Raw genomic sequence first — 524,413 nt, forward strand, 5'->3', positions numbered from 1 at the left:
GTGTTTATTTTCCCGCCAATTAGGCGCAGCAGACGACACTTCGGGCTGTAAATGCAGACCCTCCTCCCCCGCCTCCTCCAAGGAAAAAAGTTCTGTCAGCGCCGTAGAAGTTGAGGTCTGAGTTCTGAAGCTATTTAACATTTTTGCTGATGATTTTGCTTTACGAAAACTTTTTCTTCCTTTTGAAAACATTCCTGAGAATCGCGTGCACGAGCGTGAAAGATGAGTGCATGCATGCCAGACAGGTGTCAAAGTGTGTTCATGTGTTCGCTCACGTGCCTGTTGTCTTCATTCTAGTGTTCACCATGACAGCCGCTTCTTGCTGTCTCTGTCGACGTGGACAAGAAATTATTTAATTTTTGACATGATTAAACATTTATTTGTGAAAGTGAAGAAGGAGGAAGGTTTAGAAATCGATTCATCTTTTTTACATTTATTTTTCTTTTACTTTTTATGACTCTGTCGTTTGAAGAAGCTTCTCACTGACTAAACTAAATATCTATAAATAGACTGAGTTATCGTGATCTCAGCTCTGTTAGGTTCAATATTCTTCACAAAGTTCATTTCTCTTTCGAAGTGTACTCATGATTCCCTCCCATCCACTTCAAACTTGTCTTTAGTACAGGCATCCTTGTCCTGCACCTTGAGACCTCTCGTGCTGACCCTTGTGATATCTTCAAAACTTCCCTCAAAATCTCTCAAAGATGGTTTTATTTCACAAATATTTCACCAAATTCCCGTTTATCTCGGAGGGCTTTCAGTCCCTGGGCCGAGTGTTAACAAAAAGCTAAGTTTAGACCCTCAGCCTCGTTGTGTCTTACATCTTGTCAGTAAGGTGAGCAGTATTAGCCTTAAAACCAGAATATGACATGATCTATAGAAGTGAATGTGCCAGCCATGCCATCCCAGGGGCTCTGCTTTCAAAACACTTTCGTCTCAATAGCCAAGAAGGATAACTCCACATTGTTTATAGTTTTTGGTTGTGTCCCCCTGGGCACAGGCAGCCTTTGTGTGGGGAGGTGAGATGGAGAGTTGTGATAACACCTGTAGGTGTGGTGTGTAGGCAAACTTTAGCCCTGTTATCCCAGTCATCTGCTCTGTGTCACAATCGCTTGTGTGAGTGTCTAGCCTCGCACTCAGTAGCCGCCACAAGACAGGGGAGACGAAAATGAGATTCCACTTATCGCTTCCAGTTATCGCCTCTTTTATCTCTCTTCTCTTCCTCTGTAAGCTCGGGCACAAAACCGTCCATAGCGATAGATAAGAGACAGAGTTTGAAAACGCCTTGGGGAGGAAATTAATTACAGGGGATGGTCCCCTCCTTCCCCCTCAGTTAGTCCAGAACTTTTTCTGAACAATCTTCCACCTCAAAATATTCCAAGTTTTTTCTGGAAAAGACGTTTAGTCACATTTTCTTCTATTATGCAAACATAATATAAATTTTTTAAATTTTATTTTAGTTTAATCACTTTCTAGAAGAAGGTATGAGAATATTGGAGTTTCTACTGCAGTCTAATTCAATTTTTAATTGTCTGAAACAGTTCTAAAAAAAATTCATCCAGTCTTATGAGATCCTTCAAACTTTTGTGCCTGAAGGCTGTTTAGTCATAAATGGCTCTTAAGAAAAATTGATGAGTTCTGTATTTTTACATTTGTAGAGAATAAGGCTAACAGTAAGTTTCTGTCCGTCCATTAACAGTAAAACTCGTTCATGTGACCATTAATTTCTTCTCTTCTTCCTTATTTCTGTCTTAATGATTATTTATAGCGGTTGCACATTTTTTTTATAAAAAAAAATTATTTAGTCTTCTTGACAAGATCAGGTTTTGAAGCCTTCTTCGCATGCAAAGAAATTTGTTTTATCGTCACGTGCGAGACTTGAACGGTTTTCTCAAGTCTTTGTCATATTTCAATATTTCAGGAGAGTTCATCACATGTGAAAGCTATTTATGGCTGAGATTAGATCATATTTCAATAACATGTTCAGGCCTGCAGTCTGCTAACTTGGTGCTGTGGGGCTGAGTGCAGACATCTTCTCACAGCCATACTGCCAAGCCCTCAGGAAATTACAGTTCGCTAGTTGCTGTGTGGTTGTAAGAGTGATTACATCATTGTACATACAATCAATGGCACAGGATACTACACACATGAACACTGCTCAGATGAATAATTTGTATGTAATGTATATGATGAGACACACAAAACATTTTGCATCCAGACTGTCATATGATTCGGTCACGTGACTGTAAAGGAGAGTCAAACATCTATATTTGTTGATAATGTACTTTTCAACGAAAACAACAATAATTATGGAGATTTTCATTTAAAAAAAGAGAAAAAAATTTACTTATTTATTTGTCAACTACTTCCTTGTCAAGAAACATCAGGCGTACTATCAACCAACACAAACATCGCATCCAATCAGATGATAGGTTACATGACCTAGCAGCCAATCAGACCACGCGTTGCTCACCCCGGTGACTGTCACCATGACATTAACTGTCAGCGCACGTCGTCTGCTTCAATTTGCCAAAAGCACATAGTGAGGCTCGTCTATGAGGCAGGGAGGCTGCGCTCCATATTTCTGCCCCAAGATGGGTCTGCAGACGACAGACAAGGATAATCGAAAGCAATTTCCACTCACACAAATCCCGTTCTTTAGCTGGCAGGGGCTTTCTGACAATGACGGGCTATTGTAGGGTCGAACAGTAATCACCTCTGAGGATCGACTGAAACAATGTTCTGTCACTAGACAAAAACGAGAGTGTGTGTGTGTGGAGGGAGGTGGAGGTGCGCGTGCGTGCGTGTCTGGGTTGTGTGGATGATTTATGGGTTCATGTACATGTGAATATTGTCAGCATGCATGCGAACCGTTATGCTAGTACGTGCTTGTCGGTGTGAACAAACTGCTGAGAGAGAGGGAGGAATGAAGAGAAAATGAGATAAAAGTGGAAAAGAGGAAGGAGAAAGAAGAATAAAGAAGATTCAGCGAACATGCGCACGCGTGTTCGTGCATGAGTTTACGTGTGTCCGTGTGTGTGTGTGCTCAGGTCCAGGCACTGGCACAAGACTGCGTGTTGTTGTTGTGGGTGAGCGCGTGCGTCTGGAGGGAAGGGAAGAGAAATGGGAGTCGATGATGACTCTCTTCAACGGTCTGATGAGTAATTTCATGAGCTGATGCAAAAATGGATTTGGTCGGAAGCGACAGCACATGCGGCATCTTCTGCATGCCACTCTAATTTTCATCCTTCCTTTGTTCCGTTGTAAGCCATCAGGAACCAGTCATTTCCCGATAATCAGCCTCAAGAAAAACACTTTTTGCCGGCGTCGTCTGCACCGTTATGTCATTATCGTCACGGTCAGCACGGCCGCGGTACAATTCAGTACAAGCTCTTTCTTCTTTCTTTCTTTTCTTTCTTTTCTGAAATAAGAAAACTAGTCGCAAGAATTGTAAACACGTGCCTTTTACATTTTTCATTTTAACTGATTTTGCAAAGAAAATAACACAAAGTTTAAATGTGATTAACTGTCTGACCACAGCAGTGGTCACGATGACACGGGGTGTTCACGGTGGATGAAGTGGAGGAGACGAGTTCCTCCTCGTGCCCTGCGCCCTCAGAAAAAAGTCCCGGCGATGACAGGTGAAGGTCGCTCGCTGAGTGAATGTTTTTCTCCCTGGGCAGGAATGTTTTTAGTTCATTAGATTATTTATAGTTGGAGAACCACATTTACTCAGCGATTGAGCAAGAAACTCGACCGGAACGAATGAGAGACGAGAGACATTTTCTTTCTTCTGTAACTGTCTTTGTTATGGCGAGGGATTGCATTTGGTGGAGATGAAGCAGGCACAGAGCCCGCATCCTGCTCAGTCATGTAGCACATGCGCAGTCGGCACTTCCTGGCCTGACTTTGAAATCATAGACTGATTCTCTCATACCTCCTTACTCTGTTGTTTACCCCTCTCACGATTTTCTCTTGCCTCTTATTTCTACCTTGCTCACACGGACACACGGACGGACGGACGGACGGACGGAGAAAGTCGTTTCTAAAACCTTTTTTACGCTGAGTGCAGCAGCTGTCCGCCCAATAATCTGCAGTCGGTGCGAGGTACAACCGATAATTAACGCTTGTGTGAGCTCACGGGAGGCGGTTTGGAAACAATATCAAGAGGTCACGAGGTCACGACGTTAGAAGCCAATTGCGCCATTTTGTTACACGTAACCCAAGGCGACCTCTGTGCTGCTCCATCCCCTGGCTTCCTGGTCCCAGAGTTGGTGACAGGCAAGCAGACGAAATGGCCATCTGCTGATAGCTAAACTGCCCATTTGCTCTCTGGACCTCTCCGATTGCCATGCGGTCCCCGCACGCTTTATTTCGCCTGGTCGGCAATAACTTTCAATTAGACACAGTGAGCCCCACAGCGGACCTTGCAGTTAGTCCCCACGCTGAGCCCAACATAAAGTTTAGCTGTCATTCCTGGAAACAACTGCATCCGATCGCCGTTTCATTTTTTTTTTTTTGTCAGTTTTTTGTTAATTTTTGTTTGCATTGTCTTGTCCTGCTTGGCTTCTCAATAATTTTCTTTGCTTTAGTTTTGCTGTACTTAGTATTTCGGATGATCATTGTTTTATATTTAATTTTCGTTCATTTTCTTTTACTTGTAACGTCCTCTGCCATGAACAGTTCTTGTCATGACTTGTCACTCAGCGAATGATGGCGACAACTGGGGAAGTGCCTTTGCAGCCTTTGATAACTCTGTTTCCGACAACGACGACGATAATGATGACGACGACGACGACCTCATCTTCTCTATCGTTTATCCTGCCTCATGGAAACGAGGAAAGTTTCTATTTATAAAATTGACGATCAAATCCTCCATTATCCTCCAGCATGCCATGGAGCGCCGTTTCATGATGGTTCTTGCTCGTGGAGTTATAGAACCTTCTAAAACATGGAAGAAATGAGAAACATCAAGTAAATTGTGGTCTTGGGACAACTTCCTGTCCAGGCTTCTAAGAAGCTTAGAAAGTGAGCGGGGGAAGCAGTTGACACTAGTGGTTGCAGTCATGTGATGAGGTGTACGTCACGCTAGTGCTGGTGAGCAGGAGCCGCCCTCGTTAAACGAGTCCGCGCAGGCGCACTTAATGGGATGAAAATCTGAAACCGCCACCAGAACCCAAGATGAAGTCGTTCAGTTCCATTAGGACAGCATGAGGCTGGCACGCACCAACTCAAAGTAAGACTCGTTCCCACGATTTCACCCCAGCCCCCACCCGGTACTGTCATCTTAAAAATCCAATCTCACATGTGTCCTGAGACCTCTTTCTCCCCCTTCTCGAACATTTTTATTTTTTCTGTCGTTCTTTCTCTCTCCTTTTCGGTCACCAAAGAAGCCACATTGGAACAGCAGTAACAGGTCATAAAGAGAGCTTCATCGCTTGTCCTAGACCTAGAGTTTACTGAGGAGGTCGCCCTGGTAGTAGTGATGGTATCTAGGGGTTGGGAAACTTCTTCATTCTGGTGAACATGGATAATGAAGTTTATTTGAGACTGACGGGTGTCCAACAACTCTACAGAGGTTTTATTTATTTATTATTTGCTTTGTTGGCTCATTGTTCCTCGTGCGAGGGAGAGGACCGCCTTCACATAAAGTTGGCCCCGAGAAAAGTGAGGTTTTAACATGTCGCTCCCTAAGGACTGAAGAGGTCATAGGTCGACCTTTACCTTTACCTATATAAGCTCACTAATGATTATTATGTGGAGGAAGCGGCAACGAGTAGGTAAATGGATAGACTGACTGTGGTAGCGCCAGTTATGAAGACAAAGAGTGCTTTTCTCTTTCTCCTCGCTGAGCTGCACCTTGGTTCATTTCGAATCACGTGTGCACTCGCCATGTCCACCCGAGCACCCGATCTGGTGTCCGCGAACCCCGTGCGATGCCGCGAACTTTACGAGCACCTGCGAAACCGTAGAAACACGAACGTGCCGACCGCGGGACAGAGAACAAAGAGCATAAATTAGCCGCTGGACTGAGAGGGAAACTAACGAGGACTCAATCAGTCAGCGTGTCTGAGCGGAACGGTCCTCCGGCTGCACAGGAACCGCTGCTCGAGAGTCTGACGCGGGTCTAAACGGTCTGAGCTCACGTGCAGTGCGCACGCGCAACCTCGTTTGTTTGAAGGACCTTGCCTGTGTCACCCCCTTCCTAACTCCTCCCTCTCTCTCTCCTCCAGCCTTCTCTCCATCCCCGCCCAACATAAAAGCGGTAAATGTCCTGTCGATAGAAGAAGTGCTGCGGCGGGCGGAAAGAGATGGCGCTGATGTCGCTGATGGCGCGGCGTGCGTTCCGGTAGAGAGCTGAGCGCGACTGCTACTACATCTCCATTCACTGCGCGCTGAGTACGTTAAAGTCAGTCCTCCACCCGGCTTGTCTTTCCTTCTATCACTTTTACACCTTTGAAATTGCTGCGGGCTGACTCTCCATCCTCCATTCCTGTCGTCAGTCGAGAACATCCATATTGGATCGACCTCAGTGTGCATCACGTGCATGGATTCCGGGCAGGTGACAGTTGCACAGCACAGCAGTCAAAGCCTCGTTACAAATCGAAAATACAATACACTGATCATATTTATGTTACTGGCAAACAGATCCAAGTGCAAGAAAAGTATTTCCTTTTAAACTTTCAGAAAAAGAACAACCTCTCTCTATCCCAGCCTTGCTCAGCCAAATTTTATTCTAACAGAAGTTTTTCGCTTCTCGTATTGAAAGAGAAAGCGCCTCCTAGCAAACGCCATTTGAAAGAAAAGTTAATTGGGACAGTGGAAGGGGAGGTAATCTGAAACGCAAAGGGAAGCCGCTAGGTGGCACCAAGCACGAGACCACGTGTGAGTGGTACCCTACTCACTCCGGAGCTGATTAGTGGCAGAACTAAATCCTTTTGTAATTTGAGTGCTGATGGTCTTCTTCTCTCTGTTCGCTGAGAGGGTGGGAAGCTTTGTTTCTCCTTTTACTCGATTCTTCTTTCTTTCGTTTCTACTTCTTGGCGTGACTTGTGAGAGAGAGAGAGCATGAGCAAAAAGAAACAATGTTGGTAAATAAGTCTGGACAGGGTTCAGCATCTTGACTGAAGTTCCAACATCTAGAATATTCGCTGAAAAACTATTTTGTAACTTTTCTCTCACAAAACTTTTTCAAATGTTCAGACATTTGTCTCGTTATGTCTCGTGAAGAAGGCCGTTTACAGAACCTCGTAAACACGATCTGTGAAGTGCGCATGATCAGTTTTTGTCGCTTCCAGAACTATCTTTGGATCTCTTCTTTTCTTTGTAGATAGCAAGGGAGAGAACCAGTACAAAGACATGGACGACACCTCGCTACTACCTCCCTCACCTCTCTTTCCTCCTCCTTCCCGACGCCTCTGTCTTTAATGAACATCGTGGATGAAAGGCGAGTGAGCTTATCTACCTTCAAACTATCCTACATCCCTCTGTTGCAGGTGCCGGAGGATAAACACTCCGCGTGAAAAGCTTTGGTCTCAACCTTTCCTCACACAAAATCTCGCGACCTCGTCATCGATCCGCGAGAAGTGGACGAGAAGACGCCAGCGCGAAACACAACACTAGTTGGCGGCGTCAACTTCCGCCTGGGTGGCTGGACGGTCCACTAGCGACCTGACCACACCGGACAATGAACAATGACAGTGAAAATTGACCCTGACACTCTAACACTCGGCGACCCCCGGCACCCAACCCTCCTCCCGCCATGGTGGGAGGGACGCCCGGGCTAATTACCGTGTCCAGCGCCCCAGACTCTGGCAGCTACCAGCCTCGTGTTAGCATGAAACTGTCCAACTGACCACGCCCCGGCTGCCCCATCTGCGACCTTCAGTGACCCTCTCGTGGGTCAGGGGCCACGTCCTCGAGGGTCAGTACGTTGTCTTCGTGCGCAGCGGCGCGTGCTTCTCAGTCTTATCTATGGAGGGGGCCGGTGGGTGGGAAGGCGCCTGGCATCTGAACAGGGATGGACTGTTATCTTTCTCGCTGGTCACATCCGATCTGTAGATCGGTTGTCCGATACAATGTTCTGAACACTCCCTTACTCCCATCTTCCTCCTCCATCAAGCAAACAAATTTGTCAGTTGACCCTTCACCCGTTAAGGAGACAGTACCGCACACATGTGTCTATTAAAGAGACCATGCCACACAGAAAAACTAATTTGTCCATTAATGACACTCTGCCACACGGACACGTGACTTTTTGTAGGGTTTGTCCTAAAGATTTATTTTGTCGGGTGCTTAATTCATGGGTACCCTTGTCTAGCGGGTGGCATCAAGTGACTACCCGGTGTTGTATGGAATGTGTCAGTGCCGATTCCGGGTAACAAGAGAGGGAGGAAGAAGGAGAGAGAATAAATGGCAAAGAAGAACGAAGTTTAACAGACACCTCCCTCCTCTCAACCCTGTAGTTCTGTCTATTGTGGAGAGAGAGAAGATGAATATGTCTGGCAGCTGAGTATCGGGGTGTGAAGCTCAATTTCCCCTTCTACCTCCATTTTTCACTTCCATATCTCTCGTTGTTTCCTCCTCGTCTGTGAGTGACTCACTGTCAGCTAAAATGTTATTGCATCAAAGTTCTGAAGTCATTTCTAGAAAAAACTGGTTTATTTTTAACTAAAAATTGCTCAATAGTCGATACTGACTATCTCGCAAAGTAAAGTGTGACAGTGGAAACTATTCCATTCATCATCAAAACAGAACTGATTATCCTCCCCCGACCAAACACCTGACAATTGCGTACGCTAAGCAAATATTTGTCGAGTTCTTACCTGGATGTCGAGCAACATTGTCGAGGGTTGTTATTGCAGGGCGTTGGCTGACGCTCCAGGAGGCAGATCCTCCAAAATACTGGAGTCTGCTCATTGAGTGAGTGCTGCTCACCACCTCGTGACTCGTGTTCACACTTGCAACCTGCTATTGATCGCTGGCTACCTGCACAGGTGTGACAACCTCTTTACGATCTTCCCTTACGAGCCGCTAACGGCTTACCTGCTATTTACGGCGCAGTGCCCGGAGGTAAGGTAGGGGTAAGGTGGTGGGGAGGCAGGTACCTGCAGTTTGCCGACTGGATTCATCAATCAACAGGCTGCACCCAGGTGATTTGCCTGTCATTTGTAAACGTTCTTCTGGCAGACTTTCCGCAGAACGACCGAGATCGATTCCAGAAGCATCAGAGCAAAAGCGGATTATCTTTCGAAGTCACGTGGACACAATCGTGCAGACTGGTCGTTGGGCGGGTGGGAGGATGAGCGGGTGCGCGCATGCGTGAGTGGGTGAGAGGAAGAGAGCGTCTACGTATAAGATAGACAGAAGAGAGAGACTTCATCTCTGGCAGGTATAATGCCCAGAATGGAATAAGAGGAGAAGCAGTTATCTTCCGTTGGCAACCCCCGGAGAGCGTGGACACCCATCCTGCCAAAGTCACTCTCCCCGACACTTAGCGGCTGGCATGGAGGCGACAAGCTTGTGGAGAGGCAAGTATTGACAGGACAGTCACAAGGTTCTGGCAGTTTCCGGGCGAGACAGACACTCCAACCTTTAGTCCAGGGACCAAATGGCGGCCCGCCACAGATGGCGCTGTCTCCTTAGAGCTCTCGCTAATGTTTCCGATTCGTTGACGGAAGCTGAAAGCGCCATCTTGGAGCCGCTTTGTGCCTCCTTGTTACAGATGCAAACTTTGATACATCATCGATCTCGCAGCAATGTGGCGGCGATACTGATTTCTCAATCGATATGGAAAAGACTTTTCCGTCTCCAGAAATCGCATTTTCCAAGCACGCAATAGTCGATTGTAGAAGAAGGGAAGATTGTATAATGCTACCTTTTGGCTGGTGACATAATCAATACAAATAATACAAACAAGATAAAAAGCGAGTCTTGCCATGTGCTGAAATTTTCCGTTCGTGGGTTTAACAAGACCTGTCTTGTATTTGCTGGCAAGGTTCTTGAATTGAACAGAGACTTACATTGTTAACCCTCATACTGAAAAATTTCTGGGATGTCTCTGGCTGCATCGCCCTCGAGACTCCACGTGCTTCAAATCTTTCTACATATGATGAAGTAGTGGTTAAAGTGCTGGGCATTGAAACAAACAAACAAACAAACAAACCAAACCAACCAACCAACCAACCAACCAACCAACCAACCAACCAACCAACCAACCAACCAACCAACCAACCAACCAACCAACCAACCAACCAACCAACCAACCAAACAAACAAACAAACAATACAAAACAAGCAAAACAACAAAACAAACAAACAAACCAACCAACAAACAAAACAAACAAAGAAACAAACCGTTGGTCCAAGCTCCACCCCCTGTCAGTGTGAGGGTCGAGTTAACCTCCAGCTCGCCCTCAGGGGGAGGGTATTGTTTGCTCGCACCTCCGTCTTCAGATGGTCGGCAAGATTATGCAAAGCTCGTCCTCGCTGCAGTCGTTGGCAGACGCCGGTCATCGGGAGAACTTTTCCTAATCCCCACCACTGGCCACATCCAGTGTCCAGAGACTAGAGGATCAACAGAAAGTGGTTGTGGCTGTCGGATGGTGCTTCTGCCTGCGAGTGAACATGCGTGTGTGTGTGTGAGAGAGAGAGAGATGGAGAAAGAAACAACCATGACTAGGCCATAGAAATATTCCTGACACACAGGAGCATCGTCATCTTCCTTATCCTCCATTTCCTCATCATAGTTGTCTTCCTCACACAAGTTATTTATGACAGCATGCGGAGGCTATATTCTGTGTTTTTAGTATCAACCATCCTCCTGATGTTCATCGTCTTTCCAATCGTCTGGTCCCTGAGCTCAGCCCTCGTCACCCACATCATCGGTCCTGTCGTCAAGTAGCCTCTCCACCTCCTGTGCAGCCCGCGGGTCCAGTTTTCTGTTGACCACTGAGCTTCATTGACCCTCGTCACCCACATCTCGTGACGAGAATCGATAATCGATAGTTGTGGATGGACCATTGGCGCGGCCGCCGAGTGGCCACAGAATAGTCGTCAGGATAATTACTTTTGTAATTGCCTATCCTGTCGCAGGCCAGGGTGAGTGTGACTAATTAGACTGCAGTCCCTGTCGACTTTCAATTTGGAGTTTGTCTCTGTTATCGACGATCTCATTGAATATTTTACAGTTCGGTTTGTCATGGACCACCGGGGGCATTTATCCGAAATGGCTGTTTCAGACTATTCAGAAAATGTATGTAGAATCTTTTAAAGACAATTTTTACAGGAAAATATGGAGATTCTGGAGACAAGTGACAGTCACTCATTTTATTTAAATTCACATTTTTTTTGTCAAATTAAAAACAAAATTGAGGATTATTGAAGCTACCCGTGAACATTTCTCTGGCTTGTACACCTTACATACGGGTCTCTGCCATACCCACCACTCCAACCTCATTGAAAACTGTAATATTACTGGAGAACAGGTCAGACTCGTTTATTTTGCTGACTTGATTTACTTTCTTGGTTTATTTACTTTGCTTAGTAACTCGATTTACTTTATTTGTTTACTTGAGATGTTGAACGAACCAGCTCAACTCTCTATTTCGACTAGGACTGGGACAAAAATTATTGCTTTGGCATGACACAGACAGTGCCTCTTTAACCTGCCGAGTGATGAGTTGAAATGAGCTGCACGCGCCGCTGCTGAGTAGTGATGAGCGGTAATTAGCTGCACGCGCCGCTGCTCGAGGAGTGTCTGATGAGGCTGTAGGTTTCCCAAGATGTCATATCTACAGGCCTGTGAGGGCGGACAGACCCTGGCCACGAGCAACCAGTCAGGTCTGACCCCCCGTACAGACTAATTGTGGGCGTCAGTCCTCCCTCCCTTCATATGTGAGAGGTGGTGTGAGTCCGAGCCTGGAGCTCCAGACGATCCATAGAGTTCACCTCTCCATCTGTCTGTGTGAGAGACAGAGACAGAGAGGTATGTGTCTGTGTGCGTGCATGAGCTTGAGAGTGTGTACGAGCGGTTGCTAACAGGTATTATAAAAAAAATTAAATAAATAAAATAAATAATAATAATAAAAAAATTCTATTCGTCGTGTCAGTCTTCTCCGCTTTGCTCACACATTTCTCATTGTACCTGAGTTGACTATTGTCCAGCACGATGTCTGGATAGATACATTATTTATGCCAGCGTTTCGACGACCACACCAGGAGACTGACGATGAGTTCGATGACGACTACACAATAAAAGATGGCGACCTCCTTTACGGCTCCGGAACTTCTATACTGCAGTACGTAACCGATCGCCTTTCAAACCCAAATTTGAAGCGGAAACGATTCCCAACGACATCAGCCCGACAGTTATTTCACCTGCCATCCGTGTGTCGTCACCGTGCTGAAACGTCTTATCTAACGACGTCACACATCATCCTGCTTAACGGTCTTATCTACCGACGTCACGCAGCACCCAGTTGACAGTTGCTTATCTCACTACGTCATATACCACGTGCTAACACTTGCTTCATCTTATCACACCAGGCAAGTTTGCTGTACTTGGTTACTTCTCGTGAAAGACAAAGAGAAGACACAATGAAACCTGTCCATGTGTCCTGCTCGTCAACATTTCTCCACTAAGTTTGGTGACGACGTTTGTTTATTTATGGAAGTCTTCTACGTGACCATCACGTATTGCTGACGTAGTTGCTGCCGGAGACTGTACTGCCGAAGAAATGCAGTAGATTTTCAACGTGATGTTTTCATTTTCTGTTGAGTGTAATGGCCGCTGAGTGGTATCACCTCATTAATCACAAGTGCCGGGCCACGAGTGACGTTGATATAAGATTGACACCTTGCACCGCACCTACCCTGGGTGGAGTCCACTGAACTTTATTCCTTGCTGACCCAGCTGCCTACAACTGAAGAACGCAGGGCTCGGGGTCCTCCTCTGTCTTCTCTGCCAGGCTCCAGACTGACGAACTTTTGGCCGCTGATGGAGGCGAGGGGCGGGGAGAGATTGAAAAAGAAGAAAGGAACGGAATAAGAAAACAAAAATTGTTACCTCTGTACTTGTCAGACAAAAATGTAAATGTTCACCTGGAGAAAATGCACCACGTGTTCTGATATTCTGTCTCTCTCTCACTCACACACACACACACAGGTGTTTTTCCTATTTTTACCTGTTCATATCCATCATAATCAACAGTAAAGTAAGAGCAGCAGGAACGACTTGAGTTGAGAGGTCGGCGAAAATAACGATAATGACTCCTTTGAAGCGAAGACAAAATCAGAAAATAATAAAGAATAAAAAGGTTACATTCACACAACCTCACCTGTACATCGACTGTCTTCCCCTCAAGGCGAGGCAACAATTACATGTCAACATGAAGATGTTACATGTGTGTGTGTGTGTGTGTGTGTGTGTGTTTGTGTGTTTGTGTGTTTGTGTGTTTGTGTGTGTGTGTTGTGGTTTGTGTGTGTTGGTTTTAGGTAGTTCAGCGGGAGGGAGAGCAAAGGGAGAGCATGTGCTGAGGGATATAGAGCTACATGTCAGACGGGGAGGTGTCAAGAAGTGGGGTTAGTGAAATACTGCTGACATGGTGTGAGAATGAACAGGTAAGGGCGGAGGGAGAGTAAAGAATACGAACAGAAGACAAACTCCAAGCTAGGTGTCGCTGGTTGTATCTTGTCGAGAAGTCTGTGCTCCTGCGATATTCACTTCAGATATACACACGTGTTCACTGGGCAGTAAATTTACAGGACAAAACCTCCGCAGAATGGAGGAGTGGGTGAGAGATGTTATTGAGCAAGAGGCGGACAGTTCTCTTCTCCAGTCTCGAGGAAAATAAAAGAAAGAGAGAGGGAGAGAGTGAGGGAGAGAGAGGAGAGAGAGAGAGGGAGGGTTACAAAGGGAAAAATCTATCAACCTACAGTCACGACAGGACCTGTACCCTGCTCGCCGCCTGCCTCCTTGCTGCAAGCACATCACTGCAGCACCAACATCCAGGAGGCCTGCAGCAGGCAGCGAGGACGAGGCTGGAGAGAATAATGCAGGAGAGACGGGGGTGGACGAGTTACATTAGAGCACTGGCGTGGCTACACCCGTCCATCCATCATCCAGCCGTCCACCCATACATCCAGAAATCTCCTGCCTCGCATTGTATCTTTTGTATTTAAGTTTTGCACCCTGTGGGTGTGTGGGTGGGTGTGTGGGTGTGTGGGTGTAGATGTGTGACTATAGGTTCGAGAGAGAGAGAGAGAGCACGTGCATGTTTTTATGTATTGTTGCAGCGGATAAATAAATATAAATACAAACATGTGTGTGTTAGCAATGACAAGTGTTATGAAGGTAATAAAATGATTTATAGGTTTTTAACAAAACGACTCAATTTTTTTTGTATTATTCTTTTCTACCACATTTTCGACCGACACAAATGTTCGCCATCAATAATTAAGTAGGAGGCAACATGTATGGCATGTGAACAGCTCTACAACATCCAGTCGCCAGTAAAGACTGCTGTTGCCTGAGAGGACTTGTCTGTTAAGAAAAAACATGAAAGGAATGAAGAAAGAAACAAGACTGGTCTGCTGGAACATTCAGCAAGCAGGGTCCTGACACCCAGCCCCTGATATTTGTAGACTTGTGTACATGTGTACATCAGCTTACATGAGGATGTCTGTAAGACTGCTTGCTGCTTGTTGGGGGGAGAGGGAGGGATGAGGAGGACTGTGGGAGGGTGTAGATGGCGCTGATAAAGCTCTGTGGAAAGTCTTTCTAAATATTGATCACAAGCTTTCCTCCCTTCTCCTCCAGCTTCTTCTTGTCTTCGCGTGTGACGAACATCGCGGAAAGATGAGATCAATAGTCTTCGTGTCCTTGTTTACTACTGCGGTTTCTTAAAAACAAAGCCAACATAATCACACAGAAAGGACAGAAAAAACAAACAAATAAGAAATAACTTAAACACAAAAAATAAAGACAAATATAAAGGGAAAAAAGAAAGAAAATAGGGAAAGAAAAGAAAAAAAAAAGGAAGAAAAAATATAAAAAGGAAAAGAAAAGGAAAGAAAAAAGGAAAAGAAAAAGAAACAAAAAAGGAAACGAATTAAGAAAGATGAAAGGAAGGAAAAAAGAAATTTCCATGGAATATTCGAGTTCTGTGAAAGCGATGTAGAAGGTAGCACGCCTTATTTACTATCTACGCCTAAAGTCGATCCTAAATAGAGTTCACTAGATATACGGGTGCACAGGTCATTAAGTACACAAGATGAGTAAACAAACATTGTAAGACAATGTGTTTACCTAACATTACAAAAGAAAGTCGGCTACAAGAAAGAAGCACAAGACATAATAACAAAAACTAATACCAACACCACGACTTTTGAGTTCTGTTATCATTAAAACTCTCCTCCACTTCAGAAAAGATATTGTGAAAAACAAAATAGAAGAGAAAATATCATCGACGAAGAAAAGAAGACACCATAAAGAAATAAAAATAAAAAAGCTTACGAGGGCGAAGAAGAGTGGGTTGTTAAACACACCTGGCAAAGGTAGACTCAGGTAAAAAGAAGTTGCAAATCGAGCGCATTCTATTCTTGGGGAGGTAGTCCATCCCCTTCCCCTCCCTTCTTGCCCTCCTCAAGTGTGCAGGGCGCATGCGCATGGCCGGGAAAGCATCTCGTGTTGGAGCAGTGTACAAAAATTGTAAGAAAATTGTGAGAGCACGTGTTAGAGTTCGCTATAACCCTTGACCTTTCTCCGAGGTAACCTGCGTGAACACGCACCTTGACCTGTGACCCCATTGTGTGAGGGGGGGAGGTGTGGTGATGGGGTGGGGGTGAGGAGACAAACGGCAATTAACTAGATAGGTACACTTCAATCAAACGTCTGGTACCCGTAATAAAAACCAAACAAGAGTTCAAAAGATAAAACAAAAATAAAACCTTAGTCACAGAGACAAAACACGGATTCATCAAGTTTGTATGGGAGAAAAATATGTCGAGAAAATGTACAAACATATAAAAATTCATTGACTGTCTGTCACTCATGCAAGCAGACTGAAAACCCGACAGTAAGACAAGTAGACGGACGGACAGACTGACAGACAAGAAAGTAATTTCATTATTGGTGTGAGCTTCTTACACTAGGTGTGTACCTGAGTGAGCGGCGTGTAATCACCTCTGAGAGTACTCATTACCGCCGTACTGCGATCACGTGACACGAGTAACGGGCGCACGCACTGAGGCGTGTCCGTCGTGCACCTGTAGGTAAGCGATAATTACAGGTGCACCTACACACAGTTAATCATGTTCCGCTTCCTGAGCAGAGATTCCGCGGATAACGATCCCTGCAGCCGCCAGCTCCCGTACATCGCACAGGTACGATTGATATTACCTGGACAGACGGAGCGGCGCTGACTGATGTCTGCAGTTGCAGGTAACTCGCACAGCGGCACTGAAGTTGCCTCCCTTGGAGCCGCTTGTAGGAGCGAAACCTCAGCCTCGCCATCTTAGCGATGCGCCAGACATCTTGCTTCACGTGCTTTGGTTGATGGGGGAGGCAATAGGACCCCTTACTACCCCTCTCTCTCTTTCAAACACACACAAACACACACACATACAAACACAGAGACACACACACAAACACACACAGAGTTTGTCGAGCTTCTCTGGAAGTTTAGCCTCTCACATCCAGCGTCTGCAAATCATTGGAAGACTAGAAAAAAAAAGTATTTTAATCTTCTCACTCACCGGTATTTAATGGCAAGATGAATTGTGGATACAGTTTTTACCTTGAGAAATATTGAAAAAAAGACACAATGCTTGAGGTATACAGTATACTGACTCTACAAGAGGATGAGGATGTCTGCTACCTTGATGTGAAATAAGTGGATGGCTAGAAATAAATACTCTGCTCGCAAACCAGTTCCACTTCCTTTATCTTTCTCTCTCATCCTCCCTTCATTTATTGGTTCTTTTCTTCCATTACTGTCTTAACCTTCATTTTTAATATTTTTCTCTTTTCGTTTGTTTACTTCTCGCTCCTTTTTTTTTTCTTTCTTTCTGCATTTTCTTCATTTTTTCCCCCATTTATCGCCCGGCCATGTATTGAATTAGGAAACATCGATGCCTGTGGTGCAATAACCACAAATAATCACAAAGAACGGAATGAGGAAGACAGTTAAAGTCCGTTTACCAGTAGCTGGACCAAAAAATTGCCATTAAACCCTCGTATTCATGGACATTGGCAATTTATCCCGGGGTACAATTGCTGTAACTTTGCGGAGGCAACTGATGGCTGCGTTAATCGGACAGACAAACTAACTCCCCGTTTATGTTCCCCGGAGTGGGGGAATCGGCCTTGTGGAAATTCCCCGAAAGGTGTCTTTGAGCTTGCTTCCTCGGTCAGAGGGGGAAGCGGAAAATTTTCAAGTGGAGAAACATTAAAAATAATCGAAAAAAACAGGAAAAACCTACAGAAAGTCGAATTTATTTATTCTAACCAAATGCTCAATGTTTCCGAGTAATCATTTGACTGTAAAAAAGTATATATATATTGGGGGAAAACCCAGGGGTGATATTAAGTTTTGTAAATTTTCATGGCGATGCTGCTCTTAGCTTGTGAATTCAATAAAGCAGTTATCAGTCCAATATATTTTTTTGGAGTTCTAGGAAAATGCTGAACTAAATCAATTACAGCCTCTGTCATATTTACCCGGCATTGGGAAAATGTTACCCAAATGCCAGCCCCTCCTCCTTCCCAGTTAACTTAGCTAGGTGCACCCTGATTCCACGAATACCGGGTTTTGACAATTATCCGGGTAGTCAGATGTACCTACCTCGTGTATAACCGAGCCTCATGAATAGTAAGATGGGGTTAGAGGGAGAAATAGTTTCCTTGGAGGCTGTACTGACCGTTGATGGGTTCCGATGAAAAAGGTGGCATTTCTTGATAAATTTGTGGTGTACTTAGATAAGTTCATCACATACCCACTCTTGGAGCACATTGTTGAATCGTGCCTGACAGAAAGACAGACAGACAAGCACCCTCCTTAAACTTCGAACAGACCTCCCTCCCCGAGGATGTTAGATATCCATCAATACCTGAACAGAAGAATCCTGAATGATCCTCCCTCATATCATCACAAGTATCCTCCTCCTTCCTCGCTCGATCTGAACATAATCAGACAAATTATGAGTGATCGCCTTTCATCTTGTTTACATTCGCTGTATCGGAGGCAAGCGGCTGATAAATGTATGTTATGCTAAACTTACCTGCAGCCAGGTGTGGCGTGAAGGAGGGAAAGTAAACCCAGATAGGAGCTGCTTTGTTTACACAGTCTGTGAGCTATGACAGACAGGGAGGAGCTTATTAATTATACAGGAGGATGCACACACTAGAGTGCAAGAACAGAATTAATAGTCGGGTACAGATAATAAATATAGTGATACATAAAATGTCCAGTTGTCTCTTGTAGTAGATTATTTCAATAAATCATTGTAATTGCTGGACTCGGGGTAGTTTGTACATTGGACTGAGGGATGTCCTCTTCCTGGCTTTAGTCATTTATTTATTTTTTGGGGGCGAACATGAGCGTATTCGTTTGTTTTTCGAAATTTAACTTTATTGTAAATGAAAATATCTTTTATGTATCATGTTAAGGTATAAACCAAACAATTATTGAAAACAACATTCAAAAGCGCATGACAATAAACAGAATAATGATTGTAGTAGGAGTGATAACAGTTTTTTTTTCATCCAACACTCTTACTTCATTAAATGAGCTGCTTATGTAAATTATCCATGTTTGTGAGAGATCAGGGCAATATATCGTATTGTCGATAGTGATGTATCTATTCATCGATGCTGGTTGTTGTTTTTTTCCTTCCCTCATTCCGCTCGCGGAATCCATTAGTTTTCTTCGGCGACCTGCAAGTCAGGCGACAGTTGTGAGAGACATTCGCGTGGAAAAACAGTGTCGCCCCCTTTGACATTAATGAAATCATCGATGTTTTTTGAGGACGAACTTTATACGTGTTTCATCCGCCCGCAACATTGGGCAAGCAGTGTTCCAACAGCAAGAGAAAGAAAGAAAAAGAAAATAAAGAGAGCATGAGAGAAGGAGTCAGTACACGACTAGGAGATCGAGAAGAGAGTGAAATCTGATGAAAAGTAACAGGTTTGTCTTTAGTATCTCCATCGAGGTTCTCTATTATTAGGATTCCGAAATTCGTCAGGCCGACATGAGGACCTCTCGCTAGAACCTTCATTCAATCGATTCTTCTTCTTTCTTTCTTTTAACTTTTCTTTCTTTTTAACTTTCTTTTTTTTCTTCTTTTTATTTCCGTTTTTTATATTAGATGTTGACGCAAGCTCAACAACATGGCCGCTTATATCATTTGCTAGCGTTTGCTGACAAAATAATAAAAGGTGGAGGCAAAAATAAAGAAATTCTCGAGATTGTCAGATGAAGTGGAAGAAATGGTAATTTCCTCCATCCTGCACTGAGCTAGCCTGTCATCACTCGAGCTTGAAAATGAAGCTTGTGTTTTTTTACACTGCGCCCTCGCCACAACCCTCAAGTCACGTACCTACCCACACACACACACTCACTCACACACACAGTCTCACACACACACTCACGCCCACGCACACACACACACGCATGTACGGATGCTGCGTGCAGTGGGATGAGCAATGGCTACTTGCACTAACCTCTGAAGAGATGCGGAAATAATCGCACTTGTGCCCCCCAGGGCCTGTCGCTTGTGACATCTCAAATTTTGATTAACGGAGGAATTAGAAGACTGCAGTCGCTTCCTTTTTCTCTCTGTTTTCTTGTGTTTGTTTGTTTTTATCATTATTCTGTGGTGCTCAGTTTTCTTGTATTCTTTTTAAAATTTGGCTTTAATTTTGTTTCTTTTCTCTTACATTGGCCTGAGGCCGTGTCCTTTCTCTTTTGTTTGTTTAGACTTTTTTGTTTTTGTTTATATGAAATAATGATCCCAATAATAATAAAAGAAGAAGACAGACGAACAGACGGACAGGTTATTGCAGGTCAAAGAAGTATGACGAGGGTTAGTACAAGGACGAGCATTATGTGGACTGTTGTTAAGAGTAGAGTTCATGGAGCTCTAAGCACCAGAGTTCTGTACTTTCTGGAAGTTGTGGATGAGGGATGAGGGGCAGCCTGAGAGCAAGGAGTTGCAGTAATCAAGCCGGGAAAAAACAAACACAGAGACAAACGCGAAGTGTAGAAAGAATGTGGCGGGTGGCGCTGCTCTTTCATAACTCGTAATAGACAGACTGACAGACAGGTGTAACTTGTTTACCGAGGGTCATGGCGGCGGTGATGATGACTCCAAGATGTCGGACTAATGGGTTTGGTTTTTCCCCACTTTGACATATTTGCGGGGACTGATGAACGACGGTTAGTTTTCGTTCCTTGTGTGAGTATGAGAGGGCTTTCGTTTTATTGCCGACATATTTCAGTTTGTTGTGTACCCTCCAATCGTCACGTGTGTCAGGTGTGTATATCTACACTGATGGCGGAGTGAGTCGCAGTCTACAAACATGATAAAATCTACCATAGCATGTGCAGGAGGTTAGTAGACCCACATAAACGTTTTGATCCATAAAGGCACACAACCATACACCCCGCCACACACACGCACACGCATGAATATATCCAGACGTTGAGTAATAAGCAGATAATACTTTTTATTCACTTTTCTTTCAACTTGTTTGCTACAAGACTGGAAACAAGCAAGGACAGGAACTAAAGTGTTTGAAAATCCACTTTCTGTAAGAGCTACATCACAACACACGTTGTTAACAAACAAAGAAAAAACAACCAACATAGACCAGGTGTCTACCTGCAGGAAAGAATGGAACCCGAACGCAGTGTGGAGCTCATCAACGATGCAAAGCTTCCCTTGAAGCAGATGATGGCTCAGATGTTCACAAACAACTGCAGGAGGAGACAGTAAATAACATGCTAACGACTTTCAGAAACTGTTGCTTTCGTTTGCTGATTGCATTTTTCTGTAAGCAATGGTGCCGTAAACACACACACATATACACGCACACATACAGGCACACATACACACATCACGTGCAGACAGAGTGCAGGAAGGAAGGGAAAGTAAGGGCAGATAACGCCACCAACCTCCACTACTCATCAGAATGTTTTCCATCAGCAGACAAACACCAAGAGCAGCTCAGACCAACTGACCGCTGACCCGTTGAGTGAAACACGAGAAGCTGTTCAAACTCAATATGAGGGAATCGTGTCAGGCGCGCGCTACATCCAAAAGAACAAACAGTTTGTGAAGCTCCACCACAGATTGTGTCTGGGGGGAGGGAAGGGATTGGGGAACATTAGACAGTATTGTGTAGTCAACGTGAACCGGGTAAAATGGAGGATAGAAATGTCGGGTGGTGGAGATACGAAGAAGACATGAGACAAACTGTGTTGCAGTTGTTCAGACTTACTTTTCCAGACTAAGTATGGATGGAACTATATTTTTGTGTCACGTGTCCAGCAGGGGAGTGAGTGAGTGAAAGCTGTGTTTTTCTCCTTGATGTTCGTTATCCTCTTCTTTTCTCCAGCTTCAACATACAAGGAAGCAGGATCAACAAATACGTTAATGAACAATATTTTTAAATGTTTTGTGTGTGATGAGGTTGTATTGTCTTACCAGCCGCTCCATCTGCACTGATGGAATACAATGCGGTGTAACTCGATATCGATATTCGATACGCCCGATACGATACATTCAACTACATCTAATGCGTACTCCAGTTCTGTTCTAAGAATTAGTACAAATGTTGCTTCACATGCTTTGACCTTTGTGACAAAGATGTTCAGTCCTGCCTTTCTCGTCATCACCGAAGTTTTCGTCTTCTTTGCCTTCCTCGTCTTCATTCTTACCTTCGTCTTTTGTCGTCTGGAATGAGAGAGGAAAATCGTTAACTAGTGTTTTTCTTTTTTCATTCCTCTTGGACATCAGGGAATTTCTTCTAATGCAACTTTCATATTTTGTTTCTTAGAATGTTCCTGCTTTCGTAGATGGCTTATCCACCCCAGATTATGCATCGATTCTCAGTCCAACAAACTTCTTTTATTTGTCTTTGGCGTCCTTATACAAGCTTTTATTTTCAGCATCCTAAGTTTTTCTATAAGAATCGTCAACCTAACCTGGTGCTCCGAGATTCCCTATGAGGTTTTTTTTCGGAGCGTGCGTGGATTTGTTGTTGTTTGTTGTTTTAGGTCGTTCCAGTGTTGTAAACAAGTGACATTTAGCGGCAAACTTGTGCTGCAGTTAAAACATGACACCCGACACGACGACCTGCCTTCTTCGTTTCTTGTAAAGCCTGGACAGGTGTATACATCGAGCCATTGAGGTGGCTGGTTGGTTAAGTGGGAAAGTGCTTCCACCTTGATGGGATTTCACACTGTTGAGAGTGGAGGGGAGAGGAGTGATAGAAGGAAGAGAAAATCGGAGTGCCCGGATAAAACTTCCAGCCCCGGAAACAGTGTCATGTACAGTGAATGTCCGGAGATAAAATCTGAACCCAGGAGCTTTTCCCTGCAGGGTGACACGTGAGTCTTAATCGTCCAGCGGCTCGCCAGTTGGAAGTTCTTTGAACTGTTTGCACGACTACAATGCAGAAGCCATAGAATGAGAGCATGGGAAGAAATCTCACATTGTGATCGATGTTGTTTTAAACATCATTTTCCCCGGAGGCGATCGAGCGAGCCATTGCCGAGCTTTTTTTTGTTTTTGTGTGAACAGAAAAGTGAAATGTCTCTTCAATCTGTGAAAGTGAAACGTCCAGTCAAGTTAAATGTCAGGATTTACGAGCATCTGAAAGCCAGGCTGTGCTTGATCATAGATTTTCAATTCTCTGCTCGTTGAAAATATTGCCGCACTCTGCGAGCTGCTGAAAGCAAGTCGGGTGACACATTTCAATTCCCATCTCGACTCCTAGGAACCCCGGGTATCTCGGCCACTCCATCACACGGATCCGTAAAACGTTTTGCGTATACTCAGATGGGGGGTTTCATCGAGCGAGATAAATAGCCTCCTAGCTTGGCTGCAAGTCTCGGCCACTCTTGTATGTGTCAACGATCTCAATAGTTATTTCCCTTTGGCGTCAGATAGGCGAGTGGCGGCCCCTTACCTTCAGGGGGCGCTTCTTTGAAGCGCGAAGCCTCCCGCCAGACAAATGGTTTTGTGCGAAGAAGTGGCGAGATAAATGGAACAAAAGGTGAACTTAATACTCGGAGATACTTCCCAGGAAGCGACGAAAGGGTCAGGCGGGGTCATAAGTTTTACTGCTCGGCACCGAGCGCGGAGACGACTGTGCAGGGGTCACGCCGTCTCCATCACTTGCCATAACAGAAGAGATGAAAAGAAGATGAAAACAAGACAGAGGACCAGCCAGACGGACAGCCAGCTTCAGGAAGAGAAGGTTGGGCTCAGCTGGTAACTCGTGTTGGGGAAAAATAGGGGAAGGGGTGTCATAAAGGCCAGTGTGGTGTCAAGATGGGGTGTGTGTGTGTGTCATGACAGGCAGTGGTGTCAATCTGTGTTTTTCTCCAAAGTTTTCATATTTCTGAATTAACCGAGGCCTGCCAATTATCTTGCAGTTTGAATCCTCCGCTAGCAACATGATCACTGATGCAAAACGTTCCCATCCGGAACATCACTATTCTTCACAAAATATGAATCTGCTAAAGACATTGTCACATCTCTGAATCACGTGACCGCGGTCCCGAATGCTAAGAATTCCTTGCTGAAAAGAAAACCGCCGATGAATGTGGCATTAAATTAAGACAAAAGACAAGAAAAGAAAGAAGACGAGCTGTTGGGAAGCTAATAAAAGAAAGCTAATTGATACCCGAGTGAGACAACTTGGCAGCTTTAGCACTTCGGCAGTGTTATGAGGGAGATAACTCTCGTAGATTGCGCTGCCATAACAAGGGGACTGAACCTGACTGCTGGAATGTGGAACAACTGCCAGTGGATGGATGATCGCAGCTTGTTCTTGAAGACCTGAACAGAGGATGCGGCTCCAGTACAACTCACCAACACACAGTCAGCACAGGAATAAAGACCAGCTCACCTTTGCCATTGGAAGTTGTAAAGCTCCGTGGTGGCGGCAGTCTCTTCGAGTTATCCTGCTTAAAGGTACTGTGCAAAACCCGAGTACAACCTTTATCTTCAGAGATAAAAAAAAGTCTCAAAGGGAATCTGATGCTCAAAGCTGTACAACAGAAAGTCGTTAACTGACGATGGGTGTGAGACAAGGTTGGATTGTTGAATGTCTTAAATTTCTTCTGCTATAACTGGGCTTAGTCGTTGACTATCAACACCTTGTGGGTATTGTAATCATATTAGTTTCTTGTCACCAAAAGTAAAATACCCTTAATTCATGGAAGTAAATAAATGTAATAACTTATTGTCATTGAAGGCTGATGTCTTATGTACTGTCTGAAGCTGCCATACAAGAAGTTTGGACTTTGTATCACGGGGTGGAGGTTAGTCATATAGGTCTGACCACGTGACCACATGACCACACGCTCTGCTTGACTGATCGGCTGAAGCGCACCCAGAAGCTAGGAAGGTGAATTAAATACATGAAACACGGGACTCGCTCGCTTTCATCTCGGGAGAGACCGAGATGCGGCGATGACAGGTGAGGTCAGCTTGTTATTAAAGTAAGATAAGTAGATAGTAGAAGCAGACTTTTTAGCTTAATGTTAGGGAGCGGACATTTGTGTGTAATTGTTGTAGTAGAATTAATAGTGTTGTAGTTATGAATCATTGCCCTGTGTTGTGTATCCGCTGCTGTCTTCTTGCCCTCAGCAATCCGCTGTTTGTCTTATGTAGCAGGGGCACGTGGCTCCTAGCATGCCGAGAAAGGTTAATGACCGTTAGTGGCGGGCCGAGTGGTGCCCAGCTACACACACTTCTTTTCTCTCTCTCTCAGTAATTAGTCCCGGTACCTGGCCGACTGACCTACTTATGTTTGTATCCGTGACGACCATCGTCTTCTGGTTCCTGTCAAACCTGCTTGGACAGACCGACCTGGTTGAAGAATGGTTGAAGACAGAAGAGTTATGGAGGAGTGAGACATTTAGCTGCTAGTAAATGGCACGATATAAAGAGAATAATCAGTTTCTACTCTATCTCTCTCGGAGTACTAATATATTATTTATGTCTCCTTCTTCTCCTTTACCTCTACCTCATCTCGCTCTTTACCTCTCCCTTTCGCTCTGTTCCATGTAAGCTCTCTGTCCTCATCTCTCTCTTTTATTCTCTCCCACCGCGTTCTTTTAGGTATTAAATATTTATTTACCACAGGCTGATCTTTAAAACTCTATTTATAGAAGCTACAGCTTTTACAATTATCCCTTATTCTCTTCTTCTGGGGAAAAAAATTATGACAGGACGTCGCGCCATCTGCTAAAGAAAACAGGAAACAACTCAAATGGCGGCTCTTCTCTTGCATCCGCCTCCAGAGAAATTAGTTTGACATGAAATCTGCAGAAAGAGACTACTATTGTCAAAACATTAATTAGCTGTTGATTGAGGGACACATTGTTAGTGTCGAACAGATGGACACACATGAGCTTGCCTTGCTCATCTGCAGTCAAGTGTTCTACCCCAAAGGCAGATGCAACAAGGTGAGAGAGGCCTTGCACACCCATAGGTTGCCACTGCCATACAGGTAGACTGCAACATTCCCTTCCAGTCCCCATTCCCTTCTTTGTCTTCTTATCTGTAATTTCCAACACAACATCTCTTTTCAGTTACTCAAGGAAATGTTGTTCAGTCCATCACAGACTGAAGCACATCTTCTCAGTTGTTTACAGTCTGCTGTGATTTTAAATACTTCAGACCCGCGGTGCGAGCCTTTTAGTCTTTCATAAATTACTGCTTATCTGTTGTTTAGAGGATGTCGTGAGTCGTGAGTCGTCTTCACTCCTTCATAACTGCTGTGCACACACTGAAGGACCCAGTGGCGTAGGAAGATGTTCGGCGTGGGGGGCAAACTCCCCTGCTTCACTCACTCACTCACTCACTCACTCATCACTCACCTCACTCACTCACTCACTCACTCACTCCATCACTCACTCAACTCACTCACTCATCACTCACTCACTCACTCACTCACTCACTCACTCACTCACCTCACTCACTCACTCACTCACTCACTCACTCACTCACCACTCCTCACTCACTCACTCACTCACTGCACTCACTCAATCACTCCTCACTCTACTCACCTCAACTCACTCACTCTACTCACTCACTCACTCACTCACTCACTCACTCACTCACTCAACTCACTCACTCACTCACTCACTCACTCACTCTACTTCACGTTCACTTCACTCAAACACTCTTCACTCACTCACTCACTCACCTACTCACTCACACTCACTCACTCACTCCACTCACTTCACTCACTCACTCACTCACTCACTCACTCACTCACTCACCACTCACTCACTCACTCACTCACTCACTCACTCACTCACTCACTCACTCACTCAGCTCACTCACTCACTCACTACTACTCACTCACATCACTCACTCACTCACTCACTCACTCACTCACTCACCTCACTCACTCACTCACTCACTCACTCACCACTCACTCACTCACTCACTCACTCACTCACTCACTCACTCACTCACTCACTCACTCACTCACTCACTCACTCACTCCACTCACTCACTCACTCACTCACTCACTCACTCACTCACTCACTCACCTCACTCACTCACTATCACTCACTCACTCACTCACTCACTCACTCACCACTCACTCACTCACTCACTCACTCACTCACTCACTCACTCACTCACTCACTCACTCACTCACTCACTCACTCACTCACTCACTCACTCACTCACTCACTCACTCATCACTCACTCACTCACTCACTCACTCACTCACTCACTCACCCACTCACTCACTCACTCACTCACTCACTCACTCACTCACTCACTCACTCACTCACCTCACTCACTCACTCACTCACTCACTCACTCACTCACTCACTCACTCACTCACTCACTCACTCACTCACTCACTCACTCACTCACTCACTCACTCACTCACTCACTCACTCACTCACTCACTCACTCACCTCACTCACTCACTCACTCACTCACTCACTCACTCACTCACTCACTCACTCACTCACTCACTCACTCACTCACTCACTCACTCACTCACTCACTCACTCACTCACTCACTCACTCACTCACTCACTCACTCACTCACTCACTCACTCACTCACTCACTCACTCACTCACTCACTCACTCACTCACTCACTCACTCACTCACTCACTCACTCACTCACTCACTCACGTCACTCACTCACTCACTCACTCACTCACTCACTCACTCACCACTCACTCACTCACTCACTCACTCACTCCTCACTCACTCACTCACTCACTCACTCACCTCACACTCACTCACTCACTCACTCACTCACTCACTCACTCACTCACTCACTCACTCACTCACTCACTCACACTCACTCACTCACTCATCTCACTCCACTCACTCACTCACTCACTCACATTCACTCACTCACTCACTCACCACTCACTCACTCACTCACTCATCACTCACTCACTCACTCACTCACTCACTCACTCACTCACTCACTCACTCACTCACTCACTCATCACTCACTCACTCACTCACTCACTCACTCACACACCTCACTCACTCACTCACTCACTCACTCACTCACTCACTCACTCACTCACTCACTCACTCACTCACTCACTCACCACTCACACTCACTCACTCACTCACTCACTCACTCACTCACTCACTCACTCACTCACTCACTCATCACTCACTCACCACTCACTCACTCACTCACTCACTCACTCACTCACTCACTCACTACACTCACTCACTCACTCACTCACTCACTCACTCACTCACTCACTCACTCACTCACTCACCTCACTCACTCACTCACCACTCACTCACCACTCACTCACTCACTCACCACTCACTCACTCCTCCTCACTCTAACTCACTCCTCACTCACTCACTCACTCACTCACTCACTCACTCACTCACTCACCACTCACTCACTCACTCACTCACTCACTCACTCACTCACTCACTCACTCACTCACTCACTCACTCACTCACTCACTCACTCACTCCCTCACTCACTCACTCACTCACTCACTCACTCACTCAACTCACTCTCACTCACGCACTCACTCACTCACTCACTCACTCACTCACTACACTCACTCACTCACTCACTCACTCACCTCACTCACTTCACTCACTCACTCACTCACTCACTCACTCACTCACTCACTCACTCACTCACTCACTCACTCACTCACTCACTCACTCACCTCACTCACTCACTCACTCACTCACTCAACTCACTCACTCACTCACTCACTCACTCACTCACTCACCACTCACTCACTCACTCACTCACTCACTCACTCACTCACTTCACTCACTCACTCACTCACGTCACTCACTCACTCACTCACATACTCACATCACTCACTCACATCACTCACTCACTCACATCACTCACTCACTCAACTCACTCACTCACTCACTCACTCACTCACTCACTTCACTCACTCACTCACTCACTCACTCACTCACTCACTCACTCACTCACTCACTCACTCACTCACTCACTCACTCACTCACTCACTCACTCACTCACTCACTCACTCACTCACTCACTCACTCACTCACTCACTCACTCACACTCTCACTCACTCACTCACTCACTCACTCACTCACTCACTCACTCACTCATCTCACTCACATCACTCACTCACTCACTCACTCACTCACTCACTCACTCACTCACTCACTCACTCACTCACTCACTCACTCACTCACTCACTCACTCACTCACTCACTCACTCACTCACTCACTCACTCACTCACTCACTCACTCACTCACTCACCACTCACTCACTCACTCACTCACTCACTCACTCACTCACTCACTCACTCACTCACTCACTCACTCACTCACTCACTCACTCACTCACTCACTCACTCACTCACTCACTCACTCACTCACTCACTCACTCACTCACTCACTCACTCACTCACTCACTCACTCACTCACTCTCACTCACTCACTCACTCACTCACTCACTCACTCACTCACTCACTCACTCACTCACTCACTCACTCACTCACTCACTCACTCACTCACTCACTCACTCACTCACTCACTCACTCACTCACTCACTCACTCACTCACTCACTCACTCACTCACTCACTCACTCACTCACTCACTCACTCACTCACTCACTCACTCACTCACTCACTCACTCACTCACTCACTCACTCACTCACTCACTCACTCACTCACTCACTCACTCACTCACTCACTCACTCACTCACTCACTCACTCACTCACCACTCACTCTTCACTCACTCACTCACTCACTCACTCACTCACTCACTCACTCACTCACTCACTCACTCACTCACTCACTCACTCACTCACTCACTCACTCACTCACTCACTCACTCACTCACTCACTCACTCACTCACTCACTCACTGTCACTCACTCACTCACTCATCACTCACTCACTCACTCACTCACTCACTCACACTCACTCACTCACTCACTCACTCACTCACTCACTCACTCACTCACTCACTCACTCACTCACTCACTCACTCACTCACATCACTCACTCACTCACTCACTCACTCACTCACTCTCACTCACTCACTCACTCACTCACTCACTCACTCACTCACTCACTCACTCACTCACTCACTCACTCACTCTCACTCACTCACTCACTCACTCACTCACTCACTCACTCACTCACTCACTCACTCACTCACTCACTCACTCACTCACTCACTCACTCACTCACTCACTCACTCACTCACTCACTCACTCACTCACTCACTCACTCACTCACTCACTCACTCACTCACTCACTCACTCACTCACTCACTCCTCACTCACTCACTCACTCACTCACTCACTCACTCACTCACTCACTCACTCACTCCTCACTCACTCACTCACTCACTCACTCACTCACTCACTCACTCACTCACTCACTCACACTCACTCACTCACTCACTCACTCACTCACTCACTCACTCACTCACTCACTCACTCACTCACTCATCACTCACTCACTCACTCACTCACTCACTCACTCACTCACTCACTCACTCACTCACTCACTCACTCACTCACTCACTCACTCACTCACTCACTCACTCACTCACTCACTCACTCACTCACTCACTCACTCACTCACTCACTCACTCACTCACTCACTCACTCACTCACTCACTCACTCACTCACTCACTCACTCACTCACTCACTCACTCACTCACTCACTTTTTTTTATTTGTCACTGTCAGATTTGAACACACCACCTTTCAGTCTTCAGACCTCGTCTCTATCCACCAGGCTATTCAGCCGTTACCAACTAACGTGTCTAAAGTTCGTGAAAAAGTCAAGTTCGCCGTTTACAACAATGAACAAATCCGCTGAACCGAGACACACACGCCCCAGAACCGGTGACGTCATCGACAACGAGGCTGCTGTTAACGAAGATGACTAGTGCACGACGGACCACAAACACCCTGCTACTGTCCCCTAGGTCCCTCCAACTGCCAGGAACACACACGTCATACTCAATGGAGTGAACAAGATCGAGTGACAGACCGGCAACAACCTACCAGATCCTCTCCCCTCCAGACATCATTGTACGCGTGCGTCAGAGTTGCCTGCCCAGTCAATGGAGGACATCGAAAACGGACAACAGTACCTACAAAGAACACCAACAAGAAATAAGTGACAAGATGGCCGGCCTTCCACAGTTCATGACAATTGCTATCCCATAATGTCGGGGACTTTGTGTGGACGGCAAGACACAAGCAAGACAAGGGAGAGAATAAGTTCCACTGACCCAGTGACTACGCGACACGAGGTGTCCGTGCTAACGGTCAGCAGGACACAGCACGGGACTCACCCGTGAAAATATTTCACATCTTCAGCTGCGACATCGACGGTTTGCTCGTGAAAACACGATCCTGGCTTTGTACAAAGCATTAACGTGTTTGTTATTGTGTTTTACAGTTATTGTGTTTGATATTGTGTCTTACAGACATTGTTGACGTCAGCAGTACACTGCAATGTTTCTCTGACTTCCAACGATACTTCAGTCCTGCTTCTACACTTACATCGCAAGGAAGAGCTGCCGGCCGATATCCTTGTTTTAGTAAAAAATGTATTTAATAAGTTTTTGCATAGACTGCAGTGTACGGTTGACAATTTGATTTTATTACAATTTGACACCGAGTTTAACCAGACAAGTTCTGGACTTAAACCCACAGATGAAACGCAGGGTTCGGAGACAGACCAGGTCAGCCCAGAACCGGATCCGCTGGGGTGGTATGGTTGCGGCACTAGGAGGACAAAGAAGACTAAAAAGATAAGTGGGTTTGTGTGTGTGTGTGTGTGTGCTGCTTCCACCATTTTGTAAGTCTATGATCATGTTGAAAGCACAGTTACATCTGGACTTACAGGCCTACCACAGAGACGTTAATATTCGAATACCACTTCTACCTACCCGCAGCGTTCTCATGGCAACCTACTATTTCTACCTACGCATCTGGTTTTGTAACATCATTTCTCATCTCCATCTCTTCCCCAGAAGCACATTTTCCCGAGTTCCTCCACCATCTCACCGGAACATGGAGATGAAGCTGAGTTTGTAAGGTGGCCAGTGACAAATCACTGTCATGTGACCCCTAACTTTCATGCTCGTTGACCAACGGTGACCTCGCCACCAGTTCTGTCCATTTTTCACGGTTCCTCAAAGCCCCATGGGGAGTTAATCACACCAGCGCTGTCCACACTTTCCATGTATCCTCCTCCCTGTATCTTTTCTTTTCTTCTGTCTTCTCTTCTCCACTTTCCTTATTGTTTGGGCATCGTGGTGTTGATTCCCTCTCCGATTTAAAACAAATGATATCACAGATGGTTGGCCTCTTCGAAAATGAGACGTTTGCGATTTGTTTGTGGCTGTCGAACCTTTGCAGTCAGATGTTCCGAAATGTTTGTAAAGGAGACATGCAGGACATATAAGTCACAGGGCAGAGACATTCATTTCGTCCTTTTCAGTTCGGAAAAGAATTAACTGCAGCTGATATAAATTACATCAAGCCTTATGAAACTGATATAAAGCCTTGTGGTTACTACTTCATAGCAGCTCTCAGTTCCACGTTCGCTTGGCCCAGTGACAATAAAAAAGCTCTTCTAGGAGCCTAGAGCCAGTAAACCACTCACAGTTAGCCCACTCAATGTATCATCATCGTTATTTCCTAAGATAGCAGTTTCATAATCCACTTACCGGAAATTGGCCGGCTGGTCGTGAAGCCTTTGTTGAAGCGAGACATTCGATGAGATAAAATCTGAGAAGAAGGGGAACTGCCAGGGTCAAGAGTGGAACTGTTTTCCCGTCAGACAATGTTTCAAAGTACAGCACCCTTTCCTTTCTTTAGCAACCAGTAGGTGAGACAAACACAAATGTTTAGCTTAGTCTCGGGATTTTTTCTAAACCGAGTATATTTGACGGCGCCATCGTTAGGACAACAAGGAAAGGACTTTCTTTGAAGTTATAAGTTGTCGGTAGCCGTGAGATCAGATCCCGTCCCCAACACACCTTTTTTTTTAATTACCTTCTTTTCCGTACTCCCACCCGGCTAGCCTCTTGGTTACAAATTATGGGTAATGGTCAGTAATCCGACCTGGACAAGACAGACTTTGCCGGGAGACGAACACTCAGGCGGTCGTGAAGGCAGCTCAGCATCGCCTCTTCCTTCTTCTGAACCTCAAACCTTTCTCGGTCTCCACAGCTTTTTAAAAATTTTTTTTTGTTGTTGTTTACAGCTGTCTTATAAATCATTTAAAGAGCCTGCTGTCGTTCTTGTCCATCTCTTGTTACAACAATATATCAATGGAGGTCAAGAACAGCTTGAGTCGTGGTGTGTGCATATAACAGACTTTTCAAGTCCTTCATATTGTTTTCTATCTTTTCAGTCCTTGTTTACAACTCTCCATAATTTTCAAACTTTCATCGATTTCCTAGAATGTTGAGTATTCTTTTGAATCCTTTGTTGACAGCTGTGTTCGTTTTCATTTCATCGTGGATTTCTTGATGTCACGGCATCCTTTTGGACTCTCAGTCTTCTTGGCTCCGGAGAGAAGTCGTGGATATAAAGAGTGGAATGCATCAGTGGCAGGTGGATGCATGAATGACAAATATATCTAGCTGCACAAGAAAGGTTTAAAATGTCCTGGAATTGCAGTGACTAGCCGAATACAGCTGCAGTGGACATCTGAATAAATTTCATTTTATAATCCTGCACGAGGACACTAGGCAGTTTCCTTGACAGTAACAGGCAAGTGGACAAGTCACGTGGTAGTTCATATTCACACAACAGATACATGTTTAAATGAACTAATATGTCAGTGAACACTGTTCTATGAACAAGCTACATTTGATATTCACTGTGTTTTGTTGATCGTGGGTGGCTAACAATATCGGCTTGACAATCATCTTCTTCCCTCCAATACGGATTTTTTTCGCTGATGAATTTTCTTTCGTGTTTCTCAGTCCTTTTTATTCGTTCCTAGTTGATCTTATCTCTCTTTTAATTTTGCCTTGCTGTGTTTTTCTCCCTAAGTCAGTTGTTGCTGTTACTACTATGTCAGTCCAGTGTTCTCCAACCATCTTTATCCATCCTTTCTTCCTCTAATCTTTCCTCATTTTTTCATTTTCAATGTTGCTATATTCATTTTTTTCTTTTATTTATTTTTATTTTGGATGTATTTGTCATTCATTTATTCATTTTTTTCTGTCTGTTTAGCTTCAATCGAGTGATAATTATCTTTTTCAGGAGTTGCTCCTTTTCCTGATCCCCACACGTGTCTTCCACTGTATCTTTCTCTCCCAGTTGCTTTCTCATATCAGTGTCGGGATACTTCTTGTGTTGTTCTTGTCTACCTGCCGGCCTGTCCCCTCAGCACATGATTGACTGACTCACCTGGCTCACGTGCGCGGGACGTGGGGATGCATCAGCTCGAGCGACCAACCTAAACATCAGAAATTACGGCTGCGAGATCTGCCAGCACGAGAACCACGAGAACTGTTTCTCTTTCACTCGAGATAACAGCGGCCGACAGCTACACCGGAAGTTTACACTACGCCTTTCTTATTCCGCCATGATTGACGATGGCGTATATTCCTCCTCGATGACTGCAGTACAGAAGAAATAAGGAGTTTGGGAGGTACAAAACCCAGTATCCCAGGTCACACAGAAGCGGTCTTCCTGTCTCTCGATCCAAACTTTACACCAGGACTTCCAAAATGGCCGACTGTCATGCGCGGTAACAAAACAAATCAAGCACGCGAATCGCTCGTACTTCCGTCAAGGGGAGTCACTCCATATGCTATGAACTGGGTTATTTTGTTTTCTGCGCATGTCGCAGTGGAGTGTGGATGTGATTTAAAACACACCCACGGTACCCGGCGCCTGTCCATACAAGATCTCCAGATAGGAAACCATTCGCCAAGTTCACCGAGTTCTTTAAAATACCCAGAACCCAGCAGCCGGGTTCTTTATCAATGGTAAACTAAACACAATGGTTCTGTTATTTCTGGGCTCAACTGTATAGTGGAATTCTTTGATATAACCTGAACACAAAAGCTCGGTTCTTTAACATGGCTCGAGCGCAACGGTCGGGTTTGACCGTCAAGAGCCTCCACCTGTAGGTTTCCATTCAAGACCGTTTGTCCTACTCTTCCTACACAAAGGAACATCTGTATTGTGAGAGTGGTACACCATCATGAATTGAAGACTTCGTCGTGAGGTATCCTGTGAAAGTCACGATCTCAAACTAATAAATAATCCCTGTCCGACCATCTCGCCACAATATTGGACATCGTAAGGCGATGCTTAGTGTTGCCACTGTCTTTTCGTAAACTGTCAACATTGCATGCTTCTTGTTTTCTTGAACTCATTTATTTTTGAAAACTGAGAACGTAGGGACAGTCTGTTCATGTTTCTAGAGGATTTATATCACATTTCTGATAGTCTAGTAAGTTGAAATCAGTTTTTTTTTTATCTCGCTCAGTGGCGACAATGATGTTCAGTGTAGTCTTCCACCCGACTGACAGTGTCTGGCTTACAAACCTCTGGCCAACAAATTGTCGACGTGTCCCTGACCCTCTGCACTTACTTTCCAGTCTCTCGATCATAATGGAGTCTGAGTGGCATTCATCAACTGGGGAAAGCTGACCTCATATGACCCTCTCCTGGCGTCTGGTTTGCGTCATGGAGTCAGAACTACAGCGCCCTCTGTGGGTCACCCCAGGGTGGACAACGCAAACACCCGTGTTACGCTCGTTTATGTTGCTCGAGGGTGTGATCCAGCTGAGTCGGGAACAGCTCGACTGACTGGTCCTGCTCTCGACAATCAAAATATCAGGTTTCGTGAGGCTCATCCGTCTTCACTCGTCCAGGCTCATCACCAGGGGGCGTTCTGACTGAATCAAGGTCAAGGTTTGCGGCGGTTGTTTGACAGTTTCTCAACCATGCCTGCTCGCTCCATCACCTAGGTCACACCCACTGAGCACGATCTTCATCACATCCACAATCCTTCATTGAGATTTCGGGCACTGATTCTTCTCACATTTGTGGAGGGGAAAATGTGGTTGGAGAGACTAACCCTGACACCGATGATTACCTTGGAGAGGATGATGGTGGCTGATCCCTGCTTTCGTTTGCGATGATGATGAATACCTCTGTGGTCCGCGATGAAATGAGAGACATAGGTGGCGATGTTAATAATCAGTGTTTCTAAACAAATATGGAAAATGGCAAAGGTATCTGGAAAAATTCAGTGCAAATGAAAAATTAAAAGTATGTATAAGGTTCAGAAAATCAAATAAAAGATGAAAAGCTCATTAGAGACAAAGAAAAAAGAAGTTACAATAAACATCTTTGTTGCAGAAGCTTATAAAAATAAAGATGTGAACTCACTTGGTATTGCTTCATTAATTCTTGGTTTATAAATAAATAAAGGTACAAGAGGACGTGTCGGCTTCACAAAATTGTAAAAATAGAAACGAAAGCACTCGGAGAATTGTTTCAACATTTTTTCAACATTTATACGGCTGTACACTTGTCTTGACAACATCAGTTGAAAAGCCACGAAAGGAAAAAAAAAGGAATTGAGCTTTGATTGAGGCTTTGCAAGGTCTGTCTGACTGACTCCGCCATTGCCCACCGCAAATCACTAAAATTTCGTGGGACACAAAACATCAGTTGTCTCCTCTCGTTTGAAGGGAATTTTTTTTCGCTGTAGAATACGAGGGTCCCCCTGCCCTCCCCCACTGAGTTGATTGAAATGATAAGAATCACTCAGACTAAGCCTGGGTAATAACGATCTAAGGGGCGTCACCCTCAGGAGCACTGGTTTCAAGTGAGGTATAATGCAGTATAATGCAGTCTAATGTAGTATCAGGACCCGAGAAAAGTTCTGGAACTAACCAATATAACCGCGAGAATCCAGGAATTCGAGAACGAGTGTCCGAGGAGGCTGCTCCGGATCTCATACAGAGAACATAGAAACAAGATGGCCACACTCGATGGACACCAAGAACTACTTTCATTGGACGTAAGCTGATGTTCTTTGGTCACGTGACCCGGCACATCACTCTGTCGAAGACCGTCCAAGACATCTTGGATGGTCGACGCCGCGGTGGTCAAAGGACCTGCTGACTATCGCCCACAACAGACAAGATGGCGGCCCTGTCTACCCTCATCCCTTCCTCCGTCGATAGGTACGAGACGCGTGACTAATGACTGAATGACAGATGTGGAGGTGATGGAAGGCTGTAGTAAACTGGAGGGAAACAAATCTGTGAAGAAGAATGAAAAAAGGCAGAAACCATTTGTCGAAGGACGACAGGCGGGTCAGCCGGTGCTTGTCGTTCACCGGGCGTCACACTCCGGTCCAGTGCAAATCTTTGTCTTCATGACATCGACACCACGCGTGACCCGACCCCAGCACACGTGACACCACACCTGGGGGTGACATGGGACTGGTTGGCAGGCTTGACACCCATTCGTGTATAGGTGGATTGATGTCTGTCTGCCAAGACCAACGCTTGCCAAGTTCTCCGCCGTTAGTCTCAGCCGTAACAAAGAATGTGACTAAACCGGAAGCTTTGTAGTCTCATGCCTCGTTTTAGTAGTTAACTGGAAAAAAAAATCGTCTGCCAGCAGTAATACAAGTTGTGGTGAGAGCAGGACTGGTAAGAGGGTATTTATGGTGTGATGTTTCTTACTTACTGTGCAAGTCATCCATCTTAGCTTTCATTCTTTGTTAGACAACATTGACGGTCCACAGACTGGCAGTCAGATCCTCCTCCCCTTTCCCCCCGAATGGCCGGTGTGTCTGCCACTACAGTAGCTACTGTAAATGGGGAGACAGAAGAAATTCAGTGCTTTTTGCTGGAGATGTATGGAGGCGATATTCGCTAAAAGTTTGTGAGAGAGTATTTCCAATGAACTCAATATGGTCATTAAAAACTGCACCCACTGCACCCTCAATCGTTGAATCTTCTTTGATGTTTGGCCATCCATGTTGAGTGAGTGTGTGTGAGAGAGAGAGGCCGTGACGTGCTCTTTGCACGTGAGCAATAAACACGCACGTGCAGAGCAACCGACTAGAAGAAAAAAAACAAGAAGAATGAAATCAAATACTTTTCACTGGGATGACCTTTTGACCCATTCAGGAAAGCAAAGAGAGGGAAGGAGGGAGGAAGAAAGAGAAAGGAGAGGGTCTTATAGGAGAGGTGCTGTACGCCGACTCGGATCACATGAAGAGAAATAAAACGTCCGAGACGAGAAATGAACCCATGACATCCGATCCCTGACCTGGAGACAAGCGCATACCCGCAGATATTGTTTTATGTGGCTTTGCCACCGAGCTTTACCACTGCTACGGGACTACAGCCCCAGGGGTAAAATCAACATCTGCGGGTCTAGACACCCCATCAAACTGCAGAAACAAGATAGCTTCCCCATATTGCCTCAGGAGTAATGACTGACCCTCGTGTCACAACTAGGGTCCCGGGGTTAGTGCGCCTCACCTAACAACAGACTACGGCCATGGCCGCACCCTCCCCACCCGTATCTATCGTTGAAACCACAGACTTCACAGAAATTATAGTCGTCTGTAGTTGAAACCGTTTATCTTCACAACTGACCGTCTGTCCTCTTGGATCTCTTGCCGCCAGGACACCCTGGGGTCACCTCTAGGGTCCCGGTACTGGGGACAGACTGGGTTTTCCCACACATTCGTGGCAGTGGCACGCATCGGAAGTGACCCTTGACACCGCTGTTTTTGTGGGGGCTCCTCGGGCCACGAAAGGTCAGAACGATTGGAACCTTTGTGCAGACACAGGGACACGTTCCGAGGACGAGCTGCACGCGGGGTTGGCGAGAGGTCAACAAGGTCAACACGCCCTGTTAGCAACCCGAGCTCGCGCCTGTCTCCCATTTCCTTTAAAAAAAAATGTAAAAAATTTTTAAAGCTGAGATTTGATAAAACGGTTTGACGTTTGTCATTTCCGGGTGGAAAAAAGCGACACTAAACAATGTCGGACTACTGTCAGTGCATGTGACAGGAGTTGTCCAACTGAGAGATTTACCAGGTTTACAGGAATTATTTAGGATTTAGGTTGATTAGTGGTAACAAGATAAATATTTTAAGGCTAGGTTTAAAGTTAGTTATGGTATCCACATGAGGTCGCGGTTCCTGCTCCTCCATTTTTGTAGTGACCTTTGACAATAGATGCTGTGTCTTTGTGTCAAATAAAAAAAAAAGTGTCAACATCTTCACCTGTTATTCTGAACCATTTTGTCTCTGTTCTAGACAATTGCTATCCGTTGCTCCGATCCCCATTTCCTCAAAACACACTCATCATAGTGACAAGAAAACTATTTTCACTCCACGATGACGAAGACCGTCTCCTTGGGATGGGGGTAGGGTGTGTAGGGGCAGAGAAGATGAACACGAAGTTGCCGGAATTAAAAAGTAGAAATGTCAGGATATTTCTGAGAAGTCCAGCCACGACTTTCTCTCATTTAATTCTTTCTGTCTTTCTATCCTTTGCTGCTTATTGAAACTTAGGAATATGTTGGCAAGATGTAGATTTTTCGCACAGATATACATAAAAGCCCGCTATTTTTTGAAACCCATACCGTTGATGCTGGAAATGCAAACCATCACGTGTGTCCGCCCACGTGTTCGCTCACTTGTTTCCATTCACAGACTCACACACACACACACGAAAATCTCCCCCTCCCCTCTCGACATCCTTCTCCCTCCCTTCCGCCAAATGCACTCACCGACCTGTTCCAACACCACACCCCTATATCAATCACAAAGCCTGGTTTCAAGCGACTCAACAATGTAGAAGGCATTTTCTTGAGAAGGAGGTCTGAGGGGGACAACGAAGCCGCTGACGCAAACCACGAACCATGTTAACCCCTCCCACTCCCGTTAACCCGAGAAGAGGTGCGTGCAAGGATCCGGTGTCTTGACCCCAGGTGTGCAGGTAGACAGCGACAGTTGTACCAAAGAACACATCAACCGTCCATCCAGGAGGCGGGAGACACCCTGAACTTCACAAGGGTCAACACACTAGTCCACACTAGCAAACACATAATACATGTATATATGTCAGCAAGAAGCTGAGACTCTCGATAGTTGTCCCGCTACTTCCGTCTCCTTGGAAACAGAAAGTGAGTGCTGCTTCAGTGACAACAGTCCTACAGGATGAGTAGATGCAAACATTTACCTACCTCGTCCCAATCCACTCCCTCGCTATCCACAAACACGATGCTGACAGTTTGATAAGTGATAAAGGTCTGACTACAGAGATAAGTTTATGTACCTGTCCGTCAGCTCAGGTGTGCCAACAAGGTAAGGAGGGCAATGGTGTGTGGGCGTGGGATTATCCTCCTGATAAGACTGAGCAGTGGCTCGAGGACTACTGAACAAGAGACAATAATAACATGTCACACAATGACTATTATCATTATTATGAGTTGAGGATATCTAGACGACTCACACTCATGTAGTTCATCCGGACATTTGCATCTTCTCTTCTTTCCGTTGTAAACAAAATAACCAAATCCGTCTCTGCCCTGTCTAAATTTATTCTAAAGAAATTCTGTTAAATTAATCAATTAAAAATACACGATTAATGAAGAAAAACGATAGCTAATTCTTCTGCAGTTAATTCTTATTTTAATGGAAACGATTGGAATTATACACAGTTCTAAATGAAAAAGACTGCTAGCATTTATAGTTCGTCACATGATGACTTATACCTTGTGATGTTCCGCTGATAAATATATATATATATTCCATATATTGTACGAATATCTAAACATCACTGGTGCTTCACTAGGAGGTCAGAGGTTGCAACAAATCATCGCTGCCTCTAGGGACGAGTGACCACACCCTCCTCTCCTGCTCGTCTTGCTTATCAAGTTTTCACCTTTGATGTTAGTGGCTCCCAGTAGTAGGTAAGTAGGCCAAATGCTCCAAATTGTATTCTCTACTTCAAAATACTCCATGACACCTGCCAGGCCATTAGTGGCATTAGCCAGACACAAACACTTCCAGCCACATACTTCATGGTCCATCAAATGTTTTAACAACTTCTAAAGATTTATAATTATAAATTTAATTTCTAAAGTCAAAGCACCTCGCAATTATTTCAAACCGGGTAAAAATAGTTTTGATGCAAGTAGCTTCGGGAAGAACTGAAGGTGTTTACAAGAAAATCAAGAAGCTGTACTTGAAAATGAAACAACGATGATTTACTTCAGCAAATATAACATCGCCAGAATTATTGATGAAAGGATCGCAATGACTACTGACAGCTCTAGTTGTTGATGTGTGTACTCAAAAAATTGTGACTGGATACGTGTTGATCGATCGTCTTGTATTAAATGTCGATATTGTTTATATTTCAATGCCAAATGCACTCATGTGCATTACTTTATTATTTCTGCACGAGAATTTCTTTCGTCGAGGGCAATGGCTGAATCGTCTCATCGCACTCGTCGTCTGCTGGTCGTGGTCGAGTTGGCCTGTGGACTTATTTACATTTTGTGCTTTTTTCTATTTCGCCCAACTCACTAAGCTCGCCACCTCGGCCACACTCCATTTTATTTGCTATGCGAGTCTTGAATTTGATGAATAATCAATCCTATCCAGTATTTTTGCTCTAATTGTTTGTTTGTTTGTTTGTTTTCGTTACTGTTATTCCATGGGAACAATCAGTTTTACACACGCGCGTGCTGATGGGAGCGGAAGTCTGTGTTAAACAGTTTTATCTTTCTTAAAATGATTTTGATGTATGTTGTGCAGTGCATTTAGAAGCTTATTATAAAAAGTGTTTCAATAGATGCGAGGCTTAAAAAGTGTTTAAAGTTAGAAATGTTTTCTGCGACTGGCTTCAGGCTCCGGTTACTTTTAGAGACTCAGTGGTAAACACTTAATAACATGATTGCACATAGTTGAGGTTATCAAAATAAGTTACTACATTACCAACAACCTTGACCAGTCGACAGTCTGTGCAATGATGCAGCTCTTATCCCACCCGTCACACCTCGTTAACACCAGGCTCCACTGGCTCGTAACCATGGTGATGGAACCTTAGTCTATCATTTGAAATTGTCAAGGAACCCGTCTCTCTCTCACCCTCGTCTGATCTGATAACTACCAGCTCTTGATGAATCTGTTTATTCATGTGACAAGAACATTACCTCCTTGTATGTCCTAATCACCTTGTTTGTTCTCTGGACCTTTTAGCTTGCCCTATAAAGAAGGAAAGAATGAATAAAAACATGGTGGTCGAAAGAAAAAGTGTTTCATACATACATACAGTCGGTAGTCTTTTAGTCTTTGAGGTTCTAAGAGAGAAGCAAACTTTAACTCTTTCACACACAAACACACGGGCACATAAACTGGTGAATAGAAAGACAGCTGAAGCTCAATGGAGGAAAGAATTTTATCCCTCCTTGATACAGATGATGTTGTACATAAGCAGCACAGGCAGCGGTCTCCCACCCACTCCCCACCCCGTTCCCCCCACCCTGACCACACACCACGGCCGTTATGTTTGTGTTCATTATGATGTTGCTTCCACATCATTTGTTCCCCGCTAGCTGCCGACTGTATTTGTCTCTCAATCACTGACTGCATCGCCTACTGTTTAGTGTCGAGCTTTGGCGTGTGTTTGGAGTTAATGTGGATTTGTTGTGCTTAATGGCGTGTGACGTCAGCTCGGGGCTCGTGCGGTGGGGCTTAATAAGGGAGATAACTGCTTTCTTTCTTCCTCTCTCTCTCTCTTTGATTGGCGGCTGAGATGATTTTATGTAATTAAGACCCATGTCAGCGTCCTTTATTTTTGCCACTCCTACTTTACTCGATCTCACAAAAATAAGCTATAGAAAATGTAATAAATGGAACTTTCTCCCAGACTTCCTACATACGCTCACTTACACGGACAAGCACGCAATTAATTTAAAAGAAATAAAAGCATGGAACCTTTTATAACCACCCTAACCTGGGGATGTAAGCTGAGGGCTGTTGAACACTCAGAGAGAGAGAAGGAAAGAGGAGGAGACACCCAATTAACCCAATGGCTGCACTTCCCCGTTCTCTCCAGCTCCATAATTCGGTCTTTCTTGTTTTGTCGAGGCCGTGGTTGTTAGATTAGCGCTATTCGCCGAGACAGCTCCGAGATAAGCAGCGAGTCCCAAACCTTATCTGGCGTAAGTACGGCTCCACCACCAGGGGCGGCCCCACTTCCTGCGCCGTCATCTGTGTCGGGAGGTTGTACCAGTGTTTGGTGAGCAAACACAAGAGAGCATCCCTTTACATCCCCTGGCATCTCCATCCTGGCCTCGCACTCAGCAGCATGGCGACCGCTTCATCTCGGCCTTCAGCTGTTCACATGTAAAAATATGTTTCAATGGCGGCTCAGGTTGTGTCGGGGAATATTTTGAAATGGGTCCTGCACGTGTCTTCTCCGTAAATAGCAGAATATCTACTGTGCGAGATGTCAGGTCCGATAAGAGTTGTGATGGTAGGTATCAATATGTCCTGGGAGGCTGGGGCTTAGGTTCGGTGCAGTAAGCTGTAAACAAATTACTAAATACCAGCTTGACTGATAAATAATGTATCTTCTCTGTTTCTCGTGTATTATTTCTCTTTCCCTAGCGCGTGTACACACACACATGCACACATATTGCAAAACAAAAAGGGAGAGAGATCATACATTCTTGAAAGAAAAAATTGCATCTTTAATGTAAAGTTTGCAAATACATGATCGTCGTCGTCGTCGTCGTCGTCAGTTCCTAGGTGCACGCCGGCAATGCCTGGATATCAAATGATCGAAGAAGGTTGCTATGTTACACAGAAATTATCCCATTCCATAATAACCATGTAGCATCATTAATTTTCTTATTTGATGTTCCTGTCGTTGATTACCTAACTACTTCCCCTGCCCCACCCCACCCACCACCCTGTGGCACCATCACAGAATTCTGAAAGTCAAGTCTGCATGTGCAGAACCTAGTCCCCTCCTCTCTCTCCTCCACACACCCTCGTCTGCGACAGCATCTACAAGACTGTGAATGCACGTGCGGAGTTGTGAGGTTGTCGGGTCGTTGTGCACAGCTGCGGTGACGGAGGCAGGCGGTTCGATTCAATAATTGGCAGGCGACGGCGTAAATAAGCAAAGTGCGACAAGAAAATAAACAACGGGCCGCCGCTCTGTGGCAGACACCCGAGGGGAGCCCACCCGGTACACAAGACTGCAGACAAGTGGGCTGATGGCATAAATGAGAGAAAGAAAGAAGTAGTAAATAAGAAAACAACAAGCAAGTCAACGACAAGAGAAGAAGTCTTGTTGTCCCAATCCCAGTCATCAAGTGTTTTGATAAGTTTTTGGTAAATTAGTTTCTACCGTCACTGGTGGGTGTTAAGTAGAGGAGTTTTCTCTGTACACCATTCCCCATCCCACCCGATAAAACCAACAGTAAACAAGGACGATTTCGTGTTGTCAGCATTTTCTTTCTCTACTTGGGAGCCCCGGTGGCGTCAGGGTTAGCGCCTGTCATCAACACAGTGAGGGTTGGTTGTCGTGGGTTCAGATCTCGTCTCGGCTACACTTTTCTTTCCGTGCATGTTATCTGCTTGCAATGCTGACTGCCTTGCCGTGATATAACCTTAATCATCTACCCCCTTACCCCCACTTCCCCTTGCCAGTCCGAGATAGAATAAAAGAAGGAATACAGTATATGCGCCTGCATGTGTGTGTCAAGTGTTTGCACGCCGGTCTGTCCCTGCGTTCCCCGTCTCCCGGTGGTCCCTCCCCACGTGGAGTGATGTTTACAAACAGGCCGGCGGTACAGCGGCGGGTGCCGGGCCCGCGGTACAACAAGCCACGCGCGCGCGCGCCCCACGCGCAGGCAGGCCAAGGGAGCGCGCGCCGAGGGGGAGAGACGAGGATCCGGGGAGGACATCCATCAGTCGCCACAACACCAGCGTGCAAGGTGAGTGGCTAGGCGGCCAGGCTGCACGGACACCGCGCGTGAGAGCGAGCCTCTGGAGAGTCGTGGGGCGGGTTTTTTTTTCGGGGTGGGGGGGACCGCTGGACCTCGCCACTTGAAGCCTGTCGTCGTGGTAGCGGGCGCTCGGGGGCTCGTGTGTGAAGACATCTCAGCAACTGGAGATTTGTTCTTCAAAATTCTGGATTGGATTTAATGTGCTGCCACTGGGATTTATTGCAACCGTTAACACTAAGTGTCGTGTGATCATCGTGCGAGGAAACATGGATTGTTGTCACTGAGGACGAACAACTTACTGTGTTTTCATTTCTCTCGTCTGATTTGATTTTCTTCTCGTGAAAAGTGAGTAGTGCAGGTTTGTTTTCTTCATTCTTCTGTAATTAAAAATTTAACTGTTTAAAAACCGGAATTATACAATTTGCAGATTTCACACTGGATTTATCGTGGATTGTTTTTCTGCGTGAAACGAAAAGTGCGAGCTTCGACAAAAAGTGAATTTTGTGGTTTGTTGTCGGACATTTGACCCTAACATTTGCATGCAGGGTTGAGTTTGGGGGATCAAGATGGACACTTGTCCGGTGGTAGTGGCCATGCGGCTAAAGATAGGGCTGGGTGCTTAGGTTGTGGGACGAAGTTTGTCCCCCTGTCGCTGGAGGGGAAGAGGTTCACTTTTGCTCGGACCCTGAGATTTCGTGGTCCAGGATATTGAGGCGACATGGATGAGGAGCTGAAGTGTCCGGTGTGTCGGAGGACCTACACCAAGCCTGTCCTCCTGCCATGCTCTCACTCCATGTGCGTCGCGTGCGCGCTGTCACTGCAGGAGCCAGCCTCCAACCACCTCCCGCAGACCACCCTGGAGGACGGCACCCCGGTGCCCAGCGACCAGATCTCGCTTCTGGACTTCCCCGACATCGACAAGCTGAGCATCGTCAGCGAGACGGACAGCGGGGTGGTGTGCAACAGCCGGCCGTCCAGCTACGTGGGGACCCCCAGCGTGGCCAACATCTTCCTGCAGTCGCTGCAGTCGTGCTCCTGGGCCATCCGCTGCTGCGTGTGCCAACGGCTGGTGTTCCTAGAGGAGAATGGCGCCCTGTCTCTGCCCACCAACCGCGCCCTGGAGACCATCGTGGAGAAGTACCAGAACCGCAAGAAGGTGGACTCCAAGTGCGACAAGTGTACGGATCAGGGTCACGTGGCTGTCACGGCCACCAGCATGTGCGCGCAGTGCGAGATTTTTTACTGTGATGCCTGTCGTGATGCCCACCACCCGGCTAAAGGGGCGCTGACCAAGCACAACTTGGTGGACCCCACCCAGGGTAACATGATGCGCAAGCGCAAGGCGGCCAAGGACTTGAAGTGTCACGAGCATCCCACGGAGTTACTGGCCATGTACTGCATCAGCTGCCGCCTGCCGGTGTGCAACCTGTGCCTCCGACGGTCGCCACATGAACCACGAGGCGCAGCCCCTGGCCTCCATGGCCAAGAGTCAGAAGGTAAGACCTTGTCCTGAACTAACCTTGTGGTAGCAGTGTCCTGTAAGTGTGAATAGGAATAAGAACAAATGAGTCCACTGAATGTCTTACTGGAGAAAATACCCTGAGGCCAAGGTTGCCCTATGACCTGTCATCAGTAGGACACTGTATACATATGAATGCCATCTCTTCATCTGTCTAAAGATCATTGGTTGGACATGTCGAGACTTCTTGTTTGTCCATCGTCGTGTACAATAAACTAAAAATATATATATATGGTTGCTCCTCACTCTTCCGAGTCTTGCGTGGTGTAATGCAGCCATCTGTCCGGCCAACGAGAAGTGTTGCCCCGAGCAGTGCACGTGATGTCTGTTCAATCAAACCTCCGCGTGATGGAGGCAGCGGCTGAGAGACTAATGCGCTCTCCGTGTTTGAAGCCCCTCCGTTGCACCAGGGTGCCAGTGCCCCTTGTTTTGCTGTTTTGTTAGAGCTTGATCCGAAATGAGTAAAAACAGGATGTTTTCAGCCTCGATGCACGTGTCAATGTGGGGTGTGGGGTGGGTGTGAGATGTGTGTACAGATGTACAGCGGGTGTGAATCCATTAACCGCCAGTCTCACGTGTGATATTCGATGGTTGTGTCATTCATGTTGTAAAATCTGTTCAATATTTTCACATGCCGCAGAGAATATATCTGGTAGCACGGGTGGCGGTGGTCGTAGGGTGGAAGGTCTCCATGTGTCCACCCTGCAGAACTCGGGTCAAACAGTCGCCAGGCTCTGCACCAGTCGGATGCCTGCTGTCGGCAGTTAACCCCTTTAATCCTGTCATCGTTGGCACGTCAGGTATTAACGGTCATTCATGATCAAACATTGCAAATTATTCATACAGCTGCAACAAGTCCTGCTCCTGCAGCTGTAAAACAAATAATAATTGATGAATAATTCAGCTTCAGAGTCAGACATTTGAGAGTTTGTCTGCCTTATGAAGTTATTCCGTACAGGTGATGCAATACAAGCGGGTTAACCCAATATTGCACACCCAGGGGACTTGTGTCACAGTTCCTTGTGTTCCTGCGCGTGCACTTTAGGGACCACAACAGTTTTGGGCGTGAAGTATTTATTTTAAATAAAATCCTGAGGTCGTTATAGGGACGGTCCGACCTCGATAATCTCATTGAGTGACCGAGTGTGTGTGTGTCAACGACCAGCATGCACCTCCAAACAGTTATATCAGAATGTAAAAAAAAAGTGTTTATTCAGTTTATTCAAGGTCGACAATGATTACAGTTGAAGATGACCGGACTGATGTCTTTAAGCACTCCACTCACACTCCGGCCATTCATCTTTGTTTCCCTCCAACCACCCGCGTAAAGATGGTTGTCCTCCCCCTCCGCGAGATGCCGCAACACTTGTATGTGGTCCTCGCGTTATGACACCACCGCCACCATCAACACCAGCACAACCACCACCGCTACCACCCATCTCCCCGTCAAGCACAAAGGTTGTGAAACTGTTCACGGTGCTTTACCTGCTTTGTCTCCCCCACAACAGCTGTGCACCTGCAACCGAGCTTTGCCGTTGTTGCTCGATCTTATCGCACAATACTTGCAGTTGTTACAGCGGAGGGTCCGAGGGAGGAAAGCCTCGCCTTCAGTGTAAGGAAGGGACGGAGGTAGCGCACAACAAACGGAGTGGGAGGGGGTAAAGAGAAAGTTGGAGGAAGGAAGAAGTTAAAAAGTTGCGTAATGCTACAGCCAGCAAAATGATTGTGGAAGAGAGGAAATTGTTAGGAGGCTGTGGGGTGGAGCGGAGGAGCGGAGGAGAGGAGGAGAGGGCCTAACGCACGCGAGTCACGGAAGACACGCGAGGGAAAGATTTTCTCGCAGGAAAAAACTTTTCCGAATAATCCGGGGATTTGTTACTCTCTGGCTTAGTGAATGAATGATACTCGTTACAGTTGTCATTGTAACAACATTTCAATCATTTGTTTGATCACCGGAGACATAATAACTGATAACTCCGTCTAGTTGTTGTTTTACTAGAATCCTCATCCGTCGGTGTATATTGATGACAACACCCATCCTCCTCCCAAAGCGACCAGACAGAACTACTTTCCCGGCTCAGACTACCTGCTTATCACTTTCATTATCTATTCTGTGATCAGTGTCTATTCATCTGCCATTTCACGTGACCTTTCGTGTGTTACACCCCGTGAAGTCACATCGAACGCATCTTGGGTTCTCGCCGTGACCCCGATGCTTGCAGTTCTCCGCCCATGTCAGTGCGGATGCAAGTATTGATGTTTACCAACAAGGGAGGGAGACGGGAGGGACCCAACCAGATACTCGAGCGTGCTTGTAAACCACTTCACAGGGGAAGCCGGTAATCGTGGAAAATTGCCGGAAAATTCGCCGTGCAAAGATTTTCTCACGTGCTTAGTCACCACCAGGTCAAAGATTTCGAACCGTGAAAAGCGCGTGCAGGTTCGTGAGAAGATTTTTTGGACAAAGTAAAACTCACCTTTGAACGCAAAACAGTTTTTTACCTGAAACTATCAGAGGTAAACTCAAGTCAAGATACTCGAAATAAGGAATCAAGAGGTCACGTATGTAAACCATCGACGACCTGGTGACCCAAGTGTCGTGTGTTCGAACCTCCTCAGGACTAGTTTCTGTCGACCTGACAGATTCTGGTTTTCTTGTTTGCTTGTAACAGGCAGCAAAAATAACATGGAGCTCAAGGGTTTATCGAGGGTTTATGTTTGTTTAAATTTGGTTGCTGGTGGTCGTTAAGTCATTGCAGCTACCAGTATCGCGGTTTGTCGTCGTCTCGTGAGAAGCGACTATAAACCTCCGACTATGACCAAGAAGGAAATGAGGAAATGGCATCGGCGTTAATTGATGACTGGTCACTCACATCACTACAAGCTTTGGTCGTCTGCGATACGGGCAATCAAACCAAGCCAGCCAGCCAGGGATTCGATCGCAAGGCCTGTAGTGCTCGGCGATGACGTAAACACGATCCCGACAATTACGCATGCGCAGTGCGCCTTTGCCTAGCGGGGGGAGAAAACGTGTCCGGAGCTGGGGATCGATCAGGAGGTGTGAAAATGGCGGCGGGGCACGGAAGGTGCTTTATGTGGTGTTTGAAGTTGCAGTCGCTGGAGACACCAGCAGTGGGAGGACACCGACCATAAGTCGAGCGGGAGGAAAGGTGTTTTCCTGAAAGCATTGAAAATGTTTTTTTTTTTTTTAAAGTTAACCCTCCTTCCGTCTGTCTTCTGATTAACATTTCTGACTGCTTCATCCAACACACAGTAGGAAGGGAGAAGTTGAGAAGAATATTTATCCAATGAGAGTACGAACAAACAAAGTTTTGTCTGTGAGAGAGAGAGATGGGGAGGGAGATGGATGGAGAACGGAGGCTGATAGCGAGCTGGTGCGGAGCGAATCGCTCTCATAGCATGGCGGGCCGCGCTACGCGACTGGCGGTGAACGTGCACAATGCGCAGCGACGCGACGCCGGGTGAGGAGTAAAGTCGGGTGCAGTCCTCCCGTGATTTGTCTCGTCCTCTCCGCCCTCCATCACTCCAGTGCTCACCTTCAGCAGCCAGTACAAACACTATTGCTTGGAACGAAACAAGTTTTTGTTTTCCTGTCGGGGTAGGTGGAGGGTGGGATGGGGTCGATCACTCCGATAAAAAGCTCGACGATTTTAACCGGGTAGATGCGCTCGAATGAGATCACTACGTGTCACTGAGGTTTGTGGGGAAGATGTGGAGGGGAAGCTTACAACTGTACCACTTAATATTTCAAAGTATTGACTATAATAATTCATTGAGTTTGCTGTGGCTCGCACCATGTACCCGTGTTTAGGTTTAACAGTCCGCACCCTGCACTCAGTTTGATGTGTTTGTACTATTCAGAGTCCATTTCAAACCCTATTATTCCACGGCCATCTTTTACTTTCGTCTTCCCTCCCTCACTGTCTCATTACGTGGCTTTAAAACGCGCGAGCTTTCTTGAGGGACTGGGGTAGGGTGGCAAGGATAATGTTTTTACCTTGCGAGTCTTTCCTTTGAGAGGATTCAGATGTATGTTTAAATTTTTAAACACCGTTAAGAGCATGCTCGCGCGTCCTTCCGAGTGAGGGCGCTATTATGCGATGGTGGGACTGGTTCACTGTGCCAACGGATGGAACAGCAATTACCGCGAGAAGACAGGGCGAGTCCGGGTAGCATCTGTCTTTCTGTCTGCCAGCCTGTCAAACGGAGGATGTGAGCATCCCCCCTTGTGTGTCTGCGTGTGCGCGCGCCACGCGTGCAAGCGGGAGGACGCAGTTAGAAAGTAAAACAGGTTTTTGTTATTGTTGCAAAAAAGCCGGTAATGGGGGTGAGGAACCGACCTCACTAACACCACCTTTCCCACTTTGATCGCTGGCACTGTACCCGTGCCGGTGCTGAAGGAGGAACTTGAGAAGGAGGATGGGAGTGGAGAGTTGCGGTGGAGGTGTGGGAAGGGTTAGCGGGGTCAGCCTGTAGGTGTTGCACGTCACATGTCGTCTGCACTCGGCCACCCCTCGGTCCTCGCCGCTCGGTGCGACAAAAGCACGTTCAGTGGCTTATCGTCAGCCAGTCTGGGAGATGGTCCAACGATACAAGCCTTCCCGAGCTTCCCACCCACCGGCGCTGAGGTCTGTAAAAACCGCTTGTCACGAACCTACTACACCCCGTACCAAAGTGCTTTGGCGGCATTATTCACCCCGAACACACACACAAACGGGTATCAGTTAAACGGACAAACACGATTGCTGCCAACCACCCCATCACACAGGAACTACTAAGAAATTAAAAGATAAAGGTTTAATTAATATTGTGAGTGAAATGGGGTGGACGCGCTTGGTAGTAAAAGCGGCTTCAGTAGAGTTGGGTGGGTTAGTAGCTTCCAGAACGCACGTGCATCTGGTGACGGAATGTCCTAGTTTTTATTTGTTCTGTGGCTACACGCTCACGCCATCCCATTCAGAACATTCCTTCGTCTGGTGTCTTTGCCAACTAGCGTACACCCGTGTAATACTCCAACATTCCGCGTATTGTCTCGTAACTCGCATCCTCGTCTTGTGCCAAACTCATGTGGAAAAGGCCAGAGAGTCCTCCGAACGACCCACCCAAACAACATAGGGAGGGGTACACATAGGAAGGTTCTGTTGCTGACGTGTTTGTGAAGACTGTTTCAGATGTGACCCGTGTGATAAGTGATACAAGACGATAAGAAAAAGCCTCACGGTCCAGTTTCCAGTAAATAATAACCAGATTACACCGTTAGGTGTGAGATTCCGAGAGAAGGAGGAGTAAGGGAGGTTGGCTTTCATCGCCCTCGTGTCCGCACTCAAGGAGCCCGACAGAGCACGTGACTTGCGGATGTAGCACGTGCTGGTCTGGCATCTCCTGCAGTCGCCAGCTTTCGCAGCCTCGCTCCCGGAGTGTGATAGAAGCGGCTTTCACTTTCACGCTGCTTGACTCTGCGCGTGACGAAGTACTGTGCCATCATAATACTCCTCCTCCTCCCTCGCCCTCCACACCCCACAACCCCCTGTCCTCCTCTCAACCCACCCTGTTCATCGCCGTGTAATGCCAGCCGCACTCGGCCACCCAGACCTGCCAAACGCCTTTTGCGGTTCTGTCTTGGAAGAACTGAAAAGTGGATACAGATGTGAAAAAAGACGAGACGGACACTTTGTGTTTCCTGTAATAAACATATTACTGATATCATTACATGTTACATTACACATTGTATCGTTACAATACTTACTTTGTTTCCCCACGTTACTAAAAATATCTAGAAAATAATTCAACAATATATCATGTTGTCATGTTTGTGTTATGTGCAGACTTAGATGAGAAAGGGAGAAGAGTTAGCGGTGGGTAGAGAGAATGTCACTTTAACACTGTGATCACAGTTCCATCCCTGTAGAAGGTCATAGGTCAGCTGGCTTTGTAACCACCTAAGACACGGCCAGACGCGGCTGATCAAACATACCCGAGCACCCGCGTCTGCAGAAGAAGACCAACGGGAGGAGAAACCGAGCAACACGTCCTCCAGTCCCCCCATGTCCTTGCACTGAGTGGGAGGACGGGGGAGTGGAGCGAGTATCGACCTCAGGGTCGCCGCAGGGAGGAAGATGCGGACGTCGGTGGCGATGGCGGCAGGCTGATTAGTGCGAGGCGTGCTATCGTCGTCAGCGTTAAGAACAGCTGATGGCTTCGTCTCCGCCGCAGCTACCGCAGCCTCAAGGCTCCGCGAAGCCCAACCCCAGACGGGGAGATGCACCCACGTGCTTTTTTTTTTTTTTCCAGATGGCCGTCATGGTCGATACCACGCGCTATGACTAATGTCGTGCGACGGGCACGCGGCCCAGGTTCCGTTGTGCGCCTTGTCCTCGACACAAAGACCTGCGAGAGCCACAGAGCGTGAACGTGTCACGAGGCGGCCACCGAGCCGTGTCGCCAACCTGCAGAGTCTTACCGCCAGGCGTGTCGATGCTCGCAGCGGATTTGTCTTCAGCAGCAAGACAAGCAGTCTTACCAGGAGGAGAAACAATGGTCGAGGCGAACTCGTCATTGCCCGGGCAACTGAGTTCTCGAGGGTTCACGGTTCAATCAACTTACAGAGCTACAGTTGGAAGAATGCTCTGTGTGCATCAATATTTATCAATATTCTCTCGTTTTTACCGCCACCACTTAAAAACAATTTCACACACATCAAACGATCGTTAAACAACAAAATGTCTTTATTATATTAGTATGCCGCCATCATGAATCATCGCCAGCGAAGGTGGTGTGGTGGTTACAACCCGTGGCCCAGGGTTCAGATCTCGTCTTGGGATACTCTGTATGTTAAACGTATTCGCAGAGCCGGCAGTCGGTTAGATGTCTTTGGGTACTCCTGTTTCCTTCCCCAGTCAATGATGTGATCGTTAGGAAGTTGATGAGACCAGGTACTTCTTGCAAAAGTTTTCTTCTTTCTTTGTTTTTCATGCAAACCAGCGCAGACAGATATGTTTGTTGGTGTGTGCGCGTGCGTGTTGGTATATTATATCATTATGCTTACATCGGTAATTAGGCTACGAATTTGTGTTGAGCCATGTCCGAGGGTGTTCAGAATATTCGTGCGCACGAGAGAGAGGCTGATTTAAACGCAGAAGAGTTCAGAGAGGGGCAATCACTCTCGCAGGAACTCACTTTAAGTGTTGTTGTTTTCGTATTGCGTGCTCTTGGATACCTGAAGTACAGCATCACACACTGATCAAAATTTCCTTGACCTCCAAACTGTACCCGCTTATCAAACCCTCAGTCCTTTGGTCTGCTGGGATGTGACTCACTGCACATGCGCAGTCTCGACAGCCGTATGAACGCCGCTGCTTCCTCTCAAACACGTGCGTGCCACCGCCCCAAGATGCTTTGCGGCTACCTTTCATGTACCTGTCGGCCTGATTTACGATTCCTTCCACGGACGCCATTAACACCGGGCCGCTGAGCGATGTGCCCCGTGGTCAAGCATCTCGTCCACCATCAAAGGACAGTGCCCGGAAGTAGACCTTTGTCTCAGGTCACGGCTGCGCATCGGACCCTTTGACCTCTTCGACACAGAAAGTGGATAGCTGGGAAGATGAAAGTCGCTGTATTTTTATTAGAATATCTCTTGTGAGTACTTCTCTCGATTGGAAGGTCTCTTTAGAGAAAGGAGGAGGAGAAGGTGTTTGACAATTATTCCCATATTACGTCACCGCAAACCGAGGCGATGAGTGGTTCACTGGTTTTACGGTGCAGAGTAAACGGGTGGTGTGGACCGCAAGGGAAAACTGGAGTACCTGCTGACGGACTGCCCGACAGAACTTGGATCTTGAACATACACGCAAGTGTGAGTAGTCAGGAGTGGAGGAGGAGGACAAGCTCCAGACAAAGTCGAATCCTTTGGCCTCCCTCCCACTGTCGGCGAGCTACTAAACCTCGCAACAGACGAACGTTTTGACCCTCTGGCGCCAACTACTGTGTCACCGCTGCGTGCGACGCCCTCGTCGACCCGCCTCGTCTGTCATTTAAATCCCCTTCGGCTCACCTCGAACACCATCGACAGTGCTTTTCCCCTCCCGTGGCGTTGACCCCTTGAAACATTGAAAAACGGATGAAAAGCTGTGAAGTGAGCCGCAACCGAGTGCTCTCGGTCCGCAAGAATCTGCATCACGCTCCACCACGGCGCTCACGGGTGGGGAGAGGGTAGGAGGGGGACACTGCGTCATCGTGGAGGAAAACTGTAGTCGGCGCCCGCCTCCTCCCACCACTACCACCACCACCACCACTCATGTTTTATCGCTGGCCCCCTTCCACCGCTGGGAGGCGCGGAGAGCTCAGCCCACTGTCTCGCTCGGAAGAATTTATTACCTGAGCGTTTTAGGGAGGAGGAGGCGAGACAGCGGCACGGACTTTACGGCCTGTGAAGAAGACAACCTACCAGCACCGTAAACTTGCACCAGGGGGGCTGCAGTACACTGACTTCTCCTCACCTTTAGGACCGTTTCCTTGGCAAGCCAAGTATTTACACCATGTCCTTGCTTCTAAACACTTTGCTGCGTGAGCGCGCGCGTGTACACACTGACACACACACTGACATACACATCCACCATGGCTGAGAGGACGTTGCTTGGTGTCAATGTTTTGTCTGTTGTGAAGGTATCAAGGAAGAGTGCTTGCAGTCATCTTCATTATCTAACGGTCATGTGCACCCCACCTTCCCAGCATCGTTGGACTAGTGACGTCACCAGGTGACAATGGAGGACTAGTGATGTCACCAGGTGACAATGGGAGTGTCAAAGGAGGTGCCCAGCGGTGCGATCTTTGTACCCGACCTTTATGAGGCCGCGATAAGCGGGTACCACCGGCGCCTGTGTCGTCGGCAACTTGACCATTCTTTCTTTGAGGTCATCGCTGGGTCATCGGCTGTACTTGATTACTACTGTCGGGTTGGCATCGCTAGCAGGTGCAATCTTACGAAGTAGGGTTTCTCCGGGAGGTGGTGTGACCATAGGAAGTGGATCTTCAAGCCGCTTTCAACATCATATCTAAAATATTCTTTCAAGAAGATAAAGTATTTCAATTCTCCGATAAAAGCCTGCTCATTAGTTAAGAATTGTGAATTACATTTCTCGCGATATCATCGATGTCTTATCCATCAAAACTTCTTTCCTCCAGCTTTGGAAAACTAATAATAAATATTTTCTTCAAGGACTCCGATGTTTGCTGGAGTTCTCTTCGTGCATCTTGCCCTTACCTCAGGTGATTGATGATAAGAACTTGAGATAGATGGAAGCAGTGAGAGGAAAACTAACACCGTTACAGCCGTTATCTGTAAGGAAACCATGACTAGTTGAAAGGTTGTGAGATCGTTTCTTGTGTCATTTTATTTTGCTGAGAAAGCCCAGTTCAGACTACATCCTGCAATGGTGTATCGTTCCTCCGGAGAACCTCCAGTGTATCTGTCTATCACCAAGTCCAAGGCTGGCAAGGCGATCTGGGGCGACACCTTGCATGAAAGCCGCCGGCCGTTGGACAGGTATTGTCAGGTAACAATCGCAAGGTCTCCCCCAACCCCTTTGTCGTGAGCTAAGGTCTGTCCTTTTCCTCCCGCTGGCTAGGACAACCCCATCCCTGCCCAATCCCCCGCCCTGCACCTCCCACCGAGATTAACTTTGCCCCTTGTGTTTCTCCACCCCAGCACCCGTAGCGGGCACAAAGGAGGGGAGAGAAGTAGGATTTTCCGCCATGAAGGGTTGTCGGAGGTGTCGCGATGGAACGTATTTCCCACCAGACATAAACTTTCCCATTCTTCACGGTCTGCACGCAAATGCTGTTGTTCGTGGTTACCGGAGCGTGAGAATGGAACAGAACTCTCGGCGGCGTTAACTGTCAGAAAATGGATTTAGGGAGCCGTGGGGCTGCGCTGGGGAGCAGGGGGACGGGGACTGGTGGCTTGTACTCTTCAACACAGGGAGGGTGGGGCTGGGGGCAAGGGTTACTGCTTCCAGGCTCTTTTCACTTGTGACTGGACAACTCGTCACATCCCACCTAATGGGTAGGCAACTAAGTTATCAGACAACGAACGTCTATGTGCTGATCCCTAGACGCGGTGAACCACTTACATTTCTCTGCTGACAACTTTTTTAATTTAAGATTTTACGAAGAGTAACTTTCACGATCAATGATAATAAGAAAAAGAATGCGAGTGTCAACAGTTGAATGTATGACCCCCAAAAAAACCTAACAGGTTAGCGCAGGTGCTAACAAGAGTACTAACATTTTCTTTTTATTGTACTTCATGGAATTTTCTGGAAGTGTAGCACTTCATGGCGATTGTAAAGCCGTCCATTCAGTCAGCCGGTAGAAGAAGACAGAGTATTGAGTGGAAGGCAGGTGTTCGTCGTCATGGCAGCAGGAGACGATGATTCCAAGCGAGACCAGCGCAGCTCACGGGGGCGTTTGTCGACACGAGGCTCAAGATGTTCTCATGTTCTTGTCGCCCTCGGCGATAAGCTGGATTAGGACGTCAGCAGTGACGTTGACAGGACGTCAGCTGTAACTGATGTTTGTCGTAAAGTGAATGGGTCGCCACACGGGGCTGGTAAGGTGTGGGCTCACCGCCTCCTGACACACAGACGACACGCAGGTTAGGCATTTACTCCATCTTAATCGTCTAGGATGCAGGAGACCTGAACGATTCCTCCACGAACATTCGGGATGTGGGTAGGTTGGTGGGGCAGTGGGAGGGGGTCAAAGGGTAACCTGAGCCAAGAGCTACCTCTTCAAGTTCTCCTTATCGACTATCGGAGGATTACGTGTAAAGGTTGTGAAGGAGGAGACATCGGTCTGGACTCCCAGGGCCCGCAACTTGTCTGTTTGTCCCATTGAACCACCGCAGTGTCTTGTCCAGCCACGTGATCTGTGTTGCCGGGACTGTGGGGTAGCGCGTGTCCAGTAGCTGTGAGACACGTGGCAAGTAACCTCTTCCCCCTCTCATACCTTCCCGGAGTGTGGGGAGGAGAAGAGGAGGTACCACTGACCCACTCACAATCTACAAGAGATTAAACTTGACAGATGGCCTTCAACTTTTGATCATGATGTCACCCAGCTGTCAGATTACGTCCACCCGGGATCCTGTGGCTGGCCGCCTCCTCCTCCTCCTCGCAACGGGGAGTGGTCACGACCTGTGAAGGTCCTGTCGCTCTAGTTACGGGTTTGTCTACACAGCCAGGGATAAGTGGGTAGTGGGTATGAGGGGTGGGAGGGGCAGCAACATCGAGGCGGGAGGGAGGGAGCTCATTAACGCCAGACCTACCGGTGATGCTGCTTATCGAATGGACGTGGCGCGCGTGAGGGCACGTGCCTGCACGTGGCTAGTCGTCGCAGATCTGAGAGTGGTTGCCCTTCCGAGGCGGAGCGGTGACCTTTGAACCCTCACCCTAGATGGCGAAGGAGCTCTTGAGTCGCGGCGTAGGGGCGGAGGCCGCTGGGTAACAAGCAGAGTGGAGGATGCGGAAAGAGAAGTAGCAACGGATGAGGAGGGGTGGGTGGGGTTAAGATGCAACGAAGATGTTCAGGTTGACGACTTTAGCGACGATTGTTATCGAAAGTGTTATTGCAACTTCACAGCAAAATCGTCACGTGATTTGTTTACCGCACAGTGTGAGAACACCACGAGTTGTCTCGACCTGATTAGAACCTTCAGGGGGAGCTGTCGTCACAGGGGTGAGATGTTTTCACCCTCCTCACGCTGGTGAAGATAGGTGAGCGAAGGACCTGATCGTGAACCGCCGCCAAGTGGATGAGTTGGGTCCATGTGCCACAGACTCCTCGCGCCACCTGCCGGGGGCCACTGGCATCAGGCTACCAGCTTCATTTCCATATCGTGGCCTTGTAAGCCTCGTCTAAAAATCCTCTTTGCTACTTTGGAAATGCATCCCACCATCTTTCTCACCTTATGTTTCAAGTTAAATATTTTGACAATTTTACAGAAGTCTCACATTTTTATTTCTTTCTTTCCTTCTATCGACAAAAACATCGTTCTGTTTTTTGTGGATTTCCAGACGTGTCACATCATGGAAAACTATTTAAACCCAGTGTTTAAAATATTTTTTAAAGCTTACAAATACACGATGTTTTTACAGTGAGCGCGAGGAAGTCGAACCCTGTTCTTGTTTTTCCCTGAGCACGAGAGGGGCGTCCACACAGTCATTAAAATGCCATGTTTTGCAAATTACCAACTTCTCCATTTCCTGTCGGCCAACAGCCCGCCGTTGCCTTTTTATTGCTTGCCATTGATCGTCAGGACATTTGCAATTTTATGAAGACAGATCACAAAAGGTCAACAGCATTACAGCCAGAAGTTTTTTTTAATGTTTGCTGTTTGTCGCTGAATACATTGGCGATGCTTTTTTTTTTTGTTCGGGAAGTAGTCTGCTGGCTCAGCTCCTCATCGTGAGTCTGATAGTTTGTCTGCTGACTCGACTCTTCGTTGCATAAATAATCTGACAGACTCAAGCAGTCCTTTGTCTAATTATCTCTAGACAATGAAACTAAGACAGTGACCGGTGGCATGTCCACTTTGAAGATAGTCTTTCAGTCTTTGAATGACTACTGATGCAAGTCTCTTCTTCAGTAGCTGTGATCAGTCAGGGAAAGGTGAGAATTCTTGGAGTGAATGGAAAAAAGGTGCAGGGAGGACTCTCCCTTCCTTGAGACACCTGCTGGGAGAGAATTTGCGGGTATGGAGGGACAGTGAGGAGAGAGGGAAGAAAGGGTGTCGGCACACTGATGACTGTCAGTTCCAGCCTCAACCTCTCACCTGACGAGAGCTGTTCAGCTCTCAGACAAGCGGCGGGGAGGCTCACCACCCAACGAAACATCAGGAGAGGAAGAGAGAAAGGAATCCTAGCTAAATATGGCAGGTTTCATGTTCTCTAAACACAGTTTATTGAAAGTATTGTAGGTCGGAGGTCAGGAACTGTCCAGAACATGACCCTCATCAGTTTTAAATTACAGATAGGCGTTGTGTTAAATGTCTGGGTGGTCTCAGGGTAGGTTCAGACCAGAATGCACTAGACACACGGAACAAAGACAGACACGGAACAGTGTATCTGACCGCGGATTCCTGTCTCTTCAAGTAGTCAGTGTGACAAGATGGCGACTGGAGGCTCTTAGAAATGTCTGAGCGGCAGGGAGGAGTCGGATGACTGCGGTTCACTCCTCACAGCTAACAGTACAAACTATGGACGAATATTGACTAAATTTGGCAAAGTTTATCCACATTTAAAATCGTTGCAGTGTTAATATTACCATGGCGACGAAAATTTTGTTTTTGCTAAAACCTTTCGGGAAGCAAAACTTATATTAATATCGTTTTGAAATATTGTATGAGTGTTATGCTGCTTGAATCATTGAACACAGGAACACGCTTCTTCCTCTTTTCTCTTTCTCTACTATGTGTCTGCAAACATGGATCCCTGAAGACGTTGGGACTGTTTGGACACCGAGCACCATGATGGTGCGGGCCGAAAGTTTTTAGTGGTTTGTCGCCCTCATCCCTCGCCTCGTGGCGCCAGCAGATTAAGTCTGTCGCAGTCAGCAGCTTTGAACAGGCGCCGCCATCTTGGGCAACGATGGCGAGTGGCTCACCCTGCCTCTTGGGCCCAAGACTTGGCCGGGCGGCACGGACTGTGTGTACCCAGCAAGCAGCGGGCAACACAGATGTTTGGCGAGGACGCAGATCACGTGGTTGGTGGTGGTGGTAGGGGGGAGAGAGTAGGGGACGAGGGAGGGATGCTGGCGCCACTGCGACTGGACAACCCCGTCGTCCTTATCTTGTCTGCGTCAGCCTCCCCGCCCTCCCATCTGGCGCAGGTCTCGGGTTTTCTCGCCCACCCTCGCCCACTCTCGTACCTGTCCGCTTTGTCGGCGAAGCACTTAGCGATACAGAGATTTCTTTTACATTGGTTCCGTCCTCCTTACGATTGTCGGCAGGAGCGATCGCCTTCGGTGTTTCCGGCTGGGCAATGTTCCTGACTTCGCCAGATTCTTTCTTGTGTAGCACCCAGTATCTTTCTCTAGTGTATCTGTACCACGCATACCCGTGTTTCATACCGCATTATTTTTTGTTACATTAATAAGTGCGTGCGTTTTTGTGAACTTTTCACTCATCCCCCGGTAACAAGGTATTTCCGCCACCTGATGAGCTGTGTTCATAAATCACAGATCTTCCAAAAAAAAAAAAAATAAAAAGAAAAACACGAGCTATGATGTCGACAATCATGTCCTGAATGCGAATGAGAAATTAAGCGATCAAAACAAGTGCAGACGGGTGGAAGATACTCTCCTCTCTCATTAGGTCTTGAAGGGTTAGGTGGGGAGAGCAGCGCCTCCTATCAGTATAGTCTCCAAGTGGAGTGAACAGATGTCTGACTACACTCCAGGGTTTATTTCCAAGCCTCTTCACCTCTCCCCCAATAGGCAGCGACATAAACAGAGTTCTTACTCACGGCTTGGTTGAAAGGTCAAGGCGAAGTCCTTCGTGAGCAGCGCTCACCCGCCTCTCACACCCGCGTGACGACACGCCTGACTTCTCCACCTTTTATTGTCTTGATCGTTTTTCACTCCGTCCTTTTCATCTGACCCGATGCTGGGTGCGAGGACTGTTAAGGGGCCCCCCTCCGGCACCGAGCTACAGCAAGAGCACGCGCTGCACCCTGCGAACCCTAACGAGCTCCCTCCCATCGTTTTTACGGCCCTGAATATTGCAGGAGGCAAATTAGCCATTCGGTTTGAAGAAAAACGGACTCGAGCTCACGAACGTAGGTAGGGGCCGGCTGTGGAATGGAGGAGAAGATTGTTTTGATGTGTGCAAATTAAAGATGTCGAGGATTTTTCAGGTAAACATGTCTTCAAGACGGAAGACGTTAAAGTTGGGGAACGACAGAACGAGTTTAAAAACTGATAGAGGGCGCCGACAGATGCGAGCGCGTGCGTTCAGAAAGAAAAACTGTTGTGAGGAGGAGGCGGAAGATAAGCAAATAGATGTCATTACTCCACTTGTGTAGCATCCACTAAATTGCGAAGATGAATCTCATGCCCCCTACACTCTCTTCTGGACAGATAATGCAGTAATGAATAGAAGATGAAAGAAAGAATGACCAAGAAAGAATAAGAAGAATAAGACTAGGAGAAAAAGAACAAGAAGAAATTAATTATTTTTTATTTTCATGAAAACATGTTATCCATTCTGTTATCAAGTAGTAAAGATGCTGGCAGTCCGCATGCTACCACCCAGCGTCACGTGATAAGCGCTCGTGAGCGTGTTGCTCGCGTGTCAAGCACGCACCCTGCTGTCCACGTCGTGTGTGGGGTAGATACGCGGGTACGTGTGTGGGTAGGTCTCGTCAGCGCAAGCACTTCTGGGACAAGCCGAAGGGTGTGTCGACCCGTGCTATCAGAGTACGATATCCTGGGTGAGTCCCAGCAAGGGGGTGACTAGCATTGCACGTGTGTGGTCACGTGCATACACAGGTGCACGTGCACATGCTCGTGGGCGCACATGTACCCTGGAAATGTATTTATTCTGATGCACACCAGGTAGGTCTGATGACCACCATCGAGTACAGGTGAACACCAAGACCAGTTAGTAATGATGACATGCAGAAGTTGTCGCACCGTCTGCCGATGGACAAGCACGTCCAAGCCTCGTAGCCTCCTTTTTTCCTTCCTTCCTGGCTGAGTACTACAGCTGAACGCCTGGAATCCTTGGAAGACTTTTTATCTCAGCGGGTTACCTACCCCGCCGTCAGGGGAGTCCTCGTGCAATGTTTATAGACATGGCTCGTGCAGCCCCTGGCTACAGTAGATGCTCCAAGCTTTTGATGCTCTCCTCGCTTTTTTCATCCTTATTCTTTTTCTTCTTCAATTCTTCGGTATTTTGGAGAAAAAAAAATCCGCGACACGCTGGTTCGTGTGTGGTATCTCCGCCAAATACGGATCAGTTGTACGGAGGCTGTAAGCCGATGAAAGCTTTGCGCGAAGAACATCGGTGTCGACGATCGTTATCGACGCTGGCGATGAGAAGACTTATCGATCGACGTGGAGCCGTTACAAGCTTCCGTCCGCTTCAGGCGCTGCTAGTGATAGGCCTGTCACGTGATGGCTGTGCGTCTAACCTTTGGATACGGGTATTTCAATACCCAATAACCGTAAGCACATTATTTATGTTATCGTTGACTTTAAACAAAATGGGACATCAGAACTGTAGACCTCGTAACGGTTTTGTAACAGATTTCAGACGATAAAAAGCATCTGAGCATCTTTGAGGAGCTACAAGGGTAGAAAGCGAACACCAGTCACCTGACCAGCAACAGCTCCACCCACCCGTACAGTGCAGGTGCTAAGTGAGCGCTTTGACGAGAGAGTAGATCACCAACCCCAGACCCTGCTGACATGACACTGATAAGATGGTAGGTCTGAACTCACGTGGTCAAGCTGATCCCGATGACATGTTAAACTCAGGTCTGGTGACAAAGCGCAGACAGCTTGACATGACAGTAGCCTTTGTCACTGCACCCTGTAGAGAACTTCTATTGTCACCGCTCCTATTGTGTAGCAAGGAGGACAGGTGGTGGGAAGCAGGGTGGAAAACTGGATAAAGGCCTGTCATCTTCGACTGTTCCACCCCTTTCTGAAGAGCAGGCAGATTGTCCTGAAGAAGGATTTAAGAGACTAAAGAATGAGGTTTCGAGAAAGGCTTTAAAATTATTGTACTAACAACACACACACACACGAGAGGTTTGACAGTTATGCCCCTTGAAACATCACTTTGCCAAGCTGGTGAGAGTTGTCTCCTCCGCTGAGAAATAACAGGCAATGGCTGACAACCAAAATGTTGGCTTCTATGTGGTTAGGAGAGTAGATCTTCTCGGTCTCTTTTAAGTCACTCTTTCCCTCTGTCTGTCTAACCAAGTCTGTATGTTTCGTCAGGGTCATGTGATGTTGACCTCACGGTAGGGCTCCACTTTCCGTTTCTCATCACCCGTTGGCTTCATTTTATATCCGCGTCCCCACGTAAGACATCAGCGAATGGTCCATAAAAAAACTGAGTGCCAAACTTTTAAAAAATGTTTTTTCCAATATGTTTGTGACGAACGGTGGCTTCTCTAACTCCTTAAAAATGTGGCCCGGCGCACGTGTCCCACCCACTCCCTCCAGCCCCACACTCGGCACAGGATGGAAGAGGAGAGAGGATCTTTCAGCCTTTGATGGAAGCAGCTTCTAGACGTCGACAGGATGAGCGAGAGGCTTGGATTACCAAGACTGATGTGGTCGAGACAGGAATAATAATCGGGGTGGGTGTAGTGGTGTTGACTCGGGGGAGAGTGGCGCAGATTGACAGATTGACACAACGTTAGGCGCTCGGCCACGCCACCCAACGCTCGGAGCAGGCCTCGGCTTTCCAATTTCCAACGTCTAAGGATTTCAGAGTCAACAGGCGCTGCCTCCTTGCTGGAATTCAATCTGACTCCTTAGACACCTTTTCGTGACACCGTCTGACTGGTTGTCCAACATCTGCAGTAATTTGCCGACAAAACGGGTTTGGGGTCTGGGGATGTGTGTGTGTGCGCGCGCGTGCGAAACCTAGAATGTGAAGAAGACTGAGTGAATGTTTGCAAACATGCAGGGAGGTGAGAAAGAAAATGTTTACTTTTTGATGTTATCTTGTCAGCAACTCAGCTTACATCCTGGCTCATTAGTCCAATCTCGAAGCCAGGAGGATGGCGGGGGGAGGGAGGGGCCCTGTCACTGATTCGTCTAACGTCCTATGTCGTCGACGTCATCAAAGTAAACAGTCATCGCCAGCAGACATCTGAGCCTTGCTCTCTTCGTCTTTCCATCCAACATTTAGCATTAGCTCTGGAGCTGCACGTGAGACACAGGAGGAGTGGTGGGACGAGCGGAGGGAGATGACGGGAAGGTGATCAGTGTCACGGAGGGAAGATGGCTCACTCGTGGATTGAAGAACTTTCTTGACGGGGTAGTTATGTAGAATTTATCTCCAGAAATATGCAAAATCATGTATTTAAAGAATACAAAAGTACTCTGAGTTAGCTGTCCATATTTTACACGACTGTTGAAAACAAACATCCCACGGAAAAGAGAGAGAGAGAAAATTCCGAACGGAAAAAAATTATGAATACCTAAATCAAAAACCGCTTAACCGTGATTAGCAGTGGCAACTCCAGGTGCGAACTTTTGCACCTGTCCGCTATTTGGACTGCCGACTTTAATCAGTTCCGCCCTTGTGAATCACGTGTGCGCCGTTACGCACCCTGCGCGCGCGACTGTGGATCGCCGAGTCCAAAAACGTGATGTTACGTCACACCTCACCTGTTGGGAGAAAAACACTTACCGGCGCCAGGTAGATTTACACACTTGGTCATGCAGCAAGCACTCGCTAGTCGTGGTGCCTTCCACTCTCACCTGCCGTTCTGCCTTGGAAAGGTGAACCACTTCCGCTTAGTCAGGTACAAACAAGGGCAGTGACTGCCAGTCAGGAAAAGTTAATCACCTGAGGCTGTGGGTTGTTAGAAACGGGAGGTTGCCCTGTATCTAGTCACTTTATGTGCAAGCACATGTTATATTAATAATAATTAATAATAATCAACCTGTGATTGACATAATTACACCCGCGAAGGAACATGCTGTCAGCAGAAGACCACATGGGCAAAATACGGAGGACAGAAAGGAGAAACAAACAATAAAAGACGAACATGAAGACACATTTCAGGAAATAAAACAAACCTCGCAAAAAAAGAGTGAGTGAGGGGGAGGAATCGGATGTAAGCCATATTCTTCGTTTCTTCCTAAAGAATTAATCGCCTCATAATTTGAAGATATTCAAAGTACCCTGTCCTCTGGCCTCTTCAGTTGAATCTTAAAAACGGTTTCCCGAGTAACTGCTCTAACTTGTCTGAATGTTCCAGAATAATCCTTGAAAAGTACCGACACATTAATGAAACAAGCGGAAGAGACTGAAGCCTCGAGGGTTTTGTGTCTGTGACTTCACTCGATGGTCTTCTGTCCTTTAGTCGACTGTTCATTTGTCCTCGTGCTACTCTCAATCCTTTCAGGTCCAAATCACCAGCGAAGTCAATGAGAGAGGGAAGTCTTTTTATTCAGGAAACCACGATTTTTAACCATCGGGTGGAGAGCTTTGAATGTTCCTGGCGATTGTACCCTGAGGGGTTACCCCGGCTTCCTGTGAGTTGTCACGTTCAGCAACGACTACCACAGTCCTTCCGTCAGAGCAGTCCATCAGTTTCGCCAACTACTACCAGTTCCTCAGTGCCCCCAGGGGGGTTCTAACCGCCAGACCTCAGACCTGCAATCTGCATCATCGGTGTGGGTGTCGGTGGAGATAAATGATATTTGGCAGTCCTAGGTACCCGTTGTAGTTTCTCAGGAGGGGCTCGCGAGGGGCTTACTTCCGTCTGCCGAGGGCTGTCATCAGGAACTTGTAGATGTGCGCGAAGATAACCGCAGGAAGAATCAGCGGGGAGGAGAGGGGGAGGGCTGAGAAAAAACTAGGAATCTGAATGATCTCCTTTTTTCTCTCCTTTTTTTTTTTTTTTTGTTGCTTGCTGCCACGTGTAACGTTTTCGCGTGATGAATGCGGTCTGTAATCATCCGGAACATCCCATTGAGGGAAGGCAGCAGCCTCCAGCGACACAGTTCGGGTGTCTTCTAGAGAAAACAAGTCCGGAAACGAGTTGCTTGGTGATATAGGAAACCACTGGTCAGGGTGTAGTGTCTGGGATGTCAGGAGGGATTAGAAACAACAACAGTTGTTGTCCCGTGTTGTTCATGCCTGGTCCACCATTCTTTCTTTCTTTCTTTTTCTGAGCACGTTATCTGGAGGTTGCTAGACGAGATATTTTATTTTTTTCTCAAACATCCCCACTTCTGTTCGTAAGTAAATTCACCGGTTCTGACGGTAGTCAATAAGGACCCAACATAAAAAAAGATGCAAGATATTAAAATCCACTCATGCAACTCATCGATCAATGGTCGAGTTGTCTTTGATTTCTCCCCTTCCTGACAGCTCCACCGATCATTTAACATTACTTCAGCAATTTTCGCTTGTCTTTGTCCCACAATCTTCCCGCGGCTTATGTCCTGTCTCACCAGAAATACTCCCGTCTGATGGTCGGTGGTGCTGAGTCCTATTGATTGCACTGATGGAGGTCCACTGGACCTGATGCCATGGAGACCCTAACCCCGCGCATGCGCCTTCGGCCAAAGACAGAAGACGAAACAGTGTTTGTAAAGGTATAAAGCTACGTAATCTAGTAGAGGAGGTGAAGGAAAGAAGCTGGTCATGTTTATGGTTAGGGCTGTGGTAATAAATCTAGTTTCCAGGAGCAGCTTTTTGAGGACAAGAAGACTACACCGACATTTTGTCAGTCTGCAGATCGAACTCCTTAAAGACCGAAACCTTGTCGACTAGAAGCACCCCATCCCCACCCCTTTCGAGAAAACAAAAGTCCACAGCCAAACAAAAACAAAACAAAGGCAGCAGCTTTTAATTGATTGTCGGTAACGGAGGGCTTTGGTGATGGGAAGTGGATTTGAAAGGCGACAATCGTTGAGTTTGCGCCCTGAGCAGACAAACAGCTCGTGAGCGCCGCCACAGTTTTTTGAAAACTTTTTTAATCTTGTGTGCACGTGCTGGGGGTAGGGAGCGTTTGATGTAAACTACCTTCGTGCAGTATTCAAGCACCGTCTGCGCCTTGGGGCCATTTGGCGGTGCGCAGTCTGCGGTGCAACCCGCGAAGCTGGAATTTCCGTCAGGATGCATGCACGTGGTCTGTCGCACGCGCTGTGGGGCCGCACGCACGACGGAGGCGCAAGGGCTGGCTGTACATCTGTTCCTGTGTTACGTCACCAGTTCCGTCACACCAGACCCACAATAACTGCTCCCTCGACCAAAATGTCCGTTCGTATGCCGGACGAGACTTTCTTTGTCCGGAACTGAAGCCATTTACGAGTCGGGCTTATGCAAAGCCCTTGATTTGTCTCCCTTGAGCGCGCTGGGGTGTCGCGAGTAACGCCAACAAGGTCAGGGGTTAAGCCGACCGCCCGTTAAACATGTCACATCGAAAGATGCCTCCATCGTCATAAGGCTAAGCATGATTAACAGATAATTTACAGTCGGACTCGTGGATGGCTGTGAAGTCCTGCGCTGATTCGCTTATCTCCCTTCACGCTGCCAGCCGCATCAGAAGAAAGGGAGATGAAATAAGGGCCGTGCGTACGTGTACTTACAGGGCTAGCCTTATCATCATCTAGCTCTGCTGGAACGGGTCGCGAAGGTGCAGCGCGAGCATCTCGTGGAGGCTGGGCGCCTTTAAAAAAAAAAAAAACACCCGCAGATGCAAGTTTTGACCTCGGTCGCCTCCCTTGTCCGCAGGTGGGCTGTAGCAGAGACCTTCTGCTTCCCTCCCTTATTCGTTGCCATCCGTCACTCCTTCCCCTGAAGCCGTGAAGGGAAGACAACCCCGCCCATTCCGGAGGCCTGCAGCAGCACACGGTTGCTCTTGACGAGACTTACATCCTCACCTTCCGCTTAACCTTTCAGAAATTAGCAGGTCGTGACTGAACTGATGTGTGACTCGTCCCTTTTGAAGTCTCTCTCTCCTTCCCTCCTCTTTCTCTCTGTCATCATTTTGTTCTGTCTCCATCTTCCTGTTATCTGCCCTTCCATCCGATGCGCGTGCCTCTTTCTGCGCACACATGCATTTATATATATGCATGCGCAAGTGTGTTTGCCAATGGGTTAGGGTTAGATTAGTCGAAAGAAAGGAATCCGACTATAAAGGAAAGGACTGACGACTACAGCAATGCGCTCTTCAAGTCCAGACGATCTGTGAGTGGCGCTGCTGTCTGTTCCTTATTTTCCTCGGTCAGAAGTTCAACACTCGGGGGATGGCATCGTGCGACTAACACAATGAATCACCAATAAACCCATGCAGACAAGGGGTTAGACTCCCACAGCTCATTGCCCGGAGTGTAAGAATCCAGAGTGTGGGGGTTAAAACTGGAAACTCATTGTTCACAGTCTCTATTATGTGTGCCCCTGTTGCTGACGAGGGCGTTTATTTGTTGGAAAAGGTTTGGAAGTTCCAGGTCTTAAACTAATTTTTGGGTTTAGATGTTGATATCTACTTGGACCTTTGCCTCGTAGGCTGTAAATAGTTTTTAATTATTTCTGGTCGATTAAGTTTTGAAAGGTTTACCAGAGTGAACAGGTCCTCTCAAAGACAAGAAAATATTTCCAAATTTAGTTCAAATACCTCCCCTTCTACAGATCGAGATACAGATGCACCACTGACATAAGAGATATACATTGATATTTATAAGTTGTCAGGGTTAGAACTAATGGGGGAACAGGACCACGTGACAGCATCCTTCGTGTAAGTCGAGAAATAAGAAGACACAATGGATCTTCAGTCATTTAGGAAAAAATGCATTTCTGTAGACCTTTAGCGTACAGGTGATACACAGAATCCACACTGACTCCCTCCTGATTGGAGGAGCAGAAAAGGGAGAGAATGCTCGCACATTTATCTCGGGGTGGCGAGGGTCTGACACCAAAACGAGGCGATCTCAGGTGCGCGAATGATTTGTGCTCAGTGTCAGTCCTTGACCTCACTAACCTTGGAGGAGCAGAAAAGGGAGAGAATGCTCGCACATTTATCTCGGGGTGGCGAGGGTCTGACACCAAAACGAGGCGATCTCAGGTGCGCGAATGATTTGTGCTCAGTGTCAGTCCTTGACCTCACTAACCTCCCAACCCTTTCTTTTCCGACTCCCACTCACCCCACTCACCTCGCTCGTCACCACCTGCGACACCTGCCGCACTGCACATCCGTGCCACCATTCTCCTACCTTGACTCCATCCTTCATTGCCCTTTCCACCCGCATCCTCTTCACCCGCAACGCCTCCTGGTCTGACTTGCCAGCGTATCTGAGGGCTTGCAGAGCTCGGTTCGCATTCCTGTTCTCGCCCCATCATCGTGTCCCTGACGCTATCTCCTCCAGTGACAGCTTCATAAAGATGGCGTGGGCTCTTGTAACAGGTTCCTCTGTGTAGTTTGTCTTTCTTGATTTAGTTTCCATTACTTTCCGTCGCTCACACATCTTTGACAAGTGTTGGCTCCCCGATCCCCTCCCCACTTAGTTTTTGTTACTGATGTTAAAAATGAATAATGGATTGTGCCAGCTAAACACATTTTTTGTCGTTTTTCCGTGTTTCAGAGCGAGCTGTCGCAGAACCTGCAGTCGTTGTCGGAGAAAGCGAAGTCTGGCACGGAGTTTATACAACGGTTAAAAAAGATGGCTGACAGTGTCAGTGTGAGTATGACAGATCAGAACCTTGTCACGACATCCGCTCTCATTCACCCACAATTACATTCATCCTTTTATCGATTCTTCCTTCATTTTTATTCATCATGCAATCTGTGTATATCTAACTCAGATTTGGCTTTTCCTAATGTTAAATCAAAAGCCTTTTCAAGTTCTCAAGAAACAGAGCCAAGGATCACGTGGCTTCGCTGGACTGCTTGCCTCAAGTCCACCGTAGACTGACGTGCGCATGCTTAATGAGTGCTTGGCAAAGTTCAGTTGGACATGGAAAGAAATTATCGTCGTTGATGGAGTGCTTGTTTGCAGGAGACCAGTCGATTAGTTTCCAGCGACCCACGAGAAGTGGTGCACGATTTTTTCTTTTATTTTTGAGGCCTAACAGAGGGGACAAAAAGCGGGGTAGGGGAGGGACAGACGAGTGCCCTCGCAGAAGTATCGTGCCTCGGCGATGAATTGTGTGGGCTTGATTGAATAAAGCTGATTGAGGGCACAGTACGGATGATGGCGCTGGCGAAGAACTTTTTCAATGGAAGGGTGTGGGACGCTGGGAGATCTCTTCTCCGCTGGCCCGGAGAGAAGAAAGCCGCTGTGCAGCAACTTTACATCAGTATTTCTTTGCACCAGGCGAATCCGGGGTCTTGAAAGTTGTTAGACGAACCACAAAGTCTGATGCGATTATGTAATGAGGTGAAAGTGTCCAGATAGCAGCACCCTCATTCATAGCTACAATCTACAATCATGATTCACTTTGACCTATCCATCCACGCGCGCACGGGAGGACACGAGGCAATGGAAAATAGAGAGATAAAGGGATAAACGTGCAAGTAATTTGTTTTTATCTTTTTTTGGTGTTGGGAAAGGACAGTTTGCTACAGTCGCTTTTCTGAATTAAGGAAATCGGATTTTTATGATGGACAATAAAGATAGAACGAAATTTCACAGATATGAAAGAACGACTGCGACCGATGCTTAATCTTTTGTGTCGGACCTCGATCTGTCATGAACAAAGGTTACTTGGGTGGACGTGCCGAGGTGAAGTCCACAGGACCTCGGTGAACCTCAAGATTCCACATATAGTGAAAAATCATGTTGGCAATGATTGGCTGTCATTTTTTTTTTCATTCACCAAAAACGAAGAATATGATAGTGGAAGATGGGATGAGTGTTGTAGTAACCATCCCACACTATCCTGTGAATACACATTCTCTCTTTGCCAGCATCAACCAGGATGCGCGCTGCGGCCAACCATCTTCACGAGCCGGTCGTCCCCACCCCTCGCGCACACGTGCTCTCATCCCCCGTCACACTCAGCTTCAGCGACAGAGGAACAGGCAGGAGAAGAAGAGGATGGAGAGGATCCGGCCCACTTACACAATATTTGTCAGGGAACAATCATGATTGCGACTGATTGGTGCCGTGCGCAGACATCCGGGGCCAAGCGGCGGTTGCGCTCTTTTATCTGTCGCGCGTCCTGAGAATGGGGGAGGACCTGCACCCCCAGCCCCTCCAGCCACCAGATCTCCACTGGGACCTACAAGCGGGCCTTTGGGACAAGCCGCGAGCTGCGCAAGGCCAGAGGTTAAAAGCTACGCGCCATGTTGTCTGTCACAACCAACCAATGGGAGCCGCCGTTGTGTCGGGCGGTCGGGGCGGCGGAGGGTCAACGGAGGATGGCTTTTGCACGGCGGGCTGGACACGTCATTACCGACACTAATTCCAGTTACCGATGTCGTAACTGTCTTGTGTTTCGCTCCATCGGCGCCGCTGGTCGTAAACCGCGAGACTGGGATGCTGACGATTAGGGGATGCTTGCATGCCTGCTTTGTGTTTGGGAACCGTGCGTAGACAACTGGTCCGCCAGACGGCGCTGTGTGCCGGGGAGACACGCAAGAGACATGGGATAGAGAGGGCCGGCCACAGGAAGCTTGTCTCCTGGACAGTTATCCAGCAAGCAATACAGTTTTATTAGTGTGATGGTTAAGTCCGCATCCTCCCACATCTCCCACCCACACGAGCCATCATGTCGCGGAGTAAGACAAAGTAGGAGCAGCGGGGCTTGATTATACATATCATGTGATAATAAATGAGTTGTGGAGGATCCATGTCGTCTGGTACTATGCATCTCGCAGTTCTGTAGATAATCCCCTTCCCTCGCAAAACTCTCTTACCATCAGATCCAGCATCCACAAATGTCCTCCACCTTGATTGAAATTTGTGAGTGTGATGTTAGTCACGTGACACATTCACTTTTGTCACTGACATGTTCGTCACATTTTATGATGGGCTAAATTCGCGAGGACAATGCATGATTGACAATGACAGTGAACTTGTATGATTGATGTTGACAGTGACAGGGTATGATTGACATTGATGTTGACAATGCATGATTGACAGTGACAATGACGGGGAGGATGTGGAACACACACATCTCGAGCCCCAGCATGTGACTGGGGTGTCCCCTCGTCCCCTCCCCTGCAGCCACCCGCTGGCAGCCACCCGCCCTCTCCTCCCGAGTATTGACACAGAGGCTGCGTCGCGTCCCATGCTAATTAAAGCTCTCGTCCTCTCTCAGTCTGTAAGCTTTTCATTCCTCTCCGAGCGGGGGACGCTTGTCTCGTGCTTGTCAGGCTTTTAAGACCCGACTAGTCTGTTTGCTCGTCAATGCCAAAACTTTCTACACCTCATTAACTCGCAGATCTGCTCGTCCGACCTCGTCCCTGTCCGGACAGACCTCGGACAGACCTCGGACAGCCTGACCCGGAACAAAGGCGCATTTTTTTTTTTTAATTCTTTAGAGATGGGGGAAGCTTCGAATCTAATGGGTTATTGATTTCATCGCTGGCTTAATTGAGAAAAGAATATGTTAATTACGATGAAAGATGACAATGGAGGTAAAGAGATTTAAAATGTTGCCGAAATTCCCACAAAGAGTTCTTAAATTTATAATGAGGACGTGTCCAGCTGAGCGGAGGATAGTGTAGTGTAGTGTAGTGTACCCCTTTCTCAGACGAACAGATCGAAATGATGATTATTACTCTTGAGAAGCTCTCCAGACATAAAGGGAAATAAAAGGTTGTTATTTAATCATTTGTGGTGCTCAAACTTTTAAACGGGTGCCATGCAGGTAGGAGGGTGTGTGTTTAATGGACTGAGGTTATGACTCACCGACTCCAGGGTGTGACAAACTGAATATTGCTGGACACTTCTTTTCTTTTAGCGAGGGCTTAGTGAGTTTTTCTAGCTCATTCTTTGGAAGTGTGCTAACTAGCACTCACTCCTCAATAACTTTTCAAATAGGAAGGAAAGACGAAAAAAAAAAACCAACCCAGAAAAGAAACTGTCTCGGAGTTTGTAGGAGCAAGGCCGCCATCTCATGATGTTAGCACAGGGAGTAGTGTTCACTCCACATCACACAACTACCTTTGCCTGCAGTGTCGTTATTCACGGGCGAGAGGGATGATGGGAAATATTGAGTCAACAGGCTCTACAGTTTGCTTCTGCAGCTTCCGGCTCAGAGAGGGCAGTGACTCACGGGCTGCGCAAAGGCAGGTTTTGTTTGCCAACAGATTAGCTGGTCTGGTTCACTTGCACCTCGCAATAACGGATTGATTGCATGGAGGTGGGTCTCAGGGGAGAAGTCTTAGAAGTCTTACAGGCTCTGCTTCGGTAACTGCTCAAAACTTTTATTTCTGTTAACAATGTTAAAGAAAACTCGCAGACTGTAGGTATGTAATGTCATGTACTTCTAACTCCTGGGTGAGAGGGTGGGAAAGGAGAAATAAAATAATGCAATTGCATCATCTCTGCCCCTGGCGGCTCACTGATGTGTTTGCCGGATGCCTCTGTTAGGCTTCCCGAGGGAGCTCGTGATGATATCTGATTAATTCTTTTCTGAAATCTTTTTTCCGGCAGAAACAGTCTCACTGGACACTGCAGTCTGTCACCGTGGACGGACTGGTGTTATCTTTAAAGGACCGGCAAATGAGAAGACCGTTTCCCTCCATCTTAGTGTCTCCCTCCTGTCTCTCGTTCTTTGACCTTAGTTCTTTTGTCGGGTACCAGCAAAGCGCAGCCAACTGCAAGATCTCTGTTTTCTGGGGTGGAAGTGGTGGGTAGGGGGACGTAGTCGATCTGGCAATGGACTAGGTGAACCTGAGCTGCGCCTAATTTCTTGCCGATGTCTTATGCAAACATGGGCACCGGCACTTTTTAATCAGATTTGGCTTTGGTGATGGTCTCGTCACGGTAGCCGCCTGTCAGGTCTTTGGTTTGGAGTAACAGTCCGACCCCGGACCTCAACCCGAGTGAAAAGACAAGAGATTTCAAACGGACTTGAAGAACAATGGGACCTGACCCCTTAACTATGGCCGCTGGAAGTGCTGCCAAGACACATCAAAGATGGTCGGAGCCTCACGACGGTTGCTGATGACACACTGCCTTCGGGTACACTTCGATCGCCTGCGGGAAACTGGAGTACGGTGGCTGGCTGGGTGGATGGATGAATGGAGGAAGGAGGGGTTGGCAGACTGTGATCAGCAGCAATACAAAGGGACAAGAAACTCTGGCAGAACACTGGGCTTTTATTAGCACTCAGTCTGGCACCAACGTATGCCAATGTTCAGGCAGTAGAAAAGACTGGTGCGGCAGGCAGGACTGGAACACACAGCGGCCAACTCTCAGCCTCTAATAGCAGGCCAGTGACCTATAGTATTGGGGGCACATCAGAGTGATGACAGACAGACAGTCGGTTCAGAAAGAAAGCATCGCCGAGACTTTGAAGGGAGGAAAAAAAAAACCTAATTAGAGGCTTTTTGTCTCTTGTCTCGGAATGAACGACAAGAATGTGCACGTGCTCCATCTCTCATTCTATAGACACAACCTGTGCATGTTATGTAACGTGTTGTTATTATTTGTGTTGATACTTTTTGTCAAACGTTTTAAGCCAGCCTTTGATGATTGGATAAATTTATTAATATTTCACTTCCTGCGGTTCGTGCACCGCATGCAGACATTATTCCCACCCCGCTGTGCCCTCGACTCACCTTCCATTATGTGTCACGTGACGTGCTCAGTCTCGTCACGTGATATGATGAAGATGCCTTCTCGTCGTGATGGCTGAATGATTTGCACGTCAGCAGCCTGCACGCGCGTTGTATTTGCTAGTCTCTCTTAACAACATCACCATCAGCATCAGCAGCAGCAATAACAGCGGCGACGACCATTCCAGCCTCCTCATTGGCGCTCGAAAAGCACGTGCAGCCCCACTGGCGGAGTAATTTCCGGCCGCGGTGTTGTAACCGAGAAGGACAGGAAATATTAGTTCAATATGCTTTATACGGGGAGAACATTGGCGGCACATGATTTGATTTTATCGTCTCGATGCCACTCGCCTCTCTGCCATTGGCGAGGGTGATTCGGCAATCACAGCTCTCGCGGGAATGTCCTCTGTTCACAAGAGTGAAACTCTTTGAGAACAGCTTCAAAATGACGGCTGCTGTCCCACCGGAGAGCTTTCATCTTTCTTCTTTCCTTCAGCCTTCAGCAAACCAACATGGCACGTGTGAAAATAACTGCCTGAGATTAGTTGTGAGTGCCAGGTAGTAAAGGTGTCAGCTCTAGCTTGCACATTCCAATCTCAAGATGGTGGAACAGGAAGAAATTACAGGCAGTCGTTGGCTAGAAAAATAACGAAGAGATAATTAAAATCGAAATTGTCATTACCTCATCAGTCCAGTCTCGTTTTCAAGTATTTCTCACCATTCTTCCATTTGTTACTTGACTATCTCACAGACTTCCCGCTTCAAATGAAAGTTCTTTGGTTTGCCACTGGTAGACGAGGTAGAGTGCATCCCTGAGATGGAGAATAATGTCTAATAAACCTACAACTGTAGCGGCACAAAGTCGAGGTTTATCCTTTATTTTCTGACAGTTGATAAACTTTATAGAGAAAAAAAAACCCAAGTTTCACGTGGGTGTGTCGACCTTTAGGTTTGGAGAAAGATCCTCCTGTCTGACTGTCGGTCATGCGCCCTCGCCTCACCATCCAAACCCACACAAAGAGTTTATGGATGAGTTTATCTTCAGGTAGTCAGGAGTTCAAGGGCAGTATTATGTAACTCAGCCCCAGATTCATTATTTGTTTCCCTTTGCTTGTGTTTTTATACATTTCCCTCTTCCTGCAATAACCCGGGGGAGCAGTTATCGCTAACATTAAAGAGGAGAAAATAATTCTGAAGTGCATGTTTAGTTCCGTTAGCTCGTTTGTTTGTGCGCTACACTGATGATAGGCAACCTTCGTGCAGGATGAAGTTCGTTTACCTGTATGACAAAGGTTAGGCCCCCTTTGATCCTTCTTCCGTTGCCGCCAGGTTAGCGCGTTAATCTCGGAGAAGGGGGGCCAGGCTCGCCGCGACCATTTTCTTTTTGATTGGTATCCGCGGAAAACACTCGTCCTCCAGACAAGCGGAACAAGATGCAGCCGATTAGGATCCTGTTTAAGGCAGGGAGGAGAGTGGGAGGGAGCAGGGCCCTTCTTTTCTTTCACTTATGAGAGAGAGAGAGGAATGGAAAAGAAGAGGTTGACTACATGGAGCTAAGGAAGTTCTGTTTTCCTCTCCTTTCTTATAAACAAAAGCTCGTGCACACAAGGGAGCGGGTACCTGTTATAGTTGCAAGTGTAAACGCATGTGTGTCTCACTCTCACACACACAGAGTACTCACACGTGCACACAAGAGCCTATCTACTTGTATACAAAGAACTTGATGAGATGGAGTCGGAGAGATGCACCCGCGAAGCATGGAATAACCGAGACATCTTCCCACTTGCACATGCATGTATACAGACCAAGCACGCGCAGATGTAGTCTCAGCCAGTGCGGGGAAAAATGAAAAAAAGAAAAACCAAGAAAAATGCAGTGGTGACAATCAGTCTCCTCCCTTCCCGGCAAACCATCAAAACTCGTGTGTGCACCTCCCTGTAAGGAAAGATTACGGACGAGGGTATAGAGACCGCAGGTACCCTGGATAAACCTAGAGACTGGTAACGACAGCTTCCACCCTTTACACTCTTCGTCCACGAAGTATCGGACGATGATGTCCAGACTGTTGGTCTTCAACTGTAGTAACCCCAGCACACGTGGTGTCTAGGTTCCTGTATTCTTCTCTCCTTCCTCCTGCCTCCAGAAGTCCCTTCCAGTGAGAGAAGGAGGCACGCGGGTAACTTCCTGGCCGTGTGGCGGCGAATAATTGTCAATTAATCAGCAATTAAATACACGATTAAACGGTGATTGTGACAGTCATTGTCTCCTCCCGACAATAGGGGGACCTGGCGTGGTGGACTGGGGACAGTCGAGTCCCACATGCTGGCACCCGAGCATTTTCTGAAACAGGGATTACGATGCAAAGCCCCATTTGATTAAGATATAATCCGGTCGGCACAGGATTACAGGAGTGGAATCCATATCGCCATTATAACTCTCCCGTTCAGAAATAAAGTGTCATCGTTTTAGCAGTTTGAAGACTTTTCACGGGCACACCTAATGGTAGAAGGGAGGATTACGAAACGGGGACGAAAGAAGAAATGAGCATTTGGCTGAAATTGTTGGAGCAGTTTTAACGGAAATGGTGTCATAAATATATTACGAATAGCAGCAATATTTTCATCTAATAATTGATATGCATTGCGTGATTCACCATAACAAAGAGGTTTTCCTGATGATAGCCATCGATGAAGACTGCAAACAGTCCGAATAGAACTCGGGATGTGAGTTGACAGAAATGTGACAATTTTTTCCCTTTGGACCCATGGTGTGGTTGACTGATGTACAGACCGTTGACTCATTGGTGCTCAGACCTCTGGCGTCCACAATGACAGGCAGCAGACAAAGAGTTAACTTCTGTTTGTTGCTGTGGACCATCTCTGGCACTGTCTCTGGCACTATCAGCAAATGCCAGAAGGTTAGAGCAACAGACATGTGCTCTGCAGGTCATACACCACATCAGTATAAGTATATAGGTTTCAGGCATTTTGTGCAATAGAGCAAAACAATACCTAATGTCCCTGCAATGTCCTGACACTTACGAAGACTGAGTTCCCGGATGAACAGAAGAAAACCCTATTCAAGACAGTTTTCTAGAGGACCTTGTTTACTTGTCAAAATAAATAAACAAAACATCAGGGACAGAGTGCAGGGTAGAGCTAACATTTGTCCATCTCATACTCAGCTGAGGCGGACAACATTTAAACAGTTTCTCTCTTGTTGTCAAACGGCTGTGGGTTTATTTTTAGAATTTAACATGCGAAGATAATCAGCTTTCCAGGGTTAGTTACTCTTCCTGAGTCACTCAACTACTCAAACAATCCGCACATGTCAGGTCTCGAAACTTCCTTCATTCTAATTTACATTTTTTGTTTGTTTGTTTTAGTTTCAGTTTCAAGCGATATTGATGACATATCATGATTTCGTCCATCGTGTCTTTGCTCACGTCGAGCAGCACATCCCGGAAGCGTGGGAAGATAGAAAGATGAGAGAGAGGAAAAAAAAAACCTATCAAGTTTGTGATAACGAGGGTAATAACAACATCGATGTGTTATCGTTTTACAGGGAAACTGCGCGGAGTTCGAGAAGACCGTCATCGCTCAGTGCGATGCTCTCATGGAGCTCATCAAGCGCCGGAAGGAGGAGCTGCTGGTCAGCGTGCACGAGGAGCGCGAGGTCAAGGTCATGACCCTGAAGGAGCAGGTGTCGGACTGCACAGCGCTGCTGCACCGCACCACTGGGCTGCTGCAGTTCTGCATCGAGGTGCTGAAGGAAACGGACCACGCCTCCTTCTTGCAGGTGAGTCAGGAGCGTGCGGTGGTGTGTGAGTTTCTTATCCTCTCGTCATCTCTAATCTCTCTTCGTTGTCATCTTTGTCATCATCTCCATCGTCATGTTTGCTGTGTCGCTTTGACAAGGAAATTACACCCCGCCGTCTACCCCAGATGTGTTCTATTCCCGCTTCCCTGCCTTCTAAATAGCACTGGCGTCCGAACCCGAAGACGCGCGGTTCGATACCCGTGTGGCGCAGCAAGCTTTGCCGTCGACCAAACTGTCGGGAATGTGCACCTGACTTTTTAGATGGTCGAGTAATATAAAGCAGAGAGGGAGAGACGGGAACGACCCTCGTTGCTGGCTCCGAAAAAATTGTTGTTTCTAACGTTTCACTCCTCAAAGGTTATGGAACGATCTTTACCTTTTTAAACGCGTCTTGTGTGTGTGTATGACATTTTTATATACACATGAACTTTGCCTCCTATGAAGCTTGAATTCAAAATTCCAAGTACATTTGTTGGTGATAACAACTGACTGTGAAAGACTTGCTTGATGAGACTGGCCGTGTCACATGACGGTTACAGCCAGGATGCGGTCCGGAGGTTTAGAAACACTCGCCTGGTCTTTATGTCCCCAGCACCCAATGGGATTTCAGATCGAGCAGAATTTAGAACTCTCGGAGTTTTCAAGTTACGATCACAAATCTCCGGCGACCATGTCCTGTCTTTTTCAAGAGTTTAGAAAGTCATCGAGGGAAGGACCGGCGGTTGCAGGACCTTGATCGGCCGACGAGTGAAATCGGCCTTTTGTGCCCCTCCCCCCCAGATTTCAAAAACCACCGCTTGAGAGATTAGTTTTTGTGGCTTCCTTGCGAGCCTTTGAAAGGGAGATGCAGTCTTTCATCCCACTCCCAGGAGACCATGAAACTTTTTGATGCCTGCCCGTCAGTACCGGGCTGACAGAAGTACTTTGGACACACTTCAGTGGACAATGGCCGCTGTGAACGACCAACGGTAGGGACGCGTGTGCATCCACGCATGCGCTGAAGCACGTTCTCAGATGCTGTGCGCGCGTGACATGTTGAGCGCGCATTCGAACGCGCATTTGCATGCATGCCCTCATTAAGGGCAAAGTGACAACACGTCAAACCCCAATGCCCTAAGGCCCCATTGTATTGGTCATATGTTGAACTTAGGATGTTGGCCTAAATCCTGAATGTTCGTCCCAGAATCATTGGTCTTCTGTTTCCTTCACGAACAGCTTTGCCAAACTTGGTCAAACATCCTACAAACATCCCCATGCACTTAAAAAGTCGGACTGGTGACGTCACGTTTGTATTGATGCCCCTATTTATCATATATCCCAGATCTTCATTGACCAAACATATCCATGTACAACCGTGACGTCTGCGTGACTGAAAGTTACTCCTGATCTTTGTATGTTCGATTCCTTTTCCCCATTTATTTTGTAACCGTTTTTCAAGTTCCCGGAAGTCCGCTTAGAACTCGTTAGATGGGTTACCGACAAGCATGTCGGGATGGAAACAGAGATACAGCCTGCAAGCTAGCAGCAGTCCAAGGGAGGGAAGAGAACTTGCACTTTGTTCTCGGGGACTGACGAGCCTGATACATCATCCTCACATTGGAGACCTTTTAGTGCCACCTAGCGGGCCAGTGGAAATGCAATATCGGTCTGTTTTTGTGGAACAAATATTTGCCAATGGTCGCGCAAGCAGACGATTTTCGAAAAGCGTTTGACTCCCAGAACACACTGCATCCTTTTCCCCTTTCCGCTGCTTTTGCCATGGCATCCTCCCAGGCTGGCTAGCAGGCTATGCACTAGTAGCAGGCTATGCAGGCTAGCAGGCTATGTGTTTAGGAGGCTGGCGGAGCTCTCGCTGCTTTGTTAGTGTCATTCTTGTCATGTGACATGAACCATTAGAAGCGGCTGCCCAGAGGCAGGAAGGAATGGGTCTTACTTGAAGCATGTGCCTTCCTGCAGGAACCCAGTGTCAGGTTGGGTACCTAGCATCAGCCTTCACCTTTCATCTTCCCCCTCCACCGCCTCCTCTCTCTTTCCTGTTCGACATTTTTATCTCCTTTTTCATGGTCTTTCGCTGCCTCGTTTTAGTTTGTTAAAAGGTTGCCCCCTTCCTCTTCCCTCTTATTCTCGATAAACGTGCGACCTCCCTCCTCTTCTCTACTCCCTTCCCCAGCAAGTGCACTCTCCTTTTCATTCTCCATTTCTTCAGTTCAATATTCATTTTTCCTGTCTGTCTTTGCCAAGATCAATTTAGTTGTTTCCATGGGAAGTGAACTGATTGGTTCTTGAAACTAGTATCAGTCCTGGGTTGTTTTACCCTTCATCATGATAATCCAGGATGGACAGAATGAAGTAGGGATAAAATACTCTTTAAACGCTCATTGAAATTAATTTTTCCAGACAGCAAACATTTGTATGGAATCATGGGATTGTTGACTGTGGTGTGCCAGACCCCTAACTGTTCTCTGGGATACCGACTGCTGGTCACTGCTACCCTCCCTCTCACGGTCCGTCGTTGAGGCCAAGAAAATCCATGAGCCACACAGCTACTGTCGCTCGATACCACATTTATCTCTGTGGTCGGGGCCCTGGCTGAAGGGCCGATATGAATCACGTGGGCAACAGCATCGCTGTATAAGCGGCGATAACACTCACAATCGATTGTGTTGAGGAATCGCCTGTCGCAGCAGACGAGAGGTGGAGTTGAGAGAAAAATAAAACAATGAAGCATTAGTCATCGAAATATTATTAGAGTCGGCGCTTAGCATCTCTCGAAAAATTGATACTGGGTGGATCGTGTGAGGCTCCTTCACACGGTGCGACAAGAACCAATGTGTGCGTCGCTCTTTCTGTGACCTTTTTTTTTTTACACTCTTAACGAACATGTTTTTAGAATTATTAACCGATTTTAGGCTGACACATCGAATACAAGTTTGGGTAGGATTGACGTACATCTACCCTGCAATTTTTCCACCCCGTAAAGAACCCCAAACACCCCACAAATCTCCTCCCACCATCAAACTAGAGAATAATAAAGCTTGCCGCCATTTTATTTTGTGGACACACAACTGACACAAGAGGGAGACAAGACTCCCAGATTGAAAGGGCGACAAACAGGCTCAACGTGTATGTTTACTGTTTACTGGAGCAGTGAAAACCACTCAGTAAACACAATCCGTGGTGGTGATCGTAAGGACAGGAAGTTGCGTCCCCTGAGAGACGAGGGCAAGAGTTGTCTCGGGTCAGAATCTGAAGAATTATTTCTCAGTATTATCTGAGTTTGTCATGAAAACTAGATGAAGTCGTGCACAACTACAATGTTTCTTTTCATTTTTTTTATTTGTTTATGTATTAATTATTAATTTAATTATTAAATATTTCCTTCTGTTAACAGTTCTACAGTCTGTGTGTATGTTAGCGCGCGCACATAGCTGCTTCGAGCACTACCGAGTGTGCAGATGAAAGTTGTTTTTGACACTTTAGCAAGTTTGTTTACTCGCACCTTGAGTCCAGTAAATTTTGCGGGTGGATAAACTGACACTGAGAGGAGGAGGCAAGCGGTTCTGGAGAAGTCGATTTGTATCTGATGCTGTCTCAGCTGTGAAAGGCGCGATTTCATCAGTTTTTCTCCCTATCTCAGCTCATCTGTCTTCCGCACCAAAAAACAACTCATTCTTTAAGGAGCCACTAGCAGATGGAAGATGCGCATGAAGATGCGCACAAAGAGATGGGTTGAAGATGTGCGAATGTTCCTTTTTTAATGTTGAGTGAGCTGAGCTCACAGTGCAATCGTCCTGAAAGCTTTGCTGGGACTCCGGTTACTCCGGTTACAGGTTTGCATAACAATTATAAACTTTTACACCTCGCAACTTTTTTCCCACGTGCAGTTTTGCCTTTCAGTGGCGGGATCTTGCTAACAAGATACGACATCGTGCTTTAAATACCTTTTTTTTTGAAATGGTTGTATCGGCGGTTTGTTTGTCCATCATGCTGGCTTTGCACTTTTTGAGTGCTCAATCTTTTATTTAGAAGGAGGAAATGAAACGGAGTGTAAGATAAAAGAGAAAGTTTTCTTTGGAGAGCGTCTGCTGCAAAGTGCCAGAATTAGCCGAGCTTTTATCTCAGCCATTCGAGGAATCCTGTCTTTACGACTTTGGCACTTGCAGGTTGTTTGGCCAGAACACGCGCTCGCGCCGTCTCGCGTGAGAGAGTGAGACATGCCTCGTGCTCCTACACTTCACGCCTTCGAGACCTTCGAGGGTCTTCCTTCTAAGCCCTCACCTCCTTCTCTTGTGGGGGAGGGTCTTGTTGGTGGCTTTAGGAAAATGGGGGAACACTTAAGGAGCAGTTAGTCCTCTAATAGTTTTATATTCCAGCAGAAATCTCTTGGAGAATCAGCAGTTCTCTCTCTCTTTCTGAGAATCGAGATTTGGTATTGTCCAAAAATAAGTTTTCTAAATTAAGACGACATTTTCAAAATTAAATTTACAATAGTTTTCGACCTTTTATCCAGTCTCATTATCTCTTAATGCCGTGTGTCAGTGTATCGGGTCATCTGTGTGCACGTGCATGCACCGCCTCTAGTCCTCCCATCTCACACCTTCTGTGACATGAATCCACTCGCGGAAGTGTGTGTGAGGGCAAAGGTCACAAAAGGTAACGGGGTCGCCAACGAATTAAACATCGTGGACATATCTGACGGCGCGCGCACACCGACTTTGACGCAAGCACGTGCAAGTGTTGGTGCTGTCGCCCTCGTGCTCGTGACCTCTCCTCCTCTCCTCTGAAGTCACGGCCTATCCCACGGCGCGCAATCGGCCCCTAGGGTCACTTCCGTTCGTGGGCGCCGAGGGCCCGCGCAGGGACGGGAAATGGACGAAACGTGTTTTCTTTGAATTAACCAGCGAGCGCTCGGTCTGTGGAGACTCACCTCTGTCCATCCCGGGGGCAGCCAAGCGTTTTCGGCCCGGGGTAGCAAATCCCTGGCTTGTTCATCTGCTGGTCCAGCTAAGAACTAATGACGTGCTGTCGCTGGCAAGTTGGCTCCCATGGGTTTCCTCCCATTGTCGTCAGCCATTTTCCAGACAAACTATTGACCTCTGTACTCTTTCCGGTGAAAGTTCTTTTTTTTAATCGTCGTAACGATGGTAGGCTCAGAGAGAGATTTGTCATCACCGAAGTCTGCTGGAGGCAGGATTTCTTGTTTGTGGTGAAATGTTTATCTGACATTCTTTCATCGCTAACATTTGTCTAAAAACGGGAGCGTTGATGTCAGTTGAAAGTTCAGATTTTAATTTGTTCATGACTGCTGCAGAAACTTTTTTGTTCAGGTCAGTCGATTTCAATAAAATTTCAAATAAATACTTTTTTTTTGTATATTAGAAAAAAAAATGTATATAGTAATCCACGTGGTAACGACAACAAGTGTGTGATTCGTGATCTCGAGAAAACGATGGCCACCATGCTCTTCGAGCAAATATCGCTTGTCAAATGAATCCTTACCACTATCTCTTATTTTACTAACAACCCGAACCTAAACGATTTCTAGTGACACAAAAAGATAATTGAAAACCACAAAGACTGGATTATCGACAGCTAACCTCAACTGTTTTACTGAATGAAGAGTTCAGTAAAGTAAGGCAAGAATACAAAGTGTTTCGCTTGCGACCTCAGCTCGTGCACGTGCTTAGTAAGTTCCAGTAAAAATAGAAATGCAATTCAAAAGAAGTCTTTAAAATGCTTGGAGTTTTAATTCCTCTTCTTATCGGAGTTTGTCGCCATGTTTCGTCTCGCGGTCGCCAATTTTTTCGAGTTCATTTCGCGTCTGTCGTCAGGATTTAATTAAAGTTTGTGTCTTTGTCGTCGAGGCTTCATTCAGCATCCTTGTCGTCGAGGGTTCATATAGCTTCTTCGTCGTCAGTGTTTTCATTTCACATCCTTGTCGTCAAGGCTTCATTTCACATTATTGTCGTCAAGGTTTCATTTCACATCCTTGTCGTCAAGGCTTCATTTCACATTATTGTCGTCAAAGTTTCATTTCACATCTTTGTCGTCAAGGGTTCATAACGCGTCCTCGTCGTCAATGTTTCATTTCACATCTTTGTCCTCAAGGTTTCATTTTGCTCTCGCCATCGGTGTTGTAGGACATCATCACCAGCCCCGGAGACTGAGAGTAGCCGGGGCAAGTATGGCTGGAGACCGTTAAGGAATGCTCTCACCAACTAGGAGGCAGCACTGTATGAGAGGCGCAGGTCGTTGTTGTTGAGGCCTCTGGTGGACTGTGTAGCATGCCCCCGAGCTAGGGAAGCCATATTGCTCTTTATCACGCTCCGCATCTCCGCTGGAGTATCAATTATGGTGGGGCTGGGGAGAGGAGGCTGACAAAGGCTGGTCCCTGTGCACGAGCTTGGGACAGAGAAAAGAAGTTGAGTGTTTGTTTCTTTGTCATACCTTCTTCTTTTGCTCTCTCATCTTCTCCTGCACTTCGAGGTCCCCATCCGTTACATTAGACCCTTTCAAAATAGCCTGGAGATTTTCTCCTACAGTCAGGGTGGTTATCGACGTCACGAACCACTAACGAACGGGTTCGACAGAAGCAAGGTTGCCATAGTGACTGTTAAAAAGATATTGAAATGTTTACTCTTTGTTAACGTTGGCTTCACACGAGCGAAAGCCGCGGTTAAGTAGCGGGATTTCTCTCTTTCAAGCCTTCACTACTTTTTCCCGCAATGTCCAGCCATAAATCTTCCCGTCCTGCAAGTGAAAGAATAACGGGTGGAAGCATCGAGGCCGTCGTCTTTGCCAAGAGGGAACGAGGGCGCTAAGTCTGAGCAAAGAGTTTGATCCTCGCCTGGATTTGGTGCAAAATCAATGGACATCCCGTCCGGGAGCTGCAACCACCGTGAGTCATATCGATAAGGTGCCAACGTTCGCCAACGCCTTTTATTCGCATTCAGATGCAAAGAAAATAAAGGAATCTTCGATTCTAGGCAACTTATTTTTGAATTATGCCTTCCCTGCTGATAGTCATCAAAAGAAGGTGAAGAAGCAGGGGCTGGTAATTGCGCCGTTTAGGAAATGGATTTCTCTCGTATCGTCCTGGGCTGGAAGGACGATTCCTCTCGATATGATGTGGATATGCGGGACCTACATCGGGACACCTTGACCGGCGAAGAAGGGCATGATGGGATGGAGAGTATAATGAAGTCGTGACCCTGTAGAGCGCGGAACATCACCTCAATCCATCACGTGATTAACTTGGATCAGCCAAGCTACGGAAGTCATGATGGAAGTAAAGAGGACATTAGAACTTCAGCCGAGTGTTTTATTGAGGGTTGTGTGAGAACTTTGCTAAACACACTTTCAACGTTCCTTCACAGTTGTCCACCTAAGGGCTGTTCTCCTGTCGCAGTGTTTTTAAGGTTTGTGCTCTCCTCACACATAACAAGGCCACTCGCAAATATTTTACTCGCTGTCGTCATCCGCACAAGGATTATGGGTAGTAAGCAATATCGCAGACAACATTAACGAAACGATAAACCACGGTAACCGCTGTGCGGCGACCTTCATTTCACTCGAGGAAGCAGAGAAAGAAAGAGTGAAGAAGAGAAAGATGTGGGTGAGGGTTTGGTTAAATACACAGAGCGATCTGTTAATCCCGAAATAACCAAGATTTGAAAGGCGTTTTATTTTGATCAGTTAAAAGAGTAAAGAGGGTTATAGCCTAGTGGCCGTAAACGTAAGTGGTACACTGTGTCTAATGCAAGTGAAGTATACATATTTATAGACGTATTATGCAGAAAGCTGTTGGTCCACACCACCAATTCCAACCCATACATAACATCACACTATTTTCGTCTCTCATTTATCAAACTACATTGCTGTCGAGAGCCCGTCTATTTGCATCTGAGGATGGACAGGCAGATGAATGAAATGATAGGCAGGCAAACAGCACTTTCGATTCTGTTGGAGATATCGTTACATTTGTAAACACGACATCGATGCCAGCGACCCCACAGCTGCATTTCCCGCATGTCTTGGTATTTAACATTCGTCAGATGGGTAATTCTGACTCTCCTTCCTTCCCAGGACCTTGTGGAAGAGTGTCGGGTGGCACGAGTGTTTGTGAGGCTGTCAGTGGGTCTCGGACAAACAAATTTCAAAGTATATCCGATCCTCGCAGCTCTCCTCTGTAGAGTTTCATTCAGTCCAGACCCAGACAGCCCCACCTTGTGTCAGAATTGGAAGATATTCCAGAGGAAAACTCGGCTGAGATGGAATTGGGTTGGTTAAAATAAATCAGACCGAGGCTTTCATTTCAGGAGAAGGGAGCTAACGCGTGTCTGTTTAATCACGTGATGACAAGCGAGGACATGATTCTTCTCTCTCTCTCCTCAGCATGCTTTTTCTCTCTTTCTCTCACACACAAGTAGTCTAACCCATTCTTCTCAAAGTAAAGTCTTTCACTGAAGAAGTTACACTCCTGAAGCTCCTGGCCCTCGGCAGACTGCGTTACCCATTCATTAGCAGGCAGTGGATCGTCGCGGTTCCCTTTCCACATTTCCCAGCTGCCGCGCTCGTGCAAAAAAAAAAAAAAACAAAAAAAAAAAACCCCAAAAAAACCCCAACAAAAACCAAGTTTAGCCCAACTTCATTAAGCAGTTAAAAGGGTAGATTCCAGAGTACCTACAGAAGAAGAGCACCTGTCGTTGAAGTCGTGAACCTACAGGCAACCCTCAGTTCTTGGGGTACATGATGGCGTGTCGTCTGCTCGCTGGAGACGAGCAGTGGTCTGACATGATGGAGAGGGCAAGGGGTCATTTCTCATACTTAACTGGCATTTTCAAGACATGACATGCAAACCACCCAAAAGCCATTTTTTGAAGTTAATCTGGAAAATTTGGGAGCTTAATGTCAACCTCACATGCAAAGCAGCCCTCGGAGTGCAGGATGCTCGTCATGCAACTGTACGCTCCGCCCACACTGGAGACAGGAGAGGGACAGACAGCAGGACTGGTCATCAAACATGGACTCCCTCATCACAGGAGGACAAGGAAGGAACTCTCAGTCCTGTTAGAAGGATGTGCACACAAGGAGCATGAGGAGTTGCTGTAATACTTGTCTGGTGTTTTAAGAGGACGAGGCGTTTCTCCGAGCATTCCCTCATATCTACTGGACTGGATGAAAAAAATTATTTTTAAGTTCCGAAAATATTGATCTGTAATATGACAATAATAAAAACAAAAATAAAATGTTATGAAGCGCCATAATAGTCGATCTTCTGTCATCAGCTACATTTATTTATTGTCTCACCAAAAGACCACACCATTATTTCTCACTATTTTCTGCCACTTGTGGCATCGTCACTTTTATCGGAAAGGTAGTTAGCTTTTATTACCGGCACGGGGAATGGGGATAAGGGAAAGCCTTTCTGTAAATGTCTTTTCGCCATCGCCTGTTTTCGGAATGGGTTGTTTATTTGGAACATCAATGAGATCCTGATTGATTGAATACCAATAGGTCCAGTGATTCTGTCCGGATACTACCGGCTTCTTAAACCTCGCGAAATGGCCGAGCGTCGCCGTCTCATTGGTCCTGTGGGTGTGGGGTGTGGGGGGTCAGACAGGTCAGACGACACACCTGGGACCAGTGCGTCTGCATCAGGTCCTTGGAGAGTCTGGTGCTCTTAGTTACTGGATAGATGGGAGGGTAATCGTTTCACCAGCCTCCCGCAGTCCGGCCGGGATACCCATCATCCCTACATCCCCCTGCTGCTTCAAGTGGCGCAGAAAGTCTTCCCGATGGCAAACCCTCCTCGTCTCCGCTCCCTCTTCTGAAACTTCGGACTTTTGTGGATCCCGGCTTGAGAAAGTTTACTCACTCGTTGTTATGGTAATTTCCTTGAAGCATCAGATGCGTGCTTCGCGTAGTTTCGAGACTGAGGCAGTCGAGAAAAGAGAAATCATTAGAAATAACAAAATAACAAAAAGTCACGAAACTTTTGTTTAATTTTCTTTCTGCACGACGACATAAGTAATAGTCTTAAAGTCTCAATTTATTTTTAACTTGAGTTGATTTAAAAAAAAACAAACAAAAAGATCGAAGTTCGTTTCTGTGTATAAAACTTTTGAGGCTAATGGAAGTCTGAAAGCAGGTGTTGAAAGTGCCGGAGGTATAAACGTGTGGGGCCAGGTTAGATGAGATTAGGTTTTCCCAGAGATGGTGTGAGAGAAGCTTATGTTTGCACAATTTTTAGTTTTGGACTTTTTTTCGTGCCTGCCTCTTTCCTTCTTGCAAGTTTCATGTAACTTTTTTAAGGCACCCGATGTTTGTTACAATCCTCTTAACATATGGACGGTGGAGATATATTTTCTGATTTTTTTTTGGTTCAGGTCTATCAGGATTTTTTTTTTTTTTAATTTAAAGATGCGCGTTATCCTTCTGATGTCTGGATGAGAAATTTAGTAAGCTGTGCATGTGTGTGAGCGAGATAAGTATATTTATGTGTGTATGTTTGCAGTCAGACAGACAAACAGACAGACAATCCACCATTGTTTTAGCCAGAGTGATGGGTTGTTTGTCATGTTTTCTGAATGGCGTGCATGCCCAAATGAATGGCCGTAGTACTTTTTTTTTAAAAAGATGATTCCTTTTGCCGTTGGTTTTATGTAAAATCATTTATTTATTTGCAGGTGTCCCCAGGCTTGATCAACAGGGTTTCATTGGCGGACATCAATTTTAACAAAGAGATGGAGTTGGCTCCCAGGGTGTCGCCCGAGTTCGAACTGACGCTGGACAACACCCCGTGTATACACACCATAGAAAACATGAACTTCTTCCAGATGAAAGGTGAGTTTTCTGGCAATGGTTGTAGGATAGCCATTATTGGCCTTGTCCGTACTGCTGGAAGCTGAGATGATGATGACGACGACGACATCATTAAGTTTGTAAAGCACTGAACCACCCGTATAAAGTTTTTCTTAAATATAAGGTCGTGAATAAAAAAAAAAAATCTTCGCTTATTCTTCCTTCTCACAATCCTCTCCCTGAAGAACAGATATTACCATAGTTTGTGATTCATTTGCTGTGTGTAAACACGAAGATTTAGGATTATCTTCCTTGCAGGACATGTTTGGGAAACATGTCTTCACCAAACGGTCCACACCATCCGTGGGACTTGCAGCGGTTTATAGGAAGTTTGATAAATGAATCACCCAATCACCTGTCGAGGCTGTCTGATTGGTTGTGTGTTGGGTTTCCTGTACGGAAGGCATAAACATGCACCCGCCTTAACATCTTGTGTGAGAGTTGCTCTTTTTGTGAGTTCTCTCTTCCTGGCAGTGTCACAAACATTTGGATGCTAACATGTTCGTCCAGGAAAGCGAATCATCAATGTGAAGCTTTCGCGAAACAAAAGTAGTTTTAGTGGCTGACATCGGAGTCATTTCCCCTTAATCACTGAGCTCGTTTTACTGGGATGTTTACGACCTCATGTCCGCATTCTTGAGAAGATGTCGGCATATCTGACATGAGAATCGCTTTCCCCAGTTCACGGGGTCATAAATGTCTGTTCACACCACGCAGCAAGTCCTTACGCAATCGGCCTTTGGCAGGAAAATGGCTTTCACGGCGAGAACGACAAATGACGAACGACGGACGGTGGGTGGCTGGATGTCTGGGTAGAGGGGGTGGCTAGGTGGCTGGGGGTGGGAAGTAAGTCTTGGCTTATGGGGCTTAGCTGATTCTCAGTCGTGAAGGTGGTTGGTGTAGGAAATGGCGAAGGCGTAACGTGAGGCCACGTTGGCACGAGACTTGAGAGAGAGCTGTGCGAGATTATCAATTGCTTCTGACGTCAGTGAAAAGGAAACGGAAGTATTTCGCTGTGGTTTGTCAAGCTCTTTCAAACATGAGAGAGAGGTTAATCTAGATATATTCAGTACGTAGGTTAGTGATCAACACATTTTCGGACAAAACCAGGAATACAGAAGATGTCCAGCTACAAGTGAGTGTGGGACTATCAAAAGTAAAGAGATAACCAGTGTATCGTCATGGTACTCAACACCTCAAATCTTCTATTGGCTGTCTTCTAGAGCCCCCAGCACCCCCTAAACTACCTCCCCAACAAATTATTCGTTTGTGTGTGTGAAAGGGTTGGTGATATTACCGAACAGCATGTCCAACCTAACACGTTAACAACGCCAACAAATAAACTTTTTAAAGTCTCTAAATTCGCATCTCATTCACTTGAATTGTTTGGGAAATGAAACAAAAGGTTGTTTGGGGGAAGATTGAAAGGCTGAGAGAGAAAGAAGAGGATAAAAAATGACTCTGGAGACACCGCTCGTGACAAGTCATCTGTCGCCGCTGACGATGCACAAACCAGAAGCTTGTGATGAGTGTAAGGAAACAAACAATCGGACCAATTCCTTCCTGACCCGAAGACTGAGCGACTTCAGGACACCGGGGTCAGAGGTGGAGGCAGGTTACATGGTTTGTGCCACGGAGGCGGCATTGATGGAGTAGGAGGGAAAGAGGAGAAAATCTGCCTCCTCCTTGAATCCGCGGTGCTGACGGCAAGACGGATCGCTGCTTTGTTTTTGCTGTAGTCGTCTGTAACGGTTCGTTGACGACAGCGCTGCCCAGTGGCACAGGGAGATAACAATCTACATTTCCTGTTCACGATACACTTCACTCTTCTGCTCGCTGTTGTAGGAACACGTGTTCTCCGACAGAGACGACAGGTCTTCAATTTGTCTCTCTCTCCCCCTTCTCCTTCAATTTTAGTTTTAAAGAAACTTTTTTTTCACCAATTCGTGTGTACGAAGTCTTCATGAACTATTTGTAAACAGCTTGAGAAAACAAATGAACAGTGTTCAGTTAGATAGGCGCTTTATTTATCTGTGGAATGGACGGTATATCTTCTGTTCTTTGGTGATAGCTGAGAGGGTCAAAGGTCAGGCATAAGTCCGGAGGACAGTTGTGCAGTCCTGCAAGTCGCCGGCCGTCGGGTACCAATTTCTTTCTACTGTTTGCTTCTGTTACCATTACTACTACTCCAGTGTTTCATGGTTTTTTCTACTTGCAAGGAGCAGCAAGGAACCCCTTTAAGTCACTGACAGGAGAGAAATTAATTTCTGTCGGAGGATGACACAGTTTTGCACGAGACAAGGCGACAAGAAATAAAAAATCTGGCGAGTAATAATTTTTTTTAAGAGAGAAAATAAATAAAAGCTTTGGAGGGCTTTGAGAGGCAGGTGTTTGCGCCGAGTTTTCACAGAAGACTTTCCGGAGGTTCGCCCACCGACACCTGGGGTGGACGGAAGTGGCTGGTATGGCGCAACACACGTGCCATAAAACCTCTCGCTCCTAATGAACCAAAGTTCGAATTGAAAAGAAATCAGCAGAAAGGGTTGTGGCTCCATGCTTTTTGCCCTGTGACCAACGCTTTTTTGCACGGTCAGTTCATTAAACTGATGGGAGCCTCTGAAAAATCGCCATTCTTTTTGTCCAATGTGAGGTTTATTAAAGAGCTCATGTGTAAATCTTTAAATCTGAGCTTTTGTTCGCTCACGTGTCATGGCGGTGGATTTTGCATTGGTTGTTTTGCATTTTTGCTCGTTGCCTGTGGATTTATTCTTTCTGGCATTAATTTGTAATTGAGAACTTTCTGGGAAAACATAATACATAAAACAATTTGTTTTTCTATTGTCTGTAACATCATATCTGGGTTTTATTTACTGGGGCTTATCCCAAGATAATAAAATGTTGCGAAGTTTCAAGATGTTTCCTTTCCTTTTTTTCATTTTTAGGTTTGAATTTACACAGTTTTTTTTTACCCTCCCTCTCGATTCCTCCAGCGGTGTCTTGCAGAGAGGACCTGCTTGTAAGACTTATTTTGTTGATGGAAGTCCGACTATCTGATCAGAAACAGTCTTTGAAAGAAAATCGTCTTGAATTCAACAGTAGACTGGCAACAGCAAGACAGCTGCCTGCTATTCACTTCCCACTTCTGTGAAGACTTTCTCCAGTAACCCAGTCTTTTTCCTTTCTTAAGCCCCGAGCTTCAAGGATGGTCAGAGAATTTTCGAGGCTTTCGATTTTCCGAAGCTGCAATCACAGAGGCAGCTTACATTGACTGCAGCAACTTCCGGTGGTCCTTCGGTTGGTAAGTCCGCCATGGAGATCGCCATTCACCTCACTTGGTGTAAGGGAGTCTCCTCCATTAGAGGCGCTGCTTGTGTACGCCTGAATGTGGTTTTGTGTAGGTGGTCTTTGGGAGGGTGCGAGAGTTTGGAGCTGTCATTCGAAAGGTTCCTGCAGAGGGACAACGACGGCTTCTGTGGAAATATGGACAGCGATGCATTATTCATTCCATGTCTGCAGCCGAGGGCACGTCGAGGGTCCTTCACACCGGAGTTCATTCTGGTGGCAGGGACAGGCACCATTAGGGTTAAGAGGAAGTCAATTTGTCTCAGTCGCTCTTTGAGTTGATCTTAAAACTCAGATGTCGATTTAAAGGAAAATAAACCGCGAAAGTGTAACGGCATGCCATACTGTCATGTAATAAAAATAAGACATAGTAAATCTTTACTAAGACCTTGCAATATAGTTTACCAGTTTTACAGTTTCTTCGGTCGGCCCTTGGAGTAGGCAAGAGTATGTCTTCAGTCGCTCCGATCATACCGTCAGTCGCACCTTGCCGAACGGTTTACACCGGCAACACCCCTGCCACCTTTAATGGCGACTTTCACGTTCTACCTGTCTCACCTGAACCTGTCTGGCATTCTAGATCTCCTACCCTCCTCTTGACCTTCCGCGCCGCCAGGTAAACACCGGACACGGCGAGGCAAACACACCCCACACCTGGTGGCGCTCCCGCACGCGCTGATGACGGCATGAAAAGTTCATCGTCACCGGGGGCAGCACGAGAGGAGGCGGCGTGGTCGAGACCAGTCAAGTCGTTGTTGTGTTTCTAGACAAAACATCAGGTAGAAAGTGCAACACGGTGTTTACCAGGTGCAGAGATACTCCTGGTCTTGTGGGCTCTCAGGGGACGTAATCCACTTCTGGTGAAGCAGGACGTGTTTATGTCCAACAGATGGCAGTTTTTGTTGTGATGATCGTCAGGCAACCCGAGGGGTGTGGGTCCTGAAAACCTGTCGTTAGGCTAGGTAAGGACAAACTTGAAGGTGATGTGCAAGTGAGAATGATGAATCAGATCTCTCAGTGTTCTTTAACAAAGAAGAAGAAAAATGGAAAGAAAAGTTTGAGGTCACCTGATACAACACATCTGATTTTAAAGTCTGCACTGAGATCATCCTTCCTTTTGCTGACAGTCGGAGATGATGTAGAAAGTTGGGTGCAGAATGGTCAAAATTTCTTGAAATATTGCTCCGCCATTGTAGTCCATCTTCGCACAATACTGCCAGGTACCAGACCTCACGATTCTCGCGGTGTTATTTGTTGAAGAGCTCCTGTCACTCCAAAGATGGACTGAAAAAGGACAACCTGATTGTAAGAAAAGAAATCGGGAAGAAAAGTTTCAAATGACAATCATACTGTTTTTTCTGAATGTTTTATCGACTCATAAAAAAGTCTCTGTCCACAGAAAGTAAAACTAATTCATATAATTCCCTTTATTAATGAAAAGGAGCCTGGATGGACCCTTCAATCTGATGACGCTGCAATCTTCTGAAATATCCTTGAACCCTAGGTTAAATGTCGGCCTAGATCTTCATGCTCTGAGCAACAAGGTCAGGAAGACAGTTCCACCTCATCCCTTCCTCTCTCTCTCCGCCACTCTCTCAATCTCTCTATCCACCACACCACCACGTGCTGTGACGTGCTTACAGCACGTGCTGTGACGTGGCTACGAGTCGTTAGACAGATGCCCAGGCGCCGGCACAGGTCCTACAGGTCTTGCCGGCTTGTCTGCCTGGAATGTTGTTGTTTATTGGGTCGTCCTCGTGACTGAGTGTAATTGGCTCAACATTCCTGCGCGGAGTATCCGTGGGCGAGACAGGAAACTGTCTGAACATTAGGAACAGGTGTTAATGCTCTCGTAAAACCTCGCTCTGGGTCAGTGACACTGGTTCACCACTCACAGTCCTCGCCACCTGTGGTTTAACACTTGCTTGCATCCTGCTAATGTTTAGAGCACATCGAATGTGGCCAGCAGTAGTAAGACTTGTGTGAGATGTTTATGATCAGTGGTGTCGCCTGATGAAAGGATGAAAAAACAGACGGTTGAGGTGACAAAACAGGAATAAACAGACAAGTCATTGTCATATAAAAGAAAGAATTATGATCACATTAAAAACATTCAGTATGTTCTGTTTTATCTTTCCCTACCTCCAGCTTAAGCTTTAGAAAGGTTCTTATCATTGTTCATTTTTTAAAATCCGACTTTCAATTTTGAGAACATGTGAAGACTTAATCGGTTGTTTCCAAAGCATGTTTTGACAGACCTGTAAAAACCGTTTGTGTTCAGCAACTGTCTCCATGTCGAGACCTGGACAAACTTAAAGACCTTTGCCTGTCAGCGCCAACAGATTCCTTTGTGATAAGTCAGAAGCAATTATAACACTTATAAAATGATTTTTGTCCGGGTGTGGAAAACAGGAGAAAAGGTGTTTTGACAAGGGGACGTAACCTCGCTTTCTAAACAAAGGGAGAGCACTGAAGAATAAAAACATGCATGTGATCAAGAGCACAGCACGCCGCAACCTTCTGACCTCAGCGACTAGATTGAAGATTACGAGAGGTGAAGGCGAACTCGCTCGCCCCCTCGCACGCGCGGATGCACACACAAACATATAAATAAATACACGTGCGGGAAGTTTGATTGCCTGCGCAAAAAGATTTAGTCTTCCATGGCCGGAAAGGTTGGCTTTGAATTATCGAAGTCGAACTTTGTCCTCTGATGGCAATACATCCATCAAACACCTCTGTGGCTCATCAGTGAAGTATCTTGTTTAAGAGTAGTCGGTGCTGGTTTTTGAATGCGTGGGGAAAAAAATAACTGAAATGAACTGAAGTTTTTCTTTAGGTCATCGGCCCACCACAAGGAACTTAAAAAAGATGTTAGCATATTGTTTCTGTTCATACATCTTGCTCCGCAGCATCATTATTCGCCATCTTTCAACTAGCACCTATTCACCTATGACATTCATTGTGAAACGACATTTTGCATCTACCTTCTGCTGGAATAGAAAAGACAATAATTTATATCTACTGTTATCAGAGACCAACCACTTCCGTTTTCGTTTGAATATGCGCAATAGCTAATCTGCAAACCAGAGATCGAATTCAAACCTTTAACACAATTTTTTTTCCATTTTGGTATCTTTTTTTTAAAATTTCTGTTGACATCTAAAAACATCATCACCAACAACAAAACCACACAAAACATTCCATTTATAGCAGGCAGAGTTTCTGTTGTACATATCACAAACAAACGTTGAGTGTCTTGTGCAATATCGCCCAAGTCAGCGCAATGAGCTTCACCGCCAGTGGCGCCCTCCGTTAATGTCTTCTGCTCGCCTCTATGGTCTTCCCTACTCAAACACCTGTAGAGTAACCGTCAGAACCACATACTCGCCGTGTAACTAATGAAAAGCAATTAAAGTGGCAAGCTTAGACTAAGTTTCTCTGGCCCCTAATGACACCAGTGTAATGGCGGCCTGGCGTCTCGGTTGCTTGGCAACGCACTCAGGTGGCAAGTGCCTGGTGATAACAGCCACCTTATGCTTTATCATATCTGATTTCCAGGAATGTTCAGCAGTGCGAAATCCTCTAATTTTCTATCTTGTCCGCATCCGGCCCCCATTTTTAATTATCGTCGTTAATGTCGGAGGTTGTTGCTGTGGCTGCAGCATCCGTCAGTGGAGTGCTGTGCAGCAGTGACCTGCATCGTCGCCTCCAGGTCACGTGAATACCATGATTGCCAGAATTTGCCGACAGGTTACCTATGTATATATGTTATATGTAAGACGGAAGCAGGTTTCACGAGGACATATTGGAGAGAGTAGCTGAAGGTCCTTCTGTCATGAGCCCCAACCTTGTGGTGGGACCGACTGCCATTGCTACACGTGGCTTGTAGAGGACCTTCTATACCCTCAGTGCATTCACTCCCAATCACTTTCATTTAATTTTTGAGGATTAGAAAATAAAGGAACACGAAATAAAACTTCAAAGCTCTTGTTGGTTTTTTTCTCTTTATTAATTTATTTTTACCGCTATTCTCATTTCAACTGCTTTTTAAATTAACCTCGTCGCTACGATCACCTTTCTTCCAAAATCTCACATCTCTCTCTCTCGTCTCTCATTGCGTGGGATGTGTTTCGAATAAAACGATTGTGAAACTAATTTGTTCTGATAGTTTTAAAAAAAAAAGCTGTTTTGAAGAGGTTTTGTTTCATAGCTGGCTTTTCCCTCAGATTGACGGCCTTCGTTAAATTTTTAAATCTTAAATTTAGTTTTCCCCTTTTAACTATCTTTTTTCTTCTTCTTTACTTTCGCTCCCTTTTTTTATTTTGTTGCTGTCTTCACTTAGCATGAAAGTAAATTCACTGTAGGAAGGACTCAGGCTGGACTGGAAAATTTATCTGCAAGAAGGTTTGTTCTCACTGTTTCCCATAAATCAAGAGGAGTAACCCAAACAAGACGGTCAGTAGTCTGAAATATCCGTGGAAGTCGTCAAGAAAAGATCAGAAATCGCTTAGAAAAAAAACCGGGTTTGATCCCATCTCACTTTGCGGGTAGTCACATTATTTTGTGTGGGAAAGAGTATCCAGTTCACCATAACATACTTTCGGTGACTGTGGTAGTTGCTTGCTCACCAAGTTTGTTTTCTTTACACGAGAATTCTTGCCAAGTAGTCTCGCTAGTCCTCCACCAACTCCGCTTCCTTCATCCAGTCCACGTTTTTCACGATCTGCTGATGTAAAGTCCTTATTCCAGAAATAAGAAGCAGGATTCACGATGATGTGTGGGTGGGAGAGATTAAAACAAACTGTCAGAGGGGAGGGGAGGATGAAGGGAAGGTAACTGAAACAATTACATAATGAAAACACCTGCTTTTCCTTCTCACAGATGGTATCATAGGTAAGTAAATCTCACTTTCACCTGCTTATTTCACCTGCCAGGTCCTGCTCGCCTGACGAATGCTTTGTCTGAAAGTCAGACTGGCCACACCTGTTGATGTGACTTATTGTGCATGATATGTTGTTGGCAGAAGTAATACAAGACTCGCTAACTGTTCAGGTTATATTAGCCTTAGTTTTTTTCCATTTTATTTATTTTTCTTTTCTTTGTTGGGATTTACACCTTGAAGTGGGCTTTAATAAACCTCCATCTGTACCCACTGTGTCTGCTTGCTCCACACCTGGCATTGTCGGTGTCTCTGGCTTTGATGTTGCGGCTTTGAGTGAGCGACTGGTAGACAGAGTAGACATTTCACTTCTGTCTCCATGCTTCTAGTCTAGTGTTTCTCTCCTGTCTCGTTCATTTGTGTAGACCAGATCCTTTTGCTTGATTTGTGTCTGATAATATTGTCATTGCATCCAGGTGTTGTGTTTACCTGTGGACACCATGAGACTCGCTGCAATGTTGTTGTCATGTATTGTCGCTGACATTTTTATTTTCGTTTGAGTTCAGAGTTATTTTTAAGTTAGTGAACTTTGACCTGTTGAGTTTTGCTCCGTCTGAACTTTAAAGGTGACATGGGATTTTACATGATGGTGTACAGAATAATGAGAAATGTTTGAAGTGTTGTGTTGCATAGAGCAGTTTGCATGTTCTGCTAGAATTTATGAAACTTGGCGAGTGGCTCACCCGCACAAATCTTGTAACGCATGCCAGAGTTTAGACATCTTCCATCATTTATTAATTAATTTGTTTTTAATTGTTGTTCGCATCACTAGTATCATTTTTATACTAAAATAATTCGATGTTTGGTGTGTTGAAAGTTCATGCTAAAGTAGCGCTGTTTACTCTTTAACATGTGCTATGATATATTTTAATACAAATAGTTTGAAGTGCCGGTATTTTATTCTTCGCTATACCGCAAAATGTCTATATTAACTACAGACAAACTGTAAAAAACGAAACCAGCTACTTTGTTTAAAAAGAGATGGAGAGAGAGAGAAGGATAGTCCAGACCCAAAGTCTGGTAGCCTCATTATCTCCACTAGCGTGTAGCCAGCCTCATTACAGAAGGTTGAGACTGGAGTGGGACAAGTTATTCCCTCGGTCTGTCCTGCCGAGGGTTGAGTGTACTGATGTACCGTTGTTTGTCTTGTTGCTGACAGCCCCCGGAAGGCCGTGCATCATCCCGGAGGAGTGTTCGTGCCAGAACAACAGCGTGACCATCGCGTGGACACCCTACCAGGGGGGAGTGGTGGAGGCCTACACCCTGGAGCTGGACGATGGCAATGGAGGCGACTTTCGCGTGAGTAGACATTCAGCTCTTTCTCTGACCCTAGGGAAGTGGTTAATTAGTGGTTAGAACACTGGTGGATAAAGTTTGAGAAGCGAAATGCCTTGCTCCACCCCATCCTCCAACCCCAAATCCTGGCACATCCTCAGCCCAGGGAGCTCCTAAGATGGAGAGATTTTGAAGGTACAGACTGAATTATTCACGGGTCATTACACATTGAGTGTTTCTACAACTTTATGGTCATCATTCTTTTTCTGGCAGACGAGCAGGTTGGCCACGGGTGGGTTAATGAGGGAGTTGAACACTCAGCAGTAATGACACGTTTGTTGCTTCAGTCGCCATTGTTTGTGATGACTGGAGTCAATGGCAGCGATGAGTTATTGCAGGAGAAACACCAAACTGTGGTTACACCCGCCACCCGGGGAAGCAGGCAGGAAGGGACTGGAGGGGCTGGCAACGAGACTATTGGCGATCGGTTAGCATTTATTGATGTGAATTGAGCGCATGAAGAACTGATGCCATGTCTGCTTTCGTCGGCAACCTACACAAAGGGTGGCTACCCTTTGATGTGTGTGGGGCGGGTATCCGTTTAGTTCAACGGTCGCTGGGAAGGAGGGTCTTTGTCGTGAGAGAGAGAGAGAAAAAAAAGAGACTCTGTTCAAATTATAAAGAATGGTTCTATATAAGATAATTAAAAAGTTACTTTAGTGAAGTACAAAATCCTGTTAATGCTAATTTTACTCAAAGGCGTGAAAGGAATGTTAGTCACGTAGATGGTAGCCATTATTGTTGCTACAAAGACCCCTCTGTTTAGTTCTCAAGTGTTTTTACGGTTTTCACCGAGTGCAGTGCAAACAGATTTCGTCCTGGGCGAGATATTTTTTGTTCGGAAAATCACCTTTAAAGTTGTGATTTTATAGGGAAAATGAATTTCACTTCCTTGTGAGGAAACGAGGCTATTTTCTTTTCACGAAAGGATGAATCTCAACAGAATTATGGGATGCGAGGTGGATGAAGTGATTATCGATTAAGCTTAAAGCTTGTGCAAAACACCGTGACACTGAATTTCCGCCTTCTTTCCATCTGTCACACTTTTTGTCTCTTTTTTCCTCTCTCTCTCCCACTCACTGTTTTTATTTCCTCATTCCCTTGTTGTGGTTGCTTCAGCTGTTGTAGTAATAACTGATGTAGCTAAAACAAATGTGTAAGTAAGATAAAAATGTTGACGAACGACCCTTTTCCGTTCTGCAAGCTCCGTGTACAAACATCACCACACAAACAGAATTGACTCGAACAGTCGGGTGGCGCATATCAGCGATACACTGAGGATTGACTGTCCTGGGTTCAGATCTCGTCTCGGGCACACTAGGGCATGGGGAATGTGTTTACAGTTGGCTGTTTTAGGGCCTTAGCTGCTGACTCGGCTCATATACAATTGTTAGGAAAAAAAAGTGCGCCTTGTCTAGTATTTACAGAGAAGAAGGGAGAGAAATGTTTATTGATATAAAACACAGTCGGGTGCGACCAACAGCAGAGCCTGTAGTGTGTGGTCACCCCAAACGATAAACAATGCGACACAACAAAATCATCAACGTGTAGCAAACTTCAACATCACCACCGCTACAGTGGGATGCTACAGGGCTACAGATTGTTACAGGGGCGCAACTCACAAAAGGGAGACCACCCACTGGGTGCATTGTCGGCACGAGTGAGGGAGACAACGCTGTAAACTTTACCCCACCCCCTTCCTCAACCCAGCATCCCCCTCTGTAGGGGGAGGACCACACAAGTCTGTCTCGCTAGCAACTGCGCGTGCACGCCATTTAATTTAAAGAAGAAATATATCAGCAGTTTGGTTGCTCTAGTCAGCCGCCATGAAGAATGCTTCAGATGCCTCCTTTCATGTCCTTTCGTCTCCCTAATGTGCATCGGCTCTTTTCTTTTGAATTTTTTGTCCTTTGCTTCTATCCCTTTTTTTTCTTTCTTTCGTATCTGCCTCCATTCATTCCTTCCAACCCTCCTTCACCGATTTTTGCTTCTTTGTATCTGTGGTCATTTTCCTGCTACGTGATATTTATTTTAACCCAAGTTCCGGACAAGGAGTCGAGGTGCCAACGGATCGCTGAGCAATAACGACGGTTGATATCTGAGGAACGATCCATAACTCGCCATCTCCCATGATTCAATTCCGTATTTCCGCCATGTCTGTGCTGCGCCGACAATTCGACAGCGAGGTAGGAAGACCTATGGTGGTGGTCGTGCAGCGAGCTAACATGGACTTTAGTGTACTGTCGGGAATTTAGCGTGCTAACAGGTAATGCAAGTGTGCTAACATGGACTTTAGTGTACTGTCGAGAATTTAGCGTGCTAACGTGGACTTTAGTGTACTGTCGGTAATTTAGCGTGCTAACATGGATTTCAGAACCTCCGAACTTAAACGAGTTTAGTGAGATTCAATAATTGATTGGCTGAAACTACGCACGTTCATCGTTTTAGTCATAAGCCCATCACAGAGTCATTCAAACAAGCAAACAAACAAACAAACAAAGGAAATCGCAGAGTGAAAGCAGCAAGCGAATGTGTTTCTGCGAATTTTTCTGTCATTTTCGCTGTCCTGTTTCCTTTACCCTCTTTTCGTGTATTTAGAAGACCTTTAAAAGAAATTTGGGATCGGGTGGGGGAGAGATGGCAAGAACCCAAACTGGTTTTCTAATCTTGTTTGCAAAAAAGCCCAGAGCTATAAGTGGTTTTATAATCATGTAACATTGTTTAGCTCGGCAACATTCTGCATTGTCTGTGCGCAGGACGACAGGAGCTGGAGGAGGGCAGGACCGCGCCTTGGTCTCGTGCTTCTCACACTCCACCCGCTCTTCTGGTGGAGTGTTTGTCGAGTTTTCGTGTTGCAGGCCTTACGTTATTGTTTTCCCAGCATGCTACAGCATGATGCAACAACACAACTGCAGTCTTAGCTCACATCAGCAGATTTTTCTTTTTCTTTTTTATCTACATATACCTCCATCCTTCTCCATCCACCTCGCACAAACATTTTCCCAAGCAGGTGGCGCAGACTGAGTGCTAAAACGACATTTTTTCCTCTATTCCCGGCATCCATCAGTGAATCCGTAAAGTTAATAAGTTGAAACGAGGGACAGCAAACTACTTGCAGGACTGTAGGGCGGAGGGTGATGGGGCATGCTCCGGCGGGATGTTGATATTTTCATTTAGCGGCTCGTGCTCTGGCTTCGTTTACCATGATAATTTAATGAAGGAACGGGCACCTGCTCTTTGGCCTGTCGGCATGGCCCAGCGGCTCTCTGACCGATGACTCACTGGCCCTCCATGACATAATTTACAGGCGGGGAGCTGGACCGCCGCAGTCCCGTAAACATATTGTTTCAAGCTACTGAGCAGGATGCTGTTGCACTCTGACAAAACAATGGTGATTGTGACAAAATAACCAGCCATGCCAGGGCGCGGAAATGAGCTCACCATTCAGTCCAACATTTTCAAGCCCGTGGCTTTCTCCAAACTCCGTCCATTGATTCCATCCTAAGTTCCTTGTAGTTCACAAGAGAAGTCGGATGAAATCAGTTCAAACCAATCTGTTCTTGCTTTGTCCTTCTGCACCAGACTGTAGACATTGTTTTCATTGCATAGTCCATGAGTTGACACGCTGATAAATGTTTTATCAACATGGTCCTTGCCGACTGAAGCAGTTGAGAAGTTTTGGACATCCGACAACAAAACCACCGTTCGTAATGTAAACAATTTTTGCTTTTTCGTGATGAGCATGACCCAGGACTTGAGCCCGACTGACCTTACGATTGTTTATGTGGACTGGTCTCTTGGAATGTAATGTTTGAGGAATATTAACAAAGTGTCTTCAGGCATTTTCGCCATTTTGGACTTCAAAGCAGACGCCCTACTGAGCGCACGTGAGCTGGGCTGTATGTCTTCTACCCTGCATTGCAGCAAATTTTCTCAAGTCTGTTTGTGGCCATCTTACAATTTATCTACCTGTCAGTTATACTTACATCACTATAACAAAACATACTTTTCCACCTGCACTTTGGCGAATTTTTATCCAGAAAGCACTCGACTAAAAAATACAAAACTACCGTCCAAGTTTTTTTTTCAAGACATCCACATTGATACCTGTAAAAATTGATGAGTGAAATTAAAACTTGACTCCATGAGACTCAGCTGGTTGAAGGGAGAGATAAAAGTATTAATATTTCAGAGACTTTTTTTTTAGAGGGAAGACGGCAGTGGAGCAAAACTACTATGACTGTATGTTATGGGCGGACGGCCGTCAGGACGATGTGGAATTAATGAGAAATATTAAATTTCCAGGAGGGAGGGATGGACGGAGTTGTGGGGAGCGAGCTGTTTAATCTCGGGGTCGTGTTATTCGGGGTAGAATAGGGTGGGGTGGGGGAGGATGGTGGTGGTGGAAGAAGGAAGGAAGTCACTGCATCTGTGATTTCCAGACCTTGTGTGGCTGGTTGCTGTAAAGACCGAGCAGGGAACACAACCCTCATGACTCATGATCGCTCGCTGAAAATCCATGAGATTGCAGTCGCTTGACTTAATGAAGGTTTGTGAAGCCTGTTTCAATACCTTGGGTGGGAGGAAAAAACCGCTCAGACATTCATTGAGCCGAGTGTTCTCTCGGTTCATTTTGGTGCGATTCGATTGTCTGGCCTCTAATGCCAGAAACCTTTTTTTTTTTTTTTTTGGTCCACTGGAGAAAGAAAGAAAAAAACCTGGTAGCTATCCTCGGAAGGTGTACAATACATGAGTTCAAAGGACACAAACAAACAAGAGGTTAGAATGGATTATCGTATAAAGCTGCAAAATTGAAACAAGTCAAATGTTTTTGTTTTGATGAGAAAAAGGCATCATCATTATCATCGTCATCGTCATCGTCGTCGTCGTCGAGCGGTTTTACACTTTCACAAGGCCTTCCCGAACTCTGTAATCAAGGTCCCTCTGTTCCCCGAGTGCCCGGCGACGAGACTGAAGAATGAAGAAGGGAGGGGTTGAGGACGGGGTCGAGGTCGTGGTTGAGGTCGTGTGGGCGGCGGGCGCCGTGCGGTTTGACCAGCAGGCGACAGCCAGACAAAGATGGAGGCTGAGTGTCAACACTGGACCAGACTTTGCTGTCCTAACAGGAGCCTGGCATCCTTATGATTTCATAGTCGCCAGCCAAACTTTTTTTTTTTTCTGTCGGCGACCGCGACTGCCTTTGTTGCCCGCAGAATCCTGAGACACCGACGATGCTTGGGCGCAGGTGTTTCCGTGGTTAGCAAACACGAGGGAGCGGGTTCAAAGCCAGCATGCTTCTGCAAAAAAAAAAAAAAAAAAAAAAAAAAAAAATTGTAGCTTGGATACGGAACTAGATGAATTTTTAATGGTTTTTGTTTTGTTTCTTTCTTCTTCTCATCTTGAATGCAACCTGGTGCTACTACTCCTTGTTAACACTTGTGTCACAGATGCTGTCTGTCTAACCTCATTGTATCTTTACACAAGATTTTACAGACGAGGGCATACGATGGAAGAAGAGGGACAGAGCGCGGAGATAGAGAGATGGGAAAGAAGAGGTTAAGGGAGGTAGAGAGACAGCACTGATTGGTTTTATTACGTGGATGATAGGATAACTGTGCAATAAGAGAAGATGTCAAACTATTAGACTAACATAAATCAACACACACACATACACACCAACACACGGAGGATGACCTTCTTTCCTCTCTCTCTCTCACACACGGACATTCTCTCTCTCAGCCCCATGTTGTAGCGATTGCTGCACACGTCGTTCGTGGCAGGAGCTGCGCAGCACTTGCGGCTCCAACAGACTCCAGCTGCTTCCTGACTCAGGTGTCACCTGCAGCAGCAGGCGTGTCAGGCAGTCCGCCGTTTGACACGCCAACCACTCACTGCTGCCCTCGGCACCGAAGCTCCAGCAAAGACCTGGCGGCGAGGGACGCCTGCCGCTCATTGACACAACTGGTATCAGGACACCTGGCAGCACTTGCACTTCATATTATCTCAACACGTGATTCCTCTCTCTCCGCAGCGCCCCCGTGCGACAGCCGCCGTATCTCTTGCCGCATCGCGTCTCGCGGGATTTGTTGCGTGTCTCGGCGAGAGGATGGGGAAGCTGAGACGATGCTGTAACCTTTGACCTACGCGTCCGCTTGTTGGCTGCTGGTGCTCATTGACAGATGAACCGGCTGTTGCGGGTGTATCGCTGATGGTGTAGAGACACCGGGGCTGACACAACTCCCGGGTAGGCGGAGGTCTCCGGGGTAGTCGCTTGCTCTCATTCAGAGCATTCCTCCAACAACTGCCAGCAGCCCTTGACGGCAATACGATCTCCATCCTTTCTGTTTGTAAACTGAAGCAGAAGCTCCCTTTCCTTTCTTTTTCTTTCTTTTTCTTTCTTTCTTTTTTTTCCAATGATTCTTTTCTTCGGTCTTTCGCCTTAGCCCCGTTACTTCATTCTCTGTGTACCGAGGCATGCATTTATCTTTGTGTTCTTTACTTTGTTTTTTCTCCTTCCTTTCATTTTTTTTTCCATTTTTTCCTTTGTCCTTTTATCTCCTCGTTCTTTACACTAAAAAGTATAATATTACGACATTTTAAAACCAGTGTCTTAATTCTTTTTTCTTTTTAATCGTTTGTAGTCGCTGCCGTACTTACCTTCAGGGAATGTGGGGTGAGGGGAGAAAAACGGATTTTAACTAGGATTCAGAAAGAAGATTATAAACCCCTGATGAAAAAGGGACAAAAATAATGAAGAGAAGTAAGGACAGGATAAATGTATCCTCAGGCCCCGCGCTCGGTGAGACAGCTAGCCTTATTACAGTGTGTCTAAAGAATGCGTGGGGAAGAGGGATCGGGGGTTCGTGGCTGACCGGCGGATGTTTGATCTGTTATTTTTTTCATTATTGTGAGGTGTGTTTAACGCGAGATTAGGGGGGGCCTAACCCTCGATCCTGCACGTTGCAAACCTGTTGACACCAGAGGGCGTCGCGAGGAAAGGTTGCCAGGCGCCAGCAGCAAAGCCAGAGATTAGCTCCCCCAACATTCCCCGACACCCTCCGCTAATCTACCTTTGGTCTGAGCTGGCATTGCTAATGGCTGCTGTCTGGCCACCCACACCTCAGCCTCGTCCGGCCATCAGACGATGTTGCCACTAAACTATCTGGTGGATTGCAGGCGCGAGTATCACTGCGAGGTCTTCTCTCTGTCCCTCCCCACCACCACCACCACCACCACCACAATGGAGGTTTTAGTGTCATGGCGTGCCTCCCAGTGCCGGACCTCGGTTTCCTTTTCGCCATAACGACTGGGTTTCATGTCTTGACCGATGGACCTGCAGGCACTACATCGATCCCAGCAGTCGGCAGTTTATCATATTTTGGGATGTAATTCTTGCCTCCCTCTTGCCCTCCTCCACTCCTTTCCTTGGACCTGCAAGTTTCTGCTCGTGATGATCTCCGCCATCCACCCTGATTTCACCCCTGTCTGACCTTTTGAGGAAACGACGACACTAAGCACGCGCTCGCGTGCAGGGAACCGCTGGATGGCGCTGCAGTCAGGAGGCTGGAGGTGGAAGAACTTTCCCTTGGGGGTCACTAGCTCTGGCGTAGAGCAGGGTCAAAGATTCTGGATGTTCTTAAGCATTAATATGAAATGTGTGTGAGTGTGGTGGAGGGCTTGTATGCGCGCACACGAGAGAACAAAACTCGATCACTGGAACTTACAAGACATCGACTCGGACATCACGCCACCGTCATGCTAGGTGGCGCTAGAGACGATGTCTGGACCTGTCAAGAAGTTTATAAACGATCGTCTGTTCCTCCATCTGATCATGTCGGTGTTTACACACGCCTTCTGTGATCTGTTATTAAATTGCTGTTCAGACTCGGGTGTCTGTAAACTGTCATGACATCACACCTCCTGCTACCCTCCCTCTGGCGGGTATGAAGTCTGGGGTGTACTGTGCTCCCCCAATCGTGGCCTTATCATGGGATTGGTTAGAGAGCTGACTCTTCTCTCGTGAAGGGTTCGGTGGTCCAAACATGTCCGGATCATGCGCAAACCTCCCACGAAATTAATTTCTGTGAACATTACTCCGTCCTTTTCCTGGTTCCAGCCGCCATTTGTTCCCCTGTTCCAAGTGTTTCGCAATCTTCAAGAGCCTAATCATCGGGTCTTTGGGTGTCATTCGATGGAAACTGTCAACAAGACCGTTGTAAATCCAGACATATGAGTTTTATGTTGCTCGGTAAAACTGAACCTCCTTATTCAAAACTAAAAACAGTTAAGGGTGCTTCCTGGCATATCGAAGGAGATTTGTGGTGTCGGGTGGCAGATTTATGGAGGTGGCTCTGTCCTTTTTTACTTTTTAATCCCGTAAAAGACTTGGTCGCAGACATTATCGATGTGATTATCGGGAAATGTTCTGCGGGCAATTCACGGCGCGTTTCAACATCAAGTGGTTGAGTTTTAAAATTGTAAATTTCTCTTCTTCCAACCGTTTTGTCCGATTGTGGCATTATGATGGCATTATTGAAAATGTGGAGACTGGTTTATTATCGGCGAGTGCACAAGTCTGTTGCTTGTAGTCATCGGCGATAACCATTGTTCCTGTGTATAAGTGTGTGAGTGCAACACAACAACTGGTCTGCAGCTTCAGGCATCACCACACTACTGTGTGTATTAAGTATCAGTCACACTGCATTACCTGTTACATGTCAGTCCATTACATCTCACGAGTCATTTTTATTTACATTATTTTTGCGAGGGCTTTTTTTCTTTTCTACCTCGTGAGTCGGGTCTCCACTCCACAGATGGACCTAATGCTGCGCTACCCGGGTATCGAACCGTGACCACCAGGCTGCTCGCTCCCAGTTTGTCTCAAAGATTTCGTAAAACATTGTTGATGTCTTCCAGTGGTGTAATCACTTAGTGGATGATGTGTTGACATGGAGTGTAATGACTGATTGTCTCCTCTTGTTCACAGGTGGTGTACGTGGGCCGGGAGACCATCTGCACTGTGGACGGCCTGCACTTCAACAGCATCTACAACGCCCGCGTCAAGGCCCACAACCACGCCGGCGAGAGCGAGTACAGCGACATCGTCTCCCTGCAGACAGCGGAAGGTCAGTGGCTCACGTCATCCGTGCGTGACTGTCACGTGCTACCGTGAACACTAAATGTGCAGGTCACCGGTGCATGGCTGTCACGTGCTACAGTGAACACTAAATGTGGATGAGCAGCTGAAGTGTAGGTGCCACAGCAGCCTGAATGTGACGTAGATTGTACCCGTACCCGTACACCCAGAAACATTCTCTCCACACAAAAGATCTCATAACACTGCGGTTGTGTAAGTGGTTCACCGTATCTAGAGTAAGACAGAATGAAACCCTCTCGTTTCTCGTAACTGCGTGGTAGCCGAGGCTGTGGACTCTGTCGCTCCTCCATTCGGCGATTTTTAACTGCAACCTGACTTGATAGTAAGTTTATGTAAGTTTATGTAGGGTCTCTGGAGGACTTGTACAGGACCTGCAATCGTAAGGCAAAGACAGGGAACCACCAACAGAACCCATCTCGTGGAACAAGAGAAGACATTGGAAGGAAACACCATGATTGCTGAGTGAAATTTTCCTCCTGACAGAGCAGCATTCCACCAAAGACATAGAAGTTTAATTAAAGCAAATCCTACCCGACCTCACAGATCATTTTATTTGTTTGGTGTGTTCTTTGTCTTCTCTGTTGTAGTGAAGTCTTCGTGTTCGTTGCCTCCTTTGCACGTGTCTGATGAACCATGACATTCCATGATGCAGATGTCACAGACTGAAATATACCCACCAACCTACATATGCATGAAAATGGACACATGCAACATTTTAAAAATCGTTACATATACAGATATACTTGAACATGTGCAATACTGATACAGAGATAGATGAGGGGAAGGACAGATACTGATACAGAGATAGATGGGGGGAAGGACAGACAAACACACAGCAGCCAGATCCTCGTGGACTTGGTCTTCACTGTCTCAATGTCAGACCAACAAGTCCCCGCAGCTTTGCGCTTGTCACAGACAACAAGACCTTCCGACACCCGAGAAAATAACTTCCTTCGTCTCCCACCCCAACAAAAGCTGCAGAAGAAAGAACTTGTACTCGGGGATAGAGAGTAAGCCAGGTAATCAGTGCAAAGCCAGGGTTGAAAGCCATTCCTGGGCCCCGGTGGTGGTTGTCGTTGGTAACTCGCTGGTCCTTCCGTGCAGCAGACAGACTGACGAAGGAGAAACAATGGAGGAACTGAAAAGACATTTGCTGTCTAGTCTGAATCATTACACGGTGGCTGAGGTGTAGAACATCCAGGTACGTGCGGTGCATACCTGTGATTCGTGTTGAAGGATTATGTCAAGCAAAACCCTAAATACTTTTTCTGCGTTCGGCGGCGGGGCTGCTCCCTGTGTGCGGGTCTTCTTGCGAAGAAATCAACTTTTTTAGTTTGGCTGCTTCACGATTGCCGTGTCATCGCTGCTCCCAAGGAAAATAAAAATGGACGAAGCAGTCGGGTTGAACCCGAAACACCCGAAGTTCTCGCACTCTGTTCCCTGACAAGTCTTCCTCGGCCTGTCAGCACTCGGAGCCCCCATGTCTACCCGAGTACCTGCAGCTTTAGGGTAGACTGGTGTTCCACTTCGCTCACCTTTATCTCGCCTGCACTGTGCGTCTCGCTTGTTCACCTATTCACACTTCTCCCGTCGGCCCTTCACTGAAAGTCTCGCAACAGATGTCGCTGGCTTCACGAAAGATAAAAGTCGCTCGTTAGCTATGGTGTCTACGGTTCGCAGTTGTATGGCGAGGAACAAATAAGAGGCAAGGACCAGTTCAGGGTATAAGTGCTTACAGCTCACCCTCCCTCTCTCTGTCGTACGCGGGGGTAAGTCTTGCGGAAGACAAAAGAGAGAGGACAAAATAAGGGAAGAATACCCACCAAGAAGAAACAAGAAGAGTTAGTGGGGAGGGGGATAGAATTTGTGTTTATGCCGAGCCAGTAACTAAGATTATATCACGACCAGGCAGTCAGCCCTGTAAACAGATGCCACATGCAGAGAAAGAACAGCGTGCCCAAGACGAGAGTTGAACCCCGGACAGCCAACCTTCATTGTACTGGTGACAGGCGCTAACCTCTGTTCCTCCGGGTCACCAGGGAGAAGGGAGCACAAACCATTCTAAATAATAATAATTATTAAATTTGTTAATTGTGTTGTGTACTGCACTTCATTTTCATTCCAATCACTCAAACATTTATTGTTTAAAAATGAAATTTTGTTGCAAAAGTTAGGTATAACAACTGTTTCTTGCTCACTCTGGGTACACCGGCACATCCCCACTATCAGTCATGTGTACGACAGCAAAGTGTGTTTTTACGATGTATACAGATATACTGGATGCCTAGTTCCAGTGATGTGTACACATTCCCGTTCCTGTACACTCCCCTGACACCCGACAAGCATGCGGTGTATTTGTAGTCTTACACTCTCAGGGACCTCAGCTTCTCATCTTCTAACCGATCCCACCCCGCCGCGTGTTTGGCTTTTGACTGGCAACTGATTTCTGTAGCAGAACTGTGGATGGGGTTTCCCTTCATTTCTGTTTGAAACTTCAAGTGAGTCGTGTGCAGGAGGTGAGGAGTTGGGTGTGTTGTGTCAGCTGTCCTGCAGGTTCCAGACCCACTCCCTGCCGTCGAAGGTTTGTTTTCTCTTCACTCAAGAAACGCAGCCTTAGCGACCACCCGAACTCTGCAACTATCCTGGGTCGCGCTCCTGTGAGGGTGGGGAAGGGGTGGCTGTAACCGCTGACAAACAAGCAGTGGGACGCCATCTTGGGACCGTTAAACTTTGATCTCGTGTTCCGCACTTTAATTACTTCACGCTGGGGCGCATTACTCCTGCGGTGAGAATGTTCGCTTCTGGAGTTGTGTCCCTTGCAATTATTTCCACAAGAAATTATCGTTTAGACGATTTTTATTTCTTGGTCAGAATTAAGATAAATCCTTCAATTTTCGATCGTTTAGATGGCAATTTCATAAATATTCAAGCATATGGATTTATTAAGCTCGTCTAGCTTTGTACTTCTTCTAAGGAATGAATAAACTTGTCTGAATTCATTTGGAACATTTCTTTTCTTGTCTTTGTGAAAACAGGAGCTCACTGACTGTAGCAAAACGTTTCTATTTTTTTTAATACCCTCGGTTTTAGCAACAGTATGAAAAGAAACCTTTACTTCCAAGATTCTCTGATGCTTCCTGAATTTTCCGAACTAGACTCTTCATTAAGAAGGGGCGAGGGTAAAGGATCTTTATTTCACTTTTATGACAGGAAGGAAAGGATGGTAAATATCAAAAACTGCTGAATTATCAGATCATGAGGGCATCACTTGAGTTTTTTCACTCTTACTCACAGCCCAGGCTCCATGGCTGACCTCCGACCCGCGGTCCTGCTTTCGCACCTGGCGGCTCCCTGGCGGGTGGAGGTGGCAGATGTTTGTTGCTCCATTGTGGAGAAATCCCCGGGCCGGTCCGGCTCTCGCCACCTTTCTTACCTGTGGAGGAGACGGGGGGCCTCGTCTAATGTGTCTGCGACAAACGCAGGAAGCTGAGCGGCGAGCAGTTTGTTTTTGATCGGCGAGGCTTCGCTTGCCGCTCGCCGCAGCGGAACGCGACGCGTGACTGAACTCTTCTCACTCAGGCGTGACACGGGGATGGGAATAAGAGTGGCAGCGCGTGACTGACATACTTACCTGTGCCGTGTAACACTGTAACACTTTGCTGCACTCATCATAAGCATCGACAGCTCTTCCTTTTATTTATTCCTTTAATCACTCTTTCTATTTTGCTTCTTAATTCTAGAGGATGGAGATGGCTGAGCTGACATTCTCCACGATCGTTCAAAAAAGTGCTGATGGCTGCGTTTCGAATCTTCCAGATTTTTCCCAAATTTTCCTCTTCTCTGTCGTCTCAGGGTTTTTCCAGGCCCCTGTCCTTGTTCCTGTTCTTTGCACTGTCAGCAGGCTTTTGAAGTTCTATTAAGCTATAATTATTGCCGAGCCGCGGTGTTTTAACAAGTGGCGAGAATTTGTTTGTTTTTCTTACTCGAGCAGAAGGAGCGCAAGCGATGGCGCAGCACGGCGGAAGATAAGCACAATATATTGCCCGCGCACATTCTACTTCCGGTACCAGTTAAACTCTCGCTAATTTGAGTTTGATTGATGATGGTGAGTAGATGGAGACTAGACCACAGGGAGGACATTAGGATGAGAAAAAAGTGAGTGATGGGGGATCACAATACTAAAAGACCAACAGGGATTGAGAGATGGATTTGCGATGGCTCAAACAACTTGGAACACAAGGAGATCGAGGTTTGCAGGTGTGAGTGGGTGTCACACTCAGTAGTGTCTGGTTCAAAAGATCTTCCTGTCTATTGTCGTCTGCTCTTGCAAAGCCTCATTTTAGTAACCTTCTATAGTCACATCAGTCGTAGTCTGTCCTGGAAACATGCACAAAATACAATTTTCACTAAATAAACTAACATAATTAGAACTGATAAAAAATTATTGACTGAGCGGTAATGTGGAGGGAGGAGAGTGAGTTTGAACTGTGTATATACCAAAAATTTACATGGATGCTAAAGTCGGTTTACAAATCACTATGAAAGCTAAGGCCAGGTTACAAATTAGTATGAAAGCTAAAAGTAGTTTACAAATTACCACGATCCTCCTCTTTCCTCTCTGTCTCTCTCACCTCCCCGTCCCCTCCTATCTCGCCTTCCTTGTCTCTCTCCCCCACTGCACGAGGAGGATGCTGGCCTCCGGGCTGCAGTATGAGCGGCCGGCAGATGCCAGAAGATTAAGCACGATGCTGAAGTGTGGCACTTTGAAATGCGAGGCTGAGTAAACCAACTTTGGGGACTGATGTAAATCTTTCCCCGCGAAAGTTTATGAAGTCATTATCGACATCGCAGCTAGATACTTTTAAATTCTCCCCAAAGGCGCGGTGTGCGCGAGATGTTCAGGCGAGGACGAACACAGCTCACCATTTCTTCATCTGAGTGGGTTTACAATGTTTTTTCTCTCTCTCTCTCTCTAAGCTCCACTCTCGTGCCTGCTGATAAAATGGACTTCCTGTGTCCTCTCGCCGCGCCTCCCTGAGAGAAATCAAAGTCGTTTCTGTGTCAGAAGATTCTGGTTCTCTTCTCTCTCAGTGGCACCCAAGAGATTGACTCTCGGCACTATTCGGCTTCTTGCTGCCTCTTGACACAAGGTCTCCGGGGCTAACGTCCTCGTCAATTATCGTCCCTGTCGTCAGTGGACTCAAGCTTTTCTGGCGGGTAGGCAACCGTAGCACCAAGTATTGATCTGATGGTCATTTGTGATCGGAGCCTGGCTAGGTTAGGGTTTTTATTTTATTTATTTAAAAAGCTGATCAGCCAGGAACTAGCTTCGTGTTCATCGGCAATTCAGGTTTTGGTTGTTGACTCTCCGCAATCTCTGGCTTCTTATCGAAAATAACTGTTTGTAGACTCGTTCTATTCTTGCAACAGGTCTGGAAGAATATCAAAATGACTTCCTTAAATTAACAACAAAATACTAGCTTGCTGCTACTGTCTTGTCGTTTTGATAATTAAGATTGATTATCTTCTTGGTCTCGTGATAAGAGTCGGCCAATCAGCTGCAAGGACAGATTACCACACTGTCGGATCCTCTTTCCATCCCGAACCTAATTCTCGATCATGATCAAACTAGACCTAACCTTATGGGTGAAATGAAATTGAGAACGAAGGTTGTTCCTTAATCCTCTTAAACCAGGTTCGCCGATCCTCCAGACCCAGTTTCAAGCGGGGAATGATCGGGTGATTAGGACACAACCTCAGTCTGGCCGATGGAATTCCCAATGTCCAAGCAAGACCGCCTCCCTTTCGCCTTCAATTCCATTTTTTCCGGATCGTCGAAAGATTTAGCTTCGGGCTTTCCGCTGTCGGCGGTCGGCTTATCAACGAGATGTCGCCGCCGACGACGATTTGTGGAATCTACTCCATCGTCTTTTTGGGTGTCCAGCCAGCGAGCCACCGACAACCAAGATGGCCAGCCAAGCCTGCCCGGCATCCAACATTGCCAGGCTCGGGGATGATCTATCTGGCTTCACCAAAACTCGATTTGTCTTGATAAGAGAGGGACGTAGACAGCGAGGGTCTGGGGGTGAGACCTGGTTTATCAGCCTCCATGCAGTTCCTCTCGCCGTCCTCTCGTCTCTGATAACAGCGATGACGGGAGTCGTTGGTTTGTCGGCTCCTGAGGGATTTGTCGCGGGTCCGTGCAGTAGGTTAGGGTGATATCTGCCAAGATTTGTCTCAGGTTATTTATTATATTTACAATGCCTGCCAGGCGGCTAACGAACTGCACATGGCCAGGCAGTAGCACCAATGCGGTATTTTTCATGTTCTTGTGAGCTGATAGCATTAAAAGCGATTTGTTTTCGTCTTTTAATTGAAATATATTATGAACTTTTTGTGACTGAAATTTGGCTTTTTTTGAAGAAAAATAAATTTGAACGTTTTTTGTTCAACAGGAAAGTCAAGGTGAGTTGTGTCCATCGTCGTAAGGACAAGGCTGAATAATAAAGATTAGGAACCGATCGTGCAGCCATTTGTTAATCTGATAACCTTTCACCTGCGTGTAGCAAAGAAACAAAACTGTGAAATCACAGCCGCAAAAAATAAAAAGGATTTAAAGCATCAACATTCTCTAATATCTATAATAGCATAATGCCTGTTGAAAAGCGATTGGACGTGTAGAAACACATTTTTATTTATCCGACAGAACGATTGGTCAGGTCGTATGTTACAGGAGAAGCGATTGGTCAAAAGGGCAGATTGGATAACTGCTTGAGAGCAGACTAAGGAAGCATTGGCCTGTGTCGATGAAACGACGATAGAAACAATAACAGAAGCGGCCTTTGTAGATGTTCTTTTGATACAAAGTGATGCAGGTCTTTTGTAAACTATTCTCCACCTTTTTGTGGTGACGACGACGACGACTGATGATTGATTGACGATGATTACGATGATGGTGGCGCCGGTGGAAGGAGTGTTATTTAAAGCAAAGATGAACGTAGTTGAACCGATAGACACACCGTTGATAACACGTAGAAGGCAATCGTCCATAAAACAAGGCAAAATTGGAGGCTGATGTTCTCAATATTTAGCCAATTTCAAGCTTTTTAAAACTCCAGTCTTATCAGACTGGCGGAAAGCTTCGTCCTCCTCTTCTTCCAGAGGCTTGTGCACGGCGCCAGTCCGTATCATCTCATAAAGCAGCAACATTCCACGACAGACCTCCGCATCGTTCGGGGTTGCGGGAGTGCAACAATCAACCCTACCCCGGGGTCTGGCACGATGCCCTGTCATCAGATGCCATGCTTATTAAGAAGAAGACAGTTTCTCACCTGTTTTACCTGTATCTGTCTTTAGTTTGTTGCCTTCATCACCCTACCTGACCTGTCTCTCTCAGCCTTGTCTCTATCTCATGGTCTTTCCGGAGTTGATATAAACCTTCGGGCGTCCTATAGACTCGCCGGCCTCGCAACCTTTGGGAGAAGTTTCCCCTCGCCGCCATACTGTCGATGAGTTTTCGTTATCGTGGCCACGAATTTGCAGCCGACGGTGAGCCGATGATGTAGATACTGCAGGTAACAGCTGATGCCGAAATGTCGACCTTTTTGCAGGATGAATGTTCTTCAAAGTTCTGAGTCCAGGTAGCGCCCGCCCAGCGCGATGTATCCGATTGTAAATCACCGGAAGTAGACTTTGTTCTGTGAACATATCCTGCAAAAAGAGATAAAAGTGGAAATGGCGTGCTGAAAGCGGTAATGGCATCATGATATTACCTCCCCCTAAACCCCACGACGGAGAGAGAGTAAAAATAAAATAAGGGACAGAAGTGGGCAGAGAGGAAGGACGAGATAAGGAAACAACTGTTTAAAGAAGGGTAGAAAGTAAACTAGATAAGAGTGACAACACGCTTTGGTGAATCAGTAAAATGAAACGAGAGCAAGATTTCCTACTACAGACTGTCTGCTTCTGTATCTTCTAATTATTTCCCAAATTTATTTTGGTTTTTATTCATTGCATTTTATAAGAACCTAATTTTTAATTGAGTTTATGTTTGTTCGTTTACTTTTACCAAATTCAAATCAAGCTTTATTGTCTGTCCGAGGAAGTCCAAGACGGAAATTTTTCCTTTGCTCACAAGCCCAACCACCAATTTCTAGAAGCTTCTCTTTCTTTACTGTAAGCTATTCTATCTTCCTGTCCTCAAACCAAACATCATAGGGTGGCACCTAGCCCCTTGTGTTTGCTGTTTTCTCTGTCAAACACTCAGACCTTATCAGACACAAGATTTAACTGTTTCAACATTCAGAATGAATATAAAAGATTCAGGTAGAATAAAGGTGTCAACTTTTCCAGAACAATTTTTTTCCATCTTTACTCGTCTGATAATAATGTTATTCCACAGGTGGTGCATGGAAAAAACAATCATTAAATCCCTTAAAACCATCCAAAAAGGTTCTTCACAGCTTAAGCAAGCATATGGTCATGAGATATATATATATTTTTTTAATATGTTTTTAAATCATTCCTTATTAGCACTATAAGACCATGTGGGATATCTTCACACATCAGCTCAAATATGGGGTAGGTATATTGCCATCAGACTGGCAGAATCCAAAAAGGTTTCTTGTAGACTATATCGAAGTTGGTCACGTGCCTTAGGAAGTCCTCATCATTCAGTCCTATTCTATTCATCACAAACTCTTTGTATGCCTGGTCAGGTCATTGACCTCTCTGGTGTCCACTGCTCTCAGCTTGTCTCGAAAAGTTTTACTACCAATCGGGAGCATTTTGTCAGACCATCTCTGAAACCTCTCGATCATAGGCCTGGGGTGGGCAACAACCGGCAACACCCGGTCTCGGTTTCCCGGGGCGGTGTGCGCGCTCGGGGTCATGATGAATCCTCACAAAGTTCGGTCAAACGTCCGATTACATTTTAGTCTCATACAACATAGTTCTCCTGGCTGGTCTCTTCCAAGCCACAAAAATTCACATTACTTCGCTGCTTCCAGGCTGTCGAGTTCACCTTCCGTTTCCTCCAGTCGTTTCTTTAGCTGTTCATTTTCCACTTCCAGAGTCACAGACTTTGTTCTCTATGTTTGTTTGTTCGTTGGTTGCAATGATAATTTGTTGAAGGTTAGTAAAATGTTGCTTGTTGCGCGGCTTGGCAATGTTCAGAAATCGGGTGGGCAATGGTTTCCACGAACCTGATTGTCAATGGGTGACACCAGATTTCATTGAGCAAGTTCTAGTGGAGATAGACAGCTAGTAAGGGAATATTTAGACATCGCCAAACTTTCAAGACTAGGTTGTCCTGGCACGTGACACACGTTCTCAGTGCTAGGTGTGGCGAGGTATGTAGGGTTCGCCGAGACTGTACAACTAAACCTGCCTTCTGCCTGTTTGCTGTTTGATCCGATGAACCCGTCACTTGGCACACGGACCAGGGTTCGATTCCACAACTGCAGAGCACATGAAAAGGCCGGTTATGATGACAGCCAAGAAAATACATCTCGCTTGGGCAGCTGGAAATTTGTGTCCATCTTCATTGGTGAGCAGCCCCTTAACCCCAAGAGAAGAGAGAGAGAACGAGAGCAAAAGACGGAAAAAGAGAAACACGGACCTCGGGTAACATTGGATACTCGCTGGTACATCTACAGGCTCTGGATCCTCTACTCTACAGGCTCGCCGACATTTATCTTAAACTTCACCCCATTAGTTGTTGGCTTATCACTCTGTCATGTACTTATGTGGAAAGTAAATCTCTTATCCAGCTCTCTGTGCGGGAAGCTGAGTGGGAACTGGACACTCGCACATCCCATAAACACACGTGATGCAAAGCAGCCTCGCTTCCAAGTATGTACATATGTTTCTTTACTGCTTCGGCGGAAATCATCAGAGCATCAGACTTCTCCACCAAGCTCATAAATTTGCAAATCACGCGCTTCGTGAAGCCACGAGATTCTCCACCAAAAGCCTGTCGGGAAATTTAATATGGCGGAAACCAGCTTCGGGCTTTCACAAAATTATGATAGGGCCCACGGCAGAACGGAGGGGAAGGGCTCGACTCCCGCTTGGCGTGCAACCGAAAAAATAAAATAAATTGTTGACTGGTGAGAGGAGTTCAGTGCAGGAAAGCAGCAGCTGGTGACATTTATAGTGTAATTCCTGCATGCAGGTAGAAAGGTCGTCTAGTTATCGGGCTGGCAGTGAGGCAGATGGACCTTCTGTGCCAAGTATTACGATAAAGAACTTTCTGATGAATTTTTTTCTGTTCTGTGGTGTCAGGCAAGGTGCTAAAATATTGCAGGTCATGGTAGAGGTGTCAGAGGGCGATGCGCAAATGGCAAAGATGTGTCTTAGTGTGGGGGTCAAAGGGCGAGGTGTTTGCCGAGGTTTGAACCTTATGTTGTTGGTCACATGGGGTATAGAAACTTTCAGCTAATTTAGTCAAATTTGTTCATTAGAGAGAGAACGTAAGAAGACAAATAATCGTTGTAAATTCTTAACTAATTTTTTTTAGCATATTAACGAAAGACTCAAACGTATGTGTTTGGATCCGACAAGAATATTCTATTTTTTATGCCTCTTTATCTTTTCATCTAGTCTTTCTAAAACAATTTTTTGTTACTACTTAAGCTCCTTGAAAAGAATCGCGGCTACTGTTCTAGGTTAATGCGATCCGAACCATTACTGTCCCCGAGGATAAGCTTTTCCTCCTAAGTGTGACTAACGACTTGCTTCCAAATGCGTTTTCCCGCAACCGAGCTCAAACAAGGACATTTTCCCAAGCAAAGCATTGCAAACTTTCACATATGGCTTTCTGCAGACACGAAGGTCTACAGTCGATTGCCATCGCCAACGGCCTTACAAGCAGCAGACGATGGCGACAAGGTGGTAACGCCTTGTGTTTCACCGCCGCCTCCAGTTCCGGGTGATGGACATTCCACACTTCCAGCAACAGGGTTCTCAGCCACCGGGGTAGTCCAGTGTTGCTGGTGGTATGTGTCTCACAGACCCCATGTTTCATGGGAAAGACAGAGCGTGACTAATTCCTTGGTTACAAAGCAGCCAAGGATGAAGTTGAAGCTGGTTGCTCACTGAGAAAGGCAACCACTCGTTTCTCGCATCACACTTTTGAAGCAACAGGGTCGTCACTCGCAATTTTACTTATTGTCCGCGATCAGTGATCATTAAAAACATTAAAATCAATAAATGCTCTGGCTAGTAGGGTATCTGGACTAATCTGGTGTGTGACCCAGTATACACATACAATTTAACCCTTGTTTCCGCAAACAGTCCTGTCGGAGTTTATTGACCATAGCATCTCTTCATGTCATGTCCTGTGCCATGGGGAATAGTTTTCATGACTTTCTAAAACCACTTCATAGGCCGTACATGGCAGGTCAGGGAATTGTTGTCTGGAAGAGATTTACCCCCAGGGCACGAGGTCGGCCATTTCTGCTTTGGTCTTACAATACATCAGTTCCTTACGGGAATTGAAGACTTACTTTCTCTGAACACTTGTCCACACGACACACTAATTGTAGGGACAGCTGAACTCTTTCTTGTTCGCCCTCTTAGTTTGTTCCCTTTGTACACTTGTTTACTGAGCTTAATTTAATATGTGATTATTATTTGCCAATATTCGCAATGGAATGGCGTGGCTGCCCTGGGAAGACACTAACTCAGTTTTAAGAATCAGTAACCCTAACAATGAGTGTTTGAGTCTCTCAGCTTCTTTGTTTGACAAATTTGCTAGGCTTTGGTGGTGGTCCTGACTTTTTTCTTAGTTTATTTGTTGATCGATATCTCGTGATCAGAGAAATGTGTAAATAAAACGTTGTTATCATAAAAGCTAAACAAACATGCAAGAAACAAAGTTTACACAATAGGAATCGGAGGCAGACAAAGACCTACCCATTGTGTGTTGCACTTATTGTTTACAAGAAAATTTTCTATTCAAGTTAGAGATTCTACAACTCTTGTTCTATTCTGGAGAAAATGTGGTCTGTCATTTACAAGAAGTTTAAGAATCAACAACCAGGAAGACATGTCTGTATAGTTAAGATCAAATCCAATATTAGTGTTTTTATCACCAACATTATTGGCATCTTCATCCTTTTATCTTGTTCCTTCGGAGTCATTTCCTCTCCCTGTTCTTTTGTGTCAGTTGTGTCGGAATGTGATTAATTTCTGTTCTATTTCATCTTCTTTACTCCATGGAAAAGTAAATAGTGTATCTAGGAGCCTGGGTCTCCTGGTACCATAAAAACATCCACGTGTTGCCTTCCATCCAAGCTCGTGGTCTTGAGGCCAACTTATGCCAAAAACAACACTAATCCTTAGGAAGAAGGATCTCCAGAAAAATAATATTTTTAAAAGGAAGAAGGCATTCTCTACACTTTTTTAAAAGATTTAAAAATGTGGCATTAATGTAAAAAAAAAAAAAAAAAAGAAAAGAAAAGAAAGAAAATCCACACGGATCGGAACTTTTTTGACCTAATATGGTTCTTGCTGTTCGTGAAGTCCTAATTTTTTTTTCGCTCTCCGATGTTTTAAATATTTTCTTGCCTCTCTAGTCTGTTCATTCCTTTTTTTCTTTTTACTGGAATTTTGTGTTGCATTTCGTACACCCTGGAGAAATCGTAAAATGATCTTGTGCCGTAGTTGGGACACCTTTATTTCTCACGTTTATCAGTAATGACTAATAGTAATAATAATAATAAAATAATAATCATCATCATAAGAATTTTAAACGGGAAACTGTTCTAGGTATACTTAATATCAAAGTGTCTTTAAGAGATTAGTGGAAATAATAGCGACTGTGTTTATATGTGAGTGTGGGTAGGGTCGGGTGGATGTGTGAAAGAGAGAGAAAGGTGAAGAGATAAGAAGAAAAAGAGTTATTTAAAGCAGGGCAACTGTCTTAATATGTTTTTTTCCCTTTGCAGTGGCTTGGTTTACCTTCGACCCCGGCACCACACACCCGGATGTGTTATTCTCCAATAACAACCTGAGTGTCACGTGCAGCAGCTTTGACCATCGTGTTGCCATGGGAACCGTGGGCTTCTCTAAGGGAGTTCACTACTGGGAGGTCATCATTGACCGCTACGACTGCCATACAGACCCCTCCATCGGCATCTGCCGCTTTGATGTGGACAAGAACCTCATGCTGGGTATGTGCTCTTTCTTTCTTTTCTTCCTTCCATCCACATCTCCTTAACTCTGTCACCATATGCTTTGTCTGTCTCTTCATGGAAGGATCTCAACACTTGGCATCGCCACCCGTGGTAATGATTTATTAATAGTAATTGAAGAATGCAGGGTGGATCTCGGCAGGCAAGCTGTGCACTGAATAAACAAATAGATATATGTAGTTCCAAAAATAGCAATTATCTTTGCTCTCTGTTTGACCTAGTTTGTGGAAGTGTTTTTCTGGAAGGAAGTATTGTAGGTCCCGGGTATGTAAAGTACCCGGCAGGTTAATGAGACCAGTGGCGACGTGGAGTTCGGCTGGCACTGGCAGTTTTTAACGAGGTCTGATAACACGAGGGTAGTGTGAATGGTGGCATGAGGGCAACTAGGAAAATTTACTGTGTGGGGGATGAGGGAGGAGGGAAGGAGGGAATCAGAAAGGTGCTAACCAATTACTTTTGAGGCCCACGTCAGCTGCTGCGAGCCTCGGGGCCGTGGGCTCCCCCTTCGCACCTTGCCAATAAATAAAAAAAAAATCTGTCCGCGATTATTTGCGCGTTCGTGCGCGTGCAGAGTAATGGAAAAGTAGGGGAGAGAAGCGATGTTGAAGGGGAAGCAAGTAGAGGATGAAAGGAGAGGGAAGAAGGTGAGATGGGATAAGTTTGGAGGAGACGGGGAGATAATTTGAAAGCTAGAGTTACGTTTAATGGGCGCTGGACACGCTTTTAGAGAAGCCATGCCACTTCTCCTATTGTCATGTTGAAAAGCTCTGTGAACAAGACACGAGTGTGGAATTGATGTGGAGGGAAACCCGGGAGGAGGAAGTGAGGAGATCAAACACGTCCAGGAGAGAAGGTTTTTATCAGCTCAGAAAATACACTGACACCCACACAATGTTTTTGTTTAGAAGTTAATGATATCGGAAATGAGGGCGTTGAAGTAGTTTCCACTTCAAAGGTAACTTTCCAGTGAAGTGTTACCTGGACTAGGAATAACACAACTGCTTCATACAGGCCTGGGGAATGAGAGAGGAATAAACAAAGAATAACGTTTATTGTTAAGTATCGTCAGTCTTCACAAGCGTCATCTGGACTCTGACACCAGGATACCCCGAGATACCCGAAAAGGGGTAAGAAGTTGAATAATATAAATCTTTATTGTGTATGGAGGTTTTGACACAACAGTATACTGAATTATCCACCTTCTCATGTTTTTCAAGTTTGGGTTTTTTTTGTTTGTTGTTTTTTATTTTTGTTGTTTGGCAATGATCACGTGGGTGTTACGCGTTGTAAAATGCACGTTGGGTGAAGACGAGTTATTATCCGTGAAGAGAATGATCAAACAGAGAGTCGGGTGCATGTCTACACACATCGCTGGGGATGCTCTGTAGGTTCCTCGGATGAAGATAACAGGTGCAGGGCCAGACGGCAGTTCGTCAAACGACGACACTGTTATCTGGCGTCTGACGTGGCATTCAGTGGTTCACCAACCGCCAGTACACAGGGAGGAGAAGCCAGTAGGGAGGAGAGGAAGGGAGGAGAAGGTTGAGCGGCGAAACGATGCCGCGTGGCAATCAAGGTAGCATGGAAATTGAAATGTTGAACTTGTGTGCAAGCAGGTGAGCATAACGGCTCAGGTAAACACGGAGAAGACGATGATTTGGACCTTGGGTGGGGTACGAGCACTGCGATGGCAGAGGCGATAAGAGATAACGGAACGGCGATAAAATATGTTTTAAAAATTATCATCGACGCCCTCTTTTGATCGTTAAACTTTTTTCTAATTTCGTTATATCTTCATTAAATATATGCAAAGATGGAACATAGGTTGTTGCTTTTTTTCTTTTAAATGAAGTAAATAATTGTATTCGGGGCACTGACTTTATAGAAGAAAAAAATTCTTGCTTCGCACAAATGTGATTCAGAGACAGTAATGGATGCTGCCCTCAAAAAATCAATGTGTTAAGGCCAGCATCAATTTTCATGGATGCTATTTTAGGACTTGGCAAATGAAGGCCATGTGTTTCAGCAGAAAGGGAAAAAGACAATTCATTGTTCCGATGTAATTTGCTTTCTGTGCAAATTCGTCCTCATCATTTACAGAAAGAGGTGTAGTAGGAGGCAGCCTTGTCAAAAAAAGACATTAACTTTGGCATCTGTTGGCCCCTACCAGACCTGCCATGATAGATGCAAGAATGAGTGGGCTGACTGCGCATGCGTAAAGCCCTCGGCGTTCGACTCCGGTTTCGGTTCTGCTCGCTGTGCAGCCGGAGGATGAGTTGAGAGATGACTGATGACAAAGCCGAGCAGAAGAGTAGCTTTATTGTCATGCATGAAGCTTCGTTTGTGGGGACCCGAGAGAAGGATTGGAAGCGAGGAGGAGACGGAAGACACGCAGCCGCCATCTTGACAGAAGCCATTTAATGTCGCGAGTCGCCAACAGTGAAGAGGCTTCTGAGGACGAGGAGGCTGGAGTACAGTGGTTAGCCGAACACTCGGCGTGTAATCACGATTGGAGTGGACGAGGCTCTCATCTGCTGGCTGTTTCTCAGTCCTTCTCTCCTTCTCGCGCTCTCTTTCTCTCATTTGCATAAATTATCATTAGCATCATGACCATCATCGTCGTTGTCGTCGTCGTGAATATCTTCACCATCATTTCAAAATTTAATCGTGCTCACTTTAAAATAGGAACTTTTTCATGGTTGGACAGGTTTGATATTTGATATTTTCATTCTGTAGATTGTGTGAAACATTTCTGGGATATTATGGGATGAGAAAGACAATTAAACTAATTCATCTGAATCCTAGTTTATCAACAGAAGTTTGGTCAGAGCATGACAATGTTGATACAAGAGAAGATGGTGTAAGGTCATCTATTTCAGATTATCTACCAGTAGACTGAGGTGGTTGTGAGTAGGTGGCGCCACAGTCTTACACCCGGGAGCTGAAGGTGATAACGAGCCTCGCTTTGGCTTCAGGCCCGCGACTTGCTTTGATCTCGGATGTTGGGATTGTACCCAAGGGTGTCTTCTGCTGCCACCCCTGACACGCCATGTTGAGCCTGGAGCTAGTCAAGCTTGGCTGCCATTGCCTTCCCCTCCAGCCTCGCATTTATTTCTTCTTATTTTCTCCTTTAGTCCTTCGTAATCCTTGAGGGGTAGATTTTACACCTTTTTTCGATAAGACCTCTCAGCCGTTCTTGCCGAGCACCCGCTCACAGACTCCATCTAAATACCCGAGGGCTGTAACTGTTGGGTCCTTCCGTCTGACTTGTCGTTGGCTGCGGGAAGGTTTTATTCATCCACCTGAATGGGGAATATCTGTATGATTCCCCACCCCTTCATTTAAAAAAAAAAATAAAAGTAGCGAGTTTCACATTCACTGTAGGCGGGGCAAGGTTTCATCTTTAGTGTGAGTGTAGTAAGATCATTTCACCTGCAGGTTTCAATTCCATTTTAAGCATGTGAGAACATCTCATGTTTCTAAACTTCATTGCAAGAGAGAAAGATTCATATGATCATTATCACCTTCACTGAAAGTGAGTGAAGAATAACTGAAAGGATCACTTTCATTGTAAGGGTGACTACAACATATTAAGTCTCACCCGTACGATATGTATTTGGTTATGGTTATTATTCCTTTGATGTGCAGGCGTGGTACATAGGATACGTGAAGTGTACTGAGGGGTGTGTGTAAGGGTGGGCAGACACCCTTTAAACTCTCTCTGTGCTCTTACTGCTAAGGGAGTCTGTTCATTGCTCACCCCAGTGTTCATTGCGCACCCCAGCAGGCCTGTTAGCACAAATGCTCTTATCTCTGGATTAGTCTTCAAGCCTTTTTTTAAATTCAATTTTGCCCGTAAGACTGCCGACCAGCAGGAAAGGCCACTTAAGTCTGCATCATCAAAATTGCACTTAGGGGGAAGTTATTAAGTTTCTGTCGCAAGAATCGCCGGCAGCAGCACTGTAGTAAGCAATACTTTCACAGAATTATGTCCTTTCGCCACCAACGAGAGGATAATCAGGCTCTTGTTATTAAATTGTGGGTATTACTGAATTTTATTTTGCGAATTTTGTAGCAGTTGCTTCTTCTTTTTCTTCTCGTTCTTCTTCTAATTATTATTATTATTCGCAATTCACGTACATAAAATCCTTACAAGAAATAATAATCCTCGGACACAAAGACAAGGTAAAACTGTAACATGAATATAACCGCAACAAAATCTACCTGTTCTCACAGGTATGTAGTAGTTGTGAGCTGCATTTACAAAACCTTAGCATCGCCACTAACGGCTTTTTTCTTTCTCCGTTTGAAACCGAGCCACGGTAATTTCCAGTTTACCTGTTTGTCTTGGAACCTGTGTACGGAGAGAGTTTGGTGTGTGTGCGCGCGCATGTAGGGATGAGGGATGGAGAGAGAGAAATAACACAGAGCTTCATTGCAGAACGTAAAGGAAAATGGCGGCGTTCATGATGGAGAGCTTTGTTTGCAATGACAAGCAACAAGGAGCAGAGAAGAGGTCCTTAGGCGCTGGACGTGTTTCAGATGTTGATATTCAGTTCCTTGCTTGTCTCCAGAGGTCTTGGGCATACACTTGCTGTTTATTTTAAGGCCCCAGCACATGCGTTTGTAATGGCGAGACAAAGTGATTGCCTTATTGGCGATTCTCCTTCCCCGACTGCTTTTCCAACAGAGTAACACGGCTCGGGAAAATTCTTTGGTCCCAAAGAAAACAAGCTCAGCGCTGGGTCAAAAAAGGTTGTGTATCCAAGACACGAAGTAGCATCGCGTTCTAAAAGTGTTTTGCCAGCCATACTCCCGCATTAATCTTAGTTTTCTTCTCTTTCTGACTCAGGTAAACACCAGGGGCCTGTACTCGTCTCGCGAGCAGTCGCCGTCGCTCGCCGTAGCGCAAAGTTTATTTTCTTGCTTATTCTCTAGTTCGGGTGGAAAGCTGCTTTGTGCGGGTGTGCAACAGTTACAGTTGCCAGACACCAGCAGTAGGACTGCGCATGCGTGCAGGAAGGAATGTATGGTTTGGGAATCGATCAATCGAACACAGAATTGTCCAAACTCGTTTAAAACCATACATGAAAGAATATTCTTACATAATGATCGATGGGGAGTGTATGTAGATGGTCTTTGAGCAAACCACCAGAACTAAGCGGCTCTTCTCTGCCCCTCTTTTCTGCTTTTTCTGTCTTTAGTTGAAGTCCAGATAAAATTCTATAAAATGTATAAATCCTTGCTTTTCAAAGTCCAGGAGATGATTTAGTTGACCCCAAGTGAACCCTTTCCCTTCTAAGGTCGCGTGAGCGCATTCCAACCGCTTCAAAAGAAATGTTGCTTCCTTGAACATTTCTAGTTCATTGAACGCCGGGCGAGAGCCATTAGGAGCAGTTCCTCAACCACAAGACTGTTATTGATGTGCACTCAGCCCTGGACCCCACTATCATGTCAGCAGATGGGAAACAAAATGTTTTCTCGATGCGTCTTCGCTGGCAACAGGTGATGACCGTAACAGGTCCACCAGGTCCAGTCACTCTTGTCTCAGAAGAGTGTGGACATACGAGTTACTTCTCCTGCAGACCACCTCTTGTATTCGTAGGGTTGCTTACAGTTATCATCTCCTCCCTTTCCCAGGAAGTGGACGTAAAGATGTGCGCAGAGTGATACTGGGTGTCACAGGGTAGAAAACGGACTGTTTAGTTAAAGGTCTGTCTAATGTTTAAGCTTTCTAACAGTTTCTGTGTCGATGTGCAGTGACCCAGTGTTTATTTTTATTTCTTCTTCCACTTGCAGGGAAGGATGACAAGGCGTGGAGCATGTACGTCGACGACAAGCGAAGCTGGTTTCTGCACCGCGACGAGCACACCAATCGCACTGACGGCGGCATCAAGCGAGGGTCGGTCATCGGCCTCCTCCTGGACCTCAACCAGCACACCCTTAGCTACTTCATCAACGAGGTCCCCCACGGCCCCATCGCTTTCACGGACCTCCACGGGGTGTTTTTTCCCGCCGTCAGCATCAATCGGAACGTGCAGGTGACCCTTCGCACGGGGCTGGAGCCGCCCTTGGAGAGCGAGCCGAGCGAAAGCGATGAGGAGTAGCGAGACGATGACTAGAGGAGAGACACGATGACCAGGTGGATGGACTCGACGTCCAATCTGAAGATTTACCAAGGTGTGACTTGATAAGGGACGATAATGTGTACAGGTAAGGGACGATAATGTGTAACAAGGACGCTGGTTGCCAGAACAACCATAGCGATGAGACTTTTGTCATTTGATGTCACGAACATTCGAGACTGAGCTGAAATAATTTTGTTTGAGAAAGAAAGAAGGAAGGAGCTATTGGAGAAAATGCTACGTCTATGGCCTCACGTGAAGCTGTCATGGTTGATTGAACACAAGGACATTTTTCAAACAGACTTGTAACAGACTTGGATCCTTTAGGAAGTGTGAACTAATTCTGCCGTGGAGAACATGTGGAATAATGGAAACTACACCACAAGATCAAAGCGAGACAAACCAGACCCTAATCAGGGTCTCAAGAATCGCCTGAGAATATCTCAAGAGTAAAGCTTTGGAAAGGGAGTGAAATATAAGACGAGGGCTGAACATGAGAAATAAGATACAGTTCTTTTATGGCTGAGGACATTCGGGAAGCACAACTGCCAAAAAAAAATTTAGAAATGCAGCCTGGCAAAGTCAGCATATCAGAAAATATTTTACTGATTGTGTGGCTGACTATGCGGAAAGGAAGCTGATTTCAAACCTTGAAAAACGTCGAACAAAACTGTTGCGATGGAAATGTGAACATGGTACTGAAACAGAAGGACAAGTATTTCTTTCACAAAAGAGTCTTTATCAAAATATAAAAAATTGTTTTTCATATCTTAACCCCTCTCCGATACCGCAAAGAAGTGAGACTTCTGAGAGGGAGGTGAGCTGAGAGGAGGAGTGGACATAGAACTTGTTTGATGAGAAAGTTTCTTGTTTTGTTTTCCTTTCTATGCCTTAACTGTCTGCAAGACAATGCGCGTGGTGGCGCGTGAGGATGGAGATGTGAATGTTTGCTTGGCATCAGGACTGGAGAGACCAACGAGTGCTGAATCTTGCCAACCTTCTGTTGGAAGTGAGGCAGACTGTCACAGGTGGAGATCGCCGCACCTTGGGTCATGTCTGTGTTTCCATACGAACTTTTTATAATTGACTGTGCAAGTGGTTGAATGGTTTTAATGTTAGATGTGCGCTGCGATGCAATATACAGTACAGCCCTTTAAGCATGTTAAAGTGCCATCCGCTCCTACTGAGTGCTGCTCGCTAGACAGGGCGTCAGCCAACCAGTGAACGACAGGTGTGTCAAAGGTCATCTTAACCACCTGCCGCCCTTGTTTTCAGAAGCCTTGTACCCGGTAGCAGCCAGCAGAGCGACATCTACAACACGTTGAGATTGTATGATTGATAAGCCTTGTGACCCTGTCCACCTCTTGTGACCTCAAGGTTAATTAAGTCATACATCCAACGTCACATCCGGCGGAAGTGGAGATCAGTACCATCAACTCCGCATCTGGAGTGGACTTCCCGATGGCGGGGACGAGTCTGTTGAAGACAATGGCCTAAAATGTTGTCTCACATGTATTGTATGAGCAGTAAATATGGGGCTTCGAGAAGGTTCGACGATTTGCTGTCTGGTCAGTCCAATATTTTCACCTGCTGACTGCCAGCTGACATGTTTTGCCAAAACTATCGACAATGGACAGGAGGTGGTGAAACGCCTGTCAGAGGACACAAATGGTGAAGAAGCTATGTGACATGTTGTGTGATAGTTCATGGACTAATTTAATCACAAGAGATGCTGCCTGTGTACATTGTATCTATGTACAGCTTCTTGCTCCGTGTCTGTGTACTTGTCCTCTTTAATTATGACATTTTATCAGCTTGCGCGAATCTGTATTGTATGCACCTTGCATTTGCCAGGCTTGTCAGATGGAGAGAGAATTTTCCTTCCTCCTACTTGTGGTGTCGGTGTCCATGCATCCTTTGATCACTCAGACCCGAAAGGTCCTCCCAGTTTCTTCCCCTGTAAGTCAGAACTTTTCACACAAAATAGTTTGTCGAGTAACATAGGGACTCCTACCACCTTGTTACCCCCTGGCATGGCCCTCTCCCCCATTTCATCTCCTCCGTCGATCGTTCCAGTCTGTCGGATTAATCAAACTTTGGAAGCTAAAATAACTTGGCCAGGGCCGACTACTCTAGCGATGCCGGAACATCCGACAGTTTCTTGTGCCCTCAGCAAACGGTTTTTAGATTACAGCCCCGGGGTGGATCATGCAGCCACTCTTCTGCTTCATATTGGTTTTCATTTCTTCCTTTTTTCCACTTATTTTTTGTTTATTTCCTTACATCAGCTTCTCGTTCCGTGTAAAAGTGTTGACTTCATGCTTTCTCTCTGTGACTTGTTTTTGTGTTTATTTCTACCTGAACCAGCTATTGTGTTACCTGTCAGCTTTTTCTCCTTTTGCTTAAAAAGTGTACATACAAGTGTGATTGACTGATTGTACTTTTATTTTGCTTTGGAAGAAAACTCCTTTCATCTTGGATATTTTTGTAGGTATTTTTCTAGCGCGTCGGTATATTTTTTCTAGTTCAGGAAGTGAATGAGTGATAGCAGTCAGTAAATCAATCCAACATTCCAGAGTGCTGCAGTTCGCTTACAGCTGCCATTGACCCGTGAATGCCAAGAGAAAAAAGCTTTTCACGGATTTCTACAAAATTAAAAATACTGCTTCATTGATGGAGGGGTTGGCATAGATGGAAGTTTGTGTTAGGCTGAGAGAAACCGCGGACATAGTTTTGAACTGATGAACTAAGGAAACAAGCAGGTCAAAGCCTGGAATTGTTTATCAAGGGGTTTAATAGGGTTTATCAGGGTACTTGAAGGTCAGGAGAAAAGCTTGAACCGATTTATTGTCGTCAGTTTTGTTTTCGACTTTTTTAAAGTAAAGAATAATATGACAGTACAAGGAAATCAAGTAACACGACGATGACCGCAAGATAACCATGACCTTATGTCATCGCCTCTAGATGAGGTTGGTGAAAATCAATTCACAGGTCGGAGTAATTTAAGTGAAAATGGAGAACTCCGCCCGACGGCAAAAAAAAAAGGTCTTTTAAAATTCGTGGCAGTTATCACAGAAGAGAAGGAAGGAAACTGAAAAATCAATGCAATAATGTTCTGTCTGGTGGAGAATCATTTCAGCATATTCATTAAAAAAAGTACTCGATGATTTTTTTTTTATCAGTTATGTGCTTGTGGTGCCGGAAGACCTCTCTCCTCCTTTGGTGCAACATTTTTTAGTATCATCATCGTCGTCGTCGTCTTTTCTGCTTCCTTCAGATTGCCATGAGTGTGCATGTCCCGAAATAATGAACCTTCGGGCATGCACGAGTGTGGATGGCAACAAGCTGTCTTTATATCTCTCTCCTCTAATTGATAGTCTGCCTGCCTATATGTCTACCACTTCTAATTGACAGCCAACTTTGGTATCACGAGAAATTGGCTTCCAGTGGTCTGCCAAAGACACCCTGTTGCCTGTCTCCCAAGCCCAGGCCCCTCACACTCCCCTCTACCCCCCGAAGGAAACCCTTTTCTAATCTCGTTATCTCGGTCCAGTCAGCGAACGGAAAGATTCAAAGACCCGCTTTTTCTCTCTCTCTCCCTCTAATCGAACTTGTGCTACCCATCCATTTACAAAAAGTGTGGCTTCACTTCTAGTCCTCCTTCTCTGCCCTTTCGTCCCCGAGTCCTCGTGGTGTAGAATAAATTGCCTTTCTGGTCCATCTTCTAGCGGACTTTTTTTTTTTTTCGTCCTCTTCCATCTCATCCTCACCATCATCAATATATTTTCGCCTCACTCTTCAATCCAGTTCCTTCACTACTTCGATTTTATTTTTATGTCCGTACTTCTTGTCACCTAAATTCTATTTATTCGCTTTAGACTCCAGTTCTCTCCCCTTCCTTTGCGGTTGTCCTGCCTTAGCTGTTGAACACATCCTTCTTACTCACTGTCTTCCCTTTCTTAATCATCTCTTATGATGGCAGCTGAACTATTTATCTACCGTTAGCTTCTCGCTGTTCAAGTGTCCACTCTTAACGAGTGTCTTTGATATTTCATTTGTCTCTACTTCAGTTTCTTTCAGTTGTATTCCGACTGCTTACCTTTCCTTCCAAACAAGGATTCGTTCATAGTTCTTCTACATTTTCTCCTCTACAGATCGCCTTCATATCGGAAAGATGGATAAGCTAGTTAAGGACAATGACAAGATGTATCTTTTCTAAGGTCTCAGTACTTCGCTGTCTTTATTTTGTTCCTAGTCTTGGGTGGCTATGGAGGACAGCTAGGCATCCTCCCAGTTATTCAGACACCGAAGACCGTTGGAGATGTTAGTGTCCAGAATGTCACGGTCTGCTCTATGAAGACGGGTGGAAAAGATGGTATAGTGACACCTGGTGGGGAGATAACCTTGCAACAGGAGGCTGTGGTCCTAGGGTCTAATGTCTTGGGGAAGGAAAGGTGAAAATTACACCTGAGACGACAAATGTTTTGACCTGCGTGCCCGAGTGCCGGACAAGGTCTTGTCTTACTGAGGTCAGGTCAAGTTCTGTGATCACTTACAAGTCTTCCATGTCTTATACAATGCTGATTAGCCAGGGTTAGCCAACCGACATCACATTAGCCTCCAACAAGTGATCAGAATATGGAAAGGAAACATAGTTAACATCCGATCCGCCCTGAGAGAGAGAGAGCAAGGTGTCGGGGTGTCCGTCCTCTCCTCCGTCAACAGATGCATATTTCATGGAGGCCAGGAGGAACGATCGACAGAATAAACTGCAACCTGTTACCCGCCTAATCCACGTGCACACAGGCTGTTGCTGGGAAAAGCTTCATCAAGGGTCGTTGGGGTGATGGAGGTGAGGGTGAAGGACTCTCGTCGCTGCACGCAATTAAAGAACAGAGAACTCTTAGAAACAAGAGACAACTCTTAGGTGGGGCTGCAATCACCTGGAGGTTAGTCTTGAGATTTTAAGACCATCCGGCAAATGCAAAGTGTGTGCTTATTTCTTCGTGGTATTTTATTTTTCACTTGTTTGGACTCCAGACTTTGTTTCTGTAATTGTTGTTGTGTTTTAACATACATTTACCTCAAACCTAACAGTCCGCAGTCGCCTCCCATGTACCTGGCCCTTCATTTAGCCTCGTTTGTGAAAACTTACTATCACCCCCAATTATTTCCCCCTACCTCCTCCCCTATAATTTTTCCATCACGTGACTGCAGTACTAGCTGATGCTCCCACTGTTGTACAGTATCCCTGTGTATCGACTTTGTACAAGCTGGACTTTATTTGTATATTTTGAGGTTTTATTTAACGAAACATCCCTAGAGAAATAAATCTTGGTATCAACCCTACCTGTCCCCACTCCTTCCCCAATGTCAGTGCTGTGACGACATGGATGTACTTGTAGATGAAGATGTTGACCTGCAGCATTCATCGTGCGAGAGGCCTTGACCTAGGTGTGTCTTGAGTGGTCTCCCCGCCTGCTCTGCATCACCTTTATTTTACCTGTTTATAGTGTATTGAGCACCTTGATGAGTTTTTGTTCTCATTAATTAGTGTTAATGACATTTTCGTATTTCATATTTTCATTATTTTAAATGACTTGTGTCGAGTTCGTGTATCCATAATAATTTTTGACATGTGTAGGCGACGATTTGTGTGGGTTTTTACATCAGTTCAGGTGTGTCACTGTCATCAGTTCAGATGTGTCGTTGTCATCAGTTCAGGTGTGTCGTTGTCATCAGTTCAGGTGTGTCATTCTCATAAGTTCAGGTGAGTCATTTTGGTCATCAGTTCAGGTGTGTCATTGTCATCAGTTCAGGTGTGTCGTTGTCATAAGTTCAGGTGTATCATCAGTTCAGGTGTGTCATTGTCATCAGTTCAGGTTGTCATCAGTTCAGGTGTGTCATTGTCATCAGTTCAGGTTGTCATAAGTTCAGGTGTGTCACTGTCATAAGTTCAGGTGTGTCATTCTCATAAGTTCAGGTGTGTCATTGTCATCAGTTCAGGTTGTCATAAGTTCAGGTGTGTCATTGTCATCAGTTCAGGTGTGTCATTGTCATCAGTTCAGGTTGTCATAAGTTCAGGTGTGTCACTGTCATAAGTTCAGGTGTGTCGTTGTCACCAGTCGTGCAGTTGGTGCGTATGTGCGCGCGTCCTTTTTAGTCTTACCTGAGTGCTGCCAGTGTAGGCTTGGTGTACACACACTTAACCCCGAGAACAGTCCTTGTCATGTGCTTTGAGGCTCGAACCTCGGTCGACTCGCCTTTAGGCAGATTTTATTTGCAGCTTCTCCCCCGACCCTCCCTGGCAAGGGGCCAACCCTTCCGACAGGCTCGTAGTGTTTATTGTTGTGTTTGTGATGATTACACACACTTACCCCCTGCTTTTAACAACAACTAGAACTTACTAATGGTGACTTTTTTATCTCCTCCATCAGATGAGAAGATTGGATGCTATTTTTAAACCTAGTTGTGTTTATTCTACCCAATAATATTTTTCTAGCGTATGCTTGTATTTCAATTTGTGAAGCAAGTAGATAAACAATAATAAAATTGAAGAACGGGATTTCATCGGACAAGTCTTTCCGCAAGCTTGTAACTGACTGCAGGAGACAATGGAAAACATTTTTTAGCTTCGCTTCCATAAAAGGATTGTCATATCAGGCTAAGATGATAAACATTGTTGATGATTATGCAAGGCAAGTGCTAAGTAATATATAGCTGCAGGCTTTGGGTTCTTCCTGTAGTGTTGAATTAATGTACAAAGTTAATAATAATGATAGTAAACTTTGATCTCAGTTTTCACGACCTCATGGTATTCGTGGATTTTTTTTTCTTTTTTTTTCTTTTCATTTTTTCTTTTTTTTTTTTGTAAGAAAGGATCTCCCTAACACCCAATTCATCATAGGCACAGATGTGATTACCTGATTACTCCTTTGATAGACCACAACGACAGCAAGTGACGGATGCTGATGTATACCTGTGTAGAATGTCACACACCTGGCATCTCCAGTAGATGTCCTGCCAGTCTCCACACTGCCAAGTCCATAACGAGGCTTTCCATCCTACGCCTGCACCATGCGACCTTTGTGATATCAATGTCTTACAATGAATATGTCTATACTCTGTTCAGGGGCCATTTTCCTGTACGAACTGTCATCAACATTACCATCATGATGTTTGTAAGTAACAACTGCTTATCGACAATGTCACCCACGCAGCAGACATTTTGCCGGTTGGACTGTTGAATCGCTCAGATTCCTGTTTGGCATGTGTTCCAACCTGTCTGTTATTCTCATCTGGTGCAAGGTTCCATATTCAGTAACGATTCTCATTAGCACAGGTTCTGAAACAGTCCGGTCTTAACTTCAGCTTCATATAATATATTATTATATTAACATTCTCTGTAGGCTTGTTTCTGTAAGGTACGGGCTCACCTGGGGAACAAGCCATGAGCAGTCTTTTCTTTCACTAGGACCAAAGTGGACAGCATGTCGAGTGTCAGGTTTATTTTCCCCTCGACAAAATCTTTTTATCCCTATACCTGCATATTGTTTGAGATTTTTTTTCAGTGACTAAATCAAATAAACGTTTGAAGAATGTTTCAGTGTATTTTGAGTCTCAGTATATGATGGTTGCCTTTGTGCGTGTGTAGTAATATTATTATTATTAATTCATATCGATGATCTCATGGCAAGAAACCAGTCTACACATCAGCACATTTATTTGTATTTATTTTAGGGGAGGACAAGACCGTTCACGTAACCCAAATCAACACATGTAAATGACTGCAAACCCTAAATACCACATCAATATCATAGACGACTCTCAACTTCTCCTTCCTTCAATCTATATAAACCAATGTTACTTCACTAGTTCCCAAAATTCTCGGTGAAGTCCGGGGACTTTCACACAAACACACACATCTACACTTCCTTGAATAATCTCCCTTGAAAACCTCTCCTAAGCTGTGGCCGGTGAGGTTAACGAGGTCAACATGCCAGGCTGACCCCGGTGCCGTGCCAGTACCCCGGAGCAGCGAGTGTGGACGAGGCGGACACACCTGTTGACGATAATCACAGTTGCAAACACCTGAACAGCAGGTGCTGACTAGGCAGACACACCTGACTGCCCACGATACACTTCAGTGTCCCAGAATAGGAGGTACTGACTGGGCACGTACACCCAACTTCCAATCGTCTTTCCTTCTCTGGTTAGTTCCTTCTCCTAGGTTAGGAATTACTCCAATCTCCTTCTCTTTCACTCACAAATTCTCTACAGTCTCTCTGCTTCGACGACTGGCGTGGAAATAACTCAGTCTTTTCCCCAATTACAGGGATTCAGTAAACCTTTCACTCACTCATGCACGCTTTTCTTAAAACGTCCTCACTTCCACGCATTCCAATACACAGTTAAGGGCCATAATCTCTGCCTCCGAACAGATAAGGGGGACAACCCCCCATTCCTAACAAGAATAAAGAACGAGGTTAAAGATAAGACGATTTACCTTATTTCCTCGGCTTTCTCTTGGATTCAGAAAAACACCTTTTGCAACAAAATACACAAATCATAAATCTCAGTTAAACTCGATGACATCAGCAACATCGCTAACAACAGTCAGTGTCCACAACAAAGTGTGGATGAGAGTGGTGTAACGTAGACATGACGTAGCCAGCAACCCTGTCTTCGACTTGCTTCTTCCCTGACCTTTGACTTGAATTCCGAGTCATGGCAGGCCAAGACTAACGTGGGCTTCATTCCTACAAACGTTTGACAGGGAGACAGACTGACACCAGAGGCGTGCAACTCGGACTTGCAAATCTGTGACGTAGTGAGCGAGCGCACCAATCAACCAATTAGCGAAGCACACGTCACGAGCTGACACTGTGCAGACCGGAAGTGGGTTGTATGACGTCCGTGTCTGTCTTACAAAGACAGATGCTGAACCAAAGAAACTAGTGATGTTAGAGTCGACTTGTCTTGAAACATTCAGTGTGAGTGGTTCAGTGAAGCTAATAACCTGACTAATAAAACACCCGACTGACAGTCACAGTCAGTCCCTTTCACAGCAGCAGCAACAACAACAACAACAACAGCAACAACAATCTCACTTTCATAGTACAAAGATTAAATAATGTGCTATGCATGCACGAACGCTCGCACACACAACACACAACGATGATATTCATACTCAAAAGGTAAACAAGTAAACACAGAAAGTAAATAGGTAAAGAATAATAACACCCAAATAAACAAATGAGGAAGGAGAACACTTAAAATATCTTTTGCTTTTAAAAACTGGATATAAAAATATCTGCAAAAAAAAGATAGCCGCACTTGATGTTTACTGATTAAAAATAAACAGGATAAATGTTCGTGACATCATCACCTCGACCCCCATAAAACAGATAAGACCACCCTAATCATTCCTGCACGCGCACACACACACTTATACATACATACAACGCGCACTCACGCACCGCAAACGGTCCTCCCTCGCTCGGGCGGGTTTGTTCATCGGATTGGCAGGAACCTGAAATCAGGTCACGTGGCCTTCAAAGCCCTCCTGCACTTGACGTAATTGAACAGAAGTCCCGAGGTCCTCCAGCTGTCTTGATTAGCTACTCGTCAGGAGTGAGGAGAAAAGGAGTGAAAGAAAAAAAAAAGGAAGTGTAAAGTGTGTGTGTGTGTGTGTGGGGGGGGGGGATTTTGGTGTGCGCGCGAGCGTGTGTAAATATATCAGGATATGTATCCTTATGTATCCTTATATATAAATTTATACATCCATACATGTGTGCGTCTAATACCATCTCTCTCTCTCTCTTGTGATCGTCGCATTAATCGCCTTAATATTGTTCGTATGATTGAGAATGACAAAAGACTCCAAATCATTTATCTTCTTGTTTATTCGTTCTCTCTTTCGTTCATTCAATCAGTGTTTCCAATATTCATTTTTCATCCATTCGTTTGCGGTGTATTCCACCATTTTTATGTCCGCTCACGTCAGGGTGCTGTGCAGACCTAACCGTTGTCTTCCCCAAGAAAAGCCAGCTTGGTGCTTGTGTGTCCGCCTGCCTCCAGTTGCAACAGTTGTCTGGCATCCATTGTTTCCTCCTCCTATTGATCGCCAGGCGCCGTAGCAGAGTTGTTTGCTCTTTGCAGCTCACCAGGGACAGCGCATGATGGCCGCTCAAGAGCAGATAGTCACGTGATACCATGTCAGGCCGTCCATTTTCTTCGCAGCACATCTGCCCCCGACTTCCCTGTGACGTGTCAGCCGCGCCAGGCGGCCACAGCGAGGGACGTGACGTGACGTGACGTGCTGCACTGCACTGCTGCTGCGTCTGCCGCACAGCAAACAGCTCTCGGACCATCGCGCACTGACAGGGTACTTGTCCATGCCCACACGTGACACGCATTCAACAAGATGGTCACACTTTCTTTGTCAACAAGATGGTCACACTTTCTTTGTCAACAAGATGGTCACACTTTCTTTGTCAACAAGATGGTCACACTTTCTTTGTCAACAAGATGGTCACACTTTCTTTGTCAACAAGATGGTCACACTTTCTTTGTCAACAAGATGGTCACACTTTCTTTGTCAACAAGATGGTCACACTTTCTTTGTCTTTCCATGTTAGTCAGTTCAAACTTCAAAACACGTCATCACAGCCTGGACAAGAGGGATGACGGGAAGAAGTCAAGTACCGGTGGCCGTACTGCGAGTCTGAGTGGCCGACATCAGGAGGCCCACAAAGGATTTATGTTTCTCAAACGGTAAACGGTCATAAACAACCTTTCCTCTCACGCAAAATAAAATTAAATCGACGGAGAAGGCATAATTGAGATTGTCCAGAGAGGGTGTCAAATGAAAATAGTGAAATATGGCTTTTTGTGGGAGGGGTTTCTTTATTTTAATTCTTCCATCCGGAGGTTTTAATTATGTTTGCCCTGCACGATTTTTCATCGTCTTGATTTTCACAGGCAAGTTTATCGGCCTCGGGATGAAAGGTTGGAGTCCTGTAGCTACCCTCCCCCATCACAATCATTGTTGTGCACACAGACCCGCCCTCTACCTGTGGGAGCTGGGGTTCAGAGCCAGGTTAGCGCAGTCTACAAATGTACATCGCTTTCTGTTTTGTTGACAACAAAATGTAGGAGGAGCCTGCCAGGAGGGGTACATCACAGCGATCGTGATTGCGCCAGGTAAATAAACCCTCGTCGCCAAGATTCTTGTGCATTTGTATGGATCTTTCACGTGTATGCCTGTGTGTGTGTGTGAGTTTGTATGTCTGTATGTGTCTGTAAGTCTCTAAGTGCCACACGGTGGTCATTGAGATAATAGTAAAATTAAACTGTGTCTATGAGGACTTTAGAAAATTTCTCCTCCTTTAATTCCCTTTCTAGACATTTGTAAACCAAATATTGTCCCCCATTAGTACTTTCATGTCTTCAAGAGAAGGAATGTTTCTTTTTCAATGCATACATGCTTCACCTGTAACAGCTTTAACGGCAAAAACATTGTCGGGGGTTCGCTACAAAAGCCGCATTCCGCACCTCGAGCCACCGAGGCTTTGTCGGAACTAAAAAACAGGTGAGAATGAAACACAGGTAGAACAGACCTTCAGGTGAAAGCGATCCTCCAGAGAGGAGCATGGGAGCTGGTGCGCAAGGGGCAGGTCAGTGCAGACAATAGACACACGAAGAAACAGGTAAGAATCGAGCTCACCAGGAGGAGATGAACAGGTGAGTATCATGTACAACAACACCGACAAACAACAGCAGAAGAAAGGCTTCAAGACAAGGAAGGTACAGTTGCCGTAGGAAGACAGGTATGTAGCACACAAAATCAGCATACAAAAAAAAACATATTTACATACAAAAAACATAGAAAAAAGAAACTTAAAAGGTGCAAACGGCAACAAAAGCATAAAATCCAGAAAATAGATATGTTCAACATAGAAAGCTAATTACAATCAACATAAAAGTACAGCTAACAAGAGGAGAGGTATCGCTAGCAAGAAGAAAAAGGAAGCACACCCAGCAAGATGTGCCCCGGATGTACCCAGGTACAAGTGCAATCACAGGTGAGGGCGGCAAGCGGCGCCGATGAGCCGTGGCTGCTGGCAGGACAGGTAGCTGTCAAGGTGTGGAGGGTTGGTGCTGGAGGTGAGGTTGCAGCTGTCATCGAGGGAGAACAGACCAGCGGCTTGATGCAGGTGTAAACACCCGGGAAGGGAGGCGGGTGGGTAGTCGCAACAGTCATCATGTCGGGAGGTGATGAGAAACGCTCGGTAGTAAAGGTCGGAGCAAGAATATGGGAAATGAAAACAGCATCACGTGACAGCAACATATCACAGTACCCTGGGTGGGGAAGTCTCAAGGTCCACGGGATGATAAAACACATAACGGGGTGGGCCTGGAAAACACGAGAAGAAATAATGTGAGGAAACTAGAAGGCTTACAGCAGACAGGTGTGAGCTCCCTCGGGTACTCTGAGGGTGAAGTCTGGGTTACGGTCGTTAAACTTCACAACCAGAACCACAACAACCTCAGACAAAGTGCGGAGGAGACACTTTCACCTCAGAGGCAGGATAATGGGACGGGGTGGCAAGTGATTCAAGGGTTGAACACTAGAACACAGAACAAAAATGTCGGCAGTGATAACATCGGAGTCGGGTAGAGTTGGGGTAGACCGGGGAGCCACAGCTGTTAAAGTCCTTTTATGGCCGCCAGGCAAGACGCAGGCTGAAGCTCTAAACTTCTTTATTTGGCCAATAAAACTGTATGTCCGTGCTGTCTGCTGCAGGTTTGTTTGATTGTTCATCAACATGTCTTTTTATGGGTAACTCAGTGACCAGACTCCATTAGCCACAGCATGTCACACACGGGTGAACCAGGCACACAGTGGCACCATCACCACGCTCCAGTGACCTCACCTGACAAGTGGAGCGCTCCTCCATCAGACGGTTTGCTTTGTAGAAATTCTCTCCATTTTAACTGTCTTGTCCATCTCACGAAAGCATCTACAAGCCCAATAAAATGTGCTCCAGGCTTGGTCGCACCTCCCGATAATATTCCTGACATCTCCAGAAAGTTAAAGGTGGCGAAAGGAGGAAGTTGAACCTTTTTAGACACAGTAAACCACTTCTGTTCTTAGGCGCTTCTTAATAAGTCAAATGTGTATTTGAACATACAATGGACCCATGCGCGTATGCAAGTCAAAGAAAAAATATATAAAAGTTCGTGTTTATTAGATATATAATTCCTTAGTAAGAGGACAGCTCAATAGTAGGGTAGGAGGAACAGCCCCTGAAATAACTTTGTGGAAGGAACGGCGTGTCTGGCTCACAGTTGTGATTATCTAAAACAAAAAAAGAGAGAAAATGATTGCTGCGCTGTTGGGAATAGCCGACTATCATGTTGCTGCAATAACTCATTAAGGTAATTTTACCGCTCGTGAGTTGCTTGAGTCGGTGGAGGGTGAGGGAGTGAGGGGGTGAGGGAGAGAGAGGGAGGAAGAGAGAGGGGGTAAGAGGCAACCAGCATCTCGTGCGGCTTTGTGATCCTAGCACCGAGCCTACAGGCAGTCACGTGCTTACTCACGAGCATATCGAGCTCACAGTTAAAATTGATAGAGCAAAGCACGTAAACGAACAAAAATATAAAAAAATAGTCGGGGCTACATGCACATCAAGCAGTTGAGAAAAATTGTTATGACCGTGAACTTTTCAGCTGACCTCACACAGGGTAAAGGGTTATGGTACTATAACATGGTAGCTAGACTGAAGGTTGTAACAAAAGTATTGGTAGACACCAGACTATGAAAAACTGAGATTATCCTTTAATGTTCAAAGTTGTACCTAGTGTCCCATCGTGCACCAGGCCCCAGACAACTGTCGATGTATCGAAATGTTCTCCAAGCTCGTGGTCTGTATTTCGGACTGTAGTACATCCACGGTTGCATAACAAAAATCATAAATATTTCATGTTAGCCAATATTCTCATTTACCTGAATCCTATAAATCAAAATACGGCTTTTGTTACAGTTACTTGCTGAGTCGATGATAATTAAAAACTATTATAGACTTTATGGTCAGCGTCCTCAATAAAAACACAATAAAAAACTCAAATAAAAAACTCAATAAAAGCACTATACACATGCACAAGTGAAAGAATCTGACATCAAAAGACGAAATGACAAAGAATCCTCTTACATCGATGGCCCAGGCTGATTGTATTCACTCCCAGCCAAACAACAAGAAAACCATATTAGGACAGGCTCACATTATAACTTTATGATCATTTTGAATGTGGTAATGACACTCATGAAGTCTTATCAACAATCCCCACACATGACATGATTATAGGGCTGTAAGTCCTGTTTATTTACACTCATTGCCCACGTGCTAATGAAATTGTGATGTTGGTATTCTGTATCAATGCTTTGTCACCAGGGTTTGTGGGTGGGCAAGCCATGAAGTGGTTTACACTCCACTGGTGTTTATGGTTAATGTTTACTGGCCACCGATGGCGGGATGAAGATGAGACTTTCTGCTTCCTTCCTTTATTTCTGTTACTCTTCTCTTTGAATCTTTCTTTCATTCAGGTTTTCTTGTCTTTTTTCTTCCTCTGTCTCATTGTTTCTTCTCTCTTAAATAAAGTTAAGTGCTTCTGCCAACAACAAAGAATGGTCACGTGATGGACATGCAACCCGCTGTCATGCGCCAATAAACATTATTATATCGCTACCTGGATCTTTGTGTCTGTCATAAATCTGCTGCTTTCTATTATTTTAAAAAACCATTGGTATGAAAAAGAAACGAAGATGGGTGGATGGAGAAGAATTTGCAAGTGAGTGGATCGTCTCATGGCGGCCGCTTGTTCACTGAGGGGATCCACATGAAAAATATATTTTCTAGCTGTTGTGTCCTTTTGTTGAGGAATCGTTTGCCGCGGTGTATTCTAGGTGAGATATTCTTTGGTTGAGGTCTTGTTTAGTTGAGGTCTTCTCTAACTGAGATATCGTTTTGTTCAGCCAACCTTTCTGTACCCGAGACATCCAGTTCATCCAGTAGGTGTCGTTAGCTTCTGGCACTCTCACAATTTTCATTCTCACCGAGTTATTTTCACCCACCATGACTAATTTGCAATGGCATATCACTCTCTCCATTATCTGTTGCTAGAAATAAACAGGTTTTTTACAATCTTAAAGAAACAGTTGGACAGGCAGAGAGGGCGATAAGTTGTCGAGATAATGTAGGGCTCTACCGACAGATGGCTGCTCTCAACTGTAATTTGTTGATAAGGCTAGTGAAGATGATTTTAGAAAGTGTTTAATTTAAGAAAAGGTTTTTTTATTATTATCCCTGTACATGAACACGCGTAAAATGATGTAGTATTTATTGTTTAGTGTCAGCAACCAATCAAATAATGGAATGTATCCGTGCATACATGAATGTTCATGTGTTTGTGTGTGTGTGCGCGCGTCTACATGCGTCTGTGTTCGATGTATCACCTCCTCAAAATAAACCCCTCACCTCTCACACTGGAGTACCCAAGTCGATTGATTTCCAACTCATAAATGTTTCACAACAAGCCAGTTAGTGGACAAGGACTGGAGATGACCGCTTCTCTGAGGGAAATAGGATTGACGCCGCTAGCGCCGCCACTCTGACAAGGGCAGACAAGCCGCGGCCAATAACATTCAACTAGGATTGTGGTCCGTTGATCAAGAAGCAGAATGGATTAACTGACCCTTTTAACATTTCAGTAGTAGACACGGGGGGAAGGTCCTCCACCATGTTGTACCCGCACCAAGGGCCAGGGGAAGCTACTCGCCGAGCAGCTTATTCCAGGAGGGTGTAGGGGGGGGGGTGAGTCTTGTGTGAGATTAATTATGTTGTAGGGAGAAAGGTTTTCACAAGCATTTTGTGTCCTAGTCTGTGAATTAGGGAAACTTGGAATGGCTTATCTAAGCTGTCAGTGTCAGGATTTCTTTATCCCAAGCTGCGCCTTTCCTCATTTTTTTCCTTTCTTCTGCTATCATCTTCCATCTTCTCCAAGACTGTTAGATGTATTAATGGCCCATTGTAAAAAAAAATCTTTGTAGTTGCCAGAGTTAAAAGCACAATTTTTATTGGCCAAGGATCGCTCACTCATTTTGTCACAGCTGGTTGATTCAGATGACAAGAGCGACAGTCTTTCACAGGTGGAAGATTTTCATTGAGCTGAAAGCCAAAAGAAGCATTAACTGACGGGCTAAATGAGCCGAGCACAGTCCACACATGTTGATTGATAACAGCCAAAGGCAAAAATAACAATTTTGTCCCATGTAATGAAAAACAATTGCCTATTTGATAGGCAAAACTTCTGACATTCATTTGTGCGAACTCTTACACGGCTAATCGTCTTCAGAAGACACTAACCTTCTATTATCTTTATAACAGCTAACAACTCGTAAGCTCGGTTGCCTCCAGACATCACCTGCAGAACATCCCACGAACCTGCAGGGAGTCGCATATACTCAGCAGGTTGTTACATCTGATCACCCAAGTCACGTGCACCCAGTCGCACCATGTTTCTCATCAATCATTTGCTAACGACACGCAGCTGTACAGCTGCACTCTTCTACTAGCACCACAGGAGTCCGTATAAGCGATGTCAAACTTATTAGATGGATAGTAACAAACAAACAAACAAACAAACAAACAAACAAACAAAATGATGATCAAACAGAATCTGATTCTCCAGAAGAAGAAATAAATCATCGCTCGTAAGTCCGCCCAAGAGCATTACTCCTAACAACAGTCCACACAATGCTAGTCCTTCTTCAACTACCCCCGCCCCAATATTTTTTTTTTTTTACTTATCCAATTCTTCCTTAATTTTTTTATATTAGTCATCAGTATTATTGTTTATCCTTCTGGCCTTCATATGCTGTACGTGTCTCGTTCTTGTCTCAGGGTCTAAGAGCGTGCTCCTCTATGAGCGTGAGTATGCGCTAAATAATCACACGTTATTATTATTATAATATTATTATTATATGATTATATGATTATTAGTCACCAGAAAATCACACGCAGCAACACACGGAAGCCATAGTGCAACTTGCAAAAAAAAACCCAAAAACAAACAAACAAACAAACAAACAAAAAAAAACAATCGCAGGCACCTGCAGGAAGTCACGTGTACTCAACAAGAAGTCACACCTCCCAACTCGCACACGCATCCTGACTCCGTAATCACGCGATATTCAAATAAAAGATTTTTCCTGCAATTCAATTATTTCTGTCTTCTTCTTTTTCTTCTTCCTTTTTTTTCTTCTTTTTTTTTTTTTTTGCCATGTTCGCCGCGACATTTCAACTCGATGGCGATGATTGGCGGACTGGTGAGACGGAGAGAGCTGCCAGACATCACAAAGATTGGACTGTTCAAACATCGGTTATTATCGAGGCTCTCTGTCTGCTGTACAACCGCCATTGTTTGAACGAAAGAATTGCAGACATCACTGATCAGCTTCCCATTCGATTTTCCCCAAGTGTTCAAGTCTTGACTCGGGTGTGTAAACAGTACTCACCGCTCGCACGGTACCCGAGTTGCCACTAATGAAACACTAAGAGGCGGGAAAACACGCTAATATGATGGACAAGCCAACATGTTCCCACCAGGTACCTGTAGACAATTCGCTGGGACTTGAAAATTTCTCCAGACATCATTGACTTGGTGTTTGTCTTTAGAAAGGCCAGACGCAGAAAAGAGATTTAACTAAAATGTGTCTTAGGTCTGATGTGGATATGGTCTTCTTGGGTTGCAAAACGATGTTACTGAGTGCAATCGGATACTTAAATACTTTATATATATATAAACATTTATTATCTCTCACAGATACATAACAATATAAATATACATAGCAAAAACTGTTTTACAAGTTTAGCTAAATATTTACCGACTGTAATCTGTGACGAAGGCGGACCCCTTGAAGAAGAAACGAGTCGCAAGATGGCGGAGTTGTCAACTGTGGTGTTGTGGACCCATTAGACAATGGTCAAGCGATGGGGCGATACAGTTTATTAGTAATTTTGCCGACTGACCATCTGTACCTTGACATCTGAGCCTGCAGGCTGCGAACATCACGGAAAGCTTGCAATCGGTGGACGAAGCACAGTTCACGAGAAACGTGTACAGTCTGGTCTTGTCTGGTCTTGGTTGTGTCCGAGCTGTGAAGAAGGAGGGACAGCAGGGCTGAGCAATGACTCATGATTGTGAGTAAACGGTCATTTTGCAACCCGACAGTTTTCCTGGACATAGCTTCAGAATGTCAGTGTTTATCATTTGAGTTCAACCTACCATTCAATTTTCTTTTCATTTAGAAACATAATCTGACATTCCTCCTCCTGCAACAGGTCCTGCTGGACATCGGCCTCGTCTTCTTCCTGGGCTGAGGATGTAAAGTTGGTTCACGTGAGTCCCACAACACACACAAAACCAATTTCTAAGAACAAGCATTATTATGCATTGTCGTCTTTGAAGTCGTTGTTCTCAAACGAACAGAGGAAAACAGTTCAAGATGTTATCGCCAGTAAAAGACGGATCCAGTCTTGAAAAGATTTTTTAAAATCGGTTTCCCATGTTTTTTTAACTCTCTCCCTATTGTCATTCAAAATAAGCGAAAATAACCTGACAAAGTTCCCCTGACATCCTTAACTGCCTTTAGCACTATTTTTTGGAATAAAAAGAATCATCTCAAAGTTTTCCCTTGGGAGAAACGGCTTTGGTGACCTACCTTCCATGAACTTCATTCTTTTTCAGCAGTTTATACATTTTTAATGTTTACAATTACTTCGTTCTATATTTAGGTGGGGCAGATGCAGCAGCCATTGCTCTCGGTAATCTGAAGGAGCTAACGGCAACTGCTTGTTTCTACCCGTCGTCTCCACCCATTTTTTCCTCCTTAGCAACCATCAACATTGAACCATGCCACAGCAATCTGCTGGACAATGGACTAGTCTTGTGTCTTGGTGAGGCTGGCTGGGTGGAGTCCCCTGAGCACAGGCAAGAGATTAGAAAGGTACTAGCACCACACACACAAACACACACACACGCACACACACACCTACTTTCTTTTTCTCTCTTTCATTTCCTTCACGTTCCGCTCTGTGGGTGTGACCCATCTCGCATGTCCATCTATCTTCCAACTGCCTCTATCTGCTCATCTGTCTTCTCCTCCCTCCTCACCGTGTGTATACCTCTGTCTCTAACTCTGCCTGCATCTGTTTCAGGTCCTGTCTAAACCAGACTTCTTTATCTTGAAAACAGAACTCGCGCGTTTGATATCTCGTGTTTTGTTTTTACTTTTAGTTTTGTTTTTGTTTTGCTTATTTTTCTTTTTGAGAGGCTTACTGGCGCCCTGGTGGCGCATCGGTAAAGCGTTTGTCACCAAGACCGCGAGGTTCGTGGCTTGGGGCTCTCCTCTGGAACATGTCAGGCGCCTGCTTACAGGGCTAGACTCACCTACACTCACCTGCTGCTTCATCACAACTCTCGCGAATCTTTCTCCTTAGTACTGAGTATTCTCAAAGAAATAACAGCAATCATCTTTTTATCATCTTCTTTTACGACCTCGTCAACAGAATAAAAACATGTCTAAGTATTAGCGCACTAATTACTTATTGTTTCCTACACTAATCCTCATTAGTGGGACCATAACGTGCCTCTAAATTACTAAGGTAATTATGATAACGAAAAGTTTTGGTAAAGCATGAATAAATTGTACTCCCTTCCATATAGATAATATATTTTTCGATATATACTTGCGGTGGACACGGCCACTGTACCTTTAACATCTACCTGCTAGTGCTTCTAATTTTACTTCATCTAGAAACAAAATTAATCTCAAAGTTTACGATCAACTTACTTTGTAAGGACAACATCCATATTTGTTGATTCCAATCACAAGTACATCAAAGTTTATTGTTTCTGTCCGGGTTCTTTTCGTTGCTCTTCTCGTATTGCTATTCATAGAGAAGATTTTTAAAGTAGAGATTCGAATATTTGTTTTGCCCTGAGGGAACAGTCAACAGCACTTTGTGAAGTAGATTGCTCCCCAAGGGGGTTAAATGAAAAATTTCAACATTTTTTCTTTTTTCCCGTGATGTGTTTTCACTGCCTGCGGGCAATGTGTTTGACCTCACGGACTTTCCGACAAAAAGAGAGAAGAAAGCAGTAAAAAAAAAAAATCAGCAATATATCTCAAGTATTTTTACTTCAGCTTCATTTACTTGGAGACCTTTGTGACAAAAAGTGAAAGGAAAATGTGGAGGAAAAACTCAGACTGGACCTTGCATCAGGGACTGTGAATATTTGTGTGTAATTAGCGCAGGGTGGTACTTGTCCTGCTGTACCCGTCTGTCGGCAGAGATTTATCTCCTGACCAAACTACTGTAATGGTGCAGGACTGGCAGTGTTGTCCATAGGAATGGGAATCCCATGGGAATCCCATGGGAAACGTCCCATGGGATGGGATGGGATGGGACAGCACACATTTGTATTTCCCATGGTAGTCGATACTTGATATTGCAAAATAAATTTACTGTTATTTCATTCATCAAGGATTTAAATCTTTCCTCTGAATCATCTATTGTATGTGAAGTAGCAGGAATTATAGAACAAAAGCCAAAAAGTGGTTTTCAGTGTTGTCCATAGGATTGTTAATACCATGGGAATCCCATGGGAAACATCCCGTGGGATGGGACGGGATGGGACAGGCATAAATTGCCATGGGATGGGATGGCACGAGATAGAAAAATATTTCTTATGGACAACCCTGAGGACTGGTCACAGGACAAAAAGCTTCTACAGAAGGAAATAGCCAGGTCCCTTGCTGAGTGCCACTCACTGGCCAAGAAACATTGTTTATATGCAATGACCTCTTCCCTGGGGTGGCGCCTAATGAATCTCCGATGGTTCCTGTCCTTCTGGTCCACACCACTTCATCCATCCCCGGAGCCCTGTAATCAGGCCTTGTCTCTTCATTAAGCGAAGATTTTTTTTCCTGAGCATGTGCTTGTGTAGAATGACAGTAAACAATAGCCTGGTGATCGGCATTGTCCATGTGTTCGTTGATGCGTGCCTTAGAGAATCGTGGTCCGATTCTGAACTGTCTGTGCAATCAGAGGCTGTCATTGAAATCTTGACCTGCTCAGCGTGGATGGAGTCTGTCCCTTCTTTTGTCGGCTTGGTCGTCAACGACGAGAAGAGAGCTTGTGTAGACGATGACTATTTGGTGTTTACCTGGCGAGTGTTGTCCACATTCTCCAAACCCACATATTCGCTCATGCATGATTTCTTCAGTTTATGTAACCGTTAATTCAAAAAAAGTGAGTCTGCTCAGGGGGGAGTGGGGGGCAGTTGGCACGGACTTCAGTCATGTTGTTTGTTTATTGTCCCAAGACTATCAAATGCACTAAAATAAATCCACTGAGAAAGATTATCTTGTTTGGTGAAAACTGACAAACCCAGGGTTAACACCTTGGAATAGAATATATCGAAAGAGGAGATTAGACCGACAAACCCACAGCCAACACTTCGGAATATATTTTTTAAAAGATTATGCACAATTTAAGGCATGTAAAGACAGCCAAACAGAAGGCCAGCCAGACAACCTTCCAAACAATGATTAACTATCTCTCTGTTGTCTGTCTTCTCTATCTCGTTCGCTGCTCGCTCTCTCTCTCTCTCAATCTTTCTCTCGTCTGTGTGTGTGTGTGTGTGTGTGTGCATGTATGCGAGCGCGTGTGAGAGTCTGAGAGATAAAGCGATATGCAGAAAATAATAAGACAGCCAAAGAAAAAGTCTATATTTAAATATTTGCCTCATGATAACAAATAAGAAAACTTCAAGATCACAACACGTATTTGCATTTTTATACTAGGGCTACCAAACAGACTTCATGTCCCTCTGGCATAAAGAATGATTGCCGAATTATGCATTTTCTGAGAAATCCATTTCTGTCCAGACACTACACACATAAAGACACGAACACGCGCACAAAACACACACAAAGAAAGAAAAAGAAGAAGAATTTCCTCCTGTATAAATATTTTCTCTTGACCTACAAAGAACACGCAGGTACAACTTTACTGACCCGTGTGGAAACTTACCTGTACACACCTTTGCACACTCTTCAACAAACGAGTTGAGTAGTTGGCGATTTTCGTCAAAAAGCAAAAACTCAAACACCCTTCCCTTCCTCCCCTCTCCCCCACCCGACTCCCCACCTCGTGACGTACGAGGCGGAACTGAACTTGAGCAAGTTCCTGGCCCATAAATCCGTCTTTGTTCCTCTCATCTGCAAGATTATCTTATGATCGATGGCGAGGCTCGTTGTGATGCCGTAATGATCGCCTTCAACAGTCTTGAGCTCGTCCTCGCGCCTCCAGCTTCCCACCTCCACAGCCCTCCCCCGCGCTCCACCCTCCACCCGACTACCCCGGGAAAACTCCCCAAACAGGAAGTGGCGTACCGGAAGGACTAGCAAACAATCCTCCCAAGCGAAAGCTTATCCGCCTACATTTGATCATGCGCATGCCCAGCCAGCCATTCAAGCAGCATCCTGGGATCGCTAGGCTATTTATAGATCTCTGCAGCACGTGCGTGCATGTTGCATCCCATTTATGAATAAAACATTTTAAGGAAAACAATCTGCTTTCACTTCCTCTCACTATTCTTCAAGTTCTTCAAAAGATGTCTCAGTGGATGGCAACGGTCAGAGATGCTGTCGACGAAGTTCTGTTCAATTAAAAACTCGTTTATTGACACAAATACCGTTAAAGTCGTTTTTGTTAACGGTTAATTACTTGATGTCGCCCACATCGTCATCCTTTAGTCCTCGTGCTCGATTTCCTCCCGTGTAGTCACGACTATTAGTGTCAACTGATTCTAATCCTCATCAGAACCTTGTTTTCCCAGAGCTGGTCAGCGACGAATGCTTATCTCGGCAAAATCTCGGAGCAGTAACGAGACTGAAACGTGATCGTCGTCATGTTCTATAAATAGAAAACAAATTGAGTCATTATGTGTATTATGTTACAGGACTTAACTACAGTTTGTCGTTTTCAAACACAGGCTGAGATTTCAATCACTTTGATTGGATGTCTGGGTCAGGTGCCGCCTGAGTAAAGCGGTTAGTCCTATGGGACGCCATGACAGTAAACTGGACAAATTTGAATAAAAACTGAAAGCGAAAAAACTGTTGTAATGGCTGACTTGCATATTTTTGCTGAAAACCTCGTCTGAGTCAGTGGCAGTGTTGCACGTGCAGAGGTAACATTTAGCCACGTGTTCATTTAGAGCTCAGAGTAATTACAAACAGAACAGTCCCCCACAAATTAAACTAACCAATCGAAATGTCGAATGTTATACTCTGTGTTTTCATCGTCTTAGAGTAACCTCCTCCTGCCCCCACTGTATTCCCCACTTTTCTCTCTCTCAAGTCCTCCCCCCACAAAAATCGCTGACCTTCTGACTAACTTTTCCGAGGGCTGCTTTGTGTCTGAAGTGACGGAGGGAATCAAAGTAAGGGTATTCATCCAGAAAAGAGCTTTTCTCACCCTCCACCGCCCCAAACAGCAGCCTGGCATCTGAGTGAGTGAGATATACCACCCAGCATCTGTGGCACTGTGGGTATGGCGTGCTAATCACAGTCTTCACACTCTACTCCTGATTGGTCTTGACCACGAGTGACCGCTGCTGGACGTGTGATGGACAGAAAATCGAGTGTCGGCGCCTGATTGAAAAGCCCTACCACGTGACGGCTTGTGTCTCGGCAGGACTCGATGAAACAGGGGTGGGTTGGTGGGTCGACCTATAATTTCAGTCACCCGGCAGTCTGTAAAGTTCTTTGCAGAAAGTCTCAATCGTCGATCGCAGTAGACGCGACTCACCCTCTTGACCCGCTTTTTTCTCCTCCTCCTACCCTGTGAGAATTTAATATTTCATTTGTGACTCCTGAGTTTCATACCTCTACGAAACGGTTCCTCCCACACACAACACGAAATGCTGCCATAACTCTTAACTTGTGGAGTTGGTGTGAATTATCTCTCACCGGAAGTGCCAGCTCCTGGCGGCACGTTATATTGCCATTGTGTCACTTAGTGTCTAGCGGGCTTTAGCCACGAGCTTGTCTGACGGCGATAGTTACTTATGGTTTGCCTCATTTTCTGTGCTTTATTGCAGGCTCTTCCTTCTGTGGCTTCCTTTCATATTTTTTGTGATGTTATGCCGACGTCAGCAGCTAGGTCACTGCGGGCAGACAGACAGACTTGCAGACAGAAGGAGGAAGATAAACTGACCCTCAGCAACATGTAACATTGTGAGAGCGTTAGTCAGGTAGGAAATTCCACAAGTACAGGTCAGATAAGCTGAACTCTCAAGAAAATAGTCCTCCTGGATTTGAACTTCATGCAGCTGGCAGACAGATATGTAGCTGATCCACGTGGACGGAGGGAAGGATGCCCACACAGGCTCGTACGGTCTGAAAAGCCGTTAATGATAAGTAATGATAGAAGTGGCAGATTGTTGGGTTATGGGTAGAATTATAATTAGGAAAGTCGATAAAAATTTTCCTTTGAAACCATGAGCCCCCGCATCCTGCATAATAAAATTATCTTTGCCCAATTAATTACGAACCAATGAAATAGTCTAGATGAGTTTTAAATAATTCTCATCGTTAAACGTGGTGCAGAAGTCTTTGGGAGAAAATCCATTCTTGTTGATAAACTTATGACTTATCTATAATATATACATGTATCTATAAACTTCTATGTACTCGCACGTAATTTTTTTATAAGTGGATAAGCCTTTGAAATATTTTGTGTTTGTAGAGAGATACAGTCAAACCCTGCTTAACGATAAACCGCGTATACGACAGTAAATCCTGGAGGATTATTACGGAGCTGACGAATCCTAAGGTCACGTGACATCGTATTGTTCACGTGTTCTCGGTGATGCTGGTGTCAACAGGTGCACATGTTCGTAGCCTGTAATCAATAAGCTAACAGAGGTAATTAGATGCATCTGTGTACAAACTTGACGTCACGCGTTTGACCTCTGACTCTATGCAGTCATGCATCTCGAGAACACAAGACTTGCGCTCACCCATATTTTAAAAAATATCCTGAACTGAGAATTTTACTTGTTGATTAATTTTTAAATGTTTGTAGCCCTACGAGGGCTTTAAGCGCCACCTGGCTGTACGTCACACAACAGACTGCTGTTTGTCGAGTGTCCCGTCCTTTCAACATTTTTCTCACATGATAACAGCGAGGGTTGCGATGTTCTCACAGTCGATCAGACGATGCACTGTTGCTTTGTTGTCGCACCTCGAGGCTGGTGGTCCGCAGCATCAGCAGCAACAGCAGCAGCAGTGTGGTGTGTGACGCTTGTTTCTTGTAACGGGTGCGTGGGAGTGTGCGTTGATGCCGGCAGTGACGTGCGCCGCGGCTATTGGAAGTGACAGCTCGTAAGTTCTGCGCGTCTGCTCCGTCGTCTGCTGCGTCGTCTGGTCTCCGTCACGTGACTCCTCGTGCGGTGCCAGCGGATGTGCGCGACAGACCGCGGCGACTGTAACGTCACGGCTGGCACCCGCTCACGTCACTGTGACACACGAGGGGAAACATTTATTCGACGTATCGGGTTTGTTTTCTCCCCATCCTGTCTGCCAGTGTGAGAGAGAGAGAAAGATTTTTTTGTTTGCTTGTTTTCTTATCTGACGAATTTTGCTGCACACCCTAGAACCTGTCAGCATGCCCCGCCGGGTACTCGGCTACTTTCACAGTTTGTCTTTTTGAGCCAGGGGTAGCATGATTGTCTTTTTTTCATGTTGACAGGTTAATCCATCAACATCGTTATTGTCTTTCCGTTTTAAACTGTCGTCACAGTGACATGTGCTTATGTACAGAATGCATTTGGATAAAAATGAGGACCAGCCTAGAAAAGCATTAATCTCATTTATCTGATTTCTGTTATGCCTGACCAAGTGTGAGCTCAGTTCATCCAGTTCAAGTCTCACCACAAGAAAACGCCAACCACTCAACGATTCCAAACACCAGTCAACGACCAGTGCAACCACACCAACACCTCCATACAGATGCATCTTTTTCAACATCTGCATTTTTCATTTATTTCGATGTAAGTGCCTTTTTTTCTCTTTATCGTGTGGCATGAATAAAATACTCCTTTGTCTTCATTTACCACCCTTGTCTTTCTTGCATCTGAACTATCACTCTTTTCAGTTCTTTTCTTATTTGGGAGTGGGGTTTTTTTTCACACTACAAACCGTGGGACCCCAGCAAGCCGTAAAACTGAGGTCGGGGGTGTGAAGATTGTAATCAAGGCGTCACGTGCCCCATTCTTGCACGTGTCGTCAAGCGCGCACACAGCCACCAACCATCCCTTGGTTGGGTCGCACGGACGCTGCCGCCTTCCCTCCCGTCCTTAGAAAGTCTCTGTTAATCGCACGGAGTGAGGGTGAGCACGGGGTGAGCATGGAGTGAGGGTGAGCACTGAATGAGGGTGAGCACGGGGTGAGAGTGAGCATAGGGTGAGCACGGAGTGAGGGTGAGCATAGGGTGAGCACGGAGTGAGGGTGATCATAGGGTGAGCACGGACAGAGGGTGAGCACTGGGTGAGCAGGGAGTGAGGGTGAGCACGGACACAGGAGGGTGAGCTCGGAGTGAGCGGGCCTAGGGGCTGACTTACGTATGGAGCAGAAACATTCGCACCGTCGTGCAGCCCGCAGCTGGTGAGTGGATATACAGGGGGCGCTGCTGGCTGCACGGAAGGGGGCGCGTGTGTTGAAATGCGCGATTGACGAGGTGATGCTGAACGTTTAAGAACGTTTAAGGGTTTTTGCTATCGGCTTGCATTCGTGAAAGCGTTTATGACGAGAACTTTATGACGACCACACATCGAGTGCTGACTGCGTGTACAGTCCACGTTTGTGACCTTCCCGAACCCTCTGCGTGGCCTTGTCCCTTGTTTATCTGAGAGACAGCGGATGGCATTTCGAGTAGTCGAGAGTTAAATTCCTTTAAAGACTCAAGTACTGATGAAAATAATTTTGTCTCACTCTTTAATATTTATTTATTTTATATTTTAGAATTTCTTTGTCATAACCCTAACATTGATGAATACATTGGAGAATATTAATTAGGATCAAACTAAATATAATCAAAATGGGGTTGAGGGCTACGGATAATGAATAAAATTAATCAGACTATAGCCAGGACTATATTAAGCTAGTCTGGGCATAAGATAATCATCTGATTAGTTGACTGTCGGCGACAATATCTGAACTGTAAACGCACGTTTTCTGCAGGCCAATGCCGGTCTCTGGGTGGATATTGCGAACAAAAGAGGGAGAAAGAGGTGGAGGAGGACATAGACCGCTTCAAGCGACAGACTGAAGAAATTCCCACCGACACCACCCCAGACATCTTCCACCACCCCGCGTCCTAAATCACTATTACAGCTATCTTCAAACTAGCCTCGACAGACTTTACACTCATTAATAAAAGAAAGAAAGACTACAGAGACAAAGAGAGGACTAGACCAGCTGACAAAGCGACACATGAACAGACAAAGTAGCAAGAAGTTGTGTTTTTTTATTTTTTAAGTATTTTTTTACGATTTCTTAAATGACACGATACTCCTGGTGCTGGGTTTTTTCCCCTCAGGTTTCTCCGCTCTTCTGATCATTATCTCTCAAGTGTCTGGGTGAAACGGTGACAAAACCCGACAGCACTAGCGAAGATCACATTGCGCGCCATGCGTCTCCATGACAACTGCTGCTCATAACTGTAATTTCATTTCAAGAAGCTCACAGGCGCGCTTGTGGTCCTTGCTTACTCTCCACGCCGCCCCGCATCTCGCGATCTTGAGAAAATTTACATCGCGGGGCTGACGAGGGAAGGAGGGAACGAGGGGAAACGGAAAGGAAAGCGGAGGATTCTGTTACCCTGACGACCTAGATGGCTTCTCAGAGCCAGGGAGACCGAGGGGGAGATAAGGCCACAAGGTGGCTGCGGTGAAGTGTGATCAGTGACGAGCGGCGCGAAGGTCGCGCAATGTGACCCCAGATGTATGACCTTCGCCTTGCGGAAGTGATCCGTCTCAATGCGAGGTTTACTACCGGAAAAGGAAGGGCGGGGGAAGACAAACTTAAAGACAGGGACAGGTTGCACACCTCCCCCCTCTCTCTCTCTTTTCCTCCCTTGTCTGGCAGGTTGTGGAGGGCACAGTTCCACTGCCTCACATCTGTCCCAAAGACTTCCGCTGACTTGTCGACACCGAGGCTGGGACCGGACCATCAGCAATACCGAGGTGCCAGCTGTTGTGTCGACAAGGCGGCAACCAGGGGCTCGTTCCTCCCCATCCTAACGTTTACAGTAGGTCTCAGCTTTCGGAGCCCTCGGCAAATTAAAGTTTGTAAACTTGAAGGTGTCAAAACAGGATTGCTGACAGGTTGACACCTGCGCTCAGTAGTCATTTGCTTCGGAAAACAAAACAGAATTTTCTAGTAACCTACAGAAACTGAGATGATAAATAATAAATCAGACGTTAGTACGATTATAATCCGATTCAAGTTTGCTGATAAAGGTGTGTATTTGAGATTCAGTGATATATTAGATAAGATCGACATTTTGTGGTGATTGACTAGATTATTTGTGGAAGCAGGAGTGTCCGTTAGAAGTTCAAAGTCCCGCAGTGGATGTTCGTTACTGCCGTCAACAACTGTTATAAACATCTGGAAATTCATGCCTGACTACAAGTCATATCGTACATACCATCCCATGGTCCTACATTGCACCACGTGGTCGCGCCGTGTGGTGGAGCCCTTAGTAAGTGTTTCCAAAAATCTCAGAGGAATTTAAAAAAAAAATGGCAGGTGCTCCAGTTATAACTGGGTTTTGCAACCTCATCACGCTTTTGAAAATTAAACAAATATTGGTATGGCCGGGCTCGGCGAGAAGAGCATGTAGAGTCTTCCGCAATCCAAACAGTGAACCGGGTGAGAATTCGCGACTTCTCGGGCTCGAGCCAAGTGAGAATTTGCACAAATTCAGAAGACTAAACACGCAGTCGATTTACGCGAAATTGTTTTGCCTGCTTTCCAGGTATTTTTGGCTCCCCAAGAGCGCCCCCTGGTCTCAAGACAAGAATCTGTTTAATCCCATTCGAGCAGTCACGTGAGCGGAAGAGAGAAACCTTGAGGACATGAAGGTGTCGACAGGAATGTCGTCTGGCGCCTACCTGACTTTTTACCTGGGCGGTGCATCGTCTCTCGATTCATCTTCGGCAGCTTCTCTGTCAGGATGCTTCATCAGGTCATGACCACGTGGCTGGTGTGTCACTCAGCATCCTGCTGTTGTTAACATATTATTGTTGGGATAGTAATAAAAACTGTAAACTTCTTACATATTTTAATTTTACGAAGATTCTGATTCTCTTTTCTTCTGTTACTTACTTTGAGGAAGGCAGCTGATGCTGCTGACTGAAAGAAACTTCTTGAAGCTTTCACTACTGACTGAAAATTTGTTCATTTCCTCCAAATGTGTGAACAGCGGACCCTTCAAGTGCCGGATGACTTCTAACTGATCAGACTGGTTGGGCAAGACAAATGTTATTTCACCCAGCCGCAACTTTCAGACGACTCCAAGGACCCAGTAGGTTCTTGTGTAAACATCGCCTTGGGTGTCGAGGGAGAAACTGGGAGACTCAGCAAAGCTCGGATGCGTCAGGAAAGTTTATCTTCACCCAAACTTGTTCTGCATAGCCGCCCGTTCACTGCATATCAAATCAGTGAGAAAATAAACATTGATATTTGAGTTTCGGAGATGACGGATTCGACTTACAATTTCCTCCGCAGCTCAGAGGCAATGCATAAACAAGAAACCCTTTTCCACTCGGCCCTTGTAGATTGCAGGGAGAAATTGAACTGTCGTCGCGACTGATGTTTTGATGGGGATCTACCCTCAAAACACATCCACAAAAACACCGAGATTGGGGACCCACTGTTTGCTTACCCGGAACCCTTCCGTGGTCGTAGGTAGTGCTGTGGTTATCAGCGATCACGTGGCGGCCATTCAGACCAGCAAATCGCCAGTCAGTGACCAGTCGTGCGTACCCGGATGTCGTGGTGTTGGTGAGATTACAACTCCGGCTCGTTCTGTCAGGGTAGAGAGAATCATCTCAGCCACCCGTCGACGAGCTAAGCCAGAGACAGAGCAGGAATGGAGAGATGGAGCCGATCAAAGTGCTGCATCCATCGCGGAAGACCTCATCACTGGCGAATCAACGAGTTATCTTTCCTGTTCCGCTAGCGACACGACCACCAGGGATTTTCTCCCTTGACGTCATCTCGGGTAACAACTGATTGCCAAGTTCTGGCTTTGGACAACATCGGGACATAAGCTGTTTTATTGGTTTGCTTGTATCTAACCAACTTTACATTTCGAAGACTTGATCAACGTGTTTGGCTCTCGAATTAAAACTTTGCTGCAGGAGGGCAATGGTCGAAAAGAACACGAGACAGTAGGTCAGAGGTCGGCTTTTCTGGTGAGCAGGAGGAAAACTGACACAAAATTAATAAAGATAGTATAGTACGTACAACAGTAATTATCCATATCTCATGTATCTCTAAAACCATAAATGCCTGCCAAGTGTAGTGTAGACAGATCCATCAAGGTTTCAAAAATGAAGAAGGGATGGTACTGGTATAAAAAAATGCTCCAAATATTTATTTTGATGTATTTATGTCTTCCGAGCAAACATATTAAACAGTACTGTCAGTACATCTGTATGATAACTTCGCGACTAGTCTTCATAAACTTCGGTGTGGGACCAATAGGAGCCCGGCTATGTTTATTGCACTATCACATCTACCTCTCCACTCGTTCATCACTCATTCATCCGGGAAGGCAGTAAACATTGGCACCGGAAGTTCACCTGTCGGTCTGATCTGAGAAATGTTGTCAGGCTACCTGTCAGCTACGACCCCTGTGCGTCACTCCTCAGGTTAAGTACCATTCAGAACCCGCATATACCCCTCGAATAAAAAAAGTTTTCTACATAAATCACTCAGTTTGACCGCGATGAGCTCCACCTATCGGTCCCACTCTCAAGACATGATAATAAGGGAGACCATCCTATTGGCTCCAGAAATCTGCGATGAGTGAGATTAAGCTGCGGGGAGTCCTCTCCTCCTCCAAGGGTGAGTGCGGGGTGCAGTCTGCATCGGCATCGCTTGGTTCTCTGTTCAGTCGCCCGTTTATTGAGAAAAGGGCAGCCAGGGTACATGAAGGGCGATAACGCTGAGTGACAGGGGAGGCAATTAGGCTTACTTCCCTGCGGGGGACTGGGGCTAAAAGAGGACGACTAACGCAAAGGGTTGAGTGACTATGAGGCTGTCGTCTCTCGGTTGTCCCGACATGGACCCCAGAATGTTTGTGCTCCTCAAAGTCTTCTAAATAATCTCTTTCTAATCTGAGAGCCAGACAGGGGAGCTAAATCTGAATTTTTTAGTGTGATATATTTGTGTAGTTTTGGTACGTAGATGTCCATTGTGATGTTATCTTTATTGTTTAATGTTTAGATAAATTCTCTATTTTCACTCAGTACCTCGGGCCTACGTTAATAAAGCAAACCTTTATTTCTCTCTCACACACTATCTCTTCCTTCTCCCACAACTCAGCACTATTGTGTCACAAAACATAAACTAATTAAAGTAATAATTTTGTATAATGCACTCAAATTAACTCTAATAGGATGCTTCACCATGTGAAGTTTCTTAACATAATATTTTAAAAAATGTTATACTACTGTAACCTGTTGACCCTGTGTGAGACCAGTGACATCTGATATCTCTCCATCCCTTCCTTTAATTTTTTCCTTCTGTTATTTTATGCCTGCCTAAAACATCATTTTTCGCCAATGTTTAACAAAATTGAGTTAGCATTTCCAAGACCATCTTATTAAGTTTTTCAACAATGAGACACTGGAATATACTCCGTGCACCCTGTGATCACTGGGTCTTGCTGCTGCTTCCTCAGTTTAGATGAACCGCAAGAAATGGAGGATTTTCTGCGAGTCTCCAATCAGGGGAAGCTTGTGTTTGTGCCAGCAAACTATCTATTTATGAATGATAAAGTTCCTTTTCTGCAATCATGCAGACTGTCTGATGGAGCGAGTTGATGTCCTTTGGTCTGACGACCACTCAAAATCATTCTGACTGTTATGAAGGCATTGAGCGAGTTGCCCGGATCTTGCGAAAGAGATGAGAACCTTTCTCTATGGACATTTGGTAGTGTCCATGTGGTGATTGTGGTGGTTGTGGTGGTTATTCCAACGACTGATACGACTTTAACGATAGTTTAATGATAGGTTGCTATTTAGAAGGAAAAATACATCTTTCATCCACATTTCTGCTGTTTGTCCCGGATAATTAAAACACCTTCAGTAGATATTCCCTTCTGGAACACCTCAGACTCGTCCTACTCGCTAATGATGTTCTCATTAGAAGATCTTCCACTGCCTCTCTCTCCAATCCAACCGTGTTCTCGAGAGTCCAACAAGGCAATGCAGCAAACTTGGGAGGCAAGGTGTAAAGAAACGGGTGGGAGGAAGAGAAGGAGAGGTGGTGGTAAGTTAAACATTTTTTTTCTCCTTTTCACGAAAGCTCGTTCATAGTGCAAGGCTTTGAAGCTCTCCGTAATGACGGCTACCGGAAGTGAAGGGTTAACTGCGCTCTTTCTTGAGCCTCCCTCCCGACACACACGGGGGAGGAGGGTCCCTGCGCCGGGGTGCACCTCCAAACGCTGGGATTACAAGTCACAAGCAGCCTGGGGCCAGCGAAACCTGAATACTCTCCCACCTCCCTCTCACCCACCCTCGGCATGCCGGCTTTGCCAGGGCGCTCTAACGATGCTGTTTGTTAGCACCTTGAGTAATTACCAACCCCCCCGGATGCCTCTTCAACCCGCCTGTCAAATTATTTCGAGGTGGGGTGCCCTTCGCCCCAGGTACACCGGCTGCGGGCTTTTCAACTCGCCAACGCATCACTTGCGGACGTTGAGAAGGAAAAAAAAATTCTGCAAATGTTTGCAAGCATAACAGGTTCATACAGGTAGAGTGTTGCCTCCTCCCTCCACCCGTCTTGGATGTTGCCGCCAGTGTTTGCGCGATTAGAAGCTTCATTGGCCGGCACATCAAGGGATACCTGCCCCCGCCTGCCGCCTGACGTGCGAGGCCAGCATGTAAACATCAACTTTTAACTCGGCCAGCATGTAAACAACCAGTTTAAACTGGAATATAACCGTCCGTCTGTGAGTTACCACTCCCTGGTACGTTTACATCCCTCCTCCTGATGTCCGACAGTTTTATTTTGAAATGACTTAGTACATCGAGTGTAAGCTACCCCCTTAACAAAAGAAAAATGAAAAAGAAATATTTTTTTAAAAAGGTGTGGGAAATTTCAGGCATCAGCTTTGATTCCAGAGTATCTATGGTAACATTTGGTTTAAATGGCAATACGATGGAGGTGTTCAGTTTCAGAGCGCAGTAAAAGTTTTATTTTATGACTAGCTACAAAATTTTTGTGGTATTTTACGTTAAAAGTTTGTTATTCTAGGGACCGAGTGAGCAAACACACCCACATACTCACACACATATATACATACACACAGATGTACAACACTTCTGTTAACAACGTGTCATGGAAGACACAGTCGCTGTTTTCTGCATCTCACCTGGTAACAGAATAGAATGCAATCTGTCACTGTCCAAGATTCCAGTCACATAGCTACCCAGACACCCATTCTTCCATTCCTCCGTTTTCTCCTCATCTGTTTTTTGTCTGGAGCTGCTCTGTCCCTACCTGTGTTAGTCCCTCGCTCCACCTGCATTCAGGTGCTGGTACAGCGCTTGCCGCTACCTCGGGTACAGGGAGGGGATGTCTGAGGGCCGACAGCTGAGAGAATGGTTCTCAGAGTTCACTGCAATTGGCGGCCAATCCTTTCCCTTCCGAAAACAGTAAGTCTCCCCACCTCCCCACACAAACATTAGTCTCTATGCTCAAGCGAACACACCTGCAAACAAAGCAAAACACTCGCCCATTAGTTTGTTTGTAAGGCTCGCGCGTGAACATACACACCGATGAACAAAAACACACCCGAGCACACTTCTTTTCTCTTGTAGCATTTTCCATCTCCCATCTTCACCTCATCTCTAGATCATCTTTCCTGTCTTTGATCACTATCTCCTCCCCTTTGCTAATCTCCCTACAAGTGCGCGTCTCCTTCTGCTCCGCGAAGCTCCACCTGTCCTGTTCTGCGATAAGCAGACGCTGGTCAGCCCTCCACCTGGCCTCGACGACCAGGAATGAAAGTGAAGAGTGAATACAACAAATAAACAAAACAGCTGGTGTGATAAACAGCAGATCGAATAAGTAGCCAGAGGCTTGGGAACGTAAGGAATGGAGTATTCGTCAGGTTCTTGACAAGGGATGGTGGTAAAATCCTCATCCCGATACAGTTTTCACTCCTGTCTTTGATGCGCAGACAAGCCTGGTGACCAAAAAAAAAAAAATGTAAAAAAAAATATATTAAAAAAATATAAAAAATAAGGTAGGTGTCAGAGACAAGCGACCTGATAACACAGGTAGACAGACCGACATCGAGGCTGCCAGCACATCCAATGGATTCTGGTGAGACCCAGCCAGGTGTGACGTACACTAGATGATGCGATGTTTGCTCTTCTCATTCATTAAAGATAAGTATCTACCAGCTGGTTATGACGGAGGCAAGATACCCAGCAGCACCTGGTTATGATGGATGTCTCTTGGCGCATGATTCAGCCGTGTGGATATGCGCATGCGTGGTCGCGAGCACGCGCGTGACGTGTAAATGTTTGGCATTTTTTTCTCTTTTTGCATGGCAAAGGGTGTGTGCTAACAAACCTGTTATCTGAGAATTAATGTTTACGTCCTCGTCAGGTGTTGCAGAACCATAATATGTATATACAGTACAAATGGTGTGAAGGAGTTGCTAGAAGGATGTGATTTGTAACACTCAGAGTGCGGCTCTCAAGAACTCATTCAAAGAGTTGATACTAGGCTACACTTTGTAAGTTAATGGAAGACATTGAAGCTGGCTATGAGCATGAGATTTTCTCACGAAACTGCATTAAATGTTTGATGATTTCTGTATTAGAGACTTGACTTGCTCCTCTCACACGGCTGATAACACCATCAAGATTTTCTCAACATGTCTGCGCCTCTGTACATGTCACATAGAATTATGTGCCTTGAAAACATACATAGACTGGCTATCCTCCGCACATATCTCACTCACTCACTCACTCACTCACTCATGATATTCTTGGCTTGTACCAGTCCTTGTACACGTTGTACACATTGTACATCCTCAGCAACAACTGCGAGGAAAGGTCAGCGAGTTCGTCCTTTGAACTTCTGCTTTTTATAGCGACGCCTGTAGGAGAAAAACAAGAATTGTTTCCGACCCAACTCAGAATGCTGTGAGCCGTGAAGTTGTAAACAATAAATATGCACGCGCACAAGTCAGGTAAATAAAAAGAAGACTTAAACCTTATCACTGCCGCGAGATGACTGCGGAGAGTCGCTGGTAACCTGTGTGCTCACCTGTAATTACTGTCAGCAAAACATCCTCAGGTAGCCAGCGACTCCGTGACTGTGATGTACTTACCTCAGTCAACTGATGCAAGTACACGGAGGATATTTATTGCACCGTTAGGTTCCCTTGCACCACCGCCACAGACTGTGAGGGATGATGCAGGTGAACACTGCAGCTGCTGCAGCAAGCAGACGACTTATTGTCAGTTTAGTATGGTGTCACAGCGATGTCACAAATGTCAAAGGCTCGCAGTCATCTGACAACCGTTCAGATCGAAGGTAAGGGACAGAGCAGAAGGAACTGCATCCCATCTGCATGATCTGATACCCAGGGTGTCCTCAGGTCTTCGACTACTAAACTCCAAGAAAGGACCCCAATCCTCGATACCTGAAGGAAGATTCTCTTTAAAACAGAATGCCATTCCTGACAGGGTTTAGAAAAGGAGGCAAACGAAAGGTACTTTTAGCCGAATGCTGTAAGAGGAGTGAAATGTAAGTGGTTCACCCTCTCTAGGGGTTGGCATATGGAAGGAGATGAAATGCTTCCTAGACTTTTAGAAATCCAGATTATGAAAACAGAGAAGCATAAGAAGTAGGTTTTGCCATGGTTTCCTCTATATTCCTCTCTCCCTTTTCATTCCCTCACCCGACCCTCCGTTCGTACCCTCCGTCCGTGCGTGCTCTCTCACGAACCTGCTCAACTAGTTTGCCAGCAATGGTGTTTTGTATGATTTTGTTTTACTGGAATCACTCATGAGTGCCAGAGTGCAGGAAAGCGAGATGGCAAACACCTTTTCCCGCTCCCCTTGGGAATCCAGAAGTCACGGGTGCGAGGTGTGTGCACCTTGAAGTCAAAATAACTCTCACTAAAAACATGTTGGGAGGGTAGAAGGAGAGGGTGGGGAGTGTTAATAGTCGACAACAAAAAAAGATGTGAGCACTAAATCTCTTTTCCCGCCGGAAAACTCAATTTCTACGATCGCCATGCTGTCTCGGTATTTCATACAGTCTCTGGTCTCGTGGTCTTGTAAGAAACTGTATGTCCATGGGTCCTGGGAGGAGCGGCTGACGGGTAAGAATGTTGCTGTCTGTATTTCGCTGTCAAGCGGGAGGAGACAGGCCTTATTTCATCTTCTGATGATGCTTTGCCTTCCATCTCGACTTCGTGGTTACACAATGGCTGCACAGTCCATCCTATTGAGATAACCAATGTCCTCAGGCGTTGTAACCATTTCTTCTTCGGTTCCTGTGAGTGGTTTTCTTTCTCTCTCCTCCTTCTCAGTTAGCCTAACTCTTTCTCGCAAAAACCGAAGTTTGCCTTGGTCAATCTCATGGACTGTGCGATTTGTACATAAAATGGTGCCTCGTGGTCTCTGGAACTCTGGCATTCTTCATCACCGACGCCTTACACATTAATTTATGTTTGGATTGCAGTCTTTTATGTGTCTTTTCATTTTTTTCTGCGTTTTCTTATAGAAAGATAACTACTGATAATTTTTAGCTTTTCCTTCTTCCAAAGTCAGGGGAGAGGTGAGCACAACGCGGTGTGTGTGGGAGGGGCGAGGGTAGGTCAGGGTGGCGAAGGAGAGGGTAAGTAGTGAAGGAGGTGAGAAGGTAGGGTACAGGAGTGACGAAACTGTGAAGAACGAGTTAAGGAGAGGTGAAGACGGGAGGAAGAGTGGTGAAGGAAGGGTAGTGAAGCTGCTGAGTAGATGGCTGGGTGGGTGAAGAACTTTCTTATGGAAATGTCGTAGATGTATAGACGGATGGTCTGTGTGCTTGTCTTTAGCGAGGATGCCTGTGGGGAGGTGCATGTGTGTCAGACAGTATGAGGAAATTTGAAAAAAAGAAGGTCCCTATATCTTTGTGTATGTGTGAGTGCTTGCGTATGTGTGTCTGTGGGGAAGGGGAAGGATAAAAAAGGGAATGTGTGAGTAAACATGTGAGAGAGTCGGTGTGTGTATGAGAGAGGAAGAGATTTTTATGTCTGAGAGAGAGAGCTCTGTGTGTGTGCTCTCACGTGGATCAGTTGTCATCGACCACAATCTTCTTGGAGAGCTACGAATTCTATTAACAATAGGGGAGAATTTCTTTTTCTTGCTATACTTCTACACCTCCTTGTTGTCAACACCCAAAACCGCCTTCGTCAGACAATGCATGGCTCCCTGTAGTCATCCTTCGCCTCCTCCTGTCAGTCCTTCCCCCAGCCCCTCACCTACATGGAACTTTACCCTCCCCTGACCCCCACGATGCCATTTGTGCAGAATTCTGTCCCCGGATAATCCAATCTTCTAGCGACCCTGTGTCAGAACACCCGCAAACGTCTTCACCACACAGACCAACACACTGACAGGTATTCTTTCTCTCAACAAACAACTCAACTGCACGTGCGCTTCTCCTCTGTATTCTCGCGGATAAAAAAAAACTGGATTGATGCCCACACTTCACACTAATACACATTTATACACACTAATACACACACTACACACTAATACACATACTACACACACTACACACTAACTCTAGGCTCATGGCGGCCCTGGACAAAGTATTGGCGGCCCTCGGCCAATGTCAATAAAAGCAAGTGGCGGCCCCTGTCTAAAGAAGTGAAAATAGTTACAGGTGCAATAATATTACAGTAGTTTGATTCGAAGGGAGTTTAAATAAAATTTAAAAAGTCTCATTTCCTAAAGACAATCCTAGTCCAAAAGCTTGACCACCATCGCACCCAGGGTGGAGGAAAGACAACTGTACGACAGACAACTGCATGGACGGCTGCGCTTGACCCTGCGCCTGACCCTGCGCCGGGATCAATACCCTTAACTGTGATGCGAGCCGAGCCTCCAGACATCCAGACAGCCATCGTAACTCGATGCCATCGAAAGTTTTTTTTTTTTTGTTTCCGAGATTTATGGCCGCCATTACGCCGGTCTCTTTTTGTTGTGAGGTTTATGACTACGTAACAGCTTGGAGAGTTTGTCCGAGTCTCACAGGACAGCCATGCTTAATGATTCACCGACACTCTACCGACACTACAACCAAAGAAGCCAGGAAATGCCTCCGCAAGAGAAGGGGGTGAGAGTGGTGATGAAAAAAAAAATGAAAAAAGAAGGTTGCGACCCAGACCTGTTCCCTTCAAGTCTCATCATTGCTGTCTCCACACAACTCTCGCCAAATCTTTAATGCTCGCGAAATGAGGTCTCGGCATGCATGGGCCGTCGGTGGAGGCTGACTGAGAGAAATAAAAGGAACATCGTGTGTCGAGACAAGATCGGAAAAGGCAACAGCCAGGATGGAGCGGTTTCATTCTCCTCTCTGGCACCGTCTCCAGCCAGCAGCTTCCCCAGAATACGAGAGACGGACTTGCAGCGCGGGGCGCCATGGGAAGGCAAGCAAACACCTCGCGACACGACGACTCGCGAATTGTTTCCGCCGAGGTTTAAACTCTAGAAGCCCGACAGGGTCTGTCTTAGGAAGGGAGTTGGGATGGAGTCCCAGAAAAACTACTGACAGGTCCACAATCGATTATTCCAGTTGTTGCCATTGGCAAAATCTTTTTAAAAAATTGGAATATTCTCAGGACTGTTTTTCTAAACTCTGGTAAGGTCCAGAAAATGATGAACCGTGTAAATGGAGGTCGTGACCACAAAGATCTGTAGAGTTAAAAGTGCGAGAAAGAAAGGTTAAGGGTCATATGGTTGCTTATTTTTATCAATTTGCTCTCGTGGCTGGCAATCAGTGCGTCTCCATGGTTACAAGGTTTCTGTTGCCTGACAGGTATGGCCGACAATAGAGTTACACCATGTGCAGGATAGTTCTGGCAAGTGCACCTTTGTTGTCAGATCTTGAACCAATATCTGGAAATAAGCTTTTGTTTAGACATGACAGGGCTGGAGGACTCAGCTCGACCTTTACATCAGTCTTGCAAGATTCTCTAATTTTCTGATGATAGACGCAACACGCCTGCACTTCAAAGAGGCACTAAGAAAAAAAAAAGCTCAGGTATGATCTTTGATCTCGGTCGGAGCATGCACCAACAGGTGAAAAACACATGCTGAGCGACCCATATCCAGGTGAGCAGATCTTCCGTCATCTTCTGTAGGTGTAAATTATGGAATATTTTTCTTTAACAAAGCTCTTTATAAAAATGTCTTTTCCTGCAAACATGTCTTCTCACTCACCGAAATAGCACATGGAGCTGAAATTATTAAAGCCCTCTGGGATGATTGAAGATGGTCATCTTCTTAGTTTAGAGGTTTCGTCGCTGTTCAGAGGTGTAAAAGAATTCAACGGTTCTTAAACGGTTTCTGTGCTGCGGGATTGAAAGACAGTGAACCGTGAAATGAGGTCTGAGTGTCTGAAAGCTGCATTGCAGAAGCTATCAGCAACAACAAACAAACAAAAAAAAGCTTTGATAATTAAGTATTCATATAATGTTTAGTATAGTGTCTATCATTGCGCAAACTTGTGTGCATCCCTGTTAGTGCGAGAGGTCACGCAGCCTGTGGACGAGTGCAAAGGTCATCAATATCCGCTCGGACCTGCTGGAAGAAAACTTCTCCTTCTCCACCCAGAAGCTGTCCATGAGATATGGATGCTTGGTTTATGATTACAAATAAAGGTGAAGCCCTCCATATGCTATGATCTACACCCACTGATCACCAGGCTATACGACCTTTCACCTTTACCTCTAAGTAAGAATGTGTTTGTGGTTGCGCCATGTTTTTGTTGGGTTTGTAGGGGTTAGGGGGATTTTTAGCCAGGTACTTACAGACCCCTAGATTAGGGAAGCCATGTTTTTTGCTGCCTTAGCTTTTGTTTCATTATTCACGCCATTTCGTTCCTTTCTTGGCTTTTAAATTACCCCGCGTGGCTGGCTGTCGTCGGGTGACAAAAGACATCTTAATGACCACACCAAGCTCGGCACAACAGCAGCAGGCGCGATGGCGCCGACTGACACATGGACTGGCAGTCTCGGGGGAAGCCAGGCGTGCAGACCTGGGCTCGTGGCTTACACAGTCTGTGATCTCAACACGTAAATCATCACAGACCTCCAGGCTTCACCTCCATGTAGCCAAGACGGATAACGTGCCATGTTTTTAACCCTTTCCCTCCCAGGCGAAAAATTGTAGGGGAGAGAGAGGGGAAGGACAAGAGGGATTGGGTGGGAACTCGTAGAGAGTTAGACATTGTAATCAATCAACCGTTTCCTCAACGGCTCTTTCCCCAAAGCCAAAGTGTGGAAGAAAGCCTTCACTGGAGGTAGGTCACAGAGTTGAAATTACACAGACGAGCAGGTTTTGTCGAGGGTATGGGTGCTTGTATACCTGTTACTTTTGCAGAAGAAGGATGAAATCAAAGTTCCTCGATTTTGCCGAGGAGCTGACTGTGTGTGAAGTCAGGCGTGACGGAAACAAATCAAAAGGGTTAGAACCTCGCTCATGTTTCTCTCCGCTGGTCAGACCTTTGCCAAAAATCCATCAATGTCCCTAAAGTCATCGATCATGAAGGAAAAACACTATTATGCCTGGAATTTAGAAGTTACAGAGAAGAATGCTTGAAGAGAGAATTCTTTTGTGAAGACCCAGTTAATTTTTTTGTCTCATGGATAAACATATACACAGTATCCACCACCATCTTGTCTATTGAGGGCGATAGTCAGCAGGTCATGTACAGGATGACCTGTCCAGTCTTTGACCTTTGTAAGTCAGTTCTTCCTCTGACCACCGTGGTGTCCACTTCCCTCCGAGGTTCCTTGAATGAAAGTCTTCAACAAGGTGTCGTGTCGGGTCACATGACCATAGAAGACTAATTGTTGAAAGTAAAGGTTCCTGGTGTCCTCCAAATGACAAACTTTCTACGAGTTTGGCAATAGGAAACAAGTTTAGTGTGTTGTATTTTAACGAGAGATAAAAATCCTCCATTGCCCTCCTTTGTCCAAATAAAAAGTCATGTGATCGTCTCAACGAACACAAAAGCAAAAGAGGAAAAAAAATACCCGTCGAGAATGAAATTTTTTTTTTTAGGGAAGCAGATGGGCCCGTTGAGACTCACAGGTTAGGGTTCTCCAGACCTACTGTTGATGAATGTTGCCAAGTGGTTAGAAAGACAAGAGTTCGGATCCCTCCTCGCCAATCACTGAAAGCTGTCGGATGCAGCTGAGATGCGCGTGACTGTACCCAGGCACAGAATCTTCTTCTTTGCACTCCATCAACCAGAGCAGCCATGTCCTCAAAGCAAGAAACACAGCAACTCGAGAGTGAAAAAGAAAATCACACTTTCTGTGTGTCACGAAGATCAAAGAAAGAAGTGAATTCGGATTCACAGTAAAAATGTAGGTCCTTGTCTCTACGCTTCACTTCATCTTTAATCGGCTGTCTCTACTTTCTTCATCGCTGGCCTTCTTTATTTTAAGACAGCCCCTGGCTGCAGGGGGCGATTTAGGGGCTAAATAGTCAAGTGAATGAAGTAAAGAAGCTTCCCAGATCGAATAAAGCTCGCTTGTCTGGCCGTCTGAGAGTGATGAACGTTTAGAATGACCCCTGTCGAGAGCTGACCCTTTGATGCCACCATCAACCATCGACCATCGCCCAGAATTCATCAGCTACTTGAATTTACACTCGGAGATGCTGGCACTTGCTTGAGTAGAAGTAACACCAGCACCACTTTTACTGGCATTTTTCTGGGATCCAAGACCGCTCTCCATCAGCATCTGTCGAGAAGTCCATGGAGGACATGAAAGAAATGCGGACAGAAAGAAGGTTAAAAGCAACGGAATGATTTATTATTCAGGGACGAAGGGACGAAACTCGCGAGGCCAGCTTGCAGTCGGTCCTTGCTCTCTATTACAATACACATGAGATGTAGCAGACAATAAGGATTGAGGAACATCCAGGGAAGATTAATAACATCGACCTGAGCCTTCAAAGTCCTTTTATTTTCTGAAGACAAATGTGGTCCAACGGCTGAGAAGGGAGAGGAGGGCAACTTCCTCTTTTTTCCTGAAGGGTATGTAAGAACAGGAAAAGAGAAGAAAAGATGTAGATGTAAGTATTTACAACACAAAAGGCGGTAAAAAAACAAATTACAGTAAAAGTAACTTCTATTTTTTTAAAACTACTCTTTTCTAATTTTATGCTTTATTTTTTTATTCAAAAAAATTGTTTTAATTTCTACTTTCTCGACATCATGGCCAGATAAAATGTGTTGGAGAGGGAGGGTTTGAGATATATATATAAAGAAGGAAGATAATGATATGATGTGCACAGAAAGGAGGGAAGAAATGTTTGTGTGTCTGTGTGTGTGTTTTATTCAGCACCGTAAGATCACACAAAGAGAAATTGAAAGATGTGAGGAAGGAGGTCGAATGCTCCTTGGGTATCCATGTAATTTTCATGTCTTTTACTGCCGGCTGCTGGAATCCATCGATCTATCGAGTGGCCTATTGATTGATTGATTAGATTAGCAGGAATCTCCTGTCCTGGGCGGCGCTTCCTTGTCGTCGTCCTCATCACCATTAAGCGAGAAGGCGAGGGCGGACGAAGGTTGGGAAATAATAAAGCTGTTTCTTGGAGGCAACCGTCGGTTTATCTCCAGATAATTGAGTTCCCTCCAGGAAACCTAATTTTCTTTTCCCTTCGAGAATGGAACCACCGCTGTCTCCTCTCCCTGGAATGTGGCTGGGGCTGGCTTCCAGTTGCGAGGTCCCCCGCATTTACTTGCATTTTTGATCAATTAAAAATGTTTATCATCACTTCCAAACCGATTCATCTCGTGTGTTGTTACTTTTTAATCATCTTCAGTATTAGAGGTCTACGAGTTCCGGAACTGCTGCTGATGCTGCTATAAAAATGTTGAAAGCTAACAAAGTGGTTTGTTTTAATTCGGGAAGGAGGCTATTTTAACTACTTTCATCTCACACTCTGACACTACCTTAATTACATTAGCTTACACTACCAAAACTACATTACCAGACACTACCTTAATTACATTGGATGAGACTACTTTAATTATGTTAATTGAAGTTATATTGAATGATAATAAATTATATTAACCCCATAACCCTTACCTATAAATCCAGCCTCGTTGAAGTTGGTTTAACACCCTAAAGGTGACCATTGGCCTTTAAAGTGAGGAAAAGGTGAAACACAAATTAATACAAGTTAAAAACTAACATAGAAGGTAAATATCTCAACCACACAGAAGATTTCTTATTTAATATCGCAAAGCTGACGACCTGACGCCGGAAGACGGGGTCACGTGGTCACAGTGGCTAGTGTCAGCGTCAGAACGAGGCAACTGCCTCATAAAGAAAGCAACTCGATGCTTGTTGCCGCCTCGGCTCCTGCAGTTGAGTGTCTGGAGACCAGATGGCACAGCGCAGGACAGGAAGCACGTGGGCGGGGCCAGACGGAGGGTGGCAAAGATGGCGAGGGTGTGAATGTGCGATGTTGCTGCTCAACTCAAGGACAGGATGCAGCAGCCAATGAACAGGGAGATAAATCAAGACTACAAGGATCGGGCTTCGGCCGTCAATGTTTGTATGTTTGTGTTGTCGGCTGCCCAGGTCACAGCTTCCTCAGCTCTCGTGGTTATGAAGGAAAGAGTGAAGGCGGCAGAAAGGAAAGATGAGGGAGGGGAAGACTTGGTTCAGATGTAGTCGCACAGATAAAAGACATTCGCATATTTTTGTATAAGATCTTCTAGAGTTTTCCTGCCTTTCGTTCATCGAATGTATTGCCGAATACATGATTACCAGTAAACAGTCCGAGGCCAGGTTCCTAACAGATCACTGAGCTCACTTTTCACACACCGGTTACAGCACTGGCTGCATTAACATGAACAGCGACGGTTCGATACCCGTGTGGTGCATGGACTTAACTATCGGAAATGGATACCTCAATCCACAGAGGGTTTGAAAAATGAGGAGGCGAGGAAGAGATGATCCCCACCCGCACAGAAAAAGCTGGCCCTACAGAAAAGTGCGGTCTCCAACCCCCTAATCTCCAACGACCATAAAAGGTTAGGAAAATGTCACGTGTGGTCCTAAAATAGTTATAGTGACAAATTCGGTCTCATGACAAACTTACCCTAGTGTCGCCACCTATCTAAATATTTTCACAGCAGTTTTACTGGTCGCAAAGTGACTTCATAGTGAAATCGGAAAACTAGGGAGAACCCCCAAAGCAATCAATCAGATGGTAATAACAGTTCCAAAAGCTCCCAAAAGGAAGATAACGATTGCCAAGTTCCCACTGACAGAGACATTCATCTGCAACAGTCTAATATAGTCACGATTGACTGTGGTCGTCCCTATCTGTCTAACATGGTCAAAGATGTCTAAAGCGACCTAAAGTAGTCTTGCTGCTAGATATTCCTCCTTGTCGACAAAATGTTCTCCTCCCAACAGCACCTTGTGTATTGTCTCTGTCCCTCAAAGACAAGTCATCTGTCACTGTGTTCCTCATCTGTGCTCATCTCTACTTCGTGTCTGATGCAAAACTCTCGTCAGTGATGAGGCTGACCGGACTTTATTTTCATCATTGTTTTGGCAGAAGGCGTTGGGCTGGTATGTCGAAAGGTCCAACATCTCTGAATCTTTGGTTTGAACATTTAGAACAGGATGACGACTGAATCATCAATTATCTACATTGCTTTCTTTTCCTCAAGATAGAAGGTGGTCATTATGATGTCGGTTATTATGTCTGTGATTGTGCCCAGGAGTCGTTTGTCATCTGTTCTTCATGGACCTTCCTGGAGTGTGGGATGTCTACATCTTCATCCTGCTTCCTTGGAGGTGTCGACCTGATGAAATGATTTGACATGTGACCTCCTCTCACTCCCCTTCCTCTAATTTTTTCAGACTTTCCAACGCACAGATGATTAGTCTCGCTATAAAATCATCTAACAATAGTTTCGTACATCATTAGCAGTGGCTACTCGACAAAAATCTTTCTTCTGCCTTTCCCTTTTCTTTCAGTTTTGTATTCGCTTCACTCAAACCCCATTCCTTCCTTATTCCACATAAAATAGTGTTGATGAGAGGATTTTCTCTTCTTAATCAGATCTGGCAATACTAACACAATTCTCTCCCCTTCCATTTCTCGTCTCCCTTTTTACTCTTGTCTTCTTTTTCTTCTGCCCACCCCTCTTGCCATCAGGCAATTAACCCTTTGCGTCCCAAGCTCCCTAAATGTGCGTCATGTCCCACCAAAGTGCCATTAATAAAAAGGCTTCCGTCCGGGATTGTAAAGTAGCTGTCCGAGAGCATGACTGTGCATCGCGAGGGTCCGAGCGGTGAGTGATGCTCACGACGTGCTCGCAAACGATGTCGGAGGATTAACTGGTCGCTCGAGCCCTCGGAGGATCGTCTTTGTCGAAGAGGAACGGAGATTAAATCTGTTAGGACCACTTCCGCCCAAAGTGCCGCATGTGGCATTGTGGCAAGAATTGGAGAGGACGGGGAGGCGAGGGGAGGGGTCCGTTGGTCAGTTATGCTGGCGATGCTGGGGTGAAGCGGGTACGTGTCTGGTCATCACAGGGGTACGTCAGCTTCGGATATGACACGGATGACTGGGTAGTGGTTAGTAAAAGCAAGAATTGCAATAATATTTATTAATCTCAGATATTTCTTTTGAGTTCAAGAACATTTTAACTCTTGAAACTTGAGATGTGCTGTGTTGCTCACAGCCTATAACATGATTTTACCTTTTCAAATACAGAGGTGAAGCAAGTCAATGTTGTTATTAGTTAGCAGGAAGTTGAAGACAAAAGGGTTAATCACGCATCTCTTCCCCCAATAGCAAGTGTAACAGTCTGTGTGTGATGACTTCATTATCATCAGGAGTTTCTTTCCTTTTATGTCTTTTATGTCTGAAGTTTAATCTCTTGCTTTCTGTCTTGAAACCCATGGTTTTTATTTTTCGTATTTACTGTTTACAATCCTGTTTTATATTTACAATATTTTATATGTAACATATTTATTTTCTCGCGTGCAGCACGCTCACAGACACGCACGCACGCGCCATCAACAGATTGCGGCACCCAGGCAATAACCATTTAATTATTTTTCTTTTCACTTTTTGTAAGCGTGGAGTAATGTCCGAGGATTTCGACTACAAATCTTTCGTCTTTCTCCCGCCCTCCTCTGATCGCATGTCTCATCCCCCTTCATTTGAAGGCGCATGCGCAGCCCTGTCCCTGGCCCAGGACGAGGCTCACTAAGCCACCGGTTGGGCGCCGCCGGGGACCTGCCCCGAGATTCTCGTGCATGTGACTCGAGACGACACGAGAAAGGCGATCCTCCCTCGTGACTAACTGGTGGAGGAGGGCAAGTGCCAGCAGCCTGATGTCGCCATCGTGGTGCAACGACTCAGACGAGGCTTCCACAGCAACACTCGGATTTCTTCATGTGTTCGTGCGCGTGCTCGCGTGTGTAAGAACGTGTGGACGTGTGTACATCCGTTTTATTCTTATCTCTCACATACAATGCGAGCTTCTTTATTCAGTTGTTTATTGTCGCTAAGATAAAGGAACATGTTAAAACATATTTAGTGCTATATCGAGACAATGAAGGGGTTACATCTCCGAAAAGTTATTTGAAGTATTAACATCCGAAGGCAGAGGCAGGGATACTGTCTAGTTCCATACCCGAGTAGTGCAACAAATTTTCCCCAGGTGACCCAGCTGTTAGTAATTGGTGTCTGACCTGTTAGAGAGATGTAAAAGGTCAGAGAGAGGGAGAGGAGGTGGGCACTGCCTTCACAAAAACCTGGTCCCAAGGTAAGGTAGGGTTCTTCACCTCACTGCCAAAAGGTTTAAGGCCACCATTTTAACCTTAAAAAACTCAGCTACTTACAAAATTTGTTGTTTTTCGCGAGATTTCAATATTTCCCTTCAAGATAAAAAAAATGGCATTCTTCTTCTTGTTCTTTGGTGGAGTCGGGAGTCTTCGTGATGATGTGAGTGTGTGTCCTGCAAGAAACGACTCTCATTGCTCGGACCGTGGGTGCCTCACATCGATATCACCTCAAAAAAGTTTGGTATCGTCAAGGCAATTTCGTTGTGGCTGCACCCTGCACGTGGGGGACACCGGGCCCGATGAGGGGGAGGATCAGACGATGAAGACCACACAGATGCCAGCGGTGGAAACAGATGCTGGGTCTGTGCAGTGCTTAATGAATGGGACGGCAGCTGCTAAGTGGCTCGCATGCTACGTGATCTCCTTCAGCAAGCGGAATGACAAACTCTTGTTGCACGAGGGAGGAAGCAGGGAAGCAGGTCGGAGGCAGGCTTGGTGTCGGTGGTGGCTGGCACTCCCAGTGCATGATGATATGAAATGCGAAGCCAGACTGGCGCGGCTCTGGTCACGTCAGGATCGTGGAGAATGAAATTAGTTGTGAGGAAGTGGAGGTGGTGGCCTGTCTCCAGCTTGATGGCAGCTGCAGTTTTTAATATTCTGGATATTTTGAAAGTCTTCCCATGCTTGTCCACCGACCCGCTTGGTGTTTGTGTGAGTATTGTCTGTGCCAGGCGATGAAAAAAAATATGGAGTTTTTCTTGTAAGATTGAAAACTGTGATGATCGCCATCACCATCATTATCTTTTTCTTCTTTCTTATCTTGGTATTCATCATCATCATCCCTGCCACTATTTCATGAGATGTAGCATTTTTTTCTCTTTCCAAGACCCAAGATAACCTTACATTTACCGACCTCCTCCATCACTAACTGCGATAAGAATTTCTACTTTCACCAGCTTCTCCACGACCTCCAGAACCACGTGACCACAGTGTCCCATTCCTCATCCCCACTATCGCCACCAACCACCGAAACTTTAAGAGCAGGCGATGAGCTGCGCCATTTCAAGCATTTCCACCAGACCAAGAGCCAGCCAGAAACTGTTCCATCAATTTATGAACGGGCTCCGCAGGACAATAAATCCTCAACACACAGTCCTCCTTCCCTCTTCCCCAGACAAATCTGAGTCCCAGTTATAAATGGACCAGGGACCGGTGGAACTTCACAAAGGATGCGGATGTGGATGTGGATGTGTGTATCCATGTCCAGGACAGTCGGTGGCATGATTCACCGGGCGGCTGGTGCTGGTGTAGATGGCGCCTGTCATCTGTTCGCGTTAGTTCGAGTCGTCGAGCAGAAGACGCAGGCGGCGGTCGTAATGAGGCCGAGGCCAGGCAGGCAGCACCATTAATTGCTCCATAATGCACATAGGGAGGCCTTCATGAACAGGAAGACATCGATGTATTCAAGGGAAGGAAGCTGCAAAAAAAAAAAAAAAACAACAACAACGACGACGGGGATTATATCGGGATTACATACCTCTTAGTCCAGTAGAACCATTCGAATTAGTGTTGTAATAAATCGATTTAGTTTTAGTTTCGTTTCGTTAGCTTGTCGATTGATTTAATTGTTTTACTTTTGTTTCTTTGTTGATGTTTTGTTTGTTAGTGTTTCATATGGTTTTTTGTTGTTTTTTTTTCTTTGGTTTGTTGATGATTTGTTTGTTGGTGTTTCATTTAATGTTTTGTTTGGTGTTTTTGTTGCTCTGTTTGGTTTGTTGTTTTATTAAAGCGGTTTTATTATTTTGTTTGATGGTGTTTTATTAAGTTATGTTTTGTTTGCTGTTTGTCTGCTGCTGTTTTGGTTGATGGTATTTTGTTTTGTTTTCTTTTGGTTTTAATAAATCGACTTGGTCTTAGTTTAGTTTCTTTAGCTCGTCCATTGATTTCATTGTTTTAACTTTGTTTCTTTGTTGATGTTTTGTTTGTTGGTGTTTCATATGGTTTTTTTGTTGCTTTGTTTGGTTTGCTGATGATTTGTTTGTTGGTGTTTCATTTGATGTTTTGTTTGGTGTTTTTGTTGCTTTGTTTGGTTTGTTGCTGTTTTATTAAAGGATGTTTTGTTTGATGGTGCATTATTAAACACTGTTTTGTTTGCTGTTTGTTGCTGTTTTGGTTGATGGTATTTTGTTTTCTTTACTTTTGTTTTCATTCCGTTACTTTGCATTTGCAGGATTGGCTGGTTTTTTGCTTTTCTGCTATTCATGTGTTTGGTTGTGTGTGTCTGTAAACTAAGCACTCACTAACTACTGTACAAAGACTATGTATGCTTTGTGAGGTGCACACACGAAGACTTAACGATGCTTTCGTCGCTGTAACTCTCGCTGACAAGTCCTCATTAGTCGCGCGCGCAGAATGCAGCAGTGAGGCTGTGGAATGAGGGAGGCGGAGAGGCGCGAGCGAGTGAAGCAAGGGGAAACAACGTGAAGGCTTCGGCGGAGCTGGACAGTAAAGACATAATCCCGAAGATCCATTACCCAAAACTTGTTTAAAATGCAAGACGAATAGAGGTCACTTAAAGCTGCCCTCCTCGCCATTGATTTTTTTTTTTTTTTGGCCAGCATCTCTCCTGCCTGGGGCGTGATTCATCGTGGGGCTGATGAGGGAAGCTGGAAGTCTTGTTGTTTTTGTCTGCGGCCGAGAGCCATCGAGGGCATAATTGGCCCGCAAACTAGACTTATTGCACGGAGGCCCAGCGCGAGGTGGTCAACCTGGTGTCACAAGCGGAAAGCGCATGAATCATACTTGTTAAGGAGATTACAAGATCACTTCCGGTGTGCCACTTTGACCTAATCACCCCTGCAGTGTCCTCGGCGTGGAGCCCTGCCGCTGGGCCAGTTACTTCCCTTGAAATGTGAGGACGTTCGATCGTGTCATCGAGCCTTTAGCTGCGAAGGAAGTTTGTGCAGGCGATGGCTGTGATTAGCACCAGGTCCCCATCCTTGGCTTATCCCGTGTGACTTTGATTTTCTTTCTGAATCCAGTGTTTTTTGTTTGTATTTTCTTTGCTGCTACTCTTCTTGGAAATTAAAGCCAGTCTTTAACATCGTCATCACTTTGATGTCTCCAGCTCCCAGCTCCCCCTCCATTCGCTAAATTCTTGTTTAATGGCCCTGAAGTTATAGCAGCACTGATTACACCCTTATTTCTGAGTTCTTTATAATTGTACTCACTCGGAAAATTTATGTCTCACATTTGACCCTCGTGGTCATCGAAGATCACACAAACACCAAATCGTTTCTCTCGCTAGGAATCATCTTATTCACTACTTGTCGCAAACTCATCCCACCACAAGATTACAATACTCACATTTACACCAGCTGATAAGACAAGATGATTAATATTTTATTTTTAAGCAACGGATTTTTAAATTATGTTTTCAGTGTAGCTGAATGTGTGTTCATGGTGTACTATAAATACGTTTTTCAGTCTATGTGACCTTTGCCTTAATTTTATTTGTTATTGAGGCTTTATAAATATGTGTGCAACATCACTCCCATCTCTAGATATTTTCTCTGTTTAAAAAGCTTATCGATCCCACACTCAGCGACCATTTAGAGAGGCCGAAGCAGTTTCGTGTCGTCTGATCGAAGCCAACCTTTGCCCCTGACTGCACTTCCCCAGGCGCCTGACATAGATAAACATGGCCGACAACAGCTGCCTCAGCAAAATGGGAAAATATTGATGAAGTCTGCGTGCTGACGAACTTCCTCTCCTTTCAAGATCAAAAGACGTCCACAGTAGGTCACCCTCAACGGCTCATTAAAGCCGTTAATTAACCGTCCATAGATATCGCCGTCCTGTACTTGATCGATCTTCCCCAGTTCTGAATACATCTCCGCCAGATATTTTTTTTTATACTAATTCTATGTTTTCTTTCTTTCTTACTTTTTTTTTAGAAAGAAGAAGCGAGCTTTTGTAAAAAAAATTCCCATCCAAATGCGGGTACATTTCATGTTGTCGTCAGATGAAGGACATGGCAAGCAAAGTGTATTTGGACTGTTGCCTTCCCATCATGAATGATTTAGTAATATCCAACATAATTATTGACATGAAGAGGGGAATAATTGTAGGTGCCATATCGGTGTACGAACAAAGGAGATAGCATGCTTCTAGAGAGAGCCTTCTGGTCCAGTAGTTTGTGAACATGATTATGAGTATCTTTGCACTCTGGTAACTATGGTAACTAGGTTAGTTCCACGGCCAGCAAACAGCTACCATACTCTTCACGCCTACTTCAGTCTCTTAAGGAAAGGAAGCCCTCATCCGACAGAAAGATACAGATGATGATGATCTGTTTAATCCCTTTAATTTTAATTTTGTTGCATTTAAATTGTATTAAATTTATGATTTCTCAAAATATAATGATCAGAAGCTTACCACCGCTGCTCTCATAATAATACTTTTGAATGGTGGTGGTATGCTTCTCAGCTTCCAATAATTCCTACACCCAAATGTGTAAATTTTAATCTTAAATATATTGTTATTCTTTTATTAGTATTTTCTTAAAATGATTAATAGACTGGGTGAAGGACATAAAAGCAAGCTTCCCTACTCTGTCTTTTGTCTCCTGTTGATATACTGATAACTTTGTCAGAGCAAAGTGGCTTACAAGTATCAAGTTTGTTCCTTTTTCTCGTTAAATGTTTCCCTTTTCGCCGCTAACCAAACACCGTTGTGTGGACAGGCACTCTACTTAATAATGTATGCTTGAGTGACGAGCAGCGAGAGAGCGGATCACGTGACTAACGCCCGACACGGCCCTGACACCTTTGGCAGCAACAGAGCAAAAGTGGCCACGAGACTTTTAGTTTTTATGATTATTGTTATTTATTTATTCATCCCATGAGGCCCTGGAATGTAGCAACAAGCTGTTCGGTGTCATCAGCTGACGTATGTAAGGTCAGAGTTCAATGGTCACCAGGGACGCTAGGAAAGCTTGACCTTTTGTGGTTTGTCAATGTTAACTCTATGAGCCAGTGGGAGGTGAGGAGTTGTGAGGCTTGTGGTTGACTTACTATAATATAGTATCATATAGTATGATATAGTATTATGTCTTAGCCTCTCTTCGATGACGATCACAGGAAAGGAAACAGTTAACAGCGACTCCACTTCCTCAAAGTTTTAGTTTTTAAAGTCAAACTTCACTGATGATGAAAGTGAAATTAGGAATCTCGTTAACACCTTCCAGAAAATTTGGCAATTAATAAGTCATGATTTTTATAGGATTTTTCATGCACAATTTCAAGCTGTGAGAAAGTTCTCGAACAAAATTATTTTTTGTGAAGAAGTTTAAGAGGTGACAAGCGGAATGTCTTAAAACCTCGCTATAATCATTCAACATCTTAAAAACGATTCTTCCACCCGTGTGCACCACTCAGCGATAATTCCACAACAGCTGATGCGTCCTTGTGATCTTCCGAGCGTGAATCATTTAGCAACATGAGGGTCGGTGAGCCTGATGAACACCACAAAAATATCTTTTAACATTAACAGAGGGACACCCCATCATTACGAGTCAGAACTGGATGCTGAAGTCACTCAATTATCAGCCGGTTGACAGGTTTTCATCAATGCACCAAGATACCTGACCGGAAGTAGCAGAGTAAAAACATATCAATACCTGACCGGAAGTGACAGCCCATCTATAGGTTAGCACGTGAGATCAGATATAGGAGAGTAAACAATCCATCAATACAACAAACACCTGACCGGAAGCAGCAGCCGATGGCTGTACCTGGCAGGTGTACTGATAACAGAACTGTCTTCGGCATTGTAGGGGTTGACAGGGTGCAGACGAGAACGGGTATCTTCGCCCTAAGAAACGTTTACAATAATGCCGAACCTCTTGTCACGTGACTGCGCCCTGTTGGTCAGGGGCTATGAGACTTTCACTAACCCTAACCCTGACGATTAGTGATCAACACCTTCAAGACCACACATTTTTTAAAGTCGAGTTGTAACATTTTATCCCAGATTCTCTCTGGTTATAAACTGATGTTTGTATGAACGACTGACTGGCATCGTCCGGACCTGTGGTAGGTCCCTGCTGGAGGTGCTGTAGTCCTGCTTCCTGTGTTCTGGGGTCTGATTTCAGTCGTGAAGAAGTCAGTCAGACGACTGAGACTACATCTGCCTCACAAGCAAGTGTCAGAGTCTGTGATGTGGTAGTGGAGTCGGAGATGGGTGTGTTTGTGTAACACTTACTGTCGCCCACATCCTCCTGTCCACGCTCCAAGCAGATGCACGAGCAGCTCAGACGCACGTGGGTGTTGACACACCTCGCTTTCGCCATCTCCTTTCCCCCCTAAGGGTCCAAGTTTCGACATCCTGCAATGATTTTCTTTTTTTTTTTCTTCTTCTTCTTTTTTTATCTTTTGTGGCTGGCGGTGAACACGTTTTTCTTTGAACTGGCACGAACACGCGATTGCGCGGAGAGTCGAAGGCCGGCGCGTGCAAATGAGGATCGTGTTGACCGAGGTCTTTGAACAGACCTACAAATTGCTGCCACCGTCAGGCTTAAGTGTCGTCTGTGGAGCTTCAACACACTTCTCATTTAATCACATCACGAAAAAACCCTCTGGTTACATTTGAGGGTGCGAGAAGGTGGCTAAAGGACATACTCTAGTCACGTGACAAAAATTATGCCTCCAAGGGTTTTGAGCGTCTCCTTCTAACAAGATACAATGTGAATTATGAATTTTGATTACAAGATAACTAAATTCTATGCATCAGGTGATATAGCAAGGTGTGTTTCATGAGAGAGACGGAGGAAAATATCTTTAATCACGCGCACACATACTCAACCCTCCCCACACCAAAAACCTCTGTCATCCTGGGTTCAGATCTCGTCTCGAGAATGTTGCTCTTTTGTTTTACAAATTACCCCTTTATTATTCCTCATAAAAAATATTTGTTATAGACGTCATTATTCTACTACTGTCAAGCAGGAAAACAAGTTCAAAGTTCACTCAGTGCACCAGCAGTCTACATCCCACAGTCGCTGCTGCAGTCCATGATGTCATTACTCATGATTCTCATCCTCGTGTCTTACCAAACCCCATCGTCGGCATCTGCCTCCTGGTGCCAGTTCAAAGACTAACGTCCGGAAATCCCGTCGCTTGTCGGCGAGCCCTCGCTCAAAGCAGGTCACGAGGTGAAAGGTCAAACGCATGATTGCGAAGCGAGAATGTCAGTTTCTTAGCCAACAATTAGATTACTCAGGCTCCGCAATTTATTCTACCGACATCTGGCGCGCTTCAAAGTGCTGGAGGGTGGATAAGAGTAAAGATATTACAGACACCCCTTTAATCTTCATCCTTTTATCTTCAGATTACGATCGTTAGAGTTACCCCCATGAGAGGTAATCCGGTACACACGTTGATAATGGTGTAGATGCTGCGTGTGAGGCTGTAGATGTTGCGTGTGATATTGGCGAGTGATGTATTTAATAACATACCACTTTGATAATAAGTGGACGGATTCTTAATTATGTGATCATGTCTTAATTATGTCTATGAAACAAAATTATCTCCCTTGTTTTATTCTTTTCTTTATTCCTCTCTTTTAGTTCTTACTTCGATATCCCTAAAGTACTTCATTACAGTCATTAGCTCGTCTCTCTACATCAAAGGGTCTATGAAAAAAGTAGTTCCAGTCTGTAGAAGCGAAGTGTAGGGACAAGACCTAAACTTCTATTTGTCTGAGTTTTTAATCGCACGTGCTGCCCTCCTGAACTCACGTAACTAAAAATAACTTTAGCAAATAAAAATGACCAAATAAATGACTTTTGCACACGATAATGATTGAAATTGTTTCCAGACTTGTAGAACTGTAAACTGCTGGAAGGACATGGATCCATACTTGCCACAACTGCCGACATTAGTTCCCGTCTCTCTTACTATTCGGTTTCCTTGGAGACCGGGGCACCGGACAACTTGTTTCCCCCCCTACACAGACGGCATGGGGATAGTGAGTAGTCCATGCAATCATGCTCTCCGCCACTGCTTTCCAACATTTCTCAGCTTCTTCTTCCAGGATTCCACAACAATTTCTTCGATGTGACTCAATCTGTTGGCCCCACAGGGGGGACATTTGTTGGGGAAATGTTGGCATGCAGGGACTTGGGAGGCCGTTGGTATTCTTTGATCTGCTATTGGGAGTTGTTTTCTTGTTTGATGTTGGTCTGCTTTTGTTTGTTTTCTTTCTACCCTGTTGTTTGCTTGCTTGTGCTTGCGTTACGAAGCGAGGGGTTGGTTCTTGGTTCCACGCCCCCTCCCGTGACTATTCACTTTCGACCACTCATTATTAAATAATAAGAAAACATTAATAAGCAAACAGACAACTGTTATTGTTGACAGCAGTTTATTCGCTATATAAACACATTAATATATCTATATGTATAAGCACTCTAATGACTAAACACGGTACCGATGACATTTTTGTAGAAATACTGTACCAGCTGTTATTATACTCGGTGTTTTCTATTTACTTATATAAACACTGTGATGTCAACATACTGTATCATCATAGACTGCCACCTTCCATCTCACATCTTCCTCTGTGCAGGCCAGAACTTTTCTTTGTTTCGGGGCTGTTGCTGGCTCCTACAGCGCCTGTCACCACGACAGTGAGGATCGGGAGTCGTGGAGTCGTATCTCGGTTCCGACATACCTCTTTCTGGATGTGACAACTGTTTTCTCCGGGTACTCCAGTTTCCTCCACCCCATGTGTGTGTTTAATGAATGTTAGCTCGTTCCGTCAGGTTCGAAGGTCTTCATATCAGGGGAGAGGATGGCAGGCGCGTGGACTGGCTTTAGCTCATGCGCAGCAGGAAGTGTGGTGGCGCGTGTTGATTGGTTGAAGGAGGTCGTCGCCATTTTTAGGAAAACAATAGTGTCAAAACTCTGCCCTCGGGAGATCTCGGCACTAGCATTGTTCTTTTTGCTCCAGAGTTCCACTCGGGTGTTAAAGCACGCGCTCATCTGTTGTGAAATAAATAACGGACATTGTTTTTTCTTTTAGCGGAATGTGTGTGTGTGAGGTTATCGAATGTTATAGTTCAACATGTTCGTCTGGTCTCTATTGGAAGAGGGGGTGTGCATCTGTTTTTAAAGACAGGAGACTTGCCCTTGGCCTGATGTGCAGGAGGGCGAGGACAAGAAGACCTCCAGTTGCACGCCGGTACCTGACAGGCCCGGTAATTACACGTGACCTGTGTCCCCATGTCACGTGTGTCAGGAGACTTGAGTCATGCACTATGCTGGTCCCTGTTGGGGGGACCATTGAAAGAAAGCAGGTATGGCACAGGCTGGCAGGAAATCAATCTCAGACCTCAAGTTAGGTGGTAGGCATGGAGACACGCTCCTTGAGTCGCACTCGTACAATAAACTTGTTCACACGCACCACACAGACAGACAGACAGACAGACAGACAGACAGACAGACAGACAGACAGACAGACAGACAGACAGACAGGCAGACAGACAGACAGCGAGGAAAAGATATATTTAGTTCCACATGATAACATACATACACAGGTACCGTTATGGCAATGTATGTGAGTGGTTCACTGGTTCTAGGATACTCTCCTTTAGCCACCTTTGCTTCCGCTGGTACATTAAATAATAGTTTGTGCTGGACAGATGCTGAGTATGTGAACAAGAGGAATTTCCATCTGCATGGACCTCTAAGGAGATGTGATAAGTCAAATTCTGAATTTCATTAATATTTGCATTGAGCTTACAAATACTCAGAGTAGTTCTTTTTGGGAGAAGAGGGGCTGGGTGGTGTCCTTGTACATACTCTCACTTGCAAGAAACCGATTGGCTGTTTATTCAGTCCATCGTTTCACACTCAAGGACACTCATGGAACAAACAAATACTCGAAAAATCTGTAGATGAAATCATGAATAATGGTAATATTAGACTCATCCGTTTCAAGGCGGTTATTATGTGCAAGGTCTATTTCATGTTCAAAGATTTCTAGATGATACTTTGTGTTGCGGGGACGATAATCCAACATTTAATGAAACTATGAAGAGAAAAAAAGAGACTTGCTCGGTTCAAGGAGAGATGAGAACAAATCAGTCAAGATATTCCCTTATCAAGACTGTGGATTAACAGGAGGTGAGAAGTTTCCACCACAGTTTACTGGTCAAACAATTCTGGTGGACACAGAGAACCGGACATACAGGTAAGACTGGCACACTTAGACCGGAAGCGGCTCAGGTTCGAAGCTCACGACGGTTGTCTGCTCTCGATGACATGGCTACATTGGTAATCACATCTTGGTGATCTCGCCTCCACATGTTTGCCTGATATCCTTGCAGCCATCGGGTATTCACACCTTTCTAAGGCTTTATGGCCTTCCCATTATACCCGGGCTCGGGCTTCTTTTCGGATGGCAATCCCAGCCTCTGTTCGCCATCACAAGGCGGCGGGTATTTTATTCACCGATCCCACATCCAAGTTTTCTATGAGTGTTCAACAACAATAACCAAGCGCGGGTCTGGAATTGAAAATCCATCCCGGAGCTGTTACGGGGCTGCGACTGTTGCTTTGTGTGGCGGCGCGGTCTCGGGTGGCGGCCAAATCGAGTTTACCTAGCAACAGGAGGGTGGGGATGGAATTACTGGTGGGTACTGTAGTCTATGGCGCAGGGATTCCGCCTGAAGGAGAGAAGAGTCCGGCACACTTCTCATCCACAGTGACGGGGTATCACGTGATACTCACTCAGGGCCAGAATGTCCGCAAACATGGTTACCTTCGTTAACCCTTTCATGCTTAGTTCTCATCGGGCGAAAATCTAAGTAAGTGTAGTAAGAGGGGTCATCGGGTCACATAAATTTTAGGATGCCAGACGGCGATGCACTATTTTGAGGGCAGCGGAAAATTTTTAACAAACCTAAAGACAGAATAGTTTCTACTAACAGCAAACCTAAAATTCTGACAGACATGCTCCTTGGAACGCTGAAGAAAACAACAACAACAACAACAACAACAACAACAACAACAACAACAACAACATTTATTTTCGGGTGAACTGTCGATCGTTGCTTGAGCGTATTCCTTATGTCTGCAGTATGTAAGCATGGCGATATCGGATAGAGACAATAAAAAAAGATGTTTCTATAGGAATGGTTTCATCAGTCAGTAAATTGAAACATCTCTTTCCTTTTTTGTCACCTGCTCCCATCTCTCTCTCTCTGGCAGTGTGTCTGTATATGTGCTTACCTCTGTGTGTGTGTGTCTCTCTCTCTGTATTTCATTTTGTGTCACACACACACATTGTGAATCTTCCAACATCCTCAAAAACTCTCTGATTATCTTCACTATTTCTTTTTGTCCCCCGCTCCTCCTTTTTGTGTCAGAACGTAGGGATCGATACAGACCCGACAAGCAGACCACGTGATAATGAGAGAGAAGGAGCGTGCGAGAAAAGGGAAGAAGAAATTCAAGATCGTCGCAGTCAAAAAAAAAGAGAACCCAACAGAAAGCGATCCGATGCTTGGTGTTCGTCTGAATGGTCATTGCGCCTCCTGCTGTCCCCCCCCCTCTTCCCACGTGCGTTCCGCGGCGCGTGCAGGCAAGCGCGAACGTGCACGGATTGTCGCGGCGAAGCGCGCAGCTGACGCGTTCATGCACGTGAGTTTGACAGAAAAGGCAGCGAAGCGAGGAAAAGGGTTGGGGGGGGGAACTGAGCAGACGACGGGGGTGATGGAGTGGGGAAGGGGGTGAGGGGGTAAAAAATAATGCAGAGAAGCTTGCACCCCACATTGACACACGCGCACACAAACACATATGCCCTCACGTGTTCGCGCGCCCGTGCACATCCACATGCCCTCGCCATGCACATGCGCGACATGCTTCGCGGAGCAGCAGGTCAGCACGAGCATCCCATGTGACCTACACGTGTCCTGCCCTGGAGGCAGGCCGAGGTGCTGCACCGCTGGCTAGAGCTACCCTGGTGTGAGTTCCCTACCAGACCGCCGGGTATTCACGAGATTAGCCTGCTAATCACGCACGGGATGAGCCGGCTAATAATTAGCGGCACGAGCCTCCTCCTCATGCTCAACATTGACCTTTCCGTTGAGCCACGACGCGAGGCTGCTATTAATTAACAGCGTTGGTCTGTTCATGATGTCTGGCCGTGATGGTGTAGCCTACATCAGTGTGGTCGCTGCTGTTACCCGTCTTACCACCCGACGACCTCCCGATGCTGTTCTCTCGCCGCTGTCTTCACTGACTCACGGCGCCCTGCCACCCCGACTACAACCACCACCGCGTTACCACCTCCCGCGCAGTGAAGTGGCGCCTCCGTCAGAGACCCCACCGGCCGTAAAGCAGCCGCCGCAGCCACCATGATGGCAGCTGCATTTTCACAACCACCATCACGGTCACCAGCAACGACCAGCAAGGGACTGTGCTTGACGGCCACAGCAAAAGCAGCCTAATCACGGACTCCACTTGTTTTTTTTTCTTTTTGTTTTTTTTTTCTCACTGACTTTTACCACGCATGCGCACACTTTGTTTTAAATTGTCCTTTTATGGTGTGCAGTGACAACTCTCTACTTCTTAGAGCTTTACTAGTGACTGCTTTTGTCCAACAATGGCACTGTAGTTTGGAAACAGTAGTGTTGTTTGTTTGTTTGTTTGTTTGTTTGTTTGTTTGTTTGTTTGTTTGTTTGTTTGTTTGGGGGTTAACTATTTAAGCCGTTAATCGATCTAGTTAGTCTCTTTCAAAAAGTATTTGATTGAGCAAGGGAGAATACTGCTGAAGGAGGTTTTCAGGCGGAATAACTCGTCTAGGTTTCACATCACCTGATAGTCTTCTCTGCCCCTGATGTATGTGCCCCCTGTCGTGACCTCAGGCAGGTGGAGTGGAGTGGAGTGCTTTCTTTAGTTCATTGATTCATTTCTTCTGTCTTTATTGTCGCTCACCTCTGTAAGCACCGACGCCGCGTGTTTACCCAACGACACGTCGGAGGGACGTTATGGCCGTTAACGGCTCTCTGTAGACTCTCCTCCTCGGTTCCTGGACCAGGCAGCAACGGGGGCTGTGTGCCGAATCCCACAGCCCTGTCATCTAAATGGAATCTTTTAAGAGGATAAGGCGGCATTGGTTTTATGTGATCTCATACCGGCAGTGAAATGTTTGTCTTCTAAAAATAAGTTTGAAGTGGGAAACCAAACTCACTTAAAGTAAAACTGATTTTTCTGTTGAGAATGGAGACTACTTCAGAATCTCGATCCTTATGTTCGACATTTATCGACGGTCATTTCATGATGACTATTAATACAGATGTTGTATTGCTGAAAGATTTATATATATACAACAGTCACACATATCACGGGGTTAATGGTTCGTATCTTGGGGAGATGGAGTTGTTTATTTGTCTGGGGGTTAGTCTTGTTTTCATTTTGGTCTTTTGTCTTATGGAAAGCAACTGAGGATTCAATGTAGAGACGAATTTTGTCAAGCATTATGAATATGAAGGAAGTGTGTGGTGGTGTGTTATCAAAACATTTGAATAATATTAGACTATCGAAATAATTCTATGAATAGAACACTATGGAATTTCTGGACATAAATTCTCACAGTTTGGAATCCCATGTTCTTATATTGAAGCCAGTCGATGCTGATGTAAAAACGAGGGTCCTAAAATTGGATCAGAAGGATCGAATTGTGAATAAATACGACGATTGGGGAGATGTAAAAACACTATGAATTCAACATCTGTGTTGGCAAACTGCATTGCTTGATTAAACAAGAATAACCAAACAACAGCATAGAGTTTTTCCTGAATAACCTAAACTTTTACATTCTCAGGGGTTGATCACAAAGTAGCCGCTGTTTACCTTCATTTCTATTATGTTGACACGAAGGAACTAAAGAGTGTGTACACATCATCCAGGGAAAGTGGGTTTGCAGGATTCCGATATGGTAGAATTATTTACATGAGAACAGAGAAAATACCTCTCCCATTACCGGAATGATTCTCAGAGTTTTATATCACCTTCTACAATATAGTTTTCATAAAGGTCATCCTGGCTCTCGCCTAACTCTCGCCTAACTCTCGCCTGCTGTGCCGGGTGTGTTATCAATGGACAGCGTGCATGCACCCTGAGGTAGGAGGCGGGTGGGAGACTTGGTCAGATTCTACGAAAGTTTTGCTTCCTCCGATCTTCTGGTTCTTCCTCTCCGCTGCTAAGCAACGCTTCCTGCTGTTCTTTCTCTCCACGAGTCTTCTCCTGTCTGCAGGCGCCACGGGAAACCCGCTGATAACGAACGACGCCAGCGGAGTGGGTTGCGGCCCCTGGATGAATTAGCCGGCAGTTCTCTCCCTTGTCGTCAAGGCTCGTCGGCGCTTTACGTTTTCGGCAGATCGAGATTAACTCCTCTCGATAAGGTTCTACCTTGCTGGTGTCGACCGTGCATTGTACAGGTCGACAGTAAATCACAGTTACTGCCAGCGCGCGCGACATCTTGTGGCAAGCTGCATGGCATGAAATATTCCAAAAAATGCGGGGATGGTGGTTCCAGATTGTCACGCCAGGAACCTCCTGAAGGATGCATCACTAAAATATCAACTGCTGGGATCGCGCTGGAGATAACCAGGCTGTTGTTTGAATTTATCGCCTTTCCCGTCCACCTTCACCAACCTCCATCATTTCTTATTTGACGAGCTCACTGAACATCCGAGGTGAGGGAGCTATGCTTGGGGTACATTTTGTACCTGTGTAAGAAGAAATGAATGATAGGAGCACACGTGAAAAAATCATCCTAATATGCATAAATGTATACATCATTCGCTGTCTGCCCTTGGGTGGATTCATGGGTACTTTATGTCTTCTCCTCTCCGCGTGTCCTCCCCATTGATAGATTACCACTCTGTCATAGATGTTCGATGCGGGACTGATAATTATATTGATTTTGACAGGGAATTACAGATGTATTTACTCTTTTTTGAGGGTAGAGGATATCTAAAATAAAATAATCAGTGAAATTATAAGTAAAATATAGATTCTTAACATTTCGTGCTATTCATGAACATAATCTATAATGTAACTAATTTAAATCCACATTCGAGCTGAAAATGTTTTATTAAAAAAGCACAAAGCGAAATAGAGAATATCACTCTAGCTACAACCAATAATTTGTCAGGACTGGCCAAAGAAAAAAATTAATAACTGGGAGAGAGAGAGAGAGCAGTTGCTATGGGCAACCAGTGCCATGTACGCCGTGACCACGCTGTGCAAAACTTAATAACTTCACGGGCCGGTGATTACAGTGATGGTCTGATGCCCACACCCAATCTGATCTAAGACAGACATCGTTGTCCCAGGCATGTGTTCTGCGCAGCACCGGAAGCGGTTCCCAAGTGTCTCGAGCAATTACTTGACAGCCAGTGCAGGGTGAGAAGATCCTAATAATTTCATCTCATGGCTGGTCACGCCTGAATTTGTAGGATTTTTTCCCCCACCAGACCCCCTGGCTTTGGCTCTGTCTGTTCGAAAAGCTCGCACAATGTTATTTGCATATTTGACAGCTCGCGGATGCTGTCAGAGACAGAGAACAAGAACCACGTGACCTCTTTGATAGGTCTTTTCATACCCACGACTCCACAGTTCGTGATGGACTTCGAGGGAGGAGGGCCGAGCCTCAAACATAGCGATCCTCCTCGGTCCAAACCTGGTTCAGGCAGTCTGAGGTTCTCTTTCTCGGAGTCAGGAACTCGACTGATCTTCTCATCTTGAATGTGTAGAAACTCAACCACGTGACTGTGTTTGTCACATCGTCTGGCAAGCTGTTGGTGAAGCTTTTGCACTTAAGGCAAGATCTGTAGTGGAAGTTCATCGTTTTATAATTAATAATTAATAATAACATCTTCGTTGAAAACCGACACAAGATCTCATCCTTGCCGTGGGTATAAATGTTTAGTGGTGCGAGAGATACGGAAAGTTATGGACTTTCGCAACTTTGATATTTGTATGTAAGATAATAAAGGAACATTAATGTAATTTACATTTTGATAATAAAGTCAGATATTGAAATGCTATTGTTCCCTGATGCACAATTGGAATTACAATCAGAAGCCAAAGCCCACGTGACTCACACACAGTTTATGTCCAGGTCACGAGGTCTCATGTTGATTGGTGTCCCCGGTGAACACGCTGCGAATCATACTTCAAAGACTGTCGGCAATGGAGGAACTATCTCGATATTATTCTACTGGAGCTGCATCTTCAGGAAAAGTAACCTCAGTGTGGACAGTACAGTCAGAAGTTCATCACCGGCCGCAGTCACTGGGGAAGCAAGGATGACGAGGCCAGGAGGAGGAGGGTGTGAATGATCCCCTCAGCCGCTTATTTGTTTTGATATCCTTCGTACATTCTTTACAATTATTGTGAGCTTGTTACATAAGTTAGTGTTAGGATTAGCAAAGATTAGGGTTCGAGGCTGATCACAGTGAGGTAGGACAATGGAGGCATTCGTCACCCAAACCAGTGGAAGGTCAAATGTCGAGGACCACACCACCGCTTGCATGTGATCAGGTTCATTAGCAGGAGTCGCAGGCCACCACCGCCACCAGACAGACAGCAGGATGTACCTGGATGATGGAGGGCGGGTATCGGACTGGTGCTGGGGCTGTGGAGTGACTCAACGCTGAAATCATAGGAGGCTGAACTTGCTGCCAATAACCTGACGAGGGCGCGAGACAAAAAGATGAGGCGCCACCTGCTTTATGTCCGGCCTCGGTGGAGGGAGGAGTGTGGGATGTATTTGATGGAGGTGGGGGGGGAGAGTTAAGAGGGTGGTGGCGAAAAGTGCCAGGTGAGGAGGAGGAGGGAGCAAGTGGAGGGGCTGCGGCATGTTTGATCACTGGACGAAAGCCCGTGGTGTCAGGGTTGCGGCCCTTGGAGATCGATAAGTGAGTAATCCCGTCGCCACGGGGCGCTCATCGGCGCAAGTGTTTCTGGGAAGGCTATTCAATTTTTTTTCGTTGCCAGTGTCTAGAGAACTCTGACTACCCTCTCTCTCTCCCCCCAACCCCCAACTGAAGCTCGTGTGTGGAAAGTGTCGGGGCCGGTGTGTATCAGGGTGAGTACCCGACCCGACACTGTCGGTCTCTGACGTGGGGGAGGCCTTTCAGACAGGGTGGAGGAACTCTTCACGGCTTCTAGTCCACGGAGATCAGTTAAACAAACTCTCCTAGTACCTGTACAACAAAGACCAGACTGTACGGTACTAAAACCTAACTCTAACCATTAGTTTCCAGTCAAGATGTATACAAACTCCCTCCTACCCCTTTCCCCTTCTTTATCTCTCTCTCCCTTCTTCATCTCCTCCCTCGTCTTACCCTCTCTTTTTCTGCCTTTCTCCATCTTTCTTTCTCTTCACTTACTCTTCCTTCCTCACTCTTTTCTCCTCTTCCCCTCTCTCCCCTACGCATGTCTGTCTTTGCCCCTCTTCTTTCTCTCTTTCTTCATTAAACTCCTTTCCTTTATCCTTCATTCCCTCTCTTTTCTCACTCAGTTTCTCGTGTACTTTCTTCCTCACCCATTTTACGCTTTCTATAACTTTTTTTTCTTCTGCCTCTCCGTCTTCCTCTATTTCCTCTCACCCTTTTTTTCAACTCCCTTTCACGTCTTCTATTGCTCGTCTTTCTTCTTTTTTTTTTTCTCTTCTTTTTCGAATGCCAGCCTCCCTGAATAGCTGGCCATTTTGCTGCGGTGTAGGACAGGAAATGGCTGGAATGCAGCGCCTGACCGCACCGAGGCACGAGCATAGGAACAAGACGTGTAAATAATTGATGATGGAGCGATCGCACCCTGTGGATGCAGGTTACACACAGGCGCCGTTTTATTGTTCCACACCGAAAATTTGCCGCGAATCCTCCGACAGCGACAGTGACAGCTGAGTTTGGCAACTAAAAATGGCATGGCAATGACGAGAGTACTCCGAGGAGGCTGTGAGGGGTGGAGGAGGGGAGTGGCCATCGATAACACCTCGTCAGGTCTCACCTGCGTCCCGTGACAGGTAGAGAAGAGGAAATCTTATCACAGGCCGGTAATGAAGTACAACACAAGTTCTTTATTACAAGCTTTGCAAGGTGCACGAGACGTGTGCTGCTTTCGCTCACAGATATGCTTTGGACTGGCGATAGCTCGCAGACTTTCCGGTGCACCCGAGTTCGTCTTCTGTCTGGTTGATTTTCCAGTATTATTTATTTTTATTTTGAAGTATTTTCCTTCGTAAATTTTCTACTCGTCTACTAACATCATTAAGACTAGGTTATTTAATGTATACGGGAAAACACGGACCAGCAAAAATAAAACTTTTTTACCAAACTCAAGTTTCGCAAGTCCCTAGTCGTTCCCATCATGCTGTGCGGTAGTCAAATGTGGACCTGGCTAGCCGAGACAACCTAAACATTCAAAACTAAATGCTTCAGGGGCTGCTCCGAATCCTTACAAGGAACACAAAACGAACTCGTGTTCAGTGCAGTCGCCCCCTGGTGGGTCCCCCAGGAACTTCTGCTCGCTGCTATCAAAGAAAAGTTGGTCTGGTGGGTCACATCACTCGACACACCTCGCCGAAGACGGTCCTCCAGGGGTTCGTGGAAGGAGGACGATGTCAAAGGAAGCAAAAGAGCGATTGGTTGGCAAACATCAAAGAGTGGTCAGTCGGTCCAGTGGGAGACTACTCAAGGTACTCAAGATCGCTACAGATGGCGCGTCTTCGCCGCTGCGGTGCCTCATAGCGAACTTGTATCACTGGACTGCTGGAAGACGAGTTTTTCCAGTTAACTACTAAAACGAGGCTGGTGTGTACAAAGCTTCCGGTTTAGTCACATTCACGGGCGGTTTGCTCGAGTCCTGCCGGTACCTGCCAAACGGATGATAATGATGATGATGATTGATGATTGATGATGATGATGGCTTTCTACCTGATTCTGCATCTTTCTTTAGATGATGATCCATGAGCAATAGTCCGAAAACTCTGCTAATAACCCTGCAGTCTTTTGACAGGAAATGTTTTCTGGAATTCCCGTCAGCCGATATGATTTGAAAACATACGGTAGTCGTAAAGCAAATCCCAGTGATAGTGAATCAACCAGTTGCCGTGAATCCTCTGGTTTAACGAACAGTGTATCCGATAGGAGGACTTCAACACGGTGCGACCATCGTTCAGATGTTGAGCCGACACCAGTGACTCAGTGTGTATCTTGAGAATTGATCTCTCATTTGCTGCAGACGATATCTGCTTTTTTTGTATGTGGGCGTGCTGAGGGGGGTGGAGGAGGAGGGGATGAAGGAGGAAAGGGAGAAGACCTGAGTGTGACCTCTTGAAGCCTCCTACCGCCGTGACCCCAGGGACCTATACCCTGGTCCTGTGTGCTGTGCACCATCATTTATTCACGCGCTTACACAACTTCAAGGCTTGCTCCAACTAGAGACACAAAAGCCTTTTACACTTGTCTTTTGGACGGGGTGGCCAACTTCCGTTAAATACCCGCAAACTTCCGCTCAGTTCTGCAACAGTTAGAGTGACACGCGAAGCTCATCATAAGAGTTTAAAACATGATAAATGGTAAGAAATACAGTAAATGATAAACGGACGAAGATGCACGAAAGAAGTAGAAAGCGTGAGAGATGGAAAAAATAAAGGAAAAATAGAAATAAAGCATTTTTTTAATTTTGTGAAACATTATTTATCTGACACGTTTGTGTCGAGCTGAAAAATTATTGATGTTGTCGCGATGTGCAAATATTCTTGTGTCAGGATTCAAAAATCGTAACAGACACATTGCAAGTGGAGTGAGAAAAGAATGAACTGTAAGAGGTGTTAAGAGGTCTAGTGGGGTCCAACTGTTTTATTCAGTGCAAGATACTATTTCCCTCTCTGGGGAATGCCGCTATTCCGTTCTCGAGTTACATGTCACCAGGATCATGCACAGAAGGTCAACTGCATAAACATCAGGATTATGATTGGACACGAGCTTCAGCCAATGGCAGGTTCGGAGACATGTGTTAATTAAACATTTCTCTGTGCAAACTTGAGGTCACGAGTTCAACTTATGTTCATCACCGGGTATCTGGGTGCATCTAATTCTAGAACTGAAGGCGGGTACCCGAGTGTGTACTGAAATTAAAAATCGTAAGAGAAAATCTTATTTGCACCTCGCTAGGTCATTAACATTGATCATTGGCAGGAATGGTTTCGTTCTGTTGCTGTACACCCCAGTGACACTCATCTACACCTTCGAACCCTTGACAAGGAAGAAATCGATTGATTGGCTGCTTTGGTTCAAATGGAGGCTGGTGTCCTATGGGAGACTGAACCAGACACAATAGGGACCTCAATGACCATCAAGTGACCATCGTTAAAGTGGGAAGATGCACGCTTCGAGAAGGAAATCAGTCATGGCCGACACTGACAGATGGGATTGTGGGAAAATGGTCAGCGGCGACTGCTGATTGGCTGGCTGCTTGTTTTAGTAGGAAAGTGCTTCCACCCAGAGGGGATTTTGCGTGGGGTAGGGAACGGAAGAACCGTGACAAAACCCCTTGCGAATAGGTGCCACATACAGATAGTGTCCCCAAGATGAGATCCGAACCTACAGTTATGTTTGCTGAGGTGAGTCTCTGGCTGTGTGCAACTTCTAGAAGTTTGATGATTGAGTAGCTAGAACATGATAGCAAGTATTTCCTGTCGACTTTACTGTACTTTATTGCTGGTTTGTTGTAATAGGTTTTTTTGGTTTGTTTGTTGGCACAGCAGGAGAGCTCTAGCAGCCTGAAAGACATTTCAATGCCGCCATTTCCAGCGCTTCGAAGGTTTTGTGTCGGGCTATGAGTTCTTCGCCACCTTCCGTGCTCACCAGTTCTTGGAGCGAATTCCTTCTACATTTCCCTTCAGTTCCCTTCTCATCGCGGAGCTACTCTGCCATTCTCTGCGCATGCGCGGCGACGTCCTTGCAAGGGGTCAAACGAGTGCACTGGGAGGTTGCGCAGTGCTCACGTGCTGACGCAGGATGACCCTCCCACAATCGGTCACACGCTCACACACGAGCACTGTAGCCTGACTCACTCGAGTGTGAGCAGCGTACGGAGTCCGCCTCTCAAAGTTATTTCCGATGCCGATGGCCACAGATTCCCCCTGAGACCAACCGACCCTCGCTGGTAGTTCACGGAAGACAAGAAAAGACGAGAGTAGGGAGTGAAAGAATGTGAAAAAAAAGGTCGTGAACAAGACGAGGATGACTGCAACGATTGCAAAAAGGAACTGGAAGAAGATACTGTTCAGTTTGTTGTTGTTGTTGTTGTTGTTGTTGTTGTTGTTGTTGTTGTTGTTGTTGTTGTCGTCGTCGTCGTTATTATTTTTAGACAACAATACGAGACCTACTACAACTCACTACACACAAACACACACACACAGAAACTCTCGACAAGCGATTATTCATCAGAAGTTCACGCTACAAGAAAGGTCAGAGGTCTGCAGAACTCGCGAGATTTCAGCCTCAGCCTCGGTCTCGGGAGAGAGGGAGGCAGGAAGGATGGGGTGAAAATGTTCAAGAGTTATTTCAGTTTGTATTTGTAATCGCAAATAGTGGAAATCTATCTTTTAACGTATTTTTCTGTATTCGAGGGTGAAAATAAATCCAGATGAAGACCTACACCCTGGAGATGGCATCCGAACGATAACAAGCTTGTAGATTGTTTTCCGCTATAAAAATCAGACATGCACAAGACGGGGGGGATTTTTTTTCATTTTATTTTCAATAAATAAATGCCAAAAACTGAGAAGTATATTTCTTGAATGTTTTTCCGTTCAGATTCATGAGCAGAAAAGAATATTCCAAGAAGAGGCGTTGCTAAACGTTTCTTGTAGAGCAGAGAATCCGCAGAGAAGAAGGTCGCAGATTCTAGACCCACCCGAGCCTGTGGCTTAAAAATGTCATCTACCCATGGAGCAGTTGTCTGGCAAAAAAAAAAAAAAAAGAGGATCAGGAAGGAAACTTTTCTGTCTCCTCTTTTTAAATGTCATGCCTTAGACACGATGTACCACTTACAGCTAGTAGACTGTGGGTCTCAACATTTACCTTTCACCTTCCTACAATACCTGGACTGCAGCTACCTGGCTCCGCTGCGTCTCTGTCCCGCTGTTCCGCTGTCTGCACCCGAATGGGAAGACATTCTTACTCTTCAGCACTCCTTCCTGCAGGAGAGATCCTCGGCAGAGGAGCCGGCGTGCATGCTGATAAGTCCAAGATTAGGCAGTACTCACCTGCTGAGCAGATAATAAGCTACAGTCATTCGAGAACCTTCCAATACCCAGAGGACAGTCGGTTTCCCGCATCGTCCTTCCAGCAAAGTCCATAAGTGAGAAAACTCACCTTTGACCTGGTCACGCTTTGACGGCAACGATCTCTCGATGGAGGAAGGAAAAGGAAGGAGGGTGAAGGAGGTAAAGGAGAGAGACTGCGAGTCAAACAGTACATAGTGAACACTGTCCACACCTGCACGAGCTGGTAGTCGTTGTAGTAGTTGCGACACTGGCCTCCATTGAAAATATACAGACTGACCAGTGGAAGAACCGACAAATGTCTCACACAGTTCGCCTCACTTTCGCAGGAGGAGCGGGGTACCCCTGAGTCACCGTGACGCCCTGTTGCCGCCCTCCCCCGGGTGCTTGTAAATTCCTGTCTGCAGAACTCTCCTTCTGACTCTCATTCCAAAGGCTTTGGATAAACCAGTCTCAGAATCGCATTAACTGGTTGTAGAACCGGACAAGCAGGCTGCAGCCATTTAGCAAAGCTTGAGATCCGACAGCATCTTCATTATTTTGTCACCCAATAATCAGAGATCCCAAAGATCCTCAAACTATCTTGTTTGTATCCTTCAAGGCCGTTTTCATTTTTATTTTACATACAATGGTCTTGTCCGAGGCTAAGCCGACTGTTGGTCAATGTCAACTATTCCGCAGGTTGTGAGGATCGTCACCTCATCGACGGTTTGTAACCCCGAGAAGGATAGGTGAGCTGATGATGGATGGATGGCTGCTACACGGATTGACAGATGGGTTATAAGAGTTTGATGCAAGGTTTGATGGATGAACAGGAAATGCTAGCCGGCAATGAAGATTCTAATGAGTGAGAATACACAACCATCGACTCACAGCAGTCATCAAGTGCACTTACGGGAAATTCTGCTGAGTTCCGGTAACTCTAGTCAGTCCTTCGGGAGTCCTGTGTATTGCGAGGGTTAAATTAAAGCTAACAGGCTGCAGTCATCGTCTTTGCCCTATTCCGGGCCCCTGTGTGTCCACTGCCACTGGGATTGTCTCTGGCACCTGTGGAGGGCGCGAACAATAAGTTCATCTCGTGCCACAGACAGCACAGAGCTGAAGTTGCAATGATTTATGTGCAATGACCAGAGATTTATTTCAGCTTATCTGTTTGCACGTGTAAATGAAGCAAATAGGTATAGAAATAGGTTCATACAGACCTGACATGTACAAACGTGTTACAGGCTTAACCTGGCGTTTGTTTACACGCATAGCCAATGATAAGTACGCCGATTATAGCCAACCTCACCTGTAAGCCACACTCACCTGAAAGCCAACCTCACCTGTCACACAATCTAACGATATTCACACATCATACAAGCACACACACGTCTATCTTACTCACTAACCACACTCACAATCGTCAACAATCACAAACATTTGTAAACCAGAACCAAGTGGAACTAATTTTGTTAACAGGTTTAGAAGAATCTTCATCCGCCTCATCAATTTTGTCGACTGGACGTTTAGTGTTGATGTCCTCGCCATGTGGCGGGCTGGAGACTGGACATAGTACCTGTGAGCCATCGTGGACGCCCCCAAGATGTGGTCAGAGGATGGTGCGGAGGAGAGAAGCGGGTGCAAACTTTCAGACAATTGCTATTGATTGCGTCTCTGGACCCGATGGCGCCGTATGTATCTGCTGCTCGACTAACGGGATTGCTTTTTACCCCTCTACTGATCGTCCATGACCCCGAGGTGAGTTTTTCAACAGCAAATTTCATCCCTCGCCCATCTCGTTTGGCCGCTAGCACGCGGCAGCATCCCAGCACCTCCCTCTCTCCATCAATCGAACTATCAGCGGGTGTCCGTCGGTCCCTCCGTCCTCTTATGGGTATGAGCCTCACTACCACCCACCTGCATGCTGAGGGAGAACCTCGCTCTGAACTGTGTTTGAATTTGTACTCGCCTGGCATGACACGATAATTACATGACACATCTATCAGACACACACACGTGTGCGCGCGCATGCATGCTTGCACGCACACACACATACATGCAAATGCTTACACCAACACAACAATTTTTTTGCAGCTTTTAGAATTCCTTCTTTATCTCGGAATGGAAATCCTAAGCCTCGATCCGCTGTCTGCACCCGACTGCACCCCTCCGCAGCGCCCCGCGGGAAGTGAAGGGTCAAGACACCTCGTGACTGCGCCCTCAGGTATTTCAGGTAGAAACAACACAATCAAAGACGCTGGTGCTGGAGGCTGTTGTCCCTTACCTGACAGTTGCTGCACACGACGTAAGCCTTCACAAATACGCATGCGTCAAAAGCGGGCGCTAGGCACGACAGGGGGCGCCACGCATCCCAGACAGTTGTTTGCACGTGCAATCCGTTTAATCGCAAAGCACACAGCTGTTGCACTGACTCCACGCGACGCCATTGAGTTAGCATCCGGGGCCGTCTGAGCGGTTCCTACTGTATCTTTCTTAAAAAGAGTTCCCATCCTAACAAAGGGAGTTAATTGACCCGCGTCATCGTTCTTGGGAGTTACTGTTAGCGTTGTCAGGGCGACTGTTTACTGGCGGGATGGATAAAGGATGACTGGCGATGCGCCTGCGTGGAGGACTGGGCGCCTGGTCACGTGCTAAGCCTCTCTCCGAGTCCCGGATGAGGAACGTCTACCAGCCTCCCGCCGCCTTGTCTGGCTCGTCTGTCGAGCCCACGCCTCGCTCTGGTTTATTTGTTTGACATGACCTTGTTGAGTGACAAGTCACCTGCAACTGCCTGCATACACGCTTGTTGGAGAAAATCTCTCTTTCACACACTCTTCTCTTTCTCCTTCTTTCGTTCGCTCACGCACATCGATCTTTTTTTTTTTAATGGGATTGATCGTTGTTTATAAAGTACATGTTGGTCAACTAATGACTGTCAGACAACAATACTTATTTACTCCAGACAGCCCGAGGACCGGATTGATTTGTCACACGACGACGGGTGCAAAGCGAATCCTCCTCCTCCGGGCGATTATCAGCTCAGACGATGCAAAGTCTGTTCATTTGTCGCCGCTGATGTGCTGTCTGACGCTTTTTCCTCCCCAACAGTCGTCAGTCTGACGGTTACAGGTCTCCAAAGGTCGTCAGTATGTTCTTGAGTAGATCATCTTGATTATCTCCCGCCTTCCCGCACCAGTTACCGCCCTTGCCTTTAATAACGTCTGCTTCGCAAGTCCGACTTCTCGCTGTTCGTTGTCGAAATCGTCGAATCTCTCCTCGCTACAGGCTTCAAAATAGTCATCGTCGCAGTCGTCTGTAATGACGTAGTTCGTGCCGACCTGGAGGCGCGAGGACCCAGTCTCTTGAAAGGTGAGAAGCTTTTTTTTCCGGGGCTGAACCACCATCCTCCTCCCATCCTCCTCCCATCCGTCACCCGTGTCGCACTAATTTCTGTGTTGAAACACTCGCAGTGATTTCCACCAGTAGTTACCCGGAAGACAGACGAGGTCGGGTGGGTGCACTGTATGGGAGTGATTGCCCCTTTGTCGCAGAACCACGTGTCAAAGAAATTTATGAAGTGGAGGTCTTTGTAGGGCTCTCTGCTGCATCCTTCCTCGCTGAGTTCAGATATTTCACACGACTTGGTTTTGGGAGGGAGAGGATGGAGAGAGTGAGAGGGGGGTGTGTCTTTTAAGTGCAGGGTGCTTGTATAGACAGCGACAACTCTCCAGCACCACCCGATGTTTGGGTCAATGTGTCTGTCTTTGATAGGTCAATGATTCTATTTGTTTCTCGATCTCTCTCTCTCAAGTTTTTTAAAAGAAAATGTGCAGTTTTGTACACATCTTTTCAAATTAGAGAAAACAAAATTTCGTGTAAATGTCATGTTACGATTATTAATATTTTTGTAATGATATTTCTCAGGGTTGGATAACACTCCTAAATAAATTATTTGATTCTCTCTCTGATTCCTAATGTTCACACTCAGTACTAATAACACGAGTTCTCGCAGGCTATGATTCAATCGTAAACTACCAGTTTCCACAACCATCTCTGTTGTCTGACTTATTGGTTGTCATGGCGTATCACGATCACCTGATAGACAATGACCAATACGAGGCTAGAAACATAGAGACCTTTAAAATCCGCCCAGGACCAATCTCATGACAAGGACCGCGACCTTTGCCCCCAGCACATTATAAGGTGTTTGTGACCACTTGCCTCGCTAGGACCCCGAGGTAAATTACTTTACAGTCGTTGAAATAAAGTCTGCAAGCCGTTGGGTCCGCTACTGGAACCGTTCCTAGAGGCCAGGTACAGAGGAATGCTTGTTTGCTGGCAGGCCATTGTGCAGGACCCGCGGCCGCTGTTTGGACACGTGTTCCTCGTTGCCTCTCGTGCTCTGGACCTTGTATCGAGGTCAGTTCCGGTTGGCCAAAAGCAAGCCGGGTGGCCCGATGTGGGTGAGTACCAGCTCGCCACCCTGATGGTTCCTTCGTGGGAGGTTTTTTTAGAAGTAAATTAGTAGAGATGAAAAGCTGGACAAGCAACTGGGAATGTAGCCAAGCTTCTGTGCCCTGAGTGCCCCGATTGTTTTTGTATTTCCTTAAGGTGTGCAAGATATTGGGAGGGAGGAGATTACATTTGCTTTAAGAAGCTAACTCTTTGGCTAGGGTATAGTCTCTATTAACTCCAGTTCTTTCTGCAATAAACTAGACTCCCGGATGACATCGCAGGAAGCAATATGGCGACTGTAGGGGACTATGTAGGAGAAGGAAACATCAAGAAAATCACTGACAAACATCAGCAGGTGCAATAAACAAGGAAACATCTGAGAAAAGGAACAAGCATCTCATGGAAACCTGTGCTTTTGTTCCACAGGGATCCACCAAGACAGTGAAGGGTGGATCTCAGCTGCCGACCCCTAATAAATAACGAAAAGTGAGTTTCTATTTCCAGGTAGTCGCTGCCCCCCAGAGACAAACACTGCAACGAGTCTCGCATTCAAAATTCCGGACTAAATTCCCGGAGGCGAAGTTCATTCGCTTCGCTTCTGGGGGCAACTGTTGTGACGTTTCTAGAAACAAACGGAAAGAAAAAAATATACATCGAAGAACTTTTTAGTTCACAAACCAAGTTGCTGTGCAAGGTGAGTCATTGTTAGAAATTGAAACGGAGGGTTTGGGCAATCTAATTGCCTGCTTGTTATCGTAACGGGGGACCGATTTCAATCTTTGTCAAAGCCTTGGTAATCTGGTCCTCTCCTACTTTTGGTAATGGAGCTTGTTTCTTTTTTTCTCTAACTTTTCTAGTAGTGGGCGGAGTCTATTTCCTTCTCGTGTATTTGTTTACAACAAGGAGAAGATTTGTTCATATTCTGTCAACCTCCAGCTCAGATTTTCATCTCAAACAATTTTCTGTCGTGTTTCCTGGCTTGGGTATCTTGTGGTGAGTTCAGACAAGCGTGTACAATCTCTCTCTTTCTCTCTCTCTCTCTCCATTATCTATCCCCACCCATGCTTAAATCATCACAACTCTTCTTTTTTTATTCTTGCTCCTTCGGTTACTCCTTTTACATTTCTGTGTTTTTATTGTTTTTCTCCGCCACCAATTTACTTAAACCCGCCATTAAAACTTCGCTCCCGAGCAACAAATTTTCCTCAAGCATTAACCGAAAATGACTACCGCGAGAGAAGGACCGTAATAACCATGTACGCTCCATCCGGTTCCGTCCTGCCATGCGCACAGGAACAGTTCTTCGCAGTGTGAATAGCGCCTGACAAAAGCAATTGGAGTTATCTGCGCAGAAATGATGGTTTGGCGAGCGACGAGAATATGGAGGAGACTTTACGAGCTGGTGGCGCGAGGCTGTGGCTGAGCCCTCGGTGAGACTCGCTGCAAACCCCAACTATGAATGTCAGCGAAAATGAAGCCGGCCATAAACTAAGACGTGTACCAAACGATTTACAGCCCTTGGCATGCTGTGTATAACAGTTCCCTCCCTTGCCAGCTTCTCGACTATTTCCAGCTCCTCGGGTACACACCCTATCTCAGTCGTACCAACGAAGCACGAGTCGGGTGCTAATAGGTTCCTGATTTTCTCAGGCTGTGGGTTTTCCTCAAGTCTTGTAGTTATTCATCCTGACATGTGAGTCAGACCCTGTTCTGCACGTGGTGATATTTGAGGCGGTTATCTCGAGAACGGAAGAGAAAGGGGAATTCCCCCTGATTTGGGGGGAAAGTATCTGACGCTGACCTTTCACCGGTGATTATAAAAAAATTGCTGTTTACTAAACTTTTAAATACAAATCCGAGAAAAGCATGAACTGAAGCTCAAAGCTGCTGGTAAACTAACAGAAGGTATCGCTGATCTTATTTTACTACAAATAGACAATGAATTTTAATGACTTTTTTGCAAAGCACATGTTAATTGGCCAAATTATCCTTTTCCTAACCAAATTATCCCAACCAACGAAAAGTAGGGCTAATCTGAAATAACGACTATGGATCCGTAGGTGTGGCGGATCTCTCCGTTCTTTTACAACCTGGAATTACTTCTACGGTAGACAAAGTCCTGAAGCAGTTGCAAATACAAGGGGTAATAAAAGTGCCAAAGAATTCTTAGGCAGCATTCACAATAAATATTTTATTGTCATTGACATCATTGGCGACATTAGACAGCACACACAACTACGGCACCAGGTACAACAGCAAGAATCGCAGCAGCAACACTTAGCGCCTGCAGCCAAAAGAAAGCAACATTGGCGAAAACAATATGAGGTTTGAGAAATACATCAGCAACATTTTAATCTGATTAAAAGATCAAACATCAGGAGACATGAGACATGTGAACAAGTCAGCTGATCGTTGCTCTAACGGAAACAGAGGGCAGTGGTCCAGCGAGACAGTTTGGCGGCGCTGCCTCGGGTCAAAGGGAAACTTTGCACGTGACCCACACGCCAAGAACTCAAGAACTCCATGCTGTTGGCTTCCTACGGTCGGCACAGGGGTCCAGACACAGAACTACATTCACAGAGCTTCATTCACACAGACAACAGTCGGTTATCTGGGCGGGTAGCCGCAACCACCCCGGACTTGAGGCTGCTAAAGGGTTTCAACATGACCCAAACAGAAAACCATTGCCCCTTTTTTCTGTTTTGATACGAAAACAAAACCGTGCCGATATCGGCCTGGGGTCGGAATTCGCTCTGACATCAAACACCTGCGCCGTCCAATCCCTTGTTTAGCTTCGTCTAAGGGAGGCAACTCCCACTTTCAAGATCTCCGAGGACCCACCACTGGTCTAAGCGTTTGCTATTTACGCAAAGGGACAATCTAGACCGGCATTTGTTTCAGGCAAAGATAACTCTGTGGAGAAAAAAAACAACAGAAGGATTGTTGACTTGCTCGTCTTGCTTCCCCTGATAATCGGCAGCAGGGGCGACAACAAAGATGGCCGAGGCTCCACCATACTGTGAGAACGCGATATCTGCTTTACTGCTTCTTGGGATTTTTTTTTAATTCTTCGTTTCACGAGATGGGTTATGGGCTTGTTTTTATTCCAAAAATGTCTGCAGCCTTCACTTTTCAACCTCTTAATTTGTAAGAGACACGTGAACTGGTGTGAAAACCTGGAAAAAATATATGTTTCCTGATATTTTACTACAGATTGTCTTCATCCGAGTATAAGACAATAAATTTGCTTCTGACTTCACCGGTCTGAGGCGATAAACAATAAAGACAAACACCTTCTTGTTTATACTAAGGCCTGAGTCCTGCTCTACAACTGCTTAACTTTGATAATCACTAGGTGTCGCCTCCGGACCTGCTCCCACGCAAGCAGTCTTGGAGATGCCCCTTGAGTCCGTCCTCGTCTGTAGAAGGTAGGAGGGGGGCTCTGGGGAGGAGTTCGGTCTGGCAGAATCCTCCTTCCACCCGCACAAGGCACGATCGTACAGTTCTGGGGGCACGGGCAGCACGTAAAACTCGGGTGGACCATTCTTTCCACCCACCCACAGCACCCAGTTATGCCCCAAGTCTCGCTTCTTAGAATCTGCACTTTTTTGGAGCTCTGAAGGAGTGCCATCTATAAGAGTGGGAGGAGTAGAGAACGGTTTTTGGGGGCGTTGACGAGGGTAACAACGACATAAAACTGCTGAAACTGCAGGATTGAGACTAAAACAAGAAAGACGATTTGCTTTCGTTCCTTGAGAACATAAAGCTGTTGACACTAACTGATATTACGATTTAAAAAAAAATTTATTTAAAGTACCAGCAAGAAAAACTCATAAAAACATTTTTAGAAAAAAACTTCTCACAAGAGACAACGAAGTTCTAAAAATAATCAAAAGTGAGGAAGGCATTTGAGGCTGTAATTGCATTTTTTACTTCCATCTCCTCCGTTTTTTTTCCTATGGACTTTATTCTGGTCGGTGTCAACGATATCATCCAACCTGACAGTTTATGGAGAGATTTTAAATAATTAAAACACATTGATCAACATTAAAATGACATTCCTTGACGAGCGCAGAAAATTATTGGGTTTTAAAACAAAATCTAGAAAAATCAAACTTTGATGTGTGTGGAAACTAGTGACAGTCAGACAGAGGCTTGTCAGACGACTAACCGTTAACTATGCCGCGGTGGTCGTTAGGGTGCAAATGTTAATTGAATAACGGCAGCCGCCGCCATATTAAGGCCTTAATGATAAAGCTTGTGGCTCGCCGAGACAAACAACTGCACGTGAAACATGGCGCACTCTAACCTGCCGCGCATCTATTAATAGTCTCTCCCTCTGTCCAGCGGCACGATGTCCAGTCATCTGCGGGCGCGAGCTGCCTCGCTGTGAATGTTTACATTATCAATGTCGCCATCGCAATCAACGTTAACGATGACGTGGATTAGAATATTAATGGCGGCCGTGACACGTGATGTCTGTGAGTGAGGGAAGAGCTGTGCTAGCTTTGTCACTCTCGACAGACGAAGCCAAAAATGAACGAATTAAAGCTTTTTTTTATTTGTGGTTGCGGGGAGAGAGGAAGAAGAGCGAGATTGCGGTGGCGGTGACTAACTGGCCATCTCGTGGTGGGCGCCGATGGCAGGTCGGCTGAACGGCTGGACCACAAGGCAGCTTGCAGAAAAGTCGTCCATCATTATTTTTCTCCAAGATGACATCTCAATACCGACAACGGAAGTTACGACATCATCGAGATTAAAAAATGTGGAGTGTGGCGAGAGGCTCGCACACAGTCAACAGAGGGTGGGATGACGACACATGCGCAGCCAGGACAAAGAAGTCGTGTTTTGTTTTTACTTCTTTCTTCATTCCTTCTGTCAGAGCTGGGGCTATGAATCATTCATTCACAGTCGATTCGGAGCGCACAGAACAACTAAACTGACTCTGGTTGTGTGTCAACTTACTTAAAACTCTAATGTTCTAAAAAAATAAAAGAGTCAATAGACTACATTGTGAGACGAAGACAAACTGCAGTCTGGGGACCACAACCACCCTGCTACCCATGAGGTGTTCTAAGGCATTCCATGGAAATTCGTTAAAAAAAATACTAGAGTAATCCACGAGGGAAATGAAGGTTGTGCCAATAAGTGAACGAAGAAAAGAAGTTGTAATAAGAGATGAAGGAGGCATCTTAGGGATCTTTTTGCTTCACCAAGCCATCCTCTGGCTCAAAAATAATACAGAGCTTCAGGGCCCCTATAATAGCCAAAGTAGGTTAGCTTAGAATCTCCTCCTCTCCCTCCATCGTTCCCAATGTTCTTGGCTTCAAAGGACATCGCTGGCATGCGCGAGACATCGCCCTTTCCTGTTGTGACCCCCTGTCACGAACGATCATCAATTTATGGAATTTACGACAAGCTCTTCAAGAGTCTTCTCCTCTTCCAGGACTTTTTTTTTTTTTTTTTTGGAGGGGACGAAAGAAAAAGGACGGGATGGGAGAATGGCCAGGTCTGTGCTTTGTCCAGGCTTGGGGAGAGCATTGCCAGTGATGAGCGAGGAGAAGTGGATGAGCAGTGAGCAGTCTTCCGACTTCTCCAAAGGTCTTTCTGTGATTAGTATCTTGTGAGTCGTTCCACAAAGTTCATGAAGAGAACAAGTCTTGACATCAATCTCTGTCTCTCATTCTCTCCTGTCTTTCACTCTCCAACGTCTTCTCTCTCTATTGCAAAGACCCTCTCTTTGGTAGTTTTATTTATTTATTTTTTGTTTTTTTGCTTTATGTATATGGAATGTGTGCGACTGTCTGTGTGTGCGTGAGAGAGAGAAAGAAAGAGAGAGCAGAAGAGCATGGGCGCGAGCATCCGTTGACATTAACATGCCCAAGCTGTTCCGATCATATCCAAACATTCCTCATCAATTTCCTTTCTTCTTTTGTTTCCTTTTTTTATTTTTTTTTTTAAATACGAACAAGAAGCTCAGAACAATGACAGCATGCTTGCCTCCCCTCGTCTGAAACAACACCATTCAAGGGAGTTCCTTTTTTCCACCCGAGGAAGCAGACGGAAAAGAGGGGATGAAGCATTCCTCAGAACGCATTTGATAAAATGAATCCAACGCCTTTGGCGACCTTAATGTCCTTTTCTTCTAATGAAATTTTATCCGGAAGAAGACAAAGAGCTGCGACCAACAAAAGATGTCAGTCAGGACCAGATGCAATCGCGCCTCGTCCGAAACGAGATTTGAAGTTTGACTTGGAACTTAAATTGCGCAAGTAACCTTGTTTTATGAGAAGTGGATCGTGACAGAATGTCTCTGTCACCCACAGAGAACGAAAAGAAAAAACCGACAAATTGGTACAGCAAAAGGTCAAGGCCGGCTCCTAACCTTTCTTTGGGTCAAAGGGGAGAGAGAGAGGCTGTAGTGACCTCACTTTTCTCATGGCCAGCTTTATGTGAAGGCGCCACCCGTTTATTCACTACCTTACCTCCCCATCCCTCTATGGTGTCAAGTACCCATTACCGACAGTCGTGGGGAAGTGTGTTGAGCCACGTGGGTATCGAACCAGCACCTCTGGGTTCTGTACTCACTTACTAACCGCTTCCATACCTCGTGATAAAAAAGAAGCAAGGTGGGGCAACAAATCTGACACTGGTCAGCTCTCTCAAATCTTCTGTACCGGAAAGTTTCTGCCAGGAGATGAAACTTGCAACAAAAGGTCTCATCAGAGAGACTCTTTCATCAGAACTTTCATTTGTGAGACCAGCAAAAGTCACAAAAATCTGATTTCGCACCTGTCTCCTGTCTCTTCATGCGACAAACAACGAATGATAGATAAGTCTGGCACCACTGTCATCAAAGGACTCTAACCATTCAGGCTCTGGTACATCAGTTCCACCTTTCCTCACTCCCATCTCAAGGAGCTGGTGGTCGGAAAAAAGGTTTTAATTTACTACTTGCTGAAAACATTTGATTGTTGCTATAGAAACTTCACAGGTGGCGCATCCATAAAGAGTCGAAAGTTCTGATTACATTTTTTCTGGTGTTTTTGTAAACAACCATGTCTATGGTGATCGCCAAGATACAACACATCATCTTGTTCGCCACATTTAACTACTTTCCTCAACAAAAAGATGAAAGAATTAAAAGCAGAGGTAAGCTAACACAAGGTGACAGGATCTTGGGCTTTAAACCAGAAATAATAAAAATGCCCCCTAGTTAAAAAATTCCTCGACATTTCCGCACTCGCAGGGCGCCTAGAACTTTGAAGTATTCAAACCCACGACTGTGAAAGCTTTTCCCTCCATTCTGCAGAAAATTTCTTTTTTTTTCCAGTAGATTTTCTTAAGGTGGCGAAGGGTCAAGACAAAAACACAAGAGATTGGCGGAACTCTCCACCGAAAAACTCGTCCTGATGTCGTATCTGATCAGCTGTCGCGTCCCCTTGGTTACTCTTGGTTACCAGAAATGTCCTTTACAGAAATGTGAAATCTGCAAAGACCTGGAAGACACGAGATTGTTAGAACATTAGTGTCAGAAGTTGGATGGCACTCGCCGACAAAGAAATTTTTAATAACCAGGGTCTTTTTTCTTGCGGAGAAGAAAGTCATCACTGGACCAGCGCGAAAGACTTTTTTACGAGGGGCGGGGAGGGTTTAGAGACACGACGGAAGGAGTGTATTTGTCGGCACGTTGACCCCGCGCTGACCCCACTCCTTGTTACGCAAGAATGACTCCAGGATGGCGCGATGGCGCCAGTGCGGCGGATGGACGCCAGGGTACCACAGAGGACAAAGTCTTTGACAGGAAGAAGAGTCTTTGTGCTGCAAGCACTTGAATTAATCATGCGTCTGGCATCAAACAGCCGTGTGATGGTACTGGACCCTCGGTAATTGCCTCGTTGACGTTAGACCTTCGTGTGGATGGAACTGGATGGTGCAGACTGTCTCCCCCCCCCCATCTTTGTTTCTCTCTCCCTCACTAAAGATTAAGTCCTGTACGGTGAGTCATTTCCAAGAATCGTGACAAAGTATTTTTGTGCTCAGTCAGCAGTTGGAAGACTAAGGTGAAGTACACAAAGGATCACAGGTGAGGCGGGGTCGTGTCTGGGATGCTGCATACACCAACCATAAAATCAAACTATTTCCTTCATAAAAATAAAACTTCCATCATAAACTGTTTTCTTCTTTAAACAGAACTCTGTATTGTTCATTCTATCGTCTGTACGAGGGTTTCCCTGACATCAAAGACACGAGGACGAGGCGCGCGGCAGATGTTTGACAGAAGAAGCTACAGCGCGCTTCGTGATAAAAGGATTATTTAAGTGGAATGCATTGTCTGGAAGTGGTCTGTACTCTGTAATTCCTCTCCGGAAATGCCAGCGAAACAACGGAACAGACTTTTTCTTGGAGACGATGCTAACCTAAAAATAACAATGTCTCCACGTAACGAGATTACACGGGAGTACGGAGGATGGTGTAGGAGGCTGCGAGCCCCGAGAGAAAGTCGAGGGTGGGAGTCAGATGGCGTGCCGTGAAGAAGGCGGCTCCGATCTGCAATCGTCTTTACAAAAGCCTCTTAACATGGCTGGTAATTTCGCCACATCATTGAAACACAGAATTGCAAGAAAAATCTTAAATAGAGGAAATACAATTTCCAAGAAATATAATCCTCTAAAAATGAATTAAGGACTGTGGCTGCAGCCGCTAGGGTCAATCAGTTCTGGGAGAAGTTCTGTCTCATAAACAGGAAACCGTTACATGCTAGGTACTTGAGTGGCTTGGTGAGTTGGTAATTACTAGATGGTGACTGGAGTCTGGTGTTTGGGAGGTTTGTTATCGGTTAGCACCACGTGGTCGGCGGTATTGGTGACAAGGTGTGTGTCAGATTAGACTGATGATCCGGTAAATACCTGAAGGTGTTCGGCAGGGTTGTCCATGGGACATATTTTTCTATCCCGTCCCATCCCGTCCCATGGCAATTTATGCCTGTCCCATCCCGTCCCATCCCACGGGACGTTTCCCATGGGATTCCCATGGTATTAACAATCCTATGGACAACACTGAAAACCACTTTTCGGCTTTTGTTCTATAATTCCTGCTACTTCACATACAATAGATGATTCAGAGGAAAGATTTAAATCCTTGATGAATGAAATAACAGTAAATTTATTTTGCAATATCAAGTATCGACTACCATGGGAAATACAAATGTGTGCTGTCCCATCCCATCCCATCCCATGGGACGTTTCCCATGGGATTCCCATGGGATTCCCATTCCTATGGACAGCACTGGTGTTCGGTGTGTCACGTGACATGGTAACAGGAACAAGGTAGATCCTCATCATTAGTCAAGACGATAGTGGTGAAGTTTCTTCTTGGTGAATGCGTGCTTTGCAAATCTCGAGTGTGCATGCTTTATTTTTTTCAGAAAGAAAGAAAGAAGATAGAAATGGAAAGAAAGGAAAAAAATAGAATGAATTAGGGTGATCGAAAAATCAGAAAAGACGAATTTCAACAATATGTGAAGCACTCAGGAGAAAATGCTTTTGTTTTTGATATTTCGTCCTATTACTTCCCTTTGGCATCATGTCCTCATTTTTTGTTTCTCTCATCTCGTCACGCTCGCTCATCGGGGACGATTACCTGATCAGAAAAGGTCTCCGCCATGTTGTGGTGCTGGAGATGGATGGCGGATGGGTCCCGCGGGGCTCGTTATTGGTTTTTAATGTCTTCGCCAAGCGCTGCACCTCGAGCTGCTCTCCATGGCAGATGCAGGCCGCCTGCACAACGGATATCAATCCGCCAATTGTTGCCAGACTTCAAGATGTAGGTCGGCATTGCCAGGTAGACTGCTTTCCTTGCAAGATGGCGACTTGTCGATAGATGGCGCTTCCCAGGTCAATGGAGTTTTGTGTACAAGTTGGACGATCAACGTGTGGTCTACAGAAACCGACTCTAACGCCCAGCTTTGAAGGTTTTTTTGAAAAGCGATGACAGTTTCCCAGCTACACACGTTTCAGCATTTCGAGAATCACTCTGAGTAGGACGAACCTAATGAGTTAAAAAAGTAAATTAACGGCGAAATAACAAGCGTACCAAACTCGTTTCCGAACCTGATAGCTTGGAAGGCAATGGCATGACAGGGGGGCACTTGTCGTTGTAGACGACGAAAATCCCCATTCGGTTCTGTGACCATGGTGAGTACATCCTGGGACCGACCCCTTCACGCGGCAAATTTTTCGCCAATTTGTTTGGCCCTGAAGACGTCTGGACAACAAGACTCGCCAGGGAAAACGACAGCAAATGGGCCGCACAGTACTTATGCAAATGTCCGGACATTTAGTATTCTCCACCAACTTTTCTACCCCCGGTGGACTCGAGTTTTTTAACCTTTCTTCTCCTCAGCTCGGTAAGCATCTGATGTTCTAGGGTTTGTACAAGGACTGCGTGTCATTTTTTGATCGGAGTGGAAGGAACTCTCTGTGATCAAAGAGAAAACTTCAACAAACATGAGAATGATTGGGAAATTCCAGTCCCATAATCCTCCCATAAATTAAAAATGTTTGTAAATCTGATACCCGAGACAGACGCACCATCAGACCAATGGAATCCAATCGTGAGTAGTGTTTGCCAGCGGACCTTCACCTTCTTCTCATCACGGTGTACCACTCTTTCCAGCGGCTAAATGTGTGTCCAAAAGAAAAAAAAACTTTTACCTACCAAAGAAAAAAGCGGATTTCTGTGAAAAGCCTGTGTACAGAGATTGCAGGCGACTGAAGTAACGTTGACTGCATCGTTAAGGAAGAAGACGATGTGTTCGCCACGGGAATAAAAGGAAACGATGACTGACGACTTCCAGCCACGTGGCTATTTTTACACACAGCGCTCCTGTGGACAGTGACTATTTTGTAAACAAATAAAAGGAGGAATGCAAGGGAAGGGGAGGTGCTGACATACAACCCTGTCGTTAAAATAGAAACAGAACATTCTTTTCTCGTTCCTTCCCGAGATGCCAACGGTCGTGTGTTGCAGCGCGTGTGTGCTTGTGACCCGCCATCATAAAAATATTTTTACATTCTAATTTGACCTTTCTTTTGATACGAAAGTTGTCTTTCTAGTCCCTAAATCGCAAAGTTGAGTTATAAATGTCTGAAGTGTGCAAATACTGTGGCGGGCATTTTAAGAAAAACAGGTTTATTTGGGTTTTTTAACCAATCCTACCAACGGGTACTTCTATCTTTGGATCGAATTTCGTTCCTTGAAAGACTCTTTCAATTAAACAAAGACTGATGATGTAAGGTCTGAACATTTTTCACTTATTCTGCACTTACAGTCGACACTTTGTATGTTGAGTTGCTATGACACTGTACAGGTCTGAATAGTTTCTGCTTGAATAGCTATGTTTGTTTTGTTTATTTTCACTTGTTGTATTTATTTCTTTGTTTTTGTGGAATTTTATAGAATCAGCTAGTTGCAGGTTGACATGGTTCCTCAATCAAGACATCCGCCCCATGACAAAAACTGTTACAATTGGCAGGGATAAGAATCAAAAGTCTGAATCAATAAGGTCAAAGGTGAACTGGTCGTGAAAACAATTTCTTTCATGTCTCAGGAGTCCCACAGCTGAACACAAACTGTTGTTGTTGTTTTTCTCTGTATTTTATTTCCGTAAAGAATGAGGGAAGGTCGTGACCTGCAATTAGTCTCCTCAGAACAACAAGTCGCCAGTTGATGTTTGTGTGAGCTTGTCATGGAGCCAGCCATCACAGGAGTAGATAAGAAACTAAAAAATGGTAGAAGTGGTGTGTGATGGATCACAGTTAATACTGCGTCTGTTTAAAAGGAATAAAAATGCCCCGTGTTAGAGAAAATGAAATTTAACATTGTTGCCAGGAAGAAAAAGAAGATACATTTAAATAAAGTAAATAGTTGGTTATTAGCTAGTTTGTTGTCTGCCCCTGGTTGGTATTTTTAACAAACTGGGGATGTAAAACACCTTCAAGGGAAGGACTAAGAAATAAAGACAGTTTTCACGTTTTCACCTCTGATATTTACTTCAGGTCAACTACCCTGTCCAAGACAGGATATACTCTGTGAAAGACAAAAAGAAATGAAAATGTTTTCTTCTGAAACACTATGTCCTTGAACACATTCCATATTATTAGCTATCGGAGTAAAATAGTTTCAAAAGCTCAGGGACTTACACTACACCCGACATCACGAGCCTTGGTTTGTCTCAACATTAACATGTTTATTGTCCTTTGCAATGTTGGATGTATTTGATGAAATATGTGGCCACAAGTAGGCTCACCTTGTGATACTGGCCCTGTAGGGGATGATCCTTTCATTTCACTCTTGGGGTTCACTAGAACAGCAGCATTTTCTTCAAAGATAAGCCCTCCTCCATCTTTTCTTCGTATTCTTTTGTGTGCCGTATGATCACTGCTGGCATAACTGTTTTCCTCAGTTCTGGTTTTTCTTTCTTCATTTCACTGTAGCAACAAATATTCACCAGCATCAGCAGCAGGCAGACAATTCAGTCGCCTTTGATGTTCACAACAATGATGTACAGACTTGTAGCACCTGTGTTGTCGGCACATTTGATGACCACTCCCACGGCCAGACCGATGGCAATGCTGAATTTTCCACCTGAAGAACCTCCTCGTCCTTGTTTAGACATGATGGGTCTACAGCTCGGCTTTGTCTCAACATCGACACCACGAAACCACGACCTCAGTTACACACTCGTTACACTCGCCATCAGAAGAAAACAGTTTTAAAAATCTCAACACGGGTTGTAAACATATCTCCTTGTCCTTTCAGTGTTCTGGACATTTCTAGGACAAGGATCCGGTGCTGAGAAGCTTTCTTTGGGAAAAATGAGAATAAGGAAGAGATGGGCTGGCAATGGAAGGAAATGGCCAGATTTTTCTTGCAGTTAACATACAACAGAACTTGGACCATTTGTCTGGACCCATAAATCTGGATTTCTGTTTAAATACCTTTTAGCACCATCGTTGTGCAGAAAGAGCTTTACTTTGCAATTTACATTAAAAAAAATAGCAGAAAATTCCTTGTCTCAAGATATTTGTCTCTTTTTCTCTGATTTGCATGGGTGGGGTTCTAACCATTTAAATGCGGACAATAGAAACTCATCGACTGGTTGGTAAGCACATATCCCATAAGTCAATGCACGGTAGATAAAAGTGGATGATACAGTGGTTCGTTCTCTTTTCACTTGCAAACATCACAGAAACTAAGATGTACACGAGTGTTGAGGAGACTTGAGAGGTGAGCACAAGGGAGGACTTCACCTTAAAATAAGATGTCAGATTGAAGAAGAAGTAAGATGTTAGATTGTAGTATATCGGATGAGGGAGACTGATTATACCGGGTAGCGAGGTTTCCAGTTACACTCTTTCTTATTCTTTCTTCTTTCCTTCCACTCTGTAGCTGAGATGTGTTTTTTCGGTGCAACAGGTCGAGCGGTCTCCAGATATTTCGGGCAGTGGGTATCTTGCAGACCCCTGATGTTAGTGTCACCCAATACCCAGAGTACTTGCGCTGTCTGGATAACACGATCCCTAAATGAAATAAAAATTCAGTCTAGACAGTCTGATTTCTGGATGTTTGCCTCAAAGACAATTGAAAATTGTCCTTTCTTGATGTAAAGCTCGGACTAATGTCAGACGGTCTCATTAGGTTGCATGAAACCGATCGTCAAGAGGTAATCTGGTCGTCTGAAAGAAAAATTTAGTTTTATTTCCGTCCAAATTGAACGAAATCCTTGCTGCTAACTACGATCCTCCTCTCAAATTGTTTGGAAATCTTGGAATTGAAATTAAGTCCAGTCTTTGCTGCAGACGTCCACACTAGCAATTCACTGAGGATGTTATTCCACTCCTTGATGCGTGTGTGTGTTAGTCGCTTGTACTTATAAGCAGCTCTGTACCTTGTAAATCAGAATGTCTCTTCTTTGCTACATCAGCTGATATGTTCATGGACAATAAAATCCCAGCAGGGATGGTGTAAAGACAAATCGTGTATCTTTTGCTGATGAAAAAGAAACTTGGGAGAAAGATGATTATAGGATGGAAGATGGACTACACACACATACACCGAGACCCAGGTCTGCGAACAGGTGTCACTCACAAAGAGGGGGCGGGATTTGAATTCTGGACAATGGCTGCTTCAAGCGTGTGTTTGCCACCTTTCTGCAAGAGTGTCCGGATTCATCCAAGTGTAACAGAGACAATAAATAACTGGGGCAGTGCAGAAAGGAAGAGTTTGTATTCAATGTTTGTCGTTGCCCTTTAGGCAATCTGTCCTTCCTGTCCCCAGCGCAGGACATTAAACTGGACAGAGGATGGTACACGGTCAGAGCATCTTGTAGTCACTCCATCTCTCCTGTAGTCTCACTGCACTAAGCTCTTCATGCTGCTTCATGTTAGCCAGGAGGAGTAGTCGACCTTGTCAGACACGAAGCCGCGAATTATGTCCCCACATCTATTTTTAGCCCACAGCCGCAGGAGCGTCAACTGGGACTGGGTGAAGCCAGGCCTGACATGCGCACTGGTAAAAACGCCCAGGAGACATTAACTTCCTCTACACAAGAGTTCAGATCATTAAGCGAAGCTTGTGTAAAGTCGTTTTTCCTCCTTCAGTCTTCCTGTTGCTTTCGGCAAAATTTGACCGGCTAAAAAAGTTCGTTTTATTTTTATGCCTTTTAATTTGCCCCATACGAATATTTCAGTTTAGCTCTTGCGATGTTTGTTGTTTGTTTTTGGATAGAAGCTAATTAAAACCAGAATGAACTTTGCACTTTCCTCACTTTTCTTCAGCGTTCAAGAAATCTGTCCTCTATTTTTATTTCTCTGTCATTGTTGTGAGAAACGAAAAGACAGGCTGGGAATAGATGGAAGCATGATGGCTGTTCACTTGCAGCAACATCCACCAGTGGCTGGACCCAGTGTTAGTCCCTTCATGGCCTCATCACAGGCGCTGATCGCAACAGTCGGCTGAATACTATTCACTCCTCCAACGAAAGTAGTCGTAAGTAAACATAAATTAACTACTGTCGAAGACATTTTAATCCTCACAAAACTCATCTTTACATTTTTTCTGTCGAAGAACCAACCAACCCTTCAGACTAGCCCCTGTTTGAGTGACTGCCACACGTGTTCTCTCAAGTTAGTGCTAGTGTTAGTGTTAGTGTTTGTTAGTGTTTGTTAGTGTTAGTGTTAGTCGAGCGCTTAAAGATGCATAAGGAATGACGAGAGGTCACCATCTAAATAGTTCAGTCACGTGACAGTATTCGACCGTTTGACGTGCAACTCACTCATCTACCTCCCATTGTGGCATCTTTCACTTCCTCCCCCTCCTAGATTGTCAGACAGTTATTTAATTTTTATTTTCCTTCCTCTCTGCTTCTTCTTCTTCCTGTGAAGTGTTTCCTCCACTGGACAGACGGCAGGAAGGAGAGAAACACAAGAAGGAAGACAGGATGTCTGGCTCATCCATTCCACTCTCATTAGCAGACGACAGATAAGTCGCTTGTTTAGCCAGACCTTCTACCGTGAGTTCTGTCTTCTGGAATCTGATCATGTCTTTGCTCGCCTGCTTTTGTTTATCCTCCTTTCCTCCCAAGAGAGTCCGATAGTAATTTAGAAACAAGAGAATCAAACATTTGGAAGAGCTCAAAAAATAAGCGTAGATAGATAAGCATCAAACTTTCAGAAGACCGAAAAAATAGAAGTATAAAACCCTATTAGAAAAACAACCCTTTTATTCGCCTAATCCTTTCAGGTCTCAAAAAAATTTGTCTGAACCAAAAAAAAAAAAAAAAAAAAAAAGAAAGGTCTCACTTACGAAAGTATAGAGAAGATGCTGAACACACTAACGGCGAAATTCCAATGTTTCACAGCACGGAAGGAGGGAAAAAAAGAACGAGAAGCCATGACCAGAAATAGCTCTGACATGACAGAACTTTTAGAAATTTGGAGAAACGTGATCCGTGTGATCCTCTCCTCAAAAAATGTCTACACTTCCTCCGCCAGTTTCTTCTGTCTGTGCATCTCACAACATCTCTTGCTCAGGCCATTCACTCATTCTCATCCATGATTCTTTCATTTCTCTCCCCTTCCTCCACCTCTCTTGTAGCTCCGGTTTAAAAAAAAGCGATGCTCCAGGGGCTTCAGCAGCAGAGTGCCAGGTGCAGCAAGATGTCGCAACACCTGAGGCTGCAGCAGGAGGGAACAGAAGGGAGATAAGTCACTGATGGTCAGAGAACAGAAGTACTGTGCCCTTGGGTGGAGAGTATTGTTGAGCAACCTGCCTGGATGATGAGGGATGGACTGAAGGGCAGAGGGAAGAAGAATTGTTACGAAGCCTTCTCAGTAAGATTTCGGTGTTCTGTACATCTCAGTCAGACATCCACACTCTTCCACCTGACGACCGTCTCCTGACTACTCCTGTCACCCAAACAACAACAACAACAACAACAACAACAACAACATGTCAGTTACTGTGCAGCAAAAACAACGGAGCTCTCTCCCCTTCTGTACCCGCCATCTACCTGCCATCGGATCCTGTAAGTGTGGACTGAAAACACCTTTCTTCCTAACAACAGTCTACACACTGCTAGTCAAACCCTCCCCATCCATTCGTTTTGTCTACTTGCTACTTTCCTACTCGTCTTCCTCTCCATATTCTTCATTCTTGTCACTCGATTCCTGTTTACTTCGTCTATATTTGTCTTTTATTAGCTATCAGAACTGTTGTTTATCCTTCCATATCTTGTTTTTGTCTCGGTCGTGCCTCCTTTATGAGAATTAGTATGCGATAGATAAATCAAACGTTAATAATAATAATAATAATAATAATAATAATAATAATAATAATAATAATAATAATAATAATAATAGTTTATACATGAATGAAAAAAAGAAGAAAAAGACAGAGACAAATACTAAAAAGGACAGATATTACATTCGTATTTAAGATGTCAAGTAAGTAATTGATCAGCACAGACAACTTTGTCTACTGTTATCATCTGTCGTGCACTTCAACCTTCTCATCTATCCTCGTTTTTCTGGGTTTGTGTTGCATTATCTTTGTTGATGCTGCAGTTCTCTGTCGCTTGACACCATCTCGTCTACTTCTCTAAGCCTCCAGTTCCCAATGAGAATCCCAATGGTTGTCTTGAAAAAAACTGTGACATTTGAGATGGCAGCTGACGGCCTTTCCAAAACAAACCTGGGATTACCGGCAATCCGCCGCTGAAACTTGTGTAATGGCCAAAAAAACAATCAACAAACAAACCAACAATCTAGCCGCCTAGAATAATCACAAACAACCATAAAGGAGAGCCGCAATGCAAAAACAATTTGCTGTTTCACTGTTGGTATTCTTGTGTTTGTGACGAACGGGGATTTGATCTTGGGCGGCGCGGACATGACAGCCAATAAATACTCTCGCACGAAGGAGGAGGAAAAATGTCTGACACTGACGTCACGTGATAGCGCGTGTGTATGTCTGCCGCCAGGGGACCGGGGGAGGCCAGGCTTGTGAATGGCTTTTTTAACAGCAATTTATGTGTGGTCAGGGATTATGCAAGATCCTGTTGGAGAGTTTTTCTCTCTTTTTCTCTCTTTCTCTCTCTTTCTCTCTCTCAATCCTTGCACAGACACTGTAGAGAGAGGTCGCTCTAAGCTACCCCGGTGTTCTCTCTCGTCTCGTCGCTTATCATTTGCATCTGCAAGCACAGTCCAAATTGCTCGTGGCTGAGTGGGGACTGAGAGAACTGGCACTGCTAGGATTATCTCCTCCATTTGCTGACACTTTTCTTTTTTTCTCCCGGTATTTCTTTGTCTTTCTCTCCTTCCTTTATCATTGTCCGCCGCACCTGTGATAATGTGATACCCAAGTCTCAGTTTCTGTAACAAGAACATGCAGTGTTCATCACACATTAACTATCGTCTCTCTGCTTCTCATCACACATTAACTTATCGTCTCTCTACCTCTCATCACACATTAACTATCGTCTCTCTACCTCTCATCACCACACATTAACATCAACCAGCACTGTCACCACCAGTCCCGTCCATTACTCCAGTCAAGCTCTTCAGTCACGTGACGTATTTGCGTTCTCCTCCAAGCGCAGTCACTTCTTGCTTCGATTTCAAAAAGGAAGGAAAAAAGAGAAGAAAATAACAAAAATGGCGTGACTGAATAAATGCTCTGCGAATGGGAAAAAACTGGAATCGATGTCTCTTCTGTTTGCGAAGAAAAGAGCCAGTTGATGCTTGCCAGCCTCTGAGGGTGCACGTGAACACCCGGATGTAGAAAGTAAAGAACGTTCCGAAAAAGGAAGTGCTCTTTGTGGCGGCCTTTCAGCCACCTTTGACCTCTTACTCTCCTGACCTCGCTAGTAATAAACGACAGGAATCTGGCTTGAAAAAAAATGATTTCTATCTAAATTGTTGCATTAAAAAGTATTGAATACACTCGGCAAAAATCAGGTGACAAAGGAAGGAAGGGTGCTGTAGTGAAGCAGACGACATTTGGGGCTGAAGGGGTTTTGTGAAAATGTTTTTGATGAAATCACCGCAACAGTGAACAGTCTACATCGATGTTTCTTCTTCACTCCGACCCTTTTCGCCTCTTTGTTTACATTCATTCATCCAATGCTCACCGGTGGAGTATAACTGATCTTGTTTATAACTGGATTGTTTACAGTAGTTTTACAATGTTGTGTAGTTACTTTGACAGATGCTCACACCCTTGCTGAACCTTGAAGATAAAATAATAAATCACTCAGTCACTCAGTCATTCCAAGCTTGTCTCCCATGGTCATGCATATGGAACCGTCCTGACCGAATACCAGTCGAATTTCTCCTCCAAACCATTCATCGCTCCCATCGTCATTATCCACCTAGCCTGCCAGACATCGTCTTCTATCACTACAAGATAACTCGCCAACAGATTCCCGAGGAAATCACGCCAAGGATGTGGAGACTTCACGAGATGTTGGGACCTACCCGCGCCTACATACTCACCCACCCTCCTCTAACCTCTGACATTTCGACCTCCCGGTCAAGTGGTCCTGACTGGTCTTCTCCTAAAATCTCAGGACTTGGAGTTGTGCGAGATGTTCCAGTATCTGGGACGGGCTGCATCGCATCTTCCGCTTTTGGTTTCAGCTTGCTTTTCGTCTCCATCGGAATTTTTCTGGCCGCAGCTGTGCCAGTGCCAGCGATGCCTTGCGGCGGCTGATCAATGGCAGGTCAGCAGGCAGACTTAGCAAGCAATTAAGGTTAAAGGTCACGATGGTGAACCCGGCGTTCCACCTGCAGTTGCTGGTCGGCACCCAAGGTGAGTCTGCATTGCACCGAGGGGACTAGAGAGGGGGGTCGGGGAGCGGCCGCAAGCCAGAGCGAATGAAAGACAGGAGGAGACAAGCAAGTGTTGTTGTCTCCCTTCAACTGTTGCCCCTGCGAAAGGACACCTGTGGTGGTTGCTGCTGCAGGTTGTGGTGTTTCTGAAAAGTCGTGAGCCTCAGGAGCCACGTCTTGTCAAGGGAATGACAACTCCGGAATCCGAGAACTCGCTCAGACCCATCCTCGTCTGAGCGCTCGGTCTTCGTGCAGGAGGAACATTTCTTGGTGTGTGCATGCAATTCATCCATTTCTATCCTCATTTAAAGGTCACGGTCGAGCGACCTTTCAATTTTTTTGCAATCTGTCCCTGGCCTTTTGATATCGAGTTCATTCACAACAACAACAACAACACATGATAACGACGTGGAATGGGTCGAGGGGTCGACAATTGTCACGTTCGCTTTGCTCATTATGTCCCCTTGCGCCTAGACCAGAAAAAGCAAGAAGGTTTGGGAGCTCGATCCCTCCTGCCATAATACAGCCCAAGGGGGGATTGCAATTGCCGCTCGGGTGTCAGACCTCCGAAACAGTTAGCCTCCGTTTGATTACAAATCATGGAGAAGTCACGAAAAACCTGGTGACTCAGTCGCCACTAGACAGGCAATGAAGGAGTATCCTCCACATCGAGGCCCAGAGTCCCGGGAAGCTGGAGGGGCAGGGGGATTTGAAAGACGGTAAAGGGAGCGATAACTGGCGCCCCCTACCCTCATCCTAACTGAAAAGGAGATGGAGTTTGAAAATGAAGCTCGTTCTCATTGTGAGTCTGTTGCATCCCCGGCAAGCAAGTGGTCGTCTGCAGCTGATGGCGAGATCTCTTGGGGTCAGAGGCCCTTCATCCGGGGATTACTCATCTCCAGTGACCAGTTCGTCAATTAAAAGGCAGCGACCCATTCAGCCGTGGGCTCGAGGGAACTGCCCGGTCCAAATAAAGTCGGGAAATGACTCGGAACGCTTGCAGAAACCTTGCTTCAAGCATGTGGACTGGAGGAGATTAATTGCCTCGCTGATATTTAATTACTTCCAGGTTATTTATCCTCCCTCCAAGCCGAGAGGTTCCGTGTATTGTATGTGAATGTGGGGGAGGAGAGGTGATTGCACCGTTAACACCGATCCGATCAAGTCAACATTTTTCCGTGATTAAAAAAGAAATTAAAAGAAATTATGTGGACAGTTTGGCTCATGTCTGTCATAACCACCATTACACGAAGAGATAAACACGACAAGTACTACATCATAGGTATTCAAACAGTGGATTGAATTCCTTAAAATTATTTTTAAAACTCCCCGTTTTCTATCCATTTTTCATATTAAGCTTAATCTCCTTTTTCTTTTTTCTTTCTTCTCTCTCTCAAACACACGAGCAAGCATAGACAAGAGAAAGTAAGGAGGAGAGATTACAGCCCCTAACTGTCCCCGTTCACACTGATACTCCTCAAATAATATGCCCTTCACTATTCCAGTCAAATTTGCTTTGTTGCCTGTCAGATTATCTTCCCTTAGCTGTTTTGTCCACGTTCACTTTGGGGCCCTTCAGATTATCTGCCCTTAGCTTTTCTGTCCACATTCACCAAATTATTTGCCATTAGCTCCCTGCACTCGCTGCGGTGGACTTGAAAAATGTAAGGAACCTAATGACACCCTGCCGTCTATACTGATTCATCGCACTTCACTTATCTTCACCCTCCCTCTAAGACAAAAGAGCGACGATTGTTTCGCCTTAGTGCCAGACAGAGTGTGTCCAAACACTCGCTGATGTTTCCATGCACCCAAGTGTGACAATTCAAGAGTTGAAGAATTGTCCATGATTAATAAAAGAACCTCATGTCGGGTTTTGTTTTTGTTTCTCATCCAGTGACTGTAAATACTTATGATGGTATAAATCGTAAACAACTTACTGGCTTCGTCTGTATCTAAAGGCTGAAATGTTCAGGAAAATAAAGTCGTTCTTTCTTTCTCTCTCTCCTCTCAAGTGTCGTGGGGTTTCTTCGTCAATACCAGCAACTCCTCTCAGTACAGGAGCTTGCAAGTTAATCATAAAAGCTTTGATGGCTTTATGGTTGGAGGTTTTTGTTGGGCAACTCCATGCAGGGACGTCCCGCCGTTTCTTTTGCCTCCCGCTGCAATTTGTTCCTCAACACATCATCAATTTCTCATAGGCGCAGAAGCTTTGTCTCCATTCCCTCGTTTTATGAGAATATAAAGCTTTGGACGTTGCATCAAAACAGACAGAAGCATGTCAGAACGGACGAGAAAACTGACTCATAGCAAAACACCTTCGCCATTTTGTTGCCAGACTTGATGTACGTCACGTGGTGCATAACTCTGTCAAGCCAGCCATCATCACGACCCAGGGAGGAGGAGGTTTCCCAGCCTGTGGGTCACCGGGTTCGGACAAATGGGTCGCCACAGCACAGCATCAATCACATCATGACTAAACTTCACTTTATCTCCTGGGTGTTATTCTCGATGATCAACGAGAAAGAGAAGAAAAACGAAAAATCGCGTTGATAGCAGGGAAAGCGAATTTCACCGCTTGGTGGCGCCTGGTGCGGGAGGAGAGGCATAAAGGGACATAATAAAACGCACCCCTAATCTGTGGGGCTGTTATTAATTATATCAAGACTGCCCCTGTCCCTTTCGCTATCTCTCCAGAACACCGCGCGCAAGTGCACATGCGCACAAGCATACATACAAACACGCGTGCACGCACACATACACACTGTTCTGCACACGAGCTCGAGTTTTCTTTTCTTTACACACCCTCTCTTCCTATTCCTCCACTCACCAACGACTCGATGACCGCGAGATTTTCAGTCCAAGAACAAGCAAAACCTCTTCACAGTCTGTTCCATCGACAGGGATCAGACCCACGGGGCCAACCAACGGTTTTCCTTCTGGCGAATTTTTCTGTGGCAAAGTTTATATTTTAACTTTCTTGCTGTACATATCCAGATCAGTCATGGAACGCTGGTAAATACTGGGTGTTGCCATTTTCGCACATTCCTGTGGATTGAAGATAACGAAGGGAGTTCTATTGGCTAACAACTGCAGAGGCAGTCCCTCACCCCTACCCCAGGGGCTTTGTTATGAAGCCAGGGTAAGTCTTTGCCTCGGGACAATGTGGGGCAATCGAGGATAAGCACTTGTCTCCCTTGCTAGGAGACGGGGTCAGAGGATATTGTGAATGATAATTTATCCCAGAGCATCTTTGCCACTGACTTATATACAATTACAGCCACAGGGCTAGAGCAGCAACTTCAGGGGCTGAGATTCGTTTCATAATTACAGTATTGCCCGGTGCAACACCTTGCCTTGGCTTGCCTCAGGTGCGGTTTTTTGTTTTTTCTCAGAATTTTATGTCGTTCGAAGTTTACTTTTTGTCACTCCATTTCTTCTGCTCTAAACATTATGTAGTATCCATCAGTCTTGTCAACAGCTGTATATTTATTGTCTACTTACTTCTCAGTTAAGAGTGTCCAAACCATTAACATTTCGCTTTTGTGTGCGCTCTCCCTTTTGATGCCATACTAAGACTCTAATCATGTTTGCTTTATTGTATGGTGTCACCCAAAGATATCTTATTTATGTCACAATAATGTGCGGTGCTTTCCCTCCCTTCCTCTTAAAAAACATTTTAGCATATCTTCCTCGATTGGCCACAAACATGTTCCAACATATACATCGGGACAGATTTTATAGCTAGAGAATGGGAATGTGTATGATGATGTGGCTGGTGGCGATTGTAAATTGAAGGCAAATCCACATAAAATATCACTGATTAACCGTGTCGATGATGGGTTTGTCATATGATAGTTTTGTACTTTGCTCAGAAGCATGTTTATCGATGATGTTTATTATTTATGTTCTACTTTCTCAGATATTATCAGTGATAAAGCGATGGATTAAAATGGACAGTAGGAGAGCAAGAGTTTGCGACTGAAATGAACCCGAGGTACCAAAGGCCAGAATGAAATAATAGAGAATAGAAAGGAAAGATACCAGCGATGAGTGTATCAGGACAACAGCACCTTGTTCTGATAGCATCAGCAACATCAGCACTTCAGCCTGGTTGATGCCAGCAATACGGTCGCCCCAGTCTTGTCGGCATCTGCAACAGTACCTCAATCCTGCCCTTTCAAAAATCATTCGATCCTCCCAGACAACAACCCATTTTTGTCTTGCATGTTTTCCGGAAAACCAATCTTAGTCGCATAATGAAAATGCGCCTGAAACACAGCGGGTCAGAAAACGAGCCAGATGTCTGGAAGACTGAGGCTGGGAACAGCATCTTCGATCTGTCTCATTATCAAACAACCGCTGGCGGTGCTGGCTGAGGAAGGTCGCGAGGACTGGAGTCGAGTACATGCGGCCAACCTGCGTGCCATCCTTGCCCACACTGAGGCTGACCTGAAAGAGGATCGTCAGCTCTGCCTCCAGTGTTTTGTCACGATATGCCCTCCTGTTTTCCTCCCTCCGTTCACGAGTGCACGTCTCCGACACGTCCATTCCCAGGGTAAAATGATGACAATGAGATGAAAATATCTGTGAAAGAGACTGCATGGAGAGATCGGTAATTGACGGCCACCTTCCTCAAAACCGTAATTTCTGAGTTGTTTCTTCTTGCGTTCATCCATGCACGGCTTGGCCAGCACCCTGGTCCAGACGATTCCAGCACTCGACAGCAGGGTTCTACAAATTGCTGGCCAGGGTTTATTTATTTGACAGCAAAGTGCTACCACCTACTGGTGATTTTGCATTCTAGGAGAAAGGGTATAGTGAAGAAATGGGGGATACAGAAGTACCTGGTGAAACAGCCCCCTTTATCCTAACAGCCAGACATGTGAACAGACATCATGCAGAGAGAACTGAATGGTTCGAGGTTGAAGCCCACATCACTTTAGCACTTGTCTCTGTGTTCTTTGCTCGCTTGAATTGCTAAGCGCCACCCCGCAACAATGACCAGGCTGTGTGCATCCATCTACCCACAAATGCAGCCACGAATATTCAAGACTGATAAATGTCTATCTCAATGTTAGAAGTCCCAAGATGGACAATTACTTTGGCTGTATGTTGGTATAGTGGGGATGTACAATAGCCAATAGTTATTTATTTAAAAAGTTAAGAGTTTTTTCAAATTTCTTTTTAATAGAAATTTCAAGGAAATAAACTTTTTGGAAAAAAACATGTTTGTATTCATAGACACAAATCGATCAACGTTGGCCAGATTAGCTACGACACACACTTTAACAAAAACGGAAGTCATTTGTCCCGCGCTGACTTGTTGGATCACGTGACGCGGGTCTGAAAAGGAAGTTTGGGTAAATAACCTTGCCACCTGTCTTCAAGTTCTTTAAAGCAGTGAGAATGATGTTTACCACCCCAGAAAGTGACTGCTGCACATCCTAGACAGGTAAACTGGCAGGCTGGATGGCTGGCGGGCCCGCTGTGACAAATGCAGCTTGAACGCCCCTACCCAGCCCTACATCGGTCCCTCCGCTACCCCTGCGTTTCGTTTTCCTTTCCCCGTTTTATTGATGCTTTTAACAACATCATTTCATTACCTGCGGCCGCCGGCATACCTGCACCAGGTGCGCACCCGGTGAGCGGACGTGAGGGAGCCAGTTACGCGTCATTACCTGGCCTTACCTGGCCGCCAAACTGTTCGCATCTGTTCGTCCGCCAAGCCTGAGTGCCGCTGCACCGCCGAAACACGCGCAACCAGGATGCGTGGGCGCTTACAACATCGTTTGCGTAAACCATGTGAGGACCCTTTCAAACATGTCTGAAACGCTTTTAAGCTAATCTCAGTGATGACTTCTACCCTGCCTCCCCCCTACCCATTTCTCCATTTTAAAATGTTTTTGGTAGGTAGGGGGAATGGGGAGGGGGTAAGAGTCTAAGCTCCATAGAGTTTAATGCCTGCAAACCAGCAACAAGCTTCACTTCATGCACGCCCTCGCATGGGGTCTGGGGTCGGGTCGTCGACGTTGAACGTAGCGTACTGTCCAAGCTTGTTGCAAGCTTTGCACGATGATTGTCAACTACACTTCGTTTCCTCGACTCCAGCTTTCTTCACACTTCACCTCGCGTCACTTCCTTTAACGAGCCTCGCTCTGAGATTATGACTAAGCGTTTCCAGCAACTCCACTATTTGCAACACCTACTGAAGACTGACGCCCGTGATTTCTGATTGGTTTTCTTAAAAAACAACCAAATACCATTAATCAATCACATGCGCAATTGCCTTGTAGTTTGTGGCGCGTGCAACCAAGGTAACCGTGCCTTGAACGCTGTTTTTACCTGCCCGCAAGTTAGTCACGTGACTTCCTTTCGTCTCCCTACTTTGACATTTTACAATGTTTATGTTTATGGAGGTAAAATTATTTTTGGACTCTTGCTGATGAAGAAGTTTACTTTGCAAAGCACTTGCTTCCTAGAAAGATTTAGCAGAGATAAAAAGATCAGTTAATTTTTTTTTCCTCAAATGTTCAATACACACATATAAGGGGGTAGTAGGGGTGTTAAACGGGTTTTAGGTGCTTTATTATCAAGTAGCTCATAGCAACCTGAAAAAGTTTATCAATACAACAGGGTAGGAAGATAGTCAATATGCATGCTTTACAAACACAAGAGCGAGATGACTCACCACAATGGGGACAGTGTACCAATGGCTTTTGACTTTCAAAGAAAATATTAAACTACTGAAGCAAGCATGGAATTCAACAAATCCTGTCATGAGAGAGGCCAAAAGTCTTGGAAGGCATGGAACCCAGAGAAACTAAAACAAGTAACAAAAGCCCCTTATCTTGGTCCTCTTGGAAGATTTAAGATAACATTACTGTAATGCATACCAAACAATACTACGACACACCCACAATGCAGAAATACAAACCCAAATTATTGTAATCAAAACCTATCAACACTGTAATTCAAAATTTAACAACACAGTGACTCACAACTCAACAACCGTGAGCTGGAGGAGCCGGTGGTTCCGTTCACGTGTCTCCTTGGTGACAGGCTTTGCAGCAAAGCGACAGCAAAATGTCCAACTGTGCGCTTGCTATGGAAACGAGCTTTTAGGAATGAGAATTAATCTAAAACTACAGCCTTCACGTTGACATTGGCGATAAACTTTTATCATTACAGGCTGGGTTACAGAAAAGCCGGGACTTTATCTGTGTCATCACTGCATCCAAAATATAGTATGGCGCAGGAGGGTTCACGAGTGATAACCCATGTCGTCTGTTGTGGCTTTTTCTGGGTTTGGGGGATGGGCAACATTTTTCCAAAAATATTTAGAGAACCTACATAAATCCAGTTACTTACTCTTACTCTTACATCTCTCTCTCTTCAAAAATTGTTTACCAATCCCAGCAGTCTCTGTTCATAGCCTTAAGCAAACATGTAACGGGAGTAAAGGATTTCAATTGAAAATTTTAACTGGTTTTGACTTTATGACATACCGTTATTTCAGCTCTACTCCAATAGAAGAGCGTTTGCAGGGCCCTATTAATCACCTCCCTTCCCATCAAAAATCACAAGAAAAATATAAAAAGTTCCTAGGTATAGCAGTATCACGATAAGCCAGCAATCGTCTGGCAAAAATAAATAAATAAATATGCTGCTGCATGCGGACCTGTAGTAGGTTATTTATAAGCGTTGGCTTTCGCCGAATCTGAGAGAAGCAGTCAGATAAAACCTAATCTCTGAGGGAGGAACTATATTACTCAGACACGAACTCGCTTTTGTAGATCAATAGCGCGGGCAAAATGGGAAGCGATTTGCTGGGAAAGTAAGTTGCTGGCTCCTATTCTTTGCCAAACCCAAACTTTGCCTGAGAAGATTACTGGTCGTTTCAACAGTCGTTGATTTTAAGTTATGCCCTTCGTGGCAAAGGACCATGAGACACTTTTGAATTTCATCCAGGCCATTTTGGGGGAAGGGAGACGGATGAGTGGGGACTCTGTTCCTGCGTAGCAAAACCTAACATCCTAATGTGACAAAAAGCGAGGAAAAAAAATCAAGGTTCCAGTCGGTAAACTGAGACTGATCTGGCCGGTTCCACTGTAAACAGAGCGGTCTGTAATGGGTGTTAGTGCGGCGGGGACAACTGTGTCTCACTGGCTGCCAGTGTGGCAACTAACGATGCTTGGCCAGACAAGTGCAGAAGGGTGCGCAGGGTTTATGATGATTGAACGAGGGGTCCACTTGGACACATGCTCCCGAGCAGGCAGCTTGGCCAACGCAGAACCCCTGTGCCGTATCCCAGTCCTAACGGCCTTACACATTCCAGTCTCCACAACAAGATGTGTGTCTGCAGGGGCTATAGTCAGATTAGTGATGCTTGCAAACTCGTCGTCACGGCAACGGGTGTAGATGTATCGTATTCTGTCTGAATGTGACACCTGTTTATAGGGCTGTCTGTCGGTGGTGTATTGCGGCTGAATCCATCCTGTGTATGTGTGTGATTCTATTAGCTGTGTGTGTGTGTGCTAACGAAGATGAATTTGATGTCTTCCTAAAAATCTGTGTGCTCGTGCATGTACATAAAGTGGTCCCAGGGTGGTTCTGGGAAGAGGCGCTATATATAACTATAAATGCGCCTAATAAATCTATTTAGCTCATTTATGGCAGAGGTAAACAATTTTGAATTTGTGCATGAAATTCATGTGACTTACACATATTTAAGAAATAAAAATTTGAAGAGAAAATGGTGTATTTTTTCCAATAATGGAACGTAGTGCATACACGGGATAAAGAAAAGGCGAGAAGCGTTTCAAGGGAAATAACACTTTAAAGCCAACTATCAAAGTTCTTCGTTTTTGGTGGTGCTGTCCCTTTGACTGGTATCCAGTTTACAAACCCACCTTTATTCACAGAGAGAAATTAAAAATAAATTATTGAAAAGAAAAAAAAAAGGGTACGAGGTTAAAGTCTTTCTGGAATTATATTGTAAAAACTTTTAAATGCTACAGAAAAAACACGTGAATTTGTGTGTGTGTGTGTTCTAAACATTATTGTACGTCGCATCGGTCTTTCTACACAGAAGTACACAGATTCTATAATGACTAATAATAGATTTTTAAAAGTAAACAGAAAATTATTTAGCACTGAATAAGCAGTAATTAGCTTTAGTCTGTAGGACTTGTTTAATGCGTTTCACTTCCGATACGTATTTTGACGGGGTCATGATCTTTGACTAATCTAGGGTCAAGGTTACAGTTGTTCTTGCTGCGGTTACTGTCTTTGAGGATTTACGTCGTCTGCATCCAGCAGTAGCAGAATATAAGCAACTGAATTTAAACATCCCTGAACTCAACAACTGAAGACTTAACACCAAGCTGGATGCTTGTTGTTCCCTTAACTACACTGTGGAGAAAATGTGAGGGGAAATGAGCAACTGCGTTTCGAGCGGTTTCGTGCAGACCTCTGCAGCTTCCAGAAGAAAACGTTTCTGCTTCTTTGATGTTAACACCCAGTAGCACTGGAAGACTTGCTAAGCTGTATAAAAATATTGCTTTTTTCTTCGTGTTTATTACACGTACAGGAATGGCTTGGCGGTCTAGTGGGAGTAGCAACACCAACCTTGTAGATAACTTGCAAAGTAAGTAACGCAAATTCCTGTCAGTTGTAGGTTATCAATACTGCAGTTGTTATCTGTGTTCAAAGTGTGGTGTGTTGGACCTTAACTTTTATTACCTACTTCTTATGCTGACAGTCAAATAGAAATTGAAGCAAATCTATGACAATATATTTTAAAACTAAATTAACAGGTCTTTGCATTTGCTGTTACACACCTGTGCATTAAGTTACACAACTGAAAATCACAAAGTATAATGTGGATGGAAACATTTTTAGCATCATTTTCTTGATCGACCACAAGCAAGATTATATATATCCATGAAAACAATTATCATTTTTGCACTATAAATCGGTAGTTTTAATCTTACTTGCAAATTGGGGCACAACAGGCTAAGTCTAATGTTGATTTTAGTTCCATTGCATGGTCAAGGCTAATAAGTCTTTTCAAGCCTTCTGCAAATAAATAAACATGCAGAAGGCATAATATTCTAATTGCATGGCTGAACATGTTTGCCTAGATATTCAAGGTCAGAAGAATAATACCTCTCTCCTCTTCAAAATTTGTAATCGTCATAAAACTTGAACTACTGTTCTTGAAGTACTTCAGAATCCACAGACCCATTATTGCTATCACAACTATTCATTTTATTTAATATTTGAAATGAAACGTTTTGCCTTTTTTCAAATTGCTTAGTGTTAACAAGAAATTAAAGCAGATTCATTTTTAAATATTTGATTATTCTTAGAGGTTTCATGTTTTCATAGCAACATTTGATCCAAACATATTTTTAAAACTGCTAAAATTATTGTTCTGCTATTTTAAATCTATATTTTGTTTTCTACAAAATGAACAAGTATTTTTCCTGCTGATATGGTACATGTATATGGGAGATAAAGAGGTAGCCATGAATCATTGTATGCTGTTGATTTCACTCACTGGTAATCTGCTTCTTGCATTCTGTCACAGAAAATGGTATCATCAAGCATGCCAAGGTGGCAGAGGTCATGAAGATAGTTGACCGGGCCAACTTCTGCAAATATAATGCGTACACCGATTCTCCACAGAGCATTGGCTATGCTGTAACCATCAGCGCGCCACACATGGTGAGAATTCATCGACTGCTATTGAGGTCCAAAATGTGAACAAATCTTTCCACCATGATTGACTCCATTCTTCATTCTTTCATGGACACTATGAAACTATTAGTTATCTAATGAGATGTGATTTCTATACTGCCAATTTTTTTTTTTTTTTAAGAAACTAGACATTTTGGCTTTACCCTTGCAGCATCTTAGTGAGGAACAGATGTGTTTGAAACCAAAAACAGTTATTATTTTAATGATTGTTGAATCTGAAAGATCTGGGTGATCAAAACTTGCTGTTGTTTTTTACAGGCACATATTACTATGCCCTTAGAATCTAGAACTTTTAGAACTAGTTACAACCTCAGTTAGTTCTAAAACCAGGAAATTTCAAGACAGTAATACTAGGTAAGTCCTCTGTTTATTAAGCGTTATGTTCATCAAGTCTCAGATCTGTGGTGTGACCTATGCCTTTTCAAACCAAGAACAAATTAAGTTTGATTCATTTATTTAAAAGCATAGAACTAGAGAAAGTAAACCCCTGCAATTGTACTGGAGGCATGGTGTATGTCTAAGAGCATTGTTTATGAACACCTAATTTTTTAGTTTATGTCTTTGTTAATTTATCTTTTTAAAATTTTACTACTGCTTTTTTTTTAATTATTGTTGCTTTTTCTATAATTAAGCATGCCCATGCATTGGAGCTCCTGGCAGATCACCTGTATGAGGGCGCCACAGCTTTGGACGTTGGTTCTGGCAGCGGATATTTGACAGCTTGCATGGCTCTCATGGTAAGTCCATGTCATCTGGTAACATTAAGTGCAACATAAAAATCATCCAGATTTTAAGTCTAGACTAAAATTGACCATGCATCCACAGCCAAAAGTCCTTTAGGTAATTAAAAAGGTCTTGTGTGCAAGCTTTTAGAAAGCACTTGTGTAAGACAGATGGCCAGAGAGAGCTAAGCAAGGACAGGGGAATTTGATGAAGCACTGGGGTGGCATTTACCTTCAGCGGACAGGTGCAAACTACAATTATGACAGGGAAACTTGTCACAGTGGTTGTGTCTGGCAGCTGAACTGAAAGAAAACATCTAAGGTCATTTTTACATCTAATAGGATGGTGAGAGAAATAATTTTCATCATATCCATTTTGCCGGGAAAGCAGTAGCTGCTCTCGGACGTAGTTGACTGAGTGGGAAAGAGACATCTGTCAGCTTCAGACCTGCTACTTGCCTTATCGCGAGTGCGGATGCATAACATGGAGAGACTGAGACATAGTAAGAATTTGCTGTTTGAGAGCAGCAGTAACAGCTGCCAGAGCTAAATTGATGTGCATGTGTAGGTAAAAGTGAGTGACGTAGGATCAGAAGATAATAACTAAACACTGTAGCTTGGAACACACAATAGCACAAACAATACTGTGTTGAACCAGTTCATTGTGTGTGTGTGTATCACTTGTATGTTAGTTAAATTCTTTTCTTGTTGTACTTTGCTTTCGCACATGGTTTAGTCATTGTTTAGAACAGGGGATGGAGCTTGTGAACTGAATGTCATTAAGTGACTGACATTTAAACATTTCCATGCAGTATTAATATGGGGTTTGCTTGGGAGGGGAGAGTTACACTGTAACTACCATCCACCTGCCCAGTTCCCCAAGTTCAGTGTCTCTTGTTTGACAGAAACATAAAACATTGTAGCAGATTTTGGTCAGTTTTGAGTTTCACACATGTTCCTTCTTAATGTAGTAATTTTGTAGAATGCATAATGTCTAGGTGGTGTCATTTATTGCTCTTCTTGAGACAGGTAGGAGAGTCTGGGAAGGCAGTGGGAGTTGAGCATATTGAAGAGCTTGTCAACGAGTCTATGGCCAATGTCAAGAAGTCCCGAGCGACAGCCCAACTGCTGGAGAGGGGACAGCTGAAGTTTGTGGCTGGGGATGGTCGCCAGGGCTACGAACCTGATGCTCCTTATGATGCTATACATGTGGGGGCAGCAGCTCCAATTTTGCCAGATGCTGTAAGAAGATTTTTGTGGTCTTCTTTAAGGATGTTGTGTGCAATGGTGTCTATAAGGGACATCTGAGTTGGAACTTTTTTCCCCATATGGCAGTTGTCAAGACATAAGGGCACATGCACAATACACGTGTCATGCAGGCATTCTTTCAACAGAACGATTGACTTAAAGCTGTCCAGACGTAGTATTGCTGTGTGTGAGGAGAAGAGGGGCAAGTTGCATACAGTAGGGTTGTGTGTGTGAGAGAGAGAATGTATGAGCATGTTGGAGGATGGGTATACAAGCTTACTTTTTATTGTGTGTGCAGAAATCTATGTGTGTATGCAGACATTGTAATTTCAAATGACCAACTTTATTAATCCCAATGGGCAATTATTACTTGGGAAGTGTGCTTAGTTACAGAAAGCAGGAAAAAAACCAGAACAATTGCTAGTTACAAGACAAGGATAAGGCACGTGGTGCATCGTGGCAAAGCATAAAGTACTTAATCTTACTTCTAAACTGTTCATAAGTCACACCTATAGCATCATACACCCATCTGCACATAACAATTCATCTGTGATTGAGCAGCTGGACTCCAGAGGGTACAAATGATTTCAAATGCCTGTTACTTCTGCGTACAGACATTGCACAATGTTTGCCTGAAATCAGTTAAATAAATTCTTCTGCTAGTTCATTTTCTAGTATGGATTAAAGGCGGGTAGTTTTTCTGACAAATTGCTGATCACAAAAGAAACCAAATCCCTCTGCTTGACACCAATTAGATGAAATATGTACAATACTTTCAAAGTGTTCCTATATGGACAAACAAACTAGGGAGCCAGGAAAAAGGAAAAAGATTCAAAATTTTGAGGAGATGAAGATTTAAGCTTATTTTTTAATAATTTGAGCCCATTTTTAATCGTATTTTCAGCTGCTTTATGCATTAACTGTTCATACTCCTGTTTGGTTCTACACTTCTGTTTGTACCATGCTTGGCAGTATCCTTCACACTGTACAAAGGCAGTCTTACCTGTTAGCAACAGGGCTTGAAAAAGTTTCCATATCCTATACATTTTTGGTGCTGCATAATATCATGATTAGTGCAGTTTAATAATTATTATCTCTGTTCATATCTAATTCATTTATTAGCAAAGCTGTTGTTGTCCAATATAGAATATCTTCTTACAGTTGGTGGAGCAGCTGAAGCCAGGTGGACGCCTCATCATCCCAGTGGGGCCGACAGGGGAAAACCAGAAGCTCATGCAGATTGACAAAGCTATTGATGGCACAGTCACGCGCAAAAACTTGATGGGTGTGATTTATGTGCCCCTTACCAGCAAGGACAAGCAGTGGCCCAGGTGGCACTGACTTCTTTCCCCTTTGCATGTTGGCTTGATGAAAGTGCACTGCCCATCCCAATGTGCTTTGCTTTGTTGCCAATTGTTGATGTGATTCTGAAACACTCTTTCCATTTATCTTTTTTTTTTGTACACTCATATGCTTAAATTATATTTTATATGTGATGTCACCTTTATGAAGTATAGTGTTAAACTGATGAATAATTTAATATGCATTCAGACACAAAAGATGATCTGTAGCACAGAAGATAGGTAAAATATATCTTGTGCTTTTTCTCCTCATCGCTTATTTTTCTTTCTGCTTAACCTTTGTTGTCGCCTTTCATGTCATTTACTAACTACAATGTGTACGTTACATGGAAACAGCAAAACAGTAATATTGTATGGAACTAAAGAATTCACTTGGTTGCTTTGTCAAACAAATAACCATAGTAATGGTGTGATGCAAATCAGCTGTGTAAAGGTTAATATTTGCCAATCCCTTAATCACTTGGAATGTGGTAGGTATTTTTTTTTAATTATCTGACCTGTCTCTTTTTCTGTTCCTAAGGTGCACTCCTGTATAATCTTGGGAGGTACGTCTCCGTCTGATCCCATTTTCCCAATGTGATTGTCTTGAGATATGCTGGCAACCTATTTTGTCTCTGATCTGTGCCTTGTATCTTTTATCTGCAAAGCTGTTTTTTTAAGAAACTGGCATGGAGTGAAACTATTTGCTAGTTCTCATGTTAACACCATGAGATGGACTTACTAGTACTGCAAGCTTGATATGTTTAACACCCTTTTGTTTTGTAGATTTTATGTTCTTGCTCTGATGTTTATAGATTATAATTTTTAGAACCTGTAAGAGGATGTTTTGATGGTATTAGTCACTTTGTTTTCTGCTTCTGACCTACAAAACCCTCATCATTTACCATTACCTAAAACTTGAAAACTGTAGAATTTGCACATCTCTTTACATTAGATTCATATTTTTAGTATTTTCTTTTTCTTTGAATTGAGAAGAACAGCTGAAACTGAATAATATTATTTTAACAATGTTTATAGTAATTCATTGCAGATTTTAAATTGCAAATAATAAAATATGATTCCTAATAACATGTTGCATGAAACATTCTAGTGATCTGACAGTTTACAACTTCCAGATAGATTTCACTCCTGATGTTTTTGCTTTTATTCAATAAGCAAAACCTCCTTTCTCACTTTTTTCAGAGGAAAGAAGTCACATGATGACTTGTAAAGCACCAGGAAGTGGTAGCATGTGTGAATTAATTCCCCACTTCTCATACCTTCATTGTTGATAGCAGCATTCTGAGCTTCTTGGGCAGTGAAGGAATCTCCAGGCTGAATTCCCCCCCCCTGTGCCAGTGTTCTACAGAAGTTGTGCCAGGACTGAATTGAGTAACAATAAGTAACTTGTGAACAAGTCTACGAACTTGTAATGAGTAAGACACGTGAACTTTCAGTGATATTGTTGCAAAGAAGGAAAAGAAAGACTACTGCTAATACACGTCGTAAGACAATTTCCTTGTGCTTGCTCTTGCAGCTTTGATATTTTTGCTTGTCAAAGACGTAATTTTATTGTGCTGTCTTGCTGCCTGTCCATTGCAGTGCCAAAGAGGGGACAACAGAGAATTGGTAGACATCGGTGATGGTGGGACAACAGCTGAATGTGGATGTACAGAATGTATAAGCATATTATGCCATGCAGTACTAAATGAAAGTTGCTCTTGGCTTTGCTCCGAGTTGATGTTCAGTTATAACATACAGTATAAGACATTTTTGTACCCTGACATAAACTATTTTCAGTATCATTATAGAGGTTTAAGGGTGACAACTCTGGGTCTGCCTCTGGTAGCTCAAGTGTACATTTTCTGAGTCGGAAGCTGCAAAAGTAGAACAGAGCAGCTGAATAGTCAGGATGTGACTGATACCTCACAAAATATATGTGCTTTGCTTCCCTTGACAAAATACTTTACATATCTTACAGAGTCTTTCAAAATGCAGGCTTATCAGTGACCGTGTATCTAGCAATGCTATACTGGAGCAGCTTGTTCAATCTTAAGAGCCTTTTATAAGGTGTTGCTTGAAGTATTCAGGTACTTGCATTGGAGGAATTTAGGAATTTATCTCATGATTGGTAGAGTCTGGACACAAACTCTTCCTTGATGACACTACAGTCTCAATTGCACACCAGTGCTCATGAGTTTAGAGTGCAGATGGGTACTTGCCAAAAGTCTAGAAATCACTACAGCAAGACAGTTCTGAAGATTTATCCACAAACTGTTCACATAGATGGTTCTTGCAGTTACCAATGTTATGGCCTCTTTTATTTTTAACACGCAATATAGATGTTCCACACACAACTCCTGCATAAAAGATTATAATCTCCATTGTATGATCCCAAGGTTTTGTTGATCAGATTGATTTGATCTGGTTAAGATGGGTAATTCTGAGAGAGGTGCTGCAGTTTTGGCCTTGTATCTGTTTTCTTATATTGTCTCTTTTTTGCATTCATAAAAAGGCCTATAATCTGCAAAAGAATCAGAAGGGGCTTGGAAGAAAGAAAGCCCCAGAAATTGTCCCCAGAAAATGCTCATGCTGTTTGTTCACTGCTGAGCTTATTCACTACGCAACAATGTGTGCCCTCAACCCCAGTTTATTCACTCTATGATGGTGAGTGTGCCCTCAACCCCAGCAAGAAGCAGCTTATTTGAAAGTGTGCCTTGCAGCCATCTAGCTCTTTCTAGCATTCTTTGGAGGAAATGTTATAAGCTGTTTTTCCTCATTCTGAATCTGTTTGAACTAAGGTTTATATAACTGTGCAAGATGTTTCAGCAGATTGATTAGAAGTCCAGGTGTGTCAGAATCTATGCTAATATTTCTTCCAGTTTTGATGGAGAATTGTTTTCCTCGCTGCCATTTTGCATTGTAAAATAACCGAAAAGGGAGTGCACTTTGCTGTGCAAACTTGTTAATAGTTTTAGAGTGTTAGCATGTTTTGTAAAGGTCTGGCATAATTATTTTCTGCCAAGGTGTTCTTGCACAGGTGCTAAGCTTCTGTTTCTTGTTCCGTCACAAATAAACATTTTCAGTGGCACTTTTGTGAAGGTCGTTCTTTTAAACTTAATGAAGAAGAAGCAACCTGATGGTTGTCTATCTGTTGCCCATATTTGAAGAGAAATGGTTTTATGGAAATGCAGGAAATAAATCCTTGATCCTCAGATAATTGAGCACAATTTGCAGCTAAACTCAAATTTCAAGCCATTGTTTTGCCTATATCAGAATTGGGAATCAACCGACTTTGGACAAAAGATCATAAAAGGCAAGAACGGACTAAGCAGTGGCTTCATTCATAAGCCAGAATCGCCAAATTTCACAAACCCCACTTACCCAGTATCTGTTGACAGAATCACAAAATATTCTCCAACCCCTCCTTTCTGCTGAGTAATTATTTTGTTTGTGGAATATGGCAACAGTGGCTTTTGATCTTACCTTCTACGATATCTTTGGATGTGGCCAGTTGGCCCTGCTTGCTTAATGTGTTGTCTCAATGAGCAGAACACTCATGGAATGCACAAGACTTGGTAAAGCACAAGCATACTTTAACAATCTTTCAGCTGAGTTGACCATTTAGTTAGCATCTAACGATGTGCTTCATACTCCAGAAGGGTTTTACCCCTGACTAGAATATTACCAAGTTACCTTTTGAAATTTTTGAAGTTTAAATTATCCAAAAGAAAAAAAAAAACCACTTCACAATAGTGAACTTTCAAATTCATCACAATGAAGACTAGTGAAACTCTCTCCAACTGCTTCCACACCTCTGCACAAGTACCACACATACATGGGTACATGCAAACACTACAAGAAAAATTGGCAGATATTTTATTTAGGCCTCCATAGCAAAAAGAAGTAAAAGCAGATTACATCTGAATTGGACATTCTATAATTCTACACAATGACTTCAAAAGAATAGTATGGATTATTAGAGCAATGACCGCCAGTAGGGGAGACAGCCCTTCAAAAAAAAAAATCGCCCAATCTCTGGTACACCTTGAGCGTCACTGTGACAGTTTTGTCAAAAAGCATAAAATCATGGATTAAAAATAGAAACATTTTATTTTTGTTCAAGAATATCACAGTATTAGAAAAAAGGAATGCAGGTGGTGTCAAAAAAGAATGGAGAAAAAATAATGACAACATGCACAAGGACTGAAAACTTAGTCTGCTCTTAAGCATATAAGTTGCCTGAACACATGCAAATGGCACACATAAATGCACTGTAGGATTGTGCAAACTCAAATCACTTTGTGTACAAGACACACAAAATGGAATGTACCAGAAACTTAATGATCAACACAATGAAGATGTGCTATCTCATGAGGTGCCCATCCTCCAAAACCTATAAATCAGCATAAAATAAATTTTATGCTCTTTCTGTTAGCATTGTACCAGGGCAATAATGACAGGAAATAAATTCTAAATTAGTGTGGGTTAAGCATGCCCCCAGCTTCAAATGCTAGAATAATGTGGAACTTTCTACAAGATACCTACAGCATACACAGTTATAGACTTTATATATTATATATTGATAGCTTTTCTTCCCAAACATATCCATTTCAAAATAAGCTATCAAACCACAATAATTTCATTTAACACAATATTGACTGTTTTTACACATATGGTTACATGTCAACCATATACAATATCTGGAGATGTGTTAATGCAGATTCAATACATCTGAACTGCACACATCTTTACAAGTTCTACAGCCAATCTTCCAATAAGGACTAATGAAAATGCAAACTCTTCTGTGATGCCCACATTTCAGGCCACTCCGAAGTCTTCCTAAACCAATCTGAAAAAAAAAGGCCACTGGACCACTCATCTCCAATCATTAACAAGAAACAAATCTTAGAAAAAAATTCTTCCTAAAAAAGTAAAGAGAAAAATAAACTTTAAGGACACAGTTTTAAGTCAATGAGCAATTGAGTATTATCACAAAAACCACTGGCATGCATCTGATGTATACATGTACCACCATACCACAAGGTAAACCTTTTAATATGGACTTTTTGTAGCTGGAAGATGTTTTATTAATAGACTGAGCAGAAAATAAAGAAAACCTGAACTAAAAGTCTAAACTGAAACCTGATGAAGTCTCTCAAATTTGTTCACATTGACTAGTGTTCAAAGGAGATTTCCTTCCTTTGTTCACAAAAATATAGCTTTCTCAGAGAATTCATTCTTATGTGAATCGTATTCTTCAGAAATGTTCCCAGCATTGTCTCACAGCTTTAAACTAAAATATTTTTCTTCATTACTTGTCCAAAGATTGTAGGATTTCTTGCTCTGAATGATAATATAGTCAAAGTAAGCTTTTCCTTCATTTTTCATCTACTGGCAACATTCGTCTTAAAATATTTGTGGTGCCTTTATTTGGATTATAAGATTTTATCACAAAGACTATGAACTTTGCTTACTTAGTTTACTAGGTGAATTTCTAAGATAGCAAATGTAAGAAACTGGACAACAGTTCTTTCAAATAATTTTCAAAAAGATCAATGCAAGAAGTGTATATGACTAAGAAAATTGTACCACATTATTACTGGGTTCTATTATTCTGGCTTATTAATTCAAAATCTCAAAGGACAGGTTTGCAACTCACAGGTGGGTTTAAATATCAATGTACAAATTAAAAAGCACAAAAGGCAAGAGATTTGAAAAGAAGATGCTGGTAATAATTTCTAGTACCTGAAACACAGCCTATGCCTGTAGATGCATGGATATGTGAAATGGATGGGGTCATGTCATGGAATATGCAAAACATATGCAACTAAATATTTAGCTCGCATAATGGTCGGCATTAAACAGTACAAAAGTACAAAATTCTACATTACGCCACAAATCTGAGGAATTTTCTTTAGCTTCCATCATTTGGCAGTAACAAATGTATTTTTATATATTTTCCAGTCATACTGATGAAAGTTTTCTTTGTCATGTTAAAACAGGAGCTTTCATTAACCTGAAATATAAAGAACCTTCATTTAAAATACACTTCGGTTCACTTCAGAGATGGCTATGTAAATAATGTTGATGCATTCCACTACAGAGATGATTTTGTGGAATTACTGCAGTGAACACAGCGACTTGCAAGACCATGCAGTCAACAAATATCTGGAAATCCATATACCACTGCAGACACAAATATCTGTTATCTTCCCATTAGAAGAGATTTGTATTCATATAGTCCACAGCCCTCTTAGAGTTTCTGTTAGGTGCTAATCGCAATACAGGGGCAACATTGAACACTGTCTGCTTAAAAGGCAGCAGAATCACAGCATTTTGTTTACCTAGCACTCAGTAACTTACAAACAATCTTATAAGATGGACATCACTTTTAACATGCCAGAAAGAAGAATAAAAAACAAAAACCAGAATCAATCAAAAGTTTCACTGGGCAGGGGTTACCTTTTTGATGTCCTTCAGTCACTCATGCTGTTTACATGCAAATAAAACATGATTTTAACGTAAAAACAAGAAGCCTGCATGTATATAACAAACCAGACAGTTAAATTTCTGTCAAATCTCATGCAATGAGAAACTGGTACCTCAGTAGGATCTACCACTGCCAGATATCATCAAAATGCAAAGGAGAACATCAAATTATTCCTATTTGTTTTGTCTCTTCACAAAAGTGCACGTTACAGTAGTCCACAGACAGCAAGATGGTGCCACAGCTGTGACTTATCATTTGAGCATTATCTTGCCTGTCACTCTCCAACACCATTCTGAATTTATTACCCTTTGTAAAACCTACAGTAGATTATGTTGTTTGCAAGGAAAGGAGCTATAGCCACAATATTTTTTTTTTCCTCACAAAACTTCATGTCTTTGCTTGTGTTATTTACATTTTGTTTTTCAAAGCTGAAGGTGGTTGGTAAACCACCCGATGTTTCCTACAAGCTTTCTTGTGACTGACATGGACCTGAGTGCTCAACTGGAACATGCACTGGTCAGGTACTCCTGATAAACCAAACTTGTTGGAGGGTGAACAATGTCTAATTTCTCTTTTCCATTTCTAACTGAGGCATGAGGATTGTTCAATGAACCTGAAAATAAATGTCTGCATGTTTGGTTGTAAGGGATCTACCGCTGTTGAGAAAGGGACAAAGGGGTGGGGACCAAAATACACTAGCTAGAACCTCATTTCCAAGGAGACAATGTTTCTCCACACATATATCAATGCTTATTAAAACTGGCAGCAGGCACACTTTCACAAAATATGTTGCATGTTAGAAAAGACAGTTACTCTAATGACCCATACAATCTACAAATTTTCAAATCATACATTCTGAAGCGTGATGGAGCACTTAATTTCTGTATCTTACAAGTACATTTCTTCCCATGAAACACCCACGTGCCAACAAATTCAAGACATGTGCATCACCTCTTACTTACAACACACTGATATATCTTATCACGCCATCAAACACACAATGTTTATGCTCTACTACACAGTCTTCCCTCTGTATTCGTGGGGGTTGGGGCGTACGATCCCTGCGAATGTGGAAGATTTACAGATAACTCTAGCCCCACTCCTCACCCAAAGCATTAACTCTTCATGCTGTCGATTATATAATTATATATAAAACACAATAATGTAAAATAATACACTATGTATCCTGTATGCTGAACTGTAACAATATGTTTTATAAACTTAAAATTACAATATCAATGCTGTAAGCAAACACACACATGCACACACACACACAGGCAATGCAGAAGATATAGTGTGTGGCAGAATAAAAAGATTAATAATACTTAAGTATAATTATAGATTTTATTACTTTAAAAAAATTTAATTTCTTTATATTTTCAAGTCTAACTGTGTCATCTGCAATTTTCTGCAGTATGCTACAAAACTCAAGATTCCCATATATGTTTTTTTTAATGCAAACCCACAAATAGTCAAAATTGCAAAAGCAAAGATCGTGAATGCTAAGAGCTGACTGTATAGGCAAAACTTTTTTCCAACTTTATTACTTATTAACACTTCTATTATGAATTAACCTCTATGCAACTAAGCACTTTTGTCTCAGTTCATTGCAACCAACTTCTCTAGACCTATGTATCCTCTACAACAGGACTGCGCAACCAATAAAGCTAAATATGCAATCCTATCCTCATCCTTTCTGTACAGAATTAGTGGTGCTATATTACTTCTACATCTTCAACCATTATCCTGTCCTCTGGCTTGGTGTCAATCTATGAAACTGCATTTATTTTTAAATAGTCAATCTGTAAGTTAATTTAACACCATTTCCATCCTAAAAGGTGCCTATGATGCACAAAAAATGGTGACCTGCACATTTATCTGTTTTATCTATTCCTAAAAAAACAAAAACCCACAAAAATGTTTCTGCAGGACAATTACTTTCCATGCAGCCTCTTCCTTCAGAAACTATGGTCTCCAAAACCCTTACTAAAATATGTTTCTCTTACCCTCTTTCAGCACATTCACAATTGATTGTTGCAAAATCTGTCTTTGTATATATGTTTCAAAATGAATATTTGTATTCTCAGAACAAAGTCTTATCAAAGGCGAGCACTGAAGAGTTTAGGTAACCCACAAGCATGACCTCTCAACCTCTGCTTGAATCTACAAGTACATGCCATTAATAAGATAGTCTGCTTCATTGGAGTGTAGTGGCCGGCCTTTTCGCAGCCTATGCCGCACAGTGCGCAGGCGGCATGCCACAAAGAACAGGAGAATCAGGGTAAATGCCAGACCCAAAGAAAGGGCAATGATGGGACCTTGCTTGTCAGCAGAGATGCCGGAAATGCTCATCTCCTCCTTGGTGACAAAGACGCTTGTGTCTGCACCGTTTGCTTTTACTGCCGCTGCCCCTGACTTGGCCCCTTGGGACACTTTGGTTTCTTTGCCAGGCACACTGCCCTTATCTTGCTTGTCTTCTTCGGGTTTGCTTTTTGTGCTGATAGTGGTGGCTGGAGATTTTGTTCTGCTAGATGTTATGGTGCTCTGAGTAGCTGACGAGGGAGTGCTGTGAAAACTGCTTTCATCGACATCTGCAGTCTTCTCTGGTTCTGCATGCTCTGATTGTGAGATGAAACATGTAATTATTATAAATCCTTTGGAGTTTTGAATATCTTCCAAGTACAACTAAGCCCCAGTAATCTTTCTTTACAGAAATTTGTATTAGGGTGTATTCACACAAACGCACGTACATCTGTTACAATCTAAAGGAACATGTTTTTCTATGTAGGCTTATCACTCCCAATTTCCTTTGTAGTCTATTTTTCAGCTTCTGAAATGTGCAAATATGGATTCAAATTTTCTCCAAAGCAATTTTTATTATTCTTATCAATTTATCACCCTGGAACGCACTAACTTTTAAATTATGCGTTTAGGATGAAGCATCAACTGAATGTGGATCACATTTCTGAACCAGCAATGTTTATGGATGTTTTATCCATCAATTGTTGAGAAAAACAAAGAAACATGTGGACACAAGATTCTACACAAACTTGTTTCTACACAAGCCCCATCATTATGGAGAACTGAGGAGCTTGAGAAGCAATTATGGGAATTACACATGACAATTGAGGAATGCTCAAATTACACCCTGCGTTCCCGGTTGTGGCAACTTGTGCTAGGTCTAAAGAATAAAAATGTACATGTACATGTACCTTTGCTTTTGGAGAAATCATCTTTTTCCTCCTGACCTCCAGGATTGGATATCGAACCTGTAAATGAAAGGCAGGAACTTCATTATAGAGGACTGCCAGTCTTCCGGCATCTTTAAAACTAACTTCCTTCACACTTTGTTAAATACAATAACATTAAAAAAAAACTCTTATCAGGAATGTCAGACAAGAAAATATAAATTAAACAGATAACTGGTGATGTCTAGTCTCAGTTACTTTATAACATTTGAAAACAACCTTTCTTTAGTAGTCTACAAACCTCAATCAATTAATGCATGCAAACTTGCCTTCTACACAAAATGTACAGTTGCAACCCATGTTTGCACAAGCCACTCACACATAAACTGCCTTTTACCTCTATTCCTTACCACCACAATGAGAAACTAATAATGAAGTAATATTCTGTTTCATGTGACACACACTGTGATTTGTTTCTTTGTTATTGATGTGTTTTCCCTCTAAGCAAGCAAGTCATGAGGAGTTAAAGAATGCACATTTCTTTAATTTTTGATCTCTATTACCTGATGTGTAATCTATCTGTTGTAGACTTGGTTATAAAGCAAATTCAAATTTTACTTTTCCCATATTATCTTTGGAATTGTCCGCAATATACTTTGAGAATTGCACATAGAACAACAATTTTAAATTTAGAAAAACAACTTTTCTTTTTCTAACGAATGTCCCTATCTGATAAAAGCAGCTCCATATTCATCCACAATTTTATGTTTTCTTTGAACTTTCATCTTAAATTTTTTTTTTAATGAAACAAGGCAAAAAAGGGTTATGTTATACACAATACATTCATTGGTTGTTTTCAACGCACTCGTAAAAATGTCTGAAGCCCAGAGCAAATTTTCATGATGGTGGTGGTGTGTTTGTATCACCTGACCTTAATACCCTTAATAATTCTTTCTTTGCTTCCTCTCAACCTGCTTCCTGCTTTTACTGTCTTCAAAGTCAAACCAAGAGCACATTTGCAAAATAGCATTTCAAATAAAGAATTTCATACGTGATTTTAAGTGAAATTATGGTGTAATATGCGCTTGCACCATGTTCCCATATATTTTAGTTCTGTTTTACCAGGTTATACCTTGCTTAGAGAGTTTAGAAGGAAGTCCATGGGCAGGCTCAGTTTTGTATGGAGTGTCTGTAAGAAAAGAACACATCTGGATAAGTTATGAAGACATTTCCCTAGCAAGTACAACAATGTCTCTATATCAACTCCTTTGCCACATTTTAATGTAATAAACCATAGAACACCCTTGATAGTAAAAATATGTAAATATCTCAGTCAAATACATGGAAACGCTAAAAAAGTAGAAAGCCATAATTAAAACATCCTACTGAAAAAGCTATTTTTAAATAAAAGTAAAATGCAAGCAATCATTACTTTAACAGAGAGATAATTAAGTAGCCATCCAAAAATTAATATGAAAAATGTCTCACTTGATTTTGTCTCACTGACAAGCTTTAGGACACAATATGCACACACACACATGCAAACACACACAACTATTAGACCTTCATCGCTCAAACAATATGCAAAGGTACACAGAGATTTTTACATATTGCAAAATCTATATTTGCGATGAGTTTTTGAAATGAATTCAAAATAATGTTTGCAGAAGCTCAAATAAAGTGCAGTCAAAATATTTGTTTATGTCACAAAATCAAAGAAAACAAACGCACTACTACTACTTGCTCCAGTATATCAAAGTACATTGAAAAAACAAAATGTGTGCTTAGAAACAGCCATACTAGACTTGACACAAAAAAATCACTAGTAAAGCTAATATTTGTGCCAAGCTTATTTTCAGCTTCAAAAAAAAAAAAAAAATTTAAAAAAACTAAATTTGTTTACATTCCCATTTGAGACCTTCCTTTTTAATCTATTCTGTGAATTCAAAACCACACGTCTCACCCACCTGTGAAGGGAGACCATGGCCTTTCCTGCCCACAAATACCCGCAAAATACACACGACTACAGTTTCAGAACAAACTTCCTGTCCATTACCAACTTCATGGAAAATTCCACCAGTCCTTGAGTTAGATGCGTGCTCATCCCACACCACCCTTTCTTGATGGAATATTTTCTGATTGGCTAAGATACTGAGATCAAGCATCTAACAGAGGAGGAGGAAATGGGGGAAGAAAGATTTCTCCCGGTCTCAACACTACAGCACATAAGGCATTGTAAATATGCATCCTTCAGCAGCTACTTGAAACTGAGACAGAAGTACATGCAAGGAATGTGGCTAGCTTCATAAAGTCAAAAATGAAAGAACAATTTATGATCAGAAAGAAAGGGGGAAAAAAAAAGGAAGACAAATATGTGCTCAAGCAAGCCAGAATTCTACACAGAACCCAAATATGTTTGTGTCATGCTGATACACTGGCAAAGCTTTGTCTTGCAAACAAGAGCTCAGTCAACTGTCTTTGTATGCCAGTGGTTACCGAGACACAAATATTAAATGTCCACTAAGCTGATACACATTCCCCCCCCCCTCCACCACCTTCTTCCCTTCTACACAATGATCTCTCTAACCCTTGTCTTTCTTCCAGTCATTTCTAGCAACCGCTTTACCTCTGTTCGCTCCAAGGCAGAAAAGATTGGTGCGTCCAAGATTGGATTATCTTCACCCTCCCCACGTGGACTTCCCATCCCCCCTTTTTCTTGTAAACCATTTTTTTACCTACGAAAGAAGTCTAACCAACACAACTAATTACTGAGGTTTTATGCAGTCATGAGGTGAATTTTATGCCAAAATGAAATTCCCACAAGATTCAATTACTGCCAAACACAGGACCATTATTCATCAGACATTATGACTGTTTGCTGCCAAACTCAATCCAAGTTTACTCAACCCACATCCAAGTGACCTAACTTTATAGTACCATGGTCAGCTGAGCAGTAGTCACTAGACTTGCCACCACTAACTGAAAAAAAAATCTTGCAGATAGCATGAGAATTTACAATATAGACATCTTTCATAAGATCTGGACATCTTATATTTTTTCTATGAAAGGTGTCCCAGAAGCACAGATGTCTTTATCTGAGGAGCCCCCTAACCCCATTTTCATCTTTTTCGGAAGTAGAGGGGTGGGGCTGGTTGGTGAAGGAGCTAGTAATCCAAACAAAGCTCACATGCAATAAACAAAAGTGCACACACATTTTTTATATAAACATGATCAACAATATTTATGTACAAGTGCTAACAAATGACGACAGTAATGGGAATCATGCAAAAATGGACACCGTAGGGACAATACTAAACACGTACACTGCTGAGTGCAAGAAAGCCCAGGATTTTTGAGCAAAAAGCATGAAAGACATGACAACATCTACACAGTCTGATTACCATAACCAAGTTTGTAGTCTTGTCTGTACACAGGTATTTCAGGTCCCGATGGAAAGGCATCTGTCTCTGAATAAGAAGGCTCAAAATCTCCAAAGTCATACTGGGCAGCTGGATATCCAAGATCTTGAAGTCCCAGATAGCCTTGCTGTGGGTACAACCGCTGGTTTTGTGTTACAGGGTAGGCTTGGTCTGGGTAGTTCTGATACCTGCTGCCATGACCACTCGACTGCTGGAGGTACGGTGCCTGATATCTGTGAGAGGGATATTGCTGTCCATACATGGGCTGCTGTATGTATGGATCGGAATCCAGAAACTGGGGAGCACCCTGCCTGTCAAGATCTGACAAGCCTGATGCCTGAAGATAGTCTTTCTGGCCCTCTAACTCCAAAGGATTATGCGCTTCACTTCCATGCAAATCGTAAGTGCTTTGACTATGAGGTTTCTCTGGCACACCCACGCTCTGGCTTGGATGGTGCAGTTTTCCAGGAACTCCCTGTGTGCCACTGTGCCCAGCCACAACATACGACTTTTCTGAATCCAAGTCCTGAAGAGAATCTGTTTTGCGATCCTGTGACTTTTCCCCAAAATGCTTGGCCTTGGGCACAACTGATGATCCTGAGCTAGTACTTCCAGAAAGAGGTCTTGATGGTGAGGGATATAGAGCTCCATCTTTGGAAAGCAGCACCTGCTGTGCCTGGTGACTGTGAGGATGCTGCTGCACTGAAGAGTAGCTGTCATCTACTGCATGCTGATGCTGCTTTTGTTTCTGCTCTACCTCTGGCTGCATGACATGGTGCTGACTTGGTAAAGGAACATTCTTAACTGGGCCTAAAGTGTCACCAGTTAAAGATGGATGTGGCTTCAATTTATCACCATCATGACTGTAACCAGCAGGCCCTGGAGCAGGATGGTCTGTATCAACAATTGCTTGCCCTTTGCCTTGAAGTGGCATTTTCAAAGGTTGCTGGGGATTTGAGGATCCAGTATGTTCCGTGTGTGCTGTGAGTGAAGAAGCTGCTGGCACCTGCTTCTGCTGAGATGCTCGACCCACTTGCTGTTCTTCTTCAGACAAAGTCTGATCTGTTCCATGTTCTATAGGAGAATAACTCTCCTGTGGATGCGTTGGAAAGTCAGGCTGGTGGTTCTGCAATGCTGAAAGATGCAGAGATTGCACTGCTGGTGTTCCATGTGTCTGTGCTTTATTGGTGGCATCATGCTTTCTGCCGGGAGACTGCTTAACACCTTGTAATGAAGCAAACCCTTGTTGAGGCTGGCCATCTGAACCTGAGGTCTCATGCAAGCTTTCATCTCCTCTCACAAAGGTTGGATTATTCTGGGCATATGACTGCAATACTGGCTTCTGTGCAGAGCTGACAGGATAGTCGGGATACAAGTGAGATGGCCTCCGATTCAGCAATGCGTTCTCATAGCCATTCATCTGTTGTGATATATCCATTTGTGAATGCTCACCTTCCTCATATTTTTCTGGCAAATCAATGTCAGCAGTACTGAGTAATGGTTTTGAGGGCAGTTCTGCACTGCCAGGATTGCTTCCTTTATTCTTTGATCGCCTATCGTCAACAAATGTCGACTGTCCATGTGGCTGTAATGCTGGTTCCTGCTGTGTAGCATATTGCTGCTCCTTCTGTTGCACTGGTAACTGATGTTCAAAGCTTTGCTGCAAGAGCTTCGACTGACTTGGCCCTTCTTGTGGCCGAAAAGGAGGTATACCTGCTAGCAGAAGTCAGCAATGACAAAACTGCCCTAACCATAACTCCTGACAAGAAGTGATAAACTGCCCTAGCCATAACTCCTGACAAGAAGTGACAAACAAGCGGTTAACAAAGCATGACAGGAGCTCACACCAGAAAGAATCATTAGTTAGTGGTGATAAACTGGCCACCTTCTGTTGCTTTGGAAGCGCCACAAAGGATAAGAGAATGGATATTTCAGTAACAAATGTAACAGAGAGGTTAAGATAAAAAGTATTAGAAATTACATGCATAACTGTATACATGTACACAAATGCATTCACTCTCTTCCAGCCCTATGTATTTGGTTGAGAATATGGCTCTGCAATATCAGCTGCTGTTTTTCTTTAAAACAAATTATGATTTATAAATTTATAATTTCTTTTTTAATTACACTATCAGTGTAGACATGATGCTGCATTTTAATATTCTATTGTTGCAAGTCTCCAAACAGTAAAACAAAGTGGTGTCTTTTACTGCCACTGTCTTCCTGCATACAATGCCTGCCACAGGTGCACTTCTCAATAATCCAGGTAACCATAAAACTAAACTACTGTCAGTGGTGTAAGATGGGTGGGGGAGTGAGGGGGAACTTTATGCTGATGGTGAACAACGTTCACATTCTTGTCTCCTCAGTATCTTTTTGAAGGGGCAGCCCCCACCCTTACCCCTCTGGTTCCTACCCCACTGCATATGTTGACAAAGAGGCAATTCTCTATATTCAATGGTAATTAGATCATCTTGAATGGACCACTAATTCTCCTGGTAGTTATAAATTATAAAGTGCAAGAAAAAAAAAATATATAGAACTCAATCTAAGAGATAACATGACACTAGACATTGACACTTCCCCGCCCTGCTAAAGAAAGGAGGGTGATTCAAGTATCTCTCACAAGAGTCATGATCCACAGGGAGGAGATAACGTTGACAAAAGAATTTAACGAAACGATTGGAGCCTTTTCATATGAGCACGAACTTGTATACACGTCCGTGATATGAGCGCTCGCGACATCGGGGAAACCGAAGGCACTAAAGACCCTGCGGCAGAAGGGAGGAGTAGGGTCCGGGCACCGTTTGTGTGCGACCAGAGTTCTCCGGAGCGGTTGCGGTTGGGGGGTGTGAGGAGAGGGGAACCCGTCTATAATTTCAATGCTGTCGTCACAGCCAGCGCGCCCTGGTTGCCGGGTCATGCATGACCTTTTCATTTTAATGCTTCAAAAATAGAGGTCTTGTGCCGGCGATTAACGTACAGATAATGCCCCCGTTTTGTTGTCGATTTGAATAAACTTCGCTATGAAAATCTTTCTACACAACACAGACCAACATCGCTCTTCACTGGCTATCTAACATCGTCATCGTATCATGCAATCTATATATGAACAAGCCTTCCAGTCCTCCTTGTTCATTCGACGTTCACATACACACACGTCTGGTATTTTTACTGACACCATAGATCAATGACATGGCTCACGAACAGCTGAAATGTCAGTACTGACAAGGATCACAATGTATTTGTGGTGTGAAGGACTATCATTTTGAAAAAAGAAAGACTTCTGTCCGTGACACGACTATCGGTGGCCAACAATACATTGCCTACAATATGTCCACTCACCCACCCCCACCTCGTGACACCCTCAACTCCTAGTGAGCTGTCAAATAGGGCAAGGCGCATATTCAAATGGCCTGGAGGCACGCTCTATCAAACAATAACCCAGGTCCCACTCGTCTTTTTTCGCAAAGCAACGAAGGCAAGCAGGAGTGGAGTACCCTTTGCTTCGTGTTGGGCCTCCACTACAAGACGTCGGTGAGTACACACGGGCAGAAGCTGTCTTATCAAACATCTAGGTCTAAGCTGAAGCGCCTCTGCAACAACGGACAATGTAGTCTAAGAGGATCCTCTTTGGTGTAGTGGGGATGAGCTCCCAGCCACCACACACAAACCACCACACGTCAGGTCGCTGTCCGACAAGGTGGCCATTGTATTGCGCTTGCTAGTACACGACATGTCTGATTCATACCTACATATCTACCACGCTTTGTCTCGGCCTCTGGTCCAGCCGGCTGGATCATACAAGACTCTTTCGTCTTTGCCTCCGCGGCTCCCCACACCCCTTCCTGGGACATTTGCTCTGCCATTGCTCAAACGTTTGTTCATAATTGTTCGATTAAGAAAAGCGTTTAGAGCCGTGCTGCGCCACGGACTTCTTTTCGTATACTTGTCTTAACTGTCGTCAGCTGATGACAGCGAAAAACGCATTTTACACTCAGCAGTTCGCTGAGGTTCGTTAAACCACAAGACAGCGCATGAACGAGACATTGATGCACGTCGTCTTCCGACCATCGCCTCTTGTCATCTGTAGATTTTAATTTCTCTCTCTGGGTCCTTTAGTATGAGTGTGTAAGAGAGAGCAAACAGAAAAGAGATTGGGTAGGCCGGACTGAACATGCACTAAATTCGCGGGTACTATATATATATAAACTGTACTGATGCTTATGTGTAGAGCTTTTTTGTAAATGTGTATTTTACCACCTCTTAATACAAAGAATCTCTCTCGCTCTCTTTCTCTCTTACAAACACAGTACCTTCTCTCCTTCGCTGTCACAATCTGATAGTCCAGCCGTGAGATGCAAACAACTGCTTGGCAAATTTATGTGCAACACCCGCCCTCAACCCCTTCGAAAATACTAAACATGGAACCTATTCCTAGTAATGGTTTACTATCGGGAGACTGGGAAAGAGACAATTTAGGATAACTCTCGGCACAAACTAAAATTACAACAGCTGAGAGTCAGGATGAGTGTACTTCATGAAAACCACCTTTCATTTTATAAATGTTTTGCTTGTCACTTTTACAATTCACCTTTAAAAAGGATGAATTCCTATAAGGTCGTCGTTTAAAAAAAAAAAGTCTGCTGCTAATCATACTACACAGTTCCTCAAAGGGTCCAAAGTAGCTGGATCCTAAAGCAGTGGTTCTTAACCGGGGTTCGATCGAACCCTAGGGGTTCGGTGAATGTGCATATGAAACTTGTGGGTTCGGTACCTCAAACAAGGTTAAGAACCACTGACCTAAAGCCAACAAGCGAAGTGGCCCTCAGCTCACCTGTGTCTGGACAGTTGAACTCGTCGCTGCCGTCAGCACAGTTAGTCGTGCCGTCACACACCTGGGTGCCCGCCACGCACTGGGGCCCTCGCCCATGGGTGCCGAGTTCCAGGCACTCGAAGCTGGAAGGTGTGCACACCTCTCCTGAAAGGAAGGAAAACAAAAACCGCCCCGGCACTATTAGGAATACTCGACTGCATTAGCGTCTGGGTGATGGAGGAACAGTCTCACTGAAGTTTTCAATGGAGCGTTAAAACACAAGCCAAAACTTACTGCAAATGTGGTTCTTCTCGTAGAAACTTTCCCGACAAAAGCATCGTCGTTCTTGGCACACACTGTTTGGGTCCTCACAATGAACATCATCTTTACAAGTTCCATTCAGACCCACTGTAACAGTTACACAGAAAATATCAGCCCTATAAACACCAGATAACATTCTATGAAATATGCTGGCTATGACGTGTATTGTGTATTGCAAAATATTTATCTCATAAGCACACTGAACTGTAGTGATAAGTTACTATGTGTGGAGAGACGAGGGTATATGAGTGTGTCTGCAAAGGTAACTGTTTCGACCAAGAGATGTGGTCTAGGTCAGAGGTCAGTACTGCTGTGCCGACGCTAAGTACGGAAGTTTTCAGCTATTGATGCAGAAAATTGTGCCATCTGACGTTTTAAAAAGGAAAAAAAAAAATTCCGAACAATTAATGACCGGCTGAGTGCTGCGGGATCCAGTCCCCCCCCCCCACTTCTGTTCTCTCACAATGCGGAGTGCTGTCCCCTCCCCGTTGTCACGGCGCTGACACCAGCGGGCTTAGGTGAGACTTGGAGACGTGTCAAGTGCTCCTCCTCATCCTCCAAGCGTGTGCTCGCCTGCTGTCTCCCAAACAGCGGCTCTAAAGCCCGGAGACTTAGCCGCTCGCTCTCCCAAAACAACGCCGCCGTTGTCAGGTTCAGTCCTCCCGTCCCACTCACCCGCCTACCCCCTGCCGCTGCCCCATCCTCATCACATCACGGCCCTCTGCCTCAGCCGCCGTCAGGCAACATTACAGGGTTCGAGATTCGCGACGCGTAGAAACCTTCGCTGCAACGGCAAAGATACCCTTCTAGGCTTGCTCGTTGTGAGAGAGCGATTGAGATTTAAAGAAAAACAAAAAACAAGTTCGTGTTAAGAAGACATCAGTCCTGAATTATGTCACGTTACCGTCGCTTAAATCTCAATCGCTTTCACACAACAGGTGAGCCTAGAGGGGCGCCTTGGCCGCTGCAGTACAAGTTAATTCTTTACTATGTATACTGCAGCTGCTGAGTTTTTCTTGGTAGTTTGCTAGCGTGGTCCGTCTATTATTGTCTCCTGTTTCACAGCCTCCTGGTGCTTCCGTCAAACGGCACCAAGGGAGGCATGAACACCTTCACCCTTACACAAGTTATGTGCTTTACAAGGCTGCCTCCCTACCACCACCACCTACACACACACAACTACGCCCTCACTTGCCCGTGAAAGAATAACCCTGTCAGAATAACATCTCAATTCCACCCCAAACGTTCCCTGAATGCCCTAAGAATCTCAGTAAACTTCCGAGACTTTGAAATTCAGCTGCCGGAATCATGAAAAGGATGGAGTCTTATGACCATGATATATCTAAGTGTTGTACTGGCAGCCTGTGCAGGCACTGTTTAGACTCGCTGATCTGTCATTATTTCTCTACCTCTTCTCCCGCCTGTATTCTTAGGTCACACTCATGTGTGTGGAGGTGTATGGACGTCGCTGATTTCAAATTACAAATATTGATATTACCAGCGTCCATTATCATCACCCGTTTATTTCCTTCTACCTTGTAGCGATGTCGCACAATGGCGGTGGGAGTGGGGTTATTTACTTTTTCTTTCATAGCCAATACCACTCCTCACGGAAAACTAAGAAAAAAAAAAAATTCAGGAATTTATAAGGAAACAATGAATGGGGGAACGGCGTCATGTCGACTAGAAAATGCGGATGCAGTTTTAAATTGAAACAAAAATACTCTATTTGGCGAAAGAAATAAGAAACCACCAGTTCACGTTACGAAAACCGAACAAAGAGATTTATTAACAGAACAGCAGCAACAAATAATATGCCAAGTATTTGCGGGACAAAGTATAGTCACATTTTCGACGATCTGGTGCCGGATCTTTATATTTTGAATGATTTGGGTCTCGTGCCATATGGATCTTCCGGGTGACAACTACTGCCACTCTTTATGGCCTTCAACCACGAAAACAAACAAAAAGATAACACCGAAAAGGACGTTAAAAACCCACAACAACAGATGAACTCCCAGATGTGCACATGACTAGAGGCCGAGCTCTGTCCTTTGTGATCGAAGTCACGTGCTGAGCGTGTCGTGATGAAAGCAACACCTGTGAAAGTCAATCAGGACATACATACACAGGTACAGGTGACGTTTTGCATATCCGACTGTAGCCCTACCTACTACGCGTGAGTCCTTCTCCCTATCACATTCCTGGGGAAGAAAAAAAAAACTAGGTGAGGAGACACGTGAAAGCTACTATATTTGTACCCTGACACGGTCCTTTTGTTAGGCTGTCTTTGGCAAGTGACTTGCGCCTTCACTGCTCGCCTGACGTCAGACAACAGGCGCTCGTACCACCAACTAATATCTATGTACGTCCGTGCTTGTACTGGATTCCAGTCTCGTGTTCGTGTAAGGAAAACGCCAACTCAAGTCCAACACGGTTCCGATTTCTCGTCAAAAAAAGGGTATGTAAAACTGGGTGGATGGCGAGTGTGTATAGCCCGGTACCGCCACAGTATTCACATTATACACGCGGACAATGGCAGAGATGCGCTGAATCAGATTTCATTAGCACGCGAACAAGTGGCCGAAATTCTAGCAAACACGAGTGGAGGTGTGTATGTGTGGCGAAGGTGCCCTGGAATCACAATGAAACTGTTTAAACAAACACACGTCAGTGCGTTAGTCAAACTTTAATACTTCGCTCCTCCTACTTCCCTGGTGTGTGTGGTTGAGTGGAACAAAGTCCTGTAAACATGCCCGATATATCAACCGAACGGATAAACATAGCGGACTATATCATGTGATAAATGCGCAATGGTGGTAGAACACCTGGGTCAGCTCCAGGTGTGTGTTTATGCACTTAATGATTATTGGTTCTCTTCAGACCCTCCAGGAATAATTAGGCATATGGAGAATCAGGCGAGAAAGGGCTAAAACCGCGTTTTAATTATAAACTGGAATAGACGGGAATCCTGCCACTGACGTCTGTGTCAGGGAGGAGCAAGGACAAGAACAAAAAGTAGAGTCAGTGTTGATGATGGCCCGAGTGCATTACCTTGGATGATCAAATACTACAGAGCCCTGAATTGACATAAAGTCCCCAGAATCTGATCCTTATGGCGAGCTGATACACTGAATTAGAAAGTGGTAGTAACAACTGCAACTTTGAATATATCTAACTGTTAAAGGGCAAGACTGAGGGAAGGCACAAATACCGTTTTTGTTGTCTGTGCATGAATTACTTGATTACTTTACAATTAGTCTTTCAAATTGAATGATTAAACATTAAACGTATGTGAGAGAGACAGAGTTTCACTGGTATTAGCCATTGTCTTACTGCATTATCCATTTATTTTCCTGCTTTTGTATTATGTGATGAAACAAGTTCTGTGCTCAGCCCCAACTGAGAAAATGCCAGCTCAGTACCTTCTTATTTCCACCCTGACATTTGCCAGGTGTTAAAAATTATAAGAAGACAGCGCACATGTACTGACAAAAGGCCTCTGAAATAAGGTACAATGAATTTCCACAAGTCAGACAGTTGATATTACCCTGACAAAATATATCTGGGTAAACATGCCTCATTCACCTAAATTAGGCGTTAGTAATAAAGCTGCTGAACTACACAGATTAATGTATCAAAATGTATTGACTCTTGTGTTCATCCTGAATAACTGAGTCAAGTCTCAAATTTATTTTTTACTTATACCAATCAGTAAATTTAACTTTCCTGAGTGTCACTGATGGTCAAAAATGCCAATGTAAAGGTTAAAGCCTTTGATATTGTCAACATCATTGTTCCCTGATGATAAAGCACTAACAAGTGTGAATTTGCAATGTTAATCAGGCAGGGAAGGCATTTCATTTCAGTTTGTGTGCAAGAGAGAGCTAAAATCAGCAACTGCTCATCCCCATTTTTATATCTTCGCTGATTGATGAACAATGTAAAAATTCCACCCAAAACATTCTTATACTGTTTGAAAAATTTTATTTTGATGCTTAAACCCACAATTACAATAAAGTTTTGACAGAATGTTTTTTCCAATCAGCCAGCAAAAAGTGAACTATCCTCAAAGAATTTTTTTTTAATGTGCTGAATTCTATTTCTTAGCAATGCATGGTATGTATACGAAGCACTGTGTAGACAAAGTGCAGCAGTGTTTTCAATAAAGTGCATTTCTTCTTTCAGATGTTTTGCATTCCATGCATTCTTTTAACCAGGCACCCTTTGGATGCATGCTCTGCATGAGTGTTTGGACATGTTTTACTGCAGTGTTGTAGCCATACTTTCCTGGAGGCTTAGAGTTAGTGAATACCTACAATATATACGAAGGCATATCTGCAATGATCAAGCTGATTTCCCCCCACACACACACAAAGTAGGGTGGGAGAGGAGTTAAAAAGTTTTTTTTTTCAAATAATGGAAACAGTTTCCCTGATGTCATCAAGAAATCATTCAACAGCAGCTGACTTTTAAGAAAATCTGGCAGTTGAGAAACAACTAGACCAGAAAGTCACTGGTTCAGGGCTTGTCTTTGACATGTGAATGGAAAATTTCCCCCTCCCCACCACCTACTCAGCTCATGGAAACCTAATTAACAGATAGTAAAAAGCAGGATTTAGCTCTGCCTTTCAGGTGCTGCAGTCTGTGGACTGCCCTTATTGCCATTAAGCTGTAGCACCCTTCACCTTCTTCTTTCTGGCCTTTGATTAAAATAAAACCCAACCTATTCTTCTATATTATTGTATTTGAAGTCTTACCTGAATGTGCACGAATATTTAAAGAGCCTGTTGTTGTCAGTGTTGTTGTCGTCATCTGCGGTGCGATTGATTGAACAGATGATGATGTCGATGGAATATAAGGTTCCTCGGGTGGACTCTCCTCTGCAGCAGTGTCTTCAGCTTCATCACCAAGGCCAACCAAGTCCACTTCATGCTCAGATTCGTCAGGTGCAATGTGAGAATCTTTATGAGCATGTCTGATCCAGTTGCTCATGTAGCTTTCATGATAGCCAAACTCGCATAGGTCATTGCAAGAAAACAGGTAGCAATAGTGACCATCCTGCAAAATCAATGGTTTGGTACCCAAGCATTATAATTTATGGTAACAATATTGACACTGTGACTATTTTGAGAACACTATTACTCTCTTTTTCTCCTTAAGAAGTACCTAAACCAAATTTGAAGAAATATGATAGTTGGCTGGTTAAACGGTTGAAATGACCACTGGTTTAAGACTCCCCTGGGTCTGTGACAGAAAAACTCCCTCTGCTTAGCGAGCAGATAGGTGATTTATCAGGGGAGGCAACAGGTGGCAAGTAGGAGAGGACTGAGCTTCATCCTAGACATAGTGAACCACTTGCACTTCATTTTTCCTATGATTAAAGGGCTGTAAGACATCTTTTAAATTGAATAAAATAATTAAATTCAGAAAAGGATAGCTCAGTGGTGCCTAATCCTTTCTCGCCCAAGGCCCTACTGGATATGATATAAAATCTCGTGGGTCAGAACATGGTGGTTTTGCCAGAATCATGACGTTAAAAATGAATTTATGTAGTGTCTGGTTAAAACAAGCAGGCCGGATGAGGCACCTTTGCAGACCGGATGTAGCCTGCTGGCCATAGATTGAGCATCCATGAGAAAGCTTATGCCTCACAGTTTTCTTGCTCTCTAAATCACAGCTGCTATAAGTTTAAAAATTTTCGGTTAATTTAGAACAGTGATTTTAAGTATGACTGATAAATGTTACAGGTTTTTGTAGTCTTGTAATCACTACATTTCTCATTTTTAATCAAAGAGTCTTGTTCCACTGTCGCTCATTAAGTACTGGGTATCTTTCAAATGCATTGTTTTGCTTCACACACATACACACACTTCACTCCTGTGACTACAAGCAGGCTCAAAATTACCATTAACAGCAAATACATTAAAATCCTATTTATGGCTCTATTTCTTCTTGCCTTTTTGGTGGTGGATTAGAGTTATGGTTAGAGGAGAGTTGTTTCCATTAGGCTTTATAAAAAATATATCTGGCACTTAGTCATATTGCACCACCATATCTTTTTTTATACTGTGATCTCACTTGGTCTTGAAGCATGCGTTTATTATTGTACTTTTGTGGATTGTGCCATTATTTGGTTTACAATCAAAAATGACAAATTTCCCTCAAAACACACATCATAATCATCATAGACATCACACTGAACTAGTATATTCAACATCGTGATAAATTAATCTTGATAAAACAGCAATTTCTCGTACCTTATTTTCATACACGGCCACATCACAAGAGGCGTTTTCGCAACACAATTTTGAACATGCCGCGTTAGATTCAACGTCCTTCGCAAGTGTGAGGAATTTTGCACCATTTTTCTCAGAATTACTCCTTTTAATAATTGCGCTCGAATTTGTTGTCATTCCACACTGTTGTGGAGCAGTTTGCAGCTTTCTGGAATGTTGGTCTGAATACATGGCACCATCATCGTTATTTTTCTGCAAACGCTTCACCAGTTCAAAAAATAATTTTCGTTCTTCTTTAGGTATGATATCTAAATCTGGATATTCCTTCCGCGATAGCGTCGGAACAAACACACAAAATAACAAGTATAAAATCCACATATTGAGCATAACGCCAAAGCAGACGGGTTTTCTACCCAACATTTTAACATGGTGGTACTTCCGATGCGCATGCGCAGAACTAATAGCAGTGGAATGATACTGTGTGATACTGTGGCAGCGAAATGAAACATAGTGCTCAAAATTACTTCAAAATATATTTCCAGTTTATATCGCATAACTCTCTTAAATTTACAAATATAATAAAAATGAAAGTGTAGCTTGCAGTATGTTCGTGTCTTTGACTGAAGTTTGAAAAACGAGCTAGCGGATTAATTGTATATTACAGGTCAAGTGTCGATAGTGCAGCATGAGCCACCGCAATCCTTTCCGCAAGTCAGTAGGAGTCTACGAAGTGATGGCGACGTCCTACACGGGTGGCAGTAACGACACACGGACAGATTCGCGGTACACACAAGGTAAAACCATGGACTCCATCGCGTCTTCTAAGTCGACAGATAGAAATCATCCTGGATTGAAAGAGTCTGTGGGAAAGTCCTCTCCCAAAGGAGTGAATCATGTGAATTTTGATACAAAGGAAAAACATGTTGAGAAACGGGAGAAGTATCTTACAGCGAAGTACGGACAACACCAAATGTTGTTGATAAAGAAAAGACTGGCTGTGGAAATGTGGCTTTTCGAAGAATTATCAAGGTTATACTGTACAGAGGTAAGTTTCCTTGTATTTCTTGAAATAGTTAATAGTTAATGCAGCATTGTCTTTCTTGTTGGTAGGGAGTTCTGGAGAGTGGTATTGCCATTGGGCAGGTCTGTTACCAACTTTTTAATTTCATTGTACCTCCCTCCCTGTCCGTCTTGTGCGCTCCTCCGACTTCCCCCCCCCCCTTCTCCACCCCACCCCATCCCAACATGTATGTCTCGTAATATGTATCACTGGTGTTTGGTTTGTCGTTACTATAATTATTATTCCTGGAGTCGTCATTCATTGCTTCAACATCAGTCATTAGAAATTTGACTTGCTCGTGGTCTGATCATTTGTACTGAGCAGACAAAACACAAAACTGTTCTTTAAATTTATAGGTGCATGTTGGCGTTGCATTCATATCGATTTCAATTTTCAGATGTAACGTGTGTAAATTGGGTCTTCATCAACTAGGATTGATGGAGAGGGTGTAGTTTGCTTTGCCCCAGGGGGAAACAAATACCGCGACTCCCATGCTTGTATGTAGACGCAGGACTCGACAATCGCAGCCAGCTTAGACAACAAAATGTCCGTGTGTGTGTGAAAGAGAGAGTGTTGAGTGAGAGATTCAAAGAATGCCTGATATTTGCTTGCTAATAATTGTCGTGATGGAATTTATAGTATCATTATTATATCTGTCTTCTTAGTTCTCAGTTTGAATTTATGGCTAAAAGGTGAAACTATGATATTTGTGAAATAGGAAAGAGAAAATTCAAACCTTTAAATTTAATAACTGCTTGATATTATTCTGTTATTATGAATATTGCTAAGAGCAGAGGTGACGGTGTTAAAATTGAATTATGATTTAAACATGAACTGAAGAAAAAGTTTTAAGTGTAAAAACTAACCCATTCCTGATGAAATCTGCATTATTGTACCGCTTAGTGCTAAGCAACAAGAATTTTATCAAGTAGTACTAGAAGCAAATGTTAAAAAAACTTTTGCTTTTGCTATGAGTGAATGATAAGTGGGTTTGAAAGTTGATGCAGCTAAACATGACTATCAGTAGACTTAAAATCAATTCAAATATACACTTATGCTAGCTTTCTCTGCCTGCATAAGTATCTGTCCAGAGCAATATTTAAGTTGCTAATCTCCAAGTTTACTCCACAAATGAAACACACTTTTATCCTTAGATTTATTTCTGGAACAAAACCAGGCTTTGTGTTTGTATGTAGCCTTCTTTGTTAAAAGCATTTCAGATACATTAGAGCATGATACCTTTTCAGGCCAGGAACAGAGTTTCTGGTGGGATGCTTAGTAGGATATTGTGAGAGAGGGGGAAATACCAGCAAAATGTTACTTTTGTACATGAATCTTCAGTGTTGTAGACAGCACAGGTGAGACGAATCATCCATTGCTCAGGAAATGTTGGCTTCTGAAATGCTTGTTTTGCAGGTTTTGCCTTCGTACACAGACAGGGTATTTTGGGTGCTTATTGCTATCAGAGCTAAAAGAAAAACTTTGTGTTGCCTGTATTTCATCGTCTTTAGCAGATTTTCCGTCCCCCATTACCTGAAAGGAAAAAATGTAGTTTAACTGAATATAAGAGTTCAATTTCTTACTTTTTTATCTTTGGTATTGTGCCTATGTTGCACATTAGGTTTTTGTTCTAGAAGTTAAAGCTATAACAGCCACAATTCTGTTCACTGCTGTAGTTGCTTAACCTATTGTTCTATTTAGCCAGGAGGAAAGTGCGAAGTGGTGCATGGTGAATGTAAGGGTGTGCTTGGAAGAGGACTACGGTGTAGTTTTTAAATAGTAGATGAAGTTATTATCGTAAATGCTCTTTGTCATGTGGGTACTGTTGTTTTCTTTTCTGGGAGGAGCAGCGGATGAAGAGCCATAAGGCACACATAAATGCATACTCAAACATTGACATAAATAAAGAAGGCAAAACTGAGTGGTTCTTGTGTGCTGAAAGGTCCCCTTAGTCCTATAACCACACATTTCAATAGATGTTTTGCAGATTTTTTTATGTGACTATCATGAAAAATTTGGTAATAGTTAATTATTAACCAACATTTTTCCCGAAAACCTTAACACAGACTGCTTTTATATTTCTTATCTGAAACAAACATAAGACTGGTGAGGGAGATGAATATAGTATTGTTTTCTAATCACCTTTCCCATGGTTTCTTAGTGGTTTGAAGTTCTTGGAAGCACCTTTTCATTACTGCACTGAAGTCAGATCTGTTTTATCTGTTCTTTGTACTCTGCAGTGAAAACAACAAATCAAGGAAGGTTGATGATCATGTGTCTGTGACTATAGTCATAGAACTAGAAGACTGGAGATATTTTCATACTATTTGTAAGGGATGTGATTGAGTAGCGGCTTTCACATCCAAGAAAGATAGCAGATGCACAGCTTACCCACTTCAACCCTGAATTGCTCATTAAATCAGACATGGTTCCATAGATGATCCCTTTCTACTCGGAAAACTGTGGTGTTTCTAGAGCTGATACATTCCAGCTAGTCCTTTCTCTGTGGAGCAGTCCCATTTGGGGCCTATGGAGAATTTTTTTTCTGACCACATGGCTTCAGATTGGTGACGTTTCATTCAGATGTCTGCCCCATCCAATATTGATAGTATGTGATAGACCTACCATGTTGACTACAGATGCTACAGACTTCCATTTACCATTTGTGGCTATTGTTGATTATTGTTTGGTGCTCTAGATAAAAACAGAACAAAACAAAAAGAAACAAAACCACGCTAGTAATCTACCTTCTGTGATTGTTTTTTTTTTTTTGGTTTTTTTTTTTTTTTTTTGCAGGAGCTTTTTTGTTGGTGTTCATAAAGCACCAAATCAAAACATATATAAATCACCTTTAAATTTGCAAATCATTCTGAATAATGACAATTTGCATGCATTTTATAAATATTATATCGGTGGATTTGCATTGCTTCTCAGGCTTGTGAGCTTACTGGAAATTACAGTTTTACGAAAAGCATTTTTCAAGCTACTTTATTAGCAGTAAAAACAATAACAACTAGTGTCTGTTTGGTCCGTCATACAACTGAAACTGTGGTGTAGATAGAAGAATTTGTGACGTCGCTGGCAGTTTTTCAACTGGATTAAGAAAAGCTGTGAGCGACTTCTGGCTTCATTTGTTTCATCATCCAATTTGTCCTTCTGTAGACGTAATGTTTGCATGTTATATTACGTGCATGTAAATGTTCTTATTATTCTGTGTATTTTTTAAAACCTGATCTTAAATGGGCTTTTCTATCTTGTGTTTATTGTGTCGGTTGATATGTCTGTATAATTGTTTGTGGACATGTTTTAGTCTGTATCAGTTTGTTGTGTGAATGTGTGTCTTTCTTTGTGTTTTTGCATTTCTTTTGCAAAGTGCATTGAGCCTTCTGTAAAGCAGGGAAATTAACTTCAAAAATTTGTTATTATTATTAATCCAGAATCAGCATTTGATTCTGGGGAGGGAATATGGGTAGGGTTTCTTTTGTGTTGTTGTTGTTGATGTTTTTGTTTTCTTTTTTTTAAATTATGATCAAAATAGAACAGTTCTGTGGGTAATGTAGAGAACTCAAGCAGATCAAGAAACATACTCAATTTCTGTCCTTCCAGAATTGTACTCTTAGATGTGATTATTGCTAGTTAAAGCATTGTATACAGTAATATTAATATTTCATGAAATCATTATCAAGATTGGTTGAGGCTTTTGATGAGATTTTCTTGTTATGTAGTCTGTCTTCATATCGAGATTGGAGAGGTTCTGCTGGGAATAGGAAGGACATGGAATGAAATCAGGATATAAACCAGACAGCACTTCAGACAAAACTGCCAGGGCTCTTAACCCTCCCCACCACCACACCTTCCAGCCAAGATTGCACTAAACCTTGTGTTAGCAGTGATTTTAAATTGTATTTTTATTTTGATAGATTAACATATACCCTGGTGTTTTGCCAAAAGGGAGCGTAAGGTCAGATGGAACCACAGGCTGGCTTAGGTGCTATTCTATCCACTGAGGGTCGCTAGTCATGTAAAGGTCAGAGTGCAAAGCCGGGCAAATCTGGTCCATTTTGGGGTGGTGTAGGTTGTGCATGTTATTGCTTATAAATGAGGCATGAGGGTCTGCATTCAGAGAGCTACTAGGAAGTTAGTGTTAAGCACAGAAGACAGCATAGCAATTCATCCAAGTCAGAATTGTTGTAGGGTGATGGGGTGCTGGGTAAGAAAGGGAAAAAAGGCCTAGTTTTAAGCATAACCCTAAACCTTGCACATTGAACAGAAAGATAAGGCCAGCTTTTTACATCCCTGCAGTATTTACTGTCAGAACTAAGAGTTGTGGCATTCAGATAAGATGATATTTCTTTTGTACATGCACTCATACACATGCTCATCACTGCACCATATCATGTGACTGTGATATGAGGTGTGCATGTTAAGAGAGGGTGGTGTTGAAATGTGGAGTGTTTTAAATCTCTCCCCCATTGTATAAAGGATTGCATAAAAAGTGAATACAACATCTACAATAAAGAGAAATCTTGATGATTGTTGAGTTCAAGGAGAACCAGTCATAGCCCCTCAAATACACTCATTGATAGTTGATTTTGTCCTAATAGATATCACATAATTTGGTCTGGGTGTGGTGGTTTAAAAAAGTCAAAAGCCTTTTTTCAGGAAGTGCCACTTATGCATACTATCCAATGCATGAGACAACATTTGAAAAAATAAGCTAAGCGTTATCCTCTCAGCAGGAAGACCAGCATGATTCTGGGGGGACCTGATGTAACTTTTTTTAAAAAATGCTCTTTCGTAAGGGCATTTTATGATCAAAAGGTGAAGGGACAACTTTTATCATATGTGCATCCAATTTGCTGTGTATGCCACATGTACAATAGTGAATATTCATTATAAATATTAATTTTTACAGTTAAATTGATATTTTTCGGCTCAGTTTCATAGAGGAGAGAAGGTGGGTGTTTCAGATGGTTGATGTACTTTAACCAATATGTGCAGTAGCAAGTATTAGGTGGGGCTAAAACAACAACTCTTACTATTTGGAGTTAAGGCCATTCTTAACCAGAGAGATGCATGAACATGTTTTTACCAATGTATTGGCATCGTTCTTTTCTATTTAATCACCATGAAAAAAACAGTCAGATTTGGTCAAATGTTCGTCCATATTTGTCTGGTTACTAAAGGCCTTAAGGCTGGAGTATTGACTTGGAAAACTGCTCCTTCATTTCTTGCTCCTTCTTTTCTTTCCTGTATCAAAGTTCTTCCGTGAAAAAAGATTATTGAGCAAATATACGTGTTTAATTTTTTTTTTATAAAAATTTGGGAAATCAGTGAAAAGCACATGCATAAAGGAATACAGGTATCTTAGTCTGTCTAGCAGCGTTGAGAACTGATGAATCTCGTAATCTGAGCCGGTAGTCCATTGCAAATGTACATTCATGGTATAAACGTTCCTTTATGTTTCTTCTCTCTGTTCCCATGAGCACTAGCTTGAACATCTGCCATCATCAAACATCCTGAAGCCATTTATAAAACAGAAGTGCGTTTATTGCTGGTGGTGGAAGGGTATAAGAAAGTACTAAAATCAGCATAGCTTCCTAGCCCGGTTAATCATTGCCTATCTATAGACCGTGTTAATCATAGCCAATCCGTTTGCCAGTGGTTCCTTCAAAATAACTCTTGGTAACCTTGTCAGTAAAGTTAACCCACCCCTATAAACAGTGATGGACTGACAACTTATATTTTCAGTCTGTATTCTGTCACGGTGTTATGAATTTGTGCTGTAAGCAAAGGTTGGGCAAGAACATGGACTGGATGTCTCTATCAATTGGTGTGTGATGGTGCCACTACCCTACTTCCATCACCACTCTTCACCCCACCTGCTCATGATTTATCTTGGCTGACACCTTTGAAGTTTTAGACAGTCATGCATCATATTAGTATTGCCTCAGCACATTCCCCATGGTCCATAACCTGAGGATAGAGTTGTCACTATTGTTCTTGTCAGTAGAGAGATGGAGAGGTTAAAACTTTCCAGAGGGAACAGATCAGATGGCAAGATAGGACAAGCATAAGAATTTTCTGGGATTCTGGTTGTTTGATGTTGAAACAGTAATTGTGTTTACGCTTATGCCCAGTCCCAAAGGAAATGGGTGAGAATATGAGAGCCCCCAAATCGAAGCTGGGTGGCTTTAGCATTATTTATGCCTGCTGATTTGCAGCCTTTGCTGCATGCAGAGTGAATTTATTGAAATAATGTTGTGAATCTGGCCAGCATTTGTGCGCATGACTTGAGCAGAAGACTTGGGCCATTTACTCGAAAACTCCTTCTGTCCACCCAATCAATGCTAGTCTAATTTATTTGAGATGGCAAGGAAAGAAGGAAGTGGGCTCAGCCTTTGTGCTCTGCCCTTGGCATAATGAACCACTTACCACCTTTGAGGCCATAATAACAGACTTTTTAAGCTCTTTAAGATTTTGCCACTGATGCTGTTCAACTTTGTTTACAAGTGAAGAAGTGAGGGTATGAGTGGTTCATACATTTTTCTAGTTCCACAGAAAGCATTGTGAAGCAATGGTGGGGTGGTCATTTTGAAAGGTTCTAATACATGAAGATAACAGTCACCTACAAAGATTTCAGCAATAACATTGTCATTGTTACATGGTTAAAATAAAACAACATTTTTGTGGCGTTTCAGCAATAAAATCTCAGATTTGAGATGGATATTAACTTAGCATGTTTGCTAGTATGGGGCTTTATAATCATGTACAACGCCTGCCCATGTGTCCAACAGACCTTGAAGTTGGTGCCAGGCTGTGTTTATTTTGTGGCAGTAGTTATGCCTGTCTTGCACAAATAAGTCTTCAAGTCATCTCTTGTGTAGGGCGCAGGGGCATCTTAAGTGCAGAAGTTATCGGTTACAGTGTTATCAGAAACTGTGTAAGTGCAGATAAAAAGTGCAGACTTTGAAGGAGAATGAAGTAATGCGTTCAGCAGTTTATCTTGGGTCATAAGAGAACAAGATAGTCGTCCAGGGGTCAAAAATATTTGATACTTCTCTTTACTGAGGGCACTGAGTGGAAAATGCTGCTGCCCTTCCTATATTGGAAGGGACCAAATGTTGCAAAAGTTGACGGGTATCCTGCAAGAAAAGTAACTCCAACACAGGGCTGTTTTTATGGTGACACACATGGGTTTGATCTTGAGTACATGAAGTGTGTGATCATCAGTTAGTCATAGAGCTCATCAGCTGGGCTCTTTTGTTCCTCTGTCCATATTCTTAACTGCCTTGCTCCGTCCTATGATATGTGTTTTTCAGAACCTGCAGCTTGGTAATTAAAGTTTTTGATGCCACTGAGATATGTAATATTACTTCATGTCAGTATTGAGTAAAACTATTTCCTTCTTGTAACAGGATGATGACCATGATTGTAACCTTGAACTGGAGGAAGTTCTCAACCTTGAGACAGATGGTGAACGCAGAGCATATGTATTGGTAAGTTAGCTGCAAATGTTTTAATTGATAGCATTTAAAATATATGGTAAAGCTTATTATTGCAGTTCTCATATTATAATTTTTTTTTTTTAACCTATGACTGGTTACATGCCTAGAATGACTTCTAGTCAGCTTTATGATCACATTTGGTAAAAGGAGCAGTGGGTTCATTAAATAATTTCCAGAGGGAAGATGGGCATCATTGTTTGATTTTTCAGGAAGCCATCCAGCCATCCAGACCCTTCATACTTAATAATGCTGCTTATTGCGTGACTGATAGGATCATAGTCATCCAACTACCCTTCATACTTAATAATGCTGCTTATTGCGTGACTGTTAGTATCATAGCCTTCCGCATCCCAGACTGGAGCAGTGTATCAGGTATTCATGAAAACTCACGGGTAGGGAGTAGGGAGGGATGGAAGGGGTCGTAGTGTGTGCGGGGAGGGGGAGGGTGCGCCAAAGCTGTCACTGAAATAAGTTTTCCCTTCAATAGAAGAAAAGTAATTTGCTTTTGATGGGGAAGCACGGAGGGCGGGGGTTTAGACAGTAATCTTCGTTTCAGGAAGTACAATAATTCATTGCTTGGTGTCTCTGACATGGAATTCTACAGTAGTCGTTGTTTTCTCTCCTCCCTTCTTTCTAACACAAACGCGGCACATGCACGGGACTAAGGACCAAGTTCAATATTCAGTCAGCTGGTGCAGACTCCCCCTAGCCTTTCCTCCCCGTCTGGTCTGCCCTTCCCGCCAGCTACCGCGACCCTTCATGGTAATTAATTCTCTGGAGAGAAGAGAAGGGCGGGAGATCACATGGCCCTGTCAAGAAACCAAAGGCTGCACTTGAAGTATGGGTGCTTGGTCGCGGGATTTTTGTGTGTGGAAGGTGTGTGTGGTAGGTGTGTGAAGCCTTGTCCCTGCCACGAACCACAGCATGGCTGCGCGAATCGAAGTCGAGGAACAGGAGACATAACGACATAGCTTCTGTGAGAAGAATAGAGGGGCAGGACAGTTTTCGAAGCAGCCATCTGTTGCAGATTGCATGCTTCTCACGGCTAGGTGTAGGATAGCTGGCGCACGAAATCGCCGGTTAGATTTTCTGATGGCCGGAAGAGGACTACCACCCTGCTGACATTTTATCCAACTCCTCTCCCACACCTGCACAGTGAGTCACCTGGCAGCGCGTGCACACGACCACAGAAGTAGACCGGGGACCAAGATCATGTAACCCAATCTGTTTGGAACTTGCAATCTTTCCGGCTTGTATCTTGGCCACAGCAATTGACTTACTGTTAGCCCATACATTTTTTGAAAATTTATTCAGCCCCGATTTTTTTTTTTTTCTGTCGTCACGAGAGCCCATCCCTTGTTAATCCCACAATCATGCTTTCCCGGAAGGTCCGCTTTATTTGTGGCAGATGATGAATCCCTGACTCATCTGCAGTTATTATCTCACTGTCAGTCATGAGCTGTCGGTTCGTTTGCATGCATGACTTAACAAACGTGTATAATTATCTAAAAGTAAGGGGGATCAGTTAGGATAAGGGAGTGATTACCATTGTTTGGGTAGCGGCTCGCAGAAACGGAGAATTGGTGGAGGCGGGGACTGTTAGACTATATTTCTTTTCCTTCCAGCAGCTGCGTGACACACAACAGATGGACGAGGAGCTGTACGGTCGCAATATGGCCCCGTTAGAGGTTGAGATTGAGGGACCCATGTCAGAAGTGTCGATAATTCACTACGCATGCAACATTTACAGCTACACTCCTGTAAATCACGAGTCTTTTGATGGTGATAAAGAAATCTTAGCGGGAAAGCATTTTATTCAGCCGCTTACCGCACACCGCTACGAGGACGAGGTATCCAGTGGTTGACAACTAAGCACGTGTCACCATCACAGTGAGGATCGGCCGTCTTGAGTTGTGGACTCCTTTCAGCCAAACATTTTTTTCTCGGAAATGGGCGCCTGTTTACAGGATTAGCTTTGTGGGCCAAGTTCAGGGGTGGGCAAAGTATGGCCCGTGGGCCGGCCCTTCTGCCAAAATGTGAAGTGCACGTGTTTTAATTTTTTTTTAATTCTGCCGAGGTTAGTTTGATTGAAATTTAATTTATCAAGTATAACAGCGTGAGAAATCGGCAGTTCGTAACATTCTAACACAAAGTACGAAGATGACAAATAAGAGGGCTTACATGTCTAATGAAGTCGTTAGAGACCATCGAGGCTACCTTTAAAGAAAAGTCTAGTTTTAATATGAGCCAATTCAAACAGTAAATGAATGCCATTATGTACTCATTTGTTGTCCATTCCATTGTCATTCGTTGTGTAGTCACCAGGGCATGGTTTTTTTGTTGTTGTTTGTTTATTATTTTTATTTATTTATTTAACCCTCCCCCGCCTAACTTAGAATTTTGAGACTGGCCTGCAAAAAGAAAACCTTGCCCACCCCCCTGGCTTAGTTGCTAACTCGGGTTATAACTCCAATCTCCTTATCCCACCCCTCAATGTTGGGGATAAACAATGGCAACCCAAAAAAGAAGAATAGAGTGGAGGCTGAGGCGAGAAGAAAGTTATTTTCCAGTGGAGTGGGGAAATAAAGCATATTTTGTTTAGAATGTGTATTATTTGTGACATTATCCATACTCCACTCTCTTGACTTTCAAAAGAGAGAAAAAACTGAAAAGAACTATTTTTCTTCTGAAATTTGCTTATTTCCTCGGTGTATCCAGTTCTGTGCTGCTGGGGAGAGAATCAGCCCTTATCGATGGAACTGCCATTCGTCTGGCAATGCAGTAAACAAATTACTGTAATAGGTTTGGGGGAACTAAAGGGTTCTTGCTTAATAATTTAATTTCGGAAGCGTTCGTTAGCTGCAATCTGACAAGTCTGTTGGTGCTGATGGCTCCAGATAGAAACCGTACTAATTTTTGGTGATTCAAGTGGCTGAAGCACTGACAGTCGCCATACTGGAAGGAGCCGAACTCGTTTCCCGTCTGCTGCGTACTTGAACATGGCGTCCGCCAGACATTCTGTCATATAATACTCTCCACATAATTTTGTAGCTGGGATGATTACTTGTTAAATGAGCCACTTAATCTTGGCGTGTTTACGTGAGAAATCGATGGCTGCCAAATGGAAAAACAGTCACTCGAGGGCCGGAAGACACGAAGAAGTATTTGCTGAAAACAGCAAGCGTTTGCGATTTGTTTTGACTTGTATCACTGGACTTCTGGCAGATGATTTTTTTCCAGTTAACTACTAAAACGAGGCAGGCGTGTACAAAGCTTCAGGTTTAGTCATATTCATTGTTTTGGCTCGTCCTATACACGTCCGTGGATTTGACTGCGAGAAACTGGGAAAAGGAAAAGAAAGCCTTGTGTCTCAGAGTAATCCCACGCAACTGAAACCACGCGTCCTTCAGAAAGTTTCATTTTGGTGAAAATGTGAGAGTAGAATATGTGTTACTTGCTAGACTGCTAAAGCTAAAGTACTATCTGTCCACCAGAGTTTTGAAAGAAAAGGAAAAACAAAAAAAAAAGAGGGGGGATGTTTGAACAATGTTCACTCAGTGTCAAGCTATGCCTTGAAATGTGTGTGGGAGGAGCGGGGAAGGCAGAGGGAAGTTTAAACTCAGTGACGGTAATTTTTGCTTGTCTTGGATTGACGTGCACCGACCTTATCTCCCGATCGACCTTTAGTAGGGGTGAGGGTGTTGTAAACAACCCTTGACGATTTGTAAGTATGGTGTGCGCGTGGTTACAGCAACAGTTTATCAGCTGGGATGCAGCCCGAACGAACGGTGATCCTGTGGGCCACAAGGATTACCTGAGACAGTTTATCACACCTGACAGCTCCTTGTTTTTAGACAGGTGTTTCTGCTTCCGTAGAAAACGCTGAACCGAGAGACGTTCTAGGTGGTTCCTGCGTGAGTGGTTGTTTGACGACCCAACCATCAGATGTTAGGAGCTACACATACACAGTTGTTAGTCTCAGGCTGCGGAGCAAGAATCTGAAAAACTAAACATGCTGGAGTTAGTCAGACGCATTATTGGTTTTGAGTGGAAATAAGGATCAACTTTTAAAAAAATCTTAAAATGTGAGAACAAAAAAAGTTGCAGGCAGTGGGTTTTTTTGTTTTTTTTTGTATGTATGTATGTTAAATCCTAAGATTTAAATTATTTGTTACATATGAGCAGTACTAGAGTCAAATAATCTTTTCATGTGAGGTTTTTTAAGTGGTCAGCAGGCAATAGTGTACTATATTAATCAAAAAAGGTAAAGGCAACGGAAAATTAGAGTTTGGTTTCACCTCCACAGCCCTTTTACGTGACCGACGACTCAGATTTACTACTAAGGCTGTAAGACTCATTACTTTGAAAGCGAATATGTCATTTCAAGGAAATAGCAATGCAAAAAGTAGGAGTAGGGATAAGGAACATCCACAGAATGATAGTGTGGGGCTATTTATGCTTATTCTGAGGCAGGTTTGTGGAGATAAACGTTCAGTGCTCAAGCTTTTCATGCTATAGCTGTAATATTTAGCATGAACACGAAACTCACTTCCACTGACATTGAAAAATCACAGATTCTGTAACACAAGCAGGAAGAACCTGAGGCACTTAAGAGGAAGTACTAGCAGAGGTTGTAATAAATCAGTGCACTTGGCAGCAAGGATGACTTTCAAGGAACTGCATGTCCCCAATTCTCCATCCTCCTCCTACCTTCCTGCTGGCTTTGACCATGAGCAGCCCAGGCAAACCAAGAACCAAGGCTGAAAATTTATGAGGAGGATGTAGGCTGCCTGTCTCCCATGGAGGCTGCAGCTTTCAGTCTGCTGTTTTGTTAAAGACCCATGAAAGACAAAATATTTTTGCCATTTCAGTGGGGTTTAGTTTATTGCAAGAATTTGATTTTCAGAATCTTGAGTTAATCAACCCCTAAAAAACTTCAAAGATTGACATTTTTATCTGTGTGATCCAGCTGCCAAAGACATTATGTTAGAACATGGATGTGTTTATTCCAGTTTAGCTTTCTTTTCCATTGGCAGTAGTTTGATGCTGTAAACACATAACATTGTGTCAGAAGTTTTGTATCTTTCAATTTAGTGTTAGAATGCTTACTTCTTTCAAAAAGTTGTTTTTCAAAGTTTGAAAATCATCAGCTTATAACAAGCTATTTTCCTGTGAAACTGTTTTTCACTCCAGTCAGTCTTTAAAGAGGTGCAGCTGCATTAGCTGAAGAGATTTATTTCAGACACAAGAGTGGTGTCTGTGCATAGGGGCCACCTTGCTGTGAGATGGGGCCAAGGGAAGGCACTGGGATGAATTGACAAGCAAGGATGAGAATTGTGCTTGCTTTTTTTTTAACAAGATGTAGATGTTGAACACATTTGTCTAAAGCCTTTGTAGGAATGGCTGTACAAAAAACACATAACAAAGTTTATTCTGCAGTTTCAGACAACTTCAGTTTCCTGAGACAAAATGGGTGGATGGCAGAAGTGGAGGGAGGGGGTAGAAATAAAAGGGAGTATTAAGTTCAAGCATTTTTAAGTTCTATGGGTTCTATTCTCATGCTTAAAGGTCTTTGCTGCATTGTTATAATGAGGACTGAGATAAATTCTGTGGTGGTTCACAAAGGTACTAGCAATTTTAAACTGTTGGCCGCTTCATCTTTATCCTGTTCATCACACATGGACTGACCACTGCCTTCCAGGTGTTCAAGGCTAACCTTAAAACAGGTTTCTTCTGGAAACACTTTCACTGTTAGTGGCCTTCATATACCACCAGTTGTTCCTCCGTCTCTTGTATCTGCCAACTTTTATTGTCTTTATATATAGTAAAACTTCCTTATTAAAACCTTCCCTGTTGAAACCCCTCTTAGATACAACCCAAACATTTTTGCAGATATATTTTGTATGTAAATGTCATCTCTATTACATCTTCCTCAACCAACAGTTTTTTCTGTTACGACATTTTTGGCACGTTGAAGAAAATTTAAGTACATTTTAAAATAGACCACATCTGATCGACTATTGCCCTATATTCTGACTTCCTTCAGAAATAAATTTAGTAGATTTTGAGACTGTTGCTTGTTCATTGTCTCTTTGTTTATCAGCACTCATAAGTCAGTTGTGCTTTATTACAACCTTTTGCAGAAATCCCAAGTTTATATAATAAGATTCCTGTGACTATTGTGACTTTTCGAAGTTACAGTTTGTGGATTGGAAGAAGATGGATCAATTTCCCTATTAAGACTCCTCTGTTACAACCTAATTTTGGTGGATTATATCAAGTTTTAATGGGGCATATATGATACTTAAGTTGCGATTTATCCAGGATTTTAGAATCTTATTATCATGTTCCTGAGTCTCATTCTCCTCTTACCTCATTCCCAACAACTTTGCAAGAGTGATTTATTATTCTTCAGTGTTCACCAGGTCATGATAAAGATGTTAATCATTTTCTTATAAATTACTTTCTGAAACATCTAAATTTTAGAACTGCTATCAATTATAATTAATTATTTTTGTAGGAGCAGTTGTCAGATGCCAAAGAGTCCCCAGAAGAAGTTCAAGTAAGTGTTTCTCTTTTTTCAGTCTGATTGCTATGATGGTAGATATTTTACTAATATATTAATAAACTAGTTTTCAGACATGGAATGTAAAGGTAGGGACAGGAAGGAATATGTTTTAAAGTTCTTGTAAATTTTAACAAATAGCACATTATGAAACGGGAAAATTGAATCAAGGGGTAAAATTTTCAGATTATTTAATAGTGCAGTTTATTTAATATTTTAAAGAAGTTATTTAGGCATGGTGAACAACTTGAATGTAACTACCAGGTGAGATTTAATAATTTAGCTGTTGTAGCTTTGTAGCTATCTTCAAGAAATGTATGACAAAAACAAGTGTTTCTAGCATTAGTGAATCAAATCAGTAGAATGCAGACTGTACTGCATGTGCATTCAAGAAGCTATGAAAGTTTTAAAAGTAAGTCTATTTAGTGGCCTTGCACATAAATAAAGCAATCAGATTTTACCTTCTGCAGTATAGAACTGACTGTTATAAGGTCAAATCAAATAAAGAGTCTCATTTGTTAATACATTGTTCCTCTTTATCTAATTTTTCTTACTTTCGCTGCAAATGACTCTTTCAGAAGTTTGTGGTGGAGCTATTGGCAAAAGCAAGAACTTTATAGCAAGGAATCATTTGATAGTAAACAGCCAGGTGGATCAGTCCAGGAGACAAGACTTTCAGGCTTCAGCCGAAACAGGACCACCATGTCTTTTGGATTTACAGAGTCAAATGGACCCAGAAATGTTGTGGAGTTACCTGTGGAGAACCTGTTGGAAGAGATTCACATTTTGTCCAACTAATGGCAGCTGTCAGTCTTGGCCTGGCTCTTCCCTTGACATCACCAAGATCTTCTTGGAGTTTATCCTTCTTTATACTCTTTTGAAGTACCAAGGCATCTTTTGCAGCTTGAAGTGCGTGATCTGTTTGTATCTGTTCTAAGCAGAATGGGTGCAGACTTAAGAGTTGTGCTGGTCATAGTGCAGGAACGTTGAATGAAATACAGATGTGCCAGGGAGATTCTTGCATTCGCGCTGAGCTACTACACCAGTTATATCCATTCAAGGTCCACTGTGTGAGAATGTCAAGGGTGGAGCAAGACTGCTACTTCCTTTCTTTTAAATCGATTTTAGTGTGTGTGTTGTAGGGAAGGGGGTTTCACATATGCATGCATATATATCCATACAAATGCAAGAATGCGTGTGTAAAGGGTGTGAGCATAAAGTGTTCTGACTGTTGCCTAGACACATCAGAAATAAATCATTTTATTGCTGTAAATTTCAGGACTAAGGTAAATACTGAATGGCATATGTAGATGATAATTGTAGACAAATAAGGCTGCATGAAAGTGTGTTCAAGATGGCCTATTATACATGAGCAATAACAGACTGTCAGTCTTTGGGGTGGTAGTGGATATGCTGGCTCTGTTGTATGCTGTCGTTTCATGTGGCCACTGGCTAGAGTGGGCCACCTCATCTGGCACAACCTGCATACAGAGCCTGAAATACCAGGAGCACCAGAGGATTAGATGTTCTTTCAGGATTCTGGATTGTCTAGGGATAAAACAGGTCTTTGCTAGGTGGTTTGTTTTTTTGTTTTTTTTTTTTTTTTGTGTTTTTTTTTTTGTGGAAATTTTTTTTTCTCCCGCTTTTTTCACATCCACCACCCACGCACACTCCCGGAGAATGATATGAAGATAAGTATAATGTTTGGGTTAACAAGACAGAGGTGTTTGCTATCCCTAATCAAAGTTGCAGATTGGAATTCCCACTCTAAAGTATTAATGACCTAGTAGAATTGCATAATTTGTTGCTTCAAATGGGAATGGATATTACAAGCAGTTGTATGTATCACAATTGTAAAGCAGGACAAAGTTACTATAGAAAAGAGTAAGAATGCCTCTCTATGAAAAAAGCAAAATTTGACTATGGAAATGAACAGTGGAGGAGTAAGTGGTGTGGATTTTCTGTGGGTATATAATGGTTGACATTGCAGCAGGTTATGTAGTTAAAGCCACTTGGCTGCAAAGAGTCCAAGAATGTCTAACCCTAACATTTCTTCATCCAGCCGCAGTATTATTACTGGTGTTGAGAGTAGCATGCTACCCTAGCTGTACAGTATACAACAAATGTTTGTTTCCTCTCTGCTTACCGTCTTAAGCATTTTAAGTTACCTCCATGACACACATGGTATGTTTATATGTTCAAATAATATTTTTCAGATATATGCTTACAATCATTTATAAGAAAGTGCAGAATTTGATTGGCTGTACATATGCTGCATTCTTTGTATTTAGTGAAGCTGCTTAAGCTATTTCTGCTAAACAAACTCAGTTTGGCAACCAGAATAAAAATATCTTTAATTATTGGAGATTTTTTAGCAATGCCAGGCACAAGCCAAACAGAGATAACAAGCTGGGTGTTCTGGCATACAATACATTCATAGAGCACCTTCTGTGTTGCCCAAAACATGACACACATCTAGCAGTCAGCTAATGTCATGTTGGAGGAATAGATCTTCCATCAGCTCATGTCCTCTCACATATCACATTGGATTGCGTTTTCCCTTCAGCGAAATCATCAGTGATTTTTTTGGGTGGGGGAGGGGGAGGAGGGATTTGGTTGCTCAGTGCAGTGAGTAGTTCTAGTACTTGTAGAGTGCTTTCAGAGATTTCAAAGATTTTCAGGAAAGTTTAGAAAGCCCTCTAAAGAGTTTAAAATCTACAGCCTGGTCTAGAGGGTCATGTTTCTTTGAGTATCTCAGGGATCAAGACCAGGACAATTTGCTGAGGTGTTTTTTATAATATTAGTATTACTCATTATCATATTGCCATGAGTGTTCTGTCCTGATTAATTCCTCAACCAACACTGCAGCACTAAGCTATAGCATAACTGGTGTAAATATCTTTTTGTTGTATGTCCATGACTCTTTCAATTTACACTTTTTAAAAATGCTGCATATGACGAATATGCACCATAGCTCTTTCTGACTCCTTGGCCATCTACAGTTAAAAAGAACATGTCCTCCAGCTTTGACATTCTATGGACATTGTGTAAATTGTTCCGAGTCTACATTTATTGCCAAGAACAAACCATGAGAAATGAGGAGGAACTGTTTAAAGTTTTGACAAATTACTTGGTGATATGCAGTCTGTCAAGAATGTAAAACAAAATTATTGGCAAGTGCTAAATTATCATTTGGTGCCTTGCCTGTAAAACAGCATGAAAGCATTCTTCACATGGAAGTGAGTTGAACTTCAATCAGCACATGAATGTGCCATGAAGAGCAGGAAGATAACGCAACAGAGCCACCGTTTTTAACTTTTTTGTTTCTCTTTGGCGTTTGAGCTTCTTTCCTAGTTTTAAAAAGAAGGGCCTTGTGTTTAGTGTTATCAACATTTTCGTACCGTTTAGTGTTAAACCGAAACACATGCATCCATATTTTACACTACCTTTTAGAAGATTTTTCAAAGTATTTCTCGCTCACATTTGCTTATATCATTGTGACATTGTATGATGAAAGTTTTAGGGAAAAGATTTGGATAGAGTATGGTGATAGTTATGGTCTGTGGAATTTGAGTTTTTGTGCACATCAGCAGCTGTCTGCAACGCAAATTTCCAAGTGGCTGTGATAGTGGTATCATTATTATTATATATTGTATAATTTAAGAAAACTTTTGAAGGGAATATTAGCAAAACTGGTTGTGTGCATACAGAAATTATCATTTTTTGCCTGGTAGGGTTGATGAACACATTTGCTATTCTAAAGGATCTGTTTCCATTCAAGTATTACCATTGTAAGTGTATGATATTTTTATTTTACACTTGTTAATATCCTAAATGGAAATCCACATAAAGCTCTCTTTTGGCAATTTTCTTGTGTCTTACAATTCATAATTATGAAGTTCATTATTTAAAGTTATATAAACCCAGCATTTACTGGGGGCTTTCTGCTTACTTCTTACTTTTTGGTGCACATCTCAGAAGCAGACTTTCTCGGTTGTTTGCTTTAGAAGCAAACCAAGAAGTTTGTCAAAACACAACACATGTGTTACACTGTACCATCTTGTCATTTTCCTTTAGATTTCTTCTGTAGAATACTAGTGAAACAGCAGAGGGCTGCTTGATATGACATAGAGCTGCCAGTTGACATGATACAGAGCTGCTGCTCATCTTTGCCTTGCTGCTGCTGTCATTGTCATTGTCATTGCTGACTTTGATCTGTCAGTATTTTGAACATGGAGAACTGACCATCGTCATGCTTGCAATTACCATTTTCTCAGATAGATGAGCCAGAAAGAAAGTACAGTTATGGTGTCTTAGTCTTAAAATAATTGCTGCTTGTGAGTATACAGCATGTGTGAGAACAAGTGCGATAGTGTGGATGTGTATGCATGTGTGTCTAGATGTTTGTGCATTGGTGCAGTTCAGGAAAGAGATTAGCACAGCATTATGTACAATGCTAAGTCATTAATCATGAGTTTTGGTGCAGTTTTTACTGAATGTGTTTTGCCTTGGGAATGAATGTGTAATTTTGAAGTCATAGACTTAAAATCCTAGTTCTTCAAATATGTATATTTGAATGTTGTACTTTGCATTGTGTCATTTTCATGATATTATTCTAGTCTGTTTATAACTGACTAGACTGCGTTAACAAGGGATGATGATGGTACTGTGGATTTATGTATGCAGAAGTAATGCATACAGCGTTGTTTTTATGATTAATCTTAGATCATTTAAATCTTGATCATTTAACATTTTGCCTCCAAAGAGGTATTCTGTTTGATATCATACACTTTATACAGAAATATTAAAAATATCCAATTATTAATATGTATAAGATCATTTTAAAACAGTACTTTGCAGTTTGTACTATATTTAGCACCATATCTGCCATATTTAGCCAAGTGCATGTCCACATCAGAGTCAACACAATATTTTTGTTTCTGTCCTGTTAAAATACAGTAAATCTTTGCTGATTGCCAGCCGCCTAGTTGTTGAATAGTTTGCAACACTAGTCTAGTTGGTTTACCTTTGATTTACACAGAAAAGGGTGCTCAGTATCTTTGTAATTGGGGGGAGGTCGTGGCAGCAGGTTTCATCAAGCACACTAAAGATGTAGTTAGAAGACCATGGGTTCTGCCCATGTGGTTGTTATGAGCTGGTGGAGTTAGTTGAGCAGTCTGTCAGTTACTGTTTAGACACACCCTCTTGGTTGGGATTTTTTTGGGGGGTAAGGTTGCCTTCTCCAGCCCTCAATACTGCAGGGACTTTGTTTCAGCAGACCAGGCTGGTCCCTCCCTAATGTACACACCATTGGCAGACTGTGTGCATTTGCTATCAGAATGTGCATCTCTTCCCTCTATTGTTTCATGGTCAGTGTTTCATCCTGGTCAAAATAGCCAGTCTTGAACTGGGTACACATCAGTTGTATAAATATTGTTTTTTAACTTAGACATGAAAAATTTAGGATTTATAATTGGGGAACAGGCAGAGGTAAGCAGTGGTATTGTTTGCTGAAGGATTTCAGCCACTCTTTGGATGAATTCAAGGTTATGAAAATGTAGAATAAAGTAGCTAGGTGGATTGTTTGTAAGGGGGTGGTAGTGCCTTAAGGAGGGTCTAGTAAGCCTTTTGCATTGTTACCAGTGTGATAATAAGAACAGTCTAGGCTGGTCATAATCTTCCTAGCAACCAGTACTTTCATTGAAAGATTGCCATATGTGCCACCAACAGCCTTGTTTCTTTTTGCCTTTGTTTAGCTACTGTTTTATTAATGACTTAGAATTGGGGTCATTCTGTGTACAGTGCCAGAAACTGACCACTCACCAATGCATCTCTTGGTAGTTTGTGGGCAGGCATTTCAAATATACATCTGTTGCTGAAATTGTCTTTCTGGACACCTAACTATACAGTTAGAAATCTTGGATAGATGGTTGACGCTGTAGAGCAAATGAAGTTGGCAATGAGCATGTTGTTGGATGGTGACATCACCTGCTGGTGTTGTAGAGGACAGATTTATCACACATCCACCAGCAGCTGATTTTCTCTCTGTCCCTTTTTCATCATCTGTCAGCGTTTGCTGCTTCAGCTTTTTTCTTTGTCATCCTTCTGTCATGGTCCTACGCATATTTACTAAAGGAGCGGCTATGGTTTTATTTTTATTTTTTAAGGAGTGGCTTTCTCAGTGTGATGGTGATCCTTCCTCTTTATCAAGAATGTGTAACAGCATGGCTTCCTTCTTGGATTCTGGTTGTACCTGTTTGTAACCACTTCACTTCTACATTTACATTTTTTACGGTTGTTTCCAGTCAGTCACCTAGCGACCCAGATAACCACTCAGCTTTTATGAGCCTTTTGAGACATTGGTTTGAACGTGAACGCAAAAAAATGGGCTCTGGAAAAACATTCCTCTCCTCTACCAGGCAGTTCAGTCCAACTAGCACGAATCTGTTCAGCAATGTATGTGTTGTGTTTTCTTGGCAAATTTAATTCTAGAAAGGTGAATTTTTGTGATATCATTGTACTAGGCTGAATTAGAATGACAGTCTTGTAAGTCGGAGGTATTCTCCTCTTAGCGTTCATGCAGCATTGCCATTAAGAATGTACCTGTAGCCTTAAATGCAATCGTCCTATTCTGACTTGCGTGCTACCGCTATCATTTGCGTCACAGAAAACACTGGGTAAACAGAAATTTGGTATTGCAGATAAGCTGAGTGGCTTCAAACTATTATATCACAAGTGTGTCGTTCTTATTGCTTTCAGTTTGTTTATGTCTGGAATCCAGTTTTTTTTTTTTTTAATCCACTGGTGAAGGATCTGTGGATTTTAACGGTTGTCAAGCTGCTGTTGTGTGAATCCTGCAGAATATTTTAACCATGTGCAATTCTCTTTGCCTTCTATAACCTGGACACAATATCCATGTGTTCAGTCTTGTGCAGTCCTGTTAGGTCGACAAGTTTTTCACTGCTGATACCAATAAATAAAGACCTGAAAATCCAGAGGCGTGTGCGGTGACCTTTCACAACATCTGTCTACCCCTCCACTTCCTGTATAGTTTTCACAACGAACCGTCCATTCTGTGCAGACAAGAAGGGCAGTGATGCAGCTGTGAGATCATTAAATTCTCGAAGATGTATGGCATCTGTTTCTTTGTCATGCTAGTATGCTACTGTTATTTATTGCTTTACAAGATGCTGTTACGTTTAGAGAAACAGCTTTTACAATCCAGTTTCAGATTTATCATAGTGTCACCTATTACAATCATTGCTGATAACCTTTTTTTAAAACACGTCTGAAGAAGGTTGTGGACGGAGATAAGAAGTTAATGTGACCTAAAATATGTATATAAAATTCGGGTATGTAGTTGTCGGCCTGGCATCATAAATAGGTTTGTTTGACTTGTGACATTTGGAGAGACAAGTGTAGCCTGGAGGATAAATGTGGCTAGTGTCAAGGTTATTGGAGCTCGAAGAATAAATGTGGCTACAGTTGGTGACAGATGACCTACCCCACCATGAGTATCGCACGCTAATCTTCGGGTCCCAGCTCCCCAGCGCACCCCAAGTGCGAATTCGTTCCCATGGTTCGGGCCGGACATTCTCCACTAGCACTGCGCCGTATTAACAAAGTTTTGAATGTGAGCAACATTTTGGCTTGCCTACCTCTGATCCCCGCTCCCAAACTTGCCTGTCGTGGGCATCAGCTTGAGAGATAATGATGGCGGTGTGGCGGGGTCATGTATGCGTGGTCTACTAGTCTGACCGAGGTATCCTGTAGGTGCTCGAGCCGCCCACCCCTTTCGTGGTGTTACTCGCTACGACGAGGCCACCGATCGGCGACGACCGTTGACATGTGTGTTGGCGTTCTCCCTGCAGTTTTCGAGTACTGTGATGTCGGGGGTCGGGTGGGTAGGAGGTGGTGTCTTTGTGGAAAGAAGCAAGGAATGGATAATCAATTTCCCCTCTGATAGTATTAAAGACAATGGAAGATGTGTAGAGAGCGTTCTGAAGATTTGATAATAGACTTTCGCTTGCACAATCTTGTAAACAAGCTGGTGGCCATGGGTCACCTTGACCACAGTTTAAACCTCATTGGGAGGTGGATAGCCGAGTAGTTATAGCAGTTGCGTGCGAACCGAGGCACCTGTGTTCGATACCAGTGTTTCGCACGGAATTTCTCCCAGTCGACACAGTTGACACAGCTGTTGGAAATGAGTACCCGACTCCTTAGAGCAGTGGTGCCCAACCCTTTCTCGTAATTTACAGTAGGGCGAGAGAGAGGGAGATGGTAACCATCCCCACAAAACCTGGCCTCTCCCCAACTAGATGATCTCTGACATTGATTTTATTCCTTCACAAAAAAAATCAGTTCGCCCATATTCTTTATTTAGACCTTAAATGATTGTCAAAGAAAACAAAGGTAACTTGAGCCTCCCTGAGCGTGAGCAGACTGGGCGCGCTAGTATGAATCAACTCGGTCTTCGATAATAGTTTTGATTGGAACTTACAACCAGGTTTGTCCGTAATCAAAGAGGTCAGTCTTACTAGTACAACATCATAAATTCAGAATAGCTTAGTGGCATAGCTAGCAAAGGAGTGTGGCTACGAGGACGTGTAATAGCTCATGGGAGAAACTTCTGCGGAATTGATTTTATGATGGACTCGCGGTCAATACTGCTTTTGTTGCTGTACATGTTTAGCAGCTATAGTGTTCACAACACACGCTACCCCCATCCCTAACAGCGGTTGAACAGGTGAACGGTCTGCTGGGGGTCACACCCTGTGGTCAGCTGATCTCTGCTCGCGTCTGTTTGTCGCACCACGAGGTGACCCTGTAGGAGACGCAGGTGAAATGTATGCTGACAGCAATGTCCTCTTCTTGATGGGGAGAGAGGGGTGTTGTTTATGTTTTTGGTTGGTTTGTTTTTTTCCCAGTGATAGCTGCTTTTCCAGAATGTTGTTGCCTCATAAACTAGTTACTACTTACGGCCACGTTCACCACCTTCCCACCCACCTCCTATCACACGTAACCTTGTTGTGTTCGCGTTTTAAGTCTTGTCGGGTGACACTTCAGTTCTGTCACCTCGGCAGCTAGTGTTACCTAGGAAACGGGCGGAAACAAATGCGTGAGGGTTGAGAATGTCGTGACAGTGATAACGATGTTGATGCAGGCGTTAAACCACCATAAGTAAGGCTGAGGGCAGTGGACAGGTGTCGGGCTCTCCAGCCCCTCACCACGCAGCCAGCAACCTGCTGACACATAACCATGTTCGGGTTGTTTCCAACACCACCCACCCACCCCCTTTCAAATGCTGAAATTTGTGTAAATGTGTATACATACATTTTCCTTAATAAATAGTTTAGAAGTAATGTCTCGTGTTGAGTTTTGTCAAATTTTAATTACAGTATGTGCTTTGGACTGTTCCTCCTTTTTCAGACAAGTGTATACATGTGTGTGTTGAGAATGCACAGTGAAGAAATCAGATACCAGCGCCCTGTACTTCACAGCATTCAAAATGAAAATAAAAGCCGCAATATTCGACAACAAAATTATGTTAGTTTGGTTTTTTTGATTTTGTTTTTTTTTTGGGGGGGTTATTTTTTTTTTTTTTTTTTTTTTTTTTTTTGTGCACATAGTCACAATACATGACAACGTGACCGTCATGAGATCGACACCTACAAGTGTCTAGTCTACATCCTGTCACACAAAAACAACGCATGAACGCGAAGGTGTGCAGGAAGACATCGAATAATATGCAAAGTAATGGTTACAACTTAAATTCCTGCGCTGTGGAGAGAGCGGGGGAGGGGCACTCTAAATATTCGTTGAGGAAATAAACCCGATACGAATTTCTAGGTCGGGTTCACAAATGTTAAGCTAGTAACGATGAGGATTTTACCTGATTAGCCCTAGCTACGAAGTAGTGTGCGTCCGGCCCCTGAAGTCTGACATGTGGAACACAGGTGCAGAGAAAAAGGACGTGCAACATCAATATTCTAACACAAAAAACTAAAAATTGTTACCACGACCTATTCACGTTTTAAAATAATCTGTAACTGCACAAAACTAACAAAATTGTTGTCAGCAGCAGCTAAGAGGGTAACAGGGGGACTCATGGCAGTACGAGGTATTGGATTTTTATGACGATGAGCTTTCAGTGTCGAAGAAAACAATAAATTCGCATGTTGTATTCCTCCTTGAGTTGTACAAGCTTGCTTTACACTCGCGAACTGTCCTGTTGGCTGCCTAAAACATTTCTTTACCTTCGCTCTGCTTGCGTAATCCTGGGGGCGAGGAAAAGGGGAGGGCACGCCAAATGAGCTGACGATCGAGGGGATTATTGTGACAAACACGAGCGCACCTGAGTGAGATGACAACACAAGCACGCGGGGATCGGTGGTCACCGGCTTCGGTGCCTTGTCCTTGGCGTCAAGTCTCAAGGTCAAGAGCGACAGGTGTACGAGCCTTCCTCAGGTGTAAATAATCCTAAATCCACAAACCTGTGCACGCTGCAGAGGAAAGGGGATAAGGGAAGGGCTAGGTAGGGTACATGTTGACTAAAATCACCTGCAATAAAATACTAGTTTGCGTATCACATGTAAATGGCGGTGAAATAATGAGTAAGCCTTTTTTTTTTTGCGACGAGAAAACATTCGACAGGTGAACAGATCTTACCGATTTTACAATTCTCGTCAAAAAACACACTATGCCCACCAGACACTACCTTTTACTTCCTGTTTTTTCGTGCACTTAGTTTTTTACTAGCCCTCTCAAGCCACAGCTTGAAATGCTGAAAAACATTCAGAAAAAAAAAATCTTCTCAAACATAGTCATGCTATCATTATCATGGCCGCATAAACTTACGAGACGGAAAGTCATTCAAGTGTTTTGAGAGGCAATCAGTTGACGTTTGTAATCAATATTCACCGTTCAATAGTTTCTGCAGGACTATCGCTCATCTAAAGTCGAAGAAGGAGTTCTTCTATGCCAAAGGACAATGGCGTCAGGAAAAAATAATCCAGTCCTCAATTCAGCTCCAGAATTACCTCAGCACGTATTCTCTCCCTTGGATTAAGCCTATAAATGTTCAGTTAACTACATGCCTGGGGGCAAAAAATAGGATGTGACAGAGGCTTTATGGGTGTTATTTCTTCGACAAGATTCTACAATCGATTTTCGTCGGTGGGTGCATAAACACAAATCATCGTTAAATCCGTGGGTGCATGTCGTCATAAACACATATCGACAGTTAAATCCGTGGGTGCATGTCGTCATAAACACATATCGACAGTTAAATCCGTGGGTGCATGTCGTCATAAACGCATATCGACAGTTAAATCCGTGGGTGCATGTCGTCATAAACGCATATCGACAGTTAAATCCGTGGGGTTTATGTCGCGGGCTATGGGGATGGGTGAGTGACACACCTGGATTGTTAACCAAGCGAAGTGAACAACACATGCCACCATCTCTCTTCCCCACCCCGCCTCTCCGACCTCACACACACACACATCCTTTCTTCCAAACGCACCAAATCCATGCCTACAATCTCTCACATAAGTACACAACCACATATGTATACATACACAAACACATATGTACATACACAAACACATATCACCCTCACAAATACACGCACGCATCCTCGCACACCTCTTACTCAAAACACACGTACATTTCTCTCTTGGCCTTTTGCATGCTCGCTGTTTAAAGATTATTGAACTCCGCCAGTCTATCAGTATATGCATCCTATAGACAGGTCAGCTCTCTGCTATCTTGGTGCCAGATTTTTCCCCGCTGCTGTTTAATGTTCCTTGCGATACAGACATGGCCCCACATCGCAAGTCAAACCAAAATTGCACGTGATGGTCGTTGCTACAATTGTGTACAGTTACATCATGTGTGTGGCAAGCAGACGGCGCAGGTTTTGATGATCAAGAGAAGCAGGTGCGCGCGTGCGTGCAGGATCAACCGATGCACCAGCACATCGCAGCATTTCGTTCCCGCGGCGCAGCCATGAACTACTATGGACAACGAAGAGCGCACTCGCAGGTAACAGTACTCACATGCACCCACATGTACCCAGGCACGGAGGGGCGGAGGAATCGTCTGCCAGCAATCCAGTAATCGTGCATCTACGGGAAGTCATTCGGTACCAGCATTTATTTCGCTCTCACGCCTCTGTCTTCCCTCCTGCTTCCCGCACAAAACCCCCTCCTGTGAGTTGATGTATGTGTAGTCATCTGAAAAAAAAAACTTTCGTGTAAAGACAGATAACAACACCCAATAAAGGTCTAGAGAAAGGGAAAAAAAAGATAATTTATGCCTCATTTATTTTTATTTTTTTGTAGCCGTAGGCTATATTCTATATGCGCAATGATAGATTATGGAGAACGGAGTAGCTACACACACCAGCGGTGGTGTTTAATGGCCTTTTGAGAGGAAAGGCAACTTCCGGTTCACGTCCCAATGGCGTGGTGACGGTGATCAGGCGTTTACCATTGCCTGCCACCTTGGTGTGTTCTTTATTGTGTGTCTTATCAAACTAGAAGCTGGCGAGCAGGGGGCGACCGCCCAAGACCCCGCGCCCTAGGGGACCCTGCACATAGCGCCTGGTGGGATCGTACCTCGGCAGATGGAGACAACCATAGTTTTCAACGATCTTTGACATTCCAAGAACTCAAATCGCCTCCCCTTTCCGTTCGCGCATTACTTTAAAACGTTTTTTTTTTTCTCTCTCTCTCTCTCCATTAGACCTCCCTCATATTAGAAAACTGTCAAAGTTGACGAGATAATACTTCAAAGATATGACCTGCGGTGGTGACATTTTTAAAAAAAAAAAATGATTAGGAAGCCGTTCCACTGTTTAGTTTTACATTGTTGAACCTTGCATATCGTGTGTATATATATATATCTTTTTGCCTCCGAAGAGTAAGAGGAAGTTAGTGTTAGCACCTACAACTAAATGTGTGGAAGATGTAAGATTGTTCTCTGGTGCTAAGAGTGAATTTAAAGCTTGGAACAAGGGGAAGTTTGAATAGGGTTTCAAGTAGGGCTTCTGCAGGTTTGAAGAGAGTTTCGAGTGGGGCTTTGAAGGGTTGTGAGGTGTTTTGAAGAGTTTCAACTGGTGCTTTTAAGGGTTATGTTACAGCTGAAGGTGTACAAACTCAGGTAGATGAGGTATAGGGGCAGCAAAACTACAGGTAGCCCTCAAAAAGCCTGCAAGGAGCCTATGCAGATCCTGCTTCCATCTGCCAGATGGGGTATAACAGTCATTAAGGGGGCCAAGAACTCTTGCAGGCTGGGTTATTACATGATGTTATACCAGTTTGAAAAGGCCCCACAATTTTATTAGCCCAAGACTCTGCATCCCATTAACTGGCACTGCTTTGTCTTCCTAGACGATGTTTTGTAAGCTACCCTCTATGACCTGTTTCGGAAGAAACATTCCATGTTACAGGAGACCACTCATAAGGTATTTGAAGATTTTGAATGCTGCAGAAACTTTTCAATATTGACTCTCCCTGGATGAATCGTTATCTGGATGTTCAAAAATGTTGTAATGTTTTATACAGTGCAAAATCACTGAGGGAATATATTTCCTACTAAAAGAGCAAATTTTATTCATGATTAAGTGGCTGATGCTTGACAGGAGACAGATTACGCACACAGGATATTTACTTTTCCTTCTAGCACACAAGATCAATTATGCATTGCATGCTTCAGAGGTTCACACCAAACTACCTCCATTAACCCCTATGAAAAGGAGGTCTTTTCTCTTGCTTCACATTACCTGTATTAATAATTTAAGTTTCCTTTCCTTTCTGATTACCCCAAATCATGTGTGGCTCAATTCTTTACCCAGCTTAATTTACATATTGATGTATGCATATTAATTTTCTGCTATTTTTTAACCCATTTTTCCCTGTTTGATTACAGTAGACACTGATGACAGCGGTCATACTCTCATAAATATTTAACATATAGAAATGTAACAGTTGCTTAGATGTAATTACCTTCCTAATCCTGAGCTGGATCTTTGTGAACACTAATTGTTTCTCTTGAAGAATACATAAATATACTGGTACATCATAGCTGCAAAGAGGTTTGCGTTTTTTTAATTTCGTTGTTTTACTGTCAACTACCTATGGTACCTAGTCTGCCTTTAATTAATGTTAAAAAATATGAAAAGGTGTACTGTTGTCTTATCTAATGTGGTGATATTACAACACAAAGATTTCATGCTGACATTCTTTCAAGTGTTGAAAAGAAATAATTCATCATGATTTTCCACAAATCCATGGTGTTGTATATTCTTCTTCAAAAAAAAAAGGAAAAAAAAAAATCCAGAAAATGCACTTTAGATGCACAGTTGTTAAAATATATTTTTCTAAAAGAATTACTGTACCTCAGAATGTACAAAGTGCAATAAAAAAAAAAAACTAACCAAAATGTCTCATACACATCAAGAAATTACAAGCAAAGACATGCTCAATGTTTGTGAATGTTAAGGAAAAAAAATCAATCACTGACTCAGCAGTCTTCAAATTTAGGCTTTCTTTTCTCAACAAAGGCTGTCATGCCCTCCATTCGATCTTTCTGTAAAACAAAGCAAGAAGTATGAGATTTTAAATTTATCACAGTTGCATAACAAATAAAGTTAGAGGGTGTTTATTATCTAACAAAATAGTTTAATGCAGAGATTCTCAACCTTTTTCGTGATTGTACCCCGAAAGGGTGAATGTCCGCGGGTACCCATTGCGCATAAGTTTGCACACAAAAGTATTTATTTTCATAATGGCATTTGCTTATTTATGTCACTGCATACCCCTGCATAACCATTTCTGTATCCCTAGGGGTAAATGTACCATTGGTTAATAACTGGTTAAGTGGATTGCATTAATGCACAAGTACATGCACAACCGATGAAAAGATGACGATATCCATACATGAGTGCAGGTACTTGCTTGATAAAGGCAAGTATCTAAGGGGATATAGAAAAGGCACACTACTTACAGTCCCAAATGTTGTATGGAAAAGCCTTTTTTCAAGATGAAGGCCCTCACTAAGCGACAGCTCCTCGCCTAGAAAAAGGAAGAATACAATCAAAACCCTTGAAAAAAAAAAACAAAGCATGAACTAAAAGAGATCTTTTTCTCAAATTATCATCTGTTGTATTTTTTTGCTTGATGAAAATGATGCTCTGACCTGGACTGATTGCACAGATGCACTAACTAGGTGCTAAGTCTAGCTGTCAGCTAAAATCCTTACAAATGATTAGAAATTTAGGTGACTGATAGTGATCAGAAACCAGATCTGTTCAGGAATACAAATGTAGGCTTGTGTCAATGAAAACAAAGAAAACCTTGGAAATCATCACATGATGATCTCCAAATAGACAATGTTTAATCTGTTAGACACCTACTGGATTTTACTGCTTCCTTGCACATGGCCACAATGATTTTAGAAAAGCCAGCTATCTTCTCCGCTGTCTTGACCGCCTCATCAACCAGTGTCTCCACAGGAAACACTTTGCTTACAAGACCTTCCACAAAATCACCAGACAATAATGCTTAGCAGTTAAACAAAAAAAAATGTTAATAAACATACACTTCTATGCAGAATGAGTAATGTTATAACTGTCAAACTGTCCACTGGTAATGACCATTAAACTGTCTACTGAAGTGGCAGAATAAGTTTAAAAAATACCATGGTTCATTTAGACATGGCACTATTTTTGCATTTAGATGATGCTGACAGGTTGTCCTTAATTCAAACCTATGGATTTACCTGCCCTTTCTGCTTCTTGTGCTGAGATTCTGTCCCCTGTCAGGACCATCTCCATGGCCTTAGATTTGCCCACACAACGGATCAGTCTTTGTGTACCTCCAGCACCTGGTGAGTATATTTGATCACACCAAAACAAACAAAAAAAAAAACATTATGTTAAAGCAAGCACTGTTAGCAACTACACATGCACAACTATTCATATCATATTGGTGTACAGGAATATTAACAAGATAGCATAATTTCTTATCAACATTTTAACTCATTTTAAACATGATTGTCAAATCATAATATTCTAATAACAAATTGCATTTGTTCATAGCTAAACTTCTATAAACAATGAAATGTGAAAGTAAACTAAACAATTATTTTATCTCTTTTAGTTTAGAAATGTAGTTGTTCTGATGGTTAATCCTCAAGATGAGAACCAGGGATGCACACGAAGTGTGTATGTCTGAGTGTGTGAAAGTGAGTCTGACACAGTGTGTGTGTGAGAGAGAAAGAGAGAAAAAGGGAAAATGTGTAAGAGAGAAAATGAAAAATAATGTGTTGCCCCTGCCAAAATTTCTTTGGTTAAAAGCTTGGTACAAACCATCACATACTGTACACAAAATATGTTATACTGATAAACAGATATACATGAGAGTTACTAAAACGCTAAAACACTTGTAAATGTTAACTTGCCATAGCTCTTTCACATGCACATACCTGGGATTGTGCCTAAAGTAATTTCTGGCTGCCCAAACTGTGCCTTCTCTCCCGCATAGATAATATCACACATCATCGCCAGTTCACAGCCACCACCTAGCTGTAAAGAAATTTAAAAAAGCTAAGTAAAATAATTCCCTTTTACATTATCATCAATGATTACCAGGCTATAAAGGCGAGACATTCTGATTCCTCTTCATTTCAGTATTAATATTTTACCTCTCTTAATTTTCTCTCCTTAAATTGTTTAAATACTTGCTTTTTGAATATTGGCCTCTGTAATTTAGTACTGACTTATTATAAAAACAGTATACTAGAAATGCATCCAATGAAAACATGCCTATAGGAAAAGTGTAATGATAACTTTTAGCACAGCAAAATAAAATGTTATATATGCCTAACTAGTGGAAAATGGTGAAGTGTTTGTAGAAAAAAAGACTTTGAAATAGATGAAAATAAGTTAAAAATAGATTAACCAAAAAATCTTTATAAAAGTTGTACTAAACATATTGCAAGCTGCACAAATCCAAAGCACATTTTGTAAGTAGAAAAATTTCTTTTTATAAAAAGTACAGTGTTATAGAAAGCATTACAAAGCACAGAGCTATGCACAAGTTAACATGCAAACTTTATATTCTGGCTGAGCAAGCAACAATGGTAAATAATGCATAGTAAATAACCAAGTGTATTTAACCACATCCTGGGATGAACTGCTACCACAGCTGTTTCTACAACAGGGCTTGACAGAAATGATGAGCATTCATGCATAACAGGTTAACATTCATTTTCACACCCCCATTTCCTATAATGACTAGATCTCTGGTCAGAGAATTAGTAGTTGGAATTTAGTACAGATTTAAATTGATTAAAAAACCCCAATAAAACAGAGGTGTTCCAATAACTACTTGTTACAGATAAATGATCAAACATATTTTAAACGTTTCAGTGGTGAAAACTCTACTTTCAGTCAGTCCAGAGCATTTAAGTTCAGACCAGAGCATGCACCACTATTAATGTCAACCAGTTAGGCATTAAACCAAGAATTACTTCAGCTTGGAATGTTATCTTTCTATACAGTTTACACATGCAGATGCAAATGCCTTCAAAGCTACAGCTCAATTGCGATGATTCATCTGCACTGAATGAGTTATGTAAAAAAAAGTTAACTCTGAGCAACACTCACGGTAACCTGATTATATTAAAAATAAATGCTGATTTCCAAAACAAGAAGATTAATGAGTGTCCACACAAATAGCGCCATCAGTACATATGTGGTCTGCAGCCTTGCATTGCATGAAAACTTTGTAAGTCAATAAAGTTCTGATTTTAAAAAAGTAGTTGAGAGTTAGTACGATGTCTTTTTTATGGAAGCTAAACTGTCAATCTTTGGTGGAGTAGACAGAAATAAGGGTCCATAAGGACAACTCTTGTTAGAGCATCACACTAACGGTCACAAACTAGTTTCAGAGATCCAAAGTCAGTTTAGAAAAAAAGATCACTCACAGTTATGCCCAGTCCTGCAAATGGGTATTGCCTTTTTATATTTCCCAAGACAAGATCTGACCCCAGAACTCTCACAGCAGTGGAGACAAGCAAGTTTTTTAACCACTACACTACTGGGCAACCCTGCTTCACTGATCTTGGGGCCAGACTTTATAAGGACAACGACCATCTCCTCTCTCTTCCTGCCATATTCTCTGCAGTCCTCTACCGAGTCACAGTTGGGTCAACAGAAAGGAATATGCTACATCACATGGGTATCAAACCTGAAAGTTTAGGTTTGGCACCTTCACTCTAACCAGCAGGCATTCTTCTCCCACAAAATGGTAGAGCCAATAGGAAAAAAGAACTATAAGACGTTCATAATTCTCAAAAAACAAGTGAAATCCCCTTGCAGACATGTACAATGGACCAGAGTGTGAAGAAGCTTATTAGTGCTCAAATATTAACACCTTTCAATTTGATAAGAGATAGAATTGTTTCTTATGCATGCCTGCTGGGTCTGGGAAACCATGTACCAAGCCTAAGAAAGCCAATGCATGCCTTAGAAAGGTCCAGGAAAATTTTGAGTCCTCGGGAAGGGTAGGATGTCTCTCCAAAAAAAGGAATAGTATGCAAGCATCAGCCTCCATCACAGGGTGGGAACATTATACAGGGTGGGGGGAAAAAAAATCAAAATACAACACTGTTTGTCAGTTCCATCATTTGAAGTTTGTGGTGATGCTGGTATTACGGATGAACATGAGAGTGCTGCATAATTGTCCATGTAATGACATCTGTGTAAGTTTATAAACTCTCATGCAGCCATCTTTACACAGTAAGGCAACCTTTTTTCTAGATTGGAATGTGAAATTAAAGAAAAGCAGAATTTGCAGCAACATTAATCTAGAGACTAAAATCTCATCATCAAACCCAACTAGAGTTTACATACTGCATGGCCATTAACAGCTGCAATCAGGGGCTTTTTACATGTTGATACTTTGCACAGCGCAGAGGGGAAATCCTTGTTAAACACTTCTTCAAATGTCTTCTTTCTCATTTCTGCGATGTCAGCACCAACTGAAATCACACGAGACCCACTAGACTGAGAACCGTGTTGTTACAGACCTATCAGCTGCAGACAACAAAGAGACAAAAATATTTAAGAAAATGTTTGTTTGTCACCTTTCTGAAACCTCTCTTGAAAGCTTTGTGTGTTACAGAAAGAGAGCATGGGTAATGTGAATCATTCTTGTAGAGTCTTGATGCCAAAATGCAAAAGCTGTATCTCTCCCTTTTCCGCTGTTTTTAATTATCCCTTTTATTTTGGTGTGACTTCTTCTAATCCAAATCTTCATGTGTAATATAAAACCAGAAAGGTTATTTTTTTCTGTCAGCCATATTTCTTTCAATTCCTAAATGCTGATCAGTCACCATGACTAAATGATAAAATTAGGTGAAAAACGAGCAAAAAGCTATATCTTACACCTGCACTGGGATACCGGAAGCAACTACTTAAGAAGCTTTATTGGTGTTGCATTTTCTGATGCAGAAAAAGAGATTGAAAAATTTACAAGATGTACATATGTGGCAGAAAAAGTAGCTGTCAAAAAAAAAAAAAAACAGAAAAATCCTTTCTATAGACAAGCAGACCAACACACCAGAAAGACACTTCTTGCTTGCTATCCATATTTTTTTTTTTTTGGTAAGGAAACAGGTGGAGCGATGGGTTGTTACTGACAATTATACAAGGATAAGGTCAAGCATAAAAATACAAAGCGAAAATGGGATAAAAACGTAAATAAAATACAGAAACACCAAATAAATTAAATACCCACAGTACTTGAGCATAAATGTTTAGGTGTCAGATGCTAGCTCTCAAGGAAAAAGAAAAACAATGAGGATGAACATGCAAGGACAAGCAACAACAAGCAGAAAGGACAAAAAAATATCCAAAGCAGAAGGACCAATTTTAAGTTAAGGAAAGAGAATAGCTCCATACAGCATAGCCATTAACTGCAGCAATGATGGGTTTGCGGCATCTGCTCACAATGTCCCACCCTGCGAGAAAATTTGAGTTGTAGGTTTCTGCAAAAGTCTGCATCTGTTGCATCTCCTTAATGTCTGCACCAGCTGCAAGACAAACAACACTTTTATCAAAAGAAAGAGCATCAAGATGACAATATCTCAAAGATAAATAACTTCAAGACAAAAAGTGATTGCCAAAAAATGATGACAGAACAAATATTACGGATCCTGCAAGACAAACTAAACAATAATACACTGGCAAAATAAAGCACAAATAAAAATGCATACCAAACTGGGAAAAAACGGCTGCTGCAAGAAAAAAACCCAAATAACTTCAAGCAGATCTATAACAAATCTATCTCTAAAATGAGAGATAAAGCAAGTTTTAAAAAACAACAGCCATAAGACAACAGGATCACTGCCAAGCTAAGCACATGCTTTTTTTGATCACACATTGTAAGATTATCTGTACAGATGGTAAGAAAAATCACATGTAGGGGAGGGAACAGGGAAAATCTGGAGAGAAATCAACAGTTCAAAGGATCTTAATTAAGTCCTGTAGCCATGTGGTTAGTGTGTCAGCATACAAGGCTTGCCAGAGCCAGTGATTGGAAAACTGTCTGCCAGCGAAGCAAGCAGTGATCGGTACCTGACTATTCAAGAAAGATTTAAGTTTACAAAAGGAGAGAGTTGGGATCAGCCTTCTACATGCCATGCAAATGCACTAGGCACAATAAATGTTTACTGTCTCTTATGGGACCTGTTCACTATAATTTACCTGCTTGGCAGCTAAAGCAAACTTTCACAGTGTGCGAATATATATCACAGATTTTTCTGTGGTCAATAATAGCACACACATTTTAAGATGCAGAAAGCATGCAACTGTTACAGCAAGAAATTGTTGTTGTATACAGATTTTACATTTTTAAAACACAGAACAAATGTTTCACACCTGCAAAGGCCCTTTCACTTCCAGTGATGACAATGCACCCAATTGTTTTGTCTTGTTCAAACTCCCCCAGGGCTACTGTCAGTTCTGACATCAGTCCATCACAAAGTGCATTGAGTGCTTTGGGTCTGTTCAACTTTATGAAACCCACATTGTTATTCTCTCCACGTCTCTCCACCAGCAAGTTCTGAAATGGGCCTGAAAAATATTTATCACCACTTAGGTGCCAGTACTGATGTCTAACTCAAAGCATATGCAGACATATTTTTCTAAATGCTTTATTAATGCTTTAACAGGCATGAACAATCACTAAACATAGTGGATAAAACTATCCCAAAAGCCTTGTATGCAGAAAAGGATGTACATATGCAGCACAGTCAGTAGTCAAAAGGCCTGCTCTTCCTCGGTTTCATGTTGACTTTGAGGACACTGCGTACACTATCTTACCACAATTATGCAATACAGTTAAGAGCTTGTTACATCTGTACTCAAACCTGTTGAAATTAATTTCTGATGTATAGCCGGAAGAATGCCATTTTGCGATCTGGATGCTTGCAGCAAAACAGTTTTACACACTGTTCCCACAACAGTGCGGAGCGATGCCATGTCTCGCGATGTCAAACTTGAATGAACTTTGGATTATCTGGAGACTTTGTAATTTTTATTTAAAGAGTGCTGAAGAAGAATTAATTATTTTAATATATCCAAATTATTTAAGTTAAATTATTTTAACATGTCACTAATCGTGAAATAATGAAAACGACTACGTTTCTAATAATCGCAAATAAATCAACGATGGGTTATGGTTCTTTTTTGTAATGATTACTAAGAGTAATTTCCCCTGGACTTCTATTTATCTGTAAGTCTGTACCTCGGGGTATCGAAAATGTTCATGGCTGGCGCGTATTTTCTTGCAGCGAGAAATTATTTTGTCTTTATTTATTTTAATTTTTTGTCGACTGTTTTACTGATCACTTGGTTTTCTTCCTTCCAAATAACTACACGCACGCGTATTCCCTCTCTCTCTGTGACTTCGCCTTTCTGGGAGTCATTCCTGTCAAACTAAAATTCAACCCATTCATCTTTATTTATAAAATACTGACGGGTGAACTGTACCCCAAACTCTCTTTGCTATTTTGCTCAAGCAACATTCAAACTTCTCCAAAACTTCAGGGTTACATATTCCTAAACCATAAAACATCAGAGATACTTTCCAATTCCAGGACCCTTGTAAATATATATTCTAATCATTACTTTTGTACATATCTTTAACTATTTTGTTTATTACCACTCATTTTCTTAATATTTACTTAATACTTAGCTTATTTTTTAACGTCGAGGGCTAAATAGAAAAAAAAAACATGTCTTACTTGAATTACTTGACAACACTCATAAATAAAGAATTGTTATTGTCTCTCTCACGCACACTTATAGATTGATATGTTGCATACAAATAATATTTTCTTGAATTTCAGGACAGTCAAATTTTTTAAAAAATGGTTCGCACTTTTTTCCTGATGTCAAGAATTCCTCGCCTGTGCACAAAATTTCTTCATGAAAAAGAAAGATCTTTTTCTTATACAAATAGACTTCAACTGTCTCTCACACAGTCTCAGAGGAGTTTGCAGTTTATGTCATCAGTGCCACCAAGTTTCCTCCCCGTTGTTGAAGCGAACTTTATCTACACTCTCAAGAGAAGAAAGTGATTGGAAAGACAAAGAAAAATCATCAGAATGTTCATCAGATCTTGATAGCAGAGAAAGAAAGAGCACTAGAAAAGAATCACCATGGAGGCAGCCTATAGCTTGGGAAGAACACATGCAGTTCCCAGGACCCCAACTCAACTGGGAATATCTATGTAACCCAGATAACACAGATATTATCCAAGCAAACATTAGTAACAGAAAAGGAGTTGGAGATATTCATAGAGTTGTAAGTTGGTTTTGACAACTAGGAGATATAATCTTGCTTCCTTTATATTGTATGATTCAAGTATCTCACAGATAAAATTATGTTATTTTCTACATTCTTAGTTTCACTTGCATTTTTGAGGCAATCATCAAATAAGAAAGAATGGGATCTTGGATTTAAGTGTTTTAAACATTAGGCACATTTAAGTTGAACTGTTTTATGATGTAATGCTGATAAAGCACGTCACCTTTTTCTCCTTTTACTGTAAAGCAGTAATATGCTAAATAAACATGCTGATTAGTGCTTTGCTAAGGTGACCAGACGTTTCGGCAAAAGCATCACGTGGAATGGAGCACCGTCAAAGGCAGAAAAAAGTGTTTTTTTATAAGACAACGGAGACATGATGGACTGACAGTGCAGGTGTAGCAAGATAGGACCTTCCTCCGCCCGATGAGCAGGCGGACAAGAGGTCAAAAGCGGGACTGTCCCGTCTGGTCACCTTAGCTTTTGCAGACAAAGTATACATTTGATTGTACCATCATTTTTCTGTTTTCAAATTAGCATCAACTTTGGAAGGAGCATAAAAAAAGCAGAAAAAAGTAACTCTTTATTTTTTGATTGATATAAGTTTACTGTCTGCTCAAATCCATTGAGCACAAATAGGAACTTCTGATCAGTGCTACACAGGAAGCGAAAGTATTCTACATTGCCTATAACTTTGGAATAAAATATCCATCTGGAGGTACTGTACATCTTTTTTTTTTTTTTAAATATAAGACGCTTGCTTTAATTTGTATTTTGCTACCATTCAGGAAGGTGACAAACAACAGCTGTGGCAGCAGCTGCTGACAGAAGCTTGAATATTCCCAATTTGAGCCATCCAGCCTCGGTAAATTGATTTAGATTATTAGTTTATTCACATGTTGATGTTTGTGGCCTTAACTATTGGTAACTCACTCAGATATATATCATCTAAAAACTGTGTCTGCTTGGCTTATGAGCAAGAAAGTTCTAAATTGTTAAGAACTTAATAATTTCTTTTATATTTGGTGTTCCATGATTTTATTAGCATTAGCATCTATGTCTACTGTTGCAGTTGTACTATTATGATGTTTGCTTTAATCATAGTGACAGCTTTTATGATCATTACTGTAAAAAAAGTGGTCATTGATGTTTCATTATCATTTAGCAGTCACAGCCCTTGTCATTATCAGCACCCAATTTATCATCAGACAACAAAAAATATATTTTTGTATACTCAGTGATAACACTGTTATATTGCTGTTGTTGACCGAATAGTATATTTGGTTTATGTGGCTGAACTGGCCAAGGTTTAAGAAGTGTTAGTGTAAGTGGTACATTTTACTTTTTTTTTTGTATCTTAGCCACTTGGGGAAGAGGCAAATGCTAAGCTTGTTGAGAAGCATGGGCAGCAAAGAGGTAAGTTTATTAAAAATACGATCTTTCTCAGGTGAGGAAGAAACAGTCTAGTTACCCTGAAGAGTTGAGAGCATCTAAAATGTTTATTTGCAATCATGTGAAGTGTTATGCAATTAGGAAAAATGGTTACTGTTCCGATATGTCCTTTTTCTTCTTGGGCAAATCTCTAGAGAACTGTGCCAGATTTATAGCTAATTCGTTCTTTTTTTCTTTCTGGTTTTTTTTTTCTCTTAAATTTTTTTTTTTTTGTGGTGGGGGCAGGAGATTTTTTAACAATGAGCAAGATATTTCCAAGGTAGGGAAAGCAAATGAAAAACTGTTTTCTGTTCAGACAAAAAGCAGCAGTTTTTTTACAGATGGTGAAGCAGTAGGGGAATGGAGAAAACACTCAGTTTCGAAACATATTTGGGTAGAGTCTTTGACCAGCCATTAATTCAAGGCTCTGTTGGGTCAGTAACTGGAAGATTCCCTCTATTGACAAGTGGGGTACTTAACCTAGCAGAGAAGGGAAATCAGAATTGAATGGTTTAAATATTTGTGCTCATTTTAACAGATTTATATTTGAATATAATGTTCAGAGTTCAACTTTAAGCCAAAGACTGTTGTGGAACTTGGAGAAGCACTACAGCTGCTAAAAACTAGGTGAGTCACACTAGGTGAGTTTAAAGATTTCCTAAAGCACATACCATGGTTATGCTTATTGGATTACAAGAATGGCAAGTTTACATTGAAAGATGTGATATTTCTGTTTTCTAATATGTAAAAACAGCCTACCATTTTTTGCAATTGAAAGTCACCTCAAAGGTTTGTTGCAGTGATGTTGGCATGACAACAGGACCACGAACCTATTATTTTATTGGAGCACTGGCTGAACTGGAGCAAGCACTAGTGAACTTCACACTACACAAGTTGCTGAAACAGGTTCCGTGCCTTTCTCCTGCTGCAGAGATGGAAGGCGTGCAGTTTATGAATGAATAAACTTTAAGTTACCTTTGTCAGCACTGTTTTTAAGTTGCAAGGAAGTCAGGTGTACTAATTGTTCAAAGAGCCAGATGAGCATTGAAGTGGCACCCCGCTGCTCCCAGTCCCATGCACTAATCCCCAAGCTTTGACACTACCCCTTAGTTGGTCACTATTATTGCTGACTGATTATTATTAGTGGAACTTTTAAATGACAAAAGGTGGAAGCCATTTATGGCCATTGGTTAAAATGGTCAATATTATCATTTTAATTGTGATCTATATTGACATTGAACTTGATACCTGTCCAAACCAGCAGATTACAATGGATGGTTGTTGCAAATGCTTGTTTATGCCAGTTGTTAGCATGTATAGGAGCTCAGTTCCATCTCTCTTTTCAGGGTTTCAAACTGGTGTCCGTACCAGACCTGCTTTACCCGAATGTTATTGTAAGTTCTGTGGCATATATACTTTTCCTGTATGCATTGTGTGTTGATATTACAGTTTTATTATTTTCTTATTTTGTTACCATCATTCTTTATAACCATTCTCAACTATTACTTTAGTGCCCACCACCCATTGGTGCAGCTTACCTTGTAATGGTGTGGTAGCTTGCGTGCCTCATCAGTCCACAGAGTTATTTCGGCAAGAACCTTGTGCCGAAGGCAGGTCCAGCCAAGCTGATCAGGTCTGTTAGGGTAGAGATGAGACCAAAATGTTGCATCAGCCTGTGGAGGAGGGGGGGAGAACCCAAATTCCACTAGCCAAGACAGTAAGAAGTACAAGTGGGGCTGGATAGGACAAAACCTACGCGAACCAGTTGATACCTTTGCCAGGCAGGTAGGTACTTGACTGGAACCCTCGGGAAGAAGAGAGCTGGGAGGTCAAAGCAGACTTGGAAAAGAACAGTAAAGTGTGAGGCAAAGGATGCCGGAACCACATGGGCCCAACTGAGGGGGAACGCTAGAGAAGTGTTGTTGCGGCCTTATGTTCCTCAATGAGTAGCAAGAACTAAACCTTTTACTTTAGTGCATTTTTTTTAATGCATAAGTGTATTTACAACTAAAAGACATCAACAATGCAACTTGCTGTCATCTGCCACTGTTGATCATGGATATACCAAAAGATATAAGTGTAGCATTTGATTTTCAAATAAATTTGTATCTTCAAGGATAATTCCACATAATCACTCAATTAAAACACTTCCAGGACAGATGTGGGTTCAAAACTGAAGGGGAGAGAACCCAAGTGTATAAGTTGCCAGTGGAGACATATGGGTTGGCATGTTTGGCAGGGACTGCAGAAATGTCCTTGGCTGGTAAGGCTTTGTTTTTCTTTTTCTTGTTTACCCTCATCATCTTTATGGGAGAGTCATATGAATGCCTTATGCAACCTGACACTTAAGGCCTTCCTTGATTTTTTTTTTTAAACAAAAGACCTTTAAAGTTTTGATGGAATAGGACCTCCAAATTGCCAAAAGGTAAAATTTTCTAGTAAAAATTGTGCGTGCATAAGTAAATAAACATTATGAATACTAAAATGCCATATTTAAAACACATTTGCTCAAGAAGCATTTGGAGTTTGAAGGCCACAAGTTTCTATCTGGTTATTGTTTCATATCATCTCTTGCTTTCACAGTGTTCAGCAGTAATAGAATTACTACCATTCATATTATGTAATTGATTAGCACTTGGAGCATAACCTGTAAGAAAAGTACATATTATTCATGTCAGAAAATTTATTAAGCTTCTTATTACAACCCTGTTTATATAGATTACTGTGTTATACCTATAAATTGTAAGTACATCCTTTTTTGAAGGATGCAGGAGTATTATCTGTTACTAATAGAAGGTTAAGCACTATCCATGCTTTTGTATACCGGTAAATGTGGTTCCACTAGTCTTTATAATGCAAATCACACTTTGTTATGGTTCTTGAGTGATAATCACATGATATTTATCGGCTGTGATGATGGATGGAGGCCATAGACTTGGCTTTGGTGGCTGAGAAACTGTATTGTTTCTGTGCAGGGCTGTTTTTAAATGAAGTATTAAATGGCAGAGACCTTCCCATGAAGTAAGTAAAATTTATCATTAGAGCATTATCACAGGTAGGGAGATGGAAGGGGCATTTGCATTCAAGGCTTGAGGCAAACATGCACTGTCTACTTCAGTACTCATGTGACATAGCATATTTTTACCTGTTGACCTTGCTAGTAAACGTGTACAAAGTGAAAGGGTTGGGGAAGGCAGTGAGGAACAGGTGCTGCTGTCATAAAAGTGCTGGCCAGGAGGTAACTGTGGGGGCCAACAACCTCACTTCCCAAAGGCTAAAGGATTAATGGACTGTATTTTCTTTTATAGTTATTTATATGTATTATATATATAAATAAAATTACTATATGCTTTATTACTTGATAAACTGTTGACAGTTTATTCGTAGCCTTGCTTCAGAGTGTTTGAATATTAATATCTGTCACTGATGATGTGCTTTTTTCTTTAGTTATTCAAATGAAGTTTTGTTATATGTTGAAAATAAAGAGCGCAGCATCTTATTGGTCACATCTTTGTCCACATTGCCAGAGACAGCTTACTGTCAAGTCTGGCATTACCTTTCAGTTTGCATTAATTTTTAAGGCTCTCAGCATTTAGATTCAGGTGTACAGATTTTCAGAAGTATCAAATAAAACAGAAATTCAGTTGTTGTTTCTAGGATTAATAGTTATATCATTTTGAGAGCAAACAGGTGTAACATAACAGATACATCACTGGTACACTCCTTTTGTGATATAGGCTTACAGCAGTCAGTCGCTGCTACAGAGCTGAAACATCGGACATTGCAGAAGAGAAGGGCATTTACCGTGTACATCAGTTCACAAAGGTTTTAAGACAATATGTTTAAGATTCTGCATAATGTAATAGTCTTTGTAGAAATTATTTTCAATTTTTAATTCACTATTTATTGCCACTTGGTATAATTATATTATGATTTATTTCTGTAATTTTTTATTATGGCTCTTTTATTTGCTTAAAAGAACTTTTGATATGTTACTAATGAGTACAAGGGACACCTAAGGGCTTGTGAGTTAAGAGGTATGCAGTTTCATTTTGTATTAACCAAAGATCTGGTCTTGCCTTTGCATGGCAGGTGGAAATGTTTGGAGTCACTGCGAACTGCAATGATGAAAGTGAACAACTCCATCAGCTTTTGTTAGATGTCGAAAAAGATCTGTTTCTCTCCCTTGGTCTGCATTTTAGGTATGACCCATAACGGTGCTTGAATATGTACCAGCAAGCATGCACTTTTGTGAATATGTGTAATAATATTTGTGCAAATGTCTGAAGATTCAACCACAGAGTATCAAGACATATTTTATCAGCACCTTGTGTTTAAAGCAGTGTCTTTGTATTATAAAATCAACATTTTCATAATGGGAAGGAACCAAAACTAGAAAGCATTCAGCAGCTAACTACTGAAAAGTTTTTCATTTATTATTCTCCTTGCTTTAGGCTTGGCTGTATGGTGCCTTCTTTAAAAAAATCTGGTAGCTGAATTATCAAAGGTGTGGCTAATTTTCAGAATCTTAGACATGCCAACAGAAGAATTGGGTGCCCCAGCATATCGTAAATTTGATGTGGAGACTTGGATGCCTGGTAGTGGCAAGTGGGGAGAGGTGAGTAATTTTCTACTTGACAAGGCATCTCCTAGATATCCTGCTTCATTTGCTCGAGATGTGAAATCTCATATTTTATTCTTACTTTTTAAGTCAGCTGTTTTCAAACCGTGATGAAGTCTTTACTGATGATGAAGGTTTTTTTTTTTTTTTTTGGGGGGGGGGGTCATTAAATTAGTCTTGTCTGTGAACCTAACTTGTGATTGGAACATGATTTGTGTTTTTTTCCCTCTTTCTTTGTTCAGTCTGTTTCTTGCAAATTTTTTTTTAAACTTCAGAAAATAATGCTGTAAAACAGTCAAAAGCAACAAAATCTGTTTCTGGATCAGGGAAATTGTTTTTATTGGAGGGTTATAGAGTGCTTTTGCTGCTGCTTTACACAGTATTAGTATTACAAAGAGGTTTTAAATTAATAGAGTAGTATCAAATAGTATCAAAACTTAAACATGTATAAGTGTTTGTGTTTGCAGATTTCCAGTACCTCTAATTGCACTGATTTCCAGTCACGCCGTCTAAATATTTGTTATTTAGACTCTGTTGGGGGTCTTCAATTTGCACACACTGTATGTATATAAACATGCATCCTTAAATATACACACGGTATATAGATAGATATATATGTTTGTGTTACTACCCTTGTATGTGTGTGGGGGGAAGTTAAAAGTAATCAAGACTGTTATGCAACAGTTGTAACATCTGTAATCAATTTTTCTGTGTGCAAGACTGTACATGTAATTATTATTGTCATAAAATAATCTTTTTTGTTCTGCTGCCATTGAAGCATTCAGAGAGATATGGGAATTAGATTAAGTGTGATAGTCATTCACATCAAAGGAGGTTAAAATTTTGATGGTACTGGTCAGATGATTAAAGGCTCAGATGTTTCATGGATGTTATACAAATGATGTCAAAGCATTCAACTGAGGTATAATCACCTTCATTAGCTTCAAGTTATTTTACAGGTAAATGGAACAGCATGTGCAGTTCCCAGGATGGTGATGGCACTTTTAGAAAACAACCAACAGCAGGTCAGACTTGTGTGTGTGAGCAAATTAAAAAAAAATGGTGTATGGGGGAGTGAGTAAGCAAGCATGCATGTTAAGGCGAACTTTATTTTGACCGGCACGTCCATTACCAGTGAACTGGTAGACATAAAAGAGAGGATAGTTCTTAAACATGCCAGACCCTGTCTGCTCAGCTAATGCCTTTTTTTTGGCAAAGTTTGACCATCCAGCCTTTAACCATTTTAACCCCCTTTCCCCTCCCAACAAAAAGTAACTAGTGCAGGTCAAAGGTCAGACTTTCTAACTGGTAGACTTAACTGAGACATTTATATTATTATGGGAGCCGTTCACAGTGTCACTAATATATACATATATTTCTCCATTTCTAGAATGGCAGTGTTGTGCTTCCGGAAGTTCTCAAGCCATACATGAACAGTGGCAACATTTTGTGTCCACCTGGCCACCAAAAACGATTTACTAGAATTTCAGGCCGAAAGAGCAGTTAGTGAAATACAAAAGGAGTTGAAGGAGGGGTGTAGAGACGTTGGGCAGAAGCTGAAACCAACAATAGCTGAAATATGTATCAAAGGTGCAATTTTTTTATACACCTGACTACAGTAACATATTTAAAGGCTGGCCCCAAGCCGAACATTAGGTTGTTACAAATAAGCATTGTAAAAAATCTTAACTGTTTTCTTTTGGAAGAAAAGCACTTGTGGACAGACGTTAATTTTATACTATTGAACAAAAAGGCTTTTGCCCAATTAACGACCTTATGGTCAGGGTTAGGTTTTTTGTTTTGAGTCTGGAAATTACTGTTTCATGATATATGAAGACCACCACTCTTTTGAAAATATCTTTGAACTTAAGTGAGCTTTTAACATGAAATTTTTTTTGGAACTACAGTGGTACCTCGACATACGAGTTTAATTCGTTCCGTAACCTTGCTCGTATGTCAAATTGCTCGTATCTCAAAGCAATTTTCCCCATTGAAATTCATTGAAATGCCATTAATCCGTTCCAGCTCCCAAAACACCACCTCACTCAGTTGTTTTTGTTAAGTGTTTTTGAATAAGAAAAAGTGTATTTACAAGAAGAAACTTATGAATAACAATACATATTCTATAAAAACATATTAAATTCTTCGTTTGTGGAAGTGTGTGGGATCTGCTTCAGCAAATCACCGTAAATCGCTCGTGCCTTCTCATACATGATGCTTTGTGTTAAGGTTCCTCCTTGAAGCTGCTTCTCTGTCACCCACACAGTCAATAGTTTCTCCATCTTTTCATGGAGAGAAGTCCGGAGCTTAGAAATTATTGTAACGCCCCTAGCTGGCGTTGTACCCTTTATCAACTCCTGTTTAAGCTCAGAACATTTCGTTGATGTGCTACACCCGTACATCCTCGCCAAGTCAGTTACTCGCACACCTTGCTCATGTTTTTCTACGATTTCGCGCTTTAATTCAGTAGACATCATCTTCTTCTTCGGACCCATGGTTATAACAATAAATGTGACAATGTTTTGTAAATGTACAAAAACGCGAACCCAACTTCTCAAAAATGCTTCGAAAACGAGGGAAACAAGCACACAGACTGAGGTCTAGTCTGAGGTGGGAGAAACTGCTAGACGCTGCACACGACCCCAACATCCGCCCCGCATGTTGGGGTCGTGTGCAGCGGTGTAGTGTGCGATTCCTCGTATCTCAAATCTTGCTCTTATCTCGAAGCAAAATATCGCTCGCTCGGCGGCTCGTATCTCAAAACACTCGTATGTCAGGGCACTCGTATGTCGAGGTACCACTGTATTTATCTAAAGTGTTCTTCACATATTTCTGTTTTACTGACTGATTAAAGTTATCTGTGAAAATTGTGATCAATTCTTATATATTAAAGAAGAAAAATGGTATTTGCAGTGATTAGTTTTGTCAAAAGCAGATTCTTTGCAAAAAACTCGCTTCAAGTACTGATTGTTTACCAGGTTATTGAAGATAATGAGGTTGTGTGTGTGTGTGTGAAAGAACATGTGCACGTTAGTGACCTTTAAGTTTCTTTGCTCTGTTTTAGAGGCTGCATAACTACTAGTTAAGGTAACTCATTCATACCTTACAATCAAAAAGCGGACAAACTTTTATCTTAGTCAAGTATTATACGGTTATAGTTGTGGGTTTTGTTTGTTTTTTTTTTTTTTTTTTTTTTTGCTTAAGCTGAGAGATAGATATAGCACGAATTCAAACTGTCGGTATATCTGTAATATGAAAAATCTGTAAAGCAAAGAGGATTTTTAAAAAATCTATAGACAATACTACGCAGTATAATCGAGGGTGGGGTTGGAGAGAAATCGTTACGACCCTAAACCAGGCAAATGTCATCATCGAATGTTCGACCTAGTTTGGCATCGTCAAGTGTAAGATGGTTTAAACTTTAAAATAACAGTTTTGTGGGAACGCTCGGGACAGTGGAACCAGTCAACATACTGTCCAACTTGTTTGCCAATACAATGAGACTTTGTGTCACGCACGGGTGACTTAACAACTCACTCAGCCAGACAAACGCGCGTTCTTTCAACACACAACAAGACGATTGCCTCAGGCTGCCCACATCTTGTTCATTGTGTTGTCGAGTGGCTCCGGACTTTACAGACTACAAACACAAATACACATTAATAACAACTCGCCTCAACACCTCGTTCTAAAGGCGACAAACATCCAGGGGCACTTCCCCGATCAGTCCAACTTAATTAGTCAATTTCTCACAAAGTATAAAGATTACATTCCTCGCACTCTTCTGTTCAGCAACGAAGTTCTGTTATCTATCTTATGACCGCACTAGCAATCGTTGAGTATTACAGTTCATCGTCCCTCTTAGGGTTGTTCACATGTCCAGCCAACTAGAATCCACTACATGTACCACAAATACACTCACAAAGGCCGTACACACTGGCAGTGTGGGTCAGGGGGTGTCCGGGGTCACAGCGGTGACGTCACTGGACTAACGGTCATCCTAGCCCACGTGCTGCTGGGTGCTGGACCAAAGGCGTTGGAGGAATGGTCCTGGGAGGCGATTCTTCCTTATCCTTAGTTGCTGGCTAGCGCTCCAGTTAAATCCTCCCATACGATTAAAGCCTGTAACTCGATGTTACACTATACAACAATTCTAAACAATGTTCTCCAATTCACGCATCTTTCTCTCATGTTTACAACTTCGAAACCTACGTGAGTTCTAGTACAATTTCACATGAAATAACAGAAAAAGATGTCATTAATACAATTCCATAAGTAATAACAGTAAAAGGTGTCATACCTCGTCTTGTCATCCACAAGGTGTCAGTACAGCGCAGCATCCAGTATCGATGACCTCTACCCTTCTGTAGTAAACACAAAAACTCAATTCGGGAGATGTACACTCTTGACTCAGGCATGCCTTCTTCCCTCGGCATCCCGGGCCTGAGTAAATTTCCTACCTCGTTCCAGCCAAAACCTACTTGTGAACAGAGGTCACCAAACACTTTTTAACACTTTCCCATCTAATGTTCTCATCCATTCAGCCACACGTTCAAAATACACGTGCAGTCCGTAAGTCGCAAAAGGGTTAACTATTCTGACAAAAAACAAACAAACAAAAAAACAAAAAAACGGAGGCACGGACTGGTCTTTGCTTACAGATTTTTCATATTACAGATATACCTTCCTTCGGCAGTTTGAATTCATGCTACATGTATATCTTGGTACTTCCAAATTTTATATGTCAAATCCTTCATAAGGTTAACGCACCGGCAGCTGAAATCGGTGGCCGTACACTAACTGCTTTTATTTTGCTTCAGGTGTCCCCTTCCCTCCGAAAACACAGCGAGGGTTGGCTGTTCTGGGTTCAGCTCTCGTCTCGGGCACGCTGTTCTTTCTCTGCATGTGGCATTTGTTTACATGGCTGGCTGTCTGGACTTATAACCTTAGTTGCTGGCTCGGCGTAAAACACCAACCCCTCCCACTCCCTCCGCCCGAAAAAACAACCTTAGGATTGGTGCAAGCGAGAGAACTCACTCCAGGGCCAGCTTTTCATCAGGGCGATGGCCATCTCTTCTCCATCGTACTTCATCCTCGGGGAAGGCAAGCTAGAAAGCTAACCCCCGATAAAAGTGCAGAATCTAACACCTCCCCCGCTAAGGGTCATATAATTTTTTTAAAATTTAAGCCATCCTAGAATTACTTTGTTCGCTTCGTTTCTGTTTTCTGTAAGGTTTGTTGGTTCTTAACGGCAATCAGGTAACACATTACCAGAAACCAAATCACCTGCTACGACTGTTAGAGATAGTTTCCCGTACCTTGTGTTCAATGATACAAGAAATAAGTTACAATCTATCAAAGTGCATCCAATGCTTTCCATTTCTCACGCCAAGAAAACAATTACAATGCGATGGGGGAAGGGGAGTGTTCACAGTAATTTCATCTAATTTATTGTGCCAAGTCAGTGATGTAACCCATTTTCTTACATTCGTCAAAAATAAAACCAATGGTATCAGAATAATAATTCCAGCTGGTTAGGCAGTGTTGCTCTGTGTGCCACTTACATTTACTTTCGCTACCTTTGTCTTGCTTCGGAAATTCTCTCGTTAGCCAGACTCCGACACTCCAGCCTTCAAGGGTGCATGTCAAAGAGACCATCGCAATGGAGACGACACGGAGATCAAAACTGGAGAATGAAGAACTTGGGGGGAAGGGAAGATGAAAAAAAAAAAAAAAGAAGAAGAGAAATAAGACTCGATGCGAGTTTTTCTAGATATTTCCGTTCACACAGGTCGTCCAATTATTCGCTTGGCTTGACGACAACATTACATTTCGCTTACCCTCCTTTCCTCCTTGACGCACACGCGGCACCAAATGGAAAAATCAATGCCATTGTCGCAGAATTGCAGGAGTTGTAAAAGCTGCAACAACATAATCAGATTAGGCACCAGGCTTCTTCGCAGTGGGCTGCGTGTACATCCTAGTGGCTGCGATAGAAAGAATATAGAAGTATAAAAAGACGGAAATCACTTCGTCTGCTAAACTGAATGCGTCCACAGACCTAAACAGGGATCGGCGATGTCTTCACAATGACATGCACAAGTTTTGTTTCCAGAAGATCAGAGAACATTGTTGAGCACAGCTGAATCGTGAGCCTTGATGTTTTATAAGACTAGGTTTGTATGTAACAGGAAACAAGATAAATCAAAAGTATCCATAATTTTTGGGGCAGGCTTCTGATTCGAGTAATATATATATACTGAAAAACAGTGGAACTCTCTTCCCTTCCATATCCGCCATCTTCCCACCATTGAATCCTTTACACGTGCATTAAAAACACATCTGCTCCACAAACATTACTCCTTACACCAATGTCCGCCTGCTCGTCTTCTTGCAGATTTATGACACTCTTCATTCTTACTGTTTGCTGCCTAATTCCTCTTTCTGTCTTCTATGTTTGTCTTTTATTGCTTGTCTGCGTAGTTCTTTCTCCTTCCCTCCTTCGTATTCTTCGTATATAAGGCTCGGAAGGGATGAGGCTCAAGCCTGGCACTAGTCCAGAAAAGGTTAAAATATTCCTCAATCGATGGGTTAATCTCGTGGGTTTGATGTCATCGTGTGTAGATGAAACGCCCACAAAAAACGATCTTGTTCTCATCAGTGTCTCTCGCATCCTTCTTGTCGTCTGAGCAATCGTCACCGTCTTTAGATACAGATTCGTATCACTAGAAGTCAACTGAAATAATGAGTTCTGGAAGTGGACGATCGCCTTGTTGTAATCCATCGAGATATGTTCCTATCAGAAGACAGTTGGTGTAGGTCGTAACCTCTGAATATTTGTAAGTGCTGCCATATTTCCATCGGTACATTGATGTAACCATTTTTAAATACAGTATCTCACACTCTCTTTGTCGTCTTCCTGTTAAGTTGATGCAAGAAATCCACTGGAACCATTTAGAGTCAGAGCTACACGGACATGTACAATTTCGCTCACTTATTTCGGGAAGATTAAAGAACTCCGAATGCTGCATCTTTCCTGTCATCTATTGTCTTTGTTTGGGCATCACCACAAAAGTAACTTAGCATGGACAATTAACCCCTCACACTCAATTCTCTAACAAGAATAAAGGGTAGGGTCAGATCTTACTTCTTCTACACAGTACGCGGTCTCAGAAGTTGCTCAAGTGTGTGCCTGATGTTGCTACTTAGACAAAGTCCAATTAAAGTACAAGTCTGCTTTATTTTCCAATGCCAACGAATAAAATACAGCTTTAACCGATATCACAAGCACCGACTCAAAACAACAATTAAAGCTCTCCAACACCGACTATATGTGTGTGCAAGTATCTAAAATGTCGACAGAAAGCAGATTGTAGCTCCTGTGGAAGAAAAATGTATGGGCGTCGTAGACCTGCTTGTCTGTAAGCTAATTGTTTTAGCTATCTGGAATACTTCTCGCGGTAACAAAACCTCCCTGTGATCCGCTAGTAAAATAAACAATTTGTCAGCTTTTAGTTCTCGGGATCCTGGCAATGTGGTACTCAGCAAAAAAAGCAAGAAGTAGTCCATCCAATCATCCATATGCTTTCCGGGTGTGCTGAGCGAATTACCACAAAACTTCTAGAATTTTTGCTCTTATTTTTAGGTTTGAGAACCCGACTGTTGCTGAGTGAAATGTCAGGGAAAAAGTTTGGTAATAAACTACAGCGGACAACCAGAGGCAGAGTGAGCAAATGCTTGAGGGGGAAGGTTGAGAGAGTGGTGGTAGGGGTTGACAGCCTTTAAAGCCAAAACAAAAACTAAAAAAAAAAACATGAGATTGGTTTCATAATTTTCCAGGGCGGTCCAGTGGGCAACCATTACCGCCTGTCACCAATACAGCGAGGATTGGCTGTTCTGGGTTCATATTTCGTCTCGGGCACATTGTTCTTTCTCTGCATGTGGCATCTGTTTACATCTGTCTTGCCGTGATATAGTCTTAGTTGCTGGCTCGGCGTAAATGACCCATTCCTCCTCCTCCTCCTCCTCCATAACCTTCAACGAGGTTTGTACCATTTCACAACAATTTTCAGCAGACGTTATTCCTGTATCATCGTCAATTCGATGTCTGTCGCATACAAAAAAAAAATCTAATTGAACACGGTAATTAGCACTGAAATGCGAGTTGTGTACACGGTGAGGGAAGGACAGTCATCGTGGCTCACGTCAACTAGTTGGCTGACAAGAAACATGTCAAATGCCAAACTAATTACAGCCAAGAAAGCAAATGTTGCATGTAAGACGGTTAATAAACAAATGTAGAAATGACTTTGACCTTTGAGAACATCGACTAAATTATAATTAATACAAAAGACACGGCAAGACTGTGGAATACCCACCCGATGGCGTCTCTGCTCCTGCTCCAGTGCCGGTCCTCGTAGGTAGCAATCGGAAATCCTCCGTATGTTAGCAATTCAGTCCCAAGATACCGAGAAATACATTCTGCAGCCTGTGCCTCTCCTATAAAAAAAACTTTTTAAACCTTAGTGAATTGGATGTTATGACTTTGTTATAATAGTAATACAAATTGTGCGCAGAGATTAATCTCAAATAAAATTATTTATCAAATTTGTGAAGGTTTCCGCTGTCACAGGTCCAATGATTCTCTGGAGAACTGCCATTAATGTAGACATATACAACGTAGGAATAAGACTTGCAGAATGTAAATATCCTCAAATATCAACAAATAAAAATATCTCCGTTAAAATCCCATTAAATGGCTATTTATAGATGACAATAATGATTGATTGATTGATTGATACATTGAAAGGTCGATACACAGCCAGACTGTTATAGCGCAGGTAGAGTTTTTAGAGATAAATCGGTGGGATATGAGGCTGAAAGGTTTTATATATAAGATGTCTGAGCAAACCTCTCTCCAGACATTTGAATATATCGACAAACAGCGCCCCACCCGCACAGCCGTGTGACGCACGTGTTTGAGAGGAAAATCCGATGGAACTACTTTAGCCTCACATCTGTCTTGGAAATAACAGAGGTCTTTAAAATAATCTTCAAGGGACACAAATATGGAATTGATCATGGAGGAATTCTCTGACTTGTCAATGTCTCACGTCATCGCTATTATTATTATAATAATACAGAGTGTCTTAATGTCAGGGATGTAAGACTGTTTGACTAGGTCAGGCCATACATATGAATTTACAGTGTTATGTTTATGTTACAAATGTCATGTGAGGTACATCTACACTTTATTTCTCCACTCGCTTGCGTGCTTAACATTAACTTATTCTCACTCACATGAAGGGTCCAGAGGAAAAGTCAGAAAGAAAGAAAAAGAAATAGAAGAAAACCTTGCATGATATGTGTGCACGCAAAGAAAAGGTAGGTGGAGTGAATTATTGTAATTCTAGTTCGATGTCAACGAGAAGTACGACAGGCAAATTACTTTATTTTTCCTATTTTTCGTGTGCCATAAATCGTGCGTCCTCGGTTATTACCAGTGACCAGCTAGGCTCCTTTCCCTGTGATGAATAGTCTCATCAAACGACACCAGTTCCAACACTTGCTTCCCGCCTTCGCCACTCGGCCACCCACCCGAATAAAGCAATACTCCTATTGTAAATCTTCTAATGATCATGGCTGCACAGTGGTGCTGTAAATCTTCTGATGATCATGGATGCTCCGAGACAATATCTCCCAACTGTCTTGGACATCAAGCCTCTGCCTCCTAAAGATGCCAAATATTTGGCCCCGAGCTTAGCGACTGAGGGAGATTGCAAAAGCACGTGATCCTTGCTCCAACCTCCTTGATGGCGGAGCTACACATGCACGTGACTGCACTACCTGCAGGCAAACGAGGGTTGTTAATTATGACTTCCACTGTCTTCATCTACCGCCAGCAACTTTGCCATAAAAGCTCTACCACCGACTATAGATCATTTCTATTCCAGGGCGGCTGATGCCAGACAGTTCTTGCATCACCACAAGGAGTAGACGTAAGGAAGGTGTGGCTATTGGATATTTGTAACTACTCGTCGATGCCACCGATCCGTGAGACGTCATCGACGACAATCAATGAATGGATCTTCTTCCCCGGTGGACCGTTTGATCTTGAAAGCGCTTACGCACGTGCGGGTCACGTGAAACCTTTAGATGTTTGTACACAGCTTGCGCACGATGCTCAAAATTAGCGCACAGGTGGTGTGGGTGGTGGTCTTGATTTGAAATTTTTTGGCACAGGAACTTAGGCATGCCTGAAACTGTTTATAGAACACAACCACGCCCTCGTCCTTCACGCATGCGCGTGTCCGTTGTCAGGACGTTAGCGAAGACGTTACACAATTACATAGTTCACGTTGACCTACGAACTTTCGTCTTTATCTGGCATCGAATCAACATTTTCTCCAGTTTGGGAAAAGTTCTTATAGTGGATTACCAGATTCTAAAATTATTTCGGTTATAAGTAACAGATGGGTCACATGTTCTGTGTGCGACTGTCTTGAAAAATCAAACTTTCTTGATTAGTTAATACCCAGCAGCTCTATTAGAATTGGTCTCCTCCCTCTCCAAAGAAACCGTTGAATTAATGGAGTACCTGCTTTTCTGTCTTCTACTGTTATGAATATGAAGGAAGTTTATCATAGAAACTGTGGAGCTGCTGTTGTAGTGAGATTTGTTACGATTCTGTGAAAAGTATAAAAGGGGAAAGTGGACTTGAAAAATATAAGCTAGCTTTCTGATAAATAGAGTGACGAAGTGATGTTTTTGTTATGAATAAGGTGGATTGATGAAATAGAGATGATCAGACCTGTTTTCTTGCCTTGACACGGAAGTTTTGTGTGAAGCCTTCAAGAACACCACACTGCGCACCAAAACCTCGTAAACCTGTCAACTGACAAGAAAATATGACACGAGTATTCACGAGAGTCTTGTAAAGGGAGAAATCAGGAACGAATGTCAGTCTCTATAAAGAGCTTGCGCTTACAAATTGTGTTACTGTTAATCATGGCGATGGAGATGGGGAAGGAAGAAGACAGCAGACAGCTGATAGTCTGAATGTAACATGGGACACACATCAGCCAGGAAGTCCAGACGATCTAATTCAAAGATTTATTTCCATGAGTTCCAGACACATCAGCAAAGACAAGTGTTCCATTTACCGAGAAACGCGCTTCGTATGGCTCTGGAGTCCATATCAATGAAGTGAGCATTTACAAATCCAATGTTTAACAAAACTAAATTCATGCTTTTTTCTTCTTAAGCTCGTAAACATCCAAAACATACTGGCAAGACCGCACGTGCAAGTTCCCTTTCCCCCCGAAGCCTACTTATGTACAGGCCTAGCACGGACACACTCATTTTCCATGCAAACATATTCCGTTCACAAAAAGACCGACAGACAAACAACATAGTTACATGTAAAATTCCAATTAAAAGAAAGGCCAGCAAGACATCTTGCTCCCACATCCTTCCTTCCTGATTGCGAGACGACAGCAAAGAGGATAAAAAACAAAACAAACAAAAACACGTGACACTTGTTAAACAAGATATTTATGTAATGACATCCAATATTTACATGAACTGTTTTCTCTCTTCCTCTGGGAGACACATGATCGTTGGTGCCGGACTGGTCAACATCTTTGTCTTGACTGTCAACACACGTTTGGTGGCTGTCACAGCTGGACAAGTGCTCTGGTCATTACAAGTGGTGTGACCATCTCCAACAGCTGGACAAGTCATTACAAGTGGCCTGGCCTTCTCCAACAGCTGGATGTATGGCTCTAAACAGCAAATTCTCGTGACAAGTGGAGACCGAAGGGAGAATGAATAGAAAATCTGTGACACATCACACTTGGTCTCTGAAATCCAATGCCATGATCTTCACGCGACACGCGCAGGCTTCCAGAACCTGTTCGCTGACTTCCAGCAATTATTTCTCGTGATTTTATGCCCACAACTGTTTCTAGTCACGGATTTTATTTTGTTTGGCAGGCAGTCAAGCTAGGCTTATTTTTAAATGTGCATGAACATCAAAACAAAATCGTTAGATGGACAAGATAAACACAGTCACAAATCGTGTCGCCAACAGGGATTTTACTGTCTTCCTTTGAAGAGTTCCCCATGCTGAGTACTTGTGCAAACAGATCCATAAGTCATTTTTCTGAAATAAAACTTTGCCAAACTTGGTCAAACATTAGGAATATTTCGCGGCCAAGAACGGCCTTTGCAACTGATATTGTGGAGTCAGGAGCACAACACACTGCTAGGTGCTAAGTGCTGGTTAGCATGCATACATAGCCTCCTACCTTGTTAAGGCCAGTTGTTGTGATCGAGCAGACTTAGATAAACAACTGAACTCCAAGAAAGGGGAGAGGTGAGAGCGATGGAAGGAAAAGAGGGGAGAAGAACGTGACTTCTCGTTATAAAGGAAAGCCAGGAAGGCAGCAACACTTGTCTTTGTGTGTAGACCTCTAATCCCCATTGTGTTGGAAATAACTACTTCTCTCTCCAAGCGTGTACAGACGATAGCAACTGTGTCCAATCCCCACGACAGCTAATGCATTTTCTGATGAAAACAACACTGAATTCAGAAATAACTAAAAAAAAAAAGTTAACATGTCCTCCGTTGTAAAAGGTCGCCTAACGGTGTGAGCTGAATATCTATAATCTACTTTAGAAACAGCACCACAGCTACTCTCTCTCCGCCCATGTCTGTGCCAAGGGTATTTTCAAATGCCTGTCTACTTTCTGAGAAAATTATCTTGCAACCCACATTTCTTCAAATTTAGTTTCCCTACCCGGACGTATTTCTTTTTTATTTACGATTTTATCAGACATTGTAAGTACTTCACCCCTATCCACGCCCACCCTCGGGGACCTTTAGGACGACCTGATGGTAAGAGTGTCTGGTGCTGGACGAGGAGTGGTCCTGACGACGACCGATAACATTTGCTGCAACAAGTCTTCCTGTGAACCTACACTACTTAGGTCATGGCAGGAGACAAGAAGGGGGAGTGCAATGTCTATGACTTGAAAACAGAAAAAATATATAGTGAAGACTGGTGAGTGGTGCTCAGCATCTCCTGAGAAGAAACAAACAAAACCATACAAGACGATCCCGACGAGCAATTCAAGATATTACTGTGGAGGTTGTTGTAAACTCCGGCCAGATGAACACATTAGTGAGATCTCTAGTAATCGGGTTTTCTTTCTTTCTAAAGTTCTGTCTTCATTGTTCGGGAAAATCTCTTTGCTGCACACGTGATGTCTGAAGGAAATTTGCCGGTTGGCCATTTGACATGACGGTGAAGCCTAGCACATCCTGCACCCTAGTCTTCCTGTTACATGGTCCACCTCAATTCACCAGGAAAAAACCTCAAAAAAAAAAAATATGACAGTGACATTGTTTGTTCGCATAAAATAATGGCAAGTTCTTTTAAACAGTTGTGAAGCCTTTGATAGAAGTCTTTACTACCCTGCAAAACACGCTGGTACTACATTTTGTGGTTGCAAGAATCTGTAACTGCCAGTTTTCTTGACTGCACACCTGGTGTACAATTCGAAAACACATTAAGTGGCTCGCTGGCTCTCCGTCATTAATGTTTATGACTCCACGTTCACCCAGGAGCAGTTTAAGTAAAGAACCCTGCAGCTATTTGCTGATTCCGACTACAAACTTTTTCTTGCTGAAATCTGCTTGAGTACTTCCACACAAATGCGAGAAGACATCTTGCTGGCCATGTTACCTTTCCGCACCCACCCGCTGTCTGCCAGGAATAGACTTCATGGAGGGTCTGCAAGAGAGTGGCACCGCTTGTCTGGCACCTCGCTGACAAGAGACTCTAGGAAAAATAATTCCCAATAATACTGGAATGATTGCGATAATACTGAACTGTGCGATAATATCACTACCCACCCTGTCATGGCGGCAAAACGATGAACCTCGACGAAAAAGGTAGCGGATGTGTTCTTTCTGCCATTTCCTAGTTGCCTTACCGCAGACAGGAACCACTGACACACCATCGCCCTCCCCCTCCACTGCACAATGCACGGGTTAATATGGAAGGTCAATAGGTCAATACATAGGCGGCACTCTATAGGATCCTATACAAAGTGCATGTCACTCTAGCAAGGATGTGTACAGGTGGACTGATGTCTGCTGAGACCAACACTTAGTCTCTTGCTGTTAGTCTCTGTGAGTTTAAACCAGGAAATTAACTAAACCGGAAACTTTGTGCACACCAGCCTCGTTCTGAAAACAAACTGCAAGCAGCTCTAACCGTTAACCTTTCGAGAGCACAATCAACATCGACAACAACTACTACACCCCCAACATCCCCTCTCCAACGAATTGACAAGATTATCCGACAGACTGCAGCTAAACTGACAATGAATGCGGCGCCTGCAACAGGTTCCAATGTCCTGGTTTGTACGGTAACTGTACTGGGTGACCCTGTCACTAATCTCACATAATGAAAAGCTCCCAAGTCAACTCCATTTACATTAAAAGCTTTTACGGCGTCTCCAGTATCGTGGGTTACATTTCATACATTCATGCACGTGCAAATACTGTGTGACAATAAGTACATCAACTGACAGAGTATTGTTAAACAAACAACCAAACAGCAATAAACAAACGAAAAGTAAAGACTGTAGACAATGCCGGGATGAAGTGAACAGACTGCCATATAAAACACACACAAGAACTGACACTTCCATCATCTTACCGTTCATGAGACAATTTTCTGATAAGCTGACATAATGAGCGCATTTACAGTTTATGTTGTTCATTCATGGATATTGTAACAGTGCGTGCGTGCATGTTTGTTTGCGTACCTAACATGTACAAGTGTGCGAGTGAGTGATCGAATGAAGGAGGAAGGGATTTCTGAGCGTACGAATGAGAATATCTGTACATTTCTACTCATCTACGATGGACAGGCGGTTATCGATATGTTACAAGGAAGCCATTCTCCGTCCTGCTGCAGCGTCCATCTGTGTAATGAGAGAAATGAACACCAAGCAGAAGTCTGGCAAACGTATGGTGTTCACATAATGTATGGCGTTCACACACTGTATGGTGTTCACATAATGTATGACGTTCACATAATGTATGATGTTCACACAATGTTTGGTGTTCACACACTGTATGGTGTTCACAGCCCCACAGCAGCCAAAGATGGCGTGCACGAGGATAGTCGTTCCTTGACCCTTTATAATTTGCAGTTGTTGGATACGTCACGGTCCAGGGGAAGATCACCTGTGTAGTCAGCATCTGCAGTTGTAGCACGGAGTCGACGCATAGTTGAGTCCCCTCAAGCTGAATTACAGTCCAAAGATCTGCTTTTACAACTTTCACCGCGGGGATTCGCTGGTAGTAAACAAGATGATTTCCAGTCTTGCCGATGTTTTCTTACAACACAGAGGTTATCGGTCCCGATGACGACTGGTGGACCAAGAGATCGGCCATCTTTCGAGACCTTTCCATATACTGCGATTGCGCAGGTCCCAAGAGGTCGTTTCCTCCCCGTGTCTGGTCCATTCCGTACAGACCATCCGCCATGTGAAGGGTATTTAAAACAAGTCTGACATCAGTATTCACAGTCCATCCCGCTGCTCTCAAGTCTGATTACCGCTTCTATCAACAGTCAAACTAAACTTTACCATTTGTTGAGTCATCTGCATTGGATCCATTCATCATCGTTACTTCACAAACACTTTTCTTGGCTTAGCGGATGTTTTAAACGTACAATGTTGTGAACACCTGTTCTACCTGTTGGTACACCTGTTGCTATGAGTGTGTACACGACTATTCAATGTGTCTGTAACCCTGCACGCACAACGGGACCGCACGCGCAGACTGTCAACACCTTCTCGAAGACTCTGGATACTTCGTCTTTAGCTCTTCTTTGAACTTCCTAAACAACAAGCGGTTCCTGTTTTGCTCCTCGTCTTTCGTTTCGTGGAATCCATCTTGGGTTTTGAAGCCCTTGTGCAGCAGAAAGGCGTTGTCGAGGACAGAGAATTCATAGCCGGCCACGTGCATCTCACACACCTGCAACAATCCAGAAATATAGTCACTCATGGATGTTGGATGAGGTCATAGACAAAATGATGTGACAACTAATTCCAACGAAAAACGAAAAAAAACCGAAGACGACATAAACAAAACCCTGTTCCAGGTTCTGTCATAAACATTTACATACATTATAAAAAGATTTACAAACTGAACAAACCGACTGCAACTCATTTTAAATGCGCAGGGTACCTTGAGAAAGTCTACTAAAATCAATCATGATGATGACGACGATGATATGCAGATTTCTAGAGGTTAGATGCGTTTTAAATACACACAAGACCGACGCACACGCGCGCACAATATATATAAACATGTATTTAAATAGTACTTATACGTGTAAGTACAAAATAAATATTTACTTCTTCAATGAAGCTGGTTATCTACTTTATCAACGGTTTGGCTGTTTGAATATCAAGAAATAGTGTGCCCACGGACTCTATCGCATGAGTGAGCAGCATTCACAAACACGAGCAGACGCCGGTACTGTGAACACGAACAACGATCGCAGGAACTCAAGTATCGTCGTGAGAGCAAAGACGCCACCCGGAATGTCATCAGCGAGTGGAAAACAAAGATGTCAGGCCCTAGCCAATAAATAAATAAATTTCTGAGAAGTTAGTTTCGTTTGATTTCGTGACAATCACTTCAGGCAAAGAAACATTAAATTACTTCATTTCAACTTCTTAAGGAACAGTTTTGTCAACAGAACTTTCAAAAAAAAAAAAATGAATAAATCGATCTTTGTTTCTGTTACACCTTCCCTGCTTCAAGATTTCTCACTCGGATGACGCTGTTCCTTGCCGATGGTTCCGCACGACGTGTCGGGACGTTGTGTGCGGTCACGTGACTACACGAAGGTTGTGTGTCGAACTCTCGTGAGCCGAGATCCAAACGTCAGGGCAACGAGACTCTCGGTAAGCGGCAGGGAAATGACGGCGACGGGAAAAGGGCCCGCTGCGGTATGAGAGACTTCCTGGTGGAAGCTTTGGCCGCCAGGCGGCAGGCTCCATGTCATTACTTCCGCCGCTGTTGACATTTGCTGGAGGGCACGATGCCAGTCCGTCTTAACAACTTCCTCCCGTCACCTGCAGGTGTCCTTCAACTTGGGCTCCGCACACTCAACGGCTACAGGACTCGAAGTTGATGGAGGATCCGCACAGGACTTCAACTTTCCGTTTCAAGCCACCAGGAAGACCACAAAAACTTGAAGATAAACACCACCGACCATGACAAACATCTACAGTAGATCCGATATCTCCTTCCCCCAACATCACTATATCCCCATTTTGAAAATAACAGTAAAATAAGAACTACTAGCATACAGACTACTAGGTGATGTGTGCAGACCAAACTTTTTGTTTTCTGGCCCTCATACCCTCGTCACAACCTACATCCTACCTGATTCTCATTACCTCCCTTTATCTAACTGACCCTAAGTCCTGATTGATCTTCCTCGATCGAGTTTTACTTCTCATAAAATAAATACAGCAAAGGGTTGCGATGTGTGTGTGGAGGGGGAAGACAGTGTGTCGAGGAAGGGGGTTCGACTGTGCGATCTTCAACAATTTTTGTAGGAATATAAAAAGATTGTAGATTATGTTTGGTTCGTGTAAGCCGAAACATCAGCTCAGGAGGCAGCGCATGGCAGGTTCTGCTGCTGGTCACCGGTCGCACAGGTGAGTCCGAGGACCCTGTAGCCAGGTAAACACACCATGGTGGCCAGACGACTGCTTGATTAGCAAATCCATTTCAGAAAGTCGTGCTGGCAGAAAGATCATGGAAATGTTTGTGTGTACGTGCATGTGTGTGTGTGAGAGAGAGAAAAATAGAGAGAAAGAACAAACAGTCAAATCAAGAGACTAAGTTTATACAACCGCTCCCACCCCCATTTTGTACTTCTTCCTCCCCACATCAGCCCCACCATCCCCACCCTGTCTCTAGGGGGTCTGGTGCCCGCTATCATGGGTCGTGCTGTCAAGGATTTTCTAAACCTGCGAGAAGCGAAGGGTCAATGTGGAGTGAACGAGAGGGAGCGAGAGAGAAACATCAGGAGGTTCAGTAAATTATCTTTAGTCAGTAAAGTTTGCCGCGACTAAACCTGCCAGACGATCCTGTAAATCAAGAGGAGACAGAAGTAGGCAGAACTTCTCGTGTTCCTCTCTCAGTCTCTCGGGAAAAAAAAAACCAAATTATGCTTTGTTGGTTCCACTAATTAAAACCACTCGATATCGGAAAAAAGTGTAAGAGCAAGGCTGGAGAGCCCAAGACAGACAGGAGAAAGAAAACAAGATAAAAAAGACTTTTTTAAAAATCCAAAACAACCCAGATAGGGATGAGGCCAAGACATCAACACACGACAAAGTTCAGGAACCCAGGTAAGAAAGAGATAAAGAAACCAAAACAGAGAAGAAAACTGTCAAACACCGGAGTTACCGATCTACATGATCGACATTTATTAGTAAATAGAAATAAGCAGTGATGTGATGTAAAGTAAACCTCCTGAGGTAGGGGTTAGAAGGCACGTGACCTCGTATGTACCCAGCATGCAAAGCACGCACACCCTATTGTAAGCTTGACCGATGAGCCACACACGGAAATTTACTGTGCACGCCTTCACAAGATGGCGATGCACGAGGACTGGCAACAAGATGTTGTTGAAGCACCCTGCAGGTCACACCCACGACATGACTGCACTCCCCCAGCCAAGCATTTCCACAGAAGTGAGTTGACGAGGATGCTTTTGTCTGATCTTGTGGACGTGGGATCACAGAAGGGGATGTAACTGCACTTTGTAGACAGAGAGTTGTTGTTCCTGACATCCACATAACGTAGCGAGTGAGCAGACTTCAGGCTGCATGTTTGTCAGCCATGGACAGCCCGCCAGACAGCCGTGCAGACAGCGGTGAAGACAGGGAGGAGCTGTCGAGGTATCTATTGTACAGACCAGACGAGGACTGTCGTGTTATCTCGCTCTGACGATGAAAGTGAAGAAGCGTCAATCCCACGTTAACCATCTCGCCCTCGGACAACACGAAGCCCGACCATCGCAAGCCCATCTGAACTCAAGATACAAAGGAGGGTAGTGAGGGGCTTCTTGAGTGAAACTTTCGCACCTTCCCTTTCCCTCCCACAGCACCACCCAAACATCAAGGGCCCACTTACATCGCAGGCGCCAGCTAGATGTTAAGAAGATGCTCAACTGCCCAATGTTGTGATCACGACACCTGCTTTACTATTGCCATGTTGTGCACGTGACCCCAGTATTCTATCCCCTACATCAAGGTATTGCCTACTGTCCTACTGGTCCTCTGTGCCTTTAAGACAGAGCTCGGGCTCACCCTCCCCTCCATTGTCTGTTCAGCATCTCTAGAAGCCAAGGAGAAGCTGTACAGAGTTGTTTTCGCTGTAATCTTTGTTGTCTTTTGTCCGTTTCCGCTGTTTCAGGTCCGCCACGTTCGGTCTCTCCTCCTCCAATCAGCTGACGGGGGCTCCAGGAAATGGGTTTCGTTGATCCACGAGGATCAGGGTGTCTGGATATTCTGTGATTTAGGAACAAGAGGTTGCTATTCGGTGAAGGGGGTGTGCAGCTATATTTAGCTTCCATTACAGCAGTTACAGTTGATGAACGCCCGCTCTCGTCATTACACACACATTAAGTCCACACACACATACACACAAACATTCCATGCGCGTGCACACACACCATCAGTTCTTACAGCACGATGTCCTTTAGAGGTGCCTGGACACTGACTGGCCGGCCGTGAATGATGTGACACCAGCAGCCAGTTGTCGCCACACCACAGAAACCCAGCACCAGTGGCACCACAGCACCAAAGGTCACAGACGGGCGCCTACTGAGCACGTGCACCACGGCAAATCTCTCTCCTCTGGACAAAGCCACGTGCCCAGGACTCGGCCCTCCTCCCCAAGGGGCGAGCTCTCGGGTCCACGAGCGTGATGCGCTGAAGGTGGGATCCAGGAGGACATTTAAATATGGATCAGCCTCTGGCCTTGCCCTTTAAAGGAGGGCTTACTTCTCCCACCCAGTGTGAAAACAAAGCAAAAGCGTGTCCATGGTGACAGAATTGAAAACGATTCCTTTCAAGATCGATGGCGATGGCTCTAAATAAGGTCTATTATTCAATTAAAAGATTATATATAGAGAGAGAGAGGTAGGGAACGAGAGAGGGAGTATTTACGCCAAGATGCCATGCAACTCACGTACCCCTCACATCATTCCCACCCCGTTTTCTGAATTTTGGTTTTTCCCAACTAAGGGATGTCGGGATCCTTGGCCGCCATGTCAATGAGTTTCTGACTGGTGGAGGCTGACGTCACTTCCAATATATTGCCTCGTCTCAGTTTGCAGGTAAAGGTGGGCTACCGTTGCGGAAGCTGATGGCAAAGTCAAACACCGAAGACTAGAATGGCAGTGGAGTGAGATGTGAGCAAAGATCAGAGAACTCTGTCCTGAGTCTTCTGCTAAAAGCCGGACGTCCCGCGAGTAGTGACCAGCCAGCGCCCACACGGCACTTCCGGCAACTCCGTCCTGGGTAATCACAGAGACAGAAGTGTTTCCGACAACCACGGACTTGCAGGTGCCGACAGTGACTACAGTCTGCTAACAGTCAAAGACCCGATGGTACTTGGGCTCCATACGTCCTTTTCTTTACCTCTCTCCTTCTTTCCTTTCCTCCCTCTCTCTCTCTCACTATGGCGCTGTGAAATCAATGATCCTTTAAACCCTGGGTTTTAATCGACAGTTCTTTCTCTCGTGATGTCGGATTATCAAGTATTGTGTTTCACACACACACACATGCACATACACGCACGCACAGCATACGCCCTTCACAAACAGTCTCTTTCCTCAGAATTCTGAGAAGACGTTCCGTTTCTAGGTAGAAGCTTCTAGTCAATATATTTTTTCACAAAGCTCAGCAAGTCGATACGAGAGAGTTGTCGGCAATCGAACATTTGGAGAACACTATAATTTTATAAAGACACATTCCGTGGAACAGCGATACATCGGAAGACAGACTATTCGTTTTAAAAACTCAGGTATGAAGTGGGTGAGCTAACTGGAGAATCCCACTTGACTAAACTCTCAGCTCCATGTTTTGTCGTGCTATCATTTCTTCTTTGTGTTTTTTTCTTCTTCTTACCAACACAACAACACAACACAATTACAAGGTTTTTTCGACATTTCATGTCAGACCTTCCAATCGCCACAGATTATGGTTGGGAAACACGAATGCATGAGGGACCTGCAACCTCCCGTCTCCCCTTTAGAACCAAAATTGTTTCCTGTGAAGCAAACCTCCCTTCCGCCTCCTGCTGCTGAGGTCCGACAGAAGACCGACAACCTGATGTGCTTCAAGGATTATCTGGGGGCAGCTGATCAACGGTTAACGAATTCCGTTGTGACGCTGGCAGAAGGTTATGGAACCCGACTGGCAGTTTGCAAGATCACGACTGCCATAAAGTTCGCTTCATCACACTCTGCAAGAGGAAACGAAGGAGCAATGGAGCAAGGGATGGATGGAAAAAAGTAGGAAGGCTGTGTTCCAAGGGATTATTTCCACAGAAAGAAATAGCATGCAAACAGACAGACAAACAGACTGGAAGACATGTTTGAGAAAGCCGAGAAAGTGGAATTGAATAAATATCATCCCCTACAGGCGTATTAGAGACATTTCTGGAACATAGTGGTTTAACTTGCTCTCTCTTTTTTACGAAAATCATTCACTCAATGGTTCTGGTTTCAATCTTCTCGTTCCTCTTGTTCAAAAATTAACCAAACCCTTCCTTCGAGCAAGCTACTCAGATCCTATTTGCTTTGGATGTCACCACCTGTCTGGGAGACCCCAAGTCTCGGACATTCTCTGGTTTGTGTGTGTGTGCAATGGACACAGCAAAGGATTCTGGGATTTGGTCTTTCGTGCAAAGTTGTCTTCTCACACAAGCAAAGGGTCCTCCTGACTGACCAGTTGGCCAAGGCCAGATGGCACAGGACGGTCTCCCCTCCAGACTGTCAAGCAATCAATAACAAAGGCCACAGCAAGACTCGAACCCCGCCACAAGCTGTCTTTCAGGTCCAGCAATCTCATCGACAAGGTCACAGCAAAAGGCGGATAATTAAAGCCGTCTGCCTGGATCTCAGATCTTGAAGTTACAGCCAGCACCAGTCCGTCTTGAATAATGGTCTGCTCTTGATGCTCTGGGTCGTTGCACCAGGGCTGCTCAGCCTTCTCTCTGGTTTCCACAAGTTCATTTGAAGTGGCACCTGAAGCCATCGATCAGGTGCCGTCTGCCGGACGAGTGAATGGCATGCTATTTTTTCCCTCCTATATCTGAACGAAAATAGGGAAATAAATAAAGTTTTAAGGCCAACAACTGAAAGAAGATGCCACCCCCGTCCAGTCATTTCGATCAAATTGTCTCTCAAGTCAGCAAGCCCGAGAAAGGCACTTAAAAGTTTCTGAAATGTGTATGCTTGGGCATCTTAAGAAAGAACAGTTGTGATGAAATGACGACGACGACAATGATGATGATAAAGTCGGCTTAATGTTACTTAAGATCTATAAAAGTGCGTGAAAGCTATTTTGATGAAGCTGTCTGAGAGGCAGGGGGACCACCAGGTCTGTTGGCAGTTCTGCATTTTTGATTTAATATCTCCTAATGTAATTTTTTAATGCACGAATACTCCTTCACACTATCCTTGACTGATTATCTTAATCGATATAACTTTCTTTTCATTCAAAGAAAAGGAGATTCAAAAAGGCATGAGCCGGACAAGGAAAAAAGAGCAGAGATAACCCATCTTGTCACTTCAGAAAGCGATCGCAGTTACCTCCCGTAATGTCCCGGAGCCTGATAATGTCTGCTCACGTCGGGGCGAGACCAAATCTCATCTGGACGTCGATTTTTATATTTTGTTTATTTAATTTTTTGCTTTCCAATTCAATCGGTTTTGCTCCACCGTGCACAATCTCTGTTCTTATCTCTCGACATCATCTAACTGCCTACTTGTCGAAAATATCGGCTTCACTAACTTCTGTGTGCTAGAGGATGTAACTTTCTGGCGAAAGCTCTTACTCGACATGCGAGCCTCGATCTCGCTTCAGATCTCCGGGGAAAGAAAAACATAAAAATCTGTAAAGAAACATTTCGCTTTCTTTTACGACGAGAGTCCACAAAGGGACGTAAGCCGAACGCGAGCTTCGTTTATTGACGAAGGTGTCAGAGCTAGAGGAGAAGGCGGACGAAGGATTGGAGGAAGGAGATTGTCGTGCGGGTCTTGCGCCATGTTCTTTTATGTATGGAAATGTCTGGCATCACAAAGGACGACAACCGCGGCTCTCCTCTGATGGTGCAGATATCAAAGATGAGCTTATGAAGCTTTCAGTGACGAACAGGACCGACGGTCGTGATACGATTGGTGGCATGGGCAAAGAGGAGAGGGCCACGGTTCTTTAATCCTGTATGCAGGGGCTGGAGGGTGGACGAACCTCCTCTGAACGCTTATATCAGTCTTAGAGTGCAGACGAGCGAGTAAATATTTGTGTGGACGTAGGTGACACGCACGTGCTGTTGCTCCTTTGAAGGTATGGGGGTGAGGTCAGGCTGGTTTTCTAATCCTCCACTTTTGATGCCGCACTCTACCCACCGCCTGGATCTGATATAGCTATTCATTTTTTAAGAAGAAATTTATAACCAACGATGATTTTTGTTAAGAACAAAGATTCACTCAAACGCCAAATCGCAGGCCATCAGCGACAGAGAAACACTACATCAGCGATCGTGACAGGCAAGCCGATTGATGTGTAGCAACAAAGAATCACCACCAAATGGTGATGCTGCAGACCTGGGATATGATCCCCATCAAATGTCTGGGAATCGAACGTGGATCGACGGTGACGTCAAGCGAAAACAAAATGCAAAAAGCCAAAGAAAGCTACTTAGAAGGTCGTCCCTCAGCTTCCGGTTTGCGACACATCCTATGCCCTCCTATCGACTAGTAATGTTTGGGTCACGTGCACAACATGTCACGGTGCAAGCTGGATGACTAACATCAAGCAGTCAGCTAAGCCCAGCCTACAATGGTAAGCATCTCAGTGCATGGCATTAGCCTTGCTGCTAGAGGATACCCAGGGGCAGTGAGTACAAGGCCTTGGAGGAGCCTCGAATTAGACTAAGACTTGAAAGGACCAGCGAAGTGCATTGTTTCCTAATGACTGGTAAAGATAAATGAAAAAAACTATTTCATCAAACCTAGGGGTAATGAACAAACCGCTTCTAGATTTTAAAAAACAAACAACAACAAAACCACGCCTAAAATATTCTACACAGAACGAGGTCAACGACACAGGTCATTTCCTGTTTACGTTGTCCACCTCAGCCAATGGGAGAAATGATATTATTTACTCATAGTTGTATAAAGATGTGCGTACAAGGAATAGTAAAGTACACAAAACAAGACCTGAACATTCTTCATCATGTGTGTACGCGCGCGTGTCTGTGTCTGTGTCTGTGTGTCCATGTCTGCCTTTAAATCAGTTTGTGAAGACCTCTCCTGCACTTGCGCTAAATGTCTTCTGTGTAGAAAACATTAGGTGGCCGCAAAATGAGAATTGCTAGGATGTATCCCAAGAGTTTATGGTGCAGGCTGCCATTCCGCATCCAGGGCGGGTTTGGGGACCTGCATTATCCGATGCCGGGGTCCGACAAGCCCCAGCTCCTTGCTGCTGAAAGCCCATCACAGCGGACATTACTGTCACTTCAGCTGCCGTCCAGGCGATAAATGGCTGCTAGTGCTGTCCCCTGAAACCTATGCTAATTTAAAGTCGACTTAGGGACTCTCTCCTTACTTAATCCCCGATGATTTGCTTGCCACTAATCTCCGGGCGCGGGGTTACGAGTGTCTGAGGCAGCCAACCCATGGACCGCGTGGGCAGCTACACAGGAATCTCTAAACATCATGTTACTCATTTCCCAAACAGCTCCAAACCCGGAAATACCAAAATAGTTGGCCACAAACTTGAAGACCAACGTCCGTCTGTAGTCAAGTCTTCATAAAACACTGATACTATTCTCCATCCTTTTAAAAATCATGTAGTCTGCGTTAGTGCTTGAAAACTAATTTACTTATATACGACAAAAGACCAATACTAATCTATGTTTTTATAAACATTTTCGAAATTATCGTCCAAACGTTTGCTAAGACTGTTCCCCCAGAGAAACTTTCTCCATGTCAATACAATACCCACCCACCAAACCCCCGGGATAGGGGCGGGGTGGCCTGATGTGATCACTTGCAGATTTACGACAATGATTTAAACTCCATTTTCTTCTTGTTTCTGACGAACGGAGTGTACACAGGGAAGCTTGTATTGATTGAGGTGGGACAGGTTCACATAAGTACTAAGATGTGGCACGACCTCAGTGAACACGAACAGCTTCTCTTCTGGCTCAGGTGGGCAAACTTTCGATGTTTCAGTGAGAATCGATCCTTCCAGTTCTTACACCACGAGTAAAAAGAAAAATCTTCAACAACACCTGAGCGATTACAGAGGCTGCAGCCTAGGAAAGTTCTGGTGGAAGTTAACATTTTGGTGAAAAACCCACAAACCTGATGGTAGGTCTTATCATCCACATTCAAATCTTCCTATAAATAAAGGCGCATCTATCATTCAAGCCTACCAGACAAGATGATGTTAGGTTAATCAAGTGAAAGGAATATACATCTGATAGATGTTAGATTAACCGTTTAAAATTAATATACATGTGTTTCTCGTTTGGCGATTAAAAAAGTTAACAAAGCCAAGAAACCTCCAAAATTAAATTACTGCTTGTAATATTAAATAAAATCTTTAAAAGTCCGAGTGTAGCACCTAAGTCTTAATTAATCTCACATTAAAATACAAGCACAGCTGAGAGACAAAGAGAGGGAAAGAAGAAAGAAAAACCCCAAAGAAATAAATCTTAACAAACCATCTGTAACTGGACAAATGTAAGGCCATTTGCAGTTTTTAGTTCCTATTTCTTGTTGTCGAAGAAAAGGAAAATTAGAACATATGATCGTCGTTTGAATTATATAATTAGGTTTGACACGGGGGATGAGGGAGGTATTAGACAAAGTGTCACAGCCTTCTCTTTTTCAGCAAAAAAATTGCTGCCAGCAGCCGTTGTCACGAATAATCTCAACAAGCAATATTTCATCGGGGGAAAAACCCAATCTCTGGAACTTTCCCACAGCAATGTCGCGGGCCCTGGCACGCTCGCGATTTACGATGGCTTTCTGGTCACCACTCGGCGCATGCTCAGTGACACACCCTGCCGCTGTCCGTCGGTCCTAGCCTGCCAACCCCGGGTGATGTGCGGGTATCTCACCCTAGCAGTCTCCGGCAAAGGTCACTGGGAGCTGGACCTCACGATGGTGCTGTCAAACACACTAGCATCTCCCTCCAACAAAGCTTTCAACTCCACCATCCCCTTTGTGACTAGTTTTCTCCATTTGTTCCCTCCCTCCCCCTCCCACACCTAGCCTCCACCTCTCTTTCATCTCACCTGTTCTCAGGTGTAATGTTGCACAAGTGGCCTCCTTGCTATTGTCGCTCTTCAAAAGACAGGAAGGTAACGAGGATTAAAGCTTTTGTAGCAAGTAGAATAACAGGTATGGAGAGGGAGAGGGATGTAGAAAAGAAGTTGCACAGAGAAATAAAGAAACATTGCAAACACATTTAGTTCTCCCTGCGACTGAGGCCGGCACGTGCCCCGTGAACTTCGCTTGATTGAGTTTAGTCGCCGCCATTCCTCCTCCTGGGGCAGTTCCACAGACCTGTCCAACCTGGAACTCGGTCTGAACACGTCAAGCTACGTCAAGCTACGTCAAGCCTCTACGTGTCGGTCATCTACAGCATTCTACTTGTCAGTCATCTGGACCTCTTCACCACGGCCCTCCACCTATCAGTTATCTACAACTCTCTACCGTTCATTAGTCTCCAGCCTTCTAAGACTCCACCACGTGGATCATCCACAACCTCCCAGCTACAGTCTTCCCTTCTCTGGGCAAGGTGTACGATGATGAGAAACAACAACGAGAAGACATACAACATCCTGTAGGTAATATTTTACAATTCTTACTAAAAATCAGCAACAAGATGGAGAAACCAATTAGCAAAGCCTTCGTAAACTGTTTGCTGGAGTAAATGGAAGAAGAGAAGGACATTCAGTAGGCGGGTCATGTTTTTGTTGACAGCATCACATGGCGATGCCATATTTCTTTCCCTCAATCCGCCTTCTCTGACTTTTGGTTCAACAGGTACAACAGCAATGTTCATCTGATCTCCTCTCTACCCGCCTCAAGCCCAATTAATGTACACAAAAAGTAGTCCAAACTCTCGTCTATCTTCAAACGTACGACATTTTCAAGCTGGGAACATCTGCGAACCTCTCAAGTTTTTCCCTTTATATACGCAGAGAACAGTTTGGTGCTTCCTCTGTGTTCAGCTCACCAACCAGCTCCACAGAAAACACAACTCCAGGCCATTTCCCCATCAACCAGAAACCTGCTTCTCGAAGTCTGTTGAAGACTATGAAAGGAAAGTAGTTTCTGATTTTGACCTCGTCTCCTATAATATAAGAAAAACAACTTGTTAACCCTTTCATCCTGTGGGAGAGGGACCTGAAGACGGCATCATCTGCTTTAATCCGATTTCGGAGAAACCTTAGAACAGCGAGCACTGAGACATACCTCGATCGTATAACTCCACAGTTTATAGCCACAACACACGTGTAAACAAACTCCAAATCACTCTCCAAGACATAAACATTCACAAGCACACTAGTACATACGAAGAAAGTAGCTGGAGGGGACGAAGGATGCACTTAGGATATCAAGGTAGGCTCTTCTTCCCTGGCTGCAAAATCTTCAATCAGTGTCAGTTCTCACACAAAGAATCATGTCGATGCTTTTTTCAGTTTTGCCTGCAGAAACCAAACTTTGTCTACGACATCTAGTTAAAGTTTACAAAGTGCAAAACATCAAAACAACAAAAATCTCAGTTCCGAGGTGAAGACATTGTTTTCTCTTGAACATATCAGGTTTGGGTTCATACCCTAAAAACCCCGCTGCGTCATACACATCTGAATTTGGGATCGAAGAAGTGCATTTAAAAAAGGAAACCAACCGGAATAACTCCTACTCAATTTAATTTCCTCGGGTCTTCTTTGCTGTAATCAAGTTTCTGCAGTGTTTTCTCTACGTTAAGCTTTTAAAACTTGTATTTTTCTTTCATTTTTCCTTAAAATGCCATTGCCAGCCGTCCACGCTTCTATTCTTGTAACAAGCTCTTCTCTCTTGCTTTTTACACATTTTCTCCCTCTTCCATGTTCTGCGTCATCCTTCTATGTTCTGCTCACCCTTCCATGTCATATTTCTCTATTCTTTGCCTCCGGAGATGTTTTTTCTTCTTTTGCAATTTCTTTTAGTCTTCCCTTCTAAAGATGATGGTCTTCTTTACATTCCTGTCCGTCCGAACCGGTTTAACTCCTTTCAACAACTGTTTCTCCATTTGGCCGTTTTGTGCTTTTTCTTACACTTTTTTGGTCTTTCTGGTCTGTTATTTCTTTGCTGTTTAGGGGAAGAGCTGGGGAAGCACCAGCATTTGGAACCGGAGGCGCATCGGTTCAATACCCGTGTAGCGCAGTGTTCCTTCCCCAGATGATCTCTGTGTTTAATGTTTACCTGACCTCCTAGAGGGTTTGGGAAAGAAATACAGGGTAGGAGAGTAGGATACAAAAATGCTTGTCTCCAGCAAGATTTTCAACTTAGATTGCTTTCTACATTTGTATGCACTGAGCTCACCCCAATCATTTGTCTTTAGAGACCAGATGAAGTCAAAAATAAACTGAAGCTCAGAATTAGTCAGGTTCACACGCCCAGCAGCAATGATATTGTTACAAAAATGTTTACAAAAACTGTTGCCGACTAATTTGTGCAAAAACATTTGCAGATTGAAATAAATTTGCATATGTGAATTCTGAAGGCTTCACCAGCGTGGCAGCTTCAAGCATATGCTAATGAGGTGTTTACTAATCAGCAAGTCAACATTCAAAAAACCCTGTGACAACTGCAATATTAAAAAGTTGGCATCTCGCGGAGGGAAGAGAATTTCTCGCCCGACTAAGTCTTTAAGGTCTGAAGAGCACTGGGGATGCTGGACCAGTTACTGTTCGATTGCACTTTGCACTTTGATGAAGGCACACGTCTGCCCCCAACCCGCAAACAAAGCCGGCAAATGGATTGATCTCAACCCAGGAAACCACCCCTCCACCCCGATGCACACTGCTTTGCAGGCCTTCAAAGCTTTCCCCAAACCAGGAACATCCGGACAACACTGTACCGGATATCAGCTTTCAGATGAAAGAAGACTGGTTAGAAAAGTGTAAACAGCCGGGTGCAAGTTTTAGACAGCTCAAGATGTGTGCAATTTCACTTTACAACCACTCTCAATAAGCTCTTCACGTGCCACACTCCCCCGAATTGTCCTCCCAGCCAGGGCTGTAGTCTTCGCTTTGATATCCAGAAATCTCCTTTACGGTGGACTGGAGATTTTCCTCCTCCATAGTTTTTTTTTTTTTTCATTTTGTGTAATCTATTATTTTATTTGAGTTTTACCCTGAAAGTGACCCTGTCAGAAATAAAACCTTTGCACTTCAGTTTAAAGGGCAATCCTCTTTCTGAAGTCGCAATCATTAAGCAAACTTCAAACCTGTTGTGCCAGACATAAACAAAGTTCTGCTGGTGATGCTGGACATGATGCACCATGCCAGGGCAATCGGCTCCTGTGCTTGCCAAGCACTTGTCCACAATACAGGCACCGACAACCACTCACACGATCAAATGCACTTTGTTCTTTGGATGGGTATGAGGGAACGATGACTGTAGGTAGAATATTGAAATCACGGGGTACCTGAGTCACGTGACTGCAGTTTAAACGCGAGATATACGAACTACCTAGGGACTGAGGGATGGAGAGAGAGAGAGTTAAAATATAAAACAAGAAACAGTATTGCAAAGCTTTTGTTTTTGTATAAACGCCACGAACATCAGTGTTAGCGAGGACAATACTAAACACTGTGAACAGTGACAGCGGCGGCAGTGAGTGCTAACCCTGGAGGTAGCAACTGAAGGAGATGCTGACTAGGAAACTCGCGTGACTGCGTATCGCATGACTTCAGCCAAGACACGAGCCTGAAAACTGCGATGGTCCAAAGCCTCAGGCAATCATCAATCCTCCATCATCATCATCATCATCATCATGAGCCGCAGCAGCAGCAGCTCCTCAGCCAAAGGGTCAGACAGTTTTGGATCCCCTTCAACATAACCTTGCTCGGGTGACTGATAAGGTTTATTGTTCTGCAATTCTGGAATTGCTTTTCTTTCTTCGGAAGAGTATAATAGTGATTGCGACCATTTTCTCAGCCACTGTTACTTTTCGATACACAGTGATAAGTGCCTTTACTTCCTCACTTCACTTTAGGAACTGCGCTGCGACTTTGTCCACCCCAGAAGACCTTAGACTGTGTAGAACCAATTCGACATCTTTCACAGGACTAGAAGCAGGGTCGTTGGTCGCAAGCTGACCTTGTCTGGGCCACGTTGATCCTGGACCTGAAGCCTTTCGGCAGCAAAATGTAGTCAGTCTGGTTATAGATCGTCGTACGAAGAATGCAGGTCACCACCTCGACCTTTCGTGAGGGTAAAAGATGTTGAATAACACCCTGATTGTTCTGTCCAGGCTTACTCCCTAGTACTCATTTTTCCACGACTGCCCTCAAGGCAGTGGGACCATTTTCCCTTGATTATGGACTGTTCAGTCTGGGTTTACTTCCTCAGTCTTCATCTTTCCCCAAATTGCCTTGGTGATGGTAGTTGGTTGGGTGTAACATGTACTAGTTCCTTCCACCATGGAGGTATTAGTGTCTTCGTCTTGTCCTTGTTTCCAGTTTCAGAGAGTAGACAGATGCAGTAAGAATCACGCTAATCCATTTATGGGCATCAGTAATTAGATGGCTACCTTCAGATAGTTATAGTTACTCCCCAGTTCACCCACGCCTGCTCGAATTTCTTCACTTTGAAATTCACTGGGCAGAGATGTCATTGCGTCCACACCGAGCGACGGCCATAGCAAACGCTTTGTTTTCATTAGAAGTCGATTCCTGTGGTCCAAGCCAGGTCTGAGTTGGCCGTTGAATGCCAGCGTGGACAAGCCACCTACCTGAGGCAGTTCACGGGTCAGAGTCCTCCCGACTCCAAGTCCCTCCCGACTCCAAGAAGAATGGAGGTAGCCTCGCCCAGCCAGTGGTCATCCCAATACCCGCTGCACACTCCAACCTGACTGACCCAGTCCTCCTACCCAATCCTTTTCCCGAAGTTACGGATGCAATGTTCCGACTTCCGTTACCTACATCGTCTATTGATTACAGGCTGTGCACCTTGGAGACCTGCTACAGATATGGGAGCGGGAATCACACCGTCTCCCTGGGATTTTCAAGGGCTGACAAACGTAATGAAACGATGAATGAGAATCAAGCAGGAAGGAAACCAGAAAAAGTAAAAAGACAAAGTATGTGATCGTCTAGAAAGTCCAGTCCTCAAGAAAACAATTTCAACACAATGTATTTTAATTTGCTAGGTGTTGTACCTAGCGTACCATGCGATGCTTTAAGTCACCTGCTCTTGTGTTGCAATGAATTAAAAATGTGGATCAAAGAAAAAAACTGAAATAAATCAATAAGTAACATTATCATTCCACAGACGCAGTCATTGTAACTGACTTTACATCCACAAAGTAGACTTTACATATGAAGTAAGTCCATCCACCTGCCCTTGAGACAACCGGAAGCCCCATTCTCGCGCATCTCTATGTGTGATGCCTCAAACTCTTTATTCTCTCCGCTCCACACGAGATCGATGAGACACGGGCTCCAGAAGGAGGAGGCCACGCGGCCAAGTGAGTTCACTCTACAGTAGCGATGGCGAGGTAGAGACAGTCACTGGTTGCCACCAACAAGCATCTGCTTGGTCGAGGCCGGAGTGTTGTGGATGAAGAATTGCTGCCTTTAGTCATCCTTCATCTCTGCGCGTGGGAATAATCGTTATTGTTCGCCGCCAGGGCGGCCCCAATCGATGCACTTGTTCCACAGATCGGAAACTGTTCTCCCTCGACGCGCCTCGGTACCCGGCCCCGTTATTACTGGTGACAACAGACAACTGCTTGGGTGGGGCCGCTACAACACGGTCTTCAGAAAGAGCGAGGCGACGAGGAAGCACGAGATGTGAGAGGGTAATGAAGTGACATTAAAAGAAGAAGAAAAACACTTCTCCTCCCCCTCCTCACATACAAATCTTTAAACTGTCTTCGCGTTTGTAGTGTGTCACTTCTGCTCCTGCCACCTCCAAACGGTGGTTGATATTTTTCCTTCTCTAACCGCTCGAGATGCAGTTTAAAAGAATGTGGTGATGGTGGTGAGTCTGGAAGAATACTGAATTTTGAGACTAAGCCTACGACTGTGCCAATAAAATACAATATCATATAAACTCTCAACAAACGTCCTGCCACGAGGCTCTATGTACAACGTGTCACCACGATATTCTTTGTACAATGTGTTAGTCTATGTGACTGGGCTGATAAAATAACCGACAGAAGACCATGGGATTAATGTGGATGGAAAGGATTAATTAATCGTCTTCCACCACGTACCCCATATCCTTATTTCTAGGCAACGACACCCACCCTGTGTACAGAACGGGAGCGACTGGAATGGAGGAGGGCTGCTGCTCTGAGATTTTGTATTCATAAAGGGGAAAGGTCACGAACGTCATCGTTATTAGCATAGGAGGCGCTGCGTGCTTTCCTGGTCTTAATGAGAGGCTCTCCCATAAAATTGCAGAAACTCTTCTTAGGACGGAAGCAGAAGGTCGCCATGTTGGGGAGAACCTGACCCCGTCATGCTCTGCCGGCGACACGGCGCCATTTACATCAGACAGAAAGAGTAAGAAATGCGAGGAGGAGATCGAATGGACCTGCAATCCGTAAGACAATAAGATCATTGTACATTCTACATATTGACAGGAATCTCTCGACCTGAAACAAGAACCCTACGATCTGACAGCAGCGGAACTGCTCGGCAACGGCTGGACAGTTCTGTTGGTGTATAGAAGGCGCACAGACAGGCAGGCAGGCAGACAGACAGACAGACAGGCAGACAGACAGACAGGCAGGCAGGTCTCTCGACGACTCATGATGACAGCTACATTCACTCCGCGCCACTAAGTCTCTGGTTGTCTGGCACTGAGCAGCGCTCACTAGTCTGGCATCGAGCGCGGCGGGAGGGCGGACATACTTTCCCCGTCAGGTCCGTAGTCACATGGGAAGGGGGTGTAATCCACATATTCCGGGACGGCCACCACTGCTGCTGCGTTGACATATGTTACTATAACTCATTTAGGGACAACAGCATGAGACTGTCTTATCCGATCATCATCACTTTCACCACCACCATCGTCATCATCAACCCTGACAACACCGTTTGCTGTGTCAGCTTGTGTCCAGAAAAAGTGCCTACTGCTGCTAAGCACCTTCCCCTCCCCCTCCCTCTCCGCTATTGCCCACTGGGACGAGCAGTGTCCTACAGCTTTACAGCCACGGCTAGCTTACAGCAGTCTCCTCTCTAATTAATCAGCCACATCTCATCGCTCCCCCCATCAGGTCCTGCACCGCGACAAGAACCACTACACTCACCCCTGATGGAGACGCCCACGCCAGCGCAGCAAATTTACTTATCTTGCGAACAATACGGACAGTGCCTCCAACTGGCAGTCTCTCCCTCCCTCTCTCCCCCCCCGTACAACCTACCCTACCCTGATCTCTCTACCCGCCACCTCACCAGCTCTGTCTCTGGTATTTGCAGCTAAGCAATCACGCCGCCATTTCCCTCCCTCAGGAACTGTTTCCCACTTGTTACTAGGCGACGGCGCCGGAGGCCCGGATGGAGAGGCGTCCGCCGAGACAAGGCGCGTGTGGCGCAGCGGGTGGAGACTTTTGAGCTTACAGCCCACAGTACGTGCATCAAGCTGTCAGGCGCTGCACCAACACCCGCTTACCTATTTAGCAACACCACCCACAGGGGGGAGGCGGAGTGTGCTGCCCACAGAGCTGCTGTCCTGTCGAGTCTCCGCATCTTACTGATGGCGGGTCTCATTGTCTAACTGATGGCGGGTCTCCACTTCTTACTGATGTCAGGTCTCCACATCTTACTGATGGCGGGTCTTCATGTCTTACTGATGGCAGGTCTTACTGATGGCGGGTCTCCACATCTCACTGATGGCAGGTCTCCAAAGTGGTCCTCGCAGATATTTCCTCGCGGACCAAATTAGATATGCCGATACCGATTGCCATAACCAATCGCTTTCTTATCGCTTCTTCTTCCTCCTCGGTCTGTCTCGGTGGGATGGGGAGGGAGGAGGTCACGAGGACACAAATGTGAGGGGAAGGTGGGAAAAAATTGTTGTCAAGACGGAAGATAATTTATCGCCAAGTAATACTTGAGAGCAGCGGGACTTTGCTACCAGCCTACAAAATGTCCCCGCCTTACGCACTCGTTAAATTCGTTGACCCCGAAATTTGACCCCGGGGAGACAAAAAACATTCCATTAGATTACAATCGCAGAAAAGCTTATACAAGGAATGGAATCGCACAGAGGCAACACCAAGCCACACACACATACATATATATATATCCTACCAAAGTCTGCCAAGACTCACACATTTGCACAACAGGGGAGTTAACCTAGGTAAACATCTAGGTCGATAACCCGGTAAGCGATGCAACCAAATGTGTGGTAAGCGCCTCAACCAAACATTTGATAAATGCCGCAGCCAATCGCAGCCGTCATCTAAACAGTTCATCGATCACATGACTTCCGGCGGAAGCCTCTTCATGAAGTCTTTCTAGACAGTGTATTTTTAGATATGGCAGTAAGGCGTCCTCAAAGAGCACGAGCGCTCTTCAAGTTTCAAGATGGTCTTGATAGGATGGCTGGGAAGGAAATGAGGGTCTTGTAAGAAATGGGAGGATACTCTGACAACCAGGTGTTTACGACTGATGTAATTCTTTGGCATTAGATGGATGTGCAAATTTTTTCAGTTTTACAAAAAGCAACCTGCTTGTAATACCTGCCTGAAGGAAGAAATTTTCTTCCTAATGGACTATAAGAACCTTTTTTTCTACATCCAAAAGCTACACAAACAAGAGGCATTACATTTAAGAATCTAACATTTTCGTACAAGAATTAAACTTGACAACACTGCCGTGGTTGTGACGAACACCACAGACAATTTTTAGTTTTAGTTTTTTTTTTTACAACTTGTTTTAGTCATTTACACGTCTGCCGGCTATAGTCTTCATGCGATTTCGTTCGTCTGCACAATTGTTTGCTCCTTATGTTCTTCCCAATCTTCCCTGTCTCCTACTTGTTTTAAGCGCTGAGAGCATGCTCCTTCGTGAGCGCGATCGTCAATCACATTATTGTTATCATCATCATCATCATCATCATCATCATCCACGTCTTTCAGTCTCGTCCAGCCACCCGACACCCCAGAGCGGCCAAGAAACTAAATGCATGAAGTTGACTTGAGACCAGCAGCTGCGGAAACTGACGGTTAATCCCATTTAACAAGAAAATTCTGAACTCCTGACATTTTAGCAGAGATGGAAAATCCACAAAACTAGTGGCTCGCCATTCCACAATCGATTCCCAAGTCATTATGCTGGATTTGAATGGGTTTCAGAGAGGAGAGACTCGATGCAGGCCCTCGTGCTCATTATGTACAATTGCTCGCCAAATGAGCTTTGGTCCGCTGTTCATTAAAGATCGTTTTACCTGTTACTTTATTTGTAACGTTTCGTAAAAAAATGAAAATGTCACGATTTGCACATTATAAAGAAATCGTTACAGTAAATCGGAATGTTCTGGAAGCGGCCAAATCGTTTTCAAATGTCATTACATTTGTGCCAGTCATAATAATTTGTTTTGTAATATTTTTTTTTGTTTTTTTTATGTTTGAACGGGAAGTTAGCAATACGACCTTTGAACTCAAACAATCTGCACAATTACACATTCTTAACATGATAAATTCTGAAGAAGATCTTCTTATATCTGTGATTTGTTGAAAATATCACTGTTTACTAAACAATAACAGTTAACCCATGACTTGATTAGAATCTCTTTTTTTAAAAAACAAGAGTTCTTACACGACATTTGTCTACAATGTTAAAAGCACTTCATGTATAACATTTAAAAGCAGTAAAATCTTTTCTCTAGTCTCTTGTTGCGAAGTAAAGGCCACCAAGCAGAATGAATATTTTCCAATTGACTAATGTCATCTATTTTCCTTAATACCACTGCGGCACGTGACAGCGGCATTCATCATACACGATTCAGAAAGTGGCTGATATCGGAATATTTGCACAACTTATTTATTAGAAGCAATTCACGCTCATGCATTATTCACAGGTTCACATAGACATTCACAAGCCTCTCGCGACTGTTGACAATGGCGTGTCGGAGGAGCACGCCACGTGATGGATGCTCGCGATGCGCCATGTCGCCCCTTGCAGTAGGTCGGTCCTCCCCTTGATGGTGCGATCGCGTTCCCTTGTCACCAGAGGACAACCATCATGCATCACGGCAAAACAAGCATCCGAGGCCAGCCCCCAGCGAGGGTGTGTCGGTACCAGAAGCTCCAGGCAGCCACGAGAGTCGACGCGAATTAGCGAGAAGTCAGCCAGCGGCCCGCGATCTCATGGGGCGAGTCGGCGATAAGTGCATTCGGCTCGCAGGCCATCATCGACCTTTCAACTTAACGTGTGATGCTTTCTTTCCTCAGCAGCAACTGGAATCTTCCTGCATGGAGCGGTGTGATTGCATTCATACGAATCATGACTTCACATGCTACACATAAAAATGCGCTGAAGAACAAATGACAATATAGATAGAAGGAGGGTACAAAATAAAAAAAACAGCTGTTGACAGTCAACAGACCTTTCACTCTGTCAAATAGGTTAAAGCAAATTCATGTACAGAAAAATCGAATGTCTGGCGCGAAAATGATGGCGAAAATGTCACTGAAACAAAAACATTCAGTGATTTATCTTGGTTTGGGTGCTTTAAGATGTCATTCGCAATTAGGTAAAATAATTTTTCTCGACTTGAAAGGGAAACCATTTTCCTGCGACATTATCTCGTCGTCTAAATGACAAGGAACATTCGAGCCGACTGCTAGCTGATGTAGAAGATTAAAGAGATGCCAATGTAAAATATTGAAATAGGACACGAAGACAACAAAACGGTTCAAATACCGAACAGTCTTCCATCTTGCAACACAGAATTTCCTGTCGAAAATAACGGTTTAGATCGTAGCGATGAGCGAGAACAGAAGCATGACAATGGCCGACCGAGAAATATTTAAAGATAAAGAGAAGAGTGAGGAGATGGACACAAAAAGGAAGAGCTAAGTAACAAGGCTACTATCCCCCCTTCAATCTTTCTTTCTCTCTCAAACACAGATAAAAAATTGAGAGAGACGGATCGAGTTAAGCGATCTGTTTCCTGCAGGGTCCTTAACCCCGACATACGATACAGCACTAAAAAGATTAAAATTTAATACATTACTCCCCAGGCATCGATCCCTCTATGCCAAACTGGATTTTCCAAAGACCGAGGATGAATGATGCTTTGCGGTAAAATGAGACGGGATGGGGAAGCAATTCACCGGCCCCTTCTCAGCAAATAAATTAACAGTGTGTTGCCCAAGCTCCTCCTGGTGACAGCCATCTTAGCAAAAGTCCGGTGACTTTGTATAATCGCCACTACAAACTTTTTTCTTTCTCCTGCGACAAAAAAGGAAATGGCGATTGCTTTTAGGTTTGCTTTTAGACCGTGGATTCATTCACATTTGATGCTTATTCCACATGGTTGAGATTCAATGCTGGCCAATAGTAGCACGATAACCAGATCACGTGACACGAGGACCTACTGTTTTCAGATGAAATCCGCGGAACTCGTATTGTGCGTGGGTATCATCGAACTTCTTCGGTTGACTGAGTGTCCCGAAGTGAACAATGCCATCTGCTCTTGTCACGTGTCTGACAGTCCAACAGGATCAGGTTTTCAATCAATAACCGTGGTGGATGGATGTCTTTAGTTCTGAGTATCTGGGATCAGATGGCCGACCCAACATGATCTGTTTCCTCTTGTCGTGAATCTCTTATTTGGACCTAAATAATGATCATTCAGACCATCTTCAATTACAAACACTTTTATGGTCAGCAGAGTTATCCCCTCCCCACTTACTTTACCAGAAGAAAAAATAGGAATCCAGCGATCTGGCTGATTGACTGGTCAATCGATCGGAGGTTTAACGTGTTGGTTATTTCTTCCTTGATTGGCCGATCGACCAGTGGGGAGTAAGAACCTTACCCTAATCACACAGTTCGATCAAAACGGTGGGAGGGGGAGTGCAGTATAGAGGCAGCGAGTGCTCCTCACAAGTCGATTAATCAGTCTCGAGAGTTTTAGGCGAGAACCACTTGGCCCTTGACTGATGGGCAGGGGGAGAGCCTGTGATGGACACGCCAGCTCATAGTGCCAACTGTTCCCCTCAACTCCCCAATATTCCCCTCCTCCTCCCATTGGCACTAAGCATGTCAAGCGCTGGCCCCTGAAGCTGATCCACAAGTTCCGCAGCCGTCAATCGTTCGACGAGGCACGTGGTACACCAAGAATTTTCACACTGACACTGCGATCGAAGGATTGATCGAACGATCCTTCGATCTGCGAGATTCATGCATATGCCAGTTGGTATCGAACGACTGCTCAATCAGCAGACTCCTATTGGCGTCGCACTTCCTTCCGTCCCACCCGCTCTCTCACCAAAGGTCCTCTCTCTCTCTCAAAAAAAAAATAGCACTAGTGAAAGGGGTGGGTAGGTGTCTGAGAACACGGTGAGTTGAAAAGGTCAACAGCACATAACAAGCATAACAAGCACAACAAGACAGTCTTTGCTTGTGTCTAGGTTCGTATTTTACCTGGACTAAGGTTTCAATCTCTGGTTAGAAAACTTTTGCTCAGTAAAGGCAGCATCACGAATTGGTTCTGAAAACGGATGAAATAAATCATTTTTTTGTTGTTGCTCGACATGGTTAAAGTAATGTTGAATAATGTCGGAAGAGCCTAGGACGATTGTGTTAATAAGAAAAGCAATAACAATCAAACAAACACACACAGAAGACAAGCTTCAAAACGCAAAATACCAAAGAATCGGTTTGTCAAACATGTCAAAGCTTGTTTTGTGCGTCACACAGTAAACAGGAAACAAAAGAGTAGTTTTTCAAACGCCTGCAAATCTGATTGGTCAATTTTTTTCTTTGTGGAACAACTAATTGAATGTATTGATAGGACGTTGACGACAGCGTTTTTCCATTTCTTAGGATATACAGTGTGCTCCTTCACTTTTGACAAGGAAAGGGAGAAAGATCGAAGAGAACGAGAGAGAAAAAGTGTGTGTGCGTGTGTGACAGAATCAAAAAGAATAGCAAAGAGGAGCAGACATGGCGGAAGAAGACGAACGAGGGTGGAGTTCAGCCAATCAGACGACGGCGCTGACGAAAGCGTCTCCATCCTCTCCATCAAACCGTCAGCGCGACGACCTGTCAGGACGGGAGCCACGGGACAGTCGCGAGGACCACGTTTGTCACAGCCAACCACCAGACAGTGAAATACACTCAGTCACTGCACAGACCACTCTGTATTCCCCTCTCCCTTGCCCATCCCCTCCCCCTGCGGCATGGACCCATTTCCTCAACAATTTTCTCTCCATGGCCCCTCCGTAATGAGAGGCAACCTTACAAGTCGCTGTGGCGTCTGGGAGGGTCTGGTGCGGCCCGAATTCGACGGTGAGGTTCAAAACGACAAGGGAGATTATCCACTATCTTGAAAGGGGTGTGTACAAAGGGAGGTCACTGGACAAGTCTATATTGCAAGATCTGTTCTCCATTTGGTTCCCACAAGGTTCATTGTAGGTCCTGTTCCGCAAGATGAGGGCTAAACAAAGGTGTGAGGTGCAGTGGGATGCACGAGACTTCACTACAATGTTCGGCACGCCGAGTCCCGCACTAACCCAGTGCCGAGTAGGAGTGTGCTCACACCTGACAGGTGATACGCAGGTGCGAGCGTGCACTTCTCCCGTGTTAAAGTCACAACGGTTAGCACTGTTAGCGCCTGACAGTGAAGGTTGGCTGCCCTGAGTTCATTTCTCGTCTCGGGCACGCTGATCTCCTCTGCATGTGCATCTGTTTACAGGGCTGGCTGTGCCGTAATATAGCCTTAGTTGCTCGGCGTCCCCCCCCCCCGTTAAAGTCAGAGGACATGTTCGTACCGAGACTGGGGCCGTAGTTACAAAGCAATCGTAAAGCTGCCCTTGAGGTAAAAACCATGCATCCCCAGTCTCTAGAGGTTCTGCACTTGTCCTTGGTTTCCTCATGTTACCTTGGGGGCAACAATTTACCTTCGCTTCTTAACAACGGCCCAGTATAGCGACGGTAATGAAAGATGCCATGATGACTACTGGAAGCGACCATATGTAACCTTGGTTACCTTTCTCCCCCACACATCTCCTTCCGAACATTTTCACGCACCCTTTCACTGCCTTCTACAAAATGCAAACATCGCTGGTGAGCTACCCCGGGGCACGACTACATCCTACTAGGGGTTGTCAAGGCGACTGGTTTTCTACAGCAGGAGGCCAACACAGGGCAGAAGTGGATGTTGTCACATCATTAAGCCTCTTGAAACTGCTACAGGTCTGACAAATGTTGGTTTCTACGACAGCTTCCACGAGTGGTGGTCCCCGCAAGACTGGGCGCTTCATCTACCCACAAATCAGAGCGTGTCGGGTGTGGTGTCTTTATAACCGTGCTAATAATGGTCTCTTACTGTAACAGAGCTAATAATGGTCTCGTATTGTAGCAGTGCTAATAATGGTGTCGTATGGTGCAGTGCTCATAATGACCTGTTAGTACAGCCCTACGGATAGTTTCTCTGCTGCGATCTCTCGCCCACCCGGGTTTGTGTGCAGTGTCGACATGTCTGCCATTGCCTGGCGGCCAGAAGCAGAAGAAAGACGGTTGGTGTGCCGGTGCAAGGTGTATCGCCTGTCAACACCACACTATTATGATGTCATATAAGCCCGCGGCGAGGCACGAGCAGCGCGTGAAAACAGACGACAGCCGGGCCCTGCCGCCTTCCTCCTCATCCCACCACCACCAGTATCAGCAGCAGCAGCAGCTCTCCGTCATATGAATACCAGGCACTGCGCGTGCTGTAACCGCAATTGCGAAAACCAACAGCTCGATGTGCAGCACGTGCGACGTGGTCCCCTACCCGCCATCACCCACCCCAGCATCTCTATCAGCTCGCGTGTCGGGGTCAATGGTTACAAGGACGTCCTGACCGGCGTACCCGTAATAGCACTCTCACGTCCACGTAATCTTCACGTATTTCTACCCCACAGGTCACTTTGCCGGAATATCAAGGCTGGCGGACGGCGTGAAGGTTTGGTCTGACTATGGAGCAAGAAAAGTACACGATCCCATGGAAAAGACTTGAAAAAACAAAAGCATGACGACAGCTGGAGTCAGATTATGTAACAGTCCTCCATAAAAATAGTAGTAAAAGTTTTACGTACAGTAAATATGAACGGCACTAAATAAGTAAGTAAGCTGTCAGGTCTCGCCACAAGTCACAAGTCCATGTCAACACAGTTTTGCCCACTTAGGGGGAAAAATCCAGAATTGATTTTGTCGTCTACGCAAACACTCGGAAATAACAAATACTGCAGTCTCCTTTGTGTGTGTGCGTGAGTGAGTCTGTGTGTGTGTGGACGTGTGTGTGCGTGCGTGCGTGAGTGTGGGCGTGTGTGTGGGTGCGTGTGTGTGGGTGCGTGAGTGCATGTGGGCAGGGCCAGAGTTATCCCCCATGACGACACGGCAGCTTCCAAGTGAGCGATGCTGTCGTGCACAAGCTGCTGTTAGACTGAATCCACTGCATTCTCTCTCTCTGTCTCTCATTCTCTTTGTCTCAGCATCTTTCTCTTTCTCATTCCTTGTGTCTCTGTCTCTCTCTCTCTTCTTGGTCCGTTCGTATATACAAACTGGCGAAGATTTTTGCGCCATGTACATTTCCCATTCTGAAGAACAGCTTTCCTCCTGAAGAAACAAGGATGGTCTGAGCTCACTCATTAAATGCGGGGAAGGAGGGCGAGGAGGAAGTTGGAAGGTGCCAGGACAGTTTGAATGAACACAAACCTCAGACAGGTGCTGCTGACGACTGGAATAACACCAGATCATGTCTTCTTGTAAGATATTTAAATCCTGTTTATGTTTTTTTCTGTCCTCACGGTAAAATGTTTTCCAAATGTCTGCCTGTGAAGCGAATACTCCAGTGGTTAGAGAACTGACTGGTTCGATTCCCGTGTAGCGCCGTGAGCTTCTCCAACATGACCCAGTAGTCAGGATTGGCAACCAATATTACAGAGGATTGGGTAAGGTAAGGCAGTGAGGGAAAAGAGATGAGTACTAGCGAGGTCTCGAACATCTCACTCTCTTATCCCCCAAAGCGAAAAAGGTTAGGGACGGCCTACCTTTATCTCACCTGTGACATAACACGAACAATACCTCCACCCCCCATTAACACAACAAAACAATACTAACGGTTTATTGATAAAATAAAATGTAAACGAACGCGTACACACACACACACACACCTGCGATGATGCCCAAACCAACACCTGCGTACAAAGGAATTGTGAAGAAGGAGGACAGTCTTTCGTCAGACCACTCAAAAATCCCGGCAGCAGAAGACGGAAGTAATCAACTCTCCTCGCAGTACCAGGTGCTGCCTCTCCCTCCGGCAGTTTCCTGGCAAGGGGTTTGTGGGAGTCGGAGCAGGAGTCAATGATGCAGTCAGACATCGCCGTCAGCTCCACCCGTCTGACATTTAGCGATGAAGACCATCTCGCAGTTGTCGATGGCTGAGGTACGCTTGACCTTCAACTCTCTGTGTTTCCAGACTGCTCTGCACCCAGTGCCCGGCAGGCTCAGAGAAAAAAAAAGGTCAGTCCTCAGTCAACTCATGACAAATGATGTCCATCGAGGAAAGTGTCACGATCTCCTCCCAAATTAGGAGGGTGCTCCGTGGTCTGGTGGTTACTGTGGCTACGGTTCGATACCTGCTTGTGGGAGAATTTTCTGTTCACACACAGCATCTGCTTAGCAAATACGGGTATCTGATCAGAGTAGGGTTGGTGAAGGCCACCGAAGGAGAGGACTGGACCTTTGATATACCGTATCCTAGTAACGGTGAACCCCTCACCGGGTGATAAGAGCTCACGATCCGTCGAATACTTTTCTGGGCAAGATTTCGTGACAGCTGTTCACACCTTGTTCTTACAGCCTTTCTTTGTGCTTCATTGTGTTTAGAGACTGTCGCCCACCTTTACAGACGGTGTGCAGCACAGGTTTATAAACATGCAAAACAGTTTACAGACACAAGGGAGACAAATCACCAGCAAGCCTCGTGTTCGCATCGGTGACGCCCAGCGGTTTGTGGAGACATGAGCGAGGTCCTCACAACGACCCTCTGGCTGCAGCCATCACAAGAAAAGTGGGGACTGGCATGGCAATCAACAGATGATTTATCCTCAACTGAGCATCCATATTCAGAGACCGTGCTTTTGTTCGGAAAGCACCGATGCAGGGGCGATAATTGTCTTCCTCATCGCAGTTTGGTAAATCCGCGCTTCCTATTTCTTCCGCACTGGACACAAAATATGGAGAAATGGTGAGCTCCACACAGGGCCTGCAAATAAGCAAGCTTTGGTCCCAGACGCTATCGATCTTGGTGGAGTTAGTTTTCTTCTTCTCTCCGATGGGAGGGTCTTTTTCTATTATTCTGTGGCAAGTTTGAAGCATGATCTCTGCATCTTGATTGAATTTCATGAACGATTGTGGTGTTTCCACGCCAGGTTTTTTTTTTCTCAAAATAAAATTCAGCTCTTTTGGCACGTCCAACCTTTTCCCACCCACCTACCCCTACAAAAAGCACGAAGCCACTTTAGATATGACTTTTCCTTACACACAACATCCTAGTGATGACCAGTTTCCGATCCACAGCTAATGACAGTTATTACCAAGATCAGTTCGACTGATCCGTATGACTAAATAGTCGACTGGTTGGAAAACCCAGTGGGTTAGCTAAAGGGTTAAGGAAGGTAAGGAAGCAAGGGAGAGAAGATGAGCACTGCCTTCAAAAACAAAACAAACAAAAAAAAAGCAGGCTTCCCCTAAAATGTGATCTCCATAACTTTTACTTCCCTCGCCAACGAAAGGTTGGTGGACTTTGTTTATTTTTACTTTAACAGTTGATTTTAAAAACCCTACAACGATGCTTCTGTTAAAAATGAAGCTACATCGTGATCAGGCGGATGTTAGCAATTTGCTCCGAAAGATTTAGAGACCAAAAACCTTAGGCTAGATGATATGATGCGGACACTAAAAATGGTGAGGAGGAAATGGAGAAGGATGGCTAAAAAATGTCTCTGAGAGCCTTACCCGTGCTCGGCGGGCCCGAAAGTTATTGGCCCTCGTGCACATGCAGGGCAGGGGGAGCAGGAGTGAGAGGTAATCAGGCGACAGTGGACAATCCCGTAAAAAGGCTTTCCTTGTTCTGGGGCCTGACTCCTACTCACCACCCTGTCCGGCGCTTTCGTTCCGCATACAGGAAACCATAAAAACAGGAACGGGATCGCAACGGACGCTCGCCCCCGATGTAGGCAGTCCATCATTTTATTATCTCTTGTCTCCCCTTGAGGAAACCGTCATTCCCTCCACAAATCTTTTGTGAAAGGGCTTTCAATCTTTTCAAGTGCGGTGACAGAGAGAACAAAGTTAGCAGAGGAGGAACAGGACTGCCGGATAAGCCTCCACGACCGGTCGAAAGGTCTGCGAGCAGGAAAGGAACCGAAAATAGAGACAACTCCAGCCCCTGAGAAAAACCTTTCGTTGTTCTGTTCAGGTTGCTTGACAAGACAGGGATTATGTGTCTACTTGCAGGATATCAGGCCGGTCTTTAAGAAAAACACCAAGTGCGCATGGAAAACTACCAGAGCTTATTAGTTAACCTACAGGAGAAGCCAAACATGACATTTTCCCCGCCACCCGACAGGGATTCCGTTTCTATTCTCAGATTACCAGGAGGGCTTTTAAAGAAAATACCAAGTGCAATTTGCAAAACACAAAAGCCTATTAGTTACCCACCAGGGGGACACAATGACGCGTATTTTTCCATAAATCATTATTCCTGAATTCACGTGCTTTAACTAAGCCACGTGATTTGTTGTTTGTTTGTTTTTAATGACACGAGGATTAGGTGCAGTCCTCCCTGTGCTGCATGGCTACATCCCAAAATGTCCGGGAATGTTTGGACGGTGAAAAAAGGACTTTACAGTACATCACCCCACATCCCTCAAAGCTTCGTTAAGACTTCTTCCTCGGTCCAGCTGCTCGCATGAGCTTAAAAACACGTCCATGCGCTGCTTCCGGTAGGCACCACTGCGCATGTCTAAATCTTTTCGATTGGAAAAATGATGTAACTGAGGGCAAGACAAGGCCAACACACAATTTTTTTGTTTGGTCGAAGCCAGTATTAAAACACAGCAGACAGTAAAATGTTTTTAATTGTGACAAGTTGACAATTTTCAAAAGCAATAGCACGTGTCAAGAAGAGTTTCAAATCACACTGTAGTGACCTGCATTTCCTGGACTTCGTTCTGTGTGTCGTCCTAGGAAATAACTTAGCATCCACACTCGATGTTAGGCGGTAATACAATCTCCACCATGTCAACTAACGTCTTCAACCGCCATAAAACTTCAATTTCTCGGATTCTCAGCTGCCGAGGGTACTTAAGCTTTATGATACTTTTGTAAAGAGGTTATTTCGCCGTCCTGTAGGAGTTCTGCCGACTCACTACTTCTGAGGTGTTTGTACAGAATACCGGAATTCTGAACAGCTTGGCTCCCATCAGGCCTTGCGGCGAGCTTGAAGGCGAATGATTTCCGGCGCCAAACACTCATCGTCTCGCGCTCCAGAGCAGGTCGGCGCGGCACAGATGAGCTCCGCTCACCAGCTTTTCTTCCAGCTCTGGTGGAAGAGGATCGCTAAGTTTGAGAAGTGTTTAATTAGCCTACAAGCATGCGATCAATCGCCAAGTGTGTGTGTGCCTAGCTAACGAAGTCAGCGTCCACGTGCGATCTTCCCATCATGCCAAGGGCGGTCACTGAAACATGGCCGCTCTTTGCACGAAGTCCAACCTTAAACACGCATGCGTGAAGATGTCGTCTTTATTCTTCAATGTCTAGTCCGCATTTCTTGGTGTTGTTCTCCTTGCCATGCTGAACAATGAACATTCTTAGAAAAGTCATCTTCCTCGACAAGAGCCGCTACAGCCTTCCAGTTATATTGAAACAAGCTCTCTGACTAATCTGTATTTAATTATCGGTTAGCACAAATATCAATAAAGCTAAAATTCCGTGCCTGATGCTGATATTTGGAATAGGCTTCAGAAGGAGTTTGCCATGACTAGCTTTGTCTTGAAATCTTTCTCTCAAAGACAAGCTAATTAAAGCAGTTATTCCTCAAAATGATAATCCCAGGGGGGAAAACTCTGTTAGAGATACTTCACTACCGGTGTTGCATATAATAACAACCATCCATCACAAGTACTAATTAGTCAAAGACAAAGCAATAAAAATACCAAATTATCCCAGGACAAAGCATAAACATCAAATTATCCACAAAACATGTCTCCATAACAACAGCGCTATCAGCTAGGTGCTGATGGTCATCAGCGAGATGATCTTGACCGCGGAAAGGTTTGCTACTTCCGCCCCCGACATTCATATCGGTACCAACATATTTTTTGAAAAAATATCCTGACTTTCCAATTGCTTCTCCTGATGTCAACACACGAAGCAGGAGATTTATAGCGTCTGCTGCCGCCAACGAAGGCGTCTGGCAGGACTGAGAGAAAACTACTCGTCTCTGAACACTCGTTCCACTTGCCGCCAGGAGTAGGTCCGTTTGCTTGTCAATGGACTCGGAAGCATACAGTGACTCTTGTCTTCAACAGCGGAACGGACAGAATGAACATTTTCTACTTTGTATAGGCTCAAAAAGAAGACATTTTTCTTGCCTTTGTAAGGGACGAGGGCACGCAGCTTGACTAACCTCGTTACAAGGTGCTACCTCCCAAACGCCAAGCAAACATCCCAGTTTCGTTTGTGAGATACGAGTCTGAATAAAAATAAAAAAAAGATGAGCCCTTCCGTCCTTGATGCTTAGACCAACAAGAACCAATGATGATGATGATCGTGACGATGATGACGACCAAAACAAGCAGGCAACAAAAAAAGGGGGGGGGAAGGAGGGGTGAGAAAAGAAAAGTGGGTAAACTAGGTTAGTTTACGCGAAGTCGTCTGCTAAACTGCTTGTCTATCAATTTGTCTACAAGGCACGTGGTAGGGTCTACACACCTGGCGCTTGTACAATCCAAACGACACCAGGGAACATCAGGCAATGACCTAGAATAATGTGATTACAGCCGTGTACCTTTGTCCTCCCGATTTCTATACAGAACACCGGACAATGGCCCCCAGTAATGGGACTCGAGAAGATTCCTGTTCTTTTGCCATGCACAGTTCCCCAGGGAAGAGCGGTCTAGACCAAAGAGACTTCAAAGGTCTTGTTCTCCTGATACAGAGACCAACCTGGGGAACATCAGGTCACAGTAACAAGAACACTGCGACTTACGACTATTCGTGTTCTTTTGTCAAGCTGACGGTCGCAGGGAAACCAGACGATAACGGTCTACAGTCACGTGACTTAACAAGGTCCTTGTTCTTTGGTCATGCAGGCGACCTCATGGAACACAGGAGTAATGAGGGTAGCGGGGTGGTATCGACGTTAGTGCCCACTCTCTCAGTCATCGCCGCTGTTCCAACGATCTGAACGCCGAGTCGAACTGAGCCAAGCACGAGATCGATTTCCGATCCGAGCGTGGATCGAGGGGCCGATGAAGCTGGTCAGCCGCGGGCTTAAAATGAAATCACAGCTGCAGCGAGACAGCAAGTGTGGGCCGCACGGCATTCAAACAAGAGGCAAGGGAAGCGGGATGCTGATCGTATCAAGGGGCGACAAGCGGCCAGAAATGGAATCATACCACCTCGTCCGACGGTGGCGCCACAACCGGGGCTAATCTCCATAAACGAGCATCACGGATGGATAACTGTGAAATTATGGGAGCTTTCTGCCGCTTGTCTGAGAAAAGCTTGTTTGTGTGTGTGTGTGCAAAGCTAGAATCCCAGTGTGGAGACTATTATGGGAAAACATAAGATGAGCACGAAGCATGCTTCCCATCCACACACACATTCTCTCTCTCTCTCACACGCTCCGCACACATTCTCACTTTTCGAGAGACGGAATGGGAGAAGGCCGCCACTTCCTTTCCCTTTAAATAAAAGATTCAGTCGCACAGCATCAACATTCTCGTCATAAACGCCGCCTAAATCGAGATCATGTGCCGAGTAATGTCCCCTGATACGCAGGAGCCTGCTTGGAATACAGACAGCGCCAGGAGTTATGATGAGAATGAGGATCGTCTGATCGACACCCTCTCCCGCCATCCTCCTCCCCCTACACACACACAGACCTCCCTCCCTCAGGCCAGAGATTCCCAGCCTCCTCCATGTCCTGCAGCCCTAGAAAAGGTTGATTAATGCTCGCGCCACAACAAAAGTATCACCGCATTTGGAAACGAAGAATTTAAAGATTTTAAAAGAAACACCGACAGTTAATTATCTGTAACTCCGTTATCCTCTTCTTTTGATTAAATGATCAGCGAGAGTCCTACAACTGGCGGCCCCCGAACCCTGATTGGTTCCCTCTATATCCACCCCACTACACATCTCGTACCATCATCACAGAATAAAGATAGAATAAGAAAATAGTACAGCTGGACACCTGGCTATAAACGATTGACCTGTTCACCCGATATACTGGGAGTCACGTGCTTCTGTTACACATGACGTTGCAGATAGATCTTTGAGTAGCCTTTGGTCACGTGTTTGGTGGAAGTCTCGCCTTCAGTCTACTGGCAGCATCTTACAACGACCAGCTGCAAGCACTTGGCCAACTCGCTCTCACGCATCTTCATGTGTTTGTTCAGACACAGAAACTGCCACGTGCCCTGGAGACGGACGACCCAACATGCAAGACACCTCGTAGCCGACCTTTGCTCTCTAAGTGTAAAATGACCCCTGGCCGAGGAGCTGTATCAGTCGGTGGACACCCGCCCTCAACGCCAAAGGACGCGAGGATGTGCCGAGAGCCGGCATCACGTGCCACAATGCAGCCGACGAGCAAACACGGAGCTCCTCGAGGGCAAAGGCTGACCTGTGGGGTAAGGAGACCACGTCATGTACTCGGCAAAGTCACGTTCATTCCCGTCAGCTGCCCGAGAAGCGTCCGACCTGCCGCTGGTGAGGCTCCAGAGACAAGGGGAGGTAACTCCCCCGCACATGACTCCAGGCTCTTGACGCTCAGACGTCAGCGGTTGGTGGGTAGCGGTGTGTCACGTGTCTGGCCTCAAGGACCTTCGCTGTCTGAACATCGGTCAACTGGTGTCTGCCTCTTTCTTCATAAGATATACTACAAAATCTTCGAGTCACAAACTGTGAAACACAAAAGTATATATATAGTTCAAATTTTAAGGCTTGTAAAAAAGGTTTACGCACAATAAGTTTGAGAGCAGACTAGTCGAAACAGCGACAGCAACGACCATCTGAAGCCTGTAGTCACAGCAGGTGATGCTGCGCACGCATGCCGCGTGCTCCTAGATACACCTGCACCGACACGTGACTTACATACAATCATGGGGCCACCCAGGGCACCTGTCATTCAAAGACAGTTGAGCTATGGAGAACACCATGCTATGTGGTGTGCTGGAAACTTTTATTTTAGAAGTTAGTGTGGTGGGCAAAGGACACAGCAAGCCAATGTCACAAACATGCCATGTCACACACCCTCGAGAGCAATAGGTTTCTCTCCTGATGGTGGAACAATTTGTACGAGGAGCTTGTCTTTATGTATCTTTAATTTAGAAATGCATTCTGGAAGATAACACTTTTGGAGGGGACAAAAAAAAAGCGACGAAATAGCCCTAAACTCATTCAGTGAGAACGATCGCCATATCGCCACACATACCGCGCTCCACCAACCAGCAGCTGTATACAATCATCACACACCCCACGGCCAACTTCCTGTTTTAAACCAAGGGGCTGGAACTAACGGCACATGTAGTCCACCAGCAACAAGCTGCCTGCCTCATGTGAACAGAAAAAAAACTTGCTGTTCATCTCCCCTGTCGGGTTGTCGGTCTCCGAACCCTTTGTCAAGGTTAGGAGGAGGGCCAATAGGAGGAAAGACAGGAGGATGAAGACCAGGAAGAAGGTCGGGAGAATGAGGAAGATGATAAAAATAATAATTCCAGAAACTTCTCAATGTGTACAACTTGCATGCGCACACACACACACATTTACGAATATGCATGCACCCGCAAGACAGTCAATCTGTGAAGTATTTCAGGAAAAGGATACGAGTTAAGGTATTGTTTGGTAGTTCCACGTGTCTGTGTATGCCGTACATCGAATGGCAGAGAAACCCAAACTTTAGGTTCAAATGTTGCAAACATTCGCTTGCCAAATGTGGAAAATGAGAGAAGTCTTATTTCTGAACACAAAGGCGTCCTGAGAGATCAAGAATAGTTATTACCAGCGAGCAACATCTACCGACATTGGAAGCCAGGACAACATTGGCAGATAACAGGTGATACTAAGAGTTTGTTGCTTGCATCGAGAAACAGATACTTGCGAACCTTCCAACTAAGTCACAGAAGTCATGTGGGGAATCGGAACATACAATGATATGATTCGAAAATGTAGGCAGAGACACGCATAGCAGCCTATCCTTCATCAGCACGACCTCGCTTTTATTGCCATTCTTCTCATCTTCATCTTCTCAACTAGCATCCATTCTGCCATCGGCAATACAGCATCTAATGCCCTCAACAAGGCCAGCGACATCGAACGGGGCAGCAGAATCGTATGATTAAGAGTTTTCTGCATAGTGATGACAAAAATAACTACAAGACCGAATGATAGAGCCTCCAGGCTGTAGCTACAATGTCAACAGAACTTGGTCCCGGTACGGACCCCCGAGGAACCAAGGGCACCGAGCATTTGCAACAGCCACCGACTGCGTGCTGTGGGTGATGCATGTTTGGAACCAGATGGACGCTGCTCCCCAAACCCCAAAAGTCAATAAGAGCCGTTCGCATACAATCGATGGTATCGAATGCTGAGGGCAAGTCTAGAAGAGAGAAAAATGAGGCAGATAAGATAATGAGAGAAAAAAAGCCAGGAAGATCAACAAGAGGATAGTAGGACCAAGGAAGGGAGGAGCAGAAGCAATACCAAGATCTTTATCGGCTCTATCAATCACGTGCTATCCTCCACAGCCCGTCAGTCGGGTCTCGCGACTTATCCCTTCCTCTACCTCGGATTGCTGCGGGAGGAAGACCAGACCTTATCTAGGAATCTTTGGCCAACCATCCAACCACAACACTCTGCTGGGTCACATGACTCGATCCAGTCAAAAGGACACAAAGTTCTCTTACAGTCAGCGATGAACATTCGATTCAATTTATAACTGAACTCCAAACATTTATTTCACACAAAAAGAGAACATCGTCCTCGGATCGTCCCCCCTGTCCTGCAAGACGCTCGGCACAAGAAAGTCCTTTGTCCGAAGAGAAAAGAAAATGGTCACAGCAGTTGATGTTGACCACCTCCTTCGCTGGAGAAAGTGGTGCGGGGATGGCTTTGTGAAGACAGTGGACCTTACAATGTATTCTCTGGAAGCTTTCACCACTACACACTAACAAGGCAGACAGGAAACTGAATAAAACGAAAGCCAAGCTCGGAGCAAAACTGTTTTCCAGCAAGTCTTGTTTTAAAATTAATTTCCTTTACTCCGCAGATTTCAAAATGTGACTTCAAATACACAGAAACGCAACCGCAAATGGTTACAAACAATTTTATTTTCATTGTAAACATTGTGTCCTCTTGCAGACCTCGCCACACCTACATTGATCGTGCTGCAAACAAATCACACAGCCCCCGGACAACTCGTCTGTCCAGACTGTGGTGTACACGACATTTCGGTTCCACTGATGTGATGAGTCAAGCCCCGGAAAACTGCTCGAGGCAGTGGACAAGCAAACAAAAAAAGAAGGGCGAAGCCATTAACGGTTCGACTCTCTGTGCCGCCATTTTAACTTTAGTCCTGGTTACGACTAAGTCGATGACGGGAGCAATGTATCTCACGATGATCGCTGGTTGATTGTGAAGCAGATGACCAAGAAGAAAAAGTAACTTTTGCACACGGTCATGTTGACAACAGTCTTCCTGTGATGTATCATCCTCTCTTACAGTCTGTGGCCAACCTCGGAGTCTCGTCTAACCAGGCGAAACCTTTTCAGTGTTTCTCGTATCCGTAACCTTTGGCGTTCAGTTCTTTCATTGGCAGGCACCAACAGTTTGGATCTCTTGACATTTATCAGTCCCCTCATTCGTAAAACGTTTTGCAAAAATGTGACTGACCAGTCCCTTGATTTATGTGTCTCGTGTATCATCTCTGTTCTACTACACTTTATACTCCACCTGTGCTTTGTTTACCTTCAATAGGATATACCGAATTACAAATAGTATTTATTGTTATTTTATGTTATTGTTATTAATGAAGTAATTTGAGAAAAATGACTAACGTATGTCAAGTAGCCTTGTATTAGGACAGATATGAGCAGTTTTTATGTTCAACACAGACACGAGAGAAAAAATGTTAATTTGATTGAACAGGACAACATCGGATCCAGGTCTAAAGAATACATGGCGAGGCATGTGGCACGTGTGCCAGTGTTCACACACATACACAAAACTGTCCGTAGCAGAGCCTACCAAAGACAACTCCGTCAAGACTGTGATCCTCCTAACTCCATTTGGGAGGCAACCTACGCATGTCTCGCCTCCATCACGGCGCCCGTGCAAACACCCGAGACCATGCTCTCTTTTTTCCCCGCCAGGCTCCGGGGCAATCTCTGCCCACCAACACAAACATTTGGTTTCACAGTCTTCCTCAAAGCCGACTTGAGGGATGAATTCTATCAAGACCCCCAAATAGGTCTTGATAGCCACGACAAATATTGTCACTGAAGCCACCCCTTCAGGAAGAGGAAGATCGGAGCGGAGAAAAAATGGCCACCGAACTTTAAAGGCAACGGCAGTCACGTGTCATCTGCCGCTTTTTAAAGAGAAAACAACTCGATGCCATGTGGTCGAACTTCCAAGCTGCCATCTTCTCCAGTGAGTGTCTAGTTTAAGGCTTCTGTTGTGATCTCAGCCTTCGATTGAACGATGAACTTTAGTCTGGAGTCAGCAAACCAGATACCCAATCATCTATTGATATTTGAGTATGGAATGAAGAAGACCTGTCAACAGCCACATGCCACACATGCCACTGGAAACTCTGTTGTCGGGAGTCTGACAGTCAATAAATGGAGGAAAGGCAGAGACATCAAAAATGAAAAAGGCGGAGGGAGTGAGCAAATGAGAAAGAGAGAGAGAGAGAGCCGACCGCTGGACCTACCGGAAGCTCACCTTTAGTCAGGACAGCAGCAGTTCGTTACTAGCGGGGAGCGCGGCCTCCTGCATTTTTCACGTTTCACCTTTAAAATATTCATCCAGTCCTCGGATCCATCGGCATCTGTTAGCGGGAGAAGCGGCTGATCAAGCAATGAGAGAAGCCAGTCCTCCGGCCCTTGTAATGAGACCTGCTGCCCTCGCCTCAGTAACATCGATTAGCTGAACTGTGTATAGGGCTAGCATCGCCTCCTGCCAGCCTCTGGTATCTGGGTCTCTGCATCTCCCCCCTGTCTGCCATTCCTTCCTGTCTGCCATTCATTCTCATCACTCAGGCACTAAGCTCTCCACGTCTTTCTGCTTTGTTGGCCACTGTGCTCCATCGAAGGACAAATACGGCTCAGCCAGCTCAGTGAGTATGGAGTGAGTACTGGTCTGTAAACTCGGATGATCTCAGACATCTGAAGCTCGGGGCTGCAGGGCTTAGCCAGCGGACACGGTAGGAAATGTACCACAAAAATCTTATTTCACGGTCTAGCACAAAAATACTCTGATTAATCTCCTCATCCTTACTAAAACATATCTCAACCTAAGGTGCTTTTTAAAAGTTTGCAAGAAAATAACAACACCATATAGCTTGCCGAGGGGGAGGAGGAGGAGGAGGCTTTGTTTATCATTACAAGGGAAGAGTAAGCAACATGACAAGTGATGGCAAACAGTCGACACTAGCTCCACCTAACAATCTCCTTTCTGTTCCACCCAGCCCCAGCTCTCTGTAGTTTGCTGCAAGACCAATTTCTCGCCACTTCTTCCCCGCTCTGGGACTAAAGAAACTGTCTGTTACCTGCCGAGTGCAGTCTCCAGGGAGACGGTATTTAAATAATGCAAGTTCCTGTAATGACTTCACTTGGCATGACCTCCAGCCACCACGTGTGGCCTGCGTCACTCGCTGACCTCCCAGACTCCTAATGAGCCGCGGACTGAGTGTGAAAGTGTTAATCCCTCATCTTACCGGCCACAAATCCCGCAAATCATTTGCACGTGGCCTCGGCTGTAATTGAAGCTGGCGAGTAGGTTTCTGTAGCAGCAGCAGCTACCAAACCTGTGGGAGGGAGTCAAATGGAGGGAAAGAATTTCATGACAGCGAAATTCCGGAACGGCTCAGTCTGGTCTTCCTACTTCTAAGCCCGCAAATAGCGAAATGTACAGATACTTGTATAACAGTATCACCAAGCAGACAGACACGCAAACAGACAACTCAATCAATCGCGAAAAGGAAAAAAAGGAACCCATTCAGCTCGGTGTTTGGCAAGTGTCCACGCAGAAAATGTTGGCCTTACTTTAAAAGGGGTCGGTGAGATTAGATTTTTAAAAAATTAAAACGCCCTTTTCTTGAATGCGCCATCTTTCTGTATGCTGCAAACAACCTCATTCTACGCACAGATAACATTAGCCGAGGGTAAGGAAAGAAAAATGGTCTGTAATCTGCTAACCCCCAAAAACTCACTGAGAAACGCCACAGAGCAGGAATGAGCGAGAGACAGTGACCGACAATGGTGGTAGGGGAGAAGGGAGGAAGAAAACAGTGAGAGAGTAAATAAAAAAATAAAGAACAATTGAGTCAAGATCCCTAGCTAATTGAATCTTTAATTGAATCACCTTCAAATTGTGATAAACGGCGGAGGACCCAACAGAACTCGGAGAAAGTCTGCTCCAAGGAAAGAAGGTAAACCTCCGCCAGTGTCCGTGAATTCTCGGTCAAGGGTTTGATTACAGAGCTGTACAGTCCTACCTGTGTACACGCCCAGCCAATCACAACACTGCTTACAGAACCCCCTTGTTTACCACTACTTTTTCTACATCCGTAGGCATCGTTAACAGCAGCTGTTTGCACCTCGCCGCCAGTGTCATATGTCAACAATTGAAATCAAACATAGCGGCAATAACAACTTTCCGAGAAAAGCGGAAGCGACGAGACACAGGCATGCGCAGTGGAGAGCGAATCTTGCTAATGGAACATGTTTTCTCTGGCGGACACTACCATAAATCCGGCCACAACTACAGTTACATAAAAAAACCAACAGTGTTTATTCATCCAGTTCCTGCTTTACTGCAGAGGATGTTTATGACCACAACAACAGCTCTGCGTTCTCCTCCTCTTCCCACCCCAACCCCTCCCACCAACGCAAATGCAACTAGGAACGGGGTGCACATATAATCTAGCAGTTACTAAAATCGTTTAATAATAATAATAATAACAATAATAACTATTATCAGGGTTAATTAACCTCCTCCTGGCGCACCTGTGTACGGTGCCAAGGACCAGATGGTTGTTGTAAGCTCTCTGTGCTTGTAACCAAAACAACAACAAATGCTGGCTTATATTTTCTCGCCTCCGAGTCAGACGTGGCAAGAAGCTTGAGACAGCGGGTGTTTATGCTGGGTGGATGGCTGCACACCGACACCTAATGTGTTGGAGATAAAGTCTAGTCCTCACATTAATGTCGAGCTTCACGTCGCTTGTCCTGCCGAGGTTGTTATGTCTGGTGGGCCGACAGGTTCTTCTACCCGAACCCCGAGGGTGAGTCAGCTTGAGGTCCATTACAGTCCACACGCACAAAAGAAAGAAAAGAAGAAAACAGATGATAATGATGACGACAATGATAGTGATGACGACGACGATGTTGAACATCGCGCAATGTGAATTACATTCCGACAGTGGCTCGAGATTGTACTGTAATCCTGGTGACCTGACCCTCCACGCCTAGGACAGGTCACTTTGCGAAGTCCTCCCTCAAACAGTTGGTTGTGAATAGCATGGGGGGAAGGAGGACAGAGCTCTACCTTCGCATCCAGGAAATCCTCCCCCCACCCGTCAACAGCGGAGATCTCAGAGCATCTCCTCAGTTCGCATCACGAAGACACGTGCACGGTGGACAAGGAAACACCATTGTAGCCTTTGACCCGGTGCGTGCGCCGCACACTGCCCGGAAGTCTCCAGGACCGCTTACAGTTTCTGTGTCCGTGCAGCGGCAACCGTGCTATGTGATGATCGGGAATTACCAGCCTGAGTGTTTTTTAAAAAAAGAAAGATATTTGGTTGCATGCAGCTCCAAATAGCACACCTCGAAATCTGATTTTAACCCTCCTACTCCCTCCCTTTTATCGAGATACAAGCTTACAAACATCACTTGCAAGTTTAAAAGCCCGTCTTCAGGAATCAATGGGCATGATTATGGTTAAATCTTCAGTCAGTGAGAAAGGTAGTTGGGAATGTAAATTAATTTTATATATAAACAGACATCTTTGACAATCGATGAAAAAAAAAAACCTAAAGACAGACATCATTGACGACGATCAATGAGAGAGCAACTGCTTGATTCCTTTTTTCACTGTTCCACTTTTAAGAATAGCATCACATGGTCAACCAATATGACATTATGTAATCGATGTTAGTCTTTCTCGGGTACAGAGCCAGTCGGGTACATTTTGCCACCCCCTTGCTTCCCTCGACCGTTGTTGGCCACTGTAGTGACTGTCTTTGAGTAAAGGTGAGGAGAGGGGAGACCGCAGGTTCCAGCGCCAGGTCCTGAAACACACTAAACTTATGTTTTCCCGATGAACGGCACTTAAAAGCAAACACTTGTCAGAAAGCCATTTTACTTTCGATCGCGTACTCAGTGAAGCATCCGCCACGCCACGCCTGACTGGCCCGCGGCATAAAATCAATGGTGGGAACACGAGAACCTCGGCTCCTTCTACTCACGCGCAGTCTCGCGTACCTTCCTAATTTGGTTTGGAAAATCGTTTTGGAGAGACTCGGTTACGGATCATCAAGCACTGTCAACATCACTCTCATTAGGTGCACACTCGGGCTGCAGTCGGCGGGCCTTCCTGAACTAAAACCGCCATCATGTCGGACGAAACCACGAAAGCGACCTCTATGTCGGACGAAATGACTGAAGGATTCTGTAGACGACTGAAGAAACGACAAAAGCACTATGAGAGCTTCAGACGAAATGACGAAGAAATTGTGAGCATATCGAAAGAAAGTACAAAGAACTTTGTGTATGTGAGACTCTGGACAACACGTTTACACAGGAAATGACAGATGACTGCAGCAGACGAGCCACACACCACGAGCTGTGAAGCTGGCAAAAGATTCCTCTTCTCTACCTGCCCTAAAAATACCAGTTTAAATACCATGTCCACCCGTGTATGCCCGCTCTCTCTTCCTTTTGTATGCGTGAGAGAGAGAGAACGTTTGTTACGGTTTTTTTCTACCCGCTTTCGGCGCTCTATCATTCGCCCATTCGGACACTCGACTACAGTCTCAACAGCAGCAATGCCGAGCCAGCGAGTTCGAGATACGAGCAAAAAAAGGTTTTAATGGTGAGGTTCGTAAGGCCAACAACGACGATGGTTCTTGTTGTGGAGTCTGTGGTGATGGTCCTTAGCCGCCGCGTGTCAGCAGGACAGGCACTCTGGGTGTCATGGAGGGTGCTCCTGGTGAGTGATGTATGGTTGTGTCAGCCGCTGCACTCGGCCCATGCACCAGATGCTGAGTCACGATCGATACCCGGGTACATTTAGTCTGGTGGACATCAGGACAATACTTATACAGCTCACTCTTAACCCCTTGCCGGGGAAAAATGTCCGGGTTGTTTTGTTTTTTTACGACATGGGGGCCAGGAGAATACACAACAGGTAAGATTATGTCGGGTACATCACCTGCACGCACACATAAATGCATCCTCAATACGACATACAAACACCCACACAAACAGTTTCTGATAGCTAAGCTCTCACATCTCAACATTGTTTTCTGTATCATCATCAAGTCATTTATTTTTCATTTCACACATATAAACCGTTATATCAGGCTGCTCCCCAATACGTCACTGAAGCTAATTTACATACTGACCTCTGATCACGGGGCTCGGAACATCGTCGTCAGGACAACTTGATATAAAAAGTAAGTCGAACATTTCTGAATGTTCGTTAAGCAAAAAAAAAAAAAAAAAAACCCAAAAAAGTGTAATGCGACTCGTATCGGGTATCCTCACGATCACTGAGCCTGAGCACTTTTGAAAGCCGTCACGTGACCAGCGGGTCGTGTGCAAACCCTGGTGCTTTCCGCATAATCATCGCAATTTGTTAACCAGACACGTTCTCCGACTTAATCAAGGCTCAGAGTCGGTGCCACGTGAGACCCGGATCGACGGCCAAATATGGCGTCATTCAATTAAACCCAAGAAGCAGGTGGAACACTGGGACACTTGATTAGGTTTGGGGAGAAAAAAAAAAACCTCCGGAAAAAGTAAACAAATTCGACGACGAAGGAGTTTTGAAACAGGCAGGACTGGCAGACCAAACCATCCGAATGATGTCCTACGGAAATTACATTTTGTTTGGGTGAAGTGCACTAGTTCACTTCATCACGGTGAATGTAATGGCCACAAAGTTCAGCGACATGATGACAAAACTTTTAACAATTTTACCCTTTTAACTCGTTTGGTTCCTACCCTGCGGTTGTGTTTGAGGAAGCAGCTGGCTCCTGTTATGCTCGTTACTAGTAAGCGAAGTACTATGACCTTTGCTAAATGTTTGACATCGCAGCTAATTATGTCGGTGCAGTGACCTTTGATGTCAGGCCTGACATGACACAATTGCTTGCCTTCCGCGCCATATGGAAATGTTTGCCATTCCAGTCCAGTTAGGACTTCTGCCTTCAATTTGCCATTCCAGCGAAATTATCAAAACTGTTGCAATAACAGCAAACACTCCCAGACAATCACACATCCTGTCCCGCACGAAGCCAGTCCTGCTGCTGTCAGAAGTATTGCCAGTCACCCTTCCTGCTCGTTACAATCGAGGGTTACAATTATTTTCACGTGCATTCGTTTCATGTTGCAAGCAGGGCAATAAGTGCATCTGAACTCTGTGATTCCGCCCGCTGCACTAAACTGAAAACTGCTTCTTGATGCTTTATGTTTTAGAAAAATAATAAGCACTTCGTACAAAAAAAAAACCAAAAAACCCCGAAAACTTCTAAACTTGCAAATAAGTGGTAAGCAGCTGACCTAACCGCCACCCTATTAAACTATGTCTGCATATTATCAGTTATCGCCATCCCGAAACAAACCCAGCGGAAAATTCTTCGAAATTGACCAACGGTTCAAACGATTTCTGGGATGGAATCCAGCGAACTATAAATGGGTCTGACGACAGGGCCCGCTTTTCCCCAATGTCCACATTACACTAAATCCAGCGCAGGCCAAGATGGCGGATGTTCTCACACAAATGAAATTCAGACTAAATGTTCTGTCGACACACTTACCGCCAGAAACAGAGCTTTCGCATCAAAAGATTATTTGTCTCTATGCGTGTCGGTCAAAGTTCATGTTTTCACAAATTTTCTGTTCGTAATGGTACACCACGACGGAGAAAGGTTCAGCGAGAAGGGAGGAAAAAAAAAACAGAATAAAAATGGAGAAGGTTGTGATTGAGGATTTCTTTACAGCTGAGTATGAGCATCGCACGCGGCGTTTTCAGACGAGTCCGAGGTCTTTGCTCGCAACCTCGAGTATCTCGTCGATGTTTCCAGAAGTACAATTAGCATGTCGAGCAGACAGTGATCTGCCTACAGCCTATGTTCTTCAAAGTTTACACAACCCTGTGCTTTACAAGCAACACAAACAAACAAACACGCACGCATGCACACGAACGCACACTCAAAGATGCACTCACTTTTCTCATCGAAGCCTCAACATACATCCTAATACTTACACTACCTCAATCCCCATCACCTCACCACCGTCACCAAGACAACATGACCATGTCATCGCCTTCCGCTCGTATACAACATCCACGCCTACAGCCTCAACCGCCACGTTGGACAGCTGCTGTCAGAAGTCATCTTCTCCCCATCCAACCTCCACATATTCCACTCAAGCTTCAGTTCCCCTCCCCTCCCCTACGCCCCTCCTCCCCGTGGCATCAGCGTGCAGGCGCTGGGGTGTGAACGTCCTCACAGCTCTCGTGTCGAGCGTTAATAACGAGGGTCGCGAAAACAAATGGCTGCAGCTACTGCCCTGACCTTCTTTCCTTGAGCATCGCGCAGCACAAACCACGCTTCGAAAGTCAATTACGAATGAAGCTCTGGCTCCTGGCATTCCAGCGACCGGAGGAGGTGTCTCTCTCTCTTCCCCTCTTGGCTTCCCCTCGCCCATTAAAATCGGGTCCGTGAAGCCGTACCGCCGTACCGCCTTCCAGAGGCGCCAAGTTCCGCGGCGAGTGGAAAATCCTTTTTGGAGGAACTTGTATTCTTGTGGTCCTTCACACTTGATGGCACGGACCTACGTCACTAATGAAGCTCACGAGCATGATATCTATAGGTGTGTATGTCAAGAAAGAAATTTAAAAAAAAAAAATAGCATCTTTCATTGAATTTTACTCAGTCATTAAAGAAATTGCACCCGACTAGACCTTTAAGGGTGTCTTTAGTGTTCGAAGACTAGAAAGGGTGAATGTACGAACCGGAAATCTGTATACAATGTAGGTTGAATATTCTTTGACTGCCATGAGGAATCCAATGTCTTTCGCCCTCCGGCTTCCCGACCGGTCAACCTCCGCACTTAAACAACAATCTGTGTGGAACATGGATCCGATGTGGAAGGTTGAGATCCCTCGTAGATCCCCGGTAATCATGACGTCAAGCACTCTGCACCCTCCACCACTCACTGGCCTCCTGACAGGCTGCGGTAATCGAGATAAACTAACGGTGGACCGGGTTTTCTAGCACCTGATGGGTTTTTGATGATCTAACGCAAGGGGCGGGCTGTCGGGGAAAATGTTGCATTCAACAGTCAGCGCTTTTGATTTCCCCTCGGGAAGTGGGTTCCGGAAAGCCACATTTTCGGTGCAGACGGACCGTTCTGTGGAGACTGGGATCAAAGAAACATTTTGGGGAAGCCTATTTGGAGCGACTATCATTTACATATGGTATTATCCCCTATAGGAAAATCTTGCTTGCGATGGTTTACACACGGCATCATTTCCTAACCACACGAAAACGACAAATATCATGGAGGTGGATGTCCAAATACAGATGAATTCCCAGCAGAAATCCCGCATAGCTACCGTGTACACACCAAGCAACTATGGAGGATTCTACTGTCTGACACAACATGTGGCTTTACAAAAATATAGAGAAGTGGAGAAATTTATGTTGGTTCAGAAAAATGTGGTTTTAGAAAATGGTGTTGACGATGGTTACTTTGGCTTCGTTGTCAGCGTCAGAAAAAAGCGACTTCTAGCGGCAGGTACGTTTTAGCCAACGAGACCACTGAGAGAGACAAACAAACAAACAAAACAAACCCAACAACTGAGTATTTAAAATCAAAGATCAGGAAATATGGGAGAAAGCTGCTGACTGAGAAGGAACTAATGGGTCGACCAGCCAAAGCGACGACTTCTACACCATGAAGAAACCACATCTTCCGTCTGCTGCAACCAGAAGCATCAGTGCAAACAAACACTGAGAGAGAGAAAGAGAAATCGAGAGAGAGAAAGAGAAAGCACGCGAGAGAGAAAGAAAAAGACGAGGGCCCTCCCTAGTTTCTAGCTTGCTCTGCGTGAAATTATGGAATGTTAGGCGCCCTCTTCATGGCAACAGGGACAGAGCATCTCTGACCCCCCCATCAGTCAGCTGTCTGCCCCTCCTTTCCCTTGTGGCTCATTTTCATGTTTAGTGTCAGTGTGACATAGCGGGTCAGGATAAGGTTCAGGATGACATTATGATCATCTCATGCTTCTGTTTAGTGTCATTGAGACATCGCACTTTTATTTAGTGTCATTGTAACATCACCATTTACAATCAAATTCTACAGGTTCAGAGGCTCTCCTCCAGCAGACACTGTCACCCCAACTCCCCGTTGGTCCGGTCAAACAGAGAAATCGAAGACAATAATCGTTCTCTGTGAACTCCGAACTCCCATGTTTAAAATTGATAGGTCAAATCTGCTAGAGTAATCGAACTTAACCTAATTAACAAGACTATTCATAGCGAGGTTTTCCTTAATCAACAGAATTAGCCATAGTGAACTTTGCCCTCATCGACTAACCCAGATTTGCTAATGACCAGTAATTGAGTATAATTATTTTATAAGCAGTGATGGCCGACTAGGCTCTGGTGGAGAGGACTAGTCATGGTGATGATCGTGGTCTCGTCGAGTTGTGGCGACTGATGTAGGGACCTGCACCGTGTATCAGCAATGGGAGGTCAGCAACATCTGCAACCGCCGGTTACAGCCGTGTGCGGCAGCACGAGAAATGGTAATGTCATTTGCATTTTACGTGTTTACCAGTCGGGTGACAACGCGCGGCACCCGAACTGAATGTCACGTGCACAACGCCCCTCAGCTCTCTTCCTCCTCCCTGCTTCTCGCCTCTCTCCATCCTCCGCTCCTCTTGTCCCAGAAAGAAAGGAGGGCGGAGAGAGAAAACACACACACACACAGAATTTGTTATTTTTCCTTTGTGCGCACAGCTGAAGTAAATCAAAGCCGGAGGAGCTGGCCGATATGCTTTGTAGCAGGCCGCACTCAAAAAGGCGATGTTAACGGCCATTTCCCACTGTCCCTAACGTGCTATTTCCGCCAGGCTGACTTGCTTCCTTCATTCCTGATGGATGTACTCGCCAGTCCTTTTCTTGGGGTCACTCCGGCAGTTTGCTTTTTGAGGTTTCCCGTCAGGCACTTGTCAGCTTTCCTTCAAGAGCATTATTACCTCCACTGTCCCATCATCTCCCCCACCCGACCTAAAATTACACCCCGAACAACCTAAATGAAAGGTCTACTTCGTCTTCTGCAATCAAAGATTTCTGGTTATGCGTGAAACTTTCTCTGGGAAAACTGACATTCAGTATTTTTAGCTTTTACAAAAGAAAAACTACTAAGCTGAAATGGCTACAGAAAAATGTCTGGAAGTTTTTAGTTTAGGATGTGGGAGACATGATGAGACATTCTCCAAAAAATAAACCCGTTCTGAAACTTTTTCTGGAACTGAAGAGGGTGTTTATAGGTGTAATCAATTCATCAAATGTTTATGTTATTAGTGTGCCAGAGAATTATGTCTTAGTCCATTTTTTAAAAATCTCATCAATTATGTTTCTCAAGCTCCTTATTTATTTATTTTTTTTAATGGGTTCCATGCGCTACCTGACATCACAGACCTCAACAGAGCTCTTCTCCAATTCACCTTTTCCTGCTGGCAGTCTGTCAGTCCTGTCCTATGCCGACCCCCAGCATGCTTCATACACAGATTCTTCTCCTCTTTTGTCTTATACAACTCTTTATGACCACATATATATATATAACTCTTAACGACCACCTCTACAAGTGGTTAGGGTGTTAAGCTGTGGGGCAGAGGACTGCTGGCTTGCCGTGTTGTGGACACCCTTGTGGCTGTGAGACTGGGAGTCCTTATCTCTACCAAACCTCTTGTGATTATTTCATGGAACCCATCACACTTTGTGAAATGAGAAATAACGCTTCAAAAACAAAACAAACAAAAAAAATCCCTACTCTCTCATAATAAAGACACTCGCCAAATAGTATTTTCTGAAAGCATTCAAAGCTTAAAAAAAACAACTTGGTGAAAGGAATAACATCCCTCGCAAAGCGCTGGCAATAACCTTCCCCAGGAAGCATTGGAAAACGTGTTAACAGCATTTGCCACTTATCTCTTGGATGGACTGCGATACTTCACTCGTAAGAAACGACTAAGACGATGAAAAATATCGGCAGAAATCGCCATTTTGGGGAATTTCGTGCCGCGGCTAACGCAGTGCTGCCATATATAATGACAATACAAGCACGCCTGGCAACAGAGATACACAACCTGGGTGATGTATTACCAAACGGATCGAAAACCCGAGATGGATTTACAAAGAACTCATTTTTCTCTCCATCTTCCGCTTTTGCAATCGCAGACGTCACAAGCCTGTCCAATCTTCCAGCAACAACAAAATGCAAAACAAACCATAAACAAAAAAAAAGAAAGAAAAAAAAAACACACTTTCGAACCGTTTATTTGCTGCAAAAACAAAACAAAACAAAAAACCACAGACACATAAACATTGGTAAACAAAAGGCTGAAGACGGTGTCCTTTCACCAAAAGATTCCGGACGAGAGAATTCTGTTATCTAAGGCCAGGCAGCGGTGGTGGCCTGCAGGGTCTCTTCCTCTTTGTTGAAGTAAACATCGCTAACCGCTCGGGTGTGAACTATTTGTGTTCTACTATTCGTAGACTGGAAAATTTATTTTACAATGAAACAGACGAAAGACGCGCGCACACACACACACACACACAGGGAAGCGTGGTACTGGCGCGTGCACACGCTCACACACGCATGTCGGAAATAAAACTTTCAAATGTCTCAAATTTTTAACTTTCTTAATTTTAAAATAGAGTCAAATATACTTTAGTAATGATTTAGTAACATTATTTGTGAAGATGTTTGTACCTAGAACATACAAAGAGAATGTAGTTGTCATACACACAGATCCTTACATACCTTTGTAAAAATTGTAAATATGTGTAATGTAACTTATGTTTAAAAATAATGAAGTTTAAGTATCAACCTCTTTTATTTCCCACTCACGCGGCGAGAAAAAGAATGATGCCTTCCATCACAGACACCATGGTGGTGGCTGAGCACTGAGGACGTGGAGAGTCAGAAGAAAGCCATGTCCATCCTCCACAACTGTTTACACTCCACATGATGAAACTCCTTTATTCAGTCTTCTAGCACGGAAGAATTTAATATCATACAGTTTGCGAAGATCTTTCCCAATCTGAAGCAGGAATCTGCATTTTACGAGTTGCAGAGCTATTCTGACGAAGCTCTTACCAAAAATATCGTCTATGATTTTCCATGAAATATTCTTGCTGTTCGTGAACTCGCATTTAAAAGGTTTCAAAGTTTTCCAGGAAAGAAAACAATGGAAATCCTTTAGTTCGAGAGTTCTGACAACTGGACGCAGCGCCATAAACCATTGCCTGGCAGCCCCGCCAGAAGAATGACAGCCGGAAAAGAAGAGACTGGCCGAGCTGGAATGCGAGGCTTCACTCTCTCATGATGTCCCCTCTTCTTCCTTTAGCTACCACAGCCACCACCGTAACCATTTAATCATCATTGTCGTCAATGCTGTCGTTAGGGCGGACTTGCTGGCATACCTCTGTCTTCGCCGTGAGCTTTCTTCATCGAAGCCACTGATTGCATGAAATCGCCCAGAGTTTATTGAGAGGGTGTGGAGGGGGAAGGAACATCAACACGCACTTACAGTCTGTCCTGGGTGGGCGTGGGTGGGGATGGCGAGAGAGGGGAGGAAGGGAAGGGCTGGTGGTTCGTAATTTGCACGTGCACTACGTAAAACAAATTATCTCCACTGTCCGCAAGCTACAAGGTCGATTGTTCTCCGCCCGATTGAAAGACAGCAAAAGAAGGTAGTGAATTGACCTTTCCCCTTTCCCTCCCATCTTCCCCCCCCCCCACCCCATTCCGCATGCACGAGCTAATTGCGGAGTCTTGAACGTCTAGGAGACGGTCTCCGCGGAACTCGGCTCCTCCAGTGACAACTAGGAGACGAGTTTCAGCAGTACCTCTCGACTTCCACCAAACAAGCTAGCGATCTGACGTGGCTCTCTGACCGCAATCACGTGTCTGTGACGTTCCTCTGACAGCTGTCACCGCTACGTGACGTTCGTCTGCAGCTGTCACCTAGTGCTGACGTCCGTCGGACAGCGTGTCACGTCTTCCTAACGTCTGACACCTTTATGACATTTTCCATTACCTTTGTGACGCTCAGGTGTCACCTCTGTGACGTTCGTCTGACAGCTGTCACCTCTTAGTGATACAGTGAGGGTTTGGATGCCCTAGGTTCACATCTCTTCTAGGCCACGCGGCTCTTTCTCTGCATGTGACATTTATTTACAGGACTGGATGTTTTGCCGAGACATCTCGCTCGGAGTAAAACACCAATCCCTCCCCTCCTCCACATCCAAGCCATCATCTCTCCGTGATGCGTGTCCCTTCAGCTCTTTCCCGACAGCAGCCATTTCAGTCGGAGATGCAGAGCGCTCAGCTTTCCTCCCTTTTCCCCAGGAACCTTTTATAAATAATCTATGAGGATTTCACTCACTCAGCCATCTCTTTTCACACACACTTCTTCTTTCCAATTCACAGACTGTTACAGACAATACCACCTTGTCGCTCTGCTGGTGGACAAGCACCAGTTGTCTGTCTCACGCCCACCCAAAGACAATAGTCTCCTTTCGTGGTGAAAGTAGGTGGTTAATCCGATTTCGACAGCAAGACACACCCACGGACGACAGTCATTACTACCACCAAGCCAAGGAGTTTATTCACAATTCACACCCCGCTAGGGGCATTTCACACGGAAAGCATAAACAAGTCAATCAACTAATGTAAGAAGCCGAGTGTCAAAACAATAATCCGCGTGAATAAAAAATTAAAATTAAATACGAACTTCCATACTTTGCAATTATCTTATAACGCGCTGAGTGTGTATACCGTGCAATAAACATTATTTTATACTTTCATTTTGTCACTTCTATTTCTAGTCACATACACATGTTATAAACTGAAGTAAGCAATTGTAATGAGTCTCTAAGGCACGGTATGTTTTTACATTCGGTTTGGTAATTGCATATGAGCTCGAGATGGTGTTACACAGGTCTCCAACGACAACTGATCTGGATGTGGGTTTTTGAAAAACAAAATACAAACATAGAAAGCGTTCCTGTTTGTGTTTTTTGTTGTTGCTTTTTGAGGGCTGAGTGGGTGAGCACACTAACACACAGATAACACGTAGCAATAGTTAATACAGTTGTATCTCTCGACAACCTCTTTCCATGATTTCATCGTTGCCCACCGCTTCAAGCAACATGCCGCACGGGCAGAAAAATCCAATCACGAGCCAATGAAGCTTTTGATTAGCTGTTATTTTGCTCAACTGACAGCGTGCAGCAGACGACGTTTCCAATTTCATTGGAGTTTTTAAAATCTTGATTTAAACTCTCAAGACCGTGAAGTATAAATGCACAAAGTTTTATTGCTTAAAGGCAAACTCGGTGACCTCTGACTTTAAAACCACTCACAGAGCCCTCGGCAGTGACGTCACGCCCGCCATGACAGGAGAGTGGTAGTGCTTTGTAATGTTATCCACCTGTCTGGAACTAATGTATGCCTGCAGAATATGTCAGTGTTACTGGCACTTCACGAGCATCCAGACAGTAATTTCATTAACTCGCTGGCAGTAATGAGTCAGCACTGCGACAGTAATGTCGTGAGTTCGCCGTAGGTCAGTAAATCCACGAGTCTACTCGATAGTAAGGCAATGAGTCTGGAGGTACTGTCCAGCGCCTGTCCGGAAGTGACGACCTAGTAGTCGTTATAAAGGTCACATTCCGTACAAACCCATAGACAGCGATGAATTAAAAGTTTGAGAAAACAAGCAGGCTTTGCGCCAACCCGTGAAGTGCAATCTTTTCTTACCAACTGTCAGGAGTACTGGCAGACCCTCATTTCCGGGTGGCAATTCAGGGTGTGTAGGCAGCTGCACCGCATGTCTGGGTCTCTCCGAGTTGAAGCATCGTGCGCTGTAAAACTGATTACAAGGCTAGCTGGTGGAGGCCGGGATATTGTATGTTGTATTGAACAGGACAGCCTGACAATCTGGACCCTTTCCCCAGACAGATCGGAGTCGATTTCCAGATCCACCTCCGCCTCCTCCTCCTGTCCTCAAGACTGGGTCTCAGTTCACTTAGTGACCTGATTTCACTTCGTACATACGTGGCATTTCACTTGAGATAGTACCCAGCCACCCTCACGCCTACCCCGTTCATGCAAGTCTTCGCAGGATGAGATGCTTTACAATACACTTAGCCCAGGTTAGGTCTAAATGGCGAGGTCGATGGCAACATCACAGAACAAAGCCAGGACCAACAACATCAGCAAGACACTCGTCACGAGGGTAGCGTCGTGCCTGCATTAACCTTTTCCCTCCTGTCTCTGTGTTACTTCCACACGATCTAAGCCGTAAAAAGATATTATGGTTTAAAGAAATCGTTTTTTTTTAAAGTTGTATCCCCAAATTTTTATATAAAAAAATTTGACTATTCAAAATTTATCGAGAAACTACATGCTGTTGTGACAACCAAACATTCTCTGCATCAATAGAAACCGGGTGGGCACGTCACCTGAAGCAGATAGGTATCTCACTCTAATCCCGTCTCCTTACTGTAGTATTTATACCACTAGTGATAGGACGGACACAAAGACAGGAGGGAAATTATTGGTATTTTCATCGTCAGACAACGCACCCATCCCTGTAAACACATTAAAAGAAGAAAGAACGTGATTCCCAAGACGAGATTTGAACCCAGGGTATCCGATTCTCACTGTAATAGTGACAGGCGCTGACCGTTAAGCCACCGGGGCTGAGAGAGGGAGAAAGTTTAAGTCGTCTCCAAACGTCTTTACGCAAAAAAAAAAAAAAGGAAAAAGAAAAGTAGGCAAACGCAATGCGTGTAAAATGGGCTGCCAATCATCTGACACCCAATTTATCACTATCCTGCCCGCCGTCCGAAGCCATTACGGCGGAAATAGAACCTGTAATTCACGAGATTTCAGTGCAAGTCGCCTGACAGGCGTTGGAAGCAGGAGTAGAAGGGAGGAAAAAGGACAGAGCCGGCCAAGGAAAACCCTGCCTGTCGCCAGAGTCAAGAACGGTAATCCGCAGGACCGGTAACTCGCTAATGACGGCAATCAGAGGTTCCTGGCTACGCGGACTCGCTTGGAAGCAGGCGGACAGGCACACCCGGGGATGAGGAGGGGTGGCCTGGGGTAGAGGTAGAGGATGGTGGAGCTAGCGTCTAAACGAGATCTTGTTATGTTTTTTTCCTCCGCCGGGAAGACAGACAATGAGATTTTCAAGAATTATGTAAGCAATCCTGCAGTAACAGAGGCGTAGACATCTTTGAGAAAACCTTTCATTTTGTTAGGAAAACCTTAAAGACTAGCGGTGCTTCCATCCCTTTCTTCTCCTCTCTCAGGCAATCGATTCTGTAGCTAGCAGGGCTCTGCAGGGACAGACTCTGCAGCAACTCCTTGGGGACTGCCATCTTCAGGTTTTCTTGAGTGGATAGAGAAGTGACACGCCAGTACCAAAGGCAGCAGTTTGAAAACAAGAACAAAAACAAAAATAAGCAAACATACAATAGGATATTCAAAAAATGTGGCCTAGACCTCTCGAGATTTATATTTGTCGCGACCCAGAACAATCAGAATGTTCTAACCCTAATCCAAGGACCAGTCATCCACATTTTCAGCCATCTGGTTATTTTTCAGCACAACAATAACCTTCAGTTTCGATTTGTGAATACTTTGCTGTCTTACTGTTTCATGCTGCTGCTGCTTTATTTCAACATGTCAGGTATTTGATGAAATTTTAAACAAATTTTGCCATAATTTACTCAGCTTCTTCACGACCAGTTTTGGTGTTTGAGAGAATGATAACCAGATTTATCCATTTTTGTATCAGTAGTATCGTCTCACTCACTCTCCCCTTACCATTCTAACTTACCCCCGGACTTACCATCATTAGACATGGACAAATTTCTGAAACGACCATAAAATGCTATAACTGTTTATACACCCAGTATGCAGATGGACAAACAGAAACAACCGCATTATAGACAGGGAATCGCTACTTAGACAGACCACCAGACACTCATGTAGACTGCACACATTGCACCACCCACTGAGCGACTGTCCCCAAGCTGTTGTCCTCGCTATAATGTTGTTCGTTCTGGAGATGAAGATGAAGCTGGCACTCTCATCAACCTGTCTCTGACCCTAGTAGACCAATCACCTGAGAACATCCTTAAAGCACTTTTTCCCGGACAGATGACAGAAAGAACAGCTTCCGGAAAAGATACCATGAATGCTGACCACCAAGACAATGGAGATACACCCGGCCAGTGCTGGGTCTGTATATACCCGGCCAGTGCTGGGTCTGTCTACATCTGATCACAAGGCCAAGGGTCAATGGCAAGTGACCGATGTGGACCGGCTTAGTCCCTGAATGGCTCGGGAACTTTGGAGGAAGGACTTCAGACGACAATACAAATTTGCTTAGACGATCTACTTCTGACACGTGTCACACAGATCGTTGGTATTTGTTTACCAGCCACAAATGTACCTAAGGACGCGTTTCCCTCTCAAACTGGTAGATACTCTGATATACGTAATGATTGCTTATTTTATATATTATTATGTATTCTTGTGACCTATCTCATCTTAAGCCACTTATGTATTATTGTTGTTTTTATTCTTTGTTATTACTACTACTATTACAATACAAACTTGATAAGAAATCGCATAAGTACCCGGAAGGTTAACCTTTCTCGCACAATTTTATCAAAGCAAATCTGAACAATATAAATAGTAAACAACAGCTAGTTTCAACCCCCGAAAAATAATCAAAAGAAAACTGACGAACTATATTCCGAGTCAAAAGCCTAACAAAAACATCGACCCTCCCGCTGATGGCCAAAGACAGACACAGGCGGCAGAAGTGAAACTGTTTATACAGGTAAATGTTTCAAGTCATACAGTAACTATGGAGACTGTACTTCCAACGCTTTCATCGCCGTCTCTCAAAGTGCGGGGAGGTGAAACGACCCAGAGAAAAATAACATAATTATAGGTCAGCACTGCTTCATCTACGATCACAAAGTCTGGCAGGAGTCATGAAACTATATTCGTTCTTCAATCACGTGTCGAGGGTTTAGTAAAGGTCAGAGTGCAGTGAGAGACATGAAGATTAGGTTTGAGGTGTGGGGGTTGGGGGATGAGGTAGAGTGCACTAGCCTTTCATTTCGCCTGTGGCACCGAAACTTTATTTTATTTACTGAATGCAAATTTTACCCAACACCGCCTGACATCAAAACATGTCCAACCGATGCGGCAACTTTGACATGTAGACGCCACGGCGCCTGCACACAAGGAACGAGAGAGACTTTGGAATCAACTTAATGGCCAATCAGGTTTCAGGGCCATTATTTCTTCCGCTCACTCTCTCCCTCCCTCCACTGACCCGCGTGCATGTGAAGCATTGACACGTGTGTGGCAGACTTAGTGACGATGTTGAGCCCAGGAACTGGCGCCGCGGACCTTGCGAGTGGAAGACCTGTCTAGTCGACGTCCAGAGCGACCAACTCTCAACGGGTGGTACAGATACAGATACCTCCCAGCAGCATTTTAGCACTCTATATCCCGAGGTCCTAGTCGCGACACCCATTTATACAAGCCAGCATGGCCTTGCCTGATCGGGTAGGTTTGCGGATAGCTGAGTGGATAAAGCATTGTTGTCCAAACTCAGAGGCGCGTCCCTAAGATACCCGTGTAGCGCAGCTAACTTCCTTCAGTCGACACAGCTGACTCCTCAAAGGGCTGGGGAAATAAAGAAGCGGTGTGGAAGGAGAGTAGAGGGTCGCCGCCCTCACACAGAAAAGTGTGGTCCATAGTTTCACTCTCCAAACGATTTAAAGCCCATCAAATACCTGTTTCTACATAGTATTCTCTTATGTGCGCATATATATATATGAGAGAGAGAAAGAGAGAAAGAGAGGAGGTGTGCGCGTTCACATGCGCCTTTAAGTGATAACTAAATAAAAGTGGTTTTGTGTCGTCTGCTTTCATAGAAAGATCGATGCCAGCATCTGCAGCCCAGTGTGCTGCTTTAGGTGACATGGAGGTAACCTCTTCCTATTCACGAGATGTTTTGTGGAAGGCCATTAATATTATTACTGCAAAATAGAATCAAAACTCTTTGATAAAGGAACATATCGTAGTTTTCATCAGAACAACAAATGGGTGATGTTCCTGTCTCTCAGACCATCAGACTTCTTCACCTCCATAACTATTTTCACTCCTGTGCCATTCGATGACTCGTTTCTGTTGGCATCCTTGACGGTCAGCAACACACCATGTGTTGGCCTGCTCTGCACCCCTTGTTGGTACCCTTATATACAAGATTGTAGAGAAGTTCGGCGCCCTCAATACTCCTGCATTGCGACACGTTAGTTCCCACCATGTGTCCTTAAACTGCTGCTCACCCCTGTTGTTTTATGCATGAGAATGCAACATTTCCTCAAGTTCAATTGAAGTTCAAAATATCACGTGGCCTTCTCACGGCCTGGGCGGGTGCACGTCAGCAAGGGGAGGCCACTCCGCTGCGTGTTATCGTCACATCCTCCTCATGGCAGAAGGATCGTGGGCGAGTGAAGATTAACCCTTACTAACCTGCACTTCGCATGGTGAACAACTCTCCAGTCCTGACTGACGTTCAAAGGACCTGAGCCACAGTCTGTGACCGAACCGTCCACAAGTCCTTTTGTCTGGACACTTTAAAAATGTAAATGCTCTCGAGCTCTCGTATGAAGAAAAATCCTGAAAGAAGTGCATTTGGGTCCTGCTAGTAAAGGGTTCTTATGTCTCCTTAACTGCTCAAAGTTTTCAGAGGGCATTTGACTGAAAAAAGATAGTTTAAAACCGAGGTTGTCAAATGCTGCTTTTACGCATCTGGTGCCTTGCATTTCTAACAGGTCTTTAACTCCTCCCTACCCGACGACCTGAAAAGGTTAGGGGATGACCTTTACCTCTTTACCTTGCCGTGCATTTCAACTCGTCCTTTTCTTCTGCAACAATTTTTCAGAATAATAGCATATGTAGCCGTTCCTTCATTTTCTGAATCCATCTAATATTTCTCTGTTATATGTTCCTGCAGACATCTCAACCCTACTCTCACTTACCTACATACATTCTACCACCAGACCCCCTACCTCCAAAGTCTCTCTCAGAGCAAGCCAAACTGTGGACTTCCTTCTTTTTTTTTCCTTTTGATATCTATACATCTCTCACAAACAATGGGTACAGAAGAGTCCTCCACTACCGAGCAATGTGACCTCTGCCTCCTCTGTCAAAAACCACTCTGAGAGAATTCGCCATCGCACAACACCGTCGACTTGATTTTGGCATGTTGGCGCCTCTGTCCTCATTCATTGTCTGTCTCCTTTTTCCTTCTAACACACACACACACTTTGTCTCTCTGATAAGTATTTTTTGACATGTGGTTCAGGGCAGGGACAGGTTTCTTAGACAACTCCAGCCTCTTCATCGCGCTGGGATGTGCAGATTCTAGCTGACCACTCCCTATCACACACCTCGTCAGACAGAAACTGCATCGCTGAATTGTCTCCCTGTGCCTCAAGAACTGTCAAAGAGCCCACGGTGATTTCTTCTTGATTTCTTTCTCACAGTTTCTCCAGGCTCACCATTCTGTCTTGCTTTCTGTTGCGTGTAACACCCAGCCATGCTGCTAACACTAACCCACCTTTCGAAACACGAGACCGCGAACTGCTAGGACCAACAGAGCCTGAAGTAATTGGTTCTTTTTATCTTTCGGGGTTTTCTCTTTCACTCTTTCTCCCTTTCTCTTTTTTTCCTTCTTCCCTTCGCCCTAGGCCCCCCTCCTCTAGACACCAGCCACACATCATCGAAGACACTTCCGTTCGCTGCGAGTTGCCTGCCCTTTTTCTGCACTCTCATCTATCCAGACGATGAAGACAGCATGGTGCCCAAGACCGTGGAGGCGGCATCTCACCACCCCGGCACCAGGGCGCAGTTGGAGGAATAATAACGGAAGAAAATCTTTATTGGGTGAAATAATTTCGGGCCTAATCGATGTCCACGGAGCGCTACTCGCCTTACAAGAATGTTTGCTCTTGGCCCGAGAACCGCATCGGTGGCGCCCGTCTCGGGAGAATTCAAATTTTCCACTTCTGGATCAAAAGACCAGACGAAGGGCAGCCTTGGGGGGATGTTTAAAAGGACTTTGACAGATGATCGTGGTACGGTGCCCTGCAGAAGCTGATTCATAGCTGAATGCATAGATGGAGCAGGGGAGGTAAGAGTTAGTCGGATAGAGGAAGGAAGCTCGGTTTGCAACCAGAGCGGCCATTGTAGATGGCTCGGTGACATACACCAGAGTTCCTCTCTCCTCCTTGCTTCCCATTTCTGAGCATCTTGACATTCCCTCGCCTCTCTCTCCCGTGTGTGTGTGTGTGTAAATCATACATCTAGATATCACCTCCGCCATCAGTGGCATATATATACATCGGCATAATACTTGCTCAAGTGTTAGTGGATGCACAAGCAAGGAAGTATAACCGCTGGTTGCGGTCTCTATCCTTGTCGAACAGCTAGCTCTCTCCACCATACATCCCCCTCAAATCATTCTGTCTCTACAGTTAGGCGACCTTCCACCTTTTCTCTATACTCCATGTCTACATTTAATAATAATAATCGTCATCGTAATAAAAGAACAACAAGCAGTTCATAACCGCACATTTTCCTCACATTAAAGTAGGCTCAATGCGTTGAAAAAAGTAAAAAAAAACCCACAAAATAAACAGAAATATACAGATGCAGATTTAAAATAAGCGAACACCAATACATCAAAATATATAAATATATCAATCAATATACATCAACACAGCATCTCGGACTTTTTTTCTAGATTCAATGTCAACTTTTAGGCGACTCTTTCTTTATCGTTTGTGATGGATGTTTGCATCTTCTGTGCGATATTTTCCAGTTTCTTCAGGGTTATATATATATCTGCATTTTTGACAGTTTTGTTTATATTTTGGTCGGATATTAAATATTTATTAGGACTGAGTTTTCTTTTAGAAACTTTTCTATTAGAACTTTCTCTACCCCTTCCCCGTCCGTAAGCTCCACCCTCAAAGTCACGTGGGATGGATAGTTGCTGCCTTCTGGAGGTTTCTGTGTTCAGTCTTCATGTTCCTTGTCGAAGTCTGGCAGTGACATTTAAAAATGATTTATTTAAATCCCCAGCAACCACCACCCCGAAAAAAAAACTGTGATGTTTTCTTCTTACTACCTTTTCTTTGGCATCTATATACCTCTCAAAAACAAGGTGAACCACTCACTATCACAGTGACATCTGCAAATTCTGTTAAAAGCATCTTTGTACAATCTCTGTAAACATGGCGCCCCCGACATTCTCTCTTTCTTTAGGATAAGTAACCTTTGACAGGAAGCTGAGGGCAGCAGGGTCATCATGATGACCACCTTCACTCAAAACACGACATCACTGGCTGCGCGCTCCTTACATCAGATGACAGACCGTTTTCTACGATTTCTGATTGTTTCCACAGCCACTGGCACAACAGTCGGACACTGAGAGAAGAACGGCCTTGACCTCCTGTGGGTCAGGTCAGTAACGACAAATGCCTCGTTGTGGAGTCGGCACGCGAGGAGATGGCCGCCGAGGACAAATGATGAATCACGTGACCAGTAGGTGCGGAACCCTGGGAAGGACGTCACACGACGTTTGATTAGCACGAGACACACGCGCATTACGGGAGGAAAACGAGGCAGACTAGTAAACTAGCGAGATAAGGCAAGGTCAGACGAGCCGACAAGAAAAATGAGACGAGAAATTAGAAGATCAGACGGAAGCAACAGACGACACACAGCAGGAAAGAGATGACAAACGAGAACTGACGAGAAATAAATGAAGAATCGGTGAAAGGGCAGGAATAGATGGAAAGGATGTGGAGATGAAGAAACAGCGCTCTCTCTCTCTCACAAGACAGAACAATTCGTCAACTTTAATTCTTGTGAAATTTTGATGTGCATTAAAGCAACCCCCGACACTACTGTAAAGCTTTGTGGTGAATTCCCCTCCTACATTCCCCCTTTTCCTCATTTTGTGTGTACACGAGCATTAACACCCCTTTCCCACTACCTCCCGTTAATGTATTGATTCACGAGGTCCCTCCAGGGGGCGACAGTAGCGGGCAGTCACGAAATAGTTAGTGACAGAAACAGCGATTGCATTCTGGGAGGTCTGAGGTGTACACACCCCGCATCTTATCCCTTGGCGCTCGCACATTCCTTTTATTTTCTTAAAGAATGGAACAATGTCTGCCCTCAGGGTTAGTGTTCTAGCCCTGAACCTAAAGTAAAGAACTTAGCAGCCATTGATAACGATTAAACAAATAAACAACAATAAAGCAGATGCGAGCAGCTAATCTTCCCTCACTGCTTCTTCTCCCATGTTACTGATGCCCACGTTGGAGGATGGAGGCTTGTCTTGGACTCTGAAGGTCCAGAAATGTCAATAAGTGAAAAAGCGACAGGTAATCACGGATAAGCTCTTTCAGGAGTTAATTACTGCTTGGAGTCAAATAGGTGTAAGATATCTTGATGTCATTCACAGACAAAAAAAAAGATCATCTTCAAAATTTAGTCAGCGAATGATACGGCTAAGGAAGACATTTCACACTTGGTAGGTACGACGGTATCCATGAGTATACATATATGACAGTTTGGAATTTCATGACTGCTGTGTCATAAATTTTGTTGATGCCACGTGTGCTGATTTACCCAATATAAAGTAAGAATAGTCTAGAAGACAGACAGACCGAGAAAGAGAGACTATAGGAAGCTCCAATTAGTTGTTATTTCATGCCTTTCTCAAAACATTCTCTTCCTCACTCTTCTATCCTACCCTCTTGCTTTTCTCTCTCATCTCTTCTCTCAAGTAACCACGACACGCACAAAACACCCGTTTCATCCGGTGGAAAGTTTGAGGATTCCATGTTAATCATTTCGTCTATCTGCCGAGAAAATTCAGCCTTTCACTGCGAGCACGCCCAGTCCGACCTTTGTGAAACTGTGGGATGATTGCTCGTGTCTATGTCAAAAGCACCTCAGTCCCTTGTACTTATGTTATATCTGCAGCACCAATGTCCCCGTGTTATCTAGAAAGAGGAGAAGCTTTGCCTGCTGCCCTGGGTTTCAATCACAGTCAAGAGCCAGGGTCCTTGGTGAAGTGATTTCGTTGTGGGATGAGCCTCCAGCGAGGAATATTCTGGACTTGCCACAAAAATTGTTTCGATCTGCTCGAAATAGCCGATAACGACGCCCGGACCCTAGATGATAGCCACAATGGCAGTGGTTAACATGTCTTCCATTCTTTATCCGACTTATATGTAAAACAAAAAAAAAATGTAAGCGAGAATCAATGGAACTGATAGGTCCTTGAGTAATACAAACGTATGAGATCCCCAGACCCGAAATTTGTAAGTGAATCGCCATGTCTCCAGCCCCTTGATGCCAATCATTCCGGGTGGTTTCAGGGTGTGAGTCGACTTATACTATCAGTCTGGCGTAAGAATCCACTAGGGTAAGAACCTCCACCCCGTTAACGATTGTCCATACTTGACTTTGACTTCCTTAATTGTAGAAGAACGAAATCTGCTTCTTGAATTCATTCGCTGAAGACGGCGGCACGGTGTTAAAAAAAAAATCAACAATTTAAAGTTTTTTTCACAGGAGACTAAAAATAACTACTGCAATCACCGTAATATCTTTAAATCCATTAATCGACAGAAAAGAGAAAAGAAATAGAAATGGGGAAAAATAAGTAAAATCCCTGGACTGTTAAACAATCTTCTGATATTTCAAGAATCTCATATAAACCGGTACAGGTGAAACACCAGTGAAAAATAAATAAAACATAATACGGAACAAGAGAAATGACGAGACGACATATTCTTATTACCATGATTACCAAAGACAGAGATCAGGAAGTGAGTATGAAAGGTTCTAAGGTGGGAGGGAAGAGAGAGAGAGGAAAGAATACAGCAGAATCCCGCCAAGGAAAGGTGCCAAAGGGAAAGGAGAGAGTGAGAGAGGGTAGAAGGAAGTGGGAGACAGAGAAAGTACATGGAGTAATGTGATCCCGCTGCGTGGATAAACCGTAATCGCCTTGTGTCGTGTCAGGATCTCCCGGCCTCCTGGCCCCCCCGTCACGTGTGACAGCACGCAGACGACCTGACGTCACGGAGCGTGTCTGGTGGACGTCGAGGTGCCTCAATCCACTTTGCCTCGCTCCCCTCCTCATCGTCTTCCGCAGATTTCGGCGACACGTTTCACGTGGAGTGCCCTCCCTTGTCCGTCACACAGCGCCTCCATCTGGCTCCTGAATTATCACCCGAATCCCCCCTGTCTGAGACCCAGCTCCACGTCCTCCTGATGTCCCTCCCCTTCAACTTCGCTCTCTTTCCCTCTCCCTCCCGCGAGCAGGCAAGAGGATTCTGGGTTTGTTTAGACCAACGTCTGCTACATCCCTCCCCTACACAGTCCCCCCTACCCACCATCTCAACAAATGCGACAGTTTGGGAAGGCCCTTAACCACGTGCCAACTGTTGTCTTCGAGAACTTTCCTTTAAACCCATGCTTTAGGTGAGAGAACTTTCCTTTAAACCCCCGCGATAGGTGAGGGATCACTGGGTGTGTATATATATGAGGAATATAAAGATGACTTACGATGAACTTCTAATAAGAGGAAGCTAGCTAGTCTGAGTCTCATTTTCTTCTGTTGGGACAATTAAAGCTTCAGCTCCTCCCCGTCTTCCTTTTTCTCCGCCATCCTACTTCCGCTCCCCAGATGTCGACCATCTGTTACAGCGACATCGTTCACCTGTGTTCATTACAGGCGCGAACAATGCAAGCCTTTGGTCCCGGAAAAGGGAGGTAATTTGCACAGGGGACGCTATCACTCCAAGAATTGTTGTTCTTTCGCCAATTTCGCCATTTACCCTATTAGTTAATGGTGCCCAACGTTGTGCTATCGGAAAGTGTCAGCCAATGCCTACTGCCAATGGTAGCTGGAAGTACTTTCGTGGGTGAAACGGTCTGAACCGGAGATCAACGTGCAGGTTACTAGCCGCAGCACAAACAAATGTCTACAGCGTGCAAACACAGAAATACAACGTCTGTGCTCTCTTTATGAGGTCATTGACCCAGTCAAAGCTGACGAACCTCTTCCGATCAATTATCTTCGCCTCACATCGACAGCCATTAACCCATTCAGTGACGGCGTACTCCTTCCGGTCAGGAGGTCCATTGCCCTCCCTCCTCCTCCCCCTCCATCTTCAGGCCATTAGCCTATTCAGTGCCGCTGTATCCTTCCGTTCATTATATATGTCTCACATCAGCAGGCCATTGACCCATTCAACATCGACAAACGTTTCCTCGCTCCCTGTGACGTCACACAGTGCCGGTTTGTAAACGGTTAACATGGCGCTGCAAATGCATCATGCATGAACTACCCCGCGTGCACACTCTGACCTTATTTGACGGCCATCAGTTGCTTCATAACGGCAGGGTGGAAGCTCGCCCCCATGGTTCTGAACTCAATCACGTCCTGTCAAACGTTAGGAAGAAACAATAACGACTGATGTGCTCACAAATAATGAAAAAAGTTGTCGCTCCCAGGCGATAAAATAAATCAATGGCCATTTTCGGACAGAATACGCCGGTTGCGACCAAACCCTCCAGTATGATCCTGGCTATGATGAACCAATAAACCTCATCCTAAAAGGTTTATCCCTTCAAAGAAAAACGTGCTCCACGAACTATTTATTATTCATACAAAAAGACAGAAAGAGCACCACGAAAGTGCTTCTACTCGGGAAGACAAACATGAACACTCTTAAAGAAACAATAATTGTTAAACGCGCAAATTCCGTCTAAAAACCTTTTTTTTCTCGCTGCGTGAAAACATTCCCAAAGAAACACTGACTGGCGAAGAACAAATGGGGATGAGAACAACAGCAACGGCAATAACTCTCAGTCCGTGCTGGCGCATCATGTCGCCAGTCGTCTGCAACATTCCTGTCGTCCTTGTAGTCGCAGTCGCTGATCGATGGGCCGCTCCTGGAATCCTGGAAGCATCATTTGTCCGCACGGAACTTTCCGTCATTTCGCATCTCCCTTCCAGCCCCCTTCCTCCCAAGATGTACCCGAAAAGAAAAAAGTTGTTAAAAATAAAAAGAAAAGAGGAAGGAAGAAAAAATAAGTAGTTACCGGCTGCTCGGAAATAGTTTATATCTTCGTGAAGTTTAAAAACGCGAGCTTCAAACAGTTTTTTAAAGCTACCTGCTGCCGCTTCTTCTATCTTGTTTGTTTTTCTTTAATTACCTAGCTTTACTACGTTTTTCTTGGGTTTTATAACCACCTGGTTTGCTTTCTTTCGTTTTTGTGTCTGTGTGTGTGTATGAGAACCTCTTCCTTGAACATTACTTCTAACAACAGTTCACACAATGCTAGTCCATCCTCCAACCGCCTCAGTTCTTGTTACCCTATTATTATTATTTGTGAGTGTGCGTGCGAGCGCGCCCGTCTTTCCTTCTTGTCTTTCTGTCTTGTGTGTCGTTATTTACACTACCTTTACCTGTCAGGCAGCCAAAAAATTGTGTCACCAATGCAACTGTGTGTCTGTACATTCAGCGACAACACGAGGTCAGTGGGACAAAAACATTCTGCTTGTAGGACATCTGTCTAGGGTAATGTCAACAGGTACCACTCTAGGGATAAATAAACAGATCAATAGAAGAAATAAAATAAACAAATGAACATTATATATATATAGTGAACATACACTACAATCATTTGCAGCATATCTGGAGCTCCAACCTGCCTCCGACATGCCATGAATGCCAGACTCCTCCCATATGCCATACAGACTTTCAGACGTTTCTGGGAGAGACTGAGCTGATGATCATCGTCCTTCTGACCAGCTGACCTCGATGCTGAAATGCTATTATCTGAGTAGTCGTGAAGGGTGAGCTCTAGTTAAACATCCATCTCTTTCTCCCCTCGGTTGTTCTGCGACTCCTTTAGAAGCAATTAAAGCTTCTTACCTCTACCATTCGTTACCTGTCTGTACTTTGACTGAGGAAGCAAAGTTCCCCAAAGACCTTGTGACATCCCCCAGACCCAATTTTTAAATATTTTTTAAGGAAGACAAAAAAGAAAAAGTAAAAGCAGGGATTATTTACAGCCCACTTTTTTTGTTAGTTTTGAAGACCATGACAAAGTGCAAGGTTAGATAATTTGGGGCTGCCTCCCTTGTTAGCACCAGACTTATCGCTCCTGTCTGGGGCTTAGTTGGGGAGATAAATTGGAGTCTATTTCCGGTGCTGTCTTCTCGGTGCATCGCGGTATTTACATCTCACACCACCTCTGTGACCTCGCCGGGTCTTGACGAGAAGATAACTGTATGAGAAGTAGAAGCGACTAGTATTTCTGTACGTACTGAGGGTTCCTGGTAAGATAGTAGTTATTTATGCATGTATGTAAGGAGCAAACACGAAAAACGAAAACGGGAATTTTTCTCCCCTAAAGCGATCGTAATATAAACGGAGGTATAAGTGTTTTACAGGTCTTTTCACAGCCGTGTGGAGTTGTTGCAGAGCAGTCGACGTCCTCAAAGTTGTAGCCACGGTAGTTTCGGTTGTTGTTGTTTTTTAAGCTGCTTCTGTTCATCATGGCTGCAACTACGATTTACAGTAATTTCACAATACAACAAAATACAACACACCTAGCTTCTGCAGGTAATCCAGTGTCGGGGACGGTCGCGATGGTCCTCCTTCCTCAGGTCCACTTGTTTGTTTAAATACCAGACTCTCTACCCATCTTTTGTTGTGGTGGTCGAGGTGTGTGGCGGCGATGTGCTCGGTGCCACTGATCGCTCATGATGCTCCTCATGTTGGTTTTCAGTTCTTCAAAATTATTCCCAAAATTACTCCCGAGGCTACTTTCATATGTAAATGTATACACGCATGCTGATACAAGCACGGCATCTCCATTCCTTTACAGCACGAAATTACTTTCAGGCGGAAGCACTTTCACAAAACCAATAACAGAAAATAAAAAGAAACGAGGAAGTTAAAAAAGAGTTCGAAGAAAGCGCAATCGGTTAAAAGAGGAGTGAGAGATAGGCAAATTGCGAGGACAGAGGAACAACGAGCAAACTAACAAGAGAATCTTTCTCTCTCACACACACACAGACAAGCAGAAAAAGCAGAAAAAGCAGCCATCTGCACACTTCCACTGTTTCGTCAGCTTTACTCATATTTGCTGTGTGTCACCGCGTGAGTCATGCAACCTGGGGAAAACCTTAAGACCACTCCAACACTCGGCAAAGCGACTCAGTTCGTTACGGGTCATGCGCTAGACGGTTAGTGGACCGTGTCGTTATTTGCCACCCCCATCTCCTCCTGTCTTGCTCCTTCTTTGTTTTCCTTCCTTCTGATTTACAGACAACAATCAGGCGGTGCAAACAACTTCAGACGACGTGGGAATCGGGCGGGCAAGTTGGCAAGGACGGAACCCCCAACTAATGGAAGACAGCCAGCCACGAGCTAGATAAGACCGAACACCATCGTAAAATACGTTTGATGTCTTAGCTGGACAGCTGGAGACGGTAACAAGGTTTGAGGACGAGACTGTTAACAGTCGTATTTCCGCCACCCCAGCAAGCATCCCAAGCCTACTAGAGAGGGTGTGGGTGTTAGTATGAGTGTGTGCAAGGTATTTTTTTTATTAAAAAAGATCCTTGAAGAAACTGAGACCTCAGATATCAAACTCTTCACAATAATTCACAAAATTGTAACTTCATCCTTTAACTGTTCCTGCTCACTCCCGCTCCCTCACCCTTTTCACCGGCACGCGCAGACTCATTGTCCAATCCCTTTTACCGATTCACGAACTTCCGATAGGAGAAACCGCCCCTGGGTGCTGATCTTCCAGACTGGTTTGCCTTTTCTAGTTCTGAGCCTCAACAGACGACATCAATGACAGTCGTCGTCAAGCGCCATGGTTGTTTCATCCGGTTGTGCATGTGAACACCAAACAGAACCGCACGATGTTTATACTGTCCAACCAGGACGTGTCAACATGCTCAGGACCTCTCCTAAAAGGAGGAAAGGAGAAACCCAGTGACGTTTATCCAGTCCTGAAAAAAACCTGAATATCGGCCGGAGATTTATGCCTGGACACTCGAAGGCTGGAACTTCCGAGCAATCCCCACATGAAAGACAAAAGAAAGTATACAGAGGCTTGAGGCGCGACAGGGAATTTCCGCTCGCCCCGACCTCGTCTCGGACACAATCGCGAGGGCGAGCACATCAAAAGGTAGCGTCAGCGACGAGGATCACGAGGCGATGAAAGCGAGTGTCACTAAGGCCGTGGCACCACGATGGCCTCGCTCTCGCCTCTGGCTCTCATCGCCCCTCGTCCGATCAAAGTTCTCTCCCTTTAGCTATTGATCGCTATCGATTATCTGAGGGTGGGAGGGAGAGAATTAGTCATGGTTGGCCCTTAGACTAGCAAATGTCCTGCAAAGCTGTCAAACCTTTTGAGTTGTTAACAGTTTTGCACTCGAATGCCATCGCTGTGTCCTGGCGGACAGATACAAGCAGACACGCGGTAAAGATGGATGATGGAATAACTAAATAAACTGAACGTGTAGAGAGAGGTTGTGATGGAGATCAGGAGCTGATAGTGATACTGACAGTGAACAGCTGGGGACGATTAGAAGTATGCATTATACAGGTAATCATCGGGAGAGAGAGAGGGTCTAGACCTGCGGGAAGGCTGATGAAAAAGTGAGATGTTGGTCTTGGCCATTTTTCTAGCAGCTTACCACACACCTCGCCATCTCTAGGATTAAAGGTATGACCATCTCATAACCTGCTTTTTTTTAAAGTTTGTGGAGTGAGGTGTTAGAGACCACACTTTTCTCGGGGCCAGCTGTTTGGACCTGCGGCACACGAGACTCGAACCATCGCACCTATCGGTTTGGACTCAGTCCTTCAATCACTCGTCTCTGCGCTTCCCCACCTAACCATTTCCAGGATTAATCGACTAAAACAAACAAACGAAACAAGTTTTATTTTTGGAAGGGGATGGGGCGAAAGTGATCAACTTTTTTCCTCTATCCAATTCCCACCGCCCTTCTTCCTCGCAATGGCGTGGTATCGATTTTAATCATTTTCACCTCAACCTCACTCAGCGAAAAACAAAGGACGACAGATCGTGCATCGGTTTTTTGTGAGCCATTAATGAGCCATATGCCATCCGATGCATCTTTTGCAATTTAATTTTTGTCCACTCTTTTTTTTTCTCTCTCTCCCTCACCAATCCTCTCACCCCGATTCCCCACCCCCACCCCGCCCTGTCAGACCGTGTCGTCTGCATCGTCACGCCATCTGCCGCCGGTCCTCAGCGATGAGCTCAGCAACCCTACGCCACGGAGCCAGAGATCGATCCATGATACAGAGGTCGCCACGTGCGTTTGCTTCTCGGACTGACCGTATTCTCGTCCTCCCCTGACCGATAAAGTCTGGCTGCTCTCCCCCCCCCCCCCCCGAAGGGAAGAACGTGCGGTGCATGAACGTGCTCATTCGCATTCCCGCGTGCTCCCAGATACCAGCACGTGATCTGCATGTCGTCACAGACGGGTCCGCGGACAACCGTGACGCGCTCTGAGTCATGGGAGCACCGGGGTCAGTAAGAACACATCAGCAGAACCCTTGTCCCAGGGTTCCATTCCTCTACCCTCCCCACTCACAGTAATTGCGCAAAATAACGACAACTCGCAGTAAAAGAGCAGGAACCAGAATGGAGTGTCGCAATCCCAGACAAACATGCACTGAGCTTCAAGTAGCTGGCAAGTGAGCAAATATTATTGCTGTTAATAGTTGTTGTTTTTTTTTATAGAAAAATGAGGATTGAACTTTTTTATGTACCCGTGGATTGATGTCATTTTGTACTAACGACATTGCGAAAGACCGGAGTCAATGGTTCCAGAAAATGGTGATGAAGCGTTGTCCGATTAGCAAGTTCCTGTTTGTCAAGTCACAGACTTCTTTGACACGAATATCGTGAGTTTTTCTGATATTCTGGGAACTGGTGTATGATAACTAAATCCCACTCATTTAAAAAAATAATTTTCGCTCGCATTAGCCTTTAACCTACCCGCCTGATGCCTTTAAAAAGACGACGTGAAAGCAGTTTCAACAGGTCTGGCTTCTGAGGAAAAAAGCTTTCAATTGCATTATTTTTACACAAATCCACTCGCTGTACAGACATGCCAGTCACGGGTGGCTTACCGCCACTGCTTTAGCCTTCCATCACGCGCAGAAAAATGGTCACCTATATATAGTTTAGATACGAGAGAAAAGCCTTTTACATGTACTGTCACTTACAGACACAGGATATATACGTATAATGTTTCGTTACATATGCTGCTATTTGTGGACACAGGGGAAATGGTTATTTATATATATATAGAAGAGAGCGTGTCTGTTATAAGCGAACATGGGTGAATGGTTGTGGGTGATTCAGTCTGTATATCATTTCTGTACAGTGATCATTGGAACGAATCATTGGAAAAGCGCCATATTAATCTTCGTTATTGCTATTATTATAAAGTATAGTGTTTAGATACCAAAGAAATTCATTTCACATATACTGCCACAAAGAAAATAGTTCCCATGAAGCAGTCTGGGTCATTTACGTGCTCCATGAACAAAGAACTTTATAGAAACTGCAAAATGGCCAATCCACAACCTGAAAATCCTGAAAGTGCCATAAGCCTGTCTTTGTTGTGAATACATATACACATATACCGACTGCATCTTTTCTTCAAAAAAAAAAAAGCTCCCAGAGGACCAACATAAACCGTAGTAATAAACCATCGCATTTTTTTTTTTTTTTACTTCGCAATCACATACGATCTACCCTTGGTGGCTGTGCCTGCTGTCGAAGAGGTCTAGCTGGAAGTGAAGGTGAAGGTAAAACGTTCCATAATCTAATGGGAAGTGAACTCAAGGGTCTCCTCGTGTCCTGAGGAAAATCCCGCGCAAAGCAGAATTTAACCTTCTCCTTCAGCCATCTTTACCTTCCCTTATAGTTACCTCTGAGGTATCTAGAGTTTTGTCCCCATGCTCTGGTCCGAGACAGGAATGATAAGGGAAGGGAACATGGTTCTGTGTCTGCGCGCACGCTTTTCACTACGTCGTTATCATGACCCTCGACGGAACGACCCGTGGATGACTTCAAGATTTGTTTATTGGTGTTTTATGCCATGCCAGCAACTAAGGCTATATCATGGCAAGACTTCAAGATGGCAAACAAAAATTAGCGTTTTCCGCAGGACAAAAAAAAAAAAGGACATTTCACTCCACCTCAGGACAAAGAGGACACGTGTACCAGGGTCGCCAATCGAAAGGCTAAGTTGAGTAATAAAAGGCCCACTTAATGAATAAGGCGGCCGCCAAGATCGCACAAGCCCCTTGCGACGAGGCGCCCCGACATGATGGAAAGGTCAGCCAACGCACGGAGCTAGCAGTTAGTAGCGCGCCCGACCACCGCGGTTTCGGAGATGGCTCCTGATTGGTCCTTTCATTAGCCTGCCAATCACAACGATCGGCGCGGCTCTACGGCAGCTCGCCTGTAATCAGATTCATTTCCGGCGCACGGCAGGGGCTGACGCTAGAAAAACAAGCTAAATCTTTTCAACTGCCACGATTATTCGCGTGACATCATACAGGGAAAAAAATAAATAACGTTTTATATTGTATGTATTGCACCTTTCAAACCCCTACTTCAAAGGATTCTTCTCTCTGTGTATGTGTGCGTGAGGGAGAGAAACACATAGACATAGATAAAAGAGAGTGGGAGGCGATGAAAGCTCTCTCAAAAACAAAATAGACAGTAAATGTTACATCGATTAGCTTCCTCCCCACCGCTTTAACTAGCATTTCGAACATTCTGGAGGACTAATGGCGCTAGACACTGTGGGGCTCAAAGCAAGGCTACAAAGACGCCAACGCCAGAAGCTGAGTGGACGTAAGCGACGAGGACTCTTGTTTCCAGTGCAAGGAGTTCACCGCTCCTGAAGTGCGGCGAAGCTCATCATCGTCCTGCTGTGCGGCGAAGCTCATCATCGTCCTGCTGTTCAAGGAGGTGGGCGTCATCTGCCTTCTGACAGCATAACGAGCGCTGATACACTCTTCAAAAGAAGCCGCACTGGACGAACTAGGCAGCTTTGACCTTGTAGGTTTGCTGGTCAAAGGAAAGAGAAGTCTGCGGAGTCGTTTATTTTTCCCTTTAACCGACCTGAGCTCTGCTAATTGCACCGAAAGGTTCCTAAGTCATGGTGTAAAACCCTTCTTCATGTGCTCATGACAACGAAACTGACAGGTGCACACCTTGGGATTCGCACCACGCCGGTCCCGGCTATAGGCGACTGTCACGTTTCAGTTCGCATAGTATGTGCTTACCGAGACCAAGGAATATACTGTAGCCGAGACACCCCAAGACGGACTCTTGGCAATGTAACTATCCTATGATAAAACAGCCCTCAAGGTCATCCTTTGAATTCTACTAACTTAGGGCAGTAGGGGTTTGACATACTTCAACGAACAAGTATAAACGCGTTCAATCGGCATTGTTATCACATTTTTATGGCGACTGATGAGGTCGCGACCCTTTCATGCCCACCTAGGCATGCTAAAAATCTCTTTATAATCTTTATCGCGACAACTGTTCCTAAACACAAGGAACTCCAGCACCATAAGAAGAATGAAACTGCTTTGCGCAGTGATTGCACGACTTCGTGCTCATCCTCATTTGACCTTTGACTGGTATCGGTTGTACAAGGATAGACGCAGCAGCTGGCAAGGCCTGCCACTCCTGTCCTGGGCGATAGTGAACAGGTACCGTACAGGACGATCAAGCCCCTCCTTTCCGTTTGAAGCCAGTTTTTCCTCTGGCCACCACGGGGTTGACAGACCTCAAAGGTACCTTGAAGGACAGTTTTCGACAAGTGTCGGGAAGGGACACGTGGCCAGACCAGACCAGCTTGATTGTTGCAAGTAGGGGATCCCGATGTGCTACAAGTGTGGCGACTATACTTCGTAGGAAGCCTTTGGTATTATGTTTTCCGTGCGAGATCCGCAGCAGCTTCCTCGGGCACTTGGCCTCAAATGCCAAGATTCTCCTCTCGGTAGCGGTAAGTAGGGTCCACGTTCCACACCCGTAAACCTGGATCGGTACAACTAAAGACATACATGTTGTACTTTGTAGTGAACCTGATGTTATGGCTACAACAGACCCTGTCCAGCCTAGCCATTGCCGCGGTTGCTGTTGTGATCCACATCGGGAAACCTGTCGTGGCACTGCCGTTATTGGAGAAGGTGACTCCCAAGCACTTAAAGCTGCTGACCTCTTCGAGCCGTATCTTGTTCATGCAGGTGACTTTCCTCCCTTCATACCCCGTACCGCTCTTTCGGCCACATCCCGAAGGACTGGGGTTTGCAGGATTGTTCGTTCTAGCCTGTCTCTCTCGAAGGATGCTACAGTCTGTCTCCTGCTGGAAGTTGTACAGGTCATTGCAGTATCCAGTCCATCGATTGAGTACAGCAACGAGCTTTCTGTGAGAAAGCGGGGATTGCTGTCTTCGATGACTGAGGTCTTGTGTTGACCTGTATTTTTGAGGGTCCTTAGTAGTTGGCAGGCCTTTTTGCTATCGCCCTGTGCCATTCCCTCCTTTATAGTCCGGCATTAGCTCTCAATCCAGTTTTTTCTAGCTCTCTTCATCCCTTTCCAGATCGCAAGTCACTTTTTGTACTTAAAAGCTGCTTCGGTTTTACTTTTTCTATCTTTAAGGCCCTCCTTTGTTCATATGATGTCGTTTGTTTTGAAACCCTAGCACTTCCTGGGCTGTTTATAGTAGCACGTCTTTGATGTTTTCAGAGAGGCTGTCTACATCACGGTCCACCACGTCCTGTGTGGCGAATTTACCTCCATCTTTGGCTTTGAAGATTTCAGGAACGTTTGGGTCACGTATTCTCCAAATCAAAGTGAATTCGGGGGATGTCTGAGCGGAGCTTTGTCCTCAGTTTCAGTTTCAGGCTCGCTAAGACAAGGTCATGGTGACTGCATACGTCAGCACCTGGATGTGTCCTCTTCCTGGCAGCAGGATGGAGTTGATTTGGATATGGACCAATTTATCTGGCGACTTCCATGCGGCCGCCCTCGACTTTTTGTGGGGATGTAGAGTGTTAGGAGTCGATGAATTAGCGCGAATTCTAGAAATCTGAGACACCGGTCGCTAATTTCACCAATGTCCAATTTACCCACCTTTTCTGGTTATTGCTTGGAGGCGTTAAACCAACCTTGGCGTTCCAGTCATTAAGGACAACGAGGAGGTCCTTTCTTGGGTGCTGCTTTTATAACCTCATCTATTTGTTGATAAAACTTCTCCACTTCGTTGTCTCCATGCATGGAGGTCGGCGCCTATACTTGGACAATGGTGACAATGGCAGAGACGCGGATGGATACGAGCCAGCTGGATATGGGTGTACAGCTGATGACCAATCTCATGTCTGGCGTCCTCCCCACAGTACCAGAGTGTGTGAGTCTCGTCAGAGGCTGCCTCCCCAAATCTTGGCCATCTGATCCCCTCCAGTCCGATAATGTCCCTCCGGACCCGTTCTAGCTCATGGATGAGTTGTTTTACTTTGCCGAGCTGGTATAATGTTCAGACGTTCCGCGTGCCAGCAAATTTCTTTTTTTTTATAATTTTGGTTTAGGTAGTATCTCTTACGCCTGTCTGATGCTGGAGGTCACGGGTCACTAACTTGATTTCGCATCGACTGTTCTTTTGCGTGTAACCATCGAAAGGCAAGTTTTATCTCATTTTGACAAATGATTTGATTCGTCTGACTCCTCGTCGATATGTTTTTAGGTTTGTCGCGTAGGAGGCTAGGATACTGCCCGTGGGGAGAGAGTGTGGTGGCGCCTGTATCAGTGAAGCAGACTATCGAAAGAACTGGTAAGCCAGCATTGCGGCGCCTGGTTGTAACACTGACTGTCAGGGTTTGCTAGCGTTTCTTACTCTACTCTTACGACCACCACACTGGGTCCATCTCGCTATAAGGTGTAAACTCTCGTATTCTTTGATCGCCTTATTTAAAGGCATAGTAGGGTGGGCACTTTTTAATATTATTGCTTTAACTCTTGAGTGAACCCCGTGTTTCCTTTCTCGAGATACACGCCAACCAACATCACCATGCACAGAAAGAGATCTCACTCCTTGCTCTCTCATTAAAATAATGTCTCAGGTCTCCTGTTGGTTGTAGACTTGACAATGTATCCTTACTATCCTGATGTCTGTGCTGTTGACCTGAGAGCACACTGATGTCTGTAGGAGTGTATATCGAGAACGGATGGAGAAGATCTCTCGATTTAGGGGAACGCTATCTTGGGGAATAGTATCTGGGGAAATAGTATCTCGCACTGAGCTTTATCCAGTCAGGAGAGAGATGTTCTCTCCTAGGCCTGCATGTTACTGAATACGACCTTGACGCGAATTACAGTCATTTTTTAAAACCTGATACTCTCGATAAGCTCTCCATGGACGCCCACCCAGCCAGTCAGTCAGCTCGGTCTGACGGTTTCCAGAGGCTGCCGGTGATCTTTCCGCCACGGTCAGCAGACCCCCGACCTCCAGCCTACCTGGCGCCGACTAGCGGCCATGTTGCTGCCAAAGCCACGTCGTCAAACGCCTGCGGCACAACGCTGAGCACTAATCAACCTTCGCTTCATGCACCATTACAGCAAATTGCACGGACAGGAGCCTGAGGGCAGCTCACTTTCGCAAGAGAGAAGGCGGCGTCTGAAAGGCTAGCTGGACTAGGATGCCATTCGGAAAGTTGATGCGCTCCTGCATCTCGAAGCGGAGGTCATGTTGCTTTCAAGTGACACAAGCCGAGCAGCTGACTCCCCACCCGCCACCCCTCTTCCAACCTTATAAACTGAACAAGGGCCTTGCTTCCTACCCCACTCAAACCTCCATTGGCCTATCGCATAAACCAAACCAATACATGCCGCAGAAAACCTCTTGATCGAATTTTAACTCAAAATTCAGCTCGTTATGAAGGAAATGAGTTTTTCGTCACAGCTTTGGAGCTTTTCAAGCAGGATGATTACTGGTCACGTGATATTTTTTCCTTCCCTGACGGCAACATTCTGTGTGCACCAAAATTGTGCTTTTTGCGGAATGGAAACCGAAGATTCGGGAACTTGACACTTTTTATTTGTTTCTGTGCTCTTTTTTTTATTTTTTTATTTTTTTTTATTTTTTTTTTTTTTGTAAGGAGTAGCTGGATAGTTCTATATTTTAACATATCATGGTCAATATCAACGATCTCGAAGCATGAGGCGTATTCACATTTTTCAAAAATGCAGATTAAAACTCCGGTCTTCAAAGCCCCGTAAATTGCAAGCGAAACGATCAGGTTTCCGAAAAAAATTATATCTTGCAATAAAATGAATCCTCGAGTGAGAAGGTTTGATTAGATGCATGGATCATAGGACGAAACCTCTCGAGTGGAGTATTTTTATTGCAATGTCTTACCATAAATTATTTAAGTTCATCATTAAATGTTACATATGCCTGTAAAGTATTTGTTAACATAGTGTTATGCAGGCTTCAGATGCTATGCTTTTTTTAAAAAAAAAACTGTATCCGCCAGTACGCGAAGATTCCCTGTCGGACGTAACCTTTGAACTCTTCACTTGTATTCTGCTTGTGAGAGTGTTGCTTCTTGAAATCAATACCCTTTCCTTCTAACATGAATCTTGCATTTATCTAAAGATTATTCAGCATGTAAAAGTAATTACGTGTAAAAGCGGACGTTGAATAAGTTGATCAATGTTTGTCGCGAGTTCATTGTATGGTGTGAATATTGGACGCGCTTAACCTCGAGACGGCCACCATCTAACTCCACAGCAAAAAAATGTACGAAGCAAATCTCTAAAACTAATAATACTGGTGGCTACATGTTGTACTGAATACAACAACTCCATCATAAAAAGACACAATCGCACAACCGAAAAGCATGTCAGTAAAGTGATTAAAAATGAAATTCCAGATCAACAAACAGTTATGCGATGCATTAACCTTCAAATGTTAAAAAGAGACTGGAAAAACACGACGGAGATGTATTCAAAATAAAGTTTAATTAACACGTCTATGGTCAGAGTGGATCACGTCAAAAGGCCCAATTACTCTCTACCACCACCAATCCACCATCCCGCAAGCGCGAGAGAGCTAGGTACACATGCATTAAGAATGCTAAAAAGTAAAGGGTGCATGCAGAAATAAAACAGCCTCCACGCATCCAACCCAACACAAACACACACACGCGCAGGTACCTAAGCATTCTCTCTCATATACGAGCACGCATTCCACAAATGTCACTGTACCTGACTGATCCTATTAAAGCCATACTGCTTGAAGCGCTCGTCGTACAGCGGAAGTGACGCGCGCGCGATGTAGAAAGGCTCCCACGGGTCCGTCCACTCTACGGTGTAGCCAACCCTGAACCCCGCGCTCTCGCCCAAGTCTCGCCACCTCTCGTAGTCCGTGGGCCGCTGGCACTTGCCGCACACCTCCTGGTAGAAAGGCCGCACGGCCCCAGCGCTCCACTCCTGCAGCAGCGCCCCTTTGCTGGGTGGCAGGGCGGCGCCATCTTGGATCTCGAAGGAAGGCACAACGTAGGCGGTCCTCCCGGCGGCGGACCGCGTCTTGTTCTCCATCTCCTCCCGGTCCTGCAGCTTCTGGAAGCCAGCCCGCAGGTCGTGGGAGGGCAGCATGTCTACGTCCACAACCAAGACGTAGCGAGTCTGTACGTAGTTGATGGCCAGGTTGCGCAGCAGGTTGTGCGGGTACTCCAGGCCCTCCGTCGCATAGTTCCGTTGTCGCGAGGGTTGAGCGAAGGATAGGGTGGCGTTAGAGGCAGTGCACAGGGACCGGGACTCCACAGCCCGAGCCAGGCCGTCCAGGTCGCGGGGCAAGCGGCTGATGGGGAACGCCAGGTGGAAGGTGACATACTTGTAGACGTCGTCGTAGCAGAAATGGTGATGCAGGATGCTGGTCACCGCCGCCGGGAAGTCCTCGTCATTGGTGAAGACGGCCACGGAGACGGGACCCTTCCAGCGGGCGCTCAGCTCCACCAGGTGGGGCAGGTGGTGCGAGGAGCACTGCGTGACCAGCGTTACGTCATGCGCGTTCTGCAGCACTACATGTTCTGAGGTCAGAAAGTTGTCCAGGACGTGGTAGGTGCCGCTTTTGTCCAGCCTGCAAGAGAACAAGTCCACAAAAGAACTCAGTAACAATGACATACACTCCCGTTCTTTCATAATTCCACTGAAGGATTTTTAACAAGACGACAAAAAAAAAAAAAAAAAAAAAAAAGGAAAATGTCAATTATATTTACCAGTGAAGGAGACAGGCAAACAGGAAGAGAAACTTGCAGACAGCACGTAAAAAAGACACAAAAGATGGACAGGCAAACTTGCAGAGAACAATCAGACCACACAGAAACGACAGACAGACAGGTATGTAAAAGAAACAAAAAGAAACAAAGAAAAAAACACAAGTAACAACAGACGCTATAGAGAGCGGAGCGAGAGAAACATGTAAAGGAAAACGAAGTATGCGTCCTCATCAAAACCAAGCAAAAGATGCTTGACCTTTGACAGGAGCTACAGCCTACCTGTAGGCGTTCTTGACACGCTCGTGCATGTCCTCGATGACAGCCTTGACGCTGCGACCCTGCAGCTGTCGCCCGACCCCGGGGCCCGCCATACCCCCGCCACCACCTACACCAGCTCTCTGCGAGACCTCCCGCGCCTCCAGCCGCGACAGCAGCGCCATGTGGATCAGCTGCAGCAGCACCACCGTCAGCACCAGCACCACGATCACCCGCCCCAAGCGAAGCCGCTGCCAGCTGGCCAGTCTCATGACGTCACGTCGGCCCTTGCGTTGCGTCACTACGTCGCTCCAACGTTGCCGCGTCAACCGCGACCTTTCGTCGACGAGTCACAGGCAGCGTGCCTTTTGATGGGTCAAGGCAAGCTCATGTCATGTTGCAGCACGAACACCGTGTCCAGTATAAACCTCGGCTCGTTCACAAGTCTGGGGAGGGGGAAGGGGAGTCGACGATGCTGCCACACCTACGGGCAAAGAGAAAAAAACGAATATGCAATGGGCTACATCCTCCTACACCTTGCTCAAGGGGTGAAAGGGTAAGGGAGTCTCGACTCCGCTGTCAGCTCCACTCAGACATAAAGACAATGTTTGTCTCCATAGCAGCTGCGTCACTTCCTCCACAGGACGTTAGTAATCCCACAAGGCGCCGCACACGAGCGAGATAAAAGCTGAAAAAAAAATTAACGACATGCAGAAGGCACAGCAATAAATAAATAGCAACTGTGATCAAGGCAGTTAAAAGAATATGCGAGTTTTATTGTAAAACACATAAAAACAGCCAGGAGAGAAAATTGTTTGACAGAAGATAAGCTGCTCTTGCAATACAACAGATTAGCGATGGCATATCTGAGAATCCTTTAAGGGTTTTTAGTTCTCTCTCCTCTTGTTCTTTACCCCACCACTCCCAGAGAGTTTCCAACGGCACAAAAACTTCATGAAGCGAGAAAAAGAGAGAAGAGAACATACAAGACGGTTGCAGAAAAAGCTACACGCTTTCGTTTTCTCCACCCGCCCCCTACTGCTCACACGCACATCGGAGAGATGGTGAGAAAGAGAGGAAAAGCAACAGTTGAAGCATCTCAATAACGGTAAAAGCAAATAAACAAGCAAAAAATCTCCTCAGCTCCAAGTCAGCCCACGTGACTTGCGACCTGAACTTGCTGCGAGGGATATCTGCAAAAACTGCTCCTACACTGTGACAAAAAAGGGCTGAATAAGCAATATTTTATGTGGAGAATTAGACAGTTTCTCCCGCTCAAAACAGTTTTTGCTCCCTCATCTACTCTTTCCACAACACGCCAGATAATGAGATCTGACGCGGGCAAACAAAATCCATTTTGTGCACACTGCCCGCTGCGGACTTCCGGTTAGCGTAAAAGAGGTGCGCACTCTTACGACATCTTGCTGCTGACAGTTTCACGGGGTCTCGGGAGGATGAACCTCCCGCCAGCTTCCAGAAGATAACAAAGTTTATGAGGGATATCACCTGCATGCACCCTGCCTCGTTTCCGCGACCCACCAATGCCAGGCCTCTTGAGTCTGTTTCTTTTAAAAGTATAATATTTAAAAAATAAACACCTAATTAATCTACTGGTCCACACGTTCGGATTCTTCCGGTGCCGAGGTGCACATGCGCAGTCATGCCTGGATAAACAAAGTGTGGGTAAGTGGAAGGCGAAAAATGCAAGCATTTCTTCCACAAGGCAGCAGTCATGTAATAATGGACGTGTAGAGGTGGACTGCTGTCTGTCTGCCAAGACCAACATTTGCGAAGTTCTCCACTGTTAGTCTCGGCGAGCCTAAACAAAGAATGTGACTAAACCGGAAGCTTTGAACAAACATGCCTCGTTTTAGTAGTTAATCTGAAATGTGAATAAACCGGAAGCTTTATACACAACTGCCTCGTTTTAGTAGTTAACTGGAAAAAATCGTCTGCCAGCAGTCCAGTAATACAAGTTCGTGATGTAAGCAAGCAAAAAAAAAAAAAAAAGTGGGATTATAGCTCACATGGGCTGGGGTAAATTTTAAATGTTATAGATAAACACGCTCTTAAGTGACGGGAGGATAACAACGAGCAGGTGCCGTGTGGTAAGGCCTAGAGATGCCATCTGAGCGGTGGATCAAAATGCCACCAGCTGTAACCTGTCTATCAATGGTCATGTCTGCGGTGACAATGATGTTGGTTTCGCCCATTTTGATGTGCTTGGGCGGACTGATGAGCGATGATTGCTTTCTTCTTCTCGAGCATAAGATGGCTTCCGTTTTATCATCGCGTGAGTTTAAAAACAAACCGGAATGGTTTGCGTTTAATGCAGATATCGGTAGTTGTATGCGATATAAACCTAACCTGTAAATGTTAGCCTCCAAAACCTATTCGTTAATTAATTATCCGCTAGCAAAGCACGCGATTCGTACCTGCAATTAACGAGAGCTGATAACAGTGGACTACGTCACATTTACGGTGTACTACGTCACTCTAGTGCACCATTCACAAAGTTACCAGCAGTCAACACCAATCAGAGAGAGAATGCGCGACAGTTTGGATTATTCGGACGTTGAAAGTTTGCAGACTGTCAGCATAATCCGAACCACGGAGTTACATTACATTATAATTCTCCGTGATCCGAACTGTCGCTCATTCTCTCCCTCTGTCTGGTGTTGACTGCAGGCAACCTTGTGAATGGTGTACCAACGTGACGTAGTACACTGTGTGGTGTTGACTGCTGGCGACCTTGTGAGTGGTGTACTAGCGTGACGTAGTACACTGTTGTCACCGCTCGTTGATCGCAGGTGCGAGTCGTAGCGGATAATTAACGGATGAGTTTTGAAGGCTGAAATTTACAGATTAGTTTTATATCGCCTATATATATACTAATATCTTTTAAAAAACCGAAAACTTTTCAGGTTCGTCTTTAACTTTGTTTTACCAATGGACGTCACTAATATGGCAGGGTCAGACTCAGCTGGCATGGTAGAACAGTGCAGCTACGTGTCATCATCATATTATGATTAGTGAGACTGAATGAATGGTGAAAGTGGTTGGGTGTATAAAATTAAATACTGAGCCTTGGAGGATCCCGCAAGAAAGTGAAGCATGGCGTGATGTTTGACCGTTGACGACTGAGCCTGTCAGGAGTTAAACCACTCGAGTGCGGATCCACAAATTCTGTACAGGATGTGACGTCTGTGAAGAAGAACAAAGCAGTCCATTGTGTCAAATGCAGCAGACAAGGAGTTTAAGGCAGAAAACTTCACCACTGTCGAGGGCAGATACTATGTTTGTGGTTATTTTAATGAGAGTAGTTTGGGAACGGTGTAAAGGTCTATATGCCGACTGAGCCTGAGGGAGGAGGTGGTGCTGTGTCCAAACTACTTTCTCTAGTATCTTCGAAAAGACAAGTTGGGAACTAGACGGTGTAACAATTCAAACTCGCTCTTGACACAAGGCAAGTGCAAACAGTCTGCAATCGTCTGCTAACAAGTCTTTTCGTCTGACAACAGACTGGCATCAGCTCCTGACACCAACAGACTGACGGCATCTCAAAGCGTCCACATGTGGGCATCGGACGGTAATAACAGATTTTCCAAGGTTGAAAATCGATGAAAGTCCCCGAGTCTGCCGCACCCTCAGGATGCGTAGATTGTGGCTACTAGACAAACTGACGCCTTAGTTCCACAACCTGCACACAAGCGAGTGCGTGCGTGAGTGCGTGACTGAAGAACGATGAAATAAGAGACGACACAAAGAGATGAGTGTACCGTGCAAGCTTTGCGATCAGGCGCGATGCTGGATGACAAAGCAAAATCTTTCAGCTTTCACCGAAACAAAGAGCCCAGGCTGCATACCGTTTGTTGGAGTGACAGGCATTTCAAGCTTGTCGGCCCATCAGCCAATCTCAGCGGCAAGGGATGAGGTTTCAACTAAAAACATTCCTCAAAGCAGCCGATGAAAGGCCATTACCCCAAGCAGCCACGTGCGTCGGTACCCGCCTTAGCTGTAGATGTAACATATCCTACCCAACATCTGGTGCAGAGGACAACGCAGCTCAAGTTCAGCCTGCACTGACAGAACCGTGGATGCATGTTCTATGCTAAACATCGAACGTGGCTACGTCCTGTATGCTAAAGTGTCGGTTCCAACAGGATGCCAGTAACTACCTGTGTTTGGTGTTGAATGTATTGTCTAAAAGGTACAGATAGAAGCTCCATAGTTTACTGGCCAAAGGATCAGTGGTGAGTGGTTCAACGTGTGTAGGGCAGGGCATATGCAAGACGAACACTGCTTCTCTTAATCTCCCTCAAAAATTTGGTGATGTTGATCGTCGTCATCGTCTGCAGACAGCAGCATCACGTGTATTTTTGGTTCGCTTTCTACGTTTCATACACACTGCTGTTAAGCTATTCATTGCGACATTCCGCTCCAACGTTTAGTGTACTAACCACCAGTAACCAGAGCTCACTACCACCCACGTCCGGTATTGCTTCGTGAAGAGTGCACAGCATCGCTAAATCCTCGATACAGGTCTTCATCTCCCCTCTACGGCCGTGGATGTGACAACGTAGTGGTGCAGGCCCACCCCTAGTTGCGCGGTTCTGTTTATCTAGCAAAGGTCACGAAGATATTGTATAATACATGTACAGATACAGCGCGGAGGAAACAGCACTCCGTCTCCTGTCCCTACCCCCCAGCCACAACAACGCCTGTGAAGGCGAAAAACGCTGGCTACCAGAGGCCCGGTCGTCACTTCTGGAATATCATGAATGGTGAGCAGCAGTGAGCGTCCAGTGAGCGGCACATGCGTGCACCCGGCCCCAAAGTTCCAACTGACCACATTTTACTAGCGACAGAACAAAGTCACTGAACCAGCTGAACAAATCGTAGACTGCTGAAACAAGCAATCAATGATGAGAATGCAATAGTTGTAAAGTAAACCTGATTCAAAGACTAATACACAAAACAGAAGAAACTGGGACTGTCGGCAAAAGCCCACTCAGTGTGACAGCGGCTGGCCACGCCATTATTTCAACTCTTCGTGGAATGAGCTTATTAGACAGGTCACACACTTCACTGAACGATTTGTCTTCCATCCCCCGCCACTCAAAACTCTCAGCAGTAATGTCAATATGTTGTGCAAGAAAGTACATGTACACCTCTCTCTCACACAGACACATTAACCACGGACGTAACACAAGTTCGTGCATTAACAATCAACTCATCGGATGAAAGCTCGACGCGATGGCTGAAGATTAACACCGACACTGACGATTCAAATATTAACCACCTGCTTCTTGACACCTACACGACAATATATGACACCAATCACAACCATTTCAAAACAAGAGGTTTGTAATACTTTAAGAATCTTGTGGCCTTCCAACTTGAAACAATCATAAACACCTGCATGATTTCGATGCGCTATACAAGTTGGGAGGTAAGGCTCAACAGAAAACTTAGAGAAGAACCGAGAGTGCACACATTATCCACACATGGTACACATCAGTCACGTCTTGTCGAGTTTTCTATCTCCTGCGGATTTTTAAACTACGAAAGATATGCCTCTGTCCTTTTTTTTTTTTTACATTATACAATGATTTTTTTAAACGCTATTCGATACCTCAATCACGAGTATGATAAATCCAGCGCTTAATCCCACATCTCTTCGTGATGGAGTCACAATCAATATTCGTTACTCCCTCTCCGACCCCCGACCCCCACTTTTTCCAATTTAAAAAAAAAAGAAAAAGCTCAGACTATTCATCTCGACTCTTGTCATTCCTTGACCTAGAAGATGATAGTTTTGGAGGATGAATTCTACTGTACCTATGCAGAACGAAATGTAAGACACCTTCACTTCTCAAACTAAGTATCGTTTCCCGCAAATAAATTACTCGAAAATTCTGGCACCCACATTGTCAGGCTGCGCTTGTCACGACTGCAGCATTCTGACAACACTGGTGTGTATGCGTGATCCTCTCAAACTACACACAGTCTTAGCAACGCATGACTTGTGTCTACGATGGGGATTCAAATGTTACGTGGCTACGCGCTGCACAGATGCTCGTATCCTCCAAACACGTGCAGCCAAACTTTCCCACGCTCTGTAACCTGCACACGCCGAGGTCCCAGTCAGGTACTTATCTGCAACTCCAGATACGTCTTCGCTGTTAAAAATCGCGATACAGCCACTCAGGCGCCTTTCGATGCTAAAACAAACTATTAAGAATCTACAGTAAGTCATCTCTCACCTTCAAGCAAAATATCCTGGCATGTACCGGTATTTGGAGCCTTGTGCCACTTCAAGAAGCGATGGACTGTCCAAGAGTCTGCAGGCTGCTCAGTGCACGTAGCAGCGTGTGAGAAAGTTTCCACAAAACCAGATTCTGGACGCACAGAGAAAATCTCAAACCAGTTTTAGACCGTAAACATCAAAGTAAACACAAACGACTCGATAGCACCATACTGTGTCACTGAACTGCAGGCAAATGCTAACAAGCACACACGCAGCTTGCACACTGGCAAACCGCATGAATTTTTATTTTGATAGTTTACTTCCGGTAATTCAGGGACATGCGCAGTTGGAACAGAATGACGTCATTTAACAAAAATGGCGGCCTTCGTTAGAGCATCTCTTTGTTGACATCAACATAAAAAGGTTTCCAGCTTATTGTGTAAGTAGCGCAAAGGGTTTTTGATTTTCGTGATTTGTCATTAATGTATGTCGCATGTTAAGATTCTGTTCAACACAATTTAAAGGATGGCTAACGATCTTTTTCAAGATGCAGCTCATCTAAGTGCAATGTGAAGGTGTTTTAGTGACTGCTGGGGTTTGTTTTTTTTAAGCTCTGACCAGAGATTACTGGTGCTACTGGACTCTGTTTTCAGAGGCATTGATTATCCACGATTTTCAGCTTGTTAATAGTTTGTTTTGTTTCATTCACAATTTGAGTTGAATGTATAAGATTTTGAGAATTTTCGTTATTACCATTGACAGACCAAATTCAGTCACATGTAATACAGATTCAACGATTACAACAAAATTAACAAGACTAAATTAGAAAGAAATCCTCAGAAGTATCACAAGTCAGCCTGTCCCTGTTGATGCTGTAAAATAGAAATACATTTCTAAGAAGGGAAACTGGAAAACTTCTTCAAGTGCATGATTTAGTGCATGGATACATAACTGTTATTTTGGCACTGTTATTTATGGGGCGAGTCTTCCATATGAGAAATTAAACCCATTCCATATTGTAGCTATACTAAGTTCACTTATTTGCACAATAACTTTTGTGTTGTTCGTATATTAACTTATATCTGTCTTGATTAAAATACATGTAACTAAATGAAAATTGAGTGGATAAAAATATATACCCAATAATATGGGAGCTACCTTAGTGCCAAATCAGTCCATTCCTCTTTGGTGTTCCAGGGAAGAAGATGGAAATTCCCAAGGAGAATTTTCCACTAAAAAATTCTAGCTCTTGCTCGCCAGTTCACTGTCTAATCTTTACCTCGCGTTGTGTTCTTTCCTATCCACTAAGCTGACCTTGAAATCCAAGAAAGACCCTGCTTTACTTGCTCAGTCTAAAGTGTCTCTTCTATCGGTGCATCAATTCCACGGATCTTCACGTGTGTTCTCTCTGCTGCTGTGTCACAAATACACAGACAACACAAATCTCTCGTGCTAGTGATACACGTTCACCTCATTCACACGATGAGGACACGCTAGCATTCGTTTGCACTGACACACACACAAAGGTACATAGGTTCAAAGACATAGATTTATTTACGTAATGTACATTTACAACTACAGTTTCTATTCTCACCTACCTACCAATCAAAATGTAGCACCTAACTCCCTGGGGTGGCGAAAGAGGCTGAGTGACATGAGCCACTATTCCAGCAGACCAAAACACCTTGCGGCAAAATAGTACTTCTTGCTTGCTCGGTCCCAAAGCTTAACTGCTTTCCAAGCGAAACCAGACGCCTTTCCATGAACTGGTGTAAGCACTGATTTTTGCCCGCTATTTTTACTGGACAGTTTGGTTGCTATGTCACCTGCTGTTGCTGTCTGTCTCACGCTGCCCCGCTCACGCAACCAAGCGTGGGGTGGAAGGAGATGCGGAGTGGAGGGAACACGTGGTACATGCTGTCCTAACAAGCGCTCCCGCTACAATATGTAGCAGTATTATATAATATGTGTGTGTGTATATCTATATCAATGCCAGAATTTTCTTTAGGCTGAAAACTGATAATGTTGTGAGCTATTCATCTACAGATGGCAAGATCTCTGTTAGTGCCAAGGTTTGTTCAAGTCCAAATATTGGGTGAGGGAAAGAATTACCTTGCTGATGATGAGAATTTGTTTGGAGACTACAATTATGCATATTACAATTTAACCACAAAAAGAGCAAATGTCACTGATAGAAGATTAGCGTGTTAAAAAAATTATTTTGTTTGGTCCTCTATTTTCGAATATCTTTTTTCAGAGACCTTTCAATACAGACATGGGGAAGCATGCAACTGTGGCCTGGATGGTGCTGGTGTTTGTATTATGTGTGACTACTGTCCTTTCACAAGGTTTGTTTTGTTCAGTTGTGAGGGGAGGCTACCCGACTATAGCCAGGAGTTATCTTGTTTTGCATCACTTAAGTTTTCCACACATCTGCTTACCATGCCAGTGAACATGTCTTTCTTTTGTTTCTTAATTCAGAAATTGAGATGTTTTTCTAATTTTGTTACATCAGTAATGGTAAGGAAATGTAACAGAAAAAAAAAAGTAAAGTATGAATGCATCATTTAATATTTACAGCTTCTAGGAGAGAGTTGAGAATACTTAGAACTAGTAGAAGTAAAGGATTTTTTTTGTAAAAAATGTATAAAAAAAAATCTTTATTCATTGGTATGTTTTGTTCCAGATAAGTCTAGACAAACTAGTGGGAGCAGGACCATTGAAGAATTTTAATTTTTAGAACTTTGTAGGATAACTGACAGTTTGCATTGGTGCTTGTCCTTTGAAATTAACTTTTTCTGTTCCCCAGCATTTTGCCAGGTGGCACATGTTTACAGGTTTGATAGTTTATTTTTAATTTAAAAATCAGCAGATCGTTTGAAGTGCCCAAGCCAGGGTGGCTCTATTGAACATGGCAGTCAAACAGAATTTCTGGAGCCTCACCAAGTGATTCACTATGTGTGTCATCCGGGATATTTTATGGTAGGGGAGGTAAAGCAAACTTGTGGTGCTGATGGCCAGTGGGTACCAGCACAGAGGCCAGAGTGTCTTGCCAAAGTTGAGAAAGGTATGGGATATGTTTTCTTCTGTTTGATGGAAGAAAAATCTAGTAGCATTGTCTCTTCCTGTGTCGGTGGATATATAAGGTATTTACTGTTAATATAAGGTATATACTTTAATACTGTTACATTTTTTTTTTCTTTCTGTCGCAGGCACTTATTGCAAGATAGACCCACCACTGATGTATGCCAAAGTTCGTTTAGATAATGATCGCATGTATGCAGTGGCAGGGGATACTGCAACAGTTGTTTGTACCCCTGGTTATCACACAGTAGATAACAAAGAAATTTTCCATATAATCTGTGGAAACACTGGCATTTGGACAATGCCGGATGGATCGCCTGTTGTTCAGTGCAATGGTAAGAACTTTTGATCTTAAGGTGAGCTATGATCGGTCTGGTGCCGCAACGGTTAGCGCCTGTCACCAATACAGTGAAGGTTGGCTGTCCTGGGTTCAGCTCTCATCTCGGGCATGCCATTCTTTCTCTGCATGTGGCATCTGTTTACGGGGCTGGCTGCCTGGCCATGATATAGCCTTAGTTGCTGGTTTCGTGTAAAGCACCAATAACTTAAGGTGAGCTATTCCAAAATGTTCAGTCCCAGCGTGTTTCACTTTTTTGAAGTCGTTCCAGGTCTAAAGTCATAGTGTATCTAATACATTTGCAAATATATTTAATGAATTGTAATTAAAAACAAAGTGAAAACAGATTTAGAAGTGCAGAGAGGGGAATATCTCTTTTTTTTTCCTTAGCTGTAGATGACCGTCAAATACAGAATGCCTTAGAACATACAAATATTTTCTTTGCTCTCATTGTAGAGAAGCAGTGTCCAGTGCCACCTAATGTTCCCAATGCTGTGTTTCGCTATACCTTCTACACATCGGCAACTGTCACCAATGTTCAGAGAGTGGAGTACCTGTGTATGGATGGCTTTGTGCTGGTGGATTCTGCTCAGTATTACCTGACATGCAATGATGGAGAATGGGAAGGACCAGTTCCTACCTGTGGTCTGTTTATTAACAACAATGTAGCAGGATTATTCCCTCATTTTACTGCATAATAAACCACAACTTGATAGCTCAGGACGTCGTGTCAGAACTTCTGATTAGTGTCAGCTGCAGACCATGTACTTTTTTTTTTTGTTTGTGTACTGCTGCTGTCAGTCATTATTTGTAATATGACTGCACTGCTGCTGTCAGTTATTTTTGTAATATAATAATAATAAGCATATTTTAGCGATTTTCCAATAATTTGTTCAGAACACTTTACAGAAATGATAGACCTATCCGTATAAACAGAATTACTAACACCCATATTCTCATAGTACAAGCTCACTTTTACAACAGACACACCTACTCATACACAAGGTAAATATAGACACACATTACTCACACTCATGGCTAGGACAGAATCGCAATGAAGTCTCTGTCCTTAAAAAAATATGTCTTAAGTTTGGACTTGACAGGTGGTAAGAGATTCAGACTGACAAAGGTAATCTGTTCCAAGTTGATGGGGCTTGATAGGAGAAAAACTTCTATCCATACATCTTTATTTTAGTGGGACTCGAAGAAGCAATATGACTATGTGCTGTTGCCATGCAAAGTCATTTTTGTGATATGGCTTTAAAATCAAAGCTAAAGCAAGGTAATCAGAGAGATCACTATTGTCCTGATGTTTTATTTTCAAGTTCGAGAAAGAAAGAAAAGAGGATATTTTTCAGGTAGATTTAAAAGAACTTGAGAGTGGAATGAAGTGAATCAAATCTGAAGATGTAAAATCATGCAGCTGTAAGATAGGTCCATAAGTATTTTTATTTCTGGTGATATTTAGTATTCAGTATGTCTTGACCACCATTATGGAACAGCTACAGAGGTCCATAAGTATTTTTGTTTCTGGTGATATCTAGTACGCAGTATGTCTTGTCCACCACCACGAGACATCTACAGTGGAGCATGGAAAGTGAAAACAGGCCAGAAGGATGGGGACATGTATGCAGTGGGCACAGAGGTTCAGTACACGTGTCAAGTTGGCTATAAGCTCATTGGCTCCCAGACTTTGGAATGCACTTCCAGTCGACAGTGGTCTAAAGTGGCCCCTGTGTGCCTGCCGTCCACTGGTTTGTAATGAAAGTCTCTTACTAATTTCTCATCTTCTTGTCTTCAGTCAAAAGTTTTAAAGGAGCAGAGTTATTCAAAATGTTATCACTTTATCAAAACTCAACTGGCCGTGATCTTATACTAGCCTGAGGTGGCTTAGGGTCTGCCACTGTATCTGCTGTTGTTAAGAATTTGTGTGTGGGAGAGAGAGAGAATGTTTGCATGTGAAAGACACTATTTCAATAAGTACATTTATATCATGTATATATTATTGCTAGTACGAGCATGATTTTGAATTGCTCCTGGAAATCAATAAAGTTGTATCTTCAAGAAGACAGTTTGCTTAGATTCCATAAGCAAGCAAGTTGGTATTTGTTAGTCTTAGTACACATAACTGACTTTGTCTCTTTCCTGTTCCACTTTTTTGTTTAAAATGGACTGAAACCTCAGACTTCAAATAATGCCATCTGATGGATCAATTATCAAAGGGGTTTTTAGTACGTTCTCAGTAACACTAACAAACTAGAAGAGCTATAAACTGGAGGTATTTGGCTGCTTCCAAAGTTACATTGTCTCTGATGCAGAGCTACAGCATCTGGTGTGCCCTGAAGTAGTGACAATGCACTGACATTGAGATTAGAACCTAGAGATTGTTTGCTGGTGATGGACTTTTTTTGTCTTCTGTGTAGGAGCCGCCTTTGGCAGCTTCTAGTTTTCAACAATGATCTTAAAATGTAGAAAGAATTAAGATATCACATTCATGTTAATATGTGCTGTAATGAGAATTATTAGAGTATTATATTGATTGGCCACTTGGCTTATGTTGCTATGATCTGGCAGCATAGCTGGTCAACTGTATTGTCTATCTTCCCATCATTCTCCAAACAATCTTTTCTTTTTATACTGCCAGAAAAGAACTGGTACTGCCCGGAACTGCACAAGATTAACAATGGTTACTGTAGATGTGAAGACGAGCAAAGCAACAGCTTGGATCAGTGTCAGCCATATTATCGTGGAATCCAGGTGCAATGTTTCTGCAACAGTGGCTACAAGCTGCAGGGCTCAGCTTTGTTGACCTGTACTGGGCTAGGACCCCATGATGAGGGGGCTTGGGACCATGAAGTGCCCTATTGTTTGAGAGGTGAGTTTTCTTTCTTATATTTGGATGTGAGTCATTGTAACATTTTGTGAGAAGAGTGCAGTTATGAATGTTTGCGAGTTTGAGTGCGCATCTACATGTAACTATGCTTGCGGCAATCTATTACCCCTTTTTCAACAAAAAGGGCCTGCCAACGTTTTACATATTAAATGTTTTAAAAAAGGTTTTTAAAAGGTTTAAAAAAGCTTTAAAATGCAAACAAAAAAAAACCAATAAAATAGTTCTGTCTACAGTCCATAGAGAGCTAATAATTCCCTCGGCATTTGTCACTCCGCTGATCAGGTAATCCAAAATGAGTAGTCAGACAATTCGGTGTTCACATGTGATGTCAGAGCAGAAGTCTGCCAAACAGATGATCACAGAGTTATATCCAAGACGGTGAATTGTCGGTACAGATGTTCCCATGGACTGTTGACCGGTGAATTATGTCCTAGGTAACGAGCTATTAACACAGTGGTGCATCGTACCTGATGCTCGACCATTTATATCTCCAAATGAATCCCAAGCGGGTTATCTCCAAGGCGAATAATCTTCATCCAATTCCAAAAAGGCAAAAAGTCAATACTGGAAATCAAAAATATTTGAAGTCCAACACAACAAGACATCTGTGGTTCACAACTTTGTAGGTCAGCTTTGTTATGGGTAATTACCCAGAACAAAACATTGGACCATCACTATCCTTTGGTGGAAAGAATGACGATTCAGCACTACCCTTCAATAGGAATGGTGTTAGGGTCCTTTATACACATTCCACTAATACAGCGGAAGGTTTGTCCTCATACACAGATCTGCACTGAATGTCTCAGAAATAGAATGCCTGATGGACTGCAGTGAACGACTGCCGCCTCTGTGTCACTGGGTTCTGGCTGCAGAATGACCTCAGTAGTAGAGTCACTGGCAGATTGCAGTGAACGTCTGCTGTCTCCATGTTGCCCAGTTCTCACTGAAGGTTTGCTGCCAAATATCCTCTCAGAAGTACAGTCTGTAATGGATCACAGTGAATGTTTGTAGTCTCCATGTTGCTCAATTCACTAGGATATCTTTCCGCTGAATGCTAGGGGAACGTTGTGCAAGCTAATTCATTTACCCCCTACTGAAATACCAAGGCACTGGGTAACTTAGATTGCTTAGCGACCCTATCACTATGTGGGTTCCATGCCGACCAACCACAACAATTTCTCTACACTGTGTAGTCGGCATGGATCCTCACCTGGATCGACCATGATCACCAAAGCTGCGCCACGCCCTGTGGAACTTCAGACAGATTAAATTTTGTTTACAAAGGGAGTCCATAATTCCATTATTGCATCATGGCATGATGTAATTCCGTGGTTTGCGTCACATGGTCTGTATGCTTCTAGAGACACAATTGGGGGAAGCCACCTGACCATGTGACGCAAACCATGGAATTACATCATGGCTCAAAGTCCAGCTTTGTTTTTAGTCATTCAGGCACAGGTAAAATTGTATGCTTCTAGAGACACAATTGGGGGAAGCCACCTATTTTACCTGTGCCTGAATGACTAAAAACAAAGCTGGACTTTGAGCCATGAATCACTACAGTCATCTCTATAAGTTATCACCCATCACTTGTTTCCTTAATGTATCCCATTCTCTCTTTCTCACACACTCATACAGATGTCTTATCACTGTGAAGTAATAATACCCTGTGAGTAGCAATTATCTTTAGGAAATGACAATGAGTACAAACTCCATCTGAGTGTTGAAGAGAACATTCAGCAATAGCACATTGTATCCTGATCTGTTTTCTTTTACCAATGATTGCATCTTTCCTCTTCAAATTCAGCTCATGCAGACATTCTACCCTGTCATCACTTCCTGTTTTCTCAACAAATCCTGGTGTGATTGAGAGAAAAATAAAATAATATTTATTTTGTCTCTTCATCGTAGAACATCACCGGAATGTGTTTTTGTGATATTTTATATTCTGTTTCCAGTGATTTTCGCTAAGCACTGATGTTAGCCTTTAAAGTGTTCAAATTTCTTTCAGATGGAGTTGAAGACATAGATCCAAGTTTTGAGGATGAGAGGAGTGACCAGGGCTTGCACATTACAGCAGAGGGCCGAACTCATGTCAGTACACTGGTTATCGTCATAGCAACTGCCTGCAGTGTTCTAGGTGTTCTTTTGCTTATTATGGTGATTGTTGTCTTCCGTCGTAAGAAGCCCCGGCCTCGGCTTTTCCACCCCAGTGTCACGCCGCCACCTTATTCTCGTGTCCATAATAATGTCTTAGATGAGCATGACCGGCTTGCCCTCATGGCTTATGCAGATGCCACACGTGTTCATCTTCCTACCTATGAGGAAGCTGTTCAGGCTGGCAGAAGCACTCCCACTGCACCTCCACCTAGGTCAAATACCACCACACCTTCCAGCGATTTTCGCCCCCTGCCTAGCATCCCCGCTACCCTTCGAGCTCCCAGTGGTGTGGCCTCTGCAGGAGCAGACAATCCCAACCGACATTCCACAGTCACCACCAGCACCATTAACCGTGATGGCGTCTCAGAAAACTTTGGCTCACTGGACACTGTGAATGTCAGCATGAGTGATGCCTCGACATCAGTCACTGTGGAGACTTTCGACAGTGGGACCTCCACGCGCTCCATAACATCTCAGCGAGCTACAGCAGGTAGCTTAACGTCATCAGATGACAACTTGGCAAATGACAGTAAGTACAGATGTTGGTAGGTTTTCAGATACAAAGCCATTCACCTTATGCCAAAGCAAATATTTCTGGGAGGCTCACAGTTCGTGCATTTTTTTTAACACATTGCTTTCTTAGAACACTTGTGGTCAGGTGGGGGGATGACTTTCCTTTTCTGAGTAAGGTGCTTCTCAGCTTTCTTTTTACTATTCATAAAATTACTACAAAAGCTACAAATTCTTTTTAAAAGACAATTGTCTGCTGGTAAATGGGATTGAGCATGAACCTGGAGGGCTTTTTAATTGTAATATTTTTTGCCAGAATAAAATTATTCCTTTTCTTTTTCAAGCTTTCAGTTAAATTTTGTTCTGTAAGCTTTTCAGTCATTGCTGTTGAAATTGTTGCCAAAGTATTGACTTTCTATTGCTGACTATGACAAAAATCTGATGCTTTAGATGCTCCTCTGCTGGACAGTAGTAGTGGCTACTGTGAAGAAGACTCGCGGGATTGCCCTACACCTAACCAGGATCAAAAAGAAGAGTGACAGAGAAAATGGAGAAGGAAGAAAGTGACGAGAGACATCTGATGAGAAAGTTGTGGATCATGAGCTTTTACAGTAGCGCCTTTCCTTGAAACTGTGATGATTTATAAGATACAGCAGAAAATCCATTGCCAGGCCAGTTCTGCCTACGTGAGGTTCTCACAAACACCTTAAAGTATTTAACATAGGATCAAAATATGTTGTTAATGTCTTTACCTAGCAGTGTAGGTTTTGTCTTGTCTGCAACATCGTGGACATTTCAACCTTGGGGTTAAGGCTTAGAATTCTTTAATTCATCAGTTGAGACCCACAGCATTGTGGATTAAAGTGACAGATGGATTTGTACATTGTTCCATAGATTATGTCAACATTCTGTCCACTAATATCTCTGTGGTTTTGTCTGTTCATGGTCTGTTCTTCTGTAAGATTTACCAATACTTTCTCTCTGTCTTGTTGTGTTTTTGAACAGAATATGTGAGGTTTTTTTTTTAATATGCGGGCATTTTATTTCTTTTTTTTTTTTTTTGCTGACCTTAAATTATAAGTCTTTCTGGGCATTCTATCTGGCATTGCTGCTTCAGCTGGTCTGCAGGGATAAATTCTAATTTCTTAGCTTGGTCGGAGTTATGGAAATATGGTGATAAATTCCCAGCATATATAAATATCTTTGAAGTAAAATTATATGATGCTTTTGTCGTCATTTGCTATCCCAAACCTTGCATTTTTTGCCTAAATATGTTATTCGGCTGAGAAAATGTCACTCTTCATAGTGCAATAAGTAAAACTAAACTTCTCTTTCCCTTTCTTGATTTTGTGGTTTATCAAAAAACAGATGTGTTTAGGTCATGTAGAATCAGAGTAGACAAATAGAGGTAAATGATGTGATTTCTTTATCTGTGTACATTTCAGGCTGTCAACAAGAATGGTAGATAATGTAAATATTTAACATCATGGAACTTAAACATTATGCTTTATTTCCTTCTATGGCTTTTAGTAGACATGTTTACAAGATAGGTTGCGTAGAATGCTCAAGCACAGTTTTTGTTGCGTGTTTGTGTACATTGGAGATTGTGATAGCATGCGTGTATGTGGACAAGTGTGTATTTGTGGACAAACTGCAGCTATGTGCATGTTTGTCTTGATCAGACATAAGACCCTATTTAACTTGCATGTAATCTAGTTGCACAGTTATAATTACCATTTGAAATCTACATCTCATAAAAGAACAATTTACGTAGCTTGTTCTAAACATTTGTTATCATTCACTGTAAAAAATATGAGCACCATTGCAAACATACATGTTAAATGTTTACTCAAATTTATCATTATTTCAGATGGTAAAAAAGCAAATAAATATTGTCATATTATCTGCAGTATTTGCAGACGCATTATAAAATATCAAGATTGAACCTCATTGTTTTGCTAAATACTCATATTTCCTGATGGCACATTATGATCTTATTAAGTCTATCGCTTTTTTAATTTCACTGTGTGAAGGAATCAGTTCTGTATTGGGAATGTTAATAATAGAAGTGGGACTCAGCTTTCAGCAAAGAATGTAAAAGTATGAACGAATCCCTTGATCAGATGTGCTATGTTAACTGTGGTCAACATGCTGCCTGTTAATGTAATGGTGGCCATCATCATACAGTAATCCTGGGTGCAGTACGTTAGACCCTGCTGCTTTGCTGACCAGGTGGGCTACTTAAGCCTTGCTGCTGGGAAGGCAACTGCTTGGTGTAGCTGCCCATCTGTCTTACCATGCACACCACAGTTTGTTACAGCTTACAGCTGACCGAGATCTGTGCACTCTGCTACAGTCATGTCAGCTGGGAAATGTGACAAGCTCCCTAGAATATAATTATGCATCATTTCAAATTGTTTGGTTTCTTATGAAGACTAATGAAAAAAAGTCTGATTTGTTATTTATGTAAACGCAAGAATACTCTCGAGAGCTCCTTGACATTTTTTTTTTTTTTTTTTTATAGCAACCTAAGGGGAAATTAATTCAAGGAACTTTCTTTTTATATGGAAGAATTTTGCATTTCATTGGTCAAAATGGATTTAATTATAGTTAGATTTGTCAGAAACTTCTTTGTACTTTATTTTTTAATTGGTGCCATGATTTTTCAGTGTACTACAATGTGTGTGAAAAGACGCAGCTGTATTACATAATTATCTGTTATTTAGAAATCATGTTTCCAACATTTTTGTGGTAAGGGTATTACTATATTTTTAAAAAAATAAAATTTAGGTAATTTTTAAACTCCATCTTGAAACCGGTTATTTTTAAGACATTTGGTTACAGCATTTATGAAATGTATACTGCTCATTGATGAAGATCGAAATAAAATCGTGATTACAAATCAGTCCACATTTAAAGATAGCTCATGTTTAGATTAAGAGGTTAGCTCCTTTGTACTTGTCCATGACCCAAACAGATAATCTTTTATGAAGATAATGTAGAGAAAGGGAGTCTATTTTCTAACTTTCATAAAAGGCATGGGTATCCTCTTTATTCAGTGGATCTTGCAAATATTAGAGGGCAAAACCAACAGAAAAAATCCCTTTTTTTTTTTTTTTAAAAAAACATTTGATCAATTTCTAATGCAGCTTTTGTTCGAGTCAAAATTTGGATTTGCTCATTTAAAGGGGCATAGTTTATACATTATTTAAAGATCAATTTGTGGCAGCCAGACACATTTTACACAGGTAAGGTTGTGAATTCAGCATTATGCAAACCTCATAGGAGATAAGTGTTCTAACCTGATATTTAATAGATCTCCAAGAGAAAGAAAAAACTAATTATGGTATTTCTTCAAGTGCACTCTCTTGCACATGTAGAATGGATGTGAAATGGAATCCACCAGAAGAGGAAAAACCAAAAAAAATGTTTTTAAATGAACACTACAGGCTGATGTATATTACAGGCCCTTGTTATGATATTTAAGTAATTTCCATTACCTGTATGCGATGTTACCACAATTGCATTCATGAAATTTTAATATCATTATGATAAAAATCTACTTGAAATTTCGTTTAGATTGTAAACTATGCTTCAGGATCTTTCAGTGCAATCAGAGATTTCGTTATACTTGTCTGTAACATGTGCCGTAGGTTATTGACACAATTGATTTCATGTGATTGGAGAAACTGTTGAGAGCATGTGTGTGTGTAAATGCATTGGAGGTATTCAGGCAGTTACATAGGAAACTGATGTTTTATGAACTGTTATTCACCAGTGTATTATTTATACTGTACACACATTTCACTGCAAAAATAGTCTTTTGTGTTTGACTAGACACTTGTCTTACAATTAAAGCTTCATTTGTGCTGAAGTTATATCAGAAATGTCTTTGTTATACTGCAAGTTTGGTTTGACAGTAACTGTTGCATCTTGAATGTCATAACTGGATAATTACTATCATCAGCACTCCCCTCTTTATCCTTGCAGTGCTGTAGCTGTTGGTTGTGTCACATGTTTTCACCTTTATTATCAAGCGAGTCACACTATTGTCAAACTCGGCCAGAAACAATCTGATGTTTAAAACATTGGGAGTTTTCCCCAGACGAACTTGATGAAGCAAGCTTGTACACCACCCCTAGTTTTGCTAGCCAAATGAATAGCTACAGAACTCTTCAAAATAAAAGTTTAAATGTGGATAAGAAAATCTCATGTTCATTCAGACTCATAAGGGAGTCATTATGCACAAAGCAATCCTACAAAAACAAAACCAGAATTAGCTTTAAGGTTTTTGAACTTCAATTGGTGAAATGTGATTAGGTCTCACATCTAACTCTAAAAACAAAGAAAATACACTTAAACAATTCTCAACTGCAGGTTACCGATTAGCAGCAATAATCCTCTTAAAAACTAATACATGTAGATGGATTTAGTTGTACTAGTTGACTCCATAGTACACCTGACATTTCACAGAAATTGCATTGAGGTGGTAGATGCCTTTTAACAAAATCAAAGGGAAAAAATTCAAAAATTTTAAAACATAAAATTTGTTGTTAAGGCATTTTCTTCTTATTTGCCTTGTATTTAGTTTAAGACTTTTGACATCTGCCTTTTACAATATTCAAACATATTGCCAGTTTTTGAAACAGCTTGTCTACTCCAATACTTTTTAAAATTAAAATCACAATGTTGATGGCAATAAGGAAGAGAAAATGAATGTAAAGTGGCACTGGACTGAGTTACTTTCAACTGTTACCAAATGAATGTAATTACTCTTAATCGAGTTCAGTTATCAAATTTGTGGGTTCTGTGCTAAATGCTTTCTGCACTACTGTCAGTGAAAAAAAAATTATCCTAAAGAACAATTAAAATCAACTGCTCACAAAAAGCCAAATACTTCTCTAAATCTTGATGGTTACTCAACAGCATGCAGCCAGACTCCATATATTACTTGTTTTGTGACTTTATTCCAACGAAACAAGACTAATGCACCATAACATCACTTTGGGAGGTGCAGGTTTCTTGAACCAGAGGCTCTGGAGCTGACCACTCAAAAAAAAAAAAAAAAAAAATCACAATCCTGAATCTCTATCTTACTTTGACTTTCATCAATTTCTAACAAAAATTTTATGGTTCCTCCCTTTTGTTGAAAGCAACTGCTTGTGTAGCACATATGCTAGTCTTCAAATGCATATATGTATGTTACAACAGCTATAGTTTAAAGTCAATATATATAGGTTGTTGACAATATATAAAATGTAACATTAAAAACTCCCAACATAGTACACACCTTTTCTGAAAGATTTTGAAAAAAACGGGGTTTCCTAGGTACATTTGGTATGCTTTAATCTTGTCTCAATTCCAGTTATTTCAGAAAGCTAGTGTAGAAATTCCACTAGCAACCCTAACCCAAAATAGGTGACAGTCACAATTTGTCAAATACTTGGAATATTTTGGCTTTGTTTGTTCTAAAATTTTAATTTAAAGTATTAACTATGACTGAAGAGTCATCAGGCCCATTCAATATCTGTTTGACAATTCTGTAAGCTTTCAGATCGTTTATTTTTCTATATCCATACACCATTCATGCCATGAAACACTGAGATGCCCCTCTTCCACAGTCAAACAACTCTACATAAATGACACACCAGGCAATGCAGGTTGAAAGTAAGAAGACTAAACCAAGCACCAAAGGTAAAAGATAAACCTACAAAAATATGTACAATTTTATCTCCATTCCACATAAAACTGTTAATACACATCATCTTACACTCTATAAATGGGATTAAAAAAAGGAAAAGCCCCCTGGTAGAACAGAAAACAAAAGTGAAGTGTACGTTTTTAATCATAATTTTTTTCAGCAGATAAATGGTGCCATCTTATCCCTGAAACATTTCAAGTCATGCAGGTGTGGAAGAAATCTTGAATATTGATGCATTAACAAACCATCTTTATACATTGTGCTGCCACATGTGCACTCCATAGCATGGGAATCAACATCATACACACTCAGACTGGCTCATCAGAAAGCTAACAACTTTATTCTTACATTCACACCTCAAATTGTTATTTTCCTGCTAAGGAATTTAATCATCATAAATGTTCTAGACACTGGATTTTTATTTCAATTTATTTGTGGGGGATTGGTGTTTTACACTGAGCCAGCAGCTAACGCTTTATCATGGCAAGGAAGCCAGCCCTGTAAACAGATGCCACATGCAAATTTTATCTGATTTATAAAAATTATAAAATAAATATAAACTATTATAAAATCAGGCAATAGAAAGATGACTAGTGTCTTAATGAATAATAATGTAGTCGTCTCTTGTTATTTTAGGTCACCTGCCAAGCAAAGTGTTTTGAAGAGCAGTAAACCTTTGTTTTCTGGAACATCATCTAAACTGAAATTGTCAGAAATTGTCAGAGAATTGGAACAACAGCAAAGTTGAATTTTTGTTCTGGATCTTCATTTTTTTTCAGTAGGCAGTACAACACATTTTAAAGAGAGATTTATTTTTCCTCCTAGAAGGTGCAAACAACAGGAAGCAGCACTGCAGACTAAAGGTACAATTGCAAACACTTGAATTAAAAGGACAACAAAATCAAGCGTTTTGCTTTTTATGTTGATGTGCAATTTATGATGGACTATAGCTTCAATTTCAAGAAAGGAAATATATGAATTTAGGGCTATAATTTTCGGGAAAAAGCAGATCTTTTAATATTGCAGCTAAAGAAAGTGTATCCTACTAAGCAGTCAGGAATCTTGTAATTTAATTGAACAATATTAACATATCAACTAAAAAGTACTTGTATCTTTATATTTGGTTTTTAACTATTGTCAACCTGCATTTAACATACATTTATATTTAAAACTTTCAATGCTTTAAAAAAAGAGTGATATGGTCACTTTACTAATAACAATCATATAGAGTGCAATCTATAGTCTGATACTGTCAAAATATTAGAACTTAGGACCTATTTCCAATTAACAGATTTTTTTCAGTTTATACTTCTGCCTCCTTGTGAAAACATATTAAAATGAAAAATCTAAGATTTTTCTCAAAAAAAGGCAAACAGCTTACTGTACACTTTTCATATGTAAATGTTACATAAAACTGAAATTTAAAAAAAAAATCAATGATTAAAAAATTTTTTAATACTACCTTTGTATGGACATGATCAGCCTGAGAAAAATTTTTATTCTCAATCATCTTTTTCACATGCATACTTTACCCACTGTTGCACACACTCATGTCATTATCACTTTTCTAGCCCAATAAAATTCTAGTGTCCCTAAAAATCCTCTCCCATATTATTTGTGCAATCTGTACAATTCAGTTTCTAGGTCTTGCATTATGCAAGCACAACCTTTCCCTTCTAGCCTTTTCTTAGTGCCTATGCCCCACAGCAAGCAACACAGGGACAGCAGATCCAAACACAAGGGCACACAGCTCCGCTTTTCTAAATCCTTTGCTTTCTCGTACAATAATAGTTCCATCTGGCATGGTATGGCGATGCTGCACGGTAGACACCTCAGGTAAAACGTGAACAGTTGCTACATACAGGAAGGTCCCAGCACTAAACAGCATAGCAATGCCAGTTGTGTGCATGTCTGATAATGATGCTGTACTTTTCTGAAAATAAAATGGCGATTACCATTATGATTAGCTGTTCCCTTTATTCAGAATTCTTTTTTTTCTATGGTCTCTCACTCCAATGCATGCACAAACACAGGTATACCTAGCCACTCCCTCTCACGCTCACCTGACTGAGACCAAAATATGTAATGATCGTAAGCAAAGGTGCTGCAGCCGAAAAGACTAAAAGGTGCCTCCTAATTCTGGGTCGGTCAAAGTTTTCATGAAGCAGGAATGACACTAAGCCAAAAGCAGCAGGTGCCTGGAAAACAATAATCATAACCTGAAACAGCTGTTAAGTTGAATCTCAGTTTGCCAGTATAAACTTCTTTATAGCTGGGAAGAACATTGGAACTTTGACAATCATTCTTTGTAATCAATCAAATGTGAGCTTTAAAAACTTTTTAAAATTCCCCATGAGCAAGAAATTTGTCAAAGTCAAGCCAGCACATATCAGATTTCAGAGGACAGCCAACATGCCTCGTACCTTGTGTAGCATGATGGCCAAAAACACTATCATGGTAATATGTGTTTCTGACATGGTGATAGCAGCTCCCATGGCAACACCATCCGCTGAGAAAATGCAGAAGCCATCTTCATGAAATATACATGAACTGCCAAAACCAAAGGGGGTGGGGTTTATGTCCTTTATATGTCAAACTTAGGACAGGAGATGATCATGCAGTAACCCATGTATAGAAGGACTTGTTGGGTTCACAAGCTTATAAGTAAACAAACATTAACATATCCACACTGGTTAGAGTCTATATAATAGATATAGCACACTAAAACTGTTGTAATAAAATTTTTTGCCCATCAGCCAAGTGGATATGGTTTTTCAATGATATATGTTTGGGAAATGTTACCAGCCTTGCTGGTGTAAGAAATGAATAACATGCAGCAAACAAAAAGTTACCTGCTGCATGGACAACCAGACCCAGTGTGGCTGTGATCTTGTGCCTATTCTGAGAACCCTGAGGAGATTCCGGGTCACCTGTATTTAAAAAGGAAAGGAGGAAATTACTCATTTCCCATTTTTACACAAACACCTGTTCACCAATTTTGTGTTAAAAAATGCTGATTTACATTTAAAGAATTTATAGTTCATTTCACATGCTGTGTATTAAGATTTCTTAAAAATTTTAACGGGTTTCAAAGCTATTAATCACTCCCTCACATGCTACACATACACACACACAAAATTCTGGCCAGTTAAAATTCTCATTCTGACTAAATTACCAGGCACGGAGTGAGCATGTAGACTGCCGCCCATCTGATCAACAAGGAGCATAAAGATAAAGCCTGTCACAAGAGTGATGCCAATGATGGAGTGGTTTCCTTCCATATCATGAGAATCCTGGTGGCCCACCTCTTGGTCTGCATGGTCATGGAGCTTGACCTCAGCATCAGCAGCTGCTGCAGCTTCAGCGCCAGTTCCTCCAGCTCCAGGAGCAGCCAGAGCTGCTTTCTCTACAACATGTACAGCACCATCTTCATGATGATGGTGATTCTCCATACCTAAAGAAGAGGAAAATCATATTCACTATTTAACTCGCATAAGGTTTGGGCACAAAGGTGTGCAAGCACCAAGAATTTCTTTACTGGGCAGTGCACTCAGCTCATCCTCTCATTCTTAATTTTCTATTAATTTGTGCTTCCAAGGTCAAACTGATGAAAAAAATAAATGACACAGAAAACCATTGATGCTATTCTTAGAGTGATTGTTACCATTTTCAGATCAGATAGAAATGGGTGGGAAAATAAAAAGATCAAAGGGCTCGAGGGAAACCTAAAGGTCTAAAAACCCATAGTACTATTAGCTACAGGGAAAGGGAGCTGCAAAATGATTTAGTGTCTATAGCATAACAGACGTATAGCTGACGACCTGTTTCAAAGGCAAATGCACTAAACGTTGGTTATTCGTTTAACTCTTTCCTAGCCTTTCATGTCCACAGCAATGAACTTCTTCAAACAGTGCCTATTTTGCGCATTGTAATGTGAACAGGGTAGTGTCACAAAATACATCGCACTGCTCATAAATGAATAAATAAGGAAAGGAGCTGTTGGTACCTTTAGGAATTAGTATACCATGAATTACTTCCCTTAGAGCTAAAATAGTCAACTAGTCAGGTATTTTGTCATATTTGAAAGTAGGCAATAAATTAGTCAAGAGTACTGTCTGAGACGGCTGTTGGTTATTTATCTGACATGGATTCGAACTCCTCCAACAGCCAAAAATGGCAAGAAAATAATAAGTAATATTTGAAGCGTGTGCGGACATTTTGCCGACGGACGTTTCACCGATGGACGCTATTCTATACCACGACCGATGATATTTTGAAAATATCAGCAAACTATTCGAAGGCACAGCAGCGAAATCAAACGACTCGTCATGAAGCGAAGAAAAATAAAGCTTATCGGTCATGTGAATCTTCGATTGGCATTTTGCTTGAAATAAAAGTAAAGGACGAAACATTATAACATTGCAAAAGCAGAATTATGCAACTCACAATATGCTTTGAGCTTGTTTTGATAAATAAACCCAAGAAAATGTTTATTAATCCATCGGAAGTTTGAACTGAGACGTTTAGTCATGCTGGGAAGTTTGAGTACATTACACCGACCGGCGTTTCGCCGCATTATGTCAGAGAGAGAGAGCTTACTTACTTCTCAAAGAATGAAAGTAACTACTAGATTACACAATAATTCTTTATTTCAAACAAATTTTACACACAGACTTCACAGACAGTTCACTTTGATTGTCACAGATTATGCGCAACAGCTTTGAGAAAAAACTTTGATACAATGGCGAGAGAAATGTGTGAGCTAACGGTTCACATGAGGAGGGATAGTGAGAGAGAGTTCACTGATACATTGATATAATGGCGAGAGAAATGTGTGAGCTAAGGGGCGTCCCACACTTGACTTCGGCTAAAGGTCCCGCGTGAAAAGCCGAAAACCCAGCGCCGAAACGTCCGGCGGCGAAACGCCGGTCGGCAAAATGTCCGACTCCGAAACGTCCGGTCAGCAAAACGTCCGGCTCCGAAACGTCCGGCGGCGAAACGTCCGTGTACCATTTGAAGTCTAATGTGAATTTTAATAAAATGTTTCATTATTTGGCACTTTAAGTTTGTATACATTGTGTAAATTTTTTTAATTTCTGCCTCCTAACCTATGTTCATTACAGGATTTTTCCATTCCAAAGTTACCATCTTTCATTTCAATTTAGTAGAAGTAAACAATAACTATATAGTTATAAATATTTCTTGAAAATAATATCACTTTAATGTTTTTAAAAAATATTCTTTAAAATGGAGTGTCAGTGATGGTTATCTTTATTATAGGTTGTCAGTTGCAAATATTGAAACACACTGTACTTCATGCCACCCCTACAGCCATAAGCGATTCATCACTTTTTATCCATATAGAATAAGTTAATGTTCTACTTTATAAACATGCAACCTATGTCATTCTTTAGAAAATCTGCATATGCTATTGAGTAATGAATTATTGCTTTGCTTATTCTTTACATACAGCCAGTATACCTACCACTGCTATACATTGCATGAATTCCTTCTGGAATGATGACAGCTAAAGCAGTACCAACCAACAGCCCTGCTCCAAGGACGGTCACAAGTTTCAGTTTTTCCTGCAACATAACACCATACAGGGCATGCTATCCAAAAGTCTTAAACTATGGTGTATGTGTGTGTGTGTATATATGCGTAGGTGTGTGCACGTGTGTATATATATATGCACACATTTTACCAATCATCTGATCTACAAATGAAGCTCCTAATGTATTGTTAATTCTGCCTGAGTAATTTACAAATAAGATGTAATTAACTAACTAACACAACAAGGTTTTTGGGTTTTACAGATAAGGTCCAAAAATACAAAGATTTTAGGGTACAGTTTACCAATACAGTTTCAACAACCAATATCAATATTACCAAGATCTCTCTCTTTCTTTCTCACACACATGCATTCATTGCGCTGAACAAGATCACAAAATAGTAACAAAGATGTAGAACAAGTTAACAAATAAGCAACAAAGATGAAGAACAAAATCACAAAATAGTAACAAAGATGTAGAGCAAATAACTTTGCAGTAAGGGGTGATCACTGTGGATTTAATAGTAACGACTCCAGAGAATAAGGTTAGCAAAATCAGGAGAATACTGGGAAGATACTGAGTAATCTTGAGAATATGAAGAAATGTTATCACATGAAACTGCAAGAAGGTGATCATCACTTCAGTTTATTCAGTGCAACTCAATCCAGCCAAGAGATCCGAACAGTTCGAACTCCAAATAACATTATATAAAGTCCTGTTGCAAACCAGAAGAGTAAGAAAACGCAGCATAAGCATTAGTGAACATGAAGGTCCAACACTTTTACAAATCGAAACACGACCACAAAACAAACAAAATCAAGGAGAGCCGATCCCCTCAGCCTGTTAGGCGAAGGGATAGAACTTTCATCAGAAGATGATTAGAAGAAAAAGAGATTGAGTTTCTCTGAATCATTATAAAATATGGGTTCTTTTGGGCTATATATATAAAGCTCCTGCAAACAACTATAGTTTATAAAAGGAATCAATGTATATTGCATAAAGTACAACAAACAAAACCAAAAGACAGAATGCAACTTTTTCATGATATTATCTTTACCTATATTGTGCTTAACATATTATGTTAATAACTTCTAAGCGTATAAAATTGTTACTTTAAGTACGAAGAATCAAGCAGGTATTCAGACCAGATGTTAAATCGAGCGCACGAGTGGATACAAAATATCTAGTGATTTAAGTTTCATTATAAACAATCTTGATATTATAGCGCACACTGAACTTTCACAAAAAAGGGAAACAGTTACCTCTGAAAGTGTCACTGTAAGTGGAATAGCTCCAGCAAGATAGCATCCTATAAGCATTGCTACCGACAGTAATATTAACGTAAAGACGTCATCCATTCTTGTTTACAGAAAGCTCGTCTGCAAGCCAATAAATCTTATACACGGACGGAAATGGCGATACTTGCGGATAAAATTTAAAGATCAGAATCAGTTTATTACGAAACGAAAGTACATCATTTTTCTCAGCGCGGTTACCGGTAAAAGCTTTATCAAAAATAAATAAAGCCCTCAATACCTTTTTTAAAATTTACGAGTCAGAATGAGAACATTTTTTTACATTTTTATCAATTTTTATTGATAAAATTGATTGTGTTTGGTGTTATAGCTAAGTAAGCCAGAACAAGTTTTGAAGCCATCTTTGCACCTTCGTCTCAGCGCCATTCTCTAATAATAATCACATAAAAAATGTCCCGTAATAAACAGACAACTATCATTTAAAATTAACTTTAAAATTGTTAAAATCATTTTAATTTCGATTCGTGTAGCATAGACGCTGAGTGCAGACTTTTAAAATACGCCGCCATTTTTTCGCTTCTTGCTCTCTTGCAAGAGCATAAACACTTTACTTGAAAATGGTAACGAAGCATCAGTTAATTAATACTGCTGCAAATGAGCAATAACAATATTATTAGTTATTCTTATTTTATTTTCAAGATTTTACAGTTTAAGTAAGCATTTAGTTGTGTTTTTCACGTGGTTATAAACGTATAATCCTGGGTCTTGAGAACGCATTTTCGTTCAAATTCAATCTCAGATAAATCGCAATTATAGATGCGTGTTCAACATTTTTGAATGAATTTCTTTGTTTAGTCTCACACAATCCTGTTGGTCCAGCCAAATACAAGGCCAGATACCCGCACATACTCAGACTACGAGTCGCTGAATGAATGTTTGGAGGGTAAGCTGAACTTTGAAAAGTGTTATAGCACGACTTTGCCCAACAAGCTAGATTTTCCCTCTTGCATTACATACCCTGCTAATGCTGCCATTTCAACGATCATCGTTCATGGTATTAAACGACAGATGACTGGAGACTACATACAGCTATACATCTTCCAACATTAAATGCTTAAATTGTTTTCCTAACTGTTCACAACAGGTATTTGCAAGATATTTGAAGAGCACCTAAAAAGGATACATCCCCAGGACCAGTGCATCACCTATGACATCAGCCAGCTTTTTGATTTCATGGATCAGCTTTCGGACCTTAGCTGCCTAGTGTGAGTTGAAATCAAAAAGAGCATGTTCTTTTCTTTAATAATGGAATGGTTATTCTGAATAGACTTTAAAGCTTTTGCCTAATGAATGCCCTCACTCATGGCATTTTTATCTCCTTTAAATTACCACAGGTAGTAAAACCTGAGTAGAAAAGGTTAGTGGAAGCAGTTCCTTTATTTTTCTTGTTGATATAACCTGCCCCATCCATGTATATTTTATGCAAGTACATCAGTAAGGCTTCTTTTTTTTTTTTTAAGAGAGGAGAGATAAGGAATGTGCAGAGTTGGAAGGATGGTAAATATCGAGTAAAACATTGTGCTTTCTTCATTTCATGACACGTGGTTACACATAGCACATTCATACACATTGGCTAAATTTATCTGCTCATCTTCCATAGACTATCCATATATCTGGTTGCTCAAAACAGGATATTTTCATTATTTCTGTAATCTGCATCAAACCGTAACCCTTACTCCTGAAGTTATGCACTAACTCTAAATGTAAATTTCACACACTTTGTAGATTAAACAAAGTACAATAAAAGAAAGAAATACAGGAACATTTAGAAACAAAATAGCCCAAAATAAAATGTTAACAAGAAAGATGTATTTAACTACTTCACTACAGTATTGTCAATACTATGCTACCATGTTACAACAATAGTCACGAAATAGCCTGCACTCAAGGAATAAAGGGTGAACATTCTATACCTATCTGCTTCTCATTTTATTAAAGCAGAATTAGGCACAATTATTTTAAAAGTAACCTGTTAAAAAATGAAACCGTGCATCTCAGTTGGCACAGCTTCTTGTGTTTTTTTATTCTGACATTGAATGTGATCAGTCACCCCATGAGTTCTGTTTTTCAATGGGTCATTTCTGAGAAGTAAATAAGTTTAGGACATCTATACATGGAAATAAATAAAACATCAATTTTGATTGAGCATAGAAAGCAAGCAAAAAATAAGCAAAGTTTAATTGACCCTCTGAGCACAACATAAAAGTATAAGTATTACAAATACCAGCCAATAACTGAAGACTGTGAAGACGACAGTGGGTGAAGATTGTTTTTTATTATTGCTGCTCTCAGGTAAACATTAGCCCAAGAAATCTATACAATTTTGGAAAGGAGAAAGTTTGAACTTTGCAATAAAAGTAATGAAAATCGGCTTCCCTGGCAAACCATGATCGTGGCCTATCTTTCTCAAAGGATGAAGAATGTGCAAGCTAAATGGCGATGCTGTAAAAAAAGGCATTGTGACTCCTGCGATGACCAAGTTGACCCTTAAAGACAAAGTCTTACAAAGTAATTAACAAAATATAGATAGATCTGTTAGCAATAATTGATATCAATAGCTTCTTGTATCATCAGTAATGAATTCATCTTTTGAATCTGGTCAATTAGACATTCAGTGCTGGGATGATGTGTTCTTATATGGGATAATTTGGTCATGGGTTGATTTAACTCTGGTTGGAAGTCTGTATTGCTGGTGAGGTTGGGGACATGGTTTAGTGTAGATCATGACAGTTATTAGATTGCCGTTATTGCCCCTTGTTTCATGTAAACTTTACAGTAAACCACATTGAACTTTCCTCTTTATGGAAACACACTATACAAATCCTTATTCTTGGATTACTTATTTTAGCATGTAAGAAATCTAAGTCACTAAAATGAGAAGGACAAACAGGTCATTACCCAGCTTCTCTTTCTAAGATTGTTCAGCTGTTAAACAAGGAAAGGTGGTAACTTCTTAACAGCAACATTTTGTCTCTAGTTGTTTTTTGCCTCCTAAAATCTTTATCTTGACATTAGCATTGCTACCCTGATGTGAACAAAGTTTGCTTAGTTTGAATAAAAAATCATATATGATAGCAACATGATATAGGTTAAAAGAAAAAGCAAGTATGATCTAAAATGGAGCAGTTGGTGGCACAATGGATATAGTGTCGGTCACTGTGACAGTGAGAATAGGATGCCAGAGGCTTGTATATTGGCTCCAACATACCTCTTTCTGGTTGTGACCTCTGTTTACAGGGCTGACTGTGTTTGTTCGCTTCACCTTCTATGTGTGTAGTGGAGAGGGAATGAGATAGTTAAGATTTAAATTATGGGGAATTAGTTTGTACAATGCATTTAATACCTACCAAAAAATATACTTGTACAGCTTCATGTAAGCATGAAACCACCATTGTTGGTGGGGAAAAGTGCTCTATAAATAAACATTTATTGACGATAACCTTTCTTGCTGGAATCCTTGACACACCAATCATTAGCAAAATGCATTTAGATGTTTTCAACTTTCCAACAATACATCACCAGAGTCTTCTTGTTTTTGATATTTATCGACGCCATATGAATTTTTTTTTTTGTCGTCGTTCTCATTCTACACTGGTTATAAAAGGCTAGTTGGTTCAGAAATGTTAAGCTTAAGCATTGCATTCCATTATAAATCAGTGTTGACTTGTTGGTTGAGTTTGTCTCACATAAAATTGAATTAAGCAGCATGAAACAGTCCAACTCACCAAAGTGCCTATGGCTTGATGTGTACTAAAATCCAAGGAGACATAAAAATGTTTGTGCCATTTACCAAAAATATTAAGAAAAGAGTATTAACAGATTTCCATCTCCAGACAGAATTTGCATCAGTGTGCTTTAATACTGTGATTTGCCTTTGTTTCTTTTTTACTTTTATTTACTCTCGTGAAATGGTGATGTTTGTAACAGGTTGCAGAAAAGTACAGGAACTTATGTACCTCACAACAAAGAATGGCTAAAGGAGAAAATTTATCATATGTTGAGAAAGCAAGCTGGGAAATAAAAACAGTATGTGACAAGTCATCTGCACTGAAGAATCCATTCACCATCTTCATCCAGCACCTTCGTGCCACACAAAAGATCCATATTGGTTGGCAGCCATGTATTTTGTGCTCATGGCAGAACATTTTGTGTTTTTATCTTTGGCGGGAACAGATTCCATAATGTAGTTATGTCGTTTGTTGAACCAATCATTCTGTATAAAATCACTTTTCCATTCATTGCAAAGGTTGGTGAATCTTTTAGGCATTGCAAAGACTCCATAATCAGAGTAAACGAAATAAAATAGTATTTTAATGGCAATCAATTAAAAACCAGGTAGATTTTACATCAGTTTTCTAATTTTTGTTCCTTCAGTGATGTTTTATCCAATTAACATTTTTGATTTGTCACTTTGCAATGACAGAGACATGTTACCAAGTTTCTTTTGCTTCTTTTTTTAATAGTTAATTCTATTATTAAGCATTCAAGAATTGATCCAGCAATTTGTGTTCAGTGCATTTGGTTACCCAATAGTCTCTATCTGTTCCTTGCCATTGTTCATTTCATATTTACAATCTCATGCAATTTGTATTTAAAAATAAATCGCATGTTTATGAAAATGGTTTACAAAGTTTTTATATTACAACTGAAAACCTGGTAAAGAATGACTTCCCACATATGTCAAATGCCATTTTGTATGTGTGGGTGGGCCAGTCTGAAAATTCTAACCAAAGCGGTGGGCCGGCAACCATTGGTGTCACAGCACCAGTAAGGGGTGGTCGACTAATCTCAAACGAGCATTTATCGCAAATGAACCTTCTACAACAACGTGCATTGATATTGCTGGATTTATGTACCACTCGGGAGGAAGGGGGCCGGCCTGCAAGCTAGTCAGAACCGACAGTAAATAGGTATGTATGCTACTGATGTGTGGCCACTGTGAAATGAGAGGATGGCCCTGCAGTCTCTAAACAAGAGATGTTAAAAGTGCTTTTTTTTTTTTTTTGTAGTTGTAGTCCAATGTTTTTTGTTTTGTTTTTTTTAATATAACATTTATTTTGTCTCACAGATACATGAAGTAGAAATTACAATATCTTGCAATATAATACAATCATATGCACATAAGGTATCAATCATTCGTTCGTTCCAGAGGTTGAAAAGAAATCGCCTGCAGGCAGTCCATTAGTACAAGTACAAGTACATAGTGATGATGATTACGAGGATGATTATGAATGATTACGAGGATGATGATTGATTGATTTACTGGCTGAAGGATTAGCAAAACAAGTATTTAGATTACAATAAACGCTTGGAGACATCACAGTGCAGACTCAATCATGCTGTTGTGATTGCAAAATTTTTTAACAGAGAACCTCCATCTTCATTGGTTGCATACCACAAACTGCAAAACAATTTCCAGAAATGTGCAGTTTGTTCCAGCATAACTCAGAGTTTGACTGACACAAAAACTGCAGCCATACTGTTCTCACAAAAACTTGTTTCTCCTTTGTACAAAAATTATTTTTCACACAAGTTCAGCAAATGTATATATATGTATATATCAAAAGTAGGAAAAAGCTTTAGTAAAAAGCTGAAAACAATTGTTCGATCTAGTCATTACATGACAGTAACTACACCCTCACTATGTAGGAATGTTTGCATAATAGAAATTTACAAATTTATTTAATCTCGAGGCAACAGCCAACAAACTGTTATTCAGAGCAATAATAGCAAGACCCATTTTTGTTCACAGCAGCTAACCATGAAGAACCAAAATATTTTCTATATAAAACAGCAATTTTTAAACAATGAAATATCACACAAATTGTTCAGTTATACTTTACTTGTGAAACTGTACAGGCAAAGTAATTTTTTTATTATTATTATTATTAAGCAATACATATATCAAACATAAACAATGAACATGTGCACATAAATTCAACAATTTTAAAAATACATCTATCTGCTAGACAAAATCCATAACTGAAGAGAAGAGATAGAGCGGGAAGGAAAAAAAAAAAAAAAAAGAAAGAAAGAAAGGTGTCCACTTGGCTAGTGTTAGATTAATATGTTGCACCATGCAATTTACATTAAACAACATAGTCGTGAAATTATATATTTCCAGATAAACTCATAAAATTCTTATAATCAGCCCAGCTTATTATAAATTCATGCAATTTCATATTAACAAGTGCACTAAATTCCTCAATCTTGTATTTTCTATTTAGCTGTAGCATAAAAACTCTTAAGTCTGGCTGTTTCTTCTCTATTTTACATTTATAGATAAACCACTTTGCTTCTAGTAGTATATTCTCTAACGTCTTATCTATTGGGCAGTTTGCTTCATATCCAAATAGTATTACAGATTCATTAAGTGCTAATTTATTATTTTTAGGGCATTTTTCTCTTATTGCTTTTTCTAAGCTTGTCCAAAATAGTTTGGTTGCCTTACAGCGCCAAAATAAATGTTCAATTGTCTCCCTTTCCTTGCCACAGAAAGTACATTTATTATTAACTTCTACCCCCATATATTCTGCCAGGGAGTTTGTACCTAGAATTCTGTGTGTAATTCTGCACTGAAACCATCTCAGTTTAATATCTTCTATTCCTTGAACCTTTGAAAATATTATTTTCCAGGGTAATTGAACCCCCATTTTACTTTCCCACTTTTCACAACATTTGGGCCTGATTGTACTTTCTGTCAATATTTCGTAATAATATTTGGAACCTTTCTTTATAGAATTAATTAGTTTAATAGCTTTTGAAGTTTCTTGTGCAGTGTTGTTCCTAATTGTAATGCCCACTGACTGTATAAATTTTTTAATTATTTTTGCACATCCCATATATGTAACTATATCTATTGTTGTTCCATACTTGGCATTAATTCCATCCAGGGACAGAAGTACACCAGATTCATTATAAAAATGTTGAATTCTATATAACCCTTTACTAACCCAGTTTTTAAAGAAAATAACATTCTTGCCAAGCTGAAATCTACTGCTTAAATGTATTGGTTCTGCCATCACCTCCTCTAATGTTTCTGGCTTGACATAATAAATAGAATTCCCCATAAGCATTTAATACATCTTTCCAGAATTTTATTTTTATGTTGTGTGTCAAAGTACACATTTGGGCCATATTTATCAATGTCTACGAGTTTTGGGTATGTCTTTATCACTACATCTTTTCCATTTATGTTCAGTGACATTTAGCTTTTTAATCCACATCAGCTTTAGCGCTTTTATATATTGATAAATGTTGGGTATACTTAAGCCCCCATTACGAACAGTTTTCACTACAACTTTCCTGTTTATTCGATCAGGTTTTCCATCCCACACAAAGTTAAAGCATTGCTTTTGAAGTTCTTGTATATCTTGGATAGGGGGATTGGGTAGCAGTATCCATAAATAAATTAATTTTGATAGTATTAATGATTTTAATACAGCCACTCTTCCCATTGGAGTAATAACTCGTTTAAGCCAGGATTTCATTAAATTCCTTGTTTCAATATATTTTTCCTTAAAGTTTAGAGTGTAACATGTTTCTAACTTAGTGCTTAGCCATATCCCTAATATTTTAAATTCTGATGGATTCCATTTAAACTTCAGGTGTGGGGCATATTTATGGTGAATTTTTTCTATTTCCTAGCCAGATAGCTTCTGTTTTTCAAAATTTATCTGTAGTCCTGACATTCTAGTGTATTTATTTAATGTAATCAAAGTGTTATTAAACGATACTTCATCGCCCTCCATAAAGATTTGTGTGTCATCGGCAAACTGTAATATTTTATGTTCTTTTTCATTTATTCTAATACCTCTTATATTAACATTCTTCCTTATCATTACTGCTAGGACTTCAGCACAAAGTATGAATAGGTACGGTGATATTGGATCCCCTTGCCTACATCCACGTTTTATTTCAAACCAATCTGATAGTCTTCCATTAACCATAACCGCTGACTTAATGTTTTGGTAGAATGTTTTTATCCAGTTACAGATATCAGTCCCAAATCTAAGTGTCCTTAATACTTTGTGCATAAAGGACCAGTCTATGGTATCGAACGCTTTCTCATAATCCAAACTAAGCAATAAACCTGGTAGATTTTTGTGGTCAAGGTAAACTATCAGGTCATATATGAATCTAATATTGTCCCCAATGTATCTATTAGCCATAAATCCTGTTTGGTCATCCCGCGACCAGTAATGGAAGTACTTTTTTAATACGCGTGGCTATACATTTTGAACCTATTTTATAGACTACATTTAAGAGCGATATCGGCCGCCAGTTTTTAATAAATTCTCTAGCCTTGTCACCCTTAGGTATACAAGTAATGAGTCCTTCCTTCTGAGGATGTGAAAGTTCCCCATCTCTGAAGGCCTCGTTAAGTGACCTTATGATAAATGACCCTAATTTCTTCCAAAAAAACTTAAAAAATTCTGCTGTAAACCCATCTGTTCCTGGACTTTTCCCATTTTTCATACTCTTAAGGGCATTTCCTGCTTCTTCTATGGTGATTTCTCCTTCCAGAGTTTCTGCCACCATGACGGGCAATTTAGGAATATCATTAACTAACTCATCTATTTCACACTGTTCTATTTCTCTCTTTTGATAAAGCTTTTCAAAAAATAATTTAGTTTCAGTCCTTATTTCCTCTGCATCTGTAATACAACTTCCATCATCTTTAATAAGTTTCATAATTCTTTTATTTACATAGTTTCTTTTCTCTAGGCTACAAAAGTATTTATTAATTTTTTCTCCCTCTGCCAACCATTTTGCCTTTGCCCGTACTATGATCCCCTCCATTTTCTTTTCTCTAAGGGATCTCAGTTCTATTTCTTTTTCCTCCAACATTTTCAAAACTGAGTTATTTTTATTTTGTTCATTTTCTAGCACTTTAATTTCCTTTTCTAAATTTCTTTCTAACTCAGATGCTTTTTTTTTTTTTCATTGTTGAGTAGGCTATACTTTTCCCTCTAATTCCATAAGTAGTACATCTAGAAACAATTTATCTGATATTGTTAATTGTAGGTCTTGGTCTGTAACCTTAGATAAGCTGTTTCTATTATAAGGGAGTGCAGCATATTGTTCTACAACTCTGTCAATGGTCTCATGTACTTCCTTTACATAGTAAGTTTCCTTTAGGAGAGAGGAGTTAAATTTCCATAAAGTGTGAGGTATTATTTTATCCCCAAACTGGAGAGTAAGAGTAATCATTGAGTGGTCTGATCTATATCCAAATTCGATATCTGCCTCAGCTACATATTGAAGTAAAGATTCTGAAATAAGAAAAAAGTCCAGCCTACTTTGTTGTAAAGGGTTGGATCTTTTCCAGGTGTATTGCTTTATTTCTGGGTTCAAATATCTCCATATATCTATTAGTTCTAAATCGTCTATTAAAGTTTCTACCCTTACGCAGGCTTTCGGATTATTTTTATGTTTGTAATTATGGTAATCTATGTTAGGGTCCATAACTAGATTCCAATCACCCCCTATTAGTTGTAGTCCAATGTTACTTTTACATGCTCTACCACTTTAATAAATAAGCCAGATTAATGTCAAGATTGTTTTTTGATGAATACAGTGAAACCTCAGTTATTCGGTTTAATAACCGGCAACCGTCATCCGAATAAAAAAATCACATATAATCGAACATAATTCTAAATATTCGCAAATGATAGAATAGGTGCAATATCACGCACTGTTTGATTTCGATGTTAAAATCCAATGAAAGCTTAGCAACTTATTCCCCTTTTCCAGCACGTTTAACAATTTGCAGTTTCGTAGCAAATGACAAAACAACTCCTTTTCATTTCTGCGGGAATTTGGACAAAGCCACTTTCTAACCTCGAGGTGCGGAAGAAGGCGGCGTCTTCACGGACGGTACGACACATACACATTTTTTTTCCAAGAAAAGTGTTGAAGCAGAAGACAAAACTTATTGACGAATGGCAGTCGTTGGAATTTGGAGTATTAATAAACTTAAAGCAGGTACGTAAAAGAACAGTATTACAGCATCTGGCTTGGGTCCATTTGCTGTTTATGCTTAATACAGTGAAACACAAAATATGTGGAGAATCAGTTTTTCCCAGAGTTACGTCTCTGATCAGTCTTCTACAGAAGAGTTAGTTTATTGTGTATGCAGTTATATACTTGCCTATGTAGTAAGAGAATAGAGTGAGGCAAGCCTTTGAGAACTTGAGCCAGAAAGCAATGGCAAAGAAATATTTCACATATCAGGCAACAAGTATCAAACAAGCTGGACAAACTGATAAGAGGAGAAATTTACTGGACACAAAACAGAAATGAAAATTGACTGGCATTCTAAATTTGCCACCTGTGTTCCCACATGAAATAAAATGTTTACCAATACAGTGGTTAACGAACTTAATCCATTCTGGAAAGCTGTTTGTTATCCGAAACAATTTTTTCCATAAGAAATAAAGGAAATAGATTTAGTTGGTTCCCAACCCCTGTTGACTCGCTAATATTTGAAAGTTACAGGCTATATAGGTATTTTTTTTTTAATGAGAACAGTTATAATGCAATATAAATGGAGTTAAATAAACATAAAAACATTAACAAAAGCCTTGAAACATCAGAATTCTTGCCATTTTGATGGCGTGGTTGGAAGCAGGTGTGGGGAGGAAGGGGTGGAATCACTGCTTTGATTCCCCCTCCATGAGCACACGTGACATTATAAAATCGGGGGTGACTTCTCCTTTCTGTAGCTTTGAGGTTAAAGGAAAAAAATTGTCCAGTGTCTGTTTCTTCTGCCTTTTTTCTAAAACTCTTTGGTAATACGACATCACTGATCGGACAGACGCATGCCACCTTCATACTTTGAAATCATTTCCTTTTTCAATTCATTTGTTGGCCAATTCCTTGTCATTACCTCACTACTATTAATTGCTCTTAATCTTCTTTGGAGCCATTATTGAGGATTATCTTATTAAAATAAAGCACAAAATTCACTAAATAAGAAGGATGCCTTCAGATAAGGAACGTAACTGTGTCACGAGCGCGAATGGTGGCATGCTGGTCGGTCACGTGTGGTTCACATGGCTGTTCGTTATCTGAAATTTTGTTCGCTATCTGAGACAAACTTTTAACGAAATTTTTGTTCGCTATCCGAAATATTCGCTAACCGAGGTTCCACTGTATATTTTTTCCCAATGCATTTGTTGCCAAATAAAACTACAATCCTTTGAATCATGTTAACAATAAATGTTCATTAAATTGACTAGATTTTTTTTCTGGTACATAGTTATGTTTTGGACATTGTGATGTGTCAGTTTCAAACCAGCAGTGGAGATACACACACACTAATGCCAAACTTTGGCAGAGTCTATCCTTCAACGCTGAGTTCAAAGCTTTCAGCTGCTTCCAGTTCTTGGTTTACTTTAGAGGCCCATGTTTCCAGTCAAGAAATTTGAAAAAAAAGTGATGTTAGTATAATTCACTAGCAGAGTACTCAATCTTAGGGTACCAATTAAAAAAAAAATTTTAACAGAACTAAAATCAGGTTCTATGGCACATCGGTTGCATATTCCACATTACTCCAGACTGGACATCTGGCAGTATACATGCGAATAATTTGTCCCAAAGGATAAAATCTTGCAACCAAGCTCTGCTCTACATCAAACATGCTGCTGGATGCATAGTCCAAAATTCTAATAGGAAACTGGTTGTGACTGAATCAGTAAATGATGAATAAAAAGTACATATTCAAGCATTTTCTGCGCTTTCATTTCTTATTGGCTTTTTCCGCACAGCAAAAACTATTTTGAAACAATGCAATGGCATACATGCGTTACCATGTTAAATGTGTAATTGGGTGTCCAGAAATATAACCTAGTTGTAAAATAACCTTTGCCCATAGTAAAGTGTAGGGGTAAGCTTTTATTTCTGTGCATTTGTGTGTGTTATTTTAGCCACTCAGTCGTCTGGAGAAGACGATGCAATACATACAGTATGTGAGTGAATTCTTGTCACGCTGCCCAGTGCACTTTGACCTCATGTGGTGATGTGATGATGTCAGTGCTGTTAGCTTGTCTGTTGACACCTGGCTCTCTGCCTGGCCTCAAAGACTCGTTGACATAGACAAGTCATGCATCTGTGTGGTATGTGAGTGAATTCTTGTCACGCTGCCCAGTGCACTGTGACCTCATGTGGTGGTGTGATGTTCTCGGTGTTGTTGTCTGTTCACACCTGGCTGTCTGCCTGACCTCAAAGACCTGTTGACAGACAAGTCATGCACCTGTACATGTACCAGCAAGTTCATTTTAAAAATGACAAATGAAGTATTTATACAAGGTTTGCTTTGAACGATCTAATGACTATTAATTTAACGTACCAAAACCAAAGTAGGTTGTCCTGCATGTTTATTATTTTCAACATGGCTCTACTGTGATAACAAGCCTTGAAAATATAAATAAAAGAGTAAATAAGATGTCAACACAAGCAATGTCTGTAAATACCTAATCACATGTCGTACTAAGCTGCCTTACAGTTTGTGTTTCACACATGAGATACCTGGCTACACCAACAACCATAATCATCGTGGAAACTAGAGAAGTAAGGATGAGTTTCATGAGATGGTTCTCTGTCCTCACCCACAGCTAGCTGCCAGGGCAGAGCTCTGTGTCTCAGACATTCTCATATCCTGAAATTGTTGTCTGTCTGTGTGTGTGTGTTCCTGTTTGTTTGTGTGTGTGAGTTATTGGTAGTTATTTCTGATTATATTGGTTTTTGTAAAGACATGATTATTCCAAGGAAAGAAGTGAAAATTTACCCAAACAACGAACCCTGGATTACTAGGCTACTGAAAAACACTATAAACGCTAAGAAGGTTGCATTTCAGACGGCGATAGAATAGATAGAAAGCGGGTACAGAAAAAAGCTGACAGAAGAAATTAGAAAGGCCAAGTTGGAATATAAAAGAAAGGTTAGAGAAGCAGTTTTGAGGGTGGGAACATGAGGATGCATGGAAAGCCCTGAAAATATTGACGGGTCAAAACAAACGGCTGACCAGTGTCCTCTCCATGTCATTGGAGGAAAGAGTAGATTATGCAAACAAACTGAATGAATTTTATTGTCGCTTTGAGAGGGATGATGTTGGGGAAGAGCTATTTAATGTGATTTCTGATTTGGGGGAGAGAGTAGGGGAGGAGCAGCATGGGAGCGAATCGAATGACTTTGTGATTAAGGAAAATGCTGTTTTATCCCTCTTTAGACGGGTGAATGTGAGGAAAGCATGTGGCCCTGATAATATTTGTGGAAGAGTGTTGAGAAACTGTGCGTCTCAGCTGTCTTGTGTTTTTACTCAGTTGTTCTCTTGGTCTGTAAAAGTGAGTACTGTACCAAACATCTAGAAAAAATCCATCATTGGTCCTGTTCCTAAACCAGAAACCCGATTGAACTAAATGATTACAGGCCCGTGGCATTGACTTCTATTGTTATGAAATGCTTCGAACACATCATCCTTCGCACACTTCTCTCACAGACACAACAACACCTCGATCCCTTTCAATTTGCATACAAACAGCACAGATCCACTGACGATGCCACACTCACTCTTCTGCACAATGCATACTCTCACTTAGACAGGTCTGGCTCCTATGTACACATTCTTTTTAGTGATTTTTCTTCTGCATTTAATACTATACAGCCTCATCTGTTAGCTCTGAAACTTCTTAAACTTGATGTAAGCCCTAAACTCATCCTATGGATTGTTAACTTTCTGGTAAAACGTTCCCAGACAGTCTGTTTCCAGCATGCATTCTCCTCTTCCAGAAATACATCTGTTGGGAGCCCTCAGGGTACATGTCTCTCGCCTGTAATCTTCACCCTCTATACCAATGACTGTCGTGGCACTGATTCGTCTCTCTTGATTAAATACTCTGATGATACTGCTCTCCTAGACCTCTCCAACTCACACTCTGCCTATGTTGATGCAGTAGATAAATTTAATAAATGGTGCAAAGAAAACTATCTTGATCTAAATGTAAAGAAAACAAAAGAGCTGGTGATTGATTTCAGACGCAAGAGCACTGTTATCACTGACCTATACATTGATGGTGCCAAGGTTGAACGTGTTGATCAGTACAAATATCTAGGAACTGTGATCGACGACAAACTCACTTTTAACACCAACACAGAGGTTATTCACAAGAAATGTCAATATAGATTGTACTGTTTACAAAAACTCCGTTCCTTGAATGTCAACAAAAAGGGTTTAAGTTATTTTTATAGATGTTTTCTTGAGTCTGTGTTGACATTTGGATTTTTATGTTGGTATGGAGGATTGAGGGCTAGTAATAGGAATGTGTTACATAGAGTTGTGAGTGTGAGTGGGAGGGTGATTGGGGAGAAACAGGAGTGTCTGAGTAAGCTGTATGAAAGACAAGTAGTACGGAAAGCGAGAGTGATTGTGAAAGATAGTACACATGTGTTAGCACAGTAGTATAATCTTCTTCCGTCCAAGAGACGTTATAATGTTCCAAGAGCGTCCACTGCCCGTTCCAGGAATAGCTTTATAAATAAGTCTGTTGTTTTGCTTAACAAGTGTTGTAAGGATTTGTGGGTGTGGGTGTGTGTTTTTGTGAATATAGTTTTAGTGATGTTTCTGTCTTATTTAGATGGGTTATTTACATGGATGTAGGTGTTTGTGTGAGATGATAGTTTAGTGGTTTGAGTGGAATTAAGTTTTTATTATAAGCCAGTTGTTTCACTACGTCTTGCAATTTCTCCTCGTTGAGATAATAAAGTTGAATTGAATTGAGAGAGTAAACTGAGGAAGGAAATGTGTTTTATAATTATACATTTATGTGCGTGCCTGTCTGTATATATTTGTGTGTTTCTGTGATTAAGTGTTCAGTAAGGGGAAGACAGGGAATTCACTCTTTTTTCTGTAGGTAGGTTGCCCAGTCCATTGTGTTCTGCGGTGATGATGTTTTCACTGTCGTCCACGTCTGTTGACACCTGGCCCGCTGCCTGACCTCACTGACCTGTAGACACGTGAACATCATGCATTGGAGCCTCCTGTACTTTAGGTATGTGTGGGGAGGGGCGTGGATACTCATGTGAGCATCGCTGCCTTTATTCCTGTACTTCATGTATGTGTGGGGGAGGGGCTTGCACGCTCATGTTGCCAGCATCGCTGCTGTTGTTGGTTCTTCACTCGCTCCTGGTATATCTCCCTCTCCACACGTGCAGACTACCAGCAGTTGTCAACCTCTCCTCGTCTCAGACGCTGCTTTCCTCGGGACATCCTGCCACTAACAGCATTCTCACAAAGACCATCTCTTGGTGAGTTATTTTAATCATGATGTGTTTAATCTGCGGTTAATTATTTTACTCACATTGTTTTGATGTAAATGTCAGTTATTTTAGTAACTGTCTTTTCACTCTCAAGGTGAATTTACTTAGTCCCCGGGTTTTATCTGAAGAGGATTTATTTTAGAGACTCTATCGTCGACCTAAAGACATTTTGTTATTTTATGTTTGACCTTTGGGTGAGATATTTAAATCACTGTGTGTTTAAAGTAAAGTAAGTTATTTCTGTCATTAAGCTTCTCCCACATTAAGTTCGGTTAGTACATGTACACGGCATATCCCCGTCAAAGGTCGCCTGTTACCTGAGCAAAAGGAAATAGAGAGAGGTCGCCAGCAAGTCATCCACACCTGGGGCCGTAGTCACATCGCGCCGACATTGTCATCGTCGCTAACCTCTAGCCCCCCGACAGCTGGCCGGTCGCCAGGCGAGCGCCACGCGTGCGAGACATGTCCCCCGTGTGACCGCAGGACAGCAATCGGGCCCTCCACACCCCGACCTTGAGGGAATACCTAGGAACTCCACGTGTGCGCATGCGCGAACCAACTTCTACACACTTGGGTTTTCCTCAACAATCGGAGGAGGACAGTTTAACATCGTTGCTGTATGACATGAACAGAAATCTTCGCAGAAACAGAATATTCCGCGATCAAACTAATCCCATTGATTCATGGGATGGTTTAGCCCTCTATGAACGATTAAGATTTCGATGTCGTGACATCTTGGAGATTGTCGATGATATACAAGCGGACTTAGTCATTACAAATCGGGGGCGCAGTGTCACACCTACACGACTTTTTATATGGCGGCATATTATCTTCGTCTCTCTTCCCTTCTGTTGCTGACAATGACACAAACATAGACATGTGTGGCCTATTTCACCTGAATTCTAACGGTACAAATAAACAAAGGTGTGCAGTACCTCTTGTCATTTTATCTACAGACAGGGACTTCGTACGCTTTACTCACAAACACTCGGTTCTTGTCAGTCATTAAGACGCCTGCTAGTCACTGTCATGACACTGATCTTGTTGCCTTCTCAAATACTATTTGTAACAGAAACTGAAAATTACGGAAACATTTTAAATGGACTTTACTAGAACATAATACTGTATATACCATACACACAAAATGCAGTGTATTTCAGCTTGTCGTCAAGAGCGCGATGTGAACAGATGTTAAACTGTCCTCCGATTGTTGGGGAAAACCCGCGCGTGTCCTACAAGTTGGTTCGCGCATGCGCACACGTGGAGTTCCCTAGGTATTCCCTCAAGGTCGGGGTGTGGAGGGCCCGATTGCTGACCTGCGGTCACACGGGGGACATGTCTCACACGCTTGGCGCTCGCCTGGCGACCGGCCAGCTCTCGGGGGGCTAGAGGTTAGCGACAAGGAAAATGTCGGCGCGATGTGACCCCATGGTTAGGTGTGGACTGTAAGGCGGGTACTGTTAGTGGCCACAGTAGCCAGTAGTGACCACCCGGAGCCAGTAGAAATCCGCTGGGCTGGTGCAGGTTTAATAGCCGGGTGGTGACCACTAGGGTCTGTTGAGACAGAAGAGGGCTTCCGGTACTGTTAATGTGAGCGGATGACCGCTGGACACTATCACAATCCACGTGGATCCGTGTGTGATTATTGTCGGCTTTACAATGTTTTCTTATACAAAGAGGCCTTGATTTCTGTCTCTGACACATTCCTGAATATCTTGGTACATGCATTTTATTATCCTCTATAATTTATATGCATGCTTGGTTGTAATAACTCGGGTAGTAATAATGCTTGTTGCACATTATTGTAGGCTTTCTGACAGTCTATGAATGCCACTTATAGCTTCACATTCTGGGATAATTGGTTCTCTCCTGCCACATACAATGTGAAAATAGGATATACAGTCAAATCTCGCTACTATGCCACCTACCGGGACCGAGCAAAAGTGGCATAGTAGCGAGAGTGGCATAATACGGAGGGTTCGTAAAAATGGCTTTATTTGCCCAAGTTACCCGTCAGTCCAAAGCTCTCAAGAATCGTCGGCTGGCGCTAGCTGTCTCCTCTCATTCTCCCCCTCACCTCTTCATCCTCCACCCCTCCCAACCACATCCGCGCACCTGCATCCTGTCGCTAGTCGACCCCCTCCCGCTCTCCCTCTGTCACGTGGCTGTCACCCGGCCAGCGACCACCCCCCATCGCCAGCCTCCACCCTCCCTGTGTGCGTGCTAGGTTCCATCCACCTAACTGCCATGTCCCACACTACCATAGAGTATAATAATCGAGCATTGCGCGGAATTTCACAACTTGTGCCTTTTAACAATCACACAAAAGTGGCATAGTAGCGAGAGTAGGTGGTGGCATAGTAAATTTTTTTTTACATTGAATTTATAGTGGGGACCGAGCAAAAGTGGCATAATACCGAGAGTGGCATAGTAGCGGGGTGGCATAGTAGAGAGATTTGACTGTACCGACAAAAACCTGCTTGTGTTTCATTGTTCCTGTCAAGGCTTCCTTCCTCTAAGAAACAGACTTAAACTTAACAAATACTGACGGGTAAACAGTATTCCAGACTGTCTTTACTATTTTCCTCCAAGAACACTAGAATTTCTCCAAAACTTAGTATTTCCATTTCTAGGTTAGACCTTTTTAAATCAAGTTTTAAATACTCAGGGAGCGTGCTGTGGAACAGCCTCCCTCTCCATCTTACGCAAATGACTTTCATGAACTCCTACCTAAGCAAATTCAAGAAAATGAGATGAGGCCTCTAGAGATACTTCCTAACTCTAGGAAATCTTGTAAAGATATGTTTTTTCGTAACCACCACTTTTGTACATATTCAGCTTCCACTTACCTCACCTTATTCTCATAGTACTTATAACTACTTCATTTAGTTCTTTCCCTGTAAAGGGCGGGGGCTAAATGGAAAATGTATTTTCTTACTTATTTTACCTCACATTAATAAGGAATTACCATTGTCATTGTCATTTAATTGGCTGCTTTCTGTCCACTGGGTTAATATTTTATTTAGAGAGCATGTAAATACTTTTCCTTAATGTATTAGTAAGAGAGATACCTGGGTAGTTACCTGACTGGTTGCTGTCACCTTTTTTGTGTATTGGGATAGTAATAGATTGAGTTCATTCCTTGGGTCATAGAATTGAACAGTTGAGCAAGGGAGTAATAACCGGGGATGCAGCTTTTAATATATTATTGACAATACCATCCGGGCCTGCTGATTAACATTTTTAACTAATTGCCTCTTTGACCTTTTCTGTGATCTGATTGTCCACAGGTTGGACATACAGGTGCATTGGACTACTGGTACTCTCACAAGGGTTATCTTGACCACCCACATCCATCATCCCTTTATTTAGTGTTGTTTAGAAGTGCTTTACTCACCCTCTTCACTGATTTGGTCCACTACAGGCTGTCTTCTGTATCTCCTCATCACCTCCCAGAACTCCTTTGGTTTGTTGACTGCATTTTCTAGAGACTTGATTTTTAATTGATTGAAGTTTTGTTTCTTTACTGTTAGCAGAGTTCTATCAGCTTTTCTTTCTCTGCTAGAAGCTGTTCTGTCTTCCTGTATTTTCTTCTCTCTACACTTTCTTAGACACTACTAGTCACTTTTTGTCTTTACACACTTAATGAAATAATGTATCAAAGGGAGAAGCATACCTACTGTGTTGTAACAAGTTACATTACTAACCGTTTCTCTTATTTATTAGCTTCCTATCCCTTGAATAGGCTGTCTTTCCTATATACCTTTGTTGATTGCTATTTGCTGTCACCTTTGACATTGTGTCTGTTGTACTTCATGTGTTCATACATGCCAGACACACTAACCTAGTTTTAGTCTTAAGCTTTGAGTGATCGCTTCCATTTGAGTATGTTTCTGCGAATTATATTTGCCAATTATTTTATTATGACATTTTTTAATTTTAAGTAGTAAATATTTTGCTGATTTAAATTAATATAATAAATACTATATGAGAAAGACTCACTCAACTTCTCTTTGTTGCATGTGCTTAACAGGTGGATACAATGCTGCAATTCATCTTAATTATCCTGTGGGCGTGTCCTTGTGTCCCGACGAAGGAGACAGGAAGGTAAACCGTGTTGACTCTTCTTGACTTTTGGCTGACAATACATGTAAAGGGTTTGACAATCAGCTTTTTATGTAGTCAGTAACAAAATGAAATACATGATCGTTTGTCAGTAGTCTAAATAATGTGTAAATAATGACAAACATTAAAGTAAGAATTGTTGTTTTAGTGACATGTTTCACCATAGTCTATTGTCTCACACTGCCGGCTTCACTTCCCGGAGTGTCCGGTCTTTCTGTTTGTTTTTATGTATGTTAACATTGAATGTCTTACTTGAGGTCTCGTGTGATGTCTGATGTGCTATGTAATGGTACCACTGGCAGACAAGCAATTTCATGAAAAGGATTAATGAAGATGTGTTGTAGTGTGTGATATTGAGGGCATACAGTCGTCAGCCAAATGTCTAATGAGCATCAGTCCCTAAGGTGTAACAAAGTATTTCAAACTGCAGTAGTTGGGGCGCTAGTGAGGTGGTCCGGCACAGGTCAACTCCTTGATGTTCGTGAGTCAGTTCTTCCTCTGGCAACACTGGCATCGACCCCCCTCTAAGGTACCTTGAAGGACAGATTTTGACAAAGAGTCGTGTCGGGTCACGTGGCCAGACCTCACCAGCTCACGTGACTTGACTATTGCAAGAAGAGCTTCCTGCTGTCCTACGAGTGCTGCAACCGAGATTCGTACCAAGTCATCATTTGTATGTTCCCTTATTGGTCTCCAAGAAAAAACTTAAAACAAACACCACACGCACAGACACACACATCTGATGTGGGTAACTTTGACGTAATGGATCTGAGGAGGTGCTAGTTTTTAGGGGGAGTGTGGCGGGTGTGTTAAAATAAAAACAAAAGTAAATAATTAACATTGAATTAATAATAATTTTCAAAAGTACAAATTCTAGATGCCAAGGCGAAGCCTGCGATGTAAGGACCTGGCACAATGTAAACTGCACGACAGACGACGACTGCAACCAGACCCACGCCGCGTGCTTTCAACATCTGTGTCGGTGTGAAGCTGGCTACTTCTACACAACGCCTTACGATATTTGCTCTGGCAGTGAGTAGACAATGGTTCTGTGTGGTGTGCTTGACCGCAAGAAACTCGATTTGTTGTCGGCTTGTTACTGTTAGGGACGGAGGAGCTTTTACATGATTTTCGCATTCTTAAAGGAATAAATTGTAAAACAACATAGACGCATTTAGACAGACTGAATAAAAGGAAGAAAGAATGGTGGGCCGAAAAAAATTAGAAATTTATTCACTTGGTTATGGATGTTGTTGGAAATGAATTAAAATGTAGAACAATTGACTTCGACTTAAACAGTCTGTAAATAATTGCTGACCACAGTTCTTTATATTAGCTTGCAGCACAGGCGAGATGCAGGACAGCTTTACAGAGTATCCTGACAGCGCTCTACGACGACACTACCTTGATCGCTTGAATGGACTCAGTCTGGAAGACTGCAAGGACAGGTGCCTGGATGACAAGCGTTGCCTCACCTTCGATTTCAGAGGTTAGTATGGGGAAAAGCATTGAAACATTGGTATACTAACATGATGTTAGAGATGGCAGGTGACTGTGCACTCTACAACTGCTAAAGTCTGCGTCACGTGTCCTGCGCTGTGTTCTATTAATAGCACGCTCTATCCAGAAAATCAACGGAAACCCGTAAAAAATGGGAACAATGTTGAAATATGTTGTCTGTGTATATTTTTACCATTAGTAGACGCCTACAGAAAGACTACAACAAACATTTAGGAGCAAACTTAACGGGCCATAATCTACAAACATGTTTGAATGCAAAAGATACTGAATACAGTTAGTTAGGATAAAACAAAGTGTGTGAAATTGCATGGATTATACAATTGCTAATGTGCTAATTAATACTTGATAGCTGCTTGCTTTCTGTAGGAAGAAAGTGTAAAGGTAAAATCACAGTGAACCCACGACTATCTAGTTACTACTGCAGTGAGTGTCAATGTACTACACCACATATACAGAGATAAACTCCTGTGTTTACTACACACTTCCACTTTAATTAGGACTGAATACAAGTCACAAATGGAAGAATAGCTCAATCATCCACCAATGAACTTGTTTTCTTTGGTGTACTGGCCTGAAATGATGTTCAAACATTTGCAGGTGCACTAGCATAAAGACATAAACAACAATGGTATGAACCGATGCTAATATCAATTGCTACCTGCACAGTCTGTGGTACTCAGCCATCCACACAATGATTTACTTTGACTTCTTCAGGTCACGAAATGTTTACTTCGTGTACAGCTAAACAATACAGCTCTTCTATTCTACCTCCGCACCTATCCATCATGGAATCTGTTCCCTTTGCACTAAAGACACACCTCACCTTGAGCAATACTGACACAGTCCACATCATGCTTGTCCTTTGTTCACCACTCCTTTCTCCCTCCTATTCCTCCTCTGCTGACTACCGACACTCTCAGTTCTTGTTCTCTAATTTCTCCTTGCCTTTCCTAAATTTGATTTTATGAGTCGTCAGTCGTGTTCATCCTTCTGTACCTTTGCTGTCCTTGTCTCCTTCTGTCAATCGCTAAGACAAGGCTACTTAGGAGCGTGAGTATGACCTATGCAGAACACACATTTATTATTATTATTTATTCTTATTTTAGCCACCTTGCAACTAACGTTTGTCTATCTTGGCACTCCTTGCATACAGTTGTTGTTGCATGAACATTGAATGACAAGTGGTTTAGGTAAACAACAAACAAGTATCGTGACTTTTTTAAAGTCTTTAACTCTAATACAACGATGTAGAAATATTTAGAACTTGGAGAGTGGCTATCTTGTCACACTTATATCATATTTATAAAGAGAACACGATCTGGGAAACTACACTGTCATTTGTGGGAAAGTGGATTCTCATCGCTAATGATAGATAAGTGCCAGACCTCCTCAGCTCGCCCTGCAGCTCTGACACTGACAACAAGACATCCAGGACTCTAGCATCAGGACCATGGACTGACAACACTGGGGGAGCACAACAGGAATGGAGAAAACAATCCACTTTATAATTATTGTACAACTAGTGTGTGACAGGCATGCTGCTAGCAAGACAACAGTAAACAATCACAAATAAACAACTACGTACCGCGCCTTTTGCTGAACACGTTAAAGTAATAGAATAACCTTTCGGGAAATGTTCACATAACTTGCTTTTACTCTCTTTGTTCAAAATGTTTTGCATCATGTTCAGTTATGTCTCTGTCTCTCTACCTCCTGTGTCAGCCCATGGAGGTCAGTGTCGGCTTCACAATGTCACCGCTCGCGAGTCTCCCTCACACTGGTATCCTAAGACGAGTGAAGGCTGGACCCACTACCAGAGATCCTGCAACTCCACTTTGGCCACACACGATACTTGGTACAACTTACTGTGTAACACCAAAGTAGATTGTCCAGACCCGAACAGCGATTGTTTGTCACACAGATGCCGATGTCATTCAGGATTACACTTTAATGAAACCGAGAAAAAGTGTGTTTTTACAAGTAAGTGAGAAGCAGTAGAATGATGAGTAGTACTCAGCTTGTCCCACACGTTGTCTACCGTCAGTTTGTCGTTTTCTTACAGTAAAGATACTCTAGTAAGTTGTTTACAGTAATTATTTTCATCAAACAACTGTCATCTCAATATTGACATAATATTTCGGATTTACAGAGTTTAGCATTCACTGTTTATTCATGTCCACGAGCTAATGTTTGTCTTCCTTTCTAATAATTGTAAGATGGCAGTGAACCTCAGATACATTGGGTTAAGGGTTAATGCACTAGACCACCACAGAGGGGAATGTCTCGATGAAGAACATTCCAGCTGCCACTACCCCATATCTTTGTTGTCTACTTGTCACGACCACGTAACACAATGACGTCACCGCCTCATACGTGGTGTTCACTCGCATTCGAAGAACTCAAAACACAACGATCTGTCCATGGGCTTCTCGTCTAATCTTTACTAAAATAGCCCGCTGTCGACTTTGCCATAAGGTTTCTTTTCTTTTGGCTCTTACTTATCCTGTCTCTTGGTGGATAGATGACAACAGGTCGTATACACAGAGAAAGCAAAATAAAGACTAACACCTAGAATGAGGTTACACAAACTTTTCTCAAAACTAACTCAAATAGACAAGATATTCATCATCCCCTGTCACTCATCAATATCATCCCACAGTACATTTCTAACTCAAGCAGTCTTGCCGCTCGGGAACTCGGTCCAGAATACAAATGGCCTCCCTGATCATTTGTAGGAAGCTTGAAAACACTTACTGTTACTGTCCACAGTGTCACTGAGACGCACGGAGAAAGACAAAATCTCTGCGTCAGGAACGCTCCCACTCAATCCACGGCGATGTTCACTTACTTCCTAAACACACTAAGATACACATTCCACCAGGATCTCCGTAGTTGGCACACACACACACACTCCAAGCTGCTATTCCGAACGCTGGGGTCGCGGAACAACACTTCGGGACGTCGACGGACTGAACTCCTCCCTGGACGCCCGACACACGACGCAACTGGAGGACTCACTCTTTCCCACTTGGCCCTGGACAACACCTTCGTCTAGGCCTTGCCGTCGTTAGGGACTTCACCTGCACACTTCGTTCACCTTAGTGGGTCCCTCGGTAGTTCCTTGGTTACGCAAGCAACTTACTACAATTATTCCCGGTCCCTGTAACCACACGTACAGCAAGACCTTCTCTCCTCAGTCCGCCGCCCGATTTGTCTATCTGCCGTCTGCTCTCTTTCAAGTTTTTTCTCTCTACGTAAGATCTAAAATTGCGTCATATTATGACGTCGGCTATGACATCAAACCACGACCCAGCAACTTCGCTCACACACGGGTAAGGGCGATAATCCCTGCCTACCTATTCCTTACAGTGCTCTACGTGAAAGTCGTTACTAACTGTCACTTTATTACTTTATAGAAAAAAAACTGATTGCAAAGGTTAGAGGAGGAAGAGGCTATGAAGATGAGGAGGCAGAAGTGACATTAAGGAGGAGAAATAAGAATATGTACACATGGCAGTCAGATACTTATAAAATAGAGCTAGAATTGCTGGGGGGCTAGTGTTACCGGCGGTCAGCAAGTGTGACTGTCTTGCAGGCGAGCTAAAGACCTGGCACAATGTAAGCTGCAGGACAGACGACGACTGCAACCAGACCCACGCCGCGTGCTATCAACACCTGTGTCGGTGTGAAGCAGGCTACTTCTACACAACGCCTTACGATATTTGCTCTGGCAGTGAGTAGACAATGGTTCTGTGTGGTGTGCTTGACAGCAAGAAACTCGTCTTTGTTGTCGGCTTGTTACAGTTAGGGACGGAAGAGCTTTTCTGTGATTTTCGCATTCTTAAAGGAATAAATTGTAAAACAACATAGACGCATTTAGACAGACTGAATAAAAGAAAGAAAGAATGAAAGGAAACACGTGGGCCGATCAAAAATTGGAAATTTATTCACTTGGTTATGGATGTTGTTGGAAATGCATCAAAATATAGAACAATTAACTTCAACTTAGTATTTAAATAATTGCTTACCACAGTTGTTTACATTAGCTTGCAGCACAGGCGAGTTGCAGGACAACTTTACAGAGTATCCTGACAGCGCTCTACTACGACACTACCTTGCTAGCTGGGATGGACTCAGTCTGGAAGACTGCAAGGACAGGTGCGAGGCTGACAAGCTCTGCCTCACCTTCGATTTCAGAGGTTAGTATGTTGAAAAGCCTTGAAACATTGGTATACTAACATGATCTTAGAGATGGCAGGTGACTGTGTAGTCTAGAACTGCTAAAGTCTGCGTCACGTGTCCTGTGCTGTGTTCTATTAATAGCACGCTTCATCCAGAAAATCAACGGAAACCCGTAAAAAATGGGAACAATGTTGAAATGTGTTGTCTCTGAATATTTTTACCATTAGTACACGCCTACATAAAGACTACGAAAAGCATTTAGGAGCAAACTTAACGCGCCATAATCTATAAACATGTTTGAATGCAAAAGGTACTGAATACATTTAGTTAGGATAAAACAAAGTGTGTGAAATTACATGGATTATAAAATTGCTCCTGTGCTTATTAATACTTGATAGTTAATTGCATTCTTTAGGAAGAAAGTGTAAAGGTAAAATCACACTGAACCCACGACTATGCAGTGAGTGTGAATGTACTACACCACATATATAGAGATAAACTCCTGTGTTTACTACACACTTCCACTTTAATTAGGACTGAATACAAGTCAGAAATGGAAGAATAGCTCAATCATCCACCAATGAACTTGTTTTCTTTGGTGTACTGGCCTGAAATGATGTTCAAACATTTGCAGGTGCACTAGCATAAAGACATAAACAACAATGGTATGAACCGATGCTAATATCAATTGCTACCTGCACAGTTTGTGGTACTCAGCCCTCCACACAATGACTTACTTTGACTTCTTCAGGTCACGGAATGTTTAGTTCGTGTACAGCTAAACAATACAACTCTTCTATTCTACCTCCGCACCTGTCCATCATGGAATCTGTTCACTTTGCACTGAAGACACACCTCACCTTGAGCAATACTAACACAGTCCACATCATGCTCGTCCTTTGTCAACCACTCCTTTCTCCCTCCTCGTCCTCCTCTGCTGACTACCGACACTCTCAGTTCTTGTTCTCTAATTTCTCCTTGCCTTTCCTACATTTGATTTTATGAGTCATCAGTCAGTGTTCATCCTTCTGTTCCTTTGCTGTCCGTGTCTCCTTCTGTCAATCGCTAAGACCAGACTACTTAGGAGCGTGAGTATGAGCTATGCACAACACACATTTATTATTATTTATTCTTACTGAAGCCCCCTTGCAACTAATGTTTGTCTATCTTGGTGTAGCCAAGTGGTTTGTGTTTGAGAAGGGGGGGGGGGTCGAACAGTGACCACAACAGTCCAGCACTCAAATCAGAAAGGCAGGAACCTGTCAGCAGTTGCACAACTCTCTAATGTAGGCTAGATGTACAGTCACGGTTGCGTCGCTTGTGTCGCGCCTTCACTTCGCAGTTTTCTCCCCTGTCCTTGCGTCTCAGTTCTGCCCTTATATACCTCTCGGGTTGGTCCCTTTTCGCGGTCTTATGCATCAGCACTATTCCCGCGGTCTTTCACCATCGTACCTTTACTTTACTCGCGTGCATCAGCATTTCCTGCCTAACAAGCGCTGGACTACCGGCCCCTACATTGGCACTCCTTGCATACAGCTGTTGTTGCATGAACATTGAATGACAAGTGATTTAAGTCAGTGGTTCTCAAAGTGTGGTCAGGTGTGGGCATAAGTCAGGTGTTCCGCGGCTGACAGTCGTCATATATCAGCAAAGTGATATTTAAATCGCCAGATAGGCTTGTAGAAAACTTCAGTTAAGTTTGTGTCGGACACCCAACCCTTAGCTAGTCAAGTTACCACCGCACCAGACAGGATGGTCAAGGCAGGCGGCCATCAATTGTCAACAGTGACGAGTGACCTGCCTACCTGAACAGGACGGCTCTGTTGAAGTTTTAGTATGTGCCAGCTTCCCTGAATCCGTCAAACATGAAAGGGGACCAGGCAGGCAAAGACAACTTCCCCCTCGTAAGAAAGGCTGACCACTTTCCCAATCTGCGTGCTGGCGAGAAGACCTCTTTCCAAGTATTATTTCTCAGTATTTTCAAGCCGAAGGGTTATGGATCGCTGGCTGAAATCAGGGACCTTGAAAAGTACATCCCCGGATGCCGGTGACTGTGAAAGTGCAAACAAGATGCAGAAGGGAGGAAAAGATTCAACTGAGGTCGTTTGTGATCCCAATCAACCTCTCTGTTCTACTGACAGGCTTACGAGCTGCACAGCACAAGAAACTAATCAAGAAGTGGAAGATACACCTGACGTGATATTTTTATCTTCTGCTCAAGATAATAGCAACAAAGAAAGCATCATACAAGCTGTGAAGAACAGAAGTGGTACACACAAGGTGGCGACATTCCAGCATTGAAAACAACCCAAAACAAGTGAAAAGAAAATATAGCACTGATTGTTTGACCATGGGATTTTTTTGGACGGGTGATAAAGAAGTCTCTAACCCGCAATGTGTTTTATGCTGTGAAATTCTGGTCGATGGAGCAATGAAACCCTCCAAACTGAAGTCATTTTGAATCCAAGCACTGCCAATATGCTGATAAGCCTCTGGAGTTTTTCGAGAATAAATGCAAAGAGCTGCAACAAAATAAGGGAATGCTGCACCTTGTTGCTGCTGGCGATGTAAACGCTGAGGCTACACAGGCATCCTACACAGCTTCGCTGTTGATCGCCAAGACCGGCAAAGACCAACTGTTGCAGAGAACTTGACCAGACCTGCTGCCAGACTAATGACAGAACTCATGCTTGGTGAAAAGGCTACAAATGCCATCAACAAAGTCCCTCTTTCAAACGATACCGTGAAACGTGGAATAACAGCCATGGCTGACAGTGTGGAGTGGCAGCTGCTATCAAGACATGTCAAAGTCAGTAGTTGGCACTTCAGCTTGATGAGTCTACTGACAGCCAACGAAGCAAACCTGTTGGCATGTGTCAGGTAGGAATACTTAGGCGCTGTTCATGATGACTTTCTCTTCTGCAAGTCTGTACCGACCAGTACAACTGGAGAGGAATTTTCAAGATTGTGAACAACTACGTTGTGAGTAACAAAGTTGAATGGACGCCACGTGTCGGTGTCAGCACTGATGGTGCTGCGTCAATGACGGGAAAGATCAAAGGCTTGACCGCACGCATCCAAACAGTTGCTCCCCTGACAGCAGCAACGCACTGTTGCATTCACCGACAACAGCTCGCAACAACAAAAATGCCCGTCAATCTTAAAAGAGTAATGGAGGAATCAATAAAAATTATAAACTTCATCAAAGGGCGCCCTTTGAACGAGCGGATTTTTAAAGCTTTATGTGAAGAGATGGGAAGTGAACACACCAAGCTTCTTTCTCTTACAGAAGTTCGTTGGTTGTCACGTGGGAGAGTGCTCACTCGTCTCTTTGAACTGCGCGAGGAGGTTAACATTTGTTTGCGCAAGTGTGATCAAGCTTTCTACTTGTGGAATTGCATGCATGACTGTTCATGGCTTGCTCAGTTGGCGTAGCTGGCTGACATTGTTAGCAGTGTGAATGAGCAGACATGTCACAATCGGTCACAATCTGTCACGTTCCAGACAAAGTAAAGGCTATGTGTATAACATTGGGGCTGTGGTGTCATCGCCTCGATCGTCGAGAATTTGACTCGTTCCCAACCCTCAATGATTTTCTTGTGACTTCACCGCAGGAAATTGATGAGCAGATTGTTGCGAACTTTAAATCACACCTACATGGTCTGCGTGAGCAATTCAGAATTTATTTTCCAGAGCCCGAGACAAAATCTGAATGGATCAGAAATCCATTTGCAAACATGAGTGCAGCTGAAGCGGTCAGTACAAAACTGTCTTCAAGGGATGTTGATAGTCTTGTGGAACTTGCTTTGGGTGGTTCGCTAAAAGTGTTGTTTGCTGAGAAATGTTTGACAGACTTTTGGCTTCATGCACGATCTGAGTACGGGGGACTTGCTGACATCGCTGTGAAGCATCTACTGCCGTTTCCAACAACGTACTACTGCGAGATTCGATGTTCAACTCTCGTGGGACTAAAAACAAACAAGAGAAGTCGGTTGAACGTGGAATCTGACATGAGACTGAAACTTTCCAACATTGCTCCAGATATTACCACCCTAATATCTCGTCAAAAACAACTGCATTCCTCGCATTATCATTTTAATTACAAAGAACGAGGTATGTAGCTTTATGTCAACTTATTACTATACTGCAGGGCTTCTCCTTACGCAAAAAAATGCGTACAGTACGCATTAAAAGTTCGGAGGACCCATTCAATTTTCATCAATAAATTTAGCCTTAGCAGAAGCCCTGAATACTACTGTCACAAAAGGACATTTAGTTTTCAATTGTAATGAAACAAATGCGACAATTTAAATTTGAAATTCATAGTCCAGAGTGATTTTTAGGCCTTGGTGGTCCGCCATATTTTTTACTTAAGTAAAGTGGTCCGCGGTCCGAAATACTTTGAGAACCACTAGATTTAGGTAAACAACAAAGAAGTATCGTGACTTTTTTAAAGTCTTTAACTCAAATACAACGATCTTGAAATATATAGAACTCGGAGAGTGGTTATCTTGTGACACTTATCTCATATTTATAAAGAGAAGACGATCTAGGAAAATACACTGTCATTTGTGGGAAAGTGGATTGTCATCGCTAATGATAGATAAGTGCCAGACCTCCTCAGCTCGCCATGCAGCTCTGACACTGACAACAAGACATCCAGGACTCTAGCATCAGGACCATGGACTGACAACACTGGGGGAGCACAGCAGGAATGGGGAAAACATTCCACTTTATTTTTATTGTACAACTAGTGTGTGACAGACATGCTCCCAGCAAGACAACAGTAAACAATCACAAATATACAACTACGTACCTCGCCTTTTGCTGAAAACCTTTCAGTAACAGTATAGCCTTTAGTGAAATGTTCACATAACTTGCTTTCACTCTTCTTTGTTCAAAATGTTTTGCATCATGTTCACTTATGTCTCTGTCTCTCTACCTTCTGTGCCAGTCCATGGAGGTCAGTGTCGGCTTCATAATGTCACCGCTCGCGAGTCTCCCTCACACTGGTATCCTAAGACGAGTGAAGGCTGGACCCACTACCAGAGATCCTGCAACTCCACTTTGGCCACACACCATACCTGGTACAACTTACTGTGTAACACAAAAGTGGATTGTCCAGACCCACACAGCGATTGTTTGTCACACAGATGCCTGTGTGGTTCGAGCTTCAAGTTCAATGAAGCAAAGAAGGAGTGTGTTGTTACAGGTAAGTGAGAAGCAGTAGAAGGATGAGTAGTACTCAGCTTGTCCCCACACGTTGTCTACCGTCAGTTTGTCTGTTTCTTACAGTAAAGATACTCTAGTAAGTTGTTTACAGTAATTATTTTTTTCAAACAACTGTCATCTCAATGTTTACATAATATTTCGGATTTACAAATTTTAGCATTCAGTGTTTATTCATGTCCACGAGCTAATGGTTTTCCTCCTTTCTAATCATTCTAAGATGGCAATTAACCTCAGATACATTGGGTTAAGGCAGCGGTTCTCAACCTGTGGCGCGCGACCCCCTGGGGGGTCGTGACGTGCCTACAAGGGGGTCGCGAAGGTGGTCCTTTTTTAAAAGTTTCTTATACCGGTATTAGTGAAATTAGCTTAGATTGTGTAACCGAGTGGTGAGGGCGATCATTCTCCAAATCTCTTCTCCCTATTCAAGTACACTGTCTCGGCATGCAGTGACTTCTCACTTCCAAAACTCAAAACACAATCCCCCTCTCAACAATTAAGCCTCCAATCTCCCTCCTCTCGCCTTTTGCCTTCTCTCTCCCCCAATCTCTCATCGCTGACTCCCCTCTCCCTCTCTAGTCACACCTCTCTTTTTTAAAAAAAAAAACATCTAAAAGGCACGCATTCAGGAAACGTCCATCATTCACACCTTTTCGCCCTCGCACGTGCTCAGTCCTAGTACTCTAGGTCCCTGACAGAAGGCCATGACCAGACAGTGCGGGGTGGGGGCTGAAGAACAACCGATGACTGCTGCTAATGGCATATTTATTGGACATATTTGAGAAGCTGAACGTTGTGAATACTTCTCTGCAAGGGAAGGACACCACCATATTACAAACAACTGACAAGATGAATGCTTTCGTCCGAAAAATTTCGTTGTGGACGCAAAAGATACGCCAGGAAAATATTTTTGATATGTTTCCGTGCTTGTGTAAGTGCAAGGCTGACAACTTGAATCTTGATCAGGTGAAGAATGTAATTATTGCCCATCTAAACGGACTGCAAGAAAGGTTTCAGCATTACTTCGCTGAAATTGATGTAACTAAATACGAGTGGATTCGTAATCCATTTCTGGCTGATCCTAGCACAAGTGGGTTGTCCACGGAAGAAGAAGAGCAGCTCATCGACCTTTCGAGTGACCAATCCCTCACAATGGTCTTCCAAACAACACCAGTGCCAAAATTCTGGATTAGCATCAACGGTGAATATCCTCTCCTTTCTGAGAAAGCAATGAAAGTTCTGCTGCCATTTTCAACTTCGTATGTGTGTGAGCAAGGATTTTCAGCATTGGCAGCACTGAAGTCGAAATACAGAAATCGTGTGGACGCAGAGGCTGAGCTGCGAATAGCAGTGGGTACGAACATCGCACACAGGTTCGCTTCTCTATGCAACAGCAAGCAGGCTCAACCTTCTCATTAATCAAAGTGAGTGTCCAATAAAATAATATTTATTAGCACCACAGAATTTGCTTTAGTAAAATTTCATTAACAGTTATACTTCTTGCAGATACGAACTTTGTTCTTCCGTTGTTGATTTCCTCGACGCGGCGTTCGAGGTTAGCTAAGGCTCCCCCCCCCCCACTCTTCCACCGACCTAGCTGGCTAAGGGGGTCGCGGACGTACCGGTGTTCGTCAGGGGGGTCGCCACAAGTAAAAGGTTGAGAACCGCTGGGTTAAGGGTTAATGCACTAGACCACCACAGAGGGGAATGTATCGATGAAGAACATTCCAGATGCCACTACCCCATATCTTTGTTGTCTACTCTACGTGGAAGTCGTTACTAACTGTCACTTTATTACTTTATAACAAAACTGATTGTAAAGGTTAGAGGAGGAATTGGCTATGATGATGAGGAGGCAGAAGTGACATTAAGGAGGAGGAATAAGAATATGTACACATGGCAGTCAGATACTTATAGACACAGAGCTAGAATTATGGGATGGCTAGTGTTACCGGCTGTCAGCAAGTGTGACTGTCTTGTATCAGCGCTGAGCAAGTGGCACAATGTAAACTGCACGACAGACGACGACTGCAACCAGCCCCACGCCGCGTGCTATCAACACCTGTGTCGGTGTGAAGCTGGCTACTTCTACACCACAAAGGATACGTGTACTAGCAGTGAGTAGACAATGGTTCTGTGTGGTGTGCTTGACAGCAAGAAACTCGACTTTGTTGTCGGCTTGTTACAGTTAGGGACGGAAGAGCTTTTCTATGATTTTCGCATTCTTAAAGGAATAAATTGTAAAACAACATAGCCGCATTTAAACAGACTGACAAGAGAAAGCATGAAAGAAAACATGTTGGCCTAAAAAAAACTGGAAATTTATTCACTTGATTATGGATATTGTTGGAAATGCGTCAAAATGTAGAACAATTGACTTCAACTTAAACAGTCTGTAAATAATTGCTTACCACAGTTGTTTACATTAGCTTGCAGCACAGGCGAGTTGCAGGACAACTTTACAGAGTATCCTGACAGCGCTCTACATGTATACCACCTTGATCGCTTGGATGGACTCACTGTGGAAGACTGCAAGGACAGGTGCCAGGATGACAAGCGTTGCCTCACCTTCGATTTCAGAGGTTAGTATGGGGAAAAGCTTTGAAACATTGGTATACTAACATGATGTTAGAGATGGCAGGTGACTGTGCACTCTACAACTGCTAAAGTCTGCTTCACGTGTCCTGCGCTGTGTTCTATTAATAGCACGCTCTATCCAGAAAATCAACGGACACCCGTAAAACATGGGAACAATGTTGAAATATGTTGTCTGTGTATATTTTTACCATTAGTACACGCCTACATAAAGACTACGAAAAACATTTAGGAGCATACTTAACGCGCCATAATCTACTTTAGCCACCTTGCAACTAACGTTTGTCTATCTTGGCACTCCTTGCATACAGTTGTTGTTGCATGAACATTGAATTACAAGTGGTTTAGGTAAACAACAAACAAGTATCGTGACTTTTTTAAAGTCTTTAACTCAAATCCAACGATCTTGAAATATATAGAACTTGGAGAGTGGTTATCTGGTCACACTTATATCATATTTATAAAGAGAACACGATCTGGGAAACTACACTGTCATTTGTGGGAAAGTGGATTCTCATCGCTAATGATAGATAAGTGCCAGACCTCCTCAGCTCGCCATGCAGCTCTGACACTGACAACAAGACATCCAGGACTCTAGCATCAGGACCATGGACTGACAAAACTGGGGGAGCACAGCAGGAATGGGGAAAACATTCCACTTTATTTTTATTGTCAAACTAGTGTGTGACAGGCATGCTCCTAGCAAGACAACAGTAAACAATAACAAATATACAACTACGTACCGCGCCTTTTGCTGAAAACCATTCAGTAACAGAATAACCTTTAGTGAAATGTTCACATAACTTGCTTTCACTCTTCTGTGTTCTAAATGTTTTGCATCATGTTCAGTAATGTCTCTCTCTCTACCTTCTGTGCCAGCCCATGGAGGTCTGTGTCGGCTTCATAATGTCACCGCTCATGAGTCTCCCTCACACTGGTCTCCTAAGACGAGTAAAGGCTGGACCCACTACCAGAGATCCTGCAACTCCACTTTGGCGTCACACGATACTTGGTACAACTTACTGTGTAACACAAAAGTGAATTGTCCAGACCGATACAGCGATTGTTTGTCAGGACGATGTCTCTGTCGTTCAGGCTTCAAGTTCAATGAAACCCAGAAGAAGTGTGTTGTTACAAGTAAGTGAGAAGCAGTAGAATTATGAGTAGTACTCAGCTTGTCCCCACACGTTGTCTACCGTCAGTTTGTCTGTTTCTTACAGTAAAGATACTCTAGTAAGTTGTTTACAGTAATTATTTTTTTCAAACAACTGTCATCTCAATGTTTACATAATATTTGGGATTTACAAGTTTAGCATTCACTGTTTATTTATGTCCACGAGCTAATGGTTTTCTTCCTTTCTAATAATTGTAAGATGGCAATTAACCTCAGACACATTGGGTTAAGGGTTAATGCACTAGAGCACCACAGAGGGGAATGTATGGATGAAGAACATCACAGCTGCCACTACCACATATCTTTGTTGTCTACTCTATGTGAAAGTCGTTACTAACTGTCAGTTTATTACTTTAGAACAAAACTGATTGTAAAGTTTAGAGGAGGAAGTTGCTATGAAGATGAGGAGGCAGAAGTGACATTAAGGAGGAGGAATAAGAATTTGTAAACGTGGCGGTCAGATACTCATAGACACAGAGCTAGAATTATGGGATGGCTAGTGTTACCGGCGTTCAGCAAGTGTGACTGTCTTGTATCAGAGCAGTGTGAACTGTGTACTGCATGCACATATAAACACTTTGCCCGAGGGACTCAGTCTTTACCTTGACTGTTGTCTGATTAGCTATTAAAGTTGTAATGGTTATTGCCTACTTATCCTCGATTGTTTCCGTCATTGTACGAAGTTCCACTTTGCCCTTTATAACAATTCATTACGAGCGGAATGATTTGTTTGTGTACAAATAGTGACATGTCGAGACTGGCAAGACAAAGGAGCAAGGAGTGGTGTCTACACCGTTCATGAAATATACTACTTCGACAGACCTATGACTGTGTGGTGTGATATGGAGTCTGGCGGCGGCGGCTGGCTGGTACGTGTGGCCGTGTTTGTCAGTGTGTATGACTCAGGTAGCATCTCACCTGCACACTGTATCCTGCTCACAACAGTGCGACACCACTTATACCCAGGGTCACATCCTTACAGCTCATAGTATCCACGAATAATTTGTCTTTGATATCTTTCGACATTTTCAACACGAAGCAGGAGAGGATGCTTGTCCACCTTCTGTTTCCAACAGTTTGTCTATCTCGCTGGTAGACTCCGTGGGTTGAGGATGGTTGTAGACAGGCCTACATCTAGTGTGTTGGTGTGCGTGTGTCGGTTGTTTGTAGTCGCAAGCTTTAACCCCTTGCATCCATTCCTGCTTCATGATCAGGGACTGTAGGTTTGATAAAGAGTTGAAAAAATGCGGCGTGTATCATGCATTTGTTATGTTGATTATGTTGACATATAATTGATCACAGCCACTTGATGTCACACATTTACAGCCAGGAAAGTGTACATTGTGTTCACATGACTGTCACTATATACTACACTCTATACTACACTATATACTACACTATATACTACAATGTATACTATGCTATATACTACACTATACACTACACTATATACTACACTATATACTACACTCTATACTACACTATATACTACACTATATACTATTATACCATGCTCACATAGTGTATCGTAACCATGAAGTGTTGACAGTATAATCATGATCACAGCTAATAAAGTTGTAAGCTGTTATATTTTATCAATTATGACTCATCCTTTGTCAACTCATTAAACTGTGATTAGTGTTGAATCCTGTCGAACATGCTGCGCTTTGCTACCATAGTAACGACCTGTGAACTTGTGTCTTGTGCAGGTCTTCCAGAGACGTCGCGACTTCACAGTTGACTTCAACCGGAGCTGGACAGAATATGTAAACGGTTTTGGTGACCTCTCTGGAGATTTCTGGCTGGGTAAGATGTTGACATATCTCTTGCATTCTCTGGCATTATCCCTCCTCCTGCATAACTGTAACCTGAACATTTGTTTTTACAGTCAAAGTGAGGCTGTAATCAGTATTGTGTTTTATTGTGTTGATTGTGTGATGTTTACTGGTTAATACAAAGGTTGCTGTTTCTGTTCTATTATATTTGTGTCCTACGATGCCTATTGCTCACTACTTTGTGTACTATTTCCTTTTTGTTCTCTGTAGGATTATCTGATTGCAGGGTATGGATAGGTTCAGAACTTTATTAATTCACAGTAGCTAAAACATTTCGTGTACTTATATTACAGTCTCTAATTTTTTTGTTTTTGTGAATAAGGATATAGGGTGTAAAAATGTCCTTCGACCAATCTATTTATCTATATTTGTCTACATCTAGTCTGTGAAAATTGTCTTATAACCACCTGTATATATGAGTCATAATCATAGTTTCATACCATTTTAAAGCTATATCGGTCTTTGTGTAAATACAACTCTGTGTATGTGAGTTTGCATGTTTATGTGTGTGTGTGTGTTTTGACACCTTACCACCTTAGTCTGTGTGTGTGTGTGTATTGACACCTTACCACCTAGTCTGTGTCTGTGTATTGACACCTTACCACCTAGTCTGTGTTGCTCTCTTCTCTGTGTCCTACACTAGACCGGCAAACTCTCAGTTTGCTACTCAGGTCAGACTACTTGACATGTCCTCCCTCTCCTCGCCTTGTGCCTACAAAAACTTACTTAAAACCTTTCTCTTTCAGAAAAATATTTTCAAATCAGGAGTACAGCTCTACCCACTAATTAATTCTTCATCCAGTGCTGGTGTTATCTGTTGTACAGTTTATGTTCATGTATGCTTTCTGATGCTTATCCTAATGTTTCTGTATGGTTGACTGTACATTTGTTATTGTTTGTATACAGCGCATTGACCTCGTACTTACATGGAGAATACACTTTATTATTGGTAGTAATAACACAACAGTGCTAAAACCTCAGTAAGTTTGTGATTTACCTTTTTGTCATCTAAAGTCTAGCAATAATGTCAACATGTTTATAACATCGTAGGACAGGTAATGACCAGCGACATGTCTGTGTTAACGAGAGCTCTTGAGCAAGATCAACACAAATATTTCACTGCTCGACTTATCTGTTAACATGAGGTCATTGTCTTGTCTTGTCTCAGGCCTGTCCACGCTTCGCAAAGTGATACGTTATGAACATATGCGCTTGAGAGTGGACATCATAGATGAGAGTGGACAACGTCGCTACGCTGAGTACATGTTCTTGATGTGGGGTGATTTGTCTGAAAACCAACTTCGCGTGTACGACTACACGGGTGGTGACGCAGGTACGTACGTGACCACTGAACAGTAAGAAAGAGTGAGACGCAGGTTAGCTGGCAGGCTGCCTGTCTGGCTGGTTAAGAAATAAGTGGATCACTACATTTGTGAGTGTGTAGCTTGGCGTGCATATGTGTGAAGGTTTCTTTCTTGTCTGGGATGGGGTTTTTTTTTTTGCGTTCTTAGGAGCTTCTTGAGGGCTGTATTGTAAAGTCGTGACCAGACTTGTTTAAAGAGTAATTTCATTATGTACAATCGTGTTTAGTGAGCTGTAGTCATTGTGTTGTTTTTTAATCTGTGTTGTACCTGTCAGGCTTTGACTGGATGCAAATTATTAATAATTATTGTGAAATGTGAGCTGCCACGACGAAATGAATCAAGTCGGAAATCTGAGATTTTACAAATTGGATATGTTCGAAATGTACAGGGTTTAGCTCTTTATTTGACACAAAGTTATTCTTCTAGTCCTGAAATGGAGTTATAAAGATTAGAAGCGTGGAAGTCCGGTGGTCGCCTTATTGAGAAAAGCGGGTTCAAAGATTTTCAGCAAACCCACCATGTTTCTCCTTAGCATCAGATACTTTAATTGTTGACACTGTGCTACACTCTGCATGATGATAACATACGGCACGCTGTATCATTTTAGGTAATAAACATACATAGACATGAATATGTGTGTGCTTTTAGAACCTTTACCTTAGCAAAATAAACAGACATGGAAGACAACAGTCATTTGCTGTCTCCCCAAGTCATGACCGTTGACCTGTGCCAGTCCCACAATGCCCCACTAGTACCGTTCTAACATACGGAGGAAACCTTTCATTTTGCCGCGCTGTGTTTCTCACACTTTGACCTACAGGACAGTGAGACCTTTCGCCTTTGACTTGGGTGATGGTGGAATTAGAAATTCTGATATCTGTCGCTCCATTCCTCAAGTTAGGTGACGTGTTGTCACGTGATGTAAGAGGTCAGGTGTGGAAGTGACATCCTAAGACCCCCATGGCTTATCAGCGTGATTTAAAACTCTCCAACATCAAGATAACAACACAACACATACAAGTACATCCAAGAAATGTTTGGCATGTTGTTACAAGTTGTTTACGCAGTTGCAATAAACAATAAACACATTATTTTTCTTTAGTATCACATCATTCAGCAAAGTCAAGCTGCAGACACAGACGTGTTCTTATACCGTGTATACAGACATCTTCTGTGCTACAACCTTTTAGAAAATGAAGCATGAAAAGAAACAGATAAGCAGAAAATCTGAAGACAATTGTCAGGGCCCATGGCAAACCACACTCTTTGGATCTTGTTGTTGTCGGTAAATAGTACAGACGCCAGACTTCGCTGTTGTTTTGCTGATTGCTACAGACTGCTGTTGACACGAAACCAAGCAAACTGTACTAGGAACAGGAAGGGACGATGCTCGCAGTAGTCCACCCGAGGGTAATGATGGGAAGGCAAGGACCTCAATACATTCTCCGTGACCTTAAGATCAACATGTCTACTTTGGTCACATATTCCTCTTTATACTTCCTCTCTATACTTTCTCTTGTTTACTTTCATTCTAAAGGTTAGGATGGACTTTTTATATCCTATTGTAAACTTTACAGTCATTTTAGAGTTAATTATCTCTTTATTCCTCTTCGTGCATGAGGTTGCACACAAGGCCTCAACCACAGTCCACCACCGATGTCGATCGGCTGAAACCCGCTCTAGGTGACCCGATGTCCAGCCCTTTCCTTTCATCTCCCTTTCCACTGTTCTTCTCCAAGTTTCCTTTGGGCGGCCTCGTTTTCTTCGGCCGTCTGGAGTCCATCGTAGGGCGACTGTGGAGGTCATCTTGCATGATTCTGATCCGTAAAGGAGGGTGCTGATCACAGTAGACTTGAAGATTCTCAGCTTGATCTTCTGGCTGATGTTTTTTGCCTTCCATGTGCTCCTGAGTGAGGCGAAGGCCTGGCTGGCTTTCGCCAGTCGGGCTCGAATCTCCACCTCCGCATCCCCGGTGTTTGACATTTTGTAGCCAAGATAGGTGAAACTGTCAACTTCCTCAATCTCTTCTCCATTTAGTTTGATGGTCAGGATGAAGAGGAACGGCGACAGAATGAGTTCCGCGTCACAGACAACCTGGGATTTGAAATCGCTGTACAACATTGCAATGACCTGAACAAGTTTTGCGGGGACTCCGTAATGCCTCAGGATTTTCCACATGGACTCGCGGTGGATGCTGTCAAAAGCCTTCTCCAGGTCGATGAAATTGAAGTACAGCGGTGTGTTCCACTCGTTGCTCTGCTCCAGAATCTGTCGCAGAATGAAGGTGTGATCAGAGCAGGATCACCCTGGGCGAAATCCTGCTTGCTGTGGTCGGAGGTCTTTCTCAAGGGTTGCCGTTTGTCTTGACAAAACAATCTTGCTGAAGACCTTGCTGGTGAGGGAGAGCAGTGTTATGCCCCTCCAATTATAGCAGTCTCCAAGATCTGCTTTCTTGGGTAAATTTAAGATGAGCCCTGTCTTCCACGCATCAGGGAGCGGTCCGGTGGCGCAACGGTTGGCGCCTGTCACCAATACAGTGAAGGTTGGCTGTCCAGAGTTCATTTCTCGTCTCGGGCACGCTGTTCTTTCTCTGCACGTGGCGTCTTTTTACAGGGCTGGCTGCTTGCCGTAATATAGCCTCAGCTGCTGGCACGGCGTAAAACACCAATTCCCCCCCCACACACACACGCAACAGGTAGCTGCCCTGATTCGCAAACTTGCCTGAAGATTTCAGTCAGCATGGGAGCTGTCACATTCACATTTGCTTAAGATATCTCTGCTGTTATTCCATCTGCCCCTGGTGCTTTGCCGCTCTTCATTGTCTTGACTGCTGCTGTCACTTCTTCCAGGCTTAGCGGGTCTGTGCAGATGTCAAGGTCTATAGCTGCTGGCTGGATGTCTGCAAGCTGAGGGGGATCTGGTCTGTTTAGAACCGACTCAAAATGTTCCCTCCAGCGCTGTAGTTTTCCTGCCTCTCCCTCGAGAACATCATTGTTCATGTCTTTCACTGGCACATCACTGTTCTTGAACCCGTTGTTTAGCTGTTTGTTTATCTTGTACAGTGTCTTCAAGTCATTTTTTCTTGCTGCTATTTCACCTTCATCTGCCAGTTTCTCTGTGCAGTCTCTTTTGTCGGTTCTTGTCATCCTCTTTACCTCTTTGTTTCGTTTTGTATATCTTTGTCTGTGTTGTTCCTTCAGGCGTTCGGATCTAGTGCTGTTGCATGATGATTTTTTGTTTGGCTGACTTTCTCTCGTCTCGTCTATCAGGCGGCCCGGTGGCGCAACGGTTAGCACTGTTAGCGCCTGTCACCAGTTGTCATGTGATAACTAGTATAGGGCTATAGTGTTGGTGTCTCACTTCTGCCCCCTCCACGAAACAGGCGGACGCGCTGGTAAGCAGACTGTCAGAAGGTTGAATGGGTAACTGTAAGTGAGGTATGTCGAGACGAGTAGCCGGCCTTTGGCGACACTGGACCGTCGGGTGGACAAAGGGCCAGGAAGTCTCACCACTGTTTATCTCCCCTGGAATCAGTAGGCCCGTGACCGCGGACCGCTTACATCACGACGGACATAGATCAAAGTCAGGTTGGAATGCGGGATGGTAGTGTCGGTGCAGGGGATCTCTCAGAGGAAGGGAGAGCATTGTCAGCCTATGCCCGTTAATTATAGAAGTCCGCGACGCACCTGAAGCAGGACAATAGCGGTACCTGTATTGTCACCCGCTGGACACAGGTAGTGAATGGGAAGCCAGACTGGACGGCGCCATAGTCGTAGATTGCGTCGCTAGTGTGGGTGGGGGTAAAGAGGGGGTGTAGTTTGGGCTGGAATAAGCCCCAGTGACCACCTGTCTATCATGCGTTAGCTATGTATGATTGGTTGTAGCTAGGTAGCAGAATGGTTGAAGGTAAGACTGAAGTATGTTTGACCAATCGCGAGAGAGGATGATCCTCGCAGACGAGGATTTAGTAGGGTGATCGGTCAAGACTCGTGGTCTTTTCGCACTGGTACTCGAGGAGGAAGGTTGTAGCCGAAATCTGTTCAAGGCTGTTCAGATTCTCTGCTGTGAGTTTGTCTGGGAATCGTGACAACTCCAGCACAACCGACTCAGAGGTGTGGAAGACCCGCTCTGTCGCAGAGTGTACGACACTTCATCTCCAGCATCTGTTTGGTCGCAAACAGTAGAGGGAGGCTGGTAGATAAGTGTCGGTCCTGTTAGGCGCTGTTAAGCTTGAGACAGCAGTCCGGCCTAAGGGACGAGGTACAGGTAGGCACGCGGTGGTGCCCGAATCTCTGCGCGTGAAGAAGGAGGCCGACACGAACGACGGAAGACATCAGGAGATTCCAGGACGTCGATCAAGGAGGGCCCTCACGTGACTAGAGACTTGTGTGTAAAGATAAGTGGCGTGTGGTGTGTGCAGTGCGTAGTTGGATTAAAATTAGTGAATCGTGGCTCATTAGATATCTGGACTAGAAGGAGAGCAATTAGAATAACGGGACGCCTTAGATAACGACCATATGGTTATATTTGAAATTGTATCATTTTGCCATAATTTGTATAATCCTCTCGATGATTAATAACCTTCTTTTTATACACTAAATTGCCTTGAGTTGTTCATTAGGGTTATGCGTGCTGGGGGCTCGAGCTAATTAAAAGTGTTCATTGATAAGCAATTTAGTGTGAGAGCACGCGGTAAATGTCGACGTGATGTGGTAGAGGTATCGAGAGTGTGATAGACCGAGGGACGGGATCACAACCTCTACCATCTCCACGGACTCTTCCCCAGGAGATTCGCGACACCAGTACAGTGAAGGTTGGCTGCCCAGAGTTCATTTCTCGTCTCGGGCACGCTGTTCTTTCTCTGCACGTGGCATCTGTTTACAGGGCTGGCTGCCTTGCCGTGATATAGCCTTAGTTGCTGACACGGCGTAAAACACCAAATCACCCCCCCCTTCTCTCGTCTATCTTCTTCCATGTCTCTTCTCTAATCCATTATTCTTTCTTTTTCCGTTGGAAGCCCAGTACTTTCTTTCCTGTTTCCTGTAAGACTCGATTGAAGTCGTCTACGGTCATCTCTTGTTGGTCTCCTAGTGCCTGGAACCTGTTCTTTACTTCCATAGCAAAGCCCCTTTTGATGGCTGGATCTTTCAGTTTGCCGGAGTCCACTCTCTGCTTCGCTCTCTGCGGCTATCACAAGAGTGTGGTCACTGGCAGCGTCTGCTCCTCTGTAGGCTCTAACATCTTGAAGTGAGCTCCTCCATCTTCGGTTGATGAGGACATGGTCTATCTGGTTCTTTGTGATCCCATCTGGTGATGTCCACGTTGCCTTGTGGATGTCTTTGTGTTGGAAGAGTGTGCCTCCAATCAGTAGGTTGTTTTCTTCACAAAAGTCTGCCAGTATCTCTCCGTTGTCATTGAAGGTTCCAATTCCATTCTTGCCCATGACATGCTCCCTGCAGGTGTTGTCACTTCCCACCTTGGCATTGAGGTCTCCGATGATGAGCAACATATCGTGGGCTGGAGCGCTCTCCGAGGCGGCCTGGAGCTGGTCGTAAAAAGCATCCTTGTCTCACTGACTCCCAGGATGTCCAAGTTGTAGTTGTCAAAGTCCTTGACTAGTTGGAGCATCCTGCCAGTCTGGTACAAGGTCTGGACGTTCCAGCACCCCACCCTCAACTTTTGATTTGGCTTGAGTAAATCCACTGTCGGGGTTTGGCTGTCGTCCGTCATAAGTCCAGTCTCCTGGTGTGCTTCATTACCATCGCCAGCTGTGACGAGTTCTCTGTTGTTAGTTTCGGTAACAGGCGTTTTTACATGGTGGGGTTGTTAGCCCTACCACAACCTACTGTACCGCTAGGTGAGGTGTCCACCTTAGTCGCCTCTTACGACATGCCTGGCTGGATGGCAGGGACCCTATTCTTACGATGCTCGCTAGGCAAGCATACCCCGGGGTCCCACAAGGGAGAGTTAGTTATACTCATTCATTTTTACATATTTTAGCTGAGGCATTCTTCTGTTTAAAAACTGCTCTCTTCACTCTTATGTTCTTGATGATATGCTGGGCTAAGCATCATTAGCGATTTAAAAAAAAAACTCGTTTCGTATTTGTGTTGCGTGGTGTTTGGCTTTGTTATGATGAACAACACAGAAATAACATTTAACAATAAAATTTTCTGTAGATGGTTGGTAGTGATAATACATTTGTGATTAGGACTTTGTGTGTGTAATAGTATATAATAGTATTATAATCTTCTTCCGTCCAAGAGACGTTTCAATGTTCCAAGAGCTTCCACTGCCCGCTCCAGGAATAACTTTATAAATAAGTCTGTTGTCTTGCTTAACAAGTGTTGTAAGGATTTGTGAGTGTGTGGGTGTGGGTGTGTGTTTTTGTGAATATAGTTTTAGTGATGTTTCTTATTTAGTTGGATTATTTACATGGACTGTAGGTGTTTGTGTGAGATGATAGTTTATTGGTTAGAGTGGAATTAAGTTTTTATTATAAGCGAGTGGTTTTACTACGTCTTGTAATTTCTCCTCGTTGATATAATAAAGTTAAATTGAATTGAATTGAATCTGTGTGTGTTTATGTGTTTGTGTGTTTACAGGAGATGTGTTGCGACCTAGTCACGATAGAGTGTTTTCAACCTATGACCGAGACCCGACCGGCTGTGTCAGGACACGTCACAGCGCCTGGTGGTACCCGGATGACTGTGGCAGCACTTACCTCAACAGCCCTAGTGCAAGGGGCAATGTTTGGGGTAACTACAGCAACCTGCAGTTCTCGGAGATGAAGCTGAAGCCAGTCGACTCAACACGTTTGTATACACAGCGACCCCGGTGATCTCACAGATGAAGACGAAGCCAGACTAACACCATCTTGTCTCCTGTACCCACTGCTGACACCGCCAGTCGACTGTTCACTGTTCACTACAGGTTCCACTGATGATGTGAGCTCAGTGTACATTAATCTTTCGCAATAGTCTAGCATCTGACCCTAGTGCAGACTACTGTACTTTAATTGTTTACTTTGAGTATATTGCCTGGTGATTCTATTATACGCGTGTTGTATTACTTCTTTCAGCTTTGGATGTGCTTTGATGCACTAACATGTTTAAAAGCGTAAAATCTAAGTTTAATTAATTAATTCAGCATTTAATTGTGCAATGAACTGTCGCTATACACCTGATAGTCTACAGTAAACGTGTCATGGATTATATATTAGCTATACAGCTAATAGTTTATAGTAAACGTGTCATGAACTATATATTAGCTATACAGCTAATAGTTTATAGTAAACGTGTCATGAACTATATATTAGCTATACAGCTAATAGTTTATAGTAAACGTGTCATGAACTATATATTAGCTATACAGCTAATAGTTTATAGTAAACGTGTCATGAACTATATATTAGCTATACAGCTAATAGTTTATAGTAAACGTGTCATGAACTATATATTAGCCAGTGGCGTAGGAAGATGTTCGGCGTTGGGGGGGCAAACTCCCTGCTGACAGTGAACGGCGTTCGCACTCGCACGGTGATGACCGTCTCCTCTCTACGTTCCCCTACCTTTCTTCTGTTCTTTGATCTTAGGAATTACGTCTCAAATATGGGGGGGGGTGCAAAAGGATATTCCTGCCCCCCCCTGTATTTTCCTTGGGGGGGCGGCTGCCCCCGCTGCCCCCCTGGTTCCTACGCCACTGTTAGCTATACACCTAATAGTTTATAGTGAACTTTTCATGAACTAAATATTAGCTATACAACTAATAGTTTATAGTAAACGTGTCATGAACTATATATTCGCTAAACACCTGATAGTTTATGCAATGTTGGTGGTTGACTCAGTGTGAAAAAGATAACAATCATCCGAGAGTTTCATTTTCACAATCATACAAAACACGGATACTGATTGTATCCAACACTGCTGTTCATTATTTGCTTACTGACGATGACTGACCATGACTCAGATTGCTACATTCTCTAATTGTTTGGTGTTTAAAAGGCTTCAAGTTTATTTTGTGTTATGTTGTGAAACTTTACCGTATCCTGTAGTTTGCTTTATTTTAGCAAAAACTGACATTTTCACAAAGCTATGAACGAAGCTTACTTTTCGTAAAAACAAATGCAACTATTGCCAAGAATGAACAGATATTTTCATAAAGGCAATTAAATTATAAATAGTGTTGTTGGTATTTGCCGCTTTGACTAAATGTGATTACATCACTATGTACTCGGTATTACTTCCCCTTTAAACTATGATAAGGGTAGTTGATACATCACATCTCTTACTTAATTGTACCAAACAAATAAACTATTTTAATGTTTGTTCTACACTGAAGAGCTCTAACAGCAAGGCGCTAGCAAAATGGCGACACACACCTGACGACACCTGTGTATTCTCTGTGTAGAACTTCCACGACAAACTTTGTTACAATATTGCAGTAAGAGTTAGTGTGGCTGTAGTAGCTACCGTAGACTAGTGTGTGTGGCTGTAGTAGCTGCCGTAGACTAGTGTGTGTGGCTGTAGTAGCTACCGTAGACTAGTGTGTGTGTGTGGCTGTAGTAGCTACTGTAGACTAGTGTGTGTGGCTGTAGTAGCTACCGTAGACTAGTGTGTGTGGCTGTAGTAGCTACTGTAGACTAGTGTGTGTGGCTGTAGTAGCTACCGTAGACTAGTGTGTGTGGCTGTAGTAGCTACCGTAGACTTGTGTGTGGCTGTAGTAGCTACCGTAGACTAGTGTGTGTGTGGCTGTAGTAGCTACCGTAGACTAGTGTGTGGCTGTAGTAGCTACCGTAGACTAGTGTGTGTGGCTGTAGTAGCTACTGTAGACTAGTGTGTGTGGCTGTAGTAGCTACCGTAGACAAGTGTGTACGGCTTTACTAACTGCTATAATTCTGCTTTCTGTGCACTTTTAATCTTGCCATTTGTTGTGCTTGTGTAGTGACTGGTGTGACTATTGCCTGCACTCCCTCGCTGCTGACTATTGTATTTTAAAATATCACCTGACACTTTTGCTGAATAAGTATTTGTCCTAAACTGAAGCGATCTCGTGTTGTTTATTTGAAAGAGTGCGCATGTCCGCGGCAAGTTCGTGACACTCTGTCTGTCCTTACTCACTTTTTTCATCTTTCGATTCCTTTATATCTTTTTCTTCACTCGTCACACACTCTTTACTCTTACTATACAATTTTCAAGAAAAGAATATTTCTATAACCTGTACAACTCAACCCGTCCTTTGCTGAAATTTAATGAGGTGTGCAGTTGTTGTACTGGTCTTTATGTTTATCTCACTTCTACTTGTTTCCTCTACAAACACGTGACTTTGATACACAGGAAGAAAGAAAGTCAGAGATTCGTTAGTCGGTTCTTCCTCTGGCCACCGGGATGCCGGCCACCCTCCAAGATGCCTGGAGGGACAGTCTTCGACAGGGTGTCGTGCCGTGTACACACGCTTCCCTGACACACTGATCACAGTTCATTAAACATGTTTGTAAACATTCACTGAGATTATACGAGAGTTAAATAAACACACCTGTCATCACTTAGCAACATCACTGTGGATTTCTAGGGCACAAGAACATTTTCTAATGTTCTACAGCAGGGAGGACTAGTGTTTAGTTGAAGGAAAGTATTTCAAACATCAGTGAAGTTGTCCAGCGTGCACTCCATGTTCCAGCTTGCTGTATCGCCTTCGGTTATCATTCGCAGTTTGGAAGTGTGGCCCTCACAATAACCTTTGACCTGGTTGATAATATGTACTGTGTGTCGTCTTGGGACAATCACAATTCGGAAGAGGCCTGGCCTGTTACACAGAATAGAATGGTGCTACCATAGCAACTCAGATGGTGAGGAGACACGAGCTGAAGTGTCTGGAGCTCGTCAAGTGGCCGGAACACAATGCTTCAAAGATTTCTACCCCGGGTGACAAAGACCATCAAGAGTTCGCTCGGCGTACGACACACGTAACCAATAGAAATCACTAATGTGTCCTAATGCAAAAAGCACAACAAAGTAAAATAATAAAGGTCCTACAATGAAAGAAGCAAACCTCAAAGTTTACAGTGTGACAAAATAATTGCATTCATCTCGCCACGTTCAAACTTGCAGATTCAATAGACGCGTGTCTAAAATAATTAATAAATGGGGATAGAATTTGAATTGACTGATTAATGATGACAGCACCAGTGATGCCTCATGTCTCACCCCACCAGTGACCCCAGTGACCCCAGTGGAGGCAAACCTTCGGAAGCGTGACGTCAGCGACCTTGACATTCCGCGCTAAGCCAACCTCCGCTTCACTGTTTGCCATGAAATTTGTTGTGGGGCTACTTCTACAACTTGTAAACACTATCAAGGGCTGCATACAGCTAATTGCTACAATAAAATAACTCAAGGCCTACAACTGATGACAGGTAAAGGTAAAATAAACGAGGGCCAACACAACACAGACGATGTTAAAGTACAAGTAGGTGACAGTAGTCATCATCGCAAGCACCGTCTCTGTGGCGTAGTGGTTACCAACGAACAGCGGCGGCGTTAGGGGGTAGCAAATGGGGCGGCCGCCCCAGGCCCCGCTCTCGAAGGGGCCCCGCGCTTCAGCCCCAAGGTAAGGTGACCAGACGTCCCGCTTTAGACCTCGTGTCCCGCCTGCTCATAAAATGTCCGGGTGGGACGCCCAATGTCCCGCTTTGTGGCAAGTTCAATGTCCCGCTTATCGTTTAAATACCGTACACTGATTCGCATCAGCGCCTTTGGTTTTAGCTTTTGCCTTTTGGCGTTGTCTTGTTGATCCTTATTTATTTTTCGTCGCTCTGCGGGCTCCGGTGTTTGACCCGTGACGATAATGACCTGCCGGCCGATATCTTATTGTACGCGCCGCTGGTACATCGCCGGTGGTCGTCTGCTCGTCCCTCTTAATAAGGTGTCAGCTTCTTATTTTTTATCTTTTTACTTTGTCAATGTTGGAGTGCTAGGGACTGCTGATTTCTAACTCTGTTATACTTGATAAAATACATTTTTAGCAAATTAAGCTAGGCTGATTTAAAAAAAAATGAAAACAAGTGCATTTTACATTTTGGCAGACGATGCCGATCCAAAGGCATCCACAGGCCGTACCCCTGGTATACAGTTGTAGACTAATGTAGTTTGCTTGGTGATGGAGAGACGGGAAGAGAAAGTTTCACGGTGTCGAGAAGTAACTACGAAACAAGTTCCTTTGACATCTCACTTCGGGCTTAGAGGTTGTAGTGCCAGAGGCGGGCCCCATCCTTTCCATTCACAGAGTGGCCATACATCAGTAACATATCCACCTCTTTACTGTCAATTCCAACTGGCTTGCAGGTCTCCCAAGTGGCACATTAATCCAGAGACCTCAATGCACGTACATTCTTCTAAAGTCTAAACGGTTCATGCGCGATAAATCATTGTGTCCAGCGGCCCTCTGACACCTGGCCCGCTACCCCGACGGCCCCGCCTACCTTAGGTCTGGAAATTGTATACTGCAGACTTGAACCTTAACATCTGCAGGTGTAATGCTTTGGTGTTCCTTCTTCAAACCTTTCTGTAAGAGAAAAGCAAAAGAAGACGGAAGACAATCCATTGACCAACGCCGGGCCCCTTCACAACCGCGGGCCCGGGTACATCAGATACCCTGCCATCTCATCAAGCCTACGTCAGCACGTTTCCCCTCTACTCTCGGCATTTCGTCCTCTCGCGTGTTTTCCGCTGCCCGGCATTTTATTCACTTCCAGTAATCCTTTTCTGTGAGTACGGATCAGTGACTAAACTAATGTCGGGGACGATACGAACATCGCCAGTGAAAAAACAGTTAAAGGTGGAAACATTGAAAAGACTTTTGTGAGGTGCAACTTTGACAGCGAAAATTCAGGAATTCCTTGTGGAAAAATCTATGACACTATCTTGCAATGTCTGAAACTTTACAAGGAGATTCACGGTCTATGAAGTACGGTTTGGGGGCAACAGCCTCGCAAGATGATGAAGGTGCCGGACCATCGTCGGCACGATAATTTATACAGCGCCTCACCTGCACGTCCGCTACGTTGGCTGAGCGAGAGATAAGGTAGGAATATTTCAATTTAAATTTTGAATACCGGTTTTCTATTTAAAATGGAATACTGTAGTGGCGTGGACAGATCTGTCGTTGAAAGCATCACTACTCCACAAAGTCAGAGGAAAGGCCTCCCCCCCCCACCACTGTTTTTCGGCGTTCTTTGTCGGTGACGACACCATTATCGGCACGCGTCCCGCTTTCGTCCCCTTACATTCAGGAAACGTCCATCATTCACACCCTCGCACGTGCTCAGTCCTAGTACTCTAGGTCCCTGACAGAAGGCCATGACCAGACAGTGCGGGGTGGGGGCTGAAGGCGCACCTTTAGCACTCACGCATGTACACATTCGCATATGCACACGCGGTCATCACACGCGTACACATGCACACGCATATACATGCACCTTCACACACGTCCGTCGCCGCGTTCGTACACACACATGCACACACATATACACACGCTCTGAAACACATTCACACTCCACATGTGGACACAAGGCTATAAGTCTGGCCTTTGACCCCAGGTGTGTAGGAGGGGGGAAGGAAGGAAAGGTCGAGGCTACGTTACGTAACCAGGCCTTGGGAACAGAGGAAAGACAGTTTCTGGATTGTTTCTCTGCGACTGGATAAAGACAGCAGTTTTAATCCAAATTTTGGAGGCGAAGTACACGTGTTTGTTCTGAAGAAGATAGTCATGGATAAATCTGTGATGCAAAAAGGAACTGATTGCGGTGGTTTTTTTTAAAAGAAAAAGGGAAGAAACGAGCGATGTGCAAGTTTTGGTTGCTGGAGCCGATGAAAAACCAGAAAGGCCTGCTACGAAAGTAAGAAAGTATGACAATGAATACTTGAAAATTGGTTTTACAAACATTATTGTTGATGGTAAAGAACGGCCACAGTGTGTTGTTTGCCTCGCAATATTACCTCCATAGAGTATGAAGCCAAACAAACTACGGCGCAATTTGCATTTGGAAACTCGGCATGCGGAATTAGCTTGCAAACCTCTCGAATTTTTTGAACGAAAATTGCAAGAATACAAAAGAGACAAAAAAAAACCCTTTGTCTCACATACATCAATTCCAAAGAAAGCTTTGATGGCTTCGTATCAAGTTTTCTATCGCATTGCTCAAAACAAAAAAGCACATACGATCGGAGAGTCATTAATACAGTCAAATCTCGCTACTATGCCACTCTCGGTATTATGCCACTTTTGCTCGGTCTCGACTATAAATTCAATGTAAAATAAATTTACTATGCCACCCCTACTCTCGCTACTATGCCACTTTTGTGTGATTGTTAAAAGGCATAAGTTGTAAAATTCCGCGCAGTGCTCGATTATTATACTTTATGGTAGTGTGGGACATGGCAGTTAGGGAGGATGGAACATAGCACGCACACAGGGAGGGTGGAGGCTGGCAATGTGGGGGGTGGTGGTGGCTGGCCGGGTGACAGCCAGGTGACAGGGAGAGCGGGAGGGGGTCGACTAACGACAGGATGCAGGTGCGCGGATGTGGTTAGGAGGGGTGGAGGATGAAGAGGTGAGGGGGAGAATGAGAGGAGACAGCTAGCGCCAGCCGACGATTCGTGAGAGCTTTGGACTGACGGGTAACTTGAGCAAATAAAGCCGTTTTTACGAACCCAAAGTGAGTGTCCAATAAAATAATATTTATTAGCACTGCAGAATTTGCTTTAGTAAAATTTCATTAACAGTTATACAGTGGAACCTCGGTTAACGAACTTAATCCGTTCTGGAAAGTTGTTCGTTCTCCAAAATGTTCGTTATCCGAAAGAATTTTTCCCATAAGAAATAAAGGAAATAGATTTAATTGGTTCCCAGCCCCTGTTGACTCGCTCATATATGAAAATTACAGGCTAAATAGGTATTTTTTTTAAAAAAAAGAACAGTTTTAATACAATATAAATGGAGTTAAATAAACATAAAAACATTAACGAAAGCATTTAAACATCAGTTTTGACGGCGTGGGTGGATAGAGGTATGGGGAGGAAGGGGTGGAATTACTGCTTGGATTCCCCCTCCATGAGCACGTGACATTGTAAAATCGAGGGTAACTTCCCTTTTCTGTCACTTTGAGGTTGAAGGAAAAAACCTGTTCCTTGTCTGTTGCTTCTGACTTTTTGTAAAACTCTTCGGTAATACATCACATTTTCATTGAGCATGTTTATGCTCCTATTGCCTAGCCCTATATCACTGCTAGGGAAAGACTTCTCTACTGACTTTTCTTTGGAGCCATGATTGAGGATTATCTTATTAAAATAAACAAAATCACTAAATAAGAAGGATGTGCACAGGTAAGGAGCGACCGATCGTAACTGTGTCTCGAACGCGAATGATGACATGCTAGTCAGTCACGTGTGGTTTATGTGGCTGTTCGTTATCCGAAATTTTGTTCGCTATCCGAGACAAATTTTTAACGAAATTTTTGTTCGTTATCCGAAATATTCGCTATCCGAGGCGTTCGCTAACCAAGGTTCCACTGTACTTCTTGCAGATACGAACTTTGTTCTTCCGTTGTTGAATTGTATTGATTTCCTTGATGTGGCGTTCGAGGTTAGCTAAGGTTCCCCCCCCCTCCTCCACCGACCTAGCTGGCTAAGGGGGGCGCGGACGTACCTTTGTTTGTCAGGGGGGAATCACAAGTAAAAGGTTGAGAACCGCTGGAATAGGCCATGGGCCCTTTTCAAGGGGGAGCATAACCATCAGAGAGATATATATATATCAATAGTAATATTTATAGGTAACCACAACATGACCAGGTGCAAGTAAAGATGTAAAGTTACATAAAGTAGTAACACACTGTTGCTCTATACCAGGGATGCCCAACCTACGGCCTGCGGGCCATATTCGGCCCGCGACGCGGTGCCATCCGGCCCGCGAAACTTCTGCCCACAGTGCAGGAAATCGGCATGTTAGTAAAAAAAAAAAAAAAACGAAAAAAAGAAAAAAAGGGAAGAAGAAGTATTTATCCCCACGTAGGGGCGTTTCCCAAACTTTTTTTCGATGGACGAACATTTCGATTCAGTGCTCCGACTTGGTGTCTCTACGATGAGGCCGGACATTCAGAAGTTGGTTTCGGGAAAACAACTTCAAATATCCCACTAATTACTACATAATTAATGGTAAGTACAACTTGTTTCTAATAAAAAATGTTATCTGCTCTATTTTTTTCTTTTTTGTATTTTTGCGGTGAAGTGGCCCGCGACACGGCTGTCCAAAATGGATATGGCCCGCAGGCCGAAAAAGGTTGGGCATCACTGATCTATACCACTCTCATCATCGTCAGCTGTACTCAAATTCTCAGATCCTGTCCTTAAATTCAGGTCACCTATAATCATCAGCAGTAATTCCCCTAGTTGTTTTGACACTTCTCGTATACAGTCTTCTGTGATGGTAAGGGGGTGGAGGGGAGCGGGGTGGCGTAGCCAGCCCTGTGTGTTGTCCCTCTGCCTTGTAAAAATCCACGTGAATTTTGGGCACCACGTGAGTTTTGGACCTCACTAGCGAGTATATATAGACGAGGGTTGAAAGCCAAGAGGGGCGTTTTTTGGATTAACACAGACGACGGTGTGTAAAAGTGAAGAAGCTGTTTGGAAGTTGCTAGCTGGAGCGAGGTGTCTCGTGTACTACTGAGGGGAGACTCAAGAAACGAGTGGGACCGGAGATGTTGCACAGTCTCCAAGAAACTCTGTGATTGTCTGCGGAGAGCAACTCTACTGCAGTGAATGGGGAGTGAGGCGCCGGGCTCGAGACGACTAAGTGTGACAGCCGGAGTCGGCGCGATGACGACGACGACGCCAGCAACTGGAAGGATGGTGGCCGAGTAGAGGAACCCCCCATCATCCCAAACAGCCAGAGTGGTCGTTACGACGACTGGAGTGCCGGAAGTAAAGACCTATCTTCAGCAACTCTACAGCTGTGTGCAGTTAGCGAGGAGGGCAAGAGCCGGGGTGAGAAAGTTCATGAGAAACTTGAGTAGAGCGGAGCAGGTGCCAAGGACGTTTGCCGGTGGACCAACGAGTGTCGACGAGATTGAAAGAGAGGTCGAGTTAGCTCTCGCCATAAACCCAATGTCTCAGAATGCGGCTTGTGGTTACATCTTGAGCGCGCTGGAGGGACCTGCCAGACGTCGAGTTATGATGCTCCCGCATGACGCAATAGATACGCCGAGAAAGATCTTGGGTGTCCTACACAGCCGTTACCCCGGGGGGGGGGGGGGGGGCTAGTGCTGGTCCCCACCCTCACGGGAGCACAACACACAAACCGCTATGTGCGGGTCGCAAACCTGACCAGCAGCAGCGTGACGTTGCCGGCGCGTACGGTCGTATCAACGCTACAGGATGTGGACAGTGTTGAGTGCCAACAAGGTATCACGGTGGATGTCGGTGTGAACGAGTTAGTCATCTGTAGTCAGGCCAGCAGTACCATTAGGGCCATGGCCACTGACACACCTGTCGTCACGTGCCCAGACTTTGATGGCACCGTTAGTCAACATCAACGACTCTGCACGTGGCATCTGTTTACAGGGCTGGCTGCTTGCCGTAATATAGCCTTAGTTGCTGACACGGCGTGAAACACCAATGCCCCCCCCCCCTCAACATCAACGACTGCAGGCGCTGTTGAACAAGCATGCGGCGGGTTTTGCTAGGGGCTCGGATACACAGACGCTGTCTTCCATCGTCTGCGCATCACTGACGAGGTGCCGGGTGCGCTGCCCTACCAACGTATCCCACCGCACCAGCCTCTACCACACCTCCAGGAGTCCCTTGACGCGCTGGTGGGGGCTCAGTACTTTTCAACACTTGATCTTGCCAGCGGCTATCACCAGACAGCGATGCACCCAGATGACAGACACAAAACCGCATTCGTGACACCCATGGGACTATTTGAGTATACCAGGATGCCAATGGGTCTGACATCCGCACCAGCCACCTTATCAGGGTAAGAGCAAATGTTTGAACTGTTTAAGAAGACTGAGAAGCTTTGAGAAGCGAACTCGCAGAGTGGGACATTAGTATTAAGTAGCGGTGCATGTGCACCCTGAGTATTGTATGTGCACCCTGAGTATTGTAGGTGCTAGCGTGGTTTGATATGCACCCTGAGTACTCTAGCCACTTGACTGTGTTGTCTTGCTCACCTGGCTGCGTCAAATAGCTGATTTGATTTTTACAGGCATAGAGTTCATGCAATATCAGGATGGTTAACTGTAGTTATGATTATGATTTATGCCTTATGATTCAGTGAAGATAAGTGTGATAACTTGTAGCTGTGTAAACTCGGACTTTCGTGTGTGTTGCTGAATATTTATGAGCACGTGGACTTGTTGCTTAGAAGAGTGCTCTACGAGACTTATCATTATGAATGCCTTGAAATTGACTGTTGTCATAGCTACTGTGGATTTAAGTTTGCAGTTGTGGAAACTGCTGTAGACCTGCCTGCGTGCAGTCATAGTATCTGAGTTTGGTGTATGCTAGTGTAACATGATATCGTTGTGTACTAGAAGTGTATGGTTTAAACTGCTTTATTTGGAAGTTTCATGTATTGCTATTTATTTTTGACCACCACCAACTGGTGCAACTTACCTAGTAGTGGTGTGGTGGCTTGTGTGCCTCGACGACCCACAGAGCTATGTCGGCGGGAGCCTTGTGCTCCTGGCAGGTCCAACCAAGCCGAACAGGTCTGTCAGAGTAGAGGCCAGACTAAAATGTTGCACCCTGGCCCTCCAGGTTGGGGGTTTTGCTATGGGTTAACAACCCATTCAAGTAAAACATCAACTGTTACAGAAACTGCAACAATATCGCAACAGGGGCCTGGTCAGGAAGATTCCTCTCCAGAAGAGCTCATGACGCAGGCTGGTGAAAGCCCTAGGGAAGCCAGCATGCCGACTCATCTTCTGACGACCAAGGCAAAAACCAGGATAGGGACCTGGAATATCAGAACCCTTTATGAAAGTGGCAAATCAGCTCAAGTAGCGAGGGAAATGAGAAGATACAATATCACGGTCCTCGGGTTATGTGAAACCAGATGGAATGGAAGTGGGCAGGCCAGACTAACATCAGGGGAAACCATCATTTACTCTGGCCACAAAGACCTGGACCACTACCATACCCAGGGAGTAGCACTGCTGATGTCAACAGAGGCAACAAAGGCGCTGAGGGCCTGGGAGCCAGTCTCACCACGGCTCATGTCTGCAAGATTCAATGCTAAAGGAAGGAAGACTGCCATCATCCAGTGCTATGCACCAACGAATGCCGCAGACGAAGAGGAAAAAGAAGAATTCTATAACTCCCTGCAGTCTCTTCTTGACCGCACACCAAGAAGAGATCTGAAGATTGTCATGGGAGACCTAAATGCCAAAGTGGGAGATGACAACACCAACACAGAGCTCATCATGGGAAGACATGGCGTCGGCACCTGCAATGAAAACGGGGAGCTCTTCATAGACTTCTGCGCTTTCAACGACCATGTCATTGGTGGCACTGTATTCCCACACAAGAATATACACAAAACAACGTGGACTTCCCCAGATGGCCAAACGGAAAACCAGATTGACCATATAACAGTTGGTCGAAGGTGGAGAAGGAGTCTCCAAGATGTCAGAGTGAGAAGAGGAGCAGATGCTGCTTCAGACCACCAGCTTCTAATACCAGTCTTCAAGATCAAGCTGAAGTCCTTCATTGATACAGCAGGCAGACCACATCACAAGTTCAATACCCAGTACTTCAAGAACAAGGAGACATGGGAAATTTATAACTGTGAAATTAAGAATAAGTACGAGGCCCTTTCAGGATTGGCGGAAGAATCTGTGGAAGAACACTGGTCAACACTCAAAAGAATTTGGAAGTCAACCTGTACAGATGTTCTAGGAAAGAGGGAAAGAAAACATAAGGAATGGATAACCCAAGAGACCTGGGCAAATATTGAATCAAGAAAGGGACTGAAACAGAAGCTCAACCAGTGCCAAGACCAGCAAGAGAAAGGTCTCAGAGCGAAATACTGGGAAGCCAATCGCCAAGTGAAGAGGTCGGCAAGGGAGGACAAGAGATGCTTCACCCATGAACTAACAGAGGAAGCAGAGACAGCAGCCACACAGGGAAACATGAAGAGATTATATGAAATAACACGAACTCTGTCAGGCAAGAGCGTAAACTCAAACAAGCCGGTGAAAGACAAAAACGGCAAGACCATAACAAATGATGCAGAACAAAGAGACCGCTGGATGGAGTACTTCGAAGAGATGCTGAATAGACCTCATCCACCATCCTTACCTGACATACCACCAGCAACTGAACAACTTCACGTCAACACCAGCCCTCCCACTAAGACAGAAATCATCAAAGCTATCAAAAGCATGAAAAATGGCAAAGCAGCAGGCCCGGACGGCATACCTCCAGAAGCATTAAAGGCAGACCCAGAAACAACAGCAACAATTTTACAGCCACTTCTACACAAGATCTGGGAACAAGAGCTAATCCCAGCAGACTGGAAATTAGGCCACCTGGTCAAACTTCCAAAGAAAGGAGACCTGTCCCAGTGCAACAACTGGCGGGGAATCATGCTGCTGTCCATCCCCAGCAAAGTCCTGACAAGGATAATACTAGAGAGACTAAAGAAGGCACTAGACATGAGAATGAGACCAGAACAAGCAGGGTTTCGCCAAGACAAATCATGCACTGACCATATTGCAACCCTTCGTATCATCATAGAACAGTCCATCGAATGGCAATCCTCCCTTTATATAACCTTTGTGGACTTTGAGAAGGCCTTCGACAGTGTAGACGGGGACGTCATCTGGAGACTGATGAACCACTATGGTATTCCGCCTAAATTCATAAACATCGTCCAGGGATTGTATGAAGACTCATCCTGCCAAGTTATCCATAATGGCAAACTCACTAAACCTTTTGTAATGAAGACTGGTGTAAGACAGGGTTGCATACTATCACCGACAATCTTCCTGATGGTCATAGACTGGGTTATGCGTAAGACGACCCAAGACAACAACACCGGTATCCAGTGGACCTTCACTAAACAGCTAGAAGACCTGGACTTTGCAGATGACATTAGTCTCCTATCTCATCGGCAGCAGCATGCACAAACCAAACTGAGCAAGCTAGCAGAGGAAGCAGAAAAGACCGGCTTAAAGATCAACAAAAAGACCGAAGTGATGAAATTCAACAACAAGCAGGAACTTCCAATTCAACTTCAAGGAGAGAACATCCTAGAAACAGACCGCTTCACATATCTGGGGAGCATCGTCAGCAAGGATGGTGGAGCGGACGAAGACATCAGAAGCCGCATAAACAAGGCCAGGCATGCTTTCAACAGTCTGCGCCCCATCTGGAACTCCCGAGCATTATCCCTTCGCAACAAGACCCGCATATTTAACACCAATGTGAAGGCAGTCCTACTGTATGGCTCTGAAACTTGGAGAGTGACAAACACCATCAACAACAAGCTCCAGACCTTCACCAACTGATGCCTTCGCCATATTTTGAGAATAAGATGGCCTGAAAGGATCTCAAACAGCAGCCTGTGGGAAAGAACTAACCAGAATGCCACTAGTCAAGACATCAAAAAGCGCAAGTGGGGCTGGATAGGACACACCCTGCGCAAACCGGCTGACACCATTGCCAGGCAGGCACTTGACTGGAACCCGCAGGGGAAGAGAAAAGTTGGGAGGCCAAAACAGACTTGGAGAAGATCAGTAGAGAGCGAGGCAAAGGCTGCCGGAACCACATGGGCCCAACTGAGGGGGGCTGCCCAAAACCGGGTCCGCTGGCGAGGTGTTGTTGCGGCCCTATGCTCCTCGAGGAGTAACAAGGAATGATGATGATGATGATTTATTTTTGAAGTTTTTGTGTATAATAATTATTAGGCTATTCCATTGTAGATATCAGTACTTTATAGTAAGGTGAATTTCGTAGGGTATGAACAGACCTAAAAGTATGTCTTGATCTCCACCCATCAATTGTTTTGACATGTTAATAGCAACCACGTTGTCAAATTCAACAAAAATTTGTGTAACGAATTGTCTCAAGTCATTCTTAATTAGTAATGCGACATCGCCCGAAAGCCTGCCGGGGGAATCTGACAATTTAAGAGCAGGGGAGGTAAAAACTGTAAAATTTGGGAACATAGCCTCAGGCACTGATTTGCAGAATGTTTCTACCAGTAAAACAATGTCCAATTTATTAAACAAGATTCAAGATTCTTTTATTCTGTCACCCTCCAGGGGGCATTGAGAAGTTGGGAAATATCCATGCATATACATTCACATTCTTATCATTAAATATAGAGTGTCTCTCATTCACATATATTCAAAATCATCCACTCATTCTTTCCTTTTTCAGTCTCTTCGTGTAATATTGTAATCGAGTAGGTTAAAGCATCTGAGCATATCTATGAACAGACATAGGTATTCACAGGTATTCTGTATTCTTTACTATTTTTTTATCACAGGGGGTAATGTACATATTAGTGCGCTTCCATCCATCCCTGTGTACAATATCTCCCACACACACACACGTTTTATCAATTTAACTAATTCACTGTCCTTAGTAGTATCTTTACAAATAGAGCTAATCTGCTGAGGGTCTTTTTATTTTTTGAGACTAATAAAGAATGGAATTTGTAAGCATTTGGGTTACGAGTATAGTAGCTTGATAAGTATTTTTTGCGCTGGGTATCAAATTTGTTACAATTAAAAAGATAATGGAATTCATCCCCTATGTCATTGGTGTTGCAGAGTCTACAGGACCTTTCATTTCTAGGGATGTCTGTTTGCCTACCTTTATTCACTGGAAAGTGGTTATTCAATGACCTAAATTTTATTAAAGGGAGATAATCATGTGGGGAGGGGGAGGATTTTTAAGTAGGGTTCTAGTAAGAAACTGCTTTTAAACATTCTATAATTTGAGTATATTTGTTTGGAGTCTAGGTCCCCTAACCAGTTCTGGATATACTGGTCCTGTAGGGACCTATCTACTTTCTTCTTGAACCTATCACCTGTTATGTTTATGCTTTTCTGGTTTATCCATATTCCACTTAGGCCAAGATCTTGCAGCGTTGTCTGAATACTACTGATATAGCTAGACTTAAGGATGTTTGTTTAATGTAGGTTTAAGAGCATTCTATATGTAGTGCTTGATAGTTTATTACTATTGCTAATCAATTGAAACCAAAAGCTAAGCATCCTACTTTTAATAAGAAGACTAACAGGGAAGCGACCACACTCTCCAAGCACTATACAAGATGGGGTGGACTTTCTTATTTTGAGGATCATTTTGTTAAATCTTAGCTGTAGTTTAACACAAATGTCACTAATTCCTGATGCCCATATTTCACAACCATAGGTAAGTACTGGAAGGACAATTCTGTCAAACATGTCAACTTGAATATCTAGTGGTAGCTGTGACTGTTTACATTTTTTCAGTAAAGCAAACATGGCTCTTGATGCTCTGTCATGAAGGTCTTTTTGTGCTACTAGAAATTTGTTATTGTAGTTTAGTTTCAGGCCAAGATAGGAGTAATGATCTACTATTTCAAGTTTCTCATCGTTATAAACAAATGTTGGTTGGTTTCTTATTTTACCTCTAGAGAATATAACTATTTTTGTTTTGTCCGAGTTAATTGTCAGGTTCCACTTGTCACAGTATTTTTTCATGCTGTCTAGAGCATTCTGAAGATTTTCTGGTGTCTCAGATAAAATGACAGTATCATCTGCATATAGGAGTATGAATAATTTAAGGAGCACATCAGTTTCTTGAGGAGTGAGGTTAAGGTCAAGGATTATTTGTCGGAGGCTATCAATATGACTTTGTAGTGTAGTTGCTGTTATTGTAGCATTTTCAAGTTCCTCCTGTTTGGTAGTACAGGTCCTAGATTCCTCTCGACGTCTCCAGAACTCCATAGGAGAGTAGCGATGACTACAGTCAGGAGAAGGGACATGCTGCATGAACTCACTCGAAGCTTGTTCACACACATGGCTGCCTTCACCGTACTGATGGTGTGTTAAGACAGAACAAAATGTTTGGCTTTCGATGAGAGCACACAAACATGCGGCTATCCTGGTGACGAGCGCTCACCGCTCCCCCTGCCTATGTAGTAAGAGAATAGAGTGAGGCAAGTCTTTGAGAACTCCTTGAGCCAGACCTTTAAAAGCGAAAGCAATGGCAAAGAAATATTTCACATATCAGTCAACAAGTACCAAACAAGCTTAAGGATAACTGGATAAACTGATAAGAGAAGGAGAAATTTACTGGACACAAAACAGAAATGAAAATTGAATGGCATTCTAAATTTGCTACCTGTGTTCACACATGAAATAAAATGGTTACCAATATATATTTTCCCAATGCATTTGTTGCCCAAAAAAACTACAATCCTTTCAATCATGTTAACAATAAATGTTCATTAAATTCACTAGATTTTTTTTCTGGTACATAGTTATGTTTTGGACATTGTGATGTGCCAGTTTCAAACCAGCAGTGGAGATACACACACACTAATGCCAAACTTTGGCAGAGTCTATCCTTCAACGCTGAGTTCAAAGCTTTCAGCTGCTTCCAGTTCTTGGTTTACTTTAGAGGCCCACGTTTCCAGTCGAGAAATCTGAAAACAAGTGATGTTAGTATAATTCACTAGCAGAGTACTCAATCTAAGGGTACCATTCAAAAAAAATATTTTAAAACAGAACTAAAATTAGATTCTATGACACATTGGTTGCATATTCCACATTACTCCAGACTGGACATCTGGCAGTATACATGAGAATAATTTTTCCCAAAGGATAAAATCTTGCAACCAAGCTCTGCTCTACATCATACATCCTGCAGGATGCATAGTCCAAAATTCTAATAGGAAATTTGTCGTGACTGAATCAGTAAACGATGAATAAAAAGTACATATTCAAGCATTTTCATTTCTTATTGGCTTCCTCCACACAGCAAAAACTATTTTGAAACAATGCAATGGCATACATGCGTTATCATGTTAAATGTATAATTGGGTGTCCAGAAATATGACCTAGTTGTAAAATAACCTTTGCTCATAGTAAAGTGTAGGGGTAAGCTTTTATTTCTGTGCATTTTGCACTGTTTCAGTGCTAGACACCCCAGAAAATAAATGAGCACCAAAATAATGTATATATAATTTATCTTCAAGACAGTACAATGAATTTGGTACATACGGAGTAGCGTCCCTTCTCCCTCTTGTCATTGCTTGGTTTATACATCTTGGATGAAGTCTTGTTCAGTGAAGGACCTGATATAGATAAAGGTACAGGATCATGCACTTACATATCTGGCTAGAACTGCAAATATCAAAGTTATTTACTAAAATAAATGTCCCAAATTTGTAAAGGGCTTTTGTGGTCAAAAGATATGCTGGTAGTGAAAAAGGGATCAATGCCCTCTCTAAATATTATCTAAAATATTAAATATTTTCCTCACAAGTTACAGGATATTCACATTTTCATCAATATTCAATTTAACCACAGACTAGGTCAGACCTGGGCAAAGGCCGGCCCGCGGGCCAGATCTGTCCCGCCTCCTGTCTCTCACCGGCCCGCCCGCCAGTATATATACTATATATACAGTATTGGGTAAAACTGAGTTAACTATATTAGTGCGGCCCTCTAAAACCATCCCAATTTCTCATGCGGCCCCTTGGGAAAATTAATTGCCCACCCCTGGACTAGGTCAACCCCGGTGAAATGATCTACAAGACAATCTCAATACAAGAAGCCAAAAGTTGACAAAACAACCCTCCCTACTGCTTCATACTCATGACATTACTTTACTCTATAAACAAGACAGCACATTTCAAAATATTACAAAACAATTTTTAATGGTTGCATGTTTTTAAAACATTTTAAGAGCAAAGCACACAATGCAGAACAAACCTTTTGTTTCTGTCATGACAGGTTTAGGTGATAATTTAAGAGGCGTTGCACGATCAGCAATGTCTGCCATCGGTGATTCTGAAGGGCTCGTGCTGTTCATGGATGAAATTCCTGAATCCACAGCCAAAGGCTCACCACACATATTCTCTTGTCCTATGTCCCACATGGTAAACAAGTCTACATCCATGGAATCACATGGAACTTTTGCAATGCTTACAGTTGAAGGTTTAGGTTTCTTGGCTATCGACAACTTTAAAGATACAGCATTTTTGGCTTGTAGGGGTTTGGAAGATGCACTTAATTTTTTCTTACAATCTTTGTGTGTTTTTGTTTTGCATTTTTGATGGGATAGAGATGATACTGCATTGACAGATACCTTTCTTTTTTGAGGATCAGTCTTCACTGATCTTACCAACTTATTCTGCTTTGTTTTCTTAACTGGAACACCTTCCTCACATTTGCTAGTAATACTATGTACCTGGGAGTGACCAAGCATTTTCTTCTTTAAGTTCCTTTCACTCTGAATTTCAAGAACTGGTGTATGCGCTAGATCAGAGAGCTGCTGTGGATGATCCCTTTTTTGTGAAGAATGTGATACCCTAACTGAAACCAGAGGCTTTTGAGAATGGTTCTGTGACTTGATGTAGCTATCATTCTGTGGATCACACCCGATGGGTGGCTGAAAAGGAGAATTCGTTGAAGAAATGTGGAGTATGGGTGTTACACTCAAGTCAAGCATGCCTAGTGGGATCCTTGGTGATCGTCTCCTTTCTGGTAGATGAAATTTTGTTGTTTCTTTACACGCAACTGGCACCAATGCAACAGGTGTGCTAGTCTGCGTTGGTTTTTGTTTTCTTCCCTGTTTGCTACTGACATTCTTTTTGCATAACCTTTTCCCAGTCACTTTGGACAAAATGTGATGTGTTTCCTTTGTGTTTCCTTTTAGATTATATTTAAGACCAGATGTTTTCCTTTCATTTTTCTTCCTATGATGGCCCTTTGAGGAAGATGAATATGACTTATGTGAAGCCACACTATTGATAAAGTCATCTGATTCATTAAACTCGTAGGCATCTGGTGAAAATACAGCCTGTAAATTGCTTTTTGCAGAGGACTTGATACACAGACGCTGGAACATGTACCAAAATGACATGGATCAAAAAACTGTTTGTGAACTTCTACTGCCAGTAAATGTAAGAATTACTACATAAAAATATGCATTAAAAAATCATTAGCTTCGGTGTCTTCAGATTCAAAGTGTTAATGGTTGCCTAAGCAACTTCGCTAAGCAGTGAGTGATCTGTTTATCTAATTTCTACTTGCACATGCTAAATCCTTGAATAAAACGTCATCATTAAATGAAAAAGTAAATCCTCTGTTGTTATGACTCAGTACTTAAAAATATCCTTGACAAAACACAAGCAATGAAAGGTGTACATTTCAACTGAAAAAAGGCACAAAATGGATCTAAAGTTCCATTGGTAAATATGGTACAAATATATTACTCAGGTGGCAAACAAGATGCTATAAGATGCTTGAACAGAGGTATCACGTGACCAGTATAACTGGGCAGTGCAGCTGTGTGATGCGGATCTCTTAGATTTTCTGTACATCAGTTAAAATTAGGCTGTACAGATAGTGTTTAATGCCCCCGAATAAGCCATTTGTTCCATTAAATTTTTTGTTGTTGCTAATAACATTCAATTTTGAAAGTTTTTCAAAGAATTTTTATTTTATCCATGCTTAATAATTTGGTGCATTGATAATTGTAAGACAAATGTTATACTTTTGGAGATGGCAATCCCTTAAACCAATAAGGAAATAAGGAAAAGAAAACTTACATCTAGACATTTTGAGTTTTCTTTAGACTTCTTATTCCCTTTTTGGGCTCTGGCTTTCTTTGTTTTTGCTCCATCTGTGGAATCTGTGACATTCAGTCCAGCATAAATTGTAATAAAATTGTCGTCATTGCATGTAAAAACTGCTTTATACGTAACAAGCAGCAAATGCTATGGTTATATGCAATGGTTGTATTTCAGTGCAATCCTTCAGAAAATGATACCATCACCATGACAGCATAAGATGGCAAGGCCTAAAGTTTCCTGACTTTCTGGAACATTATTATCAAACTCATTTCATAGTATACAAGTCATCTTTCCTTTAACTGAGATGCTCAGATAAGTTTATATTAATTTTAATCAACTATATTGCTAAGATTAATAGTAAACAAACAAGTTTTTCTGTCAATTTTGCATTGAACATCATTTAAAATTAAATTGACTAAAACGAAAATGTGATAACACATTTTTAAGCTGACATATTCATACTCATACAACCATGCATCAATACTACATAGATAACACAAGGTTTGGACCACTGTATTACACAACGGGTAAGAGCTAACCCGTAGTACAATTCTTAGAATTTAAAAGCAGTAGCATGGTCAGACGTAAAAAAAACCCAACTAAAATAAAATTTCATAGCTGACTAAATAAATCAATTATTCTGTTGACAAATTTAACCTGCTATTGAGTCTAAGCAGCAAAATGTCGCGAACAAATACGACAGGATCAGTCAAGTGTTGCTTTGTCATTTTGTGACACACCGTGCTTAGCAAGTTTGAGCAGATCGAAAAGGGCTCGGAGATAATTCGGTTTTTAGAAATGTTGAAATAAAAGTAGGATGAAAATATATTTAAAAAGAGAAAGGCACTGAAAGTATACCTCTTTTGGGCCTTTTTGTTGACATGTTTACAGCTTCTCCTCTTTGAAATGTTGAATATGGCGGGTTCGACGAACAGACATGCGCACTTTCAACTTCCTGTTATAGAAAAGTCTTTTTTTTTTTTCTGGCTTGGAGAGTGTAGTTCGTGGTATCCTGCATCTTCGATGTCGTTAGTAGCAGAGATGGACATTGCCCGTAGTTTACACTCTTTTATTCATTCCTGTTGACTTTGCTTACATTGCAAGGGATATAATTCCATCCTTGATTTTTTTTCCCTTCTTTCTTTCCTTTTTCTAGACCGATCGATGATACAAACCATTACTCAATCCAACAATATTAATTATAATCAGTTGTGATTCGAGCATTGAAACATAAATTCAGACTTGCGCGGGTGTCTTTGAGTAATACATACGTAACACAGATATAATCATATATGTTCTAGAAACTATTCGTACTTTTTCAATCAAGGGAAGGATCGTTACAACAGATGTCCTTAAATAAAAGAATCATCTGTTCATTTCCAGATTTGTTTTCCCCGTTTCACTAATTGCTGGTTATTGATGCCACAGAATCTGAAGTTTTTCAGTTATTGATTTCGTACACTTTTAATTTGCGACAGGCATCTGAGGATTCTGAGCCCATTATATAAAAGCACATATAGTTTTGATCCAGTTGAAAAGGACAGTGATCTTTTCTTCTTCCTTTCGAAAAAAGTTTTTAAAAATAAAATATGCAATTAAGCTTAATAGTCCATCCTGTTATCTTTTCTCCTCCAGTCTTTGCATTCCTTCATGTACCTACTATTATTTTTTCTTTGCCCTATGAAGTGCAGTTTACATTTACAGCTTAATAATCCTCATCCTCATGTTGTATCACAGATGAATAGTTGGTGGTGTGTGTGTGATGTTGAGGGGTGTGCATATGAGTAGTTTAGATGTAAGATTTTTTTTTTTCTTTAGATTGTATCACTTGCTCACATCTTTTACCGTTATCTTTTACATAATCTGTAACTAGAACTTTAGATAGTAACTGAGCACATTTCCCATGTTGAAATTGCCCATTAGGATTAAAAATATTGGTCATTGCCATTGTCATTTTGTTTGCTAATATCATGGCTACCATTTGTACTGAAAGCACATTCAAATTTTTTAACAAATGATGTAATTGCTATGTCAATCAGATTACTTTCTACTTTGAGTGCTGACCATTTTCATCACTCAGTAAGAGTCATCACTAATGAATGCAAAAGCAGTATTAAAAGCATTATACACATAGCAGTTCAGTTTTATTTGTTGCACAAATTTACAACTTAAGGAGCAAATAAACAAATATAAAATGCTAAAACATTGTTTTCATCTTTTTTTTAAGAAGAGTTACTTTGCTTAATCTATATATGACACTGAAAATAACTTACTGTATTTAAAAAAAAACGTAGGGCATATATTACATATGTGAGTGTGTGTATCAACAATACACAGGTTAACAAAAAACTAGTATAATGAAAACCAGTTGGTAGTTTTCAATCTGTAAACTTACTATAAGAACTACTTGAAGACCAAACACTACAGCATAGAGGTAATGGTAGATTACTTCATACAACATTTTCATGTTGCTGTTTTATGTCTAAAACATCCCACTATTCATCAACACAGTTCTTATTTTTAAACACTGCAGCATCATAGTAGGCTGTTTATCATGCTACAGGTGAATACACTAGATCCTTTCAGATCATAAAATGAAAAGTTCAAGTTCAGTGTGTGAAGTGACAGCAACTCTATTCAAAAATACAAACATAAGAATGTAACTGCCAACTGAGAACTGACATCTTCAACCTAATCAACAGAAGAAATAATAGGGGCAAGAAGATGACTATCAAATTCTGTTAGCGATATCTGCTGAAACAAAGCCAGACTTGAATGACCTGCACTAAAGTGCTTCCTTTCACAGTTTGCACTTGTCAGCAACACTTCAACGTGTTCTCCACACACCCCAGCAATAAACTTTGCCTGGAACTCTGCTTTTGGGTAAAGCATGGAGTTATAGACATTGTACTCCACAAAGACTTGATCTTTGGGTGGCAAACTTTGCATGACTGTACGCCGAATGTCAGCCAAGTGCCCACATTGGGACTGCAGTGGTGTCGCAAGCATATTCAAATTAGCAGTGAGACGATTATTCAGGTAAAGATGGCACAAACGTTCAAGGCATGGCACATCTATTGCTGGAGTCACCAAATACACTTTGGTGTCCTTATTTGCAAACCAATGATTCAGCAAAGTGCTCCAAACTGCATACAGTTCAGCACCATCTGTCATAACTCCTTGTTTGAGTCTGTCAAGCTTGATGAAAAGTGAAGCTGGTGTTAGCTGGAAAAAAAAAGAAAATACTCCAGCAGGTTGTGTGAGATTGAAACAGTGGATGTGTATTCTATGAGAAAATAAATTGGCTCAGAGTAAAGCTGTAGAGAGCTGCCACTAGTCTAGGCAGCTCTTTCAGACATCTGGTTAATTTTGAAACTTCTTAAATCTAACAAGTAAAATGATGTATAGGGTTATCTTACCATGTTTTCTAAATGATAACTACTTTCTGGCTTTTCTCCTCGCAGTGGACCAATTGGCAACATCTTTTCATCAGCAAGTGCTGCTTCTATAGCTTCTAGCCTTTTCTCATTTAGTATCTTATGAGCATCCAGGACATTCAAATCATCATTGATGACAACATCAGGCCAATTTTCATAGTCTGGAAACAAACCAGAAGAAAGGCTACCTTATGGTTGAATATTCATGTAGTTTTTCTATATAAACGTTGCACCTTGCTTGATTTTTACTACATTTCTAAGAGATTAATTAATTATATTAATTGAACTAATTTCCTCACACTGAGGCAAGCTCAATGTGCTTTACAAGATACAAAGGGCACTAACAATACCACAACCTATCCATATCCAACAGACTCATACATTCATGGTTCAGACACCTGCATTTATTCACACACAGAAACATTTAGAAGTCGCAAAAACAAGGAAGTACAGCCTCGGTCCTGCATGCAAGTATACAGAATTGGCAGCTTAATTTGGAGTTGGAAACATTCTCCTGACAGGGTCATCACAAAGGATTTAAGACATTTTCAGAAGTGTCTGCCTGTTATACAGAGTGTGAAGAGTAATCTTGTCTGTCCCAATGATTTTGGAGCAGGTGGATGCATTACAGTCTAAGCTAACATTTTAGTTTGTCTAAAGCTTTGTTCATACATAATGCAATATACTGTGGTAAACATCACTTATGATGTCACTGCTTTAAGGATATTCTTACTTACAATCTTTTAACATCTTTTTTCGAACTGCCTTCATCAGTCGATGTTGCTCAGCATCAAATGGCTCTTTTAACTCTTGAGCTCTTTCTTCAGATCTGGTATAGGCCTTCACGATGCCAGAGAATCTCATGACAAACCAGTCGAGTGCTACTAGTCCAGCAACTGTTAACTGCCCTACGGCCTATATAGATGAAGGCCATACAACAGACATAGTGTGTTTATATACTTCAATCCAGTATATAGACAATTGCTGACAGCAAGATATTGTCGCCATTAAGATTGTAACTGAAAATTAATAATATAAACTAGCTTGATTGTTGTCTGTCTTAGGAAACAGCAAACATTTTTTCTGAAAAATTTTATGTTTCTTGTAGGAATTTAAGGACCCTGAAAACATAGAATCTGTTCAATCCAGGCAAGCTTTTGATTTACCTCTACCCTTTTCTTTACATCTTTAAGGACACAGACAACATTATAAAATCTTTTTTATAAATATTGGTGAGTGTTTTGATTCATGCTTTCCTGTCAATATGAACACTCAAAATATAAATGTCTCTTAAAGCGGCAAACAATAGTATACCATTTCTGCTCATTGCTTTCTAGTAAAAGAATGAAAGGAGACCTACCAGACATACTGTAATGCTGATGGTGTCCACCTTGAGTGTCACTTTATATTTTCCAGCTGCTTGGTATAATTTACAATATGGATAGTGCTTGATTGGGTAGTTGTTGGGGTGCTGGAGGACATAAAGCCAGAACATACCCAGAATGGTAGATCCATGGGGACTCACTGGTTTAATGGCTACTTGTCCTTCAGTACCCAAATCAAGCAGTACTCTCTCTCCAGTAAGGGAAAACACAAAGTCCTGTATTTCTTTTTCAAGGTTTGGTGTCACACCTTCCATCTACACATGAATAATTGAACCTCACTGGAATTATAAATGACAATCTCGTGCAGCTGGAATTGAATAATGACTCCAGAAAGTTTTATTTCATCTAATCTATAATTAATAGCTATTTTATGAAATGTGCAGCAACCTTAATTATAAGCAAGATAAAGCTTCAATCAAACAGTAATGCGATCTATAAGGAAGATATATGTTTATTATGTTTTAATAAATTGGGTGTGGCACATTCACAATAGCATTTATGATTCATCATTCCTAATCAAATATTTATTTTGTAACACATATAAAGAACTTAAAACTTTTTAGTAAATCTGGTAAATTGCACAGGAAGAAAAACTTACATTAAACAACAATTACAATTTAGGTAATAATCTGCAGAAAACAGTGTTGAAAACTGACTGAAATTATATGTCTAAACGATCAGAAAGAAACAGATAAACACAAGCTTCTCTGTAAACTTTTTTAAAACTTAATACGATAAACCCATCGTCCACCTTGTAGATAAAGGTATTAAATAATTTACACAAAATAACTCGACGTATACGTACTAACGTACATAAAAACTGTTGCTATGGGGAATTCGTAGTTGATTACGATGCGACCATAATTTTCACTTCTTTAAAAAGAAAAATTAAAAAAAAATTTAAGCTTACATTAATGACCAGATCAGCAAGTTTGTAGAAATCCAGGTATTCTCTGAGTGGAACTGCTATATTTTAGGGGGACTTCATACAACTGTTGTTACGGAAGCCACGCAAACTAGTTTTATCTCTAATTTAAAAGGATAACACTCAAGGGAAATAACTAGTACAATGCAGACCACTTTTTGTGTGTGTGTCTCAATGTTGTATTTATGGTTAACCAAGGACTTTTGTGCGTTGACTACGAGTTACAACTGAGAAAATTATCTAGATTTTGAAACAGTTTACATTTTCTAAAATTCTTTGACATTATATATATATGACAAGGAAAGTGATGCTCATTCTCCTCACCACCTTGAGGAGACTATAGCTCTCCGGATTTTTTGGATTTTATTGTTATTTTTCAAAGTTACTTTTGATTTTGCAGTTGATAGTTTGACCTGTCATGATCCTAGTGATGTTCTGGTTTGTGTTTCTCGATTGTGACATTTTGTTTGACTTCTACGGCTTCAGATGCTCCGTTGACTAACGGTCCTCTCCTCCACGGCGCTATTTTCGTCCAGTTGCGTGTTCGTGCACGTCAACAGATAAAACATGGTCTAAACTTCTTGATGACTCGAGGGAGTAAAAAATGTCTTCTTGCTTTACTTGCCGAGGTTTTTCCTCTTCATTCTTGATCTCTTCGACGGTGAAATGTCACCAGGCCACTCAGTCCTCCGTTTTCTTTTGTCTCCAGCATTATTATTATTTATGCACTTATGTCAATTTATAGACTTTATGGACAACGCAGTTCAGTTGTTAATCAGTAATTAGCACTACACTATTTGTTATTATTATTATTCCCGTTTCGACACGTTATCCCCCTTTGGTTTCCTGTCGTCTTATTATTATTATTATCATGATGATTATTATTATTTGTAAAGCGCCATGATTTTGCTCATAGGGCTGGCATATGGGGCTATAAAAATAAACTTTATTATATATTACGGCTATACGCCGACTTGTTATACTTTCACTTGTTCTGTGTCACTTCCCGTAAAAACTGTCTCTGAGGTCTCAGAAATTTACGTAGTTTTCTGACGAGACATCTTGTCCCGCCTTCATAACCATGCAAATATTCAGAACTTGAGCAAGAGAAACTTCTCAGTGTCACATCATCGGGCAAGGCTCGCAAGAAGTTGCATGGACACTGCTCTCAGAACCAATTTATCCCTTATCTTCTCTGTTCATGTTCAGTATAAAGTGTTGGACATGGAAGTATAATATGGAGCCTTCTTTACTAAACAATGAGAGAGTCTTTTCCCATTTCCAGTCAGGATGAACTTTGACCTCGAACGAATGCCACATGGAAGAGCGTTGAAATGACCAGCAACACCCCGCTCCAGCACACAAACATATACAATCAAACACACACATAAGCACATCAAAAGGCACAGGACGATAGTTAACATTTTGTCATAACTGGGGCTTGCACACATCTTGACAAATTTAAGTCATGTTGAAGTAGTGGCTATAAAGACCCAAGTCTGGTGATAGTGACCCCGCACTCACAGCAATGACTCGACTCTGGCAACCTCGTCAAAGTCTTTCTCTACTACGTCTACTCCATAGGACTTCGGGGACAATGCGTTGGTTTGAGGTTTGACACACATTTTAAAGTGTTTCTACAAATCTCGTATCTCTTGATAAAAGTCAATGAAAAACTGTATAGCTAAGTCATTTAATTTGTCATTTTCAGCCAATTATCTACAAGTGATTTAAAATGATTCTAAAACCTCCAAACATTTATACTTGCAATCATGAATATTATTATGAAATGTAAAGGAACTATTTTTTTTCTTAGTCCTATTTATCCTATAGAACATGTGGGGTGAGTCGGTTTGAGCCTCCCCTTTCATCCTGTCCACAGACTTCAAGTCTGGGATGTTATCCTTTTTGTAGCACACCTGTCCTCGTGGTTCACTATCACAACGCGTTGCTTCATTTTCAGGGTGGGAAAATATTTCACAAAACAAGGGTGAACTATAACACTAAGTAAATAGTACTTAATTACCAAGAAATAAATTTGTAAAAATATTGAATTAATTTTCCTCGAAGATTTGCGCAATGCCCTGAAAGACCTGTTCAGTATTCTTAAATATTTGTCAGTACGTCTGGTAGAAAAACTTTTTTCCTCTTTGTCTTTTCTGTACCGTTACGTCTATATTTTTTGTCCATTTAAAAAAAAAACTTTTTTCATTCACTCCCAAATATCTACAGGCCCGTCACAAACGTTTCTGAACAGTCATCGACATCTTCTATACGTTTTCTAGGTGAACCATGTGCCAGTACCATTCTTCCACACAGTCGTAGGCCAGCGGCATGAAGTCGTAGGAAAACTTGCTGGCGAACCGGTGAGGGGAGGCAACCATGCTAGGGACGTCTGCTACCCCGAAACAGAGACACCGCAGTTTTCTCCCGTTGAACACGTCCGTGTTTTATATCGAATCAGTTTAGTATCACCAGAGCAGGTGCCTCTTTGAAACCACATTTATACTCTCCTAAACAATTTTTGTGTGTGTGTGCATCAAGTGGATAGTTAGGGAAGGATTTTTCTCATCTGCTTGAGTTTTGTGTAATACAATACATGAAAGTCAAATATATATATAAATTTTATTATTGTTGGGGTGGGTTCCAATCCACTTTGCAGCGGAATTTACACAAGACAATGTCCCTTCCCCCAAAACCCACGGCACTTAAGGTTCTAGTTTAGCTGATGTTTATATTTAATATTCTGTGCAAGGAAGACTCTGTAGTCTGCGTGTTTAGTAGATGTCAAGCCTATTTGCTTTACTGTATAAACTGTTTTAGCTTTACTTGACCAATCATATAAATATAGTTGATAAAAACTTCGCGAATTAAAGTTTAGGTCAGGTTAAACACGTTAAGTAATAAATACTATTCTTGTGACATAGAGTAGTGTAAGCCTACGCATCAGCTTTTATTAAAATCTTTTTGCACGTGATGATAGGCTTGCATAGAGGAATAAACAGTGAACAACAAGTCTAAATGTTTCAATTGTCCGATTTCATGTGTCTTTCTGAGAACTTATCATTTATGAACGAATTTACAGACCGAAGTGCAGACCCCTACTTCAAAAGTTTTGAACAGCATAATTTAGCTACTATACAGAAGTGCTACTAAATTACTTTTTTAAGCACTTGGAGCTTGCCTTTTATGGTGGGGAAAAGTGCTATATAAATTAACTGTATTATCATTATTATCTCTGTACATGCTGTGATATACAACTGAACCTTAAGATGAAGTCATTGGAGAATTTACAACCATGTGACTAGAGGAGACAAAACCTTTTTATCCTACTTCACAGTTTTCTGTCTGTGGTTGTGCAGTGAAAGAACATTAATAATAATAATGGCTATTTAGTACACACATGAATGAGTTCATGGCATTTAGGAATTAGTGTCTAAACACATGCCCCACACAGGAATGCTTGCACAAATTAACTAAAATGAAAACCTCAAAACTTTTATCAGTTTTTCCTTTAATTGCTCATCTTTTGGAAATCAGTGAAAATATAATGTTGGGTATTTGTAGGCCTGAGCTGTACACTGTAGAAAACAATGTTTGCGATCATTTGTTTATTGTAAGAACTGACATGGTCGAAGAACACTACAACTGACGACATCAAACCGAAAGTAGTCTACCATCGGCTTGGGGTGAAGATCGTCATGTCATGAAGTTGTATCATACACATCTGTGATCATATGCAGGCATAATTCTCAAAAGTCATCCATATAGGCTGCGGGCAGAGAATCATACGTGTCTGTCCCGTCATATACTCCTGGCGCCGAAGTTTCATCCCGCCGTTATTTTCTGCATCGCAAAACCTCTAACCTCCCGAGAGCAGTTTGTACCCTGTTTTGAGCCCGTGTCCATTACATACCCGTACTTGTTGCACCCTGTTATGGTCCCGTGCGCATTATATACCCGGACTCGTGCCCCACAGATGACCTCCTCAGTCAATAGGCTCCCCGCCCCCGCCATATCCAAGCGTTGCTAGACGACAAGACTGTTACCCGCGGCTGTAGTGTGTCTTTCCACTGAAAGGTTGGAAGAGGTGAGGGTGGGGGGGGGTGGGGGGTTGTCCACGTGTTATCAACATGGGTTCAGGTGAAGGTGAAGCTGGAACAGTTCAGTCCACAGTGTGTGTGCGTTGCTCACCAAGAGAATTCACGCCGACCAGCTGATGCCAATCACAAGTCCAACATGAGGAGGATGTCAGATAAGACAAAAACACCCCCGAGCTCTGCCTCCTCCAGCCAGTTAGGCGAAGGGTAATCATCCTTAAAAACTATTTACAATGCCCGTCTAGCTATAAAAAATTGATATGTATCTATATTTCGAAAGAAAAGAAAGAGGTGTGAGTCTTGGTCTATTTTATGGACGAGCTGATACACGAGATGTACACCAATCATACCCGTTGTCTGTGTAAGTGTGTGCATCATGCACGAGATCATTCTTGCACGAGCATCCTTTCCGTTTGCCCCATACAGGTACCGTGGACACACAGAGCACTCCGAGAACGCGGCTGTTTCTTTTCGGAAAATGGTTGACAGTTGAATAAGTACTGATTGTGCTTGTAATAGCTCTGACACAGTTGCTTTTACTAACTTCTTTCAGTCAAAAGGTAGTGTTGTTCTGTGGCACTGAAAAAGATCTCTGAACTAAAACATAAATCTGACAAAATTATGGAAGGATATGAGTTTTATAACATGTCAGTCTCACAATGGTGGACAGAAACATAGTTACACTGTATTGTGTTCAATTAAAATATACTAGGTCTGGAGGATGAAGTCTACACTAAAAAGTTCATCCATAAAAGATGGGCAAGAATCCCACCATGTCCCTGTAAACCTCACATAATTTAAGGACAAAAATACTCAGTTGACACAAACACAGAAAGACGGTGTTGCAGAAATATTTATCTGTGAGATTTTACCTTCCTAATGAGAGATCATTAACCCATCAAGAAGCCATTTCTTTGTTTGAACATCCTCATCATTTAGGATTGAGTGTGTTGGACTCATTGACAAACGGATTGAAGGAACGACGAACCAGCGAGTGGCTGTTAGGCAGACAAGGACAGAAGTCAGCTTGGAGAAATGCACCCCGGACCTTTACGACCACCCGTGTCTTCAGTCAACAAAACCTTCACACCCACTCACACCTGCTTCGCAACAAGTGTTTCGGATTATTTCATGAAAGGCATAAGGGTGTTTTCTAGAGAGGTCTGTAGTAAGCTCAGTATTTTGCCCTACTAGAAGCTTCGTTATTGAAACTAAGCAACATCCAGATGCTCTGCCAGACTACACCATGTACCTCTTCTCCTGTCTTCATAAATGTGTGTCCTCGGACTTTGAACTTACACAAGGAGAGAATATTCTCGTAGAGTTGGTCAATTTGTTTTCAGCTGTTTAGAGGATATTATTGGTGTTTACACTACAATGTTCATTCAACCGGGCATTGGCTTCATCAGGCAGAAACCAGCGCTCATAAAAGTAACAATACCTGTCAACACAGGCAGCGCGCAAACGCCAGAAATCACGTGACCTTCCCTCTATAAATAGGACAATATGGGTTGTTGTGCTGTCATCATGAGCTGAGAGATATTAACTCTGACATTGCCCCACCTGGGTTCGATACCTGCAGACTCCGCCATGACAGCTTTAGTGGGATGTCAGAAGGTGCATTTTCTTGAAGAATAGCTTGGAAAAACGGTGAGTTTGCTTGGTTTGCTCCAAATATGTCTTCCTGACTTTGTTTTGCAAGGTAACGTGACCTGTAGAGTAGATGGCGATTTCTGTGAGAGCAGATTTGAATGCGGATGTACAAAACACAATGAAATGTCCTTGTTTTCATGCAAATTACATTAGAACAGTTCTTTGTTCTTCCCTAAAACACACACAAGGACAAACACGTATGGACAGGTTTTTGTCCTCAACTGCTGCAGTTCCACAGAGCGAGAATGTTTCCGTAGAATTGGCAATTTTGTTTTAAACTATTTTAAGGATATTTTTGGTGTAGCATCGCGTATCCGGGGCCAGACCACAGAAGAAAGAACTTTTACCCGTATTCAGGATAAGAAGGTTTGACAATTCATGGGTGATGACAGCAGTGATGACTGCTGGGATACACTTCACATCATCAAAATAAGAATACCAGTTTAAAAAATAGTGGTTTTGTATCAACGATTGTGAACATATTGTAATCACATTGCTGCAAAATCTAGTTACAACTATCTGCTACCTTTACATCGACATTAAAGTGGTCTAAGTATTATATATAGTACATAAGTATATAGATAATATATCTAAAATATTAGTATGTTGTCAATATAGATAGAGCATAAGTATAACGGCAATCTATTTAAAATATAAATATTTTGACAAAATATACGGAACTTACGTATGCTAAACTCTGACTGAAATATAAGTATAACGACAATCTACTTGGAATAAAGGTATGTTGACTGTGTTTCCGAACCTTCAATCACAAACATTCTGTAAAATATTAATAATAAAATAAAATCCATATGTTTCTATAGACCAGACACTTAGGAGTGGAAAAAGGAAGAGGACACAGAGAAAGTGCACACAGAAATTGGCAAATTAATCCTGAAGGTGGAAAGGGACTATAACAGTTATTTTATTTTTGTTGAATGTGGCATATCCTCACCTGTAACGGTCTGAATTGTAATAGCGAGTGTAGAATATAAAATTGCTTTATGTTTAAGGAAATGCTTAACGAGAGATGTAAAGTCGTTTTGAAACTCATTGTATTTGAATACATAGGTAGCCAGACTCAGGTAAGACTGCGGGCCCGGGGAAGAGGATGGAAGTTCCCAAGGAGAATTTTCTACTAAAGTTTAGCTCTTGCTCGTCGGGTGCGTTGTGTAATGTCCACCTCCTGTTGTGTTATTTTTGCTATCACTACATACCCGCACTTAGCCTACCCTTGGAATCCACAAACAAAGCTTCAGAGGTATTGTTGTAATATATTTGTGGTGCACTGGGCTGTCCGTCTGTACTCTGGACAGTGAGTGGATAGGAGAAATACTTGTAGTTTCAACGGATAAATATTGTCATCAAGTGATTGTTGATGGATGAATGAAAGTGGAAAGGTTAAAGGAAAAAAAAAACCCACTAAAGCAAATCATGATTTCCAACTTTAAAGACCCAATTGGAAGTGAAGCGATTCCCTTGTGTTATTACATAACTGTCTATGACCAAGACGACAAAAAAAAAACTTTCAATCAACCTGTAGTGTCCATTCTGTATGGCGCAAGAAAACATGTCTAGACTAAATTATATGAACCGACGGGGATATCAGGTGACAAATTATTTCGCAATTACCTTGTTTCGTGATTCATTACCTAATTACCCCCAGCTGCATTAGTCTAACCTGGTCTTGCTGATTCAACAGGACACGTGACTGAACATGTATGAGCCAGCAAGTCAAGTTAACATTATTTGTCACAATATCCTGGAGTTCATTCAACACCTTTCTGCTTTTTATAATAACACAGGCAACACGCAAACACACGAATCTCAGTCAACATCGAGTTGCGGTGCAGTAGTCTGTCATCACCAGAGAATATTTGTGCAAGTGGCCAGGTGCAGACCTAATGTGAGGCGAGGCTTGACGGTTGTACATTTGATTACACCTCGACACCATTGCTAGAGTGAGGAGGGCAGAGAGCTGAGAGAAGTCGGCAAGAGTTGATGGAAGTAGGCAGTTATAGGCAGTTACAGACACTAGCAGGAGTTACATCGTGAACAAACTCGACACGGTCAGACTGGTCTTTAAATAACAACACAACAGTGAGGACAGGGGTGGCGGGCTCGAGTCAGTGTGCGCTGAAACATGAGGATGCGGGTGGTGAGGTAAGTTTTCACGATAAACCACCTACACTGTACACTATAGGACTATATTGTACACTGTAACACAACATTGTACACTAAAAACTGTATATTGTAACACCACACTGTATACAGTGTCACACCACATTGTACAACGTGCACTGTATATTGTAACACCACATTGTACAATGTACACTGTAACACTACAGCTGCTTACTGGCCACAGACTGGTCCCAGTTTGGTGCAGTGGACTGTGAGGGTAGCAGAGGTGAGTGTGACTGACAGCATATGGACGTTCTCACAGTAGACTTTGTGAACTGAAGCGAGCAGTTCTGGAATGGGAAGTTAAGTCGATTCCTGTCTGTCTGTCTGTCTGTCTGTCTGTCTGTCTGTCTGTCTGTCTGTCTGTCTGTCTGTCAAGATAGTATCGGAATGACAATGCAAAAATAAGTTAACGTAATTAAATATTACAAAAATGACAAGCACCTCGCCACATTAATTTCCCAAAGTTTGTTGGACATTCTGCCCTCCAAGCTATTGCGGGAAAATAGCGGTAAGTCATTGTGTAGTAAGCAAAATAGAAATATCTTAATTTTTTTAATTTCTCCTTTGTTGTTGCCGCTGAGCAGCGTTAAGGTCGCACACCTCCAGGTTCATTTGTCCTGCTTCGCTCTTCACTCAGCAGCATTTTCTACAGAGAACCTGTGATACCTGTCAACGTGGGAACCTAGTTGAGCATTTTGTTATGAGTCTATATATATATATCATTCTAAAACGTATAAAATGAAAGACAAGGAAAATTTGTAAGTGGAGCATAAACTTTCATCTAAACTTTTTTTTTATTGCAGGTTAGCAATGCGCAGGAAAACCATCGTGCTGTTAGTCGCCATCATCAGTCTTTGTGTAGTTCTGCTGCAGTTTGTTGTCAAGAGAAATAACCTGTTACAGTTTGAAATCCTCGGGAAGAATACGCAAGACACCAAAGAGTGGGACTCTGCAAACAAACCAAGACTTGAGCCCTTGACTGGAAGTGAAGAAAGTGGTCATCTGTCTGACTTGTTTCAAAACAAACAAAAGGAATGGATGAAGAGTGTTGTGCTCACTAGAAGCACCGCCCCTCTCCCGAAGGTGGATGCTGTCAACTGCACCAAGATCTGGCAAAACGATGAACAGGAACTGAGAGCTGCTCACGACTACCAACAGTCTAACGGGACACAACCCACCAAGAATGTCCGCCATTACTTACAGGAGACAGCCAACTGCACGAGTTATCTCCTCAATGGAGGCTTCCTGTCTGCGTCGGTTGACGAGAACGAGTTGTCTTTCCCTCTGGCATTTAGCCTGATGGTGCACTCTAATGTCGAGCAGGTGTGTGTCTGACAGCAAACACTAGTGTATGTTGCGATTCTTATCTATTATCGCCATCTTGTTATCATCATTGTTCTCTTTTCTCTCACTCGCTCTCCATTCCAAAATTTCAAAAACAAAGTTTTGCTGCAAGCGTTGCAAATGTTTTGAACAATTTAATTACTCCACTAAGGCTTGTGAGAAGAAGAGTAATCATCATTATCCCCATTTAATCACCTTGTTATCATGCACAATCCACACTCACTATGGGAGTAGCACGGACAAAGTATCCCGTAGCCAGCACGTGCTCTAACATTCTCACATGATATTATTTGTTCCAGTCAACAAGCATGTGGTACCCAAACTGAGCGATGCTTCATACTTAGTCACATTAGCTCAAAAGCCAAGGTCTATTTTTAACCTATGCAAAAATATTTTTTGAAATATCCTTATCACCAGGTTTATTAAATCTGTCCGGTATTGTCTGTGCTAATTCCTCAACGGATTCTACCAGCACAGTAAAACTGCACCTGCTGTCATTGTCAGTAAACATTGTCATTGTCAGTGAGCATTGTCATTGTCAGTGAGCATTGTCATTGTCAGTGAACATTGTCATTGTCAGTGAATATTGTCATTGTCAGTGAACATTGTCATTGTCAGGTGGAGCGGCTGTTACGGGCAGTGTACCGACCACACAACGTGTACTGCATCCACCCCGACAACAAGTCCAGCGACGACTTCCACTCCAGTCTGCGCTTCATCGCCGGCTGTCTTCCCAACGTCAACATCATCGAGCGCCCCCTGAGTGTGGAGTGGGGCAAATACTCCGTCTTACAGGCGGTAAACAACGGAGGGTGTGGGGTGGCCTGCTTTTTCTGTTATTAGCTCCACAGAGCTCAGGAATTATGCACTTGTCAACATCTTGTGTTCCATTATTGTCATTAACTTCATATTCAATAGTGTCAAACTTATTTTGTCAAAAGCTTTTAAGCAACTAAGTTGAAAGTCTGATTAAGTCTGGCCGTGACTATTTTTTTCGGACACGTTTTTTGCACTGACTTGTGCGCATGCACGAACTGCTCCACGTGGTTACTAAGGTGACAAACCTTGACCTAGCTCGCGTGACTGAAGCTTTCATTCAAAGCAATGAAAGTAAGAAATGACGAGGTGATGTGCTTCAGGACTGATGATAAAATTAAATGAGAAAGTTGTGACTTGTTCTGATGAACATTGCAACAGTTAGCACTGAGAAAGAACGAGTTGAAGACAACGAAGGTAAACAGATGTGGAACAGCTATATAGAAGACTACACCATCCGACGGCTCCAATATATACTCAACAGCCACGAGAATGATATTAATACTGAATGTGCATCGTAGACTTTTCAAAGTAGACAAAAATGTAGAATAGATTTTCAGGTAGAATTCCTTTTATAAATTAAATATTTATGACAACTCTATTTACTATACTTATCTTGGAAATCAGTTTCACTGTCCCATTCTCTTTCCCCCGTAGATCAAGTAGACACAGAAAGTAAGAGATATCTATTTTTTCTCAGTTTGCATCACAATTTCTTTATCATCTACCTGTCATGTACACGTTGAAAGAGCAGGATAAGACTGGCTTTAGTGCCTTAAGCATCAGTTTTATACATCTGTACAAATTCCTTTCATCAACAAATGAAAAAGCTTGTCAGTTCCCTTTGTTGTTGTTGTTGTCGTTGTTGTTGTTGTTGTTGTTGTTGTTGTTGTTGTTAAGCGAAATTGTCAAGCATATCGTGCTGAAATTTTTCAGACAAAGACAAAACATTCCTCTCCCATTTCTCTATTTCTTTGACGATTTGTTCCTGTAACAAAAGAGAAGAGCTAATAAACATTTATTGATGCATGTCTACAAATAGTGCTAATCTTCACGCTGATAAGATTTGTTCGTCACCTGACTTGCTTTTTTCCCAGGATGTAGAATGCATGCGGTTGCTATGGAAACACCCTCGCAAGTGGCGATACTTCATCAACTTAACAGGTCAAGAGTTTCCCCTGAAGACCAACAAGGAGATCGTTCGCATTCTTCAGACTTTCAATGGGGCCAATGACATCACAGGAACTCACGATAAGTCAGTTCTTTTTCTTCTTTTTCGTGTCCATTTTAAAAGGTCACTGAGTGTGTGGATATAGTAAGGTCATCTTTGCAAAGGTGTGTTCACGAGACAGGTTGACCATACAGACAGGTATTAACTGGTCAACATACTCCTTCCCTTGGAAGAAAAAGAAGACAGCGGTAAGCACCATACAAAAAGGAAACAGATTAGGTTGCTATGTGAAGATTTTAAGAGCAGTATTCAACATAAAACCTAAATTTCACTTCTAGGACTTGACAGAAATAAAGGGTTAGCAATTAAGTTACAGAGTTATTTAGCAACAGCCGCTAGTGGCAGTTCTCCTGAAGGATCTTCTGTTGTCAGTTCAGCTCTGAGAACTTCCCATTTTAACAATATTTACATGTTATATTTTAACCACGATTTTGAATGTCAAGGCAACTGAAATATTCTTGAAGTCCTTAAACAATACGATAAAATGTGATTAATGTCACAGATTTTAAAATGTTAATTATTCGAATTATTTTGTTGAAGACAGACTTACGTCCACATAAACTTACTCTGTACATGGCTTTGTAGTCTGTGAAGGGCAGGTAGCTCGCCCACTTTATACATTCCATTTATTGGCAAGTAACATTCATTTTCTTATTATTTTTGGAAGAAACAATATACCTTTTATAGCTGACCTCCGAGTCTGTATCAGTTCTGGCCTCACTTTGATCCTAATCTGAATACCTGGAAATTTGAAATGATAGACGCTGTCTATGCTCTGTCTACTTCAAGGAACAATGGTACATTTCATAATTTTGCTCGACAAAGTATCTCAACTTTCGTTTTTTGAAACATTAATTGTTACAGCACATTATTCCCAATTCGCAAGAATAGCATCACAAGCCATGACTAATACATCCTCATTCCACTGTCAGAACATAAATTTGTCTGTCATTTGACTGTAGAAATAATTTAAAGATGTCTTACACAGAGTTCACTTGTTGTGTGAATGATTTGGCTATGACTGTTGAGTTCTCTTGCTTAAACTTTTATTGGTTGTTATCTTGATGTTTGTTGAAAAATGTAGATTGTAGGAAACCTGAACAAAAACTGGAAACTGTAACTTCTTTGAATTTTGCTGTTTACCTGTTACTTCTTGTATTCGTCACATAAAGTCAAAGAACAAAGCTAAAAATACAAGACCATCAATAGTTTTATCCAAAAAAAAAATAATAATAATAATAATAAAATTGTGAACAAACAGTGCGATGTAAAATGTTAAATATTACAGGAAAATCACAAACAGCAGCTGATGAAACCTTGTTGGCTCATATTTAACTTACAAATAATGCATTGAAATATTATCAAAACTTTTATTTTTGAAAGAAGTGTGTGTTATTCATGGTTATAGATTAATCATATAGTAAACAAACCGAGTAATGATTATTCGAACATTAGCAAACGCAAATTGATATATATATGTGTGTCAGGATGTTTAGTTTTTGGCTGGCAAAATCATCATGAAATTTTTACTCCGCGTTAAGCGTATCAATTCGAATTTTACGAGAAGAAATGCAGGATGTTTAGGCAAATATTTCCCAGTCTGTTTTCATCAAAAAAATTTAAGATTTTTTCACTCTGTTAGGGGTATTCAGATATTTAGCATTTATACAATGGAAGGCCTATAAAGCAAAATTCTGCCTATTATATAGAATAAACACACACACACACACACACACACACACACACACACACACACACACACACACACACACACACACACACACACACACATATTCCGTTAATTCTTTAGATCACACTTTTAAGAAGTAACCAAACAAAGCGAGGTAAGCTAGTGCGGGTATTTTTATTTCCTGATGTAAGAAAGAATCGAACTACAGACATTAGGAGTCAAAGTCTTGTCATCTCATTCACCCCTGACCTGATGCTTTCAGACTTTTCCACTTCCGCTGGCAGAAGTTTCTACCGGCCCCCTACAATTTAACAATAAGCATGGGCTCCGTGCACATCACTGCGTCACGAGGGTATGTGGACTACGTCATCAACAGCCGTGTAGCACGTGACTTTTACCAGTGGGTCGCCCCGACCTTTATTCCCGACGAAATATTCTTCAGTACCATGAACTACAACCCACAACTGGGCGTTTCGGGATCACACACGGGTTAGTGATGGAAATGCTCAAAATGTTTTGGCGAAGATACATTTCCACAAATACTTTAGAACATTAACACAGACAACGTCTTTATCACGTACATATAACGTCTTTATCACGTACATATAGCGTCTTTATCACGTACATATTTGTAAAGTATCTATAGTGTCAGGTTTCTAACCTGCCTTGTCTGAGAAAAGTTATCAGTTGGTGCCAAATATAAACACAATGTAATGAACAGTTTATATATACGTGACTACTTACACACAAGCTACAAACAAACAATGGCTTTCTTCAAATCTTCCGCCAGATAAAGATTTGTTGTTGACAAAGTGTGGTTTAGACTTTTTAGTGCCCTGATATTTATTTTGTTGTTCTTGTCTATGAAAGGTGAGGTTGACGACAAGACGAGAAAACACTTTCACCGCTACAAAATCTGGTTGCACGGAGGTAATTACACAGGTGTGTGCGATGGCAAAGCTGTGCGGAGTATCTGTCACTTCGGGGTGGGTGACGTCCCCCGCATGGTTGCCTCCCCTTACCTGTTCGCCAACAAGTTTTCCTACGACTACATGCCGCTGGCCTACGACTGTGTGGAGGAATGGTACTGGCACAAGGTTCACCTGGAGAACATGGGGCAGGCGCCGGCACTGAACCTCACGCCATACGAGATGTCGACGATGGTGACGAAACGTTACGACGGACCCGTGAAAATCTGGGAGTGAGAGATACAATGACCATGATGATTCTTTACTTACAAAGGTGACGTCATAAGAATGAAGATAGACTATGTACAAAAGTGTCAATTATTAATATATATATAAGGGATTTTGAAGTCGGTTAGTCGGGATGACGACACTTCCCCTTACTTCGGCGCGTCGTCCTTCAGTCTACCCTGATTACAGGTTAATACTGTGTGGTCGTGGATACCAAAATACCTGTGTGTGTGTGTGTGTGGGGGGGTGTTTATAAGGCCCCTCAAGTCTAATCCTCAGCCCATCAGAAGCGTGAAGTTTGTGTAATGTTTGTGTGAATGCTCAGGCCGAGTTTCTGACTCCTAATCTTTACCCGAGAAGCGATTTACCTTTGCACAAGAAAGATAACTCATGGCAGTTGCAGGCCGTGAAGTTTCAGAGTCAGGATATTTACTTTGTTGTACCCAGCGACATCCACCCTAACCTTATGCATTTTTGCTGATGGGAAGTTAGACTGTCGAGAAGGACCCTGAATATTCATTTTTGTTGTATTAAAGTATTTTAACCAAGGTGTTCACTTGCTGCTGTAGAATAAGTTGTGTGGTTTGTTATCTTTAGGTTTTTATTTATTTTGTTTATTTTATTTCATTGTGTAAGATTAAGTATGATTACACATCTGGACAATCGTTTTGTTAAAAGATTTTTCCTGGAACTGTGAATTTGTGTTCCACACTAACTCTCCTTACCTTGACACTCACAGGTTAGCAACACGTTTCACTGTTACAAAGTCCTTACTCACCCATTTTAGTGAGTGAATCTTAGAAAAATTACTTTGCACACGGAATATGATATACAGCGGAATGTGCATTCCAGTCACCAATTTCATTGTACCTAAATTCTGGCCTGAGTTTAAAATGTCCTTAACATCATGGTGTGATTACTGGATTACCTGTGGATGTCTTTTGGTCTGTAATTTAATTCACCATGGAAAACTTAAGCACTGGGAATCATGGTGTCAGACCCTCTACCTCGGCTCGAACAGGAAACTAAAAGAAAAGTTTTACACAGATTCTCTTTAGGAAGTATTAAAATTTTCAATGCAGCTGTCAAAGATTCATGTGACTTACGATCTCTTTAATAACAGGTTTTACACAGAAAAATGAATAGCCTTAAGAGGGTTCAGCAAGTTTGTAACAAGTTTTAAGCACTTTACTCGAGTTTCTCTCCTTTTCCATGTTTATGGGTGGACCTGAAGTAGCTCCACACTCAGCTCTTGGCATTTGATTTATTTCTGGCTTTGGGAAACTCCACAAAATGGAGAAAGGCTGATTGAAAACTGAAACCCAGGCAGTTTTCAGTGAGTTATGCAGTAAGTTGAATATCCTGTGGACTCAGTTCATGTCAACCAGTGTTTGGGTATGGCAGATGCCATGGAATGCTTGAGTTTTGTTGTTATTTTGTGAGTTAGATGGATTTGTTTCATTTTATGTATGATGTGTTGGGTGCTCATCCCAGAGACAGGGAATTCAGTGTATAACTTGTCCCCTAGTGGAGATGTCAGTGGTATTTTGTTTGTTTGATTGTTTCTATGGGCTAAGATAATTTGTGAGTGTGTTTGTGGAATATATGTGTTTGGATTCTGGAACATTAGTCCCCAGTGACTGTCGGTACAGAGGAACAACAATACCCAGTGACTGAATTTAAGAGTATCATCCGATTAGTCATCAGTGAAAGCAGTGTTGTGCCGAATAATAAACTTTAGTATATATATATCCTCTATATATACAGTCGGTATATACTCTCTCTATAATTTTTATATAGAGTCCGCTCATCATCATCTTGAGTAACGAACATGCTATAGTCTCTGTATATAGTTTTTATATTCTCCATTTTAGTTTCTATACACACTCCGTTCATCATCTTTGGTATTATTTCTCTATGTATATACTCCATGGTCTCTACACAGTCCGCTCAGCATGTGACATGAGATAATGATGGCCTGTGTGTCAGCCTTTTGTTAACATCTATTTACACATGATGGTAGGCTTTCAGAGAGTAAACAGCAAATTTAAAAGTTGCAAAAATCCGGCTTCGTGTCTGAGAACTACTTTCAAAAGCATTTTTTTCATCATTTATAAATACATTTTCCCACCCAGGTGCAGATTCCTGTAAGAAAGTTCTAGCAGCATGACTTTTTCTCACTGCAGAAGTCTCACCACAAACAAAGCCAAGTAACCCCCGTGGTACTGTCCTACTTGCTAGTTCTTTATACACATCATTCCAGGGGAGGAAAGCATGGTAAATACGGAATTTACAAACGATTTATTGAGATCATCTAATTACAGTTATCTATAATATTGTTCTTCATGGTGATATATGGCAGCAAGCGATGTTGTGGGACTGGAGGGAGTCATTGGAGAAGAGTATGGCTTAATTAGTCTTTTAAAATTATTTTGCAACTACTCTATCTGTATAGCAATGGAATGGAAGTAAAAAGAATACCTTTCTTTGTCTGTTTTATAAACGTTCACACAAACACTCCAACATTTAACTTATTTTTGCACTTATTTATGCATTCCAAGTTTAACAATGTATCTCACAATTATATATGTTGGCATGTATTATAAAATTCTATTAGATAAGTATGATTGTTTCTGATTAAATGGTGGTTGAAATGAAATCTTCTTGTCTTTCTACCTAGCTTCAGCAGGAAGAGATGAATACAAGGCATAGATGCTCCTAATCTACATATGATAGAATAAAGTTTGCCATAACTGTCTTAAGAGCAATGATAGTATCACTTAAATAGTGAAATAACAGCAATTTAAATTGGCTGTTGGTTTTCCAAAAAAGTAGTTACATAAGTGTTTGTTAAAGTTCAAATTATAAGTAATTGCTCTGGTTGAGTTTCTTCAAATGGCTGGAATATACATATAACACACTCATTTATTTACACTAGTGTGTTCTGGTAACTTTCTGCAGGTAACATAATGACAACTGTAAAGTCACATATAATAAAAATGTCTTACTTTAAGGCATGAAGAAAAATTATGTTTAAGAGAATTCAAAATCACAAGCATAAAAAACATACACACACATAGACCATGCAATTTATTCACATAAAACAGAAAATTATACAGATTGTGTTAGGGACACAAATGCTAGAAATATGTAAATACTGCGCAGTATCCACACAAATGTAAGAAATATGTACATCATTGCGAGATTTGTACATGGACCAAAGCAAACAATACAGGCTGGTGATCCAGCCAAGAGATGTGTACCACTGTGTAATATGTGCATCAGCAAAATAAATTGTACAGGTTGGGAAGGAACAAATACAAATTCACACGAAATACAGAAAATATAACACGGTGGTGGAAGAGAAATACTAGAAATATGGATGTACACATTACATACGGGGTTAGGTCCTACACGTTAAGCCTGCTTGGAGAAAATGAAAAAATAACCTTTCCATCTGAGATAATCTATTGTTTCATCATTTCACATGAAAACCATGGTTAGAATAAACACATAACAGGAAATCCCTATTGGCATCATGTTACCAATTATAAAGTGATGTCACTCCAATGAATGTAATTTTGAAATCATCCAACCCCAATTATCTACAATTATTAATTATATATCTACACTATATTAGCTTTGAGGAAAAATTAATGCGCCTTCGCCTAAAGGGCTTGAGGGTGGCTGCATTTTGTGTCCATCCTTCGTCTTCTTTCTGTCGTTGCCGGTGAGTTTCGTCGATTGCGATGTCCACTGTTCATCTGTGTTTTTGTTTTGCTGCCGCTTCTGCTCGAGACTTTTTTTTTTTTGGTTCCTGCAACAACATGATTTGGTCGACTAGCGTTTTATTTTCGTTTTGTTTGTTACAGCTTCTTTATAACTGTTTGTTAATAAGTGTGTTATGTGTCTGAAGGTGGGATTTGTTGTTATTTAATCTGTATTTTGTAATTACTTGTTTTGTAAAGCGCATTGAGTGGACTCTGTTTTAATATTTCTTTAATCGCAACTGAGGGAACGTGAAGTGCATTCCAAATTGATACTGAGATCAATACTCATGCCAGGCCTCGTTCTGGTTTCAAGATGGCGCTTGTGTGCAAAATGTCCCTAAGGTCGTAAGGGTCTTCGCACTCGGGATTCGCGACACGCTGCTGAGATGTTGAAGCTAACTCTGGTGATGGTCTCAGGCTCGCTGCCTTGTGTGGCAGATGGTAAACACTGACGTCATCATCACCAGCAGCAGCGACCACCAAACTGAATGCCGCTGGTGCTGATGTTCTTCTGTCCCGTTGTGCCGCTGCGCTGCTTCTGTGTAGAGGCGAAGCTTGGGATGAAATTATCCGCAATGAGCAAGTTACCTCGATCCTAATATGGACGGGAAAATTCTCTCGTCTATCTTTATTTTAAAAAATTTCTCTGCTGCTAAGTGTTTATTTCTGTTATCTGATAGAGCCACATCCTTTTGCCTTCTCATGTAAAGCCGGGATGTCCAGACAATGCAGCAGATACTTATGGCGATAACCCCTTGACCTCTGTGTTTGGCACCTGCAAGCTGTACCATCAATGGCAGACTTGCACAATAATGGGAGTGCTGTTCTCACGCTTCAAGGCTCTTATTGATAAGAACTTCACTGCAGCTACGCCCAGCATATGAATCGCGCGCGCGCACACACACACACACACACAGACACACAGACACACACACATAGAATGAGGCTACAGGATAAAACAACAAAACTTCCCCCTCCATGACCCACCTAGAACTAAGACCTGAAGTAGCCATAATTTCTCCTTCTAAAAATAAAACCCCAAAAACGGAACCGCACTCAAAGCGCTCCTCGGCAGCCATAACTCTAAATTCCAAACAAAAAGGTATTTCTAATACGGAGGAAACGCGTACTCGCATATCCAAATGCTCCAACATGCGCAGCCTCTAGTCCGACAAAAAAAAAAAAAAATGGGGAAATACGCAAGTCACCCACACGGCTTGTGCTAATGTCCGGCGGTCACCCGCTCTCCACAACAGAAACGGAAGCACACTCCCGTAGACACTAGAGGTCACAGCTGAATACTGTATTTCTCCAGCTCCCGAACTTTCCACAACTCCCGGTGGTCACTGCTGGCATCAACTCAACATCAGAACCAGCCTCTCAGTGCCCCCGTCTTGTGGTCAGTCGTGGCTGAGCATACACACGCACCTTGCCTATTTGCACGGTCTCCAACCGTTTTCTCTCCAAAACTCTCCGCTCCTCTCAGCGCCTTGGTGAGAACTGCCACGAGGGCCGCTACGCTCTGGGGTCACGACCTGTCTCCCAGGGGCTGCAACCAATGGCCAGCGCCCACAGCACTCAAGCCGACGTCGCGTGACGTAGCAAGAGCATGACGTCAGGCGCTGCTACAGTCAGCGAGAGAAGGCCTTGACCTTTCCCCGCGAACGGGATAAAAATAATCTGAAAAAAAAAACGTCAACCGTCGTCTGCTGCGAGCTAACTTTCTAATAAAGGGGCGTCCCCAAGCACTGAGAGAATGGCAGGCAGAGAGAAATATGGCACGTGACAGAGAGGATAGCACAGTCAACTGATGATAAATAATGTGCTGATAACGCTGAGCGGGGACAAAGGAGGCGAGATGAAGCTCAAGTGGCGAGTCCAGACAAGCAGGCTATGACAGACGTTGTCACTGCGCATGCGCAAGTATTGACCCCTTCGCTGTAGATGTGACGTGTGAACAACGGCTGCAGCTCCTGGACAGAAGACACCTGCTGAACACGCCGAACTACACGTGAAGTACACAGATTTCATAGTCCACAAAGAAGAGAAGTTTACGCCGGGTAGAAACTGTGTGGGGGTCACTGTGACAGTTCAGGTGTGTAGAGGACAGGAGAGAGGTTGGAGGTAAGTGGAGGTGTCTTCGCTGTTGCTGTCATCTATTTTTAATGAAATGAAAAAAATAAAAAAAGCTAGAAATAACAGAGTGAAAACAACGATATTTAAAAAGTAAGCGAAAGTAGAAGTCATTTTAAAATCGGATTTTAAAGGGTTCTCTAAAGCTCTGTGTGCGTGCATGTGTTCGTGCGTGCATGTGTTCGTGCGTGCGTGTGTCCGAGTGTGTGTGTCTCCCTCTCCGCACGCTCCATTTGTTAGTCATCTAAAGGACATTGTATTGTGTACACATTCTGCTCATACAGTGTGGGAGACGTGCATGATGGTAATGGTAGTATCTCAAACAAAGACTCGCATAGCTGCTAGCTTCCCGTTACTCTGAACTGTAAACGGTGTTTATTTTGTTAGGGTATCCGGGTGGGGTTATTATCTAAATAGAAAATGTCTTTTCTACCTATAACAATGTTTTGAATAAAGTTGATTAGAGTAGGGACAATCAACCGTAACTGGTCAAGCTGTCACCACATTGGCCTGTGACTGTCGCGACACCCCTCGAGCTACCTCATTCAGGACCGGTGTCCAGTCGGTGGCAGCGAAAACATACGCAAACCCTTACGTGGGAAGCCTTTGTACCCCTTTTTGTCCAGCTCAAAGCCGGTTATCGTCCAACCGCCCCTCTTTAGTAATGTCTTTAGTACCAGCTTCGGGAGAGACAGCGAGAGAGCTAAGTTTTTAAGGTCACTTTTGAACATACTTGTGAACTATTTCTGTAGATATATATTCTTCTGTTATTACATTCTTTCATTCATACTAAAGTATTTACTGAGTGATTGTGTTGTATGTAGCCGGACTGACCCTCGCTAAATGTGCTTCAGTCTATGATGTTTACAGAAATGTAAGAACTGAAAACTCTACACCGTTGTTTATGAAAAACTGAAAAGAGAGTCACTGCAGTGTCGGAAGTAACAGATAAGAAGACAAAGAAGGGAATGAGGACTGGAAGGGAATGTTTCAGTCTACCTGTATGGCAGTGGCAACCTATGGGTGTGCAAGGCCTCTCTCACCTTGTTGCACTGCCTTGTGGGTAGAACACTTGACTGCAGATGATCAAAGCAAGCTCATATGTGTCCATCTGTTCGACACTAACAACGTGTCCCTCAATCAACAGCTAATTAATGTTTTGACAATAGTAGGCTTTTTCTGGAGATTTCATGTCAAACTAATTTCTCTGGAGGCGGACAGTTTGGGTACTACGTCACCCGCTGTTGCTGTCCGTCTCGCGCGACCAAGTGATGGGGTGGAAGGGGATGCGGGGTGTGAGAACAAGTACTGTCAACGGTACCCGCTGCCCGCTACATGTAACTAGGTGTGTGGGCGAATGCATGTATTCACAAAGTATCCACTGTGCGACTGGACCCACACAAGACCTGTACAATCTCCCTAGGTAGTAAATTTCTAAAAATAGCACCTAGACTTGTATTCGTGTAAGTATTCGTATGTTTGAAGAAAACTGCTGTAGTGAACTAGTAAGAACTTATAGGGGGTGAGGGTGTACAGAAACTGCTGACTCGATATTTGTGAGTCAGTATTTTTCATGTTTAAAATTTTTATGCTTTTATTTGTTTTTACACCTATGTTTTACTTCTTGTGTGTTGCTAGAGACCATCGGCTTTCCTTGTTCAGCTTTCTATCTACTGTATTTTACTAGATCAGCCCATAATTAGAGCATGAAAATACAGCACCTTAAAAATGTACAGTGGTGAACAAAATAAAACGCAATCACGTGACAGTCCTATTTTATTAACCCTCTGTGGATTTTGATAACTCGTTTAGAAATGAAAAGATTTAGAAAAGGGCAAAAAAATTTTTGTTTTGGGGTGCACTTTAAATTAGCTCGTGAAATTAACCCGCAGAGACACAATATATCTGGTAGAACCCGATAAATATTAATACATCTGATCAATTCTTGGTTTCCAGGTGAGAAATGCTGTGGAAAAAGATAACCTTTGCCCTTGTTATCTTGTGCCTGACTGTCGTTGTGCTTCAGACCTTTGTTGTCAAGGAGTATACACTGTTTGACATCGTCACATGGCCGCACACACAAACAAACGTGTCCCAAAGCAACTTTAACAACTTGACAAAGCAGACACAGAAAGAAACCAGCAACCAGCAGCTGAATCAGCAAACCACCGACAGTAAACAGGATTTGTCGGACCTGCCAGAGTCTGGAAGCATCCTAGACAAGCAAGAAGTGTGGATGAAACTTTTATTGCAAAAGAAGTACAACCCCGTCTTCCCGAAGGTGGATGCTGTCAACTGTACAAAGATCTGGGAAAACGATGAACAGGAACTGAGTTCTGCTCGCAAATACCAACAGTCCCACGGGACACAACCCACCAAGAATGTCCGCCATTATTTACAGGAGACCAGCCGAACTGCACGAGTTATCTCCTCAGTGGGGGCTTCTTGTCGGCCTCGATTGACGAAAACGAGTTGTCTTTCCCTCTGGCATTTAGCCTGGTAGCTTATGTCAGTGTCGAGCAGGTATTACATCATCATCATCATCAGAGTCGTCATAATCATCATCGTCATCGTCGTCGTCGTCGTCGTCGTCCACCGTCTCTGTCTTCTTTACGTTACGACTTTTTACATTCTTGTTCCTGTCCTTACACCAGAGCAGGCAACACAAGGACTTATCTCTTTATCATCGACGATTTGACATTTGCTCTCCTAATTGTGTCGACTCTCGAGTCTTATCTGACTGAAGAATACTGCTTCCTAGATAACATGCGAACGTAAAAGTAACAGGCTATTAGGAGTGGGATTTTTTTTTTTTTTTTTTTTTTTTGGTATTATCGATGTAACCAGCAGGTTGTGCTGTAATGTCAGTAAAAATGAAAATCTGGTTCACGTCGAAAGGTTACAGACCAGTACGAATCTCAACCAGTGCTAGTGATCAGTATAAAGAATGAAGGAATAAATTTACAGTACAGTACACAAACCAAAAGGAAAGGAAACACTATGCTATTTACGACAACAAATGATCTGACATTGGAGGGAAACGATCAAGAGAAATAACTTGGGCCGGGGTTTTTGCGCCATTTTCAAATACAAATTGAATTCGGGTTGTGGCAGAAAACAGGTTTAAGACCTAATATGGTGCAGACCGTTAACATTAGTTACAAGCAGATTAATGTTGATAGTTCGGTTAGATCATGTCACAAACCCACTATATAGTTTAATTTTAGGTGGGAAAGGAATAGGAAGTGGAGAAGCAGAGGGGAGGGCGAGCTGAGTCATGAAACGACCAAAGTTTTAATTAAATGCAGTTGAAAGGTCGAAATGTGAAGAAAGGGGATGGAGGTCTCTCCCATGACTGGGTCGAGGACGTGATGGTCTCCTCGATGTGTAAGAAAGAAAAGAATTGAACCTCTTGAGTGGTATTTTTTCTGTCCAGGTTTATTTTATTTCTATGTCTTCTGGCTATCTGGTTTTCGTTCGTCGGCTGTCAGGGGTTGGATCGCACCGAGCTTCGGGAAGGGCAGTGGCTTAAGTGTTCTTTTGAAAGCGAGGCTTCGTGGGTTGTGTGTCATCGGAAGTGAATGAACACTGGAATTTCCACTGGAGGGAACTGTGTTAGGGTGTTTGAACATCGTCTTTGTTTCTGTATATATAAACGTGTAATATTTTAATTGACAGTGCCTGGTCCAAGTATTCGACACAAGGAATTCATTGTCGTTGAATTTAAGCCCGAAGCTGAAGGTGATGTGGTACATCACTCATGTAGTGCGACGTTGATACAACGGCTTTTGAAATGAGCAAAACGTTGAATGCCAACCCTGTATCAACGTTCGACGGTTGATATTTCTAACGTTACATACAACGTACTCATGTTACCTGGGTGAGTCGCACAACCACTTGAGAAAAGGAACAGGAAGAAACTGTGCGTCTGATGTGCGTCTTCATTTTGCTGGAAATGCACATTGCTATTAACCCTCCTTCCTCTATATTGTAACTTTAAATTAATTTTATATATTAATCTCATTAATATTCAACATTACAAACGACTCGCATTGCCGGTTTTCAGGTGGAGCGGCTGTTACGGGCAGTGTACCGCCCACACAACGTGTACTGCATCCACCCCGACAACAAGTCCAGCGACGACTTCCACTCCAGTCTACGCTTCATCGCCGGTTGTCTTCCCAACGTCAACATCATCGAGCGCCCCGTGAACATCGAATGGGGCAAATACTCCGTCTTACAGGCGGTAAGAAATATGAGACTACCTGAATTCTGTAACTGCTCTACAAAGAGAGAGACGGACATCCTAGGGTCAGCTCGTGCAAACACTCGGCTTTACAGGCGAGCCTAACAAGGGTTAACTTGGATCTCTCATAGTTTATATGTAAATGTACAATAATTTTAAAATTAGTTGTCACAAAAAGCATACCTAGCATAATCCCGAAAAGAGATTATATTGTGCATTGGATATATTTGTTGTATTTTTGACTGCTGCATGTTAGCCAACACGCAATGCAGAACTTATTATACTTATGATTATAAAGCTTATCACAAAATTGTGTGTGTTAACGCCTTCTATTTGAAATTCTGTAAAACAAATATAAAGGTAGTTTTGAATGTTGTTAGTCATCAAACACAAACGTCCTCTATGTCAATGGATATATTGCTTTGTATGAGCCTGTATGAGCCGCACACACACAAACCACACAAAACACACCCCCCCCCACACACACACACACACATACACACAAGTACACAAACACACAAACCACACGCGCACACACCAGGCCACGACCGTAACCTTGAATTAGATAACAAGATTCCATGTTTCACTACATAAAATCTTTATTTTCAGGATGTAGAATGTATGCAGTTGCTATGGCGGCAGGCTACCAAGTGGCGATATTACATCAACTTAACAGGTCAGGAGTTTCCACTGAAGACCAACAAAGAAATCGTTCGCATTCTCCAAGCTTTCAATGGCGCGAATGATATCACTGGAACTCACAATGAGTGAGGTCACCCTTTCTTCCCGTAATAGACTCTCGGTACATCAATATATAATACAAGATATCAAACTCATTCAAAACAAAATCAAAATTTGGTATTTATTGACACAAGCGTGCAGTGTACACAGCTTTCGCAGAAAAAGATGCAAAAATTAAACTTTCTCATCTTATTCGTGATGCACAATCACAAAGTCTGCTGGATGCTAGTCACACAACTCGCTCACATTACTCTTATTTAATTATTGAGCAATTCACATATTCTTGTTATTTCTGTTTTACACTTTACAGAATTTTCCACTTCCGTTGGACGAAGTACCTGCCGGCCCCCTACAACGTAACGATCAGCAAAGGTGACGTGCACATCATTGCGTCACGAGCGTATGTGGACTACGCCCTCAACAGTCGGGTAGCACGTGACTTGTACAAGTGGGTCGCCCCGACCTTCATTCCCGACGAAATTTTTTCAGCACCCTCAACTACAACCCACAACTGGGCGTACCCGGGTCGTACACAGGTAAGTGGAGTAGTGCTTTCGTCTTCTTTATACAAAACATTTTGAACAGTAATGTTGATTGATTGATTGATTGATTGATTGATTGATTGATTGATTGATTGATTGATTCTGGTGTTGAGTGTACGAAGCCTAAGATCGTGTTTCTAAACTCACCTTCCATCAATTTTACCATTCCATGATTTATCAAATGATATAGAAGGCGTCAAAAGAGATTGCTGAGCTCCGTCATGTACCCGGTGTGTCATAAACACAGTGAACCCCTTTCATGTCCCTGCCACTATACCTGTAGACTAGGTACCCTTTTCACCTTTACACCTTCGCCGCTCGCTTGCCTGTAGCAGGCCATGGACTAAACGTATCAACTAATTTTTCGCGTATCGTAGCCTAACTTTATGTCATCTGAATGCTGTGCCCGGAGTCTGGGGTTACTTTGACTAATTTGTTTGTCGGCTTGTTTTTAAACTATAGGGAACCTTACTGACAACAGAGAACACTTTCACCGCTACAAAATCTGGTTGTACGGAGGTAATTACACGGGTGTGTGCGACGGCAAAGCTGTGCGGAGTATCTGTCACTTCGGGGTGGGTGACGTCCCCGCATGGTTGCCTCCCCTTACCTGTTCGCCAACAAGTTTTCCTACGACTACATGCCGCTGGCCTACGACTGTGTGGAGGAATGGTACTGGCACAAGGTTCACCTGGAGAACGTGGGGCAGGCGCCGGCACTGAACCTCACGCCATACGAGATGTCGACGACTGTGACGAAACGTTACGACGGACCCGTGAAAATCTGGGAATGAAAGAAAGGGTTAGGTGACGGAGGAACACGCACAATTCATATTTCAAGCAGATTTCAAAATAGCTGTTCTGTGCTGTAGATGCTGTAACATTGCAATATATTCGAAGTCAAATGAGACTTAGCCAGAGTTCGCCACGCTTCATGTGACTGCCCCTCGTATTGCAGAGACTTTATATTCAAAAGTTGTTTCCCTTCGCCTCACAGGTTGAGGGGATGGCTTCCCTTGATTTTATGTTTTATGATCGTGCTTCGATGTGGATAAAAGTGTTAAACCTTCGTGTTAACATGTGCTTGTGCTGTGTTTTCTTCCTCTTTTGGTTTACCACTGGCGTGTTTATAATGTCTATAATGTATACGATGTACATAACGTAGATAATTTATATGATGTATATAATGTATATAATGTTACATGAACTGTTTAGATCTATTGCCTGAATCCACTCCGCCATGTTTCACTCGCTTCGGCAGCGACCTTCAGCTGCACTGAACAAACTGAAGTGATGATCGTCCTCTTGCAGTTTCATTTGTTACCATTTCTTCTTATTCTATAGATTACTCAATATCTCCCAGTATTCTCCTGATGTCACTGACCTCATTGTCTGGAGTCGTCCCTTTACTGCCAGCACTCAGCGAGTCCTCGGCTTGTTCTTCCTTCTACATCTTTGTTATTATTGTGTGATCTTGTTGTACATCTTTGTTATTATTGTGTGATCTTGTTGTACATCTTTGTTATTATTGTGTGATCTTGTTGTACATCTTTGTTATTATTGTGTGATCTTGTTGTACATCTTTGTTATTATTGTGTGGTCTTGTTCTACATCTTTGTTATTATTGTGTGATCTTGTTCTACATCTTTGTTATTATTGTGTGATCTTGTTCCACATCTTTGTTATTATTGTGTGTGATCTTGTTCTACATCTTTGTTATTATTGTGTGATCTTGTTGTACATCTTTGTTATTATTGTGTGATCTTGTTCTACATCTTTTTTATTATTGTGTGATTTTGTTTTACATCTTTGTTATTATTGTGTGATCTTGTTCTACATCTTTGATAATATGTGTTATCTTGTTTTTACATATTTGCTACTTTTGTGTGATCTTGTGCTACATTCTTGTTACCTTTTTGTTGACTTGTTCTACATATTTGTTACTTTTTTGTTTACATGTTCGACATCTCTGTTACTTTTTTGTGATCTTGTTCAGCGCAATGAGTCCGCCTTTAGCAGAAATATTGTGCTTTATTAATTCCCACTTCTTAATAATAATAATAATAATAATAATAATATAATAATAATAATAATAATAATATATTGGGTTTTTATTACTTTAACTTTGTTTTAATGCATGATTTTGTTTAAATAAAATTAATAACAAAAAAGTTCAGTTTTCTACTGTTCAATAAAAAGTTATCGGACTTAAATAATAAGTTCGGCCCGCAACCATGTGTATGATGAGATTTGCGCCCCCCCCCCCCCCGTGTGATTGAGTTTGACACCCCTGCCCTTAGTACCCTATACCATATCTCTCGGAAGTAGACTAGTGATAGCTGACAACGATTGATGGCGAAGACTTGAGTTGCAAAGTCTTTCTCTCACCCAGCAGATTTTCAGAGTTCGTTGGCGAAGCCCCTATTTTGGCTCCAACACAATGTTGGCTTGGGCTACACATGCACCCGATTGGTCAGTCATTCTTACAACCACGCAATTGTTCATGCACGTACACAAATAAAATATCAAAATACACAAAATACACAAA

At 43.4% G+C, this 524,413-nt stretch overlaps 15 protein-coding genes and 1 long non-coding RNA gene across 29 annotated transcripts in view; 8 read left to right on the forward strand and 8 right to left on the reverse strand.

Moving 5' to 3' along the window:
* Positions 1 to 4,873: 4,873 nt before the first annotated feature.
* Positions 4,874 to 12,273, reverse strand: LOC112571252. The gene is made up of 4 exons (XR_003100780.1): positions 12,145 to 12,273; positions 10,356 to 10,565; positions 8,826 to 8,988; positions 4,874 to 5,157 (listed from the first exon to the last, which is right to left on the reverse strand). It is a non-coding gene; the product is annotated as an uncharacterized LOC112571252 (long non-coding RNA).
* Positions 12,274 to 44,481: 32,208 nt separating this feature from the next.
* On the forward strand, positions 44,482 to 135,163 carry LOC112570643 (E3 ubiquitin-protein ligase TRIM9-like). The gene is given in 10 exon segments (XM_025249184.1): positions 44,482 to 46,184; positions 46,186 to 46,258; positions 69,637 to 69,732; positions 78,348 to 78,581; positions 89,291 to 89,447; positions 97,692 to 97,703; positions 98,909 to 99,048; positions 108,071 to 108,209; positions 121,192 to 121,416; positions 127,237 to 135,163. Coding segments are annotated over 10 exon segments (2,088 nt in total). The 5' UTR covers positions 44,482 to 45,480; the 3' UTR covers positions 127,545 to 135,163.
* A 78,924-nt stretch (positions 135,164 to 214,087) lies between these two features.
* Positions 214,088 to 214,560, reverse strand: LOC112571131 (60S ribosomal protein L23-like). The gene is given in 5 exon segments (XM_025249944.1): positions 214,088 to 214,179; positions 214,182 to 214,292; positions 214,295 to 214,361; positions 214,363 to 214,421; positions 214,424 to 214,560. Coding segments are annotated over 5 exon segments (456 nt in total). The 5' UTR covers positions 214,551 to 214,560.
* Positions 214,561 to 230,488: 15,928 nt separating this feature from the next.
* On the forward strand, positions 230,489 to 238,427 carry LOC112570811 (protein-L-isoaspartate(D-aspartate) O-methyltransferase-like). 2 transcript variants are annotated; one of them, XM_025249444.1, is made up of 7 exons: positions 230,489 to 230,911; positions 231,857 to 231,993; positions 232,659 to 232,763; positions 233,778 to 233,990; positions 235,158 to 235,327; positions 235,878 to 235,902; positions 236,540 to 238,427. In XM_025249444.1, the coding sequence occupies exons 1-6, from the start codon at positions 230,773 to 230,775 to the stop codon at positions 235,891 to 235,893; spliced, it is 780 nt and encodes a 259-aa protein (XP_025105229.1). In that variant the 5' UTR covers positions 230,489 to 230,772; the 3' UTR covers positions 235,894 to 235,902; positions 236,540 to 238,427. The 2 variants fall into 2 exon arrangements, with proteins under 2 accessions (XP_025105229.1, XP_025105228.1); XM_025249443.1 differs by lacking the exon at positions 235,878 to 235,902 and having other exon boundaries at positions 230,490 to 230,911.
* Positions 238,428 to 239,198: 771 nt separating this feature from the next.
* On the reverse strand, positions 239,199 to 260,258 carry LOC112570810. The gene is made up of 8 exons (XM_025249442.1): positions 259,834 to 260,258; positions 258,334 to 258,634; positions 253,547 to 253,660; positions 253,274 to 253,417; positions 248,419 to 250,149; positions 246,150 to 246,206; positions 245,042 to 245,098; positions 239,199 to 244,447 (listed from the first exon to the last, which is right to left on the reverse strand). The coding sequence occupies exons 1-8, from the start codon at positions 260,230 to 260,232 to the stop codon at positions 243,993 to 243,995; spliced, it is 3,258 nt and encodes a 1,085-aa protein (XP_025105227.1). The 5' UTR covers positions 260,233 to 260,258; the 3' UTR covers positions 239,199 to 243,992.
* Positions 250,176 to 284,490, forward strand: LOC112570812. 2 transcript variants are annotated; one of them, XM_025249445.1, is made up of 5 exons: positions 250,176 to 251,973; positions 260,477 to 260,857; positions 268,291 to 268,371; positions 274,901 to 274,942; positions 275,524 to 284,490. In XM_025249445.1, the coding sequence occupies exons 2-5, from the start codon at positions 260,498 to 260,500 to the stop codon at positions 275,563 to 275,565; spliced, it is 525 nt and encodes a 174-aa protein (XP_025105230.1). In that variant the 5' UTR covers positions 250,176 to 251,973; positions 260,477 to 260,497; the 3' UTR covers positions 275,566 to 284,490. The 2 variants fall into 2 exon arrangements, with proteins under 2 accessions (XP_025105230.1, XP_025105231.1); XM_025249446.1 differs by lacking the exon at positions 250,176 to 251,973 and adding an exon at positions 255,749 to 256,034.
* Positions 284,491 to 289,221: 4,731 nt separating this feature from the next.
* On the reverse strand, positions 289,222 to 296,677 carry LOC112570641 (enoyl-CoA hydratase, mitochondrial-like). 2 transcript variants are annotated; one of them, XM_025249182.1, is made up of 8 exons: positions 296,387 to 296,677; positions 295,896 to 296,090; positions 293,868 to 293,995; positions 291,437 to 291,536; positions 290,732 to 290,836; positions 290,367 to 290,486; positions 289,958 to 290,025; positions 289,222 to 289,540 (listed from the first exon to the last, which is right to left on the reverse strand). In XM_025249182.1, the coding sequence occupies exons 1-8, from the start codon at positions 296,496 to 296,498 to the stop codon at positions 289,475 to 289,477; spliced, it is 894 nt and encodes a 297-aa protein (XP_025104967.1). In that variant the 5' UTR covers positions 296,499 to 296,677; the 3' UTR covers positions 289,222 to 289,474. The 2 variants fall into 2 exon arrangements, with proteins under 2 accessions (XP_025104967.1, XP_025104966.1); XM_025249181.1 differs by lacking the exon at positions 293,868 to 293,995 and adding an exon at positions 294,918 to 295,048 and having other exon boundaries at positions 296,387 to 296,673.
* Positions 296,678 to 296,773: 96 nt separating this feature from the next.
* Positions 296,774 to 305,393, forward strand: LOC112571132 (serine--tRNA ligase, mitochondrial-like). The gene is made up of 16 exons (XM_025249945.1): positions 296,774 to 297,122; positions 297,368 to 297,824; positions 298,365 to 298,402; positions 298,656 to 298,692; positions 299,189 to 299,243; positions 299,822 to 299,885; positions 300,059 to 300,164; positions 300,605 to 300,652; positions 301,413 to 301,521; positions 302,234 to 302,279; positions 302,996 to 303,083; positions 303,351 to 303,460; positions 303,783 to 303,876; positions 304,347 to 304,439; positions 304,839 to 304,904; positions 305,270 to 305,393. Exons 2-16 carry the CDS (start codon positions 297,447 to 297,449, stop codon positions 305,384 to 305,386), a joined length of 1,449 nt encoding a protein of 482 aa, XP_025105730.1. The 5' UTR covers positions 296,774 to 297,122; positions 297,368 to 297,446; the 3' UTR covers positions 305,387 to 305,393.
* A 9,583-nt stretch (positions 305,394 to 314,976) lies between these two features.
* Positions 314,977 to 405,026, reverse strand: LOC112569737 (beta-1,4-glucuronyltransferase 1-like). 3 transcript variants are annotated; one of them, XM_025247605.1, is made up of 4 exons: positions 404,738 to 405,024; positions 398,496 to 398,955; positions 397,204 to 398,077; positions 314,977 to 319,936 (listed from the first exon to the last, which is right to left on the reverse strand). In XM_025247605.1, the coding sequence occupies exons 2-4, from the start codon at positions 398,741 to 398,743 to the stop codon at positions 319,745 to 319,747; spliced, it is 1,314 nt and encodes a 437-aa protein (XP_025103390.1). In that variant the 5' UTR covers positions 398,744 to 398,955; positions 404,738 to 405,024; the 3' UTR covers positions 314,977 to 319,744. The 3 variants fall into 3 exon arrangements, with proteins under 3 accessions (XP_025103390.1, XP_025103389.1, XP_025103392.1); XM_025247604.1 differs by having other exon boundaries at positions 398,496 to 399,159; XM_025247607.1 differs by lacking the exon at positions 314,977 to 319,936 and adding an exon at positions 362,572 to 362,623 and having other exon boundaries at positions 398,496 to 399,159; positions 404,738 to 405,026.
* Positions 405,027 to 405,060: 34 nt separating this feature from the next.
* On the forward strand, positions 405,061 to 417,588 carry LOC112569736 (sushi, von Willebrand factor type A, EGF and pentraxin domain-containing protein 1-like). Of its 2 annotated transcripts, none has more exons than XM_025247603.1 (9): positions 405,061 to 405,160; positions 406,979 to 407,069; positions 407,594 to 407,788; positions 407,934 to 408,140; positions 408,599 to 408,787; positions 409,687 to 409,896; positions 410,787 to 411,017; positions 413,047 to 413,724; positions 414,156 to 417,588. In XM_025247603.1, the coding sequence occupies exons 2-9, from the start codon at positions 406,997 to 406,999 to the stop codon at positions 414,242 to 414,244; spliced, it is 1,872 nt and encodes a 623-aa protein (XP_025103388.1). In that variant the 5' UTR covers positions 405,061 to 405,160; positions 406,979 to 406,996; the 3' UTR covers positions 414,245 to 417,588. The 2 variants fall into 2 exon arrangements, with proteins under 2 accessions (XP_025103388.1, XP_025103387.1); XM_025247602.1 differs by having other exon boundaries at positions 405,062 to 405,160; positions 407,591 to 407,788.
* A 1,437-nt stretch (positions 417,589 to 419,025) lies between these two features.
* On the reverse strand, positions 419,026 to 426,316 carry LOC112569738 (zinc transporter ZIP9-B-like). The gene is made up of 7 exons (XM_025247608.1): positions 426,221 to 426,316; positions 424,892 to 424,991; positions 422,582 to 422,860; positions 422,259 to 422,336; positions 421,830 to 421,915; positions 421,470 to 421,604; positions 419,026 to 421,339 (listed from the first exon to the last, which is right to left on the reverse strand). The coding sequence occupies exons 1-7, from the start codon at positions 426,314 to 426,316 to the stop codon at positions 421,094 to 421,096; spliced, it is 1,020 nt and encodes a 339-aa protein (XP_025103393.1). The 3' UTR covers positions 419,026 to 421,093.
* A 405-nt stretch (positions 426,317 to 426,721) lies between these two features.
* Positions 426,722 to 430,898, forward strand: LOC112570676 (enhancer of rudimentary homolog). The gene is made up of 4 exons (XM_025249234.1): positions 426,722 to 426,834; positions 427,070 to 427,157; positions 427,359 to 427,479; positions 430,202 to 430,898. Exons 1-4 carry the CDS (start codon positions 426,832 to 426,834, stop codon positions 430,293 to 430,295), a joined length of 306 nt encoding a protein of 101 aa, XP_025105019.1. The 5' UTR covers positions 426,722 to 426,831; the 3' UTR covers positions 430,296 to 430,898.
* Positions 430,899 to 441,211: 10,313 nt separating this feature from the next.
* LOC112571027 lies at positions 441,212 to 470,900 on the forward strand. 4 transcript variants are annotated; one of them, XM_025249808.1, is made up of 17 exons: positions 441,212 to 441,324; positions 441,488 to 441,580; positions 444,883 to 445,058; positions 445,626 to 445,699; positions 446,595 to 446,749; positions 447,054 to 447,206; positions 448,961 to 449,218; positions 450,834 to 450,971; positions 451,285 to 451,437; positions 456,375 to 456,632; positions 458,635 to 458,766; positions 459,079 to 459,231; positions 460,124 to 460,381; positions 461,163 to 461,287; positions 462,128 to 462,224; positions 463,422 to 463,586; positions 470,223 to 470,900. In XM_025249808.1, exons 4-17 carry the CDS (start codon positions 445,635 to 445,637, stop codon positions 470,456 to 470,458), a joined length of 2,346 nt encoding a protein of 781 aa, XP_025105593.1. In that variant the 5' UTR covers positions 441,212 to 441,324; positions 441,488 to 441,580; positions 444,883 to 445,058; positions 445,626 to 445,634; the 3' UTR covers positions 470,459 to 470,900. The 4 variants fall into 4 exon arrangements, with proteins under 4 accessions (XP_025105593.1, XP_025105594.1, XP_025105592.1 ...); XM_025249809.1 differs by lacking the exon at positions 441,212 to 441,324 and adding an exon at positions 441,376 to 441,387; XM_025249807.1 differs by lacking the exon at positions 441,212 to 441,324 and having other exon boundaries at positions 441,402 to 441,580.
* A 16,042-nt stretch (positions 470,901 to 486,942) lies between these two features.
* Positions 486,943 to 496,344, reverse strand: LOC112570867. 3 transcript variants are annotated; one of them, XM_025249543.1, is made up of 9 exons: positions 496,206 to 496,344; positions 495,271 to 495,549; positions 494,648 to 494,825; positions 493,893 to 494,071; positions 491,332 to 493,698; positions 490,450 to 490,532; positions 488,609 to 489,737; positions 487,895 to 487,968; positions 486,946 to 487,317 (listed from the first exon to the last, which is right to left on the reverse strand). In XM_025249543.1, exons 2-5 carry the CDS (start codon positions 495,547 to 495,549, stop codon positions 493,165 to 493,167), a joined length of 1,170 nt encoding a protein of 389 aa, XP_025105328.1. In that variant the 5' UTR covers positions 496,206 to 496,344; the 3' UTR covers positions 486,946 to 487,317; positions 487,895 to 487,968; positions 488,609 to 489,737; positions 490,450 to 490,532; positions 491,332 to 493,164. The 3 variants fall into 3 exon arrangements, with proteins under 3 accessions (XP_025105327.1, XP_025105328.1, XP_025105329.1); XM_025249544.1 differs by having other exon boundaries at positions 495,271 to 495,573; positions 496,206 to 496,338; XM_025249542.1 differs by lacking the exons at positions 493,893 to 494,071; positions 494,648 to 494,825; positions 495,271 to 495,549; positions 496,206 to 496,344 and having other exon boundaries at positions 486,943 to 487,317; positions 491,332 to 493,159.
* A 5,497-nt stretch (positions 496,345 to 501,841) lies between these two features.
* LOC112570888 (beta-1,3-galactosyl-O-glycosyl-glycoprotein beta-1,6-N-acetylglucosaminyltransferase-like) lies at positions 501,842 to 523,406 on the forward strand. 3 transcript variants are annotated; one of them, XM_025249592.1, is made up of 6 exons: positions 501,842 to 501,970; positions 504,961 to 505,480; positions 520,404 to 520,583; positions 521,193 to 521,350; positions 521,635 to 521,860; positions 522,329 to 523,403. In XM_025249592.1, the coding sequence occupies exons 2-6, from the start codon at positions 504,968 to 504,970 to the stop codon at positions 522,674 to 522,676; spliced, it is 1,425 nt and encodes a 474-aa protein (XP_025105377.1). In that variant the 5' UTR covers positions 501,842 to 501,970; positions 504,961 to 504,967; the 3' UTR covers positions 522,677 to 523,403. The 3 variants fall into 3 exon arrangements, with proteins under 3 accessions (XP_025105377.1, XP_025105374.1, XP_025105376.1); XM_025249589.1 differs by lacking the exon at positions 501,842 to 501,970 and adding an exon at positions 503,794 to 504,136 and having other exon boundaries at positions 522,329 to 523,406; XM_025249591.1 differs by lacking the exons at positions 501,842 to 501,970; positions 520,404 to 520,583; positions 521,193 to 521,350; positions 521,635 to 521,860; positions 522,329 to 523,403 and adding exons at positions 503,890 to 504,136; positions 506,120 to 506,299; positions 507,415 to 507,572; positions 509,501 to 509,727; positions 510,109 to 513,083.
* A 999-nt stretch (positions 523,407 to 524,405) lies between these two features.
* Positions 524,406 to 524,413, reverse strand: part of LOC112570429 (N-acetyllactosaminide beta-1,6-N-acetylglucosaminyl-transferase-like) — a 39,629-nt gene continuing 39,621 nt past the window's right edge. Inside the window, exon 7 of the mRNA XM_025248845.1 lies at positions 524,406 to 524,413. This exon is cut by the window's right edge and continues 235 nt beyond it. The gene's annotated coding sequence lies outside the window, so the exon portion shown is untranslated.

Source organism: Pomacea canaliculata, linkage group LG8 (genome assembly GCF_003073045.1).
Source record: "Pomacea canaliculata isolate SZHN2017 linkage group LG8, ASM307304v1, whole genome shotgun sequence".
Taxonomy (NCBI): domain Eukaryota; kingdom Metazoa; phylum Mollusca; class Gastropoda; order Architaenioglossa; family Ampullariidae; genus Pomacea; species Pomacea canaliculata.

Bases quoted from the DNA above. Each gene is read 5' to 3' on its own strand.
- LOC112570811 (XM_025249443.1), top strand. From the start codon at position 230,773: ATGTTAACACCCAGTAGCACTGGAAGACTTGCTAAGCTGTATAAAAAT. The intron at 232,764-233,777 runs GTAAGTCCATGT...TTCTTGAGACAG, and splicing joins CAGCTTGCATGGCTCTCATG to GTAGGAGAGTCTGGGAAGGC. The intron at 235,328-236,539 runs GTGGCACTGACT...CACTTTTTTCAG, and splicing joins AAGGACAAGCAGTGGCCCAG to AGGAAAGAAGTCACATGATG.
- LOC112570810 (XM_025249442.1), bottom strand. From the start codon at position 260,232: ATGTTGGGTAGAAAACCCGTCTGCTTTGGCGTTATGCTCAATATGTGG. The intron at 250,150-253,273 runs GTGAGCTGAGGG...TTCTGCTAGCAG, and splicing joins GTTCAACTGTCCAGACACAG to GTATACCTCCTTTTCGGCCA. The intron at 244,448-245,041 runs GTACATGTACAT...TCTCACAATCAG, and splicing joins TGATTTCTCCAAAAGCAAAG to AGCATGCAGAACCAGAGAAG.
- LOC112570812 (XM_025249445.1), top strand. From the start codon at position 260,498: ATGAGCCACCGCAATCCTTTCCGCAAGTCAGTAGGAGTCTACGAAGTG. The intron at 268,372-274,900 runs GTAAGTTAGCTG...TTATTTTTGTAG, and splicing joins AACGCAGAGCATATGTATTG to GAGCAGTTGTCAGATGCCAA. The intron at 274,943-275,523 runs GTAAGTGTTTCT...TGACTCTTTCAG, and splicing joins AGTCCCCAGAAGAAGTTCAA to AAGTTTGTGGTGGAGCTATT.
- LOC112570641 (XM_025249181.1), bottom strand. From the start codon at position 296,498: ATGGCATCGCTCCGCACTGTTGTGGGAACAGTGTGTAAAACTGTTTTG. The intron at 295,049-295,895 runs GTGTGAAACATT...TTTGTCTTGCAG, and splicing joins AAGTGAAAGGGCCTTTGCAG to CTGGTGCAGACATTAAGGAG. The intron at 290,487-290,731 runs GTAAATCCATAG...ATTTTGTGGAAG, and splicing joins ACAAGAAGCAGAAAGGGCAG to GTCTTGTAAGCAAAGTGTTT.
- LOC112571132 (XM_025249945.1), top strand. From the start codon at position 297,447: ATGAAAAAGAAAGATCTTTTTCTTATACAAATAGACTTCAACTGTCTC. The intron at 300,653-301,412 runs GTAAGTTCTGTG...AAACACTTCCAG, and splicing joins TGCTTTACCCGAATGTTATT to GACAGATGTGGGTTCAAAAC. The intron at 304,440-304,838 runs GTATGTATATAA...GTTATTTTACAG, and splicing joins GTCTTCAATTTGCACACACT to GTAAATGGAACAGCATGTGC.
- LOC112569737 (XM_025247605.1), bottom strand. From the start codon at position 398,743: ATGAGACTGGCCAGCTGGCAGCGGCTTCGCTTGGGGCGGGTGATCGTG. The intron at 398,078-398,495 runs GTAGGCTGTAGC...GTTCTCTTGCAG, and splicing joins CGTGTCAAGAACGCCTACAG to GCTGGACAAAAGCGGCACCT. The intron at 319,937-397,203 runs GTACAGTGACAT...GGATTGTTGCAG, and splicing joins GCTTTAATAGGATCAGTCAG to GTGTGTGAGATGCACGTGGC.
- LOC112569736 (XM_025247602.1), top strand. From the start codon at position 406,997: ATGGGGAAGCATGCAACTGTGGCCTGGATGGTGCTGGTGTTTGTATTA. The intron at 408,788-409,686 runs GTCTGTTTATTA...GGTGATATCTAG, and splicing joins AGGACCAGTTCCTACCTGTG to TACGCAGTATGTCTTGTCCA. The intron at 409,897-410,786 runs GTTTGTAATGAA...TTATACTGCCAG, and splicing joins TGTGTGCCTGCCGTCCACTG to AAAAGAACTGGTACTGCCCG.
- LOC112569738 (XM_025247608.1), bottom strand. From the start codon at position 426,316: ATGGATGACGTCTTTACGTTAATATTACTGTCGGTAGCAATGCTTATA. The intron at 422,861-424,891 runs GTAGGTATACTG...CCTCTTCTTTAG, and splicing joins TCATGCAATGTATAGCAGTG to GTATGGAGAATCACCATCAT. The intron at 421,340-421,469 runs GTGAGCGTGAGA...TTTTATTTTCAG, and splicing joins CATATTTTGGTCTCAGTCAG to AAAAGTACAGCATCATTATC.
- LOC112570676 (XM_025249234.1), top strand. The intron at 427,158-427,358 runs GTAAGCTGAACT...TGTTCACAACAG, and splicing joins GCTGAATGAATGTTTGGAGG to GTATTTGCAAGATATTTGAA. The intron at 427,480-430,201 runs GTGAGTTGAAAT...TGTTTGTAACAG, and splicing joins TCGGACCTTAGCTGCCTAGT to GTTGCAGAAAAGTACAGGAA.
- LOC112571027 (XM_025249808.1), top strand. From the start codon at position 445,635: ATGCTGCAATTCATCTTAATTATCCTGTGGGCGTGTCCTTGTGTCCCG. The intron at 450,972-451,284 runs GTGAGTAGACAA...TGTTTACATTAG, and splicing joins TTACGATATTTGCTCTGGCA to CTTGCAGCACAGGCGAGTTG. The intron at 458,767-459,078 runs GTGAGTAGACAA...TGTTTACATTAG, and splicing joins AAAGGATACGTGTACTAGCA to CTTGCAGCACAGGCGAGTTG.
- LOC112570867 (XM_025249542.1), bottom strand. From the start codon at position 491,356: ATGTCAACAAAAAGGCCCAAAAGAG. The intron at 490,533-491,331 runs GTATACTTTCAG...TGAATGTCACAG, and splicing joins AACAAAAAGGCCCAAAAGAG to ATTCCACAGATGGAGCAAAA. The intron at 487,318-487,894 runs GTATGTACCAAA...ACTTGTTTTCAG, and splicing joins GGGAGAAGGGACGCTACTCC to ATTTCTCGACTGGAAACGTG.
- LOC112570888 (XM_025249589.1), top strand. From the start codon at position 504,117: ATGAGGATGCGGGTGGTGAG. The intron at 504,137-504,960 runs GTAAGTTTTCAC...TTTTTATTGCAG, and splicing joins ATGAGGATGCGGGTGGTGAG to GTTAGCAATGCGCAGGAAAA. The intron at 520,584-521,192 runs GTAAGAAATATG...CTTTATTTTCAG, and splicing joins AATACTCCGTCTTACAGGCG to GATGTAGAATGTATGCAGTT.